This window comes from Rhinolophus ferrumequinum, chromosome 22 (assembly GCF_004115265.2).
Source record: "Rhinolophus ferrumequinum isolate MPI-CBG mRhiFer1 chromosome 22, mRhiFer1_v1.p, whole genome shotgun sequence".
NCBI lineage: Eukaryota > Metazoa > Chordata > Mammalia > Chiroptera > Rhinolophidae > Rhinolophus > Rhinolophus ferrumequinum.
In genome coordinates, this window is record NC_046305.1 from 11377444 (window position 1) to 11954159 (window position 576716).

Below are 576716 nucleotides of genomic sequence, written 5' to 3' on the forward strand. Positions count from 1 at the left end.
ATAGAAGGGATGAATTTTTAGAAAATGTTTTCCATCATTTATTATACTGATGTTCCATCCATCTGCATCATTAGGTTCAGTAGTTACCATGACAATATGATGCCTACAGCAATCTAACTTGATAGCCAGATGCCAGAATGTGAAAAAAATAGGACCCGCTAAGAAAGTGAGAGAAATATAATTAATCTGAACCACAAAAAAAAAAAAAAAAAAAAAAAAAGTGTGCACAAAAGTAGGACCAAGAGGGAAATTGCTGAAACGTTACCGAAGAGGGCATTATGACAAGATGTAATAATCAAGTTTTAGTATAGAAACTTTTGCTAACTAGAGCCCTGAGTTGGCTCTATAACTAAGACTGAGGAAGGAATCAAATTAGTCCAGGACCGCCCCCGTCCCCGCCCCAATAATTTTCTGCTGCCAGTGGTGACACAGTTGATTCCAACGGTAGGGTTCTGAGGCCCTGACTTTCCTGAGAGTCTAAAGCCACCACAGCATCCTGCTCACCTCCAGTCAGCTCTTATACCCAGCTTTTCCATCTGGTGAGTAATTTCCATCGTGTAAAGCTAATCTGAAGAGACTCGACTGAGCTGTGTCCTGGGAGGCCCTGACCCCTTGCCTTCTCCGTGCCCAGTGCAGCCAGTAGGTCAGCACAACCCTCTTGGGGGCCCCAACATGGCAGAGGGGCGGGGAGATTAAGAAAGGAGAGCCATGTAGAGGGTGTGCTTCCGGAGCTCAGCCTGGGATGTGTGGTCCTTCTCATCATGGTTGGGTTGGGTAGCGGCGCTGAGCTAGGCGATTTGGCCGGTTCAGACTAGTAGCCATGGAGAGCTGGAAAAGAACAAGCATCACATTGGATGACAGCCCCAAGCATGACAACTCCCAAGGCTGGCTGGTTGGACTGAGCCAGGCATCCGGAGAGTCTAGAACACTTTCTCTGCATTTGGCTTCCCAGGGTGCCAAATGTGACACCCGGTGCCCTGTGACACCCTGTGATTCACTTCCACCCAGCACCTTCACCTGTTAACTATGGCAAAAGAAATCTGATTTCATAAAGAGGGGAGGCCAAATGATGCATTAGAGCGATCAGTCTGCCCCAGGTCACTGAGGAGTGGGGAGTTTAGCATCTCTCAAACTTTGCAAAGATCCCCTCATGTCCAGGATGGAGTGACGGTGCAAGAACACCACTGATGCCAGCACCAATTGTGTCCCTTGAGTCTTGAGACTTATGAAAGGTCAAGAGCAATATTAATAGCGACATGGATTGAACCTTTTCTGGGTACCAGGCCCTTCGCATACATGCTGCCCTTAATCCTCACAACCGCTTGGTGAGGTAGCTACTGCTAAGCCCATTTTACAGATGCAAAAACTGAGACTTAGAGAGGTTAAGTCGTTGCTCGAGAACCCATGCACAATGAGTGGTAAACTAGGATTATAAACCCAGGTCTCCTTAATCCAAAACCTGTGCTAACCCTTGTCTCTCAGGGCTTCCTTACCTGCGGGACCTGAGATGGGTTGTAGAGAGGAACAGCCCCTTTTAAGGGGGTTGGGGGACGCAGAGCACCAGGGCTGAAGTAGATCTCAGAGGAAACACCCTGTGATGGAAAAGAACAGAACATCCTATCCGTCACCGCTTCCTGGATTCCCAAACATCAAGAGCTCCCCTGAGAGTTCAACTTTGGTCAACCCTCAAGCCATCATACATAGTTCAAGTAGGCCCAGCCAACACCTGGATCTGAGGTGGCAATGCAGGTGTGGCTGCACCTGGAGCACGAGAAGAAAAAGCCACCGTAAATTATATTGATAGCATCATAAAAAGTAACATAATCCTCTTTGAAAGGCCTAAAACACTACAAGAGTGCTCTAACCAGGCCACAAGAAAACGTTTTCCTAGCAATCGGCGTGAAATCCATACCGGTGTGAACAATTCAAGAGCTTATCACAGCCCTTGCCAAGGACGCCTACTGGGTCCCTACCGGGACACGGAAAGAGGCAGATCTGTAGATTCCACCTAAGGAAGCAGTTATGAGCTAAATCATATCCCCCAAAACTTCCTATGTCGAAATCCTAACCCCAGTCCCTCAGAATGTGTTTGGAGATAGGGGCTTGAAAGAGGTGACTAAGGCAAAATGAAGTCATTAGGATGGCCCCTAACCCAACATGACTGGTGTCCTTGTAGGAAGAGGAAATTTGGACACTGACACACACAGAAGGAAGAGCATGTGAAGACTGAGGGAGGAGACGGCCATTTACCAGCCGAGGACATAGGCCTCCAGGGAAACCAACCCTGCTGACACCCGGATCTCACCCTTCCAGCCTCCAGAACGGTGAGGAAATAAAATGCTGCTGTTTACGCCCCACAGTCTGTGACACCCTGTGATGGCGGCCCCGGCAAACTATTAGGGAAGCTTTTTCCACCTTCCCCATGAGTCGGGCCCTCGCAGGGTGGCAGCTCCAGCCCACGCGGAAGGCTCAGTCCTGACACAGGCAGCTGGTGGCAGCCCAGGCGCCAGCCTATGGGTTACTCACCTCCAGCGCAGATAAGGCTGCACTCCCAGTGCCCTCGGCTGTTCCCCCACCGGACGCTGATCCCCAGACTTGACCTAGAAAGCAATGCGTCAGAGCTGTTTCCACTGCTCAGGAATGAGGAGTCCCCACTCCCAAAAGGTACCCCTCAAACCCTGAGGAGCACAGAGAGGACCCCCAATGGCCGAGCAGACATGAAGCTGGCAGTACCTGTGCCTGTGGAGAAGGTGCTGGCACCTGGGAGAGATGGGGGCTCTGGGGGAGATGTCTGTGAGAGGCCTGGGCTAGCCCGGGGAGGAGACGGTAGTCTGGGGTTCTCCTGCTTGGGGAAGAAAGAAAGGGATACGGGTGGTTAAGAAACCCATGCTGACCTGCTGTGTCCCTGCAGCACCCACCATGGTGGCCTCCACCCCTAAACTCCATCTCCCTCGTGCCACACCTCCATTCAGTAAATCCAAATTCAGTTCTAAAGTCAAATTTCTTCACCCTAACTTGTAATGCCTTTCATCATCTGCCTTTCCCCTCCCATGAGGAATTCATTTCACAGTCTCCCATCACGAAACCTGTTTCATCTGCACTGGGGTAGAGTCCAACGCCAGCTCCGAGCCCTCCACTAGGGGTGCTGACGAAACACCCCCGAGGGGCCCACAGAAGAGGGAGCTTCCCGGCCCTCCCACCCACTTACCTCCGGGTCGGTACTGTCAGAGTCCTCGTCTGCAGAGGGGGACGTGTTGGTGGTGGGCTTCGAGCGAAACCAGCTGAACCAGCCAAAGCCCGAGCTCTGGAGGAGAAGGGGCATTTGGATGGCTTCTCCCGCTGAATGTGAGAGCAGTGCACCCCAACGTGATGGTGGTGAGACAGGGAGGGGACACGACCAAAGCCCAGATTCCCGCTCGGCTCCTACCCCTGGGAAGGGAACGATGGGAGGAGGAGATCCAGTCCTCCACCTGTGCATTCTTTCACGTCTCCTACCTTTTCTCTCTGCGCAGTATTTTGGGAAGACTTTTTATCTTCCTCATCAGAGGACTCTTCCTCATCCTCCTTGACTGAAACGGTGGAACCCTCAGAAACGTGTCGTACCCTGGGCATCAGTGGCACCTGGAATTTAAAAAAGAAATTTAAAAAAAGAACTGACATATGTACAGCTCTTGAGCTCTTGACGGGTTACGCAGGCACATTTCCACGGACTCCCTCACCTGACCTGCTCAGTAAGTCCAGGGGGTCCTCCTACGGGGTCCTACTTTACTGTGAGGAAACCGGGCCTGGCCACGACAAATGATTGGCCCGATGGTCTCAGGACAAGGCCACAGCCCAAGCCCAGTTCTCACATTATCCCTACACCTATGGGGGTTCGGCCGCTGTGCTCTCTCCCAGAAACATCAGGTTTCCAGATCTATACCAAGGGCTGGAATGGGCGGGGTATGGAACACTACCCCTGGAGATAAAGAGGGACAGGAGACATCCCACGGGACCCCCAAACCCAAAAGGACAGAGAATGTAACGGCCACGGAACCTCACTCTTCCTAGAGCTCATTTCCCAACAGGCTTCCCGAAGAGCAACTGTGAACAATGCACCAGGGGGAGGAAAACACCCCCACATTCCTTCATACTACGTTCTTTGTGTGTAGTAGAATATACGCAGCACAAAGTTTATCCATCCAGCCATTTTGAAGCGTAAAATTCTGCGGCATTAGTACATTCGCCGTGCTGTACAACCATCACCACTGTCCATTTCCAGAACTTTTCTACCTTCCAGAACTTTTCTACCTTCCCCAAAAGAAACTCTGTTAAACACTAACTCCCTGTCTCCCCTCCCCCAGCCCCTGGTAACCTCTATTCTACTTCTCGTCTCACGAAAACGGAATCACACAATATTTGTCCTTATGTGTTATACTTACATTTTACACTGTCCAAAAACAAAGAAAAGAAAACATAATTGGCACAAACTTTGGAAAATACTTTGGCAAGAAAATGTAAGAAGAGCTTTATATTTTGTCCTAATGAGTGCCACTTTATCCTCTGTGCCAGACACTGTTCTAAGTGTTATAGATAACAATTCATTTAATCTTTTTTTAATGAAAGTATAATCGACGTACCATATTATATTTGTTTCAGGTATACAGCATAATTATTTGTATTTGTATGTATTACAAAAACAGTTGACCTTTACAACAGTCCTGTGAGGTAAGTACTATTATATCATCCCATTCTACATATGAGAAAACTAAGGCACAGAATGGTTAAGCCACCTGTTAAAGGTCACACAGGTAGTCAATGGCAGAGCAAGGATCCTGGCTCTCCTTCTAGAGATTTCTCCTAATTGAATAATTTAAGAAATAGACAAGGGCTTACATACTAGGATGCCCGTCACTGTGTTTTATATATGAGAAGGAAGGAAGGAAGGAAGGAAGGAAGGAAGGAAGGAAGGAAGGAAGGAAGGAAGGAAGGAAGGAAGGAAGGAAGGAAGGAAAGAAGGAAGAAGCAAGGAAGGAAGCAAGGAAGGAAGCAAGGAAGGGAGCAAGGAAGGAAAGAAAGAAGGAAGGAAAGAAGAAAGGAAAAGGGAGATAGAATAGGAAGGAAAGAAAAGGAAAAGAAAAGCTACACTCCCAAAATGTTTTATGACAACCTAAAAGCCAATTCCTCACTGGCCTACGTCACCTCACCTCTCACCTCTCTGGCCTCTCTTCTCAGTGCTCTCCCACTGCTGCTCACTTTCTAGACACAGTGATTCCCGTGCCCTTCCCTGATGACACCCAGGAAGTCCCACTCCTGAGCCTTTGCTCCTGCTATTCCATGTGCCTTAAACACCTGTTCCCTAGATATTTACCTGGCTCAGGTACATGCTCCATTCTGACCTTGCTCGAGGCCTCCTGAGGGACCCCTTCCCTGCCACCCCAACTAAATTAAAATCCCCCACGTATACAGTTGTTTACTGGTAGTCACCTGCAGTGAACGGAAGCACCATGGGGCAGGCTTTGTCTGGCTCCCTGTGTGTCCCCAGCTTCTGGAACAGTGTACCTTGTGGGAGCTCAGTTACTACTTGTGAATGAATAAATGAAAGAATGAGGGTGCTTGCATACAATGGATTTTATCATACCAGTATTAAAAATCATATTTATGAATGACACAAGAAACCTCATTTTATAGTATTAAATAACAAATAGGAAACGAAGCTTCATATACACGTTTGTAACCATTTAAAAACACATATGTGTATATATATGTATATATGTATATGTATATATATATATATACACACACACACATATATATATACACAAACATACACACACACACACACACACACACACACACACACCCCTGTATGTCTATATACATACATACATAGAAAAATATTGGAAGGAAATGACCAAAGTATTTGTGGGATTATGAGTGATATTTGACTCTTTATTTTTTCAAGTTTTCTATAACAATAATGTATTTACTTTTTCAGTCAGAAAATAAAACGCAAACCACAAAACTTTTGTAAGGCCTGTAGCCCAGTTACCGCTTGAGAAGAAAGTTAGATGATGTCACCCTCCAACCAGACAAAGTTGAAGAACATCTTAAATTGGGGACCAGCGATGCCCATTGTTAGGGGAAGGGAGTATTCAGTCAACAGACAGAATGATTAATTAGCCATGGTCACCTCCAACACCTTACAGCCTGAGGAGAAAAGACACGGCTGCTGCACACCCTTCTTGGAAGCAAAGCATGGTGAAAATTACAATAAGGAAATAAATAGCAAGGGTCTTCCCTGATGGGGCAGGGCATGGCAAGGGTTGGGTGCAACAGTAGGAAGAATGTGTCAGAGGGGGCAGATCTTCGAGGCCAAAACCACACCCAGCCCTGCTGCCCCGCCCCCCCCCCCCCCCCCCCCCCCCCCCCGGGACACAGGTTGGTGGAATGGAACGTAAACAGAAACACAGCCGCCTCCGGCTTCTTAGGATGTGGTGTAGAAGGAAACAAGAAGGAACAAGGTGCCATGTGAAAGAGACAGCTGACGCAATGCCTAGGAAGGAGTTTACATGTGGCTAAGAAACCAGGAGATTGGGGGGGGGAACCTGAAACTACCCTGTTTCCCTGAAAATAAGACCTAGCCAGACAATCAGCTCTAATGTGTCTTTTGGAGCAAAAATTAATATAAGACCAGGTGTTATATCAATCATATCATACCATATCATATTATATAAGACCCGGTCTTACATTATAGTAAAATAAGACCAGGTCTTATATTAATTTTTGCTCCAAAAGACACATTAGAGTGGATGGTCCGGCTAGGTCTTATTTTCGGGGAAACACAGTAGAGTGGGCTTGGTCCTCTCACCTGAGGTGTGGAAACAGCCTGTTGACCATCAGGATTCTGGAAGGTTTCTTGGGACACTGTGTTCTCTCCTGTGGCACAAAAACAAACAAAAATCGTGATTTTCAGTTGTGCTTTTTCCATCCATCCTGAAAAAGGGTAATGGGGACAGTCGGCTTTCCTAATTGCAAAGCATGGGGAGCTCCCAGCCCATAATCCCAAGCGGATCACAGTGAACTTCCCGTCTACTTGCACAGCCCTCTCAACCTCCACCCTGAACACGCAGGTCATGCCTTAGGGATCCTGGAATTTAGGGCCACATTGAGCTAGGTCACAGGGATCCTCGCTGGCCATCCCGTCTGAGTCTCCCATCTTGGACAGGCCCTCATCTCAGAAGGTCCGAGAGCGAATCCTCCTGTCTGGTCTCCAGCATTTCCCTCGCATCACTTAGCTCTGCTCACCCACCCTCAACCCCTCCCATCCCAGGCCTGACGGGCCTAAGGAACTTGGGAGCAGGACAGAGCACAGGCCTCTGCTGGCAATGAGCTCTCAGAGGCAGGGCAACGTCAGGGGGAACTTGTCCTGCACGGCAGCTCGAGTTACTTTCTTCCCTTCTCTACCCAACCGCCTCTCTCCTAGAACCTGTGATCCAAGGGAGGGCAGGATAGACTACTCTTGGCTTTGCTATGCTTGTCCCAGGAGAGAGGCCGACTGGAATGGAGAGAGCAATCTCCCTCGGATGTATGCAGAGTACCAGCACGGGGGCTGACACACAGTAGGCCCTCTGTCATGTGCCCACCCCCCACTCAAGTCTCTACCAGCTCCTCCCCCCCACTCCTCCTACTGTTCCCCCAGTCTCTCTCATCTGATTCCTCCCCTCCAGAACTCCTCGCCCCAGGCTGCCAGCCTAGCACAGGTCTTACCAGGGGGTGGGGGCATCTGCTGGATTTCCTCCCAGGCCCTTCCTCCGGGAGCTTCTGTCACTGCCATGCTGCCACTGGTCCCTGGCAGGTAGGTCTGGGGAACCGAGTAAAGAGGTACTGGGACCCCTGTCTGCGCCAAACCACCTCCTGCTGGGTAGGAGCCAGGCTGGAGGGGAAACGGTTGCTGTAGGCTGGGTTGGGCCGGGACTGTTTGTTCTGCTGCTGGCCACTGGGCTGAGCGGTCCCCAATAGCTTCTGGGTCACCTTGATGTCCCGAAAGATCCTGGTACAAAGTGTTTTCTAAGGACAGGGGCAAAGAGACAGAAGTGAGACCTGAAGTGTGGCATTTACATGGATGAAATCACACCGGGAACATCCCTGCCACTGTCCTCTTTGAAAAGCGGTGACGAGGACACGCCCCTTGATGTGGCTGCCGTGAATGTGATACCTGTAACACCACTCACTGCTCATGACTTAGAGTTGACAGAAGTGGTACCTTCACTGCCTTGTGTGATCTCTGAGCCTTAAACCAGTGGGTTGGGAGGGCAGAAACTACCAACTCCTGTAACACCACACCGTTTTTATTTCTGGATAAACTTTTTCCTTCAAGGATTTCCTAATGGGCTTGGGTACTTGAAAACCTAGAATATTTCCAGTTAAATTGCAAATCAGACCACAGAAATAATGGCTTTGCTTTTAAGGAATTGGATCAACGGCCCCAGAAGGACCGTTGGTGGTATTCCTTCTGGCTCTGCCATTCTGCTGATGAAACGGTCTGAGGTGTGGACATGTACAAGGACGGACCCAAGGGCACGGGACTGCCGTGGGCAGGTGGCCCACCTGCTCGATTGGGTGACAGGAGACACAGCTGCTTTCCAGCGGAAGTGGCCACGCAGAGGCACCCGCCTGCCCTTCACCTACACAGATTCCATAACACAGCCGCAAATCCGAGAAACATAAACCAAGGCCTGCCCTTCCTGCCTTCCCCGCACTCATCCCCGAAGAAAGAGCTAAAGGCTGGGAAATGGCTCGGAGTCAAAAGAAGAGGCCCTGTTCTGACTCCACGATGGGGTGTCATCTGGGGAAAGGGTACAGAATTAACTGGGGGCGATAATGTCGGCTGACCCAGCACTCAGCGGCATCCTGAGGAGAAAGGAGGGATGTGCTGGAACACTTTGACACATATTTCATTCACATGGATGTGGCAACTGACAGCTCACAAACCTTAAGAGCTCCCTGTGTCCCCACCACTAACGTGAAATACAGGGAGAGAAATCCACCGTCTCTGGATGAAGAATTAAGCTGGGGAGCCGGTAGTAACACAGGCGAAACTATGACCATGTTTCCCCAAAAATAAGACCTAGCCAGACAATCAGTTCTAATGTGTCTTTTGGAGCGAAAATTAATATAAGACCCGGTCTTATTTTACTATAATGTAAGACCGGGTCTAACATAATACAATGTAATATAAGACTGGGTATAATGTAAAATAATGTAATGTAATGTAACGTAACATAACATAACACTGGGTCTTATATTAATTTTTGCTCCAAAAGACACATTAGAGCTGATTGTGCAGCTAGGTCTTATTGTCGGGGAAACAGGGTAGATAATGATACCTAACGTGCAACAAGTACGAAAACCCGAATGTGAAGCAGAAACCCTCATAATGGGGGGATTGATACATGTCAGGGTGCCCATGGCCGCCCGCAGGTGCCTGGACTGATGGGTCAGATGGACACAGGCCAGGAAGGACCCCGGCGAGGGAAGGGCAGCTACATTTCAAGTTACATTATCCCACGAGTCAGCTACTTACACACTGGGCTCATCAGTTTGGGTACCTGTTGTTCCTCTGGCTCCCGAAATATCTGAGTGAGCAGAACGGGGCTCCCCAGTGTCTCTGGCTACTTTTTGCTATTGAAAATAAAGTAAAAATCCTTTAAGCAACATACACACACAAAACAAGAACAGGTAACAGCGGTTTAAAAATTAAGTAGCAACATTTCGGAGGGAATGCCAAGGTTAGGGAACTTCAGCCAAATGCTGGGGGCTGGTGGGGAGGGTCAGCCCAGTGGGGGTGCAGCCTCTGTCCTTCTAGGCTCCCAGCTCGGCTCAGAGCAGGCAGGGACCAGGAGGCCAGGGCCGTCCCTAAGGAAGGGGCAACTGGAACAAACTCAACACCCCAGAGTGTAGAGTATCTGGAGGTGCTAAGGACCGTGCATGCCTTAAAAAAAACCCACCCGGTCCTTTCTCAGAAAGAGTGGGAGAAAGAAAACGAAGGCAGCCTTGTTCCAATTACCATTACAGTTACTACCAACAGTTTTTGCAATTGTCAGAACAAAAAAGAAAGGCCCGGAAGTCTTTGAAGAAATTACCCTACATTACATGAAAGTGACACGGGCCCATAGTGATCCACTGTTCCAAAGAGAGAGATGGAAGCTTTGATGGTCTTACAACGTATTTTCCGGGACCACAGAGAAGGATGGCAAGGGTGGTTTTTGAAAAGGGCCCCATTGTCTCACAAGTGAACCCAGCAAAACGTTGCTGCCCAGGGAAGAGGCGGCAACCCCTTGGGAAGCTGAGTGCCACCCCTTCCCGGGTCAGACTGGGCCTCGTGGGGGATGGGGGACCCCACGGCCCTCCATGGGGTCAGGGATTTGCTGAGGTCAGTGCCTGCCTCTGTGTCTAGGGGAACTGAGAGGGAAACAAAGGGTCCACCCACTGGCCCTGCTGCCCAACCTCACTCACCTCCACGTCCTTGTGCTGCCTCCGCAGGCGCACGAGCCAGTCTGGCTCCGGGTCCCTGTCTCCACGGCGTCTCTCTAACACCAGAGGATCAGACAGCTTCAGCTTCTCTGCTAGCTGTTCCAGGATTCCCAATGGGTCAGGAGCAGAAAAGAAGAGAGGGCAACCGAGGGAGAGAAGAGAAATGGAAAGAAAATGGGGAAAGAGGCAATAAGGAAAAAGAAGAAAGGGAGCCTTAATGCACTTACTTGTACATTAGATTATAGAGAATAATTGAGAGAGAGCACATTCAGCAGATATCGTCCCAACATTGCAACATAAATAGGCGATTAACCCATCTTGGTGTTAGATACTACATGAAATACGAGGGGAAACTGTGACCTGGTTTTATGTCCCTGCAAAGCTGTCTGCTCTCTAGCAGTGCTTCTCAAACTTTGCTGCTCATAGGACCACCTGCGACCTTGCTAAAATGCTAATTCTGAAATCCTGGTGGGGCCTGAGATTCTGCATTCCCAGCAAGCTCCCAGGTGACGTCCATGCTGCTGGTCCAGGGTCTACTTTGTATTGCGAGACTCTACTCCATTATTAAGTTCCCAAACTTTCCTAATTCCTCCATCTGGATCCCTGAGCTCACTACCAACCACCATCCTGTGGGCAGAAATCTCAGGGTTGGGGGCTCAGCTCGATAGGTTTTATTGGTCACAGAACCCCACACTTGGGCTTTCTCTAAAGGAAAGCAAAAATTGATGGCAGGCTGTGTTTTCACCCCCCAGCTAATGTATTTTTTCTTCAGTTAATTGGAACAACTATTTGCCCGATTGTTTTCTTCCCCTGGAACGAAAAGTTGCTGTTTTGTTTTTTTAAATGAATCCCACATGTGATAAAGTATTCCACGCATTTAAAAGCATTTTAATGAGGAGCACTCCCTGTTTTAATCACTGAAATATATTTTCTAAGCCTAGCTTTTATAATGAGAATGGCTCGCTTGAACGTGCAGTTTTACTGCACCACCAGAAAAGGCAGATGCAAGAATGAATGTGTTGCATAGCACACCCCTGGCTCCCAGTCTCCCAATCCCACTGCCCCCCACCAACAGCACCCTTCTTTGTGTCGTGTCAGGCCTCGGCTTATCACATCTGGGCACGCATACATGGTCAAAGACAGCCACGGGCTCCTATTTTACGGCATGTGCAAAGAACATGAAATGTGGCGTCTAAGCTGCTTCACAATAGCTTTCTCTGAACACTGAAGATAAAACGGCTGCAGAGAAGGCTTTGAGAAGCTCACCTTGATGAGTTCCACCAATAGCACAGGGTGAACGCTCTCTCCCTGGCTATGTAGGGCCGTGCCAATTGCTTCGCAGTAATGCAAGGCCTGGGACGCAAGGCCGTAATCTGCCAGACGGGAAGCATAAAGCAGCTTATACACCTGTGAAGGGGAACAGAGCCAGTGACTAGTCCATCCAGGCAGGGATAGAAAGAGAGAAAAGTAGAGGAGACTTCTTGGAAATCAGCTGACTGCCAACATCCTCTGACGCTGGCAGCTCAATATCAAAAGGGCCTTGTGCCATTTGGGGCATTCTGTCTGTGTGTGGGCACAATTCCAAACCCAGCCTGCACTTCCTGCATGATACAGAAAGGGGTGGAAGTCACATCCACTCACTCTCCCTAGCCCCTGGTCCCCATGGAAATGCGCCAGACTATTTACTTCTTACCAGGCAGACCACATCTCTGTAAAGCCTGCTGTGCAGGGAGCACAGGACCAGGCACCAAAGGGACATATAAACAAGAATTACTCTGGTGCAGGTGCTCAAAGCCCAAGGGAAAGTACAGACAAATATGGGTAAGCGTCCACGGAAGCACTGCAATAGGAGAGATGGAGCATACGGGCTTGGCAATCAGACAGACCCAAGTTCAGACCCCAGCTCCATGCTGGGTGTAGGACACTGGCTAGTTATGCCATCTCTCTGTGCCTCAGTTTCTCACTACAATACGGGGATCGTAATACAATCTACCCCTTGGTTGGTCTGAAGATTAAATGAGATAATCCATGTAAAGTACATAGAAGAAATGGTATGCAAAGATGTGAGCTGAAAGCTCTGAACCTCAGTTTCCTCTTTTGTAAAGGAGGGGGCATACTGTCTGCCTCACAAGATTAGAAATAATACACTAAAAGGAAGCATAATAGCCCAATGCCAGGCACATAAAACACACTCGCTACAACTAGCTAATCTCATCGCCACCAGCCCACGGATAACTGAGAAGTGAGGTGACTAAAGAAGGGAAAGAAAGAGAGACTGAAGGCCTGCATCCAAAGGGGCTGGTTAGGCAAAGCTTCACTGGAGAAGGGGAGTGAGTCCTTCGTAAAACTCTTAAAGAAGATAGAAATAGGGTCCTATTTCTGTATACGGTAATTCATTCATTTTCAAGGTTTTGTTTGTTTTGTGTTCCGTGTTGTAGTGAGAGCGCGTGTGTGCATGCGTGAGAGTATGTGCGTGTGTGTGTGTGTGTGTGTGGCTGCCACTGTGTCACTCTCAGTACAGACACTGAAGGAGCCTTTATGAATTGAAGGTAACAACAGGGCATCAAGTGGAGAAGCTGAGAAGAGAGATCTGAACATGCAGTGCGTCGCCACCCACACAGCTGAGGCCCTAGAGGGGGAGAAAGAAGGATGATGGAGCAGGGAGGACTCCCCAGAGTTAGAAGACCGAGGAGTCCAAAAGAGGTCAGAAAAGCAGGTGGGCAGCAGAGGGAGCAGGGCCAGCAGCCCACCGGGCTGAGGCTGGCGGGGAGGGGGGGCCTCCTGCCCATGCCCTGCAGGATGGTGGAGGGGGACGAGCAGAAGGGAGAGCTGTGTGGAGAGAGAAGGGCTGTCCGGCGGGCATGAGGCCCTGGACAGGACCACAGGCAGGGTTTTCATGTCAGGAGTGAGGTGAGAGCCTCCAGCAGGGGGGCCACGGCAGCGTTTTGCTTTCATCTCTTAAAATCCAGGCCTTCAGGGGACATAGAAAGGCATCCACAGGCTGCCCACGATCAAGCTAATGAACAAAAGTTGGTAGATGACTGAGCCTCGCTACTCTGTGCCAAAGAGCAGAGCTGAAAATCCAGCTGCCACAGCCGGCTGGCACAGCTCAGGTGCTGGCCTCCTGTGGGTTTAGTTACCTGGAAAGAAGGGATGAAGGACTTGGGGCGGCCCAGCATCTGACAGTACTCGAAGATTTCCGTCCTCTGGATAGCCTCAGTTGTTGCAAATTTCAAAAACTCTTGACTAAAAGCAGGGAATAACAATAAAAGAGATTGAGGTGGGGGTGGTAAGGGGAAGGAATTTAAATCCTAGCAGAGAGCCCAATCACTGCACCCATTCGCGGCCCAGTTTCTGTCCTGGGCGGAGCCCTGGGGCAGCTCCAAGAGAAGAAAGATTGTGGGCCTCCAACAGTGAATGTTTCGCCTCCTCTGGCCCCATCTAATGGAGACAGGGAAAGAACAAAACAGAAGCCTGCACCAGAGGGCTGGTGGGGTGGGGCCAGGGAGGCAGACTGCTAGGAGACGGTCCTCTGCCTCCTTTGCTGGAGGGTCACTGAAGGCAAGCAGCTCTCCGTCCCGGTTTGGAGGAGCACTGGGTCCTCCTCTGAAACATGCTGACAGCTAACCTGAGTGCCCTGAAAGCCTAGAACGTGACCTGTGACAGGCCACGCCCAGCCTAAGCAAAAGAACATGAAAGAGGAAGCAATGGGACCTGCCTAGTGCACTGAACAAAGAGGGCATGGCAGAGAACAGAAGCATTACTGAGCCAGAAACTCCCTACGATGGATGTTCATTCAGCCAGCGAGGAAGCAGACTTGGTGAATGTGATCTCAGGGACCATCAGAGTCCCCACGTGCCCCAAATCTCTCCCTCAACAGCTTGCCCTATTGTTTCAAATCAGTCACCAGGGCTACCTCTGGTAAGGACTGCATCTCCAGAAATTTTGTCGTACAGTATAAACACAGCAGGGAGACGTACTAACCCACACACTCTTATTGTTATGTTTGGCACAGATGGGCTTCTTTGACAAGCTAACCACGTGCTATCAGAGACCAGGGCCTTGAGAGAACAGACAGTAAGACGGTGTGTTTCGACAGTGGTAGGCAGTTTGGTGCAGCAGTTAAAAGCAAGGGCTTTGCAGCAGGACAGTCTGAGTTCCAAGTCCAACTTGACCCCACAAGTTACCTAACCTCTCTGAGCCTCGGTGTCTTTCCTCTATAAAGTGAACACTGGAAATACACTTTCTTCATAGGGTCAATTTGTAACGATTAAAGGAAATAGTGCCAATAGGATGACTGGCACGACGTCAGAGCTTAGGAAATCTTACCTAGTACAGGGAGGTGCAATGTGTGGTCACGAACAGGGAGGACCGCTAGAAAGCAAACTGGTCTTTCTGTCCATTTACTCATTGTCTCGGGGCTTATTAAAGTCCTCCTGTGTGAAAGGTCTAATGTTACAGCCATCAGAGAATAAGGGAAAAGTGGGACTCCCAGTAGCTTGTGCACCAAGTCCGTGTAGGGATGCAGGAGCTAAACAGACTTCTTCCACTTTCCAGATTGGCCCTGGGCTGAATAACAGAGAGCCACAAGCCACTGCTCACGCTAACATTTTCTAAGAGACAGTCCCTGGTCGTGGAGCCAGGGCACCACCGAGTGGCCAGAGGGGCACAATACAACCCAAAGGCACCAGTTCCCACCAAAGGCCCCCTGGTGGTGTGATGCGGCACCCACAGGGCACCTCCTTGCCCAGACCCCTGCAGAAAACAATCCTCGAGGGGGGACCAGCAGTAGCTGAAATTCACAAGAAAATGGAAAAGGGAGCCAGGAAACCCAGCAAGGGCTAAAACAATCCCCTGGAAAAACGTCCTTCCCATGTCCTCTCCCCGGAAGGGCACATACCTGTGGCTACTGCCCAGCAGGACCAGATGGTCTGTCTTCGCAGTGTAGTGGCCGAAGGGCACGTGAGCCATGAGGTAGCAGAAGTGTGCTGCCTCCACCAGCCCCTTCCCAGCTGCAGGAGGAGGAGGAGAAGCCCCCATCATGGAACACGCCCATGGGGGGGACAGGAGAGAGGTGGAAGAGAGGGCTCAGAGGTCAGAGGGGAGAAGCCTCACGGGAATAAAGGAATGAACTCCTCATTGCATGTCACAAACCCCAAACCCCACTCACTCCCTCTCCCACCCACGTTTTTGGCCTCAGACATCACATTTCAATTCTCTTCAGCCATCATAAAGCACTATGCCACGTTCCCCTTAAAGGACTTTTGATTAGGAATTTTCTAAGCATTTCAGTCCTTCCGGAGGGTGAGAAGTGAGTAGAGATGACTACACGTAAGCAAAGAAGTGGGCCATCGAAAGAAGCAGCTTTTAAACTAGGCTTCTTGGGGCACTAATGCTTCCCAGGCTAAAATCAACCACTAGAAGGCTTTCCTTGGTGCTCATAAAAATCACATTAATTACCAAATTGTTCCCAGCTTTAAAATGTACTCCCATACGCTTTTCCATTACCTCACAATTGAGTTCATTCAAGTAGGCAAAGTACCTAGCACAGCGCCTGGCACCCACAAAGGGCGAGCAAACGTTCGTTCCCTTTGTACCCGGGCACCGAGGGACCTGCCATCTGACTCGGCACAACCTGACATACACTATTTTAAGTTTAACAGAGCGATATTTCACAAACTTCCACAAAGAATACCATGATTTCTGAACGTTCTGCCTCTTGACCAACTCTGAGAGCCCCTGAACTGGAACACTCCACAGCCCCGAAGTGTCGGGAAGACCACGTTCACAGAGAGGTGATACAAATAAACAATTGGGGCAGTTCAGACAAAAATAGGATTTCCTGTCTAGTTGAGCTGGGTCACTGCGGGACTAAATGGCAACAGGAGGCAAGATGGCCCGGGTCTTAACTCATCTTCAGGGAATGTGACCAGAGATAGAAGATCCACTGCTGAGAGGAGCTGCCTACACCAGCAGAACCCAAGGCTCAGGGGCCTGACCTGCATTGGCTGCCACAGAAATTCTGGGAAACAAAGAGGCAAGAAGGATACTCCTTTCTCTAGCGTTTCACTGAGGCCCCTGGTTGAAGGCAAGCTGGAGGGATAGACTCAAGCCCTACACAGAACTTGAGAAACTAATCACAGATTGTGGTAGGCCTGGGGCACCCTAAAGTAGAGGAAGAGGACCTGCCGGCTTCTGCTTACCCAGGGTGTCCCCCATGGTGACAATTGCGCGCTGATGCAGCTCCGGGTCCCCACCCTGATTCGACAGAATCACAGCCAAGTGAGGCCTCCAGTCTCCCCACTGCTTGTCCCCACAACACTGAAAAGCAGCAGAAAAAAATTGAAGAGTTACTGAATAATGTGGCACTGGCCAGAATGGAGGTAAAGAGGGCTGTTGACCATTTCCTGGTTTGGAGGAGTTCAGGGAATGTCCATTATCTGCCTGCAATGCTGTCGTTCGTTAATTTCGAGTTCTCTTTTTAAAAAAGCAAAACTCCTAGAAGATGACAGATAAGTCCATATATATACCTACCTACATACCTACATACATAGAGAAATAAAATGACATTAATGGTCACTTACTAATTTTCAACTTTCTTCCTAGTGCCCCAAATCCGAATAGATTGGGATAATAAAAAATTAAAAAAATTAAAAATAAATAAAATAAAAAAACACCTGAGAGAAGGTGAGAGAAGGAAGATCAAACATCTTTGGCTTACGAGGAGAAGAGTCCACATTACCCTGTTAGAAGTCAGGAGAACACTGGGATCCTTAGTATTAATACCTTACCAAACAGCTACTGTTTTCTGGTTTCCCAAAGCCCTTTCACACATATCACCAGGGCGCCGTAGAGTATAAACAGAGATGTGAAAGCGGGACAAAGCCCCACACAAATGGTCCTTTTCCTACCATATGGCCCTGCGGCCACCCTTCTGAATGAAGAGGAATTTCAGGACAGTAAAACATCAATAAGGAAACAACATAATGTCACAGAAACAACACAGGCCCCAGATTCAACTGGAGACCTGCCTCTTACTAGCTGTGTGACCTTGAGCAAGTTTCTTCATGTGTTTGAACCTTTGTGTTCCTCATCTCTGAAAGGGAGATCATAATTTTTACATAAGAATGTTCTTGCCGATAATAAAATAAGACAGTTAGAAAAAGCACATAGCATAGCGCTTTACATTTAGCTTACACTTCATAAATTACATGTAGGTGTAAACACACTCACACACACACACACACATACACACCACACACACACCAGAAGCCCAGCAAAGGAAGGAGGTGATTTGCCGACCAGTCTATCTTCCAATTGTTACACAGAGTGAGTAGAGCAGTAAAAGCTAAGATTTGGAGGTCAAAACAATTCACAGTTATTTGGTTTTTGTAATTATCCCAAAAAACAACAGATGCTTTATCCATCTCCATTCTATAGTCACTCTTTGTTTATCTGAGCAATGCAGTGTGAATAAGAATAATGATAATAATAAATCACAACAATAATAGAAGTTCTCACTTATTGCACTCTGACCATGAACCATAGCCTGTGTGCTAAGCATTTCTCCTACGAAGAATCGCATGCTTTGGGTACTATTATTATCCCTATTTTATCATGTGAGCCAGGCTCTTTCTTGCTGGAACTAAAGCAACCAGCAAAAGAAAAGCCCTTGCGAAAAAGAACAAAAACTTAAAAGTCATTCTTCTGCCTCCTCCGCAGGTGATTTTTAAAAATCACTGTAAAGCAGATCTATAGGGAGAGAGAGAGAGAGAGAGAGAGAGAGAGAGAGAGAGAGAGAGAGAGAGAGAGAGAGAGAGAGAGAGCAAACACTTATCAACTAACTTCAAAGAGCCAAGCATGGTGGTTGATGTGTTCAGATATTCTCTCTCCTTTAATTTTCACAATAACTCTATTGGTTAGACATCAACACGTCCACAGACTTGAGAAACTGAGGCTCTGAGAAAAAGGTACCAGGCCAGGTTCACAGAGCAGTAAGAAGCAGAGTCTAGGTTATACCTGTTATAGAAGCCCGTGCTGTGTTTTCCAGCGGCTGTGAGTTTTTTCCTCTATACCACTCATTACAATTAACTAAAGTCTAGCTTTTACCAGATGCTACGATGCTAGGAATCTCTCAGCCACTAAGATTAAACACTGCATTGGCACATCACCTCTGGCTCTCAGTTTTCCCACTTGAAAGTAGGGAACATTTAGGTAGCTCTACCATTGAGTGAGACCCAACGGACCATACATTGATTACACCATTTCCTGCATTTTATGACATGACGTAATTTCATTGCAGAGTGCAGGCCATTCAGCTAAATTGTGAGGTGCATCTGTTCCAGTATAGCCAGTTGGTTTGACGGTGGGGCACAGAAGTCACCCTGTCTCTTTTCTTTCCTTGGAGTCGTGCACAAGCAATAAGATGAACCAAAAAAATCAAAAGTGTGAAGTCCATTTTCATTAAAACTAGGTGTCAGCAGAAACCCAAACCTCAAAATACAAGAAAAGGCTGCCAAAAGTAATGGAGAGTGAACAGAGGTGTGTTCAGAGAGAAGCAGAGAAGGAACACTGGAGGGAGAGGGCCCCACAGCCCTTCCCGTTGGATGAGGAGAAGCAAAGACTGCACAGAAGCTCACAGAAAAATCCAGGTTATGCAGGAAATGCCACATAGCCTGAATATGGGCCTTGTCTGCCCAGCACAAACCTCGCATAAATAACTGGTCCAGGGACGCCTCGACTCGTGTAAAGAAACAACCACAGAATCTGCACAAACCTACTATAAAGATAAAAGGAGGGAGGTTGTGTGAAAAATAAATGGAAGGTACCGTGTTTCCCCGAGAATAAGACCTAGCCGGACAATCAGCTCTAATGCATGTTTTGGAACAAAAATTAAAATAAGACCTGGTATTATATTATATTATATTATATTATACCCAGTCTTATATTAAAATAAGACCGGGTCTTATTTTCAGGGAAACACGGTAGAAAGAACATTCACCAGGAAAAAAGTTATCACACAACAAAGAATTGTCACCAAACATTTATCATGAATTTAAGTAAAATAAAGTCATGAAACAACTTCTTCTATGCAGCAAAGGCCTAAAGCTAAGTTATAAGATGCTCAGAAAAGAGACAGTGGACAACAGGAGGAGAAAAATGTGACCTGCAGAGTTCAGGAAGGAAGTGGGAGAAAAATCAAAGTAATAAGGACAAAAGTGGAAAGAGCACAAAAGTGAAGAGATGCTGAGAAAAACTAGGGACACAATATGGAAATTAGAACAGCAAAAAAGAAAGGAATGAGAGAAGTTTTTGATTAAAGAGAAAATTATATATCATAATTCATATATATCCGAATTACAAAAATATATACATATAAAAAGAAAACCAAAATAATGGAACAAAACAAATATAAAAGGGTATAATTCAAGAACATGTTCCCCACCTATAAGATATGAATATACATATATTTAAAAAGCACACTGTGTCCCAAGAAAAACCTGACCCAGACAGTCAACACCAATATGTATCTAGTAAAGTTACTGGACTTCAAAGGTAAGGAAGGAATACTTGAAGCAAAAAGACAAAGTCTCTTCTAATGGAAAAACTATCGATCTAGCCTCAGATGTCTTCTGAGCCATATCCAACTCTAGACGAGGCGTACAATCTAATACGCCCCGATATGAAGCGTCGAGGTGCGGTGGTGGAAAAGAAGGGCAGCCTTGCCACGGAAGCGTGGACAACAGTCTCGGGTTCTCCTGTTATTTACAACAAAGCTGGCAACTGTGGTGTTGTGGGAAGGGCAAGGTCTTTGCAATCAGACAGACCTGGGCCAATCCTGATGCCACTGCTCACTAGCTCTGTGACTGTGGGTCATTTTACACCTGTGCACCTCAGTTTTCAACGTCTGCAAAATAGGGACGCTAATTCCTACCTCCATGCGTTAAATGAAATATAACACACATCGAAGAGCTTGGCACAGGGCGAGTAACATGGTAGGTGATTAACAAACAATTATTGATATTTAATCTTTAAAGCCACCCCCCTCGTTCCTGAGCACTCCCACCCCCTGAACCCTAAGGATGCTGGGATGCTGAAGTGTCACAAAGGGTACCGTGGCTGCCTGTGGGATCCTCCCCGACATGAGCTGGAAGAGGGTCTGCAGTGGGTCGTTGAGTGCCAGCGTGCTGGTGAAGCTGCAAAGAGAGGTGGCTGTCAGTGGGGCCAGAGCCAAAAGAGCCTTTCACCCACGGCCAGTGACACACAAGGCCTCGTGTATTTCTATTTTATTTCAGCAACTGCTTTTGGAATGTGAGTTTCTCTTTGCTTTTCAGTTGTGCCTTTGTCACACTCACTCTTTTCGCGGGGGAGAGGTGGGAGGGTGACAGGATCTTCACTCCATCACACACCCAGGTAGATTTCATTGAGGGAGATTTTCTCACTGATGCCCTAACCCTTGAGCAACCATTTCTCCATCATGGAGACGACCCACCAACATTTCAAAGGCCCCAGCTGTTCACCTGAACCTCTTCTCTGGGGGCCCCTCCTTCCCGGCCACCCTCAGCTCCTCCCACCCTGCAGCAGCCCTCCTCCACACCCGGCCCACAGCTCTCAGCACCGGTTTTCTGGCTGTCTCTAGCCTGAGTCTGTAGCCCTTTTACTCACAAGCACTAAAGAGCCATTTTCAGTAACCAAAAAAGTGTAGAACAGGGACCAGCAACGTTCCTGCTGATGACAAACCATGGGACAGGCTTAACAAGGATGTAATAAGCTCTATAGCTGATTTGAGATTTAAACGTACTCGGAAAGAGACGTTTTTCACAAGTCACTGGGCACCGTCGAAAATCAATGGCCCAAGGCAAAACTCTGCAGCAGAGATCTATGTGGGGTAGTGGGATGCTCGTTTCCAAAACCCAAAGGCAAAACTCTCTCCGAACACCCTCTTTTACTTCAGAGCGCCCTTGCCTCAGGGGCTCAGAGCGCTTGTCATAATGAAGCTTCAGAGTTCCTCGCCATTCCAGTCCCTGAAGATAATGAAGTGTGCAGTGGTGGCACGAGGCCCTGGGACAGCTGAGGGGAAGAATACTGACGAGACTCGACCAAGACCATCATAAAGAACGGACTCCCGGGGCGTGTGCCAGCCATTAGCCCCCCAGACTGAACTTAAAGTGGAGTGTCCACCTTCATATCCAAGTGTCTACTCCACAGGATGTGTGGTCAGTTCAAATGTAAGTGATGCTGAGAGACAACCAACTCACAGCTGGAATCAACACCGGAAGATGAACACTAAGAGATAACATCCTTCTCACTCTCTGACCTGAGCCTGCTTCTTAGGGGAGGACCCCCCCACCCCATCCCTGCTACACAATCTGTCACTGCCAACCATGGATGCCAGCTGGAGCCTGAAGGACTTACTCAAAAATCCTTCTCCAGCACCCCCACTGCTCACCCCCTCCATTTGATCCTGATTCTCTTTGGCTGCTTCAGCCCTCTTATTCCAAACTCCTGGCTGTGCAATCACACCTCCATTCCTATCCTGTCCTGATCTGGGCATTCGTCCTGGCCCACCCTGGCACCTGGATCTTGGTGTGCCAGTGTGATTTCTCACTAAACGCACCCCTTCAGTCTTCTCATCTCCCACGGCCCTACATGAAGACTTCTGGATCTAGTTCCTAGTCCCATAAACCCCTTTTCTTACCGTATCTCATGGTCCTGCTACCCCAATTCCCTACCTTCTTCTCAGCACCCACCTCCCCACTGCAAGACTAAGCAATAGACATGTACAAACTCTCAGTCCTAAAGGCTCTGTGATTATTCCTATTCCCTCACTGATGGAACTATCTAGAACAGTCCTCCCCAAAGACAGAAGGCTACTGCAATATAGAAACCCACTTAATTTTGGAAACTCTGACCCTGGGAAATATTACTAAAATGTTTTATTCAGTTTAGCAGGTAGAAAAAAATGCATCTGTGTGTAGGTTAAAAGAATCTGGAGAAGAGAAATGCTATGTCCAGCTCAGAAAAGAGAAACTGGAAAGATGCTTGAAGTGTGGGGCTTCTCAGAGCATCCTGCATTTCTCCCCACTGTCACCGCCCCCACACCTTTGGTGGGGAGGCCTCTCTGCTACATTGGTGTCCATTGCAAGTCCCCAACTCACCCACTCATCACCCAGTTGTAGGTCCTTGGGTCCATCTTGCTGGACAGGAACAAAGCGTGGCCCCACAAGTGATTCTTCATGGCCCACTCCAGGGCTTCCTGAAAACAAAAACATCACGGTCAACGTTGCCTCCCTCACCTTCCTCTAACGACAACAACGAATCGCTGTGCTAGGGACTGCTGCCCCTGAGCAGTAGAGGCTGGGCTGCCACGAAGACTCTCAGAGCCCCACCTGTGAACCTGAGCAAGGAATAATGGGGACATGGGCTTCAACTGGCACGTATTTCTCTCTAAGTCGTCGCTTTCTCCAGCCTTCACTTTATGAAAATGCATTATGCTATTTCATTAGCTCCTCCTCAAACACGGTTTCCCGTTAGCTTTATCTCTTTAGCAAAAGTCACACAATACTGTTATGCACCTAAGCACCAAAAATGACAGAAGCACTTCACTCCAAGAACTGAGTCTCAAAATATAAGTTGTAAGATGGTACAGTTGGGCCGCCATCTCCATGGGTTCCACATCTCCAGATTCAACCAACTTCATACACGGCTGGTAGAGTAAATTGGTACAACCTCTAAAAAGGCAATTTTTCAATATCTACCAAAATTACAAACCATATACCCTTTGACCCAACACTTCTACCTCTAGAAATTTATCATATATATACATTACCTCACACAAGACAAAATGATAATGGTTATTCATTGCAGCAAAAGACTGGACATCATCTCAATGTCTACCTACAGGGGTTTAGTTAAATTAATTATTATTTATCTACTGAGACCTATGCAGCTGTAAGACAAAATGAGGAAGATATTTATATATTATAAGGAACAGGGGACAGCAAACTGCCTGAAGGCCAAATTCAGCCCACAAGCTAAGAATATTTCTTACATTTTTAAACGATTGGGGGGGAAAGTCTAAAGAAGAACAATGTTTCATTACACATGAAAATTATATATAATTCAAATTTCTGTGTCCATAAATAAGGTTTTACAGGAACACACCACACCCATTCATTTACATGTTCTCTGTGGCTGTTTCACGTAAAACCAGCAGAGCTGGGTGATTACAACAGAGATGCTACAGCCTGAAAAAGCCGAAAATATTTACTGTCTGTCCTTTGACAGAAAAAATTTGCCAACCCTGATATAGAGTGTTTTCTAAGATATTTTGTTAAATGAAAAACAGAAGGTGAAGAAATGTTAACTAGTAAGCCATAAGGGGAAAAAAAGAGAGAGAGAAAAAATAATCATATATGCATAATATCCCTCTGGATATTTCAGAGAGAAATTGAGTGGCTGGAAGTAGGTCCACCATTTCCTCATTATATCCCTTTTATCTTTTTATTTTTTGAATCAAATTGATTCAAACTGATTTTAATCATATATTCAACTATGTGAGTTAATTTAAGACTGTAGTAAAATGTGAGTTCAACTCCAAAATTAAACAAGGCATAAAGAAATAGGTAAATACGTGAGGTGATGGGTGTGTTAACTTGATGTGGAAAATCCTTTCACTATGTATATGTATATCAAATCATCACATTGTACACTTTAAATATCTTACCATTTTACTCCTCAAATATACCTCAATAAACATTTTTATAAATAAATAACATAAAAATTAAAATAGTCTAATTTATATATCAGATCATTAAACAAGGGATCACTTCATCTGGATCACTTCATCTGCTGAATTAAAGTATTCAACACTGGTAGGCATACCTTAGATATAGCTTGTGGAGGTATCACTTGCAAACAAACTTTCTGGAAACTAATTTAGTGTACATATGAAAAACTTTTAAAAAGTGCATGCCCTTCAATGGAGTAAGATCATTCCCAGGAATGTATCCTAAAAAAATAATAAAAATATCCACCAAAGACTTATGTGACAAGATGTTCAAATTGTTCAAATAATTTATAATGGATGACAAAATTGTAGACAGCCTACACAGTCAACAGTAGTGGATTGGTTAAATAAAATATGAATTATATGAGGGAATATTGTCCAGCCATTTTTTAAATGGTGCATGTTAATGCCATGGGAATATTTCATCATATAATCTTAAGGGGAAAAAAAGAGAAATAATTATATATGCAATTTAATTTGATTTTAAATATATATGCATAGAGAAATGCTAGAAGTAATTATTTTACAATGCTAACAGGTGTTATCTTTTCATGATAGGACTATGGGTGTTTTAATTTTATCCTTTGCACCTTTCTGAACTTTTTAAGTGCTGTAGAACGAGTATATGTGGCTTATGTATCTGGGGGAGAGCTGAGTGGTGGGGATGGTGGTTACTTTTTTTAGCACAAGCCTGACAGGGGCGCACTTGCCTTCTTCCTTCCATAGTAGAGCAGTTTAGTGAATTTCTCCACGATCTGCGCAGGCGTCTCCACGCTGGGGGGAATCTCTCCCGTGAGCAGGTTGGGGGTCCCCGAGGTGAGCACTGGCCAGTCCTCATCGGACAGGTTGATGAGGTTGGCCACAGGCGGCTGCCTCTCGTACTTCTCCAGCTTCTTGCAGTCTTGCATCAGCAGTTCCGCGATGTCTGATCCCACCATGGACTGCAAAACAAAGAGGGCTCTCAGGCCGGCAGCCCAGACTGAAGAAGGAAGGACCTGAGCGCCTGCCTTATTCAGGAGGAGGCCAGCGTTGGATTGTTGTAGCTCAAAGCTCCAGCTTCACTCTGGTGGTGATTTGCTGCCTGTCACAGAGGTTACCAGAAATCGGCGCACTCTCCTAGGTGTGTTGCCTGGCTGGTGCAGTAACCCAAGAACTACACAATGACTCAGGCCCGCAGACAGGAGCAAGAGAAGGGTCAACATTGGCAAACTGGCGTTGACGCATGAGCAATCTTTGCTCTCGGGGCCATTTGTCGCTTCCTTAATATTACCGTTTATAGTCATGCCATAAGCCAAATCTTATTTATGCCAGGAAGGCTTAAACTTCCATCCAGCCTGTTCCTGATCAGAGAGGTAATACTCACCCCATTCTGCCGACAAAGGAGAACCAACAGCTGCCACAGTAGAGCTGAGTCTCTGCTCCCCGGTGTCTCTGATTTGCGAGTCTGAGCTGCTTTCTGCTGGCAAAACGTCATGATATCCACCTTGTGTACATCTTCCCTATGGAGATATTTCAGGGAGCAAAGCGTGAGCAGGCACTCTTCCCCACACAGGACTGCAGGCTCCTCCTACCGTGTGAGGGCACTGGCTGGGCTGGGACTGAAACGAAGCCTGACAACCAGGACTCGGGGAATAAGCCTGTAGGTACAGGATGGCTGTTTCTCTATGAAACAGGGAGGGACCTCAGAGTTTCTCTCGGATACCCTCTCCATTTTACAGATGAGGAGACTGAGGCCCAGAGACCTGATATGACTGTTTAGGGTAGCAGGCAAGAGCACAGACTCTGGAGTCAGACATCGCTGATTTCAATCCAGCTTGCACAACTTTCTTATCTCCTCTGAGCCTCAGCTTTTTCCCCTAAGATAGGGATAATTTTGAAAATCTACCTCCATACAAAAAGGGGACTAGCAAATTGTGTAGCATATGGGAAATGCTTAATAAACGGGCCGTAATTATTTGATTGAGACCATTCAATAAAATCAATGCCCAGTTGGGACCAATATCCTAGTGTCCAAATACCCAGCTTGGTGTTCTACCCATATCTGTACACCTTAGTGTAAGAAATAGAGACACACTCATTTTTACTGGAAGGAACTGTCAAAATACTAGATGGGGATTTTCTTAGAAGGGGAAATTGAAGGAAAGAATACATTTATATGGTGGTGTGGATATTTAAAGGGCTTCCATGTGCCTTGTCTCTCTTGAGTCTCACAGCCACGGCCTACAGTAAGCACTGTGTTACATTATTTCTTAAAGGGAAAATTAAGGCTAGAGAGGGCTACCTGACCTGTCTACCATGGTACCTCTATTTAGTAGAGCCTGGGACCCAAGTTCCTGTGTCACCACCTAGATTCTCAGCAACCAAGGGCACCCTGAGTATTTATCAGAAGTGACTAGGCATTTAAAAGCAGTTCTAGCTCAATCCTGCAGAGGGCAGACTTGCACACCATCCAGGAACTCAAAGGCTGACCCTGTCATCTCGCTGGAAAAAGGCAAGCATTTTTTTTGCCACTGTGATCCACTTGTCTATGATTTCCCAGGCTGCGCTCCACTTCTCCACTAATGTCTATTAAGTGCACCGTACGCTAACACCTCCTAATAGGTAGCCTCTACAAAATGGCACTTATTTCAGATTTTTAAACCTTCACGTTAATTTTTCTTTCTGCCCTTCGACTACTGAATCACTCGCCAAAATGGCTCAGGTCACATTTGGCTCTGTATGGTAGCACAGAGAATTCTACTCCAATGGGGATACATACGTTCTTTCAAAAGCCAAGAACAAATCTCCCAAAATCCTGTTCTGGGCAGAAAGACTTTGTAGGTTTCAAAAGCCCTAACTCCGCAGCTCATATGGTAATTTACCTGATCAGGGGTCCTGAGAAACTTCTCATCTCTTCTTGTGCCGCAGAATCAGTAAGAATAATCTGGAACAAAAATCAGATTTGCCCTTAAAGACTATGTCCACTCAATACCCCTTCGCGTCACGTCCAGTGTCAGAACCCGAGGCCATGGTCCCGAGGTGTGGCTCAGCGCCTCATAGAGAAAGCAGGACAAAAGTCAGTGCTCCAGTTGCTGAAAGTGAGCCAAGAGCATCTCGGGAAAAACATAAGGCTGGCATCACTTCTTTCAAAGACAAGCCCCACCCATTCCTGCACGCACACACACCACCCTCAATCCATGGGAGGGCATGGCCCCGTTCCCCACAAAGCCTCCCATTTCTGGAGATGCCCAGGCTCAGGCAGAGGAAAGCAGGGAGCAGTGTGCTGGAATTCTGGGGACGCAGGATCTTGTTTACCTCCATGCTGTGCAGTTCGACAAGGGCCGTTTGCCCATCACTGGGAAAACTGGGACACACGCACACCAGCTGACCTCCTGGCCCAAAACTCACAGGCATGTGAGGGACGTAGAATTTCATGGGTGCCTTGGGACCAGCTGCCGAGACATCCTCTGACCAACAGACACAGGTGGACACAGTTAGTTAGTACCACTGGTTTTCTTTACTTAGAAATACTGCACAGACACATTTCTATCCGAATTCCACCTGGGGCCTAGATAAGATTCTGGGTGGGCTACATAATTAGAAGAAGCCCATGCTCCAAGTCGGGTTTAAGCCCTTGAGAATACATCAGAATATAATGCAAGGATGTAATGGTCGGTCCAAATGGTAAAGCACCAGGCTCTGATTCGGTGATGGTGACAAGTCTCCGACATTCAGACAAAGCAATTAATTATGCCTTTGCTTTACCAAATTGGCAGCAGTCCTCACTTCCTTCACCTCTTATTTAAAAGCACCTCGGAGTGCCTCCCCTCCCAGCCTGATGAGGACGAGGGGCAGGGTTCCCTTCCAAGAATCAGCTATGATGCCATCTCCAGTACAAGAGAAAAGATGGGAAACGGAACCAAAGTTGGCCTCTGTCCAGGAGATCTACAGAAACAAATGAAGGATGACTTTCCAAGGGACTTGCCACCCAGCCCTCTTCTCATCAGACTCAACCAACTTCTTTGATCATGTAAGTACTCACCAGCCTGAACTGGACCCCAAGTTGCTGAAGCCATGGGGTCATATGTCTCAGAGGCATCTGCCATGTACTGACTGAGCTCATAGCCACTGGAGCTGAGACCAGACTCGTGCTGCCGGAGAAGGTTGGACTTGTTGGTCACTGATGGCTGGAAATTAAAAACAATGAAAACACACGGGAAGAATCAGAAGCAGTTTCACAGAGACGGTCCTTCCAAGAGTTCCTTGAAAGCAACAAAATTCAAACTCGCAACTAAATACAGTTAACGTAGATGTGCTGAACGGAAAAAAAGGGATAATTCAATTGATGGGTGCTTACTAAAGGATGCATATGGCCCAGTGGAAAGAGTGCAGGCCCTGGGCCAGGAGGCCAGGATTCAAATCCCAGCTTTGTCAGTACTGAGCTGCTGTGACCTTGGACCAGTGACTTTGGCTCTCTGAACTCCATACCCTCCTCTGTAATCCAGATAATCGTATCTGCCCTGTATAGTGCAAGCACTTATTCATACCTTCATTCACCAACTATTTAATGAGCACTTGCTATCCTCCGGGCACTGGGCTTTCCCTGGGGATACAGGTGCATAAGGAATTCATGGAACTTACATCGTGGGAGGATACAAATTAAACAATGGATGTAAAAGCTCTTTGTACGCTGTAAAGTGCTGTACATGTGTGGGTGCTGGTGAGGTGCTGTTGTTACTATTCTATTAGTCATAATAATGTGTGCCCTGCCTTGTTAAGCATTAGTTATTTTGAAGAAACTGTTCTCAAAAATCCTACAAATCCTATTAGGGAAACAAAATTTATACAAGACCATCAAAAATTAAGAGCTCGTCTCTGTAGTGTCTTTGCAACTTTTCCATAAATCTATGTTTAATTGTAAATAAAGAAATGTATTAAATATTATGCAATTTAAAAAATTTAAGAGCTCCATTTTGTGGCCCAGCTGGCGTACACAGTAAGATTTTAGAAGACAGAGAAGGAAAAGAAACATTTCAAGCTCTGCTTTTTAGACCTGAATTAAAAGATTCCAGCAACTTCCTACTTCCGGGGTAAACCAAATTGCTGGTTCACTGGGCTCCTGGTGGCAGCCTCTTCTCCTCTTTCCCAGAATCTCCAGGTGACTTGGGTAACATTTTCTGATCCAGCCAATTTGACAAAAATGCAAAAGGACCAGCTCAGGGCCCCAGATCCATAAGACTAAAACAGGGAGGCCGGGAAAGGAGGTGTGAATGGAGGTTCTGCCAAGAGGGGAGGAGTTGGACACCTCAGACTGCTGGCCATCGGAGACCCCCACCCCCAAGGGCGCTGTCCCGCCCTGCCACTACTGACAATGTCATTTGTAAGACACTGTCACAGCCACCAGCCCCCATGTCACTTCAGGTTACCTTATTCTTCTGGGCCTCAGTTAGCAGACTCTCTGGAAACAGGTCCCCAGGCCTCTCCTGTCCAGAGTTAGAAGTAGGACTGTCTCTGTAAAGGTTCGCAGTCTGAGATCTACAGCAAAATGACAGGATCAGGTGAGAGGGCTCCTAGGCAAGCCAGCAAGGCTAAGCTGCTCGTTGCTGGCGGCTGTTCTGTTGCAAAGTGCTGACAGGTGTCAGGTCGGCGTGTGTGCCACAGGGAGAAGCACTGTCCTCCCACTAGCCACTTCAGCCTATTACTGCCAGAAAAACAGGAGCTTCTGGGTTCCACAGTGCCGTTACTAGAACTGTCCTTAAACCCAGCGGAGAAGGATTGGTCTGATATCCTGGAATGGCGCGAATCAGAGCAGTTGGGTGGGTGACTTTCAGGGGAAAAGGGCCGGGCCTAAAGCACCAGGCCAGGTGCTGCACAAAAGACTGTTCCCCGCTCGCCTTATCCCAAGGGATGTTCCATTCTTGGGGCACAGGAATGGGCAGAGGACAAGCGCCCCAGCCCCAGACAGGACCCAATCATGAGAACTTTTATGAGGCACCATCTGTTTTGAGGCCAACACAGAATGAGGTCCCTCCTTTAGGATGGACCTCACATAACAGAACTCAGACTAGCCCGGGTCTGGGAACCACATCTCCGAGTTAAGACTCTCTCCTCCCAGAATCCCTGTTAACTGCTGGCCAGGGCCATCCTGGGCTACTCCCACGGCCCTGGGAACAAAACTCCCACTTTCCCAGAGCAGAAGCAGATGGTTCCGGAGATGGGAGCCCAACACCAGATGCCATGAGATTTTCCTAACATAGCCTGAGTGTGGCAGAATCATGCTGAACTAGCCTCTCCTCTAACACTTACTGGAACTGGGTGTCACTATTCGTTCCAAACGGACTATTCTGGTTTTCACGATGATGTTCATTGAGGTACTTTTGATCTCGATAATCCTCGCGCCAGACAGAAGGACTCTCTTGCCTTGGCACTGCACCCTCAGAGGAAACAAAATAAAGCAGGTCACTTCCTGTTGCTGAACGTTCAGAAAGACGCTAACAAGCTATGAAGCTGAGTTACTGCAGCACAGTCGGTTTAAAAACCTATTTGCCAAACTGAATACAATTGGTGAGAGCAAGCTCACGTTGAAAGCCCATAAGATGCCCCTCAGTCCTCCCTGAACCACTTAGCTCTATGCAATTGTATGATGGTGGGGATGGTGTGTGTGTGTGTGTGTGTGTGTGTGTGTGTGTGTGTGTTCGATGTTGAAATAGATTTCTCTCTGCTAACCCAGCAGCAGCTGCCATTAGCACAGACAGCAAGCCTTATGAGTATACAGAGTCTAAATTCGCAACGGTGCATGACAGTAAACGGGTAAATGATGGGGCAGACTCATCACAGCCCAGTCACACACTTGATGAATTCACTGTTATGTCACCAGAGACTACAATCTTGGCCATACTAAGGAGTGGAAGAAAAAATATGGATGAAGCGCAAACTATCCATAACAGTAGCAACATAACAATAGTTTCAGTGCTATCATCTACACACACACAGAGAAATGACTCCTTTCTATCTCTTCCCCTCGAGACATCAAGCAGTAGCATTTTTGTTGTGGCCTCATCTGGTCAAGAAAGAAGCAGGTGGGGGCGGGGTCTCTGCCTCAGCCCAACAGGATGCTCTAGGTGAGGTTCTGAGCATGGCTCCCGTGGCCTGTGCCCCGTCTATCAGATGAGCCGTACCATCCCAAAGGCTTCTGGGAGATTTTTCCATACCTCTTTCTTCCGGTAGCTGCTGCGGGTATCCATGGTAGTAATAACTGCCATAAGCGTAGTCTTCCCTTAGGGCTGGAGAATGAGAGCTCTGATACGGATCCTCAATGCCTGGCCTAAAATACCACAAAGCAGGCCAGTCATTCAAGGATGAGTGTGGTAAGGAGAGAAACGAATGGAAGACTGCACAAACTGAACACCTTCAGAGGAACGAATTGTGACCCCAGTCTAGAATCTGCTTGAAAGCCACAGCTAATCAATCCATCAACAGAAAGTCCAGACTCAGAGCAGGAGTAGAACTGTTGTTTCAGAACAAGGCTGGGATTTTTAGAGCAAAACCAGGTCTCCTTCTTCTTCCCCATGATCTCTCTTACTCCTCAAATACTCATGCACTTCCAAACGACACAAGGTATTATCCTAGAAAACCCTGCCCTGATATTACCTTAGAAAACCCCTTCCTCAGATGCCTGTGTAAGTACCCCACAGGCCATTGAAATTTTCATGCATATTACAGATGGAAATGAGATGAAAAAGTCAAGTTGGACTATTGTAAATCTGATTGCTTCCATTGCCTCTGTCCCTAACAGACCTCCCTTCAAGAATTCGACAATACAGAAAGATGGCAGAAAGGAACATGATGTTGTTGGTATTTTTATCAATTGATAATTCTTTAGTATATCACATGGGCAAAATCCTTTACAATATTTGTCATGATTTCAACCCTGAATCTATAGGCAGGTAAATATCACCCCACCTGGAAAAGCTAAAATAAAACATAAATGGCTCCCAACATTCCGTAAAATATTAAGTCCAGTGCTATCCATCAGCAGCAGGAATTCTAGATTCTCCAACCTAGAATTACTTCAGTGAGACCTCTTCCTTCTGAACTTGGAGCCCAAAAGCTTGTATCTGCTTTCTCTGAAGTTGATTTAAAAAAAAAAAAAAAAAATTCCCATTCATTCTTTCAATATATAATTTTTTCCGTATGCCTGTCACACTGTAGGTCCTGTTCCAGGCACTAGGGTTCTTTCTGGTGCTGGTGGTTGTCATGCTAATCCTGGGTCAGAGTGGTCCCAAAACGATGAGGAAGATTTTATGAGGATCCCTAGGGAAAGCTTTTCCATCGTCTACATATATTTATTGCTTTTTGCAATCCCAGAATATGAGAGTTCTATCTGCTCTACTGAATTTCACCATTCTTTCAATCTTTCTGCCCTCACCCCGCCCCAACACCCAATCACACTGGGATGGCTTTTTAAGAAGCTCCACTAGGGGATACCGAAGGGGGAAATATTATTTTCAGTCACCAAACTCCAGTTTTGGAGAGGAAAATGTTAGCCAAGTCAACGTAGTCGGGTGGAGACGGAAAAAAGAAGAGAAAGAGGAGACCTAAAAGGAACAGGAAGAAGGAAAGGACAATCTGTTCAGAAGCAGTTAGGAGACTTGGGTCAAATCCAGACTCTAAACACATACCTTGAATACAAGTGACTGGGATGGCCACCTTCGTAATAGTCAAACCCAGACACAGGCTGATGCCATTCCCCAGGCCTGGCCCCATAAGGAGGCTGTTGGTGGTCTGCCCTGGGGTTCTGCTGTGGCTGGGGGCTCCCACGGACGTCTTGCCATTGACGGAACCTCTCGCCGTTGTGCCAAGAGTGAGACCCAGGCCGATGATGTGCGGCTCTCTGAAGGCCTCGGCCTGGATCATGGGATGGTGCCGTGGGCCTCCCACGTGGCTGTGGTCGCCGCAGGGGAACCCAAGGTTCCATCCCTGAGCCTCTGAATTTCTCTCCTGTTTTGAGTCAGTTGGGTATCTATTTTATCTTCCTGCAGACAAAACATTATCATTATTTGAGGCTCATAGCGAAACATGATGGTCGATTAGGTTTTGTGGGAAAAGCACTTAGTGGTCCTCCAAATCTTCTAAAACACTGTTATAGGGATATCTGGAGAAAAATCTCAAGCGGATACATGACATAAACAGCAGCCGAGACAACTATATTGATGTTGATTTAAAAATTATAAAGTGTATTTGGAGCAATAATAGATGTGGGAGGTACGGGAGACAGACAACAGGAATAGATGAAGCTCCAAAACATTATCAAAGTATTCCAATTCAGTAAATGTTCATTTATTCCACCAGCAAATATTTATTCAACATTTACTATGCTCTCATAGAAATACAGCAGGCCTTAGACAGAGCTAGACCGGAGTTCAAATCCTAACTGTGCCAGTTATGAGCTAGTTAATTTGTTCAAGCCTGACTTTCCTTGTCCATAAAATGGGGGTTATAACAACTAGCTGGCAAGGTTACTGTCTGACTGAGAAACAACTTATGAGATGCTCAACTCACTGCCTGGTCTATGGTAATTGTTCAATAAATAGCAGTTAATGTTATCAAAGATTAGGGCAGTGTGAGTAGCTGAAGACATTTCCTAAACAAAAATAAGCTTAAATTGACCTCAAGAGACATCTTTTCTAAATCCTTAAATTCACTTCTTAGAAGAACTCGGCCTATAATATGGCTATGCCTGTCCCTCCTCCAGGGAAGCCAATGACACAAAAGTTTGGGATTGCTTCCGTGACCAAGGAGAGAGCCACGTCTCCGTCATCTTCCTGGCTGAGATGTTAAAAGCTAGAAGTCGCCCCAGCGTCAAACTGATTGGCCCCACTTATTCTTCAAAATGGGAACTAGCTCCAGAGGACAGATGGTCTTCCTTGCTCCTCTGGCCCCATCACAGAGGAGCAGCTGCATCCAGCCACCTCCAAAGGGAGACCACACACCAGACCTTCCTCCTGCTCAGAGAATACGTTAGCTCAGTCAGACGCTGTGTTTTTTCTCCCTAGGGAACTGTGTTAAGTTGAAAGATTCTGATGAAATCCACTTAACTTGTTCCCAGCCGAATATAAAAATGCACGTTAGAAAAAAGGGTCAAAGGGTACGTGTTGAAATTAAGACGTCACTCGGTTCAAATGCCATGGAGCCAGGGTCCACAGCTGTGAGCCAAGAGCTGTAAGCAGAACCTATCAGAAGATCAAGGTGCAGAAGTGTTTTCCATCCCAAGATCAATCACAGCTCAGGAAAACTTGCACCTTCCTTCCCGAGGCAGCTCTCTTCCTGGAAAAAGCCAGGTGCGATGAAAACCTTTTCCAGCAAATCCCACCAAAGGCCACATGCCCCAGACACAGTGAAAAGGTTGTGTGGGTCTTTCCTGAAGGCCCGTAGAACTCGACAGCATTTGGACACAAGAAAGCTCCACAAGAAGAAAGCCTCTCTCACCTTATCCCCAGGTATTTTCACTAGACAGCCCTCCCTGACTGCAAAGGCGTAATACCCAATCTCTTCGCCAAAATCACCTCCTTTTGTTGCCAAAAGCTATCTACTCCAGTACATTAGACCAGGTTATAATGAAGGACATCAAACAGAAAGCAACCAAGATACTCAAATGGAAGGCGTCACATCTTACAGGGACAAGTCACATTTTCACATTCCCTTAAAGGATCTTCCCCGGCCCTGGTTAGGGCAATTGCCTTTCCTAATCTGACAGCACAGCAAGCTCAGGTAGAAGAGAGAAAACAAGGGAGCTCGCGTTCCCACACACCTGCTCTGATGCCTTTTCTCCTTCCTTCAGCGCAGCTCCAGGAACCTGGCCCAAGAGTGTCTCCTCTCCTCATGGAGACTGTCAAAGTCCAGGTGCCACATCTACCAAGACTCACCTGGCCTGCAAATCGACAGCCAGTCAGTTACCTTTGCCACTGCCCGGCCTCCATGGAGCTGATTCACTGGGGCAAAGTGCAGCCCAGCCACGGCGTGTGGGGCAGGCCCGACTCGGTGTATTTGCTCAGAACCCTGTCAGAGGCTGCTGCTTCTGTTTGCCTGGCTGCGGGCTGAGCCAGGTTCGCTCCCATGTGAAAGCATCCAAACCCCATAGCAAACAAGGCGCAGTGAAAGCAGGGAGAGGAAATCCAGAAAGGCCTGAGGCAGCCTGGCCTGCTAAGAGCACCACCTTTGGGGCACGGACTCACTGGCTGGCTCTTACTTAACCCCTTGGTGTTGCAGTTTCTTCTTCTCCACAAGAGGAATTACAATACTTAGCTCATGAGGGTTATTATGAGGGTGAAATGTTGATGCCATGGCACATAAATAAGTATGCTGTATAAATAAGTGTTTTCCTTTCCAAAGAGATGAGCTATTTCTATTGGTTGAAGCAGGGGTACTTGGTGGGTTCTCAGGACCTGGCGTGTATGGTATGGGTTTTCCTCATTAAAATTTCTCTCCACTGGGTTCTGGTTGTGTGTCAAGCATGTTATCTAAAGGAAGGCAAATTTAAACACCCAATACTGAACTAAAGGCACTGAAAAGATTCTATTATAAGAAGAAAATGATTTCTTGCCTTTCAAAATACGTTCCTACAACGTTATTAAGGTAAACACAGAGAAGCTCATGTCCACTTTGGAATTAATACTTTAAAATTCAGCACCTCATCACGTGATACACTTTAAACTTAACACTGTTGTAGGTCAATTATATCTCAACAAAGCTGGGACAAAAATAAATAAATAAATAAAATGCAAGCTCTAAAAAGGGCCAGATAGTTTATTCTTTCTTCCAACAAACACTTACTTCGTCTCCATTATGTGCCAGGATTTGACCCATGTACACATGAAGGACAGAGTCTTTGCCTTCAAAAAGCTTGGAGCAAGTTAACGTCTCATGTTGTTACTAGTCCAGGGAGGACCATCATAGGCGAGTGTCATGGTTAGATAGGGGAATGTACCTAAACTGTAAGATTTTGTCTCAGCCCTCAGCCCTCAGCTGACACCTATTAAAAATATTCAGGAATTGTGTGAGCCAGTAGTAAAACCATTGGTAATATGAAATCCACCACGACAGGAATATTTACATAGAAACTGGCAAATGCTGCAAAGAAAGATGGTTATTGCTGTTTTCAGAGAACCAGTTTACCAGCATACTGATTACAACCCAAACCTCCTAGTCCCTAATTCAGTGTTCTCTCAACTACGGATTGTCATTCTGTGACTAGACTTCATTGCACATCTCTGCTTTAAACATCTAGCTCAGTTATTCCTAATGCTCCTTTTGTGACATCCCAAAGCATCTCTAATTATCTAAAGAGCTATGAAACTCCTCGAACACTCACCAACCAAAATTAATTTTAATTAGCTTTAATTATTTTATATAGACATATGGCATACAACACTTATATGGGTCATGGAATGAAATAGATCGCGGTGGGATCTCATCACTCCAAAAGGTTTGGGATTTATCAGTCCCTGCCTTCCCCAGCCCCACAGATCTAGAGTTACTAAGTCTTTCAACCTGGCAGCTCAATTCCGTCTGGTTTCTGACCACATATACCCAGCCTGACGATATATTAGCAGCTCAGCCCCACCAGGAGGTGAGCTAAAATTAGCCGTGCCCCCCATGTCCTGGATGCAGTGCCCCCCATGTCCCTGCATGCTCCCACGGGCTCCCTCCTGCCACAACAGCGACAGCCCTCCTCCTGCTTGATTCCTGCTCTGCATTTCAACTATCCACCATGACTGGAGCCCTGGTCACTTGCTAATTGATGTGAATTTCCTTTCCCAGCCGCTGTTCTCCTTTCCAAATGCCAGACCACTGATGAGGACCTTGCCTCAAACCTGTTTAACATCTGTCTACAAAAGGCTCATCCCCGCCAATGACGATGCTCGTCTCTACCCACCAGGTTAGTGTTGACGGATGTAAACACCCACCTAGATCCGGGTCAGATGGATCCGTGAGCACCATGACTTCATGACTGCAAGGAACAGCTCAGCAGCTGAAGCATCCCCCAGGCTTGACGCCATTCCTTCATGGAAAGTAAAAATTTAGAAAACAAACCAGAGGCCCAATATCAACAGATTCACAGTACTTATTTGTATAAGTCATGGGACTATGAATTATTCTTTTTTCCTTGCTTGTCCATATTTTCTAACGTTTCTACAATAAACGTACGTTATTTGACAAGACAAAATCAACTGTCATGTCAGGAAATAATTACGCACTCAAGTTGCTAAAATGGAGCAGTGACTCCCCAAAGCATCCAAGATTGGAGAGAAGATTCTGGAAATCATTCATTCACTCAACAAATGTTTATTGAACATCTACTATCTGCCCAGAATCGTCAGATGAATAAGGAATACACAAAGACAAATAACATGTAATCCCTGCCTAAAAGCGCTTTCAGTCCAGTGGAACAATAGATGTTCGACTATGCAATCACAGTGCAATGCCGTCGTATTCTAATGGATCGATCACTGATTGTTCTAATGGAAAGAAGCAAAAGGGAAGGTACAGGATTAGAAACGGGGAGACGCACTATCCGAGGTCATTCCATAAAACAAGCAGGACAGATGAATGTCTGAACTAGAGCAGTTGCAGAGGGATTGGACGAGAGGGGAGAGATAAAATATATATTATATTAATATGTATACATGTATACCTGTTTTATGTATGTTTGTAAAACAGGATCACCATGAAGTGATACCCTGTTGAATACAGGAAATGAAGAGGGAGAAGTGAAGGAGAATCCAAAGTTTTCAGGCTGTAGAGAGGACACCCCGCTGCTTTTTTTTTTTTTTTTTTAATAATAATCTTAAAAGAGAAGCCAGTTTGGTGGGGAAGATGATGACTTCCGTTTGGGACACGCTAATTGTGAGGGGCCTGTGGACAGAGGTTAAGTGTGGTCAATAAGCAGTTGGCTATGAGAGTCCGGAGCTCCAGAGACAGGCGTGAGGATGGAGATGCCGTGACAGAAGCCATAAGAAGCCTGGGTGGCACTGCCTAAGGAGAGCTTAGAATTAGAAGACAAGTCTTGGAAGGCGCTCTGAGGAATAGCAACGTGTAAGAGCTGGATATAGAAAGAGCAGGCTATGAAGATAAGAAGAGGGGCCAGAAAGTAGACCGAGAACCAGGAGAGGATGGTGTCCCAGGATCCACGGAAGGTAATGGCTTCAAAAACGGGAGCGTGGTCAAGCATGCCAAACTTAGCAGAACCACTGAGACAGGCAACAAGTGAAAGGGTTTTCCGCATCACTGGACTTAACAACTACGTAAGAGGTTTGATGAACACGAACAACTTCAGTGAAACCATGCTCAAGGGAGTGAGAAATTAGACACAGAAATCACAGAGACTTGAAAGGAAGGTAAAGGGGACTGCAAGTAAAATTACTCTTTCAGGAAGCTTGAGTATGAAGAAAAGGGGGCAAGAGCTGGGGCTCCCATGAGGCACTCAGGTTTGAAGAATTGGTTCACGGTGATCAAGACAAAAGAGAGTTCTACGCTGATCATCTGGAGATACAGAAAAGAACACAATGACTGAAGGAATACATCTCAAAAGAGGCTAGTCACACGAGATCCAGATGAAGCCTAGCTAAGAGGAAGGGCCCCCCTCTTTCCCTGAGAAAGGGATAAAGGAAGTGAAGATGGGCATAGATAGCGATAAGTCTGTACATACAGGGAGTGGATACTGAGAATTCTCTGTGGAATAGACTGCCAAGTTCTACTGGCTAGAGGGCAGGGTGAGCAGTGGTGAGAGATCTGAGAAACGTTATGAAAGTTTGAATCGGCCAGGAAGGAAAATGGGAGGGGCATTTAACTAGGAACACGTGCTCAGAGTAGCAAGTGGGCTGGAAAAGCAGCCGTTATTGGACACCTCGATGGACTCGAAACTCCTTGGGGCAGTTGACCATCTGTGCTTGGTTCCATGCTATACCCACAGTGCCTGGCACAGCACCTGACATATGACAAGGGCTCAATAAAGATTTCATATACGAATGAATGCACACCTGAAATTTAGAGCACCAACAGCCTAACCGTATGATTGCAGCCAGCAGTTGTCACATCCTGAGGACAGAGTTATGTTTGATAGGGAGTTTCTAGAGAAAGCATAAGAGCAGGCTGAGGCAGCGAGTGAAGACTGACTGGAGATTGACCGAAGTGATGTCCTGTGGGACATACATGAGACAAAAACAGACAAATTATCTGCGTGCCTTGTTAAACCGAGGTCCCTTCGTATACCGAAAAGACACACTCCAATAGGACAGTGGAAGGAAAACACTAAATCACCATTTTTAAATAAAAACTTTTAGCCAAAGTGGGAATGACCAGGTAATGTCTACACCTGCATTTCCAACATCTGATACATTGAGGCCCTTTTTAGTCAGCAGTCAGCTCACATCTCTGACTCCGAGAAGGAGTCGAGGAGTGAAGGTTTAATATTGAGCAGACTCTCGACTCCGGCAAAGGCACCACGTGGAGCCAGCCTGGGAGAGATGGGGCTCGTGGCCTCGGCCAGGGATTGGCTGCCAAGGCTTTGACCCCCTCCTTCAGGTAAGCCGGGTGTCAGACAAGATGCAGAGTGGCCTGGCCACTCAGCAGTCCAGTTATCAGGAAGGACGTGTGCCAGGAAAACATGGTCCGAGGGCCAGAGACAATTAGCCTGGCACAGGCGCCAGACGCTGCCTGTGCCAATCCTGAAACTGTTGCTCTTGGCACCATTTCCGCAGTGAAGGCTTGAGCACAATGCAGTTCCCTACAGGACTGAGGAATCCTGTGTGTGAGCTCTGACCAATTGGCTCCTTTACGTGCCACCTACCTGGCTGCCTACAAACCTGCCCTCCCGGAAGCCACCTCTGCTGCCAAGACCTAGAGAAGCAACATGTCACTCAAGAAGAAGGACCTCTACGGTCTTCACCCTCCCATTTTAATGATGCCCCGTGAACCAAGGTGACTGAGGCGGCAGAGGGATGCAGCCGTCACCACTGACCTCACATCAAGCCACAGCGGGCAGAGGTGACACACACCCACTAAATGAAACAAAGGGCTCGAATGCACTTGGAGTATTTGCCAAGCCCCCAAGGCCAATAGGACATACATTCCCCAGAGGAGCTGTACCACTTATGGCTCCGGACAAGGCTGCCCAGGCGTGAATCTCAGCTCCATTACCTGCTGGCTGCGTGAACTTGGGCAAGTTATTCTGTACCCCCTTTTCTTCGTCTGTAAGATGGGGATAATAATAGAACCTACCTCACATCACAGAGTTATTATAAGTGTATAATTAGATGAAAGACCCACAAAGCACTTGGCATATAGTAAATGCTCAATAAATGTTAACTATTATACTTTCTCTGGAAATGCTATAAAGTGCCTAGGAAGTGATCTACACAGGTCACCAGACAGGGATTAACTGAGTACCCATTACTGCTTTGAAATCCACAACTCCTCTTTGACACTTAACCCAGGGCCCCCACGGAATCATGAGATCAGGGGAACATAGGGAATCTATATGAAACAAGTACATAGAGGGAGGGATAAAGGATGGGTTAAGGCAGGGGTGGCCAAACTTTTTTCAACGTTTTTCACCAAGGGCCGTATGCGGTAAAATACACAAACAGCCGGGCCACTCACTCGAGGTGAAGGACGTATTGCCTCACCTGGTTTATTTAAGTAAACTAAATATATTTTTGGAATTTGCTGCAGGCCGATTAAAAATGGATTGCGGGCGGCAGTTGGCCCGCGGGCCGCAGTTTGGACACCCCTGGGTTAAGGTAAGAACACCAGAATTAGGAAATGCAGCCCAATGCTTCTCACCCTGGAGTACTTGCAACCCCAGGGACAATGCAGGATGCCATAGGACAAGCACTAATTTTATCGTACACGCATTCGTAAAGTACATTTTTAATTTTAAACAAACACAAACATTATGTTATTGAATAGTATGGAATCAAATTCAAATGTGTGTTAATTTTTACAATGAAGCATGAGGCGTCCAAGAAATGTCATACCTGTGGTGGGGCAGATGCACACACATACCTACACATACCTGCACCCCAAAGTCTCTCCCTGCCACGTGGTGGAAATGTTTGACAGACACTTTCTGAACAAGAGCAGATATTCAGACACATAACTGACGAGCTGGAAAGAATCCATCCCTGGAGGTGACAGTGGCTAAGCCCGGGAGACTCGCTCGCACCCCGCTCTTTCATTGACAGACCCAACAGAACCCCAAGCTCTCTACGGATGGATACAAATCCTCTATTGTGGAAGGCTCTGTTGGGTACACAGGAGTCCAGGGACTCCCTTGGCTTACCTGGCACAGTGTGAAAGCACACACGGATTTTAGTGGCACTGGCATCCCTGCTCTCTTGGTCTGGAACACGTGACTGCAGATAGGTGACATCTCCAGGAGTGCTGTTCTAACGCTGAAGTTAGCACGTGAAGGTCATTTCCATAGGAGCCACTTAGGGTGCCAGAAAACAAAGTTCAAAGGTCAGTTCCTGGAGGACACTGAAGGGCACAACAAGATGATGATGTAGTTTCTCTTCTAAGCATAAATGTCTGCAGCCATCACGAGATGGCCAAAGTTCATTATTTTGGGGGAGCATTCCATAAATGAACATTAGAGACTCTGCTGAGTAAACACTTACTGCCTGTCCCGACATTGCTTCTGTGATGTGATTTCCATGCAAGCTTCCTAAGAAGATTTCCTTTTTCACTAAGGATGCAATACTTTCTATGCTTCGTGACATTATGACACTAACATACTATGTCCTACTGCTGGTCCAAATGTCATTCATTGAATGAATGATGTCACTACATGAATCTGACTGGGGAATATATAGCCTTACCCCTGGAGTAAAAAAACAAAACAAAACAAAAAATTATTTTATTTAACAAATAATGTTTTAGACAAACATTAATCTTTTATTCATTGTAATACAAATATTTTCTCCTGTATGAGCTGATTCTCCGTAGTTTCTCAAATAACGCTACTAAGCCCCAGGGTTATGCAGAGGGATACAAAACAGTCCCCTTTCTTATTTAATAACCAAGAAATGGTGAGAAACTGAGTAATTCACACATACTGAGGGCGCACTAGGTGCCAAGCTCCTTTGGGGTGTTGACTACAGGCTACTGTAAGTGACCAAGGTGAGGTTGTTCCTTATCCTCTTGGAGTTTACTGCCTAATGTGCCTAATGGAGACGCAGACACGCTAACAGGAGATTCCAATGCTCAGTGATGGCAGAGGAGGCAGTAAGAAACAGATAACACACACAAAAAAAAAGGTGCCAAATTCGTGAGAGAAGGAAGCCCAGCAGAAAGATGTCTCCACTGAGACCCGAAGGATATGAGTGCATTTGCTTAGAAGGAGGAGAGGAGAGCAAGAGAGAATGTGTTTCCAGGGAAAGGACGGATACCCCAGAGGCTCAGAGGTGTAGGAGGCCTGTGCCGTGAGCACATCATCAGGGGGTTTTATGTTCAGAGCCTAGAATGCAAACAGAAGTTGCTACAGACTGAATGTCTCTGTCCCCCTCAAATTCATACATTGAAACCTAATCCCTAATGTGACAGTATTAGGAGGTAGGGCCTTTGGGAGGTGACTGGGTCCTGAGGGCAGAGCCCTCCTGAGTGGGATTAGTGCCCTTATACAAGAGGCCCCCGAGAGCTCCCTCACCCCTCCTGCTATGCGAGGAGACGGCTGTCCATAAACCCAGAAGCAAGCCCTCACCAGACACACAATCTGCCAGCAACTTGATCGTGGACTTCCAGTCTCCAGAACTGTGAGACATAAATGTCTGTTGTTTATCAGCCATCCAGTCTGTGGTGTTATGTCAAAACAGCGCAAATGGTCTAAGACAGAGATGCTGAGAACTGACACTGAAGAGACTGTCCCAGCCGCCTCAGCCAGCCCCGTAGAGCAGAGCGTAGCCCCAGAGCTCCTCACTACCTAGATCGTTTGCACACAATATGGCAAACACGTGCTATTTTTGCCTGCCCCGCATCCGATCCTCTGACTTCTGCTAATAAATCATCCATTTCCCTGTCCCCTCTCAGTTTGTACAGCATGCCTGGGACTGATCCCATCGCTCGTTCTCATAATGGACTCAAAATTCATACTTGGACAGGAAGAGTCTTGCAGCTCCCTGACCACAGTGATTAATTCGGCAGTTGGCATATGTTTAGGGACGTGTCCAAGAGGCATGCTTCCAGAGCTTATGCTTGAACTACTGGGAAAGAAGCGTGCTTCCCACTGGGCTGACTGACACAGAATAGCAACCTGGAGCTGCAGGCAGCTATCTGTCCACCATTCGGCCGCTCAATAATAGTTTTCTGAATAACGGTTATGTGCTCACGCTGTTGTAGGCATTAGACATACAGAAAAAAAAAAAGACATAATTCTATTTCTTAGGTTTTCAACATCAACTTGAAAGGTAAATAAAATAAACAAATCGCTGAAATAAAATATGATAAATGTTACATAGATTATTTTATGATCAGGGAAGGGCAGCCAACTCAGGAAGGCTTTCTGGGGGAGAAAACACTCGTTGAACCTTGTTGGATAATTAGGACTTACGCGCGTGAACTGGGGCATTGGGGTGGTTCCAGAAAAGGAATCAGTGAGTGCACACGCACAGAGGGTCAGCTGGGCAGGTTCCAAGGGACCCACCGCATCCAGTCAGACTGGAGGGTAACTCCCATGCGGGGGAGTGAGAGAAAGGAAGGCACATGGCCATTTTGGGGGTAGTTTTGCTGAAGACTATGAGAGGCTTCTAAAAGATTCAAAGCAAATAAGTGAAACCATCGCGTTGGCATTTTAGAAAAGCACACAAGTCACAATGTGGAGAATGGCTTGGGGAATGCCAGACTACAGGCAGGGTGAGCCTTAAGAGGCATTTGCCACCATTCGCCTTTTTTAATACAGGCCAATCTAGAGCACTGGTGGAGGGGGAAAGGTGAGCAGGGGCTGGGTGTCAGAGTCAAGAGAGAACACGGAAGCAGAATAAGTGGGGTGCCGAGGTTAATTGGATTTACGCACCTCTGGCCTGGTGATGGTGGACGGTGATGTCCCCGATCAAAACTGAAACACAAAAAAAAAAAAAAACTGAAACGCATTCTACCGGAAGAAGTACGTTTTGTGAAGGAAGGTAAATGCAGGTTGGGCCACGGTAAGTTGAGTTGCCTGCAGGACAAGGTACTGGAGATGTCTCCAGCAGTGAATAGGAGCTCCTCAGAAAAGTCTGCCGGGACTTACATTTGTGATGGGTGGCGTCCCCCTATTCAAACATTGCTTCTTTCCTGAAGATTTGTATGTGCTTTGATTTAGGTATTATCAGCACACACGTCGTCATTCAACTCATGGGTGTGGATGAGATTCAAGGAGGAACACAGACTTCAAAATAAGAAAATAATAGCTCCCAGTAAAAGGCAGAGACAAAGAAGTTCATGAAGACTGAGAAGGCAGTTGGAACCGCATCAAGAAAGCCAAGGAAGGAGTGTCAAGACAGAGGAAGAGGTAAAGAGGAGAGATACAGCAAGAGATCAAGTTATATAAGAACTTGAAAGAGTCCACCGGATTCCACGGGGTTGGTGGAATGGCCAGAGAAGGGACAGGACAGTAAGGAGTGACCGAGAGTCGTTACTGCTCATTGGCTGGTTCATTGGTTCGTTGGTTGGTTGGTTGGTTGGCTGGTATAAAATGGGAGACACTCAAACACATCGACCTATGGTGGAAAGCCAGTTAGAGGAGAGACTGAAGAGATGAGAAATAAATGAAGTGAGTGATGGATGTGGTCCCTCAGGAGGCCAGTGGGGGAATGGAGTTCACAGCTCAAGAGAAGGGATTACTTGGAGGTTAGGAAAAGCACTTCTGCCACGAGAAGGGAGGGAGGCAGCGAGGGATGTACGCGGATAAGTTTGGGATCTGCCAAGGCCAAACTGCTGGGGAAAAAGTATGCATACCAATTATATTGAAGAAACTGATTTTATCCATCACGCATTCAAACATGTCAATGAGACTCTCACCGCTTCCAAAGCCAAAGATGACGAGCTGATGGTAATGAATGTTAGGAAGCTGAGAAAGTACTACACAGTCACCCATGGTGGGTATTTTCTGGGTTTTTTTGTTTGTTTGTTTGTATTTTCTATTCTATTTGAAACCACAGCCTGGTTTATTTTTGACTCAGTTTAATGTCTTTCAAGCTGTAGCCGGTGGGTCCTACTTATTTCAAGCAATTTTCATTTTCCTTCTTGTCAGGCTTTTGTGTCTTTGCCCCTCCAAAATCAGCAGCTGTTGGAAAGGTACTTATGCCAATCAATAACCATTTGAAAATAGAAACTCAGATATGGTAAGATGAGTCTGTGTGGAATTGCTACCTTTAAGACATCTTTCTCGGAAGCAACCTTTCCTCCTACCGATATCATATTGTAAGTGGGCCCATCCAGGAGGATATTTCAAGTTTCTGTTACAGAAAAGCGCAATTTGATAAAGCCTGGTTGGTGACATGTGAGGACCATTTCATACATAAAGTACCCATTTCCAAATTCAGTGCTGTGTGGAAAGCTGTTCAGCAAGGGAAAAACTCACTCTAGGTGAGAGATCAATTACTGAAGGGGTTATCTTTTCCAACCCTTTCATTGTATAGCACATAAACTGAAGCCCAGAAGGCCATGTGTTTAACTGGGATCAAGGCCAGGACCCAAATCCACGTCTCCTGACCCACCACCCACTATTCATTCCTCCTCTCATCACAGCTGTTTTTCCTGCTGTGCAGCAAACGCTGCAGGGCCGGGGACCTCTTCCATCTTGTTGACTTAGGTATCCCCCGCATAGAGGTGACAATCAAAAGTATGTTAGTAGGTTAACCGCACTCGAGGTGGATCCCTGTTAGTCATTTATGAGGTTTCTTACAGAGCTGAACATCAGAGCAAAAGGTTCAACAGAAAGAAAAAAAATCACCAGCCCATAAACTCATGGTTTATGAACTCTGACAACCCCAGAACTCCCGATGTGACTTCCAGGGTGGAAGCCTTTGGAACAGCAGCTGTAGGGCCACCTCTTGCTACAGGGACCTGTGCCAGGATTTCATTGCTCCTTGGGTTGGCAGGAATCACACCCCTAGTCATCTAGGGAACAGAAGTTTCCACATTGCCTCTAAGGCAGCTTTAACCAACTTGAATCCTCCCTTAAAATATTTAACAGGCTCTCTCCTCTCCCCCAAACACTATAACTGCTAAGCCTCCTTTCATCTACCCATAATCGAACCTGCCTAAAATTTTCATGAAAATTGAAGTCGCATGTCCTTTTGCACATTCGCCATGCATTCCATCCTACAGGGGACAGCCCCTGCCAGAGGATGCAGGGACTTCAAGGAGTTAGGGTTTGAAAGTGGCATTAGCCACAGTTGAAGTTTGTTTTTTCAAACAAGACCCTGTGAGGTTCTTCGTTTTGCTGGAAACCATGTGCCAGCTCGATCCTTTCTACTCTGGTTGAGACCAAATGCTTCTCAAATAAATCAGCTAGAAGGGTTTCTAATGGGAATTGTATTCCCTCTTAGGGTTCTTCAGTTTGGGCTCGATTTGGGTTAATTGGTTAAGGGTGAAAATAAGTACTTACATCTTTTGCCCCTAAAGCAGGAGTGGCTGCTGCTGCTTCTGTTCAATCCCGTCATGACTGCCTGCTGTTACTCACAGCTGGCAGACACCGTAAACTGTCATGCCACGTCAGCTCCCCAGAACCTTCCTGCTTCAGTAATAGTTTCCCAACGGAGTGGTTTTGTGTGTAGGTCCTGAGGCTGGAAACATGATCCGACCACCATACTAAGAAGGTCTGAGGTAAAAAGGCCACTACCTGAGGTCACAGAAAGAAACCACACAGAACACTTTGTGTGACTAAGTAAGAATTCCAAGGACTTCCAAGTAGTATATTTATGTTCTAAATAATCATGACAGTAAATTAATAACTGACCAAGGAAATTGGGATTAGAAGTCAAAAAAGTAAAATTTAGAGACTTTAATCAGCATTATACATATTAGTTCATTAAAAAATGATGAGCTTGAAGCGGCAAAAAACTGAAAAAGGGAATGCTCATCAATAGGGAAATGGTTGAATAGATTGAGATATTTATGTCATGGACTATCAGGATATCTAATAAATGATAAATTTAATAAATTACAGCTACATCAGTTGACTTGGAGGGGTTTCTATAGCTTATTATTGAGAGAGAAAAAGTATATTATCCCATTTGGGGTTGCTATGACATATTATCAAGAGAAAAAGTATATTATCCCATATGCTATTATATATGTATATAATAACATGGTTATACACAAGTGTTTATGTATCTGTATAGAAAAAGTATGTAAAAAATACATACCTAGCAATCAATAATACTTCCTTTATCTAAGGGAGAGAATGTGCAAGAGCAATGGGTGGGGGTAAAAGTAAATTTTTTAAAGGTACACAATAAAACAGCATTTATTACATTCTATCCCAGATAAAATTATCTGTATGTGAATGGTGTCCGTGCTTAAAAAGAAGTGTAAGTTTATAAAAGTGTTCATTAGATAGCTGAAGGTGGTGGGATTCCAGATAAATTCTATTTTATTCTCTATAATTTTATGTATATTTCAATTTTTTGCAAGGAAAAAAATGTACTTATGTAATCAGTAGAAACAATAAACCTGTTTGTACAAATTGTTGACAAGTGAAAACTTGCCTGAATTTGTATGCTTCTGAGTCTGTCTCCTGAATCCTAAATAGATTTGGGTTTCTCCTGTGTGATCCAAATACACTCAAGAATTCTAAAGATGTTCTCGTGCTTATCAAGAATGGACAAGCCATGCCAAAGAGAAATATAAAACACTCTTCCAGCCCAGACTTCACACAGCTCTCCTCTCCTCTGAGATTGATGTCAGAGGCAGGTCACATCTCCACGCGTTTCTGTGATGTGTGGTGCAGAAGGGAGGGCCCCCAGCTCTTGGCGGCACAGAGATGGTGCTGACAGTGCCGTTCAACCCAGACTGTCTCAGGTAATCCTCTAGAGGTGCCTCAGAAATCATCTGGGAAAGCGCCGATGGAGGAAAAGAAGAAGGGAGTCGGAATGGACCGACCCATCCCAGTTATTTCAGCGACAGAAATTGAGAAATAGCATTTACTGATCAATGACCAAAGAACCAACAGAAAGAGAAACGTTTTTTACATAATTAGAACATGGGAATGATCACTATGCTGTCACTGGCCACATTTTCTGAATGAAAATGAAGTGAGATGTATGAATGGACTTGGACGTGAAATTCTCTTACTCCTACTGACAACAACACAAGTTGATTTTTTTAAATTGGGGCAATCATAGAAAATTCAAGATAGCCTGTCACCATAAGGGCTATGTACCAAGTAGATATGTACCATGTATGAATCACAGGGCATAGGTTTTATGTGTATTCACTACCCTGGATTGGGACACGCTCTCAATTTTAAATGTTAAATGGGGAAAAGACCTGATTTGGGTAAAATTTCTGAATTGTAGAACTGTTTTAAAAATAATTTTTTAAAAAGAAATGTTGTTCTTTTACTTTCAACTACAAAAATAATCCAAAGTAGAGTTCCAAGATTTTTTATCCTAAAAGAATCTTTAATTCAACCCATCATTTTAGGTAGTTATAATTAGAGATTCAGAGAGGTTAAGAAACTTGCCCAAGGTCACACCGCAGAACTTAGGGCTCTAGCTCTCAGAGATCACCTCACAACATCGTGCTATAAATATTAAGACTAGATCCTGCCTGACCTTACTTGTCATAACTGAAGAAGACACTCATAATTACCATATTCTTGCTTTGTATGCAAAAAGCACATCCTTCGATTTATGCAAGGAATAGCTAAATATGACCTGAATTTGTCATCTTGTCTTATGATTAGTTTACTCTCCTTTATCTCATTAATAATCACTCAACTACATGAAGTGAACATATCCATAAAGAGCAGATGTAAATAAACGGCAAATGTGTGCTGTCAGTAGCAAATGTTATGACAGATCAAGAGAGGTAGGTAAACTGAAGGTAATTTTGAGAGGGGTGAGAAAATAAATCAGTGCAAAAAGGAGTAGGAAAAAATATTCAAAAGATGAGGTTTCCTATCCAAGAACACTTCTACTATTAAGGCCATTATTGACAATATTGGGCCTTAGTTTCCATGGGAAGCATGACCTCGATCCAAAGATAATTTAACAGTCTCATTTTCCACACGTTCCTCTTACTTAAAGAGAGACAGATTTGGAAAATGTGCCAAAAGCATACATCCATCTATTCATAAGCCTGCATTTTCCTTGACTCAGACATCTTGGGTAAATTGAAGAAGTTACTAAACTCATCTGTATGAAACTAAACAACTGAATAAAAAGTGGAAAACACAGTAACTGCTATAGGTTCCCAAATACATACTTTTTGGATCTCATAGACACGCACTTTCCAATATCATCATCAGACTGAAGATATTAGGTCAGGTTTCGCTAACCAAAACCCATGGCAGAAAACAAGTACAAATGCTTCTTCCTGAAAGAATTTTAAGTTCCATCTCTTAAACTAAATTATTTCTATACAACAGACCAAAAGTCTCACAATTACCCACAAGACAGAATCAGTGACGGGAAAGCATCTTGAACTCCCCAGGAAAGATTATGCAAAAGGTGTAAAGCCCATTTTTGAGCAGAGGCAAAACATCACAACACTTATGTGCATGCGCGCTGAAGCCACACTGCCAGACTGGGGTCCTGGCTCTACCCCTCTCTAGCTCCATTGATGTCGGGTAAATCCCTAAATCTCTTCTCAGTTTCCTTATCTCTAAAGTGGGCCTAATAGTAACTATCTCAGGGGTTGCAAAGAATAACTGAATCATTACAGGTAAAGCTTTAGAAAAGTGCTTTGGTAATGGTTAACTAATTTATTATTAAATATATTGGGGGTAACATTATTATTACTATTGTTAAATATTCGTTGATTGCTTACAACATGCCAGGCTTTGGGCTAAGTATGTTTTATACATCATTTTATGTAATCCACACAGCAGCCCTATGGAGTAGCTCCTCTGTTATCCTTTTTCTTTCAAATGAGAAAACTGAAGCTCAGAGAGGGTGAGCAAGTTGCTCAAAGTCCCACAGCTAGCAAAGATAGAACCATACTTCGAATCCAGGGCTAGTAGCAATCAAAAGCTCAAACTTTCACTGTTTCCACTACCTCCCAAATCAGCAGTTCAAAAATACACAACATAGATCCTTTTCTTTGTTCATTCATTCACTCCCTCACTCACTCACTCGATGAGCTCACAGTGTGCCAGCCACCGTGTCTGGTGCTGCAGATCTAACCATGAAGTAGGCAGACCAGAAGGAGTGGCCTTTGAGGAAGGCTATATGCTGGTGAGGCAGACAGATGAGCAAACTAAAATAAATCTGTCCTGTAACAGCAGACAGTGCTGAGTGCTATTAAGAAAATAAGCAAGAGGCAGAGGCAGAAGATAGAGAGTCAGCATTGGGGTGGGAGGCGATTTCAGGTAGAGGAGTCTGGGAATATTTTCCTGAGAAGGTGAGATGAATCCAGGGAGGGGTGTTCCATGGCAAGATCTGGGAGAAAGTGGGGAAGGCAGAGTAAGCACAGATGGCTTGAAGCAGCAAGAAGCTTGGCACATTGGAGGAATGAGAAGCCAGAGGTGCTGGAGGGAGCTGGTCTGGAGAGAGAAGGTATGAAAGAGCGTCTCAAAGAACAGCAAAGTGATCTCCTAGGGAAATGAGGCAGCACTGAGAACCCACTTGAGCTCTGTGTTCATCAAATTAAGCCCAGTAAGCAGCTTTGTATTTTTATTCAGCCACATTCTGAGATGTGGAGCCTGGGTGCAGATGTGAATGGGTGAGTAGAGTGGTATCAGGTTCGGGGGTTTGCCAGGTGAAGGCAGCAGAGGAGGAGAGAGGCAAGGAGGTTCAGCCTGGGCCACGGACGCAGGTCAGGTGGGGTGGAAGGTAAGGCCTGAGGGCCTCAATGGACAGTGAGGAGGTGTAGGGACGATGGACTGCTGGACCTGGTGATGTCAAACAGTGGTTGGAGCTGGGGTACCGAGGGGGTCAGCTGAAGTGAGGAGATGGTGGTCAGCGTGCCATTCCCTACAGCTGCTCTAACAAATTACCGCAAATTGGATGGCTTCAAACAACAGAAATGTATTCTCTCACAGTTCTGGAAGCTGGACGTCTGAGATCAAGGTGCTGGCAGGGCCGTGCTCCCTTTGAAGGCTCTGGGGAGAATCCTACCCAGCCTCTTCCTACCTTCTGGTGGCTCCCGGCAGTCCTTGGCACGCCTTGGCTTGGGCTGCGTCACCCCAATCTCTGCCTCCATCTTCCCATGGCCTGATCTTCCATATGTGTCCAGATTTCTCTCTTATAAGGATATCAGTCGTTAGATTGGGGCCCACCCTAATCCAGCGTGACCTCATCTTAACTTGATTACATCTACAAAGACCTTATTTCCAAATAAGGTCACCTTCACAGCTACCAAGGGCTAGGGTTTCAACATATTTTTTGCGGGGGACACGATTCAACCCACAACAGGCAATCCATGGAAGTGATGCGCCAACCAGGAATAGTGTTCTTACCCAAAGAACACAACCTCTTTGGGCCCCTATTAAACCCTCCGAAAGTTGGTTACATAGAAGAGGATCCACTGTAGGTCTTCTCTATAGACGGCAGTGCCTGGGCAGGGGAAGGGCAGGCTCACCTGGCACACCACAGCTCGGTGGGCTGTCCTGCAAAGAACCGATCCACCGGCCAGGGATGTGAAGAAAGTAGAGCCTCGTATAAAAGAGGAGGTATAGCGAATTGTTCAATTGTACGATGTAGATAGACACTAATACAAAAATCCAAAAAGAGGAGAGATTCATGATTCTAGGATTACTCCAAAGCTTCCTGGAGTTTAACAAGCATTTCTTCGGAGTGCATATGGGTTGGACCCTAAACCCTCAACCCTCACTCCAGGGGATTATCAGCATCTCTGTTCTACAGATGAAGAAATCAAGATTCACACCCTGAAGTGACTTGCCCAAGGTCAGAGAGCTGCTATATTTTCAAGTCTTCTATCCTCAAGCCCATGCCTTTTCCTACAACACATTGAAGGGTGAGTCAGGTTTGGACAGGTAATGCAAAATAAGGAGAGTGTTTTATGTGTGGGAAATAGGATTAATATTTTATTATTACATTTAGCTAATCAGCTTCTGAGAGCTAGCCTGTATCCCCCGATGAGAAGTTGCTGTCAATCCTCCAGCTCTTAAAATATCTGGGTCAGTGAGAAGAGGATCACAAGGTCTCCTTGTGGTTATTTTTAACTTAACAAAAAACTTGAAAGAAAAGGAGAGGACAAAAATGGAAAAACGATCAGAAATTTGACAAGCTGAAGTGAAAAGGAAGGAATAGCTGGGTTACTGACCCTGCCTTAGAATCTGCAGGGAGAGGTCACCGTGGTTCCTGGCTCCATTAGAACTGAGAAGGGTAGCCTGGAATCTACATCAGAAAATGGACCTGAGACACAGCGAACTGAAGGCAGGAGGCATAAAGGTGTTGGTTGGTGCCACTACCCCATACCTGCCTGTAAAATGACATTGCCCTTGATCCTTTCTTCAGAGAAGAAAGGAAGAAAGAAATTCAGGGGATCCATTCCAGCTTCTACCACTGGCTTTTGTGATTTCAGAACAAAAGGAAAGGCAGGAGAATCTTTTAAGCAATCACTCTGGGTTACATGAAAGTGGCACCCACTGGCTGTTGTGAATGGTATTCTTATAAGATATTCTGAGCGTTGCTTTATGTTTTTTTGGGACAAATCAGCAATAATACAAACCCCCTGTACTCATATAGCTTTCCCATCAACTCAAAGATACCAGGAATGAGGAAGCTCTAAGTGCCAGAAAATGTCTCCTGGGACCTCAGACTGAGAGGTTCTGGCAAAACACCCCACTGTCATGTGTGAAAGGCAGTGCAGAACAGGCTTCCCTCAGGTCTGAGATAACACGGGGTCCCCTGCAGGGGAGAAAATGTCAGATACAGGTCTTGAGTCTAAGAAATTCGCTTCCTGGTTGTCTCTAACTAAGGGCCCTGGTCACAGCCAATGTTCCCTAAATGCTGACCACCCCTGAAGGGCAAGGTTAACTTACAGCACCAAGGCAACGATGCAAATCCATGGCTACCACAGGGCAGCAGTGAGTGCTCCAGGAGTTTCTGGGAGAGCAAGATCGATACAAGCTGCTTTCACCAAGGAAACGAGCCTTCGGCTGGGCCCTGAATGGATACAACTTGCACCAAAAGGGGATGACAGGTTCTTGGTGCAGAGATTTGTTTCTTCAGGTGTCGTGTGTGCACCGCAGACGCAACAGTGAGCAAAGCATATCCTAGTCCCTGCTTTCACAGAGCTTGTCATCTAGCAGTCAGTGCCCTTAAAGCAGAATGCATCGGTGGTCATGACAAACGCGGACATTTATTGAGGGCCTAGGTATACCAGGCACTATGCTAAGTGTTTCACAAATATAATCGCATTTGATCCTCACTGCAACTCAAGGATGGGGAAGGCGGTACCATTTTCTGGATTGGAAACTGAGCCCACACAGCTAACTAGTGGTGAAGCCAAAATTCAAATCCAGGGCAGCCTGGCTTAGGGGCCATGCTCTGTTCCCCAGGGGAAATGAGGTCAGGTGAGCTTGTCTGGGGGAGCGCTTAGAGGTCAGGTGAAGCGGTTCATATAGTCATTTTGTTATTAGTTCTCTCTTCCTGCTGTTGCCAAAGTTAGATTCCCAAGGGATACACATGAAATTCAGAGGACCTTCCAGGCAAAACAAACTCTCTCCAAATCTCCATCAGCTCTCCTGACATGGAGAACTGTAATGGCCATCTTGACAGGAAATGTCAGTTATATTTTTCTCTCTCCCACAAATCCTAAAGCTATGAGAAGCCATAATAAACCAGTCCCCAATTTTTTTCTCATCCAGCCGCTGCACGGACCTTCTTTAGTTTTCCAAAGATCCACAAGAACCCTCGAAGCTGCCTAGAGAACAGAACACCCCAGTTTTTTAGGTGGCATCTTACCTCCAAAATATCCAAAGGAGAAGACATGCTCGCAAAGTTGTCTTTATCTTCGGTTCTCCTTACCTTCAGATCTTCACAGGCAGGAAAAAGGGGCCGAGAGAAGAGGGGTGTGTCCTTTCTCCACCTCCCAAGAGAACAAGAGATTATACCTTGACCTCCATCTTCTTCTTCATTTCTGAGTTGACAAATACTGCTCCCAAACAAAGCCAGGAGCAGGAAAGGCAAAGTGAAGGTCAACCCACCCGGCAGGCATAGAACTGGAAATGCTACAATGAAAGTGGAAATCCTCATGCTCATAAAGTTAATACCTGTTCATCAACTACAAAGCACTTCCAGAAACATCCCTTCATTAGAATCTCTCACAATAGCTAGGCAGGTATTAATGTTGATATGACTTTTTTTTCCTGTGTTTTTTTAACAAATGAAGAAACTGAGATACATAAAAATCTAACATCCAAAATATATAGGGAACTCATACAACTCAACAACAAAAAGACAAACAATCCAATTAAAAAATGGGCAAAGGACACGAACAGAAACTTTTCCCAACAAGACATACAAACGGCCAACAGATACATGAAAAAAATGCTCAACTTCACTAACTATTAGGGAAATGCAAACCAAAACCACAATGAGATATCACCTCACACCTGTTAGAATGGCTATCATCAACAAGACAAATAATAACAACTGCTGGAGAGGCTGTGGAGAAAGAGGAACCCTCATACACTGTTGGTGGGAATGCAGACTGGTGCAGCCGCTATGGAAGGCAGTGTGGAGTTTCCTCAAAAAATTAAGAATAGAATTACCATATGACCCAGCAATCCCTCTCCTGGGTATCTACCCAAAAAATCTGAAAACATTTATCCGTAAAAATATATGTGCTCCAGTGTTTTTTGCAGTTTTATTTAGGGTGGCCAAGACATGGAAACAACCAAAGTGTCCTTCGATAGATGATTGGATAAAGATGTGTATATATACACAATGGAATATTATTCTGCCATAAGAAAAGATGAAATAGTGCCATTTGTGACAACATGGATGGATCCTGAGATTATTATGCTAAGCGAAATAAGTCAGACAGAAAAAGTCGAGAACCACATGATTTCATTGGCTTGTGGTACATAAAACCGAAAACAACAAAAGAACAAGACAAACAAATAAAGAAACAAAAACTCATAAACACAGACAACAGTTTAGTGGTTACCAGAGAGTAAGGGGCGAGGGGGATGGTAGATGAGGGTAAAGGGGATCCAATATATGGTGATGGAAGGAGAACTGACTGTGGGTGGTGAACACACAATGTGATATATAGATGATGTGTGATAGAATTGTACACTTGAAACCTATGTAATTTTACTAACCATTGTCACCCCAATAAATTTAATTAAAAAAAAGAAGAGGTCACTCCCTAAGGTCAGAAAGATCAAACTTGCATTTTGGCCCTTTGAGCTCAAATTCTGTGCTCTGTTTTCATCTCCTCAGGAATCCTGAGCATGTCAGATAGGGACAGGAAACCTTGCTTGAATAGTTACTCTCTATGGTGTCCTCCTCTGAGATTTGGGAAGTTTACCCACATAGTCTCAGTTTTATTTTATAATCGTCTAGGAATCTACCCTCCAAACAAGATAAATCTTTCTCTTATAATATTTGGGTTTAGTCCTTGCAAACTTGAATAGTAAGTTCCATACGCTTATTATTCCTGTGTAAAGAAGTGCTATTTTTACTTTGCCCTAAAACGATTTCTTTTCAATGATAAGAATGTCCCTTGTTCTGATACTCTGAGATTTAATAAGTTCATATTTTTATCTTATGATTTTCATTATTTTATACATTTCAAGCATACTCTCCTCTCAGCCGGTGTCTTTCCAGAGTAAAGAGCCCTAATTCTTTTATCATCCCTCACAAAGAATTCTCTCCATCCTCTGCATCAATATAAGTGTCCTTCTCCAGACCTTGTCTGGCTCTGTATGTCTTTGAGGTACATCAGCTCATCGAACCCCCACCACTCTGTCCATTATTCTGTATTAAAGAGCACAATGACTTCAGCTAAAATGAAATGTAGAAATATTAGAGACACTTTTAAAAATCAAACAATTATTTTGTTCCATGTCAGACCAGCATATGCTAAAAAAATATACATTTTGCTTCAACTCTGAAATGAATTTGAGTAGCCTGGTACTAAGCCGCCTTGCAATCTATTATGAAAACAACAATTTGCAAAGCACGCTCACATATATTATCTCATTTGACCCTCTCATGAACCATGCAAGGTAGAAAAAACCATATTATTATCCTCATTTTTCACATAAGAAAAGTAAAAAGATGAGGCTAGCCCAAGGTCAAACAGCTGGAACTGGAACCCCACTTGCTGACTGGCCCTCCATTGATAAACTAGTGTTCTACCCACTGTGCAATACAACCTTCCTTCTAACCACTTGTGATTTATGTTAAAGTCCCAAACTACCACCTCTGAGTCTCTTTCAGCGATCCACAGCAGTCACAAAATAGTCTGTATCTCTTCCATGCAAATGATTTTCAAATGTGTGTCTCTAGGCCACACCTCTCTTCTGACATAAAACTGACAGGGACATAAAACTGCACACTTGATATCGCCTAGATGTCACATGATCTACAAAACTTCCTCTTCTGCCCCTATCATACCCCCCTCCAATGAATGGGAGCTTAACCCCAATTCTCATTTGACACTCCTCCTCTCAAATACCTCTCCAGAAACCTAGGAATCATCTTGACATCACCCTTTCCCTCCCCTAAGCCTGACCCATATCCAATCTAACACCAAGTCCCTTCACTCGTACCTCCTGCACAGCTCTCCATTCTGTCCATTTCTCATCTTCCCCACCATCACCACGTGAGTCCAAGATACCATCATCTCTCATTTGGACTTTCATGGACCCCTCACTGGTCTATTCTTCTTCAATCCTCTCTCCCCAATACATATAGCTGGAGGGATTCTTCCAAAATACCCTTCTTGTCATGCTGCCCCTACCCTACCCATCCTTAGAACACCTCAGTGGCATCCCATTGCTTCAATGGTAAAGGTGAAACACCCGTAACCAGCCCACGAGTTCCTGCCCAATCGGGTCTCCACCGCCAGCCTCATCTCACCACACTCCCCTTCACTTCTCAAGCTCCAGCCCCACTAGCCGTCTTTCAGCCCCTTTTACTTGTGATGCTTTCATTTGCCCCAGGGTTCTAGATAGTCTTCTCTATTTAAATTACCAGAATTAAATTCCTGGAAGCTTCCATCTTCTCATAGAGGTTCAAGGGTCTTTCCTCAGGGAAGCCGTCCTCGACCTCCCCAAGTTAAATTTCTCCCTTATGTCACACTGCACTGGTTTGGCGAACGGAATTAACCTCTGTGTCCCCACTAGATTTGTAAACTTTTGCTCACCGTGATATTCCCTGTGCTGTTCCAAGCTTGGCACACAGAGACACATCAACAAATGTTTGTTAAATGAATGACTAAACCCACTAATAAGGAAATGGTTGTATATGATATATGTCCTCATTACTGAATGCCAAGCAGCTGTTAAAAAGTACGAGGTATGTCTATATTTATTTATACGAAATGATGCCCATGACATATTATTGATTAAAAACAGTATGTGTACTCTGATCAGTTATTTTTCAAACCTGTGTATGTCTTCATTGAAAAAACAAACAAACAACTTCTGTGTGTATGCATGTGTCTGTACGTGTTTTAAAAGGTCTATAAGACCAATACCAAACTGCTTACATTGGTTTCACCGGAAAATGGGAATGAGACAGAATAGAGAAAAATAGGATAATAATTTCTACTCATAAACTTCTTGCTGGCTTGACTTTTTTCAATAACCACGAGGTATTGCTGTAATTATTTTAACAATACCTTTTTAAAATAATGAGGCAATTCACTACAGTTCAGGAAACTAACAATTTCTAAATACAGCAGAGAGTAAAAAAATAACTACTTTGTATATGATTCCTCAACAATAATAAAGTTCCAAAAACCAGCATATTTCCAGCTCAGGTTTTCAACCTAGCAATATGTTGTGATGAAGAAGCAAAATGGAAAACAACAATTAGACATGCCAGCATTTGTTTGTACAATTAGGTCTTCCCTTTACATAACTTTTACAAACAATAAAAATTTTGAAAAATCACTGCTCCTGGCTTCATGTATACAATTTTAGAAGGAAAAATAACAGAAAGAAATAAGAACATGAATTTTTCTTAGTTTACTTAGATTTTTCTGTTGTTAAAGTGATTATGTGAAGACACCTTTATTTTTCCTTCACTTCCAAATAACAAACCTTTTGTTGTCTTTACCGTAACTCGAATAGAAAAGACAGCTTCCTAAAGCCACACAGATGACAGAAGGGAGCAGGGACAAATATACTGGTGATGTGTAGACAAGATTATTCCACAACTACAGCACAAAACCTCACTTTGGTGGGTGAGATAGCTGTGTGCAAGTGGAGAGATCCACAGTTTCTGGAAAAGGAGAGGCAGGTGTGTGGGAGTGATTCTCCAGCAGCCAGCCTACCACGGTTGAGCTGGGAAAAGTCTGAATACAGAAAAAATGCTGTCACTTGGAGCTGCATTGATTTCTTTTTTCAGACTCACTAATGGCTCAGGTGGTGGGATAACCAAACGATGACTAAAATATGAGTCAAATGCTTTCAAATCAAATTATTCCAGTGAAGCAGGAATGTAGGCAAGCAGAGAGCAGGTCATTAGGGATTCTAACCAATACTTGTTAAACCTGAAGAAACTCTCTCTCCTTAATGACTGCCTCTTTCAATCTAAGTCATTTTGACATTAGTGAGCTGGGGACAATCGATCTTTATTACTAGTGACACCTACTGATCAGCGCTGAACAGTGGGAAAGGTAGCTCCCAGCTGGGCTAGTGCACTTTCCCAGTCCTGATTTGTCATCGTTCCCAGCATCTATCCAGCATGTCTTCAATTATCCCAAAGGGTGTCAGGAAATTCTAACATTAGCCTCCAAGTTGGTGTCTTGGTATTTTTGAAAAGCAACTTTCATTTAAATACAAAAAATAGCTCACATTAAGAAGGAAGGTTGGGGTGGTTGGATGGCTCAGTTGGTTAGAGCACGAGCTCTGAACAACAGGTTTGCCAGTTTGATTCCCACAAGGGCCAGTGAGCTGTACCCTCCACAACTAGACGGAAGACAACGAGCTGCCGCCGAGCTTCCAGAGGGGTGGCCGGATGGCTCAGTTCGTTAGAGCGCGAGCTCACAACAACAAGGTTGCCAGTTCAATCCCCACATGGGATGGTGGGCTGCGCCCCCTGCAACTAAAGATTGAAAACGGCGACTGGACTTGGAGCTGAGCTGCGCCCTCCACAGCTAGATTGAAGGACAACTACTTGGAGCTGATGGGCCCTGGAGAAACACACTGTTCCCCAATATTCCCCAATTGAAAAAAAAAAAAAGAAGGTTGGGAAAGGCAGATGAGGAGAGGCATGTTATTTAATGGAACCACAGGGCATGAAGCCCCCAGAAGACTAAAATGTGCCACTGGGCATGGAAGAGACAGCAGTACATGCACTAACCCGCCCGAAAGCACCACATGGGCCCACAAAAGACAACCTGTGGGTGGCTGTCCTGACATCTTCTCCCTCACACTTTCTTCTGCTAACTTCTTGGTTGCACAGTCTTTCCCTCAAATGTTCACTCCCTAGTTTACGACTCAGTTCCTCCAAAAGGGTTTTTTGGTGAGAAGACCCTGAGAAGATAGGTACTTTCAAATGGCTGGAGGTATTTATCAGAAAACAAAACCTCATACCACATTTATTGGAACAGGACCTCATCAAGAATAACTAGAAGTACCCCATACCTGTGGTATCAGGTATCTGTTTTTATCCCTACCCCACACTCCTCCTTTTTAAGAATTATCCATCATGCAGTAAAAAGAGTAGACAACTGTGTTTAGCATCCCGCCAAAGTCTAGGTCCTCTCCACACAGACCAGAACTCAGGAAGAGACTGGAGCTTACGTCAGCCAAGCTTTCTGTCTCTGTGTGACTAGATACTTCTTATAAGTGGACTCGTACAATATTTATCCTTTTGTGCCTGGCTTATTTCACTTAGCATAATGTCTTCAAGGTTCATCCATGTTATATCATGTGTCAGGACTTCCTTCTTTTTTTAAGGCCGAATAATATTACGTTGTATGTACAGACCACATTTTGTTTACCCATTCATCTGTCGATGGACATTTGGGTTGTTTTTATATTCTTAACTTCACCCCACAATTTAAGACTTGCAGATAATTCCAATTCAATTTATTGAGTGTTTAACAAAGGTCACTCACTGTGCTATGTATTGTGGGAGGTACAAAAGTGACACAGACATGGTACCTGCTGTGAGGGGACTTCTGTTACATTGAGAAAGTCGGGAAAAAAGAAGTGAAAGTAACTAGCATTTGCTAATCATTCACCATGTGCAAGACGTTTTGCCGGTCAATGTATGTATTGCTCAAGACAACTTTGTGAGGTAGATAATATAATATCCACTATACAGTGAGGAAAGGAAGGCTCAGTGACCTTAAGTAACCACCTCCAAAGTGGCGAGACTGGGATTCAAACCCACATCTTGAATTCAGTATCCTGTGTTCATTCCACTAGATACGCTGCTCCCTTTGGTACAAGGCAGAATGTGACAAATCCCAGGGGTGAAGCTACAGGAAGGAGAAGGGGAAGAGAAGAGATGACCACACTCCTGGGGGGAAAGGCTCATGGAAGGTCTTACAGGTCAGGAAGGCTTATGTTTGACAGAGATAAGGGAGTAGAGGAAACTGTCTGAGCCGAGCAAAGGGCAGGGTGTGGGGGGAACAGGAAATCTCAGTGCTGACTGCGGGACTGGTGGAGTTGTGGAACATAAGGTTGGAAAGCAGAGAGGGGCAAAGTCATGGTCATAATGAAATGCTAGCTCAAGGAGTCTGAACTCTACCATGTAGACAATGGTGGGACGTCCTAGGTTTTCTAAGACAAGACACAGTCATAGCTGTGCTTCGGGAAGGTCACCATGGCAATAATGCATAACAAGAAAGTGGAGGTGGTTTAAAGGTAGGAAAGCCCGTTAGGTCCCTGAAATTAGCAGATGAGACATAATTAGTCAGCATGGAAAAGAGAACATGGAGGTGAGAGATATCTTAGAGGTGGAGATGACAGAACTTGGCCATTGAGGCATTATGAATGGGGTGACCATACACCCTGGTTTGCCTGGGACACTTGTGCTCCTGGTGTAATTACCTTTCCCTCTCAAATAGGCCCAAGTCTGGACAATAAAACAGATGATCACATTTATTATGAGGAATAAGAAAAAAGATTCAAAGGTGACTCTAAAAGATTCTGAACCTGCATTACTAAGGAAGGTGGTAACACCATTATAAACACAGGAGGGAAATCAGGTCTTTGGAAAGATGATGAGTGCGGATTTGGACATGCTGGATTTGGACTGAGGTGAGGATTTATTTGAGGGAGATAAGCACTTTGCCCACGGATTTGCGCTCTATTACATGAAGGAAGGCATCATTGACCTAAAAAAAAAAGAAAGAAAGAAAGAAAAGAAATCTCAAAAAAGTGTAGTCAGGCTTGCATACATGCAAATTTCAACAAACCATATATATATTTGTTGTTGGTTCCATTTTTAAAATAGCTAAAGCACTAAGATATCTTTTCAACGAACTGTATATAGGTAACTATGTAATACTAACTAAAGAATCACCACAAACTCAAAGGCAAACAATATTTAAGAATAACCCAACCTCAGAATTTCTCTGTCTAAACTATAATTTTCAATGTTGTCAAATAAATGACAGCAGGTAAAAAGTCCTCAGGGCTTTCTATACTCTATTGTAGTACTTCTGTGTGATCTAGCTTTTGAAAGAATGAAGCCATCAGCAGAAGAATCAGTGAATTCCTTTTTTTTTTACAATTTTTATCATTTTTAATTAAGTGTCCTGTTTACAGTGTAACTGAAATTGCAATCTATCTCAAATTCTTTTTTAGAAGTACAAGTTATGAAACACAAATCAAAACAGTAGCCACAACAATCAAGCCAGTGTGATACTGGTGAAAGAACAGATAAAGAGAGCAATGGAACATTAGAGACCCCAAAATAGACCCACACAAATGGCGTCCACTGATCTTTGACAAAGGAGCAAAGGCAATTCAATGAAGGAAGAACGGTCTTTTCAAGAAACAGTGCTGGAACAACTGGACAGCCACATGCAAAAAGAAAATGAATCAAGACACTGTCCTTCATCCTTCACAAAAATTAACTCAAAATAGATCTTACATCTAAATGTAAAAGGCAAAACTGATTATGGTGGCAGGGAATCCAGTCAACAGGGAAGTTTATCGCAGAGAACAGATCTTGAAACTATGGTGGATGTACACTGACTACTATGCAGCAGTGAGAATCCAAGAACGGGATACAGGCCCCACAATGCAGGTGGATCTTAGAAAGACAGCACTGCGTGATAAATCCAGACACAGAGTCAAGTCTACAGCACAACCCTATGCTTTAGTTTAAGTAACTTGAGACTGACTCGGGAGAGGAAAAGTTGTGGGGCACACAAGTGGGAAATGAGGCTAAAGGGAGTAAGTAAACACAGACATCCATAAATATGCAGACATGAAAGCAAAAGACGGGCCTTGCATGAAAGATGAAAATGTGCTTTGAAATGAGGATTATGATTACACAACCCTTTCCACATGAAATCCTCCCCCCAACAACAACAATAAAAAAAAACATAAAAAAATTAATAAGTAAAAATAAGCAGGAAAACAAATCCATCGTGGCTATCTCTCTATATTATGAAATTGCTGGTGTCAAAAACATCTGTCTTTCGGGGCTCTGTGCCTTACAGAGCGCTTCCCAATCTACACAAATTTAGATGCATTCAGAGGAGGTGGAAGAGGTCTAAGATGGATGTTTGAAACACTCATCCCCGCGCTGTCAATCACTCAAAGGTACATCTCCATGTGACTCACAGCTGCATCACTCTCCCTGTCAGTTAGAAGTTACTTGTTCCCAGGGACCTGGCGTAGCGCAACAACAAAATACTTGTGAAAAGAAGCATAATTCGAGATATTGATACTTTTTTCACGTGGCATCCTAGAGAAACGAGGAATCTCCTGCACACAAATGTTAACATAAAAAGAAAGTTGTCACTGCAAGTGCTAAACCTTATTTTTAATCATTGTTCACATAAATCTTTATGAAAATGTAGCAGATATTTACCTGACTTCTTTAAAGGGTAACATTGGAGGGAAAGCATAACCTTTTTGTTCCGCGACTTGGGAATCTCATCATTTGAACAGCCTTTCGTTGACTGCCTGTTTTTCAGATGTTCTGCTACTTCTCTATGTCCAGCTGCCACTTCTGTTGTGATTGCAGCTGCTTCTAAAAATAACCCCCTTCTGTCCCTTCCTACCCTGTGGTTTCTTTCTGGGCTGCGAAAACAGACAAGCTGTGGTATTAAGGACTAGCTGCTTAATGAGAGCGATAAGGGACTTAATGAGAAACTCAGAAGTAAAGTGCAGGGCTTTTGACCAGTCTTTGGATAGCTAACTCAGATGCCTGGGGACATTTTCCTCCTTTGGGATTTTACAGGCTGCATCGCAGAGGAGGATCTCCACACTGATGCCCGGGCAAACATAGAGGCTGTTCACAGAACTGATTCTATGCCCTGCAGTGAATGAAGCCATCATTCAATCTGTCTCTGGAGATTTGCAACCTGGACTTTGGGGGCAGGGTGAGGATATTGCTTTTGCTTTAGGTTCTGCTGCTGTTGTAATTTTTAATTAGCTCATCAAGCAGGAATAATTTGAGTAACCTATACTTCCCTACATACGCGTATATTATGCTGATTCATGCTTTCCTCTAGAAACCAGGTCTTCACCCTGTCATAGCACTGTCCTGAGAGCTTCCCAACTGAAAAATAAATTCTGTAAGTCTACTTTTCATGATTAGTATACAGAATGTACCCAGTGAATATCTGATGAGTAAAATAAACTCGCGAATGAATGAATGAGTATATCTGGGACTGAGTGGGATTGTTTTTAAAAGGTAAAAATGTTTCATTACCGATACACTGTCATAGTTGACTTATATTCGTCATATCATTGTTCTACTACGAGTTGATCTTAATCTTCTTTTAAAAATCAGTCAACGCATTTCACCGAAAAAGATACAAATGGCAAACATGCATATGAAAAGATATACAAGATCATTATTCATTAGAGAACTGTAAATTAAACCTACCATCAGATACTGCTTCACACCGATTAGAACAACTAAAATTAAACAAAGCAACTGACAATACTAAATTCTGGCAGATGCAAAGTAACAAAAACTCTCATGCGTCGTTGATGGGAATGCAAAATAATGCAAAATAACAAACCACTTTTGATAAACAGTTTGGTGGTTATTAAAAGTTAAACATAGAGCATGAAATCAGTACAAACAAAACCCTGAAATGTTCAGACAGACAATGCTGGAGCTTCAGTTTCTCATCCAGAATACATAAGCGTATGTACAGACACACACACGCGCACGCACGCACGCATACACACACACATACACACACAAAGAAAACCTACATGGTATGGACTTTGGTAGGAATGCAATAACAGTGGCCTTGTCTTCAAACTGATGGGCTGTAAGAGACGGCAACAGAATTGCTTCTCAGTAACTGAGGCACAGAACTCGAGCTGCTGATAGTAAAGCCTGTCCCTTCTTAAGGAACAGCTATGCCAATTTTTTTTTTTGGATTCTACATAGATCTCTTTTCAACTGGCATTCTTATCTAATGATATTATCTAGCCACCACTGGAGACCAGGGGGTAGGAAGGCAACCCTGCTCTGTAAATAAAGCCAAGTAAATGTCTACGTAAATTTTTTTTAAAAATTAAACATACATTTAGCACATAACCCAGAAATCCCATTAGTAAATACAAACATATGCCTATACAAAACTTGCACGTGGACAGTTATAGGAGATTTATTTATAATCACCAAAAACTGAGAAAATTATCAAATATCCTTTAAACCAGTATATCCGTACAATGAAATATTATTCAGCAAAACAAAGGAACAAACTACTCACATATGCAAAAACAGGGATGCATCTCAGAAGCTTTATGCAAAGTTAAAGAAGCCAGACTCAAAAGGCTATATACTGTATGATTCCATTTATACATATATATGACATTCTTCAAAAAGCAGAATCAATAGGGAGAGGAAACAGATCAGTGGTTGCCAGGAGGTGTAGGTAGGAGAAGGGGACTGATTACCAAGGAGCACAAGGGAACTTTTTGGAGCGATGGAAACGTTCTGCATCTTGATTGTAGTGGGGTAGTTACAGGACTATACATGTTTGTCAAACCTCAGATCAAATTTTACTATATGGAAATTATACCGCAAAAAACCTGACTTTTTAAAAAAGTCCAGCCATGTGTTATTAAACACAAAAATAAACACATTTTCAAAGTTAAGCGTCAACCTGGGTTCCCTAGAAAATAGAGCCTAATCAGAATGTGTGCCCTAAGGTTTCCTTGCAATCCAGGGAGGCAAGGATTGGGGGACAGGGAAGTGAATCGAGGAAGGAGGAGAGGAACTACGAGGTATGTTACTGAACCACTCATAGTTTCATGGGGACACACACTGGTTGCTGTTCACGTGGGACCTCGGCAGAAAGACCACATGGAACCACTGCTGCCGGAACAGTCCATTGGGAAGAGCAAAGGCAGCAGTCTATCTCCGGGCTGTCATTTGTCCAAGCTTGCCCCATGGAGTGAACTCCCCACACTTCTGGGTGGCATCATAGTGTCGGGACAGATGGGTCACAGAGCTTCCACAGGTCCTTCAGATCAGACCTCTGCACAGACGCTGCAGCAGCTCCCACCCCTCGTGAGCAAAATGGAGGCCTTGCCTCGATCAGCCTTCAGCCCCGGGAAAGCATGAGGCAATCAGCAGTGTTAGGAGATGGGCCCCCCAGGGGTAAGGTCTGGGCTGTACAGCCACTGCATGAGCCATCACTGGAGAAGTGTGACAAGCAGCCAAGGCCTGGGGCACATGGGACTGGCAGGTATGGGGAGGCCCATACCTGCCAAACTGGGTCTGGATTGGTGCGGTGAAAATAACACACCATTTAAACTAAAAGAGTAACTTCATTTTTAGGAATATTCCACAGATACACTCAGCAAACTTCAAGTGAACAATTTCTATCCATTCAATCTGGTCAGGTGGTGGTCTCACCCGAACTTCATATAATAAACAAGTTCAGATCCGTGAGGTTTAAGTGTGGTGTCAGGCCGAGGCGCGGGTGGGCAGCTCCCAACAGAAAACAGACTCCACACATCTAAAGAGCACCATCCTCTAAACGGGGCTAAACCATGATCCACCCACCATGGCATAGACGTAACCCATCAGAAAACAATAAATTCTAGTTACCATTCAAACTCTAAAGTCTGCCTCTCTAATCTTGCCCTCAGAAATGTGTTACTATGACACTGCAGCAGTGTTACAGTTCAAGGGAACTGGAAAGCTCAACTAACTCTATAATGGCTCTCGATTTTGCTTAAGAAAATACTACGTGTTCACTATCTGCTTTTATACGTATTATCTTATTTAATCCTCATAACCACACTACTAGGTAGAGTCTATTACTGCTCGCATCGCAGATGAGGAAATAAGGCACAAAGATGTAAGCAATGTGCCCACAGCCGGGTGGGGCCGGGATCTGAACTCTGGTGGGCTAACCCTGCCTAGCGCCCCCTACTCTCAAGGAGTCATTCGACAGACGGTGAGTGCCGGCTGAAACCTGGAGACACAGACGTGCAGACGGCACATTGGCTTTGTCCTCATGGAGAGTGTGGTCTGTGGGAATGACAGGCATCGAACAAGTAATTCTAAGCAGGTGAAGGAGAAGCACAAGAGTGCTACGGAAGTTCATACCCTACTCCTAAGACTATGGTACAAAGTATGTGGTTAATATCAACTAGCGAGGTCACAGCTATAAATCCACACATTCAGGAAAACATACAAGCTGGGAGGCACCAGTATCTCTCTGGTTATATATATATATATATATATATATATATATACACACACACACACACACACACACACACACACACACACACACACACACAGTGATCATTTTCTAAACCCAAAGCACGTTCTGAGAATACTTTTTTCCAATATGTTAACTGATTTACATGAAAATATATTACTCACGTTTTAAATTAAATAAAATTAATTATGTATCCATTTAATCACCTTCAGTTTAAACAAACAAAATATATAAATTCTGGTACTACTCAGGAAAATTCAAGATCCCTGATTGTTTTAACTATAAGATACCGTAGTTCTTTCACAGAGATAATTCTCTGACGGACGGATAAACTTCAGACTCTGAAATAAGGTTTGTAAGAAGCAACTTCCTGGCTTGTTTGAGGAGAGACTTTGACTTGGCCAGAAGGATCGCAGACTCTGGCATCAGACCAACCTGGACTGGATTCCAGGTCTGTCGCTTTCCACATATTATCGAGCAGGTGTGATTTCTTTGTTTGTAAAATGTCATAAAAATGGTTCATACCTCAAAGGGATGTTAGGAAGATTAATAAGAAAATGCATGTCAAGTACTTAGCACAGTACTGATCCATAGTAAGTACCGAACGTGTGGGAGTTACTATTATTATTATTCCTCGAAATAGTTTGCATATTGAAAGAAACAGAAAACGTAATTGGTGGATAGTGTGGGAACGAGATTCTTGAAACTGTTAGCGAGCATGGCCTCAGAGAGCCAGTTGCTAGCAGGAAGGCCAGCAGAGTAGAAAGAACTAGAAAAACCCCACGTGCAGCGTCCTCATTGGAAAGGAGAAGGGCAAAGGGAAGCTGACAGGAAGCGAATAACTCGGTAGTTAATTTGCGTTTAAGAGGAGAGAGAACATCAAGGTGGGCAGTGAAGATAATAACCTGCTTCTGGTTTTTCCCCTTGCCTGAACACCTAGATGGACAGAAGGGACAGTTCAAACCAGCACGTGTTTCCACTACTGTGCTTATCCTCTATCAACAGGTACATGTGTGCCGCATGTCAAGCAAACCTCAGTTTACAAGTCACGCACTAAAAGCCACAAGTTGGATGCAGACCCAGAAAGTCTCTAAACAGGTGGTTTTCAAGATATTAAGCCAAAACAGTTTTTCTTAAAAGAATGAACATAGTTCAGTAAAAACATAGTGCAGAGATGCGGTCCCAGAACCCAGGAAGCTCATGTCTACAGCTGCCCACCCCCAGGTCCCTCTGCGGCTCCTGAAGCTTAGTCTGAAAGCCACTGAGACTGCCCGACCCCTCGATCTGAGAGCCGTGTTAACTGAAGGTAAGAAAGGTGAGGGGACTCCCACAAAGGTGCAAATAGATGGGGGCAAAGCTGGAAATAAAATCCAACCCGTTTTCTGATGGCCAGTCCGGTTCCTTTTTTTAACCACTGAACACTACCTTCTTGACTGACATAACAAAAAGATGAGGAAGAAAGTAAACTGCTTTGAAAATGCCTCATCAGAGGGAAAAAAACATAAAAATGGAGGACTGGTGAGCAATGAAGTCTGGCACTGACAGCTTGGACTCTGCTAATCTGCATACGAACAAAACACCGCCTTCATCGATGGCTGACTAGTTACCAAAACAGTTTTTTGAACGTTAAAACAAATTAAGCCAAAAAAAAAAAAAGAAAGAAAGAAAAAGAAAAAGAAAAAGACTTCACAGTGAATGCCTAACAGATCCCCATTTACAACTGTATTGCAATTACACTTTGGAGGAAGTTTAAACCACATGAATGGGACTGTGGGGGGATGAAAACAGGGAGTGCAGAGCCAACAAAATTAACGACAGTAAGTAATGGGTGAATTATAGTCATACGATGCCGGGCATGATTTAATGTTTTGTTCACAGAACTCCAGCTTCAGATCATCTGGTTGTACTTAAAAGCGTCTGTATTCTAAAATCAAAGGTCAAGTTAAGTGCCTCCTTCTTAGACTTGTGTGTTGTGGAGTTCAGAGTTCATTTCAACACGGGTAAATTATTTCCTAAAGTACCATGGCGTCTCTCTGTGTGAGACACCAGTGATGCAAAGAGAACCATCCCAATCCCGCTCCTGCAGGACCTTCACTGAGTCTGCTTCCGGGTGGCTCACGAGGCCTGGGCCTACAGCCCTACACCCCTGAAATCGGGGAGAAACCCTGTGACCCTGCCGCCGGTCAGGCCCCGTTATTCTGTGTTGCATTTTCACCTTTTCATTCCCTAAGCGGATTTATCGCATCCAGACAGAAACCAGGTGGTAGCTGGACACAGACTGTCCACGTCACATTGGCCCTACCCGCACCACATTCTTTAAAAGCATCTCACCTCTTCCAGCTTAAAAACCGCTCCGATGTGTGGCTGGATGCGCCCTTGCTGACAGTACTGAAGAGCAGAGGACAGGCTCCTGGAGAAGACAGGAAAGTTCTGGTCCCGGTATCGGCCCCAGTACACTCCCATGGCAGAGATATTCTTCAGGAGCAGAAGATTGGCCGGAACAGAAGCAATGGTTCCTCCACTAAAGCCAACCACCACAATCCTGCCCTCCCAGGCCAGGCTGAGGGAAAAAAAGGAAAAGAAATTGTAAAAGCAATGTACATTCACACCCCTGAGGATGGCAACTATTTAAAAAGAAAGAAGAAACAACAAGCGTTGGGAAGGATGTAAAGAAATTGGAACCCTCATGCACTATTGGTGGGATTGTAAAATCATGCCACCGCTGTGGAAAACAGCACAGTGGCTCCTCAAAGAATTAAAATCAGAGCTATCATACGATGCAGCAATCCCACTTCTGGGTCTATAGCCACCAGAACTGAAAGCAGAGTCTTGAAGAGACGTTTGCACAGCCATGTTCACAGCCGTCACCACAGCCAAGAGGTGGAAGCCACCCAAAGGTCCATCAAGTGATGAACAGACGAAAAAAATGGGGTGTGCACTTAACAATGGACGATGATTCAGCCTTCAAAGAGAAGGACTTCTGTCACATGCTACCACATGGATGAACTTTGAGGACATTATGCTAAGTGAAATAAGCCAGTCACAAAAAGGCAAATGCCGTATGATTCTACGCATCTGAGGTATCTAAAGCAGTCAAATTCAGAGAAACAGAAAGTGGAACAGGAGTTACCAGGGACTGGGCAAGGGGGGCAATGGGGAGGTGTTGTTTTAATGGGTACAGAATTTCAGATTTGCAGGATGGAAAAGTTATGGGGATCTGTTTCCTGACAATGTGAATATATGTAACGCTACTGCACTGTACACTTAAAAATGGTCAATATAGCAAGTTTTATGTTACGTACTTTTTTTTACCACAGTAAAATATGTAGAATGAAAAAAAAAAGCAATGTAGCAGATAGATTCATAGAGACAAAACGTAGAATAGAGGTTATTTGGTTGTTGGGGGGTAGAAAAAGGGCACTTATTGTTTAATGGGTACAGAGCTTTTGGGGAGGAAGGTTACACAACATTGTGAGCATATTTAATGCCACTGAATTTTAAATGTACAAATGGTCAAAATGATAACTATTAGGTTATGTATTTTTTTCCACCACAATTTTTTTTTAAAGGAATATGAATTAAACCTCCAGCTGGGAACTCCTCTTGGCCTTACAAACTGGCAGGGGTGAACCATCCTGTATCACTTTGGGTTCCTCAATAGGAAAATACAAATATAATGCATTAGCAAGACAGTAGGGGGCTGCCAAAGGAAGTAGTCAGTTTTATAAACAGACCCACTTGAGAATCAAGACTGTCTATTTAACTACTCCCTACTCTGTGGAAGGAAGCTGGGTGTAAACAAACGTCATCCCCTGTGCTGTACTCAGAGACAAATCAGCGTGACGCTTTTGAATTTAGGAAGCAGGAATAAGAAGATAGGCACTTTAAGGAAGCATCATTTCCTTTACACAAAGACTTACCTGAGGGCTCCTTTATGTGCTTCTCTAGAGAATTTTGAATAATCAACAAAAATTCATGCACTTCGTCTGCAGCCCATTATGAGAAGTAACCATACAATGCACGCTGAGTAATGAGTTGTAAAAATAAACTTGGTAAACATCTTTGACATAAAATATGCCTATGTTTGTTTGGTTTTTGCTTTTCGTCTTTCAGAAGGGAAATGAGAAGCTGTGTCAAAACATTATTTCCCAGAACACAAGAGAAGGGTGAATCCTAGCAGCTCTGTCTGTCTCTCCACTTAGGCAAACACTCCTTCCTTTGCTTCTTCTCTAAGCACAGTGCCAAGCACATTGCAGTGATGCTTGGGGACCTCAGTGCCAACGAGGTTTCACCAGTGGGCCAGCTGCTCTCTCTGCTTCTGTGACCTCTCCTTTGAATGGTGAGAATCCACAAACTGCGCTTGCCAGGAGGGCCGGAGAAATGAAACCCATATTACAGAGGAGAAATGAAACCCATATTACTCCATTTTACCCCTGGTTGAAAACAGAATGAGAATTGGTGTGCAGATGATGGTCCCACCAACTCTCCAGTGATTTTTTGAAAAAATAAGTCAATGAGACACCTACCCCGCTGGCTGCTTCAGAAACCAGCGAGACCAAAAGAGGGTGTACATCTAGTATGCAAACTATGACCTCCCCAAGAATGACCCACACCATGTATGTAAAGCAGTTAATGGGGGCCGGCCCAACTGAATTTCACACATGTCTAATTTCTAAAGCATTTAATATTGCCAACTAGAGAGTCTGCAGTCATTTCTTGGGTATTTTCCAGCTGGATATTTTGTTTTTGCTATATTTAAGCATTTCCTGCTTTTTCACTCTGCTTCAAGTTCTTTCCACCCACTCACTCAGCTGTTCTCGCTGATGCCAAGGTCTGTAGGAAAAGTGAGCAGCAAAGACAAAAGGGACGCAAGGCCAGAAGGAAGACAGAGGTCTGGAAAGGTGTGCGCAGAACCCCAGGTCTGGGCCACTCTGGAAAGACCGCTTGAAGCACCTGCGGAGAGCCTCCAGGAAGACATGTCCTCCCACGGTGTCAATGACCACGTCCACCCCGCGGCTGCCCAGCAGCTTTCTCACTGCCTCCTTCAGGCTGCCCTGACGGTAGTTCACGCTGGACTGCGCTCCCCTTTGCATCGCCAGCTTGCACTTCTCATCACTTCCGGCTGCAGCTATTACCTGCATAAAGAACACAGAGCTTCTGAGTTTCCAGTACATGTACCATGAGGGACTCACGCCACCCACCCGACCTGCAACCAAAGGGTAGTTACGAAGGAACCCAATGTGATGTCGCCGTCCCAGCCCCAGCCTCAAACGAGCACATCAGGCCCGACACACAGCACCGTCACACTGGCCTCCCCATGTCCCACCGGCCGTCGGATGCACATTTCCAAGAACCCTGGAAGAACAGAGGTTTCCAGAAGTGCAAACAAGAGGTAGCCAACCCAGATCAAGAAGACCGGCAAAGACTTCCTAGAAACTGGAACATGACTCAATGGAAAGATCTTTAAGTTGGACAGAGCCGAGTTCAAATCCTGACTCTGCTACTAACCAGCTGTGTTACCTAAGGCACATTAGAAAAAAACTAAACACATAGTACTTACTCTGTGCCAGGCACTATTCTGCATGCTTTACGTATTTTAATAACTCATTTCATCTTAATAGTCCATGATATACACACTAGTATTATGCTCATTCTAGAGATAAAGAAACCAAAGCAAAAAACGTTAAGTAACTGTTCAAAGTCACACAGCTAATGGCAGGCAGAACGGGGATCCAAACCCAGGCTGACCCGTCTCTAGTGTTCATGGCCTTAACCTCTATACTGCCTGCCAACTTCCCTAAGCTTCAGTTACCTCATCCATGAGATTTATTTTAAGAATTCAATGGAATACTGTACATAAGACATTTGGAAAACAAAGTGTTAGATAAATTGAGTCTATTGTTACACATATGCAATCACGTATTCTATTGAAACCATATAAGAACATGATGGGGAGGTATAATTACTTCCGTTCTATAGCTCCAGGTCACGGAGGGCTGAGTACACAGAGACACGAGGGGCACCACCCGACTAGGGTCAGGCTCCTGATTCCAACCCCAGGATTCTCACTCCATCCGGTGAGACCTGCCATGACTCTCTCTCTCTCTCTCTCTCTTTCTCTCTCTCTCTCTCTCTCTCTCTCTCTCTCTCTCTCTCTCGGTGCCTTCCTTTCTTCATCTGTGAAATAGGGAGGATAAACACATACATTACCCATCTCTCAGGGGTTTTCAGAGGGTCAAGGGTTAGATAATGCTGTGGAGACACTCTGAAAGCAATATAAAATGTTGTGAATGGAAGGTGTTATCGAAATGACCTGTTCCAAGTTGGTGGCATAATCACATCATTTTCATTTTGTTTTTGTTTGCTTTGGGGTAAAACCATTATTGCTGCTGAAGAAAATGCAGCTTAGATTAATTTTAATATCTGAATTAAAGTAAATTTTTCTCTCTACTTAACCTCCTGTAACTATTTAAAACAAATGGCATAATTTTATCTTCCGAGAAATGTTAAATAGTCAGTGGTTCCAGACAATGAGACCAGTTCTGGTCTCCCTGCCGAAGAAGTGCTAAAAACCCTTGCTTTTCACATGAAATGTGTTAAAGATTCCATGAGGAGCCTCCAGGTAACATCTAAGATTGCTTTCAGAACCCACATGTCCTTCCCAAAGGAACTTAAGGTGAGAAGGAGAGATGCCACCTGAAAAAATTCCAGACCAACCCAATTATCTCCAAGCCTGTATCTCCTGGTGACCCCAGCTGCGTGCTCCACGGGCATCTAACACTCTGCAACATCCAAAACTGAACTCGCCATTTCCTCCTGTGTTCTCAATGTCAACAAATGGCAAATCCACAAATTAACCTAGTTTGCGCCTTCTCACTCAATGTCTAATAACAACAAGATCCCTTTTTAAGAGATTCTCACCGACATGCTATGCCCTCTAACAGGTGCATTGCACGTGTAATTTCAATATCCGCATGACCCTCTAAGGAAACCATTATTTTACCAATGAGGAAACTGCAGCGATTAAGCTAAAGGCAGAGCTGGAATCTGAACCTAGGATAGGCTAATGTCAAAATCCTCGTTCCTTCAACAATATCAGGATGCTCTCCAGTCACTGAATTCTCTATTTCCTTCCACTTTCGTTCTCTCTCAATTCATCGCCTCCACTGCTTTGGTTCAAGTACCATCACCTCTGGCTTGGATTGCTCCAAGAATCCACCCTCCTGCCTTCTGACTAGGCTTGACCTTGCCCTTACCCCTCATCCCCGCTGCTACCAGAATGAACTTTGCAAATGCCAAGATGATCATGTCATTTCCCTACTTAAAACCCTCAATGGCTTCCAACAAATGTTGGAATTCTCCAGCATTTTCTGGACTCATCTCTGCCCACCCCTACAGAGTCATCTGCCACCATTCCCCACACACATCCTCTACCCCACAGGTACCATGCACAATTCCCTGAATGCATCGTGCTAGTTCCCATTTCTCCGTCTTACTAGAAGATCCTCCCGCCTTCACATCCCTCTTCCTCTCATCAGCTGCTACCAGCCCTTCCAAAAGTCAGCTTAAAATGTCCACCTTCTCCAAGAAACCCTCTTTCTCTGACACCCACAGCCTCAGAGGGACGCCCCTGTGGAGACGTCAGTCTTTCTTTCAATTGTTCATTCATTCCAGAAATGGTTATTAGTGCCTGCCGTGGTCTAGGCATCATGCCAGGTACTGGCATGATAATAATGAACCAAGTAGACACTGTCCCTGCCTTCATGGGGATTCCAGTACATTAGGAGGGAGCCATTAGTCCAATAGTGACACAAGTAAATGACTAAGCGTACACTGAGGTGTGTGCTATGAAAAGAGAAGTCTGGAATGCTACGAGGCCATATACCAATAGTAGGGGAAGAGGAGCAACATCTCCTGAGGGACAAAGAATACTTCCCTAAAAAGTGGCATCTGAATTTAAATTTGAAGTGCAGAGCCCTACAGTAGAGGGAACAACAGCAGCGGCAGAGGCTGTTGAGTGAATTGGACCTTGGCAGGTTCCAGTAACGGGAAGGATGAGCGATTTACTCCTGAGTCCGTTCACTAGTCTACAAGCAAACACTTGTCAACACCTTACTCTAGGGGACTTTGTAATCCCAGCACCTTGCACATGGTTTTTAATAAATGAATGAGTATATCCCACGTTTGAAAACCATGGGTGGAGGTATCATTTTTTTAAGTGCAGAACCTAACATATAAATACCTTGGCCTGAAGGACATTTGTTGCCACATCTATCACTGCAAGGCCTGTGGCTCCAGCTGCTGCCGTCACTAGAACAGTTTCTCTGTGCCAGAGAGAGGTGAACGTTACTTCAGAAACTACAAATCATTCCGCAACATGACTTCATGAATATTTCAAAACCAGGACATTTTCAAGCAAGAAGAGAACTTAGAAACCAATTCATTCAACCCTTAACGTACGTCCATTCTCCAGTTTTCAGGGCTGGGTGACGGCTAGATCAGGGCTAATTAGGTCATTTCGAAGACTTCCCAGGAAAAAAATTCCTTAATCTCTCTAGGCAGCCTCTTCTTCATGCCAGTGTCAACCCCTCCTTTGAGATACTCAGAAATTCTGTCCTAAAATCATACTCATACTACACACTGCCAAATTTGAGACGGCGATATCACGTAATAATCACTTCTCAACTAAACCCATCTCCCTGGGGTAATGCTGAGTCTCTCTGAAAAGATCAAAGGGCACAGGTATACTTCAGGTAAAGTGGGAAACTTCGGTACTTCTGAGTTTGAAATACCTCACTTAGGGCCACCCAACCAAGCTTCAGAGAAACAAATACTACAGGCCTCCATTAAAACTAGAGGGAAGTGAGTTTAAATAAACGAATTCTCTAAACTTTAAGGTTCTGTAGGAAGTGATACCCAGAGTGGTCAAGTTTGAGGGAGGTATTTCCCGAAACTCATAGTGGCCAAGTTCACAGTCGATCATTCCTTCTCAGATAAAAGGATATCCCCACCGTGACCAGACCCCCATCTCCAGTCACTGCGTCCCTTTGGCCTTTACGTAGATAGACTGCCCATGAGCTAAAGGTCAGACAAGGGAAAGGACCTCAAGGGGGCAAGACCTCAGGCACTTCTGATATCATAGAAGGGTCCTATCTAGCCTTCTGTTGTTTACACAGTCCTTACCCAGGTTGGGTACGTGCCCGATGCTCCAGAGCCATAATCGCGGTGCCATAGGACACAGGCAGGGCAGCAGCTTCTCGGAGGGGGACCCTTTCTGGAACCTGCCACAGTGCCTAGAAAAGAGATAACAGTGACTTAGGGATTAAGCACATGTATCTATTCATAAAGGCTGCTCAGTAAATATGATTTAATTAAGTGACTGATTTGCTAAGGGAAACACATGTCAAGAACCAAGCCCAGTGGAAGTCAAGACCAAGCAAGCTGTGGCCAAGTTCAAGATTTGGGTGCATCAATCTTCAAAAATCCTAGGGTTGCATCTGCTCAAGAAGGAATCAGTTTATGGAGACTGGAACACAGACCACTGCACTATAATGGGTGAATTGGGTATTAGGTAAATTTTACCACAATAAAGCTGTGAGGAAAATTATGCACTGTTCTCCACTAGGGGGCTCCATTCACATTCTGCACAACCTGATTGGACCACGCTGTCTGGCTCTGTTCCCTGGGCTCTCTTTCACAAGTTTCATGTGGAGAGAAACCATTTCTTCCAGCTCAATGCCTCAAACCAGTTTTTTTACCAAAACTACCTAACTGGTCCAACTGGACAGCCAGTCAGTTGCTCCAGGACTCACAAAACAAAATGCTTCTACATTAAACCACTCCACACAAAGTTCTGTGCAAGGATTGTCACGCCAATATAGAAATGGAGTTTAGCAGTTGGAAGAAAGAAGTGCTTGGCTGAGAAACAAGATATGACCAAAAGAATAGAAAGAAAAAGTGAGGCAGGGAAGAAGGAGAACAGGGAATGAGGGATAGGTGGGATTAAAGAAAAGAAAGGAGGGGAAAAATCCCTAAGCATTAATATTGAGAGGAAGGGATACCTTCTGGTCAGCGATGTATTCTTCAGCCATACTATTAAAGTCACTCACACCAATCACTCCATCTCCCTGAAGAGAAAATACCATTAAGGGCAGGTTCAAACGCATGGCCTTGCCATTTATCTCTTCCTGAATTAATCTAAAAAAGAAAGAAAATCTTTCTTTCGGACCCCATAAGACACAGATTTGCCTTAATTATCTACTCAGAGTTAATGCTTAGTAAATAATTTAGCCACTTTCTCAATACCCCCACCAGGTTGCCAGGCCAACCTGAGCACATTTTGGACAATGATATGGGTATCAATTAGAATATGAATTTGGATATGATTTAGAATCCTAGTGTTAATTTCTTTCACAGGAGGCTCCAACCTGAGAATTTTCTCACTAACTAAAGACCACGGTACTGCCTTTTATTAGTAATAAAAGGTGTAATGAAGCCAGGAACTTGCACTGGCTTCCTTCTCCCAATTCAGAATTTGTTTCTTCCCCCTCTATCTCAGTTTCCCTTTGGTGTTGACTGGCAAAGACCAGGAGAATCAAGACCATTAGCTACAAATAAGTTAGCACATTTCTCATAGCCACACACATCAGTTCTCCAGATTTCAACTAATTTACCTCTTTCACTGTGCTGACATCCTTGCCTGTCTCCAATACTGTCCCAGAAAACTCCATGCCTAAAAGAAATTGTTTAAAGATTAGGTTATCTATAAAACCCAGCACCATGGAGGTGAGAAAATCCTGATCCACAGCCCACCTACCAGCTTTCTGTAGCTGAGAGGGTGTAAGTGTTCCTGACCCCCCATCTAGGATAGAGGGGTGAGAGTGTTTACCCAAAGCACAAGAAAGTGAATTTAAGATTTCACGACCACAACCTAAAAAGAGATAGCAGTCCCATTCTCACCAGGACACAGATGAAAATTTCAACAATGGGCGAAAGCACAGGGAATCACAGGTATACAAGTACATACTTTGGACCCTGATCACTGAGGCCTTCGGCTCCTACAGCACCCCAATCACAATGCTCATCATACTACATTTATCTGTTGGCATGTCTCCTCTTCTGGATGATGAGACCCTCAAGGACAAGAACTGTATTTATTCATATAGTACTTGGCTCACATGTATGAACTGGTGTTGTCTGCCCTCTTCCACCTCTGAAATTTCTGAATTCAGTGATCATACATTTCCCACTTGAGCAGCCAGAGGAATAACTGAATTGAATATGACATCTTCCCCGCACCCAGCATTTCAGCAAATACAAACAGAGGGAAATGGTTCCAACTGTTGAGATACAACCAAATACCCAGAGGCCAAAACATAGCAACGATTTCATAATCACTGTGTCCATAGTACACATCTGTATAGATAGGATATACATGTACCATATACATGCTGAGCTATTCTTACATCTCTTTCAATAAATTTCAACAACAGAAATCAGTCTTTGTCCACACATTCAGAATCTAAATGTAATCAGATTGGGCATAATGCAAATCAGACAGTGGGCTGCTAGAAATGCATACACTTTTTTTCATCTTTCTGATCCTTTGATATTAGGTTTCTTTGGGAATGTGTTTGTGAGGACTGAGAGTTTTAGCTGAAAACAGATGGTTGTGATCCTTAAGCGAAAAAACAAAATATAGGCAATATCGAAGAATAAAAGGGAATGACGAGGACCAATGATGATTCAGATCAGAATTCTTGTGAACATAATGACATGTGAACATTCAATGTGCTCATTTATTCATTTTTAAAGTATTTATTGAGCATCTACTATAAGACACTTACAATGCTAAGATGGGGAAGTATAATGAGGGTAAGACAGTCACAGAAATTTCCCTCAAGGGGCTCACCCTCTAGTGCTTCTAATTAGTGGTGAGGTTAACATGTCTGAGATATCACCAACAGCAGACAAGCACCACCCAGTAGTGTCTGAGATGAAGCACATGGTTCTGAAAACTGTATCTTCTTTTCCTGCAGCAGTCACTTGACCCCTTCATACTCACCAGGTGCGAAAGGAAGGTGGGGCCTTTCCTGATACTGACCACGGCAGACCAAAATATCAGCAAAGTTAACTCCACAGAAATGGACATCAACTCTGACCTGCAAAAGAAATACAGTAGAGCAGTACATATTTGTGGAGACAACGTTCATTCAATTAGACCAAAATATTTACTGAAAACCTACGATATGCTGGGTACTGAACTAAGTGCCAGTGTCCAATCTTGTGGCAAAATGGATAAGATTCCTGCCTTCATGGAGCTGAAAGTATGGTACAGAAGACAGACAGTAACCAAATAACTATGAGAATTTATGTATTAAATTACAACTCCTACACAAAATGTTAAAGATAGAAATATCTGGTACTATGAAAGCACATAATGAGGGGGATTTGACCTTTTGGGGATGGTCAGGAGAAATCCCTGAGAAAGTAATACTTGAACTAAGAACAGCTAAGAGTTAACTATTCAAAATGAGTCGGGGGCGGGGGGGGAGGGCCTAGCACAGCCAATAGCAATGGCATGTGCAAAGGCCCTGTGGTGGGCACAAAAAAGAAAACCACCAGGCCCAGACCACAAAGAGAAGAAACAGATGGGGTTAGAGTGCAGGGCCCACACCCTCCAAGGGCTTGTAGGCTTTATTGAGGATTTCAGTCTTCAAAGTGGAAACAATGGGAAGCCATTAAAAGATTTTAAGCAGGAAGGTAACATGGTCATCTGTTTTAGGGAATCAGGAATCTTTTTGGAGGCTAGTCCTAGATCCCCAGCGTCTATGTCTCATGACAGTGGTAGAGCTGAGGCTGGTCTGCAGCAGAGTAGCCAGCAGTTTCTCTAGACCTTGTAAGCCAGGGGTTCTCAAAGTGTGGTCCCCAGATCACCAGCATGTGTCACTTGGGAACCTCAAATTCTCAGGCCCCGCCCTGACCTACTAAACCAGAAACTCTGGGGACACAGTTCAGCAAACTGTTTCAATAAGCCTCAGGTGATTCTGATGCAGGCTAAAGTTAGAGCATTACTGTCCTAGACTAACTCATCTCAAGCAGAGCTAGGAATTACAGGAGGAAATAAAGGCTGAAAGAGTCCACGTCATTTGTTTTGTTTAAATTTCCATTTTAGTACAGAGGTACGTTTCCATATTGGTGAGAAGATATTTTTATCAACAAAATGCATTCATTCAACAATGCTTTAAGCATCTGCCACGTGCCAGGCACCATTCCAGATTAAAGGGATTTAGTGAGGGTAAACTCACATAGTCCCAGCTCTCATGAGCTAATTCCTTACATAGTCAGCGTCTGGGCCAAGAACAGAACAAAGGAGCCCAGCCTTCAGCCATGATGCGTAGGATACATTAGTTGTTGACATTTGACAAGGACACACATGACCTCAAACCACTCCACCTTGATTCAAGGATGATTCAAATATAAACCTCTTTTAGCACCTAGGTCCCAAGAAGCAGATTGGCTGCCATCATGTGCTTACCCAAATAATCCTTTTAGCCACAGTCTGTGTTAGTGACACTTCAGGGCTGCAGCCACATTTCTCCTTCTCACCAGTCGTCCCTGACACTGGGGCACCTTGTCAGAGTTTGTCATTCTCCACGGCAGATGACATTGTGTCACCAGAGTGGTCAACCCACAAGGCCCAAGTGACTTCCACATTTTACTGGAAATGTGCACAATCCTAAACTAACCCCACCCCAAATCACTGCGGTATGCCAGAAGAGGGCACAAGGAACATATTCTGAAGGAAATACAGGACGTTGCTGGGCTGGTTTGGGGGAGGAGAGTAGGTGGAAAATGAGATGCTGACACCAAAGAGGAAGCAAAGGATGGGGTCCATGTATCTGTGTTAAATCAATAACTTGCAGGTGGTTATGCAAAATCGTGTGAAAAATCAGAATTCTCTGTTTCTAAGGCAACAGCTCTGGGCCTTCAGAAAGAGGCCTCCATTTGTGTTTTGAGGAATAATCTTTCTTTAGCCCTTTTGGCCTTTTTACGAATGCTATAGAAGGGGCCCTTGTAGCCCAGAACCAAGTTGCGCTCCTGTGGCCTGGTCGCCCCCTAGCTGAGCTCTTGGGATCCAGAGGACCTGCGGTGTGTGTGGTGGCCAAGGGGAAAGTGAAAGGTCACCCTACCTCGTGAGGCCGGACAGGGCGGGGGGCGACCTCCTCAATGGCCAGGGGCTGCTTCAACTCCGTGCACAGCGCGGCGCGGTAGTAGCGGCCGCCACACGGCCCGGCCCTCCTGCAACACGGTACAAGGAATGGGTTACTCGGGGCAACCCCCGTGGCTGCCTGTCGGGCTCAGGGAAGAGTCGGGTTCGCACCTGCAGAGCCACACCCGAGGGAAGCACCGTCCCCAAAGTCCCCCAACCGCCGTCGCCATGGTCACGCTTAGGTAGTCGTGAGAGGCCAGTGGTCGGACCCAGACAGGAAGAGCAGAGAATGCTGGCCCCGCCCCCGACATGCCGGGGAGAGCGGAAAAGTGGCCGGGAGGCATCCCGGGGCATGACTCCACTCAGGCTGGTGGCAGCCAGGACCGTGCCCTGGCCAGCCCGCCGGCAGGGCTCGCTGCACGGACCCCGGGGAGCCTGAGTCCCTTCGTTCCACAGGCTTCCTGGAGGTGGAGCCCGCTGGGGAGGAAAGAAAACGAGTAAAAGGAAACTGATTACCCGAGATTAGCCTTTGTTGGCATTTTTCTAGCAAATTTGGGAGACTTTTAAAATCCCACTTGGCGATATAAGAGGGGTTCTTGGGTCCTCGGTGCGTGCGAAATCCTAAATGCGTAGGAAAAGGCTTTAATGTCTGCATTCAACACCTTACTACGGTTCAATTCTTACCAATTTTCTCACACTTTCAGGACCATTTACACTGAAACTATATGGTTGCTATTAATTCAATGTGAAATGATCCTAAACAAGTCTCAAGAATACTTCCAGTGAAAGTCAGGCCAAAACCTGGTCGTTTTCATAGTTCCCAGTGCCTGGTTTATGCCCGGCACATAAAGGATGCTGAATAATTGATTCATCGACCACATAATTCCTAGGTGAACAAGTATACTATGGAGAAACTGAAAACATAACAACATAATCGGTGAGATATTATAAAACTGGGTAGACCTCTGTTGCAACACTAACCAAATATTCACATACTGGCAATGTAAGAGAAGCATGTATTATCCTTGGAAGTATGTTTCAGGGGACAGGTAGCTTAAAGACAGCATAATGTCCTTACAAGACATTTGGTCAGAGTACAGCCTCTACCTACCACCCGTTTGTGTGGCTTCTGCATTGACACCTGATGGCTGCGCATCCTAGTTTCTTCCTCCATAAAGTGAAAGTGTTGGGCAGGATAATCCCCAAGTTGCTCAATTCTGTTTCTGTTTTGTGGTGGAAACAATCGTCCCAGGTAGCAAGTGACCTGGAAGGAATGATCAAAAATGGAATAAAGGAAAAATAGCAAATGTGAAGTAGGAATGAATTTAGGAGATTATGGTCTAAAGGCTTTGGTGGGAAAGGAATCCAAGAACCAGGTCCCCACCACAAGTATGCAGCAGAGGCCACTGTTTTCTTAAGAGCACTCAGGGAATCTGAAGTCATTTTAGGCCCTGTCGCCCTTGGATGGAAACTCATGCCTACAAGGAACAAGGACTAGAAAGTGAGAAAATGAAAAAAACAATTATTTCCAATGAGACACTTTTGTAAACTCTTAGTCATTAGGCACATAAAATCAAACCAGGAATAATGGAGAAATACTAGCATTATCATAATCAAAATGAATATTCTGGCTGCCAAATAACAGTGAGCAATAAGAAATCTCAAGTTTATGAAGTATGAAACCAGGATTGATGGTTCTGAGGATGAAATGAGTTGTGTCCCATTGTTACATGTGGAAAACGTTTTGTAAAATATTAGGTATTTATACAAGATGTAAAGCAAGCAGTTTTTAATTGAGCTCCTTGAAAGCAGCAACCATACTTAATCTCTTTTATGTTTGCAGTACTTTGCACAAGGCAACACTTACAGGCATTTAATATATGCTTCTCTAATGAATTGTTGAATGAACCCTCCATTATCTAGTATCAGTTTTCCAGATAATTGGAAGGATCTTTAAGCATCAAGTCTTTCATTTTTGATTAAGTATTTCTATGGAAATTTTTTCTATTGTGGTTTTTATAACATCCTTGTCATTTTCAGGGACTATGAGAATCAGTGAGGTTGGAGAAATGTATCAATACTGCATTCTACATTTATAACCATATCTGAAGAAGATAGTAAAAGTCACTTTAAGAAGAATCTTGGAGGGAGATGAAAGTATCTTCGGTAATTGAGGTGATTTTAAGCACTTATATGCAAAATAAGTTTCACATTTCCAAAGAGCTTCAAAGGTAAGTGACAGGCATTTGATAGTTGCCATAGTAGCAAAAGAAATATTTAGTCTCTCCCTCAGAGTGCTGCTGCCATCACTCTATACTGTCTAGTTTTTGTTATCGGTTCTGGTTATGTTGTTTTATTGGAGGATAGGAAAAGTGAACAGGAAGAAAAAACTCGAACCCTGGAGAAGGCCAAGCACCTAAATCTGAACTGTTCAGTCCACTGGGAAGAAAGAGAAAGAATCCCTAACTGCCCTGCAAACCAGTTTGAGGGCTCATTAGGAAGTAAAAGAGTAACAGATGACTCTTCCTTCTGGTACAACTCACAGGAAGAGATAATATTTAACATCCAGAAGCTGCTGGAGGGCTGAGGGTGGAGAAGCAAGCCAGAGCTGAATATACAAGCAGCTATGTTTTCAGAGTAATAGACAAACAATATATAAACAATGTAAGCACCATACAGAATTATGCAGAAAATGTAAAAAGTTTTTTCCCACAGTTTAAATATTTTATCCAATAGCTCGTCAGAAACTTGAGAATAGACTTTGTTTCAGTGGCCCAGCGTTTACCACCACATCTAGCACATGCCAGTAGCAAGTACCCAGTTTGTGAGGAAAGTAGGAAGCAAGGAGCCCCGCGAGCTGTGTGGGAGACCTACCAGCACATTACCATCTAAAGCCATGTCCAAAAAACTGTAAGGAGTCGTGCATCCCCTTCTATGACTAAGGGCACAGCTGCTGGGCATAACCTGACCTTTTTTTCTGACTAGTTCAGTACAGTAGTCCCCCTTCATTTGCAGGAAACATGTTCTAAGACCCTGCATTTTTTTCCAACACATACATACCTTTTCACTTAAGGAAGCACTGTACGGTGTCGTTCACATATCCAATTTGTCAGCATCACTATTCTTGCGCGTTGGGGCTATTAAGAACAATAAGGGTACTTGAACGCAAGCACTGTGACACCGCAACAGCCGATATGATCAAGGTGATAGCTACGAAGGGACCAAGGCATGGGGAGCGTCTACAACGTGGTTTCGTACTTGCGTAATGGAGCAAGACAAGGCGAGATTTCATCCTGCTGCTCGGAAGAACGCTCAATTTAAAACCTATCGTTTCTGGAATTTTTCATTTAATGTTTTCGAACTGCAGTTGACCACAGGTAACTATAAAACCACGGACAGCGAAACCACGGGTGGGGTTGGGGGGAACTCTATTGCACTTGTCTTCTGCCGCAATGATGGCCTCCAAAATTCCTGAGGTGTGTGAGTCGTTTGCCTTTTCATTGAATGCCCCAGATTGCTTTTTCAGATGATCGCATTTGGATTTAACTTTTATCAACCTCAGAGGTGAACTTTGGCCATTGATATATGTAGTATGTATTGACCTACTCTATTCCAAGAACCATGTAAGATTTGCTACGTCACCTATTTGCTCCAACACTCAGGAAATCATAGAGTTTCCGAGCTGGACTGGAGCTTCAGGATAATCTAATCAAACTGCTTCACTTACAAGTGAGAAAGCAGAGGCTCACAGAGAGCCTGGCCGAAGGTCACACTGAAGGTTAGTGGCAGGAGCACCATTGAAGATCTGGCGTCCCTGATTTCTTGTTTGCTTCTCTTTCTACCAAGCTCTGGGTTTCACTAAACAGTACGAATAATAATAATAATAATAATTCACATTTTCAAAAATTTCACATCACTGTCACCCAAATTACTTCATCCTCCCAAAGGTGAGAGTAATAGTTCAGTATCATTACATCTATCACTCACTGATAACTTAAACCAGTCACTAAGTGCTTTTGCATTATTTCTTTAGTCCTCACATTTGTCCTATTACTAGGATACTATTATTTTTACTGTTTTCTAGATCAAGACTGTAGGCTGAAGGAGGTTAAGTAGTTTGCCCAAGTTACACAGCTAGGAAATGGAGCAGTTCAGAAGTTCCGTCCCTGCCTGATGCCAGAGCCCCAACGACAATATCCGGCCACCCACCGGGCCTTCCTCACAACCTCCGGAGCAGACAAAGAAGTTATTGTACCTCAATTTCAAAGCCAGATTAATTTTATAGGAATTTTACTGTAGTTCAAGCCTAGAAAATAGGTGAATTCCCTGAAGGAGAGAATGTAGAGAAAGCAGCCTCCAGGGACACTGGCAGTTAAGGGACAAATGCAGGAAGAGAAGCTAACACATAATTAGGAATGACGAGCCTATTCCATGTAGCTGTGAGCCTGAAAATGTACTGATTTCATTTAAATTTAAAGTATAGTGTGTAAGATTAAAACTGTGGTTACGTAAAGTAGTGTACAAACACACACACACACACACACACACACACACACACACACACACACACGGTTTTAATGAAACAATTGCTGACTGGGTTGTCTGGTTACCAGTCATGACTTAAGCAGATACAAGCAGGCATTTGGGCTAAATTCCTGGCAGCCAGATGGACCAATTTGGAAGCAGTGGTGACTTCACGATGGCTGATGTGGCCCCCAAAACTAACCACCAGTATTTGAGGCAGGGATCTTTTTCCTCCTTAAACTTGTCATTAAGGGACAAGTTTACAAGGTCCCAAGCATTCTGGCAACTTTATGAAGCCTTTCCAGCCCCACCTTCCCCAGAGAGAACAAATTCTTCCCTTCTGTGTGTTCCCCCAAAGAACTTTGTGTAAACCTATATCATGTTGCTAATCTCATCATATACAAGGTATTTATCTGCTTATCTATCCAAGCATCTAAGCTGTGAGCATTGTGGATGTTCTGATGATAACAGTAAAATGAAAAGATTTGGGGTCTTGGAATCAGATGTTCCTATGTTCAATTCCTGGTTTAGCCACTTACTCATTGTGACATTGGGAAAGTTGTTTAACCTTTCTGAGCTTCCATTTCCTCATCTGTAAAACAAGCATAATAATACCCATTTCACGTGGTGGCTGTGAGAATTAAATGAGGTCAATGAGTACATGGCAGCACTCAATAAATGGCAGCTCTTATGAAGACCATCCTTGCCCTTGAACCTTTAACCATCTAGTGGAGAGAATCACGCATAAAAATGTCTGTGATATGTCCTATGACAGAGGGCTGTAAAGGGGGGCTGTGAGAGCACAGAAAAGGTCAACCTATTCCATTCTGAGAGCATCATTTCAAGAAAGGCTTCCACAGTGGGGATAAGGAAGAATTAGCCGGGCAGAAGGCACAAGTATGTGTATCCCAGTAAAAGGAGCCATGGAAGAACTTGGCATTGGTCAAAGGGCTGTAAGTGGTCAGCTGTGACTGAAGTTAGGGTTTGAGCTGGAGAATGAGGGATGAGGCTGGAAGCAGGTGGTGGTGTAGAAAGAGCACAGAAGTAAGCTTTGGAATTAGGCAGTGAGAAACTCCAGCGTCACCACTTTCCAGCCATATATCCTCAAGCGCGTGACTTCTATCTGAGCCTCAGTTTCCCCATTTGTAAAATAATTGTGATTCCATGAACCAATGTATGTAAAGTGCCTGGCACAGAATATATGTTTTTTAAAATAAGTATTATTTATCTCTGTTCATCTAGGATAAGCTTAGTGGTTGGCCCATAGTATATACTCATTTGGATTGAATCAATGGAAGGATGAATGAATGGGTGAGTTCATTCACTTAACACATATTTATTAGACACCATTCACGTGCTGGACACTGTTCCTAGTCACTGGGGATACAGCAGCGAACAATACAAACAAAAATTTCTGTCCTAGTGGCACATGCAGTTCATGAATTGAGATGGAAAAGGGGCCACTGGTGTGTGTGAGGGGCAGTCTATTTCGAAGCCCATGTGACTCCCAGGCTTATCTGATGAAAAGCTAATAAACTGACAAAGCAAGGTTCCAAGAGGTCGTGAGTCCCACCTCCTTTCAAGGAGGAGGTGCTTATCCTCTCCCTTAATTGCTTCTCACTTATCAACCCCCAGCATCCTGTTGTGATTCAGGGGAACTGGTTAGTTGTGTTGTTTGGCAGGAAGAAATGTCAAGGAGGGCTCGATTCATTCTTGGACTCTTAAGTCTAACATGATGGCAAGAGGAAATAGGAAAGCAGTGCACACAAAAAAGCTATGGAGAGGGAGATTTGCCTATCCCAACAGCCAAGTGATAAGTGAGCTCAAATACCTTGTGATGCATGCAGGTTTTATTTTAATAGCAGGATAATCATATTCTCATGTGTACCGTATTTTGCCGTGTATAATGCACTCCTGTGTATAATGCACACCCATGTTTTTTGGACCCAACTTTTAGGGGGAAAAAATCTTTCATTTCAATTTTTTAATTCAAATTTTTATTTGTTTACATTTAGGTACTTGTTTTTCTAGCATTTGTTTTTTAACATATTATGGTACAAGAAATTTTATGTAACAAATAATGACAAAACACAAGAACAGATACAAGGCACAAGAAATTTTACGTACCAGTAACAAACTTACAATATTTACACATCCTAGAAGGCCAAGAACTCTTTTCGTCGTTGCAAGTTCGTTGTAAGTTCAACTAAACCGATTATCATATTCAGGGTATTATTTTGCATATGGATATCGTTATTGATTTCTAGAGTTACACTTTAAATTCATAAGCATAAATAAAATAATTAAAAACATTTATATAGGTATGGAATTAGTACTACCCATGTATAAGGCGCACCCTTATTTTTCCCTCACAAATTTGAGCAAAAAAGTGTGCATTATGCACTGCAAAATGCGGTATATCTCTTTACAAAGAGGGTTTGCCTAGGGGCTCTCATTTAACCCCTGAAGGACTCTACAAAGTAGGATTTAGCCCCATTTAATCCCATCTCTCTGCTTTAAATTAACTCCTCCCTCTCTACTGCCTCCTTCCTCATGGTAGAAAACTATGCCTAAGTTTCAATCATAAAAAAAAAACAACAAAAATCTTCCTTCAATCCCTCACCCCACTCTAGCCAATGCCTTATTCGTCTCCTCCCCACAGCCAAGTCCACTGAATGTTAAGAATATGCTCATTGGCTCCCTTGCTTTCCTTCCATTCACCCTCCTAAATGCCACTGAAACTGTTCTTGCTAAAGTCACCAGTCATCTCCTGTTTGCCCAGTCCAGTGGATGCTTGTCACTCCCCACTGACATTGGCCTCTCTAGCATTTGAAGCCAGATTCTGCTGGTTCTCCTACTTTTCAGCCCATACCTTCTCAGTCTTGTCCGAAGGTTCTTTATCCTCTGCCACCCCTTTCATGTTGTCAACCAGGGTTTTGTGGACCCTAAGAAAAAAGATTCATTTGGTGTGAACCCCACGAAGGAACTTATCTGCTGAGATGGACTCCCCATGGTCAACCGAGGTCCCAAATTTTATAAATAATAAGAGTATAGGGGCCATTCACTGACAGGGGCTCCTCATGTACTCCGTATATTGGGAAAAACCTCAGACTGAACTCTCAGCTTCCTGTACTATTCCCCACTTATTTACACCTTCTGAGTCAACCACTGCAGGGAAGCCCAGCCCTGTTTTTGTCTTTCAGCCAATGGACTGAGACCTGCCCCGTCCAATCAGAACTACACAACTATATCCTCATTTGCATATATATCAGCCAATCAGAACTGCTCAGTGATGACTAGCCAGAGCACATGAAACCAATCAATCAGAACTGCATGATTCAGACCAATCAGTACTGTATGAATTTGGGAACCTCATTTGCATAAAATGGCAATTTGGAACCTGGATGGGAACTTTCTCTATAAAAGGTGGACTTCCCTTTGTGTTGGTGGAATGCACTTTCACTTTCCACTGGAGGCTGTGTCTCCCTGTTTTGCAAATTGTTCAAAGTCTCTGTTTTCTAATATTCTTTGGGGGAATTTTTGTTGACAGTTCTATCACCCTACTGTCTTTCTCATTCTAAGTATACTCTCTTTTTTTCTTCAAATTCTCGCTCAAGTTTCTGATTTGTAAGGCCCTTCCTAACCATCATCTCACCGCCTCTCACCTTCACCCTGTTCTCCCCCATCTCCAAAATGTACACGATCCCCTCCTTTTGCTTTCATGGCAACTTTTTTGTAGCTTTAGTAAAGCACGTATCACATTATGCTGTGACTGTTTATGCCTCTGTCTCCTCAGGAAATTATGAAAAACGTCAGGGTGGAGCCAGTGCCTGGCCCAGGGCCTGGCACATGGTAGTCACTGCGAGATTTCGGGGTGTTTTGCAAATACTCAAGAGTCAAACAACTAGCAAGTTATAAAGGCAGGGCCTACACACTAGTCTTCCAACTTTAAAGGATACAGTGTCTCTACCTCAGCGCCAAAAAGAGCCATGTTGCAAGTATTTCATTGTAAGTGCCTCAACCCCAGCACATTATATTAGGTTGGTGCAAAAGTAATTGTAGTGTAAAAGGTTAAAAATAATTGCAAAAACCGCGATTCCTTTTGTACCAACCTAACATAAATCATGGGGCAAGGCAGAGAGGTAAGGCTTTCCTTTTCCCCACACACATTGCCCTGGCTACCAGGTATGGAAGGATTGTTTGGTATTTGCAGCCTTCCTTTTGCAAACTCCAGGATAAGACAAGAAGGAAGAAAAAAAAAATGGAAACACCTCCCATCCCTTCCTCCCAGCGGACAATCACCACCATCACTTCCTTTTGCGCCAGGAGGCAGGAAGCCTATCCTCGCTCCTGAAATTCCTGACTTGAGAGAGGTAAAGAGTGACTTAAGACACTCTGTCACAGGGCCAGCCCTGAATATGTTCAGCAGCATCCTGAAGTCATCCTCCTGAGGAAACTTTCCTAAGGTGGCCACAGAGACCCCCTTCCCCAGGAATAAAGCTTTCTAGGGAGAGGCTCTGAAATCAGACAGTGTGTGCATTCACCAATTACAAGCTCAAGTTCCACCCAAATACACACAATCAAAGGCTTTACCAAGGTCATCATTACATACGCAGGACCTTCCTGCTGTTTGGGCAACATTTTAGTGCTGCAGTGAAGCAAGATAAATGTCCATCCAAGCGGCAAGGTAAAGACAGACCCACTCGGCAGTGACTTTTTTCGACCCGATGACTCACTTCGCCTTGTCATTTGTAGTGCTGCAGTCTGAGAGGGGGAGAAGGAAACGAAGAGGAAAAAAGAGTGGGCTGTATTGTGCATGTGAGTTGTCTCCCTACTTCAGATGGCTTTTTAACAAGCTTTCTCATTAAGGACTCTGTGAGCCTATGCTTAAAGTTTCCCACACAGGCAAATGAGCAGGACGGAAATGATATGGCATCAGGCAAACACTTCATGTTTTCTTTTTGAAAGATACAGTAATACGGAGGGGGGAAATATGGAAGAAAACATTGTTATTTGTGAGAAGAGAGATTTAATAACTCTTTTGCCCAAGATAATTTGAAAATGAATGATGTGGTTGTACCCAATCCCCATGAAAATATTAATGTTCATCAATTATTAGAATATTAGAATGTATCAATGATAGCATTTCTGTATTCACTGGTTCCTATGGAGAGAAGTCATTGTCCTGTGCTATCCTAGCCCTGGGTTCATATTTCTGGTAGGGCACTCATCACATTGCACCAGAGATAACGTCCCCTCTAGCATCTGACCCCCCGCGGGGGAGGCCCTCAGCCTTACCTAGCCTTCCTTTGCACTTCCACGGCCCAACACACTGTCCAGACACAGAGTAGACACTTAATCGATGTGATTTTACCATTTAACTGAATTCATTAGATGCTATTAGGACATGAAAAAGAAAACGAAAATAATTAGCCCTGAGTACTAGACTGCAACTCAGAGTAATTTATCACCTTGCAAAGCTCAACAAACATTTGGAGGTGCTAACAGCCTCTAATTAAAGCAGCAGCCTTCAATGGAAATGATCCAGAGGGAGGAAGACAAGTTGTGGTGGGGATGCATTTTTTTAAATCATTGACGGACATCGTCTTGGGTTTCTGAATAGGAATTAGCTCTTTTGACCGTAGAGAAAAGGATGGGGTTGTTGATTTATTTATCTTTCCAGTGAGTCTGCTTAGCACAACATCAGTACAGAATGCACAAAAGCACAATCTAGCTGTTGCCTATGTTCAAATCGGTTGTCCGGCAAGCCTTCCCTCTGCTTGTGTGGCCTAAGGAATGCCTCATTTGCGATGAGTCCAGGGACTTCCAGAGGTGATATGTGTAAACAGTCTGCCACAGTGTGGGCCATGGAGTCTGCTCCATAGAAACCAGGTGCCCATCGTCAGGAAGGGCACAAAAAGAGTAGAATTGCCCCGCCGCTGCAAAATAGACATCAAGAGAAGGTGACTCAATTCTCCCTAACACATCTGTTCAATGGTCCAGCATTGTTATACTGCTGACTGTTCTTAGGTGTGTTGGGCTCTACTTCAGACGAGAGGCCTAGGCCATCGCTGTGTGTCTCTCTCTGTCAAGTCCACGCTTGAGTCGTCAGCAAGGAGTGTGCAATCCATGGTTACTAGCAGAAAAATGAGACTGGGTGTTCTCAAACTGTCTACCTGGAACACTATTTGGTTTGTTTTTTTTGATGAGCATCACTGTTTCACAAAGTGTGACCTGAGAAATGTGTATCAGATCCCTGAAAATGCCAATTAAAAGGATTGTTTTCCCAGCTGGCTTGGCATCCTGTAGTTTTATCAGGCTCCCCTACGATCCTGCTTCCTACTGAAGTTCAAGAGCCTCTGGCCCTGGCTTCTGACCTAGCGGTGTCTTGCAGCACTAGAGGGCCCCCTGAAACATATTTTCCAGGGCTGTGGGCTTCTGGCTCCTGCCAACCGACCAGAGCTGTGGTGTCCACATCGTTCTGGGCTATGGTTTCCAAGCCCATCCTGGAACCACAATTTCCTTTATGAAACTGACTCCAATTGCCACATCACCAAATATATCTAGCATGCATTTCCACACAGACACTGTAATAAATTCAATTTCTACAGACTAATTAGACTTGAAGTCATCCTGTGTTTATTCACTAAACACACATTGTATACGCAACAACATTAGGTATTAAAAGGATTGACTCAAGAAGGCATTCTTCCTACTCACAAGAGAAATGTGGGAAAGATAAGGCATAAATATGAAACCACTTGAAAATAATTATAATTCATAGTAAATCTATTTTCAAATCAATAAAAAATGGAATAAATTATTAAATCTGACCCTGATAGGGACCAGTATATGCACAGACAGACAAGCAGCTCCACCAATGGCCCAGAGCTGACTGGGAAAACTGCACGCTGGGATCCAGGGGAAGGCGTTGTGGAAGAGGCGAGATGGGACAGGGAAAGGAGAAGGGAGGTCATGGCTGCCCAGCCATAACACACGTCTTTCTAACTCAGAGCCCTTCCTCGTGTCTCAGCAGACAACTGAAATGAACATGGTAGATACAAGTCTGGGAAGAACCATTGGATTTATTGTCATATTGGCTTAGTTTATTCAACAAGTATTTGTGGGGCGCTACTGTGTGCCAGGTACTGGCCATGTGCTGGGAAGACAGTGGTGGGCAAGACAGATGCCTTAGTGCTGCCCTCAGGTGTTTACAGTCCAGTAGGAGGGACAGACAAACACACAGGTAATTACAAAGTAGTACGTAAGTGAGAGGTGAAGCAGGAGGTTTGTGGGAGAGAAACTTGACCCAGTCAGGGTGGTGAAGGCAGTCTTCCCTGGGGTCGAAATGTTCAATAGAAGAAATGAAAGAATGACTTAGGAGCAACAAGAAAAAGAGTATTTGAAAGTTGGGGGAAAGAGGAAGCAGATATCTGAGGAACTGAAAAAATTCAGTAGAGCTGTTGGAGTGTGTGTGGAAGGGAGCTGGGGAAAGTGTGCTAAGCACCACAGGGGGAGCAGTGCAAGCAGGGGCCAGCTCATGAGTCTTGTGAATCCTACTGGGGATATCTGCACATTATCCTACGGGCACTGGGGAGCCCTTGAAGGGTTATGAATAGGGGTGACACCGTGATCAGATCTGCATTTTGGGAGGAGCTGCCTGTTCCAGGGTCAGTGCTATCTTGGTATATTAACAAACCAGCAAAGCCAAAGGAATCCGTCTTTTCCTTTGATTGGACCTCTCTAGTGTTCTTTCTCCATCCTCAATCACCAGCTTCCTAGGAAACCCTTTAGAAACAACGGTATCTTTTTAGGGTCTGCTTCCCATGCCAGATAGCAGAGGAGACAGGACTAGCCTAAGAGATGTGACTGCTATAAGCTGGATTACCCATCTTGGGGTACCATGTGGTCCTTATGAAAGGTGATCTTTGCCAAAGTGGAGAGGGACACAGGGCCACACCGTATGGAGAGGAAGAGTGGTCCAAACCCCATTTCCTGGTTAGATGCCCTAAGCACCTCCATGGAACTGGTTAAAGATCACACAGAGGGGAAACAACAAACGTGAACTGGTGCACAAAATGTACATAAAATATACAAAGGGAGGTCTTATCTACATAGGTAAATGCTGCTTTATTACTCTTATTACTGATTTATGATTCTCATTTGGCTCACACATCAAAACGTAAAGCTCTTAATCAGGCCTCCCATCCTTATCTACTTGGTAGCCAAGAGGCAGGTGATGACGGTAAACCTTAGTGACCAGGAGAAGCATAATACTAATGCGGCTGATTGACCTTTCTAATTAAAGCCTAGTCCCTCGATTGTTTGCCTAGAGAATAATCAGGGAAGCACTTTTTTTTTTTTCTTTTTACCAACTCCACCCTTAGGCCAGTCCCAGAGCGTCCTGTACTAACTAGATTCTTATTTCCTAAAATGGAGGCCGTATGGAGAACAGGACTTCGAGTAATACAGATTCCTCAATTCCGGTCTCTGTGACAGGGGGGCCTCACACCCACCCGGTTTCCTTTCCGTCAGAGTAAGGAAGAGCCTGTGTGCAGAGCCTGGAGCCTCTGGGCACAAAAATAGAATATTTAAGCATTTGGATTTTCCTTTCCTGACAGTGGGCTTACTCAGGAAGAGGTACTTAAACAAAGATTTTTTTTCCTCTGTGTGTTTTTTGAAAAACACATTGAATGGGGGCTGCAAAACTGTGGAGGAGAGAGGACTTGTCAGCCCCCTTCTCTCTGGTCCCCAAACAGGCTCAGGTGAGTGGCCTTGTCCACCTGAATTCCTTTTCTGCTCACACCCTCCCACGCCCAGCATGCTGCCACACTCCTTTGCATGTCCCCCACTGAATCCTAAAAACACCACCGTCTCTTCCATTGTTGGGCTTATAACTGAGACTTCCCACACAGTGATATGAGGAGACATATGATTCAAACATCCCCATTCCAGAAATATTATTATAGTCTCAGGAAAAAATAGGAGCCTGCTCTGTGTCTGTCACCTGAAATAAACTCCCAGTTCCTTCCCTATTGCTCCCCAGATGCTCAATTCTGAAAAGTCTTCCGGCTCCTTTGGCCATCCCCAAGGTTCCTAACCCCAGCTAGGGACTGAGGGAGAGGGAGGAGCAAAGGGGCCCTCCGAAGGGGGCCACCTCAGGGTATGGGAAGCAGATGCTGGTCACGTGGCAAAAAAATGTGCCAGCAAACCTCTGCGACTCCCTGGAGAATCCAGAGTTGGTGTGTCTCTGCGGAGTTCAGAACAGCCTGTATGTTCTCTTCTCCCTGTTGTGTGCCTGGCGCTTCCCCAAAGAGGTATCTCCTGGAAAAGCTTTTCCTGTGAGGGGTGGAGAGCTTTTGTTCTCTGGGAAACATGGTGCCGCTAATTAAGAGCATTGTCCTTTGAGGGGGGACGTGTCACAGACTGTGCTTCCACCAGCGGTGAGTGTACCTGTCTGATCACTCTTGTGATGATGCCCTTGATCCCTCTGCCCTGCTGGGCTAACCATTTTGGGGGGAGATTGTGATAAAGCCCAATAAAGTGAAAATATTAATAGATACATAAAATGAAATCTCTCTCTCTTTTTTTAAAACAATTTCTCTGCAATGAATTGGGTTTCTGTTACGAACTCATTTCAGAGAAGGACTCTGCAATGGTTTGGTTTTGGACCCTTACCCACCTGGGACAAGCTGAAGGCCACAGGGCTAAAGCCATATTCTGTTTCACCTCGTTTTCTACATAATAACGCATAGGCATGCAGATAAGGTGACATTTTAGCAACTATTTGGACTTAGCTGTTGGTTATCAGCATAAAAGTAGTTCAACAGCTCTTAGTGCTTGATCTGAAAAATAGGAGTGGCGTATTTGATAGCGTATTTCAGAGCGTAGGATCCAGCACTGCACAATTCTTAAAATATCGTGTCAGTTATGATTGGCCCCATAGTGGCAAATATAATTAGGAACAAGCTTTGTTGAGGCAGCATTCCGCAAGGTGTATCACTTCCCTGGTTTGCTCTCTCTGGATTTCAGAATCTCCATTCATTAAATGCTGCACGTATTTATTAAGCATTTACTATGTGCTAGGTAGTGTTCTGGGTGCTTGGGATACATCTGGGAAACAAAACACACACAGATTCCTGCCCTTGTGGGGTTTATATTCTAGCCAGGTAAGAGCAACAATAAACAAAACACATTAAATAGACTATACATTTAAGGAAATAAGTGTTTGGGGTGGGGGAAAAAAGGGAGATCAGAACAAGAGCAATTGGGAGATTTGGGGTGAAGGAGGGATACTGCAGCTGGAATCAGGTGATCAGGGAAGACAATCCTAGGTACGTGGACATATTTATATTTTTTTTCCTGCATATAGTTTGAAAGTAGACAGAGCCAACAGGATTTGTAGGGTGTGAAAATAAAAGCTAAGTCAAGAACGGCACCAGAGCTTTGGGTCTGGGCAACCTGAGAAAGAGAAGGTTACACCAGGGTCACCTGGGTGCATCTGCCCTAAGTAACTTTTTCTGTTGTTCTCATCCAATGTCCTCACCAGAATCACTTGGCAGCAACTTTGCCGATTACACATGTCCAGGAACCCCAGAGATGCTGCTTTAGATGCTGTATTTCTGGAGTGGGGCCCAGAAACACACTTTCAGTTGAGAACCTTGGAACTGTAAAATAATATTTAGTGAAGTTTTGTGTTTAAAATTCTGGACTTCATAATGAAACAAGTGAAAGGATTTATAGACAAGTCTCCCACTTTCTGGGATGAACTATATACTGCAGGTCCCCCTTTCAAATTACATGCCGAATGAAATGCATATAGCTTACTAAACAGTTGAAGCTTAAGCATGCAGAAATGATAAATGATACAGAACGAAGCTGTGAGGTTAAATTCCAATCTCTCTCACTAGAAAATTGGTTATGGGACAGTTGTGTCCTGAGTATACTCAGGTTCCTTTGATGCTTACTTCGTGTGGGCTGCTTAAACATCAAGCTAATCGCCATCCTTCCAGCAGTGACCAGAAGAGAAGAGATGGAAAGGCAAACCTTCAGTGTAAAATAAACAGGAAGACAAGAAGAGTATCTCCAGGGAGGTTTGGTGGGGATGCTTAACAAGTGGCAGGATGTTGTATCTCCAACTCAGGCGCTATATAGACATGCCTGGTTTTATTGTTCTTCACTTTATTGCACTCCACTGATACTGTGTTTTTCACAAATAGAAGGTAAGACCCTCCACCAGTAAAAAGATTACTCGCTGAAGGCTCAGATGATGTTTAGCATTTTTTAGCAATAAAGTATTTTTTAATTAATGCATGTACATTTGGGTTTTTTTGACGTAATACTATTGCATACTGAATAGACTACAGTAGGGTGTAAACATCATTTTTCTGTGCACTAGGAAACCAAAATATGTGTGTGGCTTGTTTTATTGCAGTATTTGCTTTGTCGTGATGGTCTGGAACAAAACCGGCAGTATCTCTGAGATGTGCCTGTATATAAACAGTAATCTAACGGTAAAGGTTACAGATCCCAGTTTCCAGATTTAAAAACTGAGGCGCAAGGAGGCCATGTTCACTTGCTTACACTCAGCCAACAATTCAGTGATAGGACGGGGCTTCAAAGCCACAAATCAAAGGCCAGCTTTGCTGGTTCCCAGGGTTGTCAGCACTTCCTCCTCACAATTGGTTCCATCAAGAGCTGGAATCCCTCAGTGAAAGGAGAAGTTGCATAATGAAGCAGCATTCAATGGGAACCTTCTATTCAGTCTGACTCCCGGCCGGATCGCTCTTTTATCCTGGATCATTTTCTCAAACTATTTATTTCTGTGCGGTGGTGGTGGGAACATTGACAACAAAATGGCACCTTCTTACTCAATTTTGCTGCTCCCTGTGTGTCTGACTCACACCTGCTGACAGGAACGAGCCTCAGCTTCTTCATTCCCCATGGAGCTGGGGGTGGATTTTAACTTGCCATTGCCCTCCCCGTCCTCGTAAGGGCTGTCAGCTTAGCTCTGGTGTTAAAAAAAAAAAAAAAAAAAAAAAGGAAGAAAGAAAGAAAGCAACTCCACAAACCTTTATTACTCAGCGGGTCACTAGAGGCAGAGAGAGCCGCTGATTCTCCAGTCTCACGTGGAGGCAGCGGGCCTGGCAGTTGAAAGGCCACCTTTTGACTTGTAAAACAGCAGCTAAATCGGCCATCCAGGCTCTTATGCAAGGAGGAGCCAGGGCCTCCCCTTTCTGTGCTCAACCTCTCTGCCGAAAATATTCTTTTCACTGGGTGGAATATCCATTTGATGACATTTATTTGGGGGATGTTTCGAGAACTGGTCTTATTGAAATCAGGCATTCATTCGACCTGAGAAATAATGCTTATGTCCAGTAAGAGTTTAGAACAAGTGAATGTAACGTGCTATTCTTATTGCCAGTAGGCTGGGAATGTGAGTTGCGGCTTCGTTTTCCGCATGAATGACAGACAACAGGCTGGTCCTCATTCTTAGACTACCCCCTGCCCCGGACACACTGGAGGACAGCCCTGTGCAAGAAGGCTGGCCCAGGAGTAAAGGCCGTGCTGGTCACTCTTGCAGAAAGCAAAGTTGCCTCGTTATATGTGGATTAAACCCTAACCTTGTTTTCCTTAGTACCTTGCTTTTTGAGACCAAGACAGAGACCATTTGGCCAGGAGCATTGCCTGTGGGATCTATTCAGATTTAGCAGATCTGGGGAAATCACTTTCTCTGGAGGCAGGACTCAGGTTCTGTTATTTTCCCACCGCTGGAATATTTGACCTTTACCTGCACACTCATTCAATGGCTAGGGATTGTGCTTTCTCGCTTCTCTCCTAGAGTTGCTGTGGGATATGGGGAAAGCGAGCGCAATTCAAGAGCAAATTGCTCTGATTAATGTTGTATTTATAGTTCAGTCTATCAAGGTCATTTCCCTAGATGCCAGCCTCTCTTTATGAAGACAGAAATATGGTGTCGGTGTCTCTATCCCTACAAGAGGCAGGAGGCCAGTGAGGAAGGAAAGCAGTAATAAGAATGGGATGCACATTTATATATGTGCATTTGGCGGTTGGCGCCATTCCTAGGTCTGTTCCAGCTTTTCTCCTACTCTGAAACTTCTCTTAGGTCACCTCAGTTCCCTCCTAGACTGTTCCTTTGCAAACAAACCCACCTCTGTTAAACAATGTTATTCTGCTTCTCTCGCTCCCCTGACCACACACAGCATCTGGTGGCATGATTTGCATTATTAAAAACTGGCTTCTAAATCACACAAACCTGGGACGGTTGAACTGAAACCCAGCTTCTAGGACTCTGAAAGGAAAAGCACCCACAGAACACAGCCCTCTCCTTGAGCAGGACAAGCGAGATTACAGACGTCTGTGACATTGGGAGAATGTCTTAAATTACTGGAAAACAAGTTAAAACAGTTACCTTAATGTTTCCTTGCTTTTAACAGTCATGTTTACATAAAGAAGACATTACCTCAGAGTCAGTCATGATGCCCTTAGGAACTTTGACGTGTCCTGTTTGATTCAGACATCCTTCTTCAAGGGAGTGCGATTCCCTGAATGCTTGGGTAGAAATAGAATGACCTCATTTCCCAAAGGTTCCAAGTGACCAGTGACCAGACTGGTGTAATTGTTATGCATGGAGCTTAATATAATGTATTTAATATTCATTTTGGTTAACGTTAGGAATTTTGGCGACAAGTTCAGATACAAACATTTCCTTCATTTGTTCACATCATAAATATTTAGTTGAGTAACTCTATGGAGATAAATGATAGAGTACCTGCCTTCAAAAGTAATAACAGCCTTCATTTGAGTGTTTGCCGTGTGTCAGGCACCACTCAAAATTCCTTGCTAGCTTTACTCATTTAATCTGTGAGCTAGATGCTGTTATGATCTCTATTTTGCAGATGACAAAACAGGCACGAGTTTGCAAGTTGCCTAATGTCAGAGAACTAGGAAGTTGCAGAGTCTGAATTTAAATCCAGGCAATCTTGCCCCAGAGCCTGAGTTCTTCACCATTGTGCTTGAATGCCATGGTCTCCAGTACCTTGGGTCTAAAGAGAGAAAACAGACAAATGTGTTATGATTGAAGGAAGTATAGGAAAGCATAGAGTATTTACGAGAGATATTGACCCCCCGTACCTATCACTGTGATATACATTTTTAGCCAAATTCCCTGCTTTGTGTGAGACTCAAAAGCACGCCTAGGAGCGTAATTCAGCCTAAGCCACAGTAGGTAAAAACACGCAGGTTGGTGGAGGAGAGAAGATGTCTCAGAAGAGGAGTTAGATTGAGACTAAGGACAGTCTTCTAGCAGCGAATCCAGTATCAGTTCAACAAGGCCAGGATGAAGGGGCAAAGGAGACCTTGGTGACAGGGAGCAAGGTCACAAGAGGCCAGCTATACCCTGCCAAGAAGTTAGGGTTTTACCTGGAAGGATTTGCACTTTAGAGAGATCACTCTAGCTGCAGGATGGAGAATGGATTAGAGAAGGACAAGATTGAAGGCAAGCAGACCAGTCAAAAGCTGCTTGCAGTAATCCTGGTCAGAGGAAGAGGGGTCTACGCAGTGGGAGTGGAAATAGAAATAAGGGAATGGATTCCAGGCATATTTAAAGGTATAACTGCCAGACTTGTTTGGGAAAAGGGTACAGGTGAGGGAGAAGAAGTTGAGACTGACACCCACATTTCTGGCTTTGGCAACTGGTTGAATGGTAGAAACAATCCCTGGCGCAGGGAGGAGCAGGTTGGGAGGCAAAAGCAGGTGAGTTTGGAGCAGGTGAGTTTGAAGAGCATGAAGTGTCTTTAGAACACCTAAGTGGACCTGTTCAAGTGACTGATACATATTTAAGTATAAAGCTCAGAAGGGGGATCTAGGCCAGAATCATAGATTTGGGGGCTCACAGGCAAATAGAGGTAACTAAAGCCAAGGCAGAGGATGGAGTCACTCAGAGAAGGTATGTAGACTGAGACAAGAAGAGACCCCATACAGAACCCCAAGTGAAAGGAATGCAGCAGAAGAGGAGCTTTAAAAGAAGAAAGTACAGTCAGAGAGGTGGAAAGAAAATCCAGCCAAGCGAAGCAGTTCAAGAGCTAGTGAACAATCATGTAGAATACTGAGAGGTGAATAAATAAATGAAGTGAGCTGCGTCCCTAGGATTTTGCAATCAGGAGGTCATAGGTGTCCATGGTGATACAGATTGAGGGAAGTGTTGAGGGGCACAAGCTGAGATGTGATGGTGTGACGAGTGTGTGGGAGGTAAAGAAGCGATGACACCAAGTGTAGACATGTGGCTGAGAAAGGGAAGAGAGAGAGAGGGCAGGAGCCATGGGAGGGCGTTTGTTTTTATTCATGAAGCAGAGACTTGAACATTTTAAATACGGATGAAAGGATTTAGTAGGAAGGAAAGGTGGACAATGAAGAGAGAGGGCGACATCAACAGAGCAAGATTCCTGAGAAAGGGGGAGGGTGGGGATCCAAAGGACAGGCAGGGGCTTTACCTCTGGAGAAGAGGAGGGCTTCCCATATGACCGCGGAGGAGGACGGGTATGTCTGGTGGGAGGCGAGGCTCGGGGATTGCTGGTGGCAATGTGAGGTGGTTATCATTGGGTGGCTTGTACTTTCCCTGTCAGTGGGTGTTGAGTCATTTGCCGAGAGTGAAGGGGAAGTGACACGTGTGGTCGGGAGGAATGGTTGCAGATTTGTGGAGTGGAGAACCTGTGAGAGAGCTGCTTTGGAGAGTGGACGGGAACATGTTACAGGGGTCCTAGCTGGGTCTGGAATAGAGTCGGAGAACCTCCCCCATGGCGATGTACACTTTTAGCCAAACTCCCTATGTGAGACCCAGCAGCTTGCCTGGCAATGTACTTGATCCCAATCTACAAGTAAGTTTGAAACATAGGTAGATATGCCAACTATTTGACTGGACTCAGAATAAATACTTCGTAGAATTAACATTCATTAATAATTCATTTTATAGTGAATATGCAGACTCCACAAATCTCATCTTTTCATTAGATTCTCATATCACAACATTGGAAAAACTGGTGTAAGGAGGTAGTATTGCCTGATAATTAAAAGCACAAGCTCTGGAGTCAGTCAAACTTGGCATTCAGTCCTGATTACTTCCAGGTCCGTGACCTAAAGTAGGATAACCTCTGGTCTGCAAAAATGGGGATGATAAGAACATCGACTTCACAGGTTTATGAAAGGAGGCTCCTAAGGGGGTTGTGGGGGCAGCCAGACATAAGTGAGAACAGAGCACCTGACCTTCCTGGAATTGTGTTCAGCATCTTTGGCGTCATTTGAGGACTTGTCTTCTCCATCAGACGTCCCCTTGTCACACAGGCCCTTCTGGCAGGAGTGATGACCACCATGCTCTGTGGCTTGGCTGGTTCTGCTTCCCCCTCGCCTTGCCATGAACCCCAAAAAAGGAGGCCTGGATTTATCCATGGGTGGGTACACGCATGAAACTCCCTTCCTCTCCGGGAGAGTAGTTAAACATACTCCAACTTCATAATAATAGCTATTTTACCAGGTGTTTTCTTTGCAGATACTATGAAGTAGACTCAGCTTTCAGATGAGGAAATTAAGGCCCAGAGAGTTTAAGTAACTTGATGAAGATAATAACCAACAAGTGGTGAAACCAACATTTGAACCTTCTCAACCTGGTTCTAAATCCATGATCTCAGTCTCTATTCTATATATTCAACACTGAACCCAGCATGAGTAAATAGTCAATCAATGTTGGTTATTAGTAATTTCTCTTACTGGAGGAAAAGATACCTTTCTAGGTTTAGGTACTAGAATTAGTGCCATCATTTTAAAACATAAACATGTTCTTACCGCTTTTTTTCGTTAGTCTCGCTGACAACCTGGCTAAGATTATAAAAAGTTGTATTTACCACATCGCCATGTTGATTTCCCCATATGTGCCCACCAGTGTGCTCAGCAGTGGCCCTAGATTGGCTATGGCTACCATTTCTGTTACCTTCTGTTTATATAGGTAGTTTTCACAACCCAAAGTCATGCTTTCAAACATTAGTGCCGAGACCTGCCAATTCTTCTCTAGATGCTTCAGCTATAACCCACACTGCTGCTTTCCTTGAGGGAACTGAAATGAGTGTGGATTCTGCCAGGTTTGAATCGGGCCTCCACTCCAAAGCTGAGCTGTGTGACCTTGGGCAAAGTACTTAATGTTACCTCCTTTGTCAAATGGACCGGTTGGGAAGATGAAATGAGACAAGACACGTAAAACACTTAGCACAGTGCTTATCACGGAGTAGGCTATCCATAGTTAAATACCGTTTTCCCTTTCCTTCTCCCAGTAGGGTTTAATTGCTCCAGTTGTCGTGGTTCCAAATCATTTTGATTATGCCAGCTTATGGCGTCTGAAATTTATCAGATGATATTTAAATGCATGAGTGCCTAGTGATACGTATCTCTATCGGTTTTATATTTTGTTTATATTCAAGTCTAATCTCCTCCAGTGTATCCCTGAGAGCAGAGGCTATTTCTTATTCATATTTTATATTTTTGTTCCCTGTAGTGCCTAAGAAAATGATTGGAATTTAATAGTATTTAAAACGTATCTACTGACCTAAATTGAAATCAGAGTATTTGGAAAGGATTGAAACTAAAACAAAATAGGAAATGCTTGCAATGAAAGGTGAAGTAAATGGGTTTTAGGAGACGAGAAATTCATATTTCCAGGAAATAAATCAGGTGCACTTTATAGATTTTCATATTATATATCATTCAATACCCTCCATGTACATGAAATTCAATTAAGTAACACTTCAGTTCTTTAAAGAGATAATGGAAGCAGAAATAGATAGAGATTCATCTTTTGAAAATATTTAATGTTTTAGTTCATAACCTTAAATTATACGAACACCTTGTACTGGAGAAATTATACCATTAATCATATGAATGATTTAACTGGTTTCCCAGAGTAAGTGTTTCAGTTCTACTGTTGCTTAAAGAGAGAGTTGTTAGACAGAAAAAGAATTTGCTTGGAGGAAGTCAGTTTATATTCTCCATTCAACTAAGAGGACACTCAATAATGGATTCCTGATAGATCCCTGATAACAGGAGTAGGACAATGAGCCCGAGACATTTTCTTTTCCTTTCTCTATTGTCTAGTCACACCTGAATGACAAAATATCAACCCTGCATCAACCCAAATATCTGATCCCTCTGTGCCCACAGCTGTCACTTGGCAGCCGGGGTAGCTGCCTCCTGGTTGGGTGTGCAGAGTTGTGGCTCTTTTTAACCTCCCCGCTAAATGGTACTGTCCTTCACTCAATGGTACATGTCCTGTCAAAGAAATGCCTGGTTGGCGTTACTCACTACCTGGCTATCTCCCATGTATGCAGGAAGTGTACATGTTAGCTTCTGTTTGTTTTTCTCCTGTTTGAAAAAAAACCAGGAAAGAAATGCCTGGTCATGGCACAGTTCTTGGGAGGGGATGGGGCTTTCTCTTGCAGCAGAGCAGCTCCTTGAGCCCCCTTTTAGTGTGGTGGAGAGCCACTGACTTTTTTCAAGGGCTGAGTCAGGATGGGTTCAAGAACAGAATTACCTTTTTCTGCCTTCATGTTGTATTGCTGAGTTGGGTTCACTGTTTCAGTCTCCGCCCCCCTCATGGTGACTGCGTTCCTCTCAAAGGTCCCACTGTCTGCCTTCTCTTGTGGGGGGGGGGGGGTGGGAAGTGAGATGGGGCTCCGGGAGTGGGTGAGATCTGTCAATGCACATTACATGGCAATATTTTTTTTTTATTTAAGCGAAAAGTTTATTGGTTTGTTTTTAGGCAGAGTCAAAATGTTCCCATATCAAAACAGCCACTTCAAGGCAGCCACATCAAGATGTTCCTGGCATCAGAATGACTAGTCGAAGCTGTGTGTCAGCAAATTGACTATAACAAAACAGCCTGTATCAAAAAGGCTGTACCCTACATTGGCACGGGACTTGCCATCAAAGGAATGCTTTCTAGAATGTCAGTGCTGTTTATAATAAGATAAGATGAAAAGTTGTGTTTCTTTCCATTGATGTTTCCACTTTCAGTCGGGAGCTGGACTTAACCACAAACAACTAGATGACAAAGAAGCACCACTCTTTATTCCTAGTGATCCATGCCTTCTGCAAAATGGAGTTCGGCACAAATTAACAAAGATGATCCTGCTTTTACCATGGAAATTGTGAAACACCCATCCTAATTTTATAATCACGACTTTACACTTTGTTCTCGTCACAAAGATCTTTTGGAATTATCTACTAAGAACCAGCCAACAAATTTATGCTAGCAGGAAGCAGCCTGGAGTCGCTTGTTCACTGCTTACCACCATTCTGTTCAGTCACAAGCCTGGAAGAATCACAACGCATACAAATGCCCCAAGCTGCTGTCTCATCAGACACCCAGTCAGGTTGCAAAACCTTTCCTGGAAGGTTTGATGTTAGGAACCTTTCTCGACATGTATCTTCAGGCTAAGAAAACCCACAGATTGGGCAGAGTCTTTCAGTGGGCGTGCCATATGTAGTGAACATGGCTCTCTCTAACTTAACTGCCCCACCTCTTTGACTTTCGAGGCACCCTGCTCTCTTGGCTTTATCCTGCCTCTCTGGCAGCTCCTTCTCAGTCTCTTTCTGTCTCCCATTTCTCTATCTGATCTTTAGATGTTGGAGTGCCTCTGCTCAGTGCTGGGCCCTCTTCTCTAAGAATAACTCTGTCCCTAGGAGAGCTCATTCAATTCCGTGACTTTAAATAGCATCTGTGTGCCGATTACTCCAAATATGTATTTTCAGCCTTAACCTTTCCCAGAACTCCGGATTCATATTTCCAATATCCCCACTTGAATGTCCAAGCGGCATCTCAAATTTATAGGTCCAAAATAGAAACTAGGTTTCCCTACCCAATCCTGTTTTTCTTCTAGCCTTCTCCATCTTCATGTCAAAATAAACTACATAGTTATCCCTGACTCTTTTCTTCTTCCTCTTCTTTCTCCTTCTCCTTCTACTCCTCCTTCCTCTTTTTATCTATCTATCTATGTATCTATCTATCTGTCTATCTATCTATCTTTCTTTCTATCTATCTATCTATCTATCATCTACCTATCTCCTGTTAGCAAATGCTGCAATCGTTCTACCTCCAAAACATATCTGCTACAACCCTAGTCTAAGCCACAATCATCTCTTACTAGGACTACTGCAATGGCCTCTTAACTGGTCTCCCCCTTTCTTTGCATGACTGGCTTCTTCTCATCAATTAGGTTTCAGATAACAGGTCAAGGCTCAAAGAGGACTTCCCAAACTACCCTGTCAGGAGTACCTCCTTTCCCCCCATTTGTACTCTATCGACTCACCATGTGGACTTTCTTCATAGAACTTGCCATAGTGCACAATTATTTATCTCCTTCCTATTGACTGTGTTCCCTGTTTGAATATAAGCCCCATGGGAGCAGGGAGTTCAACTCTTTTCTTCTGCGCTTAGTCCCCAAGGCCTATCACAGTGCCTGACGCACAGTAGGCTCTTGACAAATATTGGCTGAAAAGAATGAATTCAAGTCTTTCCAAAAGAGAAAATCTCCTTGGGATTCCAGAAGTTTAGGAACCATCAATATATGCTGTTGTTTAGAAACATTCCATCCAGATTGGCCACATATCAAATATGAGGAATGTTTATTTAAAGGCACATAGTCGAAACTGTTTGAAGGCCCAGTTCAGACATAATTCTGTAATAACTCCTCCTTGGTTTGTCCCAACCAGGCTGCTGACCATATGTGTTAGTTGGTACAACCTGGCACCTGGTTCAGGCACCAATCATTTGCAATAACTAAAGCGTGTTTTTTTTGTTTTTTACATAGATTCTACAAAAGATTTAGTTGGGAGGAAATAATCACATGGATTAGAATGAGCAATACTGAATTTTTTTAGTTATCTGATATATAAACATGCACACTATAAATAAAAATGTGGTCAGGAATGAGAAAGTATTATTTTGCAAACTGGCACAAGAGTTCTTTTTAGGTAAGAAATTGTCTTACCTAAGATATCTAAGGACTGGAAGTAGAGGCTCTGTATGGGTTGGAAGGAAACAGCACAAAGATCACAGAATCATTCTGCATGAGAAATTAGGAAGAACAAAAAATAAGTAAATGAGGAGGAAGAGTAGCAGAGATGGCTGAGCAAAACATCAGAAAGCTTAACTTTGGGTTGGTGGAAATAGAGCAAGGAATTCAAGTTTTCAGTTTTAAATTGGCTGCTGAAGAGTGCTGCATATTTGCCATATAGTTCCCCTATGTGGCAAACATTATCTTGGAATCTACATGAAGAGTCTACTACACACAGCTGCCTTCATGAATTTGGGGTGGGAAATCTAGGAAGAGAGCCTGTACCCACCATTGGGACAGTGCCAAATGAAGACAAAGAAACAGCTTCAAAATACAGAGTGAAGAATGGGAATTCAGCAGAAGCCAAAAACCGAACCCTGAGGTTACTAGGAGGATGGGGAGCCCAGAAAAACTTCAGGGAGTTTGGGGAGAGCATTGATTTTCCCATAAGACATGGGATGGGTTTTCCAGATGAATTTATGTAAACATCAAGATGGTATCTGACTTCACGAATAACCCAGGAGCCACTGACACTGTGATTCTGCTGATAAATATTAATTACTCCTCTCCATAGTCTTTGTGAAAACCCTAGATAGGGATGATAAGTAGTGTGTGTTCTAATTTTGATCTTTTTCTTCCATCATTCTACCCTCGTTTATTTCTATTTTCCCCGTGGTTCCATATTCCAACCTAGACCACATTCGCCACACTGATAGGTCACTGTTTTTTTTGTTTTTGTTTTTATTCTTAGAGTTGGTTAGCCAGAGCAAAACACGTTAAATTTATGAAGTCTGTGTGGTGGGAGAAGTCTAACAAAAACTAAATTTAAGGCAATAATAGAACTACCCAAAGTTTCTGGAAAGAGTATATTAAATTTAACTAAATCACTTATTTATTTAACTCAACAAATGTTTATGTGCCAGATATTCTGTTAGGTTCCTGAACTTTAAATATAAATAAAACCCAGTGATGTCTCTTGATTAGTTCACAGTCCAGTGGAGATACATAATCAAATAATGACGACACAATATAGTAAGTGCAAAATGTAGTAATAATCATGACGTTTATGAGATGACAGGGCAAGATTAGAGTTTTAAGTAAGTTACTTCAGTTACTGTAAAGAGAACAGTTAGAAAGAGGTTACAGTGGCATCTGTGGTTGTACCTATTATTTGACAGGACAAGATTAAAGTGACAGGACAAGATTAGAGTTTTAGGTAAGTTACTTCAGTTACTGTGAAGAGAACAGTTAGAGAGGGGTTACTGTGTCATCTGTGGTGCTACCTATTATTTGAGATAGACAAAATGAAGGGTTATTTATTTTTTTTTTTAAGCAAATTGTTGGTCTAGTCCAAGAAAAAGATGAAGAAGGCCCCATATGGGATGTGGATGGTGCAGATGGAGAGGTGGGAACAATGCTTAGGAAGTTAAATTGTCAGAGCACGGTAACTGATTGGATATGAGAAATGAAGGAGACTATCAAAGGATTCCCTCTTGGATGACAAGTATGGATAATGAGTCATGAGCTAAGATTCTGTCTCCAGGAGGAGAAACTAGTTTAATGGAGAAGATAAAGTCTTCTTTTCTAAACATGTGAGGTCCCAGGTGCTTTGCGGACAGCCAGAATGAGCCAGAATAAACTAGAACTAAGGAAAGAGATCTGACATGAAAGTACAGCATTGGAATTCATCTCTGTACAGGTGGAAGCTAGAAATCTGATGGCGTGTCAGATCACCATCAGTGATTAGGGAACATCTGTAGAGAGCGGAGTGCTAGTCACGGGAGATTCCAGGAAGAAGACAGGCCCATAAAGAAAGTAGAGAATGAGGTATATCCAGATTTGTACATGTAGTTTAACTGTAGCATAGTATTATTTTGTATGAATAAACCACCATTTATTTTTCCAATTCTCATACACACACACACACACACACACACACACACACACACATACACACACAGTTTCTCTTTATTAAAAAAGGGATGCCCACACCAAAAAAAAGTAGAGAAGGAATGTTCAGAGATTTATGAGAGAACAAGAATGTGGTGTCATTAAAATAAAGAAAAATTTTAAGAAAGAACAGATCAACTGTGTTATATGTAACAGCAGTGTTGTAATATAGTCCTCAAGGAAAATGCTTTAAGTTTATCCACTTACAAATCATTTTAAGAGCTGCTGTCGTAGAGTATAGCTGATTGAAGACTGATTAGGCAGGCATCCCCCTTGAATATGTAGGTAAGATATTCAAACCAGACAAGGACACCCATAAGAAGAAAAAATTATTGGCTCATCTCACGTATAAATGTAGACACACAAAAACTAAATGAAATATTTATAATTCATTGAAAATACAATATAATCAAGGAGGGTTTAATCTCAGAAATGAAGTGATACTGCATTTTTTGAAATCTATTAATGTATTCACAATCTTATTCGAATAATGATCACTTCAATAAATACGAATAAAATTTAACACTCCATAATTTTAAAATATCCCTCTTAAAATAGTATACATAGATCAGATAATCCTTAATATCAAAAACCTACAGCAGACATTATACCTAATGGTGAAACTATTCCCTTTAAAGTCAGGAACAAGATATGGTCATTCTACATTGTCCTGAAGTCCTAACCAATGTAGTAAGACAAGGGGGAAAAAAAGGAATTGGAAAGGAAGAAAGAAAATAATCAATATATGAAAATAATATGATTACCTACACAGAACATTTAAGGTAATCTTTTGACATGCAATCAATACTTTAAGAGACTTCTTCAAGGTTTGATGGGCACAAAATCAATGTTCAAAAAGCAATAGTGTTTCTATACATCAACAAATTTTCCTTAACATACAAATTTGGTTAAATTTGCAGTCAGAATCCAAATAGAGTATTTACGGAATTTGACCAGTTGATTCTAAAATGCACATGGAAGACTTCAGGGCCAAGAATAGGCAGGGCAACTTTGAAAAGAGAAATGAGAAGGAGGGAAAGTTAACACGGTGTGGTACGAGAGCATAAATAGATAAATGGACCAGACCAATACAATAGGACAGAGATCAATACTTATGAGAATTTGGTATATGATAGAAGTGAAAGTACAAAGCAATGGGGAAACGCTGGACTATTCAAAAATGGTGCTTGGTCAATTAGCTATCCATAGGAGGAAAAATTTGATCCTTCCCACTGCACACATGAATAAATATCAAGTGGATTAAAGACTTCAATCTGAAAGACAGAGAAATAAAACATTCAGAAGATAATAGAGGAGAATATATTCATCACTTCAGATTAGGGAAGGCTTTTTTAAAGCATGACAAATTTAAACCATAAACAAAAGAGATACTAACTTAAAATTAAAATTTCTGTTTGAGAAAAGATACCACAAACAATGTTAAAAGACAAGGCCAGGAGAAAATATTTACAATTCAAATAACTGACAAAAGATTTGGGCACAGCATATACATAGAACTTTTATAAATCAAAAAGACAAAAATGCAACAGAAAAAACTCATCAATGAATGTGAATACGCAATTCAGAGACATGAAACCCAAATTGCCAATAGTATATGAAAAGATGCTTAACCTCTCTAGAGGAAAATGCAAAATATAAACTTGCATTGCTTTTCATATATAGAAGAATGGCAAATTTTTAAATATGATGATGCTAAATATTGGCAAGGATGTGAAGAAACTCTCATACTCTGCTGATAGGAAAGTAAATTTGTGCAACCACTGTGAAAAGCAGCTTGCCAATAGTTTGTAGAGTGGACTAAGTGAGTACCTTACTACACAGCAATTCAATATCTGGACATATGTCTAGAGACACTCTTATACATATGCACAAAGAGAATTGCTTTAAGGATGGTAATCGCTTTATTGTTTGCAATTGTAAAAAAAAAAGGAAACTATCAATAGTGGAATGTGTAAATTAATAATGGACTATTTATATGATACAAAAATAGACAGCAGTTAAAATGGAGTAGATCCATGAGTGTCAACGTAGATAAATCTTGTAAACACAATACTAAATGCAAAAAGTAAAGTTCAGGTTATATTATATATATGTAAATTTCATGAAGACACAAAACAAAAATTCAATAGAAAAAAAATCACCAAAGGATTTGCATATGCACATGTGGAAAAGATACATACCAACATTAGAATCATCGTGACATCTTGGTAGTTGGGAGAGTAAGGGATTGGACGGGGTGTAAAGGGGACTTCAGCCATATTTACAACACTTTATCTTTTTAAAAAAAATTTGAAGAAAAATTAGTAACTGGCAGGTATGGAGTGAGTATTAAAGACAGTAAATATAGTCAACTTTCAAAAAGTCCAGATGGAAAAAGGAAGAAAAAAGATGGTGTAGGTGACTTGGATGGTGACTTGAGGAAGATGCTGAGTTGGGACCCCCCACCCCCAACATTTTTATTATGACAATTTTTAAACACAAAAAAGTTGAAACAATTATACAGTGAAAAATCTATTGGCCCATCATTTAAATTCTACAAAGAGGGCTTTGCTACATTTGGTTTATCACATATCTATCCAGCCCTGAACACAAAAAGGATGCATTTCAAAGAAAGTTGCAAGCATCCGTGCATTCATTGGTTGGGAGCTTTTTAGTTAGATGGGAGAGATGAACACATAAATTGAGGGAAGGCGCCAATGTTGAAAGTGTAGTTGAAAAAGAGAGAGAGAAAATAATTGCTTACGTCCTGAAAGAGGGAGCAGAGTTTGGCTTTTGAGGAGGGATCTCTCATTCTCTGAGGCTGAAGGAAAAGATGATGGTGGGGTGGGAATGTTGAAAGAGATCGTGCTCAGTGGCCTCAATTTTCCTCCTTGAAAGAGGAGGCAGAAACATTTGTTGAGAATGAGAATTGGAAGTCGAGTAGGTCTTGAGGAGAAAGACAAAAACTACGTATATTTACCGGAGAGAATGGAAAAGGGAATGATCAAAGACAAGTTAAGGGACTGATGGAGTCTCTGAGGACCCAGCTGAGCTTGAATCTGTAACAGCACAAGATTCTAGATCAGGGGTGTCCAAACTTTTTTCAACGTTTTTTACCAAGGGCCATATGCAGTAAAATACACAAACAGCCGGGCCACTCACTCGAGGTGAAGTACGTATTGCCTCACCTGGTTTATTTAAGTAAACTAAATATATTTTTGGAATTTGCTGCAGGCCAATTAAAAATGGATTGCTGGCCTTAGTTGGCCCGCGGGCCGCAGTTTGGACACCCCTGTTCTAGATTATGTGATGTTCTCTAGCCCCCAGCTGTTTGAGAAGGAGGAACAGAAAAGAGCAGACTATAGGAATGATCCAGAGTTGATGCAGCAGGACAGGGTGCAAGGGAATGGAAGAGACTGGTGTGAGGGTATTTCAGAGGAGCAGTCATTAGTCCCAAGCAGGGCATGGGGCAAAGAGAGTCCAGGAATAAAATAAAGAGCTCAACAGATTTGAGTTCTCATGAAATGGAGAAATGGCCCCTTTGCTGAGCCACAAACTTAGAGAGATCACGTTTTTTGTAACCAGCTTCCTTGGTACCTCTCCAAACACAGAGGCATAACTCAGGTGAGAGCAAATTCCCTGTGTTCTCTCCAAAAACTTAGTGGCAGCCCTCACTACATCTCTGCATGTTGGCGGAATCTTTATCTAGTTGAAACACCAAAAAAACTTGTGCCAAAGTACAATATTTGAGGCCCATCTCTCTTATTCCTATAATGCTCAGTCACTGATGAAAAGGAACAAGCTGCTCGTTGCCTATCCTCTCTTTTACCCTTGTCCCCTTGATGGTTTGGTACTTTCTCACTTCTTCAGCTTCTCACTATGAGCCCCCTCTTTCTCATCTCTTCTGCCTTTCACTACAAACGCCTTAATCATCCTTTCCACTGAGCCACCGGCAACCATTATTCCATTGTAAATAAAACACTCTACAAGTACGTTCTTAATACTTCTTGGAAGGGTACTCTCCCCTTCTTGCCTTGAATTATGGCATCTCCTTCAAGGCTATTATTTGCCCTGCAAATTCTGCTGGTTGGGACTCTTCATTCTCTCATACACTTTGTTCTGTTGGGCCACAGAGGGAGTTGGTGTGCAGCGGTTGGTATTTGGCTAATCCCCGCCATGGCTATTTCCAGACCATCACTCTTTAGCGCTCATCTAAAAGCTTATCTTTCTCCCATCCTTCACCCTCTCCTCTCCCTGTCACTAACCAGCCTCCTGGTTGCTTCTTTTCATTCCCCAAAGACTCTGAGATTTAATTCACAGTTCTCCTCTTTATTCTACCTCCTACCACCATCCTAGGAGTTCAATTACTTAGCTAGTTTTCGTACTTCCTTAACTCTAGCGATCTTCTTCTCCTCTCTGCTTTAGTTATGTACTTCCCAGTTCTACGTTCTACATCTTGTCATCACTCAGACATTACGCCTCAGCAATCTTAAATTTCAACATCCCATTTTCTGACTACTAGCTTCTAAACTCCTCGCTCCTCCCTGGCTGGTCTGCTAAGAATGTCCTATTTATAGACCAATGGAGAAATGATCAACAAAAACCTTCTAGATTTCTTATTCTCAATACCAACAATCAACCTTAATCAATAATGGTGAGAACTTCAGGAACTGCTATGACCATCTTTATCCATCTTTATCAGACAGCTGACTAGGCATATATTTATATTTTAGTTTTTGTCTTTAATAAGAGACTTAAATAGGTCCAGCTATTATAACTGATATTTTGACAACTTTACTATCCTAGAGGCAAAGCGAAAATGGGCTAGTGTGGGCCCATTGATCAATTATGATAATATTGCTTTCAGGGTAATATGAGGACAGTGGAATCCTTTAAAAATCTCTCTTCTAGAATCATTTGGCTTTGTTTTTTTTTTATTGCATCTTTTGAGAATTCATTAGAACCACAAAGCTTAGGAAGTGATCATTTTCTTTGTCTAGAGTGAATAACTTGGTGTTTCTATAGTTACTAGAAAAACACAGAAATTAATTTGCTAAAGATTACCCCCTTCATAGATTGTGTTAGTTAATAGATGGTTGGTGCTGTGTATTCCAGACTGGATTACTCAAAAAATAATGGTGTTTAGAGCACTGGCAAAAGCAAGAACACATAAACACACAGATAAAAATTTTAAGAGTTTGATATCTGCCATTTATAAAACAAGTTCTATAGAGGTCATCACTAAAAAAAAAAGTCAGAAGTTTGTTGCTCTTTATACATTGCAATTTTTTTTTTTAATTTACATGGGGTAAGGTGAGGCACCTTATTATTTTCAGTGCTTAGAACCTCTAAAGGTTTTAATTAGGCCCTGATGTCAGGGGCCTTTGTGGTTCCCTCTGAGTGTTTTTATTCTTTTTGCATTCCTGTAGTTGCATGCTGAGGTGAAGTCATTATTTTGGAGGAGCTTTTGCAAAGAAGAAATGGCTGTTTGAGGTCTGTTTTTCTCTGGCCTGTTCCACTGTCTTCCCAAACAATGTTGTCACTGGTTGGTACAAACAGTGACCTTCTGCTAGGGACACAGGCACTCACATAACCCAATATAATTCCTAGGTCTTTCTTGGTACCAATGAATGCCGAAGATCAAACTGTTTCTAATTTATAATCACTATCAAATGTTGCTGTGAGGAGAGTCAGAGATCCTGAAGTTTTCTACCTCAGTTTCCCCAATTAGAATACTCACTTCCTTTCTTCCTGACCTGCTTCCAAACTTCACTCATGCCACAGCTTTGATTTTCATTCAACTTCTTTCTACCCAAAATGCAGTGGAATGAATGGCAGCCACCCAACCACTTGGGGCTTGCTGTCTTAGGCTCTTGAACAAAGAGACTGAGAAAGTAGGAAAATAGTTCCTCTTAAATACAGACCTCTTCTAGGGAGTAGGGGATATAGTTTCTTTTATTGCATTAGATTCTGCTTAAGACTCGGGATGAAGGATGCTGTCTTGATGAGGGACAGACAAGGTTGAAAAGGGGGACATACTGAGCAATGAGGAACAGCTGAGAGCTACAAAGATAGGGCTGTGCTCATGTATAAATAGAAATGTTGCTGCTACCCTGATGAATCAGACCAGATGTTTCTCTGATGTCTCTGTTCGGTCCTTTGGTTTTTTTTTTAAAAAAGTATAATTTTGCTAAAATTATATGTGGGGCCAAGAATGTGGCACGAATGTTTTAAGTTTAAATAATATGTAAAGGAATAAAATTACCAAGGAAACCTTTATTAACAAGAAAGATATCCATTTAGGAAAGGACAGAAAAAGGGCAGGAAGGAAACCATCAGTTGATGGGGCTGATGAATGGAGATTCAGGAGATCGGAATTCTAACCCTTCTTCTGTCACGAGTTTTGTGACCTTGGGCAAGCCATGTCATTTTCCTAGGTCTAAGGTATGTTTATTTTTTAAATAGGGGAGGAGCAAGGGAGAGATAGGGGGTTGCATGGCTGGGTTCGTTAAATTGATTTTTTCAGTGTCCCTTGCAGCCCCAAACATCTGGAATCCAACCAGGTTTTCCTTGTCGGTTGACTTTCTTGTTTCTTGGCTTCTCATTTCATTGAGGAGTTGATATGGAAGAGACACCATGGGAGATAAACATGAAGAACACAAGGCTTCTGCCCTTAAGATGCTTATTACCTAATAGCAGATATTAGAGTTACACAAAGGACTCTACCACAATATATCCTGTGATTGGTTCCAGGATACAGGAACAAATGCCATGGGGACTCAGAGGAGGCAGAGATCACTGCCAGCTCGGAGGACAGGAAAGAACTTTCTGGAAGAGGACATTAGCATTTGATGGGAGGTGGGCTACAGGGAGGGCTTGAAGGTTGGTGGGGTTTTTTGTAGGCAGAGATGGAGGACATGACATTCCTGATATAAGAAATAAGTCGAGGTAAGGGGCAAGGAAAGTGCTGGATGTATTAGGGGACCAGTGAGCCATTTGGGTTAGCTGAGCACAGGCAATGAGTCAGGTAGCAATGGTGGTTTTGGACCCCATTTGGGCAGTCCTAATCTTGTCAGAACATGCATTTTACTTAGTAGGCAGCAGGGAGATGTTTTCTGAGTTTGTATGTGACCTGGTCTGAACTGTAGTTCAGGATAAGTCACCTACAGCAGAGTGTAGGATGTACTGCAAGTGGAAAGGACTCAGGGGAAGGACAGCTAAAAAACGAATGCATGCAGAATCCTGGTGAAAGCTACCCAGGCCTGAGCTGGGGTGGTGACAGTGGGAATGGAAAGCGGAGGCCAGATTTATGCAAGCTGTGGTAGAGGAGAGGACTCATAGGTCCCTCCATGTTTAAGCAAGTCCGAGGTAGGACCCTCTAGTTCCACTAATATCAAAAGTAAATTCAAGAAGGGAAGGGTGTTTGGGCAGGGGAAAGGGGAAAGGAGTTGACTTTCCATGCATTCAGTCAGAAGTACAAGAAGTGCTCAACATTTACAGACTCCTGACTGGACCTCAGTACCGCGGATGGGGCTGGAGATGGGTATCGCAAAGTTGACATTGTCCAAATGAGAGCTCAAATTGTGGAAATGAATAGATCGCCACAGAACTGCAGAGTAAGGCAGGAGGAAGACAGACAACTTAAGACAGAATCTTAAGAAATGCCTAAATTCTTCCCTCATGAGGAAGTGGGCACGGTCAATGTTACAGAATGTAATCAGGTGGGTACATCATTGTGCCAAATGGAAAGGGAATATTGAAAGGGAGAGGCTGGTGAACCACAGTGTAAAAACTGCATTACTGCTTTGCGGATGAGCTGCTTAGAAGTGGTGCCTAGAAGGGACTGGCTCTGAGAATAGTTAAGAGCGTTTGTGATGAGCATTTGTGTGTGTGTGTGTGTTCTGACAGATAAATGAAGGTGAAAATTGGACCCAGACCTGGTCCTCAGGTTGTGACAGCCAAGATTCCAAATCTTTATTTTTCCTTAATATTAGCAAAGTGTTGACTCAGAACCCAAGGCCTCTTTCTTTGGGAAAGCTCAGATTATAGCCAACCTTTGTTTTTCGGACGACTACCTGGGGAATTACCTGGGGAATGGTATTTTCTTTCTCCTCCATAGTTCCCCAATTTTTAGTTTCCACTTGTCCTGGGTCTTGGGTTTGTTTCTGGGAGTTGAATTCCGAGGATAATAAATATGTTGATCACCTCTGAAAGCTCAGTGCCTGAAGCGCCAGAGGGAGGGAAAAAAGAGGAGGGGGTAGGGTAGGCAGGAATGAGACTTTAGCTCTATTGTAGTTCACATACAAAGGCCTGTTTGCAAACTACAATGTAAATGAAGACTTTATTAGCCAAGGATTTATCTTCACAATAAGATCTGGGTAATTACACCAGGGAGATACCACTGCTATAAATCCAAGTAGGATTAATTGCTTCCCAACAATGCAGACTGGTTTATCACTTTTGTTTGTTTTACTTCAGTGTTTTTCTTAAGTTATGATAATTTGCAAAAATTACAAAACATTTACTTTTGGCCCCACAAGTGTTAGAACAACTCCACCTGCCAAGAGTTGGAGGGTGAGGATGGGGTCTCTTAAGGCATCCAGATCTATCAGTGAATTTAAAAATTAGGCTGGGGTTTTAATCTGTCAGTTAACTAGCTATGTTACCTTAGGTAGGTTGCTTAATAGAATGCCATGCTTCAATTTTTTACATTGGCAAAATGGTAATTTAAAAAATACTGGTTCTATTTATCTCACAGAATTATTGTTCAGGTTGTAAAACTATTTTCTCTTTGAATTATAAACATTAGGCAAATTCCAGACATACTATTACTTAGGCAACGAGATAACCACTGCAGCTAGTCTGGGGTCAGGATGGGGAGGTGAAAGCCGGGACCAGGGTTTGGAGAGTCTGAATGAAGAAAGGAGGATTACTGGGGTTGGCAGAAGCTTTTGCTTCAGTTCAAGGATGGGTGATGCCACTGAGAGAGCAAGCTTGAAAAAAACAAAAAACCTCTATGTTTCATACATCACTCCTAATGCTGCTTTGAGATAATTGCTTGAGTAAATAGATCCTTTCATATTGACTAATAAAGAGATGCTCAAATTTGTACATCTGATGCCCATTATTTACTTGCTCTCTGACTTTTGTTACCATGACTTCAACAGTAATTTCGTATAAATCAAATGGCTTTAGCTCTGTGTAAGGCTTGGCGCTGTAATCTCCTAGTAGCTTCAACACAGTCCTTTGTCCACTCAAGTACTGAAGAATACAATGATTTAGATTTCGAAGTCTGATTCTGGAGTCAGATAGTAAGAAATCAGGGTTCTAGATATTGGAAAGGATCACTCCAAATACATCACTAAGCCACATATCAACGAGTTTAAACACAAAAGGTTCTTGAGGGAATGAAGTTGAAGTAACCAACGTCATTGAGCCATTGCTGACCTACCTGTACTGGTGGTTTATTTGCCACGTAACCTGACTGTTCCTCAGTTTCCTCACCTGTTAAACAAGAGGCAGGTGAGATTATCTCTAAGGTCACTTCCTGCTTTGAAAGACTTTTACTCTAAATAAGGGTTTGGAGGAAATTACAAAATGCATCCTCATAGCTCTTGATAAGCCCAAATAATACACCAGGACATCACAAAACTAGAACATGAAAATGTCCCTTGTAGTCTCTGTGCCAAGTAGGGAGAAATGGAAATGGTGGTGGTGGTGGTGGGGGGGAGGAATAAACAAAACCCCCAAAAAGCTGTAAAAAAAAGAAAGTAAAAAGCAACGTATACTGGTGGAACTCCTGCTCCATTTTAAGTAGCCATGTTCAAAAACATTGTTGAAGACCTACTATGTGCAAGGCACTAACTTGTTACTTTTCAATTTTTTACTTTGCCAGTAATCTCTTCAGTCTGAGCCGCTGAATACCGCCTTGGGTAGGCATAAAATTAAAGCCAAGGTCAAGGGAGACAGAGTCTACAAATAGACCAAAAATAAAACGCAAGTGACATCATTAGGGGAACAAAAGCCAACATATTGCACAAAGATCAAAGGCATAAAAAGAAAAACATGTTTGGTTAATACTGGGCATTTCATGTGCTTGCGAGGCGCGTCCATCCATCCACACCACACTTCTTAACCATGCTATTCTAAACCGATGACACGTCCAGCTTCAGCGCGGACAGGGCGCAGAGCGCTGATCCCACACAAATCCCACAATCCTAGACCCCGCGCCAACTCTCCTCTGGGAAGGAAGGCGGCGTTCCCCCCCTCCCCCCCACCCAGGGCGACTGTACAATAAAGCAGCTTCTCCAATCTCTTCGTCCAACAAGAACTATTGGTCCAAATAAGTAAGGACATAAATAAACACATAAAAGGAAAAGGGTGGGAGGAGGGGAAAGGGAAGTTCTCTCCCTTTCTTTTCAAATTTCCCGCACCCCTTTTCCTCCCCGCCTCCCCACGCCGCCTCCACTTTCAGCAGCAGCTCTGGAGCCCGACCACGCACTGCAGGGCGGTCCGGGAGAGCGTCTTTGGAAAAGGAGGCGGGACTGGCCAGATGAATAATTCGGCGTCCGACTTTTCCTGCCTCCGGTGGTAGTTCCTCCTCCGCTTGGTTACTGGATTGCACACGCGGCCGGGCGCTCGGCCCTCGATTGCTCCGGCCTATCACCCTGGGATGCCGCCTGCCGCCGCCACCGCCGCGGCTGTCGGGCTGGTGGGATCCGCGGCGGAGCGGGAGCCGGAGCCCGAGCCGTGGCCTGAGAGTTAGGGGGGCGGGTCGCCTCATTCCTGGGGTGGCAACTGAAGGCCGGAGGGCGAGAAGCCGGGGCCGCCGGCCCCCTCAGGCTGAGGGAGCGGACACTCGGAGCTCCTGAGGCGGCGGCGGCGGGAGCCGGTCAGAGGGGGCGGCCCCTGGCGGCGACGCCCCCAGCCCAGCCCCGCCGGCCCCGCTGCATCCCCAGCGGCTCTGAGGGGACTGGCTGGCGAGCCGCTCCTCCGGGTGCTTCCTCGTCCCCTCTCCCTCCGCCGTGGTGTGGGAGAGACCCACACCTGAGCCCGGACCCACCCTCGGCCGGGGCACCCTGGAGCCACCTCCCGGCCTGGGTCCCGCGCGCCGGCAGCAGGTGGGCTGCAGCGCCCGAGCGGCCCGCAGTGGGCGGCGGGGAAGGAGCTGAGCCGCGTCCGCGCCGCCTGCCGCGCGGGTCCCGGCCCCGCCGCTGCGCTCTCCTCCTCCCCTTCCCGCAGGCAGGGCGCGCCCGCCCCGCCGCCGCCGCCTTGTCCCTCCGGGGCACCATGGAGCTCTCCCCGTCGTCGGGAGGAGCCGCGGAGGCGCTGTCCTGGCCGGAGATGTTCCCGGGACTGGAGTCCGACTCGCCGCTGCCGCCGGAGGATCTGGACGCGGTCGTGCCGGTCAGTGGGGCCGTGGCTGGTGGCATGTTGGACCGGATCCTCCTGGAGTCAGTGTGTCAGCAGCAGAGCTGGGTCCGGGTGTACGGTAAGGACCGCAGGCCGGCATCGAGGCTGGTGTGTCTTCCCTGTGCTCCGGCTGGAACGCATTCCCCGGGCGAAGCCCCATCCCTCCTGGGGCCGTTTTCCCACATCCCTTTTTGTTCTTTGGGTGCGTTTCTGACAAGTTTCTCCAGACTAGCCCTTGGGGAGAGAGAGGTGACTCAGTGTGGTCTTTGGACCTGTTCGAGCACCTGCGGTAAGTTTCAGGTAGAGTTGGGCGATGCAGCTTTAATTCAGAGGGGACCCCTTCCAGGGACCTGTCAAGCCATCTTCACGAAGGTCTGATGGAACACACCGTGCAGTCGAGCGAACGGCGTTTCATTGCTTTCTCTGGGTTGAGGCAAGGCTGGAAACCAAGACATGAAAAAGCTTAGAGGATCAGATCATGATGCAACAAAATAAAAGAAACCCCAAGTCTTTATTTGGTGGCCACAGACTCACCTGTAACCTCTTTCTGGACCTTCTCTCGCCAAAGACGCCTGCGTGTTAGCCCATGGGGTGTGGGTGGTTTCAGGTTGCACTGTGATTTCTGGGTCTCTTGGTAAAGTGACTGGGAGGCGACTCAGCAAGTGGAAAGTGAGGAACGCAGTCAAACTTTCCCTTTCTGCTGCATTCGCAGGAACCACCTCTTTAATTAAAACCCAGTGATGGGATCCCACTAGGGTGAGCCTTGTGGCAGCTTCCAAACCATGCTGGTCTTGAAAACAACTGATATAGCCCAGGGATTTCTAGCCCAGCACTGCAGGGCCGAAGGGTGGCCTTCCAAAATATTGGAGCGTCAAGGTGTTTCGCTCACATGAACACAGGAGACATTAGTAACGTGGCTGAGCCTAAGAAGGCCAGTTGGCAGCCCCCCCGGGACCAAACACAATGCTAAGATGTTACCCTGCAGTCGTGTGCATCTAAGCCTATAGGGATCCAGTACATTAGGTTTTCTTTCTTCATCCTCCGAACAGGGTATGTGTTTACTATTCAGGAGTGACCACTACTTGGAAGTTGTTTCTCTAGATAGTTCAGTTGATTTCAAGACTTGGAGTCTGTCACTATCAGCAAGATCACAGAACTCGGAGTCCAGAGATTTGCGTTTTCGTCTCATTTCTGCCAGTAAGGTGGCTGTGTGACTTGGGGCAGATCAGGTTTCTTTTTTAACCTCTGGTTCCTCATCTGTAAAATGAGTGGCTTGGATTAAGTCATCTCTTACTGACCCTTTCCGTTCTAAAAATCCAGTAGTTCTTATGACCAGTTCTTAAGGATATATGTATGTACTGCTTTGTCTTTTGCTTGATGTGTATCAGTGTTTCTTGATGTTATTCCAATTAATTGAAATAAAGCAGAAAAGTGGGAGATGAGGCACGGTCACCCAGTTCATTCTCAGCAGATTAAAAACTTTAGTGCCTGATTTTCCATCCACTTGCTAATTCTGCTTAGCTGATAGCTTAAGCAAAGGTTGATGAGAATCTCAATTAGAGTATATATTGTGGTTACAACATTTTCCCATTCTATCCCTCCTGTCTTACACACTTCCTTGGCATATTGTTCTTATTTACTGTGTAGAAATACTTTCTTACCTCTAAAGCATCTCATCCTGAATACCAGCTTTTCCGCCTTTCGTTTGATGAAAATATTCCCAAACTCTGAATGACTCTTGGCTTTTCCATGTTCTTAGGTAGTTTTTAAGTTGCCTATTGTCTAACTCTTGGAAAAGCTTTGAAGTAAAATTAATCAAATGTGGAAAATCAATTTGGAAAACACTAGTTCATTTGGTTTTCTTGTTTACTTGTTTGTTTTGGGTGTTCAAAATCCTGATTGTTTTGGAATGTTTAGGTTCTTCTACACAATTTAAAGAGACTTTGGTGAGCATAGTCTAATGTTTTTTTAAAGAAATCCAGAAACTGGGAAACCTAGTCGAGAGTATACAACTAGGGGTTGAGAACCTGGGTTTTCATTCTGGCTTTGCCACAAATTGGTTGTCTAACTTTGGACAAGTAATTTTAACTCCGTGGGTCTAAGTTTCTACGTAAAATGTGGAATCTGGAGTAATTGGTATCTATGGGCCATTTCAGCTTAAAGTTGTCTGATTCTATGGCTTCCCCTATTATTTTACCTACAACTTGGCCTACCGATTCCAGCCAGCCAGCCGCTGGGGGCCAGGCCTCAGCCAAACCTTTTAATGCATTTAACTCATGATTATCAGGGGGACCTGGGGAAACCCTTTTATCCAACGAGCTGAGTTTTGAAAGAAGGAATGTTGAGGGCAGATGTATATTTGTTTGGAATGTTTTCACCAGATAGGAGGGTGGGCATGGGGGTCTTGCTCAAGGCTAGCTCATTCAGTTTTGAGACTTAACCTAAAATAGCCATGTGGGTTTTAAGATAGGGTGCAAAATAAGGATCTGTGTTAAGTGCTGCTGGCTTCTGGCTGCGGTTCACAGCCTCGGCAGCACACTTGTGTTTGAAATCAGTACACAATCAAACAACAGCAAAAGTGCCCTCCTCCCCCAAGAATATCTTAACTGAAACTTTTAGAAACAATATTTTATTAGTTTGCCTCACAAAATTGGAAGATTAGGCACTATTTTGAGTTTGCTGTCGATAGGTCTCGATCTTTGGCACACACACACACACACACACACATCTATCTACCTGCCTACCTACGTATCTTTCTCTCCAGAGTTTGTGCATTGCCATGATGGGAAAACTTTTTTGGAATATGTTCAGAGTTTTATAATGGGTGGATCTAAATTTAGAACACGAAGAAATGCGTATCTTTCAGACACAGCTAAGAGAAAACATTTATGCTGTCCTATCATCCTTCATTTTCTTTTAGTTGTAAAATGTTTCATTTGTTCTATTCCAGTATTACAATAAGTTATGCCCGTGGCCTGTCAGGATCATAAATTTTTGTTTATCTTTGTATTCTTGCCTTGCCACCCCTTCTGTGTGTCCAGCAGATTTGGTATTGGTACCTTGCTCACAGTAAGTCAGCGTTTGTTGAATGTTGATCCATCTATGCTTTGACCATCCAGAGCTCAACCTGACTGATTGTATGGGTGGCAGAGTAGCTTAAACAAAGGCATGCCACAAACAGCTAAATATGGATGCAGAATCCAAGAGCATCAAATGCAGAACATTTTTCAGATATTTATAGCCTCAAAGCGAAGTCAATTGGCTGAAAAAGCTCAGCAGCCTAGCAAAAGGAAACGGGAGCGGCAGAGCCAGCCTCACTGTCTGTGCTTTCTGGTAAACAATGAGAACATTAAAACTAACTACTTTACCATGAATGGATGGCCAGTGTGGGACACCCTTTGGGAGAGATTTAAGAGACCAGCCTCTCGCAGTGCCCGTACTACAGTTCAGCATCCAGCAGTACAACAGGTCTACAAGTGTATGCACAGATGTGCTTTTGGATAGTTAGTGGGGAAATATAGTTATCAAATCAACAATCACCAAGAAATCCTATAGTTTTTAATTTTAATAATATCAGTAGGACTTATCTAAAATATTCAGTTAATAAAATGAATAACATCAATATTACTGTTTACCATTAGGCTAATATATAGCTTATTGTTTACTGATGACTGATAGGGACCTGCTGGAAAATTTCTAAAGGCCGATACTATTTCAGCACGCAGAAGAGAAAGGGAATTAATTGTACTGCATCAAATACCATATAATTCTAGAAATGTGACAGTGGGAATTTGGTAAGAATTTCTCATGAACTGAGTATGTGTTGATCGGGGCAGAAGTCTTATCCTTTGTAGTAAAATAACATTGCCTATACTTCAAGAATTAAGACAAAGGAGCTGTATTTTGTTACATTTTTAGAGACTATGTCTCTATATTTACTTAAAATGTTGCAAGCAGTAACAAGTCCAGGAAGTTTTTTCCTTTTGGTCCAGTATGAATTAGAGGTGACTAACTGGCCTTATGCAGAATGTTCTTAACATAATTGACTTTGAATATTTCCAGCAAATCACTGATTTTTGCATGTCTTAAATATGTACCCCATGATTCCTGTTTTGTTTTAATGTGTAAATGGATTATATTGTTCAGGCCAAACTAAAAGTTCTGTGTGCTCTAGCTAATTGCTTTCTAGAAGAAAATCAATGAATGTGTATCCTATACACCCCAAACCATGTTCATGTTACTTAAGTGTTTTAATTTCCTCAAATAATGTTAATTGAACTTCTACAAATGAGTGTTAATACTTCAGGAATTCTTGGGACCTGTAGCTTGAATTCACTACTTAGGATGTGGCCTTGACTTTGAATGTTGACACAGTTTCCCATGATCTCCAAACACATTTTACACACATTAGGAGTAGACAGTTCTTCACTGAAATAAGAGAGAAGTTCCAGGAATGCCTAGGCTGATACTGTTTGTTTTAAACCATATTGATTTCAAATAGCACCCCACCCCCTTTTTTCTTCTTTTGAGAGAGAATTTGTAAATCCCATTTAAATCATGTGTTTTATTACTGTTTACAGATTAAGGGCAATTCCCTTTATAACATCGTAGTATTTTTCTCTCCTTTATCATGTCGATGTATTGCTATTTCATTTTCAAAGAATGAAAACATTTTTTGAAGAATGCAACTATATATCCACTATCTCTTTTCCAAAACCATTTGGACTAGAGTGTTTCAGAATTCAAGACTTTTTGATTTTTAGAAAATAGAGTATAGTGACATCAGTGATATCAGTAGGACTTACCTAAAACATTCAGTTAATAACCCCTTACTGGGGCCTGGAGCAACATCCAGGAATCCTCCTTGTTAATATTTCTGCAATTAAACGAAAGAATATTCACACTAAGTGTGGTATAAGACCATAAATAGTGTTATGGCAGTGCAGGTCAGATTTTACTGCTAAAGAAGTTATGAAAAAAAGTTTTCAGAACACTTTGGATTTAGGAATTGCAGGTATGGAATTGAGGACCTGTACAAATTTTCTGATGTAAATAATATGAAGTTCTACAACACACCTATTTATCTGAGAATAGTTTGTTTACAAGGATTGCCTTTATTTTTTTCAGATAAATTCAGTGCATACACTTTAAAAATGTTGTACAGTGTATCCTATTATGTTGAATGAAATAAATTTCTCTGATTTGCTAAGGAAAAGAAGGGGGATTCACGTGACAAAGAAAGTAGACTTTACTGAAATTTCTAAGGAAATGGTGGTAAGGCAGTGGTTTCTAATGCTTTGTTTCATTAGAAAGATGAGGTAAGTTGAAGCAGAGGGTTTATATAATTGTTCTTTGTAGGTTGCTCTCTTCAGTAGCACAAAGTGATTTGATCACCTTTTAAGTAGGTGAACCACAGAAAAGCATTCAACTAATGACTGAGTTAATCCAGAAAAAATTCAGCTGTCTGTTCCCTTGTCCCTCCCTATTGGAATAACTTTTAAACAACCAGGGAGATGTTTGGTCTTGTTAACCAGGAAGAGGAGTTTGAAGGGTGCTGAGGGCACTGCTGAAATTGCTTCACCCTGTCTGGGCAGACGGATAATTGCTCTCTGATGTTTGCAAAAACACCTTTCTTCCCAAAGGCTATCAAATGCTTCTCAAGACCTGTAGGTAGAGTATCCTTTACAAATTTAATGTAGTTTATTTTCTAGTGAGAAGGCAGCCATCAGGAAACACAGGATATGGAAATGGTAGGGAAACAAACAAGAAAAAAGATATCCAGAGATTCAGAACAGTAGTGTTAGTGGGTATACTACACACAAAAGAAATAAAAATTGAGCCCTTGAAGGCATGACAGAACTTCGTTTGATAGACTGTGATGCAGAAGTTATCCTCTTCCTTATCTTTACAGCAGGGTTCAGATGTTGGGAGTCTGAGTTTTACCTTCCCTCACCAAGTGTTGGTTACATTAATTAGTTGTCTATGTCTACTTTGCTCATCAGGGTCCAATTTAGATCCTGATTTCATTCTTATTCCTTCATAAATTGTCTTCGGCCTTGCTCTAATTCTGTCCATAGGGTGTCATTTTTAGTAGGCTTTTTGAAAGTACCCCCTAACTCCCCTCCTGAGCCTAAGAGATTGGGAAACCTTGGAGATACTGTTTGGGAGAGTGAAAATTTAGAGAGGAAAATATTTAACATAATGCAACAAAAAATTAAGAAGAATGGTGTGGAAGGTTAAAAAGAAACTTTGAAGTTGACAGTCTTAAATGTTTTTTTTAAAAAAACAATCCTTTGTTTCCGCATTAAGGAAACTGGCTCAGGAAGTTTAGCTGATTCCCAAGATGGTAGACAAATTCCAGTTTGTCCGGATTAGAACTCTTAACCTCAGATTCCTCCGCCTCCTGTTTTAGCTTCTAGGTCTTACTGTTTACCCTTAGGGAGATGGCCTTTCAAAGCTGGAGGTCAGAACACTCCACAGTGAGAAATGCCAGATTGTTAGTTTCACAGTCTTTAAGGGAAATGCTGGAAGTACCATTACCTAGGTAACAGAAAACAAAAATGTACAAAACATCCAGAAAGTAGGAGGATGAGAATAATCTCATAGTGATCCTTCTGAGGTAGACTAGAGGACAGATGAGATATTTTCATCTCTGTTTTTCTAAATTCTTTATGCATAAATTCAGTGTTCTGCGGTTGGAGGTGATGTTTGAAAGAAATTTGAAAGTTTCATTTATGATGCTTAGAACCCTGGAAAATACCTAATACTTTTCTATCTTTCCTTTTAATTTCTAAGTTCTCTGATTCATATCATTGAAAAATTAATACCCTTTTTTCTAATTGTGAATATAATCTCTGTTTAATGTAAAGGATTTGAATTACAAGAAAATTAAACTCCCCTGTAATTCCACATCTCAGAGATAACTATTCTTGAAATTTCTTTTGTATTTTATTCCAGTTTTTTCTGTGTACAAATGTACTTTTTTTGTACATATTTGGTATCATACTGCATGTATTTTACATTCTGCCTTTTTTATAAAGGGTATTTTATGCTTTTGAAAATGTTTAAAATTTTAAAAATATATTTTGTTTTTAAATTTGACTTTCAAAATAGGTAATATATTTTCCTCTTTCAAAATTCAAAAGGTATGTATGAAAGGGTGTCCATGAGGTCTCCCTCACTCTTTCTCCCTCGCCCCTTACTTGCCACATGACACTCTACACAATCAATGTGTGACATTCTTGTGTATCCTTCCATACCTATTCCATGCACACAGACGCAGATAAATAGATAAGTAAGATCTCTGCCAAGGGTGAGGTCCAAGAAATGTAGTTAAAAAAAAATACTGTCATGTATTTTGGAAGGTTAATGAAATCACTGGGGGAGATCTGAAAAGGAGGTTGGCTGGGAGTTCTGAAGTCTGGAGCCAGTTGTGAATTGCTTTCTATCTGAACTGATATAATTTTTACTGGGCATCTGCTTTCTTCTTTTTGTCACAAATGATAACCCATTATAGGAACTGATCTGCACCTTGTGTTACCCCTCTTTCACATTCCCCCTTCTTCACACACGCTTATTAATACATCTTGCATGTATTTTCCCGTCAATCTATAAAGCAGTTCCTCATTCTTATGGCTGCATAATGCCAGGATAAATCATAACTTATTTAAGCATTCTCCAAGTTTGGATGGTATAAGTGATGGTACAGTGAATAATCTTGACTATAAGCCGTTTTGCTTGTGTACGTCTATAAGAAAAAAACGTGAAATTGCTAGGTCAAAGATATACATATCTGTAATTTTGAAAGATATTCCAAAATTGCTCTTCTCAGGGGTTGTACCTTAATATATTTCACAAGCAGTGTGTGAGAGTGCTTCTGTCTCCTCACAGAGGGAATTATCAAGATGTTTTGAATCTGACAATCTAAAAGATAAAAAATAGTCTTAGTTTAATTTTAATTTTTTATATTTCTTACATTTAGTGTGAATATCTTACAAAGCCATTTAAATATGTCCTTTACTGTGAACTGTACATATCTTTTGCCCATTTTTAATAGGTTGGATCTTTTTTCTTTTTTTTTAAATTTTTTGTTGGGGAATATTGGGGAATAGTGTCTTTCTCCAGGGCCCATCAGCTCCAAGTCGTTGTCCTTCAATCTAGTTGTGGAGGGCGCAGCGCAGCTCCAAGTCCAGTCGCTGTTTTCAATCTTAGGGGGCGCAGCCCACCATCCCATGCGGGATTTGACTGGCAACATTGTTAAGAGTTTGCGCTCTAACCAACTGAGCCATCCAGATGAGCCATCGAGCCGCCCCTCCGGAAGCTCAGTGGCAGCTCATTGTCTTCAATCTAGTTGTGGAGGGTGCAGCTCACTGGCCCATGTGGGAATCGAACCGGCAACCCTGTTGTTCAGAGCTCGCGCTCCAACCAACTGAGCCATCTGGCTGCCCTGGATCTTTATCTTAGTGATTTATAGGAATTCTTAGTATGTGAAGTAAAGAGCCCTTTATCTGCCATGAGTTGCCAGTATTCTTCCTTTGTCTTTTTTCCCCCTCTATGAAGAAATTATTTTTATGTGGTTGAATGTATCGGTATTTTCTTTTATGACTTTTTGGTTTTATGTCATAGTTAGAATGGCCTTTCATATTCTGAGGTTATAAATGCTCCCGTGATTTGTCTAGTACTTCATTTTTACCTCTTTGCATTTAAATCTTTGATCCATTTGAAATTCATCCTGGCATAAGGTATGAGATACGGGTACGATTTCATTTTTAGAAAGATAGCTTTTCAGTTGTCCTAACATCATTTGTTGAATAATCCATCTTTTCCCCACCCATTCAAGATGACTCCTTTATCCTTTACCAAATTGCCATTTGTATTTTGGTTTATTTCAAGATTTTCTACTCTGTTTTATTGGTCTGTCTATATTCATGTGCCAGTATCACACTATTTTACTACCGAGCCTTTATAATATGAAAATACAGTTTGTTAATGACTCTAACATAATTTATCTAACCGTTATCCTACTTTAGACATTAACATTTTAGACATTAACTTTAGACATTAGCATTTAGAAATTTTTCAAAATTTTTATGTTCACAGTCTACTGATTATCTTTGTGCACAAGTCTTTGAATTGGACTTCTGATGTTTTTCCTTAGGCTGAATTCCTAGAAGAGTGTTTGTAAAGGCATGAGACTTACTGCCAGATTGGTGTGACCTTCCTGGAAAGCAATTCGTGCTACAAGTATATGAAAGAATGGCGCACAATTTTAAGCTCTACTTCTGTGTTACAACTTTCAACATATTGAAATATGTTTATGTAGATTTCACATAGTGCCTTTACACATTGTTTAGCACATATTAAATGTCCTCAGAATTCTAACGCTTATAAGACTGCCCTTCAAACACTGAGTTGCTTTTCCAGTGGTACTCGTTTTGATTAATGGCGTATTTCCAAGTGAATGAGGAAAGGGCATGAGTATAGAGTCAAAACAGTTGGTCTGTGAAAGGTCAAATCCATGACCATGGTCTTATTTATACTATGGTAGACTCTCCAACTGAAATAACCTGACACAGACATATAAAGCTTTTAGATACTCGAAGAAGAACCTGCTTGGTGGCTTTCATCTTAGCTGTTCGTGTCCTCTTTCTGCTCTTTATTTCTCAGAGTATTAAGGAGGAATTGCTGTTCATGAAAGTTCCTCTGGTTTGAATATAGGCTCACTTAATTTTAGCCAGATGAATGACTGAGGTGTGTACCTTATAGAGTACTGTGTTAATGACTGAGTTTTCTGCCGGGGGTCAATTTAGGTATGTTACAGGTAAGATTATGATAATGTCAAACAAAGCCAAATTCCAAGAATGGCAATAAGAACTAATATTAATGGCAAACGTATTAATAATTAAAAATCTTCAGAAAACAAGGACAGGAATAGGAATTGGACTCTGAAAAATCATGGTTTATATAGACCATTGACCAGCTAGCCGTATTTTCTTTTTTTAAGGACTTTATATTTTTGGAGCAGGTTTATAATCACAGCAAAATTGAGCGGAAGGTACAGAGATTTCCCATGTCCCCACACATGCATAGCTTCCCCCATTTTCAACATTTCCAACAAGAGTGGCACATTTATTACAGTTGGTGAACCTAATTAACATGTCATTATTACCTAGTCTGTAATTTGTATCAGGGTTTACTCTTGGTGGTGTACATTCTATGGGTTTCGACAAATGTTTAATGACATGTATCCACCACTATAGTATGTCATATAGAATATTTCCACTGCCTTAAAAATCCTCTGTGCTCTTGTCCATATCTCTCCCCACCCTCTACCCCATACCCCCTGGCAACCACTGATATTCTTACTGCTTCCATAGTTTTGCCTTTTCCAGAATGTTATATACTTGGAATCACACCCAAACTTTCTTTTACCAGTTACTGTTTTGTTTCATATGTAATACATACGCATAAGCTTGCCTTGTTAAATCAGAAAATAGCAGACTTATAAAGGAACAAAGTAGTGTAACTTTTAACAATGATATAGAGTAGTTTGAGAGTGAAGAGAAAAATTCAGTATCCAGTTAATATTGTGAAGGTTTGTAGGAAATTTTGTTTGAATTAAATTTGGGCAGGATATCATGTGTAAATATTTTGCTTTCATATTTCCCTTAGGCTGACTATGTACCGTGTTTCCCCCAAAATAAGTCCGGGTCTTATATTAAGGTTTACTCCAAAACACGCGTTAGGGCTTATGTTCAGGAGATGTCATTCTGAAAAATCATGCTAGGGCTTATTTTCTGGTTAGGTCTTATTTTCTGGGAAACACAGTATTTGTAAATTTCAAGAATGCCCCTGAGAAAACCCAAAGCCTTTCTAGTGCATGTCCTGTTTAGAAATGGACCAGTTTTATCCAAGTGGATGGTGATTAGTCTATAGCAACAGACAGACCTTGAAAAGGATGGCTGGTATCATAGCTGCCAACTAACAAAAGACATGTTTCAGTATCTAAAAAATGACTACCTTTAGTATTTTCTCATTTCATAAAGACTTCATAGTAGTTTTCCTTTTTACACAAATGAAGATTTATGTGCTTATTTCAGATCTAGCTTGATAACATGGTTAAGAAAAAAATAGTACATATGTGGTGATTCCTACTGATATAGAAAGATACGCCAGAGGATTTGATATGGCCATATTTCCTGTGGTTTTGTTCAGTTCAGAAAGTCCTAAGTCATTCTTTTGCAAGTATACCCTAAATCAGTTTAAGAAGAAATTTTAAGTTATTTGCACTTAAGGTTGTGTTTTTGACAAGGTAACGTATAATGAATGATCCTTGTAGTTTATATCCAAATTTTATTTTTTATGACTGAGTAATATTCCATTGTAAGTGTATGCCACATTTGTTTATCCATTAATGTGTCAGTGGACACTGGGTTGTTTCCACCTTTTGGTTATTGTGATGCTGCTGAACTTTGCTGTGCAAATATCACCTAACTGTCAGTTCTTTTGGATACATACCTAGGAGTGGAATGGCTGGGGCTTACGCTAGTTCTGTGTTTAACCTTTTGAGAAACCGCCAAATTTTTCCACAGCATCTGCACGTTTTTACATTCCTACCGGCAATGCACAAGGGTTCTAACTTCTCCACATTCTTGCCCACGCTTCTTATTTTCCATCCTTTTTGATTATAACAATTCTGATACGTGTGAAGTGGTATCTCATTGTGATTTTGATTTCCATTTTGGTATCTCATTGTGATTTTGATTTCCATTTCCCTCGTGTATTAGTGATGCTGAGCATCTTTTCATGCATTTAATGGCCATTTGTATATTTTCTTTGGAGAAATGTCTATTCATGTTCTTTCGTATTAATTTTTGGTCGATATGTTTATATTTTTCAAATTGTCAGTGATAGTGTTAATTATCTTATATGTTAATCTTAACTCTAATAACAGTGACAATCATGAGCATAATTATAACAACAGCAACGACAAAGTAACTTTTTGGGTGCTTACTATATTAGCCAGGCATAGTTCTAGATGCTTTTATGCCTATTAATTTATTTAATCTTCGTAACTACCCTATGACGTAAATACTATTATTTTTCTCATTTTATAGTTAAGGAATCAGAGGCATAGAGATAGAAAAGAACTTGTACACGGATATATGGCAAGTAAGTGGCTAATGTGGGATTTGAATCCAGGCAGTTCACTCGTGATTCGGCTCTTAAGTGCTGTAGAATTTGGCTTCTCACAGGTAAAAAATACAAATGCTTATTATAAAAAGCACTCAGTGTGATGTTTGTTCATTTGAACGCTGAAGCTGTAGTTTACGTATGTGTTTTATATAGCACTATAACTACAAAATAATGACATTTGATCTGCTGGATATGCTTTGGATGTCATGATGTTATCAAACATCTTCACAGAGTTGTCCAAGTTTTATTAACTGTAGACAACGTGAGAAAGCTGTATGTGGATGAGTGGTGTGAATACTTCTATATTTAAAAAAGATTAGACAAAGTCTGTTAGCTGTCTAATATTTATGTATTTTTAGCAATAATACAAAATATGAAAATAGGTTTTTTTCCCCTATGATATGATGCCTTTGTAGACCTCTTATTTATTTTTAATCAATCCAGTGATAATACCAAAATTTAAGAGACCACACAATCTTAAGAACCATGAGTTATATTCATCTGGGACATAGCTTCATTTATTCCAGGATTTACATTTCAAGCACTCTCCACTTTATTATTTGTAATTCTAAAGAGACTCTACTTTTATAGAAGCAGGTAAACCCAAACAATGATTGCAGCTTGACCATGTAACAGACATTTTAGGGTACTTATAGAATTCACAGTTTTTCCTAAAAGCCCGGGAACATGGCTTCTTGGTGGGCATGAAATTTAGATTCAGAGTGTCAATTTTACACAAAAATTCTGCTGGGATTTTGACGGGGGTTGTGTTGAATCTGTAGATCAATGTTGGGGAGGATTGTAATTTTAACAATATTAAGTCTTTCCATCCAGGAACACAGTACAACTCTCTCTGTATTTGTCCTCTTTACTTTGTTTCTACAAAGCTTTCAGTGTACTGGTCATGCACATATTTTCTTTGATTCACCCCTACGTATTTCACAATTTTTGATGATACTGTACTTTATATGATTTAAAAAATTTTTAATTTCCAATCATTTGTTGGTAGTGTATAGAACTACTGTAGATTTTTTGCATTTTTGTTTTGTATCTTGCAACCTTGCTAAACTCACTTGTTATTTCTAGTGTGTTTTTTGTAGATTCTATTGGCTTTTCTATGTAGAGAATCAACTATATTGTCTACAGATAAAGACAGTTTTACGTCTTTTCTAATCAGGATGTCTTTAATACTCCTTTTCCAATCAGGATGTCTTTTTTTTTTTTTACTTTTTCTTGCCTGATTACATTGGCTAGAACCTTCAGAATAGTGTTTAATAGAAGTGGTGAGAGAAGACATTCTTGCCTTCTTCCTGATCTTAGGGTGAAAACTTTGAGTCTTTTACCGTTTAAGTGTGATGTTAGCTTTAGGGCTTTTTGTTTGTTTGTTTTGTTTTTGTTTTTTATATGCCCCTTACAAATTTCAAGACATTCCCTAATATTGCTACTTTCTTGAGTGATTTTTTATTTTTTTAAATCAGAAATGGTGTTGAATTTTCATCTAAATGCTTTTTTTGCATCTATTCCGATGATCGTATGGTTTCTTTTCTAGTCTGTTAATATTAATTACATTGATTTTTGAGTCTTAAACCAATTTACCATCCTGGCATAAATCATACTTGGTCATGATGTATTATTATCCTTTTTATTGTTGTTTAGTTTGTTTGATTTGATTTGCTAAAATTATGTTAAAGAATTTTGCATCTATATCCATGGAGGAATGTTTTTTTCTAGTTTTCTTGTGATATCTATCTGGCTTTGGTTTCAGAGTGTGCTGACAATATAGTCTGCATTGTAAAGTATTCCTTTTTAAATTTTCTGGAAGAGTTTGTGTAGAATTGATATTATTTCTTTCAGGTATATTTGGTACAGTTTATCAGAGAAGCTATCTAGACCTGGACTTTTCTTTGTAGTAAGATTTTTCACTTCAAGTCCAATTTCTTTTTTAGATATAGGGCCATTTAGGTTGTTCATTTCTTCTTGATGAGCTTTTGTTCTTTGTGTCTTGAAGGATTGGGTTCATTTTGTTTAAGTTGTCAAATGTAACAGCATAAAATTGTTTATAATATTTTCATATCCTTTTAATATCTTTAGAATCTTTAAAGATGTTACCCCTTTCATTTCTGATGTTATAAGTTTCTGTCTTCCCTATTTTATTCCCCATCAGTCTTTAGGTTTATCAATTTTATTGATCTGAGAATCAGCTTTTGGTGTCATTGTTTTTTTCCTATTTCTTTTATTTTTCTTTCTTCCTTCCCTCTTTTCTTTCAAAATTGCATTGATTTCTGTTGTAATCTTTATTATTTCCTTTCCTCTGTCTACTTTGGGTTTCATTTATTGTTCCTTTTCTAGTTTATCACTGTAGAAGCTGATACCATTGATTTGAGACCTTTTATCTTTTCTAATAAAGGCATTGTTTGTGCTATAAATGTTCTTAGTACTGCATTAGTTGCGTACCACAAATACTTTGTGTTTTCATTTTCATTCAGTTCAAAATCATTTCTTGTTTCTCTTTTGGTATCTTTTTTTGACACATGGGCCATCTAGAAGTGTCTAATATAGTTTCCAGATATTTGAGGATTTTCTAGATATCTTTTTATTGCCGATTTCTTATTTATGGTCAAGAATATACTTTGTATGATTCAAATCCCTTTAAATTTACTGAGATTTGTTTTATGCCCTGAATATAGTATGCACATAAATGAAATGTGTATTTTGCTATTGTGAAATGGAATGTTTTATTAATGTCTAATAGGTCCAGTTGGTTGATAGTTTTGTGCAAATTTTCTATATTCTTTCTGATTTTCTATCCATTATTGAAAGAGATTTGTTGCAGTCATGGCTATAATTGTGGATTTGTATTTCCCCCTGCTGTTCTATCAGGTTTTGCTTCATGTGTTTTGAAGCTTTGTTATTAGGAGCATAAACATTTTAATGTATTATGTCCTCCTGATGAAGACATAACAGCCCTGTTACAAAGGTAAGATAAGTATGGTTCTCATTTTTTAGCTCTATAGCATATATTGAAGGATACTTTTTAAGACCTTGGAATGACACTATTTTGTGTTTTCAAAGATCGAAATATTCTCTTTAATTTTTTCTAACAGAGTTAACTGGAAACCTTTGAGTAATAAAGTAGCTGATGTACTGTAAATAGTAATCTTTTTGATGTTTCGACCCAAGTAACTTTTGGGGCTACCATCTCAATCAGGTTCAACTTTTGAGATGAACTGAACTCTAATCCATTCTGTTTAAACATTGTAGGATGTTTTCATGATTTAGTTAAAATTGCCCTTAAATATACCTTCCAAATAACTAGTACACCTGTATTTTTAAAATAAATTTACTTATATTTAAAAATAAGGTATACCTTGAGCGAAGGAAATAGCAAGATCTTATAAATAAAGCACAATTATGATTTGGAATATGATTCTTTCAAGTTCTTTTACTGTATTACAGAGAGTCAGAGCAGGATACCAGTTACTTTCTTTCCCCAATTTTTCACAAATTATCTGTTTCTTAATACATTTTGAAGTTTTTCAGGTGAGTGTCATCAAACTTACTGTTTTCTAGTTTCTGAGACCTACCCTAACCGCTTTATGAAAATCAGTATAATATTTTCTTTATATAAGGTCACCTTCAGAAGTTTTGTGAATACATTTTTTTATCTTTTTCCAATTTCTTTTAATGTTCTTTTAAAAAAAAGTGTTTTGTTCGCTAAGGGATTAAAAACATATTTGTGTAGCTCTTGGTTGTGTATGATATGCATTTCCTTTCCTGTTCCTCATAGCAACTTTGTGAAATAAATAGGGTTAGAAGTGAAGAAACTGAGTTTAAAGCAGGTTGTGACTTGCTCAGAGTTAAAGACTCCAGTCCAGTGTTCAATCTACTTTCTACTAATAGAAATCAAGTAGTTCTGCTTTCTCTTTGTCATTTGTTGTCATTACACTCTTTCCCCTGAAACTCTAGACTTCTTTCTGCTTTGTTCATGTTTCTCTGTATAGAGCTTAGACAAAAAACTAAACAAAACAAAAGAAGAAACAAACAAAAAAACCCTGCCTTGCTTTTTTATCTTTAGCATTTTTCACTAACCTCACTTCATTTTTGGTTTTAGTTTTCCTGATACTGTTTTTCATTTCTGGGTTTCTTTGAAAGCTTTTAGAGATAGATGTTCTTTAAAAGCTAAGCCTGGCTCTAGGACTGCCTGGTTTTTATTTGTGGTACTCTGTACCTTGAAAACAAAGGGCACCTTAAGTCTTCTCAAAGGAGCATGGAATCTATGGAGCTGACTCCTGTTGTTACCTGCTGAGAAAAATCAGTGACCGAATGTGCCACCAACCTGGGGCTCATGGAATGCTCATCTGAATGGTTTTGGAATTTTAGGTGAGTGTGACACGTTAGTGTGCTTTATCGGCAATCCTACTTTTGTCCGGTATAAGAAGAAATAGGCAAGTATGGGATTGTTCATTTGATTTATAAAGCCAACATCAGTGTTGAAAAAAAAAATGAGTATTTTTGGAGGCACTTTAAGTCAAAAAGAAAATGATGCTGTCTGCTTTAACTATGCTTAAGTCAAAAATGGAGAAAATGAAATTGACATGGCCTTTTCCTTAAATAATATTTTCAGGTCTTCAGGAATGAAGACTGTAGTAGGAATGGAATAAAAATGATTGGATGTCAAAAATGACGCAGGCAGTCATTTATCTGTTTGCATCCTAGCACGTCATCTTAATGTTATCCAGGAAGAAAATAATCAAAACGAATGATTCATGAACTGACTGTACTGTTTGTTAAAGGCAAGTATCTTTGTGGTGCATGAGAAACCTATATAGGAAAGCTAGGATTTGTATAACCAGTAAAGTTTTATTTATTTTTTGGTATATCTTATGTAAAATTATAACCAGGATATGTGTAGTTTTGGCATAAAGGAAGAATTAACGATACGGGTTTGTCAAATTTTATAGTCTAGCTGTCCATCATAAAATGAATCTGTAATATTTAATTTCCATTTTTTTGCTCACACACCACTCTGGAGCACTTAATTGTATATTATTTAAAATTTATTTTTATTTTTAGATCTTAGCCAAGTTGACCTGAGGCTAGTAGTAATAAATACCAAGGATGTTATTATAATCTGTGGATAGAGAATGCTAGAATTTCATGATCACATATAACATTGGTGCCAAATTCAACCTGTCAGCCAGCGATACTAAAAATGAGTTCCTCAGACCATCTACGTAAGAATCATTGGGAACGCGTCTTAAAAATACAGATCCCTGGACCCCTTCCGATAGGGGTCCCACCAATCAAAATCCCCACCATGTCCCACCAATCAAAATCTCTGAGGATTGTGCCTAGGATTTAAATTTTAACAGACATCCAAGTAATTTGAATGCACGTAAAAATCTGAGCTATTTTACAGAAGATTCAATATGTTATACATACTGCTCTTTTACTTAAGATGGTTAAATTAGGAGATCTTTAAAAGCAGAGAAAAACGAGGATGTCTATTTTCAATTTAAGAATCAAATACGTTACATGCCTTAAACTTATACAGTGATGTATGTTAATTATATCTCAATAAAACTAAAGAAAAATTTTTTTTCATTACCTGGGGAGGGGGAAGACTCAGTTAGATTTGTAGAGGTTTAAAACAAAGCTAACATAATTGTAGTGTTATTGTCATTTATTCGTTTCTCCTGACGATGCAAGTTGGACTTGAATTTTATAATTCAGGGCGTTGATCATCTAATGTTTGTTTAAGCAGTGTAGAAAGTACTGTGAGGCTTTTAAAGACTTATTGGGCTGAAGAAACACAGGTAAGCTCCACATTCAACTTGCCGTCTGGTCCTTACTTCACTGTACTCGTATTCTCTCACTCCTAGTGTTCTTCCACGTCAGGTTTTCCAAAATTGCCCTTGATTTAAAATACAAAAACAGAAAGGAGGGGAAAATTTTTTGAGGTTTCTTATTCCACGCTGTATGAAATTTGGTATGTTTTATGGTATGTTTATCTATGTCAGAATTTTCAAAAAATGTCCCCTCCAAAGGAAATACCCAGAACCCCATAAAATGAAGTAGATCTGCTCTGGCCACATCCCCTGGGCGCATCTCCTGGGCATTCTAGGGTCTTGAGTATAAAAGTTGAAAACCACTGGAAGGAGAGGTAGTTGATATTTATTAAATTATGAATAGGGAGAGGAAGGGAGCGTGAAGGGCTGTCAAAGCTGTTCAGTCCTTAGAGCAGTGGTTCACCAGGGGCAGTTTTGCCCCCTTGGGGACATTTGGAAACATGTGGAGACAGTTTTGGTTGTCACATCTGGGGTTGTGGTTGGGGAACCACTGCTGTCTAGTAGTGGGGTTTAGAGTGCTGCTAAGCATCCTACGTTGAACAGGACAACGTCTTACAACAAAGAATTATCCTGCCTCAAGTGTCAGTGTTGAGAAGCCCTGCCTTAATGAAACAAGTTTTCCAAAATGTGATTTGATTTATAGCCCATATTCTAAAATACAACTTGGTCTACAGACCATATTCTCTGTAAATAGGAGCTCAGTGAACAACAGGCAAATGTTTTTGTAAATGAGTAGCTGGGTAAATTGTCGTGATGTTCCTGTTAGGTTATTATTTCATTAGGGTGTTTCTTTTCAGAGATTTTGATTCAACAGAAGTTTTCTTTCATTAGCTTTAGAAAAATCTTTATTAAGAAAATATGTTATTTATATTTTATATATTATAACCTGTCAGAGGTGCACAGTATGAGACAATAGCATCTGTCTTAGAATTGCCCTCCCCACATCGGGGTGATTCTCTTTTATTTTATGACCAGCTTTTATCAGCCAATATGACTTTTTTTTTTTTTAAAGGTTGCTTTTATTGAAGTGGGTTGACTTTTTTAAAGTGGAAATATTTCTAGTTGTAAAATCTCCTCTCTCTACAAACTTGTTTCTATTAATACAGCATCATTTTAATTCAGTATTAAGGACGTGCTATAGAGAGATGACAAAAAACCTAAGTTTGTAATATTATGTTTTAGTCTTTGAGAAGTCATCTCCTACCCTCCTTAAGTCTTTCCTAACAGCCAGTCGTAAGAAATATCCTGGGAGATTTGGTGCCAAAACATTAATTAGAAAAACTACGTTAAGGAAGTTCTGGTCACCCAAAATGCTTCCTTCAGCCTTATTTCGTCTTTAGTGGGTATATAGCATTTTAGCCAATTGCTATGGCATTATATATTTAGTAAGTGTACCACATTTCAGATTTTGCTTGTATTTCAGGGGAAACTGAAGTATGTGGTGAGGATTATTGAAACTATATTCTTACTACCATATATAAAAGTTTTCCCCTGTTTTTTATCATGAGGCATTGGTACGCGGTATCTCTTCATGTGCAATGTATAATATGTACTTATTAACTTGGGTCAGTTAGGAAGCTAATAACTATACATGGAGTTTTTCATTAATCTTATAGAAAATTTAGTACCTCAACACTTTATATGATGTAGAAAACAACAAGTAGTTGTTATAATTTCACCCGGTTTTACGGTCAGTCACAGTGGTTTAACACAGGCTTTCCCTAATGTTTATTGTTTTATTTCAGCATTGAAGTGGTGGAAATGATTTCATTACGTAGAAACAGATTGAATTTGAAAAGAAAAATTTTACATGCACTAGATTGCATTATCTTCCTGGTTTATGTGACATTTGCTAATTCAGCGTATATATTCTGAGTACTTTTGAGTTTATAGTGGGTGGAAACTGTCACCTGTATCTGGTTACTGTGATTTTTAAGGTAAGGTCCCAAAGAACTATTTATATTTATGATAACCCATGTTTCAATTTATTCCTCACTCTTTGGTGATTTCTAGTGTATTGCCATTATGAACTCGACCCCTTGTCTTTAGAAATAAAATGTAAATTTGGAGGCCAAAACTAGAAACATGATTTTTACCTCTGTTCTATTTGAGCAAAGCAGTACAAAATTATATAGTCAGCTGTATTACATGTTGAATACTTATTAAGAATACTTTTAAGGGAAGCTGAAATGTTTAAGTTGATCATAATATTCCAGTTTTTTGTTTATTGAGTTATAATTTAAATACAGTAAATTTTATCCCTTTCATGTGTATAATTCTATGAAGTTTGATATGTATGGACAGTCATGTAAACTCCCTTCACAATCAAGGTAGAGACTATTTCCATCATCCCAGAAGGTAGCCTCATGCCTCTTTATGGTCAGTCCCCCTTTCCCACTCCCAGTTCTGATTTTTGTCCCTATACTTTTAACTTTTCCAGAATGTCATATAAATGTGTTCGTAGAGTATGTGTCTGAATGTGCTTCCCTTTTAAAACAATACTATTCTAGCATATATATATATATATATATAGACACGTTTTGTTGATCCATTTCTCCATCAGTGGACACTTGGGTTGCTTCCACCTATTGACTATTGTGAATAATGCTATCATGAACATGGTTGTAAACGTATTTGTTTGAGCCCCTTCATTCAATTCATTTGGGTATTTACCCAGAAGTGGAATTGCATGATCATATATCTATTTTATGTTTGATTTTTTGAGGAACCACCATACAGTTTTCCACAGTGGCTGTACCATTTTACATTCTCACCAGCAATGGACAAGAATTTCAATTTTTCCACACCCATTCCAGCACTTGTTATTTCCATTTTTTTATATAATAGCCTTCTAATGTGTGTGAAGTGGTATCTCATTGTGGTTTTAATACCACAAGTTATTTATTTTTCTTTACAATATGAAAAATGTCTCAAAGTATCTTATTTTGTTTTGCTTTTGAAATTAGGAACTTATATTATTTTTCAAAAGAATAGCAGTAAGCTTTCCTATATTCTGATAATGTATATGATATTCTAACCAGCTTAAAAGTGGATTGCCCTAGGTTTCCTGCTCTCTCCTATATAGTAACTGGGCCTGTCGAACAAGATTAGAACAAATGACTAAAAAATTTGTTCTGTGCTTTAGTAGTTATTTTCCAGTTCCTCCTTTTCAAACTCTCCCAGCATACACATGTGCATCCTTTTCTTGGTAGTATCTTATTCACTAGTTTTTAAAAAGCTGCTATTCTAGTTCTATTACCAAACAAATGATTTTTCTCACATCTCTCCTACCCCTAGTGCAAAGTTTTACTATGATTAGTCATTCCACATAGACATCCCATGAGTTTCCCCATAAGAGTCATTCCACAGAGACATCCCGAAGTTCTCAGGGCTATGTCGTCTTGTGAGTTAGAGCCACAAAGACATTGGATTGGGTCAAGAATAGTCTCCCTACCACAGCAAAAAAAATATAACCACATTTAAATGTTCTATCATAGTAGTTTGCTGTTAACAGCTATGTATGAAAAGTACTGTAGCACTATATTGAAAAGTGGTGATATATGATGCTACATTTTAGATTAATTGAGCAAAGCATCTTTTTTTTTTTTTTTTAAAGATTTTATTGGGGAAGGGGAACAGGACTTTATTGGGGAACAGTATGTACTTCCAGGCCTTTTTTCCAAGTCAAGTTGTCCTTTCAATCTTAGTTGTGGAGGGTGCCGTTCAGCTTCAAGTTGTTCTTTTAGTCTTAGTTGTGGAGGGCACAGCTCAGCTCCAGGTCCCGTTGCTAGTTGCAGGAGGCACAGCCCACCATCCCTTGCGGGAGTCGAACTGGCAACCTTGTGGTTGAGAGGACGCGCTCTAACCAACTGAGCCATCCGGGAGCTCAGCGGCAGCTCAGCTCAAGGTGCCATGTTCAATCTTAGTTGCAGGGGGCAGAGCCCACCATCCCTTGCGGGACTCGAGGAATCGAACCAGCAACCTTGTGGTTGAGAGCCCACTGGCCCATGTGGGAATTGAACCAGCAGCCTTCGGAGTTAGAAGCACGGAGCTTAACTGCCCCGAGCAAAGCGTCTTGAATATTTCCAATTAAAGAAGGTATTCTTGAATTAGTAGAGACTTCATTGTTCATAAATTGTATGGTGGTGATGAGAGAAATTACATTGTTGATACAGTTGTACATTTTTTAGCCAGTTGGCTGGTACTTGAGCAGCTACTAAAGGACTAAGGCTTGGTGCTAAGTATCGTAGGGGATTCAGATTATTCTAATAACCAATGGTTTATAGTCATGACTATGTGTTAGATACTTTTTAGGCCCTCAGAGTTTGTTACTCAAGTGGTTTTTACAACCACCAGATCCTGTAGTCCTCATTTTGCAGATGAGAAAACTGAGTCACAGGGAAGGTAGATATCTTGGCCAAGGTCACAAAGCTGATGGCGGAGTTTCCGTTTGAACTATTTGAAGATGGTATGGCTCCAGAGGCTGTGCTCTAAACCTGTACTTTACACTAGAAAGTAGAAGATGTGGTTCCTGCTCTGAAATAACCTATAGTCTAGTCAATGTGATAAGTCTTTAACCCATGCAGAGATATATAATATATATTTTTAAAGGTTGTAGACTGTAAATAAATGCTATTAGTGGAAAGATGAGTCCAGTTAGTTGACAAGATTGGCATAGCAAGGTAGAATCAAAATTCCATAGTCCAGCGGTATTGCTACGGGGTGGGCTTTGCACTGTGCTTGGACACTCTGAGTAAGATGGAAAGAAACACCATTCTTTTAGGAAGGACTTTTTCGTTCATTTAAAAACAGTTTTTTTTTAGTCCCATACATGTAGTTGAATAGTTTATTAATATTCTCTCACTTGTTTTTGAAATCTATTTAAATAAAAATGTTGGAAAGCTTCAAGAGTAAGTATATCTTACAACCCAGCTGCCCTTTAAAGGATTTCTGCTTGCATTACCCTTCTTCATAATCCATGGGAGATGGTGGGGAGAGGGAAGAGAAGAAGGGAACAGTTACAGTCGTTCAGTCCCCGTAAATGACCTTAGTTATCATGGAGGAATGCGTCAGATCTGTGCTCAGGAACAGGGTGTGGCACGCATTGCCCAGCATGCTGTCATGTGCAGTCTGCTGCCTCGTGGTCTGAGTAAAACTGACTCAGTGCTTTGATGGAGGCCTGGCCTTCAGTACAAGAGAAGCAGACATTAGAGCAGCTCGAGCATGAAGACTGGTTTTCATTCTTTGGTCCTTCATTTCATAGCTGCTTTTTCCCTCAGTCATGCTATGACCCACACATTGTAGGTTGAGTCTACTCTGATTAATCTTATTTCCAGAATGTGTCACAGATAGGGGGGTATAGTAGTTTGAAGACAGAGTCTTATCACAGGTCATTCATAATTTTAAAGTAACTTTCCTTCCAACAATCATTCTTATCCAGTACTCAATGATGGTATATTTAAGGATGTTTTAAGTTTAGCGTTTTCTCTTGGCTTTGAATTATTGTTCAGTTTTAGTGAGATGTACAGCCTTTTATAAATTTGGCAGCATAAAAAAAAAAGTTTTCTCCTCTGAAAGGGGAGCATTCAAAGGCATAAGGAAGTGGTAGTCCCTTTCTTCCTGTGGGAATAACAAAAACAGTGTTATTCCCGAAATAGTTAAGCAATCATGATACAGCATTCCTTTGTGTCATTGATAGTGTTTTCTCTGATTTAAAAATTTTTAAGGATAGATTACTTGGGAAGAGCACATCTTTTTGGAACTTCATTTGAGATACATAGATGATATAAATGACACTCAAGAGTTACAGAGGAAATGGAATGTACCTTCAACCTCATCACCACCTGAGAGAGAATTTATCCTTTTTTTTTTTTTTGTATATTTTGTATAGGTCAGCTCTAGAATACTATCTTGACTACAGTGTATATTGACATGAATAGTTTATCATATGGGAAATATAAAGAAGCTAAATGTCATATCCAGTCTATCTGGTGTAAAACCTCAAGGCTAAAAATTTTTTTCTTTACCTCATTGGGCAGATATAATGAAATATTAATCTCGGTCCTCTGACTTTGCTTTACCTGTCATGTATTCCTTCCATCTTTTCTTCTCTCCTTCCTTCCTTCCTTTTTATTTTACACTTAAAACCAGATTAAAAATATTATTTTTTGTCAGGTTGTGAGATGAGTTTGTATAATTTAATTCCCACATAATTAGAGTGTAACCCATTAAGTGCCATGACCCTTTCATGGCCCGCTTTTTATAACTATTGGGAGTACTGATGGTGATGGTTTTTCCAGAAACTGATCATTAAGCTGAACATTTTATATTAACTATGTTGTTTCTTCATCAGCCCACAAATTAGATATTCGTATCTTTAGACTAAGGATTAGGTAGGTTATCCCCAGAGAAGTAAACTATTTTCAGTTTTTCCAAGGTCACATGACTTATGAATGGCAGAATGCTGCGGTGAATTCTGGGCAGTCTGACCACAGAGCCTGAGCCTGAACTCTTAGTCACTGGCTGCATTATAAAAATCAGCATTTACCTGCTACTAGAATGCCCTCAGGGGGTTTTGACAGGCAAGACTATTCATCCCTATATTAAAATCCCAATCGTACTGTTCTTTCCTTGTTTTTTTTTTTTAAATTAAATTTATTGGTGTGACATTGGTTAATAAAATTAGATAGATTTTTTTTTTTGAGTCTTTATATCTGCTTTTCTAATTTTTGTTTCTTCATTTTGAGGCTTTTTAAAAAATAACTTTCTGCTGTCAATGTAGCATTCCAGTTTTCATCCTGTTCTTATTTCTTTCTCATCTTCTGTAGGCTTGAAGATCAGATAACCAAGTTTGTTAGTGTTGTTTCTAAATCTAAAACTGAACTGGTCATAAGTGAGGGTACTATAAATTACCAGGTAATTTATCTCCAGATATGCAGAGTGTTGCTATGGTGAGACAGCATGTGGGACACTTAAAATTTTTTTTCCAGAAGGATGAAATACTTTATTATTGTATTTAAATATATAGCTTCTGTTTTTGTTTCAGTTATCTTATTGGCACTACTACATACGATGTTTGTAGATTTATTCATTACGAGTTACATGAAATATATGCAAACAAGCAAAGTTTGTTCATTGGAATTGTTAATTCCAGTGATAAATGGACAGCAGGTACTTCGTACTCACAATTAAACCACATCCACAAATATTTATTTTCTACTACATGCAAGATGCCTGGAGGGATACAAATAAATAGAAAGCATGGCATCTCCCTTCAGAAGTAAACAGAATACAAGCATGTGAAAAGTAAATGATTTCTAATGGAATGGATACACCAGAAGCTGTGGATGACCATTAGGTCTGGTGAACAGAACTCAGGTCTGGATGTGGGAGAGTGTAAGTTTTTGTAATCTAAAATTTTTGCTATGAGCTTTATTTTCACAATACAAATAAATGCTTAAGAAAAGAGAAAGTAAATAACAACTTTAAGTAACAGAAGAAGCAGTTCCCCAGTATGAACTGATGAATGATACCTGTTTAAAGTGGGGAGAAATCTCTCTAGGTATTTATTTAACTTGGAGATGGAATTTAAACATCAGGATAGACTTTTCTGGAGATTTGGGGGTTGAATGTTGTAACTGTGTGATTTGTACATCTTTTGTATTGCTTTCATTCTCCTTTTGCAATTCAGAAATTTAAATGATACTTTTATAAGAGTTTGGGGCAGGGAAGTGAAATCCATGAGTTAAGAGTATAATTTGGTGTCTGTTAGAGCTCAGTGCGTCTGCTGTCATTCTTCTTTTACGGCATCTCGACTCCTTACTTCCAGCCCCTTAGTAAACTTGCCTGAGGACTTTGCTTTCTTTTTTGAGGGGTGGTGGTGATGGTTCTAAGTGGCGGAAAATAAAACATCTGTCATCTGCCTTTCCATGATCACTTTGGTCACATTGTACCAGTAAACCTGGAAACTATGAATATCAGGACAGACTTGAGTGTGGCATGTGTGCAAGAAGGTTATTTACGTATGCTAAAAAAGTGCCACCAGAAAACAGCTCCATGGTCTTGTGTTTTTTTATTCTTCTTTTTTTTTTTGGGGGGGGGGCATGTTTGGTGAGAGGGATAGTAGTTTAAGTTGCTCTATAACTTACTGTTGAAAACTTTTTGAACATTTTGTCTTATATGTGTGACTAGGCACTTCAGTGGACTAGAGTTTCCATAAACATTCTGGGTAGGGGTCTTGCCCTGTTCCCGCTGAAAGCCTGTTCATCAGACTCCTGCCGAAGAGAGCAGGGGTCTCCCTGCAAGGTTTACTTCAGTCAACCAGTTAGGACTCCGAGGGGAGCCTGGGTGCTAAGTCAGGCAAAGCCTCTTATCTTTCTTACTGTACTTAACGTGTAAAGGACACTTCATTTATTTTCAGATGATTATGTTCTTTATCAATGATTGTCAAATCAGGGAGAGGTGTGACCGGATCCTGGGGTCGGGGTGCTTTTCTAAATAATTAACTACCTGCTTGCCCAAGATTCTTACGCGTGTTGGGAAAGGACAAAGGTGTTCATAAGAAGCATTTTGAGGGATTTAATAATGAGAGAGTTCTTAAGTCTTTATCTGTTGCCGTATACCAAACCGCCTCCCAAACTTAGCCGTTTGAAACAACAATGACTGTGTATTATCTCACACAGTTTTGTGGGGCAGGATTTCAGGAGCCAAGTTAGCAGGGTTGTTCTGGCTCAGGGTGTCATAACATTGCAGTCCAGCTGTCAGCCAGGCTGCAGTCACCGGAAGGCCTGTTTGGGGCAGGACCGTGGCTCACTCTTAGGACTGTTGCTGGACTTCACTTCCTCACTGGCTGTTGACAGGAAGCCTTAGTTCCTGGCCCCGCGGACCTCTCTGCATTGCTCTTGAGTATTCTCGGGACATGGCTGCTAGTGTCCCCGGGAGTGAGCGATCCAAAAGAGGGAGCAAGGAGGACTCCTCGGTGCCTTCCTGGACGTAGTCTTGGAAATGATACACTGCTACTTCTGCCTGATTCTTTTCCTCAGAAGGGAGTCACTAAGCCACCCAACCCTTAAGGGGAGGAGAATTAGGCTTCGTATATTAATGGGAGGAATACTGAAGAATTTGTGGACATATTTTAAAACTGAACAGGGGATATAAATGTATATAATGGTTTCTGTTTTTCTAATAATTGGCATTTAAAAAACATTTTGAGTCCTTCCGTTGCAAGGTATTATGGACTCGTGTAGGTCACTGACTGCCCTCCAGAACAGCGTCGTCCTGGTTGAGAAAGGTAGGCATATATGTAAACAACAAGAAACGAAGGTAAAATGTATTTCCAAAGTCCTTGTGAGTTGCTTTTTCAAATTAGCATTGCCTCAGTGTCGTTTCACTTTATTCACCTTAAGTGGAGAATGTTAAAAATCTTGTCCCTTCATCGAAATACCAACCAAAAAAATCTCCATTCCTAGGTGTGCATTAGTTGAACTCCTTAGCGTAAACTCAGAAATTCTGTAATTTCACTACTTGATCTGCCCATTATACCAAGTGTATAAAGCATAGAAGAGAAATAGCAGCATTTTAAATATACCGTATGAGCTCTTTGAGTCATAAGAGAGATAACCATTGTTCCTTTACTGATCCTGGTTAGGTCGTTGCTAATACAAAAGAAATACAGATATCAACTGTGAGTTCTGAAAACAGTTAATTATCCAGACTGTCAATTTATAGATCTTTATGTAAACTGTCCTTTTTGTAGCTATGTATTTAATTAAGCATTTCCTCCTAGTAGGATAGTTTCTGTTTAAACAGAGGCAGTGTAGTGCAGCAGAAAGAAGGTAGGTTTGGGATTAGACCAATTTGGACTTGAATCTTCGCTTTGTTGTATATTACCTATGTGACCTTGGACCAGCTATTTCATCTCTGAGTCTGTTTCCTCATCTATTAGAATAGTGCCTGTCTCTGAGGTTTACTGTGAAGATCACATGGAAATCATGGGAAGGATTACCCAGTGCTTCTTAGATACTCAGTAAATCTTAGGGACCTTCATTTTACTCATTTCCCTTATACAATGAAAAGGTAAGGCAGTCAGGAAAGGTTTCCTTGAGGAGCTGTATTTAAACTGAGACGTAAAGGTCCAGACTATCCTGGAGAGGGGATGGCATGTGCAAAGCAGCAGGTGAAGACAGGCTTGCCAGTTCCAAGAACAAAGCAAGAGCTTTGTGCCTGCACAAAGGGGATGAGACCGGAGGGCTAGGTAGGAGCCAGATCTTAATTTAATTCTGAATGTACTAGAAATCATTGGAGAATTTAAATCTATAAAGGCTGTAACTCATTTTCCAAATTTTGAGGCCATAGGCTTCAGTTAATCCTAGTGGAGGGATTTAGTTTTCTTTTATTCAGAACATGAGATGCTAATGTTTATGACTTGGTTTCAAGGTTTTTCGTTGTTTTTTTTCTTTTCTCAAAATCCAGTGAACTTTTGTAGAGGAGATTCACGTAGCTCCGTGATCCTTCCTCAGTAAGAACTTTAAAAATAACCACAGAGACTGAGATAAAACCTCCCCCTCCTCTCTGTTCCATTTTTGCTCCCAGAATTGAAGTTAGTTTTTCATCTCTTTCTTCCAATTACTGCATTTTTAAGAAAGTTAGGGATTGAGCATTTGAAGGAGTTCTGCTGTCTCCCTCTGTTGTTTTTCTATGGAACGTTGCACAGTTTTTACTGTTGGCTAAGCAGATTTTCTGGAACACTTCTAAGGCACATATACTCCCCTCCCTTTTTTTTTCTCTTCATGCAGACAACATTCTATTGCTATGCCTCTGTAATCTGGGATATATGGTAGGGAATCATTTTCTGGGTTAATTTATTAACCTGTGTTAACTTTCAAATGACTTTTTGAAAGTTTGAGGATTTTATTTCACAGAATGAAAATCTCGTCAGTGCTTTTAGGAAGAGAGTCAGCTTTAGATGCTGACTGGTGCTTTCAAACAGTCAAATATTTTGACTTTCAAAGTAGTCAATGGCACAGTTAGGATTTTGTGAAATGATCTGCTTGCGGCCAAAAAAAAAACATGGCTGTTACTTGGATGATTTAGTTAAACCAATACCCACAAAAGTTAGTTACTTTTCTAACTAAGTGAAAATATATAATGTGTCTAGAGTGGTACCATTTTTAGTCACCATTTCTGCTGATGGATTGCTAGAGACATTGCGGAAACAGAGATGCACTGATTTATCTCCCACTCTGCACTTTTCAGAAACTCTCGGGAGGAGCTGGGGGCGTTTTCCTACCTCTGTTAGCTTGGAGAAGCTAAGGACAGATATTTAATGATTTTAGTGTGTTAGCTAGTGGATATTAGGTACTTAGTTTTCTCATTTCATCCTTATGAACATTTTTTATAACACGAGTGATATTCTCCAGAAACTGAGATTTAAAAAGAGTAACTTGCCCATGGTCACACATCTCTTAAATAGTGTAGTTGAGATTTGAACCCCTGTCTGTATAATGAAGCTGTCTGTTCTTCCTTCTTTTCCTTCCTCTCCCTCCTTCCTTCCCTCCCTTCCTTCCTCTTTCTCTTCTTTTCCCTTCCTTCTTCCATCCCCTTCTCCTCCACTATCCTTCCTTCCGTTTTACCTTCTCTTCTGTTTTCTTCTGTTCCCTTCCTAAAAAAAAATAACCTTTTGTTATTACAGAAGTAGTCCAGGTGCATTGTTGAAAATTATAAAATATATGATCTATATTTTATTAAATATTTAGATAAGCAAAAAATGTTCGATTGCCACCATTTAGAGCCTATCGTTATATGAATGCCTAATGTTAACTTGCTTTTTTTCCCTGCAGCTGACTCTGTTTACATTTCAGTACATTTTCATCTTATGTAACGAGCCAGTTAACCCCCAAGTTTCCTTTACAACTGATTTGTCCAAACCACTATTCGTCTAGTATCATGCATTTCATCCACTTGTTATGTTCTTTAAATAAATTCCCAGACACAATCCTAGAGAATAAAGCCATTGGTAAGATTCAGTTGAGAGGAAATTTACATATTAGCTCTTAACGCTTGTTAATCTAAATTTTCTGTCACTCTTATATTTTCCACATGAATGACAAAGTTAAAGTTAAGGTTAAATATTTTTAGATATGTCAGTTAAGTATTCAGATTATTGTAGGAATAGAAAAAAATGTGATTGATGTCTGCATTTGACTACACAGGGGGGAACCTGTTTGGAATCTGAAGATCTTTCGGCCACGTTTATAAAAAGGGGAGAAGAATGATTGATAACTATTTTAAAGTCATGAGCTAATTTTCCTGAAGTTCCCTGACATTGTCAGATGGATATCATATACTGATTTGTATTGCAATCATAATGGTGGTTCTTTTATGCCCCATATGGATATATCTTATGTAAAAGTTTTTTACAAAGTACTTTTTCAGAATAGTGTCAAGAATCACAACTGATTTTATCATGCATATTCCCTCTAATGCATCATGGACATCATGTGTAGGTCTCTTTTCAGAATAGATAGTAGTGGTAGGTTTATATCTCTGAGAAGTAAAACCGTCAGCAAGTGGCACAACCGTTTTATTCTTCAGTTCCTTCATTTCTAAAATGGGATGGAAGTGCCCTATTTCCTTAGATTCTGAGCTGCAGACATTTTTTCACATCCTAAGTGCTCTGTAATCAGGATGTATTTTTATGATTGCTATGTCTTACTGTCTGCCAAATAACAATAGAGATGAAGTTATATAAAAATCGTTCACTGAGAACCTTCTAAGATCATAGCATCTAGCCACCCTCATAGATTTGATGATAGCACTTACCTTGAAGGGTTCTTTCACAGATCACATTAGTTAGTAAAGTGTTTAGTACCTGTCACTTAGGAAATTCTATGTAAGTATTAGTTATTAATATCCATTAGAAATATAATAAGAGTGGTGGGCTTATTTATGTATAATTTTAAGATTATATAACAATTTTAAGATTATGTAATACCTTTTCTTTGTGAACACATTTTCCATTGGATATTTTGGGGGAAAAAAGAAATTTCTTAATGTTATTGATATATTAGCATAATAAATAAAAAGGAGATAAAATTACTGGGCAGAAGGGGTAGCTGAGGGTGAGAAGGTGGTGATAACAAGCAGAAGACTTTAGGATTGATACTTAATAGAAGAAAAATAAGTTTGTTTGTCTGATATTGATATTCGGGAGTAGGTTTTAAGAAAATATCTGACCTTTTGGAAGATTGTCAGTCTTTAGTGATTTAAATTTTCTGTTTAGATTTCTTTCTCTTTCTGATGGGAGTAAGGGAACTTTTTTTCTTAGAGGACACATTTGTGAAAAATCAGGCACTGAAATTTTTGCTCTGATTGTGATTTTTAGACTATGCATGCTAAATCAAATAGGTTAGTATTATGATTAGTCATTATCTAATTTTCTCTAAGCTTTTTCACTGGACTCCTTCCTGACATATACATATACATATACTGCTTCTGACTTAAAAATAGAAATCCGGAGTGATAACAAGAGCTTTTGAATTTTTAAAACCAACACTTTACCATTATTCCATTCTTCATTCTGATTATCAATTTGGCACCGAATTATAGTCAAAATATTCTTTAGTTGTTACCAAATAGGAAAGTAGCCTACGATAGCGGGAAAAAATATGGGGGAACTATTTTTTTTTTGGTATGGTATTCTGTCCACTAAGTCACATGAACTATATGTCATAATTGTCATATGAAATTATCAATTGTCATATTATGGGTGTTTTTTAATGTAGATTTTTCCAGGGTGATTTCCTTTATCGTATATTAAAATAGTGGTAAAATAGTCTAGATGCCTTATTACCTTTTATAGGAATGAAACGTATACAAATTTTGCTGTTTCATGATTTAAAAAAAATAGAAGGGTACTTTTGACTGAGCACTTCTGTGTCAAAGCCTGAGGACTTTACATGTGCATATGTTTATTTTTTACGTATACCCTTTGTAAAGTTGGCATTTTTACCTCTCTTTTACAAAGCTGAAAGGGGTTAAAGAGCTTGTTATCTTATTAGTAAACTGCAGGGTTTGAACGCAGCTCTACATATTGTAAAACCTCTGAAAGCTGATCGAAGTTTATAACCTCATTAACTGGACCCTCTCTTTACAGACTAGATCAGTGCTTCTCAACCTTTTCTTCACTATCTCCCCCATGTCACCCTATCCCCCAACCATTTTTCAAAAATGCACTTTATTTTTTAGACTAGTTTTAGGTTTATAGAAAAATTATGCAGACAGTACAGAGAGTTCCCACATCCCAATCACCCAAACACATGCCCAATTTCTTCTGTCATTAGTGTGGTGCATTGATTATAATTGGTGAGCCAATATTGGTCCATTAGTATTAACTGAAGTCCCTAGTTTGCATTAGGGTTCTCTCTTGGCGTTGTACAGATCTATGGGTTTTGGCAGATGCATAATGTCACGTATGCACCATTACACTATCATACTGAGTAGCTTCACTGCTCTAAAAATGCCCTCTGCTTCACCGCTTCATCCCTTTTCCCTTCTCCTCGTCCCTCGAATCCCTGGCAATCATTAATCTTTTACTGTCTCTGTGGTTTTGTCTTTTTCTGAATGTTATATGCTTGGTATCATACAGTATGGAACCTTTTCAGACTGGCTTCTTTCACTTTGCAATAGGCATTGAAGGTTCCTCATGTCTTTTTGTGGCTTCGTAACCTATTTCTGTTTATTGCAATGTAATGCTCCCCTGTACGGATATACCACAGTTTGTTTCTGCATTTACCTATCAAAGAACATCTAGTTTGCTTCCCATTTTTGGCAATTATGTATTTGTGAGCTCTTCGCTTGGGAAAGCAAAATCTGAAGGAGCCTTTTAGACCCCACCAAGAAATTTTAATCTTATAGCTGTAATGTGTATTTATGTGCTGTGCCCTTAGGAGGGCCATCATCCACTTCAATAGCTCAGATTTTTTCATCTTGCAAGAACCGTGTTTACGGTGACCTTGTAGACCACTGTGACTGTGGGAGCTCAGCCCTTGTGTTAATGTTCCAGGTAGCAGCAGAGAGGAAGGGGAAAGGGCCAAAAGATTCCATTTTCCAGCTGAGCCAGTTACATAAAGCAGTCTTCCCAGAAAGTCCCTCGTAACATTTCCACTTAATCTCATTAGCCAGAACCTGGATACGTGGCCATACCCAGCTGTACAGAAAACTAAACCTGGTGCATTGTTGCCCCAAATAAGTGGGGTTCCATCATTAAGGAAGGAAGAGAGTGTATGTTGGATAGGAAAGTAGCATTTTCTTCCACAGTAAGAGAAATAATAGTTTTTGTTTCCATTGAGATACAATAGGTAATTCTGAAGATTATTGCAAATTTGCAATAAATTAATTATAGTTATCTAGCAATAGGTTAGTCACCATTAGCAAGTTCTTTCTTATAAATTCTTTTTTGGGAAGAACATGGACGATTGCCATGGACTTGTAGTCAGAGGGCTTTAACGAGGTACTTCTGGGAAATAAGACAGATTATACTTCGATTTTTCACTAGAGAGAGGAATATTCTTCCTTATTTTTTACTCCTCATACTCAAGCTTTGGAGTCCTAAGGGGTTCTGAAATTATCCTTGTAAACTGATGTAGGTGTAGCCCTTTAAGCTTTATTTATTAATACTATCAAATGCTTACCAATTCTAATCATATGGCATTCTTTGTTTTCCGATATTCAAAAAGAAAATTAGAGAAAACCAGGGATATATAAATTATTCCACAAGACTGTCAAAAAATATTTGTTGGGCCCATTTTTACATGTAATCATGTTGCTTTTAAAGCTGTTGCAAGTTCTATTGCTGAGATGCTTGGGAAACATGTTCCTGTCTCATTTTATTTATTCTTAGATGATTGAGCTGGAAATGTTTATGCAGCTTTCATAATGGTGACTTATTGGCTGAGTATGTGTTCCTGCTGCTGTCTTTGGCATTTGAATAATGAATTAACTTGTAGGTGGCCATGGGAAGAGAATGTTATGAATGGATGTTGCCTACGCTTTTTTGGTAGCATATTATATTTGCTGCAAGGTTGCTGTGCCGTACTTCTCTTTCTTCAGCTATTATAAAGCTATGAATTTTCACAGTGATGGGTGGCAGTAACCTTTCTCACGCCAATCTAGTCTCAGCGTGGTGTATGTCAGGCTAAGCTGTGGGTGGGGATGTCTATATAAAGGCTTGGTATGAATGCCAAAGGTACTTACCAGCATAAAATGCTTCCTTTCAGCAGTCGCCTTTGGCTATTTCCAGCTCTCTTAAGATTGGTTCATTTACTGCATACAATTTGTATTATTCATGAAGTTGCAAATTACAGCTATAATGAAATCTTCCTTTAAATTAGTTATGACAAAGTAGATGCTTATGGTAGGCAACTCCGATTGCTTTATTTTGAACTTTTATGTGAGGGAGCGTTGGATATTTTAATTGTCTTCACTTTTACCTTCCATTCTACTCTCCTTGACTTTGTTTATATGAGCAGTAACGTGGTTAAATGAATATGAACAAACCATTAAAATATATATGAACACACAGGCTCCCTTTGGCAAATAAATGAGATTATGCAAGGCAAGATGTTCTTTCCCTGGTGGCCGTAAATGCAGACCGAACTAGGCTGTGTACATATGAACAATTGGAGGAAGTAAGTGTACCTTACTGCGCACCTTGATTCCTCATGTGATGTGGATTTCATTTTTCAGCCTTGCCGTAAAATGACTGAATTGTTCATTTACCATAAACATCTATGCTGGAATAACTGGTATTGCTCTGATGTTTATTTTTTTCTCTATTCATTTTTTTTTCAGAAAGAGATATAAAACCCTGAGTAGGGGGTTAGAAAAAGAAGTGACAGAAAAGGGTAAGGATTGGTAAGCTGCTTTGACATTTAATTTTGACACTTCAGTGGCAGGTTTCCTTTATACACCTTAAATTGTCTGAAGGAAAACTATTTAGTTACTGTCTCCTAAATGGTGAATTTAAACACGATGCTTTTTATTAAAAGCATACAGATTTAATGTTCATCTATTTCATTCTTTGCTATTAATTTGGTTAAAGTTTAGAAATCTGGAGAGTTGTCCATGGCCACTGAAAACTATTACTCTACACTTACATGAATATCAATGTGTAAATATGTGGGTTTATTTAGGTAATCTTGGCGATTGCCTTTATAATTTTGCAAGTTACATTTTCTTTTACTATAATTTTCCACTTTCCTCTATTTCTGTGATCTAGAAAAAAACAGGACTACTGTGATAGGGTCTCTCTCTCTCTCTCTCTCTCTCTCTCTCTCTCTCTCTCTCTCTCTCCCCCCCTCCCCGCCTCCCCCCATCACTCCCTCCCTACCTCCCTCCTCTCACCTTCCCTTCCTCCTTCTTTTAAATATAGATGATTAAAAGTGTTTTATTAGGGAGTATTATGCCAAGCAAATCATCTAAACCAGTGTAAAAATGTCCTGTTGAGCTAGATTATTCTAGGACAAAAGCTATCTAAATTCTTCACTAATTTATGTGCTATTGATATGAAAATTGAGAATCTTTTCAGAGATTCCTAAATTACAGAGAATAAGATGAATTTATGTTCTTAGATATTTTTTGAGTGTTTGCTGTAACTATACTAGGCACTTGTAGGAGTTTTAACCTCTTCTATTAAGAAGCATGCCAAAATCTGATTAAGTAAAACATGTGTCATAGAGTGGATTTTTTGTTGTACACATTGTTGATACAAAAAATTCTAAAATTGTTGTGGTTTTAATTTATTTTTTTCTATTTATTTTAACCTCAATATTTCTGCCAATGCCTCTTCAATCCTGCCAGTCTCTCCTCCTGCTTGTCATCTCTTAATTTTCTGTTAATTTACCTTATAGTATTTTTTGTCTTTGTCCATATTTTGCCTTAATTAACTTCCCTTTTTGCCAAATTTTTTGAGTATCATTTGGAGAGATTCCATGTTCTTTCTGTGAGTCACATTAGAATGAAGTAGTCACTTTTTAAAGGATACTCTTCTTTCTTTATACGAAATCAAAACTGTCCTCTATTTAAACACTTCCCATCAACTTTCCTTCCCCCACCTTCCTAAATGGAGGGCAGATTGATCAAATAGTGCAGTCTGAATGATTTTCTGTTGCACTTAAAATAAATTACATTTAACATGCAAATAGGATCACTCTGATACTTCCTTAGTTATCTGTCGTCTGGCCATTGGTTATCCCTCGACCCCCTTCATTAGCTAATGGAAACAATTAGACTAGAAATGGCTGTTACTGGACTGCATTTGGAAACTGCTGCAACCCCCCAATATATAAACATTGTGAGTTATGTTAGTGTTGGTTTCTGCTTTAGATGGTTCAGCTTGTAATTTTTCCATTTTTTAAAAGTATTGTCCTATTTTAAAAGAGTTAGAGTTATAAATTCACTCTTTGTCAGGTCATTACATAAGCTTTTTCCTCAAACATTTCATCTTTTATAGATTTTCTGAGATTAAAATTATATATAAAATGGTAATGAAGGCTGCATATTTTTGAATTTCCCTAAACGCCCTCATAAAAACAGAACAACTAGGATACCTAAGCCAATAATTTAGACAATATTTATAATAAAACTAGGTAAACTATTCCCATGAACCTGAAAATATAAGCAAATAAAGAAATAACAACAGCTACAAAACATGTATAATCAAATATCCCGTAACAACACAAACTGACCTTAAAGTATAACAGCACATACTTTTATGAATCTGTAAGAAACCCAGGGAATATTGTTCCCTTGAGACCTTCCTGAAAACATACTACAGAATGGCACTGCCATGATGGAAATGTTCTTTTTCTGTTTGTCCAAAGTGGTAGACACAACTTTGTCTACTTCAAGGGCAACTATTAAGCCCTTGAAATGTGGCTGGAGGAACTAAGGAACCAAGGAACTAAATTTTTAAATTTTATTTAAATTAAGTAGCTACGTGACTAGTTTTAGGTGGTGCAGTTATGGAATGAGAATTCGACAACTAAAATGATTGGCATGACTTAAGAACAGGCAAAGTATTCCAGCTAATAAATGAAGAAGTAATGACAGTATCAAAATGAATGAATTGATTAATTGATTGATTATGAATTTACCAGTAGCTGATGACATCCCTTACAGAAAGATAAGCATATATGTACTTACTATGTGTCTCCTATGGGAGTACACAATAACTTAAAAAGTAATCTTGCCACATTTCTCCAAAGGAGATACACAAATGGCCAATAACCCATATAAAGATGCTCAACATCATTAGTCACTAGGGAAATGCATATTAGAACAATAATATTATATTATTTCTTAACATACTAGCATGTCTATAATCAAAAAGGCATGCATTTACAAGTGTTGAGAATGTGGAGAAATTGGAACCTTCATACATTACTGGTGGGAATGTAAAATGATGTGGCCATTTTGTAAAACAGTTTGGCAGATTTTTGAAAAGTCAATTATAAAATTATATCATTACCCAGCAATTCCACTCCTAAGTATCTACGCAAGAGAAATAAAAGCAAATGTCTGCATAATAGTTTGACATTGTTTTTTGCAAATTGTTGTAGGTACAGCCCTGTAAGCTTTATTTGGCTATTTAATGCTTACCAATTCTTCATCACCATTTCCAAGAATCCCTTCACATTTATTTTAATTGTACCTGTTACTAAGAATTGTAAAACGTTAGAGCTACAAGGAACTGGGAGGTCATTTAGTCCATAAACTTCATTTTATTCAGATGAGGAATCTGAAACTAGGAGAGTCAGGTCTATACCCCAGTTTGCTTGACTCATCACTGTTCTTTCCCACAACTGTAGCACTGAGACAATGGATAAAATATAATGGGAAGTCAGCTTACAAAGACAAACTGGATACTTGGCTCATAAAATCAAATGAAAAGAGGGAACGGGAACCACAGTAACCAATTAAAATAGTTATAAAGGATCAGATATACGATACTATATCCATATATGTATATAGTATGTGTACAAATACAGTTTACAAATTTTTAAGACTTTTTATTTGGAGGAGTTTTAGGTTTACAACAAACTTGAGGGGGAAATACAGAGAATCCCCATATGGTCTCTGCTGCCATACGTGCATAGCCTCCCCCATTATCACAATCACCATAATGGTCAGTTTTACCAATGAACCAACACTGACGCATCATAATCACTCAGAGTTCATAGTCTCCTAGGGTTCGCTCTTGGTGTTGTACTTTCTAGGGATTTGGAGAGATGCATGTTGACATGAATCCATCATTATAATATCTTACAGAGTATTTTCACTGCTCTGAAAATCCTGTGATCTGCCTACTCATTTCCCTCCTGTACCTCAGCCACTTTTTACTGTTTCCATAGTTTTACCTTTTCCAGAATGTCATATAGTTGGGATTATATAGTATATAGCCTTTCAGATTGACTTCTTCCACTTAATACGCAATTAAGGTTCCTCCATGTCTTTTCATGGCTCTATGGCTTATTTCTTTTTAGTGCTAAATAATATTACATTATCTGAGTATACCACTATTTATCCATTCATCTACTGAAGGACATCTTGATTGATTCTAAGTTTTGGCAATTATGAATAAAAGTGTTATAAACATCTATGTGCAGGTTTTTGTGTGGACATAAAGTTCTCAGCTCCTTTGGATATATATATATATATATATATCCAAAGGAGCACAGTTGCTGGCTAATGTGGTAAGAGTATTTAGTTTTGTAAGAAAGTGCCAAACCAGCTTCCAAAGTGGCTGCACCATTTTGCATTCCCACCAGCGATGAATGAAAGTCCCTGTTGCTTTACATCCTCGTCAGCATTGGATGTTGCCAGTGTTCCTGGATTTTGGCCATTCTAATAGGTGTTTAGTGGTGTCTCCTTGTTTTAATTTGCATTTCCCTGATGATGTATGACGTGGAACGTCTTTTCATATGCTTATTTGCCATTTGTATATCTTCTTTGGTGAGGTATATTTTAAGATCTTTGGTCATATTTATTCAGATTGTTTATTTTCTCACTGTTCACTTTTAAGAGTTCTTTGTATATTTCCGATAACAGTTCTTTATCCGATGTGTCTTTTGCAAATATTTTCTTCTAGTCATTGGCTTGTCTTCAAATTCTCTTGATACTGTCTTTAATTTTAAAAACAGAAGTTTTTAATTTTAATGAAATCCAGCTTTTCATTTTTTTTTTCATGGATTGTGTCTTTGGTGTTATATCTAAAAAGGCATCCATATCCAAGGTCATCTAGGTTTTCTTTTATCTTCTGGGAGTTTTATAGTTACAGTTTTATGTTTTACATTTAGTCCTATGATCCACTTGAGTTAATTTTTGTGAAGAGTGTAAGATGTATGTCTAGATTCATTTTTTTGGCATGTAGATATACAGTTGTTCCAGCACCGTTTGTTGAGGAGACCATCTTTTCTTCATTGTATTGGCTTTGCTCCTTTGTCAGAGACCAGTTGACTCTATTTATGTGCGTCTAGTTCTTGGCTTTCTGTTCTATTCCATTGATTTATTTGTCTCTTCTTTTGTCAACACCACAGCCATGAAAAGACATAGAGGAACCTGTCACAATTCTTACAGCTTTGTAGGGAGTCTTGAAATCTGGTACCATTAGTTATCCAACTTTGTTCTTCTCCTTCAGCATTGTGTTGGCTATTCTGGGTCTTTTGTCTCCATATAAACTTTAAGATTAGTTTGTCTATATCCATAAAATAACTTGCTGGATATAATTAAAATATTTTTAAGGCAGGTAGTGAGTAAACTATTCATTAAAATGGACTGAGAAAGGGAAGAGTAAGCTTCCGGGGAGGCTTCTTAGGGTAGGTTGATAAGGTTCAGGGATTCTATGACTGATTATCCTCTCCTGGGTCAGCAGTGTTTTACTGTGACGTTTTATAATATCATTTGTAACTGTTGAGAATTTAATCAATACTTTCAAGTGAAAACAAAACTAAATTAGACCATTAACCATTGTCAGAAGTAGATACAAATACCGGATGATATAAAATTATGTTTTATTATAGAAGATAGAAAACAAAGAAGTCAATTGAACAAAACCTATTAAAATTACTGAAAAAAAGTTCAGTAAAGTTATAGGAAATCAGATAAAAATACAAAATAAATAACCATAATGTACCTACCAAGATTGTAAGTTTTCTAAAAGCAAAATGTATACTTCTTTCATTTCAATTCCCTATAATTGCCCAGAACACCCAGTATTATTACTGAATTAAAAAAAAAAATTTCAAATTGTCATTGGTATTTAGTTAAAGATAAAATATAAGTATCTCTTGTAGAAAGATAAGGTTAGCTAAGTGTATAGCTGTTTTGCAGAGGCCCGTTAGTGATAAGCTTAGTGATAAATGATGCTGAAGCACTGAGGAATCGTTTACAGTTTTGAACAGGATAGTTTGTAGTTTTTGATAAGGGAGATGATATAAATTGTTAAGATTGATTCTTTAATATATATCGGACATATTGTAGAGGGCAGATCCTAAAGACATGGGAATCTGGAAAACTCAGTAATAGTGGTAAAGCCTGTGAACTAGAGTGGTGGCTCTAAAAGTAAGAGAAGATATGGTTGAGAAATTGGGAAAAAAACCCTTTATTTGGAAATAAGTTTCTATTTACCATAAGTATTGCAGAAATAGTAGACTGAGTTCCCATATGTCTTTTCCTAGCTTCCCCTAATGTTAACATCTTATATAACCTTAGATCAAAATGAAAAAATTAATATCCATACAATGCTATTAACTAAACTACAGGCTTTATTCAGATTTCACCAGTTTTTCCACTAATACCCTTTTTTCTGTTCTAGGATCCAGTCCAGGATATCATGTTGCATTTAATTGTCATATCTCCGTAGTCTTTCCCAACTTCTGATGCTTTCTCAGGCTTTCCTTGTTTTTCATGACCTTGGTACTTTTGAAGAGTACTAATTAGATATTTTGTAGAACGTCCCTCAATTTGGGTTTGGCCGTGGAAGAATACCACAGATGTGTAATTGTGTCATATCAAGGGGTACATAATATCAACATGATTTACCACTGGTGATATTAATTTTGATCACTTGGTAAAATGATGTATGCCAGTTTTTTTCACTATACAGTTGCTGTTTTTCTCTTTCCATAGTATGTTCAGTAGAAGCAAGTCAGTAATTCAAGCCAAGAATTAAGGGGAGAAGAATTAAGCTACACCTCCTAGAAGGAGAAGTATCAAAGAATTTGTGGACATATGTTAAACCTACTACATAATTTATCAATATTTAAGGGAGATATTTTGATCAGAAACATTTTGAGAGAAGACTTACTAGTTTTTAATAATTGATTAATTATAAGGCGTAAAAGAAAGGAAAAGGAACTCCCAGATTTTGAGGCTGGGTTACTGGTTGATTATATTGTTGGAAAAAACAGAGTAATTCCCTTTGCTTCCATTATTGATTCAGTCTTTTTCTACACTAAAATCCAGTTCTAGAAACTATAAACAAGGGTTTAGATAGATAGTCTAGATATGATACCAGGAAACATGACCTTGAGTCCATATTCTTCTGTTAGCCCAGAGGTCATTAGAATATTTCAAGATGTACATACCATTCTACTGCAAGCTACCCAGTTCTGAGGCACAGTCACCAAGCTGCATGCTGTGTCTTCTAACCGAATTTCTTAATTATAATTAACGCATATTTACCCTGATAAACTTGCCCTTTATTTTTAAAATTTAAGATACTATTTTTAGGAAAAATTTCCCCTCTTGAACATAGATCACTCAGTACATTATAAACCAGAAAAAAAAAAAAAAAGAATTAGAAATGTGGTGACATCCCATTGTTATAATTTGCATGTTGCCTTTAAAAAAATCTGTTACTGTCTTGCAAGGGCTTTTTTTAGTGAGTTCTAAGCAGCCTCCTACATCTTTCATAACACAGGAGACAGATCTTGTTGGATCGCTGTCATCTTGCCAGCCTAATTTTTTCTTTCTCTTTAGAGAAGATGCTGAACACGTTGGACTTCCTCTCTCAGTTCTTCTTAAAACCCCCCCCAAATGACTTTACCGCTGATGGCTGTCTTTCAACAGACTGTGGGTGCACTTGACAGGACTTTGTTGAGAATGTTGTACCTCTGTTCTATGCAACGAACAATTAGTTAGGTTCTGTTACGTCTACATCTAAGTTGTTACAGAGGTCCTTAGAGCTAAGATCTAGAGCTTAGAGCTTCTTCCCAGTAGCTCTAAGCTCCTTAGAGCTTCTTCCCAGTAATTAGTAATCAGCCAGTTGGGTTCATAGTTTTCAGAAACCTGTTGTAAAATAGTGTTCGATAGATTTCCTCCCTGCAAACCTTGTATTTCTTGCCTTGTTTAATGATTAATACTAGGTATTTAATTGCAAAGCATATTTTTAAAAGTTCAGGTAATATTTACTTTTCACAACTGGGAGCTTGTAATTACTACCTTACAATAGAAATTTGCAGCCCCCAAATTTCTAAGTGGAAGTTTAAAATGATTTCAATTGAGGCAGATTAAATACTGCAATTGAGGCACCAAGCTGTCCACTATTTGCTGCTGAAAGCACATACATAAACACAAAGAATCGAGCTATTGATTTAGGAACAGTAGTGATTTAAATTATTGTTTGTTTTGGGAATTTTCTTTCGTTTACCTGAATTTAATTTTCATTTTGTACATTGTAAATATCTTTCATTTCTAAGTAAACATTGAGAGATTTCTACCCTTTTTCCCTTCTCATTATATCAAGTAGCTCTAGACTACATATAAGTAATATATTGGTTTAGTGTATTCTTCATAAACAATAAATTTAGAATATGATATGAGTTTTAATGTGAAACTTTGTTAGTTATAACAGTAAATTGTGGGTGGGAATAAGGGAGATGTATGTTTTTTGTTGCCAGAATGTCACCTGTGCTCAGATGCATTTTTTTTTTATTTGAAAGAAATATACATGAAACTAGAGTGGCTAAATTATTATTGTTAGCTGAAGTATTAGACTTCTTTAGAGCCATTCAGCAATTCTGTTTAGAAGACTTAAGCGATGGATTTTTGGATAGTTGGTATTTAACAGGTCCTGTTGAGTAGGGAGAGGAGAGAAATGAGCCAAAGGCATCAAACATTATTAGATTTTCTAATAAATACTCTTCTTAAAAACATAATGAAAAAGGTCAGTGTTAAAAACCAGATATAGTGATATATAGATGGATGATACTAATTAAAATAAAATGGGATGTTAGAATAGGTTGAGAAATGTGATTACATACAAGATCCTTGGCAGTACCGTTTCATGAATGCCTAGACCAGTGTAATATTTCATGTAGAAGTCTGCAATTCAGCTTAGCCCAAAACTACTCTTTAGTATCATCTCTTCTTGTATGCGTAATACCCAACATGTGGCGAGCCTCCTTCATGTATCTAAAATGATGGTACATATTGGGTAGGCCTTGACTTTCATAAATATCCGATTTCTGAACATTGTATTGACTTCCCAACCTTCTTTTTGCATGTGGGATTGAATCCTCCATATTCTGTTTCCCGAGTCTCAATAAATTTGAACTTGCATCGTGCTACTTCTTGCTCCAGATCCTTGCCAATGTTTTTTAGCTTAGGCGATTGGGCTGGCAGTGGTCTAAATATTTTCACTGTGTCCTGCCTTGTGCAGGGGGCCTCCCAGGAATTCCGGACTGCCGGGTGCTTCTCTGGATCACTGCGTAGCCACCGCCTGGAGTTTGTTTGCTTACAGTGGTGCCTGTCTACCCGGGGTTTCCCCAGGTCCTGCCTTCCCTTTCTGTCACCCCTCTGCAATTTTGCCACCCAGTTTTGTTCTTGTAGGGAGTGGGCTTGGTCAATGGAAGGACTGCAGGCCAGTGGGAAGGAGAATACCTGGTTCTAATTTGCAAGGCCACAGGTTGTTGAGGTTTATCTGTGAGGGTTATCTGCTGCTCCCTTGTGTTGCTGGATTGGGGTAAGTAGGGGTGGAGTTCAGGTAATAGTGTCCTCAAAGCCTTGATTAGGGATGATGAAATCTTTTAGTACTCTGAGAACATCACTGTTATAGCATATACATCTATTTTTAGACGTGCACACATTCAGCCTTCAAGTGCATCTTTGGAACGCTGTATGTAAAAGTAGGCGACTGCCAACATCAGGTGATGCTTTACTTTAAGTTTATTATTGCTATAAAGTTTGTATATAAGGTTAAAAAGTAAAGGAGTTACCATTTAAGTAGTGTTTTATTTATTCAGTGATGACTGGTTTCAGCCCTGTACATCTCAAATGAAAACCACTAATTTTTCAAAAAATGTCTTCTTACTAGGATTGATTTTCATCTTCTGATTTCTGAATGGTATTTTTTTTTTTCTTTCTCTTTGGGTCCAGCAAATTAGTGGTCAGTGGACGTACTTTATTTGGCTGCTTTGTTATGCTTGCACAATGTATATCAAGAGCCCAGGTTAGACAGGCAGGTGTATGATTGATTGCAAAATCACCTTATTCTTTATTTGTTTAACTCACTGCATACTTTTTATTTTAATTGCAAGGCTCCTGTTGGCATTTGAACTTGCAACCATGCTTTAGAAGAACAGGGGTTGTGTAGTGGAGTGAAGGGATAGGTTTTGGAGTTAGACCAAGTTGGATTCAAAACCCTACCCTTATACGTGTGTCCTTGGACAAAGTAGCTGATGAAGTCTTCTTTACCTCATTTGTAAAATGGGGGAAACAGTGTTATGTTTAAGGATTAAATGAGATAATTGATATGTAGCATCTAGCACATAGTAGATCCCCCATAAGTGGTAGTGATTCTTACTGTAGTTAGGGTTCACAGACGACCCACTAGTATCACAGCAGCTTTCTCAGAATATTAGTGATACCTGTTACTTTGATCACCCTACCCCCATGTTTTCTCCCCTTGTAAACCAAATCCCCAAGTTGTTCTTTGTGGAATCTACTTGATGCTTCTTTTAATAGGTGTGAATTTCATTCCAGTATTTCTGAGGTCATAGAACATGGGACAACATGCAAGTATTAAAAAGTATTGTGATAAAAATGTTTCTTGATGGCTTCTAGACCCTAAGGCTTAAATTCAGTTTATTGGACAATATTTACTTTGTGAGGTCCTTATTGGCAAAATATAGTCTTAAAAAGTCTTAATTGTACTGGAACCAGTAAGGTAAAATATACCTTGAAATTTAGAATATAAACAAGACTTAATTTAGAAATTATGCTTGGAAAATAAGATAGTTTTAAAAGAGTGAAAGTTCAAGCCTACATTGTTTAGTGTTTTAAACTAAATTGTGCAAATTGGTATTTTTCTGGATATTTTGGGTTTTATTTTTGAGTTCATCTTAATATTTTAGTCTTTAAAATGGAGCATGCATATCCTTACTACAGGAAACATTGCTCATGAGATGATGACACCCTGGCATCCATTTTGATGATGTCCCTCTGACTGTCATGTCTATATACCCACTAAGTAGGCCAGTCACATAATACGGGAGGGTAGACCTGCCATATCTTATTTCAAAGTAGTGCCAAGACTTTGTCTTGGCTGACCAGACAGTCTGCTTGCAGCCTTGTAGTTTTCAGATGCCCTAGAAAATAAAATTAAAGAAAACAAAGTGATGTAGGGAAAGGGTTTCAAAACATCCACCTGCTCTTTTCTAAAATGATTAAACTTATTAGGCAATTATTGAAGAATAAGAAAAATCTTTTTTTTTTCCTTTTGCATGCATTCCATAGAATAGTACTTTGGATATGTGTATTCAAAGCAAAATTCAAACTGATCAGAATGTTTAAATTTCCAGTCATTCTCTGGGTAAATTGTTCTGTGGTTTTGAAAACTACAGTAGAACTTGTGCAGAGGATACAAGAAACATAATAACATAATAAAACAAGAAAGTAATAAAATTACTGCTTTATAAGATAGTCAAGACAATAGATTTTCTTTCAATAACCAAACTCATGAAATGCGATCAGGATCAGGTTGGTAATAAAGGGATCCCATTTATATTAAATTTATTGAGTAAACATTTACTAATCCTGTCTAATAAAGACAAGGTCAGTCCAACAGTGAAAAGCCTGACTTACGGAACATTTTGAAAGAAGATAGCTTGATTGCTTTCAATAATGTGTAGGATCGGCCTCAGCTAGAGAAAGAGAATAAAGTAGTAACCAGGCCTCTTTTGTAAGGGCGGGAACTTAAACTGGGTGCGCCTCATTGCATGAAGCACGGTCATCACTCAGAATCCATTCCCAGAAGAATTTGACATGGCCGATTGTGGGCTCTATCAGACATAATAAAGGCCACGTTCTCTCTGATCGCTTCTCTGGCCTCTTTTCCCTCTTTGTTCTACACAGGTGAGGGTTCTCTCAAGTGTCCTGCTACTTTCTTTTTTTGTTCTCTTTTCACACACAAAGGTCTCAAACATATTGTTTTTCTTTAATTTTTTTGTCAAATAATTTAAAAATTGAGATACACTTCTGCTTTATAAGTCACCCTTTTAAAATTACAGTTATGTAGGTTTTAGTGTATTGTACAGTAACTTGTGCAACCATTACTACTGTCTGATTCCAGAACATTCGTTGTCCCAGGAGAAACCCTGTATGCATTTATAGTCACTGCCCATTTTCCCCTCCCCTCATCCCTGGCAACCACTATTTTACTTTCTGTCTTTATGAAATCGCCTATCCTGTACATGTCATGTATATGGAGTCATGTAATGTGGCCTTTAGTGACAGGCTTATTTCACTTGTGTAGTGTTTTCAAGGTTCATCTACGGTTTTGCATGGATCAGTATTTAATTTCATTTTATGACCAAGTAATATTCCATTGTGGTGAATGCCACATTCACCAGTAGACAGTCATGGAGGTTGTTCGCACTTTTTGACTTATGAATAATGCTGATATGAACATTTGTGAACAAGTGTGTTGTTGACAAGTTTCCAGTTGTCTTGGGTATATGTCTACGAGTGAAATTTCTGGATCGTATGCTAACTCTATGCTTAACTTTTTGAGGAAATGCCAAAATGTACTATTTTACATTTCCACCAACGATGAGTGAAGATTCCAGGTTTTCCACAGAGAGACAGTAACAAGTTGTCAACACTTGTTACGGTGTTATCTTTTTCATTACCCGTCTTAGTGGGTGTGAAGTGGCATCTTTTTGTGGGTTTGATTTGTATTTCCTTTGTGACTAAGGATGCGGAGTATCTTTCCATGTGCTTATAGGACATTGTATATCTTCTTCAGAGAAATGTCTGTTCAAATCCTTTGCCCATTTTTTAATTGATTGTTGATTTGTAAGAATTTTTTATATATTCTGGATACTAGACCTTAACAGATACATGATTTGAAAATATTTTCTCCCATTCTGTAGATTGTCTTTTCATTTTCTTGATGATGTCTTTTGAAGCACAAAAATTTTAAATTTCGATGAAGTCTATTTTTTTCTTTTGTTTTTTTGTGCTTTTTTCTTTTGTTTTTTGTTTTTTTGTGCATCATATCAAAGAAACCATTGCCTACTCCAGTGTCATGCAGAATTATGCATATGTTTTCTTCTAAATTTTATAATTTCAGCTTCAAAAGCTATCAAGAAAGTTAAAAGACAACCTGTAGAATGGGAGAAAATATTTTTAACTCATTTATCAGTATGCTGATAAGGAACTAGTATCCAGAATATATAAAGATCCATTTTGAATCAATTTTTTTGACTGGTGTGAGGTGTTAGGTTCAGTCTCATACTTTTGCATGTGGGTATCCTGTCATTCCAGCACCATTTGTTGAAAAGACTATTCTTTCCACATTAAGTTGTCTTGGCACTCATATCAGAATCAATTGTTTATAAATGTATGGGTTTATTTCTATTCCCTTGACCTATATGTCTATGTCTATAGCACATAGTCTTAATTATTGTAGTTTTGTAGTAAGTTTTGAAATTGGGAAATGTGAGTGTTTTAATTTGTTCTTTTTCTAGATTGTTTTAGCTATTCAGGGGCCCTTGGAATTCCATATGAGTTTTACAATCAGCTTATCAATTTCTGCAAAAATAAAATCAGTTGGAATGTCTACAAGGATTTTGCCTAATCTGTAGATCAATTAGGGGAGCATTGCCATTGTGATGGTATTAGATCTTCTAATCCATGGACATGGGATAAATTTTCATTTATTTAAGTCATTTTAAATTTCTTATAGTGGTGTTTTATAGTTTTCAATATACAAGTCTTCCACTTCTTTTGTTATGTTTATTCCTAAGTATTTTATTCTCTTTCATGCTATTGAAAAAAAAAGTGAATGATAAAGCATATGAAGTAAAATAGTAACATGGGATCAGAGTGAAGGGTATATGAGAATTGTTTGTACAGTTCTTTCAACTTTTCTGAAACTACTTCAAAAGAAGTTTTAAAAACACTATATAAAAGGAAGAAAAGACAATAATAGAAATTAGCACTTGGATTTTCCAGCACTATTTATTAACTGTCAGGTCTTATTTCTGGAGGGGTAAAGCAAAAATGGGGTGCATTTCTGAGTTTAGGATGCCAGTTTTAACAGCTTTCTTCCATTTGGCAATCATCATTATGCCAGCATTCAGATAGATTAATGTCTTTTCTACTTCTATTTATTGAAAAAGTTGGTTTGTTCCAAATGGAACAGGCCCCGAATCTTTAGGGGAAATGTTTTTAATTTTAAGCATCTGAACAAGAATTACAATGATAAGTGTGTGTGTGTGTGTGTGTGTGTGTGTGTGGTGTGTTTAATCCATATTTCCTCTTCCTTGTTATAAATGCTTTCCTGAAAATTAACTATCTTTAAATTTGTTGATGCCGTTTTCCTCTATGAGTACAGGATTTTTTTTTTCTTTTTTGAAAGGAGACAAAACTACGTATGGCTGGTTATTGAGCCTGGTATCAAGAGCTTGTTCTTAGGCCGTCCTATGCTTAATAAATTACTTAATTTGGTGGAGTTATATATTGTTAATTTTCGCTTATGAAGTTTTCCTATTACATCAGACCAAAATTTTAAGTTTTTTTCAGAACACATGCTTTATTCTTCAAATACTTCGTATATATGTGTGTGTATGTGTATATGTGTGTATTTGTGTTTAAAATTTTTCAGGAATAGTGAACATGGTGATTGAGTTTTTCATCACATCAGCCTTAGTGCCAGAACGATGCTTTATTCATTCTGATGTTCATAATAATTGATAGTTAGCAAATGTTTGGTTTTTTAGAACTGAATGGAACCTTATAAACTAAACTAGACCTTCTCCCTGATTTTACTGATGAAGAAACTGAGGTCCAGAGAACTAATGGCCCCCGTCCAGGTGGCCTAGCTCACTAGTGTCTTCTCCATGACAAACATCAACCAACTCTTGGCTGAGGCTTTCGTTATAAATGAGTGAGAGAGTGTATTTACATTCACAATCTTGTTCCCTTCTTTATGCACGTGTGTACGCACGCATACTACACATTGTTCACCAAACCCGCTTTATCCCTCTACATTGCAGATGTCAACAAAACCAGTTTTCCAGAAGTGTTCCCTGATCTCACCAAAGCCAAATTTATCTGTTTTCTGCTTCCTGGAATTAAAACAAGACCCTGTTTCTTAAAGGTGCTGGGAACAAAACAGATGGGCGGAATCTTTTTTAATGGGTCATGTGCTTGTGATCAATCTCAGTGTCGCAAAGTGTGAAAATAACAGCTGCGTGACAATACCAATGTGATCACTTAATGGATTTTCCAATTAATGCTCAGAAAAAAATTCAAGGCATATTATCCAAAAAGCAACAATTTTAAGGTGAAAGTTCTTTATGAAATGACACATCCTCATGGAACTGAAATCAGGAGATGCCTGATATGACTAATATGTGGCTAAAAGTTCTATATGGTTTTAAAAGACAGAGGTAGATCAAAAAAGGAAACAAAATTAATTTACAAAAAAGAGAAAACTCAGTAGAGGTCACTTTTTAGTTTAAATTTTTAGTCATTTACATGGATCTTTACAGTTTTATTACATTCTTTCTAGCTTCTATTCTGAGGAAGGTATTTCCAGTTGCTTATGAAAACAATCAAACAAAAATACTTTCCTGATTGATACATCCAATGAGACTTCCTCCCCCCCGCAATATCTGGCAAGATATTTTCCATCTTTAGAATTTTCTTTAGGCTTTTAGTAATGTGCACACTCAGTTACACTGTGCATAAATAAGCCAATAGTTACTGGTGTTTTAAGCTATTTAAAACCAGTGACAGAACGACAGTGGACTTCATCCCTGCGGAGAAGACTTGAAGCTAGAGAGACAGATAAAGCAATAAGAGAATGAAGATTTATATTTTCCAGTTGACTGTTGTGAAACATAGCCAATGTAAATGCTTTTCTGTGCTTTTTCCTTGTCTTATGTATTTGTTGATATCTATACTATAAAGATGGAAATAATTTCCAGTATAAAATATGAGCTTATTTTTCAGGTAATGAAACAAAATAATAGATTTTCAGTTACTTGAGAGTGAGTATTGTTTTGAAATAGGTGGTTTGCATAATTTAATTTTTCTTTTTAGGATATAAAAACAGACAGCTGCTTTTAAAGGAGAAAACAAGTTTTTATGTCTAAGAGCATTTTTAAAAATAACAGTTCGTCTTGGATTTAGAGTGTGTTTCCAATGTTAACTAAACAACCAGATTTTCCCGTCAACTTTGGAAACTGCTGAGGGTTAGCTTGATTCACGGCACAAGCAGATGGCATCCTACTTCTGGCACAATGGGCAGAAAATTCCTTAAGCACCCACCTGCATATGTTCTAGTCTTCGTAAAGTCCTATGCACTTTTAAACTTAAATATTCTCTACAGTTTTAATAAACACATTTATTAAAGTTGAAATTAGAGATAGCTAGCACACAAAGAGGTAACATTTAGTCTAGTTTTAGATCCTGTGACAAACCAAAAACTGAAAACTGCAGATCAGAAAGTAGACTGTCTTATTACGGGCCAAATACTTCATATATATTATATATATAGATGTATCCCTGAGGAGAAAATTTATCAGAAATATCATTACCAGAAATCTTTTTTTTTTCCTGTTCACACCTTCAGCTTAATTTCTAGAGGTTATTTTCTTAAAGAACTTTATAAAGGACAAATTATAATCAGAAGTTTTCACTGGTAATCTATGAGAGGGCACTCATATTTTGAGTACGGTATTTTCTATTCCCACTTTCATGTCTCATTTTAAAATTTTGGACTGTGGTATGTGCTGTTTTTAGTGTGGCCTGCAGGGTCTCACAATGGCCATGCTAGCTGCAGTGGCCAGTTGACATGTACACTGGGCTCTGTGTTTCTGAGATTCGTGCCTACAAACTCATGCAGTCTGTGGGGCTGTCACTGTCACAAGAGAAGTGGGTAGTGGGTCACACAGAATGAACTCTTTTCTAGTCATTCTTATTACCGCTTCTGTGAGAGTTTGCCAGGTGTTGTATAACTCATATATGGAAACCTAAGTCTTTTAATATGTTTTTGAATATGTATATAATGTTGAAGTTAATTGTGGCTCTATAAATTTATTCGTTTAACTATAAAAACTATTTTTCGTTTAACATTTAAGATTTCCAATACGATGAAGAAATACCAGTGAAACTATCTTTAGTTTTCTACTTTTATTGGGACGGTAATAGAGCAATAGAAGATCCAATCCTTAACATTAAAATTATTTTTAGCATTGACATACACAGTTGTCTACCTATCCTTTAAAAATGTGCCATTTGTCAATTTTTTGACATTTCAATGACGTCTTCCTTTTTTCCTTATCCAGTACATACTTAAAGAAAAAAAATCTATTTTTTTATATTTGAATATCTCCAAGTCTTACTTAACTATCATGGTTATTATTTCTTCCATCTGTGATTGACAAATTGTATTCACAGTTTAGAAACAACTCAAGGGATCTTTGGTGACAGTTCTTATTAGAAGATTTTATTTTAGTGAATGTTCATTTATTTTTATATATCTTTTAGATAAGGGGTTGCTTGACTTTGCAGTAGGCTCATTTACTTGGATGAGTTTATTTTTGAAAGGTGTTCTTTTTAATCATTTTGGTGGATTGCCCTTCTTTTGGGGTATTTAATGAGGATGCGAAGTATTGAATAGTAGGTCCAAGAGATGATCTTTGTCTTTTACCTGTAGAGGAGGTACAAGTCAAGAGGTCTTTCTGCTTATGTCACACCTATTCATTGATGATTCCTCTCCACAGTTCTCAAATCTGTGCCCTTTACCCACCATTCTATTTATTATTGAAATTCGCCTTTTAGGGTTTGCAACTATATGCTGAGCTCCGGATGTAGAGAACAGTTGCAGTTCTACTTTCAACCTTGAAAATGAAGGCTATATTATTTAATTATGGGACAGAACAGTTTTAAAATGGGGATGGAGTTAGGTGGGTGGGCATTTCCAAAAAGCAACTTGTAAAAATTACTAGAGTGTTTATGCTTGCCAGAGTGCTGCCTTCTTAACATTCCATTTTATATTTAAAAAATATATATACGTCATGGAAGAATGGAAGGTCTAAAATAGATTAGCAGTTTGGCTAAGTGATTATGAATACATTTTTTCCCACTCTTAAAATCCTCAGTGTGTGACTTTGTCCTTCCCCACCCTCCTCATCCTGATTTATTTTAGATTTGTTTTTTCTTGTTTGGTTTAAACTGCTCTTCATTTCTGAATAGATAAATTAGAAATAGGCAATACTCTCTCATTACTTGGTTGCTAAGAAAGATTCTAAGACATTTGAAAAGGGATTCTTGATCTGCATTTTATTGGGAAGAAAATGTTGACCAGACAGTTAAACATTTATGAAGTAGATTAAAGGATTTCCTCTTTTTATTTTAACATAAAAAAAAAAGATGTATTAACTTGCTCTAGGAACTAGCTATATTGAGATATAGAAATTCTGTGGTCTTTCCCTAGAGGTATGTGAAGACATTGTATACACATGTTTTGGTAGAAGTAAACAAGACAAAGCTGCTAAATTCAATCTAATAGCTGCTATTTGTGGGAAAGACTAAGTCATAGTTAATTACTCCATTGCAATAAAATATATAATCAGAAAAGGGAATATCTAATTAGAAACACACTTCTTAGGAAGATTACAATATTTTTCATATTCATTCACATGTGCAACTATTTAAAATTTTCTTCTTTTTTACTGGATATTTTTCAAGGGGAGTTCTTTGGCGGTTCTTTTTCTTAGAGTTGGTCCTTATGTGTTCATTTTTTAAAATGATTTTGTTTTTTATCTGTGGAGGACGTGCTATTCATTCATACTTCTTGCTCATTTCATATATCTTATTTACAGGTTTCAGATGTTAATTATTCATGCATCAGCATTTATTTATAATTAAACACACACTTATGCACAGACACTTATGCACACACACACACATATGCACAAACATGTCAGTCTGGGTGTTTTTCTGTTTCAAATGATTAGTTCTTTGTTTTAGTTTTGTTTGGTTTGAGTTGTTCATCATTCCATTTTTTTCGTTCATCATTTCTCATTTATTTTTTATGACACTTTGTCTCAGCCAGTCTGAATGGGGGCAATGAATTCATTTTGGCTAAATTTATTGGCACATACTCTTGTTCAACATAAATCTGTTTGTCTTTATGTTCTTAATAAATGATTAATTATTATGCAATGAGCAGTCAATAAATTTATATACTACACCAGTTCTTAAGAGTAGGGAGTATTTTTATCCACACATTATATATCTAGGCTATCCAAATGCAATTTCTAATCCTGAAGATATTGAGTTGAAAAGATGAGGAACAAAAATAGTCCTTTTAAAATCATCTGATCTATCAGCACATTGTTCCTGCTCACTCTTAATCTCAGATTGGTTTTGTTTTGAGAAGCACCCATATCTTGGAGCTCAAGCAGTATAATTGGTAGCTGGATTCGGAGCACAGAGTATTGGCTAAGGAAAGGTTAATAAAACCTGCAAACTCTTGTATTAGCTTTCTCCACAGAAGAATGAAAATAATTGATAACTTGAGTAGCTTGCCTAAAATATTGGCCTGGGAAATTCAGACTTGAAGTCTGAGCAATTAGTAGTTTAAAGAGGAAACAACAATGACTGAAAAGGGGTACATCATATTTTGACCATTCAGACAATAACGTGCCCATGGAGTTGGGGCAAACAGATTGGTGCAGATCAAATCCTACTAGAGAGAATAGTTCATGAACAGTTTCTGTGGCCAAAGTTCTTTACATAACCCTTCATAAATATAAGCGACTTTAGTAAGAACATGAGCTGTTTTAATCAGACGGCCTATTCGGAGATGTTTTATCAAGTTTTGGCCTAAGGTGGGAGGGAGATGGGAGACTGAAGTACTCAGAGCAGTAAGCCTCCTGAGGGTGGCTTTCTGTTGTCAGTCTCATGGGAGTCTGAGTAACCGTGTCCATAAATTTGCCTTCTTACTTGGTTCTGTCATTCACGGCATTTTAAAAGGAATTATTATATCGAATATTTTTTGAATCATTAAGAAGTTTATAGGCATATAAATTTTATATGTTCCTGGAATAGTTTCTTTCATGTTCTGTTTCATTTGTTGTCTTAACCAACCTGAGCAAGATTCTTTTTCTTTTTCCCTTTCTCTCTCTTTTCCCCTCCTTTCATTCTTCCCTTCCTTCTATTCTAGTCCTTTTCATGCCTCGAACCTGGGCAAGGCCTAACAGAGTTTGAAACTATTATTGGCTGTTCCCTGTTTGGAGAGGTTGTCAATGAAATACGATTGATAGATGACAGAGATGTGTCTTTCATGAATGTGCAAATTTTGTATGCCTTTTTCACCTTTTTCCGCATCCATTTTCACAAAATCAGTTGTACCTACAAATTGGCCCAGATAATAGTGTGTCAAGGGTTAAGGTGAGAGGGCCTCAACTATGGCCTAGATAACTGGAGGAAATGGTGGCGGTCTACCAGAAGCGGACGTGAGCTCTAGCATGATGTGAGAGAGAAAAATAGCCTACAAATTAACCCTAACAACTACCATTTAACAATATTAAGTTCTGTTTATAAAAAAGTCTGACAGGTTTTTCATTGAAATTTAATATTGTCATTCCTAGATCAGTGATTCTTAACTCTGTCAGACTCACTGTCCACTTGTAGCAAATATTTTCTGGTGCTCTCTTTCCCCTACCCTGAAACAAAATTCATGTGTGTGTATGTATCTGTGTCTATGTTTATATAATATACATTTATACATTTATCTCACACATAAGTTAAAAGTAATTCTGATACCTTAAGTAATATAAATGAGACATATTAAGGAAAGTAATTTAGAATAAAATGAGATATATTTCAATATATAAATGCTCAAGCATGACTGCACTAGAAAACATAATGAGATAGTCAGATACTTACACCTGTATGTAGAATCACCATACGACTGTGGTGCAAATTGATAAAGATGTGCTGTATTGACAGTTAAAATACCACAAGTTGTGTTGCCATTGGTGACATGATTTTCCAAAAAGGTAAACAACCTTGGTAAAGTTCCAAACAAAACAAAATGCAATCTTTATTTGTCTGGTAATTTCATTCTTAGAAATTTAGTGTATGTTAAAATTGTGCAAAAATAGTTTATTATTTTTGTAGAACAGATTTAAGTCTTAGGCTTAGGTAATTATTTCACCCACATGAATGTCTGGTAGCACATTCTTCACTGTGTGGGAATAGCCATGCATTCTACGATGTTTAGCATGCATGTTCCTTTCTCCCTCTTCCCTCTCCAGGGTTGGAGGAGGAGAGAACTCTAAACTTCACTAGCAACCTCTGGTTAGTAGGGTAACCCAAAACACCCTCATAAATTTCCAAAGTGCCTCCTAGGGCTGCACAGCCCTTAGTGTGAGCCACTGCCCTGGAGGAAAGGTCAACGGGAAAATAATTGTGACAGTGTCTCTAGTAAGGCATATGCAGCCCATTCAGATAATGATCTTCAGCATAGGAAACATAGAATAAATAAAATAAAAGGCCACCATCACATTGGAGTGTACATCTAATATAGTATTTGCCTTGGCTTAAAGTATATAAACCTCTCATTCTTTTTTAAGGCAGAAAGTCCTAATCTGGGCTTTGGGTACTCCCTGAAATTACACAATTTGTGTGTTTGTTTTTTCTGGGCAGATGGTCCATCGTTCTGAGTAAATCCTTAAAGGAGTCTCTGAGGTTATGATGAAGTCTAACAAGTGTGGGAGGAGCCCGTTTTTCTAGGAACCGTGGAGCACAGTGGTGCTCCTTGAGGTCCACTGAGATGAGAGTAGCCTTTCCCCTCACACAACTTCTTTCCTTTTTGATGCGAAGAAGGAAGGATTAAAAGCCTGTCATTGAGGAAATGCTGTTTTCGACAACTTAGGTCTCTTGAAACCATGGCATTAAAACTCAGGAGAAAAGCTAGCATACTGTCATTGAGTCTTTATCCTGCTACATTTCAGGAGAATTTTAATTATTAGGTGAAGCTTCCCAAGATATCAGTTATGACAAACAAGCTTTAAAAAAAAAGAAAAGTGTTTTGTAATGTAATCAAGCCTAACATTTAAAAAAAGAAAAATTAAAACAATGAAAGACTTTCTCTTTAACTTTGCCCTCCCTCTCATCATTCCCGTATGATCATTCCCTGCGGGAATTACTTTTAAGACAGACAGTGACATTAGGACAAATTTTACTTAGTTGATGCAGCCTTTTCCTTTTGCTTGTTACTTATTTCAAGAAGTTTCTAGAATCTTTGTCCCCTAATTAATGAGTGTGATATGAAAAAAGCATTAGCATGTAATCTTGTTCTCCTTTTGGAAAATGTCAGTAATATTCTTGGACCTTTCTTTAAATGCTTGATTCAGGTCATGTAGTATCTCTTTCTAGTAGTCTTTAGAATACCTATATTCCTTATCTGTCTGTATCTTTCTATGTCCTAACTGTTTAGGAGTTGGTTTCAGGATTCTTTCTTCTAATATCCATATTTCTTCTTTATTTGCCATCTAAGGTTAATGTTTACCTGGTAATATAGTTTTCACTGTATTAAGTAGGAAAGTTCTAAAAGCTTTCATTAATTTTTGCTGAGACAAAAAGTGTACGTACTTTTCTAACACATATAATCTGAATGATGCCATAACATGTTTTTATGTAAGGATATCATAGAGGAAGAAGAGTTAATGGGGACTTCTCTTATCAGGGTGGTACCTAAGTTATGAATTCCATAGGTTAGATGAAATTAAACTCTTTCTAGACCAAATTCCCTAAATGATTAAGTTGTGTTGGAGATGAATTATAATTAGGTCAGTCAAGAAGTCCTAAACAGATAAATGAGAGGCTAATTAATTTCCTGCTTCTGTCTCTGGATTTAAGCAGTGTAAAGGGTTCATGCATGAACCTTTGACTTTGACATTTACTTTCCAAGGACAATTGGAAGCAGCAGCTAGTTCCTTCGTGAGCTAAATTCAGCTCCTTCCTGAGCTTGCCTTAAAAAATAATCATCCTTGCCAGATTTCAGCTTCTGAGTTGCTTTTCAAATCAGTAAAAATAATTGTCAAATTAATAATAATATTATATGCGTACACAAGCACAGATGTTTGTGAATGCATGTGTGTACCCCCTTTTTACCAGTTAAGCATTTTGGTTTTTTTACTTTATTTTTTATCCATTTATATTTATTTATTGTAAACATTGACATTCTTTTGATATAAACTACACATAAGCAATAATAGCTGTAATTATTTCATGATAACTAAATTATTTAATTAATGCAATTTATTTTGCTAGACCATTATTACTTTCTTTTTCATTTTTTTTATTTTCTTTTTTTTTTTAATTTATTGGGGTGACAATTGTTAGTAAAATTACATAGATTTCAGGTGTGCAATTCTGTATCACATCATCCATAAATCACACTGTGTGTTCACCACCCAGAGTCAGCTCCCCTTCCATCACCATACATTTGATCCCCCTCACCCTCATCCCCCACCCCCCAACCCCCTTACCCTCTGGTAACCACCAAATTACGTTCCCCAGATTAATTTTCAAACCCATGGCCATCCTGTGGTCACCAACTGCCCTCCAATCCCCTCCCCCCCCCCCCCCCACCCCTCCCGCCCATCTAGCAACCCTCAGTTTTTCCTCTTTGTCTCCAAAACTGTTTCTGATTAGTTCATTCACTTATTCTTTTCTTTAGAATCCTCAAATAAGTGAGATCATATGGTATTTATCTTTCTCTGTCTGACTTACTTCGCTTAACATAATGTTTCATCTTTATTAGAAAGTAATTCATGCTCAGTTAGTACTTCCATTTTAAAGACAGTAAGAAGGTGTGTGATATTTCTGAACTTTCATTTTTTCAAACAACAGTAGTAATAGTGATAGCAATTTCTATTTGATAATTTATTTTCCACTTGGTTTAAATGTTTTAAAAACTTTTTGTGTCAAAATGATCCATTTCCATATAGCATAGAAAGTGAGGTGATATTTTCAGGTGGAAAACAGTCATTGTCTAAAAAACATCCAAGTCCAGGAAACCTGTCAGAGCTGGTTATATAGTTGAGGCCCCTTTGCCTCTGAATCCATTGTTTTGTCTAGACAATCAGTAATATAGGTAGTCACAGCCTGTCTGTATGCTGTCCTTTTCCTGTCAACACACTGTCCTTTCACCTGTGTTATTTCCTCCTCCTGGCATTTGGTCCAGTTACACATTCAGGTGAACAAATTTTGATGTCACTCACAAGATAACATTTTTAATTCTCTCATAAATAAAATACATCAATACCATTTAATCAGGATGGGCAAATACATTACATAGATGCCATTACTCTCCAGGGCTTCTGCATTCCTGGCTGACATTTCATTAATAATTCCTCACGGTTCTCTTCTCCCTGAGTAGACTCAGCTTCAGGATTTTTCTCAATACATGCTTTAGACAGCCAATACCAACTCACGAGAGATGGTAACCATACAATATTAAGCCATGTATATTAGTTACAATTTTAAAGGTCTTTTTGGGGGATTGTATCAGTGTAGACCTTTATTCAGACAACCAATCTAAATTTTGCCATCTCCAGAATCTCCTTCATCTGCATGTTTCTTTCAGTTTTTTAAAGGAACAGTGGGTAACGTGGATAGTTCTAGACAACAACAGTGTCATGAATACAGAATACATGATACTGCCTGAGAATTACTCACAATTTCCATGCTATTGGAAAAAGGTACAACACCTGAGTTATGTCTATTCAAGTGGTGCCAATAAGCTTCAGTATGATCTTAAGTTTTGATAATATGTTTCCAGATCAGGGTTATTTGGGATACAGTAATTATACGGTGATCTTGAATTGTATCTAATGTTGATTCATACATCTTGAAGCTTAATTTGTAGTAATTTGTATATTTCATTCATTCCTTCATTCACCTACCATGTGCCAGAGATCATGTTATATCCTGAGGTTATAATGGTGAGCAGGAATAGACAAGGTCCCTACTCTCACAGAGCTTAAAGTTGAGTTAGTTACACAGACAATGAATGTATAAATAAAGTTGTGAGTGCTGTCAAGGAAAGGAACGTGACCTCCCCGGGTGACCTAAGGGGAGACTTCTCTGAAGAAGTGATATTCAAGTTGGAATTTAAAGTGCTGGGGGCACTAGAGAACATTCCAGTCTGAGGAAACAGCTTTGGAAAGGCCCTGTGGAGTGAGGAAGGATAGTGTATTAGAAAAACTGAAGAAAGCAAATCATACTGAGTGTGGAAGATAATTGCAGTGGCGTAAGGGGATTCTCAGAAAGGTAGTAGGCAGGCAACATGCCTACTGTAATACTATAGTATAAATAAGTAACTTAAATGACTACAGGACGTGATTAATTCTAACGAATCCTGTAAATGCGTTTTGTAAATAATAATGGATAATGCCTTATACTAGAATTATCTTTTAGGCTAGTAAAACATTTCTTATCTTGACATCCATCATTTCCATAAAGTTTCAAACTATTCATAGGTGAAACTTGAATCTCATGTTGAAGGGTTTTATTTCTCTCTCTTGTGATTAGTTTTCAAATTGTGTGTTATGTGTTGCTTATTGAATTGACTTGGCTTTAGGAGGATCAGTGATCTTAAGACCTGTGTCAGTGATAAAAAAGGAATTTGAGGGCTTCTTAACACCAGTACATTATTTAATTTAGACATTAGATTACCATAAAAATTTAACGTCAATACAAGTAGTCAATCAACAGGATATAGAGGACTGAGTGGGAAATGTGGGTACTAACTGCTTAAAACAAAGACTGAAAATAAAATAATTTTAATAATTTAGTATTTCATTTATGTGATGTTTGCTATGCAGTAATCTAAAATGAAAACCTGGTATTTGTTTATGAGAACTAAAATAAAAAGTCATTAAAATTATTACTTTAGTGAAGGGAGGAAAAATATCTTTCTAGACATAAACATTTTTTACTCTGAAACCCTTTGGAGGCCTCCAAGTGATTTTTTCCAAACGAAGCATTCATTGCAAGTCGGTTTATTACACATAAACTGCTTTGCTTTCAGACTATTTGTAATACCATAACAATATTGCTATCTACCACATACTAGGTGTCTTTTATGTTTATTTTGCTAGGTATTTTACTTACATTATATGAAATTCTTACAACAAATTTGCAGGGTTGATGTTATTGTTTGAGAAATGTGGAAACTGAGCCCAATGATGTGCTGGTGAATGTTTAATAAATGGCTCCTCGAGTCAAAAAAAAAAAGTCCTGATTTGAAGAATTTGCTAATGTCTGTGGTGTAAGTGCTCCTATCACGGCTAATTACAAGGTACCAACTGACTTGAAGTGAAATCAGTGCAGGGGACTTGGGAAGAACCAGATGGGCACGATTGACCCTCCAGCAGTACGGGCAGGTCTGGCACAGCACTGACTGGGGCTTTTAAAAACACAGTAACTTTTCTTTGATAAAGCCGAAATTCACATATCAGTCTAATTCTAAAGACTGTACTCTCTACAATGCTTCTTTTCCTTTCTGGATAAAATACAGCAGAATACTGCCCCTTCAACTTGAGGAAGACAGAAAGAGCTGGAAGACATAGAGGGGAAGAGAAGGTAGAGAGAAGGGGAATGCGGGAAGAAGAAAGGAGCTTTAAGATGGAAAATTGAAAGCAACTGATTCAGACCATTTTGGTGGTGAGAAAAGAAAAACATAAGACTTACAAAGTGATTACTCAAGCTTTATCGAAATAGGCCGCAATCTACTGTGGTTTTATCACTCTCAAGAGGACATAACTTAAAGAAATGGTAATATGGGTTACCACATTTTAAATGGGATTGTGTTCAGATAAACCCCTTCCTGTAACTGGTGATACATTCTCACCAATGTTATTCACACCAACTTCAACCAATGACCGTCTCACTGCACGTAAACAGTCCAACAAAGTAGCTAATAGAAATAATAAATGTCAATCTCTTTTTCATATGACAAGGAAAATAAGAAAGAAAGAAAGCCAAATATGCTATTTTACATTCAGCATTTACAAAATTGCTTGTTATAAATGACAAGGGGTAGAGAGATAATTTCAGAGCACATCTAGGAGTGTTTATTCACTTGACTTGTTCAGAGGCTGATTATGAAATATTTATTAATCTGGGAGCTCTATCTACAAAATAATTTTATTATATGTGGATTTGAAATGTGTAAGGTGCCAGATAAAAAAGTTTTTCCCATATGTTTATAACCAATCAGATAAAAGCCATGAATTTTATAGAAATGTTCTGAGTTATCTTAATGGTATTTAGCTTCTTCAGTAAAGCATATAAAGTTTAGCTGAGTAGTAATAACATACAACCAGAAAAACAACATATTATTAATTTTATAAATATTTTTTTCCCACTCTTGCAAAATTATCTGGTATTAAAACCATGATATTGGAAGAAGAGGAAAAAGAAGGCACCCACAATTTGTAACTAGTTTTGCAACTAGAAGTATCTAAAATGTTTATGTAGGAAAATATTAAAATAATTGTGACAAGGTACTTCATAAAAAAGAAACAGTTGACTCTGTATAAACAACCATACCTCACAACCAAAGATACCAATTGAAGCTGGAGAGAAGAAACCACTGAAATTTAATTCAGCTGGCTAGTTTTCATATCAGATAAGAAATAGATATGCATTCCCTTCTAAGTTGTTGGATTTGATGATATTTATATTTCCTTATCATTTTAGTGTCTTTAGACTCTAATGATGTCCCCATTTCATTTGTGATATCAGTAATTTGTATCTTTTTTTGTGATTAATCTGATTAAAGGTTTTCCATTTTTAATTTTTTCAAAGAACCAGTTTTTGTTCCTGCTGTATGTATGATTTCTTTAAATAAGGTTTTAATGATAAAATAGTTTTAGATTTATATGAGAAGTACAAAGATACTACAGTTTCCATTTATCCCATACTTATTAACATCTTACATTACTAATGCACATTTGTCACAATTAATGAGCCCATATTGATAGATTATTACTAACTAAAGTTGACACTTTCTTCAGATTTCCTTAGTTTTTACCTAATGTACTCTTCTTTTCTAGGGTCTCATCCAGGGTACTACACTAAATGTAGTTATCATGTCTCCTTAAGTGCTTCTTAGCTGTGACAGTGTCTCAGGCTTTCCTTGGTTTTGATATTGATAAATCTTGATAGAGTAATGTTTGGGTTGTATGTTTACTAACCACTATTATCTGTGTAATGTTCATGTGATTAGTAGTTATGACTTGTTCTGATTTTGATCATTTGTATCTTCTGTTCTATTTTCGGTTAGCCTGGGTAGAGATTTATAAATTTTGTTGATTTTTTTCAAAGAAATTGCTTCTGGTTTTGTTTATTTTTCTGTTTTCAATTCCAGTGGTTTCTGTTTTAATTTTTTTCTCTGCTTATTTTAGGCTTAAGTAAGGTCTGGTGGCAGTGACTGCACTCAGCTATTATTTTATCCCATATGTCTTTTTTATTTTTGCTTTCATTTTTAAAGATTTATTTGTTTGTTTGTTTTTTACTAAATATAGAATTTAGTACAACAGGTATTTTTCTTTCTGTGCATAAAAATGTTGCATCATTTTGAATTTTGATTCTTTCTTGTGAGGAATCAGCAGTCATTCTTGCATTTGTTCCTCTTCATGTTACCCTATGTCCCCCAACCCTCTGGCTAACTATTATTTTTCTCTTCTTAGCTTGTTTTCACCAATTTAATTATTATGTGTCTTGGTGTGGTTTCCTTGGTTTTATCCTGCTTGAGATTTGTTCTCGGTTTTATGGATTTTTAATTCAAATGGTGATAAATTTCAACCTTAATTTTACATGTTTATTTCTGTCCCCTCCTAAAAAGGGGGAGGATAAAAAGGAGAGAATAAAAAGTCCTTTCTTTCAGGAATTGTTTGATAATGTCCCATAGACCACTGGTCATTATTTTCAGCCTCCTCCCCCATTCCCCATTTTTCAATTGGTATGTTTTGAATTTCTATGTCTTCATGTTCACTGATATATTTTTTTGTGGCATATAATCTGCTCTTTTGTCCATCAAATAAAATTTTCATTTCAGATACTGTATTTTTCAGTTCATAAATTCCATTTGGTCCTTTCTAAAATATCTTCCATATCTCTCCTTTATTATCATGTCTTTGTTTAAATTCTTAAACATATTTCTAACAGCTCTTTTATAGTCTTTATTAATTTCATCATCTCTGTCATTTCTAGTATTGTACCTACAGACTAACTTTCCTACTAATTATGTTTCACGTTTTCCTACTTCTTAACATGGGCGGTAATTTTTCGTTATATTTTAGACATTGTGAATTTTACATTGTTGAGTTTTTGCTTTTTGTTGTCTTTCTTTAATTATGACTAGACTTACCTTGCTTGAGAATCACCTTGTTAGTTTTGAGGCTTGGTTTAAAGCCTATTAAGATGGTCTAAAGTAGTCTTTTCTTGGGTTAATTTCATCATGGTACCAACTAATCTTTTGGGAACATATGCAAGTGCTTTGCATATGACACAAGGTTTCCTCTTCTTTGATTTGAGGGATCTCACATGTCTTCCAGCTCTGAATGAATTGTGAGGATTTTTCCCGAGCATTTTTTTCCCCCTGCCACAATCATGAAGTTTAATTCTACACACATGCAGCTTAATTATGCAATCAATAACTTAACTGGATGCCCATGCCGATTTCTGGATCTCTTTAGCTGTGTAATTTCCTTTTCTCTGGTACTTTACCCTGCAAATTCCATCAGCCTCAATCTCCCTGAATTCTTAGTTCTGTCTTCTCAAATTCAGTGAGACCATTGTGTTCTGCCCGTGTTCCCTCTCCCTACGCCAAAATTCAGAAATGCCTCCAGCTTAAACTCCAGGACTATCAGAAAGTTTGTCTGATACGTTTTTCTTCTCCTAAGGGTCATAGTCCTGTGCTTCCTGTTTTCTAATATCTGAAAAAAACTTTTTCATATATTCACACAAAATAATCCTCTGGGGTTCGGGTTATAAAAGCATTAGCACTTCTATTGATGTATTTTTATCTCATTCTGTTTAAGTTTGTATTTATGTTTTTTAGTGTACGTAACTGTCTGGTTTTGTAGTTGTTTATGCAGGAGAGCAAGTTCAATATCAGTTGATGGTCATGACAGGAAATGGATGACTATAGTTTTATTTTTAGCCCAATATTAATTATGTCCCTCAAAAGGCTACCACTAAAGTAATTTTATTTTGCAGATTATTTCAGATATTTCCTATAAAAAAAGCATGTTTAAAGAAAACCTAAAAATGGTAAAATTCTTAAACTTATGTTCTGTTTCTATGTGTAATTCAATAAACATTTATGGAGAATTATAATTTAGAAGGTAAATTATACTTAGTATTTACAAATATCTGTATATTAGCCTAAGTGTGAACTAAATAGCATTGTGCTAGGATGAAGAACTATCGGGCGCACCAAAAGTACCTAATTTCTCAATTTTATACCCCCATAAAAGTTATTGAGTGCTGTTCCTCAGATGTTTCTTCTGTTTTGATTCAGTGATTTATAGATGGGACCACTAAGTTTGCTTAATATGCAGCCACATTCACTGGCACCAATTAAAAATAAAGACGAAGCATCCAAGATAAAGGCAAGTAACCATAGCAATTATTGTCATCCACTTCAAATGTTGATTTATGTTACCTTTGTAAGATCTGGAGCAATTATACAGATATCAACTATGTCATTGTCAACCATGAGTTACTATAACGGAACAATTCATAATATTCTCCCAAACCACTATTCTGTGACTACACCATTATGGCATAAATAAGAGACTTTCAGCAGTAGCCATAATTATAGTTCTTATGTTCTCTGGTGTACATACCCCAAATATTTTTGATAAAAATTGGTTGTCGTGTGAGGATATAATAACTAATTCCTAGTCTAGTAGTGGAGTCAGTTTGAAAATAAAGGTTGTAGGACTTTGTGAGAACTGGTAAGAATACTGACATCTATCTATTCGTTTTTTTGTGTTTGTTTTTCTTCTAAACTTTTAATTTTTTTTTAAGTGTGTTTTTCCAGGACTCATCAACTCCAAGTGAAGTAGTTGTTTCGATCTAGTTGTGGAGGGCGCAGCTCACAGGGGCCCATGTGGGGATCGAACCGGCAACCTTGTTGTTAAGAGCACCGCGCTCTAACCAACTTACCTAACAGGCCACCCCTATCCATTAGTTTTTGAACTAACAACATATACATGTACCAGATATAGGAGAAGGAAGGAATCATATAGTTAACTAGAGAATTCATCCTGAGTCATTGGCCTCAAGTTCATACTTCTTAGTATGCATTTAATTAATACATTTTCTTGGAAGCTTTAGAATGCTTTCACTTTTCAACAAAGGTCATAATATCTCTGTTGCTCTGTATATTAGAATTATAGTCAGTTTATAAATGTCATGAATATGTCATAACCCAATGGTCTCAAAGTCTCACTATAAATCAGTAACTGAGCCAATAAAAGAAACATCTCCTATCTGTGAATATAATCTATACCAGTTGTCTCAAAAGTGTGGTGTGTACACTCCTGGGGTACACAAGGTAATCCTCTGGGGTATAGGTTATAAAAGCATTAGCACTTCTATTGATACGTTTTTATCTCATTCTGTTTAAATTTATATTTATGTTTTTCAGTGTATGTAACATTTGTTTCTTCTGAGTCAGTCTGGGTGTGTTTAGGACAGCTGTTATAGATGAAACATCTATATTGAATTGGATTTAATATTTTCTTTAATAAAGCCCATAATTCAGAGATGGATGGATGGATAGTTAGATAGGTAGGTAGGTAGACAGACAGGCAGACAGACAGACAGAGACAGACAGATAGGTAATATTGACCTAGCTTAAGCAACCCATCAATAAATGAACAAATTTAGTTTCCATAGGTAGAAATGAATATACAAGAGATGAAAATGGAAAGGAATTTGGAGGTGTACAGCCTTCTGTCTTGAATGTGTAATGAAGTAGGCAATGAATGTATAATTTTCAGTATCTCCCCCCCTGAGGTTGCTCAGCTATTTCCTTTGCATTCCATCTCCAAGAGACTGGTTTAGGAGAGGGAAGAAGTACAGAAGTCTGAAGTATTCGGATGCTGGCACTGCCCTTGGGGAGAGTTCAGATCTTGCGTCACTTCTTGGGTATGCCAGTTCCCACAGAGAAGCTTGTCCCCTGGCAGAAGGCAGATGGACACAGCCAGACTGAGTCACAACTTGAGAATCAGGGAAATTATTTTTTAAAGGAATAAAGGCCCTTAGTAGGGTCAAATTTCTGTACCTAATCAGGAAGCAGTGAATTAAAAAAACAAAACAAAAAAACACAACCTTTAAATCTGAGGGAATACATCCCATTATTTTCAAATTATTCTGCCATGACATAAATCAGTGTGGATGCGTGTAGCAATTACCTTTATTGATTCTCCTTAATAAAGGACATTGACTGACAAACTTGACTGACAGTCTTCTGTTGTATTTTAACACCTCCCGCCAGCTCTGTAATGCTCTTTAAATTCACAGGATAAGCACTCGTCATGTTACTAAGTGAATGTTAGAGACCACATTAAATGCCAGAAACCCTCTTTCCTGTCCTGCTTTTTTATTTCTGATTGGAAACTCATTTGTTGGAAAAGTCTTACAACAGTAAAGTAAATTACTTTTATTTATAACTTTATGAGTCCTCTATATTGAAAAGAATCAAAATTAAATAATTAGTGCTGTCCTGAAAAAGTGATGACCGTTTTGTGACATTATGCTTCATAAAACTTTATTTGGAAATTCTTTAACCTTTTAAAATTTTTTCTTCCATCTCTTTCTTCTCTTTTTCTCTCAGCAGCTAACACGGGTACTTGATATATCACTTCTCTACCTAGATTTAAATGTCCTCTTTGAGAGGGACCTACTCTTTGTTTCCTTGTAAGTAACAACTTATATGGCCTTTATACATACATGAAACTTAAACAAATGTAACCAAAATCACTTAACACAAAAGACGATTTTAAGGTAAATACAGATATTTTGGGTTCAACATGCCCACCAAATGTTTGCCAGTTATTTTTCTGCTGTTCTACCTGCCATGTTCAAATGATGAAAAATAAAAACAGTTGTGTAGCACACCATTAGAGGTCGTACCTCTGAAACTGTAGTTTGCATGATTTAAAAATTTTCAAGGGTACTTTTGACTCTACCCAATGTTCGCTTTACTTATTTACTTTAAAACCTAACTCCATTCCTGCTCCCATTTCACTCAGCACAGGTACACATACACAGTGAAATTCCACTATCATGCCTTCTTTTATTTGAGTAAAGTAAGGCTAAGAGATAGTAAGTGCCTTGCTCAAGGGCAGTCAACTAAAGACAGTTGTGGGGGAGGACAGCTAGAGCCTCCCCCCTTTTTTTAATTTCAAAACTTATGTTCTATTCTGTCCTACAATCCAGACCACTTTTAATTTGCCAGCAGTCAACATACTACTTTCTCTATAGTAAAAGTTCATTAAATATTTACTATTTAATTAACTGCATTTGAACAGCTAATTGTGAGTGATCTTTTCAATAATATGCAATATGGATTATTACAGGATTCAGAGTTATTAGGCTTGTGTTTGAATGATTGCTCTGCCTCTTGCTAAGTATTCCTCTACCACTTAATAACTGGTGCTTCAGTACTTGCTGTGTGGTTTTGGGAATAAGCCTCATTTTACTCATCTATAAAATAGGAATAATAACTACCTGAGAGAGTGCTGTGAGAATTGAACAAAATGAGCGAAGAATGTAGAATACGATAGGCTTTCAATTTAAGAAATAAAGTTGAATCTTTAATTCTCAAAAGTTTTTTCTCACTTTGTGGTGCTCCTTCTCATTGATTTTACAAAGTAAGTAAATAGTTGCTAATGATGTCATATATGCCTGAACAGCTACTGCTTTGTAAATTTGGGGGCCATTTTATCCTCACTAAAAAGATGTTAAAAAAATAACTGTAGTACGTACTATAAAGAGAGGCAAATGTCAAGCCACGGAGTGAGAGAAGATATTTGCAATGTATAAAACAAAGGATTTACATCTACAATAAGAACGCTCTCATCCCCTCATTTCCTACTGAGTAGACTACGATTTTCATTTTGTCCCATTGTATTTCATATGCACTCATGTCTGCGGACTAACCTACCGTCTCAGCAGTTATTAGTGACCATATCTGTTTCCCCTAACTGGAATGTGAGGCCATTGGATGAAGGTAGAATGCATTGTTATTTCTGCCCAGTGCTTAGCACAACTCTGAGAATACATGAAATGTTTTAAAAATGTCTGTTGACATAATTGAATGTATGTTTTGACCAGAGCAGTATTTTTAAACCTTTCTCACTTAATATTCATAATGAACTGCAAAATGAGGAAGTACAGTGCTATATAGTTTCTGAAATCCTGTCTCCTAGATTTCTAGGATTCTAGTACATGCTGAAATGGTCTGTGCTTTGGAAAAGGATATCTAAAGTGGAAGTGACCCTGTAAAATTGTAGAAGGCACCAAAATCTGACAGAGTAGATATTCAATTAGTTCAGTCCATCACACGGTATTCGGCATGCAATAAGTATTTGTTGAATGAATTAATGATACAAGAATTCACCCAATGAATAATATAGTTACCCGTAACAAGCGTAAATAACTGAGCAGATATATAAACAGCATTTCCAGGTAGCTGTCTGTATGGTTCTCTTATGTGAGCTCTGTGACCCACTGAGTGCCCGTGGCAACTAGCACATATAGGAGGGGAACTGAAGAGCTGCACATCACTGCTGGTCGCTAATCGTCTGAGGGAAGGGATGACTAGGAGACGTGAAGAAATTTAAGATTATTACTCACATGCTTGAGGTTTACCAACGGTCCGTATGGCTGCCATTAACAGGAGATGGAAATGGCCTATCATGCTTATAGGTAGATATAGTTTGCGAGATATAGTTTGAGTTTTTTTCAGTCTGAAGCATACCGTGAAAGGACAAAGATAAAACAAAAAACAAAAAACGGGAAAGGGTTGATTTTCAGATGACAGAAAAAGAATGTTGACAACACTATAATTGTAGTTTTAAAAACTATTATGAAATTGAGATTTAAATGTAGGAATTAGGTTGATATCTATAGTGACAAACAGTCTTAGAACATTGCTACCAGTTGTGAACTATACTACTTAAGAGTGATGTGGTGAATTTTTGGATATAATTCCTAGGAAAATTACAGAAATAATGCATACCAATGTGCAACAAAGAAGCTGGAAGAATAACCTCATCAAATGTGTGGGGCTGTCATGAAATGTGTGGGATTTAAAAAAATTCTTTGTTAAGAACCAACTGGGAAAATGAGTTGGAAAATGACCATCTAGCCCAGGCTCCTCGCTTTTGATGGAATTGTCATTGTTTTGATCCAGAGCCTCAGTTCCTTTGTTCTTGTCTCAGAAGGTGGCTGATTCACTGGGGACAAAGGAAGAATGATGCCAAGAGCTTGGGCTTTCTTCCATTCCCCAGACTCTTAACTCAGTAGCATTTCCAAGTACGCGGCTATCATCACGAATTCCCTCTTTGCCCAAAGATGTGGCTATACTTTCAAACACAAATGCAAAAAATATGAGGGAAATCCTTTACTCTTGGTTGATTCATGCCACTATTGCTTGTTAAAGGCCCTTTGAGATTTAGGGATTTCAGCCCCATAAATAGGGATAATCTGGCAATCTTGCATTTCTAGGGACCAGACACGTCAGAAGGTTTTCCAACTCCTGCCAGGACTGTACAGTTTAGCGGAGGCTCTCCTTAGAGCTGGGATTGGCCAGGTTGAAGATTACCTTTTCTCCCTGGAACTAAACCTTTTTGAGAGGTCGTCTCTCTTACCTCACCTGCCAGATCTTTATCATTTTCCTTGAGTTATACCAACCGTGGTATGTACTGACTTAGTCTTCTATCTGACCCTTTAAATATCTAATTTCGAAGTGTTTGAGTCTCATTGTTGCAATAAGAATTATATATAGACATAATCACTTTGGATTCAATTTCCCCTTCTTTTTCTGGTATCCTGGGTGGAAACTTAGACGACTGATTTTAGATCTTTCTTTGCTAATATGTGCGTTCACTGTACCTCTAAGCACTTCTTTTGGTGCATTCCACAGATTTTGGTAAGTTTTATTTTCATTTATATTTAGTTCAAAAATTAAAAAAATTTCTTCTTGAGATTTCTTCTTTGACTACTGTACTATGTTGTATAGAATTGTGTTGTTTAATCTCCATGTATTGGGGGATTTTCCAGCTATCTTCCTGTTACTCATTTCCAGTTTAATTCCACTGGGGTTTGAGAGCATACATTATATGATTTCTAGTCTTTAAAATTTGTTAAGGTGTGTTTCGTGGCCCAGAATGTGATCTATCTTGGTGAATGTTACACATGAGTTTGAGAAGAATGTGTATTCTGCTGTTGTTGGATATAGTAATCTGTAGATGTGAGTTTTACCTGGTTGATTGATGGTGCTGTTGAGTTCAACTGTGTTTTTACCGACTTTCTGCCGGCTGGATCTGGCCGTTTCTGATCGAGTGGCGTTGAAATCTCCAACTGCAATAGTGGACTCATCCATTTCGCCTTGCAGCTCTATCAGTTTTTACCTCATGTAGTTTGATGCTCTGCTGTTAGGTGCATATGCATTAAGTATTCTTATATTTTCTTGGGAAATTGACTCCTTTATCATTATATGAAACCCTTCTCTATCCCTGATAATTTTCCTCGCTTTGAATTCTGCTCTGCTGAAATTAATATACAAGTAGCTACTTCAGCTTTCTTTGATTTGCTTATGTGTATCAGCATGGTACATCTTTTTCCATCCCTGTACTTTTAATCTGTTAGTGTCTTTGTATTTAAAGCTGGTTTCTGGTAGATAACATGCAGTTGGGTCTTATGTTTTCATCCTCTCTTACAATCTGTGTTTGTTAATTGGCACATTTAGACCTTTGACATTTAAAGTGATCATTGATATATATGCTGAGACAGGAAAGAAAATGGAATCATAAAATGCTCAGTTAAGATTACAAAAGGCAAAAAAGAAGTGGAGGACAAATATAAGAACAAAGAACAAAGGCAACAAATAAAAAATGGTAACAAATATAGTATAAAGTATAATATACTTTTTTTTTTAGATTTTTAGATGGTTGCCCTAGAGTTTGCAATATCCATTTACAACTAATCCAAGTCCACTTTCAAATAACACTATATTGCTTTACAGGTAGTGCAAGTATCTTATAATAACAGAATATTCTTGATTTCTTCCTCTGGCACCCTCAATTTTGGTGCTTAGCTAAGCCTACCCTAGTATAAGCTGCTAGGTTATTTATCACATGTACAATGCTGATATTATTTCAGTTATCAGAATATTACTCATTTTCCAAGTATGTATTCATTAAAGAACACATGAAACTTGTTGAGAGCTTGTAGTTATCTCTTCGTGCTTCTTTACAATTTTCTCCTAATGGTAATGCTAACATTAAAAATAATTTTTAATAATATCTGAAGAAGCCAGATTATACAGTTTCTGCATCAACTTATTGACATTTCTGGGGAAAAAATTTTAACTTTTAAAAATCAAAGTAATATTTCTTGCCTCTTTTTGCCCTCTTTCATTTCATATTATTCTTTTTTAATTTTCCTCCTTTAAGGCTCCTGTCCATCCATACCCTTGAAGAAATAGTAACCACTTGGTTCAGGGAATACAACTCCTTGGAGTGTAGTAAAAACATACATGGAGATTACAGCATTGTGGGTAAAACAGGAATTGATTAATAATCTCACAAGGAAATGGTCCAAATACAATTACTGTAATAGAGAGATGCACGGGCTGAAAAGGCCTAGAGTAAGGAGATTTGACCTAGTCAGGGCGGTGGGGAAAGGCCTTCCTCAGGAAGTAGCACTTGACCTGAAATCTGAAGCATCAGTAGGCAGGGGATGGGAGAGGAGGATCCTTCCAGGTAGAGGGAGCAGCATGAGCAAGAGCCCTGTGATCGGAAAGAGGGTGGCTGGTATGAAGGACCAAAAGAATTCAAGTTCTTTAAGAGGGAGGCTGAAGGGGTGGGCTAGGTAGGGACCAGGCTACATTAAGGAATTTTGGGTTGTTTGTGTTGTTTTCATAAGATTAGTGAGAAGTCATTGAAAAGTTTTAAACAGGATGCCATAAATGTGTATTTTGAAAAGATTATTCAGACTACTATAAGAGTAATGGTTTTCAGGGGTCATAGGACATGTCGGTACATGAATTTAGGAGGCTGTTGTAATCTAGGTCAGATGATAGTAGGTGGATTTAGGGGAAATGGTGAGACGGAGATAGATTCAATAATTCTTAGGAGGGAAAATCAGTCAGTCTCATGGATTGGCTATTGAATGGTAAGAACAAAGGCTCGGGGCTTGTACAGCTGGATGGATGTGGTGCCTTTCCTTAGGATAAGGAGCACTGGCGTGAGACCAGCTTTTAAAGGATGGTTTATGGGTTAGGTTTATGCATTTTGAATTTGAGATAAATAGCCCTAAAATGGCAAGGTGAATATAAGAGAATGTTACTCAAAGGAGACAGATCTGAACTGGAGATACAAATTGATATGACTGTGAATGATGGTGTGTGTGGTAAGAATATGGAGAGGGGTGCCAAGGACCCCGTTTGAAAAACTCCCAATGATTAGAGACTAGATAGAGAAGAATGAACCTCAAAGGAGCAGGGAGAGTGTGAACAGAGAGGTTAGAGAAAAACCAGAAGTTTTTATTAAAAGTAACTCTAATAATGGCATTGGGAGTCATCTGTGTTTTTGTTTTTATTTTTAAATGTTTCTCATTTTAAAAAATCGTTGATTCCAACACTTGTCTGCTAAAAATAATCTTTATTTAGCCCTTCTAGACATATCTTTGTCTCTTAAATGAGAAGCAATTGTGTACGTGTCAGGTGTGTCTTTGAGTTCTTCTACTTAGAAGGGAGGTAGTTTTTGCCACAGGAAGTGTTTCATCGGGAAGCAGATGTGCTCCAGTGATAGGAGATGGGAAGGGAATGTTTGTTATTAATTACTTAACTTTGTATAAACAAGGACTCTGTATTTTTGAAAGATGTCTTCTTCTGGTTTATAGAAAATAATCCTATTTTTAAAGCTTTTCATGAGTTGATCCAAGAGGTATATACTCTCTTGTTCTAGTAACAGAACTCTGTTAATTGTAGCATATGTCATGTCTTCTGTTACAAATGACCATGTGTGATATCTGTAGAATGGAATTTCAGTGTAGAAAAGGTGCGTCTCTAGGTAGGAAGTGGTGAGAGAGTATTTGTAAACTGAGAGAGCTCCTTTTGCCTTTTCATCTCTGCTTGCTTCTCTTAGTTGAAATAAATCTAAAAAGACCTTTGAATAAGAGACTGATATCCTATTTTAAACTTTAAAAAGGAAAGAATTTTAGCATTTAAACTAAGTAACACTAAAATATCTGGACTTAATATATACTCCAGATATAATATAATATATCAGATATATAAATAATATATCTAGACTTAATATACACATATACTCCTAAAGCCTGAATTTCTCAATTGTGTTGTGTGGATCATAATTTGGAAAAGGCTAATTTAAGCAGGTTTTGGAATCCTGAACTGGGAATTAGGATACAAGTGTGTTCTTGCTTTTTTGCTGTTAACTAAGTCACGGACAAGTTTGTTACCTTTGGCATTGTTTGATTACATGAAACGGTTGGTTAAGTTGGTATGTGATGACTTGTTCAGTTCTGTTCTCTAATTCTGATTCTGTGGGTTGAGGCTTTTATTTTTGATGTGGGTAGATTTAAACACACACACACACACACTCACACACACACAGTTATTGGTGTGTGTATATATATACATATACAGAGGATACCAAAAAAATGTATACACATGTTAAGAAAGAAAAATTGTATTAAAATTATGCTGATGGTAACCACTCTGAGCACCTCTTGTAATTGCAAAAGTCAAACGTGACTGTATCATCTTCTGTTATCAGTTATATATTGAATATTACAATTTTAATATAGTTTTTTTCCTTGTTAAAACTGTATACATTTTTGCGGGCACCCTCTGTGTTTGTGTGCGTGTGTGTGTGTATTTAAAATTTTTCTGCTGTCAAAAGGAATAATAATGCACACGATCATTGTAAAATTTCATATATTAGAGAAATAAAAATTAAAATTAAAATCTTATAACAACAAAAATAACAGATTTATTGTTGTTAAAAAAGAAAGTAACTGAAAGAAAATAGCAACATATTTTCTCTCCATGAATATTCCACCATGTACATACTGACATATTAAGGATAATCTTTAAAAAAAGTGGGATCGGGCTTGCTTTCCTACCTTATCTCTTGGACCTCTTACCATATATATTTCTCTCAAGTGTTTTCTAATTATGAAAGTGGTATATACTCACAGTTAAAAATTTTAAACTGTAGAGATCTAAGGAGATTTCTTAGTTGTACTCCCCACAGGTAATCTCGCTTAAAAAATTTGTGCCGTTGTAGCACATATAAATACAGGTGCGTTTCTTTTCGTATAGATACATGTGCTATGGTTTCTTAGTCACTCTCCTATTTATGATTATTAGCATCTTCTTCCTTTTCGTCTTTCCATTACAAAATGCCGCAATTCAGAAAGTGCAGTAGATCGTTGGAATTTTAATTGGGCTTTATTTATATGTTGTAGATAGTCTTTGCGGTCTCCAAGGAAGAGATTTGGCCAAGATTACTATGTCTTTGATTCTCAGTTAGCACACCACCAGGAGAATGACTAAATCTCTATGTGATATGTGCATTCTCACAGAATATTTCAGGCAAATGTTCTCACTTTGTCCTGAAATCCCAGAACAATTTTTTCGTTTGGTGAACCTGACTGAATCTCAATCTCACTGAGAAACTCCTTTAGTCCTTTTATTTAAAAAATCTATTTAGAGCTTGCTATTCACAATTTGGTCCATGGATAGGCAGCATAGGTACCACGTAGGAAGCTCGTTAGAAATGTCTGTTCTCTGGCCCTCACCCACATGAACTAAAGCAAACTCTGCATTTCAATGAGATCTCCTGGTGGTGATCCATCCACATGCCACTATGTGAGAAGCACTGGACTGGAAGTAGACGTGTTGCTTTGTGTTCTTGTGCTTCATCCTCTGTGCTCACATCATGAATTTGGTCTTTTGGTTCATATTGTTTTGATAAAGAGAAGAGGAAGAAAACAAAAAAAAAAAAGCGAAAAAGTTTGAACTGAATTTACTGAGATTAAGAGCTTAATTTCCTAAGGTGAAGAGCCATTTCCGGAACCCTTGCTTTTGCTGTGCCTTCCCAGTGCTAAGGTCTCCTGTTGATTTTCACCTGGATTTTACCACACCAGTTGCATGGAAGAGAAGAGAAAATACAGTGCATTCTACTATCATGCTTGCTTTGCAAATGAGGATTTTTACGGGGACAATTATTTGTCTTATGTGAATTTTGTGTTTGCTTATATGCCATTCATCTGAGAAACACGAGCTGCATGCAGAAAACCGTGCCCCAGTAGACCACGTCAGGTAGGAAATACTCAGAAGGCATACATCTCAGCCACCTACCAGCCACCTCAATTCTCCACATGTGTTAGGAGCCACACCATCCACTTACGGTGTCACCGCTGTCTGTAGGATTTCCCGTAACTCCTTCCACCAGTTCACAAAAACAGCAAAGCTGTAACCCTTCTGATGCCCACTTCCACAGGCAAACGTCAGGCATTTTTCAAGATAATATACCGTATTTATTTTAGCATTTAGGTAAAATGGTCTACAGTTTTTATTAGTGTCCTATCTTTCTTATGTGTCATTGTTGAAGTTTCTGAGTGTTGCTCTCCAACCCTACATCTTTCCAGTAGCCCTGGAGTTTTATTGTGCAAGTTTGTATAGTATGGTGCTTTTTAGCAGTGCGTGTCACATTATAGCAGAATTGACTATAACAGTAGCATCTCAAGATCAACAGAATCTCAAAAGAAATTGATTCTATCCCTTATGCCTTAGCATTGGTAAAAATCTCCTTCCTACACACTTCCGTAGCACCCTGTACATTCTCCCTCCCGATGTAAGCCTTTCCTGATCAACTGGCAGTTCCAAGAAGACAGGGACAGAGTATGTCCTTTTTTGGTTTGTTCCCCTCGCCCTAATACAGTGCCTGAAACATAGTAGGTGCTCAACAACAATTTGAAATATGACTCTATGTGAATATAAGTAGTTTTGTATTTATTTAGGGAACGCAGATGTTTCTTTTGACTTAGCAACCCGAATGCTTCTTAACGCTATGTTTTAAATATTACAAATGATTAGTCAGAAATTTTAAGGTAATTAGTTTATACTTGAAGTGGCAGAAATGTTCTTGTTCTGACATTTCAGCAATCAGCCAATTTTCACTTTATTAGATTTCATAATGAACATAGTAATTATGTGGTACTAGTGTCATTGTTTCTAAATTTAAGAAATTGTAAGTCCTGTGAATATTTTCTTAAAAATTGATAAATTCATTATAAATATTTAAGAAAATTCAGAAAATGTAGAGTGTCAAGTTATTATTTAAATTCAGGTTAAAGATAAAGCTTGGAAAAATAACAACTAATACTAGGCTTTCATAATGAGAGAAGCAGCATTTGTCTAATCAAACTTTAGGCAGCTGTGAGAGAGATGAATCTTCTCCTTTATTTCTTTGACTATTTCTATTTAGAGACTATCACTTCCTCAGTCTGTAGTTCTTTGCATTCTGAATTCACTTGAATCTTTTTCTGTGTTATTTAATATTTTCCAGTTCCATATTTCTCAAATAGGGAAGTCTATGGTAAAAATGATTGTGGTAGTTCCTCAAAATAATTGAGTTACTGAGTTTAGAAACTACAATAATTATTTTTACCCATAACCTTACCTATTTGTTGTGTAAAAGTATTTTCTCATTTCACATTGAATCTCTGAATTTCACTGTGGAGTACAAGGCTCAAATTCTACCTCTGTTGTACAACTTTCCTCAAAATTATAGCCCTAATTTAATTTTCCATTGAGGTATTGTAATTGATCTTGATTAACTTCCCCTCTTCCATAAAACCTGTGAAAGTAAATATTTCTTTATAGTACCCAAAGATACTCTGACACAGACTCCATTATAGTATTAATAATAAAATATGTATATTATAGACCCAAAGGAAGTAGTGAAATTTTAAAAAATTTACTTGTATACTTTTTAAAACTTGTGTACTTTTATTTTGATAATTTCAAGCCTATAGAAAATTTTCAGGAATGCAAGAAACTCCCATATACTCTTTACCTAGTTTCAGCAATTGTGTACATTTCGCCTCATTTGTGCTATCATATTCTATCTACCTTTACATATGTAGTTTTCTTGAATCATTTGAAAGTATGTTGGAAACATCATGCCCGTATGTCCCTAAATACTTGTGTGAATTTCCTAAGAATAAGAACTTCTTGTTCATAACTACAGTAAAATTATCAAAATCAGGAAATTTAACATCAGTATGATTCTATTGTCTAATCCATAATCCATATTCAAATTTTATTGATTTTCCCAATAATGTCCTATAGCTAGCTAGCTATTTTTCCCCCAGTTCAGGATCCAATTCAAAATCATGCATTGCTTTTAGTTGTCTCTCTTTAATCTCCTTTGAATGGCAACCGTTCCATACATAGCCTTTTGATTTTCTTGACCTTGACATTTTTGAAGCAAAGAGGACAGTTATTTTGTAGATCTTCTTTAATTTGAGATTGTGTGATGTTGCTTGTGATTTAGGTTATGCATTTTTTGCAGGAATAACATACAAGTAATGTTGTATCTTTCACAGTTCATATATCAATTAACATAATGTTAATTTATTCTAGTATTGACATTCATTCATTCATTCATTCATTCATTCATTCATTCATTCATTCTCTTTGATGTATTTACTCCTTTTTGTAAGGCTAAAATACTCAGAAAGTAGTTTCAGAACTGCTAACCCATAACACCAAATAAGGAAACCTCTGAACTGGAGTTCAGTATAGCTTTCAGTGTTTTAAGGTGAAATTAAATTATGGCAAAGTACATAAATCTTAAGGGAAGAGTTGGATGACTTTTGACAAATACACACACCCATACTCACATCTCTGTCAAGACTTAGAAAGTTTCCAGCAGCACAGAAAACTGTATTTTTAATATTTTTCCATTATAGATTACTTTAGCCTGTTTTAGAAAACCATAGAAATGAAATTATGTAGTGTATACTCTTTTGTGCCCAGTTCCTTTTGTTGCCCTGATGTTTGTGTATTCATCCACATTGTTTTGTGTTTAGTAATTCATTCTTTTTATGGCTGAGTAGTACACTATTGTATGAAAATACCACAATTTGTTTATCCATTCTACTGTGATGGATGTTTGTTTTGGGTTGTTTCCAGTTTATGGCTATTATAAATAAAGCTGCTGTGAACATCCAAGTACAACTATGTATATTTTAATTTTTCTTGAGTAAATGCCTGAATGGAACTGCTGGGTCATAGGGTAGCTGTATGTTTAACTTTGTTTTAAAAATGTCAAATTTGCTTCACAGTAATTGTACCATTTTATGCTCCCATTACCAATTAGGACATTTCTAGTTGCTCCTCATCCTCACCAGTGTCAGGTGTTATCAGCTCTTTAAATGTTCGCCATTGTGACTGACAGCTCATTATGGCTTAATTTGCATTTTTCTAGTTACTACTGAGATTGAGTACTTTTTTCTTATGCTTATTGACCATTTGTATAGATTGTGAATGGTTTGTTCAACTCTTTTGCCTATTTTAAAAAATTGGGTTGTTTTTCTTTTTACTAATAAGTTCTTCATATATTGTGGTATTGTGGGATGTTTGTATTGTGAATATTTTCTTTCATTTTGTGGCTTGCTTATTGGTTTTCTTAATATGTTTTCTATTGAACAGAAGTTTTCACTTTTTCTGAATTCATATTAATGTTTTTCTATTATGGTTATTGCTTTCTGTGTTCTAAGAAATCTTTGCCTACCCTCAGTTCACAAAAATATTTTCTTCTGGATTCTTTAACAAGCTGTATAGTTTTACATTTTACATTTACGCAGATTAATTTTTGTGATGTTTTGATGTGCCGTAATAGGGATTAGAGCTTAATGTTTGTTGTTTTTCTCTGTTCAAATTCACATTTCTGAGTGTTTATTAAAACAAGAAAAAGTTTTACGATTGTAAGATACTCTATTTTGATATATTATGCTTTTGGGTAAGTCAAGTACTTCAACATTAATTTAATATAGAAATGTATAAATTTGGAGACTATATAAGCAAACGAAAATGAGTTTATTGCTTTATGATAATGTAAATAGCTAGAGCATTTTAATATGTTTAAAAGAATAGGTACATTACTAAATTTACTATTTCTACATTAAGAGAGACTTAGTGTGAAAACTTTGTCACTGTACGCATTCTACAAATAAATGGATAGTTTTTTAGTTTTTCAGATGAAATCATCATTTTTTATATAACTTGCAAAGTGATTTGATTGCCATGTTATATCTCTTTTATTGGTGGTCTAAAGACTGTCAGGCTTTCCATTCGAAACCCCTATTTTCAGGAGTTTATGAGCAGACAGTTGAAAAAAAAAAGTAACCAGCCAAATCTTGGCATTCATGATCTTGGTTCAATAGAAGGTACTTGCTTTAACAAAATTTTAAATAGTCAGCTCTTTTTTAAAGTTGTAAGCAGTACAAAGAGGATAAAGGAATTTCTTTGGTTAAATAAATAGGGAATATTTTTCCAGACAGCTTACCCCAATTCAATTTACAAAGCAAACTTTGCCCTTCTAGAAATCATTTAAGTATGTACCGTCCTATGTTCCAGTTGCCACAAGATCTTGCCTCAAGACTTTTTTTCCCCTTTGCTACCGTTCACAGCAAAATATGCTTTATCCTTGTTCTCTTTTCTATCCACTTATGCTTTTTGAATTCTCCATAGTATATTTACAGTAAAAATGACTTTCATTTTGGCATTCTGTTGTTTTTTTCCTCCTCTTTGCAGTATCTACTTGAACAAAACAGTATATGACCTTACCTATTGGTTGGAAAACAGTATTAACTTTGAGAGAAGTTGCGGTGTAAAAAGCAGTGCTATTATTGAAATTAAATTTCTGAAATACAGACTATAGAAACTAATCTGAAGATTAACCCTTAGGAGGTCCAAGATGGCGGATTAGACAAACAAACAAAGTTAAAAAAAAAACCCAAAAACTAATCTGAAGAGCTGTCACTTAAAGAGCAGGCTTTTAGGCAAGTTTCTTTCTTCTTCCGGAAAGTGTGGATGTCAGCTTGAGTACTTTCACATTCTGTTTTTAACCCACTATCATTTGCATGGTGAACATTGAACTACTATTGGTCCATAAAGGTGTTTGTGGGTTTTTTGTCACTTCTATTTCACTTCTTTTTTTTTTTTTTTTTAAACAATCGTTTCCTGAAAACCTAGTACAGAAATGTAACCTGCAAGAAGCAAGATGATCTTCTGGAAATCTTTACTTTTGCTGTACTCTGAAAATAATTTGCTGCAGGCAAGAAATTTTTTGGGTGCTGCTGAAATTTCGGAGATCTGGGAAAATGGGGTAATATAATCACATGACACCAGCTCTTAAGCAGCAACATCTGCTGTGGTTCAAAGCCACACAAAGAAAGCTACTTAAGCAGTTGCGTGTTTTGGACTGCACGGACAAGTGTGGTTCAGCTGCAAAGACTGCAGAGTCGAGGAAACTTAGAGCTTAGAGAAGGGACTAAACAATGGAGTCGTGGAAGATGAGCCTCTTTAAAAGACAAGCATCACCTGGTCCTCCAAGCTATGGAAGATCTTTGTCAGAACCTGCTTGTGCAAATTCAGAGATAGGAACAAGTTTAAAGAATTATCCATGGTGTGGTCCAGTGAAAAGCAAGAGGAAGAAAAACGGACGTGCTGTTTCCAATCTAGGAAAGCCACTGAGTTCTTATCGGTGGCAGACACATCCCAGCTTCAGGTGGAAAGGGGGCAAAATGGATAGTATGCAAGAAGATAAAGCAGACTTGGATGAACCACAGCAAAAGGTCCTGCCAGAGATGGTTGGTAGTAATGCTGCTGCTTCTGCTACTGAGGTCCTCGGAACATCAACAGAGAAGCTGAATCTGGCCAACACCCGGTCACTTCGGGTTCCATTCACCAGATCTATTTCAGAGCCAGAAGCCCGCTGCAGTATCAGGTTTGTTAGACCATGGCCGACTTCCGTGAGGTCAGAGCAGCAGGGATATCTCATCCGTGACATTTTCTCTACTCTTTCCAATGGCTTCTCCAGGGTGCTGAGTCTAAAAGGAGAATCAACCAATGAGACAGTAAGAGAAGGTATATTGTGACAAATAAGGGGAAAGAAGGGATGCCTGATTTAATTGCTACTGGAATTTTAATTATTTGTGTTTTATAATATGCTAAACCATTCTATTTGCTCGTTATAAGACAAATTTATTTAATTAGTACAATTTAAAAAAAGTTTACTTCAGAGAACCTCTTTCAATGAGTAATAAATAGTAGTAAAAATAGATTTGCTTAAATTAAGGCATTTTTGTATTATGTTATACATTTAAACTCTATTTTGGGGCCTGTGTGTTTTGTTTTTTAACCCTTATTTATCCCCATTAGTCTTTTTTTGCAAGTTAAATGCAATTTAGAGGTCGAATTAATCAAATAATTTCCTCATGAGAAAGTTGAGAATTAAAAAACAGAATTTCTACTGTGATCTCTTCATAAAAATTAACAAAATGTTATTAGAGAGAACTATCTAAAGCAGAATTGTGTTGATAGCCTTTAAAAAGTTGTAATTTTGGTTTGCCCAGGTCATAAAAATACACAATTTGAATATGGAAGTAGAAGATGCAAATCTTGAATATGTGTTCAGATGACAAAACAGAAATTTGTGTTTAGTTCATGGACAACAGAATCATCAGTTTCTTAAAACCTCATTAGGACTTGTTTAAACTTTAAAATGTTTTATATTCATGCATTGTTAAAGCCAAAAAACAACAGCAGAAAAGTACTTTTTACATTTTTATCTGATTGCCTTGGTAATGACTGATCTAATCTGATAAACTATTTTAATTATGTGTTAGGACCTATGTTTGTTTGTTTGTTTTCGAAACCTTAACACTGAAACTCTGATAACATCTCCATCCAGTCGAGGTCATTTTTGGACGCGCTCAAAATGGAGCTTATCTTTATTATGAGATTGATCACATCAGCAGAAGTTTAAATTTTTTCCAAAATTATGGGAATGAAAGGACTTTGTTATTGGAGTGCAATTTAGTTCCTTTTAAAATAAAATTGAAGAATGCAAAAAAGTGACCTATCAGTGAAGAATAAAGTAATTTCACAAATATATGTGTGCCAGTAATTCAGTATTTCTCCTAAACTCTGTCCTCCCTAGATTTTCCTTTGCTTAATGAGTTTTAATGATACTATTAAGTATGTATGTTTTCTTCTTATCCTTGGCTAATAGATAATTACCAAGAGTAAAATTTTTTTGGTGTGCTCTATTAACGTTTCAGTAAAATTTTTGAAAGACTAGGTTGTTGCATTTCCTGGGATGCTAGTGTGTCTATTTCCTTGTAAGGTGATCATAGGATGATGGAAAGGAGCATCAAAGGAAAGTAAGAGTTTAAAATAAATTCTTAGAATCAGGGTCTCTCAGTGCTTAATATGTGTGCATTTGATAAAAGAAAGCTATTGGGTTTTTAATAGTATTTGTATTTATAAATGTTTTTGGAGTTTTTTAATTAGGTATTTAGCAAGTATGTGAGGTGCTCTGAGAATGTGTACCTGCTTTTTAGTATATGTGCTGCCGAAGCGAGCACTTGTACCTGCTTTTTACACATTTATGGTCTACTTGAGATATAAAATATTCTGTATGTATTACTTCCTAATATCTTATCATTCTGATCATAGAATAATTATCCACATGGAAGCGTATACAGAGTTTAAGGTGCTTTATAAGGGATTTCAAGTCTAGTAGGTAAAGAAGAGTACACAGTGTTCCTACCAGTCAGATCAGCAATTTTTATTAAGTAGTTACTCTATCTCCTAAGTGCTTCACCAGTGGACAGTCAAGTTCTTAAGTCTGAAATGTGCTTTTTAATACAAAGATTGGAGCTAGTTCTTGTCAAGAGATCTTCGCTTTGGGCAATAACTTCTACCCAGCATACAGTCTATGAGGTGTGACAGTTAAGTTCTCGAACTTGTTGCAATGATGTTTCTAACCTTTTTTAATATCAGAGGGATTATTCATTATTAATTTGTGCCTACTGGACAAACAGTTAACCAAGTTTACTATTTGGAAGTGCTGAAAAGGCTGCGTGAAAAAGTTAGATGACCTGTGCTTTTCACCAACAATTCATGGCTCTTGCATCACAACAATGCACCAGCTCACACGGCACTGTCTGTGAGGGAGTTTTTAGCCAGTAAACAAATAACTGTATTGGAACACCCTCTCTACTCACCTGATCTGGCCCCCAATGACTTCTTTCTTTACCCAAAGAGGAAGGAAATATTGAAAGGAAGACATTTTGATGACATTTAGGACATGAAGGGTAATACGACGACAGCTCTGATGGCCATTCCAGAAAACGAGTTCCAAAATTGCTTTGAAGGGTGGACTAGGCGCTGACGTTGGTGCATAGCTTCCCAAGGGGAATACTTAGAAGGTGACCGTAGTTATATTCAGCAAGGTGGTATGTAGCACTTTTTCTAGGATGAGTTCACGAACTTAATTGTCAGTTCTCATATGTCAGTGGTTTTCCAACCTACAGTTGTGAACCTTTCTTTATTTCTCTTTCCCCACAGAAGAAAGGATATGATTGGCCTAGGAAACCTGAATTCCATTTCCATCTATGCCAATTACCATTTGTGAAATTTAGTCTCTGAATTTCTCTTTACTTTGTCATGGAATAGAAAATTCCTTCCTCATGAGTGATAAATGAAATTTGAAAATGCTATGTAAATTATAGTTTTTATAGCATTTATTCACTCACAAATGCTATATGGATAAAAAGTGTTCTTATCAGAGTTGCTATTACAGTAATGTGGCAAAGTATGGAAATATTAGAACATAGATGTCTTTAAGACTCTGTTAAAAAAATTAGTATATTTCTTAATTTGAAACCCGCTGGTTATATTTCTTAATTTGAAACCTGCTGGTGTTTGTTACTTTTCCTCTTCAAAAAGAACTGCAAGATGTGAGATTTATAGATGATGTAATACAGAATTGTACACCTGAAATCTATGTAATTTCACTAACAATTGTTACCCCGATAAATTTAAAAAAAAAAAAAAAGAAAAAAAAAGATGTGAGAAGCACAAGATAATGTAATAGGTATTTAAAGCATTTAAAACAGTGTTTGGCACATAGCAGTTTTTCTATATATTAGATATTGTTTCTATTAAGAAAGTGAATTGACATGGATATAGTTATTTTTTAAAACTCGGAAGGAGAAAGGGGATACTTGATGGTTGAGTTTGTTAAGATTACTGAATGTAAATAAATTATAATCTTCTAAACTTGTTCTGAGCATGAGCATGTTCTGAGCACAAATAAGTAATGATTTCTTGTTTCAGAGCTGAGCACCATCAGCCTCACGCTTAAAACAATGACATATGCTATAGGCAGGTCCCTAACCAGTTTCAGAGAGAGAAACTCAAAGGCTTCCTGTGTTCAACCCTCCAGTTGTGCAGCTTGTGTTCCTTCATCTGATACAAATGTTCAAATGATACAATATATATATTAAAAAAAAACGTATTCTTACAACTAAAAGTAATTCCAGCTGCACTGGACCCATGGCTAAGCATAGAGTCAACATACTTGAAATAAATTGAAATGCCCATTAAAAGAGGAATAACCAAAGAGATTATGGCATATTAGATCAACATAATACCAGAGTCTGCATAGTTGCCACTTACTAGCTATGTGACACTTAGAAGAAACTATGAAATTGTTTAAAGGTACATGGGATGTAAACCATCTATATCTAATGTGTATAACACTTAAAAAGTAGAAATTATTGGGAAACAATTTCCTTCCTAAATTATTTTTCTTCCTCTGATAGTAGGTACAGATAGAAATGAAAGCTTGAAAAAAAAATAAGAAAGGAAACTAAATATACCCTAGGTAGTTCTCCTTTCTGGTTATAGTTTATATTTTATCTATAATGTCACGGTAGTAAGAATATCCTCTCTTCTCAGTGTTAGTTATGCTTTAAGATCCCTAACTTGAGAATTAGAAGACTTTTTTTTTTTTGGTCTTCTAGATAATTTATTTTAATATTGTCATTTAATTTTTAACAACTTTTTCATTAAGAAATCTTATTGAAAAGGACCTCATACATTAACTGTTTATTGAGTACCTAAGACACTGGTCTTGGTGCAGGGAAATAGCATATGATTTTATTAATATGCATCTTCCTCACTTATTCTAAGGAATCAGTAACCCTATTAAAAAAAATAATAAAGTACCTCATGTTCACAAGATGTACATAATAATAAATGGTGGTAAGATCTAGTTAGTATAAGAACTTCTGTGGTGCCTCAGGTCTTCTCTATAATTACCTTCTATTTGCTTTATGTCATAATGAGTTAAAAAAAAAGTAACGTCTCTACAAATACAGAGAAATATGTTCCCCTCCTGCTATTTCTCCTGAGAATCTCTATTTCAGCGTGTATAACACCTGCCTAGCTAGCATTTTGTTACCCATCTGTTGCGTCTAAGCTGTCCTGAAGTTGTTGATCTAGTATTTTGTCACTTATGATACTTATGTTGCCTATTGTTAAGCAACTTTGAAGTTAATAAATAAGTTTTTAAAAATTTAGGCAAGGAACTTTAATACTTTAGGCTATTTACGTATAATTCTATTTTTAAAATTATTCAACATACACCAATATAATTCTTTCATTTTAAATCAATGTTCTGGGTGTGTTAGTCTGCTAGGGCTGCCATAACAAAAAACCTCGGACTAGGTGACTTAAAAAACAGAGATTTATGATCTCAGTGGTCTGGAGGCTGGAAATCCAAGGTCAGGGTGCAGGTGAGGTTGCTTTCTCCTGAGGCTTTGTGACCTTGCAGATGGGGCTGTCTTCTGGTATTCTCCGTTGGCCTTTCCTCTATACATAGGTGTTCCAGGGTCTCTTCTTTTAAAGACGCCAGCCTAATTGAATTAGGGCCCCACTCATTATGACCTCATTTCCCCTTAATTACCTCTTTAAAGGTCCCATGTCCAAATACAGTCACATTGGGGGCTGGGGGGGATACAATTCAGTTCATAACTCTAGGGAACAAAGGTCTCCACAATTACGAGGTTATAAATGCAATATATTAGCATAACATTTAAAATGTTGCATGACATAGTCACATATATGCTCAAACTTGAAAAACATTTGTTATGAAGTTGAGTGGCTTTAGAGAAAAATAGGTTATATCACTTTAAATTTATATCTTATTTTTCTCATCATATATGTGCCTTTTTAGAATGGTTGTAATCAGTGTAAAATATGTGCTAAATTGTCTTCCTTTTTTTTTTCATTTAAGACTATTTCATGTATGTTCCCATCTACTGACCAGTAATAAAAATGGCAATGATATTGGACTGTCTGGTAATCTGTGACATTGAAATGTTGAAGTTGGTTCTACTGGACATTTCAGTTGTTCACGTATTTTTTTTGCATTACAATTTCCACTTATGGAAATCATTTTTTTTCCTATTGGCTTATTTCTTTGGGGCATACCAGAAATAATTAATTATACCTTGTAATATGACTATCTTATAATTCATTATATATTTTAAGGCTTTCCGCTAGAAAGACATATTAATAATGCCTAATTTAGAAGTATTTCTTCTAAAGAAATGTAGAAGTATAATTTCCCTCCATGACTACTAAATTTGGACTTGAGCATTCGTTTTTTGTTTTTTGTTTTGTTGTTTGTTTTTTTACTTATAGCATGGGGTGAGAGAAATGGAAAGAAATCTTTTGAGTTGGACAAGTGGGTTCAAATTTTTACCCATGTTGTGGTCTAGTTATATAACTGAGAAAGTTTCCTGTAACCTTTCAGAGACTACATTTTCTCATCAATAAAATGTGAGATGGTAATAACTGTCTTGTAGGGCTGTTATTCATAGGAAATGAAGCAAGATGCCCAGCTCATTTAGGTAGTTGATAAAAGTTTTTATGAATATTAGTTTAATGGCTGTATAGTATTACTATTATATTTTAATTTTATTTATTAGTGAAGTGGTACATTTTTTTCCATAGAATGTTTTATAATATAATATTTTATTGTTTTTCAGGTAGAATCTCTTTTGTTTCTTTTATTTATCAAGTGGAATCTGAGTATATGTACCAATATTTTATTTATTTTTCAGGTATTTTACGCTGTAGGTTTTAAGTTCATTTACATTTATCTCAAATATTCTTGTTTTCAAGTAAAATTCTAGCAGTTTAAAAGAGTGATTCCGATCTTATAAAGTATGTTTTTGACACCACCCCCATTTCTTCATTATTTAGAAAATTTAATAGTACAAATATATTCTTATATTTCATTGTTAAAATGTTTTTGAAATGCTTAATTATAGTCTTTCTGGGATTAATTTAGTTGTATGATATGAGGTACAAAACTAAGCAAATTATTTGCAATATTAATAACAGTTGTACCAAATTATTTCTTTCTACATGATTTTGGCATGTAATTAAAATGTTTGAATGTTTCTCTGTTTCAAAATGTCTCCTGGAATTTCTCTTATTTCCCAGATTTTTCTATTTTTAAAAGCAGTAAGATTTGTTTATTTTTTCTGTAAAATGAAATAGGCTTTTCTCCAATTATAAAAGTGAAACAATTACTGTATAAATTGTACTAAAGACAAAATCATAAGACAGACAATTAAAATAGGCTATAATCCTTAGCTGCCAAACTGATTTTAATTTTAATATGAATTAAATTATTTTAAATTTCTAATTTTAATTTCAGTTACAAAAAAGGTACATGATAGTTGTGTAATATGCTGCTGCTTAGTCCTTTGTTAGAGTTAAATCTGGGGTTGAATTCTAGGTCTGCTTCTCTTTAGCAGTGAAGTAGGCATAAGCTATCTGATTCTGCATTTTCTTTACAATTAAACAAAGCTAGTAATACAGACATCAGAGAATTGTTAGAAGGATTAAATGAGATAGTATGTGTCAGGTGCTTTGTGTAACTTATAGTAAGAGCTCAATAGAAGTTAATACCCGGCGTTGTGCTGGAGCCAGCTTGCAGAGGCAATTTTATGCATCTATTCCCAATTCCCAGTTAGTGACATTACATTGACAGCTTAGTGTGACTGTTTAAATCCCTGAAATGTTGCAAATCAAAGGTAGGTGGTGGTGTTTCAGGTAGGGCAGTTGTTAAACTTTCAGCAATGTACCATTGGTAACACCTATTGTTATTTAAATCTTTAAAGTTTATAACCAGTATTTTACAGAAAATATGGTTTTAACTCTATATTTAAGTATGTTTTTTCTGACAGTAAGAAATTTTATGTTTTACTATTTTAGAGTATCAATCAAAGTTGAATATTGAGTTGTATTAAGTGCTTTATTGACATCTATTGATATGTATATATCTATATCTGCATATAGATATAGAAATATATAGACATAGATATATATGGCTTAAAAATGTATACACATTTTAAGAAAGGAAAACCTGTATTAAAATTATAATACTTAATATATACTGATGACAAAAGATGAATAGAAGTCATGTATATACATTTTGTGTGTGTGTATAAACTTCTTTCTTCTATCATTTTACTAGTGTTGAATGTCTAGGATAACCTATATATAGTGGATAAGTATTTTAAGGTATTTTTGCCGAGGTATGCTAGAACTTTGTGTTAAAATTTTTTTTTGTTTGTTTGGTAAATCATCTCTATGTTCCTGCCTCTGAGATTATATTACACAGTAATTTTTTTGACCCTATCATTGAGTGATTTTTGAGATCAAAACTATGTATTGCTTTTTAGCCCCCTGAATAAAATGTAATCCTCTTCTGAATTATAAAATAATATAAATAACACTTTGAAAATTATCTCTAGTGAATTTATTCGTGGTACATTTTACTACTCAATGAATTTTAAAGATAATTTAAAATTTTGTGTTTACTATTATTTATAACTTGTTCTGCTTATCGTTTCATTTTGGTGTTTTATTTTAAAATTATTTTCACTTGGATTTTCAGTTTATTAGTATGTGTTAAGTAAAATATCCTCCGACATTGACAAAATGTGTGTTTAATTTTGCCTCATATTTAAGTAAATACATTAACATAAAATTTAAGCTAATTATTAGGTATGATCAATAAAAAATATTTACTTTAAAATTTTAGTTTACTTTCCTCATTGAATTTGTATCAAAGGTTCCAACGAAGATATTCTTGAAAGTAAAATTTTCTTGTCCTTTTTGTCTCATGCTTAAATGATCAGATTTCATTCTTTCCATGTGGTTATGCAATTTCTGAGCAATCTGACAAATGAAATGAAAAGAGTATGTGCTTTATATGCAAAGCACTTCCCTTAACAAATAACTGACTGGTTTGATTTTCTTATCTAAAACATAGTAATTTAACTTCAATTTACCAAGTCAGTAAATTGAAAAATTTATAGGAGAGAGCCAGCCAGTATCCTAAGGAATAAAATTTCCTAGCCAGTTTATTCATTTATCTAAAATATCCTCGTTCATTTTTCACGAAAAGATTATTCAGCTATTACCCCACCTTCTTCTTGTTGCCAGTGTCTTTCTTCATGCTTATTTTCTAGAAATTTGAGTCCGAGAGCCATTGATTTACCAAATCCCCAGACAACCAGAAGACATTCTTTATTGAGATATTGCGTACAAAGGATTTGACCCAGTAAGGTCAGTGGTAGTTAATGGTGACATCAGCCATACAGTAGTAATTTTTCTCGACTATACCTAATAATCTTGAGTGCTGAGCCAGCCATAATCTAGAATAGGATCAGAGATTCTAATTTTAGGGCCTACGCTACAAACCAGAATTCTTAATAACCACCCTTAAAACTTGCCTAGTCTTCCAAGTAATATTTTTTGATCTGTGTTGCAACTGGGTCATTTCTTTGCTCTTTAAGCCTATAAATATTAGCAATTCCTTAGTTTTCAGTTGCTCATGGTTTTCCAGTAAAGTCTTAAAATGCAAAGCAAAACAAACAAACAAACAAAAACCCCACAGTAACAAACTAGAAAGGATTTGGTTTTAAGTATTGTGATTAATAGTTTATTTCACTGGTTGAATCTTTATGGTACGACTTGCACCAAACACTAGGCGTCTCTGGCATTTACCTTGGAGCAAAACTGAAGTAGTGACTTCTTACTTTTGGCTCTGATTTCTTAATGTAACTGGATCTGGATCTTCCTTTATTGACTCCCTCCATTTTCCCTGTGTCACTGAGGATGATACAGAAATGAATATAACTCATTATCCACTCTAGTAGTTTACAGCATAGCAAGGAGGCAGATATGTAAACACAAATAATTGTCACTGACAAGATGCCATTTGAAATAGATTTGGGTTAATGAAAGTCTCCCAATTTAAGGAAAAGAGTTAGAGATATTCTAGACCGAGGGAGCAGTGTGAAGGCCAGGAGTACGTCTAGGGAATGGTGAGAAGTTCACAAAGGAAAAAGCACAGAGGAGGGGATGTGAGTAGATGTGGCTGCAAAGGAGTGGAGGGGTTACTGTTTGAAGAGTTCTATGCTGAGTACCAAGCTAAGATTTTTGGACTTCAGAGGTAACAGATTTTAAAGTAGGAGGTAAACTTTGGTTTTTAGGAAGATGATTTTAATGTTAGCATGGTTGATGGACTGTTGATGGAGAGCTGCAATTAAATTGTCCCGGAGTTTACATTAGACATGATTAAGAGGTAAATTAAAGATGTATCGATAGTAAATGAGAGTAGAAAGTCAAATCAAAAGACATTTCTGAAGGTCGATTGACAGAATTTGAATAATGCAGAAGGCCACTAGGAATCAATAATAACAAGGTTTATAGATTTGGAAAATGGTGACACCTTAAACTTGAAAATAAAGAAGTAGAGTAAGTTCAAAGGGGAAGTCTATGAATGTGTGTTTAGTAATTTCTGTATGACTAGTTTTTCAATCTTTGGCCCTTTATGTGCATTTATCTGGTTTAACTCTCTGAATAACCCTGTGAGGTAGTTAGAGTTATTCTTATTTTATAACCCGGCTAGTCAGTGGTGGGTCCCAGGTCTCTCTGACTCCCAGCCCCTGTTTTTTGACTCCTCCATTTTGCGGCCCTCTGAGCATATGATGTTTGAGGGGTTTTCAGGAACCTGGGAGCCTCTGCCCAGTGGGCACTGAGGAATAATGGAGCAGTAGGTCAGGAGGAGAGATGAGTTCCCACGTGGTGATACCCTTTGAAGTCATCAGTACGTGCACGTTGAAGCCACAGGAATGGATGAAATCACTCGGCTATAATGTGAGGGGAATGAGTGTCAAGACTAGCGCCCTGACCGTGGCGCATTTGGCCGTCTTATTCCAGGCCAACTGGGGGCTATTAGCAGAGCCACTCAACTTCCGTGATTATAGACTTAGAGTGCACCCATTGTGGTGGCAAGTGTAATAGTCTTTTATACACACAGACACATACCTTACTTATTTTTATTTAATAGCTTTATTGAGATATAATTCACTTAGTATACAATTTACTCATTCAAAGTATACAACTCAATTGGGTTTTCTGTTTGTGGAATTGTGGTTTTATTTTCTAGAAATTTGAGTCCGAGAGCCATTGATTTACCAAATCCCCAGACAACCAGAAGACATTCTTTATTGAGATATTGGGTACAAAGGATTTGACCCAGTACATATATCAACTCAATTTTATGATATATATATATATATATATATATATAATAAAATTGACCATGTTAACATTTTTAAGTGTAGAGTTCTGTAGAATTAAGTGCTTCACATTGTTGTGCAGCCATCATCACTCTCCACTTACAGAATGGTTTTATCTTTCCAGTCAGGAATTCTGTACCTATTAAACAACAGCTGCCCATTGCCCACCTCCCCCAGCCTTGGTAACCACCACTCTACTTTCTGTCTCTATGAAGTCAACTACTTCCGGTATCTTACATCAGTGGAATCAGATGATATTTGTTCTTTTGTATAATTTAGTTCTTAGTATATTCACAGAGTTGTGCATCCACACGGCAATCAATTTTATAACACCAAAAAAGGAACTATACCTTTAGCAGTCACTTCCCCATTCCCTCTCCCCAACCCCCCCAACCCCCCCCCCCCAGCTGCCCCAGCCATAGGTAACCATTCATGTGCCATCTGTCTGTAGACTTCATATAATTAGAATGACACAATGTGTGGACTTTTGGGTATGGCCTCTTTTGTTTAGCATCATGCTTTCAAGGTTCATCCATGTTGTAGCATCTATCAGTACTTTATTTCTTTCTATGACCAAATCATATTCTATTATGTGGATATACCACATTTTATTTATATATTTATCAGTTGATGGACATTGAGGTGTTTGTACTTTTTGGCTATTATGAACGAAGCTGCTGTGAACATTCGTGAACAAGTTTTTACATGGCTATATGTTTGTATTTCTCTTGGGTATATTTACCCTTATATTGTGTAAAGGACGTATCCTGAGTCCAAAATCATGATTTGGTGTTTTGAGACCTTAAGTCACATTTAGTTTTCCGTTTGTTATCTAAACGTGTAACAGTCTTGCTAATTTATTTGTGTTTTATGGCTATGTATTCATTCAATAAATATTCGTATAAGGTATTTATTATTGTAGTCTTAATGAATAGTTTCAGTAATTAGCAATTTCCTACACCTGTGCTGAAAACATAACTATGAATATGTTTCCTGTTCTGTGTGATTTAGTTTCCCACTGGAAGCTCGATTATAATGAATGTGGAGATTTGTCTTTATTGCCAAGATGATTGTCATATTATTATCTGCTTGAGGCAGTTTTTGGTAAATTTCTCACGCTCAAGGCTGGGTTATCTTTGTGAGGAAGCAAAGGGAAGAGTAAGATGAGTAATGACTGAATCTATGATTATGAAACCTTATCCACATGAGTGTACAGTTTCTTAGTGACTGAGCTTTAGTCAGTAAACCACGGGCATTTTTCCTGTCTTTCTCGTGAATTTTTCTCATTGAGATATCCCTAGTTTCTTTTTCTCCTAGTTTTTAATTTCTGGATTGTTGGTGATTATTTATTCATTTGCCTTTACAAAATAGACATCCTTTGTTGTGTCCATGACTTCAGTGTTGTCACCAAAATGTCAAAATAGTTTGGGGCTTACGGGATAGCAATTCAACTATAACTTAACCCAGCATATAACCATAATCTTGGTCAAAAAAAAGAGTATTTTGAAAGCTATGTGTGTGGTTTGTTCTGGAGAAAAGTGGTATCTGGTGGTTAGAACATATGAGTTGTTGTCAGCATTTGTGGGTTTATTCCCAGATCTAAGCTGTTTAAAAAGAGAGGCAGAGCCCATGCTTAGTATACGTTTAGTGAAATGCTTTCTATAGTATGGATGTACTACTGTAAATACTAGTGAAGATTTTATACTACTGGCAGAATAATGTACAATCAATTACTGACAGTATGTTAAATAATGATAGCTGTCCTGGGTGCTTAGTGATTCCATTCTTTAAGCTTTCTTTGAGAAAGTCATGATTAACTAGTAGTGATGGCATTTTAAGCAATGTAATAATGAACATATTTTTTTAATTCAAAGTGTTTAGATATTACTGTTTATCTAAGGGACTACTGAAAACTTTACCAAATGAAACTCATCCATTTCACGTAGTACTTGCCAGAATCTCAGAGTAAGGAACATGCTTTAAGATTATGTGATGATTCTAGTATGTGGAGACTAGGCACTGATATTCCAGTATTTAAGTTGTATTCACTTCCATCCTCTTGACAGCTTCCTAAACCAGGGGTTTTAAATAATAAGTCCTCTTGTAATATTACTGGTCCTTGAGCTGGACAGAGGCATTCTGCCCTTAAAGTAATAAAGATCTCTTCCTAGTTTATTAAAAACAGTTGAATGACATTAAAATTGTTTTTAATTAAAAAATTTTAGTAAATATTTCTTAACATTTTGGTGCCTGGCTTAGTCTAAAATAAAAAAGTAACGTAACTCAAATTTCTATATTTGATTATATTTAATGTCAGCTTGTTGAGTTGCTTTTTGTTCTGTGACTTAACTTTAGGGCATGACCTTTCAAAGAGTGATTTATGAACTCCTGTTGTCCGTGGTCTTCAGAAGTTGGTTGCTACTAGTAGAAATCATGATTATAGCTGGTTTATTAATCCTCTCTAACCTTTATGCCAATTTATTAGATTGACAGTTATGCCTCAGATATTGCTATTAGCCCCTACCGTGTTTCCCCGAAAAGAAGACCGGGTTTTATATTAAGTTTTGCTCCAAAAGACGCATTAGGGCTTATGTTCAGGGGATGTCATCCTGAAAAATCACGCTAGGGCTTATATTCCAGTTAGGTCTTACTTTTGGGGAAGCATGGTAGGTTGAGACTGTATTCCTTTGAATAATACTTTCCTGTTCCTGTTTTCTGTGAAGTTCTAAATGTGTCATTGTGTTCAGCCGAAAGGAACTTAATATTTTCTTGTGAATCCCATCTCTTCTGTAGCCTAGTGTTCATTACATTTTGACAAATGTTCATTTAAACACTATGGGCCATTTTTGATATTTTCAGCCAGTGTTCCCCCCCCCCCCCCCGGCAATAGACTACTTCAAATATTAGATGCAAAGGGACCTTTTATCCAAGAATAATTGGTTTTGGAATAATACCACTTAAGATAAATCATTTAGAGCAGTTGCCAGGATTTCATAACAAATAATATATACGTGTGTGTGTGTGGGGGTACAGGATGATTGAGAATTTATCTTTAAAAAATATTAAATGGGAATTTATGAAAATAAACTTTTTAAAATTTTAAACAAAATTTAGGTTATAATTGCTACTATGCTCTAATTATTAAAATTAACTTTTTAATAGTGAACTTTTGAATATTTTTTCTGAAAATAATTATATAATTACAAGTTACGACATCCTTCTTTACATTTTACATTCTCTGCACAATTATTATAGATACGTAATTTTTATCAAATCATTAGAAGAATTTGTTCTTTCAAGACTCCTTTTAAAAATTTATACCTATTTCAATTTATTAGAAAATTAAGCCCTTCTGTTATATCTTATTGCCACGTTGTTCTAATTTAACAACACAGTTTTAAAATAACAGTGTGGTTATTAAAAATAACAGGGTAGAATTCTGGGGAAAGAATAAATAATTTACAGTTTATAAATAAATGTAAAAATAGGATGAATTTATGAATCCACCTGAATACTGACGTTTTTGATAATCGTGCTCTTTCTGGAGTGCTATATATTCAGAACTTACATATCCTACATGAGTGTTACTGATGGAAATCCTGTCTGTACTAGGAACAAGATACAGAGTGCTGAGTGACTGTATTAAAGAATGAAGTGCTTTCTATGGACAGATATCGAAAGATCTCCGAGCTGTGTTATAAAATAAGCAGCATAAGTCTTTGTATAGATTGTATGTAATTCTTTGTAGTTTTCAGACCCTTTCAAATATGTTGCTTGATAATAAGTACAATGTGGAGAAAATAACAAGTTCATTGTATGTATGGGGAGGAAAACTTTATATGTTGGGAAATTTCCAGAAGGAAACCCTTTCCTCTTTTAAGGCAGCTGTAGATTTGGAAATGAGAGATACGAGACTCTGCGAGTTAAACTTGAATCTTCCACCAATCTGATATCTCTATCTTTTTGTCTTTACATTAACTAGAATAAGTCAAACTTGATCATGGCTAAGAGTCAATAATCTTTACTTAATACCTGCTTTTCCTCTGCCAGAGATGGATGACCAAAGATTGCACTGAGAAAAGTGAGTAAAGGGTGGCAAGCTATCTACCAACTTATCAATGCAGAATCTTGGGCAACTTGACTTTGCATTTGCTATCTGTTAAATGCAGATAATAATGGTACAGATGAATTTCGCCCTCCCGTCCAAACACATATATCACACCTGCAGAGAGGTGCATGCAGAGAGGTATGTGCAGAGGTCATAACTGGACCACTTAGTCGGTATGAATTTTCTGTGTTCTCCTGCTGTGGTGTTTACCCTTAGCTCTCTACTCAGTTCAGCTGGTCTCACTCAGGAAGCACTATTCAGAGCACCAGGTTTTGTTCCTTGATTTGTTCACAGTTTTTTTTTCTTTTTAGTGTATCTCTTTGTTTAGTTTTCTTAGTGGTTGTTCTTCGAGGTATTTACAATACTGATATGTGACTTCGCAGTTTACTGGTATCAACATTTTACTACTTTGAGTGTAGTGTAGAAACCTTACTTCCACTGAGGTCCCTCTACCGTGCCCGCTCTGAAACATCATTGTCTTGAGTATCAGGTGGTATTATAATTTTTGCTTCAATCAAATATTTATAAACTCATGAGGAAGATAGAATATAACCTCATATTTCTGCTCTTTCCATTATTTTTTTTCCTGATGCTCTAAAATTCCTTCTTTTATTATTTCCTTTGTTTGAAGAACTCCCTTTTGCCATTAAATTTTTTTTTAATTTTTCAATTACAGTTGACATTTAATATTATATTAGTTTCAAGTATAAGGCATAGTGGTTAGACATTTATGTAACTTACAAAGTGATCCCCCAGATAAGTCTAGTACTTCCCTTAGCCCATACGTAGTTATTATTGTAGTAATATTACTGACTGTGTTTCCTAAGCTGTACTTTACATCCCTGTGGCTATTTTGTAACTGCCATTTGGTACTTTTTAATCCCTTCACCTTTTTCACCCAACCCTCCAACCCCACAACTCCCCTCTCACCTGGCAGTTTGTTCTCTGTATCTATGAGTTTGTTTCTGTTTTGTTTGTGTGTTTATTTATTTTTTTTTAGATTCCACATATAAGTGACATCATATGGTTTTTGTCTTTCTCTCTCTGACTTATTTCACTTAGCATAATACCTGCTAGGTCCATCCATGTTGTCGCAAATGGTGAGATTTCATTTTTTTCTTTTTTTTGCCTTTTGCCATTCTTTACGAGTAAGTTGGCTAGTGACAAATTCTTTTAGTTTTCTTTCATCTGAGAATGTCTTAATTTCCCCTTCATTTCGGACAGATAGTTTCACCAGGTTTAGAATTTGCAGTTGATAATTCTTTTCTTTTAGCCTTTGAAAAACTTTGTCCTACTTCCTTTTTGGCCTTTATGGTTTCAGATGAGAAATCAACCGTCATGTGGATTGGTGTTTCCCTAGAGATAGTATGTCATTTTTTCTGACTGCTTTCAAGATTTATTTTTTTGTCTTTAGTTTTTAGAAGTTTAATTACGATGTATCTTGTCTTGGATTTCTTTGGGTTTACTCAGCGTCTTGAATCTTATGTTGCCTTCCCTTTTGGGGGCTCTTCAGTATTTTTTAAGTATTCTCTTATCCCTACTCCATTGCTTGCTCTTCTCCTGGGACCCCACTGATGTGAATGTTGGATCTTTTCATATTGTTCTATAGGTCTTTGATGGGTTTTTTTTCCCTTCAGTCTATTTTCTCTCTGTTGTTCATATTCAGTAAATTCTGTTGATCTCTCCTCAAGTTTGCATCTTCTGTCTTCTGTCATATCCAGTCTATTATTGAATTGTTCCAGTGAACTCTGTTTCTATTATTAAATTTTCCAGTTCTTATTATTTTCATGCAGTTCTTTTTATAATTTCTATTTCTTTGTTGAGATATTCTATTAATTTGTCCAAGAGAATTTCCAGTTGATTGTGATGTATTTTATGATGGCTGCTTTAAATTCCTTCTCAGATAATTTCAACATCTGAGTTGAAATTCATCAACTCAGTTGATTGTCTTTTTGCAAGTTTCGATATTCTTGTTTTCTTAATTTGATGGGTGATTTTTTTAAATAAAACCTTGAACATTTTAGCTGTTATATTACGCAAGTCTGGATCCTATTTAAGCCTTTTATTTTGTTTGTCATCCTATTTAGGTTTAGTATGTAGCTACAGGCCTGATATTGAGGAGTATGGTTCCTATGACAATTTAATTTTGAGGTCCTTGGCAGTCCTATTTTGGTCTGCATGGTCTCTGAGGGCCCCCTGCTTGTCTGTGCTGGTGCTAGCTGAGGGAGCAGAAGAGCTTCCCGAGAACTGGCCATGTGTGCCTCTAGGAAGGAGAAGGGAATCTCCAGCCCATGGGGACTGAGGCTTTCTTGCCTGGGCTGCTGTGGCAGGTGGAGAACGATTCCCAGGCTGAGCTCTGGTTGCGGTGGGTCTCTCTGTCCAGCCCCCCCGCCACACACACACACACATAGTACCTGGTGTATCTCAGTAGGGAAGGGGAGTCGGTCTGGGGAGGAAGGAGGAGGGTTCTCTCTGCTGCTCATTGTCTGTCTGCAGGCCTCCCTGCAGCACCTGCTTTGCCAGTGCTGTTGGGCTGGCCTAGTGCTGTTGGAAGGAATGAGCCGACCCAGACCGCGTTCCCTTACTAGGTTTGGGGCAAGGCCTTGGGTCACCTTCTTCTGTTGAACCAGGGGTTGGAGGATACCCTGCCACTGTGTTGTTCCTCCAGTCCTAGGGACCCTATCAAGTCACCCTTCTTTCCATTTTCCGAGTTCTCTGGCTACCTTTTGTAGTTCCCAAGTTTGTAGTTGCGTTTAGCGCAGAATGAAGAAATGAGTTTAAACCATCTTGTCTGACCCAAGATTCTTTCTTCATCCTTTGTTATTCATAGTTTTGTTTAAAGTGCCTAGCCTGTCATCATCCAGGTGAATTTTCTGCTGTTGTTAAATGACATAACTCTTCTATAGCCTTACTTATCAGAACGCTTACATGAAATCGGAACTCTTTTCCAACATGGCTCTCATCAGCTTTATGAAATCCTATCTCTTTTGCAAGATTCACAGTTTGACTCTGCAGATACTTGGCACTCATACAGTATCCAAAGCTGATCAACAGAGGTTCAGGGAGGGACAGTGTTCAAGTGAGGACTGATTTTTCTAAGGCATCATTTAACTAGTGAACATTTTTGTGTTCAATAAACTTGTATTTCCCTATGCCAATTTATACCAATGACTAATTATGTAAGCATCAATCTTCCTGTACATCTATGTCCTATTTTAAAAACCTTAAAAGTTCTCCAATCACATAGCTTTATTTTACAGATGAGTAAAATAAAGTCAAGAAAAGATAAAAGACATGCTTAATATTAAGATGACCTTGTAATTTATAATCTAAATAGAGAGGCTTTGCGCAGGTTGGAAAGGGGCACTATGCATAGTTACTTTGGGACAACGAGTGGCTTCTGGGTCAAGTACAAAATCTAGTTTAATGAGACCTGAAATCTGACGTCTGTGGGTGGCCCAGATGTAGCATAACAGTATGATGACGACCTCGGGCTATAGAGTCAGACTGTACTACTTACTAACAGTGTGGCTGCGATCAATTGACTCAAATTCTCTGTGCCTCAGATTCTTTAAGTGTAACATGGGCGTGATGACAGTGCCCGCCTCACAGAAATGCCACAAGATTCAATGAGTTGATGCGCGTGAAGCCCTTGGTGCAGGTGATGGCTAGTGCTGAGTACATATGTTTGCTGGTACTACTGTTACTGTTGGTTTTTAAAATCCTAAGGTCGGTAAAGGGTTCATTGAGGACGAGTAACTTTGGTGTGAGATTAAGACTCAGGATTCTGCGAGTCTACCTCTGTGTTGCTCCTGACTCTTTGGGAAGCTGCTTAACCTTTTTGTGTCTACATCTCGCCCTCGTAAAGTTACAAGAACCTTGCCATCTGCTCACTTCATGGAAGATGGTAAAGAAAATTTTAGCAAATGCTTTTTGAGATCTGTGGGAGAAAGGTGCTATACAAGCTTACGAGTGTAGCTTTATTCATCTCTGCATTGACATTAACTTGCTCGTTAAATACGTCTAGTTTTTAATTTGCTTAACTAGTAATCCAAAATTATATATGTATGCAGAATGTGGGGGTGTTGATGCTTCTGTTAGACTATTTCTTTCCTTTGGTGTTTTCTTCATCATTTAAAAAATGTGAATCTTTGTTGCCACATTATATTAGAATACATATAAAAATCACTATGTATAAGTTATTGATAATAACTGAACAGTAATTACTCATTTTTCTACTTAGTTTTAATTAAAATGCACCTTTGATTCTGTTTAAAGAAATGAAAAAGTATGAAAGTGGGGACAAGGAATGGTTGATTAATTATAATGAGAATAAAATATGGGCTAAAACTACCTTAAAAGACCATTTAGCCTCTTTTCCTGCCACAGTAGAATTGTATTTTAATGACGCAATTCAATAATCATTGATCATAGGAAAAGGAGTCATTTCTTTTTCTCATATGCTTACTCTCTAGTAGTGAAAACAAAAAAATAAATATTTTCTTCTTTCATGATCATTAATGGTATAGCTAATCTTTTTGAAGTTGATTGCAAATGGAGGCAGTATATGAAGTGAAATCTTACATAACATTTTGACTATTTTGAATTAGCTAGATTTAGTTAAGTGTTTTTATGAGGTTCAATGGTCAAATGGTCAGTTCAGAAAAGACATGTACATAAAAGGTTTCAAATTTGCCAAATTGATTTCTCATTGGGGTCCAGAATCAGTACTAATTTATAATTTTTTAATAAAGGAAAAATATTTATGTTATTCAAGAGAATAAAGTACTTGAAAATTTGTGTAATCTGAAAAATTATCTTGGGAAGTCTTTTGTTTAAATAATTTCCCCATAATTCATTTTGAGATTACAATTTAGTCTGAACAGTTTTCATTTCAAAAGTAATTCTACACAGTTGAAAACAATTCAAGATTTAAAAATAAAATTAAGTGGAAAATTATATTCTAAACCTATGAATTGTTGCATTTTAAGTGTAAAATTGGTATAGTAAAAATCAAGGTATAAATTATCAATATCTGCATAGTATACTGACCCTGGAATCTTGCTATTCACTTATACTTGGAGGAGAATGTTAGGATAGGAATATCTTATCCCAGTGATATGGCAGTATGAACACTGATATTTAAATAAAATGTAAATTCTATTTTTTAATGTTTGTAGATACATAAAGATTAGAAAATTAAGCTTTGTTTTTAAGGGACTTTTGGTATGATGTTTTAAGATTGGCAATCAGTTCCTCTCTGTCTTTTTGTTTCAGTTGTAGATATCTGAAATGCTACTACAGAAAGAAGAATGAAATAATCTATTAGTTATTAAGATTAGAACACAGGCTTTGAACCCAGAAAGCTGAAGAAGGGATTTTTAGATAGAAATGAAAGGCAAAAAGTGTCTAATAAGTTATTTTTATATAAAGGATCAAATGTCAAAAAACATTATGAATCACAATCTACCATCTAGTTTGTAATTCAGGAACTAAAGGTTCTTTAACATTCATTTTCCCTTCTGTCACCAAATCCAATTCATCATCAAGTCCTATCTTTTTTTACCACTTAAATATTGCTCTAATATGACCTTCCTTTATTTCTTCTGTGGGTCCCAATCTACCATCATTCTTGCCTAGACTACCATAATAGCCTCTGTATTAGTTTTCTAGGGCTGCTGTAGCAAATTACCCCAAAGTGGTTGGCTTAGAACGACAAATTTAATCTCTCACAGTTCAGGGGGCCAGAAGTCTGAAATCTAGGTGTCAGTAGGGTTGGTTCCTTTTAAAGGCTTTGAGGGAGAATCTGTTCCATACCTCTCTCCTAGGTATTTGCTGGCAACCTTGGCATTCCTTGGCTTCTAGCTTCATCATTACAGTTTCTGTCTCCATCATCATATGGCCTTCTTTGTGTGTTTCTTCTTTGTCTACAAATCTCCCTTTCCTTATAAGGACATGAGTCCTACTCCAATATGACCTCATCTTAGCTTGACATTTTACTGGAAATTCTAGCTAGAGCAGTTAGGCAACAGAAAGAAATAAAAGTTCTACCAACAGCAGTTAGTTACTTCTTTCCCAGATTGGGAAGAAGGAAGTAAAACTATCTCTATTTGAAAATGACATGTTCAAGTATAGTAATATCCAAAGAAATGCTCTAAAAATTTGTTAAATAAATGAGTTCAACAAAGTTGCAGGATGCAAGATAAATATACAAAATCAGTGATATATCTGTACATTTGCAACGAGTAATCCAAAAATGAAATTAAGAAAGCAATTCCATTCACAATAGCATCAAAAAGAATAAAATTCCTAGGAATAAATTTAACAAAAGAAGTGCAGAACTTTTACTCTGAAAATTTCAAAACATAATTGGAATAAATTAAAGAATATCTAAACAAATGGGGCAAAAAAATCTCATGTTTATGAGTTGGAAAACTTAATATTAATATGGCAATACTCCTTTAACTGATTTACAGATTCAGTACAATCCCTATCAAAATCTTGGATGACTTTTTTATTTTTTAATAATCTCATTCTAGAATTCATACGGAATTGCAAGGAACCAGAATATGCAACACAGTCTTGAAAATAAGAGGACAAAGTAGGAGGACTCACACTGGCCAATTGTACAACATATTACAAAGCAACAGTAATTAAGACAGTGTAGTGCTGGCATGGAGATCAACATATATCAATGGATTAGAATTGAGAGTCTAGAAATAAAACCATGTGTCTAAGGTCAATTGATTTTCAGTAAGGGTGCTAAGATCACTAAATGGGGGGAAGAATAGCATTTTCAACATAACGGTGCTCAGACAACCTGATAGGTACATGCAAAAGTTGAAGTTGGACTGTTACTCTCTTACCTCACAACAGATACATAATTAACTCAAAAATGGATCAAAGACTTGCAGGGAAGAGCTAAAATTATAACATTTTTAGAAGAATTAATATGGAGGTATATCTTCATGACCTCAGCTTTAGCAAAGGATTTCTAGATATGACACCAAAAGCATGAGCAACAAAAGAAAAGAGATAATTTGAACTTAATCAAATTTAAACTTTGGTGCATTAAAGGATAACATCAAGAGAGTGAAAAAGACAACCCCACAGAACGGGAAAAAATATTTGCAAATCAAATATCTGATAAATATCTGATAAGGGGTTAATATCCAAAATATGCAAGGAATTCATACAACTCAATAGCAAAAAATCATAATTAAAAACTGGACAAAATATTTGAATAGACATTATTCCAAAAAAGACAGACAAATGGCCAAAGGGTATATGAAAATATGCACAATAATAATCAGAAAAATGCAAATCAAAACTACAAGATACCACTTCATACATATTAGGATGGTGAGAATCAAAGAGGCAGATAACAGCAAATATTGATAAGGCTGTAGAGAAATTGGAACCCTCATACACTGCTGGTAGGAATGTAAAAAGGTGTAGCTGCTTTGGAAAACAACCTGGCATTTCCTCAAACAAGCATAGAATAACCATATGACTCAACGTTGTACTTCTAGATAATTGCCTTAGATAAATGAAAACGTATCCACGTGAAAACTTGTACTTGAATGTGTATAGCAGCACTATTCATAAGAGCCAAAGGGTGGAAGCAACTCATGCTTATATTAACTGATGAATGGATAACCCAGTGTGGTATTTCCAAATAGTGGTGTGCTAATACCTGCCGCAACATGGATGAGACTTAAATGTTATTCAAAATGAAAGCCCACATATTATATAGTTTCATTCATATGAAATATTTAGACTAGGGAAATGTGTAGAGACAAAATAGATCAGTGGTTTCCTGGGGTTGAGGGAGCTGAGATGAAATTGAGAATAATAGTTAAAGCGTGACGAAACTTCTTTGTGAGATGATGAAAATGTTCTAAAATCAACGAAGGTGGTAGTTGCAGAGATTGTAAATATACTACAAACCATTGACTTGTACACTTAAATGGGTGGATTTTAGTCTGTGAATTATAAGTCAATAAAGCTGCTATAAAAGAAAGGTCTGTCTTTCCAGGTAAATTACACGTTTTGATATGACAGATATTGTTTGTTTTAAAACCATTATATTGCTTTTTAGACATTAGAGAGTATAGCTCCAAAAAGCCTTAGCAGTTTGACTTACTAAAAAAAAAATTCTATTTTAGACTTAGTGATCTTACAAATTGCCTGAAATACAAGGTTTGTTTTAGCTTTATAATAGATGTCAATTTTGTTATTTTTAAAGTAAATATGATAATAGTTGTTTTAGCACACTCAGAGATCCGAGAAAGTTTGGTTTCTTTTATCTTGTGTGTATATGTTTCTAGGATTATCTTCATGTGCAGTTTTAACTTTTGTTTTATAGAGTGCTCATTAAGACTTCTGCTCAGTGTAAATCAAACTGTGTCAAAAAGTGACATGAAAAACATCATTTGCCAGGTAGAAATTTAAACCTGAATATGAAAGATGACATTGTAATAAACCAAAGGAAGACATATAAAAGACAATTGTTCTTTAAAAAATGGAATTAATAGGGATGTGTGCTCTTATTCTTGGTGAAGGTGATTAGAATTAAGATATTACCTCCATAGATTCATTTTAAATTTTCATTATGTTTAACACAATGTCTTTCTTCTTAAATCAGTCAGATGTATGATTCACACAGAACCTTTTTAGAGTCTTCCAAAGGAAAAATAAAACTTGGTAGCTTGCAAATAAAATTATTTTGCATTACTTTATTTGCATAACTCAAGTGTTTCTATATCCTAAATAAGTAACTTCATTAAAATATCTGGAGTATTATTTTCCTAATAGTCATATCATCATTCACAAGAAGTTTGCAGTCCTGTACCCACATATAAATGTTGGCTTGATAAAAATACACCCCCTCTCAAAATTCAACTTAACAGTGAATTGGAAAGCTCAGAACCCAGGATCTGATTCGCTGTTGATTATTGCCATTAAGAATTAAATTTTAAACTTTCTTGTGCTTCAAAATTGTACTAGTGCTTCACTAACTTTAGTAGATAACTTTCTCTACCCTTCCTCATTGTCACATGGACACTAATGACAAGGCACTATTTGTTACTTTGGGAGGCTCTAAGGGACATATAATGCCCACAAGGGCTTTTTAAAGTAAAAAAAAAAAAAAACCTTAAAATTTTACATCTCTCCTATATTTTGAGGGTCTTGTAATTTATCTTTTTTTCTTTACACACACCGTTCAATGCTTTACACACGTTACTATTTATTTAAAAAGTTTTAAGAATGGTTAAATAAACCACTTGTATAAGATTCTGACCTTACTCAAGATTAGAACAATGTAATATATATCCTCAAAAGTACCAACCAATATATAAGCTCCCTAAAATATACTCAATAACTTGAATTAAAATAGGTATCTAATACCACTTACACCCAAAGGAGTTTGTAATAAATGATATTATTTTTAAAAATGCAAAAATGGCTAAATAGAAACTCTTATTCTTTGCCCTGTAATCTTGGCATTGTAACATTCCAAATATCTGGTACTAGAAGGAGAGAAGCTGCAAGGTGTAGCTTTCCTCTTATTTAGTTCAGAGTTCCCTGCTGCTCTCATCGTCATCAAACAGCTCTTGGGAACACTCTAATTGTAGTCTGTGAGTTCTCCCTATTTTTCTTGTCAGCTTCCAGCCTGCATTTTGAGAAATACTTGCTTAAAATATTTATCTCCTTAATAGAAAAATAAGAACTCTGGAACTGTCAAAACTCCCAGTGGCACATGCAAGTAATTGAAAACATTCCACAAATAAAGTCGATGTAAAGATAATATAGACCTTTAAGCCTAGCTCCGAATAGATACCAAAGAGCTTAGGTGTAGACCTTTTGTAATAATTTAGCCCTTTTTAAAGAGACTTTTATAAAGGATTATAAACTTGTTTGACTTTTAACAATAACATAGTTAGTCATAATCACCTTACACTTAGACTGTGTTTCTGGGTTGCAGTAGTTACCCTAGTTAGAAAAAACAAGTTTACATACTAAATTCATGTGTGAGTTCAAGGCTATATCAAGTAAGGAAAAATAACTTTATTAGGAAAGGCATACAAGGAGGAAATATTTCTGTATGGGAACTCGATAACACAGAGGAACAATACTGTAGAGTTTAATCGGAAGTGTTTATGTGCAGTGCATTTAAAAAATCTGTTATGTGAACTTTCATTAAAGGACTCCAAGCTGGCCGCCTGGGAGTCTATTAATAGGCTATGTAAATTCTTCATCCTCTTTCTTGCTGTCATTATGTTGAGAATATAAAAATGCATAATTGAATGATTGAAGATTGTTGCGGAGTATATTATTTGGAGGAATTACTGAAGCAAAATCAGTGTCCCTTCTCTACTGGAAACAATGACTAAATAGAGAGAAAGTGGGCAGGCTCTGGTATTGTTAGGAAGGTCGTGCTCCTGGGCTTTGTATAACTGCCGCGTTTTTAAAGTTCCTGGTAGCCTTGGAAACATAAACTGTTTGTGACACCAATTGGTGCTTGTGTTTCAGTGATGTCATGCAATTTACAGATCCACACAATGGATCTCTTGTTTATGAACCTACAGAGGAGTTCGGATAGTTTTGGAAAAGCACCTGAATACCAATAGGAATTGAGGCTTAATTTGTGTGTGTGTGTGTGTGTTTGTGTGTGTGTGTGTGTGTGTGTTATCTCAGGCTTTAATTTTACGAAGCAGTGACAGCCTTATTATCCATTCCTTGATCTTTTGAGTTTAGATTCAGTTTTTTGACAAAAGCAAGAAACATCATCTATCAAATTTCTCATTGTTTTGCATTCTTATGATTGCATTTGAGAAGTATATACACATTGTTGTACTAATTGAAACTTGTAGAAAAACAGATGAGGATTAATTGCTCTTTTCAAGTTTAGCCATTAGCTCTGCAGTGGTAAGAGGCTTATAGAGCTTGGACTATTTGAATGAATTGGTTAGATTAAAACAGTGCCATTAAAAAGATCATTCTCTCTCTCTCTCTCAATTGGTAAATTGAACTAAATGATGTACATTAAGTTTACCAAACCAGCCTAAATAAAAGGTGTCTGTGCCCTTATATTTACTTCTGCTTAGAATTGTTTGTATGGCCAAGAGGCTATAGGTTTATTGGCTCTTCCTTTGTAAAGTTTGCATCAAAAATGATGTGTAGATAGATTGGTGGCTCCAGAACCTGTCCATTGCTATCCGATGGAAGTTTCCTTTTGTTAGGGCAAACCTATGTAGTTGGGGTTTCTTTCCAGGCTATTTCCAAGGAAAAAAGTATCTACATACATTGTATAATCTTGAAGATCATTCACAGTTTAAATCAGTTTTTTCCTCTGATGTTTTATTACAATATTTTTAGCGTCACTAGTTTTGAATTGGCATGAGAGACAAATTCATTATTCCAAACGTGTGAAATAAATATGATAATAAGAGCTAACACTTATGGAAGGCCCACAATATGCCAGATACTGTTCTAAGTGCTTGAAACTTCTCTTTTAATCCTCACCACATCCCTGTCAGGTAGAAACTTTATTGTTCCCATTTTTAAAATGAGGAAACTGAGGCACCAAGAGGTTAGTATCTTGACTAGAGTCTCGCACCTGGGAAGGGATGGAGCAGGGATTCCTTGTCGAGCAGTTTGACTCTAGAGGCTGTGCTCTTAACCATCTGATTTTGGTGTCTCTCAATAACAATGAGGATGAGATCTAGCGTTTATTGAGCACTTTTCTATGTGCCAGAAACCGAGAAATTGTTCTCAGCTCTTTCTAGTGTAACTCACTTAATCGCATAACCTAAGTGAGGGACATGGGTTAGCCATGCCATGACGCTTAGCCTCCCTCTGCCAAAGTTCTGTAGCCTCTTCCCAAAGATCTTTGTAAACAATTCAGATGTGCTGAAAATCCGCACCCAGTTATGTAAAGCGGCTCTATGTAAGAACACTACCCGGGGTCAGGATATGCTGGGGCGCTGCGTTAGTATCCTTGGGGAGTCACGTGAGAAGCAGGAGTTTCAACCTGATGCTCCAAATGCTACTTATTTATATTTTAAAAAGTAGACGTAAAAAGCCTTATCTTCAGCGTTTCTTTTCTGATTCCTAGGGTCTTCGAGTAGACTTGAACTAGTTAAAAAATAGGTGGGTGCCCAGGTATCAGGTGGTTCTCTAACTAATAACACAAAGTTAAGCGTCTGTGGACTCCAAGTTTACATTTCTTTGCCACCCACACTCTGTACCATGATAGAGAAGTTGAATCATGAATGTATTGAAGTGGTTTAAACTTTGTTTTCTTTTTTGTCCATGAGCTTGATATTGATCAACTTAGTTTAGAGCTTCCCTTTAACCCTTTTCTAATTTGGTTGGACATGGCTACATATTTTTTAAGTGAATGGTGTTATTTTAAAATTGAATCTGAAAGTAGTAGGTGTACATGGATAGTTCCAAGTATGTACTACAGTAATTGAAATGACAAAGAGCAGTTAGCTTCACTGCCCATTGGCTCAGCTAGTTTCTGTTCCATAGAAGCAACCATCTTCAACTCATTTGGAGCTTGTTTTTTCTAGTACTTGCCTTTACATTTTTAAATAACTCATGCATTCACACATATACATATGCACACATGAAAATATAGAGTTTCAAACACTCTTTGTTTAGAACTGTCTTCCACTTTTAATCTATTTTTAAAGTTCTCTAAACACACACACATAAACACACACACGATCTTACTCCTTTTTATAATTGAGGAAATGGAGTCTCAGGGAAGATAAATCATTTGCCAACAATCATGGAAATAGCAAATGGCAGATTTGAATCTGCTTATCTGACTACACAGCTAAATTCATGTTTCATATTAGACAAATTTGTTCAAAATGGGACTGTATCGTGATTTCCCCCCTCCCTTTCAATTCCCAGATGGTTAATAATAATAACAGGAGACTTTTAGTGTGTGCTCATTGTGTACAAGGCACTTTGTTAGAACTTAACGTATATTATTTAATTTGAACCTCACAAAAATCCCAAAGAGAGTTAGGTGCTTTGTCATCTGTCTTTTAAAGATGAAGTTGAAGCTCAATAGGGTTGAGTAATTTGTGCAAGGTCACACAACTTATAAACAGTAGAACTGGGATCTGTGAGTATAATTTTTATTGAAATATAATGTCCACAGAGAAAAGTGCACAGATCCTATGGCTTTGATGTAGCTTGAGGAATTTGCATAAAGGCGACATACCTGAGTAACATGTACCTGCTGAAGAAACGGGACGTGGCTGGCATCTCAGAAGCCCCCCTTATGCCCTGTCCCAGTCACCCCACGTCCAAAGAGTAACTACGATGCTGACTCTTATATCATAAATTTTACCTACTTTTGAACTTTAAGCCAAATTATACATCTTTTATGTCTGACTTCTTTTGTTCACTATTATATTTGTGAGCTTCATGCATATTATTACATGTAGCTGTTCTTTCATTCTCATTGGTATGTAATATTTCATTTTATGAATTACCACAATGTACTGATCTATTCTACTATTGGTGGACATTTGGGATGGTTTCTAGTTTGGACTATTATGAATAGTGCTGCTATGTGCAGTCTTGTATGTATCTTTTGGTGAAAATGTGTCCACATTTCTGTTGGGTGTATATCTAGTAGTGGAAATGCTGAATATGCATTTGTTCTGCTCTAGTAAATATCGTCAGTTTTCCAAGGTGATTGTACCAATTCCTACTCCCACCTGCAGTGACTTCACAGCCTCATTGACACTTAGTATCTTTTCCATTTTAGCCCTTCTGGTGGGTATATAATAATATCTCAGTGTGGTTTCAGTTTGCATTTCTTTGATGGTTCATGAAATTGGTTAATGAGATTGAGTACCTTTGTACACGTTAATTGGACATTCGGATATTCTTGTTTTATGAAGTGGCTGTTCAGGTCTTTTGCCCATTTTTCGATTGAGTTCTCTGCCCTTCACAGAATATAGTGGTTTTCCTCCCCCTGTGCTTTTTCTGAGGCAAAAACTTTTGACTCTTCCAGGTTTTTGTTCTACCATTTACATATCTCCTTAATTCTAAATAGTATGTATGTACTGCAGCTTTTTTACTCATCAATTTTAGAACTTTTCATTGATTTTCTATCATGCTGGATGAGGATTTCACTGTCATATACAATCATCCCAACTTCCTCACCATAGTAATATGTTTTTAAAACATCAGTATTCAGTGTTAAATCAGTATTTAATAACTGATTTTTTAAAAATCAGTATTCAACTTTTTACAAAATCAGGACCCAGTGTTAAAAATATATACATTTAAAATCGGTATTCAATACTTACATATTTTTAAAACTAGTATTCAACTACACTGGGCATAGTTGAATATCATATTTCATTTCCTTTCTTACTATTTTTTTCTGAGGTTAATAATTGCCTTGTTTTTTCATTTGTACCGATTACTCTTTCCATACCTTCCTATAGTCTTGAAGTACAGTTTTACTCAAGGTCAGTAATATCAGGGAATCTGTCAGAGCAAACTTTACTTTGTTTTATTCTTTTTTCATGGTGATATTCCCCTCGTCTTGTTATTGTTAGTACTGTTTGCTGAATAGCTATCATCCTCGGTCGGTGTTTCTTCTGCTGTCTTCCCGTTGCCTTTCTGTTAGGTTAGAAGCCCTGTTTCGTAATCTTGTCTTCCTCTCTTTTATTTACCTCCTTGTTTCATTCAAGCACATTCTCCAGTAGTTTTAAAAGATGGCACAGTAGCAAAAAGTATGGTATGACAGCTTTCAGCATGTCCGTCTCTGTGTTCACGCTGCTCCAATCAGGACTGCTTGTGTCTGGTGTGCAGTTACCAACCTCCTGCTTCTCTTTTTCTCTTATTCATCGTTTTGAGATGCGCTTTACTTCTCTCCTGTGTTGGAGTGCCTGTTTTTTGTTTGTTTATTATATTCTTTCTGTTTTCTTAGTTTCCTCCCTGTTATGGATTAAATGTTTGTGTTCCCCCAAAACTATTTTTATGTTAGAGCCATAATCCCCATTGTAACTATATCTTGGAGCCAGGACCTGTTCCAGAAGGTGATGAAGTTTAAATGAAATCATAAGGGTAGGGCCCTAAGCTGATAGAGGTGCCGCCTTTATAAGAAGAAGAAAAGAGATAGCTCTTTCTCTCTATCACACAAAGTCACAGCAAGGAGGCAGCCATCTGCAAGCCAGGAAGGGAGCTCTCGCCAGGAACCAAGTGGGCCAGCACCTTGACCTTGGACTTCCCAGCCACAAGTCGTCTGGAGAAATCAATTCTGTTGTTCAGTCTGCAGTATGTTGTTATGGCAGCCCACATTCCCTCACTTTGAAGGAGGAGATACTGCAGTAGCTTCTTGAGACAGTACATGGTAGGCAAAATTTGAGACCTGAAATATTGAAAAACATCTTTATTCTATCCTCATATTTGATTGTTAGTTTGGCTAACTGAGTAATCTAAGTTAGAAATAATTTTCTTTCGGAATTTTAAAGGCATTGCTCCATTGTCTTCCAAATTCATATATTGCATTTGAGAAGGCTACATCCATTCTTATTCCTGAGATCTCGCAGGATCTTATTCCTGAGATCTTTTTCTCAGTAATGTATTTTCATGGGCATCTGTTTTCATCAGTTTTGCTGCCCCCCCCCCCCCCCCCGGGTTTCAATCTGAAAACTTACATCTTTCAGTACTGAGAAATTTTACTAAGGATTTCCTCTTCTATTTATTTTTATGTTGAATTTCCTGGATTGCTTTCTCGATTTTCTTGTTTTCTTTTTTCTTTTCCACCCTTTTGTCTTTTTGTTCTGCTTTTTGGGAAGTTTCCTGACAAGAAACAAAGGTCTGTACATGTTCACTACAGATGCAACCATCATAGGCGTAACTATATAACACACACCAGCAACATTTTTGTTTCAAATATTTTCATTTGCTGTTGGTTGAACCCACGGATGCAGAGGGTCAACTGTACTTACAGTCTACGCACCACCATCCATCCTTCCATCTACGCCAGATTGTCCATTGCTCTTTTTTATATGCTCTCACAGCACCCTATACTGCATCTTTATAATGTTTATCATAATTATTTACATTAATTGTGTATGAATCATGCAGTATTTGGACCCCTCTACTAAATGTAAGTTTTATTAGTCCAGTGACTGGGTCTATTTTGTTCATTGTTACATCCCCAAGCTTTGCACACAGTAAATAAATGCTTACTGAATTCAAAACAAGATAAAAAGACAAGGAGAAGTTATATTAATATGCCAGAAAAAAAAATCCTAGATTATATATCAGAATGACTAAATTCTAAGATAACTGTGCTAGGTGTGTCATTTTGATCTAGTAATTTTATATCTCTGAGTCTTGTTTTATTAATATGTGAATTGAGGGAATGGATTAACTGACCTTTAAGATACCTATCAACTCTGATTTGTTCCCCAAAGGGCCTCCCTCTTCTTCTGTGCATTTCTTTTCCTATTGCCCTTTATTTTGATTTCTTCTCCTACTTGATACTCATCATTATTTGCTTCCCTGTCATCATTCTTTTCTCTTTATTGTCTGCAACATGATATCTGAACTCTTGACATCCAAATATTTGCTACAGTGACTTAGAAAATTTTAACGTAAAGTTGATTATCAAATTGAAATATCATTAAAAGAAACTAGCATATGTGTTCTGGCCAAAAACATTAAGTTGCCCATGAATGTATGGGAGAGATACGGAGTAGACTGTCATCCTGTATCATTTGTTTTCCCAACAGAATTGTGTTTCCTGATCATGTTGTTTAAAGGATTCATGCTATCTAAATAGCTTTTAAGGTAATGGGAAGGCTTGTGAAAAGTAGGTGAGCCTAGGAGGATTAAAAAAGCTCTTGAGGAGAAAAGATGGAAGTGATAAAGGCACATGAGAGACAAAAGGCAAAGGACTGTGAACTTGGCGGTCGGTACACATGTCCCCAGGGACTTTACTTATGATTTTCACCTATTTGTCAGAAAAAAATGAAATTATGAAAGTGGTGTTAGTTTTAGAAAGCCTTGTTAGTTAATTTTGTTTGTTGTGCTATTTGCATTCATTATGAATCTCTAACAGATTCTTATTTATTTACCTTACAGTACATGTTTGCAGTATAAAAGGAAAATGGAGCTTGTATCTGATACTGCATGCTATGCAGAAACATACGCCCACTAACGAATTCATTAAACATTAGATGATTTTGTATGTTTATATTATTTAGGAATTTTTGGTGGGTTGTATATATGGGTTTAAGAATACTTAGCAGTACGTGGGGAAATTAATAGGGAGTTTTAGATGTCCTTGAACTGCATTAATCTTTTCCCACTTAAAATAGAGTCTCCTGTTACATGAAAATTTGCCATCCAACACATTTTTAGGAGTGGATTAGACCTGGGTAAGAGAGATGTCTGTTCTTTTTGTGTTGGTTGTATTGAAGAGAAAAAGCTAAGTGCTTTTACTGCTTTATAGTCTCATGTTGTAGGTGTTTGTTCCATCCTACTCACTTGAGGTCAGTGGTTTTTGATAAAAAGAAAGGTTTTCACTTCTAATGTTTAGTCAGCTAAGTTGTTTCATGATCCAGCTGATTGAATTGGGTTGGTGACTTACCAAAGAATGACTAATAAGGTTCTTTAGAGACGCTTAAATTATCTCCTTGATAGGTTTTCACTGAAAGCTCAGTGATTTGTGATTCAAACAGGTCACAATTCAGAAAAGACGCGTGTTTTGCCTGTATTCCCTTTCAGTTGATCCTGGAAGGGAAGGTAGAGAGGTAGAGCTACGACATTTTTTCATGCTGACAAACTCTTGAGAAGTTTTATTTGTAACGCAGTCTGCCTTTTTTCTGCTCTCTCAGGTAGAGAGGTAATGTCACAGCACTGACTGTACAGTCCGTTGCTAAAACCTCCGAAACTGATCTCAAACAGCAGTGAACTATTTACTCTTTTTTCCCTTCTCCACTAAGAATCACATTCCTTTCAATGCTCTAATTCTTTCCCCACAGCAGCTGCTTCTAAAGAAAAATGATGAGATTCAATTCAAAAAGAGGCACGCGTGGGGACATACTGATATAGGAAGAGGTCCTAAATGTAACAAAAGGAATGAGTATTAAATGGTGTTTGAGATGAATCCTTCGTATAGTTCATTTTTCTACTAGTAATGGGAACACGAGACATAAAAAGGATCTTAAGTTTTGATCATTAATACACCATGGTAATGTTCTAAGGACCAGACTAGTATTTTCTGAAATTTGTACCATACTTGACTAAGAAAAGCTTGCATATAGGCTTTTTTTTTCCTTTTAAGGATTAGCATATACATAAATCATTTTATTTGGAGTATTTTATATTTTTTTCTGATTAGGTGAGAGTATAAACTATCGATGTGAAGAGCAGGCTGTGATGGCCTGCCGTCGGTCACCTTTATGCTGGTATCAGTCATAACATTCCATTCAGTTACCTAACCGGTATCATTGCTTAAGCTGTGCCTGGCCCAGTGTGAGAATTACGGCACTTACTCCTTCCAATGCGTGTCCGAAAAGCAGAAGGAAACCCTACGGTCTGCTCCGCCTGCTGTTTCATGGCACATGTGATCAGGTGCAGTGCATACTGTACTAGTGATGTGGAAGGGAGAAGCAAGTAGAACCGTCACAAGAATTGTTTCCCATCCCGGCCATCTCCTTAAAAGATTACTTTTAGGTAATCTTATTACTTAGGTAATGGCATCAAACTAAAATTGGTTCTTCTGCAAACTGAAGTGTTATCTTTATCACGCATCTGATTATCTACTGTAAATAAGTCATATCTGCAAGGAACTTATTGCACTGTTATCAGATAACTCACTCACTGTGCCCTGTGATGGAGCAGTTAGAATCCCTGTGCTTCGGTCCCGGTGCTGCTGAGACTGAGAGGGAGGCAGCAAAGGGACTCTTTGCTAAACCGCAGACAAAGAAATTACTCACCAGAAAGAAGTGTCACAGGTCATCTCCTACCTGCCCTCTCTTACTCTTAAAAAGGGTGATGCTGAGCATAGAGGTTTACTGACTAGACACCAGTAATCAAGTAGCTTGGAAGTTATGCCTCCATGCTTGAGAAGGCAACTGAAATGGTTACCTAAGGTTAAAAGACACAATACAAATTCACAACCAATAGTTATAGAGAATTTATGATAAGGACTAAAACTTGTCTTTCCATAAAGGCAAACATTTCCGACCTAAGGATAGGATGTATCTTAAATATGTGGAATCGTTTATTACTCAATACCCTTATTGCTCACCATGGTGAGTGTGACTGTATTTAAATATACTGGGACCATTGATGCCAGCCCAGAGGTTCATTGTGTGTCGGGACAAAGGAGAGTTCACACGCACTGGTGTTTGGGTCGTTAACAACCTAAGAAGATTGTTGTTTATTCTGGAAGCAAGGTATTTTTCTGACATTTCAACAGAATATGAAGGGTGGGAGGGTAACAAGGGGATAAAATAAATAAAATTAAACTCCATTGTAATGTCCTGATTGGTTTTGTCTTTTCTGTCTGTACTTTAAGAATAAAAGAGAATGAGTTAAAATATAATGATGGGCAGTAATTGATGGCAGCACCATTAGGGCTGGAGCAGACAGCATTCACACCTTTATAAAATAATTTGCTCATATACCTCTAATACCTAGTGCGGTGCTGCTAAGCAGCCTGTTACGGTTATTGACATTCCTAAGAATCATCTTCACATTAACAACTCGAACATTTCTTCTGTTGTAGCAAAAGTCGGCTATAGAAGAGAGCCAAGCATATACCACATTTTTAAGCTGTATGACAGAGCAAGAATTTTATTATTTATCCAAAAAATAAAGAACTGCCATTTAAAAATCTAGCTTGTCAGTTGCCCTATTAATATAAGTCATATTTAAACTTAAACTTCTGTTAAAACTGTACTGAACATTTTGGATAGCCAAAAATAGTCCTGTGTATATTTAGAGCAATTGATGTGTTCTTAGCTAGTCAAAGCATCACAGCTCTTTTTAAAGTTATTTAGATGTATTTTTACTTCTGTAAGAAAGTGAGCGCTTCAATTCTGAGACTTTATAAAGCAATGCTTGTACTGTGACTTTGAGCTCCAACCAAATTCAGAACCAAAACAAGTCTGATAATTGAAATTTGGATATTGGGAAGAACTTGCCATTTCTAAGCCAGGTTAGCTCTGCCGTGGGAGAACTGACAGGTCTTTGTATAGTAGTACAGAAGCCTGCAGTTTACAACAACTAATTGTTGGAAACCTGTTTCTCTTTTAATGTATTAAAAACTCCCCTATATAGATAGATTTCCCAAAACTATGTTTTGTTGTTGTTGTTGTTGTTTTAGGTCGGTACTAAGAATCCATGAAAAGCTTTCCAGAGTGAATGCAACATTTAAGGTTTGTGTTAGCTGGAGGAACCTCTCTATAGAATCCTCTTTAAAGCTTGTTTTAGATGGTAGTAAATAGGTTTGGGATTTTAGCAATTACATTTAACTTCTAATGTTGGAATTAAAAGAAAAATCACGTGGCTAGTAAACAATGTGATTCAAATGCAATGCAGATGAACTTCTAAGGAGCTGTAAGATACAAAAATAAAATGTCCCACAGCAATTTTTTTCTTCGACATTTCTCCGTATTTCGGTCATAAACTTATCTTTTCCACTGTCCTTTACCCCCTATTTCTGCTTCCAATCAGATCCCTTTATTTACTCTCCTACTGTCTTTTGAGATGCTTTCTGAGTCTGGAAGAGACAAGATGCTTACCCACTAAGAGAAAAGTTACTTTGTGGATATTTATAGATATGCCTAATGGAATTTCCAGCTCTATCATATCATTTTTGTTTATCATTTTTGTTAAGTGATGTGACAGGCCATGATGCTCTCTTCTTTGGTTACAAGGAAGGGTCACTTACTACCACAGAGAAGTTTTTTGTTTGGTTTTATTTTTGTTGTTTCCTTGCCAAGTAGTTACTAAATTTATATTAGCATTTGAAGAGGTCCAGAGTTTGACTGTTAGGTTCATAGGTAGCCTAAGTAAGCTGGTGGAGCCCACTGTATCAGTGGGTTTCACATCCACAGATTCAACCAACTGCAGATTGAAAATATTCGGAAAAAATGCCAGAAAATTTCAAGAAGCAAAGCTCAAATTTGTCACGTGCTGAGTACTACACAAATGAGGTGATATGTAGGCAGACCCTGCTGTAGCACATACTACGCCACTGTATGTAAGGGACTTGAGCATCTGAGCATTTTGGTATCCACGGAGTCCTGGAACCAATCCCCCATGGATATCGAAGGACAACTGTATTTTGAATGCTGTCTTGAAATGATTTGGATATAATGGATTATAATGAATCCTTCAAATTCAAAAGTTTCCCTTTTAGGTTTTCTTCCTTTCTGTTTTGAAAAACTTGTATTTTGGACTTCCTGGCTAGAACTAAAGCCCTATTACAGTTAATATAACCGGCTTTATGAGCATTTATCAGTCTATATTTGTATCAATTGCTGTTTTAGTCTCTCATCTCTTTTGTGCTGTTCTTCTATCACAAGCAGCGAGAGAGTTACCAGTGCTATTGATTCTTATTTCAAACTCTGGCTCACACAATCCCTTTCCACTGTTAACCAATCTATGACCCTAATCATCCCTTGCCCAGGCCATTACATTCGTCTCCCATCCATTGTAGAAGACCTCTGGTCTTTTCCCCACTTACTTCATCTTATAATCCTTTCTTGGCTTCCTTTTGTCCAACCAGTGATTTTTAAAGTATGGTCTGTGGAACCCTGGAACCCAAGGACCCCCTTGATCTGCTAGGTTAAAACTATGTTCACAATAAAACTTGCCTTTTTTTTTTTTTTTTTTTTTTTTTACCGTGCAGACATTTGCACTGATGATGCAAAAGCAATTATGAGTACAACTCCTGATGCAGGAGCGGGAATCAGGGCCCTGGAACCAACCTATACCAGTAGTCGTTGTATCTTGTCTGCCACGTACAGTGCAGGAGAGAGAGCCATTTACTTGAGAGTATCCTTGAGAACTCTCAGAAAATCCTTCATTTGATGAAATCTGAGCTCTAGAGTTCACATCTTTTTAACATTCTGTGTGATGCCATGGGAAGTACTCATAGCTGCATACTGAAGTAGGATGGTTATCACCATGGAAAGCATTTGTGCAAAGTGAGTTGTGACCTGAACTTGCCACTTGTTTTTCATGGAACATTATTTTCACTTGAAAGAACAATGGAAAGACAAACGATAGTTATTCAGTCTTGGTTATTTGCTAGACATTTTCTGGAAAAAGAAATACATAAACTTGTCACTTAAGGGGGGAAAATCAACAGTATTCACTGCCAATGATAAAATTCAAGACTAAAAATGAAAACGAGTATTTTTGAAAACTTGACTCTGCCACCTTGAGCTTGACCACTCCCCAGTATTTAAAGACTTTTCTGATGAGATCACTACTTTTCTGAAGGTTAGTGAATGTGACTTTTGATATTATATAATGAAAAGTGTCAACATTTCGAAGATATGCAAAACTAAATGAACCAGTATCTTCTAAATAATTATTGCATAATGTTACAACCTCATGCATATGGGTAAAAGATCTATTAAAGGGGCCAGGTAGACCAATGATTTTTAATTTAACAGCATAAAAAATTCATTGATGTGATGTCAGATTCCACATTTTACTCACTTTCAAGAAGCAGCTGCTTGTAAGGTTTTGGCATAGTATTAAAAAAAATTATCCAGAAGTGCTATTAAAATACTCTTTCCTTTTCCAACTCTGTATCTGTGTGAGTTCAGATCTTCAACCAAAACGACATAAAGCAATAGATTGAATGTTAAAACAGATACCAAAACCCAGCTGTCTTCTATTCAGCCAGACTTTAAAGAGATTTGCAAAACTTAAAAGAGTATCATTCTTCTCAGTTTTTTTTTTTTGAAAAGTTACATCTCATTAAAAATGTGTTATTTATGTTAACATGCAACAGGTTTGTTGCTATCATTAAATGAATAAATATTTTAAAAATCTCTTAGTTTTAATTTCTAATACGGTAAATATTGGTGAATATAACCCACATAAACAAAAGCTCTTTGAAGTCCTCAATAATTTTAAGAGTAAAGGGATCCTGAGATCAAAAAGTTTTGAGAATCACTAGTCTACGTGACAATATGCAGTCTTAGAGCAGTGCTTTTCAAAGGGAGCCATTGAGTAACCTCTGATTCTTTTTAATGTTTCTTAAAATATTCAATTTTTGTAATAAGGCCAGCATCCAGTGTCCTTTGTATCCTTATAGGAATGGGACATTGCAAATCTAATTTTTTTCCAAGTTTGCCATTAAGATTCTAATTTATAATTCTAAGTTATCCTTTTCCCTAGTGAATTTTAGGCACAAATATAATTGGAAGTCAGAAATTAGAAGTATGTCACTAGAGCAAAAAAAAAAAAAAAGAGAGAGAGAGAGATTGATAGAATTGGTAAAGTGAAATAGGGCATTAATCTGAGCTTGTCCTGTTAATACAGTCGTAGTATACATGCTTAACAAATGGACAAATGCACTATTAAACCTTTATTTAGCCATGGAAATGAGGACATGATAGGATGAAAAAATTTAATCTATTGGTTATTTTTCAATCGCATTTTATCTTGTTATTTAAAATGCCTTTTAAACCTTAATCCAGAAGTGATAAAAAGAACCAAAAAAGCTACTTGTTCTAACTACTTTCTTGTTTTCTTCCTTCGTATGCATTGTCATAAAATTATCAAAAAGTGGGCATTAGATTGTAAAAAAAAAAAAAAAAGTGAAACTATAAAATTTATAACATGGCTAGTCAATCTCATAATTTAGACAGAAAATTTTAAAATACAGAAATATGTCTCCCTATTTCATTCTACCTTTAGTGCTGGGGCTACAGTAGTTCATGGTCCCAAAATGCTTTGAGACATTGTCTTTTTTCTCAATGCCATGAAGAAACTAGGACCAAAGCTCAGGATGGGGAAAGGGAGAATGTGAAATAGTGAGACTTTAAGAGAATTACTCAGGATGACACAGGGAAATTCAGTCCGATACAGATTTATATTTTGTTGGGAAATCTGGGTTATGCTATAAATACAGTATCCTAAATACTAATTTTTATATACAGAGTCTGTCGGTGTCTTCTTGCTTAGTATAGATCATAAGATTACTGTTCAAATTAAATTACAGTGGGCAGTTTAAGTCACCCATGGCTAACTTACATAAGAAGGTTAGTCATTTGAATGAAAACTTGTCTAGGCCACAAGCCACCACATTTCCACATAAAGTAGGTGTGTCCCTCTCTGTTGAGGTGATCTTGGTATTTGCTCTAAAAATAGGCCTACACTGTGGTAAAAATCTAACCCAGTTGTTTGTCCAAATTATGTGAAGAAAATCAGCTTTGACATGGCTTTTAAGTATAGGCAAGAATCTCCCGGAGTGTCACAAAGGATTAACAGTCAGTGCCTTTAAAGCTTTTTATGATAACTTTAGGAAATTCTGAAGTATTAAAAAAAAAACAACTTTAAAATAATTTAAGAAGCTTGGAATACAAGGGGAGAGCTGAGGGCCGGGAAGCGAGACTTGGTGTTGAATAGAGAAGCTATAGGTGTCACATGTACTGCTGTGCGTGGTGCAGAGGAAACAGGAGCAGAAAAATAAGGGGGAAAAGGAAAAACAGTGAACTTCTAACAATGAGGAACATGTCCAGCCAAGCCCTAGGAACAGTATTGCTTCTTGGACTTTGAGTTATTTTGGAGGGTAGTTGATAAGCTCCTCAAAACACGCAGAGCAACAAGTTGAGACAGATTTTGAGAGAGCCAAGGACGTTGAGCCCTAAGGAGCACTGAGGATAGTAAGAGGCTGGAGGGGACGGAAGGTCAGCATGCAACTAACAGCCCTAATTACTGACTCGTTGTCTACTTTCTATAGGACTCTGGGTATAGTTATGCATATTTGGGTAATTACAGTACAGAGCATCTAGGAAATCATTTTAATTTCCTTCAAGTCAGTCCCTACCAGGAATAGCTATCCTCCTGTGATAAAAAGACTGAAAGTCTGCAGAAAGTAATAGCAATGAAAACACTCATCTTGTAGGTAAAACGTCCTTGTTTATGATTTACAACTCTCCTGCACTCCGGCTGTTTCTTTTCTAATGTCTTCAGTTTGAGGTGCTCCTCTAGCACAATAATTAAAAGAGTAGTCACTAATGCATTTTAAATGATCCCTGCAAGTATTAGGTTGGTGCAAAAGTAATTGTAGTTTAAAAGGTTCAAAATAATTGCAAAACCCGCAGTTACTTTTGCACCAACCTAATAGATTCCTGAGAGTAATTAATCCTTCACGGCTAAAGAACTTTTAATATACAAGTATATATGAACCATCATAAAAGTCTTATTTAATGGATCTGATGTGTACTTATGATGAAGATATGCTCTAAGTTTTACAATAGCCCAAATGAGTGAACACTTTGTATCAAAAAATTTTAAAGTAACACAGTAGTAGTAAGCACTTGGTATTTTATAGAGAAACGAGGCATTTAGAGGAGCTGAGACATTTAGTTTTAACACTGTATACCTCCAACTCTAAGAGACATGACCATAATATGGGTAGATCTTTCTTTGAGGAAATTGCATCCTATGATTTTAAGATATTACTGGCCTCTAGTGGTCATATGCTATAGTTTAAACATTTCTAATTCCTATGAATGACTAGAAATACTGCCATTTTGAAGGCTTGGGCTGTCAATAACTTCACTCTCAGAGTTATGGGGTCCACAGTACTCTCAAAGCGTACATGCACATTCGTCTTTCTCCCAAGGAGTCGGTGTCTGTCTTTTGTTCTCGTCTCTTAGTCACCTCCATCTCTTTATTTTGAATGGTACTGGTTTTGCTCTGAAGACATCTCATTATTTTTGTGCAAATAGCAGTGATTGCTGTGTCAAGTTTGTACTAACAGTTCTTCCTAGAGTGTTTCAGCCCTCTTGTTTGCAGACTACAGGCCGATTTTCACTTCTGTATATAACAATTTTTTATTTTCTGAAGAGTTTTCCATTTACCATTGCGATTCATGTTCAGATTTCTCTCTTTATTGAATTCGATTTTGAAGAATCTTACATGTGAAACACTAGTTTACCAAGCAGGATGATGATTTGTCGCTTTTGTTTTTCATATTTGTCATGCAGATGTGAAAGGGCCACCTACCCACCGTCTGTCTTGTGGCCAGTCACCCTATACTGAGACGACAACATGGGAGCGGAAGTATTGCATCCTCACAGACAGCCAGTTGGTGTTGCTCAACAAGGAGAAGGAGGTGAGATGGATGTTACTGAGAAAAGCGACTTCCCTTTTCTGACAATTCCTGAAATAACCTGGTTTCATTTTGCATTTCAAAAGTCCCATTTATGAAAATGGAGGCTTTGTGAATGACAAATGATAAGTAAGTCTAAAGGGCTGCTAATGTCATAATGATCTGTGATTGCCATGAAGAAGTGAGTTCTTCTGCAAGACAGGGCTGGATTTTTTCTAAGGAATGGTGAAAGAGATACCAAGTTGAATAATTTGGAATGAGAATGGATTGGATTGTGTAGACCCAGCCCTGAAAATAGCTCAGATGGGCTACGGGGAATTGTATCAGTCTAGCTCCTGGCAGCCAGTGGATTAATTGAAAGGGATTTAATGAAGGGACTATTTCCAGAGGCGTGGGCTGCATAAGGGACCCACCGAAGCGTGGTGAAGCATCCATGGACTAGCAACATCAGAAAGCAGTTATCACCCTAGACTGACGGGGTAAGGGAACGGAGTGATGCTTCTGGAACCCAGAGAACTGTCGTCACATGAGAGAGCTGCGTGACACTTGCTGTGACCATACACTAAAGAGCTCCCCATCTCCCAAAACAAAAATGGCCAGCAAGGGGGAATAAACACTCCCGCGCACTTCTGCTTTCTGATTTCTTGCCATTGTTACCTACTGGCCAAACCAAACTTGAAGCCAGAGGAAAAGATTGTTCTTGATGTGTTCCGTAGAGGTTTGCTTCCTGAAACACACACGGGAGAGAAGGGCAGAGAGTAGATCTGGAGAGGCAGACAGACTGCAGTTCTAGTTCTAGGTAAACTTTCTGTCCCTCTAAATTAAAAAAAGCTCTTGACCTTGTCATGTATTATTATTACTTTACTCCTTGAACTGTTACAGGGTACAAATCCTTCCATGTCCAAATAATTCATTTGCTTATTGGTGGTTTATCAGATAGTTGATATCATTCTGATTTGGTAGGGCCATAAAACCATTTTACTCTCAACCTCCACAACATTAAAAAAAAACAAAAACAAAAAAAGAGTGAATGTGATCCTGACAAAGAAGAGGGATAATAGGAGGGAAAGAGAAGAAAAGATTTGATTCAATGAAAGAGAAAGATTAATTGCCAAATGTGTGTGTGTGTGTGTGTGTGTGTGTGTGTGTGTGTAAATAACTAGAAAGCTGTAGGTAGAATATCAGTTTATTAAGTATTTTAATATTAAATTTAATTTTATTAAAATAATTTGTAAAAGGGCAGGCTTTTCTGGAGCAGTCTAGTACATGTTGCTCTGTTTATATTAAGTAGATACATAATTAAAATTGGTAGAGGGAATATTAGTATAGAAGTTTTTGGTTATCCAATTTGAATAAAGAGATAATTCAAAATGTACTTTTTAACCAACCTACCTCTGTCAGCAGTCTTTTTTCGGAGTTATTAATAAGGAATGATGAGAATGGATCATTTGCCGTCGTTATGCCCTTACCTATATTTTATTCAATTTAGTATCTAGGAAATTTAGTAGCCGAAGGATACATAGCATAAGGTCAAGAAGCATGCCTTTTCCAGACCAAGACATAATCCCTTGATTAGATTCTGATCAATTGAGTAATCCAGGCCTGGGTCCCCTTTGGTATCCTAAAATAACTGTCCATGATGAATAATTTTCTAGAGCAATGTCTTACGTACTTTATCCCTTTTTATGCCAGTCGTCGCGAGTAGCCCATGACACCTGGGGAAGCCCTCATTTCCCGTGCTGTATGTGGCTCTGTAAATCTCCTTTTCTGTCCCTGCCTCCCACTCATCCTTTCCGAACCTCTTGAAACCCTTTCACTGTGCCCTCTGTAACTCATGTTCCATCAGCAGCAAAATCAGCTGTTTCATCCCCCTCCTCCTGCAGGAATCCCTTAACTTCTTGGTCTCATGAGAACCTGTACCGTCCCTGAGGACACTGTCTCCAGTGAGGTCCTGCCAGGTGATGACTGTTTTTCTCCCACAGCCCTCAGACCAGGCCGCCTGTAGTAGTAGGTGTCCTTTTCCTTTCCTGGCTGCCTCCTAGCTAATCTCCCTCATTGTCCCCCAAAAGCCCAAACTCTGAATCTCATATTGTAGTCATCTTCCAGGCCCCACTCATTTCTCCTCCTTTGTCGTTGGTTTTTGCTCCTGGCTCATTACCATGATTTCCAGTACGACTCCAGCCTTAACCGTGACGATTCCAGTATCCGGAGACAGGATTCTTTCACCACATGGCTCGCAGTTCCTTGAACTCCTCTCCTCCAAGAGTCTTTTCCTCTCCCCTGTCTCATTGCTACAGCTTCTTCATGTGCTCAGTTGCGTGCGTCTTCCTCTGTGACCACCACCTCCTGTCTTTTCAGTTCATTCCTTGTTCCAGCAATCCTTCAGTCCTGTTTGGACCGATGCTCCATTGATCCTGTCCCCTTGTCTGCCCCTCATACCTCTGAGATCCTCTCTTCCCTTTTCCCCCAGCGTGAATTTTATGGTCAGTCATTCCATTGCTCCCTTGCATACTATTTCTTTGCCCTTCTCTTGCATCATCTTACTCATTTGGCATTAGAGGGTGTTCAAAGTCACAAGATTGGATGAGATTCCTAAGGGAGTGAGGTCCAAGGGCTGGACTCTGTGAGAGACTACACCCTGAGATTCAGAGTGTGGGCTTTGTAGGGAAAACGAGGGAGAATCTCACCCGATCTAACTCAGAGCCTAGTTAAATCCTGCTGCTCGTATCTCCTGCCCTGCTTCCATGTAGCATGTGTCCGGAGAAAATCACTCCACCATGCCGATGGACTTCGCGACCAATGGCTGCAAACCTCATGTGAGCCCCTAATACTACTTGGCGATCACAAAACATTTTCCTAGTCCAATTATTGTCCATCTCTCCTGGACTAGTGCTTCTCAGTCTGTGTGGTGCAGGACCAGTTGTGTTCCCCACCTCATCGTGAGCAGTAAAATACAATAAGATGAATTAAGAAAAATGAAATTTTAAAAAGACAAAAATACAAATGCAAATTTTTATTAGAATTAACAAAAATGAAATTACGTTTCAATAAATATGCACAGAATAATCATAACATAGGAAAAGAAGGAATAAAATTGCAAAAATTGTACGTGTTCATGGAAAGCATGCTGTACAATGAGACAAATTCACTGCTTACACCAGACACACTTCCAATGTCTGTACTCACGTCTGTACTGTTAAATTGTGTATCACGGCCAAATCACAAACTTTGCAGAGCAGCGCAGGGCCTTGGCACACTTTGAGTAGCACAATCCAAAAGGATTTCCAAGATGACTTTTTTTGTTTTGTTTTCATCTCCTCCTCTATTCTGATCCCTTCTCTGTAACCCTCTCTCAGAGCTGATCACGTTGCATCTGACTCCCATGAGAAGACCGAGGCCCTCACAAGAGAACTTTTGCAAACTCCATTACCATGTCTCCAGCCCCCAGCGCGTCTGTCTCCTTAGGCCCTGATTCCCCTCCTCACTGTGGCCGAGTTCTCCACGACTCACCGCGCCACGGGTGCCCATCCCTCTACTTCTTGCCTAGTCAAGGACATAGCACCAGCAGTTCTCCCCTACCTCTCTTACTTCTTCAGTTGTTTGCAGTCCCCTGGGTCATTCCCGTCAGCACGCTGTTCTTTCCTATCTCAAAAGAAACAACAAGCCCGTATCAACCTCACTTCTGCTTCCAGTTACCACCCCTTCCTCTGCTTCCCTTAATAGTAAAAATTCCTGGAACTTCCAAGCTCGTTGTCCCTAATTTCTCTCCTCTCTTTCTTTCTTAAAACTTACCCCTGTCCAACTCTTACCCATACTCTGCCAGAATTGCCCTTGGTAAGCTCACTGGTGACCCCATAGTGCTAAATTCAGTGGTCAGTTCTCAGTTCTCATCTTCCCTAACCTGTTAGTGGCATTTAATGCGGTTGATCACTCATTCTTTCTCCTGGAGCCACATTCCTCACTTGGCTTCCATGACTCCATGCTCCCTTAGTTTTCCTCCTGCCTCTCTGCTGTTCTCTCTGAGTTGTCTTTGCAGATTTCTCTTCTTCTCTCCACATCTCTACAGGGCAGTGCCACAGAGTTCAGTCCTTGGACCTCCTTTCCTGAGGAGTCTCATCTGATCTTACGGCTTTAAACACTGTCTAATGCTGATGATTCTTCATTTTACATCTCAAGCCTGCACCTCTCTCTTCTCTAGACTTACGTACCCACCTGCGTGTTACACACCTCTGCTCGGATATGTAACAGTCGTCTCCGATGTGCCCCACACCTGATCTCCCTCCCAGGCCTTCCATTCCGGAGACCGTCCCCATCTTCATCAATGACGACTCCATCCTTCCAGGTTTCAAAGGCCGAAGCTTTCCCCAGCTCACTGTGTTCCAGCCATTCTGGCTTTGGCGTTGTTCTTGAGCACGTCAGGCATGTTCCTGCCTCAAGGCCCTAGCCTTGGCTGTTCCCTTAAGATATTTGCATGTCTCACCTTCTCCTTTCCTTCAACTCTCGACTTACATATCACCTGCTTACTGAGGGCTACCCTCACCACTTATTTAAAACTGGAACCCCTCCCTGTATCTCCATCCGGAACTTCTGATTGAATTCATGGCTTTTTTTCCCCCCATAGCAGTTGCCACTTTCTAACATGCTGTATAATTTATTGTCTTTCTTCCACTACTAGAATATAAGCTTTAGGGCAGGGATTTTGTCTTCAGTGCTACAGCCCTCAGTGCTTGGAATAGTTCTTAACACATGAGCAAAGTCTCAATAAATATTTGTTGAATAAATTTTGAAGAAGCCAGATTATAAACTTTGACTCCTGAATATCCATTTCCTTAAGTTTGAAAGATGAACCTCCTCTTCTGTCTTTTCTTTCTGTGTGATAAATCTTTCCAGAACATAAGACTTAATACCATATTTTTCTTTAAAACTGGATAATAAAAGAGGAGACAAATAATCCATACAATGCTTTGTCATTGTTTGATGTCTGATTCGATCTTTATTTATTGAGCATTATTACATGTGCAGTATTATGGTTGCAAAGATACAGTCATGTCCAGGACACATCGTAGTGAATTAAAAGTTATAACCATTTGGAACTCCATAGAGGTGGTATCTGTACAACATTGTGAAGGTATTGTCACTGAATTACTCACTTTAAAAAAAAATAGTTAATCTTATGTTAAGTGACTTTTTTCTAAGACTATATTTTCTAAGACAATAAATTTTTTCTAAGACTATAATATAATCATAAGGGAATGATGAACCGAGATAGTGCCTGGCATGGGTTGTGGTGTGAAGTGGAGAATGCCAAAAAAAGTTTCACAGAGAAATTTACGATTGGGTCCTGTCTTTAGGGACAAACAGAAGCTCACCTGGAGGAGAAGAAGGGAAGGATATTCCATGCATGTATAAGGATACAGAGTCAAGGAATATCTTCTCTCTCCTTGGCAAACTGCAAAATGTTAAGACTTCTTGGAATATATTTTGCAAGAGGAAAAGTGATAGCTGTCAAGAGTCAAGTAATAAAGTGCCTTGAAGATCCATGCTCAGGAATTTGGGCTTATTCTGGAAATGATTTGGGCCAAGGAATGGCATTTAACAAGGCAATGACATCAGCAGATTTGCTTCTTAAAAAAGTAACTCTGTTGATCATGTGGAAAATTGAGTGCAAGTTATTGGGAAGGAAATAGAAAAATTAAATTACTGCAATAGATCAGGTAAGGGAGGATGAATTTACAAAACAGTTTGCAAAAAAACTTGAATGCCCTGAGACAGGTATGTTCTACCGTTACTAAGTTGGAAAAACTGAGTTAAGCCTCTAGCATAAGAAAATGTTAAGCCAGTGCTGTACCTGCCACATGAACGATAAATTTAAAATTCTGTTAATTTCATGACAGGAAAACATTAGAAATCCCCCACCCCTCCTTTTTTTTTTTACGGAAGGACCAGAATATGCTGTCACTCTTCTACCTTTTACCCACACTGTCATGAGGAGTGTAATTTTTTACCCTTGGAATTTTATATTGAACAATTTAGAATTCCTTGAAACAAGGAGTTTAAGGAATTTACTGCTAAACTTATCTAAAAAGCCTGTTTTAAACCTTAATCAACTAATCGTGGGGGTGTTTACTGCTATGTTAAAAATATCAATTAAGAGAGTTTGTCAAGGATTTCGACTGAATCAGTTGAAATGTGGGAGGACTACATTAGTCTGGTATAACTCATATATTCCGTGTGTGGGATCTTTTAATGCTCTCTCTTAACTCTGCGTGTTTCCTGTCAGAAATGGGAAAAAGTCTGCGTGCGGGCTGTACATGGGAAGCGTGTTAAATACACCAATTACCAATTTGGGAGTGTAGCAGAAGGGTAGATCTGGGCAGAATGCTGAAAGAGAAGTCGGCCAGGAGTATCACCTTGAGAAATGACTCACTGGTTTAGTAAATTGCTTCATGTAAATTGTGCCAAATAGACATTGCTTGTGTGTTATGAGATATAGTTCCCTGCCTGGATGCCAGGAAAGGCCCCAGCTGGCTTGGCAGTAAGCCATTTGAATTCCATTTTGCTTTCAGGAGATAAGACCAAGTAAACTAGAGATTAAGGAGTTGAGGGAAATGGTAGAGAAGACAATCATGAGCCCCTCTGAGGTGCAGCCAGCAGAGAAATACAAAAGAAAGCTGAATTTGTGAGGTTCTTTTGGCACCAGAAAGCCATTGGGAAGGGTAAGTGTGGCTCCATTGTTCTTCATTAAGACTCTACTTTCTGTACTTGGAGTTTTTAAAGCTGGATGCTAGTGTAGGCAGAAGGCAGTAATAATGCAATTTTAAAACAACTAAAATTATTTTTCTTGCTTTTGGAAAGCGGTATTTACACTCAGATATATTAATGAAAATAGCAGTTAAGCTTTGTGTGTACAGCTAAAATTCAACTGTTTCGTATCCTGGGGTAAACTCCCCATGGCACATTTCATTCAGAACCACTTTCCAGTTATTCAGCACATACATAACGTGTCCCTGTGTGTGCATTCACGTGTTAGGCATTATAAAGAAAAAGACAGTTCTTTCCTCTCTCTCTCTCATAGCCAATTTAGTTGTGGAAATAAGACAGATAATTTAAAAATGGCATTTGATAAATAGCACAAGTAAGCTGGATAGAATAAAAGAAAGAAATCCATTTATTCTGAAGGGCCGTCTGTGTCATTAAGATGCTATTGGCAATGGGTAATTACCAAAGGAAGCTTAGGAAACGAAGGGGTTTGATCAAAGTTATATGTTATGAATATTAATCTGTAGGATGTATTGGAAGAGGGCGAGATAGGAAGGAGACAGACCAATTCAAAGACTACCATGCTCTGATCCAAAAACTTGAATGGTTTCCCAGTGCTTCCTGAATTATGCATGGCTTGGTATTAAAGCCCTCCCGGTGCGGTCATAAGAGATTTTGGTGTTCTATCCCACTTCTCCCCTTCAAGAAGCTCTAGCTAAATTGGCCTATTCCCTGTTCCAAAACAAAACAAGAAAGTCATAGGCTTACCTACTTCTTGGCTGATGTTGTGTTTTTTTTTCCTTTGCCTAAAATGGACACCGTCTTCATCTATTAAATATTCATTCATTCATTTGTGGATTGGAGCTATTTTAAGGTTTGGGGATTGACTGGTAAGATACAAGCTGTTAACTTACATGGAATTAGTTGCACAAAGGAATAGTTATAATTCAGCGTAATAAGTATAGTGACAGAGAAAGGTCTGTTATTGGAGGAACCTCGGGGAGGGGAGGTGGACTTTCACCGTCCCTTAGGGCATTGGTAGAAAGGGGGGCTTCCTGGAAGAGGCCATGTCTGTCCTAAGCCTTAAGGTTTATAGTTTACCTGGCAGGTATAGAATAGAAGAGAAAGGGAGGGGAAAATATTTCAAGCTGAGAAAACAAACTAAGCAAAGGGCACTGAACTACAAAATAGGGAATATATTAGGGAAATGCAAGCAATTTGGTGTTCCTAGAATGTAAAATTTGAAGCCGAACACTTAGAGTCCAGATTGTGGAAAACCTGGTATACTTACTATAAGAGGGAGCTTGCCCTTACTCTGTAAGATAGTAGTTTTAAAATACTCTTTTAGCAGAAGAGCTCTTTGTGGAAAAGCTTATGCAGAAGCCCTGTGCACCCGATAAATGCAGAATTATGCTCTGGTTAAAGCAGAGGGATATCTTCCCCCATCACATACACCCACTGTGTCCTTTTAAAGGTACAGTAGACTTGAACATCATTTAAGCATTCTTCAGGAAAAGAAATAACTGAAGAGCTTTCTTTTGCTATAATCTTTTAGTATAATCTTGGTTCCCTTTATTTGACTATTTTGTTTAATCTGTACGTGCTCAGATTGAAATTGAAATTAATTTCTGTGAAATCCTAAACAAAATGAAAGGCAATTTTATAGAAAATATGAGGCATTTGTATATGTGTGCATATATAAATGTTTTCTAAGTAACTTGATTTATTTGTGCATGTTGCTCTTTCATTGTCATGGATGGTTTGGAACTCACAAAGAGGGCTGAGAATCAGAGAGCCAGTTTCGCTTTGTGATTAAACATACCTGAGATACCTGAGAAGACATGTACTCCTTACTGAGTTCCCCTTTCCTCACCTGAAATGGAGTGAATTAAAGGGCTTGATCCCCCCGCCCACCGTTGGGGAAAAAGAGGACTCAGAAGCACAATATAGGGCCAAATAGGTTCAAAAAAATTCCGCCTAAGTTATAGACCCTGGAATATATACACATTTCATAATTCAGCATATATAATATACACATTATATAATTCAGTATAAACAATAAATGTGAACTAGTAAACTAGATTAGGACAACCAGAATGGACAAAATTGCTTTTCTAAAATTGACTTTCTAAAAGAGATTTTCTTTGGCTGCGTACTAAAGATTTGTGAACCCCAGCGTTGTTTGAAAATACTTGAAATACGATCTCTTTAATTTTCAAGGAGTAGATCAGTATCTTAAAAAAATATTTTAGGTAAGAAGCAGTCGATAGTGTTGTTAAAAGTAAAATATTCGTAAAAATAAAAATCAATACTATTCTCCCACATATCTGGAGTCAGAGGTAAAGCACCCTAACCTGTAGGAATGATGCTTTGAATGAAAACTTTGAGTACATTTTAAGTTACAATAATAGAAAATGAAGAGTCTACATTAGAACTCTGAAAAAATAATTGTGAGTGAATTGTAGGTTCAAATAAGCTTAGTATATTTTATTTATCCTCTCCTCAGACATGGTAGAGACAAAGTATGTGATAATAGAAGCCATTTCTTACTTTTTCCTGAATATGGCCTTTATAAATAAGGTCATAGGTTATTCCCTCCTATAATATCAAAAATAACTATGACCTTTTTTTCTTTATGGTTTAGGCCTTCATTATTTCAGATAATAGGCATTTTTAGAACTATGTTATTTAGGTTCATCTACTTGTTCAAAGATACAAACTATTATTTTCCTCAAATTTACCCCCATTCTTTCCTACTGTTAAGGCAGGTAGAGGATACATTTTTGTCTTTCTTACTAGGAAGGAGTTATTTAACCTCTCAGTGCTACTCTTTTAATTATTTAAGTAGAGATAATATAATTTTCATCCTGAAAGGGATGGATGACTTAGATTACTATTTGTAAAGTTTTATATTACAGAGTGCTTTTGGAAGAGTCCATATCTTTATTGGTGCTTTTATTAGGTCTCCCCTTATTTTTTAGAATTTTACCTTTCTTAACTTTCTGCCTTTTGGTTTTTCAATGTGCAAGCAGTAACCATAGTTATGGTAATGAGAAAATGCGGAATTTGGGGGCCTCTAAGGAGTGGAAATCTTCAGTCCATTATGAAGACATTAGGGCTTTGCTCTTCACATTCTCAGTAACACAGAGAGCTTCCCTTACTATCACCCCCTTGACCCCAGTCACAGGAGTTGGATTACTGAGGCAAAGCAGCAGGCATATACGCTTACGCCTGTATGTATCCCCGCTTTTCTGGATCAGTTGATGTGAGATGTGTCCATTGCAATCATTTGTAGAAATAAATTATTCCTCATCTGTAAAAGCGGGATAATAATAATGGCTCCCTCATGATGTCACACGTGTAAAAAATCCCTTAGCCTTGTACTTTGTAAGAACCCAGTGCATTATTATTGAAATGTGTTGAAATTTCAGTATTGGAGCCATAAGAAATTAGAAACTGATTAATTACTGACATTTTGGCAAACTAAGATGTTACCATTACTATTCTTAGTTTTGATAAAGGTTACTAGTAAAGTCTCATTGTGAAAGGAATTTAGAGCCACCGCATTACTCTACAAGGATAACCTGTGAGAAAGTTTTAAAATACTTACTGGCATTAACGAGCTTTGGTACTATCCGTAGCTCTCATCCCACATATAGAAACAACACTTGATATGTTTCTGAAATTATGCCAGAAGAAAATATTTTTTAGGATTTCAAAAACTAATCTCACTTTTGGAAGAATATATGCCATTTTAAAAAACATGTTTTATTAACTGTCTCTAAATGCTTAATTCTAAAATTGAGGAAAAGTTGGGTGAGTTTACTACTTTTATCTAATAAAACCTTTTTAAAGAGAATTTTGGAGCTAAATCTTTCTGGTTGACTTTTATTTCCATTTACCTTATTGAGCATTTGGCAGAATTGGAGCTTGTGAACCAGTTTCTGACGTAAAAGAATCTTTTAATTGTGTGGGTGTTTTGTTTTGTTTTCCAAGCTCTCAAAGCAGGTACACACCTGGATATGACTTGTCCATACTTCAAGTAAGCTGATTTACATACTCACCTTTCCTGCTCTTTCAGTTTTCTTTTTAAAGAAAAGCTTCCTGAAAAGGGGTTGGTAATACTTTACCATTGTATACATTTTATTTCTACATTTCTTCTCCTTTGCTGCGATAGTTACAACCTCCCGTCTTTATTAACTAATAACATCATTCCATCAGAAGGTAGATATGGTGAGCTTGCTGTTAAGTTTCATCTCTTTTTCTTTTGGTTAACTAGATACCTGTGGAGGGAGGACAGGAGCAGCAGACCGATTCCACCAAGGGGCGATGCCTGAGGAGAACTGTCAGCGTCCCTTCCGAGGGTCAGTTTCCTGAGTACCCACCAGAGGGCGCCGCTAAACTGGGTAAGCTAATAGAAGGAAAATTCCTCGCTTTTATCCAGTAATTTATGGACTTGTTATTGCGTGGTACTATAAAACAAAACATCCTGCATTTCCTGTTAGGGAAGCTCGTTGAAAGATAGATTGTTAACCGAGAGTTAGAGGTCATTAGAATGTTCTATTCTTTATAACCAAGTGTCAGCAAAATTATTTTACAGAGATAAAATTTATCTAAGCATTGTAAGTTTGCTGTACAGTTCTAGCAAGTTGGACGATGTGTTGTTTCTGAGTTTACTGCTCAGCTTTAAATTCTGAAAGACCATTAGGTGATCTTTTGAAATACTGAGATTCACTGGGGAGCCAGTATTGTGTAGAAAGAGTATTGAGTGGTTTATGTCCTGTTCACACAGCTACTGATGCTGTCTTGTATAATGTAATGTCAGATTGGGGTAATTTTGCTGAGCTAATTTTATATATCCCATGTCAGCTAATTTTATATATTCCATGTCTTCTGGAAGAGTGACAGAAGAGAGAATTCAAAAGACCCACATGAGTTGTTATACACTAAGAAGTTAATGTCAATATTAAAGCAGCTCTTTCCCTGTTTCCTACCAAATGTATTCTGTTTCATGTTTTGCATGCTTACTGATTGATATTTAGATAATTAGACAGGTCAGGTAATTATAAAAAATTAATATTTAATCTTAAAACATTAAGATTAAATAAAATAATGAAAGGGTTTGAAAAGTAAAAAGTGCTTTGTATTGTTGTATTATTATTTACTTAGTCAACCTACACATAGTCATAGACATTTGGTAGGTAGATAAAACAGAACCATTTGTTGTCTCTATGTTGGTTAATATGGATAATTCTGTGATTTTGGTTGTGTTTTTGAAAATTAGGGTTTGGGGGTTTCTTTGTTTTTGCCTTTTCCTTCATTTCTCTTCATATTTTAAATGGAACTCAGAATTCTTGGTCAGAATTTGAATCCTTTATTTCTTTTTTTATCCTGTAACAGTTGCTGCTTTTCTGGAAATTAGTCAGGTTAGCAAACACTTTTCTCCAAAGAGTCATACTTGGAGAATTCAAATTTTCCTCTCATCTTATTTCCATTGTATGTCCTTACCATGTGTCGAAACTAGTTTAGGTGTTGGCCTAAATTATATTGCAAACCTGTCTGGGTGTGACCAGTGTATATATAGTCTGTTTATATTTCACATACAAGTTCTGTGTAAATTGGTCTGGTTCAGAGTCACCTTTCAACTCCTTTACTGTCATATTCATAATGTTGATGACTCTGTCATTTCTCTAGGAACCTTTGACAAGCTTTGACCCACAAACATCAGTTGATTTTGAGGAAGTGTAATAGTCTGAAGTACTATTATAATTTTATAGGAGGGAGAACTAGATGGTAAATTGTTAAATATCTGCAGCATTCCAGGTACTGCTCCAAAGACAACTCAGATGGGGTGGCCTCGGTGTCTAGTCCAGAGCCAGTCCTCCACCCTCTGTCCTTGACGAGTCTAGTAGCCTTTTTGACTTACGGCAGTTCATGATCATTTTTGGAGTGGCTGTTCTGAATTAGCACTAAAAGCTATTGCTCATAAATATTAGAGGGGAAAAGACTACTTTTAGAGTCATTCTTTCTTATATGCCAATCTAATGTTGAATTAGATAATTATTCTGTTGTTCTATTTTTATCTCCTAGTGATTTGTCTTTAGGCAAAATTTCCTGCTATCAAATATTTAACTGAGGAATTGCTGTATATGTAACATTCTATGCCAGTCCCTAAGAATGAAAAGAGATGTAAGATAAAGTTTCTGCCTTTAAAAGATTCTTCTGTAATTAAGAAGATAGGTTATTGATGACTATTCTCAATATATCTCATTATTGTGGTATATTATAACATGTGGCTTTTATTGATTTTTTATTTTTTAAAAACCCATTCATTTATGCAGCAAATGGTTATTGAGTGACAACCGTGTGCCAGATGTTGTTCTAGGCACTCGCAATGTAACAGTGAAAAAAGAGACAAAACCCTCTGCCCTTGTAGAGCCTATATTGTATTGAGGAGTGACAGACAATAAGCAAGAGTAATAAGTAAAATATATACTGTGCTAGATGGTGATAAGTACAAAGAAAAAAATAAACTAGGGAATGGGACCAGAAAATGTCAAGGAAGTATACTTTTAGCTAAGGTGACAAAGAATGCCTCACTGTTAAGTGACATCTGAGTAAAGATCCGATCAAAGTATGGGGGAGTAAAGCATGTGGATACCTGGGGGTGAGGGGTTCCACCCAGGGGAAAACCTAGTATAAAGTAGAAACATGCTTGGAGTGTTCCAGGAACACCACAGATGCCAGTGAAGCTGGAGTGGCACGAAGAAGGGGGGAATAGTGGGAGATGAGGTCGTTGAGCTCTCTGGCAAGCAGATCAGGAAGGTCTTGTAGTTCATCATAAGGGCTTTGGCTTTTACTGTGTGAGATGGGGAGCCGCTGGCTTCTATACTGAGAGGAGGGTTGTAAGCTTGGGAGTGCAGAGACCAACGGGGGTGCTGTTGCAATGGTCTAGACAAGAGACGATGGAACTTGGACCGTAATGGTAGTAGTGGAAAGGCTGGGAAGTGACCAGATTCTGTATATGTTGGAAGGTAAGCCAAGAGAATTTGCTTGTTGGATTGGATGTGGGAAGTGAGAAACAGAAGAGTGAAGGATTTTGTCTAGTGCAGCTAGAAGAATGAAGTTGTTATTTTTAAAATTGGAAAGACTGTGGGAGAAGCAAGGTGGAAAGTGGGATTGACCAGGAGCTCAAGTTTGGACATGTTAAGTTTGAGGGTCTCATTAGACACCCAGGTGGAAATATGGGAGTCTGGAAATCAAGGGATAGACACAGACTAGAGATACAAATCGCACGCCTTTAGCAAATAGATGTTGTTCAAAGCCATGAGGGAAATCACCAGGGAAATGTGTGTAGGTAGAAGAGAGAAGTCCAAGACTAAGCCCTCATATAACATCCAGAGGTTCAGAAGATGAGGAAGCACTAGCAAAGGACAGATCAGAGAAGAAGGAGGAAAAATCCAGAATTCTGTTTCCAAACAAGTAAGTCAAATGAAGTGTGTATGGGGAAGCCCTTCTGGTTTTGCATGGTTCTCACACTTTCCAAGCTCTGGATTCTCTTTGTTCTTCTCTGGTAGAAGAACCCCAAGGAGAACTGATCAGATTTTGCAGGTATAAAATCATGGCATACATTTTTGATTTTAGATATGAGGCAGTCAGCTATGGAGAAATGCCCACTCATGAAAAACATGTGCCTTTCACCCTACTTTAGAGAATTCATAGCAGACAGGAGCCCTATGCATGTAAAGGGTCTGTGAAGAACAGTCACGGTGACTGCCAATTTACTGTACATTGGAGATTTCAAATTGGTGAAAAAACTTTTGAATGTGAAAAGATGGGAAGGCCTATATTTGTGCCTCACACATTGTTCAACATGAGCAAATTTACACTGATGAGAAACCTAATACATGTCGAGAATTTAGAAAAGTGTGCGCACGCAGAGTGGGGGAGGTGGTTAAGCACAGAATGTCCTTCTCACTCAGTAGCTCTCAGATTTTTGCACTCAGCAGTTGACAGATTACCCAAGATACTAAAACTTATATTTACGCTGGCATTAAAAACAGATCTTGATATACCAAATTCTTTTCCAGAATTTGAATGTTTTCTTAAAGCATATGAACGTCACATCTAAAGCACCCATTTCCAGATTTAGAAAACCTAGAAAAAACTATTTTCCCCTAGTGACAATATCCAGATTTTAATTTATTCATCAAAAAAATCTTGTTCCCCAAATTTAAACCATGCGAAGCATGATTTCCTGAATTTTCAAAAGGATATCATTCCTTCCGATGATTGGATTTTTGCATGCAAACACTACTAGGAGATATGTAAGCTGACCACGTGAACTAGAACTAGTAAATATTCATTTTCAGTGTAAATGTAATCTATATGAATGCAACTTTTTAAAAAAAGCCATCAAGTATCTTCCAAGAACACTGTGAAATGGGATAGGTGAAAGCTAAACAGTAGACAACATTTTTGTGAAGTATGCTTTTATGGAAATAGTATGCCTTGGATACATGCTAGCAAGCCTTAGGCAAAAATATATCAAGTCTTTTAGAGTCAAAGTTAGCTATCCAAAATTTTCATGTTTATATTTATGTAAATGAAGAAGTTAAGCAAAATTTAAAATACCACCACCAAAAAAAAGAAACCAAATTGGAAAGACATTAAGGAAAAGCCAAACTTGTACCTATGTTTTCCTAATTTTATTGACCTAAGTGATAACAATTTGAGGAAACATTGAAGAAAACACATATTGAAGCAGAATATTCTCTCCAAGGCCTTCATAAAATTATTATAAAGGAGAACTCTTTTAATAAAAAGGTTTAAAGGATATTACTGATTATTCAAACCTTAGTTTTAACCCTTACCGTCTTTATTAAATAAGCCTCAGTTCTAATTTTGTTTATAAACTAATAAAGACTAATTTTTAATATCAAGATACTTATTGGGAGTATCTAGATAATCTATGAAGTATTTTCAAGATGCTAGAATCTTCTATAAAAATACTGAATGTTAATAATATTGAAGGAAGGGAAATGAGTAATGAAGATTTAATATTACAGAAACATATCCTTCCATTTTTTCAAATAATAGAATTTAAAATGCTAATAAATAATTCCTGTGTATGGTAGCACTCGATATGTAGATTGACTATTAAATTTATATTTATGTGTGTGTATATATATATCTTTAATAGAAGCAGATCTTGAACTTCAGGGTAATATATATAGAAATTATCAAAACATTTATGAAAAAATCAGTAGTCTGCCATTTCTAGCTCTGAAAGTTCGAGCTCAATGGATAATGCCAACCCTTGGTTTTCTTTGAAATGCCCCAAAAATGTCGTCTTCTTTCCCTCCTATAAAATAAACTATTTCACAATTACCTATAAGCAAGCTCATGCTAAGAGAGCTATAGAATATCCAGCCTTTATACTTGTAGTTCATCATTCCTGGATTTCAGTGATATATGTGTTATTTGAGGAAAGTCAAATAAACTCAAGAATTATCAAAACCATTATAGATAATTCAGGTCAAAGGCCCTGAAATAATCTCATTTGAAGCTTTTGGTTGAGTATTTTTGCGTTTTCTTAAAAACCATGAGCCAGTATATATTTATTCTTTGAAGTCTGTAGGATTGTGTAAGATACACATGGTAATACTGGTGATACTAGTCTTGAAGAATGGGCTCGATTCTAGGATAAAACAGCCATGTACAGTCAATTCTATAATGCGATGTGTTTCTAAAAATCACTGTACTGTACAAAATTGCACAATGAAAATCACAAGGCTTATGGGGGAAAAGGGATTGGGGCACTATACTCAAAATCTTGGTCGATGACACATAAAGATAGGAACTTAGTAGATACCACATTTTTACACGTATTAAATGGTTGAGAAATACATAAATACTACAACAAATACAACACTTTAACTTGAAAAACTCCTGAAATTTACTTGTGTGAGTGGGCATCAGAGTAGTTTTAAAGTTTATTGTGAAGGGATAGAGGGCGGGATTTTTGGAAATTGAATAGAACCTTGTTCCACCACATGTGGATGGGAGTGGCTCACAACACAGGCAGTGAAGTGAGGTGGCTGGTGTGTGTGTGTGTGTGTGTGCATGTGCGCATGTGTGTGGGCACGCACACGCGCATACATTTCGTGGCTTCATATGTGGCTTGGTTCAGCTGAGTGTTCTTTATTCACCTAGTGTTTCTCATAGGTGAAATCTGTAAAGTGAAAAACATTTGTGTCATCGTGCCTAATGTGGCAAATGTGTGGGACATTCACGTTTTCAGAGCGAGCATTATAACAGAACGGACCTTACTACCAACCAACTTTGATCAGGTTCATCCATTACAAAGAAGCAGCTTGCATTTATTTGTTAGCCAATTGAATTCCAAAATGTGAGTTACTGTTGAAAACATTCCTAAATTCCTTTTGAAAGTTAGTTATTTGGAACTCAAAACTAGTATGAATAAGATAAAAACTAGTATTTTCTACTAAAGCCAATTTCTATTTTACTCTTTGAGCTAGATTTAGATTAGCAGTGAGAACATTTTTGTCCTATGAGGAAGTCAGTTCTCAGTTCTAAGTCAACATGCCAGAGCACAATGCCTTCTGTCATGTAAATGGAAGTTTGGATTCCTGATGTGCTCTTTTGTCTTCCTCCCCATCGTCATCCTGGCATGGTAGAGATTTGTCCCCTTCTGTGAAAGCTGGTTCCAAGGCAGCGCTGCCCCTCTGGTTGTGCAAATTATGCATTGTCCAACAACTCGGGAGTCTGTCATTGTCTCTCAGCGTTGATTTGTAGTTATTTCATAAAATCTCCAGCAGATGGCAGTAAAGTGTCTTAAAGGATTCCTTTTCTGGTTCGTTAAGTCACTTGTGTGCGTTATTGTGAGGGTTGCTGTCAAGCATGAGGACATGGGGAAGGATAAACCATGAAGGAAGTCTACGTTTAGTGGTAGGCCAACTACTTGCTACGTTTACAAAGCTGTATCATATGTCTTAATATTTACGTTAGTCTAACAAACTATTTTTTTAAACAAATAAAATATGTTCTACTCTTCAACCTTGGCTGTATATTTTTATAATATTCCGGAAGGCCAGGGTAGAATTTTCAAATTAGGCCCCACAAACTTGCATGTGGACAGCCCGGCCTGTGCATTGAAGCTCTGTGGGGATTGGAGCCCACGGGCACCAGAGTGGAGTCCTCTCACACGTGATCCCAGGCCAGGAGCCCCTCTTGACAATTAGTCTTCGTAAACCACTGTGGTCGTTGGAGAATTGGGTGGGAAGAGAAAATGAATTTTTGGATTCAGCCTGGACTTCTGGGGATAAAGATGGTGGATTTAACATAAGCATCTAATTGTATTCCTTCCAGAAACACCACTACAACAATAGTAAAGGGATTTTTTTTTAAAGACATGGCCCTTCAAGGATAATGAGAGGAGAAAGAAGAAAACAATCACAACATAATAATAATAAATTGAAAGTTGGCTAGCAAATGGAGTGTGGTAAAGGACGTGGCTGACTAGAGAAAGCCAAATTTCAATCTGACCCTGAAGAAAGCCAAGAACCAACCTGATTTTTACCACGGAATCTTCAGGAATTGATGGTATCACGATCACCTAGCTCTTCTCCTCTGCACCATTCCACTGAACAATTGCTCTTCCCACCCCCATAGACAGGGTTTCTTCTCCCCTAATACAGGACTGCAGGTGAATTCGCTGGCTGTGAAAACCCCAGGGGTCTTGGACTGGGGCATCCCAGGCAAAGCTGAGAGTGCAGGGCTCTTTCCCAACACAAGGGGTTAAGTGAGCATCTGCCCACAAATGATGAAACTCCTCCACCTGTCTTCCCTCACTTGCCTTTACCCTCCAGGCAGGTGATAAGAAGAGTACTATTTGGAGTATTTACCCCAAGAGGAAAGACCTAAAGATACTGACATTCCTAAGATTAGCAGACATCTGAAGAAAAGCCTTTAGTATGAAAGAGAAAAGCCAAAAGGAACAAACAAATGTGGAGGAACAGAGATAGGCAAATAGAAAGCTTAAAAAAAAATCACCTAAAGAGGATGTGATACATATATACAATGGAATATTACTCAGTTGTAAAAAAAAAAAAAAAAGATGAAATACTGCCATTTGCGACAACATGGATGGATCTTGAGAATATTATGGTAAGCAAAATAAGTCAGACAGAAAAAGTCAAGAACCATATAATTTCACTCATGTGGGATATAAAACTGAAAGCAACAAACGAACAAACAAACAAACAAAAACTCATAGACACAGGTATGGTAGTTACCAGAGAGAAAGAGGGATGGGGGAGGTACAGGAGGGTAAAGGAGGTCAAATAGATGGTGATGGAAAGAGACTTGATTTTGGGTGGTGAACACATAATGCAATATACAGATGATGTATTACAGAATTATACGCTTGAAGCCTATATAGTTTTATTAACCTATGTCACTAATAAGTTTAATAAAAATTTTAAAAATCATCGCTATCCTAAGATAAAATACTATCCTCAGATAAAGTGAGACAAGAACTGAATGTTATGCAAAGCCAAAGAGCTTCTGTGTATTCAAAAAAAAAATATTGTAACAGAAATAAAACTCAGAAGAAGTGTTCGAAGATGAAAATAAGTGAATGTCCAAGAATGGAGAGGGGGAAAAAATGATAAAATAATTAGAGTACCAGTCTAGGATGTCCAACATCAGAACAATTAGTTCCAGAAAAAGAAAAACAAGGGGAGGAAATCACTACCAAAATAATTCAAGAAAATTTCCCATAACTGAGGGATATGAGTTTCCAGATTGGAAGGGCTTACTGAGTGCCTGTGACAAGGCCCATTTTCGAGAAATTTCAGTTTGTCTCTGGTGACAAAGAGTATTACAAACTTCCAAAGAAAGGAAAAACAGATTACCTAATAAGGATCAGAAACCAGAATGGCTTCACACTTCCCATCAACAAGATCAGAAGCTAGAAAACCATGAGGAATACCCTCAAACTTCTGCGAATTCCACATCTAGCTGTAAGCCATTCATCACCCATGAGGATAAAAGATATTTTCAGACCTGTAAGATTTTTTTTTAAAATTGCCTCCTGCACATCATTTCTCTTTAAACTAATGGAATATATTCTTCAGCAGGAATAAGCAGGACATGGGATTTAGGATAGGAGATCCAGCACAGGAGAGAGACAGAGGGAATCCTTGGGAGAATAATAGTATAGAACACATGGAGCTGAACAGCTCTGTGCCAACTGTAGAATGAAGACATCCGGTTCCAATTGGAGCAGTCAGCAGGCTATCGTTAGGACCGCTCCAAGAAGACAAAATTGATGTAACTAAATACACTTAAACAACAGGAAGCAAATTTGGGATTGACTTAACAATAAGCACATAGAAATCTAAACAGGTGAATAATCGGACAATAACTACAGGGGAAACTAAAAAATAGTGCTGGACATAGAGAATGCTTATGTAGCACCTTCGACAGGACATGTACGTAATATACCTGACCTTCTTTTAGTCCTTGTAAACCTACCAGGTACTGTTTTACAGATAAGGAGACGGCGGCATGGAGAAGTTAAGTAACTTGCCTCTATAACTAGATAGCTAATAAAAGGCAGAGACGGGATTTGAACCCAGGCAGTCTGCTTTCAGGCTCTGTGCTCTTGACCACTGTGTTATACATACGAGTAGGATTTACAGAGTGGTACACTGCAAGCAGTCACAATGTTGTTCGTCCTCCCCAAAGTTACTGTGTGAGTGCATAGGGAGAGCGAGAGAATAGGAAGTGTATATACACCTCCTGGGGTAGTAATGCAGGAGGAAAGGATCGAATTCTCATCTTCCTTAGTGGAAAGTCAATAGATGATGTCTGAAATGGAAAAATAAAAAAATATCAGTATAACCATATTACTTAAGACTTGATGGTAACTACCGAAAGAATTGGCCAAAAGATAAACATAGTTGTTTCTGGGGAAGGAAAAGTGCTAGAAGAAGAGGGCTGGGAATTGCTGGGGGGTTTTTTTTTGTTTGTTTTGTTTTTTTAAGAAGTCTTATAAAATCAGTAGACTCTATGTGCATATATTACTTTATTAATATGTGAAACCTTTTTTAAAATAGGGAAAGGCATATATAGTTCATAAAAAAATTAAAATGCCACTTAAACACAAGAAAAAGATGTTATACCTCATTTATAATTAATAAAAGCAAATTAAAACTACAGCGAGTGACTGATTTTTACCTATGATATTAGAGATAAAGGTGTTTTGCAAGGATAGAAGGAAATAAGCTTTCTAGTCCATTAATGTGCAAGATGCATTTTGGCAAAAGTTTCTGTCCTCTTTGCCCCAGAGGCTGTCTACGTCTACAGCCCTACACATCTACTCACACAGTCATTGCATGGTTCTTTTTACTAACACAAGAGCAAACAACCCAAATATCCATCCGTAGGAGTCCATTTAAATAAATTACGTTAAATTTATATAATGGGCTACTGTGCCCCTATGCAAAAGAAAGTAGCTCCATGTGTAATAATTTGAAACAATTTCCAAGATACATTGTTAAAGGGAGAGGGGGGAAAGCAGGTGCAGAAATATGTATGTATTATTTGTGTAAAAAATGTCACGTGTGTCTGTGTGTACACAGTGTGTGTGTGTAACACTAGACTGTATAGAAGAAACCTTTAGCAGTGCTTGCTTCTGAGGAGAAAACTAGAGACCTGGAGTAGGAGGGAGATTAACTTTTCATTATACAACACTTCTTAACCTTTTAACTTTTAATCAAATGAATGAGTTATTATTCTTAATAATAATGGCAATAATACTAACACCTATCATTAGGAGGAAGAGGAAGAGAAAAAAGGGGAAGAAGAAGGCTGTCTGTACTGAAGATGCATTTCAGTTTTTTATGATGTATTTCAAAAACAGGGACAGCAATGAACTAAAATCAGAGAGAATTAACTGAAAGTGTATATTATGTTGATGCCAACCAGTGGCTTTCACATTACTAAAATGTACTGCTTTAAAAATTAGCTAAGTTTCTTCTCACTCTCCGGTCATTAATTTGTAGCAGGGTATTAAGTTGGCCATTGAAACAGCTTAGTTTTTATTTATCTGCAGTAAAGAAGAGAAATTGAATCTAACTAAAAAAGACAAAATCTTCTTGACATTTTTATGTTAGATGATTATAATCTAATGGATTATAAAAGTAACCCCTATTGGACTTTTCAGGAATGTTAAAAAGGGTATTTTTTTCTCTTTGCCTCTTTGTTAAATACAATGTAGCTGACTTAATGCTGGGGAACACGTTTTCTGTGGATCATAAATGCTGTGCGTATGATTTAACGTATCTATCATGGAATCAGTGAGATACGAGAGCAGGTGTTAATGTTTCTCATTTTGCTTGGACAGGTTTAAATCAACCCAATGAAGAAATTTGAGGTGTGTCATCTTAGGAAGCATCCTGCCTCTGTATCTCATTACTAGTTTATTTTTTCAATTTCTACTTGAACAGTTTGGTGAATTCCTTTCTTCAAATGTACAGTCATCATTCACCTTTCTGTTATGTGATGGAGGTAGAAACATGGGCGTAGAGTTGTTTATAAAGCATCTTGAGACCTATTTTTGAGGCTTCATCTAGGCCCTTGGCTGCCATAGAACCTTTTCCAAAAGGAAAAATATATGACTCAGATAAGTTGAACAAAATTAGCTAAACATTATTTACTTTAGTTCTGTCTCTCTGTCTGTCTCTATCTCTGTCTGTCTCTGTCTCTGTTGTCCAGGATTGGCTAAGCTGATTATTACCAAATCCTTTTCAGTTTATATTTCAAACAGAAGGATTTATGAATCAGATTGGTGGAAAATCTGGTTGAGTTTGTGTCCAAAACAAATTGGAGCTGCCTCCAGGGATGAAGCATGTTTTGTTATGACCCTCTCAGCACCCATCTGCCCTGGGATTTCTATAGTAACAATACTTAAGAGAGGAAGCTCCGAAGTTTCTCATAAAACAGTGTTTACTGAAGTGTTCTGATTACTTTCTTTTGTCTGAAATTTACAGCCTATTCTCTTTCCTGTTGTCTTCAGAAATTTCCATGTTAACTTTTTTCTCATTTTAATTGATATTTAATATAGCATAACAGGAAATTCCCATCCATTTCATTTTTATTTTTCCTTCTGCTTACAGAATAATTCTTGTTTTGTCTGAGTTTGGCATGTTCTTTCTAACTCTAGGGAGTAGAGAATACATAGGAAAAATTCAGCGTAGAAAAGAGTGAAAAGAATATGAATTCATAGGATAGGAAGGAAATGAAAGAAAGACTGAGTTAGAAAGAGAGCAGGTAATAATAAAGATTATTATTTTATATCAGCTCATTTTTTCCCATTTAAAGACCTTTAGATTTTTTTCCCCTCTCACTTTGATAAGAGAAGTGACATCTAAGAGTCAAAAACATATTTAAACAAATCTTTTGTAATTAATTTTTTTAAAGTAAGAATTGGAGAGAAGTTTTTAGATGTATGTATTAGAAACCAAATAAGCTAGTGAAGGAGCCAATGAAATAATACATTGATTGTAAGTGAAAGTAAGAGGAGAGAGAAAAATACATTAAAAAGCATTGGCAGTGCACATAACAATTAGATAAAAATAACCTTGGAGTAGCCACTAAAAGTTAGACAGTTCCACAATGATAGATAAGCCTTCCAAAAAGAAACTGTGTGCAGAATCGGAGTGAGGAGAAAATGTGGCCTCTTCTAATAATGCTTGGCATCAGTGATATAGCATAGGGGTATAGGTAAAAGATGAGCTTCTATAACTAAACGTGTTACTTTGGTTAGTAAATTAGAACTATACTGATATTTTCGTCATCTTTCTCAGGGCTTAGCAATGTATTTACCTGCTCTGTTGTATTTATGCCCAAGTAATACACTCAGGTATAGCATTTGTCTTAGCTTGGGCTGCTGTACCAGAATACCATGGACTGGGGGGGTGGTGGGGGGGCTTAAACAACAAACAATTACTTCTCACAGTTCAAGGGGCTGGCAAGTCCAAGGTACGGGGTCTGCTGAGGGCACTTTTCCAGTTGTAGACTACCACCTTCTTGTCTCCTCACATAGTGGAAAGAGGGCACGGGAGCTCTCTGGGGTTCCTTTTAAAAGGGCATGAATCCCATTCATGTGGGTGCCACCCTTGTGACCTAATGACCTGCTAAAGGCCCCACCTCCTAACACCATCACGTGGGGGACCAGGATTGCAACACAGCAATGTTGGAGGGACACCAACACATAGTCCATTGCAGTACTATTCTCCTTTTTTAATTGACATAGCGATTTAAAGAAAAATTAATCTTGTGGAATCTCATGTGCCCATACAAAGGCTAGTCCGTGCATTTTCCACATTCAAAGTGGTGAACCATAGATCAAACAAAGGTATGTTGTATCAGGGAATAAGAAGAGATGAAAAATTTCGTTAGCATAAATTTACCTCCCTCTTATTCTTTGTTAATAAGTGAAATCCATGAATGGGTTTTCAGAAGAAATGTCATTAGACTCTAAGAAGTCATCCTTTGATATATATCTGTCTTTCAAAAAGTATCCTATTTCCACTTTATTGGTAACGATGCCATGCTACTTCAGAATTGATGATTGTACCAAAGGTTTATGTCTCAGAAAAAATATCTAATAAAATTCTATTTTTCTCACTATAATCATTTTTGTCTCCATTTTCCCTAGCTTGCTTTCTTTTCTGTGGACTTTTGGCCATATGATTTAAGTTATAGGTCTTCTTTCTAGGGACAGTCAAAAGCATAGCACTTATCCCTACAGGGTAAACTAAGATGCCATCATGTAAATATTGTAAGGTCCTTACCAAAGTACCAGTTTGCTGTAGTCACATTGTCCAGGTAAATAGTGTAAGCTCATTCTAACCAACATTTCTTCTCTATTTTGAATGAAACTTAAAAATTACCAAACTTTTAAAAATCCTAGTATTTGCATATATATAAGTTTAGTGGCTGCCGTTGTGGGCGTCTCCAATAGCTTTGAAAAAGCACACTATATTTTAGTATCCATTAAATTAGCAGGAGCATTCTGGAGGCCAGGAAGTCTTTTTAAATTAGAAACTAGGTGTCAGAAAACAATACCATGGAGACTGTAATTAATAACAGTCTGTTGTTGAATCTAAAGGCATAATTGGCAGGAAGACAACCTTGTTGTTCTTGTAGCTACAAAAACAGCGTAGAAAATCCAATAAGAATATACAATACAAAATCCAAAGGAAGAACAAAGTGTATGCCTGGTGTAATTGGTTGATGGTGGCCTCCAAAAAGACATGTTTACTTCCTAATCTCATGAACCTGTGACCATAACCTTCTTTGGAAAAAGGGTCTTTGCAGAAGTAACTAAATTGAGGATCTTGAGACGAGACCATCCAGAATTATCTGGATGGGTCCTAAATCCAATGACAAATTGTCCTTATAAGATACAGAGATGGGAAGACAAAGACAGAGGAGAAGGCCTTGTGAAGCAGAAACAAAGATTGGAGTTATATAGGCACAAGCCAAGGAACACCCAAAGCTACCAGAACCTGGGAAAAGCAAGGAAGGATTCTCTCCTACGCCATTTGGAGGGAAGTACAGTACTGCCTGCACCTTAATTTTGGACTTCTGGCCTCCAGAAAACTATGAGAGATAAATTTCTGTTGTTTTTAAGCCACTCAGTTTATGGTAATTTGCTACAGCAGTCTTAGGAAACTAATACACTTGGTTATTTTTTTTCTGATAAATTCAATAAATTCTTGAATAGTTAGTATGCTTTACAAACTTTATCTCATCTCCTATCATGTTTTTTTTTTTTTTTAGGATAAAGTACCATGAAATGTCTCGTTTTAAGTATAAGTCTCCGATTCTTCCTATTTCTTACTCTCAATGATTACCACCTCAAATTTATCTCTTTATATTTTTCAAATAAAAATAAAGAATAGTCACAAATGTGAAGAAACAAGAAGCGAGCCCAGGTACACATAATGCTGAGATCTGGATGCGTACCATCTCACCTGCTTCTGGCAGTAGTCCTGTGAGACGGGTACAGTTACTGTCCTCATGTATATATAGACTGAGTGCTGATGCCACCAAATTGGCAGAACCAGAATTCAAACTCAGATCTGTATGACTTCATTTCCACTTTATTATGGTGCTTCCCCATCACCGTACAAATCTCAGTTACCCACTGGCTACTTCTAATTAAAGAATGACTTAAACATTGGCAGGCAGCTGTGAGCCCTTGTCGTGCCTTTCTTGCCGTCCCCAGCTAAATGTTGATCCTGATTCAAAGCCCTGCAGAGGGACTAACTTAGCAAATTTCTTTGCTTTATGGAGTTATTTTTTTCATCCATCAAGTATATATTTTTTAAATGCCTATTACGTGACACAGACTGTTCTGGCCTGTGTGAACAAAGTATTCAAAATACTGCAGCCAGCAATACAAATCAAAGCCCCTGCCTTCATGGACCTTTCATTCTGGGAGGAGTAGACTGACAAAACTGAACAGCTCTACAATATGTCATACGGTGACTGATGTGATGGAAGAGAAATGAGGTACGATGTCGGTAGGGTAAAGGGTCTAGAGAGGGCTGTAGGTAGAGAAGGGGAAAAGGACCATTATTTTATATGAGATGATCAGGGAAAGCCTCCCTAGTTAAGGGACATTTGGTAAAGACCTGAAGGAAAATTTCCCAGAACTGTAGGTGATGATTTTCCAGTTTAAAAGGGTCTCTCAAGTGTTCAGCATAATGCACAAAGACAGACCCACATTAAGGCACCTCTTCAGGAAATTTCAGAACATCTGTTTTGAAGAGAGCCTCCTAAAAATTTTCAGAATCAAAAATACCCTATGTTGGTTTTCAATAAGAGTGGCATCTGACTTCTTGATGTTAATATTAGAAGCGAAGACCATGGAGCAGTACCCCGAAAGCTCCACGTGGACATGGTTTCTAAACTGCATTGTATTCCGAGGTAAGTATCTGTCAAATCATAGAAGGAGTAAATCGGGAAGGACAAGAAGATGACAAATCCTTAGAATATCCATGAAGGAAGTGCCCAAAACTAATCTCAACATTTCTAAATAATATTCTTATAACAGTAGGTTTTATTTAGAAATGTTGAGATAAATACCAAAGGAAAAGCTAAACATTAAAAAGAGGGATGACTTTGGTGGGTGGGTGGTGGGGTTGCTAGTTTTTATTAGCTGATTTGATTTCAAGGAGGGTTGATTTTGTTTTTTTCACAGTATACATATATTACTTTGATAAAGTAATGTATAATTTAAGGATAAAGTAATGTGTAATTTAAGCAAACAGCCTTCTGAACGTATAAAATCAGCGTGATAGTTACTACTTCACAGGGTTATGGAAAATAAGATATTAAAATTAACTTCCCCAGCAGAGTGCTGGCACATTGTAAGTTCTCATTAAATGTTAGTTTCTCTCTCTTTCTGCCAGTTTTGCTGTATTTTCTGTAAGAAAAAATATCTTGAGTTATAAATAATCAATGTATGAACACATTAAAAACCCCTTCTAATTTTTAATTAGCACACTGTAATTTTAGACTTTAAATACTAATTATGCATAGTTTAATAGATTATGACAAACATTCTCACGATGCCAAATTTTTGGTGAGAACAGCTCTTTTCATTAAAAAAAAAGTCACCGATAACACAAAAAGTAAAAATGTAATCAGAAATGCAGTGTACACCAAAAAATTACTTTGATGAAATTCAACACCCTTTCCTTCCGCCACTTTGGATGTACTTCTTACTATCACAAAACAGACAAATCTATCTCCAGCAATATTTAGATCAGCATTTATTATACATTTAAGAAATCTTGGTTGACAATATTGTTGATTAAATTGCCTTAAGTTATCAGAGTCATTCATTTGTCTCTGGAAAAGTATAAATGTGGTTGAATGCTAAAATGAAAGCACTAGTTTATTTACAGTTCCACTTTATGTGTATTACAGCATTATTGTCAGGTGGCTAGTAAGCCCTGCACAAATCTTTTCTCAAAATTGTTTGATTGGTAAGTTCAGAAAACTGGGTAAATATCAGCCCATAACATGATGATCATTAAGTAAGGTGTTGTTTTAATGTTGCTGCTTGGGCTATATACCCAAGATTCTGCAAGCGACTGTCCTATATACCTACTGGGAAATTATTTCACAAAAGGATTCCATTTACACCTCTCCTTGGGTAATTTACAATGTCAGCATTTTCTTATCAAGGCATCTATGGTTATGGGATAGGGTATGTAGTGTCTTATTTCAAATATTCTCTGCAGATGGAACAAAAGACTGAATGGTACTCTTGGTAAGAGGAATACTTTCTGACAAAGTCACAGACTTTTTCACACGCTTATACTTGCAGCGGGGTGTATTCTGGACCATGCAATGAACACATTGAAAGTGTTCCCTGGTAAAAGAATCAAACATTTCTATAAATGCAAGGAAAAGGAAAAGATTTCAGAGAATCTGAGATGATAATAACTTGTGAGTCCTGGTAAATGAAGACATTGTGAAGATTTTTATAGTGAAGAGGTAAGCTTTTTGAGGGATAAAATATAAAAATTGTTCTCATTTTCTTTCCCCCCCCCCCACTGTTTTATAGCCCGCTTCCCCCAAACATACAGAATACTACTTTTTACTCCACAAATGTTTACATAGTGGTTTGTGCCAGGTACTGTTCTAAGCACTTTGCAGACATTTACTCACTTAACCTTATGAGCTAGGTACAATCATTATCCCTGTTATTTTTTTTTTTTAAATATTTAAAGAAACTGAGGCAATGCTTTTCCAAGACCCTGCAAGTAGTAAATGGCACAGCTGGTATTTGAACCTGGTAATCTGGCCCTAAGGCCAGTTCTCTTACATACTGTGATCTTTCACCTGCGTGGAATGGTGAGCAAGAGGCAGAGCTCTATACGCTGGGTCCTCTGACACCAACAGTAGTTCTATCCTTCTGCCCTTACAAAAATAAATTCATTAGTAAAGTTGTCTGTTTTACTGTTATTTACTGCAAAAGAAGTGTAGTCATCCCTTCAAAAATATAAAAACAGAATACGTAGGTGTTTGTTACTATTGGCATTCATAGGAAAAATTGTGATGAATGAAATCAGTTTACTAAAGATGCAACTTCATGCATTGTTTAGAGAACTTCTTTACAAAGAACATGCTTGGCACTTAATAGCACTCAATAGTGAGTCCCATTAAACACTGAACAAGAATGCACAATATATTGTCAGCATTTTCCGATTCATATTCTGTTGAACTTCATGTTTTTCATGATGTAAAATTTAAAATACGCATCATGAAAGTTTTAGAAAATTTTCAATGTTTTGTAGGGGAAAATTTAAATTATGCAACAACTGATGGTACAAGGATAAAGTGTGGTCCATAATAATCAAATTTTACAAATTCAAGCCTGAAAGTCTGTAAGGACAAAACTATGTTCTTAAAATCAGTGTTGTGGCCTGATTTCCTCTTGCCAATGAGATAGAAAGCATTGTATTTATTTCCTGATATGAGGGGGAAAGGGATGCCTCCAAAGGCTGTACACAGATCCCTGTTCTTATTTCTCTGGTTGGCCTCCCGAGAGACCTAAGGGTGGGAGTGTGATTCTGCCTGTGTCCTTATCAGATTCCTTCATCTCTTTCATCTCTCAATTATGGTCACCTAGAAAGTATCACTCAAACATTAGACTTCCCCGCAATATAGGTATTTTCCCCTTATTTTTGTTTCCTTTCAATATGACATTCTAAGATTAGCATGCTAAATACATTATTTAGTATTAAATTAGTTCAGATAGACAAGCCACATGCTAACTTTGTCCTGGGCAGATTTATCTGTTAATAGTAACCACTACTGTAACCACTACTGAACTTAGGTTAATATTCTTTAATCCACGGTCACATAATCATAGTTCTTGAATATGTTGAAAACCAAGTTCTTTGTTTTTTATTGGAATTACATCACTTATGTCACTGAAACAAATCTCTTATAGACAATTTTCAAGTTTTTCACTGGTAGTGATATTTTTTGTCTTTGGCTGCAGCAGTAATAAATTTAGATATCATGTTTTATTGCCAAGAGAAAATATGTTATCCCTTGTGATGAACATAAAAATTTGGCTTGTTTTCAAAGCAAACAGTTAATCAGTAGTGAATGCAGTGTTTGTGTTGTTGAACTGCGCTGTGTTTCTTTGTCGGATCGCTGTTTTGGAGTTTTTTGTGAATTGATTTTGTGCCTTGTCCATAATTCTGTGCCTTTTATACCATTACTTTTGCCTCTTCTGGGAGAATATCTTACTCATTTCTTATGACATGAATGCTTTTTTGGTAACTATAATTTTCTTTTTTTTTTTTTTTACTGTGTGTGCAGAAATTCAGAAGGAAGTTTTAACCTTTTGAAAGTTATTTTTTATATTTACTGATATGTTCTAGAACTAAAAGTGATGGTTTATGGAGTTGTTTTTTCATGTCCACAATGTTTTAAACTTGGCTTTAACTGATTGGAGGATCATTTATCTCAACTTTTAAAAATGAAAAAACTCTCATGTCATTACATAGGAACTTTCAAAAATAACCCTTCTCAAAAAATAGGGGGAAATGTACTTTGAAATGTAATATTGGAAATGAAAATGTAATAAGACTGGTATCATAAAATCGGAGAGGATTGCCCTCTTGGAGCCTGGAATATAATTGAAAAAAGGGTCTTATTTTTATTACTATCACCATCCTAATGGTTCAGAAGTAATGGGTAGAACTATCACAGATTAAATTTCCCCTTGCTTAAGAACTTCAGTTTCCCTTTGGGGAATGGATATTCTACTTTTAAAAAATCAGGAACATCATTTTTAAAGGTTTAACTAAGGATTTTCTTACAGAAAAAAAATATGGAACATTTACAAACCAAAGACCAAATTTACATTTGTAATACTAGGTTTGTTTTTTTGTTGTTGTTTTGTTTTGTTTTTGTTTTTACTTCAATCTTTATATAGAGGATAAGAGTTGAGTAAATTCATTGACCTATTTAATATTAAGTATGTTGAAAATGGAAGAGATGAAGAATAGCCACAGAGCTGAGAAAAGATCCCCTCATTCTCTCTTGAATTGGATTTCTTCCTAAGAACACATAGTTTGGGGCCAAGCTACGGAGAATATCTCCCTTCCCCTTTCCTCATTGATTCTCTGCAAAAGAGGAAAAAATAAAATAAAATAAGAGGAACTCCTTCTCTACTGGCCCCCGCATATCCTAGGGCCCAGATGTTAAGGAAAAGTTCACACATTATCACTCAAAATGAACATTTTCAAGTCAGGAGCTGCCTCTCAGATTCTGGGGAATATAGCTGTCTCCAGTGGCTGAAATAAATGAAAAAGCATGAGTGTAGTCCTTTTGAAAATTCAGCACATTGTTCTAACGGATACATGTTTCCAGACATCTGGCTTCATCCGCACTGAAGGAAAGCTGCTGCCCCAGCTGCTGATAAACCTGATCTTGAGCAATATGCCAGCTCTTTTATAAAATTAATAATTTGATAGAAAATTTGGAAATACAAAAGGCTATGAAGAGAAAAATCAGTAACCCCAAAATGCCACTTGAAGATAAATTTGGAGAAATAGTTTAGTTTGATATACCGTCGTGGTGAAGAGAAAGTACTCCGGGGCCAAATGAGGTTTGAATTCTCTGGCCCTACCACTCTGACCTGAGGCAGGTTGCTCTTTCAAACCTTTTTGTGTCTCCATTTCCTCATCTGTAAATGGGCAAAATAATAGCATTTATTTCTAAGGTTGTCTATTTTAAAACTGTGCTCTAGGAAACTGCTGTTAGAATTTTCTAATTTTTTTTTCTCAAATGCTTCATGACTTCTCTCTTGGAGTTCTACTAGATTTTAGCTTGCTTCAGTTAGTTGTAAGGGAATAATGGAAATTGAGCCAGGTGAACTGTACCTGCAGTATGCCCTAGTATTGTGATGACTACCAGAACATCTGTGCTTTTTTCTGAGTAGACTTTATGGGAACAGTAACACACAGTTGCAGCTATTTTTTAAAACTAAGGCAAAAACAAATGCCTAATGACTTATTTGTACTGAAACTGATGTGCTATCTGCATTATATGGGGAAGGTGACTGGTTTTGTCTGTTCCTTTTAATGCTTCCTCCCTGCCCATTGCCATGTCAGGTAAGGAAATGCAGACTACTCAGTCATCTTAGCTGGGAGAGTAAGTTAAAGCTCTAACGTTTAGACACACATTTTAAAAACTTTGTGTGGCTATCATAAATGCCACTTTTTGACATGTGCCTTTTCTAGACACTTGTAAGTACGTAATTTTCTAACCCCGTGACTAACATCTTCTAGTCTTCATAATGCGTTTTTGTCAGAAGAGAAACGTGTATGTGTGTGTACTGTAAGCCCATCATAACAAAATTAAATAAAAATTAAAATTTCAGAGGCATTTCTGAAAAAGTGGGTGACTTTGGTGTTTGTCCTTCCAATCATACACAGTGATTTTCTTTTCTAATATGAACTCTAAAAGGAATGCAATGGGAAGATCACAGTGTCAGAACACCAATCTGGCGTAGGGGGAGCCCTTAAAAGAAACTGTGTTTATGGTTGGAAGAAGCTGTGTTTCTGACCATCTGCTGTTCAAAAGAGGAGGCACACATACAGCTTGACTGCTTTTGAGATATTTTTCTGTTTGCAAGAGAAGAAGATAGGTATTCACAGGGTTTTTTGTTTATTAGTTTGGTAAGAAATAAAATGTGCAAGTCATTTTTAATTATATGCAGCCAGCTTATATTTTTTTTGTGCCCTTTGATTTTCACATTAACTTCTGTATCTATACCAAAGTCCAAATTCCATAATTACTTTTGCAAGGGGTAAGAGGGAAATATGCTATCTATATTTTTCAAAATCTACAAAAGAGACTATTTGATTGATACTTTGCACTGATGCTACAGGAGTGAGCAAGGCAAGTCCCTGCCACCAAGGAGCTTATGGGCCCCGGGGATGAGATGCAGGTAGACATCCTATCTGGGGATAAATTACAAGTGTGGTAAGTTCCAAGACGGACAAGAACAGAGTGCTGTGTTAGTATACGAGTATATAAGAGGACCATAGTTTGACAAGGTAACCAAGCATTGAAATTGATTGATTTTCTTGTTTGTGTTTGAATTATTATATCATGAAATTCCAGAACTGGAAGAGGCCTTAACAGTCATCCAGTCCAACCCTTCGTTGGATGTTTGAATCTTTGTTATTATTCATTTGATCATTGCTGATATTTCACTAATTTTGACTTAGAAAAATGGCATTTTCATGTAGTTCAATCTAATACCATCATGTATTAAGTACAATGCTGGATCATGACTACGTGTGATGGATTAGTCAAGATAACTCTACCCAGCTCTCTATAGAGAAATGTGAAATCAGATAATTACAACATGGTGATTATTTGCAGAAATAAAATGGCTTAGGTGACCTCACATATCCAAAGTGAACATGCTGGGTGCTGAGTTGAGTGTTCTAGTTGTGTGATTCAATACATCAGTTCAAAACTCCTTCAGACTCTCTGAGGCTGTTCCCAAACCAAGGAGGGATTTTCTGCATGGACGTAGATTTCAGCCACTTTCTAATTTGAGTGAATGGCTAAAGGGTGAAACATTTACTCATGCTTCTCCAGCTTCTTAGGGAACTCCCTAGTGTTGTAGGAGATTAAGATTTTATCAGTCTCTTCCTTCTCTACCTGAGAAGCTGAATTTCCTTGTCACAGTGGCACAGCACATGGCTGTGGGTTCACAGATGGTGAAAATTTCTCTGAGGAGCCACTTCTGTGGATCAGGATACCACCGATTACAGTAGGTCCCAATTGAGTAAATGATGAAATGACTCTCTTCCTTTAATATATAATTCTCCTGGCTTCAGTTAAGTGACTTAAAACCATGCGAACCTGCGATAAGCTCTTTTATGCTCTTGTTTCACCACGTGACATGTGTAGTGCTAGGCTCTGGCATCAGAAAATGGATGTACTATGGTGCCTGTCCTGAAGGTATTCTAAAGTACTCCGAAGTCTAAATACTCGCAAAAGGTTTGGTAAGGGAAATATATTCTTTCATCCATCTAGTCACCCATTTATCATTTATTAAGAACCTACTAATACCAGGCATTGTTCCAAGCTCTGGGGATAAGCTGAAAATGAGACAATACCGTGTCGCCCCCACCCCCATCTTCCTCACATTTTGGAGAAAAGGGCCTTAAACATCAGTACATAGCCTGTTAGGTAACGGGAAGGGCTATGAAAAAAGAATAGCACAGGGTTAAAAAAAAAAAAAATAGTACAGATAATGTAATCAACTCTGGATAGGAAATAAGTTAAACCACACTAAGGAAATAATTTAAGTCTGGGTTTTAAAGGCTAAATAAGAATATGACAGGCAGACTAGGCAAGGAAGGGACGTCCAGTCAGAGAAGTAACAACACCAAGGCTGGAAAGCTTAAAACAGTAGAAGTGCTTTTTGTTTTGCAGAACACGATAGATTACTGTTATCATTAATCTTCAGATACCTGAAAATCATTATTGATTTGCATTAGGAACCACCTAGACCTCTTTAAGGTTTATTTAAGAATATTCTTAAAGATGTTTAAGTATATTTAAGAACAAAAACTCACACTTGAGAAAATGATATCCGTGAACTTTTTCTGTCACCTGGGAAAAAAGCTTACTGTTTTGTTTTCTCGTCTGCGCCCCAGAGATGTTCAAGGGCACAGTCTGAGCTCCGCTGCACGACAGTGTATTCATCGGAGGTCCCGTCAGTCTAGGTGGGAAGAGGGGGGAGTCGCTGCAGACGGCCCCTGGAGAAGCTGCTTCTAATAGCTCTGACTTCCTTTTGTTGAGCGGAAATCTCCCTGTTCTTGTAACCCAGGCTCACTGTTCTTAGTTCTAACTCTTGGATAGAGTTCAGGAAATCATACGCTATTTCTTAGAATTATTCTGAGGCATATCAACTAAAAATAATTTCAGTGTTCTTTGCCCTAATGTAAGGTCGATTATAAATAACAATGATGATGATAAAGCTTTGTATTATCTTTGGTGAGAAGAGGGTGGAGTTGTTGGAGTTTTGATCCATAGAAGGCAGGGTGGGAATCTGTGGTCTGTAAGTTTTCATAAACCCTTAGTTTATTCCTTTCTCTACAACTTTTCTTTCCCTATGATTCTTATGTGAGTAGCGATAGGGTTTAAAGTAGTTCATCTTAAATAAAAATAGAAAACCAAATTAAGGGCAGAGGAAACTGCAGTGTTAGATAGAGCATTATAATTCTTCAAGGAAGATGAGACTAGATAACCAAAAACAAATTATGACTTAATTAAAGGAGACTTTAAATCATTGTGACTTGAGGAATAAAAGGGTTGGGAAAAAAGGGTGCCAAAGGATATACATATAGTCAAATAGGTATATCCATAATATATGTATATATGTACATCTAATAGTGTGTCAGAGATGTATTCCATGTAATACATATATACACATACATGCATATAGAGAGAGAGAATATATGCGTTTCCATCAGCCATTTGTTAAATGGTAGATAACAGATTGATACTGTGGTTTTCTCATGTCTATCCTGTTCCACTGTCTGAAGTGGCAGGTGGAGCCTGCTCAGTGATTCAGACTGTGAATTTTTTAATTGATCAATCCTGACATGCTAACCTCAGCAACTGAGCAGCTGCATAATGTTAGGTCATCATACCAATAATAAAGATGACATCACTGACCTGCCTTCCTTTTTTGGAGTGAAGGAAAAAAAAACACCCTGGAAATATGTTTGATTTTAAAACTAATTAAAATGATGGCGGAGAAAAGTATTATACACAATTTCTTTACATTTAGTTGATTTAACTCATTAAGAGCCACTCAGTTTATAAAATCAATTTTTGATTCTTTATTTTTAAAATGAAGTTCTAGCTTACGTACTGAATGAATGGTTTTAGAGAAATAAAAGTTTTCTTTTCTAAATTTAAAACATTTCCTCTGTAGTAACGTGATCTACTGAGTAAGTGAATCTAAAATAGTAATGTGTGTGTGAACACACTCTGTCTATACATCAGCGGTAAGATATTTACATGGTTTTTGTACTTTGAAAAGTTTGTATTTTAATTCAGCATAAGAATATTTAAAATAAGAATCTCTGAAATTTGTTCTATTTTTCTGTCCCTTAAAGTAGAGCAGATTTTGAAATAGATTGATTTTAAAAAATCACTTCTTAAAACAGAGATGCACACATTCACCCTTCTGCCCCGTTGGGATGGAAAAAATGAATAACCTAGCTTGGTAAGTCACGTTACTTCAGAAGCAGATTGCCTGCGCTCAGTGCTGTGAAAGAGACGCAGTGAGTAAGGAAGGGTGGCTATTGTTTAGCGCTCTCTAGCAGAAACACTGGGGGGGGGGGGGGGAGGAAAGAATTGAGCTTGACTGGCATTGGCTCTGGCTTTTCTGCATTCCAAACTGTCTGAGACAGAGAGTGAGCGAAAGAGAGAGGGGGGCGGGGGAGAGAGGGAGTACGGTGTGCAAAGTGTTCTGAGTTTCTGACGGGCATGCCGGAAGGATCATGTTAGCAGCACCCAGAAACTTCCCAGAATGCAGACCCCAGGTAAGAGTTCCTCGAGTCCGTCTGAGACTGAAATGAAAAGTTTGTATATCTTTACAGGGAGTGTGGCGTTTTAAAAATTACACAGATGCAATGGCTGTTTACCTTTGTGATTATTGGCTTAAAAAAAAAATAGGGTGGTTTTCATTACTGTGAGGTCACAGGAATATTGTGTTGTGGCTGTCAGCATTCCAGGACAGGAATCCAGCACAGGAATAGGCATCGGAAAAGCGCAGACCAATTAAAAGGGTAATGATCGTAGCAAAATATTAACACTGCAACATTTATTTGTTCTTTTAATAAGTTGAAGTGGATTCTTATTCTGGATCTTCCCCAAAATTCTTTATGAAATATTAAGATACCTGGGAACGGATACAGATCGTTTCTCTCTGAGGGAGACAAAATATATTGACCACGAGTAAGATTCTAACAGCCTTGATTGAATCTTAGTAGCTCAGAATAAATCTGTGTCATTTGGAAATTTCAACAGGTTGGCTCCATAGACAACAATAAGGGCATTCAAATGAGAACTCTGCTTGTTCTTTCTGCCCAAGGTAGGCTTTTAATGTCCTCTGCCACTAGATGACAAGTTAGAAACTTTAACTGATTGGCTCACTGAAAGTTAATACAGAAAGAGACTTTAGAGATCATGTAAAGTCCAATCTCTCCGTTTTCAATGGGAACATTGAGGTCTAAGGGATTTAATTCTTGCTCAAGATCACAGTTAGGAACAGAATCGAAGTGAAAATCTAGATCTCCTGATTTTCAGTTTATTATTTTGTTCGCAGAATCAGTTACACTAGGTTTTGTGGGTATTTTTTTTTTCATCTGTCCTGTATCAGCACGTCTCAGGTACCAAGGATTATTGCCTAAGTAGACCAAAAGCATCATAAACCTAGATCGAAATCTATGGAGAGGAGATAATGGGGACGGGTGTCATCAAATCATACTGATACCATGCTCTTGGTCAATACCAAAAATATATAGCAAAATATTTATAGAAGACCAAAAAAGCTTTCAGTTAAGGAAAATGACTCTAGTTTGCATGCTGCTTTTGTATAAACAATTACATAACTGTGGCATATTCTGAATATCTGTATATGAAATTAAAAGTCAAGTTGCTTTTAATTTTTTTTTAAAGACTTTAGGACTTAACAATTTTCTGTATAATTTAAGTTAATAAAGTTTTTTTCTAGATGCTAATGTCCATTTTTGTAACTTCTGTCTATATATTGGAAGCAAAAAATCTTCCCGTATTCAGCCTTCTCTATGTTTGTTTTTTAAAAATTTAAGATAACATTTAAAAATTACCCCACTGTTTGGACCAATCGCTTCCTTACCGATGGGTCAGCTCTTTTTCTCCCCATTTATACGGGTCCCCTGTTACTTCACCTCATGAGTTATGTGTTAAAGGATGACTTAAGTGGATAGTCTTGAGAGTCACAAAAGACAGTGAACATCTGTCTTCATACATTTTCCTTTAGTTCTTAAAAAAGGTTGCTGCCCTTTCCATTTTCCTGGAGACCATTGTGGGGTTGAGAGAGGCCACACTATTCTCGTGAGCTAAATAGTAAAGATAGCCACCGTCAGAGGGTCTGTCAGGGCTCTTTGCAACTCCTGGGGACAAGTTAACTTGGCTTGGCTATAACCACAGTGAAGTAATGCTGTCCTTTTGTGTTAAAGCTTGACCTGTTCATTCCAGTTTTCGACTGGGTCTGTGTAAGTACACTTGTGATTTACAAGGCTGTGTGGGATGAGCAGTGTGTTATAAGGAATAAAGGAATAGCAGTACGTTTCATTATTGCTCTCGGCTATCGGAAACCAAATTACAAAGTACATTCTCCACCCAGTAGGAAACAAGAGACTGTTTGTCTTACTATAGAATCCATTACTTAAGCACACTGTTTATAAGACAACTGATGGCTGTAAAAATGGGGTCATAATGCTCTATCCAGTTTAACAGTGTTCATGTTGTATTACAACAGGACGTAGATTTTTCTCTCATCTCTTATCCTGTTTGGAGTATGGAAAGGACTGCCATGATATGTATGTGTGTTATGTTATGTGTACATATGATAGATAGATAGATAGATAGATAGATAGATAGATAGATAGACAGACAGACAGATGTGAACCTTTGGCCTGAGTATATTACCCCATGTCAGAAACAATCAGAAGTCATTAATCTATTGTTGCTGGTAGTTTACTGACCTAATTTGAAAAAAATTACTTTATTAACCAACCTAATCATTATAAAACTTACTACCATGTTAGAAGGAAACACATATTCCTTTTTCTCTCTTGAATAAAAATGTCAGATTATGCAGGATTGTTTTCTGTGTCAGAGAAAAGCAACAATAAAGGACCCATTTTGTGACTAGACACAAATTTTAAATAGGAGTAGAGTGAAATGAGTGGCATGAAAGAAGAAACTCTTCTATGTACATGAAAAGTTTTCTTGTGACTGGTGTTTTCTTGAAAGCAGGCCCATTTTCACTACTCATGATTTTTTTCCTTGATACTAGTTTCTTTAAATTTTTTTCATGAAATTATACATTATACACACACACACACACACACACACAAACACACAAACGTATATATCTCCGCATAAATATAGTTGGTATATTAAATTCTCAAAGAAGGTTAAGAGCTCGGCAATGTAGCTATGACATTTTTGTGATAATAGTTTGGCTATAGTTGATCAAAACTTTTCTCATTCAAAGGAGGTGTCATATCTCCTTTCCTGCTACAATTTCTTCTACCTCTTGGGTATAATTCTGTGTTTTGTACCCCAGTTAATACCGTAAGAATGAAATCTCTTCAAACAAAAGTGAAAACAAGCCAGGCCAGGGGCCGGGTCTTGAGGCTGGACATGTAAAACACTCTGAGTTGTCAGTTGTATTCTTTACTCATAAAAATTACCTGATTATCCACTCAAAACTCTGGGAATCCTTATGTAGACAACATGGTTGTGTTTCCCTTTCTGCTCCAGTCTTAACCTCCAGCGGCATCTAATGAGGAAAAGTTAGACTCACTGTTTTCTTTCTGTTCTTTCACGTCCTCTAGTGGTTGTTCTTGAGGGTCTTGTTTTCAATTCTCTGTACATCAGTTTTGGTGAAGAAGCAGGTGACTATTGTGAAATAAGGTTCACCAGATTCTTACACTTCAGCTACATAAACTTTCTTCAAGTATCTAATTCTTTATGGCAGAGAAGGGAGAAAATTGATTGTGTCTTGTTGTTTCCTAGTGAATTGATTCAAGAAAATGAGTCATGACTGAGCAATATGAATCCTCATAGTTGTCTGTTTTGTTTTGTTTTAAGTGCTGATGGGGATTCAGCCTATCAAAATTCCACATTTAATTATGGGTATGATCTCAGCTTGTGTTTGGAAGCCTTAAGCATTGCCACTGAGAATACTTTCTTTGTACATACTTGACAAGTATGAGAGACTTACTGAGTCAGTCATTAAAATTCAGATGAAAGTCTATCTTCTCTGGTGCCCTCCTGGCCCCTTCTCAGACCTCACCATTCAGCTGAATTAGTACCATGAACTTAAACACATGGAGAGGGAGCCAGTGAGGAGTTCTTATCAATAATTTGACTCTAACTTCACATTTCTGTCATGCTCAGGTTTTCAGTACTTTATGAGTAAGTGAATTTCTGAAACAGCAACTTGAAAAGTTAGTTTAGGTTAGTGCCGTCCTATTCTTTGAAGAAGAAAAATTACCTGGTTTTATGCTCTTTCTTATGGCAGATTGTGGTAAGTAAGCAACTTGAGCCGCCAGGATCACGCAGGTGTCATTCAGGATCAGGTGTCACCTAGGAGAGCCTACCTGTTGGACAAGTTGCTAACTCTGATGTCTTACCTGTAATTCCAAAGATTGTGGAGTGACTTCAAAAACTTTACCAGCACTATTACATAGTTAACTATTCATAGAGACTACCTTTAATTAATATGAAGACTAGAAAGATGGATATTCTTTCACTTAATATTCGGGTTTGTAAATTTTTTGTAAATTATACTTCAAGTGGGTTGTGTGTAGTTGATTTGATTTTTGGTCTCGTGAGTCAGGAGAAGGTTAAAGTGCTTGTTTCCCTACTCCAACAACTCCTTTTTCCAGCACCTAGAATATAGTATCAGGTAAATAAGTGAAATAGTTTATTTCCTTCAGGGGGAAAAAAAGGAATTGATGTGTCAAAGTGAGTGCAAGAAGAGCCACTAAAAAATCTGGCCTGTGTGACTACATAGGCTGAAAGGGAAGGATAATTATCTTTTGTGTACCAAGAGCTTTTTGTAGAGAGCTCATTTCTAAGAGTTTGCCCAGTGTGGCTATAGAATATTTCTTATTAGGATTTTCTCAAAGTATGGGATACTAATCACCCAAAGAAAGGGTAATAGATTATGTAATTGCTTTTTTTGCGTATGGTTGGGAAATTGCATCTCATAGTGTTTGATCTGATTTTTGTGAGAATCTTGCACAACTGAAATTTAAGGGTATTTTTAATAAATTAAAACCTTTATTTTATCTTCTATATAATTTGCTAACATACATCCTGAGAAATCTTTGAAGCATTTTACCTCCACTTGAAATTCAATGAAACATCATGATAATTTCCTGGAACAATAAATATAGCTATAGTTTACGAGTACCATCGTTTTACTTGTAAATATTTGCACAGCTACAATTACTAACATTTTGAAATATATTTCAGTTTTTGTTTTATTCATTTCCTTATCTTTTAAAATAGGACTCAGTAAATATTTGATTGATGATCAAGTTTTAAAGGTAAATTTTCAAAAAAATATTCATAGCTTTTTTTTTAAATTGGAACTGGTGCCAACCATTTTATTAACAAAACCAAAAACATGGTGTAAAGAAGATATCCTAGGAGTTACTGCTGTTATTACAAAGAATGAAAACCAATCTCCCTTGGAAACATTTTTTAGCTTATACAAAACCAAAACATACTCTGCAGAGGGAGTTTATTGTAATATAAAAAGCCAGAAGTGTATCAAGTTGATCCATATGCCTCAGTAGAACTGCTTAGGTCAATCCTTGATGACACCACTTTATTTCAGGAATGTGTGTATGTGTGTGTGTGTGTGTGTGTGTGTGTGTATGTGTGTGTGTGTGTGTGTGTTGTGGGGTAGGGAGGATGTTTATTTGTTTTGTTTTTAAATGAAAGGATTTTTAAAACCAGAAGTCAGGTTTTCATCTGGTCCTTTTAAAAGGAAAGTCCAACCAGTTTTTATTTACCAGTTTTTTCAGAAGTATGTCTTCCTGTGAACAAACTGTGCAAAATGTATCTGACAATGAAATTTTAATTATGAAATAGTGAGCTTCAAGGGTGTGACTATTTTATTGCTATAAAGTGCTATGATTAATGACAGCTTTCTGGTAGGTTTCTTCCAGTGTCAGAAAGTACAAACCCATTTTCATTTTGCCTAGTTTTTGAATTGAGTATTTAAAGGTAGACTTTTTCTATCTCTTTTCCCTTATCAAACCTGTGTTACAAGAGAATAGAAGCTGTTTTAAAGCTTTTCGGGTTTAGTCCAGATGTTGCTTATGTTACGTTTTTCTCTGACAGCCTGAAAAGAGAAAATTTTAAGTTTTAATATCCAATCATAATGTGTAATGGACTCCTACACATCAATGAGAACAAGACAAGACATGAATGCCCATTTTGCAAAAGAGGCAATCCAAGAGGCCATTCAGTATATGAAAAAATGCTCAGTTTCTTTAGTAATCAGGGAAATAGAAATTTAAACCCAAATGGAATTACACACCCATCAAAATGTCTAAAATGAGAATAACAGAAAATACCAAATGTTGACAAGAATCTAGAACAAAAGGAATTTTCAGGCACTGCTGATGGGAGTATAAATTCGAATAACTGCTTTAGAGAATTGACAGTATCTACTAAAGTCGAACAATGTTCTGTGACCCAGTAATTCCACTCCTGCTCATGTGCCCAATAGAAATGCATACGTAGGTTCACCAATAGACCTATACAAAAGTGTTCATAACAGCTAAAACTCGGAAACTACCCCACTGTTCACCAGCAGTAGAATGGGTAGGTTTGCTTACACATTGGAACTCTACACAGCACTGACAAAGAACAAAGTACTGCTTCAGCAACAGAACGGGTAAATCTCACAAATGTATGCTGAGCATGTAAAGTTAGTTTCAAAAGACTGTGTGATTCCATTTATGTACGGTTCATACTCATCTGAGGTGATAGAAGTCAGGATGGTGATAATAATCCCTATGGGGTAATGACTGGAAAGGGTGTGTAAGGGATGCTTCTGGTTGCTGGTGGCGTTCTGTTCTGTTTTGTTTAATCCAGATGCTGGTTACTGGGATGAGTTCCATTATTTATACACTTTCCTGAATGTATGATAGCGTGTGAAAAAATAGATTTTTATAATTTCTCTATTTTGAAAAAAAAAATCCTACGAAACAAAACCTAAAAGCTCTAAGCAAACTTGTAGGATTGATGGCGTGATACTCTTTGAAAGTACTTTTTGTGTATGTAGCGTGTGAGGAATGACGCCATGTTTATTCTCATATTAGAAGTTGTCTAATCTATGTATGCAGTCAAGGATTTACATTTGGGATCATTTAAAGGGTTAGATTGTGAAAGCATTTGAGAAACCAGGCTTGTATGTGCGTCTTCAAAACGATGTTATCCTATGCGAATAATTGACCGACTAACAAGGCTTTTCACAATCTCTGAACATTCCATACAAAACACTAATTTTCATAAGTCATACCTTAATTAAAAAAATATTTTAGTTACATATATTTTGTATGTATTGCTGTATTATATATAAAGATATACACGTACTCATACCAAGCACATTAGTTTTTACATATAGTTATTAATCAGTTCATGATATAAATTTAGTAAGAGTTTTCCATACTCATGGCTTTAATATCATTTTGCTTTAAACACATATTTCTGTGCTTTTAAAGGATACATGATTACTTGTATTTGAAGAAAAATAAGACATTTCAAAACAACTTTTTCATCACTGTGAAATGCGGACGTATCCAACACAATAAATGGAAGATTCTTAATTAATAAATGTCAGTTTCCTTTTTCTTTACAAAAATACAAACATAACATACTCTTGAACACATCTCTCTTCTCATATGAATTGCCCCCCTCCATCCTTTCCTTCCAGCTCTGAGCCATTAAAATGCATGTGTTTAGTTCTGTTTCTGGATTCATTTATAGCAGTCTTCTCCCCTGGATGCTTCAGGTGTTTTACTCAAACTCATTGTTTTCACGTGAACGTACTACATTAGTTTTCTATTGCTGTATAACAAATGACCACACATTTAGTGACTCACAGTAGCATTTATCATTTCACAGTTGTTTTAGATCTGAAGGCCAGGTACAGTGTAGCTTGTTGTCTGCTCAGAGTATCACAAGGTCAAAACCAAGATACCAGCCAGAGTCCTCTTGCACTTGTAGGACTGAGGTGCCTGATTTCTTGCTGGCTGTGGTCAGGGAGTCCTTCTCAGCTCCTAGAGGCCACCGCCGGGTCCCAGTCCTGTGGCACTCTCAGAATATGGCAGCTTACTTCTTCAAAACCAGTGAGAGACTCTTACTCTAATCTGCTGTGGTGGAGCCCAATGTAACACAGCGTCATCACAAGAGTGACTGTATCATCAGCTTTACCACGTAATGCGACCTGCTCAAGGGAGTGCTGTCCCATCATATTGACAGGTCCAGGCTACACTCGAGGGTAGGGGATTATACAAGGATGCAGGTACCTTACTTACCCACATCCTAACAACCAAGCCTTTACATAAACAAGATTCTTTTTTTTTTTTTTTCATTTTCTCAGTGTGAATTTACTATATGTTATTTACCTGAAAAATTTACTAAAACATATTAGGAAGATATATGATATCATACTATTGGAGTCTATTTACATAAACATGATTCTTAATTGTGCTCCCTACCACTTCACAATTGAATATAGACAATTTCCTTGAAGTTAATGATACTCTAATTCTGGCATGGTTAACAACCCTTTATATCAATTAAAATAATATTAGTTTTATGAGGCCTATGCTTTTCTGTGATAACAGCATTTTCATTTCCAATCTGCCACTCGTTTTTATTAAAATAATGGCAAACACAATAAAATGCTTAATTTTGCAAACAATGCTGAACAAATCCTAATGCCAAATTAACTGTGATGAACATGTGACACCACCTCTTATTTATCATCAACTGATGAATGACAGTCCTGGATTTTAAAAAAAAAAAGTTTTAAAATGCTGAACTAAAAAGTTAAAGGCCTACCCATTCTCAAATTATTTTGCTGTCAAAGAATGATCTGAACGCTAAGGAGGCCCCAGGCCCTCAAAGATGTTGCATATTCTCACCATGATGACATTTTTCTGCCCATTTTCAAATCTGCCTTTCAATTGCAGACCTTTCCAAATGCCTGTCACTTAATCCCTCTTGACAACCGGTGCCACTCCTCTTCCTTGACTTCTTATATTGAAGACATCTTTTCATTTCATTTCATTGCATCTGCACCTGTAGGTCCTTAACGGTGGCTTATTATTTCATTATAGATTTGTTTTCCTCCTTATGAGCACTTAGTGTTTTTAGTTTTGCCATTTGTGTTAAACATCTTGTGTTAAACATATATCTATGTCCAGTTGTTTGGACTGATATTTCTGTAGAATTGATGCCTAGAAATAGAATCAAAAGGTAGTTTGCATTTTGCATTTTGATAGATGCTATTAAATTGAGCCATGCAAATTTATTCAGGGTGTCTTTTTTGCTATTTGAAGATTTTAGTTTGCATGTGTTTCAGTCTTGCCTCTCTTTTCCATTGGAATTTCTGGCTTTTGTGTCATGCTTAGAAAGGCCTATCTCAATTTAAGATTAGGCCTTTTTCGGAAATTTATTTTTGGTTTTGTGAAATGAGATTTTTTTTTTAGCTGAATAGCCAGTTGTCTCAACACCTTTTATTGAATGATCTATTCTTTCCACACTCATTTGAAAGTACCCTTTATTATCAGATAAATGTCCACATGACTCCTTCTGGATTCTTTTTCTGTTCCAGGGACCTATTGTTCTGTTCTTACATCAATATCACGATGTTTTAATGACCACAGACTTCAATGTGTTTCTCTTATAATACAGAAAATTCCCTCTAATTAGTTCTTCCTTTCAAAATGTATTTGGCTTTTTACTCATGCACTTACTTTTCCAAATGAACTGTAGAATCAAGTTGTCCTCCATCCCCTGCCAAAAAACGAAAAATATGTGTTGATATTTCAACTGGAATTACAATGAATGTGTGAGTTATTTGCGGGAGGGTTAACTTGCATAAACATTGCTAAGTTTTAGTTGTTTTTAACTGTACATAAAGGACAAGTTGTTATATATACTTTTGGGACTTTTTCTTCATTTAAATATTATATTACTAATATCTGTCCATGTTGTTGCTGTAGTTTATTATTTGACTACTGTATGATTTTAACATTGTTTGAATATACCAAACCATTTTAGAATTAGAATTTAGGTTGGGTTTGGTATTGGGAATCAATCTCACAGTGAAGGATATTTGGTTCGGTAACAGAATTTTGCTCTTGGCATCAGCTTGGCTGTGAACATTCTTGTTCATTCTGCTTTTATCCATTTGCACGAGTTCCTCTCTGCTGTGTTCCTAGGAGTGGAATTTCTGGGTCTTAACGTATATAAATGCTCCGCTTTGGCAAATAACGCCAAACTGTTTTCCCACCAACAATATATATGTGAAATCCGAAGGGATCCATGTTCTAATATTTGGTCTTGTCAGAATTTTTAATTGTTGTCATGGAATGAAGATGAAATGGCTGATTTGCAAACCTGATTACCAGTGATAGTGAATATTTTTTGTAAGTCTGTGGTATATATGTTAATGCTTTTGTGAAATTCTTTTTATCTCTTGCCCCCTTTTTCTATTGAGTTGGTTGTGCTCTTTCTATCAATAAATAGGAGTTCTTTATATGTTCTTGATAGTAACGCTTTAATAGTTGTGTATATTGTGAATATATTCTCAATTTGTAACTACTCTTTTCATTTTTTAAGGTCATTGGATGATCAAAAGTTCACGATTTTATATAAAAACCTATCAATCTTTTATAATCAATATTTCTTATTTCTTGTTTATGAAATTATTTCCTATCCCAGGGTCTCAAGATATTTTTTATTAGGAGTTTTAAATTTCTGTTCTTGACATTTAAGTCCTTAATCCACCAGGAGTTGGTTTTGATGCTTTCATACTTTTTTCATATTGATATTTTCCTGCTCTATTTATTGAACAATCCCTTTTCCCCATGGATCTAACAGTACCCTCTCTGTCATGTATAAAGGTTCATATTTTTCTGCAACTATCTTAAATTTTTCTTATTAAGCTTCTCCCTAGTTTATAGTTTTAAAGGACTTTTTTTTTTTTTTAATGGGATCTTTTCTCCCATTTTTTTTTTTTGAATGGGATCTTTTCTCCCATGATTGGTAATTGCTGGTAAGTATGGAAACTCTTAATTTTTGTATATTTCTCTTATTCTAATCATCTTACCAAATACTCTTGTTCCCTGCTGCCATCCTCACTTAGGGAAACATCTTATTTTCTCAAATATTGTTCTTTCTTTTTGATATCTCTATCTGTTATTGCTTGTCTTGCCTTCCCACGTTAGCTAGAACCTACCAGTAACATATAACAGACCCTGGTGAACCCACATCCTGTTGAAAAATAGTGGTGCTAATGCATACCTTGTGTTGCTACTAACCTTAATAAAAATGTTTTTAATGTTTTAAATTTGTGTATAATATAGCTGTTGGTTTCTGGTCTATATCCTTCATTAAGTTAAGAAAGTGTCCATCTGTTCCAAATATTCTAAGCTTCCTTATCAGAAGGGGTACTGAATGTATCAGTGGCCTTTTTGGCATTTCTTGAGATGATTTAGTTTTTATCTTTCAATCTGTCATAATAACATGCATTAAGATGTTTTCTCTTCATTTCTCTCAAGTCACAGATGTAAAACCAGGAACCTTAAATTCAACAAGTCATTCACAATATAAACATTGTCCCTTCCAGTATTCTCTAAACCCTTAGAATGTTTTAAGTGTTTTGTTATCCAATATACTAACCTTGTGTATCCTTTTACTGGATTATCTAATTTTACTTTACAAAGCATCACTAATGAATTTCCTAAGAGATTTAAAGTTTTATTATTTATTAATTACCTGCAGAAAGACCTTCGGCTCTCTCTTCGTGCTAAGTAAAAGCATCACTGCTGAAATGTAAGGATACATGGAAAAGTGTTTTCATTTATTCATTCATTTAACAAATGTTGAGCACTTAGTAAGTGCCAGATTTGCACTAATGTTCAGTGAAATCCTTTTGCTAAGGGATACTTGTGAAAACGGCCATCAGAATCATTTACTGGGGAAAGGAATTAAAGAAATGTCTGTACTCTGAATTTCAAGTTGATCTTTTCATACCTTTTCACTGGAAACTAGAGCATCTGGCTTCCTGATTTTGTAGGGATCTTTGGATCTTATACAATTTATTAACCTTATTGTAGTATCTCAGATCATTGAGCAAAGAAAACAGTTTTTCTTCCCACTTAATGACTGTTCATCCTCTAACCTCTCCCAAAATATCTAAAACTTTTACAGAAGAAATTCTAATACGGAATATGGTTAAGACTGTGAGTTCAGGAACAGGAATATCTGAGTTCTGGTGCCTCACCCCCAACCCCTGTATGACTTGCTATATAACTTTGTCACTTCTCTCAACCTTAGTTTTCTCTACACCTTAGTTTTCCCAGATATAAAATGGGAAGTGTTACTACTGCCTCACACGGTTGTTATGAAGAGTAAATGGGATGAAAACATGTAAAGCAGTTCATGGACTACCTAGTACATTGTACGTGTATATATACATTTGATCTCTTCTTATTCTTGATACAAATATTCAAATTATTGCTAGTTCTAGAGACAGGTAGTACAGCATTTACCCTAATGATTTTCAATGTACTTGCGTAGCAGTGATTATCTTATATGTGTAGATTTATCCATCTATCTACCCACTCAATAAATATGGAGTCACTATTATTTGCTTGATACCATGTTGGGTGCTAAATAATAGACATGAATTATTGCATATACTTTGAGTAAAATTAGTTGTACAGTTTACCTTTTAGGAAAAAATAAGTCTTTCAAGAATATTTATGTATTAGTTGACTTGCTGGATTTTTTTTTTTTTCGATTGGGGGATATAGGAGAACAGTGTGTTTTTTCCAGGATGTCAAATCATTGTTTTTTCAATCTAGTTGTGGGGGGGCGCAGCTCAGCTCCAATCAAGTCGTTTGTTTTCAATCTAGTTGTGGAGGGCGGCAGCTCACTGGCACATGTGGGAATCAAACCGGCAACCTTGTTGTTAAGAGCTCACACTCTAACCACCTGAGCCATCCGGCGCCCCCACTTTCTAGATACTTTTGAGAAGTTTTCTGTTCATTATCCCACAGTTGTCACTTTTGTTTTTTGGGGTTTTTTTTTTTACATTTTTTACTTAAAAGAATACCTTTAGTGTTTAAGGAACCTGGTTATCTTTAATTCTAGATAGTCATCAACTTTCTTAAACAGAATCTACCATTAGTCTTTGATTGGCACATGACTTTGCGCATCTATTTTTTAATAATAGTGTTACTGCCTTTTTTTTTAATAACTTTACATTTTGGTACTTTTCACTGGAGGATATGAAAACACCTTCTAATATGTGTTTTAAATAATCATATGATAAGAATGTCTCTTATAATATTAACATCCTTGTCCATTCTGTGGCTTCACATGTCAAAGTGTTGCTTTCTATATCCAAATATATGAAAATTCAGCTTAGTTTCTTCACCTCTAATCATATAAGGAACAGTTCTGGCAAGTGAAAAACAATGTGGGAATGTATTCATTAACATATAATTTATTGTAAATGGTTTAGGTTTATATTGTATTTAGGGTACTATTTAAAGTGTTGAGCTTAGATTTCAGAGGATTTAACTCTATTCCTCATACAGTAAAATACCTCCTCACCAAATATACGAAAAGTTATAGTTTGACATATACTTTAAGCTTCTTTGAGACAAAGTGTTGTATATATTCAAAAGAATATAAAGATGGAAAAGCAATCACATTACTTGTCCTTTAATTGCCTTTTTGAAAACCAGTTATTCCTATTTCCAATTCTTTACCACAACAGTATATCGAATTTTAATAAGTTCAATAATAATCCTTCAAAAATTTAATAGACATTATTTTATATAATATCTACTATTACTTTGAATTATACTTGCATTTAATTAGCAACAGGTGATTTATCAGTCACCATTGCTTGAAGACAATTTGTTTTTCAAATAAAGGATTTTGTGTGATATTAAAATAGAATTTGTATAGTGGATTTTGCATGTAGTGGCATATTTAATTTATCCTTAAGATATCAGCCAACATCAGTATTAAATTTCTTGATTTTAATCATTGTTCCTGGTTATATATGAGAATGTCCTTTGTTTAGAAAATATATCCTGAAAAGCTGTTGGCAGTACAGGGCATGATGTCTCCGTTTCTCAAATGGTTTAGAAAAACAGTGCACATATATACTAATAATATACACAAGAGAATGATTAAGCAAAGGTAGCAAAATATAAATAGCTGGCGAAGCTGATAAAGGGTGAATCTGATAAGGGTATATAGGAGTTCCTTGTACCCTTCTTGCACCCTTATGTTAAGTTTGAAACTGTATTAAAATATAAAATTGTCCTCCCCAAAATCTCCCCAAAAACCAACTTTAGCAACTTTAGTTATCAATTTAGGAAAAGATTATATGTCATATATACCTGCCTTTATTCATTCCTGAGTACCTAGTATGCAATAATAAGCAGAGCAAGAGACAAGCCACTGAGTCACTAGTTTTGGTTTCTTCAAGAAGGACGGAAATCCCAGATGAATTAGCAGGAAATATGGTGCTTGTAAAACTGGGAAATAACTCTCAGAATTCTGCTGGAGCGTTTTAAATTCTATGGATTAAAAGAAGATTACTTATTACATCTTATTTGAATATCCTTTTCAAGTGTAAGGCTTTCACACAAAAAATAGGTCCATGAATGTTCATAGCAGCATATTCATAATATTAAAAAGTGGGAACAGCCCAGAGTCTTATCAGTGGGAGAATATTTGGCCATAAAAAGAAATGAAGTGCTGATACCTGCTGCAACATGGGTAAAACTAAATGAAAGAAATCAGGCACGAAAGGCCCATGTTGTATGATTTCAGTTACATGAAATGTCCAGAATAGGCAAATTCATAAAGAAAAAACTTAGATTAGGAGTTGCCTTGGAGGCTGGGAGGAAGGGAGAGTAACTGCTAATAGGGACAAGGTTTCTTTTTGAGGTGATGAAAATGTTCTGGAATCAAATTACAGTGATGGTTGCACAACTATGTGAATATATTTAAAACCACTTTTAAAAGTATGAATTTTATGGTATGTGAATTACATATTTCAGTAAAGCTCTCCCTATCTAATTAAGAGCCGGGGGACCTCAGATAACTTTACATGATTTGGCTTAATATTATTTCACAGACCTCACCGTTTCTTTTCCCCTGTCTCATCCCAATCTAGCTGCACTGGTCTCCTGACTATTGCTGCTTCTGGGCCGTTTACTGGTTTCCCTTCCTCTTCCTGAGAATCCAGCAAACCCATTCCTCAAAAGCCAGCCTCTCCCAGATGCCTTTCCCGTCTGCCCTCTACCATGCAGACCTCTCCAACCATTACCCTGTCCCCTTCCTTGCGTTACTCTTCTTGGCACTAGTCACCATTTAACACCATATGCATTTTAGTTTTTTAGCTGGTGTATTGTTTTTCTCTTCCCTCTAGAATCTTCCCTCTAAAATACATATGCTCTGTGGGGGCAGAGATTATGTCTCCTTTATTCACAACTGTATTACAGGGTTGTTAAATGAGTGGATCTGAAATGTAAGTATGGGACAGGCAGCTTTAACCAAAATCAGGAATAGTAAGCATATTCCTGCCACCACGCATTTTCCAGATACTTTTCATATTTTTAGGAAAATAATGGATAAAATAAAATCAACAGATGTTGAATAAGTACTTAACTACACGTATATAGGAAGGTGCATGATAAACCACCATAATGGATGGGATTTGGTTATTTGTTGAGAAGATTATTGTGAAACATTATTTCTAACAGTTCTACTCACAGTATTTTGATGCCTTTGACTCATTTTTTAGCAAAATATGTAGCCCACTATAGAATGGTGGCATCTTTGGGTAAGTTTTATTGCTTTATCTTTAAGGAACATTTTACAGAAGGAGGCCTGATTCTTGCTATGTTCTGATTGTAAGTGGGGGGGAAACAGTGTGATGCTTTATATATTATAACAAAATTTCAGTCCAACACTTTTTCTTGGGTGCCTCATTTGCTAACTCTCTGTTTACAAAAGGCAAATTTATGGTATTGGATTATTTTGATACTTTTCTGTCTATACTGCCTTCTCTTTAATAAAATAAATACAATGAAAGATTTATTTGTTCCTTAACCAGGTTTTATTTTGATAGTTGATTTGGAGACTAATGGTTTGGATCTTTACATCAAGAGTATATGGAATTCTTTAGCATTAATCTATCTTGATATATAGAATCACAATTTCACTAATATATCATTCAATAAATATTTATTAATCATCCACTATGTGCTAGGTATTACAATTTTTAAAAAATTAGTAGAACACAGTTTTTGACTTCTAAAGGCACAAGATACAGGGGAGGAAATCACTATGTAAACAAATTCAATAAAGTAATAGCAAAGTGTAGGCGAGAAAGCTATTAATTCTGTCTTAAGGTGTCAAGGAGGATAGACTCAGAGTCTCATAGGATCCGTTCAATATTGTCAGATATATAAGATAAAAAGAATAACAGGAGGTGCCAAAGTCAGTCAACACAAGTTTTGAGCTCCTACTGTGGCCAGATAATGCTCTAGACAGGGGGGATACAATGACCAAAACATGAATTTTTCCTGCTCTTGTGTAGATTACTTTCAGTGAAACATGCAAAGGCATGGAAGTGAGGTAAACAGTACAGCATGGCAGAGTCAACGAGAATCTGGGGGCACCTCCCAACAAAGATCAGGAGCCAGATCGCACCAAGAAGTTGGAACTTGGTGCTCTAAGCCAGTGATTTCACCCTGAGAGCTCCAGAGAGAGATATGTGTCTTAAAGTTATAACAAAGGGATTATCATGCTGACAGGTGCTAAGCAAGCATAACCTGTGGATTGTGATAAATGTCTTTTATTTATCACTGCTTTTCAATTTTATGTAGTTATTTTGAGTAATAAAATGCAGGCTTATTTAAATATATTATGAATTCCTACCCTTTTTTTTTTTTTACATTTTCTGTTTTCTCAGTGGGTGCTATTGCTGCAACTGCTTTTAAATCACTATCTCTGTCAAAATGACTAATCTTAAAAAGAGATCCTAAAATATTCAGCTGATATCTCCTGCCAATGTTGAAGTTGTTCAAACTTTTAGAGCAGCCATCCAAAACTTCACTAAATATTTATTGAACTCCTTCTAAATGCCAGGCACTGCTCTAGACACTAGTGGTGCAAAGATTAATATAAAACAAGGTCCCTGTCCTCAGGGAACTTACAAAGAACAGAGTTCAGAAGAAAAATAATGAAGTAAACATGGAGAGAAGGATATGGATTCAGGATATATTGAGATAGTAACTGTTTAAGCATTGAGAATTCTCTCCTGATGGCAGACTACTAGGTAAGAAAGAAAAAGGAAGGAGGGAGGAAGGGAGGGTGGGAGGGAAAGAAGAAGGGAGAGAGGAAAGGAGGGAAGGAGGGAAAAAGAGAGTAGATTATTGAGAACAGAGCTAATGTTTTGCTAATTCAGGAAAAATTATCTTTTTAAAGTGTTGTTTTCTTATAGCGACAAATATAATCAGTCTCTGGAGAACGGGGATATGAGTGATTTATATATCCCTGAAAATATCTCTTCTGCTTGATTTTTCTCGGCCTTTTTAATAAGGTGAAATAATCTTAAACTGTGTGAATATGTAATGTAGATCCTATAAAATATCCCTCTGAAATGACTGCTTCACGAATGACAATGTAGCAAGGGTTGAAGGACAGTCATTTGCTTCATTGGTGGATCTCCGAACCTTCATCCCAACAAGCCCACTTCTCTTCTTTCAGATTTCAGCTTCCTTCCTCCCTCTCTCTCAATCTCTCTCTCTCTCTCTCTCTCTCTCCTCTCTCCTCTCTCCTCTCTCCTCTCTCTCTCTCTCTCTCTCATCTCCTCTCCTCTCCTCTCTCTCTCTCTCTCTCACACACACACACACACACACACACACACACACACACACACACACACTTCCTTTTCTTTCTCACTAAGAAAGACAGAGCTATTGACTAGAAGCCCAGAGTTGCCCCCAAGTTCCGACCACCGGCTCGAATCCTTGAAGTGGACTTGTAATATCCTTAATGTTGCTGTTGGCAGCCAGTTCCAGATTCCATTATTGTGGATCAATGCCGTCGCCATGTGAGGTGGGGGGAGGAATGGAGGAGGAGAAGAAAGGAGGGATGAGAGCTTCCTATTCAGATTTATCAACCTGCCTTTGCTCGCAGGAAATCTCCGTAAAGGGGGCTGGGATGCTGTTGAAACAGCTAAAGCAGGAAGGGGGTTAGGAGGCTGCAGTTCTCTCCGCTCACTGAAAGGAAATTTGAAAACCTTTCTTCTTAGAACAAAACAAAATGCTGAATTTGTTCTTTTGCCTTTGTTTTTGTTTGATGATATGCTCTATTAACTGATGAGCTATTGTGTTGTCCGGTTATCTAAGCTGCTTCAGTGTACGAACCTGTTTCTTTTTCTTTGAGTATCTTTATTCTTTATTTTCCTTCGCTTTCTCCTGATTAAACACAGATCATTATTCAATTTTATCCTGGCTTTCTCTTTCAGGCTAAAGCTTAACACCAAGAGACAGAAGGACAAATCTCTCTTCCCTTCTCTTCTATCACCCTCTTTTAACCCTCTCCGTTTCCTTCCCCTCCCCCCTGTTGTATTAGATTGATGTCACAGAGACAGAATTCAGAGTGGAGGGAGGGTCACATTTTCTCTTTCCTTATTACAGCCTGGCTAGCAATTTAAGTGTTGGACCCCCAAGAATTCAGTCGCTGTATCTTTCTTTTCCCACTTCATCATTCAGTAATTGTGCTCTGTATGGAAAAGTTTTCTGGCTGGAGGATGAGTCTCCTCTCCCCCGGTGATGTGGCCGAGTGGTTGGATAGTCACCGAAGAGGAGAAGAGCCTTCTGTCGTTTCTGGGTACGGTAGGGCTCCGCTTGTTCTTTTAACCCTGTGTCGTCTGAACTTCTCTTACTTTGGGGAGTAAGACCCCACATTTTCCAAAATCCACTTTTGGATTTTTTTAAGAGGGGGAAGAGGAATTACGAGAATATGTTTAAGTTTGCTTTTCAAGTTTTGTTCATGTCTATAGAGATAGTGCCACCAGCATTGGCTCTGAGAAATAAGAGAGAGTTTGCTTTAACAAAGAGTGCTGGCTAGCTCCGGGCAAGGCTCACCATGTCATCTGGGCAGCTGTTCGTGCTATTAGACAACTTGTGCTAGCCAAAATATATTACCGTTTTGCTACACCTCTCCATACAGTGATGATGAGGCTTGCTGCGTGGGAGTGGGACTAGGCTTTGTGTGCAAGGAAGCCAACATATGGATTGAGAAGTTGCTTTTATGCAAGATGTGAAATATCTGTAATGTTCATATAAAGATTTCTACTGAGTATATGCAGTAGGACACATGGACCAGCCATTATTTTAACTTCCCATTTACAGATGCTTCCTAATGAATTTCTAAGTAAAGCAGTTATTGATCATGGAATTATTGATGTAATAAACCAATGCCTGGGAAAGTTAGGTTATAAATCAAATTGTAACTTAAATGTAATAGGAGAGCTTGATACATAGAGAAATCCTATTTGTGAATACTTTTGTTAGATTAATAATTGTCTTTAAATTTATCTTTTTTATAAATTTGATTTATCTCACATATATTTCCTTAAATGTAAGTATAGCTTTATTATAAATGGGCAACACTTATGGTCTTCTAATTTATTTCTCATAATATTTTCTATGACCCATAAATAGGCTTCTGCTATTCCAATAGATAGCGCTATGTTTTTAAAATCTTTGTTGTTATATTTAGCATAGATTTCAGTTTTCTTTTATTTGAGTCACTTATGTTGTCAATCTTAACATTTTATAAATGATTTCTTTTTTCGTCAGGTCTTTTCTAACGTATAAGGACTCAGGTACACATATTTAGATATTAATCCTACTCTTGATTTATTTATCATCGTCTCACATACCTTGGGCATTTGGGTGACTCTAAGAAATTGTGTATCTCTTAACTCCTTATTTCTCTGAAGCCTATCTTATTCTACTTGCTTCCATTCCCCCCCCACACACACACACACATAGAGAACCATCAGTGAAGGAAAGCAAATACAAACATCCCTGAGTGAAACCAACCACTTAGACTCCACTGCATCATGGGAAAGGAAGGCAGAGTCATTACTGAACATCTTTCCCTTGCTCTTGCATGTTTTTATAAAATGTAATTAGCCTCAAGGTTAATTTCTTTTTTTTTTTTTTTGGCCATTACCCCACCGTGCCTATGAAGATTTTGATCAAATAGAGATGGGCAAATAAAAGGTATTACAGTTCGTGCCCCTTCCCACCCTCTGTTTAGGAGAGTTAGTAAATCCCTCTCTATCTACAGATGGAGATAATAAAGACAAAGGATGTTAGAACATGCTTGGAAGAAAAATGCCAGTTCCTACAAATTATCCACCTCATGGAAGAAAACCTTGGCATATGTAATTGCTAGAACACAGATAAGCCAGGGTCATGATTCTACTCCAGGGCTATACAAGGAAGTTTCGTTACTGAGTAGAGTCACTGCTATGTATCCCATCCTCCGCTGCTCCGGGGCTGAGCCCTGGATGTCAGCACGTCTTATTTGGGGAGTGAAGCTCTCTCCTGACCATGAGTCGCAAACACCTCCTTCTGTGGATAAACAGGAATTTACTAAACTCCTCTAGAGGAACTGGGAGCAAAACCGTCTCAGATATTGCTTGTAATAGCTGAGGATTAAGCAGAGCCCTTGTGAGGAGTCATTTGCTAATGTAATTACCATTAATAAGAACGTGCTTTTCCCAGGGAAGATGCTAAGAGGAAAATAAGAAAACTTAATCTACTTTGTGGTGAATCTAGGATAAGTGGAACCAACAGAGAGATTGTGTCAGAGAACCTATCAAACTATGCTTTCATTGCCTAGGGAATTTTATGGCGGATTTCTCTCCAGGAGAGGAAATGAAAAGTACTTTGTGCTGGTGAGGCTTTTCTACTTCACTTTCAGGCAATAGCCACTTAACTGATATTCAGGACTTCCTGTTAATTTAGTGCTCTGGTGGTTTGATGCAACTTCATAAAACTGTGCCCTGTTCTTTATTCAGAAACCTTCCATTGTTCCCTCATCATCAAAACACCTTACCCTGGAACTTATTCTGGCCCTTCCCCCTGACATTCCAGCATTCTTTTGGGTGAGGAGGACTTCATTCCACCAGATTGATCAACTTTCTATATCTTGGACAAATATTGCCCCTTTCTACCTTTTGAAGTGCTGTTTCTTCCATCAGCGGTGTCCCTTCATCCCAACTGAACTTTCCAAAACCCTACCCATTTCAAATTTTGCTCATGAACAAGACTGTGCTAGGTACTGTGGCTATATACAAAAAAGCGCAAGATAAAGCTGCTCGTGAGAAGCATAGAATTTGGTGGGGGGGAAACCATGAAGTATGTACAATTAAGTGAGAAAGATTTAACGATAATTTAAGACAACATGGAGATAATAAAATAAGGCAGTACCTTATTGTGAAATGATTTATCCAGGCAAAAGTTGCTTTGGGAATTTAAGGAGGGAGTTATCATTTTTGATTAGGAACACTGAAGATTGCTTTACAGAGATAGGATTTAATCAGAATCTTAAAATATAGAATAGATTTTTTGGAAATAGTGTTTTCTGTATGAAAGGAGTATCATGAGGAATATTAAATTACGTTCCTAGCCAATGAGTAACATACCTAATTATCTTAATATCCAGTTCATATCCAACTGATTTGAAAGAAATGAAAAGTTCATATAAAGAAGTAATGAGAGATAATACTTAAAGGATATTTGGTGGCTCACGGCGTGGGACTTTCATGAAAGGCTAATGAGTAACAATTTACCTTGAAAGCCGTTGGGAAGAATTCAAGATTCTTGAACAAGAAACAGATATGATCAAAATAGCTCTTTAGAAAGACATATCTGAAAGTGTCCCAATAAGGAAAAGAGACTAGAAGCAGTTAAACCTGTTTTAAAGCTATTACAGTACTCCAGATATGAAATGAGTGCCTCTATTTTACACTTAACTCTCTATATTGTAAGTAGTGGTTTGCTTATTTATTATTAAAGCCAGACTGTGAATGCCTCTGCATCAGGAGCTCAATCCTCTGTCTTTTTAGAACCTGGTACACTTTGGGTACAGATGAATGTTTGAGCAGCTCAGATGAATAACTGAGACAAAAAGGTCGAGAGATTACGTAGGATCTACAGAATTGGTGACAGATTGGAGGAATGGGGACATAATGAGCCAAAGACTATTTCTGAACTTGGGAGGATGGTGGTATTATTAACAAGAATAGAGAAGTTGGGAAAGGGAGTCAGTTTTTGAGAGAAGAGGAGTTCTTTTAGATATATTGAGCTTGAGGTGACTAGTATATATTTGGATAGAGACATAGTTCTGATGATTGGAAAGGAAGTCACAGAAAGCGACATTTGAGAGCCATCTAGAGAAGAAAGTTGAAGCTCTAAGCATCTATAGGTGATCTACTGTTGAGAGAATGTCAAGAAAAAAGAGAGGGCAAGGACTGAACCTTGAATCACCAATGGTGGGGTGGGAGAGGGTAGAGAGGAGGTGGAGATACAGAGGGAATGATCGTGGCATGAGGAAGAAAGCCGGAATGGTGGGGCATTGCAAGTGCGGAGGGAGGAAAAGGTCAACAAGGTGGTCTGTAGCATCAGTGGTTAGAAAAACCAAAGAGAAGTCAGAAAAGACCACTGCATATCACAATAATTTGAGATTTTTGATAACCTGTGAAAGTATCAGTGCTATTTCATGAAAGTTGAGGGAGGAGAAGTCAGATTTTATAATATTGAGAAACCTAGCAGGTGGTGAGACAGTGAAAGCCATAGATGACGTCTCTTGCCTGGAGAAATCTGTGACTGATAGAAAGGAAAAGGTGCCTTTCTGAAATTGGGGACACTTGTGCATATTTTCCGTTAGAGGAGAGAGTAAGATGTGGAACCAAGAGAGGAGAATAAATGATAGAACAAAATCCTATATTGATTGGGGGTTAGGGTGGGATTGAGGGCACAGGATTAATCTTTGAGGGGAGAAGGGAGAAGCTCATACAGGAGTCAAAGATGCATGCAGAGATTTAGTGACAGAAAGTAGGGAAGAGGAGGGATGTAGCGCCATTGTATTATTCTTATGGCATTTATCTTACCCAACCTTGCATTGTAGCTAGTTATTTGTGTACCTAAGTATTTTGTTATTTGTGTACCCATCTAGCACTCCCCACTACTTCAGGGTAGATATCTTACTATTTTGGTAGCTTCCAGAGCAACACTGAATAGGTGCTTAGTAAATGAATGAATGAATGCTTTTCAGATACCCAAAAGTTTGAGATGCAGCCATTTTGACAATTATCCAAATTATTCTGTCACATCTGCCTTTCCCCCACGTTTTTCTACGACTGTTCTCTGCTCTCATATCTACAAGTACCATTTAAGGTACATTGGTAATGTTTGCAATTTTTATTCAGTAGATTATTATTGGGTTTTCCAAATTCTAGAATAAGAAGGAAAATATTCAGCAAATATTTTGTACTACTTTACATTTTCTAAACTGAATTTAAGTGATTTGATTTTATTTCATTAAGTGAAGTCATTTAACTGATAGAATAATTTTATAAAAGAAGAATGTAATTTTGACAAAAACAACGTTTTTAAGTTTCTAAATGACTCTACTGACTATCATTTATTATTTGCTATTGACAACTATTATCTGATTCCTAAAATTACACCTAGCATGGGGGAAAGCATATTCAAAAATTAAAATTCCCATTTCTGATTATATTGCAGACTAGATATCCTGACAAATAATACAGAAACATCATATTAATTAAACAAACATTTAAGACTAAATGGCTGAACTTTCCTTTCAGGAAGGAAAGGAAATCCCCGGGAAGAGAAAAAAGAAAACAACTGAAATTTAATGTAGTAAATTGTCCTGGGGGCATTTGCCATTCTCAGAATTCCGGAAGGTTAAGTTTTAATGGCCACAAGTAGGAGATGGACCATAGTGAAAAATTAGAACTGAGAACCCCACCCCCTTGTTCCTCACAGGACTGGATCTCTTGATGAGTGAAAGTGGAAATACGAAAAAAACCTGCTCACTGACAAAAAATAACAAATCTTACTTATCTTAATCTGGACTGGTGGGGGAATTCATAATCACCATTCTGATAAGGTAAAACTAAAATAATGGACAACAACAATGTCAGAGATAGGAAGGAAGTAATTGGAATTGACGTATTCTAAAATCGTTAAATTATTCAAGAGAAGGATAGAAATCAGGATTAGCTTTAGGCTTTAAGTATACATGTTAAAATGTTAAAGACAGCTATTAAAAGTATAGAAATAGAGTGCATAATTTTAAGACCAGTAGAGGAGAAAATGAATTTTTAAAATTTGATCACTCTGAGAAAAGGCAGAAAATGAGAAAAACATAGAAAAAAGTAAATAGAAAACACAAAATGATAAAAATAAAATCCAGTTATATCAGAAAACACAATATGTGAAAATGTTAAAAGGTAAAAATGTTTGGACTCAAATTTTTTTTTTTTTTAATATTATGAATGAGAGAGACATAAGGACCCAGGAAGGTTAAACGTAAAAGGTTTGGGAAAAGGTATATCAGGCAAATACTAATTAAAGAAAGCTAGCATAGATCTGAAAATGAGATAAAATGGAACTTTGTGTCAAAAAACATTACTAGGAATAAAGGAGATTCCCTACAATAATGATAAAATGTAGAAATCTATATTTTATCTATAACATATAACAATTTTATATGCACCTATAACAAAGGCTCAAAACTTACAAGGCAAAAATTGACAGAAAAGTAAGGATAAATTGATAAATCTAGAATCCTCTATGCAAATATTAGTATGGCTATAGAAGATACACAAAACATACAATAAGCTTGAGTTAGGATTCTGTACAATGGGTATGTATAGAATCCGAAACCAAACAATTACGTAGTTTTCTCAAGCACATATGGAATCTGTGAAAACTGACAACAGACTTGGGCATGAACAATTCTCAGCAAATCTCACAGTCTTGGTATCATACAGAATGTATTCTCTTGATCATAGTTGAACTAAGTTAGAAATTAGTTAACAAAAATTTACTTTTAAAACCTTTACTTTTCAAAAATTTTAAAGTTACGTATATATGACTCTTTAATCAGAGAAGAAATAATAATGGAAATTATAAAATACTTGGAACTGAACAACCTGCAAATAGCACATATGAAAGCGTGTAGGATATTGCTAAAATAGTTATAAAGTGAAACTTACAGCCCTAATCTTCTATATTGAAAAAGAGAAAGTCTGAGAATTAATGAGCTAATTAAGTATTCAACTCAACAAGTTAGAAAAAGAATAAACCCAAAGAAATTTTAGGGAAAGAAAGAATGAAGATAACAGCAGAGGATATTGAAATGGGTAACAGAAATAAACGTCGTAGACTCAGTAAAGCCAAGAGTTATTTCTTTAAAAAAATCCAATGAAAATCAGTAAAACTGTCAAGATTTATTCAAGACAAAAGAAAAAACACAGACAATGTTAGAAATGAAACAAAGGGACACAATTATAGAAAATCAGAAACTTGAAAAATAGATTATGAAATACATTTGAAAATTTAGAGAAAATGGACATCATCAAGAAAGATGATAGTTTGGTGGTGTTATCATCCTCGTTATGTTTTTAATCATATTAGTAAGATCCCTAGTTATTATCACTAAGAGCCAGAGATATGCTTTGTATTTGAAACTTACGTATCTGATGCTTTGTATAAGATACCATGTAAACATCCCTGAGCAGTTTTCTTAGTCTTTCTGGTTGAGAGTGTTATTTGCTCTAAAACTATTCCGTACCATCCCATCCAGTCTTACCATGTGAAGCCCCAAGCTGAAGAAATGGAATTCTTGTGGGAGTATTCTTGACTAGAGAGAAACCTGTTCTCCAATTATATTAACAAGAAGAATTTAAAATATACCTAATACCAGAGAGTAAATTTGTTGAAGTAAAAGAAAAGGTGGGGAGAGAGTGGATTGGATGGCTGTACTTTCGGAGAACTCACCACATTTCCTTACTTAGACCAATTTGTACGTATTGAAGTAAGTGTCTAGGGCATGCAAACTTGAAAGGACTGCTTGTTCGAGTGAAGTACTGCATTTTAAGTGATACAAATTGGATGAATTAAAGCTGCTCTAGGGATTGTATTTCAGAGCAGCTGAATGGTAGTGACTGTCAGTGCACAGGCTTTAACGCAGTAAACGTGGGATAGAGCAGAAAATGTCCCCCTGAAAATCAGGTGGATAAAATCTATAAAACGCCCAGGTGCTCAGGTGTTAGCAGCTATAGAAATGCAGTATGTAATTTTCTTCTCTTTGCTCTTGTCCCTTTTCTTTTATAAAATTGTTCTCTACCTGCATCTTAAGCTTCCATTACCTATAGGAGTCCTCCAACACAAAATATGAAACTTCATTTTCATGAAGCCTTTTTTCTTCTACATTTTGCTATTTGTTATTAAAGTCCCTCTTTACTAAAGAGGTACACACCCATTTCCTAATACTATTCCTTCTTACTGTGTTCCTTAAACATCGTATGAGCCTCCGATGGAAGAAGAATTCTCCTAATTTAGAATTCCCAGCATGGAGAGCTAAGTTATTTTGCTTATTTCATTCATTAATAATTTGAGCCACCGACTTCTCATATCCTATTTATATAAATAGACCATAATGAGGTCGACTCATTCAGAGCAACACTGTACACACTGAAATTTCAGTGACTTGAATGGGTGCGCAAAACACACTTTGGTGTGTATTCAATTTTCTATCATGCTGTGTTGAAATGTTATTGATTTTTAAAAAGGCTATTGAAGTGAACTGAAAATTCCCTTTTAAGAGTATTGGAACACTAGTTTCCTAAATATAATATCCAGAATATTAAAGGGGCCTGTGAATAATTATAATTGGCAAAGCATTCCGTCACTTATGTTTTATAATCTTGTATAGAGAATTACTAGGCATTGGCTTGGGTTGCCCTTCATGTGAAATATTTAGACATACTCTATATGCCAAACTGACTGCGTCTGTGAACATGTAATGTTTTTGTGGTCTGTCATAACTAGACAGTTTTGCTGTGAGAAGGATATTTTGGTTCCTTACTTCATTGTCCACCAAATTCAAACTTTATAAATGTCGTCCTACGTTTTGTTCATCTTCATGTTACATTTTCTGAATTTACTTTCCCATTGATAAAATTAGTCCCTTCTTTTAAATTTGCCCAGACCCTCGTCTAAGAGAGTAATAGTTGTTACTACCTCAGGGGCTGTCCCAGGATTAGTAAGACAGATATTCGACCTAGTGCTTAGCTCATAACAGACACTTAATAGTCGCTAAAATTATCATAAAAATATTTCTAACCCTAGACAGATTAGTTACAAAAGAGGTGCTTAAGTAATTTTTACAGTATATCTTTTTCTCTTTAAAAAAAGGTATTTTTGAATCCTTTCATCTACCTTTTTTAAAAAACTCTGATAGGTAACCCAGTCTAAAAGTGGTAGACATTATCTGAATTCAGGACAATTTTGGCTATATTATGTATGTTAAGTATGTGCATATATGACCTGATGGCATATGGACTTCAGTTAAATGTGATTGAACAAAAAGTAATGTAGTTGATGCTTATCAATGTTTAGCTCTTCTATATAGTGACGTTAAATACGTACCTTTCTCAATTAATATTTCAGAGGGTTTTGGAACCTAACTGCTAGTGAAACATTTATGTATATCAAACATATGGGATAAACATTGCCCTTTACTCTCATCCAAACATAATATTCCAGAATTCTTTCAATCACATTCATTATTCAAACTCCTCAAAGGAAAACAATTAAGAAAGTGCCAGTAAGTGCTGTCCATAGGGTGTCTGTGTGATTTGTACTTCCTGTGAAGTGTATGGTGCTTTTCTTTCGAGCGCAAAGCTGAAGTCCTTAGGTGCAGGCCCTACAAGCTACAATTTGTCCCGGTCACTGACACGAGCCCACTGCCTGCTGCTGCTTTCCCCTGGAAGCTTTGTGTGGGACTTCCCTCTGCCGCAGAGTCCTCCCTGAGAGGTCTGCAAGGCTGACTTCCTTGCTTCCCTGAGTATTGCCTCTCACTCACCTTCTCAAGGCAACTACCTGTTCACTGTATAGACTGTGTTGAAATTACTATACCTCTTCACCTCCTTCACAGTCTTACCCTTTTTTCCCTCCTGAAACGCTTTTCCACATTTGCTTCCTGACAGATGAACTAAAGGCCGTGAACACACTTCTAGGTTCTGAAGGCAGAGGTTGAGTTCTGTTTGCTGAACAGGCACCCAAAGTTCCTTTGCCCCTATAATGATCCAGTTATCAAATTCTTTGTCACACTTTTCAAAGAAAGCACATTGACATAGAGGAAAATGTGTATGTCGAGGAAACGACATTATAACACTACACTTTGGATTTAGAGAGCCCCTTTCTTCAAAGTGCTAATATTACATCAAAGCCTGTGAACTCATTCATCATGTCTTCATCCCTGGTTGGTCTGAATAACCAGTTTATAATGAAGACCAGAGCAGGAAAGGTGAAATGGCTCACACAGGCACGCAGATAGTTGCTAGGGCTGCTCAGGAAAGCACCCAAATGTTCTCTTTAATACATCATTCTGTGTAGAGCTGGATTGGAGGTTCTCTCTCATTATTATGAGTTGTCACCTCAACTCAGTTCATACCCAGTGACAAAGGAAACAAAGAGATAAGTTTAAAACTTAACCAGGCTTTTTATAACTCTTTTTGCCTTTCAATCCGAAGATAAATATTATTTTTACACGATGAGAGAAAGTGAACAGAATAGTTTCATCAGACTTTATCTACTGAAATATATTATATGTCTCTTGTCTCAGTCGTATGGAATGAGCATATTTTAATATGACTATAATTAAATGTTGTGGCTATGAAAGGAGCGTTAATTTTTACAGTAGGTGAAAATAATGAGATAGCATGTAACGTGAGTGGGGGGAGGGGAGAGAGCTGTCTAATCCGGGCCTACTGTAACCACTATAGATTTTCCTTCCAACTCAGCAGAAATGTAGCTTGAAGAGCATAGTAGCAGCTTTTCTTTCTGCGTGGAGATTTAAAGTTAAAAGTAGCTGGACCAGTTTAATATGCAGGCCTACCTGTGATTAACCCAGCAAGTTGTTAATTCTGCTCTTGTTGATGCTGCTACCCTATTTCAAAGTAGACAGTGTTTCTTCGGTTATATATTCTTCTCTCAGCTTTGAAATAGTTGTGAATCTTCTGAGAAGCAAACAACCTGGATATTCAGAGGCCTTTTTTGCATCGGTACATTGTTGTGGGGGCTGAGAAGGTCAAGAAGTGGAGACTTCTTCCTCTTATACTACTAGGTTGGTGCAAAAGTAATCGCAGTTTTTGCATTTATTTTTAACCTTTTAAACTGCAATTACTTTTGCACCAACCTAATACTAGTTGATGTGGCTTATTTTGTATCCTTTCTTTTCTCTTCCTGTTAGCAATTGTTCATACTGCAAGAATAATGTAATTTCTTCTTTTTGAACCCAGTAACAGTCTTTAAGTTACATCAGAGTTGCAGGTTTTTTGTTTGTTTTTATATAGAAAGAGAATCAAAAAGTGAAAAAAAAAGTACAACAAATAATGTATTTGTTATAGTTTGAAATGTGGTTCCTCATTTTAGCCAATGTAATTTCCAAATAGTTAAAAATATTGGAATATATTTATTTAATGAGTTCATATGCCTGCAAATTAAAATTAGACGTTTGGAAGAAAGTAAGGAAATAAGTTTCTTTTTTTTTTCCTTAGCCAGAACAATGCAAATTAAGGAAAACTGTTCACTAGATCATTTTATCCATGCTAATGGAACTTCTTTTTCTCCCAATTTGGTTTCTCCATCAATTATTCTGAGATTAAAATATATTCTATTCTAATATTGTCTCCTATACTTTCTAATTGTAGGTATTTATCAGAGGAAAGATGAGGTTATCTTCTACTTTCCCCACCCCCTCTGCCCACCTGCCTCCCCCCATATAGACTTGCCTAACTTGGGTAATCACTCTTTAAAGTCATGTTCCTGAAGTCTGAAGGTCTTGTTCAATGTGCTTTGACAAACTGTTCAGTGCTTTGTGCCATTCCCATGAATTTTAGCTAATTACACTGCCATTTTTTTAGAAATGTGCCCTAGAAGTCATGTCTGCCTAATTCTGACAATAGCTTTGTGCACTAAGTCTCATTTAAGCACTGATGGTTAGTGCACGCTTGAGAGACTTACAGTTATTGGCCATGATTTTAAAACAATAATAGCATGGAACTTTCTTGTACTGCAGGCATGTAAGACGCTATGTGTCAACCTCTCTGTCATTGGGAATGTTGCAATTTGGCTTATGTCTTACTAGTCAAGATGTCACAGAGAAGATGTTTAGGTCATGGAAAGAAAATCAGTGTTCCACATGCAAAGACAGTAATAGGGTAGGCGCTTCCAGTTGGATTTTCATAGGCGGGATTGATTTGTGTGCATTACCGGGTCTGTGTAAAATGGTGTCCTTTTGGCACTGGCAGAATATAAATTTCAGTAAATGTTTTTTCTTGCTGCAGATTAGTGTAATACAGTAAAATTTTCTGTAACTGACGGGAGGCAGTGGTTGGGCGTCTGCTAATAGCCTGAAAGTAACTAATGAGAATGTGCAGTGGGAGCGATTGATTGAATAGCTGCAGTTCTGTGTGTGTCTTTCTCGCTTGCTCTCTCTGCAAGCTGTAGGGAGGGAGGGGGAAGAGCAAGACACAGGGAGGGAGCGAGAGAAAAAAAACGCTTTCTCTTAAGTGGAAGTAGCACGGATCCCAGTGGCCAGGAGGCCAGAAATGGAAGTTTAAACTGCATCTATGTTTTAAAGGGAGAACAGCAGGAATCAAAATGTCAGTCTCCGGAGTCACAGTTTACTCCTTATTTTTTGAGATCCGGAAGATAATACAGAATACTTTTTTTAGGATGTGGTTTTTCTTTTTCTTGTTCATGTTGAGATTATCTAATGTTATCTGAGAAGCTGGATTCCTATATGTCTGTCAGTTGAAGTGGAGATGGGAAGCAGTTGTGATAAAGGTATAAAATATGTATATATCTATCTATGTGTGCGTGTGTGTATGTGCATATATATGCATATATATGTATATCACTGAAAAAATTTAAATTTAGCCTTAATATAGTGTATAGTAATTAAACTGGAAATTATTACATTATGTGCAAAATCTGAAGCTTGTTAGGTAGTTTGAGCAGATTTAGGATTCCAGAGTAAGATCTTAGTGAGGTCATATTGCCAGAACAAGGAGAAGCTGATCTATTTTTATATCTGCATAAGCATATATGTTATTTTCTCCTGGCAGCAGCTTTCAGTTTTCTCATGGCCCTTTGGTTGCAGTCTGGTGAATCATCTTATCTGCACCAAACTGAACTTTGACCTTTGTGCAAACTGTCAAATCATGTGCAACACTAGACTATATTTTGTTCACAAGAATATCAAAAATTCATTGGATTCTATTAACTCCTATATTGCTGACAAATAGAAAAGTCGATTCATACACTGAGATGCAAATATTAAGTGAACTTACAGATATTAAATATAACTCAGAGGAAATTATGTTCTATATGTGCACAGATAAAGACATAAGCTGTCACACAAAGCAGATTCTTAACTGTGACCATCCCCTAGTGTCTTGATTGTTCAAACACCAGAGATAAAGAGACAAATTATGTGGCTATAGAATGTAATGCACCTTTAAAGCAAACTGATTTTTTTTGGGGGGAGTGGGGGGTATCATAATTTTACAGTTTAATGAAAGATTTTAAAATTTGGGTTTTTAATGATATTTCTTTCTTCTTTTCCCAGAGGTGCCGGCAGAAAGATCCCCCCGCAGGCGGAGTATCTCAGGGACCAGCACATCAGAGAAACCCAACTCCATGGACACTGCAAATACCTCACCCTTCAAAGTCCCAGTAAGTGTTTCTCTTCTCTAAAAGAAGATTTTACTTTTCTCCTTTCTTCTCATACTTAGAGACAGTTACTAAGGAATCAAACCATTTTGCTCCTCAAGAATTTCTTTGCCATACTTAGGTTAGAGGACAGTGTTATCAACGTATATAGATTAACTGTGGCTAATGTCCACTACTTTCCGTGTAAGGTTTTAGGGAATATTATTTTTATTTGTGGAGTATTTCTAAAATATATAACTAAATACAAGAAATTCAAGTTCCTCTATACTACAGAGTGCAAATCTTTGCAGGATGCCCTTTTATCAAAAGTTACTAGCCAAAACCTATCACAACTCTGTAAAAATGCTTGGTGGGATTTTTTTTTTTTTTTTTTTGAAATGGGGTGTGATTCCACGCTCTCCCCTCACACCCACACAGCTGGAACACAAGTAGAAAATGTTGAGACTCATAAATTTGCAGAGCAAATCGTCAGAGAATTGGACAATAGTGACTTCTAATCCTGAAATCTGACCTGTGCTTTGCTTAAGTCATCTTTTAGATGACCATTTAAGTGCTTAAGAAATACCCTGGGGGAAATAGCCCAGTTTAAAATACTGCTTAAACTGACTAGGCAGTACTGAGAACCAGCATAAATCCAGTGCTGAGATGGGAAAGCCATCAGTGATCAGGTCAGCTGACCACCAGTTGCAGGCCTGGTTTGGACCCTCCAATATAACGCTGAGTAACCCAGATATTAATTCATCTACTTTCTTTGTTTATTGAACAGGAAATATACTTAACTTCCTAATCATATCAGTTTATTAAAAATTTGTTTTTTTAAACTTTCATGAAGTTGATCATTATTATGGGTACAATAGAAAACAGTATAAAGTAGAAATAGATTTTTCTGTGTGAAAAAATGAGATTTTTTTTCTTTTAATTTAGCCAAGTTAATATGTTGTATTCTTTATTTATTTCAATAGTTTTTTTTTTTTTTTAAGTTGGGATAACCTTTTAAGTAGAACTGATATTTTGAGATACATAAGTAGGTATTCCTTTGTAAGTTAACCAAAATGAATGTTTTATTTTGGATTAACCGTGAGGAGCAAGATTTCTCCTTATTATATTTTAGTGCCTTGTAGAGTTTGTGGATATCTGTTACTGTGACCTTTCAAAGTTTTACAAATTTTCTCATTTTTAATTATCACAAGCAAATTTGGATTAATATCCAAATTATGACAGGAATTTAAAAATACCAGATTTCATGCATTTTACTAAATTTCTTTGTTCCACAGACATAGCTACCTATTTTTCAAAATTCTTTCATAAGTGAAAAAAAGCATTTTTTCTTCTCCCCTCTCCTTGTTTTCCTGATGAAACAGAGATAAAATATACTGAAACTAACTATTCATATACAGAGTTTGACAAAAAGGGATTGAGTTAGAATTTGAAGTTTTCTTACCATCATGCTAAAATAAAATGATGAATTCTTAAGTTTTTTTAAGTCAATAACTGAAAGAATATCCCTCTGCTAGATGGTAACATTGAAGTACTTCTTAAATTGAATCTGAAGTTCGTGGCTGGGCTTTTAAAATTTGAATTAATTAGAAACAACAATTTTAATCAATACTTAAATAGTAAGCTGGCAGCTAGTATAACTTTTTTGCCTTACTAATAAGATTAATTATTCTTGAGTAAAAGTAATCAACCAATGATGCACATGCTTGAAGGCTAGCACTACTAACCCACCACTTACTCAGTTGTTAGTCTCCTAACAATCTCAGCCACCTCGTGGATGTAGAACTATTGAGGGAAAGAAGAGGCCTTTGGCTAAACTGCAGTCACAGAGCCCATGCATTTACTCTCCGGGAGAATTGAACCGTTCAAAGGCCTCACCTAGACAATTGTTTGAAAAAGAACCATCAATCCTTGAACACTGGTTGCAGAATCATAAAAACAATCTGAATCCACTTAGGATAAAGGCAGATAGCCTTACATTTATCAACAGCCCTTAAGGGTATTACAGGATGGATAGTAGAGTAATTGCCATTGACAATAAGGATCCTGTATCATCCAGAAAAAGTGAAATTATATCTGTTGTGCTGGGCTTTTTAAAAAGTGGAACTGTATAATATTGGATGATATATATCCATTGAGAATATTTAAAATCTGGAAGACATGTGATGCTTATAAAACTTGTTATCAGAAAAATGTGGTTTGTGAAGTACCTCATTCTTTGATAATGCTGGATAAATAATTTATATTCTTTTAAGAGAAACCATAATAGGCTGGCTAAATGACGTACTGCAGTACTTGGATATCTGTAGAAGTACATTGTAGTTTTTTAATTTTCTTGTAATACCGATAGCTAATGTGACTTATACCACTTAAATGTACTGCCAATAAAAAGTGTGTTTTCAAATCAACGCAGAATACTTCTGTAATTCATATCACAATAGACTCTCTGAATATGGGAAAGCAGTACAGAAAGGAACCAAACTTTGAGATACTTAACTTTCAAGTTACTTGTATAGTGTCTCAGAGAAGGTCATTTCCATGTCCACTTCACGAGGGGGCAGAAGTGAGACTTAAGCATAAGTACCTGTGGTTCTAGAGTGCAGGTGGCTTTGCTTTGGTGGACAGCAGGTTCACCACTCAGCAGGTGGACTAGAAAAGGAGCTAGCAGTGGCCTCTCCAAAGGGCCTTATTCTGCCCAGCTCCATTTTCAGGCTTACGGAGAGCAGATAAAGCAAGCTTTGACTGAAGCAATTGACAACGACGCACTTATTGAATGCTTACTTTGGGCAAAGTATTGGTGATTCACCAGTTATTGATACTTTCTTGGCACTATACTTGGTGCTAGGGAAAACAGAAATGAACACAGCAGAATTTTCCACTCCCAGAGAACTTAAAGTCTAGTAGCAAGAGACAGAACAATGGCCAGATGCATAAGGAAGTAGATAAGCATGGTGACACGAGTTTTTCACTAGGCGCTGTGGAAGCTAAGGCTTTGCCGGGGAGGCAGTATTTGAGCTGAGTTCCAAAGGCTGAATGAAAATAAAAGGGAAAAAGACTCTTCCAGGCTGAAGGAAGAGCATTTTGGAAAAGACACGTTTCACAAGGTGACTACTGCTTCCAGGGAATATGGAAAAGATTCAGGGGGTCATGAATCGAAAAGAGTGTAGGCAAAAATCATGAGAGAGAAGGCTGGAAAGATAGGTTGAAAGAAGACCGTGAGTGGGCTTGTTTGTCAAGTTTAACTAAAATTTGCTGGCCACTAAAGCATTAGAGACGTGTTCATTGAAATGGCTCAAAAGCTAAACCAAGTTGTATGAATACTGTGAAGCATTGGTAAATTACTTGACTCCTCCCCGAGTGACTCTTTTTCCTCTTGCTGTCACTCAGGGTGATGGGTAAGGGACCAGCTATCAATGCAGGGCCAGCACAGCACCCATCCCTGGCTACCAGCTAACACTGCTGATGGTTCCAGAGCAGCAGTTAGCTTCAGGGAGACCCAGCAGAAGCCAGTGTGAGCGAGTTGCTTCTGTCCCACTGGCTGCTGCTGGGTGAGGCAGAAAGGAGCCAAAGCAGGGAAGCTCAAAACCTTTGTGTATCCTCCTCATCCCCCCCCAGTTGGATTGTTAAAGACTTCAAATACATGACCAGTAAAGCAGTGTGTTCCTGTGTTTCCTTACTCAGTGTAAGCCGTCTTTATGCAGGCGGTACACAATAGAGTCAGTAAGTTTAAAAATAAGGACATAAGAAGTGAAAGAGGGAACTTATAGGGCCACTGAGCCTATCGGTTAAGGCAAGGACTTGGATTTTAAGATTGTTCAAATATATTTGTACTTTTATCTAATCATAGCCATAAGAAAAAGCAGAGATCTAAAGGATAGTTTTCTGTTCTTCCTCCACTCTCCATATTTCTTCACCTTAATTCCAATTGCAGTTACAATTAATCCTTGAACGATGTGGCGGTTAGGGCCGCCCACCGCCCCCGAGGTTGAATATCCATGTATAACTTAAGGTAGCCCTTCACATATGCAGATTCCTGACTGTGGATCAAAACTATATTTGTGGATCTGTGTTCCTCATTAGACAATGAATATCTCATCTACTCATCTTTGTTGCTACCCCGGTGCCTAACATACTACCTTGCACATAGTAAACACTCAACAAATACACATGAATGGACAAAATACACATGAATTATTGAAGGACCAGAATTGAGTATCTCTCGCACTTATTCTCGTGGTATGACTGGTGATGTTTCTAGTCAAATGGATTACTAAACCATTTAATAACCACTAAGAGATCATTTGGAATGAATGAGTGTACCTGTGCAGAATAGTTATATTTTTTTCCTCAACAAAGAGGAAAAAGAGATTTCAATTTATATTTGGAATTCAGGGCTATGGTATTTTATGTATATAGTGTATCTATTTATATTGGGAAGTGAAACTCGATAGATTTCTTTATTTAATAATTTGTTTCTGTGGATATTTCTTTGCGCCCTTTAGGTGTCATACATATGTATAAGCTCCCAATGTTTTTGCAAATCTGAGTTTGGACTATTAGATTCTTCAAGAACAGTTTTCGTCATTTGAATAGTTTTTGCCTCTTTTTAAAGATCCCATTTTTCATTTTTTTCTTTAGCATTCTGCTAGTCTTTTTACCTTGGTCATATTTGTGTTTTTCTTTAAATAAGACATTCGTTCTGTGCCTTATACATTGTTAAAACTACACATAAATGATATTACGGGGCTATTAGGAAGAAATGAGTAAATTAGTGAAAAGTTATCCAGGTACTTACATTTGATTCAGAAAGGGAAAAGGATCACATCTTATAATTGTGTATTTGTTTCAGGTTGCCTGAGTTTTTGGAGCAGCCTTCTTTCTTTCATATCCTACATATAAAGTGACTGTAGATATTTATGCTTTTTATATTATGTCTCCTTAGCCGAGCCCATCAGTTTGGTTTTGGCTGAAAGAAAGCTGCTTGTGTTCCGGGCCAGGTGCTCGGCTTTGTGTTCTCATTTCCATAACACAGTGGTCTGACTTGGCCTTCCGTGTGAATATAACACAATGCAGCCACAGCTGCTTCGTTTGTATTAGCTTTGAGCTTGGCTCTGAAAGAATTCAGGCCCTGAAATACACGCCAAGACAACCAGAAGCATAGTTGAACTAACGCGGTAGCTGACTATTTCTGTGTAAGCCTCCCTCGTTCTTGTCACAGTGACACCTGAGCGTTCCCAATCAGGTATGCGTCCTAGATACAGGACTGTCAGAAGATGAAACCTTTGGATAATTTTTAGGAGGAATAAAGCTTTGGAGTAATAAATGTAGACTAAGTTCATGTGTAAAAAGAAATGTTACATCTTTTCTCAAGTATCAAGATATCAGGCTCAGTGGGTATTGGTCTGTGTTTCGAATAGAATCCTCAGTAAGATCAATACGATCCTCAATGAGATCTTTGTTTTTCTAAGTTCAAAAGAGACACCAAGCTTCATGCCCACTTAATAGAGACCAGAAATTGTTCATCGTCCAAACCAGTGGTTTACCACTCTGGCTATACCTCATAACCATCCAAGGAACTTAAAAAAAAGAAAATACCAATGCCCGCCCGGGCTCCACTTCTAAGCAGTTAAATCAAAATCTCTGGATGGACTAGAACCTAATCTCCTGTATATATTTTTTAAAACTTCCCAGAAGATTCTAGCCAGGGTTGAGAACTCTTCATCTAAACGATTGGTTGAAATATTAGGGACTCATTTTAGTCAGTGTCTTCTCTGCAGACATCAGTGCTTTCTTCTGTCCTTTCAAGTTTGCATAAGAAACTGAGACAGTAACTGGCATTGTCTCAGTGGCCTGCTCTTGTTCACAAACCAGTTGCTGCGTGTATATTAGTTGCCCTTCTAAGGATTTGCCACAGGCAGTTCAGATGACCAGTCTACAGTTACAGAATACTTGCCTTATTTGTGGCATGGTGACCTCTGGCCAGCCTAAGAATCTCAGTATTTGGGGTGAAATAATAAATCTGAATTCATAGCACAATACTATTTCAATTTTTGTATTCTCATTGCTATTGTATTTCAGGACACTTAAAAGTTCTGTCCTCTACTGCTTAAATATTCTATATCCATCTTTCCTCCTTCTCTTTACTGACCATCTACATGGAGTTAAAATCTATAATAGGATCACCCTGCAGTGATACCTCGTTTAATAAAGGGTATATTTATATTCAAATATGTATGAATATTAATATATGAATATATATTCATATTATACATCTGTGAAAATATTACTACCAGAAGTAAAAATAATGTAATAAAGATAAGGATGTCAGAAAAGAAAAGTTATAGTCTGAAAATATTAAATATTAACTATACCTTTAAATCATTTTGTAATCAGAATGGGTGTAATTTTAAAATCTTTTAATGATAAATATCCTAGAAAATATAAAATTTGGAGCAGGGAAAAAAGGACTAAGATTAGATATGACCCCGTAAGGGGGAGAAAGGCGATAGCAAAAACCTGGAGGAAAGTACATGGCAGGGAATATTGCCAAGATTCTAAACTTGAAAGAATCAAAGAATGACGGAAACCCTTTTCAATCTGTGGCTATTCTTAGAAATAGGTTTGCAGCATTGCTAACTAGTGGATATTCCAACTGATCCTGCCCAGGAGATGAGGGCTGTTGGAGAGAGAGGACGGGATGAGCTCACTTACAGCTCATTCTTCTGGACAGTGTAGTAGAAGCCCCTCTTCTTCAAAGCACAGATATTTTTCTTCTGCTTTAATGGGCTAACAGAGGCTTCACACCTTTCCTTTCACTATTGGAGAGAAACGTTTTGAAAGGATAGTGCCCACTTAAGGGGGCATATAATTAGCCACTAAGTAGAACTGGTATCAGATGCTCTCCTCTTCCACAGATGTTCGAAAGCTACAGATATAGAAAGGAAACCCTGCCAACTTCTTGATTTTGCTAGGATTAGCTTTCCAGAAAGGTATTTTTGTACTTCTCAGCTATACCTATACTCAGCAAGGTACAAGCATTGCCAGTGATCTGTAATACCCCTGAGGTGTCTTCCTACCATCAGGCCCTTTAATTCTATAACTAATGCCAGTACCATTCCACTGGATTTTTAAATGCTTTGTTTGTCTTATATTAACCATCTGCTAATTTCATTTTAAACGAACTTCATTCCAAGGGGATTATTTGGTTAAAATATCGCTACAATTTTTTTGTCCTACTGTTGAGGTAGCTATGAAAAGAAAAGGCTCTGAAAGGATTCAAATAGACATTTCTCCAAAGAAGATATACAAATGGCCAATACAAATATGAAAAGATGTTCAACATCATGAGTCATTAGGGAAATGCAAATCAAAGCCATAGTGAACACCTACCACTTCATACACACCAGGATGGCTATAATCAAAAAGAGAGACAATAATAAGTGTTGACAAGGATATGGAAAAATTAGATCCCTAATATGTTGCTGGAGGGAATGTAAAATGATGCAGACACTTTAGAAAACAGACTGACAGCTCCTCAAAAGGTTAAACATAGAGTTACCACATGATACAGCAATTCTACTTCCAGGTATATACGAATAAAATCAAAGACATGTATTCACACAAAATCCTGTACATGAATATTCATAGCAGCTTTATTTGTGATAGCTAAAAAGTAGACACAACCCAAATGTCCATTGGCTGAAGGACGGACGTATAAAATGTGGTCTGTCCATACAGTGGAGTATTATTCCACCTTAAAAAGAGTGAAGTATTGATACATTGCTAAAACATGGATGAACCTTGAAACCATTATGCTAAATGAATGAAGCCAGACACAACCGCCTCATATTATATGATTTTATTCATATGAAATGTCCAGAATAGGCAAATGCATAGAGAAAGAAAGTAGATTGGCGGTTACCAGAGGTTGGAGGGGCTTGTGACTGCTCATAGTAGAGTATATTTTGGGAATGATGAAACTGTTCTGGCATTAGGCTGTGGTGCACCTTGTGCAACCTTTTGAATATTCAACAACCACTAAATAGTATACTTGAAAAGGGGGAATTTGATGGTATGTGAACTATATGTTAAAGCTATTTAAAAGAAAACTTGGGGAAAAAAGAAGATGTCTGAATACGTCTTAATATTGATTGCAAATTGAAATCGTATTTTGGATATATTGAGTTAAATAAAATATATTTGATGAGGGAAAACAATAACAAAATGTGTTTCATTATATATTGGCTGCTTATTTGCTATACTTTTATTTTAGATGCTCATTACTGACACTTTGCATATTTGTATTTTTATCCAAACTACCATAATTTTGCCTGTTAATAAGGAACATAGTTCCATACATGTTTATTCAAGCATATAGCCATAGGAAGCATGACATTTGGTTTTGAAAGAAAAAAGCAAATTATGACAGTCATATATATGGAAGATTTTTTAATTTTTGTGAGTTTTCCCACCTGAAGAGTTATTCATATCTGACATAGTATACTTTATAATCTCTTTCATAAGTTCATGTCTATTAAATAAACTGCTTGACCTTTTTCATTTTGTATATAGTCCACCTCTGCCTCAGTATTCTTGTAAGATGTTTTATATGTGAGCTGATTTAATGGGATAATGCTGAGATTTTCATATTAGAAAGATCTTTTTATTATTGGATAGCAATGAAATTAATGACCAACACATCAGGAAATAGAGAGCAATGTTGTTCTGGAGAATCTTCTTATAAACAGTCCTCTCTATTCTATTAACACTTAGTTCTGATGTCCCATAGTAATTTATATTCAGCTTGCCCCAAACGGTATTCACTTATGTTTTTCCCACAGACTATTTTCCCCCTGAACTTGTAACTTGATAATACTACAGATTTCTTCAATGCCCAGAGCCAAAAACCTAAGAGCCATCATATTTTATTCTCTTTCCTCCCAAATTCAGTCATCAGCTCTTCTTTGCCTCTCTTTAGATTCATCCATTCGCTCTTTCCCAGCCCCGCTGCCACTTACTGACTTGAATTATCAGTGCCTGTTATTCTTCCCCTGAACCAGTACCAGGCCTGGCTTCATGAGCATGAGACCAGTGCCTGGAGTTCAATACTCCGGTAGCCACCTCAGAATTCTCAATGACTCATCTTTGGATTTGTGTTTCTTCAGTGAAGTCCAATGGAACAATTAGCATGTGCACAAACTTGAAGCCAAGGCACGGCCCCACCTCCTGCTGCCTCCCTGGGGTGGATTCTACACTGGCCCCATCCCTTCCCCTGAGACCCCAGCCAGCCTCCACCCTCTGCCTCACCCAGCCACAGCTGTCACTCTCCGACCCTGACAAGGACCAGTGCTCAGGCATAAGAAAGATGGGGGCAGGCTGTGCAACCTGCGGAGTCTCAGAGAAGGGCTTGGCAGGGCCGTCCTTGCCTCTGCCTGTCAGTTTCCCTGGTATCTGGCAGGTGACCAGAGGCCACAGCTCAGTTCGGGCAAGCCTCTTGCCCATCCCCAATCCAGGTACCCGGGGAGTTGCAGTGACAGCCATGGAAAGGCTTAACTTAGAAGCCTGGCTTAACTTCCCTGCCCTAGGCCAAGGCATGGCACATGGATTTGGTGGCTGGGGAGGAGCGACCTGGCAGCCAGTGGGCCACCCACATAGTGAGTCACGGGCTGGGGCCCAAGTATGAAGGTCTGTACTTGCCCTGGTGCCTGAGGGACCATGACATTAAATAGCAAATTAAAAATACGATGGCAGGTGGAGAGAGAGACTGCTGAAGAAAGGAAAAGTGTTCTGTTTTAGTATCTTTCGTGGCACTGTTTTCCTGCCTTTTGCACAAGGGCCTTGCGTTTTGCACTGAGCCTCTCCAAATAGGTCGCTGGCCCCATCTAGTACTTTGGTAGGGACTTTAACTCATCTCCTGGCCTCCAGTTCCTCCCTGACCCTTAACCTTCACGCTGCGGCCAGAGTGCTCTCTGTAAATCCTAGACCTGATCATCACCTGACTCTCCCTCGCTGAAGGTATTTTAGTAGCTCTCTATGGTCCCACACCCACGGACAGGGCCAGATTTTGTACCACTGTATTTGCCTTGCACACAGGGTTCTTTCCATTCTCCTCTTTCTCGCCCTTCCTCCTTCCCCTCATTTGAATGTCTTTAGACCAAGCTTCTGTTGCCTTCAAAAAGCATCAGTCAACTGCTGAAAGCTTTTGGGCGTAACTCATGTTTTACAGGATGATAAAAACCAAAGTTAACTTGCTACAGAAAGTCTTTCATTGTCTGGTCCGATCTCATTTCCTAATACCCAGTAGTCTCCCCGTCACCAGCTCTCTAAGACTCCCAACTTAGAGTGCTCCGACTTTCCCAAACTGAAGAGTTCTCCAAACAAGTTTTCTCAGGTATCTTTGCACGTTTCTGCCTAGAAAGACAACCTTCTGTGCTTCCTAAATTTATTCTCATCCTTTAAAACTCAGCTCCAGTGTCTCCCTACCTCCTGTAGGCAACGTTAGCCTTGACCTTCCTTGTCCTTCCACAGGAGTGTGCATTCATCCATCATTGTACTAACATGATTGTATTGTAGGCTCATTATTTATATAGGTGCCTTCCCTGGCCTGTGATATTCTAGCTGGTGGTCTCTAGAATGGGATGTATGTACCTGAGAGGGTACGCAGCACAATCCGTTTGTATTGCAGAAAGAAAATAATAAACGTTTGATTTTTTTAAAGTTCACTCTTTTAAAAATTTTGTTTTTGAATGTTTTGTAGTTATGCATCAGAACATTCTTATATGTTATAAGTGAACAATTTTAGGATTGCACACCATCCATATTTTACTCATTTGATACATGGTCAAGACCATTTAGGAACCACTCTTCTAGAAGATCAGAACTGACCATTTCTCTTTTCCAATCTGATTATGAAAACTCACTTAATATAGAGGTGGCGCTTGTGATTACCCAAGGAATGTACGTCGAAAGACTTGAACCTCGTATGCTGTAGCATCTTCATCATTCCTTGATTGTTTTAAATTAATCAACATTGGTACTATTTTTGCAAAGGATCTACATTAATCTGTTAAGTAAAATAGAATTAAGGGTGGACAGTGTAAAGAAATAATTTTTCTTCTGTGGAAATCCTGAGAGATTAACGACAGGGTGACTCATGAGAACTATCTTATTTTGCTTCTCACTCAGTGAATAATTGGATGTGCGGGAATGGATGTGGTCAGCCTCTCGAGTCTTTATAAGTTAAATGAAAAAAAGACAATACGAGTACATCCAGTAAAAGTGAAGGTCAAAACTTGATGATCTGTCCTTAGCTGCCTGGACTCGTCTCTTACTCAGGGAGACCACTGTCCCTCAGGAGCACGTCCCCATTCAGATGAGGTGCCTGCAGGTACAAAGGGCTCTGCACTCTTCTGACCATATCATTAGGGCCTGTGTCACCTGCCTTTTGAGTTCTGCCAGAATATCAAGAGAAGGATTTCATATTTTAGCATTTAAGAATTTGTACCTAGAAATGGCAAAATGGTAAGAACCGTATTTTTGAATGTCTGTTCAGGTAGCATGTCACTCGTGTGGCCAAGAGTAAACTGTTTGACCTTCGGGAAGGGCCATGATGCCTTTTATGATCATGAAATACTACACAACTACTTTAAGGTCCTCGGGGGTTTGCAGATACAAAGGTACTATATATACTAAGGACCAATTTGTTAGTATTTTTAGGCCTAAATGTATAATGGAAAGAAGTGTTTACAGGATTAGAAGCAATATAATTAGGAAATAGCCTCTAGAGGTTATTATGCAAGTATGCCTAATAAAATCTTTTTCATGATAGACATTAGTAAAGAATAATGTATATTGTTTTACTTGGTACTGTTCGCTCACCGCCATTTCCATAATGTGGGTTTTAGGTGCATTTTGTTTCACCAGAGGCAGTGAGAATTTTATTTTTTTAAAATAAGTAATAGGCTACAAAGCGCACTTCCATCTGTGATGCTGTTATTCTTAGAGTCCTAAAAATGAGAGATGGAAAAATTTCAATTAACTTCATCTAGTCCATCTCCCCTGACAATGAAAAAATGTCTTTCACATTATATTGCCTGATACCTTTTCAGACTTCCACGATAGCCTCTGGGAGACTGTCCGGAAGACTAATAGACTTCACTTTAGGGGCATGTTCTCTTTCTTAGTTTTGACCAATCATTTCTCATTCTTTTATCCCTTAAAACCACCTCCCTTAATTTTTACACTCTGAATTTGAGTAAGATCAGCAGTCTCTGCTAGTCATAAGAAAATCAGCATACACCTCATCAGTAGGAACTGAGGTGGTCTACAGAAGTGACTACTCCAGATACTAAACTTTCCCTCTTTAAAACACCAAATTTGATTTTATCCTAATAATTTTGACGTGTTCCCCCCTCAGATTTATCAGATATTTACCCTACTTTCTAGAGTGAATTGGACTTTTCTTAATAATTCAAGTTAATCATTATTAGCGTTCCGCAAATATATGTTAAGTAGTCCAATATGTGCTAAGCATTGAAGAAATACAGAGATAAGGTCTCTAATGTTTGCCTTCAGGAGTGAAGGTTCAGTAAGGGATAAAACTGGAATAGAACTAATTATTGGTCAAGACAAAGGAAAACAGTAGTATAAACAAAAGGCTTTGGGTAATCAGAAGTTAGAGGCTAACTCCTATTATAGAAATCAAGAATGGCTTCTGAGGAGTTGGTATTCGAAACAAATAGTGTAGGGGCAACTGAGTAGCCGCTTGGAATAAAAGACAAAATTGGATGTGTATATCACATTTTAAACAAGAGTAAACTCCAAATGGATTAGGGATCTAAATGTAAAAGATAAATAAGTAAACCATACAACTACTAAAAGAAAACTTAGATGAATTCCTCTTTAATCTTAATGTAGGAAAAAACTTTCTGTAATGGTTACTGAAAAGCCAGAGGCAAAATGTTTTTTAAAGATTGCATGGCAGAAAACATCATAACAAAGTTAAAACACTACTGGCTGACTGGGAGAAAATATTCAAAACATATAAATAAAGAACTATTAAAAATTGAGCATCAAATGACCAAAAGCCCAATAGAAAAATTGAAAAAAAAGATAATAGGTAGGGGCTGGCCCAGTGGCTCAGGCAGTTAGAGCTCCATGCTCCTAACTCTGAAGGCTGCTGGTTCGATTCCCACATGGACCAGTGGGCTCTCAACCACAAGGCTGCCAGTTCGATTCCTCGAGTCCCGCAAGGGATGGTGGGCAGCTTCCCCTGCAACTAAAAAATTGAACACTGCACCTTGAGCTGAGCTGCCGCTGAGCTCCCAGATGGCTCAGCTGATTAGAGCATGAGCTCTCAACCACAAGGTTGCTGGTTCGACTCCCACAAGGGATGGTGGGCTGTGCCCCCTGCAACTAGCAACGGCAACTGGACCTGGAGCTGAGCTGTGCCCCCCACAACTAAGACTGAAAGGACAACAACTTGAAGCTGAATAGCACCCTCCACAACTAAAATTGAAAGGACAACAACTTGACTTAGAAAAAAATCCTGGAAGTACACACTGTTCCCCAATAAAGTCCTGTTCCCCTTCCCCAATAAAATCTTTAAAAAATAAAAATAAAAAAAAAGATAATAGGTAGCTCTCAAAAACTATAAAATTGTCTTGAACATATAAAAACAACACTCAAAACAACACTTATAATCAGAGAAATGCAAATTAAAAGAGTACAGACATACTGTTTCACCTTTTAAGCTAGCAAAATCTATAAAGTATGACAACAAATTCAGTTGGCGAGTCTATGGGAAACTGGCACTCATACATTGCTGATCAGAATTCAAACAGGTACTACACCTCTTGATTCTGGCAAAGCCACATATACACTATCATTTTGACCCGGCAATCCCACTTCTAGCTGTCTACCCTGAAGATACGCTTCCATCAGGATGAAAAGACATGCATGCACAAGGTCGTCCTTGCAGCATTATTTGTGATTGCAAAGACTGACAACAACCTAAAGGCCCACTCATAAGAAACTATGTGTGGAAGGAAAAAAAATGCCTGTATAGATGTTGCTGTGAACAAAAATGACTCCATCTTTGTATCCCTGCTTTTGTTTTTCTGTGCTGAGATCTCTGACCTAACTACCCTCAGCCAGCACCAAAGCCTCATAGTTAATGATTAGCTGTGTCCTGTAAGCTTACACAACGTAACCACAAAGATTCCTGTCAGTGAATGTCCAGGATGGCATAGCAACCAAGGTAAATACCAAACTGGGTGTTGGTGTGGATTCTAAGCAATTATTCATCCTACGACCACTAGGAGGTGTGGTTCCTGGCCATACTGCATTCTTTGTCCCATTGTCTTGTCAATCAGTAGTAGTTCAGCTATGCTATAAAATATGTACTGTAACCACTGTTCAGTAGTGAAGAATAATCTATACGGAGTGCTGGGCCACCGCTCCGACCAAATCTTCCTGAACGTAAATTGCCCTACAATAAATTCTGTTATAATTAATGGAGTTGGCTGCATTGTTCTTGGTCAGTGGTCACTATAGCTTTGCTCCACCTTCAGACAGTGCCCCAAGATTCCACATCCTAATACACGGAATCTGTGAATACCTTTCCTTACAAGGCAAGAGACTTTTGCAGATGTGATTAAGGCTAAAAATCTTGAGGTAGGAAGAGTACCCTAGATTATCCAAGTGGGTCCAATCTTATCACATGAAGCCTTAAAAGCTGAGAACCTTTCAGAGAGAGGCAACATTGCTGGCTTTGAAGATGGAGGAAAGGAACCACGAGCCATGGAATGTGAGTGGGCTTTAGCAGCTGGAGAAGGCAAGGAGCAGATTCTTCCCTAGGGCCTTCAGAAAGGAATGCAGCCCTGCTGACACCTTGATTTTAGCCAGCTGAGACCTGAACTGGACTTCTGACTTACAGAACTAGGAGACAATCAATTTGTACTTTTTAATTCACCATGTTTGTGGTAATTTGTTACAGCAGCAATAGGAAACTAATACAGTGGGAAGACTGGTGAAATTATAAATTAGATCTGTAATTTCAGTCATTCTGGCACCTATGTTAATTTCCTACTTTTCATGATTATACTACAGTTTTATTTAAGATGTTAACATTAGAGAAAGCTGGGCAAAGGAAATCTCTACTATTTTTTCCAAAATTTCTGTAAATCTAAAATTATTTCAAATATAAAGGGGGGAAAAATCAGGAATTCCTTCCCTTTTCAAGATCTCTCCCCAATTCCACCTCATGAACATCCTCTTAAAAGGCTTCCTGCTATGTGTAAATTTCCAGAACAGGTTTGAACTCAGTGGTTCCCAAACCGTATGTATGCTCATGTAAAGACTTGTTTACAATTTTTTTAAAGCAGAGTTATTCTTAATAGACTCAGACTGGAAATAATGCAAATGTCTATCAGTTGGTAAATGGATAAACAAATTTTGGTAATATCTATACAGTAGAACAAGAAGGAACAGAACACTGACATACACAATAAAATGGACAAATTTCAAAAACAGTATCTGCTAAGTGAAAGAAGACTCCTACCGCATAATTCCGTTTATGTAACATTCTGGAAAAGATAAAACTAGGGACAAATCAGATTAGTGGTTTTTAGGGGTTGAGGGAGGGAGAAAGGGATTAACTATTAAAATGTTTGTAACTTTGGGGGCAATAGTAATGTTCTATGTCTCAGATGTGGGTGGTAGTATACATGTGTCAAACTCATCAAGCTCTGCACCTAAAAATAGTAAATTTTGCCTTTTGTACATATACCTCCATAAACCTAATGTTTTAAAAGAAAACATACATTTAAAACATAATATATAAAAGTTGAAAGTAAAGGATTTGAAAAAATTTAACAGGAAGGTAATAATCAAAAGAAACCTGATATAACAGTGTTCTATCAAATGAAAATGAATCTCTAAGGCAAAGAATATTATTAGGGATCGAGAGGTGCTAAATACCTTCCATTTGCCCCCCTAGCAAATCTTAACATATCAATATATTATTATGTGTTATATATTAGAACATATTTTACATTTATATTTTAATATAATCTAATAACATCCATGTGTTAACATTGGTTAGATCTGATTAAAGGGTATGTGTTTAATATGTTGATTTCTATGCTTTTGTATGTTGAAAAGTTTCATTATAAAAGTTTTACTTTGCTTGATAAAAGAAAATCATTGGATGCTTGTCAAAAATGCAAATGACTGTGCTCCAAGACCAAGGGTTCTGATTGATCAGCGCTGGTCTAGAAAAACAGTTATAATTTATGACAGAACATTTTTCCCCCTTTGATGCTTAAATTTGTAAAAAGACAAAAACAAAAATAAAACACCTAACCAAAATCCCCAAAACCTCCACTAAGGGAGAAATTACCCACATTGAAACTGCTTGTTGACCATAAAGCACTGTGCGTCTGTTGTTTTATTATTCTTGTTACCTAGAGTTTCCCTTCCTGTTTGGATTTCCAATAACTGGAAGATAAATAAAGCAAATAAAATAAGATGACTGGAAAATGGGGTTTAGCATTTTCAGTTACCTTTCCATTTCCTTTTTCTTTGTTAATTTAAGTCAACATTTATTGAACATCTACAAGCTCCTAAGTTATATTAAGAGCAAGGAAGGGAATAATTTATATATGATGTAGCCCTTATTCTCAGGTAATTACAATTCATAATATGAACTGCTAAGATGTGCAAAATACACAGAGATTAACTTATTCATTGAACTACAACTTAAAAAGCAAGAATGAAACCAATCCTCACCTGATTCCTTTCTAGTTGACAAGGTGCCATTTCCTTAGTGTGAGACATACAACATTCTAAGGAACTGCCATTGAAATTACTTAATCGCCTAGAATCGCTTGATCCCTTGTGTGGTCACTGATACGAAAAAGTCTCCGACAAGTTCAAAGCCGAGTTCTGTTGCACATCAGTGGTGTTTCTGTGAAAGGTGATGATGACATGTTTCTCTGCCTCCACCTCGCCATGTCTTAAGGGAGCAGCAGCAACGCTAGGACACCAGCAAGTCAGCATCTCGTCACCACTGAGGCTTCTGAGCGTGGTTGCGTAGCAGCAGTTTTATTTCAGATACCAGCCATGCCCTGATAGCCCAGTTCCGTCTTCAGGGGTTACTTCAATTTGCAGGTGGTAACCGGCTTTCATCATTATCTTCACATTCACCAAGCTCCAGAGAAAGCCGGCGACATCCGGCTCTTTCTTTCACTGGCAGTTGCTAATTTTAAGCCTTATTTTGACAGGAAATAGTGAGTACCGGCTAATTAAAGTAAGTCATTTTGGTTGTATCAATTGCTGCAACAATGTAGTTGTTTAAAATGATAAGCTTTTTACTATTTTTTAAAAATTGTACATGGTAGCCTCAGCATGTCAAAGGAGAATTGGATGAGGTAGGATTTGTTTTCAGGGTTTTATTAGTATTCTTTCAGATTAGGTTGGCGTCAATTAGAAGGATGAAATCCGTTCATTTGTCGTCTTTTGTTTCCATTTATGCTATTGGATTTCTAGAGTATGCCTGTAGGAGCCCCATTTACCCTTCACATTGACATAAGACACAGACACTATAACTTCCTGTGAGAGAGAGGGAAGCATCTTCCTGTTGGTGTCCATCTATTTTAAAACTTTATATTTGGATTATTTCCTCTCAGTGACCATAGAATCAGTTACATAGAAAAATAATTTCAATTGAGTTTCAACTTGACTTTAGTTTAATGATATAGTAGGAGTCCTAGGGACAAATTTTGCTAAGTACGTTGTTCCACTAGTGGTTTTTTTTGTTTTCTTCCCTCATGTTTTTGAGTTGTCATACTGCGTTTCTTACCTCTTTGTGGTATATAATTCTATAATATATGTGTAGAAATTAAGTATAACACACATTATACTATAGTGCGCAGAGTATATGAAGAGGAATTAGGTTGTGGAGAGTTAGTATAGTGTAGTGGTTATGAAACAAGGGTTCCAGAGTCAGGCTGCCAGGGCTTGAAATTCTGCTCTGCCACTTAGCAGCTGTGTGACCTGGGGAAAGTCAGAGGCCGTCTGTGATCTTCTGGTGATAAAGAAAGTGCTGTTCACATATTGCATGTTCTTGTTCCAAACCATATTAAATCAGTACACATTTCTATTTTCATAGCTAAAAGTATTTTTCTCCCAGAAGCAAATGCTTATTTGTGACTGCTGTGAATGGGCTTGTCTTTCCTTGGAAATCAAAGTAAAAGGTGAGGTCCTTGCAGTGGCCTACAGGAAGGGTCTGCACCCCCGCCCCACTGCTGGGACCAACACCACCTGCTTCTCTCTGACCTCATGTCCCACAAGCCTTCCCACTGCCTTCTCCACTCCAGCCACACTGACTTCTTGGCTCTCTCTGAACATACTGGGTCTGCTTCTGCCTTGAAGCCTTTGCCCATCCTACTCCTTCCTGTTGCCTGGAATGCTTTTCCCTTCTGATATCTGCAGGCTGACTCACTTCCTTCAAGCCTCTCCTCAGTGTCATCTTTCTCCATAAGGCTTACCATGACCGCTTTATGTTCCCAACCCTAGGCTCTATTGTTCTCTAGTGCTTGTCTTTTACTAATTTACTGTGTTCTTTGTGTATTGTCCGTCTTGTTCCACTAGTATATAAGCATGTCTCAAGTGCCTTGAGTACCTGGCAAATAATAGGTGCTCAGTAAATATATGAATAAATGAAACTTTAAGTACTAGCACTATACTGGGTTGAAATCCTAACTCCTCATTAAGAGCATTACCTAAAGCAAGTTACTGAATACTTGCATTGTGGAGTCGTCACATTGACTAAATGGTATTACATATTGGAAAGCACCTGGCCAAGTGCTTTCTACCCAGGAAGCCTTCAGTATATTCGTTCAGTCAACAAGTGTTTATGGAATGCTTCCGATGTGCCAAGTATCACTGTAGGCACTGGCATACATCACTGAACAAAACAGCCCCAAATTCCTGCTACTGTGGAACTTATTTCAAGTTTCCTTCCCTTCCCTTGTTGTAGTAGTTTCTGGGAGGAAAAATCATGATTCCACTTAGCTTATTCAGTAGTCTCTCACCCTAGTTTCATTTTCAGTGAATGCTTGCAGTTACCCCTGTTCCATTATTTTATTATTTTCTTTAAGTTTTTTTAATTTTGATTTTAATTAAAGTTTATTGGGGTGACAATTGTTAGTAAAGTTACACAAGGAATTGCTCAGAAGGGGGCAGTGGGCACGCGGGCATGCCCTGTACTCTGAGGTTTCCCACAGGGAGTAATATTGCTGGAAGGCTCAGTGCACGGTTGGTCTGGGACAAAGGCATAGAAGCCAAGCCTCGCTTGGAGACAGTGAATTTTTAGTGGCATCAGTCTGTTCAGCTCTGTGGTCTTCCTGAACAACTTGATCCTGGGACCAGAATTTAAACATTGATCCAATTTCGATTGCGGATAGCTGATTATTGAGAGAATGGAGGTTGTTGGTGATTGAGTAGCTTCATATGACTGGCCATGAAATCCAGGTTGGACAGAGAAGAAAACAGGGACAGGGAGAAAATGGGGCGGTCAAGAGACTAGAGGTTTCTGTGAGGTTGAAGAGCATCTGTATTGGGAAAAAGAGGTACATGACCATGAAGAAAAGTCAGAAAGAAGAATGTTACTGTTTAAGATGTCTGAGGTGGAGGTTCTCTGAATGGTAAGATCTAGGGTGTGGCTAGAAGTGGATAGCTGGAGAGGAGGATAAGGATTATTGGAATCAAGGAATTGTGAAGCTGGGATATTAGCTGGATCACTACCTGGTTATTTACTAGTATGGTGTTAAGAGTTAAGAGAGAGAAATATTGCAAGCTAGGGTTTAAAATCTTTAATGAAGAAAGGAAAGTAAAAGAGAGATTACTGCATGATAACAGCAAAGAATGATAAAGGATGCTAAACCAAGATGTGAACCTCAAAGGATATGCTTTGCTCCAAACCATTATTTTAGGGAATAATGGTTTGGATGCTGTCATGGTAAGCTTGGAAAATCCCAGAGCCTCTTCCTGAGTGCCACTGAATATTGGGAGTCAGGGGAGAATGAAAACCTTCTGTCAAACAGGGCTCTAAGCTAAACAGTATTCTGAAGTAAAAAACACGTTTCAGTCATATCAAGAAGACCAAAGCAGAATTTTGTGTTCTTCTATCTCCGTGAAATATCACTGACCACTTTGGGTGGTCTTAAACTTTCCCTTATCTGTATTCCAAAAACAACTATAATTTCATGTGTATAGTTCTAAGATATTTATTGAGCACTGACTAAGGTTTAGTCACTCTGGTAGATATTGAGATACAGCAGTATACCTTCCCTTGAAAGTCTAAGGCCCAACCTGAGCAACAATAATACATTAATAGATGATAAAACTACCTTTGCAATCTTAGTTTTTGCTGCTCCTAATCATATACCATCCAGACCAAATCTACTTAATATATACCCTGTGTGTTCTTACCTCTGTGCCATTTCTCATGCTGTACTTTATACAACACCCTTGGAACTCGCCACCCCCAGACCCAAATCCTGTCTGCCCTGTTGGATCTAGTATATTCCACTTCTTGTATACAACTTCCCCTTATTTCTCCAGATGATGTAACCTCTTCTTTCTCTGAATTCCTGAAATCATTTCCTATGCACCTCTCTAAAATAATACCGTGTTTCGTCAATTCTAAGATGCACAGTTTTCACTTTTTAACATCTCTGTAGATTACTCTTTTCTGATACATTATGTTATCAACGTTCTTAAAAGAATACAGGATGATGATATGTGGGAAATATGAACAATTCTGAGTCAAAAAGTAGTTCAGAAGAATGAAGAAGCATTGGGAATACCTTAACCACTTTATTTTACAAATGATCTTTTTATGCATACACATGTGATATCTGACAAAACCTGCCTGAATACGTTTTTGTAAAAAAACTTCTCCTTTAATACAAAATAAAAAATCTAAGTGATACAGCATTGTGTTAGTTTCATTGGCAGCCTTCTCCTTAGTGGACATAAAATAATGGTATGACTTACAATCAGTAGTGTGCTATATTCAGAGAAATAGGATAGTTAACTTTTATTTTGTGATTAAATATGCCAGGCATTAAGGACATGTGTCATATATATTTATGTTAGTTTTAAATCTCATATTAAACTACAAGTTCCTTGAAAGTGGCGTTTGTGTTTGTTTTGATTCCCTTACAATACCTGGTACAGTACTTTATAACAAATAGCCATAAAATAAGTATTGATGAAATCAGTGGATTAAATGCCACAAAAAGCAGCGTGGAAGTCCTATACGAGTGAACATCTGCTGGTGCATTCTCAGTCAAATGCTTGACTGTATTTTTGTTAGAAATGTATTTATATATGGTATTCGGTCAGGTCCTTGGGCTGGATCTCAACTTTGGCCAGTGGTTTTTGAAGCAACTGTAAACGATCCTAATAGAATTCTATAAACTTAGGTCTGGTTTGCTGACGACATTTCTGAGCAAATGTGACTCATCTTGATTGAATCATAGAAAGTAGTAAATAAAGTCTTTGCCTTGGAGAACAAACGGCAGTGACTTTCCTTAATGACGTTAAGATTGTACAGGAGATCAGGCAAATGCCTGTCTCTATGAAATACAGTACTTTAAAAAATAGCCTTATGTTCTTCCCTCCAATAAATCTCTATACACCTATAAAAAAAAAAATAGACCAGCCTAGGGAATTATGTCTGTGTAGTATTTTCTAGTTTTTACCCTTATTCTTTGGGCTACAAGTAGAACAACAGGAAATAACATAAGCATTTTTCTTTAAGCAGCAATATAGTTCTATTTCTGATTTAAATAAGTTTGTTTCCGTTTTTTCCTAATGAAAGGAGCAATGCCTGTGTATTTACAAAACACTCGGCATAAAAAAGCACTGTAGTAGTCCACTCCACTGTTCACCAAATATTTTCAGTTCTCTTCTGGATACATGATATGATTGTACATCTTTTACATTAAAATTAAATGTGGTCCTATGACCTTTTTTGTCTAATGAAACGCAAATGTGATGTGAAGCTTTACGAGCTAGTACATAACTTGTCACATTTCCTTTATTTTGCTGCAGCAACTACAGAAGCACCCAGACGGAACTTCTCTTAGTCAAAGTCCATGACTGCGGACAGCATAAAGCCAGGCCCCCATCTCCCTTAGTTGACCTCCTTATAGACGTACAACAGGCTTTATGCCACTAAGACTGTGGGGCTATTAGATAATCATAACCTAGCTTATCCTGATTAATGCAGTCTTCACCCAAAAACAGTGGGCTTTGATGCTAACTAAAAGAATATAAAAGACTCGACGTGCTGATGTTGCCCAGTATTTCCTTCTCTTCCTTATAGAAGTGTTTACTGGACACAGCTTCTTATAAGATAATGATCATCTCAAGGTGATTAGAGTCATTTTCCATGCACCAGAATAGTTTTTGAATTCCCACATTTGCTAAGGCATTTCACAATGTTTCTATAAGATGTCCTTCCCTCTGCCAACAATAGAATTATTTCTTGAAAGCAGTGATCATCTTCATTCATTCTTGCATTTATTCTTTCATTCAACAAACCTTTATTGAAAGCCCATTATTTGCCAGGTACTAAGAGGAGGAAGATGTTCGAGGAATTCTAGATGGTTTGGTGGCAAGTGGCGGGAGACAAGCAGGGGCCAAAAACTATAAAGGACTTTGTTCTTCTGAAGCTTCAATGGTTTCATAAATGATACTTGTTTCATTTTTAAATAGTTTCTATTTAAACTTAACTTTACAAATATCATATCCAAGTTGATATAAACAAAATGTTAATACTTTCGAGACCACCAGCACATTCCTTTGTACTAATTATTCAGCCTTTTTGTTGATTGGTCCAATACACCAGTACCTCTCACCTCAAGGCCTTTGTACATGGTGTTCTCTTTTCCTTAACTGAGTTCAGGAAATCACTGGATGCTATTTCTGTTGAAATTGCTGACACCATATTCACAGAAAGGAGTATATTTTTCTATATTACATTGTTTTTAATATCTATTATTACAGTTAGAAATTTCTCTACCATACCTAGTATAGAAACTATTTAAGAAAAGAAATCAAGTGCTATCAAAAAGTTTATCCCAATTTTCACAGAAGAAGAAAAATTTTTCATCCCATTACCGGGTGGTTTCAAGCAACTATTATTTACAAATTAAAAAATTAAAACTGGAGCCTGTTTCTGATCTGTGTTGTAAAAATCTGAATGCCGTTGGCAAAGTTAGTGCAGAAGAGTAAGGAGATAGCAAAGTTCCCTTTTGGTTCTCTCTCCCACCTTCTGCCTTTTCATTCTAGGGGTTCTTCAGCAAGCGCCTGAAAGGCTCCATCAAGAGGACCAAAAGCCAGTCAAAGCTTGACAGAAACACGAGCTTTCGGCTTCCATCCCTGCGCAATACAGATGACAGGTAGGAAGTTAAATTGCTTAAAACAGACAAAGCAGTTTTACAGGAGGTTTCGATAAGGCATTTTGATCTTCTCCAACTTTGCATCAATGACAGTTGGACTGATCCAATACAAAATTGACATTTTTTGTCTTGCTCATATTGAGGCAAGGTTCAAAATGTTGGCTCAAATACTCAGCCAGTTTAAGAATCTTATAATATCGGAGAGTGTGTGGATATCTAAGAGCTAATTTAAGAGTCAGTTGTGCTTTTTCTATAGAACCAAGTTCTGGCGGTCAGAGGTGCATCTTTCTTTTGTAGAATGACTATGTGGTATGATGATGATAGCTAACATTTTTTGAAACTGTACTAGATGCTTCAGACACATTATCTTGTTTAATCTTTACAGTAACCCTATAGGATAAGTATTATTGTTACCACCATTTTATAGAGGAAGAATCTGAGGCACAGAGAGGTTAGGTAAAGTTGCCTAAGGTCATACAGCTTAATAAATAGCAAAAAATGGTATTTGAACTCAGGCGATTGGGCTCCAGAGTCCATGCTCTTTGCTGCTACATTGTTCTTTGTGTACTGCATGTGGAATCAGTCTTTGGTTTGCAGTGCCATCTGGAAGACACATCTGAAAAGGAAGCCTGGGTTTCAATAATTAGGACTACCGCCTTGAGTAAACCTCAAATGCAAAGCTTGCTGAGATAACATCCTTCTAAAATCATTGAAGGTGTGCTAAGACGGACACATTTTTAAATACTTCATGTTTCCATAATTAGTAAATACAATTTAGGAAAATAGGTCTTGACACATCACCACCATCACCAGTATTTATTGAGTCCTTACTATGTGCCAAGTATTTTTGTTTTTTTAATAATTTTTTGCCATTACAATGTAATTTTACAATTACAGTTGATGTACTGTGCCAAGCACTTTTAATGTAGTTTCTCATGTAATACAACCCCAGATACTACTATTACTATCCTCATTTTACAGACGAGGAAACTAAGGCAAAAGAGATTGAGAAACTTGCCCAAGGTCACACAGCTAATAAGTGGTAGAGCTTGGATTTGAACTCATGTTTGCCTCTCATATTTGATACTCTTATTTTTACTTGGGGTTTTTTTCTTTCAGCAAGTCCATTACTTTCAGTTGCCTAAATGGTAAACACGGAAATATGGATTATAATCTCTGTAATGGCAAATTATAGATTTGCCAGGAAGAATTACTCTCCTTATTTTGTAGATGAAGTACCTTGTCCTCCATACTGAGTTGATAAGAAACTACTGCTTTATCAGCTCTTCTTATCCCTAAAACATATTAGAGGTGCTCTGTGAAATTTGCAAATCTATCCAATTTGCAGTGTAATTGTATTGTTCATTATCTCTTTTATACCTCTTTGCTTTAAGGTCATCATAAAAAAAAAATGATCCGTTTTCTTCTGATATCTTTTCCTTAGATTCCTGTTATTCTGCACCTTTTCATCATTGTTAAGAATTCAAAGCATTTTCTAAATAAGTTTCAATAAAATGGAATGACACATTTTTTTTCCAGAATATTGGTGTTTAAGAACAAGGATGCATGTTGTGCAGCAACTAAAACACTCCCAATTCAATAGCCAGATCGTTCCGATCTGCAGCAGCATGTGTAACCGTGGGAGACAAGGAGATAGTTTTTACAGGTGTGCTTCATATTTTAAGCTTGCACTAAATGTGACTCTCTTACTTTCCAAGTATTCTCTCTCCTATTCCATTTTGCTTCAGGTAGCATAAAGGAATTCTCAGATTCAATTACCAAGAGATTATATGTTCTTAGTCTCTTACATTGCTATTGTATAGTTAGCACATGCTCAGCCTTTTCCAAGGACCGAAGTTCATTATATGCACCTTCCATGCTGTTCTGCTTCAATCAATAGCAGTGTTTTTCTGTCTTGAATACAGCATAATAAAAAGGCGCTAGTAAAACCCAGATATTAGACAACCCTTTTTTATTTTTAGAATCCGTCTGAATCATAGAGGTTGCCTATACAAAAAATTTTCAAAAACTTTATTCTTCTTGTATAGGGATTTGCTCACTAGAGTTTGAGATGTATTACAATTTTCTTAAAAAAATAGGCTCTTTTGCCTTCAGATCATCTGAAGACACAGATAACTAGAATTAAGGTACAAGATACTAATCAACTCAGTTTTTTGAATTGGTACCCTTAATGGTGTGACCACGAGATCCCTGGTTTTCTTGGGTCATAGACGTCAAATCCTCAAGTCAGGCCATTTCCTCCAACATGGTAGATAGCGTCTAAATCTAAGTAGCCAAAACATTTCTATTCTTACAGAAAATCTATGGAAACGCTAGTGAGCAGCCCTTTTTTCAGTTTTTAAATTGTACAATAAAATATGCATATGTCTTTGTTTTTGGTTTGTTTTTAAGTTTCAGTAGATAAGTGCAGCGTAAAAACTCAAGTCCCTCTTCACCTTTCCTATCTTCCCATATAAATAACTTTAATAACAATTCATGTATTTTCAAACCTCTTTAAAATTCCATACATAAATTACATAAATGCACACATATGCATGGTTTGCTTGTTTTCATATAAGTGGTATCATATTATACATACGACTTTGTGACTTGCTTTTTAGTATAAATATTTTGGACACCTTTGTATGTCAACATATGTAAACTATATCACTCGTTAACAGCTGCCGCCTTAGTATGCTACAGCTAATTGTAACATACAAACTTCAGCTCTCTGTTGATTAATATTTAAATTGTTTCCCCCTTTTTGGCACCAAATAGAGATAAAATGAGCATTGTTGAACATGAACCTTTTTGTCCCTATGTGATTGGGTCACATTTCTGATGTAGAACTACTAGCTATGAAGTATGCACTTATCAAAATGTCTTTCATAAAAGCTGTATTTCCATTTCTGCCAACAAATTAAGATTACTTTTATTTTTCGAACAACCATTTACATTTTATCAATATGATGGATGAATAATAATAATAAACACTTATACAGTATATACTATGTGCCAGGCACTGTTCTAAGCATTTCAAGTGAACTAACTCATTTAATCATCTCAACAACCCTATAGGGTATTTGCTCTTATGACCTCATTTTGAAGATGAGAAAACTAAAACAGAGAAATTAGTAAAAATTGAGCAATGTCACACAGCTTAGAAAATGTGGCGGAACTATGGTTCAGATCCAAGAAGTCTGGCTCTGGAGCTTATATTCTTAGCTTTATGCTATATTGCCTCTCGGGGGGAAAAAAAGGCGGGGGGAAGAGGGATTCAATTTGTGGTTCTCTAATGTCCAGTAAGCTTAACCTTTTTCTATGACTTGCCTATTCAATCTTTTGCCCCTTTGTCTATTAAGCTGTTTGTCCTTTTTCTTATGATTTGGAGGAATGCCTTATGATTGCAATAAGACCTCACTTAACCGTGTTGATAAATTCTGCAACTTTAAGCAAAACAATGGATAGCAAACAGATTTTACCACAGGCTAGTTGATATAAACAAGAATTTAAGTTCCTACAGCATCTCGTGACGTCACAACGACACGATGTTGAGCAAAACGACATTACTCGAGGACCTACTGTATTAGGACTGTGAGCACTCGTATATGGCTAATATTTTCTCCCATCGTCTTTCTTGTATTTTAAAATCATGTCCCTAAGTTGTATAAATGTTTTAGAATTTCATTTGGTCCAACATGTCATTTCTTTTTCTGTGTGGCTTACCTGGCCAGCCTTGATCAGAACACTGAACTCAGGAAGCCAGGGATCTGTTTCTCATTAAATTTCTCATCATGATGCTATGCAAATCACTTTATCTCTCCCTTTATCAAGAGAAGGAAATATTCTATCACAAGGTATCAGAGGATAATGACCTAGTGATCATATTTTGACTTCTTCAAGGTTTTTGATAACCACGAACCTTATCTGCATGCATAACATTTTAAAAATATAAATTATTCTCCTGAAATCTGAGTTCCTACTTCAAGGTAGTGAAGAAACAGTTTTAAATGAGTTAGTTTCACCTAAACAAGGTTTACTACATATGATCAGAAAGCTTTTCTGTGTGGATTACCAGAGGATGTTTTAACACACAGCCTTGACTGATTAAAAGCACTCTAATGGCTCCAGGTTTGTCTAACGAGTGGTCTTCAAGTCATTCTGCTCGAAGGTGCTGATGGAATTTGGTACCAGTGTTGGTTTGGGGGTCGATTTATGATGATTCTTAAACCCAGAATTTCCTTTGTGGAGTTGTGGGACATAGGCATAACAGGTGAATTTTTGCCAAGTAATTAATATTTCTAAAAGATTAATTTCCTGATCTAGAGTAACATATTTAATGTGTGACAGTTGTGTAGAGACCTGAAAGTCAGGTGCTACAAGGGAATATAGAGAACTAATGACGACATAGCCCCAAACCTCAAGGAGTCCAGTAAAAGAAATGTCCAGAAGGAAATGGTATCGGAGAGGTGAGATTACTTCCTATTGGGTGGATCAGGAAAGACCATAGAGGGCAATGGCCTGTGAGTTGAACCTTAAAGAACAGGCATAACTTGAACTTAGAAATAGACACAGGGAGAGAGCTTTCCTCAGAATGGAAATAATGAGAAGCAAAAAGTAGGAAATTACAGACTTTGCAGAGAAGTACTGACTATAGTTCATGGTATGTAAAGGGATGAGGTAGGAAGGAAGATTAGAAAGGTTAAAGTTCCCAGTTTTTAAGTTGATAGGTAAAAACCTGTCTGCTTTATGTCTTAAAAGTTACTCAATATAAGAAACAAAAATAGGAACTCCATCTTTGATGAAACTGGGAGAAATCTGAATGATAGATTATTTAAAATTAGAGGAAGATCAGACGTAGTTTCCTGCAAGAGGAAATGCTGAAAAGTCTATCACTTAGGATTCACAACAGCTGCTAATTAACACATACTCAAAACAGTGGTGGCTTAAACAAGGTAGAATTAATTTTTCCTCATATAAAAGAAGTCTGAAGGTGGGCAGTCCGGGGCTAAGAGGCCAGGGCTCTTTGTGGGCTTTTTCCTCCACTGTCCTTACGATCATCAAGGATCTCTTTACGAACACAAGATAGCTTCCGGCTCCAGCCATAGCATCTAGGTTTTAGGCTTCAGAAAACAGGGACCCATAAAAGGCACTTGTGTTCCAGCTAAGTTATCTCCCTTTAAAGCGATTTCCCTCTAACCCCATCCAGTGACTTCTGTTTATGTCTCATCGTCATCTTTATTTGCAAGAGGAGCTTGGAAATGTTATACCTGGATACATTTTTGCCCCCAATAGAAGAATCTGTTGTTGGGAAGAAGGAAAGGTTGGACATTACAAAGACAGCTAGCTGTCTGACATAAGAAGGAGGTGGATCTCCCCATCCACCCCCAGGACTCAGGAAAGGCTCAGCTTCCACCCAGCTCTAGAAGACCAGCAGCCAGGCTCACATTTATCACATAGCAAATGTGAGAGACTGAACCAGCACAGATAAAAAGGCCTACAGATACTGACAGTTTTGTTCCCCCAGTACCATCCCAGCTGGTAATTCCACTCCTAAGTGTGTTCGAGAGAAATGAAAACACATGTCACCACAGACTCTTGTACATGAATGTTCGTAGCGTCATTTTTCATAAAAGCCAAAAAGTAGCGGGGACCCAAATGTCCATCAGCTGATGAATGGGTAAACAAAACATGATACATTCATATAATGCAATGTTTATTCAGCCATACAAAGGCATGAAGTGGCGTGGATAAACCTTGAAAACGTTATGCTAAGTGAATGAAGCCAGTCACAAAAGACGCTATATTGTGATTCCATTTATATGAAATGTCCAGAATAGAGAAATCTTTAGAGACAGTAGATTAGTGGGAGTATGGGCTAGAGCTGATAAATGAGGAATGACTGCTAGTGGACAGGAGGCTTCTTTTTTGGAGTGATGGAAATGTTTTAAGCTTAGATTGTGGTAATAATTCCACACCTCTGAATATACTGAAAGCTGTACACTTTAAATGGGTAGATTTTATAGTATGTGAATTATATGTCAATAAAGATGTTATCTTAGGGGGGGAAGAAAAACAGCTGGCCAGGAAGTACTCTGCAATGAAGCTCATTAGTCTGGAAGCTCCATTACAGCACACAAAGCTTCCATTGAGCGTTTTAGTGCTTTACGCTTTTTTTTCTTTTTTTAAAGTGTGTTTTTCCAGGACCCATCAGCTCCAAGTCAAGTAGTTGTTTCAATCTAATTGTGGAGGGCGCAGCTCACAGTAGCCCATGCGGAGATCGAAGCGGCAACCTTGTTGTTAAGAGCACCGCGCTCTAACCAACTGAGCTAACTGGCCGCCCCCGATTCAGTGCTTTACTTTTAAATATAAACAGATAACCAAGAATCTCCAGATATTTGAGGAAAGTCTCCAACATGAATGACAGAGACAAAACAAATAATTAGGAGGGAGAAAAAAGAATGCGAAAGAAACAGAGATAATGGATGGAGCCAAAACCAACTTCAAAGCATAATGAATATTTTCAAAAGATAAGATTGTGCATCTATGAAACAATAGCAAGATGTTATAAGAAAAGGAACATCAGTGAACCAAGGGAGAGAGCTTGGAAATTAAAAATATAAAAGCTAAAGTTAAGTCATTCTCCCAGAAAGTGGAACAGAAGATGAGAAAATAAACCCAGAAGATTCTAGTATAAGAGAACGTAGAAAAAATTTGGAGAGGAAATTGTCAAAGAAATAATACAAGAAAATTTCTCAAAACAAGAAAACATAAATGTCCACATTGAAAAGGCCGCTGAATTCCCTGAGCAGTGAATGAAAAAAGACCAAAGCGCCCCCCCCCCCCCACACACACACATCAATTCACATAATCATGAAATATCAGAACACCAAGCCTTTAAAAATATCTTAAAAGCTTCTAGAAAGAAAAAGTATGTTAAGTATGAAAGGAGAAGTGGAGGGTTGCATTGAAATTCTCAGTGGAAACACTGAAAACCAGAAGTCAATGGAACAATATTTTCAAAATTCTTAGTGGAAATTATTTTCAACCCAATATTCATTCCATAGACAGGACAGTCCTTGAATGTCGTGCTGAGGAGTTGAGTTTATTGTATAATCAGCGGGGAACCTTTAAACATTTTTGAGCAAGGAAATAACCTAACCAGAATTGTGCTATGTGTAGATTAATCCAGCAATGGAATTTCAAATGACTTGGTTTGCAGAGACTAAGTTTAACAGACTAGTTAGCAAAAAGCAATTTGTAAGAAACAATGAAGGATCTAAAGGAGGGTAGTGGCAGTGGAAATGAAGAGGCAGAGACAAGATAGAAAGAACATTTTAGAGGTAAAATCAATAGGATGTCACAAAGTCATCATTGTTCCAAAGCCATCTAATCAGATAAAAGCCAGTAAAGTGATTTCCTAGGATCAATATTGGCAGCGTTTTCACATTAAAGCTATGTCACGTGGGAGGGTGTTGGGACAGAAGACTCTGATATTTCTGCCTTCCATTCAAATGCACTTTGAAAAGTTTGAAAAACTAGGGAATGCTGAAAAACAGTGGTCCTACTACATTGTCAGGCATTCTGGAATTCTGAATGCCTGTCAGGTTGCCAACTAACTTTACTCTGGAAGTGCGGCTTCAATTTACCCAAGTCTTGAAGTAAAGACAAGCAGATGTAGTAGAATTTTCTCACCCCCCTCAAGTGTCCCTCAAATAAAAACCTTCAAAGTAATGTCCTCAATTTTGAGGCTCACTGACAAAGCTTGGTTCTAAAGTAGTCTGCTTGTTTGTTCTTTGTCAGGAAATACCTGTAGCTAAGTGTGGTGCTCATTTGTGGGGGGATTTTGGAACAATATACTCAGCTTCTTGAGTTTCTCCTAGTAATTAGAACTAATTTTTTACCCTTTTATTTGGAATGTATATACTCACAAGTTGTAAAAATAGTACATAGAGTCTTGCAAACCCTTTCCCCAGCTTTCCCCAGCAGTGATATCTTATAACTGTAGTATAATATCAAAACCAGATAATCGACATTGGTACAATGTTATTAACTAGACTACAGACATTTTGCAGGTTTCACTAATTTTTATATGCACTCATTTGTGTATCTTTATAGTTCTGTGCAATTTAATCCTGTGTATAGATTTGTGTAACCACCACCATGGTCAACTTTGTTCCATTATCAGAAAGAACTTTCTCCGCTACAGTCACACCTTTCTCCCTCACCCATCCCTGTCTCTTAGCAACCACTAATTTGTTTTACATCTCTATAGTTTTGTTATTTCAAGAATGTTCTATAAATGGAATCAGATAGTATGTAACAATTTACAATTGGATTTTTGTCACCATTTTTGTCTCCAAGTAGAACGTTCTTGAAATCCACCAAGTCAGTGGCTGCATCTGTCAATACTCTGTTCCTTGTAACTGCTGCCTAGTAGTAGCCCCTGGTATGGATGTACCAGGGTGTGTCTAACCACTGAAGGACGTCTGGGTTGTTTCCAGTGTTTGGCTGTTAGGAATAAAGCTGTGAGCAGTTGTATACACGTGTCTTCCCTTCTCTGGGGTAAATATATAAGAGTGCAATTGCTAGCTCGTATGGTATGTACATGTGTAAGTTTATAAGAAACTGTCAAACTATCTTCCAGAGTACCTGTACCATTTTACGTTCCCACCAGCAATGTTTATGGGGGTTTTCTGTGTCCCAGGAGATTTTCATCTATGTTTTCTTCTAGAAGTTTTATGCTTTTTAGCTTTTATGCTTAGGTCTCTGATCCATTTATTTCATCTGTGGTTGCTTTAAATAAAAGGTCTTGACTCTGAATTTATTTGTGTTCAGTCCAAGATAATAGAAACTGCAGACTTGCCCCAGCCAAGCCAGCTACAGGGAGTCTGCCTGCCCCTGTGTTCCTCCATCTCCCTAGAGGTGCAGTGCCTGACATATAATGCACACCAGGTTATTAGTGGATGCATAGATGGATTCATACATATATTCATTTATTCTACCAAATTAGGTGGAAAGCAGATAGTTATGAATTTAGGAATGATTAACAAATAAATGTCATTGAACATCAGTGTTTTTTCCTCTTTTATACTTAATTTTCTGGCAGTAATGAGACTAAAAGTCTAACTGAATTCAGAAAAAGAGAAAGAAAAGTTATTAGTCTTTCCACTCATCCATTACCTACCTAGTAAATATGTTAGTTGAGTTGGTTTTTGAGTATGGTTTGGTTCAGTTCCATGGGGTTTTTTAAATTCACTATACTTGTGTTTATATTAAATTGTTTAATAGGCACTAGTAGAGTTTATTCCATTTGCAATTTAAGGACACACAAAAAGAGTGTATTACAATATGGTCCAGTTTCTGTAAAGACATTGTTCCCTAGTGTCTTGTCATTGGAGGCTAGTTGAATTTTCTGCCTTCCAGAACATGCTTTAAAATTTATAATCTTGTCTTCCTTCTGTGTCCATCTTCATTGTATGTGTATGTATATATGTACCAAAATAGGCTGAATGTCATTTTTGTCTGTGATGATAAATTTCCTTTCCAAGAGTTTGTTCATTTTAAGTGACAACTCAGGCTAACAAGTATTCTTTTTTTACCATTGGCAGCTGGTCTCATTAGACCATCCTGTCTAGAGACTGAGAACAGGGAGAAGGAAGATTAGCAGTATATGTTATGTTTCCATAAATAGCTTTTTGTGTGTGAGTGGTTGTCTTTTTTTTTTTTAGCTAACATAAAAATCAGTGAGTAATATAAGCCCTAGGGACTGGCTTTAACTGCCGCAGGTAAACCAGTGCAGCCAGTGCTGTCAGGATCCTTAGTGAGGACATGTTTCTTTTTTTTTAGCACACAAGTAGAACTCTGGCAAATGAGCTTTAATTTCTCTCTCTCTCTCTCTCTTTCTCTCTCTCTCTCCCCCCCCCTTTCCCTCCCTCCCTTCCTTCCCTTTTTAATTCAGGAAGGGAAACCTTTAAAATGATAGTACCAGAAAGGATCTGCTCTTTCAAACAAAAAATGTCAGTTGGCTACCAGCTTGAAAAACAGTTGAAATAAAGGAACAAGTAGCACTACATTTTTCCCAAAGTGAGATCTCAGATGCACTTTTTAACAAACTGATTAGACCCTAAGTAAACTTGCCGGTAGAGATTAGAATACCAAATTTTGTTAATTACTACCTGGGAAGTTTTCCGATGAGGCGCAGTGCCCTGGGAATAATACTGGTGAACACAAGCGTATACTTAGGGCTGCACCCAGCATATGGCTGAGCTGTCCCTTCAACAGTTCAGTGCAGCCGGCTGGATCAAAACGGCTGAGCCAAACAGAAATTCACCGGCACCGGAATACAGGATTTTGTGTGGCAATAAGCATTTTTAATTAAAAGTTTCCCAAGTTTGGAACTGGATCTGTCAACGTGTGGCAAGACATCCGAGCACCATTGGTGCTTTGGGGGAAGTAGGGCTTTTTTAAAAATTGGATGGTGAAGCTGAGTAACACCCAGCTGTGTTTGACTTAACACTGCACTGATCAAAGTTCTTTGACTCCTTTTCATTGGTGCGTCCAGTGGTGTGTGCATTGTCTCCTCACCTCCCCACCCTTCACTTTTGTCTTTTAAGACGCATTTCAGATAAGGATGTGGGTTAAAGCAACATAATACTCATTCACTGTAGCAAGTAATAGAAAGCCTCTCCTGCCTTGTAGTTGGTTCATCTCTTAAATAGGTCAGGAGCAGCAGGTAACCTTCATCAGCAAAGCGGTTAGATTTTTAACCCTTACTGGTCACATTGGTAGAGGTCTTGGAGTTTACACAGAAATCGAGGTTGGCTGCTGACCTTAAAAATGTCAAGAATATGGTACTCCTTAATTAGAAGTGAAATTGCTTCCGGGAAGCAGTTTCCCAGATAAATGGAGGAATAGTCATATTGGAGCCCTGAATTATCCTTACATGGTGTTTGGGATGGTAGGGTAGGAGTGCGGGAGTCGGGAAGAGAACCCTGACCTCACAAGGTCCTCTTTCGAGGCTAGGTTCCTTGATGAAGGCTATTGTTGGCCTGGACTGGGAAACGTTGTGTTAAACTTGTGTTATTTTCTCGATAAATCCACATTCTACTTTCCATTAGAGAAGTAAACTGCCAACCAGAGCTGTTGAAACTCTCTAGTTAGCAGATCTAAATCAATCCATAGGAAGGTACAGGAGGTGGCCAACCAGATTTGCAGGGGACTTGAGATTACTAATGGTACTGTATCAAAATATTTGCACAGATAAAGCCTCCCCCTCAAGGCATTCCCAGGCCACTTGGTCTTCCTGTTTACTGTAACCTGCCTCTCTGGGAATTACTTCCGTCTTCTCGGAGACACTTGCTTCCCAGTAAAAGAAGGGCTTGCTTATTCATGCGGCAGTAACGTTGAACATATAGTGATTTCGGTGTTCACTTCATGAGTGAGTGTGTGTAGGTGTGTACATACATACATGCTGAACTGTGGGAGATTCTGAACTGTGTATCAATGATTGCAGTTTCAAGACCTAGGAGGAACTTTGAATTCTAATTCCTGATGGCTTGGTTGTAATATCTGTTTATGGCAGCATTTGGAAGTTAGACCTGAGTGTCGAAATGACATTTGTTCAGCATTGGAAATACAGTGAATAAAGAATTTTCTCCAACTGTCTCTAAAAGAAAAAAAGAATGTGTAACCTAGATAAGATAAAGGTTGTAAAATCCTACCTAGAAACATGTATGTAAAATCATACCTAGAAACATTAAACTAGGGTAACTGCACAGGAAATAGAACAGTTATGAGAGAAAGATTGTACTCGCAAGGTGAGGTGTAGCAAGTACCTTCTAGGAGGGGCTAGATATGGGGATCCCACAGGGAGCAAGCGAAAGCTTCTCAGCTTTGTTCCCTAGTAGAGTGGAGAGATTCTCCTCCACCCCCAGGTTGCCTCAGTTTTTTGCTACAGTCTTTGACTCTGAGAAATTGGTAGTGGAAATGGGTAGGAGCCTTGCCGTTCCTTCCTCTCTGTCTTAAAATGGTCAAGCTTGCAGAGCGTGCACCTGGAGTCCCAATCGCAGCTTCTCCCTGCTGCTTCGGCTCTTGTCTCCTCATAGGTGTAGCACCATGGCAACAGGCCCAGCCTAGAGCCCAGGAACCTTGTTTGTGTTACCTAAGGGGCTGGGTGCAGCCTGGGGAAGAGGAGAAGGGAGAGTACCTATCCTGCACTCCGTTTGGATAATGACTTCACGTTCTGGTGTTTGACTTTCTGGTCTGCTTCTACTGAGACTTGAAATTACGCCTGGAAAACATTTACCCAAAGACGTTATCAGTCACTGAAGGCAGCAGGGGAACCGTCTTCTGTTGGTTCTTGTCTTCTAAGCAGAGAGTTGTTTTCTGAGCTGTAGTTTTCAGAAAGTGACTTGCTACACCGTGACATGTGGCACCACTATGCTTTGGGGTTGCACTGCCAGGTGGCTATACCATTGTTTCATGTAGGTAGACATTGATTGTGTTTGAAATAAAATTAATTTGTGTTTAAGAATATTTTCCTAGAGAACTTTAAAAATAAAACTAAGCCTTTTGTCATACCTCCTATTTTAAGGATGCCTTTTTCTTTCCTGCTGAGAGGCTCACTATCAGAGCCTAGGAGGCTTTTTCCCTCCAAACAACTCCGCTTGAGAAAAATGGGCTGGAATTGTTGTGTTCTGTGTTTAAGAAAGATTACAGTATCCTATTGCCTCAGCCAGGCTTCCTAGGAAGCATTTGGGGAAAGGTTGTATAGTAATTACATTAACATTAAATTGTTTTAGTTATTTATAGTTGTTGTGCTATGTTTGCAGTATATAACATGTCATTGTCCTCTCCAACAGAGCAAAAGGAAATAAATGTGGAGCTGTTGCATTGTTATATTTTTATGTACAAAACATTAGGTGGCTTTTGTGCGTATGTTTGTATTATCAATGATAAATAATAATTATTGACTTTTTGACCTTTAAAAGACTGCTGCATATCAGAGCACACATTTTTTTACTCTAAGTATTAAATGGTGGTTGGGTTTTTGTGTGTGGAAAGAATAGACTAAAGTTTTATTGCTCAAGATGTTTCTCACTGTGTGTTTGATTAAATGATGTTTGAATGGAAACAGGGAAAGAGCAGCCTTTAATGCTACTTTCCTATATCTCTTTACTTTATGATTTAATTGAAAGTTACTCTGACATCAAGTATTTCAGTTCCTTTTAATGTTAATGGGATTATTTCAAGGAAATGAATGAAGCTGCTAAATGTAATGTTTCACAAAAAAATAAATGTCTTGACACAAGGCATTTCTTTTTATCCCTATTACTGGGTACTTGTGCTGAAATATATGTCTTTAACTCTGGGTGTTTCAGTCAATAAATGCTATAATTATGGAGTGAAACAGCCTGGCCATTCAGTTCTGGATTCAAGAATATTGTGCTGTCTATTGTTTGACTTCATTAATTCTTCCAAGGGGAAGGCTGGCAGTTCTAGCTCCTGTCATGACAAGAGCCATGATTCCCAGCATTCTTCTTTAAAGAGCTAGGAAACAAAGTCAGTCAGGATGGCTGAATGCTGCTGACAAAGATCTGTTCTTCTACATGAGCGTTTGAACATTGCTTTGGCGGGTGGGAGGTTTCTTCAAGGCATTTTATTCTTTATTCATATTTATATAGTAAAGCATGAAGAGAACCAAAAGCTTGCCAGAAAAGAATGTCATATTGAGATGGAAATCAGACCTTTTGAAAGGCAGGGTCTTGTGCTGAAAAGCGAGGCTTTGAGAGAGAGAGAGAGAGAGAGAGAGAGAGAGAGAGAGAGAGAGAGTGTGTGTGTGTGTGTGTGTGTGTGTGTGTGTTCTGCCAAAGCAGAAAGAAACAGAATGAGGATTTACCCACTACTATTTTATCACTGATATAAGAGGGTAAAAAAAAAAAAGAAATATACATGGGAAAAAAAAGAAAAAGAAAGAAATAATGTGTCTTTTGATAATACCTCTGCATAAATAAGAACATATAAGGTAACCTTGAATAGTATATATTTCTCCATCTCCAAAACAGGAGTGAGCTTTGAGCTCCTTTGAGACTAGTAAAATTATAGTATGTTTTTGTGCTTTATTGAGGAAAAAAGTGTGTATGTGCGCACACAAATACATATATGGTTTATATGTGCCACATGCCTATGGCTGCCATTATGGCCATTACAGACTAGCTATTCATTTGCTCCTCACTTATTTTCTCCTTCGGCATTTATACATTTGTTGTTAGCCTCCATTGCATTAGACCTTCATTTCCTTGTTGACCAAGTACTTACCCTGTTTTAAATACCTGTTTCTGCTGCCAGGTCGCGTGGGCTGCCTAAACTGAAGGAGTCCCGTTCCCACGAATCCTTGCTGAGCCCATGCAGCGCCGTGGAATGTTTGGATCTTGGGAGAGGGGAGCCCGTATCAGTGAAACCGCTGCACAGTAGCATCCTTGGGCAGGACTTCTGCTTCGAGGTAAAACAGTGTGGAAAGAAGGCAGAGCAGTTAAACAACAAGCAGATTTTCTATCCAGTAATTCATTGTATTTTGTATGTAATGAATTATATTCAAACACAGTGATTTCATTACTATGGTATTGGTGATTCGATCATCTTAACTGGTTTTCAGGTATTGGAAATTGCAGGGAAAAGGTTTGGAAATCTATTCATCTAATTATACTGCCGATCGATGTTTTAATGATGGCTTCTCATTCCTTTGGGTTTAATCTCCTTTCAAAATAAATGGATTCTTAGTACCTGCTCAGTAGAGGCCACAAGACTAACATTAAATTCGTGTTTCAATTTTTTAGTATTGGTAAAGATATCACTCACTACGTTATTATTTTTCTCCTGAAAGTCTAAGCCCCCAATTATAATGGTTCTTTGAGGAAATTAATCAAAACGTAATTTTTCTAACGACAACGTGGGCAGTTCAAAATCAGGGACCATGTCATGTCTTACTTAGTTTTATAATCCTTGCATCTCGGCCTGTCCCTGGCACATTGCAGGTGCCTAATATCTTGAATGAACAAACTTTCCTTTACCATTTCAACATGTAACTAATATAAAAGTTTTCAAAGAGATTTTTTTTTATATATTCTTTTGGGAGGGGGTACTAAGTCTTCAAAATCTCATGTGTATTTTACATTTATAGCACCTCTCAGTTTGGACTAGCTACATTCATTTTAGGTACTCAGTAGGTATATGTGGCTAATAGCTACCATATTCGATCAGAATATATAATTTAATCTGATTCACTAGGTTATAACTTGAGATTGAGTTAATATGTCAGCACACTTAGCAATTTGGACAGGTCATCTGTTAGGGATTTTTTTATAAGCCGCTTGAACTTTCCCGTATTTGTAGAACTCAGTTCAATAGGTTATACCAAGCCCAGTGTTAGGTGCTAGGCATATAGATAAATAATATGTTTCATTTTTAAAGAACAGTGATGATAGTGGTCAGTTAACCTCATAAAGACTAGAAATCAACAGATAGGTTGCCTAGTGGAGGAGAAATGGGTTCCAAAGACAGTAGTAACCCAATAATGGTAACTCTTCAATTTCACTTAGTACCTTATATAATATTACAGTGAAGGTGGTCCCAAGAAATTGCATAAGCTGTTTTAGACCTGGAGATGACTGAGGATGTGAAGCCAAAAGTGGATATAGACGTAGATACAGAAATCACAAAGCTGGCAAATGTCGTTTTGGTTTCCTATCGTATGAACTGGGCTCATCACACATCCCTCATTCTTAAATGGTACAACAAGGAAACTAGAGCCCCTGAGCCCTATGTTTCCTTTTCCTTATCTCTAATCTTTATGTTGAAGGTTACCTATTTAAGTGGAAGTAAATGCTTCAGCTGTAACTCTGCTTCAGAGAGGGATAAGTGGATGGAAAACCTTCGCAGGACAGTTCAACCAAATAAGGTAATAGTGGTTTTGAGTGTATAAAAAAAAGTATAACTCCATAAGCAGTAAATTGATAAAAGATAAATGCAGCGATGATACCTTAATTTTTATAGAGCCTTTTAAACACATTTGTGTATTATGCCATTTTATGCTCAAAATAATCTTATTGTGGAGATTATCATGATTTTACCAATGTGGATAAGAAGACTCAGAGAAGTTAAGTGACTTGCCCAAGTCAGAAGCTAGTACATGATAGAAATGAGACCAGAACACAAGTTTCTTAACTACTTATCTCTTTTTTATTTGCAGACATTAGTCCAGTTGCCACTACGCTGGTGACTTGCGAACTTGTATTACAGGATGATGTTTTTTTAACCCAAGTAAAATAGAATGTATGTATGTGGCTCTCTAAGATTCCAATACATTTTTGTTTAGAGCTTGCTGTTATCCTGAACAATGAGATAGCAATCCCTTTCATTATTTATTGATTACCCGTAATAAAACATATAATCAACATCGCCTATTTTAAAAGGAAATTTTGTCTTTCTGGGATTTCAGCTCTCAAACTCAGCTTTGTTACCTCTTTATAGGACAATTGCCGACGAGCTGAAAATGTTCTCCGTTTATGGATCATTGAAGCCAAGGACCTCGCCCCTAAAAAGAAATATTTCTGTGAACTGTGCCTTGACGATACTCTCTTTGCTCGTACAACCAGCAAGACCAAAGCAGACAATATTTTCTGGGGTGAACATTTTGAATTCTACAGCCTTCCACCTCTTCATAGCATCACAGTTCACATTTATAAAGACGTGGAAAAAAAGAAAAAAAAGGACAAGAATAATTATGTAGGGCTAGTCAACATCCCCACTGCCAGTGTGACTGGTCGCCAATTTGTAGAAAAGTGGTATCCAGTGAGTACACCTACCCCCAACAAAGGAAAGACAGGAGGACCTTCTATTCGCATTAAATCACGTTTCCAAACTATCACCATTCTACCTATGGAGCAGTACAAAGAATTTGCAGAATTTGTCACCAGCAACTACACTATGCTGTGTTCTGTCCTTGAACCAGTGATTAGTGTGAGAAATAAAGAGGAGTTGGCTTGTGCCTTGGTGCACATTCTTCAAAGTACTGGCAGAGCCAAGGTAAGTGGAGAAGACGGGCTGCATTACCCAAAATCTCTTTCCTACCTTTTATGAAGAAACACACATATGGTACTGTGAAGATCCAAATTAGAGAAATATACTTTGCTAATGGTCAAAAAAGAAAAAAGAATAAAGACATTAGTAGTTCTTAGATCCAGAAAAGATGGGGATTATAAAACTAAAGAAGTTAAATGGAGAGACCACAAATAACTTAGTTAGATATTGTTTATTCAGATATTATATATTTACCCATTTATTTAGATATTACATATTCATCCATTTGCATGAAGGAGATACCTCTATGTTGTCTGACAAAATAAATGGTAGTATTGGCGTGATAATGCTACTGTGTATTCAAGATTATTTATCTTTAACTCCAGAGTGTGTTATATGGTGGTTTTACTCCTGCACTCTATCTTGTTTAGGATTAACTGATGACATATCCTCTGGTCCCATAAGGAGGTATTCCAAAAGCATGCTGGGTATTAGCGAGAGTCTTCATGGGATTAAAATCTATATTTGGAGTAAAAATACCAAGGGATGTTACATAATTGGTAGTTATGTCATGATAGCCTTATCTCATTTCATCCTGGATAGCAGTAGAAATGTAGGAAGATGAAAAAAAAGATTTATGCTAATTGTGTGAAGAACAATAACCAAATGATGGTCTTTGATCAGCCTGAACTATAAAAATTATTACCTCATGAGGCATAATCACTTAACTGGCTGAGTCACTATTATATGCCAGTTGGTCATGGTAAAATTGTATTTCAGACCCAGAGGAGTTCAAAGTTAGAATAATTTTATTTAGAACCAAACAATAAAATAAAGTGCTATTAAGATTTCTTGATACAAATCAGAATATGTCAATATATTCAATATTTAGTTTCTTATCTGCCTTTCTATTGATAATCATTTTTGTGGTTGTGTTTACTGATAATAATCTTCAGCTTTCTGGGATTAAAAAAGCTTAAGAACTTGGGGTGAGATGTCATTAAAATTTTGAGTGTCATCTTTGAAATTGTATAGATATGTTCTTTCTGCTGTTCAGTTGCCCAAAGTTCAGGATACCTATAGGATTCTTTAAATAACTTTCTTGAAGTATAATTTACATACAATAAACTCTACCCCTTTAAAGTGAAAAATTGAATGATTTTTGGCAGATAATGCTCCCGCTGAAACCACCGCCACAATCAAGATATGGAATGTTACCCCCCGCTCCCCAAAAGCTTCTTCCTGCCTCTCAGCCTAAGAATTTGATAGTGATCATTAAGTCTATAATTCTTTTACATTGTTAAGCTGCCCCAGAGTAAATCCCATTAATGTTTAAAATGCTTAATTTTAAAGTAAGTCAACATGTTCCCTCTGTTTTTGGTTTTTAGACTTTGATATATCCAATAAATATATAATATTGAAAATACCTGTTACCACGTTTCAGACTGAACAGCAATAAACACTGAACTTTACATCAAGTTCTTTAAGACTGTTGAGAAATAAAGCCACTGTTTCTTAAGGACTGTATTTCTCCTTATGCTGTCCTCCTTGGATACATTGGCGGGGATGGGGGCAGACAGATTGCCTAAAAAATAAGTTCAGGTGTTAGTTCAAGAAATTCCATGTTGATACTGTGGACCAATTTGTAACTGTTACATATTAAATACCTACTATGTGTAGAAACTGTTAAGTGCTGGAAAGGTAGAGGTGAACAAAAATAGACACTGTCTTTGGCCGCGTGGGGCTTACAGCCTCCTAAGGAAAAATAGATATTAATCAAGTAATTACAGAAATAAATGTGTGATTATAGTGAGAAGTGCAGAGAAAAAAGATATATGGTGCTATAAGAGTGTGGATTGAGGGGACCTGACGAATGGGGTTCAGTGCAGTGTTGGTCAGTGAAAGCTTAACTGAAGAAATGATGTGCAAGCGACAATGCAGAGGATCTGAGGAGTGAACTCTCCTGAGTGACAGGGGGACAGGAGTGACGGCGGGAGGGAAGCAGAGCTGAGGGCAGTGTTTGCATAATGCTTTGTGGTGGATAGACAACACTGTGTGTTAGGAAAGGCTTGGTGTGTTCAAGGGCCTAGAAAGAAGACCCTTGAGGCTGGGTCAGAATATAGTGAGAATGGTACAAGATGATGCTGGGAAGGGAGGCAGAAACCAGAAAGTAGAGACTTGTAGGCTGAGCTGAGAAGTATGGCCTTTGTCAAAAGTGCAATGGGAAACCTTTGAAGGAATTTTAAACTTAGGGGTAGTGACCGCTAAGATTCTATCCTGACTTTTTTCCTTTCAAATGAATCTGGTAGCTTTAGTTTTAAAGCAGGATTTTCAAGATGTCTGATATCTCATCAGTTTCTTCTGATGTATGTTATTTATTCAGTTGCTTTCTGCCTGATTGAACATTGTTCTACCAGGATTTTCTGACCGATTTGGTGATGTCTGAGGTGGATCGATGTGGAGAGCATGACGTCTTGATCTTCAGAGAGAACACCATTGCCACCAAGTCCATTGAGGAATACCTCAAGTTGGTGGGACAACAGTATCTCCATGATGCCTTGGGTATGGAGAAGAAATACATGTTCTCTTTTCTCCCCCTTTTGACGCTGTTATTTCATCCTCACGAGACAAACAAATGGAGCTCCAGTTCTGCTTGGTGTTTAGTTCTAGCCAAGTAGGGTGTTCAAGTTCGAGTTTCAGCTTTACGAAGTCTCTGCAGTACTCACCAAGGAACAACAGCAGATGGGCTTATTATGGCTTGTGCAGGAGGAAGGAGCCCAGCAGCATATGCAGCTGCCCCCAGGCCCCAAGTTCCTGAGATACACGTTATAATATTAGTGGGTGTCACTACTGAGGGTGGCCTGTTTTCCCCAGGGTTGGGTATTTATGTCATGATATAAATGCATCACTTAAGTCTTGAAAGTGTTAACATTTGTTATCATGCATCAAACACTAAGAAACGCTCGCCATTTCCCACAACTCCCAATTTCAGTCTTCAAGGCCTCCAGAATTTTCTACAATAACTAATTTTTGTTCCCTTGGTGGTTCCTGCTGGTTAGGCCACTCACTTGCAAGTCCAGATGTGGTTGTGAAATTCAGGCGTGAGCCTCTAGAGTAAAGTGTTGTGCTGGGCGCTTTGATGTGCATCATGACAAAGCAGACGTGAGTTCTTGAAGAACAGTCCTTTCTTTTATTTCCACATCTGGAAATATGGAAATATAATAGAGTCACATGTGATTTAATGTCCTAGTAGCCACAGTATCAAAAGGGTAGTGAGAAACAGATGAAATTCATTTTAATAACATTTTATTTAACCCATCATATCCAAATATTAACAGGTAATCAGTATAATAAGTATTCATAAAGTTTTCCACTTTTTTCATACTCACTCTTTGAAATTCAGTGTGCATTTTACATGTATTGCATTTTACATTCAATTTGCACCGGTTGCATTTCATGTGCTCAGTAGGCACCTGTGACTATCACGAGACAGTAAGGCATGTTGAATGAGCAGATAGATTTTTGCCCTCAAGGAGCTTACAATATAGGGAGAGAAGAAAGATAAGGATATCCCTATAACCAAAAAATACTTTTTCGAAGAATTAAAGAAATTGATTCTAGTTGATACTTTACTTGCTCTGGCAGGAACCTCGAATAATACAATTGAGGAAGATTTCATAGTAAGCATTAAATAAAAGGACTTCACGGTGGTGAAGTCTTGTTAAACAAAAAAATTAATAAGTACAGCTGAGCACTCTGAATAGTTTTGCTATGTTTCATACACTTTGGGCAAAAAAAAAAAAAAAAACAGATGCTATTTTCAGACTGCCTAAAGAACTCTCTAAGAAAATTGAGTTAAAAGTTGCCAGTCATATTGCACAATCTTCATTTATCTTGATTGAACCATTACTATTTACCACATGGGCTCTGCCTCAGACCTAATTCTTCCATCTGTTAATCCCCTTTACCTTTCTAATTGAAATACAGATTGCATGTTGACGTCCTGTGACACACAGGAAATGCCACCTGTGAGATATAGGAAAGAAGTCCCCAAAAGGCCTGGTTTCCATCCTTGGTGGCAGAGGCAAATTCTTTTTTAGCAATATGTCCTTAACCTGTTGACTTATTTCTGCACATGAAATTTGGATGCTAGATACTAATGAGTTAATGGTTTACCTAGAAAACACGTAGAACATTGTGGGCACAAACTTCCATTTAAACCACATAGTGAGCACCTACCCACTTTGGCTCTGAATTTTTTCAAAGGAAGAGAGAAAATGTAAATGGATTATTGAATCTGTCTCAGTAATTTTTTGATCAGGTAAGCAGCTTTTAGGTACAAACCTATAAAAGGTTCACCTTACAATGTGGTACTTTTCACGTCAGACATAGGTTATAGTTTCAAAAGTGAAAATAATTCGCTGTATTTTGGAGGATTATATATCATAATCAAGGGGAAAAAAAACTTTTTAGGCTGCCACTATAGACAGTTAATTTACTTCTGGACCCTTGAGTTCTTTATTTGGCTCTTATCTTGAAGAATAAAAGAAGAATATTCTTATAATTCACAAGTTATTGGTTACTATTTGTATTATTTCCCTGGAATTAGTATAAGCTTAAGGAACTCACTAAACAGAATATTGATGGTATAAATTTAAAGGTGGGCCAGTTTTTATGGGGAGCATTTGACACTGATGACTTTGTTTTAAATGTAGGTCCTCTTTAAATGGGGTCAATTCTGTGGCAGCACATAGCATAGGAGACATTGAAAGCATGCTGAATACAAATCTTGTGAGAATCAGTAATCATATTTAAAAGCCTTGTACTAGTTTTAGTCATTTCACTTTATGAAAACTATAAAAGTTGCCTGGTTTGTACATAACAATACTTACTGTGTTGAGCCCCTACAAACGCCAGGCGTCATATCAACACTTTTCTTTTCATGCATTATTTCCGATCCTTACCACAGCTCTATAGGGTGGGAGTTGTTACGCTATTTTCCAAATAAGGCAGCTGAAGCTTGGACTAATTAAGTGACTTTTCAAGGCTCCACAGTCAGTTAAGTGATGGGTCCAGGATTTGATCCTAGACCTGTCCGACGCTAAAGCCTTTACTTTTTCTGTATGCTACTTTCTTTTCTGTTCTTACAGCAGTTTTCTTTCAAATAATCACTTCCCACCCTCTATCATAGCTAGTTTTAAAAGCACTCCTTTGCTTCAGTACAAACCATTTTATTAGAAAATGCCCTTCATATTGCTGATGCTATTAAATATTACAGAAATTATTGTTCACTTTCATGAAGTCCATCATAACTAGCATGAACCTTAACAAATATAAATATATTTGAAAGGATCTTTTAATGATCTACTCCTCTTTCATAAAGGCCTATAAAGACCTAAGAATACATACTACCAGCTCTCATAAATATTTATTGAGCACCTGCAATGCTTTGGGAGCTATTTAATAGGCTGTGGATTTGAACATGAATAGAACCTGGTCCCTGACCTCCAAAGGTATTCATCCTAGAGATGAGACAGACATGTGCACAAATAAGCACAAAACAGTGTAAAATGTGGGCCAGTATAACATAGCCAAGGTACAGAGGAGGGTAAACAGGATTTGTTCTTGCAGAGAATGTTGGGCATATCCCTATAGAGGACTGCACGTAAGAACAGGGCTTCTAAGCTAAATTTATGTGGGAACACATGTACAGATTATATAAAGAGATGTTCTGCTGCAATCGTGTGCTGCATTGAACGGCTGTCCCCATTACAAAAGGTAAGTCTAAGCATCCTTAGTTGAATTTATGTTTGGCACCAGCATTAGCACTTCAAACCTTACCTGGGCTATCTTCAACCAAACTTGGGTTATTTTTTTCTTCTCATCTAATAGCAATATTATTCACCCTGATAGAGGGGCCTTCGGAAAAATAATGAGTTCCTGCTAATTAAATATCTTTGTGGTTTCCGATAAAAGATTTAAAGTTGTGTCATTGTTTCAAGTAGTATCATTGTTATTTTATAAATGCCATGATGATGGTGTTAGTGATGGCTGTTTTGCAACTTCCAGGATAAGGAAAATAAACATGATAAGTGGAAGGGGGTAACTTGGATTCCAAAGCAATAACCATTTGTGAACAATCTTTTGTCCCCTCCATGTCAGGTCTCAGAAAGATTTCCCAATTATACATTTTAGGACAGAGATCCTAAATCCTTTTATTCTCCTCAGAAAGACACTCTAGTTACACTGTCTGCGATCTTCTCTCTCCAAATAGGGGAGTTCATCAAAGCTTTGTATGAGTCAGATGAGAACTGTGAAGTGGATCCCAGCAAATGTTCATCTAGTGAGCTGACAGACCATCAGAGCAACCTGAAAATGTGCTGTGAGCTGGCTTTCTGCAAGATCATCAACTCTTACTGGTGAGCTGATGTCAGTGCTTTATCCCTGCTTATGGAACTTACCGTTTTCCATATAAAACTTATCACAGTGTCAACTGTTAATTCCCAACCAAAGGAAGGGCTTAGGGGAAAAACCGAGTTTCCCTAATATAGTCTTACCTAAAATCTAAATGTCCATTGTAAGCAGAAGAACCTCTGAACTGTCTGCATAAATATAATGTTCAGATAGAATATTAGCACCACATTCCTCTGACACTAAAAGTATTTTAATGGCTTTCTAAAATGTTTACTAGTGTTAAACAGATGTGTCATGATTTGTGATCATTGCCCTAACCCCAGCAATCGGTGAGATTTTGGAAGATTTTTGATGAACAGTCCTTAGAGAGAGTATGGTGAGCTGTATTAAACCAGATGGTTTTGTCAGGAGCCTCATGCCATTTTCCCACTTTTCAAGACTAAATTTACACTAATTCCCGAGTTTTACAGCCTTGGCTCTCCAGTCTCCATCTGGGCTTCTGGGAATGTTCCACTACCTCTCAGCCACGAATCAGGCAGCTCTCTCCACTACGCCCTCCTCACCGCCTGGCTCTAGAGCGGAGGTGTGTTGGGCCAGAGTGCAATTGCTTGTGCGCCTTGGGTTGTGCTGCTTTTATATTTAGAGGTTTTGATCTTCTTTCTTTCCCCAGTGTTTTCCCTCGTGAGTTAAAAGAAGTGTTTGCATCATGGAAGCATCAGTGCCTGAACCGTGGCAAGCAAGACATTAGCGAGCGGCTCATCAGTGCCTCACTGTTTCTCCGGTTCCTGTGCCCAGCCATTATGTCTCCCAGTCTTTTCAACCTTATGCAAGAGTATCCCGATGACCGCACTTCTCGGACTCTGACTCTCATTGCCAAGGTCATTCAGAACCTGGCGAACTTTGCCAAGTAGGTGTCACCACCACAACCACTTTTCAAAAACATTGTTAAAAATACACAAGATCTAAAATTTGAATGGAGGTGGGGTTCTCATAACTCATGTTACAAGATTTTCATTGTGGTGGTATTATAAATAGCAAAAAAATTGGAAATAACTTCAATATTCATTTTATAGAGAAATGGTTAAGTAACCTGTGGTACATGCATTCAATAGAATATTTGAAGCCACTGTAAGCAGTGTTTACAAAGAATACCCCATAACATGGAAAATGAAGATATAATTCTATTAAATGAAAAAAGCTATTAAAAACTTTAGCCAAAAAAAAAAAAAGGCAAGACATCAAATGGTGCATATGCTATTGTCTCAGTAATGTCAAAACGCAAAAACCTCCATATAAAAAGTTTGGGAAAAGCAATCAGATAAATTCCATGGTTACATGATCTAAGACAACTGGCCTGGCCCCTTCAAACAAGTCACATGTCATGAAAAATGGAAAAGACAGAGGGGGACTGTTTTAGACTAAAAGAGACTAAATTGAATTCTTGAATCTTAATTGGATCTGAATTGGAGAAAACTCTATAAAACTCCATTTGGGGATAGTTGGTGAAATTTAGTTTAAAAAGTTTTAGTGTGATAATGGCATTGGTTCATGTAAGAGATTTTCTTTATTCTGAAGAAATAGGTTCTAATATATTTAGAGGTTTGTCTGCAGCTTAGTTTAAAATGATTCAGCCAAAGAAAAAAGTATACGTGTTTGTGTGTGTGTAAATATATATAGAGAGAGAGAGAGGGAGGGATGGAGGGAGGGAGAGAGAGAGAGAGAGAACAAACTTGGCAAAATGTTAACAGTTGGTTAATGAAAATGAACAGCACATGGGTGTTCATTGTATATTCTTTCAACTTTTCTGTAGATTTTCTTAAAAGAAGATAGAAAGCAGTCAGGGAGGAAATACACTCAAATGTCAACAGCAGATATATTGGGTGATACAGTGGGTACACCCACACTTTTTCCACTTTTCATTGTTTTCAAATTTTTCTTAAGTTTGTATAATTCTTACAATTTACAGAAAATAATTTTAAGATCACTGAGAAGGAATTCACACTGGCAAAACTGATCACAGCAGACCTACTCAATATTAAAGTTTAAAGACAAGATTCTATTAGAAACTTACTAAAGGAAAAAATTAGAACTTCAGTGAGACAGATTGTTTTCTAGTTTAAATAGTGGCACTTTAGAAGTGCACTACTTGAACTTTGTGTACCATATACAGAGGCCAATGCATAAATATACATATTTACTCATATTTGAGCTAATTCTGATTTAAAAAAAATTATTTCTAGCTTATTTCAGAACAAGAGTTTTGGACTTAAGCTGTCCCTGAAGATAGCTAGAATCTAGAATCTAGAATCTAGATAGACAAAGAAGAGAGGAAGTTCTTCTCTAGCAGAGATAAATAGCATGAATAAAAGCTTGGAGAAGAGAAAGTATATCTGGGAAACTTTAAAGAAGTGAGTGATATTGAAAGGTTTATACTGATGAACCATTTGGTAGGTCAATAAAGATTAGATTACAGAGAGCTTTAAATACCAGAAAAACAGCTTTATTATTTTACCTGATAGAAAATAGGAAGCTATTCAAAGTTTTTTATTATTAATATTTTTAGCATTTATCTCTTACAGATAATAAACAAATAAGTCACTTACCTGCCCAAAAGGAAAAAAAAATGTATAGCTCTGTGAAAGTCAGCTCAAAATGATTACCTTTCTTTTCCTGAATATGTTCTTTCTCATTTTCTTGCCCTCTCCTTTAGATTTGGTAACAAAGAAGAATACATGGCATTCATGAATGATTTTTTAGAACATGAATGGGGTGGAATGAAGCGCTTTCTTTTGGAGATCTCTAATCCTGACACCATCTCAAACACCCCAGGCTTTGATGGTTACATTGACCTGGGCCGGGAGCTTTCAGTTTTGCATTCCTTATTGTGGGAAGTGGTTTCCCAACTTGATAAGGTAAAGTAGGCTGGAATAGTCATGGGAGCTGGGAGGTAGTGAACCTTGATGTACCTGAATTCCAGAGAGTATCTACGGAGTGATGGCACTCATGCTTTCTCTTAGTTGAAAGCAGCCTTTTATCTTAGAAATCTGGGAGTAAATGGTTATCTTTTCTGAGTAAAATCTATACTCTACAAACCAGGACATTCTAGAAAACCATGAAATTATTTACATATATTTTTAAGTAATTATCTGCATTAATGGAGTATTTATTTCTATAAATAAATAAAGTAAGTATATATAACATCTAAAAACTTGCCTAGAAACTAATATCAAATATTGGTGTTGTGACCTTATTCATGCGTAGTAGGATGAGATGAAGCCTCATATAGTAATTTCTAACAGAACTGTGGACTTTGGAAAATACTGAAACTATCACGTTTAATCACCTTTACCCATGAGATTTTCTAGTTTTTATTGTACAAATCAGAGGGTTTACTATATCTGTTACTACTCGAGAGTTACAGGGGATCTGAAAATCCTGATGGTTTCTTTCTCTACAGATATGAATTAAGAATACAGAAAACAATTATCATTTTTAATCATTTATTTTGATTACAAGCTAAGAAATTTCTTGTATACCATATTAATAACTAAATATATATCATACCAATCATTTTATTCCTTCTGGGATTTTATAGAGAGGCATAGATTTTACAATGGAAAATAGTCTTAGCAGACTATAGCTAGATTTATCACAATAATTGTTTTTTGATGTTTTTGTTTGCTACAGGTATTTATAAATATGTGTGGTGGTATGTTAGAATAACTTCAAAAGACAGTTATTTTCCTGTGATAAGAATTTGTTTGTTTTCCTTCATTTTCCTATTATCCTTGAAAATGTTGCACCAATAAAATTGGAGGGAGTAAAACCTATTAATAAAGACCACTTTCCTGAGGAAATGTAAATGGTAGGGTGTCCACTAGTGCTTAACACATTTGTAAAATAGACTGTTCCTTCTTCTTGAGGACCCCTTCTTCACTTTTAGAAATGCCAGCTAGAGATTAAGCTGCAGCTATGCTGAGGGTAAATTCCTTGAATGTGGATGAATCACAGCTAAAGAAGGTTGAGCACGAAAGCTATTCTTCGAGGGGCATTTGAGCGTGCGTTCTAGCCGTTCAAGGCGAGTTGAAGAATCTATTGGTTGTTGAGCAAACAAAGAAGATCCAGAGACAGTCACGTAAAACTGCCTAACAGTTGAGGGTCCCATAAGACCCCATGAGAATAAGAACTCCCCAAAGGAAAAAAAACAGTTGGATAAAGCAAGCACCAACAAGTTATTCTTTGTTGAATAACTGCGACAGTGAGATGCAGATAACAGTTATCAGCCTGGTTTATTCAGGGTCAAGGTCTTTTTAACAGGCTTTGCTGTGTAAACACACTTTTCCTTTGTTTAATCTCTGTTTGGTCCCGGGAACCAGGACTCTGTCCGGACATATTTCATAGAGACAGTTTATTTTGCTGCTTAAAAAAAAATTGTCATGCGGATGCAAGCCCAGTTGGCAATAGGTCAGGGTTCCCAAGATTAAATGCGATAGTGAATGGCAATATCAACTGTGTGCCCTGGAGTGGAGTGCTTTGGACCCCTGCATGCAACACCTTCTTGTATGTTGGCATGCATTCTCCCCTCACGTGATCCTTTTTCTTTGGAAGTGCCCTCAAACTAGCCTTCTGGTCTTGAAGTCCTTTTTGGTTAGAAGGTGTCTGGTTCTTCCCCTCCCCTCCCCCACCTCGATCTATTAGTCTTCCAAAGATTTCGTTTGCTTTGCATGCCTATTTTAGTTGGAATGGCAATGTTTTGGTTGTTTTGAGCATGTCTTTTAATTTTTATTTGCATAATCCTAATTTCTATTTCCTTTCTTTCCTCAATGTCTGCCGCACCTTGTTTTGCCTCCTCCATTCATCTCGACGCCATGGTTCTGCTGCTCCGTAACAATGCATTATGAACCTGCTGCTCCCCACATGCAAACACCTCCCCTCCCCTCCAACCTACACCCCTTCATCAATGGGCATCGTTGTCCCCAAAACAACCTGTGGTGGATGTCGCAATGCTTATTATCCAATTAGGGTGAAAATTCCTTCCTACAGGCGACCGTGGCAAAACTGGGCCCTCTCCCTCGTGTTCTTGCTGATATTACCAAGTCTCTGACTAATCCTACGCCAATACAGCAGCAACTGAGACGCTTCACTGAGCACAACTCCAGTCCCAATGTCAGTGGAAGCCTCTCCTCTGGGCTGCAGAAAATATTTGAAGACCCCACTGACAGGTATGGAAGAGAGAATGTGAAGTACTACCTCAGAGGGATAATGTTTAGAGATTTGGCAAACATCTCTTTAACTTATTTGTTGAATTTACAATCTTTAAAGTCGTGAGCAATTGGAAAGAATTATCTGACCTGAGATAAATGCAGTTATTTGTCATAATAATACACAAGATCTAGGACACTTATTTTCTAGACTAATACTGGAGAAGCTATGTCCTATTTAGTGGTAGACTAAGGGCTCTATGAAATTGATAATGTCATATATTGTAGCACTTAAAAATCTAGCGAACCTCGGGTGAAACCATGGTGTGTGTATCTGTCTGGTTATGTCAGATGGGCTGTGTGGATTCTTAGACTTGGCTTCTGTAGTGGAAGATTGGTGCCTTGGGGAGGGACCCTTCAGTTGTACACTCAGAGCTTCTCATCTTGAAGGGTTAGAAGGAACCGATTGAGTATGAATTGGAATGCTTTGGGAGGGTTTAAAGCCTAACTAGGAAATGATGGGATCTTAACTATGTTGCATTTGCCTCAAGAGTAAAATTAAGGTTCCTTCCTTTCCCACAGTGATTTGCATAAGCTAAAGTCTCCAAGCCAGGACAACACAGAGAGCTATTTCAGAGGGAAAACGTTACTGCTGGTTCAGCAAACCTCCTCCCAGAGTATGACCTATTCTGAGAAGGATGGAAAGGAAGGCAGCCTTCCTAACGGTCGCAGCGTCTCCCTCATGGACCTCCAGGACACTCACGCTGCTCAAGTGGAACATGCCTCAGTCATGCTGGATGTGCCTCTGCGCTTGACCGGGAGCCAGCTTTCCATAACCCAGGTGGCCAGCATCAAACAGCTGCGGGAAACCCAGAGCACCCCGCAGAGTGCTCCCCAAGTGAGAAGGCCCCTGCACCCAGCCTTGAACCAGCCAGGCAGCCTCCAGCCCTTGTCGTTCCAGAACCCCGTCTATCACCTCAGTAACCCCATCCCCGCAATGCCAAAGGCCTCTGTGGATTCCAGCTTGGAGAACCTAAGCACTGCCAGTTCCAGAAGCCAAAGTAACAGTGAAGACTTCAAACTCAGTGGCCCCAGCAACAGCAGCATGGAAGATTTCACCCGACGTAGCACTCAGAGCGAGGACTTTTCCAGGCGGCACACTGTGCCAGACAGACACATACCTCTTGCTCTGCCGCGGCAAAATAGCACTGGGCAGGCCCAGATCCGAAAGATGGACCAGGCCGGGCTGGGCGCCCGAGCCAAAGCCGCGCCGTCCCTGCCTCACAGCGCTTCCCTGCGGAGCACGGGGAGCATGTCGGTGGCCTCTGCGGCCCTGGTGGCTGAGCCTGTGCAGAACGGGAGCCGGTCCCGCCAGCAGTCCTCTTCCTCCAGGGAGAGTCCTGTCCCCAAAGTGAGAGCGATCCAGAGACAGCAGACACAGCAGGTAGGGGTGAGCGTTGGAGGGCCTGGCTTCTACTATCTCGGGTCTTTGTGCAGAAATCATTGGGAAACCCAATTGCTAACAAGGTTTCCACTGAAAAATATGTTCCGCCACCTTTAGATGGAAAGAGGATATGAAAGGTGTGGGAGGCACCTGGCTAGGTGAGGCAGCGGACGAGGAGACTAAAAACCACGCGGGGGGGCCTTTCCTTCTCTTCCCACAAAGCTACTGCCTCAGTTTACACTGAGAACAGAAGTAGCATGTGGAGTGAATAATTAGACACTTAAACTACGAAACCTATAGTCCAAATCAACTAGAAAATATTTTGGGAATTGGGACATTAATCCTCCATAATTTTTTTTCTTAAGCTTCCAGAACAAAGTTTTACATTCCGAGCCAAGAGTTGAATGTAACTGCTCTCTACTCCATCCCCCAACTCCCTCTGGGAAATATCAAGTCCCGTGTGCCTTTTCCTGGAAATGGCCACAAAAATAAACAACTGAACACCTGTAGAGGCGAGGTAAAAACATAGAAACACAGGTGGTTGGCAAGTGTTCTAAACATTTACACATCCCTTGTATTTCTCTTTACATGGACAAGTCCAGCTAGTATCCCACCAATCTTAATATTTTTCCAAACTTTTTCTCTTGACAAAAAGATTTCCTAAGACTTTAATCATTTCTTCCTTACATATTACATTTTGAAGGACCAATACGTATTTTATCCTTTGAAACTAATAACCTTAGGAATTTGTGTGTGTACCTGTGTGTGTGTATCTTATGTTCATCTGAAATTTTTTTTTCTCCTAAGAAGCTTTATATTTGTTGAATTTTTTTGAAACCTAATCATAAGTACTGGGGAGCTTTGTGATTTAAAAAGTTCTATGACAAATCCTTTTGTGAGCAAAATACCTTGTCTGAGGAGACTGCAGCAAAACCCCAATGTGTCAATTTGCTTTCATAGGTAGGCATTTACGGATTTGGGTGCTTCTGCCTCCACTCTGCTGTGATGACAGCCCTTCCCCTACTTTGATAATCATTGTTTAAAAAAAAAATAGAACATTTACAGAATCTTTGGATGCAGAAGAGGAAGGGATGAAAAGGATGACTAATTTAAGCTGATTCTGGTAGCCGACTTCCTGGGCAAAACTTTCTAGTTGGTCATTCTTTCCTGAGAAATAAAGTTTTTCTTTAGTCTTAAATTTTTCATTTTTATTTTGTTGTATTTCCCCAAATTTCACCACTTCTTTTGACTTAATAGGCATTTTCATTTAATGAAAAGGAAAAAATTAGTGCTTGTGTATCTATCTATATCGATATATATATAAAATTTAATTTGTGTGCTAGGAGACTGCCAGTCATTCACACCCTATCATGAATTATAGTTCCCACACATTGCTTTTATGCTAGCATCTAGCAACTCCTTTCAGAGAATTAAAGTTGTATTCAGAGGGGCAAAGAAAGATACGTAATTTTAGAGATGGAATGCTGTGTGGAGGCAAACATCTACTTGGGGGGCTTAGTGCAGCACGAGGGCCCGAGGATGAGATGAAGAGAGAAAATACCAGATTAGCAGAGAGGGACAGGACAAGGGAAAGCGCCCTCTACCTACTTTTCAAAACCTGCCGGAGGCCCCGCCCTGGACGGAAGAGAGAAATGCTTCCCCAGCCCTCCTGTAGCCTGCAGTCCTCGATTCCCAGGGCCCACGACACAGACTCATTGTTATAAATATCATAAATTAAATAGCCTTTTGTATGATCATGTGGAACCAATTGTCATTTATATTAGTGCTATCGGAAAATAATAGAACACCTATCACATAAGCACCCAGTACATGTTTCTATGGGTGAACAGAAGACTGGTTAGTTGGGAGGTAGGAAATGCATATGGTCTCCAAACAACCGATTTAAAATTTTTGTATGCCACAGCCAGTAATGAGTTGAGCAACATCTATATTATATTGACGTGAAGTAGGGCACAGTGAGATGCCCTAGCATAGCTTTAAGTATCCATTTTGTTTATCCCTTTGCTGGTACTGCGGCCAAACCATACCAGTGAAACCATACATCAAGTTTCTGGTTTTTCTAGATTGGCTTTTTCTACATAGATGTTTGTTCTTTCAAAGTTTTTTTTTTTTTTAATTCCTTATCTTTCTGTTTCTTGCTTGCTTTTCTCCCATGAAGCCTCTGAAGTTCTATAGAATCGGCACATTTTTTAGGCAAATTCCTTTACATATTTTAATTGTAAATTGTGTTGGGGAATTCTTCTCTCTCAAAAATGAGATTTCTTTGTGGGGATTGTTCGTAGGCGTCTGTAATTATCAGTGGCTTTGTCCCATGCAAATTCCATTTGTATCAGAGGCGTGGCCATTGTTGGCAGCGTAACTAGTTTCAGTCTTCATCTACTGAGTAGGAAGGAAATAAAATCCTAGGGAAGCAGTGTACAGAGAGGGAATTTTTTTAAGGAAACTTAATTTTTTGACCCTTTTCAGCCTCTATTTAGATTTATTTTTTCTCATTTTCTTCTTCATTTAATTTTTTGTGTATCATGTACTCTGTATGTATAATAGATTTTATGTACAATAAATGAGTTGTTCAGATATAACACATTACCTAACCGGAGAAATTCAAATTTGAAGAAGCTTTTAAAATTGGTATTTGATCAGCCTATTGGAAGGATGTTGTAGCTGTCACGTTTGGGTTTGTTGAACCCTCTCCTAACCAACCTCTTCAAGGACTCTCAGAGTTTACTTATTAATGTAGTCAGCCCTTTCTTTGCTGTTGATAGAAGTGTCATGCATTGATGGGAACCTGACTCAGACTGTGAAGAAGCAGAAACCAACAAGTCTTGTTTATATCTAGTAAATACTAGCACGGAACAGGGAGCTGGCCTGTTCTCAACTGTCATCGGCATAGCCAGGCTATGACTAATTGTCGGGGCAGTGGAACTGCTGTCTCAGGCCCCTTTGCCCTAAAGCGTTATGATTTTTCCCAGAGAAAACTTCTACAGCTTTTTCCCAAAAGGGAGAGATATTCCTAATAGGAATTTCTACTCGTTTTCTTTTTTATCCTTCATTTTCTTTAATGATCCGCTGTTGAAAGTCAGTAGATATAAATGCTCTTCCTAAGGCTATAGCTAAGGAAAATGGGATCTGAACCACTTACTCTTACCACTTACTCTTTTCTCAATTTCTTTGACTATAAACTAGAGGGAATAAATTCTGCTATCTAGCCAGCTTATAAAGGAGATGGAACAATTTTGAGGACAGGCGTTTGATGCACTTTATTACTCTACATAGTAATAAAGTATAATTTATTACTAAGAGAAGGATTAGAGGACAGTGTATTTCTCTTAGCAATAAATTATACTTTAGTAATGAATGCCAAAGAGAATCTAGAGTATTAATAAATGAATATTTTATTGAGCATCTACTGTACAATTATATAGTCACTACCATTCAAAAAAACTTACAACTGTGTGATATGGTGCCATGCCTCAAGGATTGACAACCTAATTGAGAAATAAGACCAGCACACATAAGACCAATAGAAAAAAGGTAAAACAAAAACAAAAACCACTATATAGTTATTTCATATGAAGGACATACTACAACAAAAATTAATTTTGAAACAAAAATCACCTTTATTTTCTTCAAGTCTAGCACAATGATTTTGATTTGTTCAACATTACTTTTCCATCTCTTTATAATTATATAAAGGTTTCATCATGACTACAAAGAATAATTAATAGGATCTGATTTACTTTTTCAGCAGTTATTGACCACCTACCGTATGCCATGCAAAGTGCTAGGGTATTTTAGGAAGTGATTGAAAATCAGATTCACCCAATAAAGCAGGAAGACACCCAAACGCCCAGTGCCCATTGAACAGCCTCTCATAATTCAATGGACAGTGTTAGCCTTCGGAAGATATGGTAGCTACCACCGTCACCAGTGAAATGAAACAACTCTTGTTTTTATTGCTTCTCACTTAACAGTTATCCAAGATTACCCTAAGGAGTTGTTGTTTTTAATATGTTTTGAGGGTCTAAGATCTCCTTAGTGTGTTCATAGGAGTATAGTTTGCATTGTATTTAGAGACACTCGATAAATAGTCACCATAACAAATCCCGGGAAAGAAAGTTCATTCAAGCAACCTCTTGTTAACTATATAAAGCAGAAAGCTATTGAATTAGCTGCCTTGAAGTAATAAATTCCACACAGTGAAGTTGCTGTGTGTTTTAATAGCTACTTTATCTCCAAGTGCTATTGAATAGAAAATCCTGGTTTTACAGAAAAGCAGCTTTTCTGTGCCCTATGTGCTAAAGTGATAAGATTATAAAATTAAAAAGGCATTTGTCTCCTTTAAATATTGACTTTCTGTTAATTTTTTAAGATTCAGAACCGCATTCTTTTGCCTTTCAGGTGTACATATATCAAATAAAAACCAAATCCCTTGTTAAACTATTTTTTCTACCAATACTAAAGCAATTTATTGTGTTCTACTTTTAAATCCAGCATGGGGGGCGGGGGGGGGGGAGATAGAGAGAGAGAGAGAGAGAGAGAGAGAGAGAGAGAGAGAGGTACCTTGTAGTTCACAAAGGGCTTTTCCGTGCTATATCATTTGTTTCTCATAATAACTTCTCATGTGGATAATTATTATCTTCCTTTTATAGATGATACTATATCCTATAGGCCAGTGTTCCCAAAGTGTGATACTCAAAATTATTTAAGTATACAAGGTGTTTATTTAATTAATCATGTAATAATATTAACACATTTTAGAAAGAAATATAATTACTAATATAAAAATATGTTTATAAGTATGTAATATATATAACATCAAACTCATTATTTTACTGGTATTATTGCTTAGCATAAGGACTTAGCTAACTGAAAAAAGTTTGTTTTAAAGAGATAACAAGCTACTAGTGATAATGTGACAAAAATAATACACAAATGAGTGAAGTATAAGAAACACACCTTATACCCTGGTGGACATAAAGGTCAATTTTTCAGAACTGAGGGTACTGAAGTTTAGGACATGTTTACGTATTTCTTGAGAAAGTGGAGAAAACAGCTTTAAAGAAACAAATTCTACAAGTTCATTCACGATTGCTTGTGTGTGCCTCAGGCATGAAGCCACTTTTTATTGATATGTATCTGTATTCTGTTTGTAAGTCAACCAAACCAGGATATTCTTCCTACCTTTTAAGAAATACCTTCATATTACTTTTGCATGGTATGTTTTCAAGTCTCTCCCAATTCATCTTTGATAACCTTTTAGTCTCTGTGGCCAGTATTTTTGGTGTAGTCTTTCTAAATCTCAAAGTCATCAAAATCCCCTTCTTTTAAAATATCTCCTTAGAGTTTAACTGGGTTCTATTCCAGATTGTTATAAAGATTCTTAAGGTACGCAGCTCTGCACGGGAGAGAAAATTCCCTTCAATGAGATTATGGAATATTGGTCCTCAAAATAGAAATCCATTTTAATGATCAAAAAGCTAACTCATATACAATGCTTTGTTCTCCATCTGACTCTCTCAGGCAGGCCGGAGAAACAGAATTTGTTGTATGTGTCCAGCATTGTTTCTGGATAAAGCACTAAGGTTCAGTAGCCGAATATAAATTGTAATATCCAGTGCCAGTTTTGTAAAAACAAATACAGTAACAACATCAAATCTTTCTAGTAAACTACAAAGACCTTTTGCAGGCACTATCTTATTCAACCCTTAACAACTCCCTGGGATGGTCAGGCTCGGTGGTGATGGTGGGTGATGCTGGTGGTACCCCTATTCAGCAGATTAGGAAAAGAGTGTTTAAGAGGTTAAGTGACAATTTAAGTGGGAGAGTTGCTACGCAAGGCCAGAATTCTTACCACTCTCTCTATCTATATTGTAAAAGGACAATCTGCCATCCTAACTGGGTAGAAATATCCCATAGACTAATTTGATAGCCACTGTTTTGAGCCTATATTCATCAAGAAACTTTCTGGTCTAGTATATGGACGTTTTTAGTGGGCTTAACGTATCAAGAAATCATTGCTCTGTAAAAAATGACTAAAATCACTTGTTCTTTCTCTTCCACGAAATGGTTAGTGTGAAAATCAGGAATTCGACATTCTGATGTATAAATGGGCACCTTCTGAGTTGGTTTCGCATTAATCATTTCCTTGGTTACCTGATCATCTCTGGGCTAAACAGATGTTTCCTCACCTGAGCAATCAGCCATCAAGTTGTGCTTTCTTTCTTTCATTCTCTCATCACTGTAAATTCATTAGGTAATTTGGACCACGGGACTAATTAACAATTTTAAGACCTTGTGTTTCTTTGGAGGGAGAAAAAGGCAGATTCCTGGGTGTGTTGCCTAGGAATTTCTATTCAGAATAGTTTATTCTTCTACAAATGTATATGTATTCTCTTTCCTCGCCCCCAGTCCTGGCATTAATAAACTTTTACTTAGAACTAAGAGCATTTGTTAGAACACAGGGATCACCATTGTGTTCTCCAAGAATAATTCTATGAAACGTAACTAGTGGATGAACTGTTTGGGGCGATACTCATGAGTATTTCTGGCTCAGGTTCAATCACCTGTGGACTCTGCCACAATGTCCCCAGTAGAGAGGACAGCAGCCTGGGTTCTGAACAATGGGCAGTACGAAGAGGATGTGGAAGAAACTGAGCAAAATCCAGATGAAGCCAAGCACGCCGAGAAGGTAGAGCCGCGTCTGTCTGTATTGACTTACGGCCCCGCAGCAGCAGGTTACCAAGAGGATTGTCTAGCCAAGGACGTGATCCATGCCCCCAACTTCAGCCCCACGTCTCATGTCAACCATCATGTACATATCTGTACATAATAATTCAGTGGTGTCCTGATGTGAAAATATGCAGAAAATGTCCATCAAGCTGGGTGGGAGGAATTAGCTCTAATTTTTTTTTTTTTTAATGTAGATTGCCTTAATTTGGAGAATCCTCTGCTATTCATTTCTAGTCATTTCAGGTGAATATTTAGTGTTTCTATAAACTGCTTGTTAGTGTTCAACCAAAGCCAAAACTTCCCTTGGATGGACTAGACTTCCTTTCTATATCTTGGTAATGATTTTTTTTTCTTTTTGCATTTTTCTAGATTAAGAACTTCTAGTTCTATAGGTGATTTTTTAAAATACATTATGTATTGGTTCCATTTTATTTTGTTGTTTTTGTTTTGTTTTGTTTTTTAAAGAAAAGTTGACATGGAAAACAGTTATCAAGCAAGAAGCTTGAGATCGTGTGTGGCATTGTCTTATTTAACTAACAACCAGACAACTAGCTTCTGCTTACTTATCAGCATGATCCTAAACGGCTTATTGACGCAGTCTACCCTTTGAACTGTCTGAAAAATTGTCACCTTTGACCTCTGGATTAACAAGCATAGTTTAGAACCATGATGGTGGATAAGCAGAAGCTAATCGTCTGATTGTCAAGTAAATGGGATATTATGTGACAATAGAGTACATTTTACAAAGCACCGCACAGATTTATCACTAATTAGTAATGAATTTAAGTAGGCCATCAACAAGAAAGCTTATGCCTCTCACCTCACCTAGAAATTTGACATTCCAGTATACTCAAACCCCAACCACAGCTACTTCAGTACAAGAAAGGGCCATGTAACCAATTGAATTTTAAAGCTTCAGTGAGAATTGATTGTATATAAAGCTTTAGCTTCTGTAAATTTATATAAAGCTTTAGTGATAAAACAGGCGTCTGCGTTCCAACAAGCAGGACCAAATTGGGCAGATGAACCCCATCCTGACAGTGAGCCATGAAGCAGTGTTCACCAGTCCTGGAGAACACGTCAGCCTTTTGCTTCGTGCTTGTGACCTGAATATTTTATGCTTTTATGGTTGAGGAGAAAGCAGCGATAGTCTACTCCGCCATGAAATTCTATTTATTGATCTAGTAGCTTAACATTATAGAAATGTTGCTTATTCTCTAAAGGGCTGATTCTAGTAGAGTGAAGGAATGGCAGTCTGATTAGCCAAGTTATGTGGGGATCCCACCGTACAGGCGATAGTACAGAATCTTTCTCCTTGTAGGCAACTGGCTTTTGGCTCGTTGAAGTGAGTTTTCAGGCTTCCCGGTGCTTGATCTTTTTTTTTTCTTGCTCCCATTTTATACCCTCACAGATTGGATATGGCTTGCAGCAGCTGGTAGTTTCATGCAGAGAGAGACACATAAATATATAGATTTAGAATGCCAAGTTAACATTAAAAATGAAATTTTAGGAAGAGGGCAAAGCTCCTTTGCCATTTATGCTTGTTGGTAATTTTAAAGAACGTGAGCAGCACATGGAGGCAGCTCAGGCAGCATCTAGCGTTTCCTTCATAAAAACAAAATCACTCACTTCTGAAACCGGTGTGACTCGTCTTTCTCTCCCTGTCTTTGTGCCCATCCTTCTCTGTTCCAGTATGAACAAGAAATCAGCAAGCTGAAGGAGCGCCTGCGCGTGTCCAGCCGGCGGCTGGAGGAATATGAACGCCGGCTGCTGGTGCAGGAGCAGCAGATGCAAAAGCTGCTGCTGGAGTACAAGGCGCGGCTGGAGGACAGTGAGGAGAGGCTGCGCCGGCAGCAGGAGGAGAAGGACAGCCAGATGAAAAGCATCATCAGCAGGTCAGGGCCCCCTGGTGGGCGGGCTGGTTAGGGGGACCAACTGGGGAAGACATCCAAGGAGCCCTGAAGGAACAGCAGCACAGCCATTTTCAACTCTGCACACCCTCTGCGGTACGTAGGGCAAGTGTGGTGACTGACTGTATCTCTTAAAATTGTCTAAATCTGAGACCTTAGTGCTCTTCCTTTGAAGACAGAGGTAGTCTTCCTTTCACTCTAACAATTAGAAAAAATGAAAACCCAGTGACTCACTCGAGAGGTCTTTGAGGAGAATTGGGTTTTAAAAAACCTAACTATTCCATGTCCAAGACTAACTTAGTTTTTCACGAGTCCTAAGACATGGAAGGGCGTTTCGTTGGATATCGTGAGGGCCAGAGAACCGAGAGAGTGCCAGAGATGTCGGGAGACTAAAGAAGGGGTCAATTTTACCAAACTCTTGCATAGCACTTACTATGGTCCAGGCACCTGTCTAAGTACTTTACAAGTAATAATTTGTTTAATTTGTTAATAGTTTGTTTAATGCCAATGTCTGAAGGAGGCATTATTATTCTAATTTTACAAACAAACAGGAAACAGATTGATTAAGTCACTTGTCCAGAGTCGCTTAGTGGCGCAAGCAGGGCTTGAAGCCATGCCTTCAAGCTCGAGACATGCTTATACCCACCGTGCTTCAATCTTGTCAAAAGCTGTGGACGGTCAAGTAAATTGAAGACAGACAGGTCTGTTGTATTAGCCGTATGGAGTCTTCCCAAGATCAGTTTGACAGAGTTTAAATACCAGTGGGGTAACATGTCAATGGTGGCTGCGAAAGAAACTAGACCTGCTAAGTGTAGAGCGCTCTGGGAGGAGACTTGGCTATATAAGGGAAGAGACAGGACAGCTGTCACAGAGTAACCTGAGACTAAGAGAAGGTTGTTGTTGTTTTCGTTGACTGGTTTGATATGTTAAGATGAAACGAGTTGGTCTGATAGAGGAGAGGGAGGAAATCACTAGGGAATACTGTCCCCGAGGGGATGAGCAAATGTGCGGGGTCCAGTCACAGAGGACTCGACCTTGGGTGTCTTCCAAGGTAAGAGAGAAGAAAACACGGTTGCCGGGCTCTTACTGAGAAGGAGTGGAACTATTGAACCATGATGAGTGTGGGATTTCTTGTCCTCTACATTAACTAGCCCTCTCGTGGAAGATGTTGACGTGTCCTTTCTGCCACAATCTAGGCTAATGGCTGTGGAAGAGGAATTGAAGAAGGATCATGCTGAGATGCAAGCAGTTATTGATGCGAAGCAGAAAATAATTGATGCACAGGTAAGCAGCCTCAGAATCTAGTTAGAAGGCACTCGTGTATAATAACTGTTATTTCCTGACTTGCCACCCCTTTGCAAATGCCAAGGCATGTACTGGAAAATGGCTCACTGGACAGTTCTCGGCATTACCTTTTGAAGATTTACAGAGTTTCTATGTGACCTGTGACTTTTCCTTTCTTTTACTGATGACAAGCCTGTTGACGCAGCAAAGTCTTAGCGTGCTTAGTGCAGTTGCCTGACACATTCTCAGCCTAGTTAGTGCATGATGGGGTTTACTTCTTTCCTTATGGAAAGTATGGCATTCTCTAAGGGGACAGCTGTGAAAAACACACTGCATGTGTCTGCTTGTGACCTGCACTGATCATTGCTTGGCTGTGATCACGGTCTTGTCAGTCACGTCCACCGTGCCATCTAGCCCCAGACAGTAGTGGCACTGCAGGGAGAAGACGAGGTTGGAGAAGGTACCCTTCCTTCGTATTCTTTTGGTTTAGGGTTCTGCACTGATGCTTGTAATTCGCTTGGCTGCCCTTCTTTGTTGGCTGTGCTTAGACGGCCTCCTTTGGTTGATGAGATCAGAGCATGGGCCTCTCCTCACTGTAGCTCATACCTGTGACACTAATCGTGTGATGGCTGCCAAGAGCACCTCACAGGGAACATCAGTGATCAGAGCCAAATCCAGTAGGCAGACAATGTTTCTGATTCCTTTTCATTTTCTCAGTGCAAAACAATATGGTCATATTTCTTAGAGTGAAACAAATAACAAAAGGCAGGTGTGGTTTTGACAGTGGCTGGTCTAGCCACTGCATGTGTCACCTCTCTGAGGAGAACCCAGTCAGGTTTGCATCTCTCACCCTCAAGTACCATGTCATGTCCTCAAGCTCTGAAATAAAAATGGGAGCAAGCACTTCGTGTTCAATTCCCTCTCTGGACACCAGCCAGTACTCAGCCTGTGTTAGAGCCCCCATTGTTCTGAAAACATGCACTTACTACCTCCAGTCTCGTTTCCTGGGATGGAGTTTACATTTCAAAGGAAGTAGGAATGATGCTGAAAGCACAGCCATGGGGAGAATGCTTCCTGGGCCTCATACTCCTCCAAACACACTAGACTTGGTGTCAGGTATGAGGTGTGATGCTCTCTCAGCAACATAGCTCCCCAGCATATTTTGGACTTTTGAACTCCATAGTTTCTGGATATTTAGACATGCTAAGAATCAGAAGAAATTTCTGTTGTCATGCTCTTACTCGGTCCTTTTTTAAAAGCCTTTCTAGCTGTCCCCAGGGTGGGGGAGGACAGAGTACCAGAGACAACGCTATCTCACCATCCATACTTTAAAAAGTTATCCCAGAGGCTTAAGAGAAACAACTTGAATAAAGAGGGCAAGTTAGTCAGGAAACCTAATATTAGTAAGTTTTCACTCTGGGATTTTCAATATGGCAATACACAGCGGGGGAGGGGGGGTTCTATTAACCACACCAGGAGAGATCTTGGTTCTAATGAGATAAAACAGACCATTTAATAAAATAATAAAGTAGCCCATTTCAGCTGGTCTAAAACAGTGTCAGTCTTAAGCAGAGGGAGCTTGGGTTGGCGTCATGGCTCTGTACACACTGTTTTCCTTTTCCCAGTTGTCTGTCAAGACAGCCTCATCCTTAGCGTCTGAAGATTTCTACCCCACCCCTATTTTGACATCTAGGGCAAGATGACTGGGGGTGAAGCAGGAATCATAGGCAAGAAGGTGAAAGCAGGAGAGGGGATGGGATTTATCAGGGCTCAAACGCTCTGGAACATAAGGATCTTCTCTAAGGATCTAATTAGGAGCTGTCACTGCTCAGGAAAAACGTACCCTTAAGGTATCAGTCAGTGTCAGACTTGTCACCTGGCTTAACTAGGTGATATTTTGCATCCATACCTCAGAGCAGTGGTTTTCAAACGGTTTGGTTCTGTGGACTATTTTGATGAAACCAGGGGCACCTTCTATACATAAATTTCCAGCTGCTCCTACTGACCACTCTCAAATAATAGATCAGATCACACTGAGGTTGGCTAAATGTAATCGATCACTAATTCCAAAATAGGCGTTATTATATGATAAATTTTCTACCAGTGGCCCACTGTGGATCCTTAGAGAATAGTGGAAAATCCACTAGACCACATTTTGAAAACCACTGCACCACGCACAGCACACTAAAAGCCAATAAAAAAAAAAAAAAACGGTTTCCAATTCCAGCTGTTGTCTTACTGATACATTAAATTCTTATTGTAGTAAAAGACCATGAACACCCTTTGACACCCTTTGTAATGGATGACTTTTTATATGAGATCCTTTCCTTTGTAAGGATAAATCTTACGTCTTAAGTGTTTGATGGAGCAGAGCAGCCCAACTGGAAACATTTAATAGAATGAGATGTTTGGGGGTGAAAGCTTCCCAGCAAGGTATCCCATACTTTTATGTCCCTGACATCTGCCTTGGTGCCACTACTAGTAAAAAAAAATATGTATTTCTGAAATGAATACGGCTTTCTTTATACTAGAGTTGAGCCCAGCATTTCCTAAAACACTAAAGGCCAGATGCCCAGTGAACTGGTTTTCATCTCTCTCGGCAGCCTCGTGTCCCCACAGGAGAGACTTGTCCCTGAATGCAGCCTCCCTGTCCCCTCGAGTCAGTTCATGCTGCAAGGCCCAGCCCGAGTCAGCTGCTTTCTAACTGAAACGGAGAGGGTCCCGGACCTTGTAGCACAGCCATGGGGGTCCTGGTGATGGTACTAAGGGACCGTTTCTTAAACATCAGACCAGGGACTGTGCCACCTTTCACCGCCCCCCGCCCAGGATCTCTCCCTGTGACTCAGATGGAGAACAGAGAAGGGCTTCCTCCTCTGAGAAGCAAGCAGCTGCCTAGTTACTGTTGCAAGTGATATCTCCGCTGTGTTAAATTACAGGTCATAAATGGAGATGAGATTATTCAAACAGGCAAGTAAACCCTGTCGTTCTCTAGCCGAGCAGCTCCCAGCCCTGGCCCGGCGCACTGGCCTCCTACCCATTCCAGCTCCTTCACTCCCCGCACTTGATCTCCTTCCTGTCAGGCAGGGAGGGACTCCATGGCTTTGCCTTTCAATCCAGGCAGAATGGAAATGTCAGACAGAGCATCTTTTGCCGACTGAACTTGAATTTCAAAAGTCCCTATTTGATTTTTTTTTCCCTTTTACTTTTTGTTTTATTTTGAGAGATTGGCAGTGAGGGGAATTACAAAAGGGAGTTTCTCCACTCGGAAACTTTCAACTGTTGGATGGCGGTGGGGGGAAGGGTGCTTGTCTTCAGCTGTTATTCTGGTAGTCATTAAATAATACAATCACTCTTAGCCTTCTTTTTGACCCTTTAAGAATCAAATAATTTTTCATGAATGCCTTTTTTTGTTGTTTTTTTGTATAAACCTGGAGAATCCTGCATTCCTTAGTATTGGGGCCTTATAATTTATCCTAATACGGAAATATCTTTTCTTTTTTCATTATTTCAAGAAATTGCCAGTTTTTCTGTTTAGAGATCTTTCCTAACCATAGGGGGAAACATCAGATTTGGCTCCCACCCCTTGTTTTCTGGTAACCGCTGACCAGTCCTTACCTACTGGCTTGGAAAATCTATACTTATAATCCCAGTAAACTCCACTGGCTATAATTTTTTCAATTATTATTATTTTTAAACGCCTTGTAAATCTGTCTTTCTTTGAGTTTTGCCTATCCTTACAATGAGGTACTTACCTTCCCAAAGCCAAAAGCGTCCTACACTAGATTAGTGGTTAATTAATAATGCTGATTTGGGGTATCTTACCAGCTGAGTTCTCCATTAGGGAAAGGAATTTTTTTTTTTTAATGATAGTAAGAAGCTTGAGTTAGTTTTTTGTTTTGTTTTATTTTTCATACTTTGAAACTATGACCACCAGCCCTGCTGCCATACACATCCCCCCGCCCCAACCCAAGTTGAAGATTAAAGGGATGTGTCAGTTGATACTGCTGTTATATATGCTTTTACCTAAATTCTCCCCCAGGGCAGTGGTCTTCCCCCTGCATCCTCCTGACAGCTCATTTCCCAGCAGAGTGGGCTGCACACAGCCCCAGAGAGCAGTCCTCTAACAGCAAGGAACAGCGTCCAACTCTGCCCTCATAGGTCCTCTCTGAACCGTCGCATGACTCATCTTACCATACTTTTCCCCAGGTGAATGCAAAAACTCCCAGGGTAGGGAAGCTCCTTTTGGCTTTGGCGGTTATTCCTCATGTTTTATTTTCTTTTTAATTTCATGGGTGTAGGTAAAGTCGGTCCTTCTCTGTGTTAACTTATCTACTGAAAAGTGACGACTTCATGTTGGAAAGGTTCTGAAATGATTTACCTAGCTGCTCAAACTAGGATTAGGGTTTCTCTCCTAATCTTCGTGAGACTGATAATTTTTTTATGGGATTTTTTTTTTTTTAATTTAGATGAGCCTACTTTCCTTGAGATTGCCTTTTTTTGGCCCTTTTTCCCTTTTGTTTTTTTTTTCCATGTGTGTTCAACAACCTTTGGTTCCAAAATACTGGTTCTAAAGCATTTTTTTTCCCCAGAGACTCGAAACAAAATGAAAGCAGTCTCCTTATTGGGTAGCTTTCTTGGAGTAACTCTGAGCTGGAATGAGTCGAGGAGCTTGTGTTCTCTGTGTGTTTTCATGTGTAACGTTTATGGCATCCCCCTTCGGCCACATCTCCCTCCCCATATTCAAGTGACTCCTTGGCCTGAGCTTTTGGCTGCTTCCCCCTCTTGCTGTCGCATCCTCACTTTGTTGGTGACTAGAAACTGCCACCATGTATTATTTTTAATTTTGAACTGCAAATGTGACTGCTGTGCCCTGTTTGGGGCCTAAGAACCCACAGACCACTTACACTCCTCCTCTGTGAAATGAAACCTCTGGTGCTTCTTTCTTTGCCACCTAATTTCCATGTTTTAATTTTGACCAAGAGCACTTAATACCGTCAGGCCCCTGTTGACACCTGTGTTGCCGTAACCTGAAGTAACACATGGTGTCATTTTTACGTGATGTCCTAGTATCCCAAGGGATTATTAATCACAAATCCCGCTATGCTGAAAGGCAAAAAGAGAGAGAAAATAAACCCAGACCCACTGGGCTCGAGAAGCTGGGCCTGATGAGTGCGCAGAAAGAGGCAGAGACGTTCCATTTGTGTGGGAAGCATCGTGCGTACCGCTGTTTGATAGAAAGCATCGGGATAGTCATTCAGTAAAGAGAGTACCGTGGTGTGACTTCCTGCATGTGGCCCGAATAAAGCCGTGATTGGTGTGTTGTAGGAAAAACGGATCGTGTCCCTGGATTTGGCCAACACCAGACTGATGGGCGCGCTGACGCAGGTGAAGGAACGTTACAGCACGCAGGCCCGCAATGGCGTCTCTCCCACCAACCCCACCAAGCTGTCCATCACGGAGAATGGTGAATTCAAAAACAGCAGCTGCTGACGGGCTTTGTGACTAGACAGACTGTGGGAGGAGACAGAAGGAAACGTCCCCGCTCTCCTGTCCCCAGCCCTTCATCCAACCTGGCCAGGTTTACAGGATGTCGCTGCTTGAGAACAGCAGTGTGGCGGGCAACTCTCGAATGAAGGAAGGAATCTTGTCTTTCAGGGCATGAGGCTAAGACGTCCGAGGTCGAGGCTTCCCCCCATGTCTCTATGTACATAGGGAACTTAGTTCTGGGCCATGTACAGAAAACACCACTGTAATATACCAAAAGGAAGTTAATAATGTAGATTAACTTTTTAATTATTGCTATTTTTATTATTGTTTTCCTCTTGTTGAAAGCACTGCAGTTGTTAGAGGAGGAAGGTAGGAACTGTGTGTGAGTGAGAAGTGAGCCCAGGGGTTCAATAGATGGAGATCAAGTGTCTGTCTGTCTGGTAGACGCGCACGGCGTGCAATAGGCCATTGTCAGAACGGATTTTTCAGGGATTCACCTGCCAGTTAAAACACCCCACTCCAGCCCCCTTTCCCTTTAGGACCACATGCAAATACTAAGATCCAAACAAGATATTTGATCCCATTGACCAACCAAGACTGGTTCTGGATGGACAGCTCATCCGCTTTGGGGTACCCCATTTCAGAGGACACAGATAAGAGCTCTTGCATCACAGCTGGACTTCCGGAGTGATTTCTATTGAACTCCTGGCTGTGTTTATTTCCTTCTGTCTACCGCAGATGGGAATTTTCCATTTTGAATAGGGGCTTTTTATTTACCCCAGGTGTAATAAAGGGTGTTCTTTTTCCTCTTTAGAGTTTACAAAACTATAAATATTTGAGTCTCTACATACCATCTTCCCCTTCACAAACCCACTGTCCTTTCTCCCCCGTGATGGAAACAGCATCACCAACAGGGTTTACTCTCCCCTGGAGAGATCATTCAAATATGCTGTTCATAAATCTTCCAAAACAAACACCCTTTCTTCTGTACAGAAAAGGGCTAACCATCCCATAGCAGAAATCTCTGAATATTTCCTATTTTAAAAAAAATTTCTATTTGTAAGTTACAATTTTTATTTGGGATCAAGATTTTATTCATTGAACTAGCATATCTCTGGGCAGGGTACTTTTATCTCAATCTTTAACTTTTAAATAGCTTCTTTCTCTAATCTTCTAAGTAAAATTTGGAAAGGAAACTCAAATCCGAAGCATCACTCTCTTAAAAGTGATGAATACTCTTGTGAGAAAAAGAAAACGAAAAGTATGGAGATAGCACATTCCAGTTGTTATTCCCAGGCTCTTAGTAGATTTGTCATCTTTGGCTTGACTGTAGGACAGAAAAAGTCATGGAGCTAATTTATTTTCTTTTTTCCAAAGATGTGAACTGTCATCTTGAATGCAAACTCAGTTATCAGAAGTATGGACTGTTACATTTTAGACATTATATATACAAATATATATAATACCTATTCACACACGTGTACATACAACTGCACAAATAGGAAACGTTCATGCCTTCTGTGCTGTCAGATACAACATTCAAAGGGTTTCGGATCTCTTGAAGCAAGATCTAGGCAGTTGTTTATATTGAAAAAAAAACATTTCTCAAGTACGTTAATGATGTTTATTTTAAATTGAAAACTTTAAGGAAATTTTGAAAAAGGAGAGGGGTGTTTCTACATAATGATATTTGGAAGGGAACAAGAGAACATGTGTCTGTGTGTCCTCTTTTGAGTGAAGCCCAGACAGTGACACCAACCATCCCTTTCCACCGAACCCCAGCGTGCATTCTGCCTTCTCTCAGGTGGGACCTTGCGTCTTAGCAACATCACCATGGCCTCCCAACCCACGACCTTTTAAAACATTTGCCTTCATAACACTCCCCGTGTCTGCCACTCAGACATGAAATAGGGGCTGACAATTATGCTGATGTGATCTGCAGACTTCTTGGCCACATGTTCGGGCACTTGTGTGTTTTCTTGACCCTTGGTAGTTATTTTACAAATTCTTATCTCTGCCTCCAAGCTGAGGGCACACTTTGGTCAAAATCACTTATTTTAAAAGGAAAAAAAACCCATTACCAATGCTGAAGTACTGCCCGTTGTTGACAAGGGAAATGTAAACATAGCTCTGTTCCTGTTTGTGGCTAGTCTCAGCTCTAGCCAGGTCTAATTCATTCTTTGTAAAGCCTTGAATTGTGCCACAGACAACCTGGTAAAAGAATTGTCAGTTTCAGCGGCCTTGAGTATGTAATGTGGCTGAAGTCTTGCACTGACGTTTGGAAGCTCTCACGTGTTGGCTATGGATTACAGAGGGCTGATAAACTTACCTGCCTGTGGGGGAGACACAAAACATCCAATGTGTTTTTGACGGATGCAATATATCCTGTTGGCATGTGGGCTCCTTAGAGCTGCCTACCTTGGAAGATTAAATGCCCCAAATGTTTACATAGATTATGCAGCCCTCTGTTATCAAGTAACCTTGAATGAAGAGAGTGAAAAATAATAATAATAATGAAGTTAGAAATAAGCTAGAAGTTCAGAGTTGTTGCGAGATGTTACATTTTAGATTATCCTTTGAGCCTATTTCCATCCAAATAGTTTTCTGAGGTTGGTTTGTTTAAGTATGGAAGAAGGCAGCAACAGGCGATCATTTTTATGGAGGTGTTGCTTAATTGGCTTTTCTTCAGTCCAACTAGGTACAAACCTCTGTTCTGCTGGGAGGAGGGACGTGGTTGGAGAAGCGGGTGAATACAGGTGGCTGTGTCTTATACCTCCTCCACCCAACACATCACCACACTGTGGGGCTCAGCACAGACCTGGGTTGAGTGGACTTGGGAATTCAGGGCAAGCGCTTGCTAAGGTGCTTGTCTACCTGACAACCGGACTTGCCATCAATAAGGACGGTGTTGGTAGGATTTAGGAAAAGGGCTTCCTAGTCCCTTTGATGTCACTGGTACACTGAGCTGTCTGGGCTGAAACAGCAAAAAGAGTTACGTTTCCATTGGGTCCTCATATTCCCTGACTCTGTGCAGTACAAGCCCTGAGAGAGGGGAGGTTACAACCAGGTAGCTGTAACACACACCTGAGCACGTGCTGTGTTCCAGGCTCTCTCATCCAGGGCAGTCTGTGGATAAGGAAAATGTGATGAGATGAGGTGATCGTGCTGCAAGAGCTTTTTGCTTTTTCACTTGGCATCAGGTTGATCAGAATTAGCTTTCTCTGGTCCACTGCCGCCTTTCCCTGCAATGGCATTGGACAGTGTAAGAAAAAGTAGGATTTTCTGTCTATGCTGCTGTATGCCCTTGAGAATTAGCTTGACTTTAGAAGTAAAGCTTTTCACTGTGGCCTTTGTTCACGGGTCTGTAGGTCTGTCGACCCCTGACTCTCACACTGCCCTCAGAGGATTGGGAGCAGTTCTTTTCTGGAAGTCCCAGAGCAAGACAATTGCCATCAAGTGAGTTTGCAGTAGTGTTTCTTTTGTCTTCCACGTACGTTTAGTTCTAGTTATCTCCAGTATGGAGTTCCTGAGAAGACTGGTTGTGGGACTGAACTTGGGGGAGGAACCCTCTTCAGGATTACGTAAGTCCCATGTGACCCCGAACCCCAGGCTTGACACCAGACTAGACTTGTCACTGGGCCTCACTCAGCAGCTCCTGAGCCCATGCCACAGCTTTACAGCATTTTTCAGCCACGTCTTTGGAGGCCAACTTCTCCTACCGACTGGAAAATTAAAAGGGCTTTCTTCTTCCTTCCCATTCTCTTTTTAAGTCTAGTGGTGAAATCTCCCGCTTGCCCCAGCAGTACATAGTCGTCTTCCCACCCCTAGCTGGGGGCCAAGAATTTGGGATACTTTGTTTTTATCAATACTTCCATTGAAAAGACCTATTCATATTTGACTCGTTTTTTAAAATCAAGATGTATTGGCGTGTTGAATTTTTAAATACAATCTCTTTTCGTGTTTGAGTGATTATTAGTTCTAGAAACATTCTCTTGTCACCACCTAGTTACAAAGCTCTTGAGTTTAGGAAAGACAAAAGTGATGAAATTTGCATGAGATAGAATAAATATCTTATGAGGAGTGAAAGAACCTGAGGAAGATAACATGAGCCAAAGGGGGACACTGCACAGCAGACTTCTCAGCAGCCCAAAAGTTCAAGGAAATGGGGATTTATAGCCTGGGCCTGCTCTTAAGAGTACATAGGTATATGGAAAGGCAGTTCTCTCCGTAACACGTGCACCCTCACACAAAACACACAACTCCTAGGGCTTCCTTTTTCTGAATGTCAATCCATCTTATAGAGCAGTGATCCCCAAACTTTCTTGGGTTTTTAGATTTGTAGCTCTCATTTGTTAAGATTTTATGACAGTGGTTCTCTTTTCTTTAAAATGTACCATATGTGTTATATGTAAATATATATAAGTTAAAGTAACTTGAAATTGATTTGGTTTGATGTTAGCTCAAGAACTCTAGATATCATTATTGATACCTTGGGGACTCATAGAAAGAAAGGTGAATCTCACTGATCTGACAGGAGGATCCAGAAAGACGTAGTTTTGGTTCCTGATCAGTTAATCCTCAGGTGACTGAGTAACCAGCCCGGCAGGACTCGGCAAATGTGGCCCGCTGCCCAAGGAAAGCAAAATGGTGGTTTTTGCCCAAATTTCAGCATGCATTTTCATTTCCTACTCAGTTCTTATTTTTTTATTCAAATGCCCTCGTTTTTCCCTAGGAAATTGTTTAGTTTGGGACTTACAGACTTATCTGTTGTTGTAGAGAGATTTCCACAAAAGCTGTGTTTTAGGGGTCTCTATCATCTGTGTGGGGTTACAAATATCTATGTATAAATATCATATTTATGTCATTTCTAAACTCCCAAGGGAAAATTTCAATTCCCAGTTCACCAAAAGGTTAAATACTAATTGATTCAATGACCACTAACCTGTACGAAAGTTGAACTAAACAGTAAAGGTCAACTTTTGACTGGTGCTTCGGTATTTCTAGTTATATTACAGGTAACTCAAGCAGACAGCAGAACACTCACCTGAATCACACCTGTGAGGACTTGACCTTCTAAATTCGCGTTTGTGTTTCATCTCCAGGGCCTTAATAAACGGGTGTTAACACACATGACTATGTTACAAGGGAAGCTCTAAATAATTTATTTTTGATTTCAAGAAAGAGAAAAATACACCTTAGAAAAACAAAACCCAAGATTTTATTTTATTTTTAAAGCCATATTTTTGTGCTGGTAGCACTTAGATTGTTCCATATGTGAGATCCATATCTGCATTTCATTACCTGGGTTTGTTCTAAAGAAGATTTATTTTTGTTCTGTGAATAATTTTTGATGGTTCTTGTACATGTACAGATATAGATAATGTTTGAGGTCTTTTATCGATAATCCTACAAAGACTACAAATAAACTTTAACTTTAAACATTTCAGACTAAAGTTGCTACTGTATTTGACATAGTACTCTCTTACTTTTAGCGTGTATCTGGCTGATTAGGATACTTGGAGAAAAACCAGAAAGAAAATGTTTGCAGGGACATTATTCTGAAGGTGTATTTTAACATTAAGAACAATGTCTTATGATTTCCCAACTTCCAGGTAAGAAATATTTAGATGTAGGACAAATAGCTAGCATTTACATATATTGTATTGTGAAAACACCCTTAGAGAGCTCCTCATTACCGAGAATTTGAAATCACTGTAACTTGTTGCTGATAAAGAAAGTGTCCACTTTATTTGGAAGTAAGACCCCACTTAGCTTCTCAGACTACTACTGTTCTCTCTGAATTCCCCAGAGAGATTAATGGGGTTTGTTTCAGGATTTTTGTTGTTTCGTTGGGGTTTCTTTTTTTTTTGGTTCGTGTTTGCTTGTCATTCTCACGGTTATTGTTCCCTAATAACTCCATCTTCTCCTGCTTACCTATTTCATTCTATAAAATCCAGGGATGCAGGTTGCATACGTAGTTTTCTTTTGTGTTGGGTGTAGGTCTGAAATTCCACCAGTTAACCTCTTCACATAGCTGGAGTTATTTCTAATTCTCATCTACCAGGAATTGCAATACTACAATTCACTCAAAATCGTAAGTTGTGTGAGGAGGAGTCTCCAGATCAGTAGACTTGCGCTATTTTTTGTTGACTTCAAAGCCGACCCATTTCAGTCTGAATTGCTCATGACCTAATGTTACCTTTAAGACTTCTTGGATCTGAAACATCAAAAAGAGAGAAACTATTGACACTGTCTTGTGACCTCATCAGCTCAGTCCTAAACTGTCCACCCATCACCCCTTATGTCCGCCGTACCCTCTCTTTTTCTTAGCCTCCCTCCAGCTGCCTGCCTTTTGTCATGAGCACCTTCACCAATGGGAAAGTACATGAATCAATGTTGTTAGGCCGCCGCCACCACCTCGCACTCCCACCCCCCAGCCGAAAAGAAAGTCTGGTGACAAAGGAGACTAAAATAAATGACTTAAGTTGCTTCACCCCTGACTGTTCCTCAGAATCACTGCACGACTTAAAAAAAAGAGAGCGGGGTGCCCTTGAGTTCCACCTGGAACAATTCAATGGAATCTCGGAAGGGTTGCGGGCAGGTGGTCAGGGGTTTTTTGGTTGTTTTTTTTAACTTCCCCAGGTGATTCCAACTTCAGCCAGGGTTAACAGCCGTAAGTCCGTATGGCGCTCTTGGCACTGTGTGTGACTGTGACAGCGTTTCTTTGTCCCTGTCCCTGGAACCCAGAGACACATTGGCTACAGGTGTTTCTTTTCCTTCCATTTGGAATTTTAAATGCTGCTAAAACTGATGATGTATAGTCTACCTTCCCCCACACTCAGCTTGTCCCCAGCAATCCCATCTTTCAATCTGTGGGGTAGAAATTCTCTCCATGAATATGGGATAGACACATTCCCACAAAGGGGACCAGAAGATGGACTTCCTCATTTTGACCCCAGTTTTCCTGTTACTGGCTTCTGGTCTGGTCGCCTCACCGCCAAAAATGTCCTTGACTTTGGTAGACCTGATACTCAGCACTGCAGTCTTACTACTTGAACTTTTACTTAAAAATTTATCAGATGCTGAGTTGCATCATTTGCACCTGTTCTTCCTTCAAGAGCAAAACTCACCACTCCCTTCTGTGCTGCTGGCATGTGCGCACACGCGCGTACACACAGACAGACACACACACACACACACACACACACACACACACACACACTCCGTTCTTTCTAGAAACCTGGGTTTGTGAGATTTTAGCAAATTGCTTATTGGCTATTTCTTTGGCCTGTAAGTAAGTTACAATCAGCTACCAGGTAAATCCAGTCTGTTTCCTTGTCTGTAAAATTATGATTTGGTCCAGATGACCCATAAAGAATTGTCTGACATCCTCTGATTATCTGATATAACTGAAAAATGAGCCCTTGGGCCATATTCGAAAATCAGCTTGAGGCTTTCGTCGTAATCTTTAGGAATAATTCTTCTTTACAATCTCCCATCTCACAATACTTTCAAAGAACAAGAAAAGAAAGAAAGCCTGGAACAACTGTACATTGAGAATAATAACAATGTTGATAATGATCACGATAGCCAATGTTTATGTTTACTGAGCATTTTATATGAGCCAAGTTGCTAAGCACTTTATATGGAACGTTTCATCTAATCATAATACCAACCATGTAAGTTAGGTACTGTTGTTCCTAATTCATGAGGAAACCGAGGCTCAGAAAGAGTAAGTTACTCGCCCAAGGTCACACAACTATTAAGTGGAAAGCGAAGACCCAAATTCAAGTCCTTCTGACCATGTTGTCTTGATTGAAGAAAAAGGAACTGAAGGAAAAGGTTGGAAAGAGTAAGAACAGGATCTGAAAAGATCCCCAGCACATGAGCCAACGCGTCCCCATGAGCTAAAGTGATGGCAACGGGTAAAGATGAGCTAATTTTTCAAAGCTTTTTCTCTGAGCATACTGGTGTTGACCATATTGCTTGCATTGTCAAGTCGTCGGACTAATCAAAACTAGAGGTAGGCAGAAGTCTCACCTCACTCAAAAACTGGTCTTTCATCTCCTCTGGGTCCGTCAGAGCCGGGACAATAAAATCTGCTTTCAGGATTCCAAAGAGTTTCCCTGGAAAACAAAGCGCTGCCTGGTTCGGCGCACATTCTCCTACTGCCCTTTGAAAACGTCAAGTTCTCAGCAGTCAGGAGTGCCCACTGGACACCACAAATGGTACACGGTGATTTAGGATTTCAAAAAGGAAAAAAAAGAAAAACAACTGCTGAACAAGAGACTGTGCAGCCAGAATCAGGACCAACCAACTCATGGCTGAAAGGAAAGAGCTATGACGGACGGTAAGGTGAGCTTCTCCCCCATCAAGCGGTTTCTCTTCTGTATTTTCCTTCTAATAAACGTATTAAGTAGATGCCACACACCATTCCACCCAGGAAACTAAGTTCTCTGAGCCTGTTAACAAGCTCAGCCTGCGGCCCTGAGCCTCTATAAGCAGACAGGAATTACAACCTCCTAACAGGATTACTTTGTATCTGTGTAGCATGTTATAGTTGATAAAGTACCCTTGCGTACTTATCTCACTGGGTGGTTTGCCCCCTGGTGTGAGCAGTGTTTACTATACCTTCCCCTTTTGCAGGTGAGAAATCGGAGATGGGGAAGTGAGGGAATTGGCTCCCTAAGCTTTCAGCAGCCCGGGAGCTAACTCTAGGACCCTCGTCCTCCTTCCTGTTCCTGTTCCCTTCTCGTCATTTCATGCTGTCTTTCACAAACAGGTCTCAGGGGCCCTGTGCTTTCGAGATTGAACTGTCTGTCTGATAAGAGTGGGAACGTGGTAATCAGAAGCAGTTACCTGATTCTGGTGCTGGAGTGTGTTCTTCAGACTCTGGGTGGTTAGACACGCTCATATGTGGGGCCTGAGTGGCAGTAGCTGTCTCTCTCACCCCAGTGCCCGTTCCTTCGCTGGGCACAGCTACAGGAGGGGAAAATAAAGGAGTTACTGCAAAGACAGCCAGAAGCAAGGCGGTCTGAGATTGGTGACTGCCCCTGCGCTAGCAGCCACAGCCATGTACCATTCCGGTGGGGCGCTCAGTGCCTGCCAGTCCTTGACTGACCCCCGCAGGCTCGTGTACCCGGCCCTTCAGTTGCTACACCATCATGTCTCACAAAGGGTCCCTGATACAGGATTTGGGGGGCTTGGGCAGTTAGGAGATTTCTCCTCAGCACCAAATGTGTTCTATCAGTAGTTCCTACCACACAAGGCCCAATCCCCTTACGTTGTCTGCCAGCCACACAGAGCCCGACCATGGCAGCCAGGGACCCGCAACATCTCCACCAAAGGAAGCACCTCCAAAACCAAGCTCAGCCTCCCCCCAGCAACCTCCTCTCCCCCAGATGGCTGCCCATCTGCTGAGGTGCTCCAGCCAGAGACCCCAGCGTCCCTCAGCTGCCCCCTTACTCCCTCTCACTTGCTCTCAGGTTCAGTCACCCAAGTCCTGCGAGTGCCTTGCAGATGCCTTTTTTTGGTCAAATATGGAAATAACCCTATTGTTTTTGTGCTATATGATGGTAGACGACTTGAGCAAAATATCCCCTGCCCTGACCCAGAGACAACCACTGTTAACTTGAATCTTTTAATTTGCGTAAAAATCGACCTTATTCTCTTTAAAGGCTGCATAGTACTTCATTGAATGTGCCAGAACTTATTTGACTGATCTGCTTTTACTGACCATTAGCTTGCCTGATTTTACACTGGAATAAACAACGCTGCAACCAATAACCTTGTGAGTGGAGGATGCGTATATATGTGTGCGCCTTGTGCTATTATTTCCTTAATACTTGTCCGAGGGTAGACCTCTGTGTGATGGCCGTGCACATTTCAGAAGTGACGCACATTGCCAGGCTGATTTTCCCACATTCTTGTCAGCTTTAGCACCCCCTTTAAATCTTTGCCAAACTGGTAAGTAAAGAAAAATAAATTTTAAAACTGCATCTGGCTTTTTAATTTGCATTTCTGTCATTCAGTGAACAAAGCTGAGCATTTTTTAAAAATGTGTTTGTATTTATATTTCTTCAATTAACGTCACTTGCAAATGATGTAAAATCAATTCCCTCACGTCTCTTCTCGTTCTGCTGCTCCAGATGTGGCCTGGGTTCCACCCAGCCAGACTGGCACAGGCTTTCCTTCCCCACACAGACCCTTCCTGGTCGGCTTCCTCCCCAAAGGCCCTCTTCTTTCCCCACCCCAAGCATTGTAAATTTCTTTAATGAGATGAATAAATCTATAAACTCCCAAAACACTCATATCTCATCACCTGCATATAACCACTGTGAACATTTTCACAAATTTCCTCCCAATCTCTTTTCCTAAGCTACGTTGGTGTTTCCTTTCCACCTTGTTGTGACTGCAGAACACGTGTGATGTTGAATCATGCTTTTTACCTTTTGCTACCTGGTACAGGCATTGTCCCGTGTCATTCTCACACCTTGCTTCAATTAAGTACAGACCTGAGCATTTTGCGCACTTGCCAAAAATCTCCGATGGCTCCACCAATGACTACAGGATTGGGGGCTTCATTCAGCATTTGGACCTAGTTTACGCACTCTTTTCCCCTCGTTCCTTGCCACTCCCTCCCAAATATGTGACTTAACACTCCGGTCACATTAGACGGCTTGTCGTTGCCAAACTACACACTTGCACATCCACCTGTCTTTGCCCTTGCTGAGCCCTCTGTCAGGAAGAACTTTCTAGGTTCGGCTGCCTGCTGAAATCCGCCATTACCTTTTGTCCAATTACAGCAGTCCTCCCTTATCCACGGGGGATCAGTTCCAAGATACTCTGTGAATGCCTGAAACTGCGGTAGTACTGAACCCTATACATACACTGTATGTTTTCCTATACATAGACACCTATAATAAAGTTTAAATATTAGGCACAGTAAGGGATTATCAACAGCAACTAATAAAACAATTTTAACAGTCTATACTGTACTAAAAGTTATAAGGATGCCCTCTCTTTCTCTCTCAGGGCAGGCAGCCTGTCCAGTGTGGGCAGAGTGGGACAGGCTACGATTTCATCATGCTCCTCAGACGCAAAATTTAAAACTTAGGAATGGTTTACTTCTGGAATTTTCCATTTAATATTTTTGGACTGTGGTTGACCACAGGTAACTGAAACTGAAAGGAAAGTGAAACCATGGATAAGAGAGGACTACGGTACCACCTTTCCAGGTAGAATGCACGAGACCCTTTCCTGCCCAGGCTCTTGGTTCCCACTTCTGGTGCCGCACTTACCGAACTGTCCTGGTTCTCTCTGAGTCCCTGTTAGACTAAGCTCTTTTAAACACGGGCAACAGGTCTGGTTCACCGTGGTGCCCAGGTTCAAAGCCTTGTTCAAAACAGGTACTCAGGGAATGAGACCATTGAATTAAATCATCTACCAACACAATAGTGAAAAACACAATTCTGGGCCTGGAAAAGGTACACAGAGGCATAAAGCACCCTGCCCTGTGAGGTCCTGCAGTCTCACTAATTCATAACTGTGATCAGTCATCATCATTTATAACTATTAAAATGAGAATGAGGGCCAGTCCTGTCTACCCAACAGGTAAGGACGGGAGACGGAATACATCACTAATCACGGCACTAGTGAATTGAGCTTCGAATGGTAGTAACCACCCTTTGTTGCGGAAACTTGCCTCAGGACACACAGTAAGTACCGTGTTTCCCCAAAAAGAGGACCTACCCTCAAAATAAGCCCTAGCATGACTTTTCAGGATGACAGCCCCTGAACACAAGCTCTACTGCGTCTTTTGGAGCAAAAATGAATGTAAGACCCGGTCTTCTTTTCGGGGAAACACGGTATTACAGTAGAGCCCCAACCCTGGGCCGTCAGTCTTCTGCAGCCAAGTAGACTGTTTCTCCCCTAGCCGGCCCATCCTAGCTTATCATCCGGAGGCTGGGAGGGGGAACTGGCCGGCAGCCCCCCGTGGAGTGGACTGGAAAGCAGCCAGGAGCGGGAGGCTGGCCCAGCACACCCCCACCTACTCACCCACAACCCTCGCCTGCAGCCGGGGTGGGGGTCTCCGGCTCCCAGGAGTCTCCGGGCGGCGGGCGCGGCCGGCACGGGGCTGCCCACGCAGGGCGCAGGGCGCGCCACGGTTCGGCCCAGCATGGCGCCCAGAACCCAAAGTCTCTGAGGCGCTGTCTTCCGGCCCAAAAGCTCCTCAAGGCTCAGAGCCTGGGACCGGAGAGGTAAGTGACCCACAAAGAGGGTGACACCATCCTGGGGGAAACTGAGGCACCGCCTGGGGGAGCCCCGCCAGGGCCTCCCGCAGAGTCACGGGCTTGCCCTCAGTCACAGGGTCCCCCGGGGGCGTGGGGACGACAGCGGGGCTCAAAGTAGAGGCCAGCGGGCGCCCGGCCATTTCCTAGAGGCTCCGCAGGGGGCGCTGGAGCAGCAAGACTGGGGGTCGAGCCCGGCGGGCTGTGGTGTGACCCAGGTGGGCGCTGGTTCCTATGGCAGGAGAGGGGCTTCCGTAGGTACCCGCTGCACCCCACGTGGGGCCAGGACACCAGCCAGTGATGCTGAGTGGCCAGGAAGGGACCCTACGTCCGTCTGTGGCCCCCAGAGGCCCTGCACAGACATTGTGACACGTAAGCAAGGAGGGCCTCCTGAAGCGGTGGCCAGCGTGCCAGGGGCAGCCGGACAGGTGCTCAGTTAAACCTTAGATGGGACGAACACAGGCTCCTCCGCCCCTCCCAAACCAAATCTGACCACAGACGGGGCCCTGGCGTCGTTCCCTTCAGGGTAGGGCCGCCTTCCTTAGCACCGTCCTGCACGATCTGGGCCTCCCTGCTCAGCACCCCCAACCTACCTGCAGCTCCCACCTGCAAGCCCCCACTTAGCCCCCGTCCACTGTCCATTGCAAGCTACCTCTTCTTCATCATTCAAAATCAGCTCCTCCAGGAAATCCTCACGTGATTACAGGAGCTGGGACAAGCCCCTCGCCTGTGCTGTGACCCCACCATGCCTGTGACTTCACAGGCAATACCAGCTTTTACCAGCTCCCTTCCCATCTGTCTGGAAGCTCCTTCACAAGGGGCCCTGCCTTTCTTTTGTGTTCCCGGAATTAATGAAGCTCTGTGAGCAAGTCCACCTCATTTCTCCGTGTCCTCCAAAAAAGGCAATCAGACCTTTCTTTGTGTGACATAGGAATCTGTAAAGAAGCCAGACCTGTCATGGGCCCTTCATCAGCCTTGTCAGCTTCAGAACTCATGGGAAGCAAAATGAGATAATAACGGTGAAGATGTTTCAGGAATTTAAAAATGCTCAAGGAACGCTATTGCTGTCATTCCCAGCCATGTCCCTACACGTGGTCCCCACAACTCAGCCTTCATCTTCTCTCCGAGGAGCCCAGCATAAGACGGGATTCAACAGGCACCTCTACTGTGCTTCCCTCTCAGCATACCCAACCTCAAAGGCCTCTCTGGTGCTTTTTCTGCTCAGCATCCTCCCGTCTCTCAGGCCGGGTCCAGGTCACCTCTCCTGAGAGACTGCACAGCCTGCTTCTCTTGGGTCTCCTGGTCCTGGAACTATATGTTCAGTGGCCCAGTTCAAGGAGGGAGGTTGCTGGTGATGGAGTCCTCCTTCTCCCAACCCCAGCCAGCCCAGCAGTGTGGGGGGCACTCCCTGTCTATGAAAATGGCCCTTGGCTGCCACCCACGTTGGCTCACCTCTTTTCTGGCCCTTCTCAGAGGACCCATGGGGCCGACCCTGTGCTGCTGCTTGTGGGACACCCTCTTCCACCTCCCAGGCCCTGAAGACCCCAAGATCCTACCAAGCACTGGCTCAAAGCACCCATACGAGAGAAAACAGAGGCGTGCACCTGGCTGGGGTGTCATCCCCGTCGTAACTTCCAAGGAGGGAGTATTGACGAGCAGAGGGAGTGCTTCCGACTGCCGGTGTCCGATGGAGGGGTCTGCAGGTAAACACGCAGAGTGAGCATGAGGGGACACAGCTCTGTCACACCTACTGGGCCTGGGAGAAGTCCCACCAGGCACTGCTGGGCCGGCCTCCGTTGAAGTAACCAAATTCAGGAGGACGCATGTATTGTATACCCGCCCATGCCAACCCCAGAGAGGTGCTGTCACAATCTCTGTTCCTCACAACAGCTCTTCAGGTGAGGAACCATCATTCTTATTTTACAGAATAAGGAGTTTCTTTTGGAGGTGAAAAAAAAATGTCCTAAATTTAGACAGTAGTGCTGATTGGACAACCCTGTGAGTGTACTAAAACCCACCGAGTCAGACCCTTCAAAAGAGTGAATGTTAAGGTATGTGAATTATATCACAACAAAGCTGTTACAAAAAGGAAGCAAGGAAGGAGTGACGAAAAGGAGAGAGGAGACATTGCTGAGGAGACATTATTCATAGCATTCAAAATAAGCAGGGTGGCCTCTGGCTCCCATGCATTCATAGTGACAGTAACAACGACAATAGCTAACATCTGTCGGGTGCCAGGGCCTCTGCTAGGTCCTTCCTGTAATCCTCATTCAGTCTTCAAAGCTGTCCTATGAGTTGGGTATCATCACTCCCACTTTGTTAAATCTATTTTCTGGAAGTGGAAAGGGGGCTCAGAGACGCTGCCCACCTTTTTTCTAGCAAGTGATAAAGTCTGTCTGATTCTAGAGCCCACGCTTTCAACCACTCATTGCCCAGCAACTAATTCCTATTGCTAGTTGCTAATGCCCCAAGGCTGGATGGGGCCCATTCCATTCTTTAAAGATCCCCCGAATTAAACACTGCTCCAGAATCAGTTACCCTGAGTCGGGGAAGTGTGTCCTCAGGTCTATCCTCAGTGTTTCCCGCGGCTAAGCAAACCCATGTCCCATCCCGTTCTAGCCTTGCCGAGGGCCAGCAGGAAGGACGGCCACGTACCATAGAAGCAGATGAAGGGCTGCAGGGAGGAGCACACCACTGAATAGACTCTGGGGGAGTAGTTGACGTAGGTGCGGAGTCCTGCACACAATCCTACCCCGAACTTGGGCACCTGCAGCCAGGTGGGAATGCTGGCACCCAAGCCACTGGACCAGCTCAGAGACCTAGAGGCTGCGTCGAAGTAGAGGCCAATCCAGGCCTCAGTCTCGCTGGTGATGGACTTCAAGGCTTCCTTGCCTCCCTGGTCAGTCAGCGTCTGCAGGTCGGCCAGGTCCGTGTGGTGGCTGCGGCAGTAGCCCAGGGCTGCCATCCATGTCATTCTGTGGTCAAATCGCCGAAAGGTCAATCTGCCAATCTGGACCTCAGCTAGGGGCAGAGAACAGAGAGGCCACACACATCGGTGATTCGAAACGACATAAGTTTGGGGAGGATGGGATTTGGCACCACCTGAGGCAGCGAGTGCAGAGACCTGAGGAAGGAAAAACCTCTGTTTGCAGAATTGGGAGTCACATCCTCAGATACAAATGGGGCCTCGCAGACTCTCTGACACAAGACCGAGGCCCATCAGGATTTGCCTGACATTTCCCTTGTTTTCCCTATGTAAACCTGAGCTGGGCGTGTGGCATCCGTCATCTTTGCAAATCCCCGCTGTCATCCTGAGAAGTAGATGCTCAGACTGACTTCACAGAGGAGCTTACAAAGGCTCCGGGGGTTGATGACTTGCCCAAACTCCCATATGAAGTAGCAAGGTGAGGGTCAGATGCAGGTCTGCCTGCCGCGGAAGACTCGTTGTCACTTTGCACCCCCATAGTCCGTAGCATGCAGGAAATCAATCCCACAAAGCAGGTCGATGGAGGAGTGTACTTTGCCTGCCATGGAATCCCTCTACACCAGACAGGAAGGGAAATTTTTTTTTTTTAAATACCAGGGCAGTGATAATCCAGATAGAGGGGCCTGGGCTGTGGACCAGACACTGAGGTGGGGGCTTCGGAACAGCGGGGCTGCAGCCTGGGCTCTGCCACTGTGATTGGAGACCCTGATCCAGTCACCTCTCTCTCGGAATAATAAATGCATTGACGCTCTCCTGGGGTTTTCACCTGGGGGCGGCAAAGCCAGGGGATTCCTCAGCCAGGTGGAGGAGTGGGGGGGGGGGGACCCAGGAGTAGTGACCAGCTGGTCTGGTTAGGTGTGTACCTGGCTCTGGAGAGGGCGTCAGGCTGAAAATGGGCTCCATGGGGTCGCGATGCACCTCAGCAGGGTCTGTAAAACAGAAACAGACCATGTGTTGTGGGCAGGAGTAGGGCTGGCAGGATACTCTGCAGGTGCCAGGAACCCCCGAGTTGAATCTGGGAGAAGCCTTGCTCAAGGTTAGACAGGCTCCTTTGTTCCTGCTTACATTAGACAGACAGACAGACAGACAGGAGAGGGAGGGGAGGGGGGAAAAGAGAGGGAAGAGAGAGAGAGGAGAGAGAGAGTGTGCTCTCCAATTACATGGCAGACGCTATTCTAGACTATTCTAGATGCTTATTTCTGCTGGGAAAACAGCAGAAATAAAATGAGCAGTACCCCTGCTCTTGAGCAGAACATGAGAAGGAGCATGCCTTGCAAAGAGGTCGTGAAGGAAGACCCCAGCCAGGCAAAGGCCAAGCTCCTAAGGTGGGAAGGGAAGGGACTCCGCGTGGGTTTGCGGACAGGGAGAGAAATAGGAAAGGAGGCCACAGAGATGAAGCAGGGCCTGACTGGTACAAAAGGGATGTGATGCTAAGTGCTAACGGGACCTATTGAATGTGTTTCAGTGAAGAGGTCTGAGGTTTTTGAACGTTCCCTCTCTAGAGAGGGGACTGTAGGCGGGCAGACCCCAGGGAGGAGGGTGCAGCGGTGGACAGGGTGTGTGGGTGGAGGCCTCAGACACACCTCACACACAGCCCGTCCTTGGCAGGGCTCCCACCCTGGCGGCCACTCCTGCTGGCTTTGGAACCCCGAGGTCAAGGCAGAGCCACCGTGTGCTACATTTCAAGGCCCTGTGACAGGCACAGTGTGGTGGAGAATTGGGGGACGTTTCGGGTTGGTCCTCCGTGCCTCTATTTGAGGAGTTACGGTGGTACAGAGTTGGGCTGGGCCTTGGCTAATGGAGAGGAAACCAGAGACTGGCACTTTTTTTTTTTTTTTTTTTTTTTACCAGGAAAATGCTCTCTGGTCTTTAACCATCCCCTGCATGATGTCAGACAAGGGTTGTTGTCATGGGCCCCCTGGGGAGAGAGGGCCGTGGGGGACAAGGCTGCCCAGTGCCAGGTACCTTGAGTACTGATGGTGGATTTCCTGCGGAGGTGCCCTCAGGAGCTGGCTGCAGCCACTTCCTCCCTGGAAGCAGGGGTTCTCCCAGAGAATGGCTGTTCCACCTCCCACTCCCCCATGACACAAAACCACACTGCTTTTTGAGAAGGCGAGGGACCTTGAATTCTCCCATTTCTGCATAGATGCAACTGAACCCCCCCTTGTCTTTCCCTTTTTCTTCCCTGTCTTTTCCCTCTTCCCCTAAATCCTTAATTGGCAAGAGGGGACATAGTAGAACATTCCACATTTTGCTTTTTCTCGACCCTGATTTACCCCCATTTCTCTAGATGGACTCTGGGGAACGAGGGACAGAGAAGATAGAAACTAAGGCCCCCGAGAGGAATGTAGGAAAAACGGGCTAAGATAACAGTCAGCCATCCTTGAAAGACACGGGCTGGTGAGTTCTCTCGTTCTCATTTGCTCTTGAAAAGCAATCCTGGGTGAAGACCAGGCCCGAACAGGCCTCTGAACACACCATCGTAGCAGATGAAGGGCTTCTGCGCTGTGCACGAGGCGGCCCCCAGGCTGGGGACAACGGTCACGGAATAGAGCGTGGCGCAGATGCCCTCCTTGAAAACGGGCAGCACGCTCCACTTGGGGGTGGTGAAGACGGAGCCGCTGGACCAGCCTAGGCCATGGATGCGCACGTCAAAGAAGAGGCCGATCCACGCCTCCGTGCTTCTGGTGAGAAAGTAGAGGCTGCTGATGGCGCTCGGGCTGTTGACACTCTGAAGGTCGGCCAGGTCCGTGTGGTGCTGCCGGCAGTACTGCAGGGCCCCCAGCCAGCTCCGCTCCTCCTCCACCCTTTGGAAGGTCTTGCCACTGCTCGCCAGCTGCAGGGCTGGGGGAAGAAAGGCTGTCACTGTATGGCCACCTCCACCCCGCGTCCTGGTCCCCGAAGAGCTGTCAGTCACGCCACAGGCCGCCTCCCTAGCCTCTTCTCTCCCGCCCGGCCCCTCACCGCTGGCCCTCCAGTTGCTCACAGCTCTGCCTCCAAGCCTTTGCACAAGCTGCTGCTTTGGCCTGAAGGACTGGCAGCCCCCACCTGCTCCCTTAATGCCCTCATCTCCCGCTTCCCTTTGCCAGCTCACGCCTCACCCCTCTGCCCCATTTTGGTAGGTGCCCTGCCTGCATGCTGCAGTGCAGCTTTGTTAGTGTTGATAACAGTAGGTGGTGTTTCCTGATCGCTTGTGATGTGCCCTTAGCTGATTCAGTCCTTCCAACAGCCCTGTCACCATGCCTGTGGGATAACTGAGGAAACCAAGTCACAGAGAGTTAAGTGACTTGGCAAAGCCCACCCAGGGGGAAGGGGTAGAGCCAGGACCCAGGGACTGTGCATGGGGTTCCCAGGCCCTTAGTTATCACATGGTACTGCCCGGACATGGGCGCCAGGGGCTCAGAACAGGCTGCACGTTTGAGTCACCGCTGGGAAGCCTTTCAAATACACCCATGCTCAGGGTCTGGATTTGCTGGGACCAGCACCAGAATTTTCTAAAAGCTCCGGGGAAAGGACCTTTTTGCTTTTGTGTCTCTACCACTAGGTCCAGGCAACTTTGGAGCAAAGAACAAGCTGTATTCATCATTCTATTCCCAGCGCCCAGCACATCAGAAGGGCTCGATGTGCTGAAAAGGAAGGAATGAGTGAGTGAATGAACGAACAAACTCATGAACAAGTCAAACTTCTGGGGACCAGCCCCGAGCCCCAGGACCTGAATGTCCACTTCCTTCCTTGCTGACTCCGTGTCCTTGCCGGGGTCCCAGCAAACAAGGGCTGGTCGGGGGCTACTCAGCTCGGCCCAGGCCCTGCTGTGCAGAGGGATGAAGGGCCTGGGGCCAGGACCTTGGGGGTCCCAGGCCTTACCAGCCAGCCTCACCCCAGATGCCCGAGGAGAGGAAACTGAGAAGAGCGGGGCACAGTGTGGGAGGACGGGGAAAAGGACCCACAAGCACTGGCCCAGAAGCCGGAAACTCCTCTCACCCACCAGAGGAAAACGCTGTCTGGAGCTGAAGGATCCCTGTGCCCGGGAAAGGCAATAGGAAAACATACGACTCTTTCTTATGATGTGTGATTCACCTGGACCTTTGTTACCCCTGTTTTTTTCATATCACTGACTGTGGCCCACTATACTGATTTTAGGATCTAATGGGTCACAGGCTACCATTGGACAAACCCTGTCGCCCAGCCGATCTTCTGGATTTGATCACTGTCCTGAGGCGTCCAGCACTGACCTCCGTGTGTTTGTCTGGCTGCCGTTCCGTACGTCACATAGAGTCACCCTGCCAGTCTTCTGTGTCCTAGACCCCCAGCTCATTAAATGGCACCTGTCCTCCAGCGTCTCCAGCCAGCCCCAACCCAGGCGTCACCTCTGGTCCCTCCCTTTCTCTCCTTCTTGTCATTCAGTCACGCAGTGAATCCTGTCAGCTCTGGAGCCATTGTGTATCTTGAACCTTGAACTTTTCCAAGTCACCATCCTCTTGGATTTCCCTCATTTCCCTCTTAGACTCAGCCCCAATCTCCCTTCCTCAGAGAACCGTCCCTGCCAACTTGACCTAAAGAGCCCCCTCCATGCCTCTCCCTGTGACCCCCCCCACCCTGAGTATTTCCTCCTCTTCACTTGTCACATTCTGCAATGATTTTATTTACTATCTTCTTTATTTACTATCGTCTTTAACCCTCACTAGCTTGTAAGCTCAGTACAGTCAGGGACCATTTCTGACAGGCACCTGCTAGGCACCTACTAAAGACTTGCTGGTTAGATGCGTAAATAAGGAAATGAATGAGTGAAATGATGTGCAGAACAGCAAACTGGGTTCTGGACCCTGGGCCCCTGGATTTGGTGAGAGGAGGGGAGGCTTCTGTCACCAGGACTGACATTTGAAAAAAAGTTTTTTCCCAGTTTGTTTCCCCTTAACCTCAAAATCTGGGAACCTCAGGGGAAAGACCCTCTCCGGAGACCGGAGCCCTGGGCATGCCCGGAGCCCAGTGCCCTCCTGCCAGCAGGCAGTGGCCTTACCTGCTAAGCAGAGGCAGGCCTGCAGTCCCAGGGCCAGCATGGCTGCAGCACACGACCGGTGGCCGGTGGAAAGGCTCCTCACCTCTGGCAGAGGCTACGCCCGGTTTTCTGGTCCTTCCTTGTTCTCCACTCTCCTCCTTTTTCCTACCCAAACTTTTACTGACAGATTTTACTAAATCAATACTTGTTCAGTGCCTACTGCGTGCAGCCACAGTGCAGCCAGAATAAAGCAGAAAAGATCTCTGTCTTCCTGCAAGTTACAGGGAAGGCAGCAGGGATCAGATCGCAGATGAGCAGACATGGGAGGGGAGCCCAGCCCTGGGCCTGGCTGCTGGGGACACGGGTAGCTGGGTGGCAGAGGGCCGGCAGGGTTAGGGCCCTGGGGCTCATGCAGCAGGAGTGGAAGGAGAGGAAAGGGGGTCTGGGGAGGGAGAAGACACTGGCATGTGTGGGCCAGGCTTTGCTGGGCTCGCCTCCCTGCCCACACTCACAGCAACCACACCACCAGGAGAGGCCATCATGAACCCCCTTTTATAGGTGAGAAAGTTGTGGCTCAGAGAAGTGAAAGCACTTGCTCAAGATGTGGGAGGAAGTAGCAGGGCAGCAATTCAAACTCAGGTCACTGGAAAACATAAGGTGGGGAGGTGACAGGCTCCCAACTTGTCCTAAGTCAGTGAGGTCAGAGCCCCCCGCCCCCCAACAGGTCTAGGCTCTGGTTCCCTGATGAAGCAGGACCAGAGACCAAGGCACTTTCTCTGGGGAACCAAGGACTGCTCTCTGGCTGACTTGAACTCTCTCTTACTCTCTCTCCCCCTCCCTTCCTCCCTCCCTCCCTCCCTTCCTCCCTCCCTCTCTCCATCTCCCTCTCCCCCACTGCCTCCTACCCTATTTCCCTCCCAACATCCTGTTTATGCCCTGAGCTCTCTCCATTCCCCTGAGGGCTAAGCTTTTGGAAACCAAAGCCTGGAAGACTCTTTTTTTGCCCTCCATCCTTCACACCCTTCCTCCCCTTCCCCCCAGAGGAAAGGGCAAACCGACCCTCTGAAAAGGCAAAGAAATGAGGAAAATATTGTTAATGCTCCCACAGTAGTGTCCGGCTACGATATTCTGTGCGAGCGGCCTCAGATGACTTCATCCCAGTAACACTCCCCGTTTGTGCCGGGGCCTCGCAGGGCCACTCCCTGGGGACAGAAGAGAATCCGATAGTCCCGGCCTGGAAAACACCACCCCTGTTACTCGGCCACTCGGCCACTCAGCCACATGCCCGCGTGTCTTGATTGAGGGGCCCTGTTAGGCACCCCAGCTTCCCTTGGGAGAGGAGAGGCCCACTTGGGGCAGTACAGTGGGGGGGGTGGGGGCCTCTGCCACCTTGGGGTCAGGCACAGCATGTCCCTGAGGGCTGCTCTTGGCACTTGGGTTGAAATTCCACATGCATTTCTCCTCTCTCTGGAGAGACGTGAGAGCAGGGGCTGAGCCTTGGTCACAAGGCCCTCACCCTGTAACAAGTCCCGTAAAACCTCCCGATAAAGGGTGGGCATGACGGGTGTGCTAGGAAGACTTGCTGTGGTGTTTCTCGTAGGAATCCCACTGCTCTCTAGGACCTTGTCTGGTACCCAGTGATCTTCAATGCCCGGGCGGGGCTGGTGATGAGGGGACAGACCTGCTCAGGGCGTGAGTTTCACTGAAGTGTCAGGAAACGCTGGGCAGGGTAAAAGGGACAGAGAGACGGAAGCAGCAGGCTTCCTCAGTGACCCGGGAACAAGCACTTGGTTTGCATGAGCTGCAGGAAGCAAAGGGCTTGTGGAAACTCTCTACCTCTCCCCGCACACGCACACGCACGCGCACACGTGCACACACTGCACCCTCAGGTACAGGTCTGCAGCTTTCACTTTCCCACAATCTATATAGACCTTTTCTCCCAGACCCACCAGATCTGCACCCCCAAAGTGGAAGCTGCACTTCCCACACTTGCATTTTTACTGGGACATGCTCTCAACACCCCTGGGAGCAGGCAGGTGTTCTGCAAAGCGAGTGCCTCCGACTGTCTGGGGTCTTTGACAGACATGGGTCATTTGCCCCAGCCATGCACACAGGTCCAGCGAGCTGGCAGCGGGCACATATTTATCGAAGAAATGAATCATGTACTGTTGATGAGTTTATGGATGTGGACGTGACCTGGTGCAGTCACTTGTGCCTCTTGGGGCCATTTCTGCCCAAGGGAAAAGTTCTGCAACAGCAGCCTCTACACCCCTGCACGCTGCGGAGAGCAGTGGGGCTCCCAGCGAGGGGGCCTGTGCTAGTTGAGGCCTCACCTCAGGGCTGCTGAGTCCGAAGGGGGAAGGGATGGAGCCCCCACATCTGCATTGTCCATGAGGCCTCGTGTGGACTTGTTTATACTGTTGTTCACCCCAGTTTTACAAGTGTCAGGTGAGAAATGCTGACTTGGGTTGCTGTGGGGGGCAGCCCTCACCTCCACTCCCTAAGCCAGGAAGGTGGTGGGTCCTTGGCCTGTGGCTGAGGCCGTCTGGGGATTAAAGTGCTGGCTGTGTAGCCAGGCTGCCTGGGTTCATTTCCTAGCTCCCCCACCCGGCTCTTCAGAAAAGTTAAGCTCTGAGTTAAACAGTTTCTTCATCTGTAAACCAGGAATAATGATAGCGCCTACCTCTTAGGGTGGGTGTGTGGATTAAATAAACATTGGAAATGCTTGGTTAGGACACTAGCTATTTTATTACAGTGACTTCCCTTGATTCTAGTTCCACCTGCAGGGAAGAAGACCAGCAGTGTCACCAGATAATCACTGACCAAGAGAATCCAAGGACCCAGAGCCTCTCTACAGGGTGACCAAAGCCCCTCCTTAGCAATGGGACACCCCAGTGTCTTTATGCCTGAGCCATCCCGCCCTTCCACAAGGCCTTCCATCCCACCTTGTTTCCACAAGGAAACAAGGCCACGCAGCTCTGGCTGACCTGCCCCCTTGTCTGGCCTTAACCAAGCTGCACAGACAGGCCCAAGGAGACGACAGACTGGGGGGCTGGGTTGGGGCTCGAGCTGGGGGTTCCACACTTGAGAGCAGGTCTGAGAATGAGCTTGGAAGCGGGGCGGAGACAGGGAACAGCCATGGTGTAGAGGGTTGTTCCAGGGAACCTAAAAAACAGGTTATTCCCTCCTGGAAGAATGGGGGATCAGGAAGGTACAGACAAATACAGGCACACGTCATTTTATTGTGCACAGGTGTTGCAGTGTTTACAAATCAAAGGCAAGACCATAGACCAGGGGTGTCCAAACTTTTTTCAACAGTTTTCACCAAGGGCCACATGCGGTAAAATACACAAACAGCCGGGCCACTCCCTCGAGGTGAAGTACGTATTGCCTCACCTGGTTTATTGAAGTAAACTAAATACATTTTTGGAATTTGCCACGGGTCAGTTAACAATGGATCGGGCCGCAGGTTGGACACCCCTGCCCTAGACCATCGAAGAGATTACAACTCACTTTACCGTGGTGGTCTGGAAGCTGAGGGAGACGGAAGGAAGGAAATGAGCTGTGCTCCAGAAGATGACATGATGCGTCAAGAAGGCAGGAGAGACAGGTAATGTCATAGTTAATTTTACATGTCAAGCTGACTGGGCCACACGGTGTCCAGATGCTTGGTTAAACATTATTCTCGGGTGTCTGTACAGGTGTTTCTGGATGACAGTAACATTTAAATAGGTAAGCTGAGTAAAGCAGATTGCCCTCCCCAGTGGGTGGGCCTCATCCAATCAGTTGAGGAATTGAGCAGAATTAATTCTTTCTCACTGTCTGACTCTTTTAGAACTGGGACTTCCTCCTCTGTATGTGGACTGGAACCTACACCATTGGCTTTCCTGGGTCTCCAGCCTGCAGGTGGCACATTCGCCTCCATAATCACGTAAGCCAATTCCTTAAAAGAAATCGATAGATGATAGACAGACAGACAGAGCGAGCTCCTATTGATTCTGTTGTTTCTCTGGTGAACCCTAATACAGGTAACCAAGCGGAAGGCCAGAGAAAAGGCCAGTAGAATGTCTGTGGGGGGACTGGGTTCTGGCAGGAGCAGCAGGAAGTGGCCGGGTCGGGTTACTGACTGAGGTCAGCAAGAGGAATCTGACTGACCAGGCTGGCAGTGCGGTCTCCTCCCTGTGGACTTTGGGGCTTCATTTTTTTCCAATTCTCTGAGTGCTGAGCTGAGAGACATCCATGTACACACACCAAAAGTTGTCACATTTAGGATATCCCATTACAGGCAAACCTCTTTTTTGCAGGTAGAGGGCCTTGCCTTTAATTTGTAAAAAATGCAACATCTGTGAAGTGCCATAAAGTGAGGTCTGCCTGTAGCTCCTGAGCCAGTAACCGACAGGACCTCTGAGAACAGGAATGCAGATACTCTGACATGGTGAAATACCAGCTCCACACACACACATCTCAGAGGACACCTTCTTGTTCTACACCGCTGGAGGACGGATAGATTTAAGTGCAGTCCAAACTGCTGCATCGAGTGACAAGGCCAGATAAAGGTGACCGTGGGCCAGATGGAGCAGAGAAAGCTGATTTGGTATGCAGCACACCTGCTGGGACAGGCTAGGAACTCTGCTGGAAGGAAGACCCATTGGAAATGCTGGAGACAGGCAGTCACCATCCAGGGCTCAGCATGGAAGGGGTGGTCCCACTGACGAGTGCAGGGCGCGTGTCATCCTCAGAGGTCCAGGCAGGTGTTGGCATGTGGGGGATAACGCGGCCCTGCCTGGCTCCTCTGCTGAGGTTTAGAGAAGAATCTGGGTCTAGAGGAAACAGGGTACTGGGAAGCTCCCAAGGCCAGGATTGGGGTCCAGAAGAACACGGCGGAGAGCCAGCTCCAAGAACTGGGCCGTGTCCCCGCTCTGGGACCCTCAACACCCTGGGCCTACTTACCATGTTGTAAGTGCGATTCTGCTGCTGCAGCTTTGAGCCCATTGGTGATGAGTCCCTAGGGGCCGGGGCCATGCCTCAATTCTCTTTGTGCCCCTGGTGCCTAAAAGGAGCGCTCAGTGAACGTGTCCTGAACGAACAGGGGACTCGATGTGGGGTCCCCTGCATAGTGAACCTGAGCTCCTTGCTGGCCCCGAGCCTGGACTAGGGTTGCCCGGCAGTGAGGTATGGGGCTGAGAACCAGGCAGGCGCCAGGATTCACAGTTCTCTGGAAGGGTTGTTGTTATTATTGCAGTGTTTAGAGGGGTGAGGACACGAGACATAAATCACTTTTGTTTAATCAAAAATCGGGGGGAAAAGAAAACTAACGCTTGTGCTTAGGGAGCTCGGAAAATGAGTGTGGCTTGCTTGCTTCAGGGTCCGATTCAGTGCAAGTTGTCTTTCTCCAGGGAGCGATTTTCACACGAACTTTGCCACCCAGAGGAGCGATGTCACATTTCCCTTCTCTGCTTCAAGTCAGAGCCCAGGGCCCTAGAGGCTTTCTCTGTCACCTGGCCCAGGAACGTGCTCTGGGGCCTGCAGTAGGAGAGCAAGGTCTGCAGGGCCCTCTGCAGAATGGGACTGGGATAGACTGAGACTATTGTTTTATGGGGCCCTGGACAAACGGTCATTGTTACAAACTCTGTCTCCATGTCCCAGCCCATTGGCCATTCAGGTGGCAAAGAGGCGGATTTGTAACCCGAGCTCTAACTGTGCCAGGTCACCTTTGCTGGGAGCTTTAACCCCGGGGCCACTGTTACCTTCGTTTTTGGATCTTGTCCACTATGTCCCTTTTGCACTACAAACATAAGAACACGAAATCAAGTCAAGTTTCCTTCGGTGAGGACTTGTTAGAGTGAAGTAAGAGAGGTGACATGTGCTAGGAGAGGGCGGCAGAGATTGGCTACCTGCTCCTTAAACCTCTTTCCCCTGATTCTTGGGAGGACTTTGCGGTGTGTCCCCGCCTCTTTTGCAGTTAGGTGTGGCCTTGTGGTTGCGTTTTAGCCAGAGAAGTGGGAGGGGGAGTGATGCAGGCCGCTCCCAGGACGCGTGCTGTATGCCTCCCACAAATACCGTGCAAAAATACAGCTGAACCCTGTGCGACACAGGGCTTCGGGGTGCCGCCCCGCCGCGCAGCTTTCAATCCACGTATAACTTTTGACTCCCCCTAACACATGACTGCTAGCAGCCTACTGTTGGCAGGAAGCCTTACCAATAACGTAAGCAATCGGTTAACAGACATTTTGTGTGGGCCATGTGTTTTATACCGTATTCTTAAAATAACGCAAGGTAGAGAAAAGCACGTGTTAGGAAGAAAATCGTAAGGAAGACAAAATACATTTAGAATATTTACTGAGAAAAATCCACGTATAAGTGGACCTGCACAGTTCAAACCCAAGTTGTTCAAGGGTCAGCGGTAACCTCCCAGCAAGGACCATCCAAAGAGGCTTTGGAGCCACTCAATCTGATCGCGTCAGTGATCCACGGGAACTTGGAGGTGTCAGAGGTGGAGGGATGGCAACTGTAGAGAGCCGTCGAGCACGGAGGCTGAAAGAGCCAGGAGTATAACTGCCATCCCCTGTTTGGACTCCATCCAAAGAGGTACGGGGACTCCAGCCAAGTGAGGCAGCCCCAGGAGCCACATTTGGCAGGAGCAGAGGAGCCTCTGATTATTGGGGGCTCTTTATCTCACACAGCAGGCTGCTCTGTAACCGCTGGCTGTGGGAATAGTAACAGGTTCCCCTGGGTCCTGGGAGGCCCTGAAAAACATGACCCTGTCATGTGAACACACAGGAGAAAAAGGCCTGCAATCCTCATACAATACATTCGCTCTGCCTTTTCTCCTTAGCTGTATTGAATTAGCTGGAGATTTACAATGATCTGTTCAGAATATTACGTTTTGTTCCTGAAATAGAGGTACTAAAAGTTCCCATGATAGAAACTGGATGTAATTTTCCCATAGAAACAATATAATAGGATAATTCTAGCCAAGAGCGGATATACTATTTATAGAAAGGATCAGAAATTGCATAGTAACCAGCGTGTCAGTGACAAAAGCTATCTACCCTGACACAGTGTAAAGCTTTGTGAGGTGTCTATAAGTCAGTCAAATAGGACAATGCAGTAACCAGTCTCATTAAATCTCTAGAAGCAATGTATGTGAGGGTTCCCTGGGGCGAGGCACCAGGGAGCCCCCTCAGGCTGGGGTGGCACCCAGACACTGCAGTATGTCTGCAGGTATTAAGAGCAGTACAGCTAGGGCATGGTCACGGCAGTCGGAGGTTGACTGGGGAGCACAGCCGTCAGGGTGCTGGGCACCTTTATGAAACATTCTACCCGAATCCAAGGGCTTTAGAACACTGAGTCTCCCAGATTGGGGAGGGGGGCGGTGAAAGGAGCCTGGGCAGCTCATTGCCACTTCCTCCCCACCCCTCCCAGACTAAACAGAGTGACAGACACATTGTCCTTGGTTGTGTTAGAGTCAGATCAAAGGCTGTCACCAGGTTGGGGGCTGCGACATAACCCCATGGGAGGTGCATCAGAAATGCTGCAGGCAGCTCCCCAGGAAGTTCCCAGGGCTCCTGGCTTCCTGGAGGACAGGCACGCACTGTAGGAAAGGAAGGGTGAGTGTGAAAGGTTGTTCTGGGGGTGCAGGCACGTGTTTCACGTGTAGTTTGCAGCAGTTCCAGTTCTCCTGTGGGGATTCTGTCCTCAGAATTCCCAAGTTGGCCTTTCGGTACCAACTAGTAGTTGAAATGACAGGAAAGAAGGAAGTGGACTGCCGGGGATAAGAGGAAAGGAGAAATTAGGCATGTAACCTGGATTCCGAATGATTTTAGGTTCCTTTGAAGGCCATGCTCCTTTCATTCTTGAAGCACAAATTACAGCTGCTCTCAGAATGGCTTTTTCTCTAGCATTCTCCCTCCTCACCTTCCCCCGCCAGAGGCTTCTCACCTTTAGCATTATGGTTTCTTGCCGCAGCCCTCTTCCAGGATGACAGGAGAACCAGAAGAGAATTGGGGGTGTTGGGGAGAGGGGACAGGGCCAGCCATGCCATCAGGCCAGGGAATCAGAAATCATCCTGCCAAGACTGGCACCCCCACCCCACCCCCGACCCTCCACAGTACAGAAAACCCCAGGTTAGCGCAGTATATGTACCTTGAACCAGAGAGACTTCAGGGCATCTCAACCCAAGACAGCGCCAGGCCCGAGGGAGGGTCCATCCACATCCGGAGAGCATGACAGAGGAAATCGTGGGCTTAGAGAAGTTAGTCGTTGCGGGCAGACCCCATCCTCCTCAATAGGATGGTTCTACTGGGGAGGACCAGCAATTCTTGCTTCTCCTGAGCTGTGCCTTGTGCTCCAGCCACAGTAGGCACGGGCCCTCGGGGTGGCCTTTGCAGGAGACTTTCCCCTGTGGCTTTGGAACCTGACTGTGTCCCTCATCTCAATGGCCAAGGCACACCAGGCTCCGAGCCACAGTGACACTCAGGGCTGGCATTGGGTCCTGGGCATTGTGACCTCAGCTGTTCCGCACACATAGGTGATCATCCCGCCCTCACCTGCGCCTGTGGGCTGCATAGGACAGTGGCCTGGTCACGGGGGCCCATCGTGGGGAGGTCGGGAAGCTGAGAACACTCAGGCCTCCACCATGTCGGCCAAGAGGAAAACAAACCTGGTAAAGGAGAAACGTAGCTGGACAGAGGGGGGCCTCAGCTCCCATTGGAGGTGCAGGAGTGGGGTGGGGGATGCAGAGAAAGCCCCGATGCATCCTTGGCTTTTCTTCCTCTGTTCTGAGCATGAAGTGGCCTCTCAGGCTGGAAGGAGGGTGGGATTGACCCCTGGCCTTGGCGTGGGAAGAAGACAGGCCTCTCCTGACTTCCTCTGGGATAAGGAACGTAATACCCCGCCCCACCCCCAACCACTCCCACAGCCATGACCTCGCGTTAGGCTGGCGCCAGGCGCACATCTAATGGGTGTATCCAAGGTGTACAATAACCTCACTATAGAAATACAGTTTCAGCCCCATTTCACAGATGAGGAAATAGAGGCTCAGAGAGACTAAACAACTTGCCCACGTTGACACAGCCAGTAGGAGGACAGCTGAGGTTAGAACCCGAGTCTGTGCTCCTGAAGTAATACTTGTATGCCTTCCTTAAAGTTACCTTAAAGTGCTTCCTCGCCCAGGTACCCCCAGCAGGGAGATGGCTGCCTGCGGAACGGGCAGGCCTTTGCTCATACGAGATGTATTATAACATGACAGAATCTGAGTTGTCTCGGGTCAGGTGCTGGGGGATATGTGGGCCTGCGCAGAAGCGCAGTTGGACAGGCAGGGTCAGGTGGGGGTCCTCCTGCAAGGGCCGCTGTTAGCCTCCCAATCCTGGTGCCTGGGAGGCTGAGTCCCAACCTCCTCTCTCTGCAGAGCAAGAACTACAAGGCAGTTTGCCTGGAATTGAAGCCAGAGCCAATCAAAGTAAGAAGCTATGTTGTGGCCAGTACGGCAGCCCGGCCTGGGACTCATAGGGAGGGGACTTGGAGTCAGGGGCCATGCTCTGTTGCTGGCGGCAAAGACCTGTCCCAGGTGCTGGGGGTACATTGAGAGACCCCCAGGCTGTTTGCTGTCCTAGAACTTCACATTAGTAACTAATCACACACACACATAAGTAAGGAAAAATTTAGCAGTGTTACCTGCTATGCAGAGAATTAAAATAGGGAGACATGAGTGGGGGGCTGTTCGAGATCAGTGGTCAGGAAAGGCCACCATGTGAGCCGAGAGCTGCAGGACGGGCTCAGGCCACTCCAAGGTGGAGAAAGCAGCATGTACCGAGGTCCGGACGTAGGAATGAGCTTGGCTGTCAGGGGACAGAGAGCTGAGGCCCAGTGGGCCGGGAGGGCAGTAGAGGAGATGAGCTCAGAGGGAATAGAAGGAAGGAGGAAGCTGTGTAGGTGGGGCCACCAGCTCTGGCCCAAAGGGAAGAACAGAAACGGGGTGCTCTCTCCTGCCTTATGTACCCCACACCTGCAGTTTGCAAGACGCTGTGTTTCTGGTTTCAATCAACAGACATATGACTACAAGCAAGTTAAAGCAGCAGAGCCATTTCCCAAGCCAGGAGGGACACGGGCGCTAAAGGTAGGTGTGCGAACCCGGGCGGCCAGGGGTTGGATCAGCCTTGTGAAGGGGTGGGCAGGGGGCAGCACCACAAGGTCCGTGCTGGGTAAAACTGCTGGCATCTGTGGCTGGGCTTTGGGCCCTGTGGCTTCGTTCCCTCCGCTTCTGTGTGTTTGTTTGCTTGTTTTAACTCTTTGTCTTGAAACAATTTCATACTTACAGAAAAGTTTCAAAAACTAGCACAATGAATTCTAGTATACCCTGCACCCAGATTCCCCAAATGTTGGCATTTTATCAGGTTCTTTCCCTCCGTCTCAATATATAGTATATTCACACACACACTATATATATATATATATATCCTGAACTATTTGAGAGCATGTTTCTCTCAAATTTCAGAATTTCCTAAAGACAAAAACACTCTCTTGCATAGCCACAGTATAATCATTAAAATATCAAAATCAGGAAAATAACATCGATACAATATTTATCTACAGCCCTTATTCTAATTTCAGCAATTATCCCACTACTGTTTTTCGTAACAAAAGGAAAAACAACTTTTTTGGTCTGGGATCCAGTCTAGGATTACACGCATCTAGGTTCCATGTCTCTCTATGTCCTTGCATCTACCCTTGTGTTTTGCAACACAGACATTTTCGGGGATTACAGTGTATCTCTGTTGTCGAATGACCCTCAGTTTGGCTTGTCTGTGATTAGATTTGGGCTATGCATTTTGGGCAGTCGCACCACAGACGTATCAGAAGACACATGATGTCTGCCACACCCTGTTTTCTAACAGCATCCTCTTTCCTCCTCAGTGGGAAGTATGTCTCTTTTCCTCCTCTGTCCATGCCCCCAGGATCTTTCCTTTCCTCCTTGGACAGTTTCCCTTCTATCCAAGACATTTCTTTACTCTTTCTCTTCCCTATTTTATTTCCTCAGAATGAACTCAGGGAGGTGAGGGAAGAGCTCAAGGAAAAAATGGAGGAGATTAAACAGGTAACAGGATGAGACTTTTTAGAACGTGGAGGTAAAGGGTAGCTTTGAGGGAAACGCGGTGCCTGACTTTGACAGTGAAGGAGGTCAGGACTTGCATGGAAAAGGCAATCAGATGAACTCAGCCCGAATCCCCTAGAGCATCTAAGGGTCAGACAGCTTAGGATATCTGATTTCTTACTTGTTTGAAACTTAAACCCAATTTTTCAAAAAAAATTTTATTGGGGAATATTGGGAACAGTGTATTTCTCCAGGGCCCATCAGCTCCAAGTTGTTGTGCTTCAATCTAGTTGTGGAGGGCGCAGCTCAGCGCCATGTCCAGTTGCCGTTTTCATTCAGTTGTGGGGGGCACAGCCCACCATCCCAATCCTGGGAATTGAACCGGCAACCTTGTTGTTGAGAGCTCGTTCTCTAACCAACTGAACCATCCGGCCGCCCCTCCGGAAGCTCAGCGGCAGCTCGTTGTCTTCAATCTAGTTGTGGAGGGCGCAGCTCACTGGCCCAAGTGGGAATCAAACCGGCAACCCTGTTGTTCAGAGCTCGTGCTCTAACCAACTGAGCCATCCGGCCGCCCAAACCCAATGTTTGAATGATAGTGACTCTCTAAGGTGTCCTATGGATAGGGTTGGGGAGCTGAACTTTAGTGACAGAGTGAGAGGGGCTTATTGGAATTTGGGGGTAGTCAGGGACCAACTCCATTCTCCTTATCCACCCCCCGCTCCCCGCCTTGAGCAAGCTGCAGAGCAAGACCTCGCTTCTTGTTTCTTTGATGGAACCACCTACAGCATCCTTAGGAAGAAAGCGAATGCTCAAGCCAGGAGATGTGATTGGAGCTGGGGTGGGAGCTCCACGTGGAAGCCTTGCAGTAGCCAGGGCTAAGCTGTGCTAGGCTGGGGCTGGTGGTGACTCGATGGTACATGTTCCCAAGTCCCTTCACAGACTCCTTAGGAAGAACGTGGCCTTAATGGGTCATCATCAGTCCATTCCTTGAGCTTTATCCAGCTCACTCCAGGGGACCAGCTGCTGCCCTTTGCTGAAAATGCCCCAAAGATGATTCCACATTCAATAACATGCTCTGTGCCTTTTTTCCTCATTAGATAAAAGATGTAATGGACAAGGATTTTGATAAACTCCAGGAATTTGTGGTGCTTATGAAGGTAAGCATTTCCTGAGCGCCTTCCACAGGCCAGTACTGTACTAGGGTTGGTGGAAGGAGAGACCAGACCCTGCTCTGCCGGTGCTTACCATCTAGTCCAAACTCTACTGCAAAAAATAAAAATAAAAAAGTAAAATAAATAAAATTAAATAACAAGTAAGTACCCAGGCGAATGAGAACTGGTGGTCAGTTAATTAAGAGTTTAGAGCAGTGAGTAATGAATGTGCGCTGGAGTAACCAGAAGTCCTTACAGAGTGCGTCTTAATGTGAGCCCTGAAGCCTGCATTGGAAGCTTAATGCAGATCTAACCAAAAGTCCAATAAGATTATTTCTGAATTCAACAATTACTAAGAGGACCATGCAGATTGTAGAATAGTGGTTCTCAGACTCTGGTGTGTTTCGTAATCACCAGGAGCACAAATGAATAAAGCAGAGCCCAGGCCCTTTCAGATGGCGCTTGCCACCTTAGATTTTTTTTCACGTTCCCCAGGTAAAAGTTTGAGAACCACCAATGTAGAAGCATAAAAGCAAAAGAAAATATCTAGAAATGTTTCAAGAGTTGTAACTACTCCTACCAGACATAAAAATTCATAATAAAGCCATAATAATCGAATTAAGGGGGTACAGCCCAAGGATAACCAGATAAAGGAGAGAAACCAGCCTAGGTAACCCTGTAACAGCCTCTCTGCCAGGGATGCACCGAGAATCACTTGTGAGGATTTCTGAAATTCGTATACCCAGACCCTGGTCTACGTGACCTGAAGGACAGTCTCCATGGTGGGGCACGATTGCTTAAAACTCCATAAGTGATTGTGATGCCTGCTCCTGGGTGAGAACCAGCTCTGCAGCACTTTTGCAGTAGTGGACACACTGGAATTGGCCACACACTGGAATTGCCTGGACTGTGGCTTTGACCTGCCCTCTTATACCAAGGCTGTTTCGCATAACATTTACACTGGAACCTCTAGGCATGAGGTCCAGGGTCAGTAGTTTCTAAAGTTCCCCCGGTGATTCCAGTGTACACTCCAGTCTGGGAACCCTAGCTCTATAAAATTTAAAATATGATAAAGATGATTTTTTTAAAATGTCAGAAGGAAAGGATTATGTAATAATGTTAACGTTGCTTGAATATATGATGAAAAAACTTAATGCACTTGTCTCTGTAAAGTGACATAGTCTACAAAGGGGATTTAAATAAGAAAAACCAATAAGAAAGTGTATATAAGTATTTAACCAGATAGTCTAAGCATAAGTACAATGGAAGAAATCACAAAGGGAGTATTGATATTATTAACAATATAAAAAAATTTGAATTCATAATGGAAAAGTACCATATACAAAATTAAAAAGCACACAATAGTTTTGGAGAAACAATTTTTTCACAAATGTGGTAGACATAGGTAACAGGTTTTTATCTGTCACATAAAGCTTACACAAAAGGATCCAAAAGGACAAATGGAGAAGGGTAGGAACAGACAATCCACAGCAATAAACATGAAAAGGGTTTACCTCATAAGTAATCAAACGAATGCAAATGAAAACAATAATTAGGCAATTGTCCCATTCAAATAAGCAAAAGTTTTAATCACGACATTTATAGAACAAGGTAGAAATGCTCTTATATTGCTGATCAGAGTGCAAGTTTGTACAAAACTGAGAGGGAATTAGACTATAGGCATCAAACAATATGAAAAGCCTTTGCCTTATCAATTCCACTTCTCAGAATTTAACTTACGAGAATAATCAGAATTGCCAGCATGGATATGCATAAAAAGATGTTCATCACAGGATTATTTATAATAGTAAAAATTTAGAAACAACCAGAATTTTCAACAGCAGAGGAATAGCCAAATAAATTATGGTATATCGATATAATGCACTATCGAGATATTATTGAGAAAGAATGCTTATAATGAGAAAAAAAGCAAGATACAAGTAATATATACAGGCTCATCTCAACAAGAGAAAAGAAAGATAGGTAAGTAAATATATAGGAAAAAAACTGGAAAGAAATATGCCAAAAGGTTAGCGTGTTTCCCCGAAAATAAGACCTAGCTGGACCATCAGCTCTAATGTATCTTTTGGAGCAAAAATTAATATGAGACCCAGTATTATATTGTATTATGTTATATTATATTATATTATACCAGGTATTGTTATGTTACATTATATTATATTATATTATACCCGGTCTTATATTATATTAAAATAAGACTGGGTCTTATATTAATTTTTGCTCCAAAAGATGCATTAGAGCTGATGGTCCGGCTAGGTCTTATTTTGGCGGAGACACGGTAATAGTTATTTCCAGATGATGATAATTTTTTTTCTTTTGTATTCTTCTGTATTATCCAAATTTTCTACAAAGGGCGTGCATTATTTCTATGATAAAATGCAAACAGTAAGTGTTTTGTTAAGGGGGTAGGACTGGGTACAGAAAGGCACAAAAGAGGCTATTTTGGGCACGGGCACAGCTTGCGCACAGCATGGAAGCAGGATGCACATCTGAAGTGTATCGTGGTCAGTGGGGAGGTCAGTCATAAAAGTGAGATCGTTCCGGGAAACTGTGAGAAATGAAATGGAAGGCGCGCAAAGGCAGAGAGTAATGAAGGCTTTTGAAAGACCGACAGGCAGGTTGGGACTTGGCTGTGTAAGCAAGAAGAGGCCTCTGGAGAGTCCTAATCAGAGAACATGCTAGGAGCAGCACTTCAGAAAGCTGAGCCGGCAGCTGTTTGCAAGGTGGCCTGGGGGACCGTGGGGAGTAGGCAGAGGCTGTCGGGAGCAAAATTATCAGACAGGAAGCCATTTCTGACTCAAGGTGAAGAAAGGCTGGAGCAGGTGTAGGAACAGAAGGAAAAGATACATCTGAAAAATAACATTCTTGGAGACTGATTCAATGTAGAGAATGAAAGAGAGGCAAGCATCCATGGTGACACCAAAGTTCTAATCTGTGTGATGAGAAGAAAGTGGTGACAGTGCCAAGGATGGCTGGGAAATACAACTAATTTAGAAGAGAAAATGAGGAGGTCACTTTGGGATGTAAGGATTCTGAGGTGATGGTGAGGAGACTTGTAAGAATATGGGACATTTTGACTCTGTTTTTTTTGGACCCACGGGATATTTTCACTTCAAGGATATTGTGACTCTATTTATGAAAGCAAATATTTAATTCAAAATGTATGCTAACATTTCAAAATGCTTTTCAAGAAGGTGTTTTTTGAAGTCATCTCCACCCAGACAGTATCATTCCTTGATCAGTTTACTATCCTACCCACAGTTCAGTAAACTGTTTCCAGAGCTTTCATTTTTTTATTAAAATTATTTTCCTTGAAGCACATTGTTTTTCATTTACACGTTATGATGTTCGATCCAACCCTGTTTTGTTCATAACAAATGTCATCTATGATAACATCTGCCACCTTACAATTTCTTTTGTGACGACTGTTTCTATCCAAGTTTCTCAGGTCAAATTTATAGACCTAAACTTTACTGAGAAGATCTTACCATTCTTTCAGTTCTTACTAAATGATAAATGTGAAGTACCATTTCAGCTGCTGTTAGTTTTATTTTGTGTTGACCATTTCTGCCAGGAATTGGGTGAAAGCTGGATTGAATACAAGATCTCGGTGCATGGCGGGGGTCAAAATATCGGAGTCGAAAGTGTCTTTGAGGGAAGGGGGTCACGAGATTTGTTTTTTTCGTCCCGTCATTTTATAGGCATTGAACCAAGGCAGATAATGGATTCATCCAAGTGTGAGCTCAGGTAAAACAGTTCCTGGCCTCTGACTCACCTGGAGCCTTTGGACAGGCCCCTAATGCCTCTGCCTGTTGCTCGGCCTCATTGTGGAATGGGGGAGGGCAAAAGAGAGGTGGCCTGTGTCATGCACACCCCATAAGCCACCTCACCGGAGGCCTGTGAGGATTCTCGAGGAAGTAAGATGCCGAGGTGATCTCTGAGTGGTTTGCAGAGAGAGGCAGGAAAAGGATTTCAAAAGCCCTTCAGGGTAATGATTCTAGCTTTGAATTCTCTCTTGAAGGAAATGCAGAAGGATATGGATGAGAAGATGGATGTTTTAATAAATATACACAAGAGCAGCAAGCTGTAAGTGTAACCTGCACCCATCTCTCCTCATCCCTAAAGAATCTCCCCTTTCACTCTGCTAAGTGTCTTTGGGGTTCAGAGGACTCTCAGGCTCTTCAAGGGGCTGTGGTCGGTGCTGTGGCCCCAGTGGCACGGAGTCAAGCCTTCCACAGCCACCCATGCTCTGGTTGCCTCCTTGCCATGTTGGAAATGGTCTCCCCATCTCTGCCCCTCCTTGACTCCCCATTCCTCTTAGAAGAGGACCAAGGGAGCATCAGGAGCCCAGGCTGACAGGAAAGGCTGACCCACAGCTCCGGCTCAAGGAAATGGATGGAGTGGACAGAGCGTTACTTACTCTTCACAAGAAGACTGTGGCACTACAAAAGCCAAAAACGAACTCGCTGAGCTCCCTCCATCAGTGTGAGACCCACTGTGTAAGTGAAGCCCAGCCCCCACCCTGTTAGGGGACACTTTTCAAAAGCCCTTGGCTCCTGCTCCGCCCTCACCTCCCCTGGGCTTCTCCTCGCTCCCCTTGGTACCTCTTGCTGTAAGGGGACTGGTCCCACCCCTGTGCAGTCCCCAGGAGGCCTGTAGAGCCTGGCTCCCTTTCTGGAGTCTTGCCCTCCAGGCCTGGGAAGATCCCTCCATCATGACCAAGTAGGACTCAAGCCGGATGTGCCTGTCCCCAAGTGCCACTGTATTGTTCTGTCCTTTCCTATAGCAAGAGTTGACGAGGTGCCCAGCAGGCTGGCCATCTTGGACCAGGGGAAAGTGATCTTTCATGTACCGTTTCTGTCCTCTACACAGGAGAAATGTTTGTTGTGTATCCTAAAGGACAGCTACAATCAGGGGTAGGTAGAGCCACACGAGAAGTGCCCTGTCCCGCTCGGGCTGTATTCGCATCCAGCCCTACCTGTGGTCCATGCAGACTCCGCCCCACACATACACTCGGTCTCAAAGGCCGTGGCCCCAGGAAGGACAACTCGGGTGGCTCAGCCCGGAGGCTGCTCCCGAGGGGAGGGGGCTCACCAGCTGCTGACCTGACCCGGCCTCAGCTTCCTGCCTTTCTCCCCACGTAGCAGGAACGTTCCATGCCAGGCCTGGGCACCCTTCTCACCTTTGCCATCTGGAGCTTCATTCTGATGTATCTGTGCTTCAACCCCCATGTGACTGAGGACATGCATCCAACTTAGTGCTGATGCAGAACCTGCCAGCAGCCACAGCCTCTCCTCTCCCAGCCCTCGAGCTGCAGCGAAGGCTTGTTGCCCTCTTCCATGCCACCCTGCCCCAGGCCTCCTTCCGCCCGGATTAAAAGCTTCATGTAAAGCCAAAGGGGGGTGTCACGGCTTTGAATATCAGTCCCAAACTCGAGTATGTAAAGTGTGGCACTTGTTTGGTTCTATATCAGTGTATTTCAGACTCCAAACCCTCTTCCTGCTTCCTGATGGATTAGTAGGAAATTTTGTCTTGGTCACCCTTGGGGTCATCCCCTCCCCTTCCACCACGTCCTTCTACTCCACCTGGTTCTGCAAAGGTTCCAGGTCAAAAGAGAGGGGAGGCCCTGAAAATGTCCAATGCCATTCTGCATGGTCGCAGGAGACAACCCCCCGGCCTATCCACCTGCTCCCTCCATGGTCTTGGCTCCTGTACTGTGTGTGTGGGGGGGGGGGGCGGGGGGGAACCTGAGAGGAGAGTCTTGGGCGATGCAAGGAACCCCCAGGCCCAGGGTCTGGTGTGCAGGAAGTCTCAGGGCCCCAGTGCACATAGGAACTTGGGCTCCTTGGGCCCTGAGGATCCGCCCTCCTTCCCCTCGCAAAGGTCCCTCCCTCTTCTCCCACATGGAGAAGTCATATCCTTGGCCTCTAGAGGTGGGGCTGAGCCAGTGACCTCCCACAGCTGCACTGTGTCCTGCCCCAAATCCCCGGAGGGAAGAGGAGACTTGGCTGCCAGCTTGAAATGAGAGTAAAGAAAGATCCGGAGAAAACAGGATTTCAGTGAACTGTTCTACTATGGGTGTGATTCTTTGGCTCCAGTTGGAGGGAAGAAGAATTAAGGGGATTTCGTATTTTAGTTCACACCAGCTCTTGCTTCTACTTTTAGATAGTCTAGTAAATAATTGAGCAAGGTTTTAATGGCTATATTGTAATGAGTAATGTATTGGGTGCTTCAGAGATACATGAAAAACAAACAGACATAGGTCTTGCCCTCAAGGAGCTTATAGTTTTAAAGGAGATGGTAACGATGTACATTACAAATATGGACCACGTATAAATAAGTGCAATAATCATAAGCCTGGGGTGAAAGCAGAAATGGGTTAGGAAAGGGGAAAAGAAAGTGGGTATAGCCCGGTGTTAGTATCCTATTCCTGCTGTAACAGGACCGCACGTGTAATGGCTTAAGACGGGTCCAAAAGGGTCTCCCTGGGCTGGAGGCCAGGTGGTGGCAGGCCTGCGTTCCTTCCGCAGGCTCTCGGGGAGAGTCTGTTTCCTTGCCTTTTTCAGCTTTCAGAGGCGGCCTGCTTTCCTCCTCACGGTGCCCTTCCATCTTCAGAGCCAGCGGTGGCCAGTCAGGTCCTTCTCATTGTCCGTTACTCTAACGCCTCTGGCTTCCACTTTTAAGGACCCTTGTGATGACATCGGGCCCCCCGGATGACACAGGGTCATCTCCGTATTTTAAGGTCAGTTGATCAGCAGCTTTGCTTCCCTTTGCCAGGTAACAACAGTCACAGGTTCTGGGATTAGGACATGGGCACTTTTGGGAGCTGCTGTTTAGCCTCTGCAGGAGGGACCCCAGACCCTGCGCCTTGACTACCAAGCTTCCAAACACTTGGGAATACTTCATTGTTCAGCTCTGTGCTGGGGTGGTGTTAAAACAGGCCCCCAAATTCTTTGACACTTTTTGAAGAGGAGCCTAATTTGTGTCCTCTGGAGTGAGGGCTAGAAGTAGTTACTGGTCCTAATGACTAGAATATGGCAGAAGTGATGGGGTGTTGCTTTCAAGACTGTGTCATAAATGACATGGTGACTTCTCTCTGGCTCGCTCTCATTCCAACAAGAAAGCCAACTGGGCAAGTCGGGTTGGATTTCCTCCTTGGTCTGATCAACTGGGGTCTGTAGCACAAAGAAGAAGTGGGGTACAGGTTGGGGAGAACCTCCTGCCCCCAAGAAGCTCTGTGCACAGGACAGGAATAGCATCTTTGGTAGAAGAGACACAGTGAAGTACAGTTCCATTCCTGATGAGGTGGCACGGGACCTACAGAGAAAGCACAAGGTCACCAGCAGAGCTGGCCCATGTGCAGTGTCAGCAGGCATGACGGGCTGTGGCTCCCCAAGGACAGATGTGCCAGCTGTTTGACAGCCGAGCAAACCTGTCCTCTCAAAACAGGCTTGTCCTGTTGCCTCTGAGTTGGATGATGTGGACCTGAAGCTCGGGGGAGCTTGGGAAGGGTCCAGGGCCAGGGACCCGAGAGACCACTGGCACCGTCCTCCGGGCTTGATGAGCACAGTAGAATCTTCTGTACGAGGATAAGTCAGCACTTCAGCTCATTGTGGCAGCTCTGGTTCCCTGACCACCTTGTCTTCGTTCTTAAAACTGGCCTCTGCTTAGGTTTGAAAACACGTCGGGGTGATCTGACCACAAAATCAAGTCTTAAGTGCCCTCCAGTCTCCCTCGTCTCATGAGCCAATCTGAAGACAGGACACAATCACATGTGTATATTTCCAGACATGGTCTGGGATGGAAATCTGGAGAATCTGGAGAGTTTTCTCGGGACCTCCCTTCATCCCTCACCATCCTGCTTGGTCCTGGAGGGTCCCGAGTAGGAGGAGACCCCTACTGGCACCCTGGCACCCTTCAGGCCTGTCCTGAGGCCACACGTCCTAGAGGGGGTCAAGAGGGAATCACCCGGAAGGCAGCAAAAGTTGAGGCAACATTTCTGAGCACCCGCCAAGTCAGGGCTCTGACCTCCAAGCTGAGGAGGAAGATGGAGATGACATAGCGCTGCCTCTAGACACCAGCCTCATGGACAGGAAGGATGTGCCAGCCGGAACTAGTGAGGGGGTGGGGAACGTCTCTAAGTGGCCAAGCTGCCCAGTCACTGAGTCCTTGAAGAGCTGTGCAGAGGCCAAGGGCAGGCCAGCCAGGACGGTGGGGTCTGCGTGGGAGTGAGAGGTGGAGACGAACAAAGGCAGGGGCTTGGGGATGTGAAGGGCGTACGTGGGACCTTGGAGTGTAGATTTATAGACGGGGTGGAGGAGAAAATGTCAGACAGCTCAGACCAGATCAAAAATGCAAAGCCTTGACTATTGAGAACTTTGGATGTGATCCCATGCGTCGTGGGCTCTGGGGAAGGTTTTGGAGCAAGGAAGGGAGTTGGAGTGGAAAACAGCGGTTAAGAACCAAGTACCTGGAAGTGCACAGTGGATTCCAGGTTGAGAAGAAACTACTGGAGTCAAGGGAAGTGGTTCGGGATCCAGTTGCTAAGAACCAGGATTAGGGTGTGTGCGGGGGAGAGTTGGGGGATTCAGGAATGGACACTGGAAATGTTCTAAAGGTGGCATGGGATTGGGAAGCTCATTTGCTACAAGAGGAAGAGAGAAAATGTCAGACTTGAATGACTAAGTGGTACCAATGTGAGAAATAGGGAATGTCAGCCACGCAGCCTCACGTGTCAAGTGGCAGGGACAGTGGGTAGTAAGTGAAGTCTGTGTAGTCTCTGCCCTCAAGCAACTCACGTCTCCTGCTCTCATCCTCGCTCTTCCAGAAAAGGCCCTGAGAGCCATCAAAGGTGTGTCATGGAGGAAGTGATAGAGACCCCAGTGAGCTCATGCTTTTTCTGTAGGTCTCAATGTCACCTCATCGGGAATCGAATTGTACTTCACCTTGTCTCTTCTGCCAAAGATGCTCTTCCTGTCCTGTGTTCAGAGCCTCTTGGGGGGCATCTCTCCAAGCCCCCACTTCTTTGTGCTACACGTCCCAGTTGGGTGGATTTCCAATTCAACTTACCCAATTGGATTTCTTTCCCTTGGAATTTGGAATTGGAATTTGGGGAGACTCAGTAGGCCCCCAGAACTGAGGCCTTATAACGGGAGCTGGAGCAGCATCTGCCACCACTGGCCAAAGAAGCAGAGAAGGCTGACCTACAGAAAAAGAAAACCAGTTTGCAGACAAAATGAAATGGGGGAGCCGAGGGAAGTGGTGACCCATGCAGTTGCAGGGAGGGGCTGCCAGAGCCCCCGTCCAGGCCCCAGGCCCTGCTGGTCTGGTGCTAGCCCAGCCTTGGCTGTGTGAAAGCCCCCAGACTCGGGGACTGCAGTGCCCAGTTTTGCAGAGTGGCTTTCTGTTAACACCAAACAAGCCTGAACTAAGGCCCCACAGTTAGAAGGAATGTTGGAGATTGTCTGATCCAGTGCCTTTTATTTACAAGGCCCAGAGAGGTGCAGTAAGGAGCCCTCAGCCACACAGCCAATTTGTAGCAAAGTCAGGACCAGAAGCCAGGCTTTCTGACTCCCGGTCCAGTGCTCCTTGCTCCCTTTGCTCTGTGGCTCTCTGGGGCAGGCAGCACATCCGAGGGAAGGAGGTAAGGCAGGAGCACAGACCTTGGGTCAGCTGTACCTGGATACAAATCAGCCGTGTGGCCTCGGGTAAGTCACTTCACCTCTCTGAGACTCAGTGTTTTCATCTGGAATATGGGGATAACGCCTAATTCATAGGGGGGTTATGAGGGTTAAATGAAAGTATATGCAGAGGAATTCAGTTTTTTAGAAAAACTGCCATGACAGCAGTGATGATGAGCTCAGAATTGCCTTTCCTCGATTAAAAGGCCTTCAGTCCTTTTAATTGATGTCAATTTCCTGACACCTTGACAGACTCTCATCATAGCCTTGTGTGCAATGAAGTGAATGTTGATCCATTTTTATTTAAAAAATAAACAAATGACCTAAAGCTGTTTTGAGAGGAGGAAGGATGTGTATATTAAGAAATCAAATGATAAGAAAATATACACATGGTATGGAGATTGGGACTGGATGTTCCAGAGGACAGAATGGGTCCCTTGTAACACAGCATCTCTTCTCAGTGTCCGATTCCACAGAGTGAGGTGCAGCTGGCTCTCCCCAGCTCGCCCACAGATAACAGGTGCTGCAGCCCTGACTCAAGCAGTCACCAGAGAAACACGAGGGCGAGTCAGTGGGAGGCAATTAGGTGGGCAGGGTGGGCCCTGGAGGAGGCCAGGTTGTGTCCTCCATTCCATCACTGCCATGGGCCCTGGCACAATGCCTACTCACAGCTTGCCTTCTCCCAGGTCAAAGGCCACCGCCAGCCCAGAAGGTGGGAGAGGACAGACTCAGAAATCCACCACCCCAGACGGGAGCCCAGACCAATCTCTCAGACTTAACAGGTTTGATTGCACCCATTTCCATGGCAATGGGTTACCCACCCCCCTTCCTAAGGAGGGGCTACCCTGACTGACTCCAGGGGCCCCTAGAGTCTCCCTCTCAGTATTTCAAAAGTGATTTACCCTCCTATATTCGTGATCAAGGTGATCCTTTGGTTCTTCTCTTTATATTAAAACAAAATGCAACCAAACCAAGTTCAAGCTCCAGAATTAAGATTAAACAGCAAATGTAAAAGCCCAACCCCGATTCTCAGACTAGAAGACCCAGAAGGAGGAAATGTACCCTCAGCAGGCGATGGAGCAGAGTTTAACGGGGTGGAGGGTCCTGCCCATTTGACACTTTAATATTGATGTCCGTTTTTAAAAGTGGTGATGAAGGGCTTTGTTTTTTTTTTTATGGGTGATGAGTATGGGGGGGAATGAGCAGCTCCAGTATGAGTCTGCCTAGTACGATATTTGTGAGGGGCAGTTTGGTGATCCATATATCAGATGCCTGAAAAGAGAGGAAAAAAATTGCAGATGTGTGCCCAGATTTCACTACAAGGGACTCATCGTAAATCAGAAACAATGTAAGTGGACACCAATTGGCTAAATAAATGATGGCACACAATGGAATGAGTGCTCCACTGCCATTCAGAATAATACCTTGTTGAAATATATTTAATGTCATCAAGAGATGCTGATGATATAATGTTTAATTAAAAACAGCAAATTATGAAGCGGTGTTAGAGTATAACTCCATTTTTGGTAAAAAAAAATGTGTGTGCAGAGAGAGGCATGCATGAACTTGAAAAGACAGAAATGTACACAGGAATAACAGCAGTGGTTTTCTCTGTGTAGTAGGATTATGACAGCTTTTTCTGTCATTCTTCGTGCTTATCTATAATTTCTAATATTTCTACAATAAACATGTAATTTTGTATAAAAAAAAGTTTTGTTTTTTATTTGTTTCTTTTTTTTTAAGGAAGTGGTAGATGGCCCAGGAAGGACCCTGAAGAATGGAGACACAGCCAGTTGTGATCTCTTAATATCTTTTCTGATGGAAAGCACCTTAGACCTTTCTGTTTTCTGGGAATGGCCGGTGAAGTCATGCTCTCTCCAAGTGTTCATCCAGAGGAAGGGGGAAGATTAACCCCACTGAAAGTACAATTTAAAAAGACAACAGGAAACAAAATTAAAATGGTTTCATGTTTATAACTATGAGTGATACTTACTCGATATATATGCTCCCACCACTTCCACCAGCATCTCTGTCACTCTCCTCTCTCTCCCGTGGGTTATTACAATGGCCTTGAAGTGTAGGAAGAGTCCCCTACAGTCTCGTCTCAACAAGCCAAAGTTGTCCTATTAAAATGATAGTTAGATCATGTCACTCTTATGCAGAACTTTCCAGTGTTTTCCCATTTCTCTCAGAGCAAACTCCAAAGTCAATGGATTGCAGGGCCCTACCTGATCTGTCACTATCACCCCCCACACACACACCCACACATACGAGTATTATTCTCCCCTCACTTTCTGGGCTCAAGCCGCATTGATTCCCTTGCTCTTCTTCACACATTCCATGTACACTCTTGGCCCAGGACCTTTGCACTTACAGTGTTTCCTCCCATTTCCTCAGCTGTCCACGTGGTCAGCTCCCTCACCTCAAAATTACCTTCTCAGTATACTTTCCCTAGTATTCTATACAAATAACAACATCCCCACCCCCAGCATTTTTTAGGGTCCTTCCTCTGCTTTATTTTCTCTCCAGCAAACTTATCACAAACTTACGTCCCATACATTTTACTTGTTGTCGTCTTCTGCCAGAAGGTGAGCTCCTTGAGAACAGGGGTTTTGCTTCTGTCACTGCCAAGTGGGTAGCAGGGGATTGATAAACACTTGCTAAAAGGACACATGACTATAAAGATATTTACCATATAACAGGCACAGCAGGCTCTGTGCTAAGAGCTTTACCTGCATTGTTTTGTTTTATTCTGCCAACAACCTATGAAATCATTCTATTTGTCATTCTATGAAGTCATTCAAACTGTCCCTCTCCCTGTTTATTATACAGGATGAAAAAGCCTCGAAGAGAGAAGGTACCGAGGGTCGTCTGTCCAAGGTCACCGAATAAGTGGCAGAGGTGGAATTCGAACCTGAGCATTCTAATTTCAGAACCTGTTTCCTCTACACTCTTGCTTCTCACAGTGTGGCCCCCGGAGCAGCGGTGTTATGTGGGAGCTCCTTAGAAATACTGAGTCTCAGGCTGTCTCCCCAGACCTACGGGATCAGGACCTGCATTTCCACAAGTCTTCCCGGGTGACTCCGTGTATATGGAAGATAAGGAGCCTCTCTCTCAGCAGGGGCTGCCCACACTCTGGGTTACTTTGGCTTTGGGTTCTGTGCCCCTGTGGACTGTGTCCCTGCTCGCTACCCTCCCGACCCAGGTGTCTGCTGTGGCAATTCTAGAGGAATGCTGAAAGGGTCTGGTGCAGATAGCAGACCTGTTGGCTTCCCTCTGCAGCTGTCCTGAGAGCCAGAGTTTCCTGTTGATCGGGGAAAGCTCAGCCCCAGCCTCTGTCCAGGAGCCAGTCTCATTGTGGACATGGTTGCTTCTCTTTCTTGGAGGACATTTCTCAATTTGCTTAGGCAAAACCAGGCCTGTGCCTCTCCAAAACTTGTGAAGAAACCCACTGGCATCAGAGACGCAGCCCTGAGCCTGCAGTAGAAGCTATTTCAACTTGACACTTGGGTACTAGGAGGTTGTTAAAACAGAAACAAAACCTACTTTCCATTAAATTAATATCATCTTGACACCCATTTTTATCACTAGGAGCCACCTTCACACTTGACAGTCATGAAGAGTGGGCCTGCAATAAAACCAGAAATACTCCCCGTCTTGCCCAAATCTATTTAAAAACGAGGGTATATAAAACCAAGTACTATGCAAAAGCCAACTATGAAAATACACCAGCAGAGGGCGCTAGGCTCCCATCAGTTCCTGTCCACCGACCACTACCGAAGAAAAAGCTGCGAGGAGGAAAGGAAGCAGACAAGAGGGGTCTGAATCCTGGGTCCCACCCTGGCTTCATCTTTGGAATCTTGTGGGAGCCCAGGACGACTGATACTTGTGATTTGTGCCTACGGGGAATCCAGTGGTCACCCACAGAGGGATCAGTTCTAAAAGGCCACTCCTCAATTCAGTATGTGGAGCTCACAATGAAGTGACTTCCATTCACTCCTTTATTTACTTAACCGGCATTTGTTGAGCACCTACTTTAAGCCAGGCACAGGGCTAGTCAGACATTGTCCCATAAAGTGGTTCTATAACAATAGTTAGATTCAGAGGCTAGCCCCCAAACGCCTTTTAAATCTTTAAGATAGAGAAAATAGAACTGAAGAGACAATTTTCTCTTCTGGGATCAGAGAAAAAGGAATAGGGGAAATACAGTGTGGAGGAGAGGAAAGAAAATAGGGGAAGAGATGGAGGAGGAGAGAAGAGTAGGAGTGACGGGACCCTGGGGAACAGGAAGGGAAGTTAGGTTCCAACTCCTGTCTGGTGTATATAAAATATGGAACCTTGAAAAGTTCACGGTTGGCATCCACTCATTGCCCTATCCAAACCCCGATGGGACTCCTCTCTCCAGAGCCTCCAGACTGCATGTCCAGAACTCCTGGGCACATCCCAACTTGCCCTGCCCCCAGTGGCTACCATGCTCCAGAGTTTTCCATTCTCCACTCCCATCCACACTCCCACGCCTGCAGCTGCCCTTCTTAGCTTGGTGTTGGTAGGACAGCAATCCATTACACTAATGCACCCTGATGTGTGACAGACTGGCCCTCCCAGGGTACCCAAATTCATGCCTAATTGATAAATTCCCAGATGGTGGGCTGGAGAAACAAGACAATTTCAAGCTGTTTGAATCGGGATGGTATTTTGGGAGCAGAGCCTGAGCACTGCCAGGGGCCTCTCACACAATCAGAGGAACTGGCAGGAGCGACTTTTGGGGTGAGGGGTTGGTATGGAAGGTCATTGGCAAGTCAAGGATTTGCAGGTCAAAGGTAAATATTTCTGAGCAGTTCTGAGTGCGTGTGACAGTGACTTCGTGTGTGTAATTCTGCGTGTGTGCTTGGGCGAGGCCAAGGGAAAAGGGTGGGCTGCAGGGCTGGACGCCAGAGAACCGCTGAGGCAGGAGAAAGGGCCTCGAGGAGTGGGGGTCTCGCTGTGGCAGCTGCAGGCCCGACTCGCCTAGGACCACCACGCGGGCAACCCCCCGGCTGAGCCCAGCCGTGCAGCGTCGGGCGCGAGAACACAGGGCGGTGCCCATGCGCAGTTCCCTGCCGGCCCGAGGCCTGCTGGGAAAGTCCCGCCTCGGCCGCTGGGCGGCGACCTGAGGCCCGGGGGCTGCGTCTCTCCTGGAGCACCTGTCGGTGGGAGGTGAGTGGAAACTAAAAGGGGCGGAGGAAGACAGTGTGACCCGGGAGGACAGTGGTGACGGGGCCCTTGCCAAGGCCAACTCCGCACGGCAGGCCCAGCGGGCGTAACCGCGGCACTGCAGGCCGAGGTCCTTGGGGTGAGCCTGGGGCCTCGTGCACTCCGCTCCCGGGCCGCCCGGAGAATCCCGATCGAGACGCCCACCCTCCTGTTGTTTCTCTGAGGGGGGCCGCTGGCTGTGCAGGAAGTGGGGCGGGCGAGGGGGGAGGAAAGCTGGTTGGCGCCCAGGCCTTGGTGTGGGTACGGGTCCTCGCAGGGAGTGGAAAGCTGAGGGGGGGCCCTGCCTCCGTCACTGTGCCTTCGCTAACGGGGTTCTCGGCCGTCTGCCTGTCAGCGCCCCTGCCTCGGTGGTGACAGGCGTCAGACCAGTGGTTACCTTTAGGATGAGGGGCTGACAGGGAAGAGGCCCGGGGCGAGTCCTGGAGCCTGACGAGACCCTGTGCCGTGACCTGCGTGGCGGTGCTGTGGGTGCAGAAGTGTTTCTCAAGCTGCCAGTGGAAAACGGCGACGCTGCTTTGGGAAATCGTTGGGCAGTTCCTCAGAAACTTGACGTGGAGTTAACCTATGAGCCAGCAAATTCCCCTCCGGGGTGTGGCCCGCAAAGAACGAAAGACAGTGCCCCCCCCCCCCATGACGTGTACGTGAGTGTTCATAGCTGCCTTCTTCCCATCACTGAAAAGGTGGAAACAATCTAAGGGTCGGTCAGCTGATGCCGAAAGGATAAGTGATAAACGTGGTCTGGCCGCACGATGGAATATTACTCAGCCATGAAAAGGAACGGAGCGCGGACACACACACGCCACACGTATGAACTTTGGAAACGTTGTGCTAAGTGAAAGAAGCCAATCACAAAAGGACATATGTTGTGATTTCCTTTCTGTGAAAACTCCAGAAAGGCAAATCCACAGAGATAAAAAAATAGATTAGAGAGTGTCGGGGGCTGGGGGAGGGGAAAAGGGGGAATGACTGCTAGTGAATGATACAGGATTTCTTCGTGGGGGTGATGAAAATGTCCTGGAATTAGATAGTGGCAATGGTGGTGCGACTCTGTGGAGATACTGAAAATGACTGAATTGTACATTTTAAAAGGGTGAATTTTATGGTATGTGAATTATACCTCAAGCTGGGTCAAAAATGGGTCAAGCTGTCCACTTGCGACGTGTGCCCTTTGCTCTATGTGTCGTACACCTCAGTCATTCTTTTCAAAAGCTTACTTTAAAAGTGAAGGTGCCTGTACTCTTGCTCTGGCTCCTGATTTTAAGAAATGTTCCCACCACTGTCCCAGCAAAAAGGTCAACACCCCGCTTACTGCTTATTGCTGGCAAAGGCTGGGGACCAGCGTCACGTGGGAGCTCATCAGATGTGCAGCATCTCGGGCCCCCCAGGCCTACCGACTGACTGACGGAGGAGCCAGGCTGCAGACGTGTTGGGGAGGGAAATCGTGTGTCTGTGTAGCATCCTTCTCCCTCACAGAACCAAGCGTCCCAGCCGTGGGCCACCCCCCTGCCTACACATTCGAATCACCTGGGGAGCTCTGGAAACATGGGCCCAGGCCCACCCTAAACCAGTTAAATCCAGATCCTGCAGGAGGCCTGGGGTTTTGGTGGTTGCCAGTGTTCCCAGTGATTCGAACAAGCAGCCGGAGTGAGACTCTGGGTGTTCGGCAGGCAACGTTGGGGATTTGGCTGGTCAGCTCACACTTAAATGTAACTGAGGAAATGTGTTGGGAAATGGTGGCAGCCACTGCCGGGTAAATGACAAATTGAATTGATAGGTGAGATTCTGAGTGTCAACTGTACTCTGTTTGCTGAGTCACTTGAGGACATTTGGAGCCACTGTCCAATCTGAGTCATTTCTCTCCGGGTCTGAGGTGTGGCTGAGATCTGAGTAAGCCGTGGGTTGGCTTCTGTGGGCTCCCATGGTGGCAGGTTTTAGCAGCAGAGATCAAGTACAAGGGTCAACAGCTAGTCAGCAGAACACACTCTGGATAAAGTTGGGGGCAGGGGAAGGCTGTGGGGGTGCACGAGGATTGGCTTCCTGCCTCGTGCTAGGCTAGGCGGTGAGTCAACCCCAGTAACACCAGCAGCTGAATGGGCAGCGCCAAGCCCAGATTCTATCTCCATGGCAACCAAGTCCCTCCCCTTGGGATCTGGGTCCAGCACTGAATAGTGACTTTCATCAGTGTCACAGTGGAAAGTTAAAGTGGCTAACTGACAGGGAACAGAGAGATTTAAAATAAATGTGTCAGGAGCTACTGATCCCTGGCAATTGGGTGAGGGTTGGAGGGGACAGGGCGGTTTCTAAGTGATCATGACACATTTTGGGAACATGTTATTCAAGTGCCCAAAATTCCATTCTCAGGTAGTAGCTGTGGCACAGAGCAAGGCTCCCTCACTGCAGCCCGCTGGCCGAGTGGAGGTGGGATGGGCGTCTCCTTAGCCGCCGTGGGTGCTTCTTGGCTTCCTTGCTGGTCCAGCAGAAGCCTCTTTTCAGCCCAGAGGGAAGGCCCCTCCCCTCCGCCACCCCAGGTTTGTGACTCAGCTGACCTTCTACTACCATCTGCTCTGTCTCATCCTGCTCCTGGTGTGGCCTCACCCTTGGACCTTCCCTTTGTCTCAGCCCCACCCGAGTTTATCTGCTCTGACCGCTGACCAGCTCCGTATTGCCCATGGCTCCCTAGCTCTAGGGTCCTTCTGGTGTGGCCTATTGCAAGAACTTCTGTTCTCAGGCAGCCCCACCAGCTGTGACCTGGTCTTCCTGGGACCTTCTCCCTTCTGGCCCTGGCGGTCCTGGCATCACTTACTTGCTGCCAGGTAACAATAAAGCAGGGATCTGTAACCAACCAGCCAGATGGTCTGTTGGTCTAGCTGCCATGGCCAAAAATAAGTTCTCTTCTGTCCCTGCACCGTTTCCCTCACATGTCAGAGGCCCCAGGTGGCTGGGCCAGGATAGGAAGCCTGCAAGCTCCATAGGGGTTGGGAGAAGTGGGAGCACCTGGAGACTTCAACTCCCAGAAGGCCTGATGGATCCTGCCTCCACTAGAACTCACAGTGGGGATGGGGGATTCCCCCAGAGAGGAAGCGTGCTGGAAGCTGGGCAGCCAAAAGAAACAAACAAGCAACAGTGGCAATGCTGTTATATACAGAGAAGCAATTTTGTTGATGGAAACAGTGGCTGGAGCTAGTCTTGTCTTTAAATTTAGAAACTGTCCAGATTAATAATATTACCTGGAGATGAATAAAAGAACAGGACTTTGTGTGGATACATCCTCCTATTCCACATGGGCCAAAGCCAAAGTAAACAGCAAACATTTACAGATGCAACACCTGTGGGGTGGGGGTGTGTGAAGAAGGGAGGGGTGATGAGTGAGGAGCCGTGCTCTATACAGACACCTTCCAGAGAGTTGGCGTTTTCCGCGGTGTAGTACCTACCTCGTGCAGACAGAGAGGTTGACCTATGGAGACTTCATCAGAGGTCTGGTCAGACCTCAGGGATGTGGTGACATCTGGTTGTTGCTGATGGTTGAGGGGAGGCTTGATAGTAACACTGGAATGGCCTGTGATGTCTTCTGAGGACCCACGAACACCCTGACATTGGGTGGACAATGTTGTATATGTGCACATGTTATTTTTCTGGAGCCAGGTCAGGGCTTTCATGGGATCCTTAGATGAAAACGAGCGCTGCTCTAGAATCATGTTTCCCGACACTTTGCTGACACTCCTAAGGTGGGATGCTCTGAGAGATCAATTTTCTTTCGCATCCATTCAAATCAGGCATTAAACTCCACCTTTCAGCCTTCTGCTGTCTCCTCATTCCTTGCCATAGTTAACACTCCAGCCCCATGCTCCCTTCCTGTCACCCACAGCCAGAGTTTACACCTAACTTGGATGTTTAAAAAGCAACTCACCTGAAAACATGCAAACCAGCGCTTTTGATTCACCCCCTGCCCAAAGCCCCACTCCTCCCCCAGCGTCTCCTATTACAGCAAATGATATTTTTCTTTTTCATAAAAAGAGGGAACTGTGTAGTGGTTTAGCATGGAGTTCAAACCCCAGATTTTCTACTTGCTAGGTGTGTGACTTTATGCAAATTGATTTCTGTGCCTCAATTTCCTCTTCTGTGAAATGGGGACAATAATAACACCTAGTTCATAAAAGTGTATGAAATTGAAACGGCTTTAAACCATGTCAAAGGTTTAGAAGAGTGCGTGGCTGACAATGAATATTAGCAATTGTCATTCTTCCAGTTGCTCAGGACAAAATGCTAAGAAGGATCCTGAGGAAGGAGTAAAGATAGGGAATATATAAAATGGAGTCACTTTAAGCAAGTTGCTAAAATTGTTAACATTATGAAGATTGAGGCATGAGAAAGACCCTGTTCTTGTTCTAAATAGCTTGAGAACTTAAATTTTTTGCACTTTCTGGTCCTGTGTCAATGCCTGGATATGCATCTGGACCTCCAGGAAACCTAATAACCCCCTGAAGGACTCATGTATACATACATCCACCTGACATCTCTTATCCAGACCACTGGACGTGACCAGACCTCCTGGTGGCGTCCATCTTCCTGACTGCTTGACATCTGATTGATAACCATCCTGGACCCATCCCAGGGCTGAGAATGTAGGACCGATCATTCTCAAGGATGAGCTTTTACTCTAAGAACTTTTAATTTTTCTCTCTTCTTTGGAATACTTCTGGGTTTTTTGCCTATCTGTGTTTCCAGTGTGCAAACTCGAAGATGCTTGAATAAATATCTATCATTGTTATCTAGCAATGCCTCCGTACTCCTTTTGAATTTGTTCCACAATTCTTTATTTCTCCTTTTCCTTTACACATCGCATCCAAATCGACTAGCAATAGTCTGTTTCACCTTCCAATACGTATCCCAAATCTGACCTCTTCTTACCACCTCAGTTGCTACTGGCCTGGTCCAAGCCGCGTCGTCACTTCCGATGGCTTCCTAAATGGTCTCCCTGCTTTGCTTCTTTGATCGCCATCCTCCCCACATCAGTTCTCCAAAAGGCAGCCAGAGTGATCTTTTGAAAAAGTGTAAATCAGATCATATCCGTCCTTTTCAGACTCAGAACAAAAGCCACACCTCTTACTATGGCTAACAGGCCCCTCTCTGCTCTGACCCTTGCCCACCTCTCACCGCTGACCACTTCCCCTTCCCCCTTGGCTCCCATGTCACTTGGTGTCTCCTTTACCCTCATCCCCTCTGCCTAGAAAAATGCTAGCATAGAAGAGGTGGAATCAGGGGCTGTTGACCTAGGCTGGTGATGGGAGAGTCCCCTGAGAAGGTGACGAGTGGGCACAGTTGAATGATGTGTTGGAGAAAGTCCCGAATACCTGGTGTGGGGAAGCAAAACAAAATTAGAAAGCTGATTTCTTCACAGTGACCTGATTTCCTGCCAGTGGTGTTGGGGAGGCTCCTCCCACTACGAGGAGGCCCCTCCCCTTACAGGGAGGCCCCTCCCCCTACAGGGAGGCTCCTCTCTCTATAGGGAGGCTCCTCCCGGTACAGGGAGACCCCCCCACACACAGCAAGGCGTCCACCGTTGTGAGGCAGCCTCAGGTGTGGGACGCAGACCGGGCTGGAGGGCATCTGCTCTGGTGGCCCAGTGCCACCTTCCCGTGCCACATCAGCCGGGGCGTAGAGCGAAGGGCTCGTGGGCGCTGAGGACAGGCCCCGTGGATTCACGTGTTCTTTTACTGTCTGGCCTGAAGCAGAGTCTTCCGGGCAGGGAGGTGAAACGCACCACACTCTCCCCTTCTCTAAAGCGGCCCTTCCCCTCTCAGAGCCTTTCTCTGCTCCCACAGCGAGGTGGGCAGTTACCAGCGGAAAATATTCCCTGGCTTGCTTTTTGGAGGCTTTTTGGAAGCGGAAAGAGAAGGTTGCCAAGGCCCATAAGACCATAGGAGGCGTTTCATGGGCAGCTGCCTGCAGGTGTCAGGGACTGAAGTATACTAAAGGGCAGCTCAGTGAATAAGTGGGTGCTTGTAAGTAATGTTTAGCCCAGGACTCCAAGGCACCGCCTGACAATAGTGCTGCATGCGGCGGACGGTCTGGATTCTGCCACAGGCTGTCAAACAGCCCACTGGCCCAGAACGCGGACACCCGGGGAAATTTAAAGCGCCACTGAAATCGTAGATGTTACCATCTTCGTCTGCACGATGGGTATTACTACCATTCCGGCTTCTTCTTTTGCTGAAAGTGCCTTCGTTCCTGGCACAGGAATGAGAGCAACCTTACACCAGGGTGGACTCGACGCCAGGCATTGTTCTTAATTGTCTCGGTGATCAGCCGCAAGCGGGGGAGGCCGCTGGGATCTCAGGGACGTGCAGTTCCCACCACGCCCACTGGGTGGCGCAGGCGCAGCACTTTGTCCCGAGCCGGGGGCCAGAGGCCGTGGGGATGACCACGGCGTGGGGGGGGAGGGTGCAGGCTGCCACCCAGGACCCCGGTGCCTCTGCAGCCTCGCGTTGCGACCAAGGCCTCCCTTTGCTTTGCAGCCATTGCCTCCTTGGGGATTCGCATGTCCCAGAGCGGCTCCAAGGCCCTGGGCTTGGCCGCAGACGGACCTGAATGGGGTAAGGACTGGGAGGCGGCCGAGCTGTTTGCTGAGGGACAGGAGGAGGCGCAAGGTGACCGGTGGGGAAGGCCAGGTTTGTGGTCAGTCTTCTTGGTTTAACGGTTAACCAGCCTGCTGCGTCTTGATCTTGGGGTTCCTGTGCTGATGCTGGGGCAGGAAATGAGGTGGACAGTGACGGAGGCTCTCCTCTGTGGAGAGGAGGGTGGGGCAGTGGCGAGAAGGGTAGGGCCCAGGCCCGTTACAGTGGCGCGGGTCCTGCTCTGCCTTCCCTTTGCCCACCCTCTTCTCTGAGGGCATCTCCTATGGCGTCTTCTCCTGACTTTCTCAGGTTCTGGTGGGAGCTAGCCCGTTCCCTGTACTTCTGAGCTGACCCTTCCTCTGAGCATGGCCAGAGGAAGCCGGGAAGTGGACCTGGGAACAGGTGCCTGAGGATTCATGTGCACCTTTGGAATGTACACCTTTGGAACGTGCACCTTAAGACACAAAACCTCCTTCTGCTTCTTTGGCACGGCCGCACAACGCCTAGCATGCTTCACAGTAGGGACCTAATAAGGGTTTATTGTCTGACTGGGAAGAGGGAACCGAGAGCAACATCAGAATAAAGTGCCGCTGGGCTGTGCTGGTTCCACCTTCTTCAAGGTTCCAAATTCAGAGCATGGGCTCAGGAAGCTCTTTATTTTATTGGGGAATATTGGGGAACAGTATGTTTCTCCAAGGCCCATCGGCTCCAAGTCGTTGTCCTTCAATCTAGTTGTGGAGGGCGCAGCTCACTGCTCCATGTGGGACTTGAAACAGCAACCCTGTTGTTCAGAGCTCGTGCTCTAACCAACTGAGTCATCCGGCCACCCCTGGAAGCTGTCTTTTTGAACAAACATCCCCAAGAGATGCTGAGGAAAGATGGATAGGCCACCCATGGAGAATTACCAGCCAAACTTTTCAGGTACTGCTGTGCAATGATGAGAGGTTTGGGATCAACATTCCGTCTGGATTGGTGTGGCTTCTCCTGCAGCAGTTTGTCCCCTGCCCTCAGCCTCTTCGGTTTTCCCTTCCCTGTTTTTTTTCCCCCCGGAATTCTCTGGAATGTTGAGCCACATTCTTTCAGAAGGTAAGCTCTTCATGAGTGTCAACCTGGACTTTGAGGAACCGTCAGTTGTGCAGCATTGGACAAATTCTGTAAGAAATGAAGTTCTCATGTTCCAGCCATTCTTAGAGAACCTGCATTCTGCAACCACCTCATTTTCTTTTTCTTAAATGGAGAAGTTCTGATTTGAACCAAAACCACCCCCACCATGCCCACACTCCCAATTCTCTGAGCCTCTTGAACGTCAGATCTCAGGGCTGTCAATCACAATTTCTTTAATTCTTTAGACTCCTTGTGGAATTAGAAGGGCAAGTTTTTGTTTTGTTGTGTTTTTAAGAAAAACATTAGAAAATGCCTAAATTTCTTTATCTGCTAGAAGCACTTAAAGTAAGTGCACTTCTCGGGGGTTTATTTTTTCCTGCACAGCTCAATCTTCCATCATAAAAATAGAAGGTTGGCAGACAAATTACACTGAGAGTCCTCCGTTGGGTATTTTATTATTGCATTTTTAAGAATGGTATTTTATAATTGGTCTGATAATACGAGGGATGATATTTGTGAGAGTGAGTCAACAACACCTTCCCTACTGGTGTCTGCCTCCTAATAACCTCGCGAGACGGATCCACAGAACCAGGAAGGAATCATCACAGAACATTATTAAGGAGGAAGGCTGAGTGCAGGCGCCGGGAACGCTTCTGAGACAGAGCAGTAAACTAGGCCAGACAGGCCCGTTGTTTGTGCGCTGTGAGAGAGAAGTGAGAAATGGAAAAAGTTTTCTGCCTTCCCAGTAAATACAGGGCCCCTGACTGGGTTCCCGAGGCACTGGCTGCCCAGTTACTGTTCGGGAGAGTTCAGGAAAATAAATGAATGTCCACTCAACCCTGTGAGAGCAGATAGGTTCCTCATGAGATGAAAGAACTTGGGGAGGGCCATAACTGAGCTCCAGATGCATCTAGAATCCTCCAGAAGCCGAGAGGGGTATACTTGAGTCACTTTCTAAAAATTATATTTTTAAGTTAAATTTTGTAATGTTTTTGCAATATTTAATGGGGCTTCAGGAAAGAGATACTACATGTCCTTCTTTGTGTGAAGAAGGGTGCTAAACTTGTTGAAATCTTCTCCGCTACAGAAACAGCAGTTCCACTTTATTTGCTAACCACAGAAAACATGCTCTGTGGCAGCCATGGGCTGTGGGGACCCCCAGGCTGCGCCAGGCCCCATCTGAGGACCACGCAAAGGGACTGGAATAGGAACATCCACTGGGCTCCAGGAAACCGACTGACTCTTCACGATTTATTTTGACCATCTTAGAGCCAGGGGTGCCATTTCCACTTCTTCAGCTTTCCTGTCATCCCTGAGGGATATCCCTGTTATTGCCTGTTTACAGATGAGGAAAGCCAGGTTGAGGGAGGCCAGCAGATGGGGCCCCCACACTGAACGGGGTGCCCCCCAGCTGGGCATCCTGGGGACCTAGAATATCTAAGGCTACAGGAAGTGCTCGTGCAACAAAGGACGGAAGAGGGGCTCAGGGATCAAGCGCAGTGACGCTTCACAGTCCACATTCTTTCCACTTCATCACAGCTTCGTAATCCAAACACCAGGACAGTGTGATCTTCAGCGTTTTTCTTTGGAGACCTAAGAAATCTGTGTCCGCATCTTCTGTGCTTTAATTCTGAAGCTGCGCAAGCCAGGTATCACTTCATGCCTTAAACCCAAGAATAAACTCTGTGGTTATAAACATACACGTTACAAATGATAAGCTCTGGCCCATGGGGAAGACAAGTACCTACAGGACAGCTACACGGAGCCTGAGGAATTATTGCCTGAGTCGCCATGAGCGCCGCCCAGAGCGATATTTCAGAGACAGAGAAAACAGAAATGTTCCCTCTCTGACCTGGTACTTGTCATAGCACCGAGCTAATGACTGAGGGGAGAATTCTGGGCCACGCCTGGAAGGCCAGGCGGACACGGACGCACACTGAGTTGTGTAGACACAACCTGAAACAGCCTGTTTCAGACAAAACCATTGGCTTCGGAAACTTCTGAAAACTTCTCGGCCCTTGAGTGTGGCAGAGCTCGCTGAACCTCTTAGGGCTGATTGAAGCCCACACAGTGGGGGGAAGGAATGGCCGTGGTGGTCTTTAAGGAGCTCGTCTTCGTTCTGAGGGCCACACACAGATGAGATGGGCAGAAACCTGAGGTCTTGCCAGAGTGGCTTCCAAACAGACACTTAAGAAAAATGTCTAAGAAAATGCATGATATGATTGGCAATGACGTGAAGTGAAAAGGCCAGGATAAATTCTAATTTTAAAAAAAAGGGAGTGAGTGGATATTCCCCTCCTTCATTTGAGATCTGTTTCAGGTCCTGCCTCCCCCCGGGAGGGTCTGGTGACAATACTAGCACCTCAGCCCTTTCCCTTCTTTACCCTCATCTGGAGTTTGTATTATGTGTAGGATGCGTCGCAACATTCAAAACAATCCACTACTCCATCCACAAAACAATCCACTCCTACATGCAACGGAACTTCTTTCTCTAATACCCAATTTGGGGTCAGGGCTGCATCGCCAAGGAGAAGAATGACAATGTCTAGTAAGCAGGAGGACTCCTGGCCCTGGTGCCACCCTTTCAAGGGAAAAGCCCTCATCCTCCCTTCTTGAACATTCTCCACGTATCCAGGGCCACGTAAGCCCCTTCCCAGGTCTGTCCTCCCTGGGTGGACCATGTTGCCAGTTCATGGATTGGCCAAGGGACAGCTGTTTGCGGGGGGTCTGACAGAGCCTGGCTACAGAGCTTGGTCCACAGCCTGTCTGTGACCTTTCATCGCGCCACTGCCTGGCAGGAAGAGGAGGGGGTTGGGCTGAGTCCTGTGCTGCCACTTTCTAGTGTGGAGTTCCAAGGAGGCCAGAGATTCCATATTGCACTGGACTGTCCGGGCTCATGTTGCTCTGAGGAATGAGATAGGGGCACCTGCTGGGCACGGGTTGCCTGGCTTGGAGGGGCAGGGGTGAGGCGAGGCTGCTGGCAGAGACAACGTGGGCTCCCCTTGGATCTTTTTCTCCAGCCCCACAAGTATTCAGGGCGGCCTGGGCCTGACCTGGCTAGGTCAGTCCCGGGAAGCTCTGTCTCATCTTGCCATTGCTGTCACCTTCCTGGGGCCAAGAAACTGGTCACCAAAATAATGAAATGCCCAGCGAAGCTTAAAAGCAAAAGCCTGGGGTCTTTCTTAAGTTATGAAAAATAAAAATGGCAACTGCAGTTCCCTGTGATGAAAGCAAAAACTCTGTTACAAGATGGAAATAACGTTGAACAAGGAAGCCTAAGGCAAAGGGGGCAGCAAGGGGAGAAAAGCCTAGCTCTCAAAAACAAAAGTGCATTATTTGTAGGAACCAATCTGTACGTTGTGCTATTGATTTGAAACACAGCATACCTCCATTCTTTGAGATGCCACTAATTTAAAAAGAGAATGTACGCAGTTAGGCTAGACTGGCGCTCTCTTCTCCACTCCTTGAAAGATTTACTAAGAAAATTCAGAGGACAAACAAGAGTGCAAGGGGAATGTTAGGTTTAATTAAGAAATCAGCTCTTTAAAGGACTTCTGCACAATAGTCCTTGGTAAACGGATGGTGCTGTGAATTATAAATGAGTCATCCATTCTTTGAAGGTGGCTGAACAGGATCTCTTCTTAGAAGGACTTGGGGAGCATTTTGAGTTGATGAAAGGAAGCAAATTGCAATTCATTCGACGTCAAGCAATAATTACGGAGTCCTTTCAAGCCTAACGACAGGTTACATTTGTTAGGTGTTTACTACAGGCTAGGCCCTTGGTTGAGTGCTTTTTAAGCATTTAGCCCTCACAACAGGCCTATGAAGTATTGGGTACTATAATAGTACCATGGCCATTTTACAGACGAGAAGACTGAGGCACTTGGAACGTCAGTGCCCTGCCCAAATTACCCAGCTAAATGCTAGGGAAAGAAAGACAGGTACACCAGGCTCTGCGCCTTTAAGAAGGTTCCTGTCTAGGATATTTTTGATGTTGTAAATTTCCTAATTTTAATAAGTTCAGACCAGCTTCATCTTCCAGCTGATCTGAATTTGGTGGGTTTCACTAAAATAAAACAATACCAGATTTTTCTAACCAATGAACTATTGTCATGAATGATAATAGGAACGAGGGGAAAACTGTCTAATGGGATATCCAGGCCACACGTGGGAATCGACTGGCTGAAGAACACTCTGATTTCCAGATTATCATGTCGTATTTGTTATGCCTGAACAACGACCAAAACACTGATGATTTTGTAACGAAACCTCAGGGAAGCTATTAACAAGTTGGCAATTCTAAGTCATGTGGAAATGCTCATTTTATTTATCAGAATTGTAGCAATGGTGTTCATTTAATTAAGAATCTGATACTGTGGAAGGGAAATTCTGTGAAGTTTATAATATTAATACGGACATGAATTCAAGTGCAAAAGAAAATTGGTTAAGTATCTAAGTGTCAGCTCATTTTCCTTTGACCCTCTTACATGATTTGAAAGCTGTTTAACAAAAGAATTATATATATATACATATATAATATACAATTATATATAATTACATATATAATATGTTGTATCATTTAATAAGATTTTTTATGGCAAATTTATTTAAATAGCAACTGGACTAGGCTCATAAATAGCCAAAAAAAAAAAAAAACCAAGTGTCTCCAACTTTTGACAATAATTGAAGAAACTATCTCTGTGTATTAGAAGGCAGGGTAAGATCTAGTGGCGTTTTCAACTGCAAATAGAGCATTGGCATATTTTAATCTATGTGACAGGTGTTATGAAACTAAGAAAGTGAGACGGCAGGTTTGCAGGAGGAGGAAGCTGAGAAAAGCAGAGAGTGGGGAATCAGATGGAAACTGGAAGGAGACAGAGATTGGGAAAGGTGGCCAAGGAGAACACCCATTCTTTGTGACTAACACCCACACCTTCACCAGGAAACGCTGCTTACCTGTGTGTGCCGCGAGGTCTGCTTATCTCACGGACCCAAGGGGCAGGTGGGTGTGCCACTTCCTGGCCTTCCTGGCCGCCTCTCCTCAAGGTCTGGATTCATTTGTTCACAGTAAGCATTTTTGCAACACTAATTATGTGTCAGGCCCTGGGCTGTGTCAAGGGACACACCTGTGAACAAGGAGAGCAGGTCCTTGGCCTCTAGAGCTGACATTCTGGTCAGAGGAGACAGTCTGTAAACAAGTAGATAAATAATTGTGAGAGACGCAGCTGATGATTTGTGCTATGAAGGAAATAAAGCAAGGTAAGGGGATTGAGTTGATGGAGAGACAGAAGGGAGATTTAAAGAGGTGATTAGGGAAGGTCTCTCTGAGATCAACTTAGCAGGAAAGGAGCCACGGGAAGCTCCAGGGGGAGAGCTCTCCAGACAGAGCAAGTACAAAGGCCCTGGGGCAGGAAGGAGGTCGATGTATTTGAGGATGGGTAAGAAGGTGCCCATACAGCTGAACTGCAGAAGAGGAGAAAGCGGGAGATGAGGGGAGAGGAGTCACAGATGCCAGATCATGTGGCCTTCAGGCCCTGGCCACGCTCTGGGATTTTCCTAGTGGAAGGGGAAGTCACTGGAAGATTTCAAGTAGGGAAGTGATAAAATCGATTTCCATTTTTCAAAGAGTACAGTGACTGCTCTGTGGAGACCGAGAGGAAGGAGGTGAGGGAGGAGAGGCACTAATCACAGCATCCGTCTTCTGCCCACAGAGGGGAGTGAGGAAAGGGTCTGCGGCCCTGCTGGGGCCCGGAGTCGGGCCGTGGGATGTTTCTGTGGACGTTAGAAGGGCAGATGCCCTCTCCTCTCGTTGGGGATTGAGCTACAAGCCCTGCCACGTGGAGGAGCCAGAGAAGGTGATGAGAGGCTGAGACAGGCCACACCCACTGTCCCTGAAGTCCTGGGGCCACCAGCGTTCTTACAGCTCTTCCGTCAATTCCAGAGCTTTCAGCAGAAAGAATTCTAACAAACGCATGGAGGTTAGGGATGGACAGCAGGTGGCCTGGGAGGAGGAGGAGAAAATAAAGAGCGAGGTAGACCTGGCGTTGGAGCTGCACGTGGGTGGGATCCGAGGGGAAGGCAGCAGAGACCTCAAGTAGAGAGGACACCGGGACCCTGGCAACAGGACAACTGCACGTTTCCTGTCCAAACATCCAAGTTACTCACTTCCCCGGGTGACACTGCAGCTGTGGGACCGGGGACCGATACAACAGCTCACAGATCTGAGTTTGAAAAGATCAGAACGGTACTTAGAACTAAAACAAGAAAACAAACCAGGGCAGTGTCTTAGTGTGTATACCATGGGGCAAAGCGAAATTAACTTACGAGGATTTTCTTTCAAATATAGGGACAGAAGATCTTGAAGTTTTTCTGCAAATTCTAATGAAGTTAATAAAGATGAGCAAAATGTCAACAAATATTGTCTATTCCGTGTGGCGTCCTCATTATTTTATTGTAGTGAGTGATACATATTTATAAAGGGTTTTCTAGCTTCTCTCTTGCCTCGACCCCCAATTCTTGTTTTTCCAATAAGCGCTTAAGTTCCTCCACCACAAATAGTCCATCCTACCCCAGAAGTTGCAACCTAGCTGTGCTCCGGGGTGGAGGTGTTGGAATGACTAGAAATCAGGGTGCCTGCTAGAGAAAGGGGGTTGATGAGTCAAAACCGGTAGCTAGAGGTTAGATGTGGAAATGAAGGAGAAAACCTTCATTTTAAAGCACTAAGGTCCTGGCATCCCCTCACAGGCATTGTTACCCTTTCGTGCCATCTTCACATTCTCCAGCCAGGCATCGTCCTGACACGTGGAGTCCTTGACGGGCTCGGGGCACTTTAAACCCATGCACTGGTGCCCCCTTGATTCCGATGCATTGATTGTCAGACTGTATGAAAGATTGGTTTAGAGGGAAGCAAAGCTGGGGGGCGGAGATCAGGGTGAGTTTGCATCCTGCATGGAGGAGACAGAGGCCTGCTTGCACCAGGCGCCACCAGAGAGCGGAAGGGGAGGAGATGGACTGCCTGCCGGGTAGCGTGAGGAGCAGGGTTCCAGAAGATGGGCTCCAGCTGGAAAGGCGGACGGCAGTGGGAGGCCTGCACCACGCTTCTCCTGCAGGATGTGCTGCTCTCACACATGGAGGGGAGGGGTCCTGGGCTCCCTCTCCTCCTGCTGGCTCCAGCTGGCTCTGCTCCCCTGACAGCAAGTCTCCTCCTGGGGAAACGCCAGGGCCGCTCCCTGGGAACACTCGGGTTACAGCTGTGCCCTGGTCTCAAACACGGCCTCTCCTTGGCCCCTGCCTGGTCAAGTTACCAAATGTGAGGTGTGACAGATTCCTGGAGCAGGATAGCGAGTGGAAATGATGGCTGATCCCAAAGGGTTGTCCTTGAAGCCCCAAACCCACTAGTGATTACACCTACACCTGACATTTCTAGAGCTCCCACTTCTGGGGGATTGAAAAATGGCTCAGCTCCATGTGGGCTTGGGGACCCTGGCACTTCTCTCTCTTTTTTTAATATGGACACAGAGGATTGTCAATTACAAGTGTACATGTTACTTTTCTTTTTCATCTATTTGTTCTTTAGTGGGGAAGCATTAATCTCATTTTATAGACATGGATCTAAATGGCTCACTCATTTTAGAGATTCTAACGTGAAGCCGCTCTCCTTACAGATCTGGCCTTTTGTGTAGTGAAGTCCGTGTCCCTGTGGATGGGACCCGTGGGCCTCAGAGAACCTCACGTGACAAATTTACCTTCCGCTGGCTTTGTGTCCACGCAGCGCGCCGGCTCCAGGGCTCTGCCCAGAATGGCAGCCTCGGAAGCGCTGCTGCTTCTCACAGCGGATCCAGTCTTCACCAAGGGCAGGGTCCTGCACCTTCAGCCCACAGGCTTCGCCGAGATTCGGGGAGCCTCCCCCGATGAGGTAGCAAGTGGGAATTTGGGTCGAAGTCATTGTTGACTGCCTAGAGAAATGCATCTGTGGCAAAGTTTGTGTTCGGCTTCGTTGGGAGGTGCAGTATCAAGGCAGCAAGAGTGGGGGGGCTGGGGCGCAGGCAAGGAAGGAGGACAATTACAAGCTGGTGTGTTTCCAAGTCAGCTCCAGCTCCCAAGAAAACGCAGCCTTTAGCTTGGTCACCCAGGGTGCCTTCCGGACAGACGGCCAATGGCTCCACCACCCTTCAGGTGGGAGGAGGAGTTTGTCGGTGGGCTCTTTCCCCTCTCCTGCCTGTCACTAGTCCACGTTCTCTCCATGGGGGTTAACTCCCCCGAAGCTCTGAGCTGTGTCACCTGGCCTCTCCCAGTCGTCGCTTGGGAAGCCAGACCCCGTGCCCACATTTCATTTCTTCAGGTTTGGCCTGGTGTCAGAAACCCAGTGTTTCCCCAGGGCTCTTAGGATCAGCAGCTGAGGCCAGAGCACAGGTGGGGTGGGGGCAGACCTGGGAGACAAGTAACCTGGGTTTGGTTCAGTGATAAACAGGAAATTAGGGATTTTCTAAAAGGAAGTCGTTTTTGTTGTCATCATTGTTGGTTGATATTATTTTGCCTTTCCCCTGGAACAGCCCCACTAGATCTCCAAATGCCATTTACAAGTTATCCTTTCTCTAGGCTCTCATCTGTTCTTAGCAATATGTGACAGTAAATAGAAAAGGCCTGGAGAAGTTGTGGGGCAAAAAATTCAAATGTCCTCATGTCACAAACTACCCCACCTCATTTCTCTGCCATGCTCTAATAGTTACTGTGTGACCTTGTGAAAGCCACTTAACCTCTCTGAGCTGATATGGCCATTTCATGACGTCAATGCAATGTATACAACATAGGGTCCCTTTGAGAAGTCAGTGAAATCAGGAATGCATACACACTTTTAAAACTGTGGTGTGCTCCACAAAGAGAGGGCTGTTATTCGTATTGCCTCTCTCTTTCTGCAGTCCCACCCACCATCCCTCTTGAGACACTTCTGGCTTCTTGGACCCTCTTGGGCTTGGTCCCAGCTGTGTTTCTAGCAAGTCTCCCTCCAGTTCTGGCCTGCAACCCCTTTGCTCCTTCAAGCTTTCATCTGGCCCTTGAAACAACCTCTCTTTGGCACTCTATTAGGGAGAAATCTGACATGTCAGGGGCACTACTCTTTTAGCTGTAATGGTTTGCTAGGGCAATGTTTTCACAATTTCACAACAACAAAAAAAGCTTTCTTTTGAAACAATGAGTAAGCTCTCCACAAGTACCAACATGTTGGGAACCATAACAGCTTGCCTGGGAAAAGCTGGTCAAACTGTACCTAGAGTCTCCACATTCAGGCTGAAAAGAAAGGCAGGTCAGCTTGTTCATTTCATTGCTAGGCATTTTTTTCCCCTAAACACCCTTTGCTGCACATTGTCTCCTTTTAGCCTCCAAGTAACCCCTTCGAAGTAGGAAGACCATGTCCATTTTTATAGTAGAGGAAGTGAAGTTTCAAAAAAACCGAGTAATTTGCCCAAGGCCCAAAACAGCCAGTCTGAGGCCAGGCAAAATAGGAAACTCTGTCCTCTAGTTCCAAGTATGTTCTGCTAAACACCACTGTCATTTGGTCTGACTCGTCCCTATTCCCTTTATTCTTGATACTCCCAAGAACGTCTATCTCTAGGGAAAGCAGCCTGGCTTCTAACAGGTGCTTGTGTTGTTGGTAACACAATTCCTTGAACTCAGTCACAGAACCATGCAGCCCTTCAGGGTCAGCTGAGACCCCGGCCAGCCTCCTGCCTTCTCAGCGGAGGCCTAAACCAGTGCTTCCCGCTGGCTCAGGGAGCCTCGTGATGACACAAACAGCCCCAGAGATCAGAGCAGAAGAAAGGCCCAGCATCTCTCCCAACTCAGCCTCCTGTTTGGGTCTTCCCTTGGGGTGGGGGTGCCTGAACTTCACCCTCCACCTCCACCCCCGAGTGTGATGGCTGGATTGGGTAACTACAGGTGTTTCACTGTGCCGAGTGTTGTTCTGCTGGTTTATTTTCCTGAGGGGACGGTGCAAGGTGGTGGGATTTTGAGAGGGGACCTGGGGGGTAGGAGTGGAGTGAGCAGAGGCTGGAGAGGAGGAAAAGGAGCTTGGGAGAGGAACGTCCGAGAAAGAGCAGAGATGCTAAAGGGGATGGAATATGGCTGTGATGTGTATTTATTCTCCTTCGTTTCCCTGTGAAAGTTTCAGTCAAATTTATGTTACTGATTGGTGCTTTTGGAGTTATTAGGGTCGGGGGTGGCAGAAATGGGATGGGACTAGTTGGGCCTGAGGTGAAAACGGGGCAGCCCAGGTGCTCCTTGCCCCATGCAGGTCACAAACTGGAGGTTTCAGCACAGAAGAGGGGGTCTGTTTCTGGCCTAAATCACCAGGGCATTGGTCTCCACATCTGAAGATAAATGTTTATCGAGAATCCCTCCTTTATGTCTATTCCAGATCATTCCTCCTTTAACTCAAATTCAAAAACCATTTCTTCTGGTTTGGCTCAAGTTGAATCTTTGCCAGCGACCCAAACTTTGACTCACAAGATCTAGAATCATAGAAAAAGTTGTAGCTGGGGAAGGAAGAATGTGGCCCGAGTCAATGGGAATTGTGGACCAAGCAGTTTCGGCAAATGAATTACACTGTTACAGAGGCTGGGAACTGCAACCACAGGAAAGAGGTATTCTTGTTCTGCAGAAAGGATAGTAATTCCCACTTGATGAGCTAAATTATAGGGAAAGTCAGAAATATCTGGTTCTTCTCGTGGTTTAAGTTCGAATGTTGATCAACACCCATCTGACGCAGCCAACAACGCTGACCACAATAAGTAATAATGGCGGTCATCATTAGTTCAAATGTATCCAAAATTTGTCAAGCCCTCCTTTGTTTCCTCAGCCCTGTCCCATCTCACATGTAAATCCATCTTCCATCTCTGTGTGTGACAGCCAGACCTAAGACTGTGACTACTTTCTCAGCAACGAAAATCTTCCTTGCTGGTTAACACAACCCACCTTGTGAAGTGAAGGGTGTTTTGTACAGAAATACACTAAGTGTTAGTTTTAGTCTGTTCAGCTGTTATAACAAAATACCACCGACTGGGTGGCTTATAAACAACAGAAATTTATTTGTCACAGTTGGGGAGGCTGCACGTCGGAGGTCAGCATGGTTGGGTGAGGGTCTCTTCGAGGTCACAGGCTTCTAGCTGTGTGAAGGGAGGGGCTAGGAAGCTCTCTGGGGCCCCTTTTATTGTAAGGGCAGTAATACTATTCAGGAGTGCTCAGCCTCGTGAATCACCTCCCCAAGGCCCATATGAATTTTGGGGGGACACAAATATTCAGACCATAGCAGTGCTACAATATGCAATCCTAACCAGTGTCTGCCTCCATGCAGTGTCCCCATCTTTAGCAGTAACTAGGTGTGTGTGTGTGTATGTGTGTGTGTGTGTGTGTGTGTGTTTAAAAATGAAGATGCAAATATTTATCCATATTCAGATCTATGCATATTTCATATATTTATACGTCAAAGGCAGGGAAAGTAACTAGGTCTTACTTGACAATAATATATTTGTTTTGCAGGACCATTGTTTTTTACGCACCACCATTGAGATTTCAGGGCACATTTTACTTCTCATTTCACTTGACACATGAGAAAATTGTTGCAAGCTAGTTGAGCTGTAAGGTGAACTTGACTGTGATAATGGGACACAGCTCAGCAAAGACAGCAAGGTCAGCTGACCGGTGTTCTGTTCTCCTCGGCATGCTATATATCTCCTGACCTGGTTCAGGATCGCCTCTTTGTTCTCCAAAGACTATCAGATTAGCCCAGAGTGGTCCAAGAATGTCTTCTGTACAATTAACCAGTAAGGACACCACCAAATGTATATAGAATGAATGGATTCAAAGAGGTTGATTAAAGTGGAATTAATCCCAAGACGACCAACTTTGCATTGAACTATCAGCCCAAATTCCTTTTCCCAGGTAGGTCTAGAGATTCTTGGGTGGGTGAGAAAAATGTCTCACATACTGTGTTTCCCTGAAAATAAGACCTAACTGGACCATCAGCTCTAATGTGTCTTTTGGAGCAAAAAAAAGTCTTATAGTAAAATAAGACCAGGTATAATATAATATAATATAACATAATATAATACCGGGTATAATATAATATAATATAATATAATATAATATAATATAATATAATATAATATAGTAATATAATACCAGGTCTTTCTTAATTTTTGCTCCAAAAGACTCATTAGAGCTGACGGTCCAGCTAGGTCTTATTTTCGGGAAACAGGGTAGAAAATGTCTGTTTAAATCTCCAGCCCTGTTATGCCAACTATGTCAATCAAGATAGGCTAGATATGTGGTGACAACAAACAGCCCCCAAATGTTAGGATTTAGGCAACCAAAGTTTGTAGCTCACACCATATGTGCTATAGGTTCGGGCCATTATCCAGGGCGAGTGTCCTCCCATGTTGACCCAGCTTTCCTTTCTTATGGCGCTTCCTGATCCGCTCACACCTCCCTGATTGCCAAAGGAGAGAGAGCAAAGACGCTCCCACCTGGAAGTGACGTCAGATTTCATTTTCAAAAGCAAGTCCCGTGGCCACACTGAACTCCAAGCAGGCAGGTGTATCAGTTATTGGTACCTGTAAAACAAACCACCTCACACTATGCTTTCAACAACAGAGTTTAGTTATTTCTTGTGATTTTGTGAGTAGGCTGGGCAACTCCTTTGCTGGTTTTGCCAGGGTTGACCTCTATGGCTGTCTTTGGGTGGAGGATCAGCTGAAAAGTCCTAGATTCATGTGTCTGCGAGTTGCTTCTGGCTATTGCTTCTGGCTGGGGTACCTCAGTCCTTCTCCTTGTGACTTGTCATCCTCTAGGAGGCTCAGCTGTCTTCCTTGCATGATAGTCTCAGGACAGTGTTCTAAGGGGACAAAGACAAAAGCTGCAAGGTCTCTCGAGCCCAGATGCTAGAACTTGCACTTCTGCTGCCATTCTGTTAGTTCAGGCCAGTCACAGATGAGCCCAGATTCAAAGGATGGGGAAATAGTCTCTTGATGGAAAGAGTTGTAGATAGTGTAGCCATGTGTTTTAATCTGTCACAGCAGGGCACATGTACAGTCGATTCCTACTTGTGGTAGTTATGTTATATAAAGTTGTTGCCAACACTGAGTGAGAGAAGACTGAACCATGGCTCCTAGGAGAAATACAGGGTTAGGTTCCCATAAGCCTCTGGACACAACATTTTCATCAACTGATCAATGCGTAACCTGCTTGTATGTGTGTCTCTGTTTACCGACACCATATTTAGTATATATTGTTGACTCATTCACATTGAACACAAGGCCAACAGCAGTCTGACTCATGCCTGATAAAGCTTATTATCTAACATGGGTTTTCTCCATCATGGCCTTCTCGTGCTTAGAAACTTTAGACAGCACTTCGGCATTGCACTTGGGAACCATTTAAACAGTGAAATCGCCAACAAAAAGTACAAAAATGTGAAAAAAATGTCACTAATTAGACGCTGAAAAGGACGTGTTTATAGTATAAGAGCTGAAACAAGGAGGCAAAACAATACCTTGTTTTACCTCAGCTGGGAACGTGTATGTCACACAACTCAAAATGTTCATCACTCTGCCCATGTCCATGAACGACCATGAAAGCAGCGTGAGAATTGATTTGGGTGGTTACAAATAAATTTTAGCAAGCAGGCAAATTTGCAAACACAGAATCCACAAATAATGAGGATTGACTGTACATAGAAGAGAGAAATCAGATTGGTGAACAGTAGTAATTTCTGTCACACTCATTCATGGGAAAACAGGAAAGAAATGAACACTTACGAAGTACTTACCGTGTGTTGGCCTTATGCACTTCCTATATAATTTAATATATGTACTATAATATATAATACATACAATATATATTATCATATATTATATAATATATTTTAATCTCTTTTATATGTTGCTGGGTTCAATTTGCTAGTATTTTGTTGAGAATTTTTTCTTATGACATTTTTGGTTTTGGCATCAGAGTATTACTATCTTCATAGAATGAGGTAGGAAGTGTTTCCCTCCTCTTCGATATTTTTGAAAGAGTTTGTGAAGGATTGGTGTTAATTCTTCTATAAACTTTTGGTTGAATTTACCAGTGAAGCCATTTGATTCAAGGCTTTTCTTTGCGGGAGAATTTTTTTTTTTTTATTGCTAATTCAATCTCTTGTCATAGGTCTCGTCAGAATTTTTTCTTCCTAAGTTATTTTTGGTAGTTTCCGTCTTTCTAGGAATTTGTTCATTTCATCTAGATGGTTATCTAATTTATTGAAATACATTTGTTCATAGTATTCTCTTATCTTTTTTATTTCTGCAAGATTAGTGTAATCCCTCTGTCATCCTGATTTTAATAATTTGAGCTTTCTCTTTTCTTGGTCAACATAGCTAAAGATTTGTCATTTAAAAAAAAATCTTTTAAAAGAACCAACTTTTAGTTTTGTCGATTTTATATACTTTTATCTTCTCTGTTTTATTTGTTTTCACTCTACTGTTTATTGCTTTTTCCTTCTGTTTGCTTTATATTTACTTGGCTCTTTTTCTAATATTTTAAGGTGGAAATTTATTTGAGATCTTTTTTCTTTTTTAATATAAACATTTATAGTTATAAATTTCCCTCTAAACACTATTTTTGCTGTGCTCCATAAGATCTGGTATGTTCTGTTTTCATTTTCATTCATATCAAAGTCTTTATCTAATGTCCCTTGTTATTTGTTTCTCTTTTTTTTGACTTGTTATTTAGGAATATGTTGTATAATTTCTATTTATTTGTGAATTTCCAAAATTTCCTTGTTACTGGTTTATAATTTCATTCCATTGTGGTTGGTTGGACAACGTACTTTGTATGATTTTCATCCTTTTAATATTATTGAGACTTATTTTATGGCCAAAACATATGGTCTATTCTGGAGAAAGATCCATGTACATTTTAAAAGAATGTATATTTTGCTGTCATTGGGGGGAGTATTCTATAGATACCTGTTAGGTGTTGGTGGTTAACAGTGTTGTTCAAATCTTCCATTTCCTTGTTGATCCTCTGTCTAATTTTTATATTCATTATTGAAAGTAAGAAGTCTCCAACTACTGTTACTGAATTATTTATCTCTCCTTTCAATTCTATTATTTTCTTCATGTATTTTGGGACTCTGTTGACAGATGCATATATGTTTGTGATTATTTTACCTTTTTTGATGGATTTACATTTTTATCATTATAAAATTTCCTTCTTTTTCTCTAGCAACAATTTTGTCATTGTCTTAGTGAAATATAGTACAATTACTTAGTGTAATGTTTTTTCTGATATCAGTATAGTTACTACAGCTCTTTTTTGGTTACTGTATATGTGGTATATCTTTGTTTATTGTTTTATATACGATCTGTGTCTTTAGATCTAAAATGTATCTCTTATAGACAGACAGCATCATATAGTTGTATCATGTTGGTTTATTTTTATCATTCTGCCAATATCTTCCTTTTGTCTGGAGTGTTTAAGTGTTACTCTTATTGAAGAGACTTTATAGATAAGGAGTTGCTTCTCTCTCACAGTTTTCAAGATTCTCTTTTCTTTTGGCTTTTGGCAGTTTGATATGTCTAGATGGAATATTTTGGGTGTATACTACTTGGGAGTTTGTTGGGCTTCTTGTAGCTTTAAGTTTTTCATCAAATTTGGGGATTTTTCAGTTACTATTTCTTCAAATATTCTTTTGCCCTTTCTCTTTCTTTTGTTCTTCTAGAACTCTAATTATGTATAGTTTAGTATACTTAATGGTGTTCCATACAAGTCTTTGAGGCTCTGTTTAATTTTCTTTATTCTTTTTTCTTTCTGTTCCTCAGACTTGATAAATTTAAATTGACCTATTTCAAGTTTGCTAATTCTTTCTTCTGCCTGCTCACATCTTTGGTTGCACTCCCCTAGTGACTTTTTCATTTCAACACCAGAATTTCTATTTGGTTCTTTTAAAAATAATTTTTATCTTTTTTGTTCATAACCTCTATCTGGTGATATATAATTCTCATACTTTCCTTTAGTTCTTTGAACTAAATATTTAAAATGGCTGATTTAAAGTCTTTGTCTAGTAACTGTAATATATCCAATGACTGGGTTTCTTCAGGGACAGTTCCTATTAATTGCTATTTTCCTATGTATGTGAGCCGTACTTTTATTCACTTGCCTGGTAATCTTTTGTTGAGAACTAGACATTTTAAATAATATAATGTGGCAACTCTGGAAATCAAATTTTCTACTCTTCCTGTTTTGTTTTGCTGTTGCTGTTCATTGTTGTCGTTTGTTTGTTTAGTGGCTTTTCCGAACGAAGTCTGTTTTCTTTGTTGTGTGTGGCCACTGAAGTCTCTGCTTAATTAGCTTAGTGGACAGCTAATGATTGCACAGAGAATTCTTTAAATGCCCAGAACCAATAAGTCCCCCAGTCTTTGCCAAGGACTCTGTGTGCATATTGGAGCATACCTTCAACACTAAGCCAGGCAGTTGACAACTCTGTCTTAGCCTTTATTTCCTCCTTTTTGAGCCTGAAGGTAAGTTAGAGGTGAAGGTTAGGGTCTTCTCAGGTCTTTCCTGACGAGCACACAACTCTGCCTGTCATGAGAAAAGCCCTATACGTGCCTGTGACCTTGTAGATTCCCAGGAATGAGTCAGAATTTTTCAAAGCCCCTATAAACATTTTATTCCACAGCTTTTCTTTTTAAACCTTTTGGTTAGCTTGTTGCTTGCCCCAGTGGTTATAAGGTTAAATAATTGCCTTTAATTGTTGTTGACAAACATACCAGGGTAAAATGCTCTTCAAACCTCTAAGAGAGGTCCAATAAAGATAGTCTTGCCAGTGGGTCTTTCAGGAAGTCACCAGACAGGTCAAATAATGAGTTCTCTGGGAGTGAGGTTTTGAAGGTGCTCCAACCCTGTTTTGCCCCCTCCAGTGTCTGGCAGGTTTCTAGTTTTTACTGAGATTGAGGACTGTTGGTTTATAAGGCCACCACACAGCTGGAGAGAGGATATGTTAAAATGCCACAATGTTTGCTATTCTTCCTGAGATTCCGTTGTTTTTCTTGAATAAATGTCTACAGGTTGAATAAACAGGCTAAAAAAGACTTTTATTAATATCCAGAGTTTAGAAAAAAGTTAACTCTGACCATTTTTGCCAGTTTTCTCATTGCTTTTATGGAAGAAAGAGTGTTTGGAGGTCCTCACTCTGCCTTTTTCACTCGTGTCAGTTGGTAGCTATTCTCCCTGTTATATCACTTAGGATTAGGTTCGTCTACAGGTGACAAAAAACCTGAAGTAATAGTGGCCTAAATACACTAGTTGTATTTTCTAACATTAAAAATTTTAAGTTACAAAAAATCTCAGAATGTTCAGAGACAGCAGCTTCTTTTAGCTTTCAAGTCTGTCATCCCTGGAGCGTGCCCCTCCTCTTGCATGGTCTAAGATGACTGCTAGGGCTCCGGCTGTCATCTCTGCATTCCAGGAAACAGGTGGAGGAATAGGTGAAGGAAAGCACACACCCTTCCTTCAAGGACTCTTCCCCAAAATTGCACTTGATAATCCAAAACCTAGTCGCACAGCCACACAGGAGGTTGAAAATTATGGTGTTTATGTAGGAGGTCACATGTGCAGCTGAAAACTAAGGGTTTATCACTAAGGAAGGAGGGAAACTAGCTGTCTCTGCCACATGCATTTGACAGGTGAAGAAACTGAAGTTTAGAGACGTTCAGGATTTTACTAACCAAGGGCACCCAAGAACTCTGTAGCACTGCTAGGATTCCAATCAGGTGGTCTCACCCTGAAGCCTGTACTTTTTTTTTTTTTTTAATTTATTGGGGTGACAACTGTTAGTAAAATTACATAGATTTCAGGTGTACAATTCTGTATCACATCCTCTATAAATTACATTGTGTGTTCACCACCCAGAGTCAGTTCTCCTTCCATCACCATATATTTGATCCCCCTTACCCTCATCTCCCACCCCCCACCCCCCTTACCCTCTGGTAACCACTAAACTATTGTCTGTCTTTTAACCACTTTGCCGTTCAGATTCAGAGAAGTTAAATAACTCGATGAGGTCACATAGTTGGCAAGTACAGATCTGTCTGACCCCAAAGATCATCCCTTTTCTATTATTTACCCCAAACCATCTATCTTATTCTGGTGGGCCACTAGGAATAGTGACAAAAAGCAGATCTTACTGTTCAAGCTGAAAATGCCTGGTAGAGGTCCATTACAATACCTAAATAAAGCGCGTCAAGTGTCCTTCAAACACAGGACAGCAAATGAACAAAGATGATAGATTATTAGACGTAGAACTATTGAGAAACAGACACAGTGGAACTTGATTGCTTTCTGAAGTGGGATTCAGGAACCAGTAAGGTACAGGTTGTGAATTGCTATAAGAAATCAGTATTGAAAGTCGCAGTCTTGAAGAGAACGCTAAATGCATTTTGTTTTGTTTTGTTTCCCCCACTAATCTTCTGGACTCCCAGCCCCCTCCACCCATTCAGGAGGTTTATATTAGTCCCTTCCACTCACATATGGCTCTGGGGTAGGGTGAGAGTCCGTAGAGTCCACCCAGGGCTAAGGAAACAGACCCCAGTGCCTGCCTTGACTCACTCACGTGTGTTTTTTTTTTTTTTTAATTTCTTCATCAACTCTTATTTTTCTTCAACTTGGATTATCCTAAAAATGAGTTAATCTAGAACGGACTAAGTAAAGTCATATTGTGATTACAAATTCAGGACAGGTTTTTAATCCAACCAGAGCACCTTTTCACGGTGCTCACAGAGGATACATTCACCAAGGGGGTATCAGTGAAATTGCAGTTTGATAACCAAACAGAAGCACAAGTGAAGCTGTGGTGACTAATGTGGCCTCATTCTCAGTCACCCAAAGATAATCCACTGTTCTCCACAGTTTGAATCCGTTACATTAAAAAATTAAATAAATAAATGAAAAAAGAGATTTGGTTCCAGCAGGTGGAGTAATTCTAGCTCTATATAATGGCATACGTTGGGCTATAAAGTTAAATTCTCCTGGTTGGACCTTGAACCCCATAGGGAGCTGCCACATGTCCCCTCCTTTGCCTCTAGAAACCTCATCATTAGTTCAGAGCAGAGCCCCACCGCTTAAAGCTCCCTCCCCATCCTGCCCTGGTACCCCCAGAATAACCTCTGCTGATACCTCCACACACGTGCAGGCAGGCAGACACACACACACACGGAGGAATAGCTCCAGCTTCTGCCTTTGTCCTTCACTTGGAACTTAACTTTTCTTTCCCAGGCTTCCCAGAAGGTTAACAGATGTCGATCATGAGAATACCAGGTTTCATTTAATTTTTAAAATTTAATTAAACACTTTATTTTGAGATAGTCAGCAATTCACGTGCAGTGGTCACAAATAATACAGGGAGATACCTTGTGCTCTTTACCCAGTTTCCACCAACACCTTAGAAAACTAGAGCACAAATCTCAGCCAGGGTATTGACATTGGTACAATCTCCAGATCTTATTCAGATTTCCCGTCTTATGTGTACCCATTTGTGTGTGTGTGTGTGTGTGTGTGTGTGTGTGTGTGTGTTTTTCTTTAGTTCCATGCTGCCTGTTTCATCACATGTGGAGGTTTGTGTATCAGTCACCATCTCCTATGTTACCTTCGTTTAACCCCACCCATCTCCCTCTTACTCCATCCTTGACCCCTCGCCCTAAACCCTGGCAACCACTAATCTGTTCTCTATTTCTATAATTTTGTTACAAGAATTTTATGGAAGTATAAGGTATATAAGGTGTAACCTTTAGGATTGGCTGTTTTCACTCAGCCTAATTCCCCTAAGATCCATCCAAGCTTTTTCACATATCAGTGGTTGGTTCCTTTGCGTTGCTGAGTAGTATTCCAAGTTATGGACGTACCACAGTTGATTTAACCCTTTACCTACTGAAGGACACCTGGGTTTCCAGTTTGTGATCCATTTTCTCTGCATCCTTGTCAGCAATTAATATTGTCACTATTCTTAAAAATTTTAGCCATTCTGATAGGTGTGTAGTGAAATCTCAATGTGGTAGTTTAATTTTTTTGAAATCTATTTTTATACCTCAGCTTTCAATTGTTACTGATTATTTGTGCAGCTTTTGTGTACTTTTATTTTTTAGAAGCTTAGTTAACACAGAACAATTGTGTGAAGTGTTGGAAAAATTTAAATATGATTTCACATAGTTTCATCTCACTCATCAGTCCGCACTTTTTTCAACATGCTGAGAATTCTGTCAGTGCCGCTTTTGAGACATGACTTGATGTACAATATTGAAATCTTTGCAGTAATTGTCAACTCAAAAGTTAACATGACATACACTGTATGAATAATGTAGTTAAATGGCTATTCTGGCTTTCATGGGCCTATTATAAAGGGAACTACTTTGTCCCATACCAAATATGTTTCTATATTCATAAAATATTTTTCTAATAAAAAAAATTAAACTATGAAAAATAGACACCTTGCTCTTTCTTTTCCAGCCCTTCCAGAATGAGAATTAATTTAAGCTGCCTCCTTGATTCCTCCACTTTGTGCAATTCAGGTCCCGCCCCAGCTTTCAGACCATCATACTTGGACATAAGGAGAGAGCAAGGTAAGAGGGGAGGCTCAGTCTCCCAGGCTACTATTTGTCTGGAAGGGAAATCTGATGTATTTAGCAGAAAACCAAAATGTTTACTTTGAAAAAAGTCAGGACCCAGTGGCCTGGATATTGTCAGGAATACATAGCGTCGAATCTGCAGGTGACCTGTAGTCACTGTCCCTTTTTGAGTGTCTAACGCATTAAGGGAAAAATGAGATAGCTCTAACAAATAACTCATACCTGCTTGGGCTTTCTCTGCACACCCACGCATGTGCATGTAATGAATGGCTTAGTGTAAAAACCCTGCAACAAACATCAGCCCTATAGATTACCAGGGAGTCCTAATTGGATTCTCTAGCAAAGCAACTTCTATAAAGACTATAAATAGTAGGCACATGAGTCCGTAAGCAGTGCAGCTATTTATTTTTTTAATAGGGGATTCTCATGTTGCAAGGACATCACAGATTACTGAATAATTTATTTAATGGTAGATTATATGGGCTTTACTCTTTGCCAGTGAGTGCATACGCAAATGTCTAAAGGAGATAAGGTAAGCAAAAACCAGAAGTCAACTGTTTACTTTTTTATTAGATATGTATAACTATTATAGCCATATATACCTATTTTCCTTAATATTCTCTCGGCTGCAAAGGTCATATATACAATAGAGGTGTTGCTTTATTATTGACAGTTAGCTAATTCATAACAATGCATTCAACACACAGCACCGAGAAATGAAGAATAGAATAATAAATGACCTTGTCTACACTGGGTGATTTTAACAAACAGTGGTGATATATAGGGATATGTTTGTTTTCTCTGGAAATATAAGGAAACGACAGGGAGCAAAATTCAATAAAACAGTGTTAGATTTGAAAAATGGAGAAAAGGAAAGAAAAGATTTGGATGGGTATTTTTTTCTGAACCTCTGTTATCTTTTCAATGATTTGGAGTGGGAAAACAATCACTTCTAAGCTTACAGATCTTAGATGGCTTGCCTGTAACTGTATACCTAATTTTCTGTCAAATACAATTTTGATTGAGATAAAATTTGTTTTAAAAGAAAATTTAAATGTGACAGTAGAAAGATGGCAAAAGACCTGAACAGGCACATGCTATAAGAAGAAATTCATGTGGCCAATAATTGGTAAAAAGGGCTTCATTTTATTAGTAATCAGGGATATGCAAATTCCCCTAATGAGATATCACTACATGCCCACCTGACCAGTTAGCATTTTAAAGTTTGACAATAACAAGCGCAAATGTGGATGGAGAATAACGAGAACTACTGTGGGTGGAAGTTTCTTCCCCCCCCTTTATTCCGCCAATGCCCCCCCCCCTGCCCACTCCGGTTCAAGCCGTCGTCTCTCAGTCTAGTTGTGTAGGACCCAGGTCCCTGGCCCATGCTGGTATTGTGAGCCTTGAACTCCCCCCGGCTAGGCAGTCGTCGGCCGCTCACAGCAGCTCACAGCAGCTCTCGCCGACTGCCAGCCGCTCATAATGGCTGCTGGTCACTCACGCTGGCCACCGGCCACTCCTGGCAGCACACGGTAGCCCACAGCAGCCCACTGCAGCCCATGGCAGCCCACTGCAGCTCACGCCGATCTCCGACTACTCATAGCAGCCCAGCTCCAGGGAGAGCCGTTGTTCACAATCTTAGCTGTAAAGGGTGTAGCTCACTGGCTCATGTGGGAATTGAACCAGTGACCTAGGTGTTAGGAGCACAGCGCTCCAACCACCTGAGCCACCGGGCTGGCCTGCAGGTGGAAGTTTCAATTGAAGCAACGATTTTGGAAAATAGTTGCCATTATCTATGTATGGAGGTTGAAGATTCACATACCCTATTCACAGTAGAAGAATTGCCATGGGGGTGGGGGGACAGTTCCCTACAGTCGATGGAGAGGTATATCCTGTGGGCTAGGATCTACACAAGAACTTGTATAGTTCTTATAGAAGCATTGTTCCTAAGAGTCCAGAGTGGAAACAGCCCAAATGTCCACACAGCATAGAAATACTACGTAAGACGTAGAGCCACTTGCAACAGCAGAGGGATCAATTTCACAAACATGGTGCTGAGCCAAAGGAGCAAGACACAAAGTCAGAGGAAGCTCATAAACGGGCAACACTGAACCCTGTTGTTTAGAGATGGTGAGACGTAAAGAAGAGCATGGAAATCATTATGAGAAACGTCAGGATGGTAGCTAACTCCTCTTAGAGGAAAGGAAGGGTTGTGAATAAGAAGAATACTCTGATACTTTTGTGTGCTGGAAATGTATTTCTTGATCTGGCTGTGGTTTCCAGCGTTTTCACTTTATAATTATTCACCAAACTGGACGTTGATGTTTAATGTACTTTGATGTATGTATGTTATATTTTATATGAGCATGAGTAGAATGCATTCTAACCATTTTATTCACTACTAAAAGTCTCTTTAAAAAAGAAACTCCCCAGTTCAATTTAGTACCTTTAAAAAATGAACTGTAAGTAGGCAGTTCAGTTGAATGAACATTTAGAACAATAAGCCAAGTCTACGCACAGTTCCACATCAGAAGTCTATCACATTATGCTGGAAAGACAGCCCAGAGGAGAGGAGAGGAAAGAGTGATGGCTACCTGGGCTGAGGCCCCGGTGCAGCCAGCCCCAACCTGGGTGGTTCTCTGGGCCTCGTTCCTCGTCTGTGAAGAGGATCAGACCAGGTCAGAACTCCTCTGAGAGTCTCCTAGTATATTTTGGGAGTTCTCTGTGGGAACTTTGAACAATTTTTTCATAAGACATTCTTTCAATTTTGATGACTCTCAAGAATCTGAGCAGCTGTATATCCTCGTTAGAGCTCACAGTGCCAGCGTCGCTGTGTGTTTATGATCAGGTTGGAGCCACTTGTGCAATTTTCCTTGTCTCACACCAGTGAGAAGAAAACACAGGTGACCTTAATGAGTCAAGTCTGTTTGCCAGGTGGCCTCCTGGAAGGTTCCCAGCCAGAGTTTTCACAGGAGTTTGAAGAGACAATGTCGTGGGAGATTTGAGTCATGGCTCAAAGAAGTGACAAAGCGAGGGTGATTTACTCCACAAAATCACACTGTTTGTCTCATTCAGTTAGTGTTCTTCAGTTTTACTGGTTTTATATTTAGTTTGTCAAAATCATGCAAGCCTGTGGGATGTGTGCCCAGTTTCATGTTTGTACATATTCAATTAACAATCTTATAAAAGTAATTTACGTCAGCATTGGAAATCCTCAAAAATTTTTTCTTGGGAAGGCACTACACGTCATTCTAATTTGTTCCACAATGAACCCATGACCCCCTGTGACCCTCCCGTGATTCTACTACCATTTTGGAAGTCAAACAACTTCCAAAGCAAGTGGCAGCAGGTATGGTTGGTGCTGCCTGGACTCCATACCCTTTTGTCTGTAGCAGGGACTCTCAGCTGCAGGTAATTTTGCCTCTAGGGGATACTTGATTGTGTCAGGAGACATGTTCTCTTGTCATGACTAGAGGTAGGGGCTGGTCAGGAGACGCCAAGGACGCTGCTAACAGCCTACAATTCTCACAGGTTCCCTCAACAAAGGACTATCCCGGCCATAAAGCCAGTAGAGCCCAGGCTGCGAGACCTAATTCTCTCTAGAGCGTTAACTTCCATAAGAGGCAAATCTTCTCTGGGTCTGTTCCCAGTTAATCAGGGTCAGGCAGGGGTTTTCTTTTGTAACTTACCTTTCTTGGCACCTGTTTCCTTCCACACTGCAGAGACAGACAAGCAAGCGAAAGCCACCCCTTAGGTGTGAGGTCAGATGCATGACTGGCTTGATTTAGGCGTGGAGGTTTGGAAGGGTCAGCCATTCCCGCCATTTTTGAGCCAATCTTCTTCTTGCTCCTCCTCTCTCAGGTGCTGTTCCGCCATCCACACAGAATGCCTTTGCTTTGCAGGCACCTGATGCCTGATGATTGTAGCTCATCCCTGGAGGGAATGAGCTCCGAAAAGATTCCCAGAGGAGTCAAGGTCTCTCCCAGAATATCTGAACAGAAATGTTAGTGATAGCTTCAGATTAGAGTGGCTTCAGACATCTGGGGAGTCCGAATCCATCTCCAAGGTTGACTGAAGGGCCCACGTAATTGTGTTTGTTGACATGCCCATAGCGGCTGCTGAGGAATGTCTGTCCCCTCGCTATCTGTCCCCACATAATTCTGTATTTGTTCACATAGATCCTGTTGTATGCTCCTGGTTCGTATGTCATCTCCCTCATCAGATTCACCTCCTTGTGAATAGAGCCGTCCATGTCTTTTGTTGTCCCTGGTACATGGCCCAGCGTGCTCAGCACAGTGGCCTACTCCGTGGGCAGTCAGCGCTGTCTGCGGGCTGTGAAAAAACACCATGTGCAAAAGAGGCCAGGTGGGATTATGGGTAACAGTTTCCTAAAGATTCCCGCCATCCTCTCAGCCACTCCTCTTGCTCACCTGTTATTCTAATGACCATAATCCAGTCACAACCAGCCTCTTGGCTTTGGAAACAATGGAATCTATAGCTTTCTCTTAACAAGAGAACAGCCCTTAATCTCCAGAACCAACAAAGGGAGTGTGCTCTCACTGACATGGCAGGCTGCGTGAGTAAGAGATGAGGTGGGGTTCCGAGCACCCCTCAATCTCCACCCCACCTAGCCGCCCCCCACCACACTCACACAGGGTCACGGAGACCACCCTGACTACCACTGATACAAGGCAGCTGACTGGATGCCTCAAACCACCATCCTTTCCTCCCCCACCCTCTGTCTAATGTGCAGTCTTTCAAAGACACAGAGTGGGCACCATGCCTTTGGCACAACACAGGTGCCCCTGGCGTATAGCAAATAGGGCCCTGTTTCCTGTACTTGAGGGCTCTGCTTAGATCTCACAGCTGAGAGGAGGCTGGCGCTGCTGGAGCGCTGACAAGACGAAGGTGTGCAGGCATCTCCGTTCAGCACACGCAGCCCACAAACTTCCTCTCTGTTCGGGTTCTGTGGTTGACACGCCTCCTCCTCCTTTGGCTTTTGAGGTGGCGACCCTCCTCCAGGTGCCTGGGTCCTGCACACCGGGGGGCCTGCATGGCTCAAGGCAGCTCTCTGCAAAAGGATGCAAATGGTGGCTGAGGAAGAAGAGGAGCTGAGCACTGGGTGTAAGGAGTGAGGCCCGACCACAGAAAGGAAAGCCCGTCATGGGGTCAGAGATCACAAGGGAGCACAGCAACTAAGGTTGTAGGACACAGGTTAGGGGGAACAGTTCTGGCCCAATCCATGAGCAATACCAGGCGGGGCCTTTTTTTTTTAAGGGACCTGGGGATATTTTAGGTCTGGGGCGGAGGAAAGAGGGAGAAGGGCGTGATAGCATCAAGAAGACTGGAATAGGTAAGACTCCACAACACTTCAGGTCCATTTTGGCCAGGTTTTAAATCTATGATGTTCAGACTTGGTTCAGGGCAAAGGAAGGAGTAGTTCTGATTTTCCCCTGACTTTACCCCCACGCGGTGATGACCTGGGGCCCAATCTCTGACTCTGAAAGGCAAGCCAGACTCCATCCTGACCAAAGCATCGGCAAGCCCCAGCTCCGTGGTGGGAAGTAGCTAAATGTGGTCTCTCCACCTGCTGTGAGCCAGGACCTAACTTTAGCTTCCGATGAGACTATGCAAAGTGGGGAGCCAGCTGCCCGTCAGCCTCACCCAGGGCCACTTCCGTTTTACGTCCTGCACCTGCGGGAATTTGCATTTCTCAGAGCTTACTGGCCAGTTTTGAGGCTAAGACCATCCTAGATTCACACAGGACTCCTTGTTCCCTTGGCAGCGGTCAGCTGCTTCCTCCCCTCCCACCCCAGAAGCAAGCTGCACTTTCTGCACTTCTGCTCTGGTGGGTAGGCCCCATGGAGAGAAGGGGCCTCCTGGAGGAGACCTGTGTTATGAGTTATAAGAGGGGTGAAGGACAGTGAGCGCTGACTCGCTCCTGTGAGATGGGACATGATCGTGCAATCAGTTCTGGAGCCCACGGTCCAGTTTGCAGACAATCCAGGCTCCTATTTCGCCTCCCCATGGCTGCAGCCTTTTGTACTTGTCATGGTCAGTTAGTTCACTAAACAGAGGTTGGACAAAGAAAATGAAAGGAGAAAAATGAGGAAATTAATAGCTCTGGTAAAAGATCTGGTGGGGAAGTTAAAACCAATCAACCAACTGAGATTTCAATTTTCCTGTCCATTCTCCAGCCCCTTCCTGGTGCAGAGCCAGGGCTCAGAATTAAATGCTGGGTGTAGGCGCAGAACACATTTTACACCCATTTGCCTATGAATTCTCTGTTCTTCAGCTTGAAAGCTGGTTTCCAGGGGTCAGGATGCTCCTCTGGGACTCTTCCCGTCAGGTGACACCACGCACCTGCCCGCAGGCCGGTGGACAGGGAGCCCTGCCTGTGAAGACTGTGGTGTAGGAGCTACAGGGATCATGTGCAATGTCTTCTTGCCACTGTGGAAAGACACAGGGACGGGTCGCCGGAGTGGAGAGGGTGGAAAAGACCAAGCGTCTCTTCCTACGTCAGGCTCTGGGGGAACACCAGTGTCCTGAGGGCTGGCCCCCAGGATGACCAGGTTTTACAGGAACATCAAAGAACAGATACAAGCCGTGGGAAGAGGCCAAACAGTGAAAGCCTCAAGGGCCCCTCTGGCCAGAAGAATTGATCTTGCTGCCAAGAATCTCAGGGCTAGAATTCTCTGCTGGTGGCCTCTCTCCTTTCACCTTATTTATTCTTGCTCTCCACTGGACTGTGTCACTCAAAAGAAAATGCAAAGGTGGGCTGTGCAATTTCAGAAAGAGTCTCTCTGGCTCCACCAAATTCAAGTGGGTTATGAACCTGTAGGAAACGTCAAAACGGGGGCATAAGTAAATGTCCTCTGAGTGAGCAGCTGCTAAGTTAAGCTGTTAGTCAGTGGGATGTGAGACAGAATTATTGCCCCCCATTTGAAACCCAGGTTCTTCCCTGCCCATAATGGGTCATCCGAACCACTGGCCCTTTGGGAGAGCCAACTCGCTCTCTGTTTAGGGATGACCGTTGATATCATGGCCCCAAAACCGCTCTATTGGTACAAATCACACTGATACTGGATGAGTTCCTACTCAGAAAACAAATCCTGTCCAGTTTAATATAATACCCACACCCATATACTTTGGTATACAGTTGGTGACTCTTCGGGAATGTGGAGCTACAACTCGCATCACCCAAGTCAGTGGCAAAACCCACCCTGAGCGTCAGGCAATAGACAGAATGCCTTAGCAGTGTGGGCAGCAGAGACTAGTGTTGGCACATAGCTTACTACACTGCCCTCCAAATCAAGCCCACTATTTAAGTCAGCCCGTGACTTTGAGGACGTGACGTGGTCCCCTCTGATGAATCCCACTGATAAACCACTGTTCCCACCAGCACCACCACCGGCGTTCCAAAGATCTCTGGCCGTGTTGGGGCGAGGCCTGGAGCGATGTGTGGTCACTGCCCCAGACTACTTCCAGCATGTGTGGTGCTGCAGCTAACAGACTGAGGACAGGAGAACCACCAGAAATAATGGTTTCTCTGCTTCAACTCTTAGAGAAGGACAGGAAATGACCTTACCATTCTCGGCTAAAGTGGCTTTCCCAGACAGTCATAAATCTAAGTGACAAAATCAGCTGGCACATGTAGAGCACCTGCTACAGAAGACACTGTGACCCGGGAGAGTGCACCTGGGGACAGCAGGTTTGGGTCTCCTGGTGTGGGGGATGGAGACACAGAAGTGGGTCTGTCTGTATGTCTGTCAGAAGAAAGTGCAAAGGATGATCCAAGACTTACAACACGGAGAGGGGGAGAACCCAAAGAATTCTACCTTCAAAGTGACTATTTCTCTTTGGAAAGCATACAAATAAGTAGATCACACTGTTTGGGTCCCAAGTGGGGTGTGTGGCTTTGTCATCTAGCCCAGCAATGTAGAGCAGTCGTGGGGCTATGCAAGTGTGGAGAAGGCAAGGAAACGAGCATTCTCCTTTGTATGGCGTCCTACAGCTGCTTTTACCCACAACCACCTCTGAAGTAGACAAGGATTGTTATCTTCACTTCACAGATGAAAGAAACGGAGTCTGAGAGAGGTTAAAGGACTTATCAGAAGCCGGAGTCGTTCTAAGCAGCAGAGCCTGGATTAGGACCCGGCGGTTCTAACTTTCAATTCAGGGCTCTTCCAGCTATGGCAGTGGTTTTTAAACTGTGTCTTAACAAAACACCCTAGAGAGCAAGAGGATCCCGCATTCCCCAACTCCCACTCAGTTGGGAGCAGCTCCAGTTTCATTTGCCTTATCTATTGGTGTTCCATTCAAGATTCCATTGGCAAAAGAAGGGGGAGGGGTAACATAGGTTGGGAGGTCACTGCACTCTGCCACGATCCCTTCTGGGGGCGGGGTCCAGCCACAGGACAAGGAGTCCACTTGGAACACGTGCAAGAAAAGGAGGGGTAGACATACCAACTCCATAGACAAACTCCCAGCACACGCATGTTCTGCATATCAGGTCTTCTATTAGGGAGGGAAAGAAAGAGCAGAGGCCTGTCAATCTGGGGGAGTACCTCTGGCCTTGATATCATGGGGTGCCTGGTCAGCTTTGTGCATCTTGTCCAGACTGATCTAAAACCCTCAGCAGACTGAGTGGCAAACTTCCCAGCTTAGTCAGCTGGTGCAGCCCAATGCCTGGTAAGTAATGCTTCCAGGGTCCTCCAGGCCCAGCCTCCAGGGAAGTGTGTGCTCACCCCAAGGGCCGGCTGATGCTGGGGCATGAGGCCACTCAGGGTGTCACCTCCACCGGCCTGAGCCCTGAGGCCTCCCAACAGTTTGTCCCTTCCCTCCAAGCTCTTCTTTCAAATAGCTCTGTCTGCTCTCCTGATCTTTCTAGGACCCTGCATTACACCTGCTGGTTTCAGCTTCTCTAAACAGGGACTGTTTAGAAACAGCTTCCTGCGCTCCCCAGGGACCCAGCTGGCACACATTCTGGCTTAGCCAGAGCCTCCTGAAGCGGTGTGGAGTACAGCAGATCCTTTCCAGTTGGGTTTTGACCCTTTGACCTGGACTGTTGAAAGGCTCTCTGTTGATCACTGCGGTTGATGCGCCTAAATATGTTCGTTCAGATTTTACGAAACACCTACAGCTTGGTGTTGTCATTTGTCTTCACATCTCTCTCCTGAAACTATGCCTGACAAAGAAACCAGACAGACCTGGGTTCGAATTCCAGCTTCACACTTACTAACTGTATGATCTTGGACAAGCTACCCAACCTTTCTGATCTTCCTTCTCCTCATAAGACTGGTCACTGTACAGAACTGGGGGTTTTGTTGCTGTTTTTCAATGAAGAATCAGTGAGATAAAGAATCTTATACAGTGCTTGACACAGACTTACATTTCCATAGATGCTAGTTTCTCCTTCGTCCTTAAGAATTAAGAACCCAACTTACCTATATTTGTTTCCCCATAGTCTAGTCCAGTGGCTGGCACATAATATACGCAGTAAATGTTTGTTGACAGTGTAAATGAATAAGAAGTGAATCAAGAATGCATCTATGAAACGGATGGGACAGGCTACAGGAAGAGTTGCCAAAACTTGTTGAGTCCCATAAGACAGATAACAGTATGAGAATTTGACAAGTGAGAAATGAATCCTAGAGAGGTAATAACTACTCCAAAATGTACATACCGAAATGTTCATTGTTGTGCTGTTTATAATAGTGAAACTTTTGAAATAATCTAAATGCCCAAAAAGGGGACTGGGTACATTAATAGTGATTTTATGTAATACAATACTATGTACCCATTTTTAAAATGTAGATTTCGAATTACTGTTCTATAAAAATACTCCAAACATATTTTTAGGTGAGATGGTATGTTATAAAATTGCGCTCTTTTAAAATTATCTCTCTTTCAAATGAAAGAAATGCTTGGAAGAATATTAAAAGATAATGATTTATGTCTGGATGGTAAAATCATAGTAACTTTTATTTTATATATTATACTTTTCAATACTGTGTGAATGTTTTTATGAGTATCTTCTCATAATCAGGAAAATTTTTTTGTCTTTTTAACAAAACACTGTATTGTTATGGAGTACAACAATCAGTGGTTTTGTTGTTAGTTTTTTGTTTTGTTTTTTGGGGGGGATATAAATGCCAAAAGTCACTTTAAATTCATTTAGACTCAAAGGAAAATGTATTTGGAAGGCTAACAGGACTGCAGGAAGGCGTGACTGTGCCCCGGGAACAGCTGGAAATGGATCCAGCCTACGGCATCCCTGGGTGTTGGTATCATTCCTTCTAAGGCAGGCTGGCTTCCCGTATGGCAGGAAACACCCCCATGATGAGTTCTGACCTGCTGGTCTCCACCACAGGGAGAGAGTGAGCACCGTGCTCTGTGGTCCCTGGGTCATAAATCCCACAGGTATGTTGTGATCGGCCCCAGTGGTCAGATGCCTGTTCCTTACCAGCCGCAGTGCCCAGAGTGTGGCAGGGCTTGTAACTGGCTCAGCTCGTGGTGCCGTCTCACCCTTAGGACCATCAGTGTGGCCCAGGAGGCAGGGTCCTGTAAGAAGAGTTTAATTAATGGGTTGAGAAATGGTTGCCCCCTTCCCCCCTCGCTCTTCTGCTGTGAACTGATTATTTCCTCGGAGGTGGGGAAGAGAGGATAGGAAATTCTGAGTGTGCTGGCTTAATCCTGTTTTCAGAGGAGGGCAGAGGAAGGCTGGAGGTAGAGGGGTGGCCAGGACTGGCTTGACAGTTGTCAATATCGGAAGCAGTGCGTGAGCTGCCCTGACATGGCCCTGTGCTGGTGCAAAGAGTCACCTCAGTCCTCAGAGAACATATGGCTCGACCCAAGGACTTGATGCCGGTTGCACAGAGGCAGAAGCTCTTGTTGTCATCTTTACCTCAGGTCTCTTCCTAGGCACCTCCTATTACTTCCATATAAGCAAGGAGCAATAGGTCTTCTAAAGAATTATTATAGAATGAGATGGATTTTCTTAGAGTGTCTTGTACGAAACAAGCAGAGCTCAAGAAAACATTCAGTGGTTTCTCTCTGTGCACTTCCTGCTTCCTTTACTTGCTTAGGGGATGGTCCCTTAATTTCTTTCCAAAACAGACTGATTATGTCTAGAAAATGCACACTTTTAAATACAGTCGGGCCTCATGATTTCATAGCTCACTGTTACAATTCAATGCGGAATAGTTATGTTGGAATGGGATCGCTGCACTGTGAGCCCCTGATGGTCAAAAGCTGTACCTTAGCCATCTCTGCGCCCAGCTCCTAGTGCAGTACTGCTGGTCCATGGTAGGCACTCAGAGCTTAGGGTGCAGTAGTACCCCCTTATCATGGGGGATACGTTCCAAGACCCCTAGTAAACGCCTGAAACTGTGATAGTACTGAACCCAATATGTACTATGCTTTTTCCTTTATATACACACCTATGATGAAGTTTAATATATACATTAGGCACAGTAAGAGATTAACAACAATAACTAAAAATAGAACAATTCTAATAATATACCATAATAAAAGTTATGTGAATGGCTTTGGGCCATTATTAAGTAAAATAAGGGTGACTTGAACACCAGTGCGGTGATACCATGAGAGTCAATCTGATAACCAAGACAGCTACTAAGTGACTAACGGGCAGGTAGCGTAGGCAGCATGGAGACGATGAACAAAGGGGTGGTTCGTATCCCAGGCAAGATGGAGCAGGTAGTGCGAGGTTTCATTACGCTACTCAGAATGGTGCATAATTTAAAACTTATGAATTATTTGTTTCTAGTATATTCCAATTAATATTTTCAGACCACGGTTGACCACGGTAACGGAAACCATGGAAAGCAAAACTGTGGATAAGGGGGGACTACTGCCCTCAGTCTTATGGTTCATTGTTAGTATATTTGTTTTTTTGGGTTTCTGTTAGTATTTTTGTTTTTTTCTTCCTCCCTACCTTTTTTCTATTAAGGATGCCACACCTTTCCCCAAATCTTCCGGTTTCTGCAATAAATTATTTCAGTGGCATGGTCTTCTTCTCAGTATTTGGGATGATATTCCCTTTATCTTGTTCTATAGCATTTCCCCACATAATTCATTTTTTCACCTCTTTACTCATCTTTGACCAAGATAAGATCTATCCTTTGACCAAAAGAGAGGTTATTTGGGCTGCCATGGGTTGGGCTCATTGTCCACTTGACAACTGGCTAAATCCTCTTCTTAGTTCCATACTTGGGAGTTTGTTCATGGGTACAACTCCCAGCCCACTATAGGCAATTGTCCTGTTCTTTTCCTTTTTTTTTTTTTTGATATTTTTATTAAAATATAGCTTAACATACAATATTATATTAGTTTTAGTTTTAAGGGTACACCATAGTTATTCAACATTTATATACCTTAAAAAGTGATCACCATGATAAGTCTAGCAACCATTTGACACAATACATGCTATCACAATATTATTGATATATTCCCTACAGTATATAGTATATAGTATAGTATAGTATATAGTATGTAGTGTATAGTACATCCCCATTATATATTTGTTTTATACCCGGAAATTTAAACCTCTTATTCTCCTTCAATTTTCCCCCTTTTTAAATTTTTCAATTACAGTTGACATTCAATAGTATATTAATTTTAGGTGTATAGCATAGTGGTTAGACATTTATGTAATTTAAGAAGCGACCCCATTGATTAGTCTAGTACCCACCTGGTACTATACACAGTTGTTAACATATTATTGACTATATTCCCTGTGCTTTACTTTACATCCCTATGGCTACTTTGTAAGTACCAATTTGTACTTCTTAATGCCTTCACTTTTTTCACCCTGCCCCTAGCCCCTCCTATCTATCACCTCGATAAATCTAGTACCCATCTGACACTATACATAGTTATTACAATATTATTGACTATATTCATTATGCTATACCCTACATCCCCATGACTACTGTGTAATAACCAATTTGTACTTCTTAATCCCTTCCCTATTTTTATCCACCCCCTCAACCCCCCTCTCATCTGACAACCGTCAAAATGTTCTCTGTATTTCTGACTGTTTCTGTTTTGTTTATTTTATTGTTTAGATTCCACACATCAGCAAAATCACATTGCTTCTGCTTTTCTCTAACATACTACACTCAGCACAATTCCCTCCAGGTCCATCCATGCTGCTGCAGATGGCAAGAACCCATTCCCTTTCATGGCCAAGTAATATTCCATTGTATATATGTACCAGCTCCTCTTTGTCCATTCATCCATTGCCAGACACTGAGGCTGCCTCCACATCTTGGCCATTGTAAATAATGCTGCAATGAACATATGGATGCACAGGTCCCCTCAAGTAGTGTTTTGGGTTTCTTTGGATAAATACCCAGAAATGGGATTACTGGGTTCTTCTTTGTCTCTTGTTATAGCCTTTGTTTTAAAGTCTGTTTTGTCTGATATAAGTACTGCTACTTCAGCTTTTCCCCCCCATTTTCATGAAATATCTTTTCCAATCACTTTACTTTCAGTTTGTGTATGTCTTTCAATCTGAAGTGAGTCTCTTGTAGGTAGCATATATAAGGGTCTTGTTTTCTTACCCATTGAGCCACACTAGCTTTTAATTGGAACATTTAATCCATTTACATTTAAAGTAATTGTTGATAGATATGTAGTTACTGACATTTTATTATTCATATTTTTTATCTTTCTTTTTCATCTTTAGCCCCTCTAAGATTCCTTGTAATACTCGTTTGGTGTTGGTGAGATCCTTCAGCTTTTCTTGTCTGGGAAGCTCTTTATCTCTCCTTCAAGTCTAAATTATAGCTTTGATGGGTAATCTTGGTTGTAGATCCTTGCTTTTCAGCACTTTGAATATTTCCTGCCAGTCCTGCAAAGTTTCTGTTGAGAAATCAGCTGATAGTCTTATGGGAGCCCCCTTATAGGTAACTGACTGCTTTTTTCTTGATGCTTTTAAGATTCTTTCTTTATCTTTTACCTTTGCCATTTTAATTATGATGTGTCTTGGTGTGGTCCTCTTTGGGTTCATCTTGTTTGGGATTCTGCACTTCTGGGCTTGTATATTTATTTCCTTCACCAGGTTAGGGAAGTTTTCTGTCATTATTTCTTCAAATAGGTTTGTAATTCCTTGCTCTGTTTGTTCTCCTTCTGGTACCCTTATGATGAGAATATTGGTACGCTCGATGTCCTACAGGCCTCTTAAACTAGCCTCATTTTTTTGGGGGGGGATTCTTTTTTCTGTTTGCTGTTCTGTTGGGTGTTTTCTGCTTGCTGTTCTGTTGGGTGTTTTCTGCTACCTTATCTTCTAAATCACTGATTTGATCCTTTACTTTATCTAATCTACTGTTGATTCCCTCTAAAGTATTCTTAAGTTCAGTTATTGTATTCTTTATTTCTGACTGGTTATTTTTTAAGTTTTCTATTTTCATTTTTATGTTTCTTATCTTTTTGTTGAAGTTCTCCCTGAGATCATTGAGCATCTTTATAACTAGTGTTTTGAACTCTTGAGTCTGCTAGATTGCTTGTCTCCATTCTGTTTAGTTCTTTTTCTGGAGCTTTGTTCTGTTCTTTTATTTGGGACATGTTTCTTTGTCTCCCCATTTTGGCTGCCTCTCTGTTTTGTTTCTATATATTAGGTAGGCTGCTTTGCCTCCTGGTCTTAGTAGAATGGCCTATGTAGTAGGTGTGCTGTGGGGTTCCGTGGCACAGTCTTCCTGATCTCCTGAGCCAGGTGTGTCCCTTGTGTGGGTTGTATGTGCCCTCCTATTGTAGTTGAGCTTTGGTAGCTCTTTGCATGTCAGTGGGAGAGACTGACCGTCAGGCTGATTTGTTGTGAGGACTGGCTGTGACTACAGTGGAGGAGCAGTAGTGCAGGGACTGACCCTACAGAGCAGGATTTGCTTTAGCAGGGCTCTGGTGCCTACTCAGTCTACTCTTTGGTAATGTCATCATTGGAGGCAGCTGGGTGATGTTCCAACTTGGTCCAAAGCTGGCCTCTGGGCATGTCAGTTCCCAGGGCCTCCTGGGATGGACCCTGCCTCTGGCTAAGTTAAGCCACAGCCTATACCCTGCCCGGGGCCACATGGCATGAGCCACAAAGCAATCCACAGATGGTCACCACCTGCACTGGGCTTGGAGGTGCTGCAAGAGGCCCAGCCATGAACAAACATCTACTTGGCTAGTGCCAGGCTTAGGGCTGCTCAGTAAGAAGTACAGGACACTCTGAAGATATGTGCTGCTTGTTTTGGTTTTGTGAACCTTTGAGAGATTTTAGGAAAGTCAACAACATGAGCCAAGATAGGCTGTTTGTACAGAAAAACCATTGGAAGTGGCTTGGGTGTGCCAAAAAGTTGGGTGGGGCAGGGTCTCTGGGAAACACCAGGGTTGGGGTGAACGAAGGGTGTTAGCCAAGGTGTTAGCCAAGTTGATGGAAACTCAGATATGACAGCGACCTGCGTCTGCACACCAGGAGTGGGGAGGGCTCAACAAAGAAACAATGGCTTCTGCTAACTCCTATGTCTGTGAGAAAACTGCCCCTCCAGCTCTCACCCTGATGCCAGATAACTCAGTTCCTCCCTATATGTCCCTGGCACCTTTTGAGCTACTGTCCCAGTGCTGGAGCTCAGAGCATATGAGTCCATCAGGAAATAAGTCCATGCATGGGCTCTTTAAGAGGAACACCTAGGAGTGCAGCCACTCTTGTCTCACTTAGCCACAATCTCTGCTGATTTTCTTTAATTTTTTAAAATTAAATTTATTGGGGCGACAATGGTTAGTAATATTACATAGGTTTCAAGTATGCATTTCTATAATATATCATCTATATATCACATTGTGTATTCACCATCCAGAGTCAGTTCTCCTTCCATCACCATGTATTTGACCCCCTTTACCCTCTTCTACCATTCCCCCTCCTCCCTGTGGTTTTCACAGCCAGAAGTTATGGGGACGTTCTTCCCAGCACTGGAACCCTGAGCTGGGGAGACTGGTGTGGGTCTGGAACCCTTCGCTGAGATCTCTCTCCCAATTTTTAATTGTCACATGTGGGTGTGACACACCTCTGCCCCTCCTACCAGTCTTCAGGTTGCTTCTTCTGTATGTTCTTAGTTGTAGGGCTTCAGTCCCACAGTTGTCTTGTTTTTGCAATGGATTTAATCCAGCCTCCCGTTAAACACGTTGCCCTGGCAGATCTGCTTGTCCTTAGCCTATTTTTCCCCATACAATATAGCATAGATGAAATTATGTTTCTAAGATGTACAAAAGGATTTTAGGATGGCATCATTTGCTGGGAGTTACATGTCTCATCCCTTAAGAGCCACTGCATTGAGAGCACATTGTAGTGTGTTTTCTTTACACTAATACATAATAATCATTGAGCACTGAGGGGAGCAAAAAGAGTGTCTTTCCTTTTCTATTTAATAAAAAGAGCTCTGGAATGAAAAATCCACCAAAAACCATGACAAGTCTGGCAACATATATTCCCATTTCCATGGCTATGTACCATTATGATGCATTATTTATCTTACTTTTCAGTATGAAATTGTTTTTGTTTTGTTTTGTTGGTTGCAAGTAAAGGGATATGCATCAACAGTGGCTGAAATGATGAGGACATTTGTTTTTATTAAGCAAGAAGTCCAGAGGTATGGTCTCAGGGATAGTCTGACAGCTCAACTGTGTGATCAGGGCTCAGGCTCTTTCTCTCTTTCTCACTCTGAGTTACTAGACATATTGCTTTTCATCACCATGTTTATTGCTTCATGAACTAACTTAATGTAACTACCTCAGTTCCAGGCATTACATCTATATTCCAGATAGGAAGAAGGGGGGAAGGGATGGCAGCAAGCTTTCCTTCAAGTTTGCCCTTTCTATCAGAAAAGAAAAACATTTCCTGAAAAACTTCCAGCCAACTTTCATTTTATGTCTCATTGGTCCCAGCTGGTAACATTTCACTTCTAGCAGCAAGGAGGATGGGAAATTTTACAGAGGGGAATAGTATAACCATGACTGCACTGAATTTATCAATCTTAATTCATTTTCAAAGTCAAGGTACATTGCTGCTACCACCATAGACCTCCACCACCATCCAAACAAAATCAGGATTGTGTTCGCAATGACTGATGCCTGCCAAGGACCACCTTGGTAGCATTATTTTTAGCTGTGGTGATGGTTGCTCTTTGGTGCTTTCCTAAGATAAAGGTACTTTGAGTACTTCTATAATGAAATGACATATGGTTTTGATCACTGATAATGATATGGAATCAATGGAAGTGAATATTACCTAATACAACTTGCTTAAATAACGACAGCCTGGCTGATTGAACTTGAGAACACTACAGAGAAATCAAATCAAATTATATTTTTATGACATTCCTCTCCAAAAGCAAATAATGCCTGAATCCAATATATAAGGAATTATAGACACCATTTGCATTGCTTGTTCGAATTTCTCCAAGCAAGTAAATTCTGAGAATCACATACTTCAGAGAGCCCTTTCTAGTCTACATTTCTGCTCAATTCTTGGGAGTGAAAGTTATTCTTGGGTTGTGGCTTCCTCCACCCAAGCCCAGGCTGCAGAGGCCCATTGCTTACTCGTCTTTCTCCCCATCTCATTACTGTCTCTCAAGCTCATCCCTAAGTACAGTTAATTTTAGTATAAGAGGTCTTCTATTAGGACTCACAATGTGAAAGGTGGGAAGTTAAGGTGACCGAGCTCCCAGATTGCCTAGGAACTGAGGCTTTCCTAGGAAGCGGGACTTTCAGTGCTAAAACCAGGACAGTCCTAGGTAAACCAACATGGTTGGTCACTCCAGGGGATATCACCAACATCGGAGCGGGTGAGGGAGAGGAGGTTAGAAAGGAAGGAAGGAAGGCAAGGGGGGAGGACCTGAGAAGTCATGACCATTCAACCCAACTCTACATTTTATGGCTTTTCTTTCTATTTCAATAACTGGGGTTTCTGCCTTTCAGCTCACCAGTGATACTTGAACTCATCATTTCTTCAGCTTCTTTACTCTTCCCACCTATACCTCATTGCCCATTTTCCACCTTCCGGTTCTATCCCACTATAAGTATTTCCCACAGTTCCTAATCCTGTTCACCAGATTCAAAGGCATTGTAAGTGAATTCTTTGAAGCTCCCTCTGCTCCAACACATAGCAATGATATCTAACATATCAAAGAAAATTTTAAAAGTCATAGCCACACTCCAAAAGGAGATATATAGGTCCGTGGTCCTAGAATAGAATCAAAATGTGAAATGATGAGTACAGGATGCTGTGAGGGCCTGGATCTGGAAGTAACTGGTAGGAGCTGTGAGTTTGGCTTCTGCAGATAGAAGTACACCACAGGGGGAAATACTCTATGGGAGGCTCACGACCAGCGGCCAGGGCAGGGCTGGGAGATCTGCTGCCCACCCCTGCGGGGGGCTTGGCTTAGTGCCTCGAGAAAGGGATGCATAGAGAGAAAAAAAGAAAGGCAGCGAACACTCTCCCACGTATGATGATCCTGTAAACCCAACTTTAAAATGCACAAAGAAATCTTATACCAAGAAAGATAGCCAGTAAAGTCAATAATTAGAATGTGAGTTTTTCCAGGAAAAAAAGAAACCCAAAGTAATAAAAAATTCTGAAAAAGACTTGAAAATATGTACATTTAGAACCCTTGAAGAGATAAATGATGGCATTACATCCTTAAAAAAGATATATGACTCTGATGCCATTAAAACAGGCAGAAATGAAATAAGCACAAGTGGATATAAAATTAGAAATTATGAAGAAAATATAACCATTAAAAAAAAAAAACTCAGTAAGATAGAGTCCAAACTAAATGTAGTTGAAGAGAGAATTAATGAATTGGAATCGGGAGGAATTCACCCATAAGGTAACAGCTTCAAAGGAGTCATAAAAATAAGGTAGAAAATGAATGGGACTGTGGTTAAGGGTAGGGGGCTGAGAAAAGCCTCATCAAACAAGACATTTAAGCAGTGACCTGATCAAGTAAGGATGTGAGTGATGTGAAGGTAAATAAAAATAAACGAAATAAATCCATAGACACACAGTGGTAATAATACCTATTTTTCAAGTTGCTGTGACGATTAAATTAAATATAAAAGCACCAAGCCCGGTGCCTGATGCATAATTAATAACAAATGTAAAGAAGCTCTGCTTCCCTTCCTAAGAACCGAGTTAATAAAATAGAATTTAGCGTTCCACCTCCATATTGAGGGGGCTTTGACCACCTCTGCTAGAGCCCACCGTTATTCCAAGGGGACTTGAATCGGCTGATGATCTTTAAATCTAATAATGGTGGATTTGTGACCAAGTGGCTGGAATGTTGTCAGCTGTCCATATGCCTGTTTTCTTCTGCGGCTTCTCTCCCTTGAGAACAAGCTCCATTTTTCCCTCTAGCATTAACTGAACAAGCTAGTCATGTCCAAACTATAGAGATGACATTTTAATATATCTAGACAGCCTGGCTAGTAGTTTCCTTGCACATCCCAAAATTTGATCAGTGCGGCTCTAAGCATTTCTCCCCGTTATGTGTTGTCTGGAGCCTCAAAAGAACTCCTGGCAGAGGTCACAGAAGGGGAAGAGACAAAGCCACCCTCTTTCTGAGCACGGAGCCTTTTCAACGCATAGACCCCTGATGGAAACATTTCCTAATGAAAGGAACAAAATAAGTCTGGCTCACAGTGAACAGCAACAGAATGTTCCATTGGACAGAGAGCAGCTTCTTGGGACGTGGGAATTTGTGAGACTGGATTGCATTCAAAGAAAATGTCCCCAGAGTGACAGAGAGCTAGTCCTGGGGGCTCAGCAACATTCCACGCTTTAAATGGGGGAGGGGTTCCCCCCACCAAGGCCTGGGGGTGGGGGCTGGGTATCCTAGAAACGGAACTAGGCTGGGCTGTGAGACTTGGATGATCAAGAGCTTCTCTTCCCTGAGCGAGGCTGATAAGGGACGCTGTGATGAGCCAGGAAGAGCAGCTGGAGCTGCAGAGTGTGTGTTTGTTTTTTGTAACTAGAAGAGAGAAATCACGTTCCACCCTCTCTGAGTCCTTGGTCAGGAAAGGGCTGTTTTAAGAAGGAAAGGAGGAAGAAGAAGAACATCCCTTTTTGCTGCAGCTAGGATTGGCGTTTGCACCCGGCTGCTATGGTCAAGGCAGGCTAACATACTGGTAGTGATCCAGGGAGTGTCCTCAGCTTCTCTGTCCTGCGCTCACGGTCGCAAGTCCCACACGAGCAAGTCCATACAAAACAAGTCTTCCCCGTGTTTACCTTTATTTTCCCCCAAAAAACTACACATCTCATCAAGTATGAATTATTTAAAAGAAAACAATAAACTGAGCGTTTCAACTTTGGCTCAGGTGGAGGGAACATGGATTCTTGGAATGGGAGCCAATAACAAGAAACGCCGGGAAAAACAGGAGGATTTTTCCCCCCCACTTTCCATGGTGCATATGTCATGTCTTCTGAAAAAGAAGAAAAATACCTTAAGTTCGCATCACCTTGAAAACGAAACAAAATTAAAAAAACAGATGTTTCGGGTGAGGTTAGAGAGAAAAATTTGCACAGCAGCAAAGTGAATGTGATGTCGCATAACCACGTGTGCTGTTTCGTCATCTTGGACGTCTTCAGTGTGTTGTCCATCTCACACGCACGTGCGGCTTGAAATGCATCTTTAATAAGATTTCAGTCCTTATGGTAGGCAAGTAGGAGAGACATGAAATGGATGAAACTTCAACTTGAAGTGGGGCACTGTTGAGTTATCAATATTTATTAGGCAGAGTCCCTGCATTGCAGTAGGCTCCTTACGTGTCTGTTGGTTAAATTAAAGCCGGGCACCATAACAGCAAGTGGGAGTAGATTGGATTTCTTTCCTTGGGGACAGTCATTTTGCTGGTGCCCCTAAATCATGCCATATAACCAGTCCCCTACCCACAGAGACTGCCATGGGGATATGTTTGAGTAATAAAATAAATTACAGTTTCACAGTTAAATCCTTTTTAAATCCAGTTCCTCATGCTAATTAAAAATACTGTATGGATTAACGTTCTTTCATTATACTTCAGTACATATGGTTATTTTAAAAAATTCACCTACTTTTTAAAGTTAACTGCCTTTCCTCATGTGATCCTCCCCAAACCACAACCCCTTGTGACAGCCAGGAGAACACTCTGGTGACAGACGTGACTACGACAGCTCAGTTAAAGGCCTTCCAGGCCACCCCTCTCATAGCCTCTCTTCCTATGCTTCAGCCATAACCAAAAGGGGCTTTGTTACAGCCCTAGAACTCAAGCACCGCATCCGTGATTCCCAGAGAAGGAGAAACGTGGAAAACAAGGGCCCAGGAAGGAGATCACCTGTTCGATATTACAGAGACATATAGCAATAAAGCCAAACTAGAAACTAGAATTCCGTGGTTCTGAGCGATCTTCGTAAGAAGCCCATTTTCAAATTACATTAGAATATACCAAACAGCTATGTGTGGGGATTTGTTCCGTGTAGTGCAGGTTAAGTGCAATCAAATAAGGCGCCCATTAAAAAACTCAATGTAGACCAGAAGCACGTAACCCAATTTATCTATCGAGTTTAACTAGGAATATTCATTTGAATAGCTAATAATTTGACACTTGATAGAAAAATTACTGTGCCTCTTTTTGGGTGAGACTCAGAAATCATCCTCAGTAGCCCCCACTCCGTGTCTTCTGATGAAATCTACAGTGAGTTTAGCAGCTGCTCTGTTATTATAATTCAGCTACTTTATTTCTATTTTAAATAGGGCAGATTACTTTTGACCAAACTAGCATCTCTGGATATAATCTACACTGTATGACCTCTTTCAGTTAATGAGAAATGTTTCTCTCTGTTCATTTTATGTTTGTGCAAAGCTAATTAATCTTGACCAATATCATTATGCTAATTATATAAGTGCAGTTGGCTCTTTCAGACAATTTCTATTATGAGAGCTCTTGAAAGCACAACACAGAAAAAAGAATAAAATGGAGCAGGCATGTAATTAAGGAGATCATGAAAATCCTTTCCCAGGTATCAAAACTATATTTGAAGTATAGGAATTTAGATCTTTGTATAATGATACCTGTATCCTCTTGTGAGCCAAGTTGAATCTCAGATGCCTACAGGGACCAGGAAGATAAGGTAAATGAGTGAAACAGACAGGGTTCAAGTGCTTGTGCCCATGTCATGTGAGTGAGGACCTTGATGGCCTGGAGCCAGAGAGCGCTGGCTCCATGTGAAGGAGGCTGCCTGCCCCCACGCCGTGATACCGTAAGGGAATGAGGCTCCAAATGGCCGGAGAAGCCAGAAAAATTTGGCCTTGAGTAAAGTATCCTGAGTTTTAAGTGGCTCTAAATTTTGTTTCTTAATTTTAAATATTGAGCTGATCAAATAAAATTTATAGGAGGGCAGGATCCAGCTGGCTGCCATTTTGTGACCCCTGTTGCTTTCCATCCAAAGAGCATTTCAATGAGAGGCTTAGAAGTGGCCTGTAAATTGGCTGGAGCACCCACCAGGTGGCAGGGAGCTGTTGATGGTCTCACCTGCTTGCTGACCTCTTCAGAGTCTAAGATTTCTGTGGATTTGTCTGGAATCGTAAAAAGCAGCTGCCCTCTTGGTCCCACTCACCACTGCTCCCTAAATCTTAACTCAGCCGGACACCGAGGAGACCTGCTCCCTCTTTCTCTGTCGTTATTAGACACAGATATCCCAGGAGACAAGGGAAGCACACAGCCCACCACACCACAGCCCACCACTACCCCTGCCTGGCGCCCCACCCTTACCCCAAGGGCCACTGGGGAGCCAGTCTGTGGAGCATGAAAGGCCAACAACCCGACCCTGCGTCCTCCTTTCTCTGAGTGTGAGGGCACTTGGTATGAGGGGGGAAGTTGCTGAGAATGCAGGACGTCCATGCATGGGGTTGGCTCCTGCTGTGACTGGGAGCGCACAGGCCTCCTGGGCAGACTGCTGGCTTAGGGTCAAGGCCTAGTATCGAGTATCAGCAAGGTCCTCTGGGTGCTGGTAGCTGGGTTCACGGCCTGAGTTCCTGACCCCCTGCCTGGCCTTGTCCTCTTCGTGCCAAGCGCCGAGCTCCTCCTGACCCTCAGTGTGGCTTTGACACTTACACCATCGCTCCCACTGCAGTGCTCAACTCTGGCTGGTCTCTTACCCACAAACACTCCATTCTCTTCACCTCCACCTTGGCCCAGACTCCCCTGGTCCAGCTTCACCCAGGCTCACCCCACCCATCTTCTCCGTCCTTTATCCTGTGCTGCTAGGACTGCCTGCCACTCAGACCCACCTCCTTTCCTCCCCTCAGAAGGCCTGGGGTCGACAGCAGCTCACAACGTAAACCCACGATTTGAGGAGGATGGGGATGGGAGAGACTGCTGCTCGTTTCCACTAAAAATTAACAGGACAAGTTACCTCTGAATTGTGGCAGGAGAGAAAGGCTGTAAAAGACACATTAAAATACACTATTATCCAGGGAGATTCGGGAATTTCAAGGTTTCTGAGTAGAAGAGTAAGGCCAGTGCCTGGAATGGGGTGTAGCTTGGATAGGGGAGCCCTGCCCAGGTCCATGGGAGGGATAGATTGGCTTCAAGACGAGCCCTCCAGACTCTGCCCTGTCCTCTTTCCTGCCAGCTGGAACTGAAGGTATCCTATTAGGAAAAAGTATTTGTTTCCATTTAAAGGGGCATTTGAGTGAGGCCACGTTAGGCACATTTTTATAATGCCCATGCAGAAGGGGGTTGTAACTTGGTGCGATAGCCCAGCCTGGGAATTCAGAGGCCTGGCTCCTGGTTCTCTGGAGCTCAGGCAAAGCACCAACCTCTCCAGATCTCCGCCAGCTCCCTGAGATTACAGAGGTTGGATTGGATGAAGTATTAGTTAACTAAGGTGATGTGACAAATTAACCCAAACCTTAGCAGCTTACAACACAAACTAATTATCTCACAGATTCTGCCATGTCCTCTGACTCAGGGTCTGTCCGAGGCTGCTGTTAAGGTGTCAGCTGGGGCTGAAATCATCTTAGGGTTCAACATGGGGAGGACCTGCTTTCTTGCTCACTCATGTGGTTGTTGTTAGAGTTCAGTCCCTCTTTGAATCCCAGAATAAGAGTCTCGGGTAGCACAAAAGCCTGGGTTCCTCACTGGCTGTTGGCTGGAGGCCTCCCTCACACGGGAGAGATGTGGGTCTCTCCGTAGAGCATCTCACAACATAGCAGTGGGCTTTCTTTAGCACAAGCAAGAGAGGGCAGGCAAGACGATAGTCCAGATCTTTGTGATATCCCATCACTTAGAAGTGACCTTAGAAGTGACCTAAATCCAGTCCACACCCAAGGGAGGGGAGTACATTAAGTTCAAGAATAGCCTGGAGGCAGGGGCCACTGGGAGATATTTTAGAGGCTGCCACATTATCTCTCTACCCCAGAAGGAAGCTACACACTCTGTTTACTAGTCAACCCCCAAGCCTCTCAGCCAAGTGCCTGAATGGCTCTGACATATTCTCCACCTGGAGTTAACCAACATGAGAAAAAATAGGAAAATCATCTTATCCAAAAGAGTTAGACTATGGAAAGAAGACATTGTTGATGGCGTTTTCTCTATTTCTTTGTCATCTACCATCAGAGGACTCTGCCAGTAGACGAATGTCTTTTTAGAGTAGACAGGGAAAACATGTGTCTGTTTAGATCACTGCACAACCAAAAGCCCTGGAACCAACCCATCCAGAGACCTTGGGTTGCTGCGAGGGAAGTTCCAGGGGTGCTGGGAGGGTGATCACAGTTCAAAGGCCATTCCTGCGACTCTCTTGCTTTACAAAGCAATCAGACTCATGGATTGTCCACAGCCTCTGTGAGGCTCTCACATTTCCTCTGGAATGTTGTGGCTTCCTTAAGCACTCCAAAGCCTGCAGCAGGATACATTGGCCTGGCTCAATGGGGAGAATGAGCTAGGGCTCCAAACCCTGAGGACTGTTGGGTTGACTTGAATTAAATGAGATACAGAGCCGCTTGAAGAAAACAGAAACTGATGTTGTCTGTGCATCACACAAATACTTTGTAGAGCAGCCGTGGATTCCGTTTCGCAATCTGTTTGAGTCAATCAGAAGCCCATATTCCCTTTAGTAATAGCCCCCTTTAAAATCGTGCTCACCATCACCCTTCACGTTTTAACGACTCTGAAGACTCTTCTCTTTGGGAAGCCATTCTGCCAATGTGCACATCTGTACATATTATCCAGTTTCGAATCTGCAGCCAAACTGAGCCTCAGTAGCCTCTTACCTCTGGATGAAAAGGCAGAGATCTGTGTTCCCACATACAATTCTCATTTTGAGGATTCCTGAGCAATCCGTTTTGAATCTGTGAGATTTTAACCAACCCCTTTCGATTTTCTTGTCATCATACTTAGGAATCTAAGACTTACCAATACTTGGATTTACAGCTATCAAAGTTCTTCATGTAGTTCCTCATTCATTCTCTCAAGCATGATACAAAGAGGATTCCATTCCTTTCAGGAGGTAACATGGCATAAAGTACATGCACTGTGACATCAGTCGAGCTGGATTAGAATACCTGACCTACCCACCACCCACTAGTACTCAGACTTCTTTCTGGCAAGTTGCTTCTCTGCACAATGACTCTTAAAGAGTTCTCATCTGTAAAGTGGGATCACAGACACTATCTCAGAATTGTTTCAAGGATTAAACCACACAGATATAGCTAGGGTTTCCGGGCGGGAATTCCCACCCGTTCTCAGGAATTTTTTTCACTTTCCCGTTCCCAAATCCTGAGATATAAACTGTTTTCTGTTTTCCACCATGAACCGTTTCCACAAAGTGACGGCCGATACTACCAACCAGCTGGGTTCAAAGAGCCGATTTCCCCGATTTCCCGACCAGCTTTTCTCGGGATTCAGGAACGGGGAAGTGAAAAAATTCATGAGAACAGGCTGGAATTCCACACCCCCCCCACCCCCAGAAACCCTAAATATAGTGATGGTAAGCGTTTCGCACAGTGCATGGAACTAGTTACTCAATAAATGCTGGTTTCCTTTAACGTTTATAGATAAACAAAGGAAGATCCTGAGAGTGTCTCCAAGTGTTCAACCACATAGGAGCAAGAAAGGAATGGAATCCCTGAGTCTAGACCATCAGCCTTCACTGTAGTCGTGTCACACACCCCCTTAGCAAGCAATCACCAAAATACCCTGCTTTACCACTTTAAGAAGCTTTGTAAACTGAGCCTGAAATGCCATAAAGGAGACACACTGCCTAAGCCATGCCTGCTCCCTCAAATAAGGGAGGATTTGCTCCCAGCTTGTCCTGGTAAAAGGAATGTTGTGGGTAATACACGCAGAAGCACTGATCTGCCCCCTTTCTGAACTTGTGTTGGGTTTTGTGTTTTAGCTTCTGCATCTGAATGCATGAAAAGTGAGCACATCTAAAGGCAGGCAATAGGTTCTCTGTGGAGGCCTCCTCCCAATAAATACTCCCTTAGATAATTCACCAAATCAGCTGCCTATTTGGAAATTCCTCTTCTGTACTAGAAAGTAGCCTGGAATTGGCTCAAGCCGTCCAGAAGTGCAAGCAGGCACTGGACATGTGCTATACCCTGAAGCCTGGCGGTAAAGGAAAGGGACTGAAGAAAAACAAAGAGTAGTGCCCAGGATCCTGAGTCAGGGGCCAGAGGAGGAGATACTCAGAAGCAGGGGAGGTACCTGGCTCTCGGGCCTGCCTGAGTTCGGGTGCCCTGGCCCATTTCATTAGATGTGAGGGAGAGACTCAGTGTGTCAGGCCCAGTGGCCCTCCTTTGTTGCTGAAGGAGGATTGTAAAGGCTGTTGCCAGCTATAAAAAGTAAAGTCAACGGGCTGCATGTTGCATATGCAATACAATTAAGAAAAACAAAGATGGACAGTATAAAGAAAAAGGACGGGTTGGATGCCACCATTAACCCCACTGCCTCCGACGTTCTCCTTCCACAGTCCTCACCCTTGGGTTCACCTCCACCTGTGGTTTTCTTCTCCAGGCTGGGAGGAAAGATAACTAAGATCACAAAAGAGAGTATTCCAAGCAGGGGAAGTGTTTCAGAGTGCGGATACAGCTTGGCCCCAAATACCGCACATCTGGGCCCACACTGGCCAAACTGACACAGCTTCTTAGGCAGTTGCTTTTCTCCAACCTACACTAATCCGGGAGAGCCAGCCAAAAAAATCCTCATATTTTGTCCTTACGTGTTGCTGCAGTCACATCCCACCTGCCTTATCCCTTTCACTGCCACTCCAGGTGTCCTCGTACTCGCAGTATAGAGATGGCTGGGGGCACCTCTCTGGACAGAGAATCGGGGGGACTCCTTGTGTAAATCAAGGACATTCACCTAAAGGACACGTCAGATGCCTTTTTTAATCTTGCTGCTAAATATCTTCTGGTGTTACCTGGGATTATGGTGGTAAGCATCTCGAGAGCAATGCTACATAAATTGATACTCTGGGGTTTATAATGCTCCTACAGCTTGTCAATGGCTAGTTTTTAGTTACCTAGTGAGTCTATACCCGGCCACTTTTAATTTTTTCAGTCCTCCTTCCTCTGCATGTGTAATAACCTGCAGAGAAAAACTCAAGGAGGGAAAAATCCAACACGGTGGAACCATGATGAAATAGTTTGTCATTTACTACCCTTCCCCTCCCAATCTCCTCCCCAGCCATTTATCTGTTTTGAAATTTGGTGTGTGTGTGTTTAACTATATAGATATAATTTTTTTAAGTAAAAATATGCACTGAAAAGATTCCTCCTCCTTCTTCCACCTACCTGCCTGGCCCCCCTCCCCAGTCCCTCTGGCTGGTAAAGTTGGCAGCAGGGCCCTGATTTGAACCACCACAGAGAGTCAAAACCACAACCAGGAAGCATTTACACAGCGTCTGCATCTCCTGTGCAGAACAGAGAGCCCCACAGCAGGTTTGCAGTTTGGGACCCCGACGCCCCCAGTGCAAACCACCTCCTCAGTCTTTCAGGGTAACATCTCTACAGTGAACTTTCTTGAAAAATCACCCTTTCGGGAGACTCCTTTCCTGTATTCCTTCCCCACTCTTCTCCACCTGGCAACAGAAGACCTTCCCTGTGCTCTTAGCACACACTGGCATGACACACAGCTCCTGGGGGAATTCTTCAAAGCAACAGATTCTTGCTTGATCCCCGACCTACTCACACAGACAGGCCGGGTGCTGGGCTGGCTGAGTGAGCTGGGGCATGGCCACCCACCGAGCACAGCTGCTCTGCTAATTTTAGAACCCTCTGAGAAGCCACCTGACTTCAAGTAACTCTGGAGATACACACCACACCTTCTCAGGATGTGATCTGGGGGTGGGCCCACCCCGGGCTTTTAATACCCTAACACCTTCGTAAGCTAGAAAAGTGACTTTCTGGGAGGCTACTTTCAAGAAATGGGAAGAATAAAAATCAGCCCTCAGTCAAACTGCAGTTTATTTCCACCTGGTCTAGCTCCGAAGTATTCGACTGGTCTCTCCAGCTGCCCCATCTCTACCTGGACGTCCAGATACTCCCTCACATTCCTCATGTCCAAAGCGGAACTCACCCCCAAGCCCTTTCCTCCTGTCTGCCTGTCTGAGGCATTTCCAGTGACCCAAGCAAGGGCCTCAGCGCAATCCTGACCACCTTCCCTTCCTCTCCAACCACTAAGTCTTAAAACCCAGACTATTTGATCTGCTAAATCCATTCCTGTCCATTCCTATAACCTTTGTCCCACTCGGGTCCCCTTCGGCTCTCACCTGCATACTGCAACCATTTGCCAACAGTCTCCCTGCCTTCCTCCTCAGACTCTCTAAGTCCACCTACCGAGGCAGTTTTTCTAAAACCATGTCTACCTCTAGCTTAAAGCCCTTCAAGGCTTCCTGTTGGATTCTCCATCCTATCTGCACATTAGAATCACCTGGGCAGCTTTTTAAAAAATTTCAAGACCCAGCTTCCTCCCCACCCCCTATCGAGATTCTGATTTAATGGGACTAGATGGGAGAAGGCATCCACATTTCTTTTTTAAATTCCCTGGGAAACTCTGACGTACAACCAGGGATGAGAACTGCTGACCTGCAGGAAGAAGTCCAGACTCCTTCAGGTGGCACCCAGCACTCCCCCTGGCCAGGCCTCTGCTCACGTCCACAGCCAGCCTCACTCCCGCCTTCTCTGTACCTTTATGCTTCAGCCACACTGAGCTGCTTGTAGTTCTTGCCACCGTGCCATTCCTCATGATGCTCCCACAGCCTGAAACACCCTCCCTGCTGCCCCAACACCACCTAAGGATGCCATTCCTGACTACCCACCTCAGTACCTTCCCTCACTCCCAGGGCTCCTCGGCTGTGTCTCTATTACTAAACATCACATATTTTATGGTGATTTATGGGTCCGTTCTTCAAAAGCTAAAGAGAGATATTCATTTACAAAGGGTTACTTTATGGAGCCCAACGCTGCTGAAAATACAGCTGGGGCTCTCGAGCCCTAGAAACCTGAAATAAGAAAGCTGCCTGGGACCAAGTCACTTCCTCTCTGTCACTCTCTCTCACTGGGATTCTGTGACCTCTGGTCTCTGTTCATTACTTTTGGATCTTCTTGGCAGCAATATCCTCTACTTCTGTGTGCCCAGATGGTCCTCAAATGGCGACTCCACTAAGCAGGCTCAACCCCTGAAGGTACATGTTCTCACTTGCCCCAACACTGACTAGCGTCCTAGATGTCAATCCCAAAGTCCCAGAAAAGAGAATCGTATTGGCCCAAGGATTCACCCCTGTTCTAGTCAGCCAGCTAAGGCCAAACATGGCTGCTGCATGAGAAGGGAGGTCTTGAAAAAAACGGAATTGAATCATGGGATGAGCAGACACCCCAAAGGTGATAATTATACCACAAGAGTCAAAGGATTCCTGAACCATACAGTAAACGGGTATAGGTCAGCAACAGCTGAGCCAGAAGGAAGACACTCTTATTTCAGTCCTGCATGTCAGGGAAGGTTTCACAGAAAAGCTCACACTGGACTTGGACCTTGAGTAGGATTTTGCCAGGCACAGGGGGAATAAAGGATATTCCAGGTAAAGGTAATATACAATAAGTTACCTGGAGTGTACAATTTCATGGGAAAGAGCGTAGAAAGGACTGAAATGGTGCCAAGATGGCGGGATCAGCAGATGGGGCTAGGAATGTGGGTTTGGTCCAGACTGTGAGAGTCTTTGTTGCCAGTTTGAGCCTGGTCTTCACTGCTCCGGAGGTGGACTTCTTCCGGAGGATCTCAACCACTCAGACGAGGAGAAGGTGGAGTGAGCAGACCCCCGGAGAGGCCTTGAGGGTCTGAGTTAGGGCAATGGGTAGATTCTGACCAGACTTTACAGTTCAAAGAGCACTTTGCCTGTGATACCTCATCTAATCCTCACAATGTCATCGTAATGTAGGTAAGCCTGGCTTTCCTTTTACCCATGTTACTGAAGAGGAAAATGTGGTTCAATGCAGTTGAATAGCTTACCGGCAATTACACAACTAACCAGCAGAAGCGTGATTTGAACAAAGTTCTCTGACTTTAAAGTTTATCCTCAGTCTCCTGCACCAGAATACACAGCAATGGAAAGGTCAAACTAAAAGTGCCTTGAATTATGAGATACAGAAAGGATAATTCAAGAAAAATATTTTCGTTATTGACTAATGAATGATGTAGAAAAATGCTCATGATATGATACTGATTGGTAGAGAAAAGGCTGACTATATAATTACATGATCGTTGTGGTGCTAACCTTTTTAAAAGTGTAAACCTGCAGTGAAAGAATACCAAACGGGAAAACATCCGATAGTTTTTGGGTGATTCTTATTTTTATCTGGATAATTCTTATTTGTATCATTATATCCTCCTATGACTTCTAACATTCCTACAATGAAATTGCACTATTTTTAAGTGAGAGCGGTAACTTTTTGTTATAAAATTTATATATTCTCGTGGTAAAACTGTCAAATAGTATTCTTCCAGAATTTTTCTGTACATATAGAAGCCAATTCCATTTTTCAGCAACACAAATAAGGGCATACTGTACATGCTGTTCTCTATCTTGTTTTTGCACTTAATATGTGTTGGTCATGTTTTCATATGAGGATCTGTGTGTGGGTCGACCTCATTCTTTAGCAGTGGCGTAGGAGTCCACTGAATAGATCTATCATAACTTATTTAACCAATGCATTCTTCAGACATGTTTAAGATGTTTCCAAGTTTTCTCAATATTATACATTATAAATACACTATGTTTATATCCTTATACATTGCACACACATTGTATTGTATATGAACAGTAACTACCTAGCAGGTGGAATCACTGGGCAAAAGGTCATGTCCATTTACAATTTTGATAGATAGTGCCAAATTGCTCTCACCTTCACTTACTATAGGTTACATTGTTTTTCAGTCTGTGCCAGCTTTATATGTCTAAAAAACAAGACAAAAAAGGATTCTTTTACAAAATACTTACAAGGAAGAAATTTTCATCACTACTAACGCAGAGTGTATTGGTCACAGTCTAAAATATATCAAATATAATTTTTTTAACCAAGATTGTGTAACGCAGGGTTGTAATATTTCCCCCCCAATATCCACTTAACAACAACAAAAAAAACTACTAGTAATGAAAGCCCAGTCCTACTTACAGTAAGACATATAAGTCATCTTATGACATAAAATTGCTATGGTTCATAGTGCAAGGCAGTAACGAAAATTTTCATCCCTGTGATTGAATGACCAAAAAGGATGCACTGTGGTTGCAAAGCTCAGTGGAAAACAAGGAAGGTTGTCAGAGAAGGGCATTCTCAGGGCTTGGCAGAAGCTTGACCACAATCCACAGGACAATCAGGTACAGGCGTGAGCAGGAGGGGCCGAGAAGTGGTCTGGGTAATCAGCTGAGCACGTTTCAAAGGACTGCGGAGCTGGGCCTCCTGGAAATAAACACCCCCAAATAAACTGAGTCTCTTTCTTAAAGACGTTCAGGTCTTTCTGAGCTACTGGATTGGTTGATTTGTTTACTTGCTTGCTTGCTTCTTGGCTTTTTAGCTTTGAGTTATGAGCTGAATCCAGACAATACTGCCATGCCCACATATCCATTCAAGGGACAGCTTTCAAATCATCATGCTAATAGAAAAATTTTGTGAAATGACTTCATCATCTCAATAGATGCCAAGAAATAATTCACATCAAATCAACATTTATTCCTTTTTAAAATTGTTAATATTTTAATAAGAAGGGTTTCTGTATTAAAGTTTCTTTATTAAAGAAACTAAAACTACGTACCGATATTATATAAAATGGAGAATCCCTTCCAAGCAGAAACAAAGCTAGTGTGCCCTCTGTCACCATGACACTCAGCATGGTGTTGAAGTCCTGACAACTTCCTGAAAAGGGCAGACACAAGAGGCATCTACACAGGAAAGGAATGATTAAAGTATCTTTGGGAGATGATATTATTATATACTTATGAAACCCAGGAAGTGAGAGGTAACAAAGAGCTATGGAATATAAAACAAATCCACAAAATTTGGTGTTATTCTTTATACTAGTGGTACACATAGTAAAAGAGATTCCATTCTATAAAAATAACAAAAAAAATTCTTGAGTAATGACTCAACTTGGAGTAAAAAAAAAATTATCTTTTTGAAAGAAATGTAAAACACCATAATAGGAAAAAAATAAATGGAGATAAAAATGGCAAAATCTGCCTTGCTTCTGGTTAAGAGGAGAATGCAGCAAAGATACTGTATCTTGAATTAGTATGTGAATTTAATGCAATTAAAATTCCCCTGAGACAATTTATACAACTTGACACATAATGTAAAATTAATCCAAAAGAAAGAGCAATCAAGAACAACAAAATCTTTTTAAAAAATTTATTGATGCATCCTATTAGATTTTGAAACATAACTAAATCTTTATGAAAATTGCATAGTATTATCAAAAGAGGGAGAGAGAAAAAAAATCACTAATTGAATAAAATGAATATTCTGGAAATAGATTCAATAGCTTTAGGGACAAAATATTTGGGGGAGGGAGGGGAACACAAGCAGTGTAACAATGGAAAAAAGAAACATTATTTAAACAAAACTATAGGAAAAACAGAGGAATAATTATATACATATATGTCATACTTTAAGAGGGACTTTTTGAGAAAGTATCCGGTGTCTTGCTTGCCTTTTTACATGGTTCTGTGAAGACCTTTTTTTTTTCCTGCTGTGGATTCATCAGCAAAAACTGAAGGGAATTTTCCCTTTACCCCTCTCAGAAAGGGCAGCCAACAACCTGTGTTCCTGGTTCCCAAGGAAACAAACCTTTGTTTTGGGAGCACTGGTTCCCAGGCAGGAAGAAACTGGGGTGGGGGACAGATGGAGGTGGGGGACATGAGGTGTCTGGAGTTGTGGAGAGGCTTGATGCCAGGCAGAGAGTGGGTGGTTCTCTGGTTTGAGGATTCCCTAAGGAGAAGGGAACACGCAGTGCCCAGGAGGTGATGGGACCTGGAGTGGGACATGTGTGCAGGCATGTTGTCAAGGCCAGACACTGCGCTCCTCAGCTTGGGAGTAGCTGCCATGCTGTCTGCCTGGAGAGAAGGAAGTACAGCGGTGGGGCCTACCAGCCCTCAGGAGGCTTGGGCAAGCAGCACCTAACGTGGTAACCACATGGATTAATGCTGGAGGCCTCGCTCCCCTATACACCGAGTGAGTCTGGAGGGCCTGGCACACCCCAGGGAAGGAAGAGGGGGAGCGAGAACCCCTCCCTGAATATTTACTAGGACTTTCAGAGTCCATTCTGAGCCAGAAAAAATAAAGGGATTTTTTTTTTTTGCACCTCAAGTGCAATAGAAAAATTCATATGCATTACACACATTGTCCATTGTGATAAATCCATAAGCGTCAAACAATTATTAAACAACCACCACAAACTATTTTGAAAACAAGACAACAAGCTAGTATATTTACCCAGGGGTGGAGAATAGATACATTTCTGGTTATCAAAAATTAAAACACAGAGAAGATTAGACAAAGGGGTCATGGAAAAATATGTAGCCTGACCGGCACTTAGAGAAATGCAATCACTTGTAGTACCCCAATTGCCCCAGAATGGCCTGGATTTATTCTAACTCAGGATTGACTATAATTAATCCATAAGTGACTATTAGCAGAATGTTTCCATTATGGTGGTGTAAGCCCAACAGTGTAATATGCATTTCGCACTAAATGTGACATAAAAATTCATGCAGAATCCAAGTTAACAAAGGACTTATTCAGCTTATGCAGTGTCTTACCAGGGGTTGCTTTCTGAAGTGATGCTGGATAGGGTCTGGCCTTTCTCGCTCTTATGAAGCAGCCATTTATGCTGCCTCACGCCACAAGATGGCCGCCCCTGAAGCAGAGCTAAGCCTAAAGCCGTGAAATTTCCAATGGGGCCCAACATATGACCCAGGTCTCCTCTGTCATTAATCTACTTGGCAATGGGTCCAGGCTAAACGTGACCCATCTGACCCCACAATTTGGCCACTGAGACTTTGAGGTTAAAAAAAAAAAAGGGGGGGTTTACATGGTGTATTAGTGTATTGGTTAGGATTCTCCAGAGAAATAAAACCAATAGGAGATATAGATACAGTTAAAAAGAAAGAACGAACCCAAAATGGAGTCAGTTGTGCTAAACCCCACCAAGACTTGATACTTAACCTAGCTACAGTTTCCCCTTCACCCAGGAGTGAAATTTTAAACCACTCTGGCATTTCCTGGTCAGCTCTGGTGAGGTTATCTGCCTGATAAGACCCATTGCTTTTCCCTAAGGAAGAGTGACCTGGCCTGAAATAATCCACTCTTTTAACTTTCTTGTGCACCTTTCCATTTAATATGACTATGGAGGCTGACAAATCACACTATCTGTTATCTGCCAGTTGGAAGCCCAGGAAAGCCAGTGTAATTCCAGTGCAAACCCCAAGGGCTGAGAACCAGGGGAGCCAATGATGTAAGCCCCAGTTCTAGTGCAGGAGAAGACTGACGTCCCAGCAGACAATGTCAGAGAGTGAATTTGCCCTTCCTCCATCTTTTTGTTCTATTCAATTCCTCAACAGATTAGAATGCCCACCCAAGTTCGGGATAGCAATCTGCTTTAGTCAGTCTACTAATTTGCATGCCAATCTCTTTCAGAAACACTCCCACAGACACACACACAGATATCTGGGCATATCCAGTCAATTTGACAAATAAAATTAACCATCACACATGTATGTAGGAGTTCGGCAGGAATTACTCATCTGCCTAACATTATGGTTGTGAAACTAATTGCCAATGTGTGTCTCATTAGCAGACTTGGATTGTTGGCTAATAATTGTAACTGAACCAAATTGTAATTAATGATATTAATTTTTTAGTTCCTCAGATTAATCCCACTAACTTTCAGAATACAACTGACACATCCTGGATTGCTAAGAAAAGGAAAGTAGGTATGAATAATTCCTCATATGTCCCTGACTCAAGTTTGAGTCACATGGATTTTCATTCAACACCATTATCATTAGAAGTAAGTGAATGTAGCTAGTGAGTGCAATTCATTTAATTGCATTTCTGATCACGTGGCTCACAATTGTAAAAACTTGATCATTCATGACCAACTCAGTGAGTCAACCAGTTCAAATCTAAATATGTAATAAAAATAATTCTTTGTTACACCTGTAGTTTGAACAAATTCAACATTTTGATTAAACTATTAATGATCTTATATATGCTAGTCATTTAGATTTTCCAAGTGTTTATAGTTTTATTTTCCTTTTCCACAAAGGGTGTTCCTTCCTGTGGCTTCTCAAACTAGGTCTGTTTTCTTTCCCTTCAGTGGCCCAAGATGGGTTTCCACATTTAGTCAATTCAAATGTTGTCACCACTCAGGGAGCACTGAACTTGTGCTGTACGACCTGAGTTACAAGGCTACCCCGTTTATGAGCACGTGACCTCATGGAAGTGACTTGAAAGCACAGAGCTGTGGACTCCCCTTCACAAGACGGAAGTGATAACACTTGCTCTGATATACTTCCCTGAGGCTCGTGCTAAGGCTCAAATGAGCTATTAGATGAAAATCTTTGTAAAGCATAGAGCCCTCACAAACTGTATGGTATTATTACTAGCACTCTCTAGGAATCCATGTGCTTAAACCCTAGAGTATATTAAAATCACGTGACTTGCTGGTTCAAAATGCTCACTTCTAGGCCCTACTCCCTGAATCTAGCTCAGTAGATTCTGGGTGCAGCTCAGAGATCGGCATTTTTATCACACCCCCACCACCACCACCCTTCCCCTGCCCTGTGATTTGTATATGAATGGCTCTGGAAGGACACTTGGAGAAATACTGAAGTAAAAGAGAAATAAAACACTTCAGAAGATCTTCAGAAATGACCCTTCAGAAGAATAAATTAGGTCCCCACAGTTTTGGATTAAGTATCACATATCTAATTGCTTTAACTGATAAACTTAAATAAGCTAATGAACTGATGGCCCAAATGAATTTACTGTAGAAAAAGAAAGCTATTTATTGTAGAATTGCTTTTAGAGTTGGTTGAAAATAACGGAAAAGACCTTTTGCTTTCCAACGTACCTTAGCTCCTGTAATCCTATTGTAGGCCAGTGTTTCTGGCTTCACTCCACCTCTGACGTGATTTCTGTACTGAACAAACATCCTCCTTCTGGTTGTTTCTTTCCACTTTGTTGAGACTTATGGAGTCCTGTCATTTTTAACAAGACTGTGTTCTGAGCCGTGTGGGCATGCCACAGGCCAGATGGATGAGTAAGAAATAAAAATTTCAAAAATTCTGGCAACCACTGGTGCATCCAAGATGGGAAGTAATAGAGCTGTTCTCTCTCAACAGCCACAGAATCAAAGATAACTACTATTTTGTCACTCAGAGTAGGTTGTACAGGGCTAGCCCTGGGCTAAATTATTAAGTCACCGAACTTAACTTTGATGTGCCCCTACCGTCTCTACATTCCTGATCTTTTTTTTTTTAAACTTGCTAGACTCTTATTTCCAATAATTTGTTTACCGGCTTTTGGGGGTTTTCTGTGTAGATATTAATCACCTGTGAATAATGACAGTTGATCAGAGCTAGCTGGGACGAATATAACATTGACAACGCTGAGCTTCCTTGGGTTGTTCTTGATTTTAAATGAGATGCTGTCATTTCCCTATTAATAGTGATGTTTGCTGGGTCTTTTTCTTTGCTTGCTTTAAAAAAAAAAATGGAGGTAACGTTGGTTTATAACATCATATAAGTTTTAGGTGTGCAACGTTATAAATTGACTTCAGTATGTATTACATCATGCTCACTACCAAAAGTCTAGTTTCCATCTGTCACCATGCAGTTGAGTCATTTTACCCATTTCACCTTCCCTCCATCCGCCTTCCCCTCTGGTAACCACCAATCTGTTGTCTGCCTCTATAAGTTTGTTTTTGTTTTTTGATTCCACATATGAGTGAAATCATATGGTATTTGTCTTTTTCTGTCTGATTTATTTTACTTAGCAAAATACCCTCAATGTCTACCCATGTTGTCCCAAATGACAGGATTTCACCTTTTTTTTTATGGCTAAATGGTATATATATATATATATATATATATATATATATATATCACATCCTTTTTATCCATTCATCTGTCAATGGACACTTAGGTTGTTTCCATATCTTGCCTATTATAAATAATGCTACAATGATAATAGGGGTGTATATGTCTTTTCGAATTAGTGTTTTTTGTATTCTTTGGGTAAATACCCAGAAGTGGAGTAGCTGGCTCATATAGTAGTTTTATTCTTATTTTTTTGAGGAATCTCCATACTGTTTTTCATAGTGGCTGCTCCAATTTTCAGTCCCATCAGCAATGTACAAGTGTTCGCTTTTGTCTGTATCCCCTCTAGTATCAAACTGAAAATCCTCTGTACAGTGAAGGAAACCATCAACAAAGTAAAAAGAAAATGATAGAAAAGAAAAAAAAAGACAACATACTGGGAAAAGTTATTTGCAAGCCATATATCTGATAAGAGATAAATATCCAAAATATATTTTTAAAAACTTATAAATCTCAGCAACGTAAATACAAACAACCAGATTAAAAAATGGGCAGAGGATTTCATTAGACATTTTTCCAAAAGACAGACAGATGGTCAACAGGCACATGCAAAGATGCTCAACATCACTAATCATCAGGGAGAATCAAATCACAAGCACAATGAGCTATCACCTCACACCTGTTAGAATGGCTTCATCAAAAAGATAAGAAATAACCAGTGCTGGAGAGGATCCTCTCTTCTCCTGGTCAGGGACCAGGCCCCCCATTTTGATATCCCTGCCCTCTCCAATTAGCCACAACCTGGAAAATTTTCTTTTCCACATCCTAACTGCCCACTGGCTCCGTGTCCCTGGTATTGGAAGAGGTGGGTGGAGGGGGGAATGTTTCTAATTAATCAACACATTTGTCCTGAGGTTTAGTGTGTCACTCCTCCCATATTTCTGGAAAGATGTTTTCATCCCAAAGAATATGAATTCCAGGAATTCTAGGCGTCTCAGGCAGCCTTGGACAAGAGGGCTGGGGTGGCTGGAGGAGAACTGCTGTGACAGCAGCGCTCTCTGAGTCACAACCACCCTGGGAGCTCTGCACGTGTCCAAGGGATTTGTCTGGGGACTCCTGGATCCATTGTTTGGACTCACCAGTAAAATGACTCCCTCCAACCCACCAGCCTCTTCCTATTTCCTGAAATAGAGGGGCCACAAATTTCATTGACTCCTCTGAGCAGCCACACAAGGAAGGTGTTACTCTGCTGCCCCTTACACAGTGGACCTCTGGGGCCCTCCAAGCACAGGACAACCTATGAAGGTTAGATTCATTGATGCCAAGAATTGACTCTACTGACCCTAAATTAGTTTGTTATCCCGAATTAACAAAGGAAAAATACCCCTCTTCCATCGGTGGACCCTGAGTAGTTCAAGTCAATCAGTGTCAGCCCATCTCCCTTGCCACAGTGATTGGTTCTGTCAGAACTCAGCCAATCAGCTCATTGGATTCCTTGGGCTGCATTTGACCTAATTCAGGGCAATGAAAGGAAGATGTCAGAGGGTTTCTGGGAAAGGAACTTCATTGTTTTTATGAGAGCACTTCTGGATGTCAGTCTCTCTTTCTCTGTCTGAAAATTGATAAGGAAGCATGAATTCATGTTTTTGTTAGCAGTCATCTTGCCCCATGAAAGAGAATCAGCCTTAGGATGAAACTGACACCAAAGGCAAAACAAAGATCTGGAACCAAACCGATTCCTTGATACTATCATTGAGCTACTGAATCAAACTAACCCTGAAGCCTACCCTGCCTCTGGACTTCCAGCTATGTGAATACAAGTTAGGGTTCAGTTCAGAGGTGGGTAACTGAAAACCCCAAATAACAGTGGCTAACACAAGGGAAAGGTTTCCTTCTTTCTCAGGTTAAAAAAATAATAAAGTCCAGGCAGATAGTCCAAGGATAGCATACCTTACTCTGTAGCTCTGCCATCCTAACACATAATTTATGCCCTTGTGGTCCAAGATGGTTGCTGCAACTACTGCCATCACACCTGAATCCAGTCAGTAAGAAGGAGAAAAGAGAAAGCCACTTCCCAGAAGATGCACATAGCACTTCTGTTTTTACATGCCAGAACTGAGTTATATACCACATCTAGCTTCAGGTGAGGCTGAGAAATGTCTTTATCCTGGTAGGCCATATGCCTAGCTAAAAATTGGGGGTTCTGCCCCTGGGTAGAAGGGGGAAATGGATATTAGGGGATAACTAGCCTTCTCAACCACAGTATGTCTTCATTGTTTAAAGGCAGTTTGAGTTGGGTTTCTTGTTAATTATAGTCACACATATCCTAATTGGTACAACCTCATAAACCTCCCATTTACCCGTCATCTCCAATCACATGCTGAAGGATAAAATAAGTCCTTCACTGAGAGTGTCTCAAAGTCTTTCCTTATTTTTCTCCTCAGGCTTCTGACAGCACCTGGCACATAGAGGCACTTAATAAATATTTGCTGAATTGAACAAAATTAACTAAGAAGATTCAGAGTTCAATAAAATCTTGGCATTGTGACTTGTCAGCCCTGGCCTTGGGCGAGTCATACAACTTTCTGAGCTTTCTCGCCTATAAATGTGAGAAGTTCACATTTCAGACATTGTAAATGTTAGTGACAATGTATATAAAGCGGCTGGCACAATTCCTGGCACAAACCCACACATACCGTGCACAAGCATTTTTTTAAAAATTATGATTGTGTCCATTAGATGTTTTGAAGGTAGCCTGAAGTTGAGAAAAGGAATTTTGGCAATATTTCAAACACCCACAACTCAACTAGCTATTATTAATTTGTGTTCTTAGGAAAACATAACTGCTGGGTTCAAAGGAAAGAACACTTTGAAAAGATTTTTCATTAAAACTCTGAAGGTGCCTTAGATATCAAATAGTTATTTAGTGAGTGAAATGTGAATGAATCAAAACATATGTATTGAATTTATCTTGGAACTCTATGTGTACAAGACCTAACTACAAAATGTGCTTTGCATTCTCTTGCTGGCTGAGGGCTGGAAAAACAGCGTGACATTCTGCTGAATCCAAAATGACCTTGAACTCAGCAAATAGTCCAAACTGATGAAGAACCCCAGGTCACTTTTCAAGGTCTTTACCACATTGAGGGATACACAACCTGCTATGATTTGGGATCTTGTATGTTTGTTCGGTTTTGGTTTGACTCAAAACCCTCGGGAGAAAAGAGAATCATCCCCTTTGTCCACCCGTCAAGGTCTGACTACAAAGATGGACATGTCACTCTGGTGAAGATGCCCTCTTGTAAGAAATGCAGCTTAACAGATGTGTACAGAATTCAGTTAGCTTTTAAGTCACAGCATAGATAAATCTTTTAGGAAGAGAAGCTGAAAGACAGGCATAAAGAGGAAGTTTTTCTCTTTCTTTTTATAAGTAAATAAATCATTTTGCATGTTAGATGGTGAACATTATTATGGAAAAATTTAAAAAGTATAGTGGCATAAAGGAAATAGGGAATATGTGTAAAAAGAGGGCAGTTTGATATATATATATATATATATATATACACACACATACATATACATGTACATATATTTTTTTAAATCTTTTTTTTAATTTTGTAATTTTTTTTAAATTTTAAAAATTTACTAATTTTTCTTTGTTTAATTCCTATCCCTCAACCCCCCTTCCCTTTGGCAACCATCAGCTTGTTCTCTATATCTGTGGGTCTATTTTGTTTATTCACTTATTTTGGTTTTTTTAGATTCCACATATAAGTGAAATTTTATGGTATTTGTCTTTCTCTGACTTGTTTCACTTAGCATAATACCCTCTAGATCCATCTGTGTTGTTGCAAATGGCAAGATTTCATTCTTTTTTTTGTTGATGAATAATATATATATATGTGTGTGTATATCTAATGTATATTATTATTATATATTATATATATATATATATATATATATATATATAGCATCTGCTTTATCCATTCATCTATTGATGTACACCTAGGTTGCTGTCATATCTTCATATCTTGGTTATGTATCACTCACTAGTAATGCTAGAATGAATAGAGAGGTGCGTATATCTTTTTGAATTAGTGTTTTTGTTTTCTTCAGATAAATATCTGAAGCAGTGGAATTGCTGGATTGCATGGCAGCAATATTTTTAGTTTTGTGTGGAACCTCCACGCTGTTTTCCTTTATGGTTGAACCAATTTACAATCTCACCAACAGTGCACGAGGGTTCCCTTTTCTCCACTCCTCTTCAGCACTTGTTGTTTGTTGTTTTTGCCCTTGTTGATGATGGCCATTCTGACAGCTGTGAGGTGATATCACACTGTGGTTTTAATCTGCATTTCCCTGATGATTCGTGACATTGAGCATCTTTTCCTATGGCTGTTGGCCATCTGAATGTCCTCTTTGGAGAAACGTCTATTCACGTCCTCTACCCATTTTTTAATTGGATTGTTTGGTTTTTTGGTGTTAAGTTGTATGAGTTCCTTACATATTTTGGATGTTAACCCCCTATCAGATGTAGCCTTGGCGATCATCTTCTCCCGTTCAGTGAGCTCTTTTGAAGGAGATTTTAGAATGTTAGGGGAGGCCATCTGGTCCACCTTCCCTGTTCACAATAAGGAAGCTGCTCCTCAGAGACACGGCTGTTCCCAGTGGGGGCCAGCAGCGAACTGACACAGGAGGGACCACAAGGCCAGTTTCTTGTTCCATAGTCCAGTACACTTTGGCAAGGAGGATGTTTAAAAACACAAGAAAAATATTTTCTAAAAATCTTTTTGTAAAAGCAAAAGTTCCCTTTAAAATGAGCTGATAGCACTTCCAGGTTTTTGTTTATAGGAAGGTTACTGAGGCCTTTGGCCTCCGGCCTGATGAAAGTAGGTGAGAGGCCATTCCGACTCTTCCTCAGCCTTTCCATTCTGGTATCCTGCTCACCTCGCTTTCTCAGCCCTAATCACCTCCCACCTGGGCGTCCCAGGTCCTCTCTGGCCCCTTCAGGCCACAACACTCCTGAAACACTGCCAAGGGCACACAGCTCAAGACTCAAGCTGACGTCAGTTGCTGCTGCGCTCTGACCCTTGTGGAATTGTTCCTCCTTCTAGATTGATTGAAAATGGAATGTATCCTGTTTTTTTCAAGGGGCAAATCCTCTCTATTCACTCAAAATTGTAGAACTATTACGTTTGCTGGACAGTCCATCAAAATACTAAGCTCTTTTCCTAACAAATAGTAGGTAGGGTTCAGGCTCTGTCCACTTTGCAGTGTTGACCACGGATCGGTGCCTTTCCTCCTCATGGCAATATTAACCTTTCCTTGGCTTTTAATTATGTTGATCAGAACCAGTGATGTACTGGCTCACAAGAGCTTATCTTTAAGTTTCAGGAATTTTGCAAGCCGATTGTTAAAAGCAACCATTTCTACAAATTAACTCATATAAACTTACAATTAATGAAGTTATATTTTTAATTTATATATTAAATTTCATATAAAAAACAAATGTAATAAATACGCAGTGTATCACTTCCTAACTATGTTACTGATATTTTATTTACTAATATTTTACCAACATATAATATATATTCTCTTGAGATGATTTAGTTCTATTGTGTCTGTTTGGTGGAAATACCATAAAATGGTGTGCTACTGAGCTCCTCTTCCCAACTTCGTGTTTGGTGACGTCACATTGGTAGCTCAAAATCAGCCATGGAGGGAGTGTTTACCCTATAAACATTGGAAAATAGAAAATGCTATAAATCAGGACTTCTTTATTCCAGAGAGCCCTTTTTTATGCATTTACCAGCACACCACTGAGCAGAACCAATCCAAGGTCACTGTTCTTAATGCTTTTGCAAAATCTTGTTTATAATAGCAGCCCCTGAATCAAGGAGTGGCAAGAATGACCTTGAAAGAACCAAGTGAACACGAGGGTGCATTTGGACCCACCCTCTTCCTCTTTCTTTTAATATAGATCTTAAAGGCCGATACCACTTTTACACAACATAGACACGCCCTCTGTCAAAATTACAAGCAGGTATACTCATCTTATTGAAAAATAGAAGAAAATAGTGCCGATATCTACCCATTTTCAAACCTCAGCCACCAGCGGTGTTATACAAACATTACTGTGTGGAGCAGGCAGCCACCAACATTTAAATGATCGATGTCAAACAGCACAGCGTGTCTTCAAGCCCATCAGGGGCACTTCTGTGGCTCAGGCATCCAGCAGACATACAGAGAATAGATTGCTCTGGTGGCCCAGAGGCTGGGGCGGGGGGGGGGGGGAGCAACTCACCTGACTGGTGAGTGTACAGGGCGACACAGGGTGTGGTGGCCCAGCCCCTTCCCTTCTTCCCTCACCCCTCCCCATTTCAGCAAGTTCCCATCGGGGCCCACAAGTTCTCAGGCCCTGTCCTACTTGTTACAGAAGCCTGTGCTGGCTACGTATTGCCTGTGATGGGTGGGAAAGGCCATCTAGTTCTGGGGCTCAGACCCCGGAAAATCACTTGCCCACAGACGCCAGTCACATCTCCCAACAACAGATGTATTTTTGCCTTCCCCCCTTTGTCTTATTTCTCAGTTGATCCAGAAACCAGCAGGGAGGAGGGTATTAGTTTCAGGGCCTCACTACCCCAGCAACAGGCAAGAACTCAGCTTAGATGCGCCTTAGAACTCAGTCTTCAGGGTCATTACTAAGAAATTTCTATGGCTGTGGTGAGAAGCTGTCGACACTTGCCCACAGTACCTTTCATGTTCCAGTGTTACGTTGAATGTTCTACTGTGTGCAAGTTTGTTTGGCATCTCAACAGAGCCCTGGCTGCTATAGGCCCAGCTCCAAAACTGATTCCTTTCCTGAGACCCGCCCCCTCCCACAGCCCAGCTCCAGGCAGGGATGGGGAAGCCTTTGATCTAGACAGGGATCTTGGCCAGGCTCTTTCAAGTTTCCTAACTGAGCGTTAACCCTGCCCCCTGCCCACCGGGGTTTCCAAACAAATGTCTCTCTTCTACCTAGAAGTACAGAAAAGGATTCCTGAGTCCAGGCCCTTGCTAGAGAAGATAATTATGAATTGTTTACTGCTCCACTTTTCTGAAAAACCCAGTGAGATCATCTTATTTAGGGAAGAGACTCTCATATTTGCTCTAGGAATGTTTATGGAAGATGGTCGAGATGAAACAGACAGGTTAATATTCCTGCTACATTTACTATGAAACCCTCGTTAAAGGCACCAACCATTCAGAGCATCCTCTAAAAACTTCTGTCTGATGACTCACGTGAGGACTAACTCCGACCTTTGTGCTAGGGAAGCATCATCTCCCCTGAGAAATGAAATGCTCCTTCGTCTCAGATGACAATTGAAGAACCTCTTCTCCCTCTTTGCCTTGGTTCTCAGAAGGCTGTCCCCAGCCTCAGCCTTCAAGCTCAACCACGCTATCGACCCTCATGGTTAGGATAGCTGCCTTCCTCCTCTTGATCTTGCTTTCTCCTCTTTACTCTCCCTCTTTTATTGATTTTGATATTTTATTCCCTTTTGAGGCCACTTTTAATAATTTTGCAAAGAGGTGAATGAGATATAACTAAATGAAATTAAAAGACTCAATGATTGCTCGAGGCTGGGAGGGTGCGTGGGAGGAGAAACAACTGCAAAAGGACGAGGGAAATTTGGGGGGTAATGGAATTTCTATATCTTGATTGTGGTAGAGGTTACCTGGGTACACGCATTTGTCAAAATTCATTGAACTGAACACTTAAAATGGTGCATTTCATTGTAAGTAAATTAAACCTCAATAAAGTTGGTTTATTCATCCAACCGATATTATGTGTCTACCATCTACAGGCACCTTGCATGGTGCTGGGTGGGGGGAGTGCATGCAGTTGTGTAGGTTGTTCACTGAACAAGGGTTCCTGGCCCAGGGGCCGGGGGGCTGAACTCCATGCTTGGCTCATTAAGCCAGATGCCCAGCACAGGGCTCAGTCTTCTCGGAAGAAGTTGGCAGACGTTTCTGTTTTGGAAAAGGCTTTATATGTATATGGTTCTCTGGCAGCCTTGTTCTGAAGATACAGTGAAAAAGAATATACATAATGCCTTGCCCTTGTGGAACTTGTTGTCTAGAGGGAGAGGGTGAGAATCAGCCAGGGCACGTATGAGATAATTGTATCCGTAATAAGCACTGCATAGAAATAAATAGGATGATGTAATGGAGAGCATTGGGTTGGGGGAGATGCTTCCTCTAGGTAAGACGTCACAGAAGACCTCGTAAGAATGACATTTCAGCTGAAGCCCAAGTCATAAGAAGCAGAGTGTGGGAGGAAAGCATCCCAGACAGAGGCAACAGGAAGAGCCATCGTTGCTCAGAGGCAGGAGTGTGTGGCCTATTCGAGCATCCGCGAGAAGGCCACTAGAGCCTGTAATAAGCGAACTGCAGAGTGCATGAGGTCAAGAATGCAACGAAGTCTCGGAAAGTTAGACGTGAGCCTTGAGAAATGGCTCAGAGGCCTCACTGCACTACCATTTTATTTCTCACAGATTTTAGAGTTGCAAGAGACCCACGAGCCAAGGTAGCCCTTCAGTTTTCTCCTCTAACAAATGCATGAAACAAGGCCCAGCTCACTCTCATAACGGGTGGTACAAATAGGGTTAGAACTTAGGCTTGGCTTCAATTCAGTTCAACCAGTATCTACTGATTGGCCACCCTGTGCTCGGTAACTATTTCCTGCCTGTCAGTTCCGAGCTTTGCAGACTTGCTAGGGTTGAGTAACAAGAATGACAGAATCGGTGACATTTTGCTGCTTGGCGACATGTGAAGATAAGAAACAACTTCCTTTAGATAGCTGTGGGGGGGTTAATCAGACGAGTATTTCACAAGACTTGATTTTTGCCTTGTTTCAAGAAACGTTTCCATTCCCAAAATTGAGATACATTTTTAGAATGTAGGTTGCATCTTAAAGCAACCAGTTCTGAATCCTACCGTGTTTCCCCAAAAATAAGACCGGATCTTATATCAATTTTTGCTCCAAAAGACGCATGAGGGCTTATGTTCAGGGGATGACTTCCTGAGAAGTCATGCTAGGGCTTATTTTCCGGTTAGGTCTTATTTTCGGGGAAACACGGTATGTTGAGAACGGTAGGAATGAGAGGACTGTATGTAGGGGATGATGGGTAGGGAAGGACCAAGAATCCCATCGCTGGTGAAAAGTGCTGGTGATCAGTCATAAGGATCCCAGCATCAGTTTTGAAATCCAAGAAAAGCAACATTGGGATGGAAGCCTTGCAAGGAACAACTCAGGTCTCACACGCCGCTCCATGCCACGGACCACTAATCATCTACCACATTTCCTACATCTGTGTGTGCTCACTGTCGATAAATGGCAGGTGAAAATGAAAACGCCCTGTTCTGAAGCCATCCCTTCATCATTGTTAAATGATTTGCTGGCTAGCAAAACCAAAAGTTCTTGCAATTATGGTGTTCCTCTCTAATCCCCCTTTTCAGTCAGCGAAATAACAACCAGGCAATGAAGCACCAGTCCACAGAAACACACCACGAAACCGTTGCTTTCCTCACCATAGTAACAGAAATGAAACCTCCCATCTTCAACACAAACTTGAGTATCCTACTCGAGCAGATAAAAATCTACTGAAGGAAGCAAAGCTAGCATTTTAAAAGATGTTTTCCCTTGAGTGTGAGGGGTTTTGATTTTGGTTTTGTTTTCCTTTTAAAGAAAGTGACTTTCATAGTTTCAACTCATGGGTATTTTCTTAACTGACTTCTAGTCCATGGATACGACCCCCTGGTAGTCAAGGTTATACTGAACAGCTTCTCCTGATTCAAACTCATGCCGGTGTCTCCAGTCCCAGCCTTAAGTCTGGGCTGACCTCCTATGCAGGTGCAGTGGACCCTTGTACAATGAGCTGCCCACCATTTCCTCTTCTTCTGGAACTGCCCTGCCTCCTTCAGCCACTAGGCAGTTTCTGGAGAGACACATCTCCTAGGATCCACCTCTCGGGACACATTTGATGGGTCCAAAAGCAGCTGGACCTCAGAAACTGACCAGGAACTTTAGGGACTTCGGGCAGCGTCCAGTGGCACCTCTGCTTCTCTCTGCTCCTGCTTCCCTCCTTCCCTCTCCACACTAGCTTTCTCTGTTGCTCGGTCCATCTAGCAGAAGATGGCAATTAGTTCCTCTCAAGGTAAGACTCATTTGCGAGCAACAGAGTGTCACAGAAACCAACATCAGGATTGTAAATGGGCTTGAAGTGTAATAACATCCAAGGGCTTGAATAAGAGTGTGGGCAGGAGTCTCACTCTGTTACTCTTCCTGGTTTCTTTCTATTATATCTGTGTCAGCACTCTCTCACTGCAAACTAGCTCTCTATTCCCTGATGCACAAAGTAAATAATGGCTGTGGCCAACAGCTCCCTAATGTTACAACTCTTCAAGAGAGCAGTGAGAGTGAGTTGGAATCTTAGTCTAATTCCAAATTCCTGGGCAAATTCTTTGTTTCCCCATGGGATGTTATTGGCATTGGGGGTGGGGCAATTCATGCTGTGTGGAGCTGTCCCATGCATGGCAGGACATTTAACATGTGACCTCTGCCCATTAAATGCAAGTAGCAGCCCACCCTACTGATTGTGACAACCATGAAAACGAGTCCACCCTCTACCAAAAACTCCTTGAGGGGGAGTATCACCACAGTTTGAGAACCACAGCCTTAGACATTCAAACTCAACCTGGTTCAGTTTGGTGTCTTATTTCTAGAGAATTCTAGGAGTGGTAATACATGGCTAAATCTTGACAGACATTTCCCTTGCAATACATCTTGGAGGTCAAAGGTATGTGGAACCTAAAATGACGTTTTAATTTCTTTATGATTCTGAGTCAGCTCTATTTGTTTCTAAAGACAAAATGTGTTTCGAGTTTTCTCTCAAGCCACTTCTTGCTTCCACTAAATAGCTGATTTTTCTTGCACAAAGACATAGTGGTGAAATCAAGGACATGGTAAAGGTTTACTTCTTTAATCATGTGAGGTAATTAGTAGTCTAAAACGGCAAATATTTACTTGTGAGTTCGCATTCTCTCATGGACTCAAACAACCAAGCTCCAATGGAAGCCGAATGTCCCTCTTTACAGTACCCCAGGGACAAGGGAGTGAGTGAACAAACAATGACAGAGCTCACCAACTTAGGTGGGTTTTTTCTTCATAGAAACCTAGGTTCAGCGATGGCCAGCTCTGCCTGCCCTTCTCCCATTATCTGAGCTTGAGGATGGGTTTCTCCTGTAGTTCAAAAACCATAATACGAACGCGGTTAGACTCGTTACACACATGGCCTGGGAAGAATGAAGGTGGGTGGGAAATGATGAAGGCATTGGCTTTAAGGCAAAAATGTTTAAGTTGTTATTATGACCTTAGAAAATCTTACTCAGAGTGCTACTAGCAGGAAATCCTCTAGTATCCTTTGGCGCTAGCTTTGAACCTGCACTGGCAAAAAAGGGGAGAACTATCACCAAGTTTATGTCCTGAAAAAAATTTCAATTTGGTTTTTGAACCAATGTGATAAATAAATCATCTCTGAACTAATGATATTATAAGCAGCAGGGCCATATAGCAGAAAGAGAGCTGACTTATGTGGTAAGAGATATGGATTCTAGAATAAAAAAAGAATCCATGAGCGAGTCCATACTGATATTAATGAATGAATGAGTGAATGAATGAATGAATGAATGAATAAATAAAGGGAAACTTTTTCTTACAGTAGGAGTCCAACTAATTAATGTGGAGAAGGAATAGAATTACAGGATCACCACTTGGCAACCACCACATTAATAGCTGCTTTATAATCATTCATTGACTATAAAAATTAGTGGGTGAACTATGACAAATATACCTTCATAGTCTTAAGGTATTTCCTCACAAAATACTTATTCATTACAAAGGAGAAAAATGGTAACTTTGTCATGGAGAGAACTGACAGACACCATCTAAACTAAATGATTGACGTTTATGTCACCAGCAATGGCACAAATGGACCTCAAGAGCTTCCTGATGTGATGCCCTGAGAAGGACACTATATCAAGGTAGAACTTGAATTTAATTATGAAAAAACATCAGATAAACCCAAATCTAGGGACATCCTTCAAAATAACTACCGGTCGTCTTCAAAAGTGTCGAGGTCCTGAAAACAAAGCAAGGCTGAGAAATTGTTCCAGATTCAAGGCAACTGAAGAGATGTCACAACTGAATTTGTGTGACTGGTCCAATTTGTGGACACTGACCCAGATAAAAGACACTGTTGGGACACTTTATGAACTATGATTAAGGTCTTTAGGTTCGCTTACAGTATTGTTTTAATGTTAATTTCCTGATATTATAACTCTACCGTGGTTATGAAAGAGCCTTTTCTTAATTTTAGGAAATATGTGCTGAAATATTCAGAGATGAGGGAAAGAGAGAGAGATTGAGAGCCTAGTCCAAGCTCTGCCATTAGTTAGGGGATCTAGGAAAACTTATTTAAACCCTCTGGGCCTTGGTTTCCTATTTGTGAGATGAAGAGTTTGCACTAGGTCAGTGATCCTCAAAGCGTGGTCCCTAAAATAGAATCATCTGGGAAATTGTTAGAAATGCATATTCTCAGGCCCCATCCCGACCTGAATAAGAAACTAGGGGTGGAGACTGTGAGTTAACAAGGCGCCCGTAGATCCTGATGCAAGTTCAGACTCGAGAACCTCTGGCTCGGTCGATCTCCAAGGCCTCTGTTAGCTTTAACATTCTGTGGTTCTCATGTGCCTCTCCTACTGAGGACACCGCTTTCTCAAAAAGGACACCTCCCCTCCCCCAATTCATTCCTTATTTCTTTGATGCTGACAAAGGGCCTGGGAGGGAGCTGGAAGTGCTGGAAATTTGTAGAATTGGTTCTCCTGGGCATTCAGACCCAACCTCTGCTTGCAATAGGTACAGATTAAACGCAAAACATTTAATAATCCTACTTAGCTGAGGAAACATTACGGAAACCAAGTGATGCATAATTAAGTTCCACACAGAGGCTTATCTGCCTTGGCCTCTTACTAAAATGCTGGAGCCAGTTGCTTCTAGAAGGAACGGGCCTGTAAATCATTCCTGCGAGTTTCTATTAGTAGCTATAGAAAAGTTTGCTTTAGCCATCTCTTCAGGATAAATGTTTCTTGGATTACTCAGGTGGTAAGAAGCTCTTCCAGCGCCTTCTAAATACTTCCACAAGCCCATAAAGCCTAAGCTGTGAGCCAAGGGAGTATTACATTTGCTTCTGATCGGCTGATTAAAGCAACAAACAAGCAAAACCTTGGTTTACTGAGTGTTCCTGTCCCTGGAGGTTGTCCATTCATCCACTCCCTTGCTGTCAACGCCACCTGACTCTCAAGGCTACTTTTTCAATCCTGACCTTTCCTCAATTTCAATTTCTGAATTTTTTTTGTTTTTAAATTTTTATTTATTTGTTGAACGGATAACACCCTTATGTGCTTCAAAACTCAAATGATACAAAAAGGTACACTGTGGAAACCTACATGCCCACCTGCCGTCTTCCCCGACTGTCCCACCTGCGTCCTCCAGGTTCAGTTTCTGATTTTTGACAGTCCTGAGGATCTCCTTTTAGAACTGATGTCACCTGAAATTCTCTCTGTCCAAACGAATCCATCGTCTTCCTACCACCTTGAACCCAACGTCTTTAAGGCTCTTTGTCTTCATCAGTAAAATGCTTTCCTCATAGGGTGTGTATGTGAATATTCCTGTGTAGCCAATACTTGTAAACTTTAGCACCCTGGGCACATAGTAAGCACTCAGTAAAAATTCCCTATTGATAACCCTGTAATAGGACGAGGAGGAGGAGGAGGAGGATGAAGAGGAAGAGGAGGAGAAGGAGTAGAAGAAGAAGAAGAAGAATACAGCTCTCCTTAAGCTAAATAACTGAGTATGGTTTTGCCTTTCCCACCCCGAGTCTTCCAAATTGGCAACTCTGGAATTCATTTTTCCCCTATTTCTCCTTCCTCTCCATTCCAGATATGTATTTCAGCTCATCTAGCTTGATATTATTCCTTTCTGGATTGGATTTGGATGGGGAAACTGGCTTTAGAAAGAACTTCCCTGGGAGACTGCCCTTTTCTTGCACAGGCTATTGGCCAAGGCCACTGAGGAGACTCCGCCGGTGGGTCACACGCCTTGGCCCCCACACCCCTCCCCACATGGACTTTCCCCGGCGCTCTTCTGGGACCTTGCTGATATTTCGTAGTTCATTCCTGACATTCTCATTTACCCCTGGGTCAAATGACTGAGATTGTAACGTTTTAAAATTTAGTGCATTTAATTTGCCATCATAGCTTAACTTTTCCCACCGGTGGACTTCCACAAACAAATGCACAATTCCCACGTTCACAATAAAATACTCACATACCTAAATATTAGAACAAATCCTTCCACCTGTCAAGTATTCTAGTGCTTAAATAGAAAGGACAGCCGTCTTGACTCGGGGGTGAGAGGAGAGATGTGAATGGATGCGTGCCACGCTGCCCTGGATCAGCATTTCTTTAGGTGGGGAAGGACGGTGCAGATGCCCACAGTTCTGCATTCCTGTCTGTATTCACTCAACCATATTTTCACTCTCCCCCATCTCCTGGCAAATTCCACATCAAGGACTGCATTTAAATCCAGTCGTATGAGCCCTTTAAAACGTTTTCAGAGTTAAGCCCTTAAATTAAGAAAATCTTTCTCATCCCCCTGAGAACTACTTAGAAACGAGTGCATGGACCTCTCAGTGCTTTCTCCGAAGCCATATTTGAGCCTAGTAGAGAAAGACTTCACAACTGAATTTGCAGTTGATCAGAACACTTGTAATCTTGCCAAATAAAGGGGTTAAAGAGAAATGCCTTCTTAACCAAAGCTGAAACATCTGACACCTGGTTTTAACATTTCGTATTTGACCAAAGAACATTAGATTTATTATATCATGTACTTCAATTTTGCAGCAGATGCTTCCTCTGCAGGAAAATAATTGGGCTCAGGCGTTTCCTCCTCCAGGAAGCCTTCCCTGACCCTGCTTCCCCTTCTCTGGCCTTTGTTATTTTCCTATGTTCCTATGACCAGTATTCTGGGTGTGAGTGGTCCTGCCTTGGGCCTTGTGTTTTAGGGGCTTCCCTCTGACCCTCCTTTTGACTGGGCCCTCCCTACAGGACAAATAACCCATGGACCAAGGGCCTGTGCCCACTCACCTCCTGGGCCCTCCCTTCTGGACTCTGCTCTAGGTACCCAAGACCCCAGACAGCCCTCCTTGACTGGCCTACAGCCCTCCTCCCTACATCCATCCTGAAAGTGGACCACACAGCTAGTGAACACACCCCAAGAGTTGCTGAGAGGTGGCTGGGTGATGACTATTTGCTGCTAGGGAGAAGCGTGGCTATGCAATCTGGGGGTCCACATGCGTATGCACCCGAGCCTCCTGCTACAGGATGAAGCTGGGGTTAGGAGGCCAAAGGGGTCTATCTGATAAGGTAGGAGGAGAGCACCTATTGTATCGATAGTTTATTAGCTAAGTCTATAATGTTAAATATTTAGACATCTAGCCTATGGGCCTCTGTTTGTACCCTTGCCGTGCAAATGTTAAGGGGAGGCCTGTGTTTAACACCCTGGGAATAGCTCTAGGTTTGCGATGCTAACGTGTAATCGTCTGTTTTCGTGGCTGTGGTAGTTGCCACATACTCCCGCAACCTCAGGGCCCTTGCACGTGCTATGCCCTCTCCTGGAATGCTCTTCCCACTGACCACTTTAGCCTAGTAAACTTTTAATTCATCTACCAGACCTCAGCTGAAACATCATTTTCTCAATAACAGTCTTTCCTGACTTCCTAGATTAGGCTCTCCTGGCTTTTCACTCTCACATCTTCTTATACGCTAATAAATCTGCGGGAAAATATGGTAGTAGTAATAAATAATAGCAAGGCTAGTGATGATGATAAAAGCAGATAATCGTTGATTACTTACGAAGTGCTAGACATTATGATAGGTGGGCATCGTGACTGTGTCCCCCCTTCTCTGGCTCCTCTCCTGATCTGTACCCCTATACTGCACCTTCTTCCCCATCAAGCTGGCTTCCACTGACCCTGTTGTCTTGAGCATGTCCTGGTGATACAGGACCATTGAGAGCAGCAAAAGTCTTTGGGTAAGGTGGGCAGCTTCTCATCAGTGTGAGGTTCTCCAGGGAAATGGGTTCTCTGCAGCCCTGGGTGCCCCACCGCACCCCCCGGGCTCCTCCCCAGGGGAATCGGGTAGGCTGAACCAGCCCCTTCCCTCCCCTATGTCTCTGGAGCACTCTCTCCCCAGGTCTCTGCCCAACGTCCTCCCCATTTCCTCAGGCCAGAGGTACCCAATGCTGGACTGACAAATAAGCTTTTCTTGTTCTCACTAAGATTTTCCATAAGGAGTCTGCAGAACTGGCCCTTCCATTTTAGGGAAACAGAGGGCACAAAAGTCAACAAGTACCTTCCACTCAAGTACCAGCCAGACTATAAATGTTTTCTAACTCATCCCAAACTAGAAACTAAAGGGGAAGAACACCTTCGCAAGAGAGAAATGCAGTGAGGATAGCTGGGGCCTGGAGAGGAAGTGGCAACTTACAAATGCTACGGCCCCAGTTAAGATTTGAAAAATCCTTTATCACAGGCAGGGTTTCCTAGGACACGTGCCCAAGACTGAGCCTTCCAGGAAATGTGGGTTACATTCCTTTTTTCAAAAAACAATTTTATCAAGTTGTATTTTACATGTGAGAAAGTTTACCCATTTCAAGTGTACCACTCAATCATTTTTAGGAACTTGACTGAGTGAAGCGACAGCCATCACTAGACATCAGCTTAGAACATTCCACCCCACAACATGAGCCCTTATGCCCTCATCCTGTTCCCGTCCCTAGACCCGGGCAATCACTAATCTACTTTTTGTCTCCTAACTTTGCCTTTTCTAGACATTTCATGCAAATGGAATCATAATACGTAGTCTCATGTCCAGCTGATTTCACTGAGTATGATATTTTGGGTTTCTTTCCCCCCTTCCCCCCTCACGCTTGCCCCCCAACTCTGAGTCAAGCTGTTGTTCTCAGTCCAGTTGTGGAGGACACAGCTCACTGGTCCATGTTGGTATTATGGGCATTGCGCTCTACCCAGCTGAGCTAGTCAGTTGCTGGCCGCTCACGGCCGCTCAAGCAGCCCAGCTCCAGGTCGAGCCATTGTTCTCAATCTTAGCTATAGAGGGCACAGCTCACTGGCCCATGTGGGAATCGAACCAGCGACCTCAGTGTTAGGAGCACAGAGCTCCAACCACCTGAGCCACCTGGCCACCCAGTGAGCATAATGTTTTTGAAGTTCATGCGTGATGTAACATGTGTCCGTTGTTTACTCCTTTTTTATTTCTGAGTAGTCGTCCATTGTACAGATGTGCCATATTTTATGTATCCCTCACCACTTGATGGACATTTAGGTGGTTTCTACCTGTTGGCTGTTATGAATAATGCTGCTATGAACATTTGTGTGCAAATCTTTGTGTGGACATATATTTTCATTTCTCTTAGGTAGCTAGCTAGGAGTGGAATTTCCAGGTCATTCTCTGTTTTAACTTTTAACTGTAAACTGTCAAACTGTTTTCCAAAGTGGTTTTCCTGTCTTCTATTCCCACCAACAATCATGGGTTCCTTCCCAAGTCATGGGATTAGCCTCTTCTAAATTTTGATCAACTCCCAGTTTCTTTATTCTAAGAATTAGTTAGGTCCTTGAGAATGTTTCATCAGTGCTCTCTGGATTGAATTATACTTCGTTTTCTGTAGTGACCTTAAATGGACATTTATGACGGTTACACTCAATATGTACATGTACCGTTATTTATTGATTTAAAACACTTAGCTCATTGGGCTGGCTCCAATAACCATTTAGTTTCTGATTATCTCAGGGGATAGTCATGCAAAAGTACTTATGCAAACTCTGAGGCCAACAACAGCATACTGCTCAGAAGATTCACTGGGAAACTGAACTCACCGAAAGTAGATTTCGGAAGAGTGTAAACTCAGGTGATATCTTCTAGTAGAGTCCATTGCCCTACATTTATCCACCCGAAACTCACTAAGGTGAAAAGTCAATATGAAGGACTTATATATAGGAAAGCTCGGAGCCCAGAGGAAACAAGTTTAGGGAGAAACAAAACAAGTTCAGGGTTGTGTGAAGCTCTGCACCAACACATCTCACAGGTTTTATTTTAAGTAAATTTTTATCATACACCTATAGCCATAGAAAATTTTGGTCAGAAATCCTAACTTTTTCAAAATATCTCCTAGACTGTTTGTATACAACAGCAAGAATATTCATTCAAAACCTGCTTAATGACAGAAAATATTCAGAAATTTAGAAATAAAACTCAAGACAATTAGAGTCTACAAATTGCCATTGAGGCCTTGGGAATACTGAATGTGTTTACCTACTCAGGGAAAGGGGTTGATGAGGTCACAACTGTTATGCTTTGAGGTCACGTGCATAAGAAATTCAGGTGCCTGAATGTGAAATCGGCTGGACTAAGTAAGATTTCAAACACTGAAAATGAAGTACAGTTGACCCTTGAACAACAAGTGGGGGTGGGGGTTTGGGACACCGACAACCCCACCTGCCTACAATCTATAGCTCCCTACCCCCTGCACAGTCACAAACCTGTGTACAACTTTTGACTCCCCTAAAACTTAACTACTAACAGCCTACTGCTGACCGGAAGCCTTACTGATAATATAAACAGTTGATTACAATATTTTGTGTATGTTATATATATATATATATATATATATATATATATATCAGATACTGTATTCTTACAATAAAGCAAGCTAGAGAAAATGTTAAGAAAACCATGAGGAAGAGAAAATACATTTACATCACTGTATTGAATTTATCGCTAACCGCAAATTTACGTTGCATGTTTACAAGATGAAAAAAAATCCTTGTATAAGTGGATACAGTTCAAGCCATGTTGTTCCAGGGCCAACTGTATTTATTTAAAAAAACTCACTGATTGTTAAGAAGTAACGTGAGAGAGTTTCTTTGTGTTATCCTGATTGTGGTATTGGTTTCTCAGTCTATGTATGTGCTAAAATATCATAGAACTATACACACACACACACACACACACACGCACACACACACACACAGAGTGCATGTAAAACCTAGTGAAATCTGAGTAAGGTCTGTATCTGTGTTAATAATATTATACCAGTGTAATTCCCTGGGTTTGACCTGTACTTTTTTTATGTAAGGTATTTTCATTGGGGGAAGCTGGGTAAAAGGTACATGGTAACTCTGTACTACTTATGAAACTTCTAGTAAATCTTAAACTATTTCAAAATAAAAGGCTATTTAAGGAAGGAAGGAAAAAAGAAAGGAAGGAAGGAAGGAAGGGAGGAAGGAAGGAAGGAAGCATCCCTTTTTCTTTTCTGTAATCAGCACAGACGAGAGGTATGGAAGAGGTCGGGGACGGTAAGGTACCTCCTAAATTTGAAGACAAGTATCTTTTCTGAACAGGAGATTATGAAAAAAATCAACACAACATACCTACCCTAAACTGGAATCTATATATGGGGATATATGTGTATATATATATACAGGTGTAGTGTAAGAAAACTATCATGTCTAAATGTGGGGTTTAACTGCTTGTGCTACAGTTTTCTTTGGCAAGAGTGATAACAGGAGGAGTTTAGCCTTCACTGCATCTGTAAGCAGAGAGTACAAATCTTAAGAACTGTCCAGAGAAGAGGGCCTGGCCTGGCTGTTCTTGCAGCCTTGGCAGGGATACTCTGCCGTGGAAACAGATGCATCAGACTATGGAGCTTGGCGACAAGAGCCATTAAGACCATTCTCGAATTCCCTTTACTATGATTCCATACTCACTTTTAATTGTGCCTTGGCTGTTCCTGTAGCTTTTGTATAGCAAGATAATGAGCTGATCCGCCAATGCAAGGAATTTAGCCCACTTGACATTATTTCTTCTTCATAAATTAATCATTTGGCATTCTGGTTCACATATCAATATCTTGTGGGTTTTATAAGTATGAGTGAGCAACTAGAACAGGAGTTCTAAACCTGAAAACCAAGGATGGGCTTTCAGGGATCCATTAAGCCCTAAGACTGCGTGCAAAAGCGTGTGTAGGTGTGCAGTGTGCATTTATTGAGGAGAGGGGTTGAGAGCTTTCACCAGATTTTCATACGGAGTTTCAAATCTGGATGCACTGGCAAAATACAATTTCTGGGCTTATAAAACTTATTTTCACAGAACCCATTGGGAGTATTTTCCCATGCTATAATTCTTTTATGACACCATTTTTAGCAACTTCACAGGATTTAATTGCTTGCATCCATCCTCTCAGAAAGATGTTAAAAGCTTATTCACTAATAACCTCTGAAAGGCTTAATTTTTAGGTGAAACGTTAACTTATTTTTACTAGTAGACGCCCAAGTCTGAGAACTAATGGCAATCACGACTACAAACAGCGATCGGAGACGCCAGCTCTGTACTGAGCAGCTCGCTCTGAATATGAGATCCTTCTGTGGGCTTTACAACAGTCCTGGGAGATTGTGTGTTAATTACTTCTTTTTCACAGCTGAGGAAACTGAGATACAGAAGTTCAAGAACTCACTAGGTCACATGGTTGTCCGTGGTGGAGCCCAGCTGAAAGCCATATTTGTCCGGCCTTCGCCCCCGAACCACCACGCTCAGTTTCTTTATCCTTCAAGCTCCACTTGAAGGCACTTCCTCTTTGAAGCTTTATTTCCACCCAAAGACATTTCTCCCTTCATGGAAGTCCTCTGGTCTTTCAGCTGGCTCCAAACTACCCCACTTAGCACCATTCGAGTATTGTCTCCCTTGAGGTCAGCAAACTTTTTCTGTAAACGACATGATGGTACCCGTTTTAGGTTTTGTGGCCCATATGGCCTCTGTCACTACTGTTCAACTCTGCTGCCCACCATAGCACAAAAGCAGCCACAGACAAGACGTACGTGAGTGAGTGTGGCGGTGTCCCAGGAAAATCTGACTGACGGACATTGAAATTTGAGTTTCATATAATGTTCATGTCACAAAATACTGTGTTGATTTTTCAGCCATTGAAAAAGATAAAACCCATTCGTAGCTCATGCTCCATTCAGAAACAGGGCTGGCTGGAGGTGACCCATGGGCCAACGTTTGCCAATGCCACCTGGACAACGTCTTATACGTTCATAGTCTCCACGACTAGATAGAAAACCATTGAGCTTAAAATTATATCTTAACCTTTTCTTATTCTCGGCAGAGCCTTTGTGCAGGGCTAGACTCCTAAATAAGTGCTCAAACAAATACTTGATTAATACCACTGATGCTTCTCACCCCCAAAGCCATATCCAAGGAGAAATATAAGTCTTTTAAAACATGCAGCATCTTTCTTGTTTCCACCCTTTTCCCTCCCTAATGGAATTCAATATATCTAAAATATCACAGGGATTTTTTTGTTTCTGAGTGTGGTAAGAAATACCCACGTGCGTGGCCAGCTTGAAGGTCAGATGGCATCCTGGCCTGGGGCCAGTGAATCCAGCTGGTGAAAACTCAAGCTGTCGCACACTTGTTGCTCGCCCTGGTTTTCTAGTTCCTTCATCATGAATTATGAGAGTATTTGTAATAATGAATTGCAGCAGGAGCATTCATTTTTAAAACCCTAATCCCCAACCCGGAGCAATGTCATGACTTGATGGGCTAAATTTAGGACCATGAGAACCACGCTGCAGAACCGGCTGTCATGCATCTTTTCTGAGCCTTCATTTCCTCCTCTGTAAATGGAGGGTAATAGCCCTGCCCTCCTCCTATGCGCTTTGTGAGTCGGGGCCGATTGGCAACTACCCTGCGGATTTTGTGGTAATAGTTGCAAGCGTCTCCATTAACTCTGGCTCCATCATATTAAGCAATGCTTGGGTATAGTATCATAAAACAGAGAAATGTGCTGTGCTCGGTTATTTATGTGTAGGGACAAAAACTGTTTGGTTTTTTAATTCGCTTTCAGGCCATACCCACAAGCTATGAGATCAAGCTGATAGTTACTGCTACATACACATTTCAAAATTATATAACATATGTCAAAGAGCTTTTTTGTTTTACCATTTCAGTGTGAAGTCACTGAAACCAGAAACTATAGATACAGCCATTTTTGGCCGTTCTGCTACTGGTCAGATGTCACTCTCCTGAATAGCATGTGAAAATGGGAGATTCATATTATTCTTTCTTAAGGATGGCCCACGGCTCAGTTTTCAGGATAGAATCTTGCAAACATTTCTGGGCACTAAGAGACAGTCTAGGTGTTTGAGGAGCCAGCTATTCTACAGGACTTGGCTGTTATTCTGATTTTACTTCTAGAAGTTTTTGGTTTTTTTTTTTTTTTTTTAAGAATTGTTCACTAGAGTTGGTTTTCACCCACTTTACAACTTTACAAGATGCCTTAAAATAATCTGGTGTTGAAAACTCCTCCAACAGCTGCCAGCTTGCCTCTGAGGTGGAGAGGCTGCTCCCTCAAGGGTGAAACCACACTCCTGTGAACAAGTGTTTAGAACTGGTGAAGACAAGCAGACAAAGGAGAGCTTTGGCACTTACATGTTAACGATAGCAAGGAGAAACTTTTTCCCAGTCAGAAATCCCTCAGCCTCTTACAGCCGATCCTGACTTACTGCCCCTAAGAAGACAGCCATCTCATATGTGGTAGATAGCTAAGAGGTGAACGTAAATCGACTCATAAAAGAGACTCTTTCAAGCCTTGAACTGTAATTACTATGGAGAAGAAGGGAAGGAGGTGTTTGGCTTTGCAACTGGAACCTCAATAACATGACTTGAGTCTGGGGCCCAAGTATGGCTGTCTCAGCCGGAGCTGCTGCCTGCTGCTCCCACTGCTGCCTCAGTCCGCAGATGGGTCCAGTGATGCGTGTGTACAGAGTTTGTGACATTTAGTGGGTGCTCTGGTGCCTGGATGAAGAGTGCTTATAGGAATGTTGGTGATCACTAATTATTGTTCTCCTAATACTGTGAACAGAAGGGCTGTTGGCCTTTAGCAGATAGCAGTTTATGGAACTAATCTACTTTGATGTAAGAAGCCCCTAAGCATCAGTGGTTACCATAATTTTGGTCGGCTCTTACAGTCAGCTGTGGTCATTATGGTGCCTCCCCTAATAGAACCCCAAGGGGTAGTTCACATATTTCTATGTGGGTTAGTCACTGAGTCATGGATGAAGAATGTAAACCACTGGTATGACAGCTCTTGTTGCTACTACCAACTACTTGCTGGTCCATGTCTCCCTCCACCTTCGCTGATGGTCTCGGAATAGAGAAGAAAATCTTTTCCCTCAAATGTGGATTCATACTACTTGAAATGCCTGGGAAATGTTGTCGACTTGAGTTATCCTAGGAGTCAAGATGGAAAAGAGGGAAAGAAATACAGTGTGGAGAAATCGTAGGTTAATTTGATTATTTTAACAATTATCGAGTCCCCACTATGGCCAGACCCTGCAGATACAAAGATACAAAGCCCTCAAGGAGACTGCAGGCTGGGAGGGATGGGCAGGCAAACTGACAGGTGCCATCAGGAACCCCATGCGCCACGATACATGTGCCAAAAACAAGTAGAGGCATGAAAGAGAAAAGGACTTTTCTGTCTAGAGGGGAGCAAGCTTGTCAAGACAAGTCAAAGAAAGGGGTGTGAGTTACGTCTTGAAAAATCAGTGCGATGGCTCCTCCAAGCTCCTAAACTGCCCACATTCCAGGCAGGAGCCGCTTTGAGAGCATGAGGGTGGAGGTAAGAAACAGACCAGCGTGCGTGGTGATCAAAAAGAAAACAATTCTCCGAAATGCCAAATCCTGTGACTGTACGCCCAGCAGGCCCACCAGCGTCCTGCCCGGTGTCGTCTAGGGCCTCGTCACACAGCCCCGCCCTCCTCTGTGAAGGCTCCTGGCTCCTTTGAATTCCTGTAGCGGGTTGGCTGCTGGTGGTGCCGCGTATCTTGTACGCCCATCCTCCTTCCCACCCCACCCGGTTCACTGCACCCCTAATCTCCTTGGGAAGCAGCCTGAGGGCGCGGATTGTTGTCTGTGTAGGGGAATGTAGTGCCTTAACCTTCACTGTTATTCCATTGCAATTGACCTGCTCGTTGGATTCACTGTGGTCTGTGTACTCCGAGACCCAGAGTAGGCATATGTTAAATATTTTTTGTTTTGAAATTTAAAATTTATGGAAAAGTTGTAAAAATAGTAAAAGTAGTACCTGAAGCTCCACTCTACCTTTCACTCAGTTTACCAGTTGTTACCATCGTATCACATCTGCCTTATTCTTTACACACACACACACACACACACACACACACACACACACACACATGTTTTTTTCCTGAACCATTTGAGAAAAAGTTGCAGACATGATGATCCCTTACTCCTTAATCCTTCAATATATACGCAGTTGGACAATTAAGTTCGTGAACTCATGCTAGAAAAAGTGCTCCATACCTCATTGCTGAATATCACTACTGTCACCTTCTAAGTCTCCCCTTGGGAAGCTATGCACTGAGATCAGCACCTAGTCCACCCTTCAAAGCAGTTTTGGAACTCTTTCTGGAATGGCCATCAGAGCAGTCATCGTATTATACTTGATTCCTGAATGTCATCAAAATCTCTCCCTTTCAATACTTCCTTTATCTTCGTGTAAAGAAAGAAGTCATGGGGGGCCAGATCAGGTGAGTAGGGAGGGTGTTCCAATAGTTATTTATTTACTGCAAAAAACTCCCTCACAGACAGTGCTGTTGGAGCTGGTGCATTGTCGTGATGCAAGAGCCATGAATTGCTGGTGAAAAGTTCAGGTCATTTTCATCTAACTTTTTCATGCTGCCTTTTCAGCACTTCCAAATAGTAAACTTGGTTAACAATTTGTCCAGTTGGTACAAATCCATAATGAATAATCCCTCTGATATCAAAAAAGGTTAGCAACATCGTTCCAGCAAGTTTGCAAACTTAATTGTCAGTACTCATACGTCTGTGAGTATACACATGCACTCTCACAAACATCTGCACACACATTTATGCCTATTTCTATTCCTATGTCTATGTCTACATATAGCCAGGAATCCGATTGTTCACATTGATTCCTCACTTCCAATCAAACACCACAGGATTTATTCTAGACTTTCCCCTTTCCATATTTGTAATTCCCTTCTGACAGCAAGAAATCCTCAATGCATTCATTTTTTCAATCATCCCTGTGTGTCACCCGTCCCCCAGCTGCGCTGGCCAAAAGCTCGTCCCTTCACAGGGGCTCCCGAATCGGGCAAATGCCTTCCCCTGCTATAAGGAAACTTTGAATCCACAATGACTGGCACGATCAGAATTAATACTCTCTGAGTGAATTCTGCCCACCTCTGCTACTGTATAGACTCAGGATCAGTGGAGAAGAATCATGAGGTTTACTTTTCCTGTTGTGGCTTAGCAGAGTGAGTGTTATTTTCTTCTTTGCCATGGCAGTGACTCTTTCAGTGCAGATTTTTTTTTTTTCCTGTTTGCTCCTCTCTACTTCTCTAATTAACTCATGGGACAATAAAAGGATGGACCGAATCCATTCAAAGATGCAGAGCGCTTCTCCCAGGAAGAATGCATTATAAATATTATATAGTTTTAAAGACCAGAGCTGGAGCCCAGAGGTCAGCTGATCCCTCCCCACAGCTGCCAGATGGTTGGCTCTTCTAGTACATTCTCAGAGCCACAGCCTCATGTCCTAGATACACATCTTAGTCATCTCCCACTCCTCCTGCCTCTCCACCCCCCCCCATGGCAAATTGTAACCGTGGAGGCAGAGAGCAGTCTCACAGTGCAGCTGCTGTGTCAGTTTCTCCCTGACCCATTTACTGTGGGGTGGGGACTGCCCCCCCACAATGTCCTTACTGTTCTGGAGGGCAGGGGGAAACCCGTTCCTGCCAGCAAAATCATCCCGACGCATTTCGATATTTCCTTACGGAATTTTCAACACCAGAAAGTTATGTCACACCACGTTTACCAAATGAAGTTAAAAATCCCATTTCTGAAATTACTCTCAAAGCTCTCACAATCTATATTGTTAGGGACCCTGGATGATAATGGGACCCACAGTCTTTCAGGCCAGAACTGACTTTGGTTTCGAGGAGCAAGGGGAGCTGCCTGGCAACGCAGGGCACCGCCAAGCGTAGACTTTGTTTACAGCCAAGGCTGGAGTAAAGGAACAGATGGTAAGAAAATCGGACCTAAAGAAGGGACAGATGCGCCAGCATGGGGAGCTCGGTAAATCCCTCGGCTTCTGCTCTGCACGCGAGCATGGAGTCTAGCTACCCACGGCAGCCGGGCCCCAGTTCACTGTTGCTTTTCACTGTTTGCATCTTGTCTGTGAGAATGGCTAATACATCCCCTGACAAGCCTTTATCTCATCCCTCCCACGGGGAATGTGTTTTCGCAGGGATTTGTAGGTTCCCCTGCCTTTTATGGGAAGTAGTTTCTTGATCATCCATGTGATTGTGTCGCTAAAATTTCAAGAATATTTCAGCCATTAACCCTGCTTGTCTATAGAGGATGGGATTATATTTCTATGTTCTTAGAAATATTTACCAATGAGCATGTGTAACTCACCCACCCCACTTTATGTTTCAGCATCTCTCTTTGGCGCTGTTCTCTGTGAGGGCAAAATAATTAAAAAATGCTAACCCCCACGATATATACAATAGCTGTTATAAATGTTATACTAAAGCGGCCAGGCCTACTTTCGCCTCTTTCCTAAAGGAAAGTGTGTTACAACTTCAGTTAAGATTTACATTTGGGGTGGGGGAGGGGAACACACACATTCTGTCCCAGGGATGTATTTGGATTTAACGTACATTTATGTTATTCAACATAACTTTATCTCAGTGATGTATGGTTGGATTTAATAGTCCCAACTGTTCAATGCTGACCTCAAGTTATCAACATTTTTATTCCAAAGTGACCCCATCTATATTTATAGCAGTTCTAAGACCTCCTTAGCCACCCCGACAAGTTACTTCCCTACAGAAACACACACCGTGACGAGGTTCCACCCATGCCTGTATGTTGGCAACTTGTCACTCCTGGGTGACATCAAGTTCTGTGAAAGTCGCACCTTCAGATTGATCCTGAGGAAAAGATTAAACTACTTAAGCAAAAGTGCTATATATCGTAGAAATCATTCCTTACAAAATAGTCATGTTAAAACCCAAAGTATCTTACAGGGTTGACTGCAAAGCACCACCAGAAGTGGTCTAAGTGACACCATGAGAACTGGTTTGGCTTGACTCCTTGCCTCCCGGTACGTGCAGGGCCAGCTGTAGCTCTTTGGGCACGAGTCTGATTCTTTGGGGTGGCACATGGGTTGCCACCTTCAAATAAACTTACCAGGCGTTCCTCACCAGCCCCCAGAGCGTACCGAGGGCTGTGCTCTGGGGCTTCCATTTGGCTCTGATATCCAGTGTGACCCCCCCTTCACCAATCTCTGGAAAGACAATGCTAGAGCCAGCATTTCTCAGGGTGCTTGGGTTCTGGCCTGTGTCTGTGCATCTCTCTCACCCTGTGGGCAGAAGACACAGAAGGGGCCACAGAACTGACAGTACGAGGCCAGGCTGGGCGCAGGGGCGCATTCGTTATAATTTACCGCTTCTGCTTTAAGTGAGCCCCAGTCTTACATTACACAGCGTCTGAGTCTGCAACTATCTCTGATTCCCTGGCTCCAAAGCGCTGCAGGGAACATGCCAAGGAAAAGGCCACCACCAGGAAATCACCATGGCCACTAGCCAGGGGGCAATTTGCTGTCTTCCCTTTCTTGGCATTGTTTTCTTCGGCCAATGTGAATATACCCTCCCCTGGGTTCTGCATGGGACAGAGTGTGAGGGCTTGCTAAGTGAAATAAGTGGAATAGGGGAACCAGAGAAACGTTGCTTTTTTTTTTAATCATTATTTGTTTTAGATTAAAGTTTATCGGGGTGACAATTGTTAGTAAAGTTACATAGATTTCAGGTGTACGATTCTGTAATACATCATCTATATAATGGAATACTAATCTGACATAAGAAAAGATGAAATAGTACCATTTGCGACAACATGGATGGATCTTGAGATGATTATGCTAAGCAAAAAAAAGTCAGACAAGAAAAAGCAGAGAACCATATGATTTCAGACATGTGGGATAGAAAAATGAAAACAACAAAAGAACAAGACAAACAAATGGAGAAACAAAAATTCATAGACACAGACAATAGTCTAGTGGTTACCAGAGGGTAAGTGGGGTGGAGGGAGGTAGATGAGAGTAAAGGGGATCCAATATATGGTGATGGAAAGAAACGTTGTGCTTGACTATCATTTTCTTCTCCTTTTTCTCTCCAGGCTGGGATGGAATGGGGAAACATGGAATATGCTATTGCAGCTCTCACAAATTGGAGCCCTGGAGCCTGGCTCCCTCCAAACACAGATGCTCATTGCGTGTTGATTTGATTTTAAGCTAATTTCTCTTTCCCCATCACATCAAGACCAAGGCCCAAAACAGCACCCCTGCCTCCAAAAAGCACTTCCCCTATGACCCTGCAGGTTTACTGACACCCTACTGTGTGTCAAGCCCTGTTCTAGGCACTGAGGACATGGCAATTAATAAAAGAAACAAGGCCCTGCTGGGTGGGACACGCAGCACAAGTGGGATCCAGGGAGCCCCTCATCCAAGGTAGAGTCCTCTGTCCCCGCCTCCTGAGCAACAGTCAGCCAGCCTCCACTTCACATTTGCAGTGACGGCCTGTTCCATCAGCATTCAGCCCCAGTATGAGGCATCAAAGTCTGTTTCCTGCTCTGTCTAGCTATTGGCCTTGGTTTTGTTCTCTGGAGCTAGACAACATAAACTTCCTTTCATCTGACGGCCCCTCTAATATTGGTCAATCTACCAACTCTTCATCCTCCCTCCTGCTCACCCCACACCTCTCTGCCATCCTTGCCTTACCCTCTCTCAGCCTCAGAGTCTGGAATATTTGCACTTCTTTGACTTAGCCGTTATTTCTTCTTCGTGCTTTGTCTCCCACTGCTACATTAGCCAGCACCCATCTCTAAGCCTATGTTGTTTCAACCTCAACGTTTTTATTTTTTTGTGCTCGTTTATTGCCATCCTGCACAAATTGGAATTGGACAGATTGCAGTCATAGCAAAGAGGTGGCCTCGGCTCTTTTGTGAGGGCTTTGTTTTGTCTTGGGCTGGGTCTGTTATCTCTTTACACTTTAATTATTACCATGTAGAATTATGTAAGAAACTGGCTCAGGGAGTCCCATATATGGCAATTATTTTGATCACTGAAATAAATTTAATAACATATCTACCAGCCAAACCTTGCACAGGTGGAAAGTAAGCAGAGAGGGAGCGAACAAGTGAATGAATGGATTTTCTCTTGTCCACAAGTCTTAGAATCGGAGTTGTCCGTTTTTAATGTGTTCCTACTCATGCCAACAGATAAATGAAATGCACAGGTTTTCTAATCAAAACAGCTAAGTTTCAGTCCTTAGTATTGCTCATTTATTTATATTAAATGAATATATAATTTCATCACACTGTACAGCATAATTAGCAAGTATTTATGCTATTGAATCCATGACCCAGTTTCCTGAAGACATCTGTTTTCTAAAAGGATTTCTTCTTTTTCCAAACTGAGATTAAAAGGCTCTACTCAAGTAGGGTTGCCAGATAAAATACAGGACACTGAGCTCAATTTGAATTTCAGAAAAACAGCAGATGATTTTTTAGTATTCTCAGATATTACATGGGATAGATTTATACCAAAACTTATCCATTGTTTATCTGAAAGTTGAATTTATTTTAGCATCTTATATTTTTCTTTCTTTTTCTTCTTCTTCCTCCTCCTTCTCTCCTTCTCCTTCTCCTTCTCCTTCTCCTCCTCCTTCTCTCCTTCTCCTTCTCCTTCTTCTTCTCTCTCTCCCTCCCTCCATCCCTTCCTCCCTCCTGACAACATCGCGTAGCCTTAGAAGTTTGTCCCCATTCCCACCCTTCACTACTAACCTACCTCTTCTCCATCCTCCATCCCATTTATGTTTTTCTTTCTTTCTTTTCAGATAAAAGACTCAGATTTAAGTTCTCCCTAATGAAATGGCCTCATTTCTATTTCAAATTATTTTTACTTTTTTCTCTTTTGACAATATACAACAGGTGTGTAGCCTTTGTTGCTTTCTATTGTGGAATAAAAAAAAAGTGTGTATAGGATAAACTCCTGGGGAAATTGGCTTAAGCAACCTGTGAACTGATGACTAATAGTTTAACAGTTGCAAACAGGTGAAACCAGTCTCATTGTGCAAATGAGTCTGTGACAGTAAAACACAATTCCCTGTCAACAGAAATGAGCTTATTGAATGTTATCTCCTGTGATCTAAAGGCCTGGTATATTCAGCATGTTTCTTTCTTTCACCTGAGACCTGGATTCATTTCCTTTAATACCTCTACAACTCCATTTCCCTTTCACTCCATGAGTTCTTCAGACCATCCACTAAGGCCATCAGAGAATATTCCAGGAAACGACTTTTCTGAGGGCCTGGGTCATTCCATACCTCAAAAGGCTTTATCTTTACTCGCCTCAGGAACGCAGAGCTGAGATGTGTCACGTGACCCCATCCTCTTAGCACCATGGGTCACTCATGCTATTGTGCTGGCTATATGATTGATTTATTACATTGTTCTTTATGGGTCTGAGTAAGAGTCATAAATACAAGGCAAGAAGACACATTACTCATGTTGAAAGTAGGCTGCATCAACGTCCGTGGCATGAGGCTTTATGTTGTTAGGTAATATTGTCAAGCTATTAGACAATGCAAACTGGTTCAATGTCCAATTATGTGCTTTACCTCCCTGGAAGTGACAAACTGTGCAGTCAGCTGTTACCTGTGTTTAACAAAATACTACTCAAGAGAGCCTGTGAGACTCTAATAAGTTAACTAAAACATGGATACGTAGAGATGTTAAACATGATTTAGTAGAACAGATATTAAATGTCCATCAACTTCAACGAACAAACTTGACATCCCATGAACCTTGGATTCTCAAACTTTCGTATACATAAAAATGTCCCAGACATTTTTCTAAATGCTGACTACTCTTGTGTCCCATCGGCAGAGATTCTGTTTCAGCAGGCTGTGTAGCACTGTGGTTCAGAGTATGGATTCAGGAGCCTGACTAATCTGCCACTTTACTACCGAGGGAACACTCAGGTCTCAGTTTCCTCATCTGTAGAATGGGGACAGTATTGCCTATCATGTGGAGTCACGAGGATTAACAGTTACTATCTGTAAAGCACTTAGCAAAGGACCCATATATGTTAACAATTTTTTTTTTGGAAAAAGCCAGCACTCCAGGTGACTGTGGTTCTGGCAGCCCTCAGCGCACACTTTACTGAACTCTGCAGTGTGGCCTCAGGCTAGCTATTGACATACTTTGGGCTGTGCATAAATCAGTTAATCTCCCTGTGCATCAGTTTACTGCCGGTAAAATAAGCCTGAGAATGCTTAGCTAACTCACAGATCCAGTCCTTGTGCAAAGAAGTAGCTACATTTCACCCAGCAACCTGGTGGTGCTCACTCTGCTCGGTGAGAAAGTTTGGAGCAGTAAGAGATACACGGTAAATAAGGACGCTGCCATGACTGTAGGCACCGGTGCAACACATTGGATCTTTACCCCCATTCCTGTTCAGAGACGTGAGTGGTCACAAGAAGTTTGCCATCTTGGTTGTCATGACAAGTCTGACATACATGAAACTATGAGCTCACTCACAACACCATGGATGTGTTTGGATATGGGGGAAACCTCAATGGCCACAAGTTCAGTCTCCTTTCTGGCTCCTCCTTCATCACTTCACACGTTGGTGGGCCCCAGGGCTCTGGCCTTTTCTCAGTCTACGCACTCTTGTCTCGGCCTTTAGCTGCTTTTTATATCTCCCTCCTGACCTTCATTGGGTTTCAAACGTGTATATATCCAACTATCTCCTCAGCATATGCACTTGGATGTGGAGGTCGCGTCCTTAAGAGGTCTCAAACAGAACATGTTTAAAAGTGAACTCTTGTTTCCAAATCCAACAGCTCCTCTGCTCACACAAATCTGCATTCATTTCCTCCCCCAAGCTTTCCCTACCAGGTACTTAGACTTTGAACTAAGAGGTTACCCTTGGTTCTTCTCTCCCTCAAAGCCCTACAGCTTCTCACCTCTGCAGCCTCTCCATCCTCATCTCTTACTACGCTGCCCCATGCTAGCCTTCTAGCACCCCTCATCTTTCTAGAACATTCCTGCCTCTGGGAGTTTACTTCCTGCTCCCTTTATCTGGAGCACTTTTTTGTTGGGTTGGCTCATGGCTGATTTCTTCTCATAATTCAAATGTCTGCTCAAATATCAAGTGTCTCTTCTTCAAAGAGGCCATCCTTGATCACTATATAGACAACAGCCTCCACTCCCACGGTCACAGTCTAGCCCTTCCCCTTCCTTTTCATAGCATTTTCTCTTAGCATTTGTCTCAGCCTGAAGCCACACTACTTACTTGTTTATTTACTTGCTTAATATCTGTCTTCCGCACTAGAATAAAGAGTCCCAAAGGGTAAAGACTTTGTCTTTATTCACTGTGGCATACTGAGTTCTACAAAGGCAATAACTCCTAGTGGGTTCTTAGTAAATATTTGTTGCAAGAATGAATGGATGAATGAATGTCAACTATTATTAATAAGGGAGTTTGGAAAATCAGAAGAAGAATGAGTATTAGAACACTTGAAAAAAAACAACAGATTCTATTTGGGCCTCGAAGGACTGGGAGGATTTCAATAGGTGGGAAAAAGAAGGGCAGGCAGGGGACTAGCAGCAGCCAAGCCCAGACATGGCCACAGTATTTGTGGGGCAATAAAAAGAAAACGGCCTGATAGGGGCAGAGAACAAATGACAGATGCAAAAAAAAAAAAAGAAGAAGAAGAAGATTGAGGTCAAATTGGTAGGAAAGAGTCAGAACAAATGTTGAATGTGTCACATAAAGGAGCTATTTGATGGAGATGTGACTTCTTCCGAGGAGGTGGCAGGGTGTCCATGACAACGGCAACCTTGTCATGATGTAGTGATTGGAACTGGGAATAAAGGAGAGAGTTCTGCCACCAGTCCAACTCAGGCAAAGCCTTGGGAAAAGATAAAGGGGTCTACAACCAGATTTCGCCCGTAGCTTGAGTAACAGTCCCAGGAAGAAGCCTTTTTACTCTTGGGATATGTCTCAGAGACTTGAGGTCACAGCAGAATCTGAGAATGGGCTCAGCCAGCAGGACCTTACATAACTCATCGTTGCTAGAGAATCCAGGAAGTATTCGGATCTTGTGTGAAAGCATGGGAATCGGGGCTTCCTGAAAACACTGGAGATATTGTTGAGAAAATGTCAGGTTTTTTTAATGACCACAACAGCATTACAAGTGAATCCCTCCCTAATTTTGCTATAAACATCATTTGTTATGATTCAAAGTAATACTTTGTGGCCTTGCTCTAGAGATGTGCACGCTGACCTTTGGAGAAATCATACTTATTCCAGATGTTGCTAATTGTAACAGTGGTGGAGCATTGACTTGCTGTGAGAAAAAGCTGGAAATGACCTAGATGAGTCCAGCAAAACCCAAAGGACCCGGTCTTTTCTCTATTAAGATCAAGTGGCTAATTAGATGGTAAAACCTGTTACAGTTCCCTGACTTCCACCTCCCCTCAAAGATGAGAAAGGCACATTATGTTGCACCAAAGCAACTCTTTAAAGCAGGGGTGTCCAAACTGCAGCCTGGAGGCCAACTGCGGCCCGCGATCCATTTTTTATTGGCCCGCAGCAAATTCCAAAAATATATTTAGTTTACTTAAATAAACCAGGTGAGGCAATACGTACTTCACCTCGAGTGAGTGGCCCGGCTTTTTGTGTATTTTACCGCATATGGCCCTTGGTGAAAACCGTTGAAAAAAGTTTGGCCACCCCTGATTTGAAGAATGCTTCGGCATTTACTTTATTTGCAAGCTTGTGACTGGGCCGTTTATTGTCCCTGAAAACACATCCCTCCGTTGTGCCTGTACTGTGTCACACACCCCAGCATTGCCATGGGTGGGGGGACAAGAAACACAGGATCCAAGCCAAGGAGCATCCGGGAGGATGGAGAGGGGAGGTACACCACCGGTTGGAGGTGAAGAATGAGTGGAAAAGGAGACGCTTAGGGAACTCCCAGGCTTCTGACTTACCTTACCAGGTGGACGTTATCGTTAACCCACAGACAATGCAGGAAGTGGGCACATTTTGGGGAGGAAGATTAAATGGGCAATTTTGGATCTGTTGAGTCCGAGATGTCCGGCTGGCAGTTGGATAACCATGTCCAGAGCTCAAGAACAAGCACTAGGCTGGAGATATGAATCGCCGCGTGGGTGATCACCGATGTTATAGGTTTAAGTTCTACTAGATCAGTGGCTTGCAGACAGTTTTTCTATGACCCACAGTGGAAATTCATTTTACATCACAATCCTGTGTACACATACATACGCATATTAAAAAATCACTAAATGGTATTTATCATTACTAAGTGTGATGGAATTTAATCATTTCCCCTTTTACTTTAGTTCCTTTTTTTAAAATTTATTGGGGTGACAATTGTTAGTAAAATTACATAGATTTCAGTATTTTATTTCTTAATGCACGTCAGATGCACACTGACAGGTTGGAAACTTTAGTTTAAATGTGTCGTCCTAGACTGTAAGCTTCTTGTAGCAGGGACCACATCTTACACAATTTAGATTCTCTGTTAGCATCAGTTATAATGCCTTTTACATAATGAATTTTTGTCGAAGGAAGGAAGGCTTTCTGATACTCAACCTTAATTTTCTCCAACATCTTGTCTCCTCCAACTCTCTTGAACTTTTACACATAGTTTCTCATTTTTCGCACATTTCCAAGACGATTCAAGCATGAGTCATAATGCCTGGGGTGAGTTTGATGATTAGCTTTTTCTCCCCACCTTACCCCCAGTACCAACTCCCTAAGTGACACGGAGCACTCCAGGCTTAGACTTTTCAGCTGGACTAGACTGACAGAGCAATGTGCTCACATGTCACAGCTGCAGCTCTTTCTATGTAAAGATGGTCCTGCTCTATACCACGTGACTCCCCCACCCCACCCACACACAGCAACAAGCCAACATACACACAGAGAAGAGGAAGTAGAAGACAGGAGGAAACAGAAGCTATGAGCGAGCTGAAGATAAGAGGAAGAGAGGACGGGATGGAGAAATTAGTTGGCAGGAATGGGAGCAGTTGCAGAAGGAAGGAGCAGAGGGTAGTTGAAAAACCATAACAACAGAGCACCAGAAAAGGGGACAGCGGCCAGCTTCTGCCCAGAGGGTCACAATTCCTCATTAGGCTGCCATGAATCCTGAGTTACCTCCACTCCCCTTGTTACATTTCAGGCTGTGAGGGCCAGATCTTCAAAGCTTCTTCTTTCTCCACAAGCCTGGGTTGTCATAAATGAAATTGCAGTCTTCCTTCCTTTCCTATGTATTTTTTAAATTCTTAAGTTATGGAAGAGTTACAACAATACTATAGAGAATTCACCTATTCTTTACACAGTCATCAATTTTTAACATTTTATCACATTTCCTTTGTATGTGTCTCTCTTTCCCTCTCATTTTCTTTTCTAAAACATTTGAAAATAGAATGCATATATCATACCCCTTTGCCTCTTAATATTTCAGTGTGTATTGCCTTAGACAAGGGTATTTTCTTACACAACCATCATACAGATATCAAACTCAGGAAAATTTTACATTGACATAATACTTCAATTTAATCTAAAAGTCCACGCCTCTACCCCAATGTTCATAACAGCATTATTCACAATAGCCAAAAGGTAGAAACAACCCAAATATCCATCAATAGATGAATAGACAAACAAACTGTGGTATATGCATACAATGGAGTATTATCCAGCCTTAGAAAGGAATGAAATTCTGACTTATGCTACAATATCGATGAAACTTGAGGACATGTTAAATGAAATAAGCCAGTCACAAAAGGACAAATACTGTATGAATCCACGTATAGGAAGTACCTGGAATTGGCAAGTTCATAGGCACAGAAAGTAGAGTGGTGGTTCCCAGAGGCCGGGGGATGGGGAAATGGACAGCTAGTGTTTGACGGGTACAGAGTTTCTATTTGGAAAGATGAAAATACTCTGGAAATGGACAGTGATGGTGGTTGCACAATTTTTTGAGGGTACTTAAGGCCACTGAACTATGTACCTAAAAATAGTTAAAATGGTCAATGTTATGTATATTTTACCAGTTTTTCTTGTTTTTAAAAATATTCTTATATTTTTTAACGTGTCTTTCCATGACCCCTCAGCTCCAACTCATTTGACTTTTTTCCTATCTAGTTGTGGAGAGAGCAGCTGACAGTGGCCCATGCGAGGATCGAATCAGCAGCCTTGGTGTCATGAGCACCGTGCTCTAACCAACTGAGCTAACCGGCCACCCCTTACCACAGTGTTTTTAACGCCCATGCTCAAATTCTGTGAATTGTGCCAATAATGTCTTCGATAGCATTTTTCCCTGCAGGCCACAATCACACATTTCACATACTGTATTTAGTTATGTCTCCTTATGGGGGACATAAGGACCAACGCATTGCTGTTCACTTGGACTTTTCCTGTTTTTACACAAAGTTCTGTGTCCTGGGAAGCCACTCAGTCTTAGGCAAATAGAGATGTTGGTTACCCTCCTCTTTAGTCTCCTTGGATCTGTAACAGTTCCCCAGCCTTTCTTCTTTCGTTGCCATTTTTAACGAAATCAGTTATTTCATAGAAAGCCTCTCAATTTGATTTTACCTGATGTTTCCCCGGGGATAGGCATTTCTGGCTGGAATCCCCATTACTAATGTTGCATCCTTTTGGAGGATTGCCGTGGTCCCTTTGCCCTGCATTGGTGTGTTAATTTTTTTTTTTATTCATTGGGGTGACAATTGTTAGTCAAGTTACATAGATTTCGGGTGTAGAATTCTGTATTACATCACCTATAAATCCCATTGTGTGTTCACCACCCAGAGTCAGTTCTCCTTCCATCACCATATATTTGATCCCCTTTACCCTCATCTCCCACCCCCCACCCCCCTTACCCTCTGGTAACCACTAAACTATTGTCTGTGTCTATGAGGTTTTTTTCTCTCATTTGTTTGTCTTGTTCTTTTGTTGTTTTTGGTTTATATACCACATATCAGTGAAATCATACGGTTCTCTGCTTTTTCTGTCTGACTTATTTCGCTTAGCATTATACTCTCAAGATCCATCCATGTTGTCACAAATGTTCCTATATCATCTTTTCTTACCGCCGAATAGTATTTCATTGTGTATATATACCACAACTTCTTTATCCATTCATCTATCGAAGGACATTTTGGTTGTTTCCATGTCTTGGCCACCGTAAACAAAGCTGCAATGAACATTGGAGCACACGTGTCTTTATGATAAATGTTTTCAGATTTTTTGGGTAGATACTGGTGTGTTAATTTTGACCATGGTCAAGGTGTGGTCCAGTTTCACAATCTTGTGCTTATTCCTTTCCTCCCCATATACCCTTGAAGTAAACTTCTGTTACAGCATATAAGTGCAACCTAAGAACCGAAGCAGAAGGGAAACCCTTTCTAGGACACATCCGATGGCATTCTTGCACTTGACAAAAGAAAGCATTTCGGGATCCCATTTCTATCGTCATGAGAAAGCACAACAAACCACTTTATTCCTCACCCCTTGCCTCCTTGGCCACGTAAGGTTTTTGAGGAAAAGGATTTTCGAAATGCAAATATTTCAATACAACCCCCTCTTTAAAAAAAAAAAAAAATCATCCCATTACTGGTGAAGAAAGTATGTCTTTCTGCTTCAGTTCTGTGCCTTGATTTTTATTCTCAAAGTGGGGAGTGTTTTGTTGGGAGAATCGCACTACTTGTGTGTAGCAGAGGCCTTTACCCTTGTATTATTGACAGCTCGAACTTCCATCAGAGCTTGTTGTATATTTAGTAAATGGTCAGTTCAAATGAGTACATCTTTATTAATTCCCCAATTGGATAACCAATGAACTCTGCCAAATCACCAGCAGTCATCGGAGGCGAGGCTTTGGGGGGAAGAGGGAGAGGAGCAAAGTTCTCTGAGCTATTTTATGGACAGAGAAGCCTTCAGATGCTGGGGGCATGGTGACCCAGAATCTAACCATAGCCCTTCTCAGGGTTTAACATGTCACATAGTCTGTTTGTTTATTATGTGAACTGTTTGCTTTCTGCCTCTCTCTACTAGATTTAAAAAACAAAAAACACTTCCAGTGCCACTGACTTGTACGCCTAAAATTGGTTAAAACAGTACACTTTATGTTACGTATATTTTGCCACTCAAAAAAACAAACAAAAAAAAGTTAAAAGAAGTCAACTGACATGGGTAGTCCTGGGTTGCTGCTCTATTTGAAATGATCTCAGTAGATCTTCTCTACTAAGGAAACAGCCCAGTTTCTCATCCCAAGAACCGATGGAGGATCATTCAGATTCAAAGCCCCTAGACTCAAGTTTTGTTTAAATTTCTAGTTTTTCTGGGGGTCAGGGGATGTTGAAGAACAGCAGCCCCTTTTGGCTGTAATCTTTCCCACCATGCTTCCTCCCCTGTGCCCTTATTCTCACTCCCACCAGAGATTTGAAGAGTGGAATTCTCAAACTCTAAAATTAATGATAGGATAATTTTGTTGTCCACATTTCCCACAGGGAAAAAATATTAATTTGCATTTTCTGCCAGTATTCCTGGTCAGCTGTCTTCGTTTGAGCACTTACTTGAGTGTGGTGGCAATAGGGAACTTAATATCTGCCCCTTTGAAAAGCATTGCATTCACTTCTGTTCTCAGACCCTCCTCCCCCAGCAGTGAAGAGTCCATTCTTGCCAGCAGTAAAGTCTAAAGGACAAAGAAGCCAGAATTACAGCTCAGGGAAGTTCTGTACTGGGGGAGATGGAGCTACATTAATCATCCATGCTGGGGGTTTTCTGCTTGCTAAAGCATTTCCTGTTTGCAAAATGCTTTATGCTCTACACATAAATGTACAGATAGATGCAAAGCAGAAAGTACAGATGGCTCCTGGTAAAATCATTACAGATCAAAGCAATTTTTCTTTGCCCTTCAAACTATGTAGTTTGCTTTTTAAATATTTAAACTCTTTCGTACAAGTTGTGACAATGACACAAGTTTAAATACACCATGCCCTTGATGACTAGACCCTGACCTGGAAAAAGTTTCACCCCAACCCTGACTCTTCTCTGAGGTTTGCGAGGAAAAGAGAGACTTAAAAGGATGCTCATTATACAAGACTTTCAAAATATATACAATGCAAGGAATATATTGGGTGCTCAACTTAAAAATATTCCATTGAATTTAATACCGAAGTCAGTGAGCTAACATAACTGAGGAAGTAGTGACAAAAGAGATTTTGTAAAAGGGAGAAATGATGACTGCCATCATTCACAAACTTTCTGGCAACCATTCGTGCAAATGTAGATTCAGATGAAGATGCAATGAACAGATATTTGGCACCTACTTTATACTATTTGAAGTGTTTTTACACATTTTATCTCGTGTAGCTTACAGCCATATCGACATCTATCCACATAGATTAGAAATTATGGTACTCTTTTTTTTTTGTAGAGGAGCAAAATTTTTTATTAAAGCAAAATTACAGCTCTCTTTCAAGAGAGGGTACCCGAAACTGGGATGCCCGTATGGTACTCTTCTTGAGAGAAGTGATTTGGTTCTCAGCTAAGTAATTTTCTCTCTCTCCTTCACTCTCTATTTTTCTTTTCTTTTGTTGAATTTAGGAATAAGAGGCCATTCTTACTTTATTTTAATGTTATTGCTTCTAAGCCACATTTTTCAGGATTTTAACAAACAGAAAGTCCGTGCTTTTGTTGAAAGACTAGAACGTTAATTATATCAAACTCTAAGCCAACATTTTTAATAACTATATTTTATTATAACTATACATTTTAGTTAGAATGTCACTACTGTATTTAGTTTAATTGTGTGTTTTGATTCTGAATTGCAATAAAAATGTTGTGTTTGAGCTAAAATTGTCACAAAAGTGGGCAGAAAGTTTGCAAAGGAAGTCAGGATGGGAACTGTCAACTGGGGATCAGCTTCTTAGAAGAACGGACTATTCCACTCCCCCCCTCACTCCTGACAAGCTCAAGCTACCTTTTCCAACTCTCATTTTTGGTAAAAACGTGTCAATGAGCACAATGGCTATATGCAAATTATTCCAGAACATAACCTTGATGATATTAGCAGTATATTATTGACACTTTTCATTCTAGGCAAGACAATTTAGCAAAAAAAAAAAAAAAATAGAATAAGGGTAACATTTAAAAATCATCACACTAAATAACACACATATTATTCAATAATACATGCTTAGTAACTATTATATTATTGCAGTTCCCATTCCAGTGACCACGGTAAATAACTGTTGAATTGTTAAAGGTTATTGAACAGTGCTTCTGAAGGTATAGAGAACAGATAAATTTCAGGAGAAGACAGATGATGCTCTATATATGGACCGTAAGAAATAGGAACTTATCAGAGAACATGAGTTCTGGAGCATGACAATCTGAATTTCAAGAATTCATTCTAACTCATACTAATTGTATGACCTTTAGGAAATTCACTTTCAATCTGCAAAACAAGGATAAAAATATTACTTGCCTTTTAATAGTGGTGTGGTGTTTTGAGAATAATCGATAACACTTTCAAAGCTAAACACCATAGATAAGTTCAGTATAATGATAAAATGCTTTTCGCAAGATTCTGATTTTAGTTTCCATTTACATTTTTTATTTTAAAAATCAATTTCCAAATACTCATTTAAGAAAAATCACAAAAGTCGATATGAGGAAAAAAAGAAAACTCATCCATAGTCCTACCACCATCCTTCTTCACCTTCAAGAATTTGCTCAAATCCCACTTTCTCAGTGAAGCTTTTAGGACACTGGGTTTGAAAAAGTTGCACCCCCACCTCCACACACACAAACTCCGGGTACTCCCTATCCATAGCGTTTCAGGACATGACCCATTATTTAATGAATTTGTTTCTTTAGTATCTGTATCCCTCCAGTGAAATTTGAGCTCCATGAGGCCGAGAACTTTTTTATTTTGTTCATTGCTGTATGTCTAGTCCTCATCCATTGTGAGCATTCAATAAATACTTGTTGAATGAATCAACAGATCCAAACACAAGTACTACTAACCTTTAGATGTGTTTCTTCTCGTGTTTTTAAATTTTAATGCAGTGAGCCTTATTATTTTTAACATAAAAGGAAAAAAAGCAAGACTAAATGCCAGACACTGTGCTAAGCAGGTTACATCCTTTTCGTCATCTAATCTGTCAACAACTCTGAGAGATATTATCTTTGATTTACAGATGAGAAAACCAAAAGCTCAAAGTGGTAAGCGATGTGCCCAAGGTCACTCCCAGTAAATTGAAACTGGATTCAGATCAAAGTGTGTGACTCTAAAATCTGTGCAATTTCACTGTATCACTGTGCTTTATAATTGTACTCTTGCTGTATATTTATTCATATCCATCTCTTAGCTTTATATCCTAAGTATTTCGTCACGTTATCGCATTTCATTTCCTGTTTTAATGGCAAAAGCTAACTGTATAAATGGAGATCATACTAGAGACAGCAATAATATGTGTTGGCTGAAGGTCATAAATATCTATCATGTGTTTAGTTATGAGCTTTCCTAAAAATCCTGTTTAATCTACCCCTTGTGCTTTTGTCTAGAAACTCCTGCTATTCCTGTTGACTTACTCACATTTGTATTATTTGGGAGTCTCAGACTCAACCTAGCTGCTCAAGTGTTTTGTTTTTGAGGGGGGTTATTTATGAGCGAACCCGGTATTGGCTCGCAGATTTGAAGATGAACAGTTAAGCCTCAGAAAGGACGTATCAGCTGGGCCCTGGTCAGTGGGGCTCTCTCACCGTCTCCTGCCTTTGAATCTCTTCCTGTTGCTATCATCCTCTCAGACCAGCTTCCTCCGTGAGCGTAGAAGCCATAGCTGCCTTGGCTGCACATCCTTGCAGCTCTCTGATCAAAGAAAAGGGAATATCTCTCTTCAGCTCAAGCTTGAAAACTGTTAGTAAAGACACTGATTGACTTGGCCGGGGCCCTGTGCCTATCCAGGGACTGGTCAGAGTGCCCGGGGGGATGGAGAGCAGTGACTGACTCGGGCTGGGGGTGGGGGGGCGGGCATGTACCTTTCCTCTGAAGCGCGTCACGATTAGAAGTAGCCCCCATATCATTTCCCCAAATAATGTCTGTTCTGAACAGACAAAATATCGAATGCCCCACTAGAGGACCAGATGAAGCCCTGCCTCCTCCCTTAACCACTTCGGGTCTCATTCATTCATTGTGAAGAAGGATCCATGGAGCACCTGTCATGTGGTAGGCATTGCTAGGTTCTAGCCTTAGCCATTCAGTCAGTCAACAAATGTTTATTCAGAGCCTCCTGTGCCGGGCTGGGGACACAATAGTGAGGAAGACAGAGGTCTCTGCTCTCTAGAACTTACACCCTACACACACACCAGTCGAAACACAGGTAAATAAATGAAACCATCATAGGTTCTGAGAAGAAGTGAAGAGGGTGCCATAAGAAGAGGATAAAGAGGGTAGGCATGGGGAAGGGTGTCTGCCGAGGATGCTCAAGTCTGGCCCCTTGGATAACAGAAAAATTACCTAACCCCTTCTGTCCCCTTTAGAAATCCCTCACAGGCCTTAGTGTAGAGGCTGAGCCCCTGAAGATTTGCTAAATTGAAAGGGAAACTAGGAAATGGAATGTCTAGTTTAGTGTGAAAATAAAGGAAATTCTTTGAAAATTGAGACCTGCTGGTCACAGGAGGTCATATACCCTTAGGACTTTTGGAAAAAAACACATCATTTAATAGTCATTAAGAAAAAATGTGTGACCATAGGAACCACAAAGTTCACAAGGCTTCAGTACACATTTCAAAACAAGACTAAGAAATAGCAATCAGACGTGTCATTGCTATACAACTCATTCAAAAACAAATCCACAACAAAAGGGGGAAAAATAAGGGTGTTTTTGCACTTCACATCCCTGAGCACCAAAAAACGTAAAGGCTCCTGTGAAAACCCAATAGGCATGTTTATTTCTTTACAGTGATCTTTTCCCCTGGATGGATTTGTTTGTTTCTATGAGTAACTAAATGGGGTTCCTGGACCCAACTCCGATGTGTAGGTGGGGTTCCCCCCACATCAACAAACAATTCTCAGACACTGGCAGGCTGTCCGAGAAGTCAACTCCATTCTAACACTATCTACCTGGCGGTAACGTCAGATTCCACAAGTTAAGGATTCAGTCCCACCAGACTGTCCCTGCTCGCACATGAGCGCACGCGCGCGCACACACACACACACACACACACACACACACACACACACACACATTCTTCAGACACCAGCCACAAGCCCAGGCTCTTACTCTTACCTGGGCTTCTGACCAACTGACTGTAAATTGGAGGTTCCAAGGACCCTCTCCAACTCAGAATGCCAACTGCAAGTCACTTTCAAATCTTCAGAGACTACTACCTTGTTCTTTGTATGTCTGCTCTTCTTCAAGCAAAGGAGACCTATTCTTTCCAATGTTCCTCGTCTGATGAAGTGTGTCCCTTTGTTAGTTACCTCGGCAGCATCCATTTGATCTTTTTCCCCAGTAACCCCAATTTCCAAGTGGGGTTCCACATGGTTCCGGAGAAGCTGACTGCACCACCCCCCCCACACACACACACACAAACACTCTCGCTCCCAGGATGGAGTCCATAACCAGGGCTAACATGTCATTGTCCTGGTCTTGATGTTGGCATCTGGGATGGGCGCTTGACACAAGCCAGTGCAATCAAAGTAAATGTCAGGACTTTAGCACACTGGTTCTAAGGTGTGGGGAGGGGATGAGGATGCATGGAGCTTTGGGGATTGTTGGTATACATCTTGGACCATGAAGAGAGGAGCCTACCTGAAAATGGTGCCAATATCCGAAAAGCAGGCGGAGAGAGGAGAGAAAATCTGAGTACTGGGTGCCTCCTGTGAGCCCCTCGAAAAGCCTTATCTGAAAGCAATTCTACTTCAGAATTATGTGGTTTCCATTACATGATTCAATAAAATTCTCCTTTTTGCTTAGCTCAGTTTTGAGTCTAGTGTTTTGTTACTTGCAACTAAAAATACCCTGATACGTGTGAGATGGCTCTGTCCTGTGGTTGCCTTCCTTTGGACAAACTCCAGTTTACTGGTGACCCTCTTCCCAAGTTCCCAGAACAAAACCTACTATACTAGATGGAGACGGGCCAGTGCAGGCCACAGAGGGCCTCTCGAAAGCCGGGACGCAGGGTTGCGACGTCTGAACCTGAAACTGCATTAGGATTCTAAGCATCCCACTCAAAGCTGCATTGCCCCTTAGGTAGCAGAGTCGGATTCCTAAGTTGCCTGGCTCCGGAGTTCATGCTGTACATTGCTATGCTTTACTGCCTCTTGAACGCTGTCTTTCTGTGCTGCACACCCATCTCTGTTACTACATCCTAACATGCTACATTGTTTACTTCATTTCCTATTTGACACCATCCCCTAAAGATCTGATTCCTCAGAATGCTGTGTTTCTGAAATCTTTTTCTTAAACAGTGTGTATACGAGGTGTGATCAAAAAATACAGTGAATGTTTAAATAAAAAATGTATTACCGTAAGAGACACTGCGATTAATTCCCCTCAAAATACTCCCCCTCACTTTGAGCACACTTATCCCATCATTCTTGCCACTTTCTGAAGCAGTTCTGCAAGTCCTCTTTCGTGAGTGTCTTTAGTTGCATTGTTGTGGCTGCCTTGATGTCCTGAATCGATTCAAATCATTTACCTTACATGGTCATTTTGACTTTGGGGAAGAGCCAGAAGTCGCACGGTGCCAAATCCAGTGAATAAAGTGGATGAGCACACACCATAATGTTTTTATTTGACAGAAATTCCCATAACAGAAGCGATGTGTGACACTGAGCATTGTCATGATGGAGGATGAAGTAAAAACACAGAAGTACTTTCCTTTCCTAAAATGTTTATACATTTTTTTGGCACCCCCAGTATATATTTTTTAAAGAAAAATAGTATATAAACCTGTGTGTGTGTGTGTGTATGTAAAATCCTTACTGTTACCTCCGTGTACACCAACACGTAGGAGCAAAACCTGCTCATATGGGCTGTTGGTCAGACAGGAACTTCGTCATACTGAAGTAGACAGCATGCTGATAGCTGTTAAAATAGGATTCAGCCTATACTTAATCCTTTTCCAAAAAAGGAACTATTTAGTTTCAGGGCAGAGTTTAGTAGCTACAGCGAGAAATGTTAGGAAAGAATGAGGGACGTGCATTGGCCTCACGTTAGAAAGTGAAGCTACCGTCAGTGTCTGCTGCTCCCCTAAGAAGCTTCAGGCAGCACGGCCTCAGCTGCACTGCCTGGATCTCCACAAAGGTCCCCAGTAGGGCTGGACTTTTCCCAGCTGATCAAATGCTTCTTTCCCAAGGACTGTTTTTAAACTGCTCTAATTTTAAGGAAGATTCCCTTGTTTTCTTTAAAAAAAAAAAATCTAATGTTTCTTTAAAAGTAGATGAACATTCACATAATTCCAAAGCCTAAATGTAGAAAAGATTACACAGTGAAAAGTCTCTCCTACGCCTGAAACCCCAACACTTGGTTCCCCTCCTGGGAGGCAATTATCCCTTCTTTATTTATCCTTCCAGAGATATTCTATTATCATGTTTTCAGTGTCATAGTTGAGTCCCTGGAGATGTGTCTTTGAGACTTTTTATCTTGCTTTTCCATGCTTTCCTCTTTCCTATCGCTTCTTAAAGAAGACGAGGTCGACCTCCCCTGAGGACTTTCTTCCAAAGGCCAGCGTGCCTTTGGTTGATAGTGGGTTTATCCTCTTTGCAGTGCCAGTTTCTGCTCTAGCTCGGGATAACTTTGCAGGTGACAGCTGGTCGTCCCAGTCACCTTCCAGTAAATGATGGATGAGACCAACAGGAGCGACCGTCCCCTAATATCATTAATTGCAAAATTTTTGCGAGCTCCGAATTCTAAGAACTGACAGTTGCCTCCAACTGTTACCAGCTGTTAGTTTGGCTGCGGTGGTGAGGAGCTGCCTCCTCTTCAGCAAACAATCTGGGAAGCAGCTGGCTCACTATATATCTTCCTTTCCAGCCTCTGTGACACTCGATTCTGAATTTCTTACGCCTAAAAATAATACCCTAAACCCATGCCAGAGTCCCCACATCCATCACTAGCCATGTGACCTTGCAGGAGTAACTTGCCCTGGGTCCTGGGTTTCCATTTGTGTAATGAGGGGACTCGGTGCCATGACCTCTCTGCTTACAGCCCTAAAAATTCCATATGAAGACTGGGGTCTGTTGTGAAATGGTGACTGTCATTCCAGTCCTTTGCTCTTCCCCCCAACGCACCTGAAACTTGAAGGGCTGAAGAGTCTGACCATCATCTAGAAGCAATACCCAAGGTGTCCCTGAGCAGTTCTAGAGCAACTACCCTTTGCTGCCTTTGTCCTAGCGAGTTTAGGAACTGCTTGTCTCCTGGCTGCAAAAAGTGATTTCCGAATCCCACATACTGGCAAGTAATATTTTTATCACTTACTACAAAAACAGCATCAAGTTTAAAAAGGTAGTAGAAAAAGGATAACCCCCCAGCCCCTTTGAAACTTCACCTGTGTATATCCAGTTAATCGATAAGTCTCACCCAATTTGAATGTTATTTTGAGTCCTCAGAGTGATCAGAGTGGCAGTTTTGAGATATGCTGGATGAGTTAGATGCATCTCCCCTGAAAAGGCCAACCTGGCTGCTGCGACAAGACCGTGCAAGCAGCAGTGCAATGGGGTGCCATCTTTCTGTGTTCGGAAACTCAGTTTTGTCAGGGTACTCTGAGGTGTTAGGTTCTCAGCACCCGCTACACAAATCAAATTCCCAGAAACTGATATTATAACCAAATTGACAGCTTATCTATTTGCAGTGGGACATGTACTTTCTGCATGACCAAAATACTCAAGTCTACTGTATAGGCACCACCTCCCCTGAATCAAGGTGCTCAGGAAAACACTTTTTCTCGGAACATCTGATTAGCACGGAATTAAAAAAGATGACATATGCTTGCCCTGATAGCTGGGATAAGATGGACAGTTCCCACTTCACAAGAGAGATTCCTGGAATACTCTGTCTCAGATTTGGTTCATTTATTCATTCAGCAAACATTTATCTGGCCCACCAGCAGATTTACTAAATCTATTAAAACTTAAATTTCCTGGTTCCACTCAATACAGTGGGAGGAGCCCTCATAATAGATTCACGCATGCAGATGCTTTTGTAAAACTTGCAAAAATAGGTATTTTAAATGTAATCAGTTAAGACTTTCATCTCTTGGCACTCGTAAGTCTCCTCAGACATACTGTGTTTCCCCAAAAATAAGACCTAGCCAGACAATCAGCTCTAATGCATCTTTTGGAGCAAAAATTAATATAACATCCAGTATTATATTGTATTATATTACATTACATTATATAAGACTCGGTCTTATAATAAAATAAGACCGGGTCTTATATTAATATTTGCTCCGAAAGATGCATGAGAGCTGATTGTCTGGCTAGGTTTTATTTTCAGGGAAACACGGTACTTCTTCTTGAGTTGGATGGCATTGGAGTTGTCACAGGCATTTTTGGATTCTGGCAAAGGAGGAGTTGACTAAGGGCTATATTTCATTTGGGTTTAATGGTTCGCAATCACTTCTGTAAATAGTTAAGTCATTGCGGCTTCCCTGTATCAGAATGACTTCTGGGAATGTTTCTACAGCCCTCTGAGCCAGCTCACCCAGCAATGGGACATTGGGAGGTGCTGGGCCGAAGTCATATTACAATCTGAACATGTCCTGTCACATCAAAAGTACGTGGAGATTGGAAGAAAAAGAAAGTTTGAAATATACATTCAGAAGAAAAATCCATAGAAAATTTCTTCAGTCCTCATACACATGAAATGCTAAGTTTTATCCCTAATTACCTGTGTGAACTTGGGTCATTTTCAGAACTTCTCTATGCCTCAGATTCCTCATCAGAAGTAGAGGATCAAAATGCTATTTACCTCAGACGATTATTTTGAGGATGAAATGAATGTCCCAGTTTCCTCACCTGTGAAACGGCCTCTTTCTTACAGGGTAGTTGTGGGGATTCCTTGAGTTATATGGGTACAGGGCTTCCCTCATTGGATGACTTCAACAAATGTGTCTTATTTAACAAGTAAGGAAAAAAATCTGTCTTAACAATACAAAATTAAATGCTTATTTTGCTTTCGCACACCATATTACAGCTGGGAATTTGGGGGGTTAATACACTGTACTGATAATGAAAATGGTAAAAGAGGAACAGGCGAGGTTAGGCATTAAGAGAAATTTTGAAGAGAAAATTTCCTTGACATCCTTGTATTTCGTTGTACTAATCACAAATTTAATATAGTGGGAAACAAGAGTGAAGGTAGACGAAGACTTAAATGATTTTCTAATTTTTAAATAGAGCATATTGTGATTTTAGTTCTCTGTTCAGTTCTATTATAGAAATGTAATGATAACACAATCTCTCCATTTTGTCTTATATTCTCTGTTTTAGCTTTAACTTATTGAGAGTAAACATGTTATGAAAAGACACTGAATCGCCTGTTAAATTCTAATTTTTTTTTTTATCATGGAACATGACCAAGGTTACATGTTCTAGGTTCTAAATGGCTTTATCTGGGTTTATATAGCGTGAAAGCATCCAGATTAAAAAAAATAATAAAGTCAATTATCCATATTTTTCATAAAACACCAAAATAAGTAAATATTTAGAAATGCCTATAGGATTGACTGAAGTTTTCACTTTTTAGTGAGACATTTATCATAATCTTGAAAACATACACTAAGGAGACATATGCTAAAGCTAGGTCTGTTTCTTTGAGTTATCCAGTGTAAGTTTCTTTTTTTTTTTTTAGTTAGACATTTTTTTTTTTAAGCTGGACATTATAGTGGACAGCTATAGTTTCTGATTGCCCAGAGCCATTCTTTATTTGGAAAACTGTCCCTTTGCACTTTATTAGAGCTGGGTGGGGTTGTCAATCACAGTTCTCTGCCATCTGCTCTTTCCCAATCATGGTGACAAGTAAATAAACTAGACCTGGCTAATCAAAGTAACCCAGCTCCCCAGATAAAGTGGTTGGTCAGGGGTGGACACACAATCAAAGATGAACCAATCAAAGTCCTTCCCTGGGACTTTTGAGCCAGAAGTAGAGTACACACTTGTTCTCATTTCTAGACCTGTGAGGCTGGATGGAGGTGCATCTGGACTGCTATGAGGCCCACACCCCAATAGAAGAAGACCTCGGAGATGGAAAGGGGGAGATTGATTAATTCTTGGTCCCCTAGATTTAGTTCAGGTCTAACATTGTGTCCTCACATCCCCACACGTGGTGGCGGGGGTGTTTTAAAGGTAATTTGAGTTGAGTTTATGGCATTAGCACCTGAAGGAATCCCGATCAGTACAGACATCTTGCTAATTTATTTGTAGATGCAGCCATTCACCATGACAGTGAATATATTATGGTGCAATACACGCAAACCGCCATCCAGGCAGTAGAACAAAGCAGTTGAGAGCCTAGGCTCTGGAGTCAAACTGTCTGCTTGCTTGCAGATTAAATATCACCTGGGGCTGGGAAGGGCTGCCCCTCCACAGGGACAGAGAGGGCTTCCGTCACCACGGACCACGGCTGCTTCCCATTTGTCATCACATGGACACTGTTGTCTTTCTTAGAAGTGCATTAGGAGAAATGTCAACCATTTCTTGTTTCTTGTGCCAACACTAGGGAGAGAAAGATAGAATGGGAGAACCAAGAAAAACGGGAGCGATCCTTTCCCCCTGGGGCTGGGAAGAGTATTCCTATAGGTTGTGCTTTGAGGGAAAAAATGCAGTCTGAGCCGCCATGGTGAGTCCACCATTTCGTTCACTTTGATGCGCAGGCTTGGTAGCTGCCCGTCCCAGAATGTCTTCTTCCAACGCTACTTGAATATTTCCACTTATCTGTTATGCTTCCTGGAATGGGGAGACTCATTTAGGTTAAGAAGTACTCCGTACTCACGATGCAAATCCCTCTGGGAAGGTCAGTGTGAGGGCACAGGCTTCAGTGTCAGACTGGCTGAGTTCAAAGGCCAACTCCATCACTCACTACAATAACAACACAGTGATTTGGGCAAGTTACTGAACCTCTCTGAGCCTCAGCTCCATCGCTGGTGGAATACAAATCATTAGAGCACCTCCCTCCCAGGATCACTGAGGATCTGAAGAGTTGAGGCGTGCTGACGATAGCGTCAGGCACACGGCAAAGCCTTAGATGTCAGCTCTTCTTACGCGCAGGGGTTCCTGCATCATTTAAATCAGATTTCCTTCTCCCTAATCGAGCTGAGGACTGCTTCCCTGAGGGAGCGGAAGTTTGATGGGAGAACGGGGTGGGGACTTGGGGACCAGAGGAGTTGCGGATAGGGACCTGGGTGGGAGAGGAGCTGGGGACGAGAGGGGTGGGAATGGAGAGGATAAAGTTAAGGGCTCCGCAGAGTGAAGTCAGCCTGGACGGGACGCTACACTTGGAGTCCTTGGGCTCCTAGAATAAAGGATATTAGAAGATGGAAGAGAGGAAAAGGAGAGGAAGTGAGAGGGTGCCAAAGTAAATAACACACATTTCAAAGCCTTGTCTAGTGTTGACTTACATCCAGAAAAGGGGGAAGACATTCTTTCTGCTCCCTCTTACTTTTGGACTAGTATCATCATTTAACTACATCGTGAATGGAAGAGAGTGCTGCGGACAAACCCGAGATTCCAACCATCATTTATAATGTTGCAACAGGAAATATTTTCTGAGTTCCAAATAACAGGCTTCAGTGATCTTTTGGAACAGGATCCGTTTGTAAGTTGGGGCCTGCCTGTTTCCTGGGGTGGGTGGCGGGGGGAGGCTGCAGCTGGGCAGGTCAGATAGAGGGCCAGTGTTTCACAATAGAAGAACCTGGAGCTGACAGTGGTTGAGTTGTCTGGACTAGTAACACGGTTGGAACTAGGGCCCACGTCCCCAGGTCTCTACATTTCCAGCAGCGGCTGGACGACCACCTGCCATTATTTGTAGAGGAATCTAACTATCAGATAGGAGAAGGTGGAAGAGGGGAGGAAATGGAGAGATCCTCAAGTCTCCTCCAAATCCACGATTCTACACTGCCCGATTTTAAGAACCGTTGTCAACCGAAAATCATGCCTTTAATAAACATTTTAGATTCAACCCGTTGTTCAGGAAGCCACTATAATGCTTTCTGTTTAGGAGGCAGTAAGTAGAGTGGTTAAGACCGTGAGCCTGGAGCAAGACTGCCTCAGATCAAATCCTGGTGCAGCCACTTGCTAGGTGTGTGCCTTTGAACTAGCTACTTATGTTTGGTACCTACTCTGTAGGGCTGCCATGATTTCATTAAATGGTGAGATCCATGAAAATGCTTAGAAAGCACCTGGCCCATGGGAAGTACTTGGTCAATATCAGTCAATACTGCATGCAGAATAGCGTATGAATGGTGTGATGAGACTGAAGGTATGGCTCCCCACTTCCAAGGAACTTAGAAACTGGCTGGGAAGAAAAAGCAGAAGAAAAAACATCTGCTTAGGATATGTGTCTTAGGAAGAGGTACACGTAAACACATCTCCTTTCGTCAAGGTATACACTGTTGTATCACTAATAAAAATTAAGTAAGCATTAAGGAAAGAAAAGAGGAAGTGAGCTGTGGCCTGGATTTGGAAGGACTTGCTGGTGCAACCACTAGAAACATTTTAATTCAAGGACTTTGGAAAAGTGACTTGTTCATTATCGGTATTGTTAATCTTTATTCATTATTATTTAATGAAAACCTCGTGTGCTAGACACCAGGATAGTGGAATGCAGGACTACAGGAGTTTCAGGAGCACTTAGCCTCAAGGAGCTAAGGTCTGTTATAAGAAGTAAGGTAAAAAGTGCCAGGGAAAAGGCATCGCTAGTGGCAACACGTGTGGCTAGAGAAATTCTATCATACACACACAAAATAGGTTAGTCTTTGGTGCACAAAGGAGCCCAAATGTCTAATTACCATGAGTGAGATCTCTTTCTTTTTGGAAAAAGCCTCCTGGGGTACCATTGGGACTAGTCTTCCTTGAGCTTTGCAGGATGAGAAATTTAATCAGGCTATCTAGAGGCTGAGGAGACCCCACTAAATGGGCCAGAGATGAATCAGAATGAGAATTTATTAAATCACCTAGCTAGACAACAGGCCCCTGATTCTTCTTTCTCTACCCCCCTCCCCTTCACCCCTATTTCTTCTGGCAGAGAGATTCGTTTGGGGAATAAATTATAGATCAAGAGAATGATTTGTGTGAGTCAGGTTGATATTTTCCACTCATAGAATATTGCTGTTTTAACTACACTTTTGCATCTGGACAATCATTTTTCTAGACTCTACATTGTTGTTTTTTTGTTTTTTTTCTCCATTATAACATATTCCTGTTTCATTTGAACAGAAATTTTTACATTTTTATAATTTCCAAGTAAATAGCTCATTTTACATTGGCTATGTTTTCAAAGTTTCTTCCTAATGACATTGAGGGAGGAAATTTAGTATGTTCTAAATCCCATTGTAGTATGGGTTACACGGGAAGGCTTTCTGTAGAAAACAAATACTAACATACTCGTAGTAGTTGAATTTTTCTTTACCTGAAGATTTCATCTTCTTCCTGACTTTTTGTCTCCATCTCTTGTCCTAAATCTTGAATACCAGTTTTAGATTTGACTTCTGTTTGCTGAGTACGTAACAAATTTTATATGGTTAATTGAATAGGCACCTCTGTACCTGGTGTCTCTGATTCCTGAACTTTCCAGAGTTCTGTGCAAATCATGTGGCTTCTTTTTTGCCTTTCCCCTCTACAGCCAGTTAATTTCATTTTTCTCTGCTTAGTTAAATCTATTTGTCCCTTTTGTTAATCTCCTAAAATTTTTTATTTGTTATCCTCTCCTCTCCCATTCTTTTTGTCCTTTATTGTAATTTAAGGAAAGTTTGGGGTCTTAGCAGATATAAACATTCATATTCAATTTACCAAGCTTAGAAGGTTGTCAATAAATTTGTTTTTAATCTATCAGAAGCCCTCTTATGGTTCCTCTTGTGGTTATATTTCAAACTTAATAATGTTGATAGGAAAGAAAAGTACTGAAACATAAGTAAGTTTTTGCAGTTATTTATGTTTAGATATAACTCAGCCCCAAGAGCCATTGGTTTTAAAGTGGTGGTTTTATCTGAGTTTCAGTGTGTATGCTGGTAATGTTTATATAATATTATAGTACAGATCAGTAAATTTAAAACAATTTTTTGAAAAGTGACTAACATATCAGACTTTTTCTTTTTGAAGTCATGTTTTCTAACTGGGGTCACAATTTGAAAGTCAATCTGTAACTAATTTTGTCACCACTTATACTTTCTCAAGTTGAATCCTCTTAAATAATAACTACTATGCTACAGATATCGTGGCTTTCAAAGACAAATATAATTGCCAGTATTCAGCAGTGAGTTTCAAATGTGTGTATGCAGGCTTAAGTCATAAGTAAAGAAGTCTCTCTTGCTAATTGAAGTCTCAATTAAATGCAGTAAAAACTACATAAAATACATTGGTTGATTTAACAGAAGTACTTTAAAATGCTTATGTCACTAATTTCCAGAAGGAGTAAGAATATTTCTTTCTGGAATGTGAAACCACAGATAGAATTGCATCTCTCCAGGTAAATGGACGCAGTGGTTATGCAGTAAGCTTTTCCCATCTGTAATGTGATAACCAACTTTATTACTGCACTACTATGGTAGAAAATTATCTCCTGCAATATATTTTTAATTCACTTGGGTGGAAAAAATGAGGAATTGGACTTAATGCCATTTTTTCCATTTAACTTTTCCCGTTAGTCTAAAAGTATTTAGACTTTTGAAAGCCGTTTTACTCTGGAACTCTTAAATAAGCTTCTGTAACCAAACTAAATTTTAGAAAACACTATTTTTTAATTTATTTTTCATTACAGTCGACATACAATATTATATTAGTTTCAAGTGTAAAAAACAGTAGAAAATACTATTTTTCAATTAAACTTGTGTTGGGTATCACGTATGTAATTGTTCATTGTTAGCATGAAGTACATTCCAGTCAATAAGTATTTTCCAAGCTTCGTTGATGTACATGACATTGTGCTGTAAATTGACATGAATCTATAAGAAGCTCAGTTTTATAGGGAGGCTGTATAGCATGGAAACTGGAGGTCAGACTGCCTGGCTTTTGACGCCTAGCAGCATGACCTTGGGCCAGTCATTGAACTTCTCTAAGCTTCATTTTCTAAATATGGTAAAAATAGATACCTTTCAATGTTGTGTGAGAAAAAAAAAATGAGGTGACATAGGCTAGGTATTTAATGTGTTGTCTATTGTAAATGCTCCATGAATATGAATCAAGAGACAGACGGAGAGCGATTGTATTGCACTGTTCAGGAGCTTACAGTCTATTGGTGGATACAAGAAATGCACACATTGAAAAACTCTAAGTCATTGTATAATGAATTGTCAGAGTAAGAGAGTGATGCCAATAACCTCGGCAGGGGTTTTGAGAAGGGAAATGTTCCTGTGAATTGGGTATACCAATTTGCATATCCTCACGGAAGGAGCAGAGGTGGGTCGTAAGACCCTAAAGAAAATGTTGGGAACAGACAGGCCATAGGGACAGGGAAAGGTGCACTGATGTGGAATGAGAAGAGTAGGTCCATGTCTATGAGGACATAATTGATTGTTTTGAATGAATAAATCAAAGCATGGGCTGGCTAGTGGTGTGGGTGAGGTGAGGAGGTGCATCAGTTGGGTTAGACTGAGGTTATGGAGGTCCCTGGATGCCACCTTGGTAAACCACAAGGAACAACCAGCAGTTTCTGAAGTGGGAGGTGAGTGCGGATGGGGAAGAAGATGTGTGACAAGAAAAACAGTGATGTAGGGAAAGGTGTGTGAAAACAGTGTGTGGAGAGTAGCAAAATCTAAGAGATGAGTTAGGAGGAGCTTTCTACATACATAATTTGGGCTCATAATTGCAAAAACTAAAGTACAAAAAATTTTTAAGGATCAGGACTAAATGAATAAATGATAAAGGAGAGAAAAGAAAAGAGTGAATGGTGATTCTAAAGCTTGGGAGAGAGGAGAAATGATGGGAACAGCAATGTTGATTAAGGAATTAAAAGTTTTCAGGTTAAAAACAAAGCAAGACTTTTGTTGTTGTTGTCGTAGCTTTTATAAATAATACACATGCTTCTAGTAAAACAAAAAACAAGCAAACAATGGAACTATCTATAAGGAAATATTATAATTGTATTTCCCCACTCACGGGTTATTTCAGTTTTGAACTTGTAAAGGTTTAACGGATGATGGAATGTCCTCATATAAATGTCATGGAGGCAATCAGATGTGGTACAAAACCACATGTGGTACAAAAGCCTAGGTAAGAATTACCAATGGAACAGCGAGAAATATAAGGCCAAGATTAAGAAATACCAATTGGTAGTTATGAAATAGTCAGGGGGATGTAAAGTACAGCATAGGGAATATAGTCAATAATACTGTAATAACTATGGATGGTGCCAGGTGGGTACTAGACTTATCGAGGAATCACTGTATAAATTATATAAATGTCTAACTACTATGCTGTACACCTGAAGTTAATACAAAATAATATTGAATGTCAACTGTAACTGAACATTTAAAAAGAAAAAGAAAATATAAGGCCATGTAAGGTCCCCATATAAGAATAAGAAAAAGAGAAAACAAGTCCCTCAGAGTTCAGACAGAGAAAAAGGAAAATGACAGAAGCTCAGTAGTTGTAGAGACAGAAGTAGAATCAAGATTGCGCTCTGTTACACTAACTGGTCAAAATTTTGGGTAAATCTTGAATCTCTGAGTCTGTATCTTCATTTAAAAAATGAAAGTTTAAAAAAGATGAGTCTTCACTTATAAAATCATCGTTTCTATAATTTTTAAAAATTAAAAAAAAACAAAAAAACAAAAACCCAAGATATGAGACAATTTTTCATGGGAGTAGTCAACAATTTTAGAAAGCATGTGGGATTTTGCAGTAGGGTGGTCATTTAAAATAATTGTTATTGTCTATGGACTGCTGACTTCTGCTGCTGCCTTTTTTAACTTCTAACATTTTTTAAAAAAAAAAACTTTTATTTGGGAATAATTTCAAATTTATAGAAAAGTTACCAAAAACCCTTTACCTAGAGTCACCTATTGTTAACATTTTACTTGTTTTATTACTTTTCCCTCCGTCCCTATTTTTTTTTCTTTTTTCTCAACCATACATACTTCCTAGTCCTTTACTCCTAAATACTACAGTATTTAGGGACATACCACACCACAGTACAGTTACCAATTTCAGTGATTTTAACTACTTTTATACTAATCAATCTACCATCTGTTTTCCAATTAACCCGATAATGTGCTTTATAGAATTTGTTTCCCCTCCAATCAAGGATCCAGTCTAGTATCTCATATTGCCCTTAGTTGTCATGGCTCTTTAGCTGGAATATTTTCACAGCCTTTGTCTTTTCTGTCATAGATATCTTTGAAGAATATACCTTCCCTCCTCCCACCCGACACCCCCCCCAAAAAACACCAGCAGAACATTCTTCGTTTGGAATTTATCTGATATTTCTTCATTAAATTCCTCATTTGGTTTTCTCATGTCCTCATGAGATGTGGTATCTTTTGGGAATCACCTCTTGAAGCAAACAGTGTCCATCTGTCCTCTACTGGCGATGTTAATTTTGATTACTTGGTCACGTTTTTATCCCATTTCTCCAGGGTGCAAATACATTTTTTTCCTTCCTTTCAACTAATAGGAAGTCTATGGGATGAAGTCTAAGATGCTGCAAATATACTGTTCCTTATCAAAATTTCTCCTTACATTTGGCATCCATTTATGGTCTTGTCTTACCCAATGTCTGCCACAATGGTTGCAAAATGACGATTGTCCAACTCCAGCACTCCATCCATATTTACATGTCGGCATTCAACATGCTACCATGCAAGAGTACTCCCTTCTTCTCTATTCATTTTATCTGTTTATCACTGTTATGGATTTATGAATTCATAAATTTTTTTAATGAAATTTTTTTTAAATTCTAACCTTATTTTGAATGCAAACTATATAAAGAAACTACTGTGATGAACATTATTGACAAAGATTCTCACCTTTCAGTAAGTATGAAGAGCAATGCCTAAAATTTTTAAGGGAAATAGAATTCCAAAAAAATTCACTTATCTGGTAAACTCAAGTATCTAAACCATGGAGGAAAATAGGAATGTAGGTAAATGGCCTTTAAACGAAGTACATGCCCCCAAATATCAGTTGTTTTAGCATTTTCTGAGGTTCTTTACTCTTATTTTATACATATATTTAAAATATGGCAGTGCTGTAACAGAGATGCAGCAACAAGAAGGGACAACAGGTAGATCAGTAATGACTCCCATCCAGAGGAATCAGACTCAAAGGCATGCTGGAACTTATCAGGCCATGGTTATTTATTAATGGGGGAAGGGTACTAAGTACTTCTAAACTCCTGGGGACATCTTGGATTATAGCTTTTGATTTTAAGACACCTCTGGGTCATTAGGAATAGGTTCAGCTCTGCTGTTCTGTTAATTTAAGGCAGAGAAGTGGTGATGTTTCAGGGGGAAAAAAACATACAAGTGGTTTAAATAAACTGTTTCTAGTGTTTTAAGATGCAAACCTCAGTTATCTAGATCATCTGATTATGTTCAGTCCCTCACTGCCCCTTTTCCTTATCCTGGCAGATAAATGAGGCATTACTCAAATTGTCTTTAAAGTTAATATGGAAAATTATCCGTTCACGCCAACATTTATTTGTACACTAGCTGGTCTAGTTGTTTCAGAGAAACATTAATCACCACTAAGTAAATATATCCTTGCTGATCCCTGCCCTACATAGAGTTGCCGTTGTGAGAAAACAGCTCGATCGTAAGTTAAGGCCTTGTGCCTTTTGAAAGTTGATACTCATATTTGAATGGACTGGTGATTATCTTTGTTCTTGGTGTCTTAATATATGTGGCATGCCTCTCTTGATTGGGAATCGTGGCAGGCTCTCCTTATAACTTGGTGTCACACCATTTTCTATCTCTTCAAAGTCCCCCTGTGCATCCTTCCCCTCAAAGTGGATTTCAGATATGCTACTTTGCCTATATTTTAAATCAGAATATTGCAACATACCAGAAAAAAATTTTGAAATGTCCAGCCAATATATAATATATATGGTGAAATGCCCAGCCAATATAATTTTTATATTTGAAGAAATAGATTAAAGGTTAGGGAAATAATAGAGGTATAATATGTTATTACTGAAATTCTGTTGGTTGTAATAGAATTACGTGTTACTGAAATAATGCACTTTCTTACCTTGCCAGTTTTTGTTTTGACAGCTGTAATAAGATGAGTTGGTTTTTTTTTTGCAGTGGTGGTCTCTTGTCTTATAAACTGCTTGTTCTGTATCTAAATTAGTTCCTTGGCTTACCCCTTGGAAATAATTCGATGAAGAGTAAAAACTGCTACAAATGGGGATTCCTCGAAACAACTTTTAAGCATAATGAATTCTATTGATTTCTAGTAGAGAATGGCATTTCTAGTTCATACAGGAGTACTTGTTATTAACAAGATTGGCATATTTTCGTTTGGCAAAAGCAAATGGAATACATAAAGTAATTTACAGAATGTAACTGTGATAAAGGATTCTCTGATAAGGAAATTTTGCTGCTGGTCCCTCTTGAAGTGTAATAAGCCATTGTTTTTATTTGCACATCAGAGAATGAAAAGGGACATTGACTTTCTAAAATAATTTCCAGCTATGACAAAAAAAAAAAAAAGACTGAGAATGAACTTTTTCCTGTATTTTTAATACACAAATTCTTAATTTTACCAAGTTCAGAAATTTGAACTTAACACAATTCTAAAGGTTAATAAAGTATTATTTTATGGGTTATCAACATGAGAAACAAATTTTGAGTATTATTCCAACTCAGAAATTCAGCAGTGTAAGAATTTACTATATCCATGGCCTAGCTTCGTGAAGTCGCATGGTTTTTTCTCTTCAAAGTCCAGATGAAACTTCACTGCTCTTACAGCAAACTGAAAATTATTGGCAGATGTAGGAACACAGGCTCATTTGGTTTATGAAACCCTAATTCAAGTTAAAGTAATTGCAAGACATTTATACAAAATAGAATTCCCTGTTGTTCCTCAGTTTCCTAATTAAGAGCAGCGATAATATAGTAAAGAAATTGCCCATAATTATAATATATAAATATATGTATAATTATTGTATGTATTATTTTTGGCACACAGCCAACCACCTTTTCCTTAATCTCTTACACTTAAAGAAAAACTAAACATTTACCCAACTTGATAAGTAGGTTTTTTCCTCCAAGTGCTAATTCTGTTTGCCTGTTGTTTCTTTGGGACTTGAAGCAATTACCATCTATAGGTAAATTCCTGTATCTATAATACATTTCCCCCCTTTTTACCAGTAGTGTTTTCCTTTGTTTTGTCTATTCTTATTTGAAAATTGACTTTTTTCTTCTTCTTCTTCTTTTTTTTCTACTTCTCCCAGTGATTTCATCATGATTCTTGTCAAGATTTTGAAAGTAAATTGGAATAAAAATGAAAAAACCATGAACTTTGCCTATCCTTGTTTTTTTCATTTTTGTTCTTCAACTTACCTTTGAATGGTGGGGAGGGCTTTAGAGAAGTAACCCTATTTAAGAGAAGGGGGTTGAAAGGCATTCCACCTTCCCTAACTAGATAAAATGCTATGACACAAGGCAGTCAAAGGAGGAAATAATTAGCGTTCTTTCTCCCTATACAAGATTAATCAGTTCTGTGAAGTGGTTACTAAAGAGAGGAAAGAAACCCAATGGGAATAAATTTTGTTCCTTTCATGTTTTATACCTAATGCTAGTACAACAGTATCCTTCCACATGCTACTGCATAATGCCTAGAGAAAGAGTCATCAAATAATCATCTATTTGCAAATGGTCTAATGACAGCATAATACAAAGGTGGCTCACTTGAAACCTTCCGTTTATAGTCACATGGCATCAAATGGTGCTAATTTTAAGTAGGCCATACCACATAGTGCACCCTCCAAAACAACACCCTTCCATCATTTGTACCAAATCCCTTCCTTTTTCATTCAACAGGAAATATTAATATTTCAGAATCTTGTTCGAGGCATGATGTGAAAATACTGTTCACCTGCAGCTCATCAATCTGAGACGCAGGGGTTGCCAAATTTCTGTCATTTGCTCATTAAGCCAAGGGCAGTAGCCCTGCACAATACTTACTTACAAGGCCTACTTCTGACACTTTCCGAATCTTAATGTGTGAGAGTATTGATCACCATAATTTACGATCCTACGGCAGTGGAGTGACTCTTCACTTTTGAAGCCCCCTTCCTGGTCCGCAGCGACTTCTAAAAACACCCCTGCCGCGGGCAGGACAGTTATTCGATCTGGGGGCCAAGTGTTTTCAGACTCATTCGCTGGCCTTAAGGAGAGGTGCTGTTGCTGCAGCCGACAGACAGCACTGTATTTCCACCGTGGAGGGCCCCGTGTGGGGAGGGGGTGACCCACCTGTCGGCCCTTCTACCCCCTCCCCGGCCCATCTATCGGCCTGTAGCGGGGCGGAAGGGCTGCGGTGCGCGGCCACCAGCGCCAGGCGACAGTTGGGCTCAACTGGGCAAAGAGCAGCTGGCGGGGCGCGCGCTGGGAAGACCCCGTCGGGCCGCGGCGCACGGGGCCCGCGCGAGCGCGCTCGTTGGTGCGCGAGCGCGGCTGCGCCCCGCCCGCTCGGCGCGCGCTCTCGCCTGCTCGGCCTCCTCCCCCAGCCCGGGGCGGTCGGGGTGGTATCCAGCTCACTCCCCTCCCCCGAACGGCCGCGGCAGCGGCGGCGGGTGCTGAATGAGAGACGCCGACTACTCAGGTCGCGGAGCGCTGTCCTAGGCGGCGGCAGCGGAGCGTGAGGCCAGTGGCGGTCTTTCCATCCTCTGAGCGACGGCCGGGCTACACAGGTCGGTGCTCTGGCCGCGGCCCGGTGCAGAGCCTCGGCGGCAGTGCGGGGGAGGGAAGGTGGGTGCGCGGCGCCCCCCGGCGGAGCGGAGCCGCAGCGGCGGCGGGCGCGGGGAATGGCGGCGGCTCCGGCGCTGCAGCGTATTGAACTCCCGGTCGCGGGCCCCGGGCTGCTGGCCCTCGGCGCGGGGAGGGGGCAGCGTGGCTCGGGCTCAAGGAGGGCGCCGGGGGCCCGGAACCGCACCTCCCTTAGCGACTCGCTTTCGGAGTCAGGAGGCGACCGCCGCTTCGGGTCCCAGTCCCGGGGGTGCGGCGCCCCCCCCCCCCAGCCCGCCTCGCCTGGCTCTCCCTCCTGGTGGCGGAAGCCCCCAGCCTCCACCCGCACTGCCCCGGCGGTGTCTCAGCCTCCCTCCAGGTGAGCCGGCGCGAGCACCGCGGCGCGGGCCACACCCCCTCCTCGGCCCTGTCCACTGCGCCCCCGAAGCCTGGCCGCGGAGCCGGCCGCCTGCGAAGCGCGCACTGGCGGTCAGGGTGACCTGTTGCGGAGCGGCCCGCAGCCCCAGTCGCCCTCCAGTCTCGGACCCAGAGCGCCTGGTCCTGCGCTGGCCTCGAGCGGGGCGCACGGCGGGGCCGAGGGCGCTCCTGAGGTCAGGTTGCTGTACAACTAGGAGCCGGCGGATTGAAAGGAGATTCGGACGGCTCTGATCAAACACTTGCAAAGCCGGCCTATCTGTCTGCAAATATCCGGAATTCCATTGCAGTATCGGATTAGGTAGGCTCATAAACACCCCGCTCAGGAGCTGATTGGGGAGCAACCCGAGCCCGAGTGTGGAGCTCCTATCTGGAAAAGAGCCGTAAACCCGTCCGGGGCTAAATTAACCCCCCTAGCTGCTCCCCTTGAAGCTTTTTCCTGTAGCTGCGTGTTGTGTAGACGCTGGCCAGTTTCTGTGTACGTGGGCGTGTTTGGGAAGAAGCTGCGAGCTGATAGGAGGTACCTTAGTACAAATGTTAATTTGTTTGAACTGGGAGGGGTGAGGGAGGAGGAAGACGAGGGCACTGATGTTAGCTGTGGAGGAGGGGCAATGGAAACACTAAAATTTCTGTTTGAGAAAGCGCTACAAAGAAATATACCCCGTGTTTAAGACCGTAAAGTAGGAAACCCAGGCAGCAGTTCATTAAGCTTTATCTTTTCTGTGCCCTGGATTTTAAATCAACGCTGAAGTTGTTATAGAGAGAGCCCTTATTTTCATATAAGTGTGTATGAGTTGATTTTGGTGATTTTCTCTACTCATGCTCAGATTAACTTGTTCAAGTCTCTTTGAAGATGACAGAGTTTTGGGAAACTTTTCGATCCGTGCACGCATAGTATTGCAGTCACAGATTATAGCTTGCTGGCCATAAAAGCCTGTTCCACCCAGATCATTATACAAGTGCTGTAGAATCATACATATAATGTTTATTACTGCTACTGCTGAGTATCTTACTGTAGACTTTAGAATTGTGAAGAAAGTTATCCAAACAGTATTATTTTAATAAATGTAACCTCTAACTCAAACTTTGTAGGCATAAATTTTATCATCTAACTTCAAAAGATTTGGAAAATAACTTGTCTTATTAGCTTAACGATCAAATGTAAGGACATTAGATGCTTTTTGGATAATTTCATTGTAAGGCATTTATTTTAAGCAGATTATTTTCTTTAAAATTCAGTGTAATAAATTTTGAAATGCTAAGATCTACGTTTTACACTTTATTCCATTTTTTACTGAATTAAGGAATTTGACTTTTTGAAACACTCTGGGTGGGACTTGGAAATATGGTTCACTTGTCTAAATTATTCCAGATTGCAGCCGAACTTTTAAAGATAGTGCTTGCATTATTATCAAGATTGAAGCATGCTTTTCTGAGATATATATTTAATATCAGAAAGAGCACACCAAAATTTCCTGAGAAATCTAGCTAAAAAACTGCTCTGTGGATGTTTTACTCTGTGTACTTCTATTACACATGTGAGTAATATATTGATGTGTGTGTTTAAGTAACAAGTACATGTCTTTTTCAGTTTATTGTATCATCACAGTTGACAGAGTAGTTGTTTGTAGTGAATGACTGACGGATGAAAGTGTTCTGTTGCAACTTAAAACACTTAAGCTTTTGTTTCCAGGCCAGTTTGTTTGTTCATTCGTTCATTCATTCATTCAGTACATATTTATTATCTACTTGGTGCTAGTTAGTTGCCTAGATGTTGGAGTTACAACAAAGAAAAAGACAGATCCCTGCCCTGATGGAGTTTACAGGGTAAGTGGGCAAATAGTCTATGACTTAATGTCAGATAACACTGTTTAATGTTAGTTTAAGAAGTAAACTCCTCTGATGAGTTTTTTGGTTAAGGATATGGTTTGTGTTTTTCTTTCTAAGAATAGTGGGAATTATTTTTGAGTGAACTGAAGCAGTAATACAGTTGCTTTAAAAATATGCTGTTTATATACATTGGGTATCTGGTTCCTAAACATACCAAAAATAAACATTCTACCTGAAGTCAGATGATGCACAATTTACATGTGGTTAAACAGCTTTATTCTTTTGGTTTATATAGTTAAATGAAATGTTTGCCAAAAATATTCTCTCTTGGCACTTACTTGTTTATAAGGGAGTCTAATGTTTTTAAGTTTAAATTTTTAAAAAGTCATCTTTTTCTTCTGGCTGTGTATGTGAGTGGACCAAAGTCCTATTATTTTTCCATAGAATCTGATAACATTTAATTGCTAAAATCAGAAAAGTTTGAAAGTGTTTTCCTTTTTGTTAAATATGACACATACTGGTGTAGTTCTTTAAAGATTACAAAGCTTTTTTTTAAAAAAAATAGATTATTAGTACTTAAGTGTTTTGGTACTTTTCATCGGCAGGACTGCCAATAATTAACATTGACTCTAATAGACGTCATTGCCTCCATTTTCGATGAGGAACCAGGTTTGGAGATGTTAAGCACACCGGTGGCCAAGAAACAAGCAGTGAACGGAAACGCAAGTTGTACTAATAGCTCCGACTGTACATGATGCGATGTTCCACTTGGAAGTGGAGAGCCTGGTAGGGGCAGCGTCAACAGCCAGTGCTCCATTCGGCATACAGTACAGCTACTGGTCTGCTTTTCCAGAAATTTCTAAATAACTTTTAAACTTTAAACCCAACTATCAATTGACATTTAATTAATTGAATTTGTTTTCTTTTTGTGAGTTAATCTTTCAAACTTTCAAACCTATTTACATGCAAAAATATTGCTTTTTCTTTTTTTGCTATATAAAAGGTATAGTTTGAATTTCCTTTTTTTTTGTTTTTAATTTTATTGGGGAATATTGGGGAACAGTGCGTTTCTCCAGGACCCATCAGCTCCAAGTCGTCGACCTTCAATCTAGTTGTGGAGGGCGCAGCTCAGCTCCAAGTCCAGTCACTGTTTTCAGTCTTTAGCTGCAGGGGGCGCAGCGCACCATCCCGTGCGGGAATTGAACCGGCAACCTTGTTGTTGAGAGCTGGTGCTCTAACCAACTAATGGTAGAAGTGTTTTGGAATAAGATGTGTTAAAATCAATCCTAATTTTTGAATATGAGGTTTTTATTGTATAACAGCTGTATTTGGAATCCAATTGTCACTTCAATCTGAATGCTGCATTTTTTAAGTTACTCAGTTTTCAATGAAAAGAGTTCAAACATCTTGAAACTCTACCTCAGTCTGAGTGAAGTTCCTTGGAGAGTAAAGTGAATGTATTGCATTACCCTATAGATTGTTTCTTTAAATGTGTGTTATTCCCATTGGTTTAGGGTTCCTCTTTAGTGAGAGAATGAAGATTAGATGTGGTAAATTTCAGTAACTTGGAATTAGTCTGGAATATTTCTTAATTAATGTCTAGAGCTTTTGATTTAAGAAAACTTTTAACTACATAATAGGAATAACACACTAGAATTTGAAATGTGTGACATCTATGGGAAGAAAAAAGTTTGAGTATAAATTTACCCAGCCACTTTAATAAGTAATAGCTAGTTACGGATACAGGAAGAGGTTGAGGGTGCTGGCAATTTATGTATGCCACTACAGAGAACTTCTGGTACTAACTCTTAAATGATACATTGCTTTGAAGTATGAGAGTCTTAAAATGAAGCTCTCACCTTGAACTTAATTGATACCCTTCTATCACTTTACTTGCATGACCTTTTCTCCAAACAGATTCTCCTTTTTAGGTCGATTTCCTTTCTGCTTATTCTTGGAGAGCCCTTTATGAAAACCCTACCTAAATAGCATCCCCATCACACTCTACCTTTACCTTTATTTTTCCTTCACAACATTAATTTATCTGATGTTATAGCGTAGATTAATTTATTATCTGCTTCCTTCTGGATGTAAGCTTCATGAGGGCAAGAATGTAGTTTTGTTCGCTATAGTATTCCTAGCAAAAGAAAAGTACCTGGCACATAGTCAATGCCCAGATGATATTTGTGGGGGTGAGGGAGTTAATTGGTATTAAATGATACGAAAACCACTAGATTTTTTTTTTAAGAAATTACATTAGTTTTTGACTTTAAATAATACAACTGTGCTGTTAAAAAGAAAATTACACTACAAGACTTACAATGAAAAATATTAGCTCCCTGCCTCATCGTTGTATAGTTTTTCCCTCCCAGGTCCTATACTCAGAGCAGCCATTTTCAATACTTTTAGCTGATTCTTCTGACGTTTACTTCCATGTTTTAAAATATATAGTTTTTCAATTTTAGGCATTATCTGTTGGCCTCCTATTGTGGAAGATGAGTCTATGCTTAGGATTCTTATGCCACCTTGAACTTCTCTCCCTTTGTCTTCCATGTAGTTATATCATACTTTGGTTAAATCCGTGTTCATTGTTTACATTATTATGACTTTGTAAATATTAGGTTGGTGCAGAAGTAATTGCGGTTTTTGCAGTTATCTTTAACCTTTTAAACTGCAATTACTTTTGCACCAACCTAATCTGTTCACCGTCGAACCTTGCAGTGTACTATGATTATATTTCTTGGAGTTAAATGTTTTTCTTCGTTTTTGTTTTTTGGTTAGTTTCCTAATTGTCTCTAATTTTTTTCTAGAAGCTATCCCAATATATTCAAACACATCATGTAATTGATGATTTAAAAAAAAAATTTGGAAGAATCAGGGCTCTGTATCCTTTTGCTCAAATCAGCACTGTAGCTCTTTACTTCTGCTGCACAGCATATGCTTGTGATTTCCCTCCATCGTGATTCTGCGAATTCTCCCTGCCTTTTCCCTGTATTAGAGCCTGTGGTCTCTGGATCCATGTCTTCCACTTTCTTGATTTACACCTTTGTTTTGGTGAAATGCATCCCTCAGTAACTGTCAAGAAAAAGAGTGTCTGAGGAGGTGAAATATTTGAGTGTTTGCATTGCTGAAAATATCTCTTACTCTGACACCTGGTTGATAATTTCGCTGGTCTGGGTACAGAATTCCAACGTGAAATAATTTTCCCTCAAAATTTAAGCGATTACACTATATTTTTCTAGCTTCAAGTGGTTGTTGAAAAGTCCTATGCCCTTCAGTCTTCATCTTTTATGCGTGACCTGTCCCTGTTAAGATTTTTTCTTAGTCATTAGTATACCTGATATGCCCCTGATGTTGTACATGTCTTGTGTGGATCTTACTTCATTTCTGGTGCATGGAACTTCGTAGGCTCTTCAACCAGCAGTGTCCATATTAGCAGAAAAGAGAGGTGATCTAGTGCAGGGGTCGGCACATTTTTTTCTTTAAAGGGCCAGATAGTAGTATTTAGGCTTTGTGGGCAATACAGTCTCTGTTACTGCCACTCAGCTTTGCTTTTGTAGCATGAAAGCAGCTATAGCCAGCGTGGGCTGTGGCCTGCTTCCCCTAATCTATGCACAGGTGGAAGGATTAGCCTTTGCTTTCCTAGGACTAGGGAGAGTTTATCTGTAGAAAGGGCAGAGAAGACAATATGTTGACAGACATGATGGTGGTGGCTTGAGAAGTTCCCATCTGAGGCTTTCTGTTTACCTTAGTGAATTAGCTGAGAGTAGGGAAGACTGGAAGTGTGTATTGGAGGTTTGAGAAGAGGGAAAAATATATGACATAATCATTTATCCAAGAGTGGAAAAGTGAGTAGAATAGCATAGCATAGGGAAACGCAGTGTGACTGCCAGGAAACATTAAGGGCTCGCTTGAGATTAATGGTTCTGAATTTCATGTTCCTGATTTTAATAGGAATACTTCTAAAATCTCATCATCATGTATCGTACTGATTTTTTATTTAAAACAAGTAGGGTTATTTTACTAATCTGAGAAATATTTTCATATATAACATATACATATGTGTATGTATATTTATATATATGTAAATTTAGCGTATATAACTTTTTTCTACAGAAATGTCAAAAGAAAGTACTATAATTTTTTCCCAAATGCAAATTTTGATTTAGAAATTATTCATTGAGAAACAAAGTTATGGAGCATTTTCTGTGTGCCAGGAACAGCTCTTGGTGCTGGGGATATAGCAATAAACAAAAAGAGAAAAATATTTGCCTTTATCTATGTTTATATTTTAACTAACATAAATAAATTATACACACAGAGACACTAACAAGAAAGGAACATTGTGCAGAAAAGAGTAAATATAATAATTATTAATATAAAATTATTAATTTTTCAGCTTTATTGAGGTGTAATTGACAAATAAAATTTTAAGATATTTAAAATGTACAGTGTGATGATTTGATATACATCTACCTAGTGAAAGGGTTCCCCCATCGAGTTAATTAGCACACAATTCACGCACCTATCACCTCACATACTTACCTTTTTAGTGTGAGAACATTTATGTTTTACTTTCTTAGCAGATTTCACTATGCAGTACAGTGTTATCAACTATAATTATCATGTTATACATTAGATCCTCTGGCCCTGTTCATCTTAAAACTGAAAGTTTGTACCTTTTTACCATCCACTCCCTATTTCCCCGACTGTACTATATGTTTTTGATAACTGAAAAGATTAAGAAATACTTTCTAGTATTAGTTTTATAAGGGTTTTTTTTTAATATCATAAATATTGAATTTTATCCAACGCTTTTTCTATGTTGGTAGAGATGAGTATATGTGTTTTCCCCATTAACCTGCCAACAGGATGTATTACATTAATAGATTATCTCCTGTTTGCATTACAGGGTCCAGCCCAACTTAGTGGTATTGCATTAATTTTTTCCCTCCCACACTGCTGAACTTGATTTGCAATTGTCTTACAATTTTTTAAAATCTACATTTATCAGTAGATAAATTTGTCAGAGGTTTATATGTATGTATTTTGGCTTCAAAGTTACGCTGGCTTCATAAAATGAGCTGTGAAGCTTTCCCTTTTTCCCTTATTTTCTGAAATAGTTTTGTATCTTAGGGATTATGTGCTGCTTGAAGTACCTGTAGATGTAATATGAAAGGTGAAAAAGAAAGTTCCTAGAAGAAAACATAGACACTATGGTAGGCAAAGATTGTTTTTTTCAATAGGACTCAAAAAGTACTAATCAGAAAAGATTGATAAATTGTTCTTCATTAAACAACTTCTGTTCATCAAAGGATACTATTAACAGAGTGAAAAGGCAAGTGACATTCTAGAAAAAGTGCCTGCAATCCTTAAATCTGACAGAGAACTTGCATCCATATATAAAAATATATATATTTTTAAAAAATTCAGTTGGGTGAAAGGAACAGCCATTTACCTATGTTTACTTCTCGTATTTTTATGGCTTAAATGTTTTTCATCTTTAATTCATCTTATTTAATAAGATGTAATTTTTGTCTTTCCAGCCAAATGGTTAGCCAACTGTCATAAAGTTAAATGCCACTAATGGTGTTTTGAACAAAGAATGATACACTCAAACGTGCTTGCTTGAGAACATTAATTTTGGTTGAGTCTAGTCTAAAAATTATTAGTTGCATTTTCTATTAAATGTATAAACCTATAGTTTAATTTACATTGAAAGGACTCTGAATGCCAAAACTACGATGTCATGTTGCCTTAAATTTCTAATAATTCCTCTGCGTGTTCTTGGAATCAAATAATTTACTAACTTAAAGTTAAAATAAGTTTTTTTTGTGACATAGACAGTGCTTTAATCCTGTGCTTAATTTTTGTACGACTCTAGGCAAGTTACTTAATTTCTTTAATATTCACCTTCCCTTATTTGTAAGATGGGCATTAAGAGTAGGGTCATTGTAAGGATTAAATGAGAAAGTGTAGGAAAGTATAAGCTAAGTGCTTAGCTGAATTAATTCTTCCCTCTTCCTCCTTCAGGATCCTGAAGACAGGCAAGTAATTACAGCTTAGCTTTTCTTGTATCTGGGGTTACTGTAGATCTCGGGGGTTACTGGAGTCAATTATTCTTTAGACCACTTCCAATCCTGATTTAGATTCCCAAGATTTGACCAGATCGTTCCTGGCCTTTTGGAAGTAGCTTGCATGACTAATCTGTACATTTTCTGTTGCTGCTCTTAAAGCTGCTCTTCTCTGACTGTGCTGAAATCTTTGTAGATCTTCATAGATTTTAGGGTTTTGCAGGTGGGGGATTAGAATGTCTTTTAGGTTTGATCGACATAGCTTTTATTCTGTAAGTAGTTAGGATAATCTCTGTTGCTTTTTTTTTACAGTTTTGATTTGCTATTTTTTATGGGCTTGTGTGGTTTAGATCCTGTCTCTTAAAGCTGGTGTGACAGGGTTAAGTCTACTTAACAGAGAAACGTTTTGAGGGTGATTTATGATAAGAAAGTGCTTTTGACTTGCTTCTTTTTGTCAACAGTATTTTTGAACAGTTTTCTGTGAGCACAGTACTTGTGAATGTTATAGAAGTTTTAGCCTTTTACATTTTCTTGGTGAGATACGAAATCTTAGACATGAAACCACAGTGAATAACATAAGACCATAGGCAGTTATATGTCAGATTAAAGAGCAGTCAGTTCACAGGAGAGGAGGCTCACTGAGGGCAGGAGTGGTCCTTAAGGAATGTGTTTTATTCGGGTGGAAAGGACTGGAGAATAACGTGACTGCAAATACAGCCACAAGAATTAGTCTTTCTGGCGTGCTCTGTATTGAAGGGTTTATTTGGGATGGGCGGAAAATACAGTTACATTTGATAAGGTGGGACTAGATTATTCAGCCCCTAAAAACAAAGCAGATTAGAATTAAAATGATAGCACATATTACTGTTGCTAACTTTTAGCCTCGCACTATTTCCTTTCTTCTGAGGCTGTAGATTTAAAATTTGTAAAGGAAGACTGGAAGAAAAATTCAAACAGGTTCTGTCTTTTATTTATTTATTTATTTATTTAAGATTTTATTGGGGAAGGGGAACAGGACTTTATTGGGGAACAGTGTGTACTTTCAGGCCTTTTTTCCAAGTCAAGTTGTTGTCCTTTCAGTCTTAGTTGTGGAGAGCACAGCTCAGCTCCAGGTCCAGTTGCCGTTGCTAGTTGCAGGGGGCACAGCCCACCATCCCTTGCGGGACTCGAGGAATTGAACTGGCAACCTTGTGGTTGAGAGCCCGTTGGCCCATGTGGGACTCGAACCAGTAGCCTTCAGAGTTAGGAACATGGAGCTCTAACTACCTGAGCCACCGGGCCGGCCCCTGTCTTTTATTTTTTAAAAAAAGTCTTCTAGTTATGTAGGTTCTGTCTTCTAAAAAAAGGCTTCTGGTTATATATGTATTTGGTGATCTTCCCCCCGAAAAGGCTTAAAACAACATTGATAGGAAAGTAGCATTAATAAGTTTTATGTTCAGCGTTTCCTCTCTATCCCTATTACTTAGTCTTAGCTAATCATGTAGCAGAGGTTTAAATTCAAATCCTTTCTCTGCCATTAACGAAGCCAAAAGGTGTAGGATAGAACTCATCTGCAAAAAGGATTTAAAGATCTCACTTTAGAAGTTTAAACTTAAAGGAACTAGTTCTATGTACTATTGAAGCCGTCTATGCTGCACTTGTTTATCTCAACAGTGTGGGCAGCTGTGAATTGGCTGTAGAATAGGTCAGCACATGTAGCCCCCTCATCTGCTTTAGTCCAGTGTGGCCCAGTGGCTACAGCTGCAGGAATGGACAGGGTTGCTGATGTTTACTGCTTCTGTCTCTGAGCAGAACTGGCAGTGGTGGGTGAGAGCAGGTTTTCCTTCTCTCATGGTAATGCTGTTGACGTACTGTAGTGTGGTAGTGGTAGCCTTTGGTTTAACAATAGCTGGACCTGTGACCCATGTCTTATTATGTGACACTGTAAATTATGTGATCTCTTTAGTAACAACCAGAATTTGTATTTGTAACTGCTTACTTATTATAACTAAATAGATTAGAAATACTGGCAAGACTTTTGAGCCCCAGATTAATGGTGACTTAGCTGACTCAGTGTTTCAGACATGTGTATTATAATTCTGGTCGGCCCACTGTTCCTTGGAAAGAAATCTACTTTTTTTACAGTATATTGCAGAGGAACTCTCAATAGCTAGATGTTTTTTGCGTTTTTGTTTTTTTACCTTGTAGAACTGTGTTGCAACTGATTGGTCCAGGAGTGGGCATTTGACCTAAGGGCTGCTAATTTGTAAGCCAACTAACAACCTAGGATTGTCTAGTGGGGACTATTATAGCCATTTATAGGAAGCAAGGAGTTAATTTGCCATTGAGCCATGGGAGCTGAAGCTGGAAGAATGCATTAGTGTAGAGGCCTGTAAAACTAGTTTAAGAGAATGGAAAGTAAGTACTGTATTAGGAGAAGCTATAAGTTACAGAAATGATAAAGGAGATGAGGAAGCCAATTGGTAACTAGAAAAGTGTTCCATTAGAAAAGAGTAGGGTGTCTGTGCCAAGAGAAGCACAAAATTCTAAGAGAGAAACTATGTGTCTGAGAGACAGACAGGCACAGAGCATGCGATAGAAGATTCTGGTTTCTGGCTCTGTAGATATTCTTTTTTCATTACTCTAGTACTTCTGTGGCTCCTGCCCTTCTTGAGACTACATCCAGTTTTTTCCCAGGAAAGAGTGCAGCCTTTGGTGTCGGACTTCTAGCAGTAGAATTCTGGCTTTATCTTTTACTAGCTGTGTGATCTTGGGCAGGTTGTTTAACTTCTCTGCCTCATTCCTCATTTATGAGCATCATAAATAATACCTTTCTTCATTGGGTTGATGTAAGGATTAAATGAGATGACACATGCAAAGCTTTTAGAACAATGCTAATAAGCACATAACAAATGTTCAATAAATAGACACACACACACACACACACACACACACACACACTCTTACTCTACATATATGCTATTGGGGGCAATTTGGATGAATTTCTTGCAACTAAAAGAGCCTATGGAGTTCATTTGCTTGCAGATTCACTTAGAGCAGTGCAACCAGTGTGTGGGCTAAGTAAGCAAGATTATTTAGGGTAGGGTGTAGGAATTTAAATATACTCTTATTCACTGGGAATAATGGGACTTGCTATTTATTAAGCATTTAATAGAAGCTTGCTGCTCTTCGAATCATTTTACTTATATTGACTCGTTGTGTGGTCATGATAACCTGCTGACGAAGGTACTGTTGTTATCTTCATCTTAAAGTGGTGAAAACTGAGAAACAGGGAAGCTAACCATCTTGCTAAAGGTTATACAATCTGTAAGTGGCAAAGCTAGGATTTGAACCTAGGTGGCATAGTTGTAGAGGTTTAATTTTTAAACATCTATTTCCTTTTCAGTTCTAATTTTCCTTTTTAAATGAAGCCAAGGAGAAGGTCTCCATTTGTTGTTATTATTCCTTTTGCACTTTTCTAATGCTTCTCTCCCATTTTAACAAAGAGGGTAGTATACCTCAGGTACAGAGACGTAGGTGGGTAAGATATGATATGAGGTAGTATACTATTGTAAGATTCTTATACTGTATGCGAGTAGTGTAATATTACTTGAAGGTAGAGCATGGTTAGTTAAAAGATGTATACACTAATTCCTAAAGTAATCCCATTTTAAAAAGATTACAAGTAGTAAGGCAGCAAAAGAGATAAAATGGAATCCGAAAATATACTCATCTGTTTCCAAAGAAGGCATAGAAAGAAGAGGGGAAAACATGGGACAAATAGAAATAAATAGTAAGATAATAACTTAACCATATCAATAATCACAGCAAATATAAATGGTCTAAACACACCAGTTAAAAGGCAGAGATTGTCAGATTGTATTAAAAAAGCAAGACCCAGCTATATCCTTACTTGCAAGAATCATACTTTAAATATAAAGGTACAAATAAGTTAAAAATAAAGGACTGAAAAAGAAATACCATACTTACAATAGTCAAAAGAAAGGTGGGGTGGCTATATTAATATCAAAGTGGACTTCAGAGCAAAGAATATTTCCAAGGATTAAGGATGTCATTACATAATGATAAAGAGGTCAGTTAATCAAGGACAAAACACTTCTAAATATTTGTGCCCCTAATAACATAATTTCAAAAATACGTACAAGAAAAACTGATAGAATTCCAAGGAAAAACATATCCTCTGTTTTAGTTGGAGATTTCAGTACTCTCCTCTGAATATTGAAAATCACAAAGATATAGTGGATTTGAACAATAACTGTCAACCAATTTGACCTAATTAATGTTTATAGAATATTCCACATAACAACAGCAGAATATTCTTCTCTGTTCTTCTTAAGTGCACACAGAATAGTTTCCATGATGAACCATAATTTGGGCCATAAAACAAATCTCAGTAATTTAAAATGATTGAGAATTCCTCTGATTACAGTGGAATTAAATTAGAAATAATTACCAGAAAACTGGAAAATTTACTAATAATTGGAAACTACATAATGTAAGTCTAACCTATGGGTGAAAGAAGAAATCCAAAGGAAATTAACAAGTATTTTGTACTGAATGAAAATACAACATATCAGAATTTGTGGCATACCATAACTAAAGCAGTACTTAGGGGGGAATTTACAGCACTGAATGCCTATATTAGAAAAAAAAAAAGATCTCATATTAATGTCCTCTACCTTAAGAAATTAGAAAAACAGTGAATTAAACCAAAGTAATTAGAAGGGAAATGTAAAGATCAATGTGGAAAACAATGTATAGAAAATAGAAAGACAATAGACAAAATCAGTGGAATCAAAAACTGGTTCTTTGGGAAGATCAATAAAATTGATAAAGTTCTAAGCAGACTGATTAGTATCATGAATGACAGAGGTGACAACATTACAGATTCTACAGATAACAAAAGCATAACAGGAGATTATCATGAACAACGTTATGCCTATACATTTTACAACAGAGCTGAAATGGGCAAATTTTCCAAAAGATACACACTACCAAACTTCACTCAAGAAGAAACAGACAACCTGAATATCCCTGTATCTATTAAAGAAATTGAATTTGTGATTAAAATATTCCCACCTCCAGGTCCAGTTTACTTTACAAATGAATATTCCTAAATATTTCAGGAATAAATTATACCAGTTCTACACAAACACTTTCAGAAAATTGCAGAGGTGGTAATACTTACTAATTTACTTTGTGAGGCCAGTATTACCCCTATATTCAAACTAGACAAAGACATGAGAAAAGAAGACTACACAGAAATGTCCCACATGAGCATACATCCAAAAATTCTGCACAAATTACAGCACATCGAATGTAGCAATTTATTTAAAAAATAATACATCATGACCAAGTGAAGTTTATTTCAGGAATGCAAGGTTAGTTTAACATTTAAAAAGCAATCAATGTAATTCACTCTGTTAACCAACTAAAAAAGAATAGTTATTGAGATGAAAATCACCAGATTTTCAATAAATGCAAAAAGAAAAAAGCATTTGACAGTCTTACCTCCATTCCAGATAATATCTCTGAGCAAATTAGGATTGGAAAGGAACTTCTTCAACCCATTGAAGGACATCTCTGAAAAAAACTACAGATAATGTAGTTTTAATAGTGGAAGGCCAAATGCCTTCTTTCTAAAATCAGGAATAAGACAGGTCATCTCTTCTCACCACTTCTGTTCCAGACTGTACTAGAGGTTCTAGCCAGTGCAGTCAAGCAAGAAGAAAAAAGAAAACGCATCGAGAATGGAAAGGAGGAAGTGAAAGTGCCTTCTTTTTGCAGGCAACATGACTGTGTAGAAAATCTGATGGAATGTACGAAACTCCTAGAACTAAGTGAGTTTGGTAGAGTTGTGGGTACAGGACCAATGTACAGATATCAGTGCACTTCTTTACAGTAGCAACGAACAGTGAGAAATTGAAATTTAATAAAATTAATAAAATTAATACCCTTGACAGTAGCGATATGTGTGAAATACTGAACACTATACAGCATTGCTGAACAAAATTAAAGAACACTTAGATAAATGGGGAGGTATTTCTTATTCATGGATGAGAAGACTCATTGTTGCTAATATGAACAGTTCTCCCCAAATTGATCTGTTGATTCAGCGCAATCATAATCAAACTTTCAACAGGCTTTTTTTGTAGAGATTGACAAGCTGATTCTATAATTCATGTAAAAATGAAAAGGAACTAGAATAACAAAAACAACTCTAAAAAAACAACAAAGTTGGAGAGCTAATATTACCTGATGTCACAATTCCTTAAAAAATAGAAAGTATTCAAAACAATGTAGTATAAAGATAGAGAAATAGATCAGTGGAAAATAAAGTCCAGAAATAAGCCAATACATGTATTGACAATTGAATTTTAACAAAGTGCAAAGGCAGTTCAATGAAGAAAGTTTACTCTGTTCAACAAACGATGCTGGCACAACTGGAGATTTATATTTAAGCAAGTGAACTTCAATCTGTATCTTGTACTATATACAGAATTAACTCAAAATGACTCATAGGCCTAAATGTAAAACCTAAAATTATAAAACTTTTAGCTAAAAGCAGGAGAAAATCTTTGTGATCTTGAGTTAGGCAAGTATTTTTAAGGTACGATACCAAAAGCACAATCCATAAAATAACACATTGATAAAATGAAATTCATCAAATTAAAATGTATGCTCTTTGAAAGATAGTAAGAGAATGAAAAGACAGGCTGCAGAGTAGAAAATATTTGCAAATCAAATACCTGATTAAGGATTTACGAGGTCTGACAATTAAGTTCATGAACTTGTTGCAATGATGTTTCTAACCTTTTTTTGATATCAGAGGGATTATTCATTATGAATTTGTACCAACTGGGCAAACGGTTAACCAAGTTTATTATTTGGAAATGCTGAAAAGGCTGCGTGAAAAAGTTAGACGACCTGAACTTTTCGCCAACAATTCATGGCTCTTGCATCACAACAATGCACCAGCTCACATGGCACTCACTGTCTGTGAGGGAGTTTTTAGCCAGTAAACAAGTAACTGTATTGGAACACCCTCCCTACTCACCTGATCTGGCCCCCCATGACTTCTTTCTTTACCCAAAGAGGAAGGAAATATTGAAAGGAAGACATTTTGATGACATTCAGGACATCAAGGGTAATAGGACGACAGCTCTGATGGCCATTCCAGAAAAGGAGTTCCAAAATTGCTTTGAAGGGTGGACTAGGCGCTGGCATCGGTGCATAACTTCCCAAGGGGAGTACGTTGAAGGTGACCGTAGTGATATTCAGCAATGAGGGATGGAGCATTTTTTCCAGGATGAGTTCACGAACTTAATTGTCTAAACTTGTATATCTAGGATATATAAAGAATTCAAAACTGTTTGTATTATTTATGTAACTTATTAAATATAATATTAGTCATTAGAGAAATGCAACTTAAAATCACAGTGAGCCAATACACACCTATTAGAATGGCTAAAATAACAAAGACTGACCTCACCAACTGTTGTTATAGGTGGAAGAACTGGAATTCTGCATTTTGCTGTTGGGACTGTAAAATAGCGCAACTACTTTAGGGAACAGTTTGTTTGTTTCTTAAAATGTTAAATATAGACCCACTAGCTGTTCCACACCTGGGTATTTACTGAAGATAAAAGATTTGTATACCACTATTCACAGCAGCTTCATTTATAATAACCACTAAAACCCAAATGCCTATCAATAGAGGAATGGATAAACAAATTATAATACTCATATATTCATACTACGTGGGAATAAAAAGGCATGAACTGTTGTTGATACAACAACACAGATGAATCTCAGAACAAATGTGCTGAATGAAGGAAGCCAGGTGCTTTGGGAGTGACAGGGTATATGTTCACTGTCTTGGTGGTGGAGATTTTTTTCACGGATGTGTGTGCTACATTGAACGTGTGCTGTTGGTTACATGACACATATAAATAAGGCTGTTTTTAAAAAGTGACAAAAGATTTATGAAAAACTGCTTCTATAACATGTATCATTGCTGTACCTTTCACATAATTACTTTAAACATACACAAAGCAGAAAAAGTCACTTGAAATCTTTTTCTTAGAAATCATCAAGGTATCCATTTTGGAGCAGTGGTTTTCACCAGGGACGATCCGCCCCCCCGCCCCAGGAACATTTGGCGGTATTTGGAGACTTGATTGCCACAACTGTTAATGGTGCCTAGTGGATCGAGGCTACAGACACAATCGGACAGCTTACAGTGCACGGCCAGGTCCTGTCAACCAAGGATTCTCTGGTCCCGATGACAGTAGTGCCACGGCTGAGAAATCCCAGTATCTGAAGTCATTTTATCTGCTTATTATTTGAATCCTGTGTTGAACCCATTATTGGCAAGTTGCTAAACAAAAACCTTTGGAGAAAATTGTCGTAGACTTTGGGAATGTGTAGATGATGTATTGATGAAACTCATTTTTGAAATAATTATTTTTGTATAGCCACCTGGAGCTGATCTAGTTGGATATGTTGCAGTATTTGTTTTCATATCATTTGAAAAGAAGATGTTACAACATCACCACCACCATACACATAATTTCCAAACCGATTCTAATAGAGGCCACCAGTGGAGCTTAATCAATGGGCTAAAATTTTGTTTTTGTTTGCTTTTGAAATAATTAGTGGCTATTTGGAATCTGAAATTTAGATTTAAGTTTCATTAATGTAAAGTGCCTATCTCGCTGCCTTTTGCCAGTGTTCCACAAATAGGCCAAGACTCTTATTCTCAGAGCATATACTTCAGTGGTTTTACATGGTGGTGCTTGGATCTTAGTATTGTCTTAGTTTGTCATTTTAAAAGAGACCCTGGGAGAGAGGGAACGTAGGTTTGTGTGGAAGAATGACAGGGAAGGACAGGATTTGGATTAGGTTGAGAACATTGGTCTTTAGTATGTTGCTTGTGAGGAGTGGTATTTTTTCCAAATGGAGTGATACTTGAAATTTTGTACGTTCAGTTTGATTAGGAATAGTTTGCTGCTACTACAAATATATCTTAGCTGCTCCGAGGGAAGGCATTGATGTTCCATGGCTGCATTTGGTCCACCTACAGCCTCCTCTTCTTACTTGCGTCGCTTGTACCAGAGGCGTGCTTTCTGAAGTAGAATCTGTCCCTGTTTTTGTTCTAGACCAGGGGTTGGTTGGCAAACTTTCTCGAAAGGCTCAGTTAGTAATTAGGCTTTTTTTGCAAGCCAGAAAGCCTCTATTGCATCTATTCAGGTCTGCCTCTGTGGCGTGAAAGTAACCATAAGCAATACACAAATGAATGTGTGGCACTGTTCCAATTAAACTTAATTTACAAAAACAGGGCTGGATTCAGCTTGTGAGCCATAGTTTGCCAACTCCTGTTCTAGACCATCAGCATTTCCTCTTTGGGACATTTGGCATTTTCTGGTTAGTTTCCCACTGGTGTCTGCTTGCAAATGGAGAAAGTGGTACCCTTTCACTTGCAGCTGCTCTGCTGTATTATTGGCTTTTACTGATGATGGTGTGGAATAAATGTATGACACAGACTTTAAATGGGAAGCAGAATGATAAGGCATGCTCAGTTCCCTTCTTGCTCACAATTCGTGTGCACATGGTCAGTAAATTATAGCAAGTTTACCTTTGAAAAGTCTCTGGAATTAGTTTTTTAAAAATATACTTAAAAACTCCTGGCTGGTATAGGGCAGTAACCTTCTTAGTGCTCTATTTGCTTTTAAGGTTCTCTCTCTAGTCCATCAACTGCCATACATGTTGCCAATTACCTTTCTTAAAATAAAAGTATTATGGCACACATCCCTGCCTGTAATTATACCGTGACTCCCAGTTACCCACAGTAGCAGTGCTTAACCACTTTTTAGTCCTGAGTCCCTTTGAAAATCATTTGATAGGTATGGATCCAGGAAAATTAATTTTTATGTGTGTTCATTGCACAATTTTCATACTTTTCGGAAGTTGGGTAGTTCATGACCCTAGGGTTTAATTCATGGTCTCTTAGTTAAGAAATCTTGAATTAGAGAATAACGTACATGTTTCTTCTCTTGCTGTTGTAAATGCTTCATGATCTGGCTCCAGTCTGTCTTTGCAGTTTATCTCTGTGTTCATTCTTGTTCTCTCTCTCTCTCTGTCTCTCTCTGTCTCTCTCTCTCTCTCTCTTTCTCTCTCTCTCTCTCTCTCTCACACACACACACACACACAAACACACACACACATTTCTTCTGCAAAGAGTTAACTAACATTCTCCTGTCATGCCAGTTTCTTCCATTCTTCTGTCTTTTTAAGTATTATTTCTTCTTGCCAGGAACGTCCTTACCATTTCCTCTCCATCTGCCCAATTTCTGCTTGTTAAGACTGATCTCAAATATCAGATCTCTGTGAAGACTTTCTTGACATTTCCTTTGGCAGACATAAAAAAATAGGAAGGAGTTGTAGCATATGAGACATGTAGGTAGGGAAGCTTTCCTTTTGGGGGATTGGGTTGGGGAGGAGGAAGAAAGGATATTTCTAGGAAAGATTTCTTTGCTCTTAAGAGATAATAACTTATCTCTTTTCAACCTCTCTGAGCCTCAGTTGCCTAAGTTGAGTGTAATAATATTTATTTTAGGGGGCTGTTAAAATAAATGAAGAACAGTATTCCAATGTCCACAACACCTCACTATTTATACAGGAAATTCTCTTGTGGCCATTGGGTGGCTTCGGGACCTTACGCAGGAGTAAACATCTTCAGAGACCCAGGACTCTTGGTTCTTAATAAAATGTTCTAATGGAAATCTAGGTTGTAGATTTACTAAAACAAGATTTCTTGAAATCCTTGTGCCAGAATTATTTTGTGTAAGCTACAAGTTGCTATGCAAATATTTATGTTGCTAGAGGCATTGTCACTTTAAAAAGGCCAGTGGAGTCTTTACGATTAGAGTACATGATGCTTTTTTTGGCTAGTCAGTTGCTGATAGAAGAGATCTCTGTCTTTCACAAATTAACACTTGTGGTTTTCACTATTCTATGAATGACTCGGAGGGCGTATGACATGATGATTTATACCTTTGAGGGCCTATGACATATGATGATTTATACTTTTGCCGAGCACAGATTTGATCCTAGTTCACCACCCAGTGGGCACATCTCATTGTAATTTTTTCTCTACATTTTTGTGTAGTAGCTTTTGTTGCCAGCACTGTTTATGCTACTGGAGCCAACTCCTAGTGCTGGTGACCAAAGAGAAGCAAAAAGCTAAGGCTAGGAAGAGGAATTTTGGATAAATTAAAGCGTGAAATGTAAGATCCTGTGGTGGCTTAAATTCATGATAGAAATCAGTCTACCCCACAATTTGTATAATAATGTAAATAAGCATAAATTGTTTCAGTAATTTCAGAATCATTCAAAGGTCTGTAGGAGTAAAAATATTATATTTCAATGTATTATATGCCATACTAGTTTTCTCAAATTTGGGGATTTTTCAAGATGTTTTGGGATAAATCCTTCATCTGTTGTACTTGAAGTCATCAGATAGATATTCATTTGTTGAGACTTCTGAATTCAATAGGAATGAATAACATGGTCTCAGGTGTGTGTGTGTGTGTGTTTTTCTGAAACTTGTAAAACCATGGAATTTCATAGTCCACTTATAAGGACTCTGCCTTTTCATTGCCTACAGGTTAAAGTCCAGGCTTTTCTTTTTGCTGTGACAAACACTGCCCTTTCTTTATACCTACTTCTCCAGACTCAGTTCCTGATGCTTCCGTGTCTCTTTTAAATTTTGCCCTCATAGTGTACTCAACTATTGGCACTTCCCTGAATGCCACCGACAAAGGATTTTACCTTTGTACATGCTATTTCCTTTGTCATTTTGTTCACCTAATGAACTTCTATTAGATGCGAAGAGGGAGAGAAACTAGATATTTCACCCCCTGCCACCTCCAGAGTTCTACAGTGTTTAAACATTTAATTAAGGGTTGGTAGGGAGAGGGTAATTTAGCATTATAGAAAATGCTAAGGATTAGCAAACAGAAGACTTGCATTTAAGACTGACCTCTGCCATTAACTGATTGCGTGAGGGTGGCCAGATCACATGACCTCTTATTGGATTGTTGTCTTCTGTAAAATCAGGGGATTGGAGTAAATCAGTGGGTAAGCAGACTTGCTCCCTGCCCCCCTTTCTTTTAATTTACTTCCATTTTTTCTGCCCTCCTTTCATTCTTGCACATTTGAAGAATACAACACTTTCCCACCACTTTATAGTAAATTACTACTGCCATGATTCTCCGTGGGGAGTCCGGGTGTAAGGCATGCCCTGGGATGAGGGGGCAAATATTAAATAAGGGAAGACCTGGGGATTTGAAATGTACCCCAAGTTGAGATCTCCAAAGTACCTTCCACCTCTTAAATAATATTCATCAATATATTCTTTGTATTATCGTGG

The 576716-nt window shown here is 40.7% G+C and overlaps 5 protein-coding genes across 15 annotated transcripts; 2 read left to right on the top strand and 3 right to left on the bottom strand.

The window, feature by feature from the left end:
- Window positions 1–499: 499 nt before the first annotated feature.
- On the bottom strand, window positions 500–33290 carry SEC16B (SEC16 homolog B, endoplasmic reticulum export factor). The gene is made up of 25 exons (XM_033093038.1): window positions 32965–33290; window positions 31495–31607; window positions 30590–30710; window positions 29710–29818; window positions 28326–28470; window positions 27599–27750; window positions 27166–27227; window positions 25668–25803; window positions 25015–25245; window positions 22674–22771; window positions 20630–20711; window positions 16719–16836; window positions 15416–15527; window positions 13656–13761; window positions 11782–11922; window positions 10498–10611; window positions 9591–9663; window positions 7750–8049; window positions 6851–6918; window positions 3496–3621; window positions 3209–3304; window positions 2734–2842; window positions 2527–2600; window positions 1494–1592; window positions 500–828 (listed from the first exon to the last, which is right to left on the bottom strand). The coding sequence occupies exons 1-25, from the start codon at window positions 33258–33260 to the stop codon at window positions 760–762; spliced, it is 3150 nt and encodes a 1049-aa protein (XP_032948929.1). The 5' UTR covers window positions 33261–33290; the 3' UTR covers window positions 500–759.
- A 3958-nt stretch (window positions 33291–37248) lies between these two features.
- Window positions 37249–82088, bottom strand: LOC117014365 (quinone oxidoreductase-like protein 2). Of its 2 annotated transcripts, XR_004421501.1 has the most exons (11): window positions 81912–82088; window positions 81721–81829; window positions 79593–79689; window positions 78202–78260; window positions 77590–77655; window positions 76712–76821; window positions 75771–75852; window positions 72482–72663; window positions 69860–70088; window positions 41625–41774; window positions 37249–37343 (listed from the first exon to the last, which is right to left on the bottom strand). XR_004421501.1 is itself a non-coding variant. In XM_033092137.1 (10 exons), the coding sequence occupies exons 1-10, from the start codon at window positions 82082–82084 to the stop codon at window positions 61916–61918; spliced, it is 1176 nt and encodes a 391-aa protein (XP_032948028.1). In that variant the 3' UTR covers window positions 60763–61915. The 2 variants fall into 2 exon arrangements, 1 of the variants encoding a protein (XP_032948028.1); XM_033092137.1 differs by lacking the exons at window positions 37249–37343; window positions 41625–41774 and adding an exon at window positions 60763–61984 and having other exon boundaries at window positions 81912–82084.
- A 38494-nt stretch (window positions 82089–120582) lies between these two features.
- RASAL2 (RAS protein activator like 2) lies at window positions 120583–386406 on the top strand. Of its 10 annotated transcripts, none has more exons than XM_033092539.1 (19): window positions 120583–120821; window positions 243760–243887; window positions 254923–255049; window positions 311856–311962; window positions 335321–335430; window positions 349780–349933; window positions 351290–351388; window positions 351961–352515; window positions 354927–355071; window positions 358784–358928; window positions 359594–359830; window positions 361634–361835; window positions 363946–364145; window positions 364707–365568; window positions 372143–372277; window positions 374011–374213; window positions 375425–375512; window positions 378449–378479; window positions 380838–386406. In XM_033092539.1, exons 1-19 carry the CDS (start codon window positions 120620–120622, stop codon window positions 380978–380980), a joined length of 3873 nt encoding a protein of 1290 aa, XP_032948430.1. In that variant the 5' UTR covers window positions 120583–120619; the 3' UTR covers window positions 380981–386406. The 10 variants fall into 10 exon arrangements, with proteins under 10 accessions (XP_032948430.1, XP_032948431.1, XP_032948432.1 ...); XM_033092534.1 differs by lacking the exon at window positions 120583–120821 and adding an exon at window positions 201914–202810; XM_033092536.1 differs by lacking the exon at window positions 120583–120821 and adding an exon at window positions 201914–202810 and having other exon boundaries at window positions 363967–364145.
- Window positions 386407–386550: 144 nt separating this feature from the next.
- CLEC20A (C-type lectin domain containing 20A) lies at window positions 386551–401428 on the bottom strand. The gene is made up of 8 exons (XM_033092545.1): window positions 401293–401428; window positions 398754–399119; window positions 397139–397204; window positions 395945–396310; window positions 394894–394986; window positions 389859–389978; window positions 389040–389125; window positions 386551–387216 (listed from the first exon to the last, which is right to left on the bottom strand). The coding sequence occupies exons 1-8, from the start codon at window positions 401330–401332 to the stop codon at window positions 387136–387138; spliced, it is 1218 nt and encodes a 405-aa protein (XP_032948436.1). The 5' UTR covers window positions 401333–401428; the 3' UTR covers window positions 386551–387135.
- Window positions 401429–406368: 4940 nt separating this feature from the next.
- TEX35 (testis expressed 35) lies at window positions 406369–418811 on the top strand. Its single transcript, XM_033092700.1, has 9 exons — window positions 406369–406443; window positions 409802–409936; window positions 411284–411388; window positions 412310–412366; window positions 413461–413520; window positions 417557–417621; window positions 417857–418034; window positions 418408–418451; window positions 418680–418811. The coding sequence occupies exons 1-9, from the start codon at window positions 406369–406371 to the stop codon at window positions 418741–418743; spliced, it is 783 nt and encodes a 260-aa protein (XP_032948591.1). The 3' UTR covers window positions 418744–418811.
- Window positions 418812–576716: the final 157905 nt, after the last annotated feature.

Bases quoted from the DNA above. Each gene is read 5' to 3' on its own strand.
- RASAL2 (XM_033092534.1), top strand. From the start codon at position 202,222: ATGGAGTCGTGGAAGATGAGCCTCTTTAAAAGACAAGCATCACCTGGT. The intron at 352,516-354,926 runs GTAAGTGGAGAA...TTGTTCTACCAG, and splicing joins AAAGTACTGGCAGAGCCAAG to GATTTTCTGACCGATTTGGT. The intron at 359,831-361,633 runs GTAGGTGTCACC...CCTCTCCTTTAG, and splicing joins AACCTGGCGAACTTTGCCAA to ATTTGGTAACAAAGAAGAAT.
- SEC16B (XM_033093038.1), bottom strand. From the start codon at position 33,260: ATGGAACCTTGGGTTCCCCTGCGGCGACCACAGCCACGTGGGAGGCCC. The intron at 30,711-31,494 runs GTATGGAAAAAT...CTGAGGGTGCAG, and splicing joins GCAGCTACCGGAAGAAAGAG to TGCCAAGGCAAGAGAGTCCT. The intron at 11,923-13,655 runs GTAACTAAACCC...TCCCCTTCACAG, and splicing joins CCTTCATCCCTTCTTTCCAG to GTGTATAAGCTGCTTTATGC.
- CLEC20A (XM_033092545.1), bottom strand. From the start codon at position 401,332: ATGCTGGCCCTGGGACTGCAGGCCTGCCTCTGCTTAGCAG. The intron at 399,120-401,292 runs GTAAGGCCACTG...TTCTTCCCCCAG, and splicing joins GGCCTGCCTCTGCTTAGCAG to CCCTGCAGCTGGCGAGCAGT. The intron at 396,311-397,138 runs GTACACACCTAA...CTCTGCCCCTAG, and splicing joins GACGCCCTCTCCAGAGCCAG to CTGAGGTCCAGATTGGCAGA.
- LOC117014365 (XM_033092137.1), bottom strand. From the start codon at position 82,084: ATGCCTCCCGGCCACTTTTCCGCTCTCCCCGGCATGTCGGGGGCGGGG. The intron at 79,690-81,720 runs GTAGGGTGACCT...TTTCTTTTGCAG, and splicing joins GCCCTGTCCGGCCTCACGAG to GTCAGAGTTGATGTCCATTT. The intron at 77,656-78,201 runs GTAAATTAGTTG...TTTTCTCTTCAG, and splicing joins ATGTCAGCACAGTGAAAGAG to GGAGATGGAGTGATTGGTGT.
- TEX35 (XM_033092700.1), top strand. From the start codon at position 406,369: ATGTGGGGTCCCCTGCATAGTGAACCTGAGCTCCTTGCTGGCCCCGAG. The intron at 412,367-413,460 runs GTAACAGGATGA...TTTCCTCATTAG, and splicing joins AAATGGAGGAGATTAAACAG to ATAAAAGATGTAATGGACAA. The intron at 418,035-418,407 runs GTAAGTGAAGCC...TCCTCTACACAG, and splicing joins ATCAGTGTGAGACCCACTGT to GAGAAATGTTTGTTGTGTAT.